General features: G+C 43.4%; 15 protein-coding genes, 1 long non-coding RNA gene, 2 other non-coding genes and 1 pseudogene across 31 annotated transcripts; 11 read left to right on the forward strand and 8 right to left on the reverse strand.

Annotated features, from left to right (window-relative positions):
- Window positions 1-13,049: 13,049 nt before the first annotated feature.
- Window positions 13,050-87,653, reverse strand: setd3 (SET domain containing 3, actin histidine methyltransferase). Of its 3 annotated transcripts, none has more exons than XM_024401004.2 (13): window positions 87,523-87,653; window positions 65,685-65,817; window positions 65,384-65,476; window positions 61,204-61,352; window positions 58,728-58,800; window positions 53,259-53,515; window positions 25,393-25,451; window positions 23,679-23,793; window positions 21,511-21,585; window positions 19,855-20,021; window positions 17,667-17,752; window positions 16,740-16,897; window positions 13,050-16,597 (listed from the first exon to the last, which is right to left on the reverse strand). In XM_024401004.2, exons 2-13 carry the CDS (start codon window positions 65,785-65,787, stop codon window positions 15,905-15,907), a joined length of 2,028 nt encoding a protein of 675 aa, XP_024256772.1. In that variant the 5' UTR covers window positions 65,788-65,817; window positions 87,523-87,653; the 3' UTR covers window positions 13,050-15,904. The 3 variants fall into 3 exon arrangements, with proteins under 3 accessions (XP_024256772.1, XP_024256769.1, XP_024256770.1); XM_024401001.2 differs by having other exon boundaries at window positions 16,740-16,900; window positions 87,523-87,652; XM_024401002.2 differs by having other exon boundaries at window positions 16,740-16,900; window positions 65,685-65,794; window positions 87,523-87,642.
- A 98-nt stretch (window positions 87,654-87,751) lies between these two features.
- LOC112233397 lies at window positions 87,752-94,729 on the forward strand (annotated as a pseudogene).
- Window positions 94,730-101,729: 7,000 nt separating this feature from the next.
- Window positions 101,730-159,730, reverse strand: ccdc85ca (coiled-coil domain containing 85C, a). 2 transcript variants are annotated; one of them, XM_042329903.1, is made up of 5 exons: window positions 158,212-159,730; window positions 121,742-121,821; window positions 119,625-119,729; window positions 106,022-106,213; window positions 101,730-104,540 (listed from the first exon to the last, which is right to left on the reverse strand). In XM_042329903.1, exons 1-5 carry the CDS (start codon window positions 158,921-158,923, stop codon window positions 104,451-104,453), a joined length of 1,179 nt encoding a protein of 392 aa, XP_042185837.1. In that variant the 5' UTR covers window positions 158,924-159,730; the 3' UTR covers window positions 101,730-104,450. The 2 variants fall into 2 exon arrangements, with proteins under 2 accessions (XP_042185837.1, XP_042185836.1); XM_042329902.1 differs by having other exon boundaries at window positions 119,625-119,732; window positions 158,212-159,728.
- Window positions 159,731-163,815: 4,085 nt separating this feature from the next.
- hhipl1 (HHIP-like 1) lies at window positions 163,816-172,507 on the forward strand. Its single transcript, XM_024401009.2, has 11 exons — window positions 163,816-164,450; window positions 164,868-165,254; window positions 165,504-165,763; window positions 166,249-166,392; window positions 166,589-166,735; window positions 166,947-167,128; window positions 167,539-167,665; window positions 169,437-169,582; window positions 169,807-169,888; window positions 171,101-171,183; window positions 171,529-172,507. Exons 1-11 carry the CDS (start codon window positions 164,160-164,162, stop codon window positions 172,146-172,148), a joined length of 2,469 nt encoding a protein of 822 aa, XP_024256777.2. The 5' UTR covers window positions 163,816-164,159; the 3' UTR covers window positions 172,149-172,507.
- A 4,245-nt stretch (window positions 172,508-176,752) lies between these two features.
- trnat-ugu lies at window positions 176,753-176,824 on the forward strand. The gene has a single exon. It is a non-coding gene; the product is annotated as a tRNA-Thr (tRNA).
- Window positions 176,825-179,777: 2,953 nt separating this feature from the next.
- Window positions 179,778-185,255, reverse strand: haus2 (HAUS augmin like complex subunit 2). 2 transcript variants are annotated; one of them, XM_024401011.2, is made up of 7 exons: window positions 185,013-185,255; window positions 184,598-184,722; window positions 181,461-181,556; window positions 181,170-181,239; window positions 180,872-181,004; window positions 180,594-180,702; window positions 179,778-180,281 (listed from the first exon to the last, which is right to left on the reverse strand). In XM_024401011.2, the coding sequence occupies exons 2-7, from the start codon at window positions 184,682-184,684 to the stop codon at window positions 180,165-180,167; spliced, it is 612 nt and encodes a 203-aa protein (XP_024256779.1). In that variant the 5' UTR covers window positions 184,685-184,722; window positions 185,013-185,255; the 3' UTR covers window positions 179,778-180,164. The 2 variants fall into 2 exon arrangements, with proteins under 2 accessions (XP_024256779.1, XP_024256780.1); XM_024401012.2 differs by having other exon boundaries at window positions 184,598-184,706; window positions 185,013-185,252.
- On the forward strand, window positions 184,117-197,488 carry LOC112233400 (leucine-rich repeat-containing protein 57-like). The gene is made up of 7 exons (XM_024437025.2): window positions 184,117-184,211; window positions 189,147-189,191; window positions 189,519-189,752; window positions 189,929-190,064; window positions 190,265-190,533; window positions 196,296-196,481; window positions 197,002-197,488. Exons 3-7 carry the CDS (start codon window positions 189,669-189,671, stop codon window positions 197,041-197,043), a joined length of 717 nt encoding a protein of 238 aa, XP_024292793.1. The 5' UTR covers window positions 184,117-184,211; window positions 189,147-189,191; window positions 189,519-189,668; the 3' UTR covers window positions 197,044-197,488.
- A 1,631-nt stretch (window positions 197,489-199,119) lies between these two features.
- Window positions 199,120-223,487, forward strand: LOC112261583 (tyrosine-protein kinase receptor TYRO3-like). Of its 2 annotated transcripts, none has more exons than XM_024437030.2 (19): window positions 199,120-200,829; window positions 205,436-205,619; window positions 208,334-208,434; window positions 209,552-209,722; window positions 212,456-212,542; window positions 212,751-212,866; window positions 213,407-213,587; window positions 217,099-217,241; window positions 217,976-218,114; window positions 218,271-218,397; window positions 218,918-219,012; window positions 219,136-219,231; window positions 219,509-219,589; window positions 220,472-220,564; window positions 220,789-220,910; window positions 221,728-221,837; window positions 222,075-222,234; window positions 222,610-222,746; window positions 223,006-223,487. In XM_024437030.2, the coding sequence occupies exons 1-19, from the start codon at window positions 200,775-200,777 to the stop codon at window positions 223,430-223,432; spliced, it is 2,625 nt and encodes an 874-aa protein (XP_024292798.1). In that variant the 5' UTR covers window positions 199,120-200,774; the 3' UTR covers window positions 223,433-223,487. The 2 variants fall into 2 exon arrangements, with proteins under 2 accessions (XP_024292798.1, XP_042185840.1); XM_042329906.1 differs by having other exon boundaries at window positions 218,280-218,397.
- Window positions 221,576-231,683, reverse strand: LOC112261584. Its single transcript, XR_002955182.2, has 3 exons — window positions 231,533-231,683; window positions 223,481-223,587; window positions 221,576-223,377 (listed from the first exon to the last, which is right to left on the reverse strand). It is a non-coding gene; the product is annotated as an uncharacterized LOC112261584 (long non-coding RNA).
- Window positions 231,684-231,703: 20 nt separating this feature from the next.
- Window positions 231,704-266,497, forward strand: mgaa (MAX dimerization protein MGA a). Of its 3 annotated transcripts, XM_024437028.2 has the most exons (26): window positions 231,704-231,818; window positions 237,326-239,463; window positions 239,548-241,438; window positions 242,460-242,547; window positions 242,626-242,736; window positions 242,948-243,073; window positions 243,222-243,335; window positions 244,985-245,733; window positions 245,942-246,218; window positions 246,445-246,596; window positions 246,705-246,819; window positions 246,986-247,548; window positions 250,018-250,321; window positions 251,089-251,250; window positions 251,621-251,920; window positions 256,244-257,214; window positions 257,394-257,522; window positions 262,144-262,255; window positions 262,449-262,828; window positions 262,935-263,042; window positions 263,143-263,268; window positions 264,280-264,391; window positions 264,472-264,840; window positions 264,986-265,153; window positions 265,245-265,328; window positions 265,441-266,497. In XM_024437028.2, the coding sequence occupies exons 2-26, from the start codon at window positions 237,398-237,400 to the stop codon at window positions 266,253-266,255; spliced, it is 10,392 nt and encodes a 3,463-aa protein (XP_024292796.1). In that variant the 5' UTR covers window positions 231,704-231,818; window positions 237,326-237,397; the 3' UTR covers window positions 266,256-266,497. The 3 variants fall into 3 exon arrangements, with proteins under 3 accessions (XP_024292796.1, XP_024292797.1, XP_042185839.1); XM_024437029.2 differs by lacking the exon at window positions 251,089-251,250; XM_042329905.1 differs by lacking the exon at window positions 251,089-251,250 and having other exon boundaries at window positions 251,780-251,920.
- A 3,740-nt stretch (window positions 266,498-270,237) lies between these two features.
- On the forward strand, window positions 270,238-271,406 carry LOC112262445 (type-1 angiotensin II receptor A). The gene is made up of 2 exons (XM_024438092.1): window positions 270,238-271,230; window positions 271,386-271,406. Exons 1-2 carry the CDS (start codon window positions 270,238-270,240, stop codon window positions 271,404-271,406), a joined length of 1,014 nt encoding a protein of 337 aa, XP_024293860.1.
- A 2,069-nt stretch (window positions 271,407-273,475) lies between these two features.
- On the forward strand, window positions 273,476-273,548 carry trnaf-gaa. The gene has a single exon. It is a non-coding gene; the product is annotated as a tRNA-Phe (tRNA).
- Window positions 273,549-274,373: 825 nt separating this feature from the next.
- Window positions 274,374-349,548, forward strand: mapkbp1 (mitogen-activated protein kinase binding protein 1). The gene is made up of 29 exons (XM_024438093.2): window positions 274,374-275,369; window positions 291,494-291,585; window positions 309,124-309,186; window positions 310,950-311,007; window positions 314,057-314,227; window positions 314,542-314,679; window positions 316,419-316,601; window positions 320,434-320,594; window positions 322,026-322,215; window positions 322,627-322,767; window positions 323,112-323,296; window positions 325,694-325,785; window positions 328,443-328,568; window positions 328,774-328,844; window positions 336,156-336,277; window positions 338,162-338,237; window positions 338,357-338,468; window positions 339,635-339,821; window positions 340,221-340,381; window positions 341,048-341,103; window positions 341,229-341,489; window positions 341,703-341,827; window positions 342,885-343,069; window positions 343,445-343,636; window positions 343,979-344,054; window positions 345,250-346,226; window positions 346,454-347,677; window positions 347,993-348,078; window positions 348,248-349,548. Exons 1-29 carry the CDS (start codon window positions 275,223-275,225, stop codon window positions 348,551-348,553), a joined length of 5,964 nt encoding a protein of 1,987 aa, XP_024293861.2. The 5' UTR covers window positions 274,374-275,222; the 3' UTR covers window positions 348,554-349,548.
- Window positions 349,549-353,363: 3,815 nt separating this feature from the next.
- On the reverse strand, window positions 353,364-360,383 carry jmjd7 (jumonji domain containing 7). The gene is made up of 8 exons (XM_024437035.2): window positions 359,930-360,383; window positions 359,675-359,828; window positions 359,342-359,595; window positions 358,670-358,726; window positions 357,954-358,049; window positions 355,604-355,680; window positions 355,300-355,459; window positions 353,364-353,645 (listed from the first exon to the last, which is right to left on the reverse strand). The coding sequence occupies exons 1-8, from the start codon at window positions 360,033-360,035 to the stop codon at window positions 353,557-353,559; spliced, it is 993 nt and encodes a 330-aa protein (XP_024292803.1). The 5' UTR covers window positions 360,036-360,383; the 3' UTR covers window positions 353,364-353,556.
- Window positions 359,767-366,007, forward strand: tbpl2 (TATA box binding protein like 2). 3 transcript variants are annotated; one of them, XM_042329908.1, is made up of 8 exons: window positions 359,772-359,865; window positions 360,723-360,757; window positions 361,021-361,286; window positions 363,562-363,649; window positions 363,799-363,890; window positions 364,158-364,325; window positions 364,704-364,798; window positions 365,794-366,007. In XM_042329908.1, exons 3-8 carry the CDS (start codon window positions 361,207-361,209, stop codon window positions 365,868-365,870), a joined length of 600 nt encoding a protein of 199 aa, XP_042185842.1. In that variant the 5' UTR covers window positions 359,772-359,865; window positions 360,723-360,757; window positions 361,021-361,206; the 3' UTR covers window positions 365,871-366,007. The 3 variants fall into 3 exon arrangements, with proteins under 3 accessions (XP_042185843.1, XP_042185842.1, XP_024292804.1); XM_042329909.1 differs by lacking the exon at window positions 360,723-360,757 and having other exon boundaries at window positions 359,767-359,865; XM_024437036.2 differs by lacking the exon at window positions 359,772-359,865 and having other exon boundaries at window positions 360,623-360,757.
- A 123-nt stretch (window positions 366,008-366,130) lies between these two features.
- On the forward strand, window positions 366,131-371,627 carry atg14 (autophagy related 14). 3 transcript variants are annotated; one of them, XM_024437032.2, is made up of 9 exons: window positions 366,131-366,648; window positions 367,487-367,549; window positions 367,678-367,720; window positions 367,880-367,961; window positions 368,456-368,693; window positions 369,145-369,374; window positions 369,671-369,879; window positions 370,038-370,123; window positions 370,190-371,627. In XM_024437032.2, exons 1-9 carry the CDS (start codon window positions 366,374-366,376, stop codon window positions 370,488-370,490), a joined length of 1,527 nt encoding a protein of 508 aa, XP_024292800.1. In that variant the 5' UTR covers window positions 366,131-366,373; the 3' UTR covers window positions 370,491-371,627. The 3 variants fall into 3 exon arrangements, with proteins under 3 accessions (XP_024292800.1, XP_024292801.1, XP_024292802.1); XM_024437033.2 differs by having other exon boundaries at window positions 366,133-366,267; XM_024437034.2 differs by lacking the exon at window positions 366,131-366,648 and adding an exon at window positions 366,691-366,971.
- Window positions 371,628-377,678: 6,051 nt separating this feature from the next.
- On the reverse strand, window positions 377,679-422,658 carry fbxo34 (F-box protein 34). 2 transcript variants are annotated; one of them, XM_024437037.2, is made up of 3 exons: window positions 422,369-422,658; window positions 389,382-389,568; window positions 377,679-382,189 (listed from the first exon to the last, which is right to left on the reverse strand). In XM_024437037.2, the coding sequence occupies exon 3, from the start codon at window positions 382,177-382,179 to the stop codon at window positions 379,777-379,779; it is 2,403 nt and encodes an 800-aa protein (XP_024292805.1). In that variant the 5' UTR covers window positions 382,180-382,189; window positions 389,382-389,568; window positions 422,369-422,658; the 3' UTR covers window positions 377,679-379,776. The 2 variants fall into 2 exon arrangements, with proteins under 2 accessions (XP_024292805.1, XP_042185844.1); XM_042329910.1 differs by lacking the exon at window positions 422,369-422,658 and adding an exon at window positions 421,278-421,302.
- A 3,615-nt stretch (window positions 422,659-426,273) lies between these two features.
- Window positions 426,274-430,561, reverse strand: lgals3b (lectin, galactoside binding soluble 3b). Of its 2 annotated transcripts, none has more exons than XM_024437038.2 (6): window positions 430,468-430,561; window positions 428,630-428,697; window positions 428,146-428,487; window positions 427,859-427,947; window positions 426,812-426,980; window positions 426,274-426,546 (listed from the first exon to the last, which is right to left on the reverse strand). In XM_024437038.2, the coding sequence occupies exons 2-6, from the start codon at window positions 428,633-428,635 to the stop codon at window positions 426,388-426,390; spliced, it is 765 nt and encodes a 254-aa protein (XP_024292806.1). In that variant the 5' UTR covers window positions 428,636-428,697; window positions 430,468-430,561; the 3' UTR covers window positions 426,274-426,387. The 2 variants fall into 2 exon arrangements, with proteins under 2 accessions (XP_024292806.1, XP_024292807.1); XM_024437039.2 differs by having other exon boundaries at window positions 428,630-428,640; window positions 430,468-430,532.
- Window positions 430,562-546,675: 116,114 nt separating this feature from the next.
- dact1 (dishevelled-binding antagonist of beta-catenin 1) lies at window positions 546,676-554,176 on the reverse strand. Its single transcript, XM_024437040.2, has 4 exons — window positions 553,396-554,176; window positions 551,190-551,319; window positions 550,025-550,180; window positions 546,676-549,087 (listed from the first exon to the last, which is right to left on the reverse strand). The coding sequence occupies exons 1-4, from the start codon at window positions 553,741-553,743 to the stop codon at window positions 547,064-547,066; spliced, it is 2,658 nt and encodes an 885-aa protein (XP_024292808.1). The 5' UTR covers window positions 553,744-554,176; the 3' UTR covers window positions 546,676-547,063.
- Between the last annotated feature and the right edge of the window lie 22,540 nt (window positions 554,177-576,716).

The raw sequence follows: 576,716 nt of genomic DNA on the forward strand, positions 1-576,716 counted from the left end.
CTCTGTGATGCTATATGAATACAGTGAAACTATACATCTCTCTCTCTCTCTCTACTTCTCCCTCTGTGATGCTATATGAATACAGTGAAACTATACATCTCTCTCTCTCTACTTCTCCCTCTGTGATGCTATATGAATACAGTGAAACTATACATCTCTCTCTCTCTCTACTTCTCCCTCTGTGATGCTATATGAATACAGTGAAACTATACATCTCTCTCTCTCTCTCTACTTCTCCCTCTGTGATGCTATATGAATACAGTGAAACTATACATCTCTCTCTCTCTCTCTACTTCTCCCTCTGTGATGCTATATGAATACAGTGAAACTATACATCTCTCTCTCTCTACTTCTCCCTCTGTGATGCTATATGAATACAGTGAAACTATACATCTCTCTCTCTCTACTTCTCCCTCTGTGATGCTATATGAATACAGTGAAACTATACATCTCTCTCTCTCTCTACTTCTCCCTCTGTGATGCTATATGATTACAGTGAAACTATACATCTCTCTCTCTCTACTTCTCCCTCTGTGAATACAGTGAAACTATAACTCTCTCCCTCCAAGCGCTGTGGTGGTCAAGACATTTTGTTAGCCAGTGATTGTCAAGCAAATAACCGCCGGTCTCATGGTAGTTGACCGTCAATGAACAAGAACACATTTAGCATCTCCTTCCATGCATTGCCTACGAGCCGCTGATCAATGTGAAAAAGTCTAATTGAATACACTGTCACAATAAAACCATTATTTTAGACGGGTCTAAAGAAACATGATATGAAGAAAATGTAGTGGATTTCAGGAGAACAGAATAGCATCCTCTGTATGTCCTTATGGAAGGCCCTGATCTGGCTATGTCATATGGCTGTAGGCTCCACTAGTGCATCTAGCAAACAAGATTTGTTTAGAATTCTGTGGAATTATTTTTTATTATTTGATAGTATGAAGAATATAATTGAACATAGCTGAATAAAATTAGAAAGGATATTTTCTCCTTTTAAAATGATAAACTTGGATTAGCTAACACAACCTGCCATTGGAACACAGGAGTGATTGGTTGCTGATAATGGGCTTCTGCACACCTATGCAGATATTCCATTAAAAATCAGCCGTTTCCAACTACAATAGTCATTTACAACATTAACAATGTCTACACTGTATTTCTGATCAATTTGATGTTATAATGGACAAAAAAAAAAAATGCTTTTCTTTCAAAAACGAGGACATTTCTAAGAGACCAAACTTTTGAACAGTAGTATACATCAATTCTTATTAGCCAATGCCCGTCAAGTGATCGGGTTCTTCTCACAGGCATTTCAGCTAAGTAGGCTACAAGTGAAGACAGACACATTGGGGGCGCAAAATTTGCCACTGATGGAATACCGAGGTGTATATTGTTAGAAGACATATCCATATTCAGCATACTTTGCGTCAGCTAACAAGATTTATTCAAATTATAAGAGCAGCAATGAGCACACAGCAGGAAGTGCCAATTTTCCAAAATGCAATCAATTAGCGGGAAAACACTGTTCTCAAAAGTGACCGCAAATAGAATTATGCATGTATGCTTTATTACATAGGTGCATTTTTATGGTGTAAATTATCTTCCCCAAACTTGAAACTCTGCGCCCTCTTTGTGTCCCAATTAGGCTCTACACCGGTTGTAAAGCGGATTAATATGCTTAATTTTAAGAAGTTATTTGGTCACTTTAGTTGTGATACAAAACTTATAAAAACATATAGGCCTATCTGCTAGGCTACAGGAGGTGTGCCCTGTTTCTTGTGTTACTGTACACACTGGGAATCATTCACAAGTGATAATACACCATTCACAAATGATAGGCTAATATTGTCACCCATCAGACTATTCTTAATTTAATGTCGTCTTTACATATGCTAAATAATATATGGTGTGTAATTCGTTTTGATTTAGAATAGACCGTTATCATGTGCCTGTCTCGTAACAGGTGCATGGGAAGAAAAAAAATACATGTCATCGATGCACTTAAATAGTGAATGAAGAACGCTTTTCCCATGGTTTATTTTCATGCCAGCCAGGTAGGCTATACTCCTGTTGTAAAGCGAAGCAATGTGCTTAATATTAGGAACGTTGAGAAATAAATATAGTAGGCTTAACCTATAGAAAGATGATGGGTATCCTCCTCTTTTTAGTAGAGGCCATCACTGTTTTCTCACGCAATTGCATAGCCTACAGAAATGTTGCACAACATTACCTCATGGGCTCTCATGAATTGCTTGATTTGATTTTCAAAAACATGTGTAGTCGGAGTGATTAGAGGGACAATAGAGTGCTGAGTACGAGTCAGATAGCAAGTTTGGTAGCCTACTAATGACCATCAGCAGCATCAGAGCTTGGAGAAGCCTAATTACTGTGAATAAACGGTCATGTGGAATTTGACTGCAATTATGACTCGTGACCGCCAGTATGGCGCTACTACGTTCACTGTAACAGCCACACTCTTTCCCTCCCTCTCCGGGAAACTTTATTGGCATGGGAAACATTGCCAAAGCAAATGAAAATCAACAAACACTCTTGCTGTCTCTGCTATGCCTCAGTGACTGTAACACCACTAATTAAAGCTCTTTGACTCCACCGCTGCCCTCTCCTGGTCAAATAAACCCTTCTGGTGAGTTCACAGTCCTCTCTCCTTCAAGAGAATAGAATAGGAACAAATATATAAACATAACAAATGTGTGAATATACCAAATGAATAGACACAGACATGGGCTCATAGGCATGCCCATGCCCACACACACACACACACACAGCAATTTTATTAGAGTCCTCCTCCAGCTCTGTTAGTTTACTGTTGGTCCCATGCCTCTCCTACTGAGCAGCAGAGGTAACACTGTACTGTATGTTCCCATAGAAAAGGTTATGATTCAGCCCATATGAAAGCACAGTTAAATATTAATGACATAGTGAATAATAGATGGGTTGTGTATGTGTGTGTGTGTGTGTGTGTACACAGTTCAGCAGCCTGCCTGGTAAAGTAGTCCTTAATCAAGAAATAATGAGTGCTAGGCTATATGTCAACAGGGCCTTGTAATGCTGCCATATCAGCAAGTAGATAATGGGAGAGAATTAGGAGCACTTAGATCCAATTCAAATATTCAATGAAGACACTGTAGCGAGAGTGGTTTGGCTTCGATTGTCATAACCTCAATCAGGGTGTGAACTTGCGGTTATCTCCAGTCCCTCCCTGGGTGATCACCTCTAGTCTGTCCGTCCAGCCGAGCGTACTCCTCTGGCTGCAGAGCGTCGGCCCTCTCCACTCCTTGTCCTCTCCCTGTCCCTGCTCGTCACTCTGCTAGAAGTAAAGAGATGACAAAATCACCTCATATCAGGTCTGATCCCCTCACATCTCCACTCCTCACTCCACACACACACTGCTGGGCCTGGACGGTGTGCTGGGACGTTACGGGGCCAGGCCCACGGTAAAAGGCCAGCGCTGTCCTGGTGTCCCTTCTCATCTCCATCAGTCCCCAACCCTGGTCCCTGACCTAGAAACCACAGACCTGGCTGCCACCACCATACAGCACTGTTTGTTTGTGTGTGTGTGTTCGTGCGCATGTGTGTTCGTGCTCTCCTCTCTTCCCTCCTGCCCAAACCCCCACCCCCCGACTTTCTGTCACCGCTGCCCCTCTGACCTGTTCGGGGGCGAATCGAAACGCTATACGAGTTACCGTGGTGACAGGCGATGGTCATGGCTGCTCAGGTGGACGGAGAGTAGCGGGGGGGAAGGGGATGTGTATGTGTGTTGGGGGCCGAGGAGGAGACGAGATGGCTTGTGGCACGGTGGCTCTCCTGCCTGCCCAGCAGCCTGACTGTCAGGCCCAATGTCTGCACCAGAGGAGAGGGATGGAGGGATGGAGGAAATGGAGAGAGAGGGAGAAGCAGTAGAGGATAGGTAACACGGGAGGGATGGAGGTCAAAGAAGGGATGAAGAGCGAAGGTGATGGAAGGTTGGGAAGATTGGAGGAAGGTGGAAAGGATAGAGCGATGGAGTGTGTGGGGGGGGGAGTAACAGAGGATTCCAGGTCTACCAACCTGACATCAACCCCTCTGGGCAAATTCCGACCACAAGCCTATGATCACTCCTCTGTCCCCTCTCTCTCGTTCTCTTTTAATACCTATCTCTCTATTTTACAGGGCATTAAGGCAGCATGGCCCCTGGAGAAGCCCTCTCAGGGGAAGGCTGTGGCCTTGTTAAGAGTGGACACTAAGACACTAAGCCTCCAGGAGCTCCATGTGGACCTGTCTGACACGCATCCTGAGAGAGAGAGGGGAAAGAGAGGCATGTAAAATACATACGCGTACACACACACACACACACACACACACACACACACACACACACACACACACACACGCGTAGATACACACACTCCCAGTCACACAAGCCCACGCACACACAAACAGAAACACACACATAGAAACAAAGAAATACACACAAACACACAGAGTAGAGAATAGGGAGCCCAAATAGTGTTTACATTTAGATACATGGTTTTCTTGGTCCAAACATCACTCTGCTCGACAGACCAAGACTAAATTCAGTTTTATTTACAAGAGGAGAGAGATTACACTTCTGTTATTGCAGAAACACAGAGGGGAAAAACCTCCACAGATGCACGGACACACACACACACACACACACAAATGATATTACAGCAAGCCTGCATCAGATACAATGAAGTATTTCCAGGGGATCTCAAAGCAACAAAGTCTATAAACTATATAATGCCATCAATAAAAAAATGGAGGAGCGTTTTAAGAGCATTAGAAAAGTTTGATCTGCTTCGGGCGAAGCCTCCAGGGACTTCAGGAGCTGGAATTATTTATCAAAATGAAACGTCATATTAGTTTGTCTCTTTCTAATTAGATTTGGGCTTTCATAGTGGGTTTGTTTTTCATCTTGGTGGCAGTTTCAGTTGGACGAGAGCAGGGGTATGTAGATTACACACTAATGTTATGTGGAAGATACACATTAAAACCATGTTTTTGCTTAAACCAGTAATGTACTCTGGGCAAAAACTGTTAGAATCAACGCTGTTTCCACTTCATTTCAAAAACAAAAAATGTGATATGATGACGTTGAATCAATGTTGACAACTGATTAGATTTGCAAAAAGTAAAGGGAACTTCCAACTTTTGACCTAAATCCAAATACATGGTGATTTTTTTTGTTGATTTCGCGCTGAATTTACGTTAGTTGACAACGGAACAAAATCAAAATTAGAACTGACGCCTGTACCCAGTTGGTATTATGCTATTGTGACAATCATAGAACCAGATACCCTCGTAGTAGGTCCATCTGACCACACACGCAACCCATATCTTACAGAGAGGACAGCTCCTCATGGCTATCCCTGTGTGTGGTACAGGAAGCACCATTACAAAACACCAGCTCACCAGATCCATCAAACACCGCAGTCACATGCAAAGAAATAATATATATATATATGTATGTGTGTGCACGTGGTTGCATGCCATACCACAGGATGTCGCTAGCAACTTAATTGGGGAGAACGGGCTCGCGGTAATGGCTGGAGCGGAGTACGTGGAATGGTATCAAACACATCAAACACATGGTCTTTGATGCCATCCCAGTGGCGCCATTCCGGCCATTGTTACGAGCCGTTCTCCCCTCAGCAGCCTCCTGGGATGCGTATATTATGTGCCTGCGCGCGCGCGACAGGGACGGTGGTGACGGTAAGGGCAGACACAGATGTCCTTTGAGTGCAGACACACCTTGTTAAGGGTATTAGGATCAACACAGTGATTGATCTACGTGTCAGGTGCCTAAGTGGAGCGCTGAAGCCGTCCCTACACAACCTCATTTTACTCTACAGGGTCAATTAAGACCCGGGAAGGGAGAGTTGGAGAGGGAGGGAGGGATAAGGGGAAAGAGGGGTCCAGAGAGGTGACACACTTGAAACACTGAGGAGTACTTTGTTGTTTGCCAGTAACCACACAAGGAGAGAAAAAGAGAGAGACAGAGAGAGACAGAGAGAGAGAGAGAGAGAGAGAGAGAGAGAGAGAGAGAGAGAAGGACAGCGCTCACTATGACAACACCAACGCAACTGGACTGACAAAGGTGGCTTTAGATGGGCTAATGAACTATCTTAACCATGACAGTCTCTCAGTGATAGCAGTTCCCACAGTCATTTCTCTCGGTGATTTCCTTCCGTGTTTCCTTTCCATGGCTGTGCAGCAGAGTCCGCCTCACAGACACACTTGTCACTCCCATACATCTCTATTCACACACCCACAGCGAGCCTGTGATGTATTGAGTAGTAGAGTGTGTCTGGTGGATGTTAAATATAGATGCTACTGGATGAGAGCGTAACGTAGCTGAGAAAGCCCGATGAATGTTAGATTGGACAGGATATTGGCCCCTACTTATTCCATCGCTATTAGACTAATAGACCTTCATTTGATACTGATCACCCCTTCTATTCCTTCACCAGCACTTCCACGCTACACACAATGGGGAAACAAGAGTTGAAATGGAATATATTGTCAAATAAACTGGAACAGAATAGAACAGAGAAATGCACCGTCAACCAACAGTGGACGGAATGGCCCCATTACAGAGGGAAACATTAAACAAGACTTTTCTTCTGGATCCTCTCTGAGGTTTATTCTACCGGCTACTAAACTAGAAACATCTGCAAAAGCCTGATCCAAAGAAAAGCCTGATCCAAAGAAAAGCCTGAAGACAGAAGTTAATCTACAGTAACGTTAGTCTACAGTTACGTTAGTCTACAGTTACGTTAGTCTACAGTTACGTTAGTCTACACTACCGTTAGTCTACCGTTAGTCTACCGGTACGTCAGTCTACTACCGGTACGTCAGTCTACTACCGGTACGTCAGTCTACTACCGGTACGTCAGTCTACTACCGGTACGTCAGTCTACTACCGGTACGTCAGTCTACTACCGGTACGTCAGTCTACTACCGGTACGTCAGTCTACTACCGGTACGTCAGTCTACTACCGGTACGTCAGTCTACTACCGGCGTCAGTCTACTACCGGTACGTCAGTCTACTACCGGTACGTCAGTCTACTACCGGTACGTCAGTCTACCGTTACGTCAGTCTACCGTTACGTCAGTCTACCGTTACGTCAGTCTACCGTTACGTCAGTCTACCGTTACGTCAGTCTACCGTTACGTCAGTCTACCGGTACGTCAGTCTACCGGTACGTCAGTCTACCGGTACGTCAGTCTACCGTTACGTTAGTCTACAGTTACGCTAGTCTACAGTTACGCTAGTCTACAGTTACGCTAGTCTACAGTTACGTTAGTCTACAGTAATGTTTGTTTACAGTAACGTTAGTCTACTGTTATGTTAGCCTATAGTTACGTTAGTCTCTCCTCTGCATGCATGCAGCCCAATGCAGAGAGAATTCTCCATCAACACAAACAAATGAGCCTTCTCTTCTGGGCAGGTGGGAGCTCTCCTCCTCTCCCCTTTCTCCTTGAAAGGAAGGATGGTAGGGCCTGGATAGGGTTAACCCATTCACCCCTCTTCTCCTCCTCCCCTGCCTTTCCCTCTCTCTCTCTCCAGCCCCCTCACTCCCTGCATCCATTTGCAAATGATCTCGCTTGTCTGCATATTGTCACTTACAGCCTGCCCGGCCATTCATCAGCTGTCGGCTTGCCGTGTGCTCTCCCCACCCGCTCCCCCTCTCCTCCCTTCCCCCCTCCTCTCCAGCCGCGCTCCTTGTGCCCAACACATTTATTTGTTCCTTCTCTGACCTGGAGAATAGGGGTCTCTCTCTCTCTCTCTCTCACAGTCACACTCTCCTTAGGTACTCCTCCCCTCTCCATCGTGTGTTTCTGGGGCACAGCTCAACCCGATAATGGAGAAGGAGCAATCTTGAAAAACAAAAACAAAAAAAGGAAAGGATGAGAGGACAACTGTGAGAGTCAGTCCACCTATCCTGGTTGAATGTTGAGATTATTTTGTTGGCCCCCCTCCATACCCTCTCCTACAGCCCGCTCGTTTTCCTGTGAGAGGGTGTCTCACTGTTGGGGGAGGGGGGTCTGTGGAGGGTGTACAGACAGATGACCTGAGTGTGTTTCTGTCGGGGCAGGTGGGGCGGGGGTGCGGGGAAGCACGGCAGAGGGAGAGACGTCACACACTCTGGATTTATGGGCCCTTATCAGCATGCCATTTGCATCTGCGTTCAGCTGAGTTGCACAGGCCCATTTTCTCTAGCCCTCCATCTCTTTTCATCTGCTCTCTCTCAGTATCCATCTCACTCTCTCTGTCTCCCTCTCTATCTCTCCCTGACTCCCTCTCTCTGCTCATTCAATTCAATTTCAATTTAAGGGCTTTATTGGCATAGGAAACATGTTTACATTGCCAAAGTAAGTGAAATATATATTTTTTAAAGAAGTGAAAAACTATTTACAGTAAACATTACACTATTACACTAATATTAGACAAATGTCATATGTCTATATACAGTGTTGTAATGATGTGCAAATAGTTCAAGTACAAAAGGTAAAATAAATCAACATAAATATAGGTTGTATTTACAATGATGGCAACCAGTGAGGAACAACCCTTTTCTTGTGGCAACAGGTCACAAATCTTGTTGCTTTTATGGCTCACTGTGGTTTTTCACCCAGTAGATATGGGAGTATAGCAAAATTGGATTTGTTTTCAAATTCTTGTGAGTCTCTGTAATCTGAGGGAAATATATGTGTCTCTAATATGGTCATACATTTGGCAGGAGTTTAGGAAGTGCAGCTTAGTTCCACCTCAATTTGTGGGCAGTGTGCACATCGCCTGTCTTCTGCTGAGAGCCAGGTCTGCCTTTCTCAATAGCAAGGCTATGCTCACTGAGTCTGTACATAGTCAAAGACGTCCTACATTTTGGGTCATTCACAGTGGTCAGGTATTCTGCCATTTGCATCTGCGTTCAGCTGATTCGCACAGGCCCATTTCCTCTAGCCCGCTATTTCTTTTCATCTGCTCTGTTTTTTTTGTAAATTCTTTCTAATGTTTTTAGTAAATTCTTTCCAATGTTTTTAGTAAATTCTTTCCAATGTGTCAAGTATTTATCTTTTTGTTTTCTCACGATTTGGTTGCGTCTAATTGGGTAGCTGTGCTGGGGCTCTGTGGGTTCTGTTTGTGTTTGTGAACAGAGCCCCAGGACCAGCGTGCTTTGGGGGGGGCTCTCATTCTCATCTGTCTTCCATCCACTCTTCCATCTCTCTACCTCTGTCCCCCGTGCCTATTTTGTCACCCTCTCTGTTCGTATCCTTGTTTCTTCTCCAATTCTCTTTCTCTATAGTCATAACACCACACTCACTCCCCCTTACTTCTGTGTGACTCCCCTCCCACTCTAAGCATTCCCACTGCATTAGCAAAAAGACAAGGCATCTATTATACATGCAGTGGTTTCACTGTTGTAAAATAACTAAGTCCAGTTGGGGGGTCATCCCATGGATCGTTAAGCTATTTGATTTGGAATTATAGGACCCCTGTATGTAAACAATTTTATTTTAACAAAATATTGAATTTGGTCTTTACTACTATAGCCCACAGAAACGCATAGAATAACACATTCATAAATGCCCCAAACATTTATTTTAAAAAAGTAAATAAATCATAAGGAATCAAGTTCAGACTTTTACTCAAGTATTATTTTACTGGGTGACTTTCACTTGAGTCATATTCTACTTAGGGATCTTTTCTTTTCCTCAACTATGACAACTGGGAACTTTTCCACCAATGCTGAACCCGAAAGATGTTTACGTTAATTAGGTTGATGCACGGGTGCGTCAGCAGACTCCAAAGGACTAAATGCAGCTTGCTGTGGAGGAATACCAAATCAGCTCCAACTCCTGCAACTTGGGAGGGTAGCCATTCATTCCACCAGAGAGGGAGCATAGGGTTGCTTGCGCGTGTGTGAGCTCTTCCGTGTCCATGTAACAGAAGGACACACAGTGCAATGCGAACCGATCAAAAGAGATACTTGGTTGACACTCGTGTACAGAAACCGAATCGTCACGCATCTCTATTTCAATTGACTAAATAAAATAAATCGGACCTAAAACTGGAATGCAGTGTATCTTGATATCACTTCCTCTCTTCCTCCACCTGGTTCAATTCATTCCTGGAATCCCCAAGTTGCCCCTTCTCTCCATCCCGATGTATCTGTGTTCATACAACGAACACCGCAGCGGTGAATCCTGCTACTGTAGTAGGTATCATCTCACCTGTTTAAATCTTAAAACAGGAAAAGGGGGGCGGGAAAACGTACCCACCCACTCTCTTGCATTTCAGGCACTCCGCTCCCTCTCTCCCACACATTATTCACACCCTTTTCACCTCACAATCCTCTGCTTGCCAATCACTTTCTCCACATGTCACTTCCATAAGGCAGGCAGATGGAGACCCAAACCGGGCCGGTCACGCTAGGCCAGAGTCCCTCCAACCCCCCCTCTTTAATAATAAATGGACACTTCCATTATGAGCTCTGGTGCTGCCTTCAGGCTCATTCATGCTACGGGATGGGGGGGGACAGGGGTTGGGATGCGTCGTTCCAGAGTTTGGGATGAGGTGAAGGAGGGATGAGTGGTAGGGGATAGCACCAAACTCTATCCCCCACCACATTTTATTTGACATGAAAATAGAGCTCTTTGGCCACACACACCAGTGGTGGTAAAAAAAACAAAACATAATTATATGCGGAAAAGTACCTCATACCTACTGCAAAACGTGGTGGTGGATGTTTGATGTTATGGCGCCATTTTGCTCCCACTGGTCCTGGGGCCCTTAAAGGTCAACAGCATCATGAATTTGACAGAGTACCAGGACATTTTAGACAAAAACCTAGTTGCCTCTGCCAGGCGGCTGAAACTTGGCTGAAAGTTGATCTTCCTGCAAAATAATAACCCCAAGCATACATAAAAATAAAAAAAAATGATTCAAAAGAAATGGTTAATTGACCACAAAAATCAACATGTTGTAATGGACATCTCAGTGTACGGACTTGAACCCCATTGAAAACCTGTGGATTGAATTGAAGGGGGCAGTCCAAGTGCAGACAAACGATATCAAGGATCTGGAAAGATTCTGTACGGAGGAATGGTCTAAGATCCCTCCCAAAGTGTCCAACTCATAAAACCTTTTAGAAAAGGCTCAGTGTCATTATCCTCGCAAGGGGAGAGGGTGATGCAGTACTGAAAACAGGAAAGCCAATCATCTTTAGCCCTATATTGGAGTTGTTTTTGTTTTTTTATCACTTAATACAATCTTTCTCTGAGCAATTGTATTAGTATAAAATACTATAATTTCTCCAGTTTTAGAGCATACAATACAGCTCAGTATTTGTATAATTTATTTTATATAGTCTTTTTTGCTCATCTTTATCAAGGGTGCCAATCATTTCGGACGAGGTTGGGGTGGGTTAAGGGAGTCTAAGCCACAAGACAATAACTTTATGCTGTTCTCTCTCAGAGCTCCATCGGTAACCCTTACATATAGCAGTTATTTTTTATTGTGTTACTATTTTTCCTTGAATTTATTTAGCAAAAATCTTCTTTTTTTTAAAAAAAACTCCGCATTGTTGGTTAAGGGCTCGTAAGTTAACATTTCACTTTTAGGTGTATTCGGCGCGTGATAAATACAATTTGAACATGTAGCTACTGTAAACCACTGTGTGTGTGTGAGACAATTACCTACAGGTTAACCTCTAGTCAAACTGTACCGGTAAGCGTGGACAGACAGCGGTTGATAAGCAGCAGAGGAACTGGTTACAGAAGCGCTGTGGGCTGAGCAGTCGCTTGTGCTTTTAGCACGGTACAATCCTATCATCTCTTACTCATGTGGTCACAATAGACTCACAACCCTGAGTGCAAACAGTAAACCGGTTTCAGCCGTGGAGTCAATTGTCTGTGTGCGCGTGATACTGTAACATACAAGCAATGTCTCAAGTGTGAATGTGCATGCCTGAGTGTTGAGTGTCTGTGTTCTTGTCTCTGTCTGTATGAATGCATGCATGCGTTTGTGTATGGGTGAGTGAGTGCGTTTGTCACACTGGGCTCTGAAAAAGTGATGAAATTAGGGCCCGCCACCTGCGACATTTGAACTATGACCTCTGCCCCGAGTCAGCTGATCAGGACCCTGGAAAAGAGGCTTTCCACTGGCCCTCTGATAACCCAGATACGTGAACACAGGCAGAACCCGTTACTGCAGCACACAGCCCTCTACTGTACACCAGCCATGTTACACTGTAGGACATTTAGCACGTTTCAACTCCGTGTTTCAGAAGTTCTCTTAAAATTGCACTGATGACATGCTCCCTACACATGACCCCATTATCCCCAACCACAGCAATCACCTGATCCCCCTCCTATCCTCCACCACCCATCCAAAACCTACATCTCTTCTTCTCCCACCCCCACCTCAGACCACAGGATGCTATTGGTAAATAAACTCTTGCATGACAATGGGCCCTAGCGTTGGGCTGGGCTGTGGTGGCTGCCATTGTATATTTATAGTGAGTTGAGTTCATAATTCATGGCGAAGGATTACTTTGGAGTCGATGGTCCCAGGCCTTCTATCCTCTCACGCTCTCCTCCTCATCCTTGCTTCCCCCTGCTCTCCCACTACAGTAAGCTACTGACACAGAGAGCACTAACAATACTGGACATGTGCAGGACTGCCGCTCTCTCCGCTGCCCACCCCCATTATAATAATATATTCAAGGATTAAAAGGGGGGTTTTATCTTTGAGCTCCCATGCATTATGAATGGGGAATTTCAAAATTTAATTGCCCCGAATTAAATGATTCAAGATAATGTTTCTTTTATAAATTCGTAATAGGTCCAGGGGGCAGAGGGGGGAAATACATTAAATAAAACTTCCCTCCCCAACAAAGGAAAAGAGAAAGAGTGGGGAAAAAAAGGGATACTGACCTTGTGCCCCTGGAGGAGTGTAAGGGCTGTTTGGAGAAGAGAGCAGGAGGAGGAGAGAAAGAAAGAACAAGGCTGTACACGAATAGGAGGTGAGAAATTAGAGTCACTTTAATCTGTGGTGTTTCCATGTGGACAGTTTGACTATTCTGTGTTGTCCAATACAACCTTCTGTCACCATCACACAGGACCAACCTCAAACTACTGCAATGTGGTGAGCTGGACTGATCCTAGATCTGTATGTTGTACAGTGTAAGAAGTATTGTGCCAACTTGTCACTGTACTTACACTGCGTTTAAGGTAAAGGTTAGGGTAGTCTCGTGGGGCCATCCTTTCAAACCTGGTCTTGTTGACAGAATGTGAGAAGCCTTGGTTCCCCGAGACTAGAGTTGCTGTCATGTACAGTAACAATGAATCATTTCAACAGTTACAATAATCATCATACGGTCACGAGAACCCTGCAAAAGTCTAAACCTTACCACCAACTATCATGGTCAGAGGAGTTAGCTAAAGCACAGAGCACAGATCTTGGACCAGGCTTGTAAAGGTAGCCCGAGTGCTCGTCTGTTTGTGCCATCATGCCAACTCCTTGTCACTCATTGGCTTGACAATGACAGCAATGGGGTTGGGCAAGAGCACAAACAGACCTGGGACCAGGCGAAGAGGCGAGCTGGTGAGGACTTTGTGGCTAGATAGAACAGGGTGCTGTGAATTGCTTGGAGAGTGTGATTGGTTAAAGCAGTAGGAAGAATTCTCAGTAACTGTACACTACACTAACTGGAAACAATCTTTAGAGAAGCAGCAGGTAAAGACTGGTAGAGAATCGTACAAAGTGGCAAGTAGCGGTAGTAGTCAATGAAGATACAGGAACAAACCAGTCCATGATGAGAGGTCGGAGTGCGACACAGCACAGTATGCAGCAGGAAACATTGTGATACCTCAACAAAGGTAGAAAATCAGCCCCTTTTATAGTTGCGCTATACAGCAGAATAGACTTCGGAGCAACTCTCATTTTGCGGTTGGTAACAGCATGAACAGATAGACGGATTAGAATTAAGCAGCGCGAGCTAACACTTTGGAGGAAGGCGAAAATAAACTGCTTGTGCCTGGCCTATTAAAAATGGCCGCTCAAGTCCGTCCGTCCGTCCGTCGCGCGGGGGAGACAAGTATGCAGCCGCCAATGAATTAGCTCCCCGTGCCGACATGAACCGCTGTCTGCTAACAGATGACGTGACAATAACAGCTACTGTACTGGAGTTACGGAGTTATTTAAGAGCTTAGGCATCTAACGGAGAGAGAGCTAAACGCCACATCATGTTTCGATAGCCATTTAATGGCTAACACAACAAACTAAACTAAGCTGAACATAGAGCAGATGTCAATACAGACAACAACAAAAAACATGCGTTGAAAACTAGCGATTGGATCAGAGACCTCTTTATTAACGGTTTGTTTGTCTCGTTTCTGGTGTGGAGGGAGGAGTAACAAAAATAGTTTGCACCGTTTCAGGATGTCGAACTACAAAACCAAGCATCTAAGTGAAATGAGCAGAAGTCCTTTGTGTGAGCCACGTCTTGTCGTGTCTTGCTGAAGGTTTGACTTCGTCACCATTCTGACTTATGGCTCTCATAATATGGACTAGCGTTAGTCATATTCTTCAACAGAAACTCATCCTTGGGTGATTCAATTTGCAACTTGAAGAGCTGAGGTACATTCATAAAGTTTTAAAATGAAAAAAAAAGACGACCCAAATCACCTGATTTTAGCCATCAAATTTCACTCAATCAACACACATATTATCCTTTCCATTACATTTCAAATGGTACTTCATACTCTTGAGTAAAGAAATAAAATACTGATTGTTCCCAGAAGAAGTGCACAGGACATTTTGTGCCAGCAGTTTCCTTCAGTTGTATTTAAAATGCTATTGAGTAAAACCAGGAAGTGCAGCACGAGAAGAGAGAGAGGGGAAGTGATGATCTCAAACAGACAACAAAGAGCCAGAGAAAAAGATTGTGAAATTATACTAGGTGTGTATTAAAAGGTGCAATATGCAGAAATCGCTCTGCCATTTCCTGGTTTCAAAAATTCTAACAGTTTGCCTAATTTCAGTTTGTGACAAAACAAACCGCTGTGAAATATCTCATCAATAACCCCAAAAATTGTATTTCAGTTGTTTGAAGCTGGTGTACTAAAGCAAAAGACTCAAAAACTAAACTTAAGAATAGGAAACATAGAAATAGCGTACATAGAACTGATCTAACACTTCTTAACCTTACTATCAATGAAAATGACAGATCTAAAAATCCCATTGCTATGTGAATTTGGTCAGGTTTCCCAAAAAGTAACACATATTGCAGCGTTAAGATAAACTACAGTAATAAACTGACAGAGGTAAAGGGTTAGGATGAGATTTTGGCTTGCTCGAGACTAAATTAAATACAATTCAAATCTAATTTCTTTCCTTCCGTCCCACCTACAGTAGTGGAACTGAAACCAGGGTCGTCCCCTGCCATTGTTAATCCCTACCGTTCTCTCACAGCTTGTATGTGAATAAACTCAATGTAAACCAGTAAAGCACTGTTCAAACCTCAACAACAACAAAAAAGCCAGTTTTTCATGTAAATGACAAACTTCTAATGCTCAGACAGAAGGCCGTTGGGGGAGACACTGACTGGCAGTGTGCAAGCAGTCGGCAGCGGTTGGTAGGTAGAAAGGCACCAATAACAAAGCCATGGAAGGAGGGACGAACCAACGAAATGGACAGATAGTGAAAAGTTCTACCATTTAAAAATTCAAATTCTGTTTTTTATTTCTTATTCTTAGCTCCTTTATTTCTGATTCACTTTAGAGAGACAAAAATAAAGAAATATAAAAGGGCTGACTGACTGGCTGACTGCTGCTCTTCTTCTGCAATAACGGTTAGCTAGATGATGATTCCATCTATTCACTGTTGACTTTGGGCTCGTCTCCAGTTCGTTCCGCACTCAGGTCCAAGTCCACTCCCACTCCGTTCTTGGTTTGGCCTTCCTGTTCCTGGGTGGTTGCAGGGACAGCAGTGTCAGGCCTGGTGGAGTTAGAATCCACATTATCCCCCTCCTGAGCAGGGCTAGTGTCCTGGGCTTGGCTAACACTTCGGCCTGCGTCTGAGGAGATTGAGCTAGCTTCTTTGCTAGCCTCCTGAATCGGGCTAGCGTCTCCAACCTCCAGGACTGGGCTAGCGTCCTCCGTCGGGCTAGCGTCCGTACCATTCCCGTTGACCACCACCTTCCCACCATCCCCGTTGACTATGAGGGGGGCTAGATCCCTGGCTGCGCCCCCGTGTCCCAGCTGCTGTACCTGAGCCAACACCTGCTCCACCGCTGCCTGGTCGTCTCCCTCCTCGTCCTCCTCCTCTAGTTTCCTCAGGATGATGGGCAGTTTGTCGTCGGCTTCGGCGTTCTCCAGCAGGGCGATGTCGCTCTCCTCATAGCGGGGCAGCGGAGCGCCCTCCTCCTGCTGCTGCTGGAAGTGCAGGCGCTTGGCCTTGCCGCTGGCCACCACCTTCTCCAGGATCTGCTTCTCAGCCAGGCGCAGCTGGATGGCCACGCGGGAGTGGAGAGAGAGGCCGGGCTTCTCCAACGCACACTGGTCATCCTGGAGGACAGGGAGGTGGGGCGACATTGGGCAGAGGGTAAGCAAGTGAGGTAGAGGGGAAGGGAGGGGGGAGACAGAAAGTGAGTCAGCAAAGAGAGAAAATAAAACAATATGTCGGGTGAGCCATGTTGTCCTTACTGACCTGGGAGTTGGTCTTGTAGGTCTGGAGCAGCAGGGCAGCCCTGGTCTCCAGGAAAGTCCACAGTTTGATCTCATTGTCCCAGCTCACAGGGAACTCTGTGTTTCCCAGGGTGAAGATCTTATTGATGGCATGTTCTCCTACCAGGTAGTCCTTCAGCTCTTCTGTGGCGAAGAGGGGTTAAAATGGCAGCGAACCAGAATGTCAGGACCAATACGATTACACAGAGGAAACAACATCCAGCTCAACTCATCTGGTCTTTAGAGCTAAACATGTAACAATGCTTTTTATTTTATTTTTAAAGACGTCAATTAAGCTTGGTGACATTAATTAAAACCTTGAACATTAGAGTTAAGATAAAGGGCTGTTATTCTACAGGTATTTAAACCGGTAGCCAACTGCTGTCTTCCCAATCTGCCTTTCGATTGGAGCAAATACATAAGGCTTGATTACCCCTGAGAGGGAGACATGAAAGGATCGGAGGTTGAGTGCCTAATGTGTTCACACGCCACACCTGAGACAATAGTGCATATATATGCATATATATATATATATATATATATCTGTGTGGCCTGAGGTAGAGGAGGCCTGTCTCCTACATATATATCTATCTGTGTGGCCTGAGGTAGAGGAGGCCTGTCTCCTACAGAAGCTGTAGTATGCTAGCCAGGCCTGGGTTCAAATACAACTTCAAATCGTTCAAATACTTTGAGCATCTGCTTTAGGCTGCCTGGAGAGCTACACGGGTAACCTGGATCAAGTCAAGTATTTTGTATTTTTCAGACTGGATTTCACGTCCAGGTATCACTCTTAACCTCTCCTCGGCCGTTGCTGGCATCGTGCCTTAGCGTGCGACAGGCCTCGTGACCGTGTGGGGATCCATAGGCAAGGTCCCGAATCGATGCTAGCATTTACGCTTGCGGATCTTACCCTCGGTCATACAGAAGACTCTGAGGAAGGCCAATAGCTGGGCAGAGATTGGAGGATCGCTGCAGTGCAGGGCAAAGATACTCGACCTGATGAGAGTGGAGAGAGGGAAGAGGGGAAAGAAAAAGTGAAAGACCGTACAGTCACAGCAACTTCTCCATTTCCCATTACACACACACACACACACCAGGCTCTGTCAGAGCTTCAATCTGCCTTTGTTGCCCAGCAGAAAGCCTTCGTTGAACTGAAATTGGTACTTAATGCAGGTAAAACCAAGTACATGTTATTTTCCAAATCACATAAAAAGCTATCTGATGATTTATGCATACGTCTTTTGAAAGGTTGAGGCTGTCCCCACTTAGAAATATCTGCGCGTCTGGATTGAGGAAAAGCTACGTTTCAAAAAAACATGCTGGCGAGTTAATAAAGAAAATGAATTCAAAATTGGCTTCTTCTATAGGAAGAGGTCCGACGCTTTCGTTAAACAGCAGAAAACTAATTATTCAGTTAACATTCATTCCGGTTATTGACTATAGCGATAATCTATATCAGTGGTCGACAACCGGTCGATCGCGATTGACTGGTCGATCTTCAAGACATTCCTAGTCGAAAACCAAATATTTCTGTAGAAAAGCCAACGAACGATAAAGGCTTGCGCTTCTTTAAAAAAAAATCATGTTGAGTTGTTGCCGGTAGGTGCACTTGATTCAAAAGTCCTGCGCATCGGGTAAGCAAAGTGTTCCCATGAGACAAACTCCGCCTACCAGCAAATCGGTGACTAAATCGAGTGCACCTAGTGCGCTGCCCAATCGATAAACATCCCCCAACCTTACCTCATTGTGAACCTATAGATGTACGGGCTACCGGACCGGTGCGCAAGGAGGGCCAACTCTGAACATCCATCTCCACTGGGTTGGGTAGATCTGCTTTTCGTTTTACGTGTGGAATGATAGACAATGTACTTCAAAATTGAAGGAGTTGGTGCCTCTAGGGCATTTCAGACGGTTATTAGGGTACATTTCACTGAATAATGTGTCTGTTTATTATTGGGTTTGGCTTTTTGTGTACATGTTGTTTATACTAGTGTGTTTTAAGGTGTACATAAATGTGTAGTTGAATGAGTTTATTGTATATTGCGGCGCTATACGGGGCTCATCTGGAAAAGAGACCTGGGTCTCAGCATCGACTCCCTGTCAAAATAAAGGTTCAAATAGAAAACTCACAAAGACAGAAACGTCCACAGTGATCCCTGTATGGCGTGACGCATAGAAAACCCTGACCCGTAGGTTCAACTCAGTGAAGGGGCTTGGCAGGTACAGTTTGTGTTAATGGGAGGTTAGTGGCCCATGGCGAACTCAGATGTTTAGTTTAGCCACCACTGGTCCATGGTTAACCAAGACCCACTCACATTTAGCATCAGCTGAGTGGAGGGCAAACCCTGATCCCCGAGGCATATTTAACATACACTTAATCAATTACAAGTAAATCTTTCATTACCACGGGATATTCCTGGTGTTTTAACCGTGCCGCTTGTAACGGAGAGAGAGGGGAGAGAGAGAATATAAGAGGCAGAAAAAGAGAGAAGGGAGGGAGGGAGATACCACTTGGGCAGGCTAGGCTGGCGGGTCGGTGTGGGCGCTGGTTTCTGTTCCGGCCCAGCAGAAAACGTTGCAGTGTTGTCTCAGAGTAGGCCTCTATACCATGTGGGGGGTGCGTTTTTCGACCCACAGCGGGCTCTGGTCAAGAGTAATGACCGCATTAAAGGAATGTTAAACCCCTTCCTGGATGGCCTAAAGACAGGAAGCACACCAGGAGCACGGTTGGCCAGCCCTGGAATAGTGCGCCATTTGTGATGCAGTCTTCATGTCACAGTGCAGCTGTTGTTTTCAGAGTAAATTCTCCTCTCCTGTATGTAGTGGTGTGATAGCGATGGGCAGAGAGAGAAGTAATGTAATAGTAATGCTGCGAGACTAGAGCCTCGGTAATGTGTTTGCAGTGTAATAATGGTCGGCCATGTCCTGCCAATTGTCACATTGATCAATTCACTGAAATTCTGGAAAATATTGCCCTCCTGAAATTACCCGTCTCTGACATAATGGAGAGAGATAATTTGTTTTCTCTCGCGCCACCCCCTCCTCCCTCCATCCCGCCGAGGGAATGCCTGTGTGCGTGCGCGAGCCTCTCTACTTACGAAGGGATGCCAGCGCGAGCCAGCACCTCCGCCTTCATGGCGTACAGCCGTTCACTCTTGGACACGCCCAGTTTGATCTTGACCCTGTCGTGGGCGTTCTCCTGGAAGAAGAAGCCGTTGTGGATCACAAACTCAGCGTTGGACCGCGTCCCATAGAATATGTAAATCTGAGGACAGACGAGAAAACAGTCACTCACCATTAAAAGGGGAAGTTCAGTATTTTAAAACTTAATGTTAGACGTTTTTTCTCCCTGAAAACAGGAAAAACTGTATATATAAAAAAAAAACTGCCACTACAAACGTTAGTATTTCATTGGCTGGCAGCTAAAGTCAGCTGAACTTCCCCTTTATCATCCGATTCGAACTCAACCTCTAGAAGGTTCCTGTAGATTGGATCATTTGGATATAAGCAATGTGGTGAACATTCCACCCACTATTCCTCTGTACCATTTTCCATCATAATCATGTTATCATTTCTGATCTAGTGGAAGCTACACACGGGCACAGAGAATCCCCACACCACTCCACTCGCGTACGGCTCCAACATATTACATCCACATTTACAGATAGCAGAAGGAGTGTGAGAGGTAAAGGAGAGCGAGAGACGGGGCAGGGGATAGAGAGGAGTGATAAAGCTTAGGAGGGAATGTAGCTTAGTGGTTTGTGTGTCTGTGAGCTCAGGCAGGTTCCACGTCCAAAAAAATGGCACCCTATTACCTATATAGTGCACAACTTTTTATTTTTTACCAGGAGCCATAGTGCTCTGGTCAAAAGTAGTACACTAGATAGGGAATAGGGTGCTATTTCAGACACATCCTCTGTGAGCTCTGGGCACTTCGGCCGGACGGTGACATCTGCCGGAGGAATCATAGGATCAAGAGGCTCGACTCCCCATCACCCCCCCCACACACACACACACACACACTTCACTGTCTCTAAATCTTATCAAATAATTCCCATTCTAAAAAGAGAGAGGTGGAGATGGGGAGGAGAGGGAGCTGTAGAAGTTGGTGGAGTCCCGATTCTCCACCCCTCTCCCAAAGCACGGATTTAACAACTGTGGAAACTCCCTCCAGCCAATAAGTCAGGCATGGCCAAGCTAACTCACACCCAGCCTGACCTTCTCCCACTACCTGACATACTTAAAACAATACCTTTATTTAAATTAGGCAAGTCAGTTAAGAACAAATTCTTATTTACAATGACAGCCTACCCCGGCCAAACCCTCCCCTCACCCGGACGACGCTGGGCCAATTGTGCGCCGCCCTATGAGACTCCCGACCACGGCCTGTTGCGATACAGCCCGGGATCGAACCAGGGCCTGTAGTGACGCCTCTAGTACTGAGATGCAGAGCCTTAAACCGCTGCGCCACTCGAGAGACATAACATCAACACACAGTCATCCAGTCAGGAACCAACCACCTTTAAATTGATATACACATCCATGATGCAATTGGATTGTACGCTTTGTACATAACCCATAATAACTCAACATTATGTACAGGACAAATATGTAAAGTAGGTAAGCCTTGTTCAAGGCAGTACGGCCCACAGGATCCTGTCCCATCTCCTGTTTCTTGTCGTGTGAGGTACATCCCCCAGGACAGGACGCTAGTTTTGTATCGTAGCTAAAGAGTAAACGGCGCCCAGACCCACCTGGTCGTTCTCTTTGTAGTCCTGCAGAGCCACACACTCACACCGGTCATCCTCCAGGTTGTAACCAGTGGTGATCTGAGAAACACACAACAGGCAAACTGCAGTTCACGGATTGATTAGTGACATTCGCATTTGAGTTCTTATCCAGAGCGACTTACAGGAGCAATTAGGGTGAAGTGCCTTGCTCAAGGGCACACAGACAGATGTGTGTTCACCTAGTCAGCTCAGGGATTCGAACCAGATACCTTTTTGGTTTCTGGCCCAACGCTCTTGGTTTTATATGGACTGGTTCAAATCAAAGTGTATTGAAAGTGCATTTCAAAATGTAGCACACTTTACAGTGAGACATTGAAAAAGGTGGTTAAAGTGCAGAGCTGCAAAGTGACGCTCCTTCACTGACTGGCGAAACAATTTACAGCATGTTTATTTCATATACTGTACGTGACCAGCTAATCTAACAAATGTTAAATATTTTCCCTCCTAGTAGGAGACGAGCTGCATATCAAATCCTCCATTCGTTCGGTAACAAACTCAAGGGAATAATGAACAAAACTCATCAAGTAAATTTATTTCAAAACATGAATGTGTTGGTTTAGCATATGTAAATCAATGAGTATATCAATACAAATAATTCCTTTATCCGGATTTAGTGAGAGTTCACAAATGGGCAGAAATGAAGGTAATTGAACGAGCCCACACCATTTCTCACCCGTGAGCAACACTGCAGGAAGTGGGGCTGAAGACGAGCAATAAAAATGTGGGAATGTGTCGGCGGAACTTGTAACCCCATTCTTATTAAACTAAAACCTAGGGAATACACAGGAAGACATTTTATTACATGTCTTTAAATGACTCGCTTTGTCTACATATCAGGCTTTCACAAATCAAATCTAAGGGGCGTAGATGCAGTTTACATGCACACGCGAAGGAGGAGATCTTACCACTCCTTTACAATCAGTCACTGAATACAATCAAAGCCAAATGATTGGGATAAATCTAAAAAAGTACCCATGAGATGAGCGTAACCATCTTAGGAAAACTTTACACTGGTGTGGTTTCTCTCAAATCTACACACTGGTGTGGTTTCTCTCAAATCTACAATTATCTACAGCAGCTTTTTAACAAAAAAAAGAGGATTTTAAAACTAATTTAATTAAAACCTTCCGCACAGTGGGTAGAGGATGTTCATGTGCAGTTGTGCAACAGGCCCCGTTTCAGGCCGCGCAACAGGCCCCGTTTCAGGCCGCGCAACAGGCACCGTTTCAGGCCGCGCAACAGGCCCCGTTTCAGGCCGCGCAACAGGCCCCGTTTCAGGCCGCGCAACAGGCCCCGTAACTTTTCAGCAGTGGTGGAAAAAGTACCCAAATTGTCAAAGACAACTTAATAGAAAATGACTCAAGTAAAAGTCACCCAGTAAAATACAACTTGAGTAAAAGTCTAAAAAGTATTTGGATTTAAATATACCTAAGTTTCAAAGGGAAAAGTAATTGCTAAAATATACTTAAGTATCAAAAGGAAAAGTATAAATAATTTTAAAAAAGCAGACAGCATCATTTTATTTATTTATGTTTTCTTTCATTTACAGATAGCCACGGGCACACTCCAACATCATTTACAGATCGCCAAGGGCACACTCCAACATCATTTACAGATAGCCACGGGCACACTCCAACATCATTTACAGATCGCCACGGGCACACTCCAACATCATTTACAGATCGCCACGGACACACTCCAACATCATTTACAGATCGCCACGGACACACTCCAACATCATTTACAGATCGCCACGGACACACTCCAACATCATTTACAGATCACCACGGACACACTCCAACATCATTTACAAACTAAACATTTGTGTTTAGTGAGTCCACCAGATCAGGTAGTAGGGATGGCCAGGGATGTGGGTGATTTTGACCATTTTCCTGTCCTACTAAGCATTCAAAGTGTAACGAGTACTTTTGGGTGTCAGGGAAAATGTACGAAGCAAGAAGTTCTCTTTAGAAATGTAGTGAAGTAAAAAATAAAAATTGTCAAAAAAAAAAAATAGTAAAGTACAGACACCCCCCAAAAAAATACTCAAGTAGTACTTGAAAGTATTTTTACTTTCCACCACTGCGTTTCAGCAGTGTTATAGTGTATAATAGCGTGTTTGTAGTACTCACCAGACCGTTGGTATGGTTACACATGTCCCAGAGGGGGATGAGGGCGAGGGTGACGCGGCTACCATCCTCTGTAGGAATCTGGTTCTGACGAGTCATCACCGAGGAAACCGCCCATCTATAGGGGTCAAAGGTCACGGTCAGCCAATTATCACATCAGCAACCAGACCCACTTTCCTGGACTAACCAATCACAACAAGGGCCCTGTGATTTCATGAATAGCTGGTAGTTGTAGCCTCAGGTGGTCGGGACATTAGTCCTAAAATCATAACCTTAACTTTAGTAACATTTAAAGTGCGCGAAACTAAGTGTTTTTCCTAGTGACCACGGTTGTGGATGGTACAGTAGGAGATTGACCTAGAAGAAAAAGAAACGCACACCTATTTAGACGAGGTGCTGGCTAGCGGAGTAGAAACTTGAAAATAAAAGAAAGCCGCACACTCTTGGAGCTCAGATGCAAAAATTTTATACCAACGTTTCGACAGCCAAGCTGTCTTCATCAGGGTATAATCACAAACACTGCGGGATGACTCGTTTATATAGTGTCAAAAGACACAGGTGTCTGTAATCATGGCCAGGGAGTGGCCTAATATCATTGGTTAATAATCAAATATTAAAATGTTATACAAAGAACAGCATACAAACAAATGGATAGCATACGATCATAGATTAATTTGACTATACAAGTTTACACACAATTACAATGGCAAAGTCACAATAATCACAAGAATGGCTTCAGATCAAAGTCTATATTGAGACCGAAGGGCGCAAGGGTCTTTAGATTAAAGATCCAGGCACCCTCTCGTTTTAACAATAAATTATCAAGGTCACCCCCTCTCCTAGGGAGGGTGACATGTTCGATGCCAATATAACGCAGAGACGAGATCGAGTGGCCTGCCTCCAAGAAGTGGGCCGCAACTGGATAAGTAAAGTTTTTACACCTAATGGTGCTACGATGCTCTGAGATACGTACTTTTAATTCGCGCTTTGTTTTACCTACATCATTTTTACCACAAGGACAAGTTATAAGATAAATAACTGCCTTGGTGGAGCACGTAATAACACCTTTTATTGGGATCGATTTCCCTGTTTGTGGGTGTTTGAAGGATCTACATTTATAAGTGCCATTGCATTGAGCACAGCCATTACACTTGTAATTTCCTTCCAGTAGGGGCGCAAATAGACGGTGTTCAGGAATATCTTGGGGTGGTAAATCAGAGTAGGCGATTGAACATCATCTTGATTATTAATTGAAGACCGGGGCATCCAATAGACTTCAATCTGTGATCTGGTTATAATGATGTCGAGGCATGTGGGGAGAACAGTCATTCTAAAAACGACATTCCAAACTGGGCTAACAGCGGTTCCTCCAAAAAGCCTTTGGCGCCACGGTGACAAGATAACACACGCCGTCCCAGTCATTCCCACAACACGTTGCCCGGCGGGAGCGGAGGTCTGCGTCACACTCAACACAAATGGGAAGATGAAAAGAGGCCGCCGATAAATTATTCCCTCAAAACGAAAGAGCGAGGAGAATAAACGCTCCGTTTAAAAATAATTTTAAAAAACGGGCCATCCTGGACGCCGGCAGTTGTTCTACATTCTCAGACTGTCTAACACGCACGGACGGACATGCGCCGCGAACACACAAAGTGGGGTGGCAAGCATTTCAAAAGCAGGCCGACGCGGGCACACACACACACACACACACACCAACCTGTAGTCGTCGTACGTAAAGGCGTCCTTCAAGGGCAGTTTACTGGTGGTCGGATGAGTCTGGAAATGAAAGGTTAGGAGGAGAGAAAAGAAGGACAGACAGAGGATGGGAGAAGAGAGAGAACAAAAAATTAAATAATAAATCAGTGTGGAATTTGGTTATGCAGCTGATACTAACGAGAGTGTGTTAGTGGTGTGTGTAAATGTGTGTGAGGGGTGTGTTATTGAGCGCCATGCGTGTGTCTGTTAGAGGTGTGCGCACGCGCGCATGTGTTAGCGTCCACGGTGCAAGCTAGGATCAGGATGGCGTTAGCCCCCCATACATCACTGTCAACTTAATTTGTTGTGCCCAGCAGCCGTCATAAATCTGCTTCATCAATTTGGGTGACAGAGAGCCACCAGTGACACAGGAATCTACATTTAAAGCCACACACTGGACGCCTCCAAGGGCTCATTTACAACCTAGCAGGAGCTAGAGGGAGGGGGACTAGCACACTTCACGCCTAGAAAGACAGCGCGCGCGAGCAGAGAGAGAGCGCGCGCGAGCAGAGAGAGCGCGAGCAGAGAGCGAGCGAGCAGAGAGCGAGCGAGCAGAGAGAGAGCGAGCAGAGAGAGAGCGCGCGAGCAGAGAGAGCGCGCGCGAGCGCGCGCGAGCAGAGAGAGAGAGAGGGCGCGCGCGAGCAGAGAGAGAGCGCGCGAGCAGAGAGAGAGGCGCGCGCGAGCAGAGAGCGCGCGAGCAGAGAGAGAGCGCGCGCGAGCAGAGAGAGCGCGCGCGAGCAGAGAGAGAGAGCGAGCAGAGAGAGCGCGCGCGAGCAGAGAGAGAGAGCGCGCGAGCAGAGCAGAGAGGCGCGCGAGCAGAGAGAGCGCGAGCAGAGAGAGCAGAGCAGAGGAGACGGACTGACGAGCAGAGAGAGCGAGCAGAGAGGCGCGCGCGAGCAGAGAGAGCGAGCAGAGAGAGCGCACGAGCAGAGAGAGAGCGCGCGAGCAGAGAGAGCGCGAGCAGAGAGAGAGCGCGCGAGCAGAGAGAGCAGCAGAGAGAGCGCGCGCGAGCAGAGAGCAGAGAGACGCGCGCGAGCAGAGAGAGAGCAGAAGCGCGAGCAGAGAGAGCGCGCGAGAGAGAGAGCGCGCGCGAGCAGAGAGAGCGCGCGCGAGCAGAGAGAGACGCGCGCGAGAGAAGCGAGCAGAGAGAGCGAGCAGAGAGAGCGAGCAGAGAGAGCAGAGAGAGCGAGCAGAGAGAGAGCAGAGAGAGCGAGCAGAGAGAGCGAGCAGAGAGAGCGAGCAGAGAGAGAGCGAGCAGAGAGAGAGCGAGCAGAGAGCGAGAGCGAGCGAGAGAGAGAGAGAGCGAGCAGAGAGAGAGAGAGAAGAGAGAGAGAGCGAGCAGAGAGAGAGAGAGAGCGAGCAGAGAGAGCGAGCAGAGAGAGAGAGAGCGAGGAGAGAGAGAGAGAGAGCAGAGAGCGAGAGCAGAGAGAGAGAGCAGAGAGAGAGAGAGCAGAGAGAGAGAGAGAGAGAGAGAGAGCAGAGAGAGAGAGCGAGCAGAGCGAGAGAGAGCAGAGAGAGCGAGAGCAGAGAGAGCGAGAGAGAGAGAGCAGAGAGAGAGAGCGAGCAGCGAGAGAGAGAGCGAGCAGAGAGCGAGCGAGCAGAGAGAGAGCGAGCAGAGAGAGAGCGAGCAGAGAGAGAGCAGAGAGAGAGCGAGCAGAGAGAGAGCAGAGAGAGAGCGAGCAGAGAGAGCGAGCGAGCAGAGAGAGCGAGCGAGCAGAGAGAGCGAGCAGAGAGAGAGAGAGAGAGCGAGCAGAGCGAGAGAGCGAGCAGAGCGAGAGAGAGAGAGCGAGCAGAGCGAGCGAGCAGAGAGAGAGCGAGCAGAGAGAGCGACCGAGCAGAGAGCGAGCGAGCAGAGAGAGCGACCGAGCAGAGAGAGCGAGCGAGCAGAGAGAGCGAGCAGAGAGAGAGAGAGCGAGCAGAGAGAGAGAGAGCGAGCAGAGAGAGAGAGAGCGAGCAGAGAGAGAGAGCGAGCAGAGAGAGAGAGCGAGCAGAGAGCGAGAGCGAGCAGAGAGAGAGAGAGCGAGAGAGAGAGCGCAGAGAGAGCGAGAGAGAGAGAGAGAGCAGAGAGAGAGCGAGCGAGAGCAGAGAGAGCGAGCGAGCAGAGAGAGCGAGCGAGCAGAGAGAGAGCGAGCAGAGAGAGCGAGCGAGCAGAGAGCGAGCGAGCAGAGAGAGCCAGAGAGAGCGAGCAGAGAGAGAGAGCGAGCAGAGAGAGAGAGCGAGCAGAGAGAGAGAGAGAGAGCGAGCAGAGCGAGCGAGCAGAGAGAGCGAGAGCAGAGAGAGCAGAGAGAGCAGAGAGCGAGCAGAGAGAGAGAGCAGAGAGCGCGAGAGAGAGAGCGAGCAGAGAGAGCAGAGAGAGCAGAGAGAGCGCGAGCAGAGAGCGCGAGCAGAGAGAGCGAGCAGAGAGAGAGCGAGCAGAGAGAGAGCGAGCAGAGAGAGCAGAGAGAGAGCGAGCAGAGAGAGAGCGAGCAGAGAGAGAGCGCGCGCGAGCAGAGAGAGCGCGAGCAGAGAGCGAGCGAGCAGAGAGCGAGCGAGCAGAGAGAGAGCGAGCAGAGAGAGAGCGAGCAGAGCGAGCAGAGAGAGAGAGAGAGAGAGCGAGCAGAGCGAGAGAGCGAGCAGAGCAGAGCGAGCAGAGAGAGAGCGAGCGAGCAGAGAGAGCGAGCGAGCAGAGAGAGCGAGCGAGCAGAGAGAGAGAGAGAGCGAGCAGAGAGAGAGAGAGAGAGCGAGCAGAGCGAGAGAGCGAGCAGAGAGAGAGAGCAGAGAGCGAGCAGAGAGAGCGAGCAGAGAGAGCGCGAGCAGAGAGAGCGCGAGCAGAGAGAGCGAGCAGAGAGAGAGAGCAGAGAGAGCGAGCAGAGAGAGCGAGCAGAGAGAGCGAGAGCAGAGAGAGCGCGAGAGAGAGCGAGCAGAGAGAGCGAGCAGAGAGAGCGCGAGCGAGCGAGAGAGCGCGAGAGAGAGAGAGCGAGCAGAGCAGAGAGAGAGCGAGCAGAGCAGAGAGAGAGCGCGAGCAGAGAGAGAGAGCAGAGAGAGAGCGAGCAGAGAGAGAGCGAGCAGAGAGAGAGCAGAGAGAGAGCGCGAGCAGAGAGAGAGCGCGAGCAGAGAGAGAGCGAGCAGAGAGAGAGAGCGAGCAGAGAGAGAGCGAGCGAGCAGAGAGAGAGCGAGCAGAGCAGAGAGCGAGCAGAGCAGAGAGAGAGCGAGCAGAGAGAGAGCGAGCAGAGAGAGAGCGCGAGCAGAGAGAGAGCAGAGAGAGAGCGAGAGAGAGAGAGCGAGCAGAGAGAGCGCGAGCAGAGAGAGAGAGCAGAGAGAGAGCGCGAGCAGAGAGAGAGAGCGAGCAGAGAGCGAGCGAGCAGAGAGAGAGCGCGAGCAGAGAGAGAGCGAGAGCAGAGAGAGAGCGAGCAGAGAGAGAGAGCGAGCAGAGAGAGCGCGAGCAGAGAGAGAGCGCGAGCAGAGAGAGAGCGAGCAGAGAGAGAGCGAGCGAGCAGAGAGAGCGAGCAGAGAGAGCGCGAGCAGAGAGAGCGAGCGAGCGCGAGAGAGAGCGAGCGAGAGCAGAGAGAGCGAGCGAGCGAGAGAGAGAGAGCGAGAGAGAGAGAGCGAGCAGAGAGAGAGAGAGAGCAGAGAGAGCGCGAGAGCAGAGAGAGAGAGAGCAGAGAGAGCGAGAGCAGAGAGAGCAGAGAGAGAGAGCGAGAGCAGAGAGAGCGAGAGCGAGCAGAGAGAGAGAGCGAGCAGAGAGAGCGAGAGCGAGCAGAGAGAGAGCGAGAGCAGAGAGAGAGAGAGAGCGAGCGAGAGAGAGAGAGCGAGCAGAGAGAGAGCGAGCGAGAGCAGAGAGAGAGAGAGAGAGAGAGAGAGCGAGCAGAGCAGAGAGCCAAGAGAGCAGAGAGAGCAGCAGAGAGAGCGAGAGAGCAGAGCGAGCGAGCGAGCCTCAGCTAGAGAGCGAGCGAGAGCGAGAGCAGAGAGAGCGAGCAGAGCAGAGAGAGAGCGAGCAGAGAGAGCGAGCGAGAGCAGAGAGAGCAGAGAGAGCGAGCGAGAGCAGAGAGAGAGAGCGAGAGCAGAGAGAGCAGAGAGAGAGCGAGAGAGAGCAGAGCAGAGAGCGAGAGAGAGAGAGAGAGCGAGCAGAGAGAGCGCGAGCAGAGAGAGCAGAGAGAGAGAGCAGAGAGAGCGAGCAGAGCAGAGAGAGCGAGCAGCAGAGAGAGAGAGAGAGCGAGCAGAGAGAGCGCGAGCAGAGAGAGAGCGAGCAGAGAGAGCGCGAGCAGAGAGAGAGAGCAGAGAGAGAGAGAGAGAGAGAGAGAGCGAGCGAGCAGAGAGAGAGAGCAGAGAGAGAGAGAGAGAGAGAGAGCGAGCAGAGCAGAGAGCAGAGAGAGAGCGCGAGCAGAGAGAGAGAGAGCGAGAGAGAGAGAGAGCGAGCAGAGAGAGAGAGAGAGAGAGAGCGAGCAGAGAGAGAGCGAGCGAGCAGAGAGAGAGAGCGAGCAGAGAGAGAGAGCGCGAGCAGAGAGAGAGAGAGCAGAGAGCGAGAGCAGAGAGAGAGAGCGAGCAGAGAGAGAGAGAGAGAGAGAGAGAGCGAGCAGAGAGAGAGAGCGAGCAGAGAGAGAGAGCAGAGAGAGCGAGCAGAGAGAGAGCGAGCAGAGAGAGAGCGAGCAGAGAGAGAGAGCAGAGAGAGAGAGCGAGCAGAGAGAGAGAGCGCAGAGCAGAGAGAGAGAGCGAGCAGCAGAGAGAGAGCGCGAGCAGAGAGAGAGAGCGAGAGAGAGAGAGAGCGCGAGCAGAGAGAGAGAGCGCGAGCAGAGAGAGAGAGCGAGCAGAGAGAGAGAGAGCGAGCAGAGAGAGAGCAGAGAGAGAGAGAGCGAGCAGAGAGAGAGAGAGAGCGAGCAGAGAGAGAGAGAGCAGAGAGAGAGAGAGAGCAGAGAGAGAGAGAGCGCGAGCAGAGAGAGAGAGAGCGCGAGCAGAGAGAGAGAGCGCGAGCAGAGAGAGAGCGAGCAGAGAGAGAGAGAGCGAGCAGAGAGAGCGAGAGCGAGCAGAGAGAGAGAGAGCGAGCAGAGAGAGAGAGCGAGCAGAGAGAGAGAGAGCGAGCAGAGAGAGCGAGAGCGAGCAGAGAGAGAGAGAGCGAGCAGAGAGAGAGAGCGAGCAGAGAGAGAGAGAGCGAGCAGAGAGAGAGAGAGCGAGCAGAGAGAGAGAGAGCGAGCAGAGAGAGAGAGAGCAGCAGAGAGAGAGAGAGCGCGAGCAGAGAGAGAGAGCGAGCGAGAGAGAGAGCGCGAGCAGAGAGAGAGAGCGAGAGAGAGAGAGAGAGCGAGCAAAGAGAGAGAGCGCGAGCAGAGAGAGAGAGCGCGAGCAGAGAGAGCGCGAGCAGAGAGAGAGCAGAGAGAGAGCGAGCAGAGAGAGCGCGAGCAGAGAGAGAGAGCAGAGAGAGCGAGCAGAGAGAGCAGAGAGCGAGCAGAGAGAGAGAGCAGAGAGAGAGCAGAGAGGGCAGAGAGCAGAGAGAGAGCAGAGAGGGCAGAGCGCGAGCAGAGAGCAGAGAGAGAGCGAGAGCAGAGAGAGCGCGAGAGAGAGCGCGAGCAGAGAGAGAGCGAGCGCGAGCAGAGAGAGAGAGCGCGAGCAGAGAGAGCGCGAGCAGAGAGAGCGCGAGCAGAGAGAGCGCGAGCAGAGAGAGCGCGAGCAGAGAGAGCGCGAGCAGAGAGAGAGCGCGAGCAGAGAGAGAGAGCAGAGAGCGCAGAGCAGAGAGCAGAGAGAGAGAGAGAGAGAGCAGAGAGAGAGAGAGAGCGAGCAGAGAGAGAGCGAGCAGAGAGAGAGGCAGAGCAGAGAGAGAGCAGAGAGAGAGAGCAGAGAGAGAGAGAGAGAGAGCGCGAGCAGAGAGAGAGAGCAGAGAGAGCAGAGAGAGCGAGCAGAGAGAGAGCAGAGAGAGAGCAGAGAGAGCGCGAGCAGAGAGCGCGAGCAGAGAGAGCAGAGAGAGCGCGAGCAGAGAGAGAGAGCGAGAGCAGAGAGAGAGCGAGCAGAGAGAGCGAGCAGAGAGAGCGCGAGCAGAGAGAGCGAGCAGAGCGAGAGAGCGCGAGCAGAGAGAGAGAGAGCGAGCGAGCAGAGAGAGCGAGCGAGCAGAGAGAGAGAGAGAGAGAGAAGAGAGAGAGAGCGAGCAGAGAGAGAGCGAGCAGAGAGAGAGAGCGAGCAGAGAGAGAGCGCGAGCAGAGAGAGAGCGCGAGCAGAGAGAGAGCGCGAGCAGAGAGAGAGCGCGAGCAGAGAGAGAGCGCGAGCAGAGAGAGAGCGCGAGCAGAGAGAGAGCGCGAGCAGAGAGAGAGCGCGAGCAGAGAGAGAGCGCGAGCAGAGAGAGAGCGCGAGCAGAGAGAGAGCAGAGAGAGAGCGCGAGCAGAGAGAGAGCGCGAGCAGAGAGAGCAGAGAGAGAGCGAGCAGAGAGAGAGCGCAGAGAGAGAGCGAGCAGAGAGAGAGCGCGAGCAGAGAGAGAGCGAGCGAGCAGAGAGAGAGCGCGAGCAGAGAGAGAGCGAGCAGAGAGAGAGAGCGAGCAGAGAGAGAGCGCGAGCAGAGAGAGAGCGCGAGCAGAGAGAGAGCGCGAGCAGAGAGAGAGCGCGAGCAGAGAGAGAGAGAGAGAGCGAGCAGCAGAGCGAGCGAGCAGCAGAGAGAGCGCGAGCAGAGAGAGAGCGAGCGAGCAGAGAGAGAGCGCGAGAGCAGAGAGAGAGCGAGCGAGAGGAGAGCAGAGAGCGAGAGCAGAGAGAGCGAGAGCAGAGAGAGCGAGCAGAGAGAGCGAGAGCAGAGAGAGCGAGAGCAGAGAGAGAGAGAGCAGAGAGCAGAGAGAGAGCAGAGAGAGCAGAGAGAGCGAGCGAGCGAGCGAGAGAGAGAGAGAGAGAGAGCGAGAGCAGAGAGAGCAGAGAGAGCGAGCGAGCGAGAGCAGAGAGAGAGCGAGCAGAGAGAGCAGAGAGCGAGCGAGAGAGAGCGAGAGAGAGAGAGAGCGAGAGCAGAGAGAGCGAGCGAGAGCGAGCGAGCGAGCGAGAGCAGAGAGAGCGAGCGAAGAGCGAGAGCAGAGAGAGCGAGCGAGCGAGCGAGAGCAGAGAGAGCGAGCAGAGAGCAGAGAGAGCGAGCAGAGCAGAGAGAGAGCGAGCGAGAGCAGAGAGAGCGAGCGAGAGCAGAGAGAGAGCGAGCGAGAGCAGAGAGAGCGAGCGAGAGCAGAGAGAGCAGAGAGAGCAGAGAGAGCAGAGCAGAGCAGCGAGCAGAGCGCAGAGAGCGAGAGCGAGCGAGAGCAGAGAGAGCGAGCGAGAGCAGAGAGAGCGAGCGAGAGCAGAGAGAGCGAGCGAGAGCAGAGAGAGCGAGCGAGAGCAGAGAGAGAGCGAGCGAGCGCAGAGCAGAGAGAGCGAGCGAGAGCAGAGAGAGAGCGAGAGCAGAGAGCGAGAGCGAGAGCAGAGAGCGCGAGCAGAGAGAGCGCGAGCAGAGAGCGCGAGCAGAGAGAGCGCGAGCAGAGAGAGCGAGAGCAGAGAGCGCGAGCAGAGAGAGCGCGAGCAGAGAGAGCGCGAGCAGAGAGAGAGCGAGCAGAGAGAGAGCAGAGAGAGCGAGCAGAGAGAGCGAGCAGAGAGAGCGAGCAGAGAGAGAGCGAGCAGAGAGAGCGAGCAGAGAGAGCGCGAGCAGAGAGAGCGAGCAGAGAGAGCGAGCAGAGAGAGCGCGAGCAGAGAGAGAGAGCGAGCAGAGAGAGAGAGAGCAGAGAGAGAGCGCGAGCAGAGAGAGAGCGCGAGCAGAGAGAGAGCGAGCAGAGAGAGAGAGCGCGAGCAGAGAGAGAGCGCGAGCAGAGAGAGAGCGCGAGCAGAGAGAGAGCGCGAGCAGAGAGAGCGAGCAGAGAGAGAGCGCGAGCAGAGAGAGCGAGCGAGAGCGAGCAGAGAGAGCGAGCGAGCGCGAGCAGAGAGAGAGCGAGCGAGCAGAGAGAGAGCGAGCGAGAGCAGAGAGAGAGCGAGCGAGAGCAGAGAGAGCGAGCGAGCGAGAGAGAGCGAGCGAGCGAGAGCGAGAGCAGAGAGAGCGAGAGAGCGAGAGAGAGCGAGAGCAGAGAGAGCAGAGAGCAGAGAGAGCGAGAGCAGAGAGAGCAGAGAGAGCGCAGAGCAGAGAGAGCAGAGAGAGCAGAGAGAGCAGAGAGAGCGAGAGCGAGCGAGAGCAGAGAGAGCGAGCGAGCAGAGAGAGCGAGCGAGAGCAGAGAGAGCGAGCGAGAGCAGAGAGCGAGCGAGAGCAGAGAGAGCGAGCGAGAGCAGAGAGAGCAGAGAGCGAGCGAGAGAGAGCAGAGAGAGCGAGAGCGAGAGCAGAGCGAGCGAGCGAGAGCAGAGAGAGCGAGCGAGAGCAGAGAGAGCAGAGAGAGCGAGAGCGAGAGAGAGAGCGAGCGAGCGAGAGAGAGAGCAGAGAGAGAGCGAGAGCAGAGAGAGAGCAGAGAGAGAGAGAGCAGAGAGAGCGAGAGAGCAGAGAGAGCGAGCGAGAGCAGAGAGAGCGAGCGAGAGCAGAGAGAGCGAGCGAGAGCAGAGAGAGCGAGCGAGAGCAGAGAGAGCGAGCGAGAGCAGAGAGAGCGAGCGAGAGCAGAGAGAGCGAGCGAGAGCAGAGAGAGCGAGCGAGAGCAGAGAGAGCGAGCGAGAGCAGAGAGAGAGCGAGCGAGAGCAGAGAGAGAGCGAGAGCGAGAGCGAGAGCGAGAGCGAGAGCAGAGAGAGAGCAGAGAGAGAGCGAGAGCAGAGAGAGCAGAGCGAGAGCAGAGAGAGAGCGAGAGCAGAGAGAGCGAGAGCGAGAGCGAGAGCGAGAGCAGAGAGAGAGCGAGAGCGGAGAGCAGAGAGCGAGAGCGAGAGCAGAGCAGAGAGAGAGCGAGAGCAGAGAGAGAGCGAGAGCAGAGAGAGAGCGAGAGCGCAGAGAGAGAGCAGAGAGAGAGAGCAGCATGTAACAGCATGTCAGAAATCAGCTCAATGCAATTGAAGAATCCATAGACTCTAACCACTTCTGGGAAAATTGGAAAATTATCAAATACAGATCTTAGAATCAACTATTAAAGACTACCAGAACCCACTGGATTCTCCAATTACATTGAATGAGTTACAGGACAAAATAAAAACCCTCCAACCCAAAAAGGCCTGCGGTGTTGATGGTATCCTCAATGAAATGATCAAATATACAGACAACAAATTCCAACTGGCTATACTAAAACTCTAACATCATACTTAGCTCTGGCATCTTCCCCAATATTTGGAACCAAGGACTGATCACCCCAATCCACAAAAGTGGAGACAAATTTGACCCCAATAACTACCGTGGAATATGTGTCAACAGTAACCTTGGGAAAATCCTCTGCATTATTATTAACAGCAGACTCGTACATTTCCTCAATGAAAACAATGTACTGAGCAAATGTCAAATTGGCTTTTTACCAAATTACCGTACAACAGACCATGTATTCACCCTGCACACCCTAATTGACAACCAAACAAACCAAAACAAAGGCAAAGTCTTCTCATGCTTTGTTGATTTCAAAAAAGCCTTCAACTCAATCTGGCATGAGGGTCTGCTATACAAACTGATGGAAAGTGGTGTTGGGGGTAAAACATACGACATTATAAAATCCATGTACACAAACAACAAGTGTGCGGTTAAAATTGGCAAAAAACACACACATTTCTTCACACAGGGTCGTGGGGTTAGACAGGGATGCAGCTTAAGCCCCACCCTCTTCAACATACATATCAACGAATTGGCGCGGGCACTAGAAAAGTCTGCAGCACCCGGCCTCCACCTGCTAGAATCCGAAGTCAAATGTCTGCTGATGATCTGGTGCTTCTGTCACCAACCAAGGAGGGCCTACAGCAGCACCTAGATCTTATGCACAGATTCTGTCAGACCTGGGCCCTGACAGTAAATCTCAGTAAGACCAAAATAATGGTGTTCCAAAAAAGGTCCAGTCACCAGGACCACAAATACAAATTCCATCTAGACACTTGCCCTAGAGCACACAAAAAACTATACATACCTTGGCCTAAACATCAGCGCCACAGGTAACTTCCACAAAGCTGTGAACGATCTAAGAGACAAGGCAAGAAGGGCATTCTATGCCATCAAAAGAAACATAAATTTCAATATACCAATTAGGATTTGGCTAAAAATACTTGAATCAGTCATAGAGCCCATTGCCCTTTATGGTTGTGAGGTCTGGGGTCCGCTCACCAACCAAGACTTCACAAAATGGGACAAACACCAAATTGAGACTCTGCACGCAGAATTCTGCAAAAATATCCTCCGTGTACAACGTAGAGCACCAAATAATGCATGCAGAGCAGAATTAGGCCGATACCCACTAATTATCTAAATCCAGAAAAGAGCTGTTAAATTCTATAACCACCTAAAAGGAAGCGATTCACAAACCTTCCATAACAAAGCCATCATCTACAGAGAGATCAACCTGGAGAAGAGTCCCCTAAGCAAGCTGGTCCTGGGGCTCTGTTCACAAACACAAACTAGAGAAAGGCCACCGTATGCAGACATGGCTCTCAAGAGAAGACAGGCTGTGCTCACTGCCCACAAAATGAGGTGGAAACTGAGCTGCACTTCCTAACCTCCTGCCCAATGTATGACCATATTAGAGAGACATATTTCCCTCAGATTACACAGATCCAAAGAATTCGAAAACAAATCCAATTTTGAAAAACTCCCATATCTATTGGGTGAAATTCCACAGTGTGCCATCACAGCAGCAAGATTTGTGACCTGTTGCCACGAGAAAAGGGCAACCAGTGAAGAACAAACACCATTGTAAATACAACCCATATTTATGCTTATTTATTTTATCTTGTGTCCTTTAACCATTTGTACATTGTTAAAACACTGTAAATATATATATATATATAATATGACATTTGTAATGTCTTTACTGTTTTGAAACTTCTGTATGTGTAATGTTTACTGTTAATTTGTTGTTTTTCACTTTATATGTTGTCTACCCTCACTTGCTTTGGCAATGTTAACACATGTTTCCCATGCCAATAAAGCCCTTGAATTGAATTGAATTGAGAGCAGAGAAAGAGAGCAGAGAGAGCAGAAAGAGAGCAGAAAGAGGGAGCGAGCAGAGGGAGCGAGCAGAGGGAGCGAGCAGAGGGAGCGAGCAGAGGGAGCGAGCAGAGGGAGCGAGCAGAGGGAGCGAGCAGAGGGAGCGAGCAGAGGGAGCGAGCAGAGGGAGCGAGCAGAGGGAGCGAGCAGAGGGAGCGAGCAGAGGGAGCGAGCAAGCTTCGACAATGTACAGACTCAGTGAGCATAGCCTTGCTATTGAGAAAGGCCGCCGTGGGCAGACCTGGCTCTCAAGAGAAGACAGGCTATGTGCTCACTGCCCACAAAATGAGGTGGAAACTGAGCTGCACTTCCTAACCTCCTGCCCAATGTATGACCATATTAGAGAGACATATTTCCCTCAGATTACACAGATCCAAAGAAGAAAACAAATCCAATTTTGAAAAACTCCCATATCTATTGGGTGAAATTCCACAGTGTGCCATCACAGCAGCAAGATTTGTGACCTGTTGCCACGAGAAAAGGGCAACCAGTGAAGAACAAACACCATTGTAAATACAACCCATATTTATGCTTATTTATTTTATCTTGTGTCCTTTAACCATTTGTACATTGTTAAAACACTGTAAATATATATATATATATATATATATATAATATGATATTTGTAATGTCTTTACTGTTTTGAAACTTCTGTATGTGTAATGTTTACTGTTAATTTGTTGTTTTTCACTTTATATGTTGTCTACCCTCACTTGCTTTGGCAATGTTAACACGTTTCCCATGCCAATAAAGCCCTTGAATTGAATTGAGAGCAGAGAAAGAGAGCAGAGAGAGAGCAGAAAGAGCAGAAAGAGGGAGCGAGCAGAGGGAGCGAGCAGAGGGAGCGAGCAGAGGGAGCGAGCAGAGGGAGCGAGCAGAGGGAGCGAGCAGAGGGAGCGAGCAGAGGGAGCGAGCAGAGGGAGCGAGCAGAGGGAGCGAGCAAGCTTCGACAATGTACAGACTCAGCGAGCATAGCCTTGCTATTGAGAAAGGCCGCCGTGGGCAGACCTGGCTCAACAGAAGACAGGCTATGTGCACACTGCCCACAAAATGAGGTGGAAACTGAGCTGCACTTCCAAACCTCCTGCCAAATGTATGACCATATTATTTCCCTCAGATTTCACAGATCCACAAAGAATTAGAAAACAAACCCAATTTTGATAAACTCCCATATCTACTGGGTGAAATACCACAGTGTGCCATCACAGCAGCAATATTTGTGACCTGTTGCCACAAGAAAAAGGGCAACCAGTGAAAAACAAACACCATTGTAATTCCAACCTATATTTATTTTCCCTTTTGTACTTTAACTATTTGCACATCGTTACAACACTATATAGACATGACATTTCAAAATGTCTATATTATTTTGGAACTTCTGTGAGTGTAATGTTAACTGTTAATTTTATTGTTTATTTCACTTCTGTTTATTATCTACTTCACTTGCTTTGGCAATGTAAACATATGTTTCCCATGCCAATAAAGCCCCTTGAATTGAATTGAGCGAGCGAGGGGGCAGAGAGAGCGAGCGAGGGGGCAGAGAGAGCGAGCGAGGGGGCAGAGAGAGCGAGCGAGGGGGCAGAGAGAGCGAGCGAGGGGGCAGAGAGAGCGAGCGAGCGGGCAGAGAGAGCGAGCGAGCGGGCAGAGAGAGCGAGCGAGCGGGCAGAGAGAGCGAGCGAGCGGGCAGAGAGAGCGAGCGAGGGGGCAGAGAGAACGAGCGAGGGGGCAGAGAGCGCGAGCGGGCAGAGAACGTAGCACCGGGGTCTATTAACGGTGCTTCCTGAAGCTCTTTCTCCTGTCCCCAACATGCAAAGGGAGCTGCAGTAAAAATAGACTCGAGTTCAGTAGGAAACCCAGAGTAAGACATTGTAGCGAAGGCTCTCGCTCGGTTACACACACAACCACCTCATGGTGTACGTGTGGTGGTAGGTCATTAACACAACGTGTCTGACTGATCGGCCTGTTTACCCATCGGTCTCTTCAAAGTAGTATTCCGTGGATTATAACACAGAGTGTTGAGGGAGTTGACATACACAGGCTAGGCTGGTTACGGTAAGAGCGGTCACATCATCTTTCTCCCACTGGGCGGATGGCTGGTGTGGCAGGGTGGGTGCGTGTAATAGAGACAGTCTGGCAGTGACACTGATTCATCCCTACAGTAAAGTGAGGAGATTCACGCTCACTGGGCCACATGACGCGCACTGTCCAACCCTAACCCCCCCCCCCTTACCTCAAATAAGCCTAAAGTTCAATAGAAGGTGCTACTTTAACTCTTAGACACTCAGACGATGGGTTGACAGGGTGTTCCCAAATATTGAGGCACGGTGATGGGATAACACCCCAGCAGCTCCCTCTTCCTCCCCCACCCTGATTGTGACTGAGAGGTAGGGGTGCGGAGGAGCAGTGTTGAGCCTCGTCCTGCTCCGACATCCATTAAAAGATAAGAGTCTCGGCTGGCGGATGGATCCTAGCGGAGAGGAGAGGCGTCGTCGAGCCCAGCAGCCATACCTGATCCCAGGCCGGGGCCTGTCTGCTGCCTGACTGTGGACGTGACATGGACGGGCAGGAGAGGAAGAGGAGAAGCACACATTGATCGGGCGCTGCGCCAACCGGTGTATTTACACGTATAGCCTTTCAAAGGGGTTGGGATCCAACCAGAAGTAAATGTAGCAGATATTTGCCTTGTAGATTTGCTTGCCTTCGTCCAAAACGAAAAAGTTACCAGAATGGTAAATCCTGACCGTTGTGAATGTAAATAAAGAACATTTTTTCCCGCCATGTTGCAGTGTATGACGGCAGGATGCGCCCCACACGGCGTGGGTGTCCATCGTTCTCATTTGACTCGTCAGAGAGGGAGAGAAGGTTAGACAGATGGATACCAGGAGCGCCTCAGAGAGGAAGGGAAACGACACCACCGGGACACTAAACCATTTCTCATCTCACACACACACACACGCTCCAAGGTTACTTTGCATTCGCTGCATACAGAGGTCACCTTATGAGATCCGCACACACAAAACTACAAACACACACACAGTCCCCACTGGAAGGGAGAGGCACTCTGCTCTGCTTCACTTAGAAAGACATGTAGAACTGACTGACTGTGTGTGTGGATCACAAGGCAGGGGGGGCTGGGATGGACTGGACAGGGAGGGAGAGAAGAGGGTCTCCAAGCCACTCAACATGTACGGAAGGTACAATCAGGTCAATTCAATTCAAAGCCAATGCGACAAGCTCATTTTCCAGCCCGGTCATCTGCGGCCGGCCCGCTTTAGAAAAACAGAGAGAGGCTGACGTTGACAGTAGTCATTACACTGACACCAGCCCCCAACCTGAGCAGAGGACAGGAGAGAGGAATGAGAGACGGGGGGAGGGGGCAGAAGAGGGATGAGTGAGGGAAGAAGGAGTAGAGGAGAGCAAAGGAGAGGGAAAGGATGAAGAGGTGCGGCAAAGATGACAAAATAATGAAAGAGGGAGCGTGGAGAGGGGGTGAAAGGAGACAGTGGAGAAGAGAGGAAATGTGGCCAGGACACACACACACACACACACACACACCCCGCTTAACAACACAGAGCTCAAGCCAACCGAGAAGGAGAGTTCACAAAGTTAGGAGGAGACATCTCTACACATCACCTTACTTTCACTGTTCAACACCACGGCCATGAGGTGTCTGGGCTGCCGGCACAACTCCATCACCCCACAAAAGGAATAACATATTAGAGATGCTGCTGTTCCCCCACATGTTCTTTTACCATAATTAGAGCAATTTACATTTCTTGTTTTTTTCACCCAGTTGTTCCATTTCCTGATGTTTGCTTATTACAGTCTTTGTGTTTCAGCAACAGTATAACACACCTATGTGCTATTATTAAAAAAAAAAAAAAAAACTATGCTCACGGCATCAGTATTACATTCTACTATTTTACCTTCATATCACCATATACAACCCACCACTACCACCTTGTGGTCATTGTTGGTACTGTCTTTATAGAGGCAACTAGGGGTGTAATTTTTTGTCCAAACTGTTGCTAACGTAAAACATTTCGCAATGAAAACTAGAGTTTCTATTGGTCTGATTCAGTTAAGACCCTCCCTGTTTTGTTCCGTTTACCTCTGTTTGGTTCCTAGTGACGACACTCCTGCTGTCAAGACCACAAAACAAAACATTTGTCAAATAGCAGCCACTTTATAATTCACTATTCTCCTTAATTGAGTCAAATGCATGAAAGCAAAGATTGAGAGGAAAATGTAACTAGGGATGAGGGTGAGTACTCAATTCAAAGTCAGCACCAGATTCTAAACGAGTAATTAACAAGTGAAATGTATAAGCCCCGACCAAGAAATGTTTACTTTCGTGGAGTATGTGAAGTACAATGAAAATATTTAAAGTGACATGAATGATATTAGGACTAGTAATAAACCAGAATCTAGCCCTCCATTTGGCAAATCTGACCATAATTCTATCCTCCAGATTCCTGCTTACAAGCAAAAACTAAAGCAGGAAGCACCAGTGACTCACTCAATATGGAAGTGGTCTGATGACGCAGTTGCTAAGCTACAGGACTGTCTTGCTAGCACAGACTGGAATATGTTCCGGAATTCATCCGATGGCATTGAGGAGTGTGTCGATGACGTCGTCCCCATAGTGACCGTACGTACATAAACCAGAAGCCATGGATTACAGGCAACATCCCCACTGAGCTAAAGAGTAGAGCTGCCTCTTTCAAGGACTGGGACACTAACCCACACACTTAAAATAAATCCCGCTATGCACGCCGATGAACCAATCAACAGGCAATGCGTCAATACAGAACTAAGATCGAATCCTACTACACTGGCTCTGATACTCGTCAGATGTGGCAGGGCTTGCAAACCATTACAGACTACAAAAGGAAACCATGCCACAAGCTGCCCAGTGACACGAGCCTACCAGGCAAGCAACACTGAAGCATGCATGAGTGCACCAGCTGTTCCGGACGACTGTGTGACCATGGTCTCAATAGCCGATGTGAGTAACACCTTTAAAAAGGTGAACATTCTAAAACTAAGACGTTTTCTCAGTGCATGCACTGACCAACTGGCAAGTGTCTTCACTGACATTTTCAACCTGTCCCTGACAGAGTCTGTAATACCAACATGTCTCAAGCAGACCACCATAGTCCCTGTGCCCAAGAAAGCCAACGTAACCTACCTAAATGACTACCGACACCTAATACTCACATCTCTAGCCATGAAGTGCTTTGAGAGGCCAGAAACCCTACACCCACTCCAATTTGAAGACCGCACCAACAGATCAAAAGATGGAATCTATTGCACTCCACACTGTCCTTTCCCTCCAGGACAAATGGAACACCTACATGAGAATGCTGTTCATTGACTACAGCTCAGCGTTCAACACCATAGTGCCCACGAAGCTCGTCACTAAGCTAAGGAACCTGGGACTAAACACCTCCCTCTGCAACTGGGATCCAGGACTTTGACGGGCCGCTCCCGGGGTGTAAGGGTAGGCAACACCACATATGCCACGCTGATCCACAACACGGGGGCCCCTCAAGGGTGTGTGCTTAGTCCCCTCCTGTACTCCCCGTTCACCCACGACTCCGTGGCCAAGTATGACTCGAAACTCATCATAAAGTTTTCCGTCAAAACAACAGTGGGTAGGCCTGATAACCGACAATAATGACACAGCCTATAGGGAGGAGGTCAGAGACCTGGCAGTGTGGTGCCAGGATAACAACCTCTCCCTCAGTGTATCAAGACAAAGGAGCTGATCATGGACTACAGGAAAAGGAGGACCGAGCACACCCCCATTCACATCGACGGGGCTGTCATGGAGCAGTTTGAGAGCTTCAAGTTCCTTGGTGTCCACATCACCAACAAACTAACATGGTCCAAACACACCAAGACAGTCGTGAAGAGGGCACGACAACGCCTATTCCCCCTCGGCAGACTGAAAAGATTAGGCATGGGTCGTCAGGTCCTCAAAAGGTTCTACAGCTGCTCCATCGAGAGCATCCTGACTGGTTGCATCACCGCCTGGTATGGCAACTACTCGGCATCCAACCGCAAGGTGCTACAGAGGGTAGTGCATATGGCCCTAGTCAGACCGTTCTCTCTGCTACCACATGGCAAGCGGTGCCGGAGAGCCATGTCTAGGTCCAAAAGGCTCCTTAACACCTTCTACCCCCAAACCATAAGACTGCTGAACAGTTAATCAAATGGCCACCCAGACTATTTGCATTGACCCCACCCCCCCCTTTGGCTTTATGCTGCTGCTACTCGCTGTTTATCATCTATGTATAGTGACTTTACACCTACCTACATGTACATATTACCTCAACATGTACCCCCGCACATTGACTTGCTACAGGTACCCTCTGTATATATAGCCTCGTCATTGTTATTTTATTGTGCGACATCTGTTTTTTTACTTTTAGTTTATTCAGTAAATATGATCTTAACTCTTCTTTTTCTTAAAGCTGCATTGTTGGTTAAGGGCTCGTAAAGTAAGCATTTCACAAAAAGGTCTCCACCTGCTGTATTCGGCGCATGTGACAAATACAATTCTACTTTTGATTTGAGCCACCCGCCTTCAACTGAGAACTAAGAAACATTTCATCAAAAACATGTCAACACACCAGTCCAGATGAGCCAAGAGACAATGACAAACGCGAACTATTGCCATGATGAATATTTCATATTGAGGTCTCATCTCAACAGTAATGTGAAATGCCAATGTTTTTTCCTCCTCTAATTGAGTTATTTAAATGACAGAAACAAAGCGCTCAAACTAAAGAAAGTGAAAATAATTTAGAGAAACCTTTTTTTTTTTTTACTGCTCCTCCAGTCCCTTCGCTAAGAAAGGGGACGACAGAACCTGAAGAGAGTCGTCTGGTCTACGAGCCCAATGTCACCCTACACAGTGCACTACTATTGACCAGCGCCCTATGGCTCTAATGCGTTTGAGACGCAGCCCTAGTCTTCATTGGTTTGATCAAAAGGGAGAGCTGGAATGAATACCTAATTTTAACATGTCAGTTAATAACTTTAAATTAGCATACGGGGAGAGAGATTTGCATCACAATATCTGCCTTGCGTTTCTTCGATTTCATAATAAAACTGTAATCACGTCGTCTCTCCGTCTTCCTCTCTGAAGCTACCTACAGCTGTCTACAGATAAACCTTTCAAACTTCACGGCTAGAGAGGAGCGGTACTGGTATTAACCCCTAGTCGACCATTCAACCATTATGATTTTTATATCGACAGTATAAACCTGTATTTTATCATGCCGCTCATGTGGAGATTTCAGTCATAGGTTGTTTGAGAACGTTGTGAATGACACTCTCCCCCCAAAATGTGAATAAAGATCATAAATGTGTTGTATATATTGTGGTAAATATCACATGTTACAGTACTCACCCACAAACACAGTGTTTCCCAAATGGCACCGTATTCTCTATAGTCACTACTTTCACCAAAAGATGTACACAATATAGTGAAGAGCAATAGTAGTGCATCCACCAATCACACAGGAGCTGTTTTCAGTTCAGACTAAGAGCTTTAGGAGAAGAAACAGCTCCTCCTGTTGGTAATGCCATGGTCATACAGGACAGGAACCGCCCATGCCTGCCCCTCTCTCTCTGTGTCATTAGCAGCTTATCAGGTCCTCTGAAATTGGGTGCAAGAGTCGATTCTGAAGCTGCTCTCCTCATTTCCCTACAGCTGGGAGCCTCTTCAAACCCAATCCCTCTCGCCGGGCACCCACTGACAGGCAGGTGGATGTGCAAAGACCGAGAGATGGAAGGACAGAGAGATGTAAGGACGGGAAAGGAGAGAGAGAGAGAGAGAGGGGCAGACAGAGAGAGACCTGACTGACTTTTAACAAGAGCCAAAACAAACCCAGCACAGAGATTTACTCTGTACCTGGCTTCAAGGTGAACGTTATACAGCTGTAGCGATAACTCTTTCTTTCGGAGATCAATCAAGGCTTTGGATCTCCGAGTTTGACGACACTAAGAACTGGGATCCGAATTGAAGGTTCCAAAGTTCACATGAACACCGTCTGGCACAAAAATATATCACAGAAAGAGTCAAATAATAAAAATAATTCTGTGGGAAAGTTAACCTGAGCATGCCCAAATAAAAGGTAGTCATCTGAAAATTAAACCATGTTCATAATTATCCTTAAGGTCTATATGAGTTAAGGCTTTACTTGAAAAGTTTAAGTAGGAAATTGGAAGAATTTCAGCTTCAAAACAGCTTCAGTCAATCACATTTCATGGCTTTTTGAAAAGAGTTCACAGAATTTGTTTCACCACTCACAGCTGTCCCCCAGTGTCCGTTATGAAGAAAAAAAGTGTCTTGAGTTGTATTTGCGTGTTCTACTTTCCTGTAGAAATAGGGGGTGACTGGGACAGGCAATTTTAACATCCATATTTCATTGTTTTTTTGGTTTGGCTCCCGAGTGGCGCAGCGGTCTAAGACACTGAATCTCAGTGGAAGAGGTGTTACTACAGTCAAATCCAGGCTGCTTCACATCCGGCCGTGATTGGGAGACCCATAGGGCGCCGTATAATTGGCCCAGCATTGTCAGGGTTTGGCCGTCACTTGTTCTCAACTGACTTTCCTAGTTAAATAAAAGGTTAAATACAAAATAGACTAGGCCTACTTTATTTATTAACTGTCCGAATACTAAACACATCGCTTATATTTACAACAGGAGTATAGCCGACCTGTCTGGCATGAAAATGAACCACGTGAAAAATTGCCCTCATTTACTATTTAAAGTGCAAAGATGACATGTATTTTCCCCCACTGCCCCTGTTTCGATACAGGTGCATGATAATGGTCCACATACAGTGGGGAGAACAAGTATTTGATAACCTGCAAAATCGGCAGTGTTTCCTACTTACAAAGCATGTAGAGGTCAGTAATTTGTATCATCATAGGTACACTTCAACTGTGAAAGGCGGAATCTAAAACAAAAATCCAGAAAATCACATTGTTTGATTTTTAAGTAATTAATTTTAAGTAATTAATTTGCATGACATAAGTGACAAAAGCAGAACTTAATATTTGGTACAGAAACCTTTGTTTGCAATTACAGAGATCATACATTTCCTGTAGTGCTTGACCAGATTTGCACACACTGCAGCAGGGATTTTGGCCCACTCCTCCATACAGACCTTCTCCAGATCCTTCAGGTTTCGGGCTGTCGTTGGGCAATACGGACTTTCAGCTCCCTCCAAAGATTTTCTATTGGGTTCAGGTCTGGAGACTGGCTAGGCCACTCCAGGACCTTGAGATGCTTCTTACGGAGCCACTCCTTAGTTGTCCTGGCTTTGTGTTTTAGGTTGTTGTCATGCTGGAAGACCCAGCCACGACCCATCGTCAATGCTCTTACTGAGGGAAGGAGGTTGTTGGCCAAGATCTCACGATACATGGCCCCATCCATCCTTCCCTCAATACGGTGCAGTCACCATGGCCCCTTTGCAGAAAAGCATCCCCAAAGAATGATGTTTCCACCTCCATGCTTCACAGTTGGGATGGTGTTCTTGGGGTTGTACTCATCCTTCTTCCTCCAAACACGGCGAGTGGAGTTTAGACCAAAAAGCTCTATTTTTGTCTCATCAGACCACATGACCTTCTCCCATTCCTCCTGTGGATCATCCAGATGGTCATTGGGCAAACTTCAGACGGGCCTGGACATGCGCTGGCTTGAGCAGGGGGACCTTGCGTGTGCTGCAGGATTTTAATCCATGACGGCATAGTGTGGTAATATTGGTTCTCTTTGAGACTGTGGTCCCAGTTCTCTTCAGGTCATTGACCAGGTCCTGCCGTGTAGTTCTGGGCTGATCCCTCACCTTCCTCATGATCATTGATGCCCCACGAGGTGAGATCTTGCATGGAGCCCCAGACCGAGGGTGATTGACCGTCATCTTGAACTTCTTCCATTTTCTAATAATTGCGCCAACAGTTGTTGCCTTCTCACCAAGCTGCTTGCCTATTGTCCTGTAGCCCATCCCAGCCTTGTGCAGGTCTACAATTTTATCCCTGATGTCCTTACACAGCTCTCTGGTCTTGGCCATTGTGGAGAGCTTGGAGTCCATTTGATGGAGTGTGTGGACAGGTGTCTTTTATACAGGTAACGAGTTCAAACAGGTGCAGTTAATACAGGTAATGAGTGGAGAACAGGCGGGATTATTAAAGAAAAACTAACAGGTCTGTGAGAGCTGGAATTCTTACTGGTTGGTAGGTGATCAAATACTTATGTCATGCAATAAAATGTTAATTAATTACTTAAAAATCATAATGTGATTTTCTGGATTTTTGTTTTAGATTCCGTCTCTCACAGTTGAAGTGTATGATATAAATTACAGACCTCTACATGCTTTGTAAGTAGGAAAACCTGCAAAATCGGCAGTGTATCAAATACTTTTCTCCCCACCGTATTATTTATACATAAACACAAGATTAAATCAAGAATAGTCTGATGGGTGACAATATTAACTAAAGTGGCCAAATAATTTTAAGCACATGAATCCACTTTACAAGGCGTATAGAGCTTAACTGGTATACATAAGCAGCGCGTGAGTTTGGGGAAGATCATTTTCACCATAGAAATGCACCCTTATCATAAAAGCAATACATGCATAATTGTATTTGCGGTCAATTTTGATAATGGTATTTTCTGCTAATGGAACATTTGAGCTTATAGCCTACTGCCATGTGTGAGCATTGCTGTGCTTATGTGAAGAAATAGCCTAATAGTTTATCAACATTTTAAGATAAAAATTCTGATCTGTTGCATTAGCCATATGGCGTAAAAAATATATTTTTGATGCTAGTGGTTGTATTAATTTGGGATCTATCGCATCCCACAACTGTTCCAGACTATGTTTGGAATATTTATTTCCTCGCACAGAATAGGGTGACTTTTATACTATGGGGAACAGTAGATTAACATTGGCTAGTGCTTTTGCTGTTTGTAAGGCCTACTCATCTCGTTGGCTGACGAAAACTAAAGGTGGACAGTTCTTCAAATATCGTCAATATGCACCTCCGAATTGGATAAGGACACGCACAGTTGTGCCCCCGATGTGTTGGTCTTCACTTGTAGCCTGTGAGAAAGACCCAATCACGTGATGGAGGGCCATGTGAGTGAGATATGATTCGGAGCGCTCAGCATTCAGGGAGAAGGGCACAACGACCACAAAAGGCATGGATTTTTTTTAGGGTGTATTACGGCTACATAAAATGATATAAAATTCTAGGCATTATCAAGTGCTTGTCAAATTGTGAATGAGAGACTGATGAAGTGTGTACAGCCTGCGCAAAAAAACAAAGCAGAGCTCATACCTTTCAAGCAACTTTTTTCAAATCATCATTAGTCTCATCATGCAGCCTTACAATGTATTAAACATCTAAACGTAAAGCTCAACGTTTGTAGAACACCTAAAGTTACATTAACTCTAAATTAAGCATATGGGAGTACCGATTTGTGTGTTAACCGCTCAACACAGAATAGCCGTAAGTGCGCATTCCCCCAAATCAATTGGAGAAAAAAATCCTTTCTATTTTATTCAGGCTGGTACAGGTACATTGATTTTTTGGGGGACTTTTTAAAATGTAGATGTTCCAAACTTCTGCATCAGTGGCTTGTAGGCTGTGTGGAAGCCAGGACATGCTAAATGTGTTTGTTAATTAACTGTCAATTACCGTGAGACAGTTATTTGCTTGACAATCACCAGCTGACAAAATTGTGACCGCCAGGGCCCTAACTGTTTCTTAGATAGAAAGACAAGAGTGTTTATAAACAATGTGAAAAGTCCAAGTGTCTTTTTCAAATTTACTCCTCAGTCTACCCATGGCAAACACACACACAGAGACTGTCTACACACAACATACGTTTCAAGATTTTTGCAAAGTCAGCAGCAGAAGTTGTGCAAAGCCCGTACAGGCAGGCAGTATCGCATCCTCCTTCCTGATCAACAGTTGTTGCAATCTCAGGGTCATGGAAGTGTTGCACAATGTTGCAATCATGAACAAAGCTTTGTTTTAGGTGCAATGAAACACAACTTTTACTAGAATATCCCAAATGACAACACATGGACAGAGCCCTCCCACTCACCTGGGATAACCTTGTAGGAGTCTATAGAAAAACTAGTTAGAATAGGAGCATTTTAAATTTAATGAGTTATGAGAAATGAAGCAGACCCATATGCATTGGGCGCATTACCTAATTAGGGGTGTCCACCCACAGTGCCTAGAATGACAAATCATTTTATTTCACTCATCTTAACAGAACATGTAACTCGAGGATGCAACGACGGGTGTCCTGACCAAATTCCGATTTGCACTTTGAAGATGCCACATTTACTTTTCCTCAGGCAACAAGACGAGTAATGAACATCGAAAATTCTCTAGCCTATGTCAATCTAATATACATAGTAGAAAAGTTTACCTATTCTAAATGGTCAGCTTTCATTCTGTGTGAGAAATAGCCAATTCCAATGGCACGATAGACCTCAAATTCATACAACCAGTAGGCTACAGTACATTAAAAAGCAATGAGGCGGATGCAACTGACCAGAACGATTAGCTAAACATTTATAAACTATTATTTCTTCACATCATAAGCACAGCAATGCGCACAAGGCAGTAGCCTACACTTGAATGTTCATTCCATAATGCAATTAGTGGGAAAATACCGTTGTCAAAAGCACACCGCACATGCCAGCGGTTTCACCTGACAGATTTTTTATTTTATTTTTTTAAAGGAGGGAGATCTAAAGATGCAACAAATTTCATGGGTTGATAATATGACTAAGATTGTGCCTTTTGGCTACTGGACAATGAAAGAAAGTTTAAGGAAAAAAATTATATTTATAAAAAATGTGCACGTGTCTCTACACTGAACAAAAAAATAAATGCAAAATGCAACAATTTCAAAGATTTTACAGAGTTACAGTTCATAAGAAAATCAGTCAATTGAAATGACTCAATTTGCCCCTAATCTATGGATTTCACATGACTAGGAATAAAGATATGCATCTGTTAAAAAAATAAAATAGGGGCGTTGGTCAGAAAACCAGTCAGTATCTGGTGTGACCACCATTTGCATCACAGAGTGCGATGCATCTCCTTTGCATAGAGTTGATCAGGCTGTTGATTGTGGAATACAATGGCTCTTCAATGGTTTTTGCGAAGTTGCTGGATATTGGCGGGAACTGGACCATGCTGTCATACCAGTCGATTTAGAGCATCCCAAACATGGGTGACATGTCTAGTGAGTATGTAGGCCGTGGAAGAAGTGGGACATTTTCAGCTTCCAGGAATTGTGTACATATCCTTGTGACATGGGGCCATGCATTATCATGCTGAAACTGCAGATTAATGGAATGACAATTGGCCTCACCAGGATTCATCTGTGAAGAGCACACTTCTCCAGCGTGCCAGTGGCCATAGAAGGTGAGCATTTGCCGGCAAAAGTCGGTTACCAGGCTGAACTGCAGTCAGGTCAAAAACCTGGTGAGATGGATAAGCACACAGATGAGCTTCCCCGAAGACTGTTTCTGGCAGTTTTTGCAGCCATTTTGTTGTTGTTGTTGTGCAAACCCAGTTTGGGTCATCAGCTGTCCGGGTGGCTGGTCTCGTACAATCCCGCAGGTAAAGAAGCTGGATGTGGAGGTCCTGGGCTGAGAAAGAAGCTTTTTGTACATATGGAACATTTCTGGGATCTTTTTTTTCAGCTCATGAAACATGGGACCAACACTTCACATGTTGCGTTTATATTTTTGTTCTGTATATACGGTATGCCAACAGTGTGCAACAATGCATCATTTATCATAACCATCCCAGTTAACCAATCCTAATGGCTTCATATACAGTGCCTTCAGAAAGTATTTAGACCCCATGACTTTGTAGCCTTATTATTCTAAGTAGTCCCCCCCCCCCTCAATCTACAAACAATACCCCATAATGACAAAACAAAAATAAGTTATCCTCTCAAGCTCTGTCAGGTTGGATGGGGAGCGTTGCTGCACAGCTATTTTCAGGTCTCTCGTTCGATCAGGTTCAAGTCCAGGCTCTGGCTGAGCCACTCAATGACATTCAGAGACTTGTCCAAAAGCCACTCCTGCGTTGTCTTGGCTGTGTGCTTAGGGTCGTTGACCTGTTGGAAGGTGAGCCTTCGCCCCAGTCTGAGGTCCTGAACTCTCTGGAGCAGATTTTCATCAAGGATCTCTTCATACTTTGCTCCAGTCCCTGCCGCTGAAATACATCCCCACAGCATGATGCTACCACCACGCTTCACCGTAGGGATGGTGCCAGGTTTCCTCCAGACGTGACGCTTGGTATTCAGGCCAAAGATTTCAAATCTTGGTTTCATCAGACCAGAGAATCTTGTTTCTCAAACTCCAAGCAGGCTATCATGTGTCTTTTATTGAGGAGTGCCTTCCGTCTGGCCACTACCATAAAGGCCTGATTGGTGGAGCTCTGCAGCGATGGTTGTCCTTCTGGAATATTCTCCCATCTCCACAGAAGAACCTCCCTGACCAAGGCCCTTCTCCCATGACTACACAGTTTGGCCGGGCGGCCAGCTCTCAGAAGAGTAATGGTGGTTCATAACTTATTCACTTTAAGAATGTGTTCTTGGGGACCTTCAAAGCTGCAGAAATGTTTTGGTACCCTTGTCCAGATCCGTGCCTGGACACAATCTTGACTCGTAGCTCTAAGGACAATTCCTTTGACCTCATGGCTTGGTTTTTCCTCTGACATGCACGGTCAACTGTGGGACCTTATATAGACAGGCGTGTACCTTTTGAAATAATGTCCAGTCCTTTGAATTTTACCACAAGTGGAATCCAATCAAGTTGTAGAAACAGCTCAATGATGATCAATGGAAACAGGATGCACATTTCGAGTCTCAGAGAAAAGGGTCTGAATACTTATGGAGTATTGTGAGTAGATTGATGAGGGAAAAAATGATTTATTCAATTTTAGAATAAAGGCTGTAACGTAACAAAATGTGGAAAAAGTGAAGGGGTCTATATACACCTTCTGAATGCACTGTATTTTAGAGTAAGAAACATGTAATATAACAATAAAATACAACACTGAAGTGATTCGCATCTCACGTCTGGAACAATTATTCTCAAAGAACAATCACTTGAAATGGGGCTCAATTCGGCAAGTTGAAAGACATTTTCAGGGTTACAACCAAACTCTGTCTTTTCAATAGACAGGTGTTCGATTTACTTTATCAGACCAGTTTCTTGGAATTTTCTAGACGGATTAACAATTCTACATTGAACACTGCATGGGGATGAATTATGGCCACAGCATCTGTTTGATCCAGAAGTCTATTGACACACCAAAATGTGTCGGATATCTCTAGCTTAAACTGTTTTCATGCATGGGCTGCGTCTCAATCCACCACATCCGCCTATGTCAGCCTTGCGCATCTGCAGTCGAAGGTGGCTGAGCTACAGTGGTGTTTGTCAGACCAGGAGACGGGTCTTAATGACCGACGAAAATACGCTCTGTCTTTATCAAACTAATATTTGTGCATATTTTCAGTGTGGTAATAGCCTAGGCTAACCAATTCTAAATGTCACTAGCAATTTAACAAAAGTAGGGTCGTCACTGAGGTAAGTTGCCACAGCCACAAAGTAATAAACCCTGCTTGTTTCTACAATTTTGCATCTAAAAATCTGATTTTAAACCTAACCCTTAACCACACTGTTAAACTTATGCCTAACCTTAAATTACAACCAAAAAGCACATTTGTTTATTAATTTTTAAAAGAGCCAATTTTGACTTTGTGGGTACCATAACTAGTGACAACCACAAAGTAGCCTAAACAGAAAATTAAGCAAATATTCCAAAACCGCAGCTCATTGTTGGACCACATATTCCCCTAGTCCATTTCGAATTTGTGATAAAACTATCATTTCACTTGCGTATCCCATCAGTTCAATAAGTTTATATCAACAATTATTTCTATAGGCACACACAGCACGCATGTGTAGAGCAAGCAGTCGGAAAGCAATTGAGTGAGTGAGGGATGAAGGGGAAAGGGATTTAGGAGGCAGAACTGTGTGATGCGTAAACTGTGTGATGCTTGGCTTATTTTTTGTTGTGTTCCGCAAATGCAAATGTACAAATGGAACACTAGAGCCAGAGCAAATTAACGTCGTCTTCAAGACAACATTTTGACCAAATCGTTTTTTTTTTCTCTTTCTTTTTAATGTAAAAAAACCTCTGGTTAAATCGAGTTCTAACAGTCCGAGTACTTGATTACTCATGCCCATCAATATGTGTAACGCGCTGAAGCCTGCCTTCCGTTGCCTAATGCATTTGAATGGTAAAAGGGAAGCACGCTTCAATTACCACCTGAGAAAGAAAAAATATTTTGCTCTTTTTAAAATCGTGGCCATCAAAACTGTTTTTAACACACAATTGCATTTACAACTGTTAAGCAATGGTTGAGCTTAGTAAAAGCACGTTTCACTCCAGCAGCAACAAATGAGCCGTTTGAAAAGTTGTAGCAGCAACTCTCACGCTGTCATATTTCCATCAATTGGTAGTTCAATCAAGGCTAAAAGCATTATTTTGCAATGGGATTTTCCTGCATCTCCCAGGCTAATTTTTTGGGATCGGACCAAAAGCTTACCGGCTAACGGAAGCCCTGGTGTGTGAAAAGCAAGCGACTGAGTATGAGAAGGAGCAAGTGAGTGAGTGTGAGAGAGAACAAGTGAGCAAGCGAGCGTGAATACCCATCTGTCATTCACCTGGATGACCTTGTAGAAGTATGCGTACTGCCGAGCGGTGTTCTTGTACTGGCTGAGGACGTCCTGGATGGCCTGAGTGGACAGCAGGTGGCGTACTTCCTCCTCCTCGTAGTAGAGAGGGGTGTCGTAGTCCCCGGGGAGGGTCTTGATGTAGGGCAGCCAGGGGGAGGAGGGGTCAGCCCGCTCACACAGCAGGTGGAGGGCCAGAGTCACATTACCCATGGCCTGGAGAATACGGTCCTGGCTGTACAGGGGACCTGGGAGGGAGAGAAGATAATTTACATACAGAACAGTGTGTGTATGTGTGGACCCTAGGGGAGGACAAAGCACAAGGGGTTTCAAATGTCAGAGCTCAAAGCCTTGTTGTCAAATTAAAACGTTATTTGTCACATGCGCCGAATACAAAAGGTGTAGTAGACCTTACAGTGAAATGCTTACTTACAAGCCCTTAACCAACAATGCAGTTAAGAAAAGTAAAAAAATAAATAATTGATGAGTAAAAAAATGTAAATAACAAATCATTAAAGGAGCGGCAGTAAAATAACAGTAGCAAGGCTATATACAGGGGGTACCGGTACAATGTGCTGGGGCACAGGTTATGCGAGGTAATATGTACATGTAGGTAGAGTTAAAGTGACCACGCATAGAAAATAAACAGAGTAGCAGCAGCTTAACAGAGGGGAGACAATGCAAATAGTAGCCATTTGATTAGCTGTTCAGGAGTCTTATGGCTTGGAAGGTATAAGCTGTTAAGAAGCATTTTGGACCTAGACTTGGCGCTCCGGCACCGCTTGAAGTGCGGTAGCAGAGAAAACAGTCTATGACTAGGGTGGCTGGAGTCTTAGACCATTTTTAGGGCCTTCCTCTGACACCACCTATAGAGGACATGGATGGCAGGAAGCTTGGCCCCAGTGAGGTACTGGGCAATACGCACCACCCTCTCTAGTGCCTTGCGGTCGGAGGCCGAGCAGTTGCCATACCAGGCAGTAATGCAACCGGTCAGGATGCTCCCGACGGTGCAGCTGTAGAACTTTGAGGATCTGAGGACCCATGCCAAATCTTTTCAGCCTTTGTCTTGATCACGTTGAGGGAAAGGTTGTTATCCTGGCACCACACGGGCCAGGTCCCTGACCTCCTCACTATAGGCTCTCATCGTTGTCGGTGATCAGGCCTACCACTGTTGTCGTCAGGCAAACTTAATGGTGTTTGGGAGTCGTGTCTGGCCATGCAGTCATGAGTGAACAGGGAGCACAGGAGGGGACTAAGCACGCACCCCTGAGGAGCCCCAGTGTTGAGGATCAGCATGGCAGATGTGTTATTAGCAACCCTTACCACCTGGGGGTGGCCTGTCAGGAAGTCCAGGATCCAGTTGCAGAGGGAGGCGTTTCCAAAACTGTAAAAAATATTGTCTGTGAGTATAACAGAACTGATGTTGCAGGCAAAAGCCTGAGAAAAATCCAATCCGGAAGTGCCTCATGTTTTGAAAGCGCTGCGTTCCAATGTGTCCCTATTGAGCAGTGAATGGGCTATCAACCAGATGATTCTTTCTCCGTATTCCCGAAGGTGTCTAAAGCATTGTGACGTAGTTTTACGCATTTATGTTGAAGAATACCCGTAGGCGGCTACATTGCGCAAGTGGTCACCTGATGCTCCCAGAGAGATTCTCGCGTAAAATACAGAGGTAGCCATTACTCCAATCGGTCCTACTGAAAAACTAATTGTCCCGGTGGATATATTATCGAATAGATATTTGAAAACACCTTGAGGATTGATTCTAAACAACGTTTGCCATGTTTCTGTCGATATTATGGAGCTAATTCGGAAAAAAGTTTGGCGTTGTAGTGACCGCATTTTCCGGTCGATTTCTCAGCCAAACGTGAAGAACAAACGGAGCTATTTCGCCTACAAAAATAATATTTTTGGAAAAAAGGAACATTTGCTATCTAACTGGGAGTCTCGTGAGTGAAAACATCCGAAGTTCTTCAAAAGGTAAATTATTTAATTTGATTGCTTTTCTTATTTTTTGTGAAAATGTTGCCTGCTGCTAGCAGGGCATAATGCTATGCTAGGCTATGATAAACTTACACAAATGCTTGTCTAGCGTTGGCTGTAAAGCATATTTTGAACATCTGAGATGACAGTGTGATTAACAAAAGGCTAAGCTGTGTCTCAATATATTTAATTTGTGATTTTCATGAATAGGAAAATTTTCTAGGGATATTTATGTCCGCTGCGTTATGCTAATTAGTTTCAGGCGATGATTACGCTCCCGGATCCGGGATGGGTAGTATCAAGACGTTAATAGAGCTGTTATCTTCCGAATAAACTCTTAAAGACCTAGTAATATTTTACATCAATAGCAGTCAATATTAATCGTCACCTTATTTCAGTCTCATCTGAAAGTTGTAAATTCTTGGTTATCTTCACGAACCCTGGCTAACAAGTTGAATCAGCAATACAAAATTGGGTTTAATTATTTATTTACTAAATACCTATCACACAGAATTACATATACACAGAACGCAAATTATGTCATACAGAAAACGTCCCTGGTGGACGGAGCCGACATGGCTGGTTACACAAAGGAAAGGGGGTTGGGTTTGAGTGAAAGAGCGGGAAGACTGAGGAACAAAGGGAGAAGCTGTGCTATCGTAAATACAGCATCTTATGCATTCTAAACTACCGCCCATTTGGAAAAGGAAAATGCAATAAATATTTACTCTGAGCTGCGCTTTGGTAGGTTGGTCGTAGATGCTGGCCGTGTTGGCCAACAGAGATCTTCCTGTCCTCGGAAGAATGTGACTGGTGGTAAATTTGATACGTTGTAGTATCGTCGTTGTATGGTAGACGGGTTAGGTCATCCGTCCTTTCCTAGCCCACGTTTACAGCTGCTGTTGCTAACTCAACGGCTAGGATGTCTCACTTCTTTAGTGAATAAGAGTTCAAAGTTTATACCATTCACAACCAAAGCTCACGCTGAGGTTTGCTTAGTTCTGTAGTTGATATATTAGTCCTTTTCAACGTATGGACTGTCGTCCTATCGTCCTCAGAACAGATAGTTACATTTTCGTCAAGGCTTTATATAGTGGAGGGAGAGAAGGGTGTGTTTCATAGTTTATAACCCATGTCTCTTCACAGGGGCGGGCCACTGACTGAGCAGAGCTCTAACTTCATGAAAATCCAAATCTCTCATTTGGAAGCTAAAATTACATTTAATCTTTTCACAAATAGTTTCATATTTACACATTTAAATTGCACAACAATTCCATGGGAATCTGAACTAGAATCTGTAGACTTTCCCAGATACAGTTTATGTCGCCCTGTCATCAGTCATAATATCTCAGATGACAACCGAACTGACATCATATTCATTAAGTACCAACGCATATTTTCAACTGGTTCTATTACCGAAATATGGTTCCTTTCCCCCACTTGTTTGATGTTCCCAGATTCTTCTCTATGTTCAACAAAGGCTATTCAAGAGTCCTTCAGTAGAGTCAGAGAGAGAGGGAAGGGAGAAAGGTATTTATAGGGGGGTCATAAACCTTACCCACAAGCGAACGTCATGACACAAAATAAAAATGCATTATTATTTCAATACCATTACTACAGAGAATCAGACAAATTATGTTACCCTCTGCCTATTGGCTACAAGCCGGTCTCAAAACACAACACTGCCCATTTATGACAAAAAAAGCTCTTTATCCGACTCGCTTTTCAAAGATGTCTAGAAATGTACAAGCTTTGCGCTCTTAAAGGAAGCAATCTCTCCCCTATTGCCGACTACAAATAATCTATAACTGGGATAACAACTCACTAACTAGCAAAGGATATGAACAAAATGTACACGTGGCTACATGCAGCTCTCTCTTAGATTCAAAACAAGCGTATCTACTCACAACCGCTCATGCTGTAAAGACAGTCCAGTTCAAAGTAAATGGCACAGGTCCATATATGGCAATAGTCCATTTGCATATTGGCCAACTGCAGCTCTGATTGGTTATGCCGCACTGGTCTGTGTAGAGTACAGGCTGAGTAGTACATGTCAATGCAATAGAATCCTACTCCGATCCGTTCTGCCTACAACAAAATCGCCTGCATAGTTTGATTTGTTTCGGTATGTTGTATTGAAAGTGGCTAATATTGTGTTGATTTTATCACAATTGCCACAGTAAAGGGAAACGTTGATAGTGCTAACAGGGAAAACTCTAGAACAGTGGTCACCAACCTTTTTTGATTCAAGATCACTTTGAGACAAAATGAGACAAGGGAGAGAGCAGCAGACTGAGCCTCTCAAATTCCCTCCGCTCTCCCTTTCCTCCACTGACACTCACCAAATAGGGACACAGTCTTCCAGCTGATGGCAAAACTCGAGTCACACCGCATTATTTCTGCCTCATGCACAAATTAATGTTGTTACTATGAACAGAGAAAGTGAAATATTCCTTGAATTGAATAAAAGTCCCAAGCCTAATAATAACAACGCAGGTCTATAGATAGACTTTCCTACTCATTCATTACGGCTGCACTGCTTGTAGTAGCACTGAGTGGAAATAGGAAGAACGCGCATTTTTTGGCTTATAAAAGTGTTGAATACGAGGTGTTGACAGTGATGAGTAAGAACATAAACATGAACTCAGTCATAAAAACAGCATCTCTTTGCTGTATTCATTGACAGTCTCTCTCTAGTCGTGGTGTTAAATGTTTTGAAATCTCACAGTATCAACTTGGCTGTAGCTTTCTTTTATGGTTGCTACGTTACTGCAGACATGGTCTACTGAGGCATCCGATTGGCCAACGGCAGGCCTATAGTGCACTTGATTTGCTCTCCGGGTCCACCGGGAAGGCATAGTTTGTAGACACATGAAATGGTTCAAAATGGCAACAGTCCGCCTACCCAGCGCAGCTGAATCGGGTGTGCCTACCGCCAACAGCCCAAGATGAATAAAAAAATTTAAAAAAATAGGAACAAGGCTTTTATCGTTGGGATTTTTCAGAAATGTTTGGCGATCGACTAGGAATGCCTTGGAGATCTTCCACTGCTCTAGAAAGTTGACTGAAGTTTAATCTCGTGCTTCTCTCTGTCAGCTGATATTTCTACTGTGCAGTCCTGGGGAAGCTGCACGGCAGTCTCGAAGGCTACTGCATGCCCGCGCGCAGCTTAGAGGGAACATTGCTTGTGACTCTGTGGTCGAGCACCAGCACCTGCTCCTTGAGTGACAGGGGGCATGGCTTGGTGTGGGAAACAGCATGTAGCAGGAGGAGAGGGAGAACGGCGACTCAAGTAGTAAACTAGAAAAAAATATATATATATAGCCTAAGTTGCGTATTACTTTAAACATACCAAACACTGAAATACTGTTATAGAAGTGAAAGTAAAAAAACAATACCGGTCTGTGTATCAATACCGCTATATAGTAATATCCGGTATACCACTCAGCCCTCTATGGGGCTTACGTTGTCACTCACCCAGGACAGAGTTCTTGGCCGATTCCACAGTCATCAGCATCTTCCTGGGGATCCACAGAAACAGCTCCTCTGCCTGAGGAAACAAATGCTATCAGAATGGACAGTGGATTTCCATGCTTGAATTACATGGCTGAATCTAAAGTTTGGCGTGATTTTTTTGGTACGTGATTTTAGTTCACCCCAGGCTTATTTGAATAAAATTATTCATTGTACACTTAGTGAAAAATCATTCAAGAGTGTTACATCATTGAATAAACTCCCACCAACTCACAGAGAGGAAAGGGCAGAGCTCTGTAGTGTTGCACGGCATGCTGAAACCTCAGTACTTTTTCGATATCCCCCAAAAAGAAAGTTAGGTGCTAGAATTTATGCTACGTTCAGCATTTCTTTCAAATGTATCTCACGTGATTGAGAGGATCAAGTCTGTCTATCAGCACAGCTGTTTCTATAGCACGAAGAGCAAAGTGCCTGCTCCACTCATTCCTTGCTAAAGCCGTCTGGGCCGTAACCTCCCCACTCACGCTGCACAGAAATTAACACTTAAATAATGCAACACGGCATATAGAACGTGGAAACTGTTCATTACTGTTCGCAAAACAATGTCGATACAAGCTAGAACACTTATACAATGCAACACGATACTGGTATCTTCCAGCTTTAACTTCCTTGCTAGCTTACAGCTGAAGCAATGTCAATTCACTCCCCTAGTACCATAACGCAAAATATGTGGATTTCGAAAGCTGATTGTCACCAAAAACATTATAAATTCACTTAGTCACCAAAAAGTCATTAACTTGCTTCATCTCCCTTGCCGCCTGTCTGGTTCCCACATTCTGCCTCATGAAGTCAATACTTCTTCTATGCAAATGTTGTGGATGAGAACAATAAAATAAATGGTTCTCCTAGCAGTTGCTAATAAAATAATAAAGTCCTCAAAATGGAAAGGATTGTCATCTGTAGCCCCGTGAAATTAGCATATTCTATATATTTTTTACCCTTATTTCACCAGGTACGTTGACTGAGAACACATTCAGCAACGACCTGGGGAATAGTTACAGGGGAGAGGACGGGGGAAATTAATGAGCCAATTGGAAGCTGGGGATGATTAGGTGGCCACAACAGTATGAAGGCCAAATTAGGAATTTAGCCAGGACACCGGGGTTAACATCCCGACTCTTACGATAAGTGCCATGGGATCTTGAGCACTGAGAGCCAGGCGTTTAACGTCCCATCCGAAAGACAGCATCTTACACAGGGCAGTGTCCCCAATCACTACCCTGAGGCATTGGGATATCATTTTTTGGGGACCAGAGGAAAGAGTGCCTCCTACTGGCGCTAAAACACCACTTCCAGCAGCATCTGTTCTCCCATCCAGGGACCAAACAGGACCAACCCTGCTTAGCTTCAGAGGAAAGACAGTAGTTGTATGCTGCTGGCCAATAACTCTAATGCATGCATTGCACATACTCCTATTGAATAATATGCATTTGCCTGTATTGTGATTTACCCAGTTAATCAATAGAGATATACAAATAAATGATAAACCTTTGTTGTTTTGTAGCTAGGTTGGTTAAGGGAAAGGGGGCTACCAAGTCAATTGTACAACTGAATGCATTCAACTGAAATGTGTCTTCCGCATTTAACCAAACCCCTCTGAATCAGAGAGGTGCGGAGAACTGCCTTCATCTACATCGTCGGCGAACAGTGGGTTAACTGCCTTGTTCAGGGGCAGAAAGACAGATTTTTACCTTATCAACTCTGGGATTAGATCTAGCCAGCTTTTGGTTACTGCAGCAACGCTCTAACCACTAGGTTACTGGTTAAAACAAAGTGATTGCATAATTGATTATTTAATGCATAAATGGCTGTCTCAAAAAAAAAAAATGGACATCAAAATGTTCAAATGTGATATGATATTGAACTCAAAAGATGTCCAAAGATTTAACAGATCAGTAGTTGAGTTTGTCTGGATCAAGAGCCTTTCTGTGACTTTGGCTAATAAGTCTTCCTTTGTTATGGTATCATTTTGGTATCGAGTAGCTTGATATTAAACCTGGTATCGGTATCAAAGTCATAATTCCGCTATCATGACAGGAACAGAGCCCTGGGAGTCGTACAAACAACTCGGCCTGTTTGATCGATCAGACCTAAACAGCAGCCATTTTAGAACATCGATAATGAGGGCTAATTGGTGGGTCATTATGAGAAGAACACCAATAAGAGAGAATTAAGCCTTGTTTCCTCTGTTGAAATATAATCAAGGAGCTGATCTATGGAGGAAGCCTCAGGTCAAGGCCTTTCTCATCCTTAAAAATACCTTGGAGTAATTTTGTTAATCAGTTCAACTTGTACAATAAGAAACTCTGGTTTCCATTGCAAAACGTTTTGCTACGATGTGCACTAATGATCACGACCCAAGTGATGTCACCCTGACAACTTGCCATGGACACCGGCCGATCCGGTTGTAGCAACCCACCTTGATGTCCTTGGTGGCCCTGAGGCCGAAGCCCTCGCCAGCAAAGTTGGCGATCTCAAAACCCTCGCAGGACGCTCCACTCTCCTGAGCCCACGCCATCAGTGTCGGGAAGAACTCCTCTCTGCTGCCCTCGAATATCACTGAGATACCTGGGAAAGAGACGGAGAAACACACGCACACACAGTTATGATCAAACTCAGAGTTCTTCCTATTTAATCTATATAGGCCATGGCCATGGCCAAATCCAGCTGTGTGTGTGTGAGTGTGTGTAGTAATCGTAGTTTTATTACCATTTTCCATTAGGAAAATGTGGCGCCGGACAACGTGAGGGGTAAGATTTTAATTTACCGGTCATTTGAGAAATTTACCAGACTCATGTGCATTTGGTGCATAACCCATTACGGCATCCACCCACAGAGCTTAGAATGACAGAAATCCAATTTACATTATGTTTATGCATCTTAACAGAACATTTACATTATGGTAATGCATCTTAACTTCTTTGGAAAAGGGGGCGGTATTTTGACGTCCGGATGAAAAGCATGCCCAAAGTAAACTGCCTGCTACTCAGACCCAGAAGGTAGGATATGCATATAATTGGTAGATTTGGATAGAAAACTCTAAAGTTTCTAAAACCGTTAAAAATAATGTCTGAGTATAACAGAACTGAAATGGCAGGCGAAACCCCGAGGACAAACCACCCCGCCCCCCAAAAAAAAAGATTTCAATGGCTGGCACATTTATAATAGGGCGAAATCGTGCCCGATTGCAGTTCCTATGGCTTCCACTAGATGTCAAGTCTTTAGAAAGAGTTTCAGGCTATGGGGTCATATTGCATTTCCTAAGGCTTCCACTAGATGTCAACAGTCTTTAGAAACTTGTTTGATGCTTCTACTGTGAAGTGGGGGTGAATGAGAGGGGAATGAGTCAGAGGTCTGCCAGAGAGCCACGAGCTCAGTCTCGCGCGTTCACGTGAGAGCTGTTCCATTGCATTTCTACAGACAAAGGAATTCTCCGGTTGGAACATTATTGAAGATTATTGTTAAAAACATCATAAAGATTGATTCTATACATCGTTTGACATGTTTCTAAGGACTGTAAAGGAACTTTTTGACTTATCGTCTGCTCCTAGTGATCGCACGTCGTGAGTTTGGATTGTGTACTGAACGCGAACAAAAATGAGGTATTTGGACATAACTGATGGACATTATCGAACAAAACAAACATTTATTGTGGAACTGGGATTCCTGGGAGTGCATTCTGATGAAGATCATCAAAGGTAAGTGAATATTTATAATGCCATTTCTGTCTTCTGTTGACTCCAACATGGCGGATATCTGTTTGGTTTGATTTGTCATCTGAGTGCCGTACTCAGATTATTGCATGGTTTGCTTTTTCCGTAAAGTTGGTTTGAAATCTGACACAGCTGTTGCATTAAGGAGAAGAGGATCTAAAATTCCATGCATAACAGTTGTATCTTTTAGCAATGTTAATTATGAGTATTTCTGTAAATTGATGTGGCTCTCTGCAAAAATCACTGGATGTTTTGGAACTACTGAACATAACGTGCCAATGTAAACTCATATTTTTGGATATAAATATGAGCTTTATTGAACAAAACACATGTATTGTGTAACATGAAGTCCTATGAGTGTCATCTGATAAAATTAATCACTAACCTTTGATGATCATCTATATTTCTGCTTTTTGTGACTCCTCTCTTTAGCTGGAAAATTGGCTGTGTTTTTCTGTGACTCGGCTCTGACCTAACATAATAGTTTGGTTTACTTTTGTCGTAAAGCCTTTTTGAAATCGGACACTGTGGTTGGATGTACAACAAGTGTAGCTTTAACATGGTGTAAAATGCATGTATGTTTGAGGAATTTTAACTATGGGATTTCTGTTTTTAATTTGGCACCCTGCAGTTTCACTGGCTGTTGACGAGGTGGGACGTTACCGTCCCACGTACCCTAGAGAGGTTAAGCTTTATTTTGATGAATTGCATTGTGATTTCATTAGAGTTTAATATTTATAGTAATTTAATTTAGGCGCTAGCGTCCCACTGATCCGTAAGAAGTTAACAGAACATGCAACTCTGATGAAAGCAGCCAATAAAACGTAATTTTCTAACATTTGTTAAAATGGAATTTGCAGGAAAACGCGCCATTCTAAACATCGCACCTGGGAAAGCGCGCCATTCTAAACAGCGCACCTGGGAAAGCGCGCCATTCTAAACAGCGCACCTGGGAAAGCGCGCCATTCTAAACAGCGCACCTGGGAAAGCGCGCCATTCTAAACAGCGCACCTGGGAAAGCGCCATTCTAAACAGCGCACCTGGGAAAGCGCCATTCTAAACAGCGCAAACAGCGCACCTGGGAAAGCGCCATTCTAAACAGCGCACCTGGGGGAAAGCGCCATTCTAAACAGCGCACCAGCGCCATTCTAAACAGCGCACCTGGGAAAGCGCCATTCTAAACAGCGCACCTGGGAAAGCGCCATTCTAAACAGCGCACCTGGGAAAGCGCCATTCTAAACAGCGCACCTGATAGCGGTTCCTTTTGTGAAAGCGATGAAAGAGGGGGAATCTAAAGACGTCAAAACTAGGATAGGTTGCTATTATGACTAGGATTCTGCCTTTGGCTTTTGGACAACTAAATAAAAGTTGATATGAATACCAATAGAACAGGAGAGAAAGGGCATAGCGGTGGGTCCAATAGGGAAAGAAATGGAAAGAAATGTAAAAATGGTATAATCACTCCTGTCTATAAAGAAATACACATCAAAAAATACTTCACCAGAAAGCATGACTTAGCAAAAGAGCCAAAGAGAAATCGAGGAAGTTGCTGCGGATTGTTTCAAATCACAAGTTTGTAGGCCCATGCCTATTTGGGAAGCCCGCAATTTGGGCAGCGCGTTGGTAATGGGGGCTGCACCATGGGCCTAGCTGACTATTGAATTACGGATGTCAGTGAAAAAGCATTTAACATGTGTGAAGATAATGTTTGAGTATAATTTAAAATGTTGAGACAAGAAGGGGGGGGGGGTGAAGATATAGGGGAGTCTCCCACAAATTCTTGAGCATCCATTGTTTCCTGTGAATTGTTTGCCCATTATTATTTCTTTATCATCAACTCTCCATCACGTGTCACCAGCAGTAAATGTACCATTAATCCCGGTCATTTGGTTATTTTAATATCTGTTAAATCATGCATTACAGTCATTTACCATTCTCATTCTCGGAGTGGAAACATTTGCAGAGTTTCACAGCCTGCTACACTTGTAAGAAACAAGCTTTTCAATTTTTTCCATTGTCTTTTGTTTGGAGTACTCCATGTGAGCAAAGAGCAAGTATCTTGTTTCTCTGTCCTGATAACGTTGAGGGATCGAGCGCTTCAGGATGTATAGAGGTACCTGGTCTGCTGTGCAGAAATCTAGGAAAGCCTTTGTTATCCATTGAGAATAATAATATATTCAAAAACTGCAGTACCTCGCAGCAAGCTATTTGAAAAATCTTTCCAACAATTCTGATAACCACCCATCCTCAGCGTATAAGAGCAATGGAAGTTATAGGCCTACTGCTGCATTGGCCTATAGGCTATGAGTTCCATGCGCTCATTTCTTTAGCCGCTAATGGATCCTGCTGTATCAAGGTGTCCATATGGCAGAGGCTGGTTAGTTGACTTAACATTTTATGTAGAATTTTTATTCAGATTTTTATGCTTAACCACATGACAATGATTTTCATAAACAAAAATGTTATTGAATTGAAACTATTCAACTAAAATGCACATAAGAAAATCATAACTGGCCCGCAGAACGGTGGAAATGAATCAATTGTAGAACTTTAAACCTATGAAGTCTTAAAATACTTGCCTCATAATGATTTTTTTTTTTTAAATCAAGTTTGAAACAATGAAGCGCTGACAGCCTGTTGCCTACACATGAATGGGAGGTGCACTTCAAATTACACGTTGAGAATTTTTTTTTGCTCTTTTTAAAAATCATACACCAAAACTGTTTTTAACACTCGATTGCGTTTGAAATTGTTGCGCAACGGATTGGGCTTCTAAAAGCCCATGTTTACCTCCAGCAGCAGCTGAGGAGCTTCAGGGGAAAATCACACTTTTCATTTATTTTGGGCCGATTGCCGGCTAAAGGAAACCGGTGTGTTCCAACATACCCTTCTGTTTCTTCCGGATCTTCTCCACCAAGCCTCGTATCTGGACGTACTCCTCCCACTCTTTCCCTGGAGAAGGGGCAGCACAGCTGCATTCTAACGGGACATACATGGGGGAAACCTCACATCATAAGTAACGTAAGGCAATCACATTGGGGAAACAGGCCCTGACACTGATCAAGCCTAAGAACATTCCATGGACACAGAATCTCCATTGAAAATGCTTCTTAGTCTTATGGGCCCCTTGTCAAAAGTAGTACACTATATATAGTATAGGTTGCAGGGTGCCATCCCGGCTACGTACTCTGTAAGAGCTCCGATATGAGGTTTATCATCTCTCTGGGGGAGACCACAGCCATGGCGCCTGTCCCCGACTTCTGAGTCTTCACTCGACTCTTCTTTCCCATGGTGCAGCTGGACAGAGAGCGGGATAGGGACTGGGTTAAGAGAGACAGACAGCACAAAGTCATTCACTCAACTAAAGCATATTCTTGGGAGAGAAGATACATTACAAAAATCACTCATCTCTGTTAACCCAGAGGTCAAATCTTGTGTAATTTGGTCAGCTGCGTGATTCACTTCGGTGTTCATACATGTTAGAAACTGAAAGTAGTCACCCTCACAAAAGGAAAAGCTTAGCCAGAGTCCCCCCTTCCCCACCTGCCACCCCTTCCGGACCGTGTGGGCGCACTACAGGCAAAGCAGTTTAGGCACCGCCTTCACCCAATCCTGACACGTCCAGATAACCAGTGACAAAAATCAAATGTAAAAAATAAACTGGATTTTCGGATCTCGCAAATCCCATCTCTCTCTCGGTCAACAAGCAGAGTCTACCCACGGGAGATTACGAAATCACATTCCTAAATCAAATACATTTCAGTCCATGGTCATACTCACTAGTCGCCACTAAACAGAAGGAAAAAAGAATTGAAACTAGGAGGGAAAGACTACCTAAACATGTCCAATATGAAATGTGCTTTCCCATAGGGCTGAAGTTATTTTAATGGCATTTAAAATATACCTACATTCATTTTTATTAACTTTACTGTCATGTAGATAAGCTTTACCTAATAGCAGGAGTGTTTACAAATGGTTATAAACTGTGGGGTTCCTGCCCTGAATGCTGACAGCCGTGCTAACGGATATGACAAAACATGTATTTTTATTGCTCTAATTACGTTGGTAACCAGTTTATAATAGCAATAAGGCCATGATAAAAGGCTGTGTCCAGGTAATCTGAGATACGTCATGCCTAAGAATCTGCCCTTAGCCGTGATATATTGGCCACATACCACACACCCTCGTGCCTTACTGCTTAATTATAAGCAATTGTTCTGCTAACTGGTTTGTCTATTAAAACGGTCTACATCTCCTAATCATCTTTTATTTTGTTTTATTGAATAACCGAAACATACAATATACTTGCAGTGAAGCCGCTCAACAACTACATCACACCAGTCATCCAACAGACACCCACTCAGAGCGACACACAGAAGCATCCAGGGTCAATGCCCTGCTCAATGGCATGTTGACAGATCTCGCACCTGGCCAGAAAGCATGAACCCGAACCCTCCAAGATACCCCCCACAGTTCCCCATTAGCTGTCCCTCAACCATTCGAGACCCATCCCAAAGTCTCCCCAAGAACAAAAAAAATACAATTAATTCCATTCCCCACCCCCAAGAACCCCCAATGCACCAACAAAATGAACTAAAGAGAAAAAAGAAAACAATGCAAAAAAAAAAAAACACAAAAAAAAAGGACATCAAGGACAACTAAAATCATAAACAGCAATGCCAACTGCATATGTTTGTGTGCATGTCTGGCACTATTACATGTATGTGTGTGTTCTTGTATGCGTTTATTTGAATGAGTGTGTGTATACTCATGTGTACGAACACCTGCACGGCATCAGCCTCAGGCAAACCGGCATTAAAAATAAAGTAAAAATACTGCCCCTTCTTGTCATTCAAACGTACTTTTTATTATGTTTAATTGTTTACTTTTATCTTTGACCATCATTCTTTCTCCCACACAGCAACTCCACATCCCAACCCTCAGCCTGTCCCACCTATCTCTGCTGGCCACCCTCTTCGGATTTCTACGTGTGTGTATATATATATTTCAACTATGCTGTCATGTGTAACGTACAATTTCAATCTACCTAATCGAATAGAATCCACAGTTTGCGAATTGAAGGTGAATCATTTTACTACGAGTATAAGTAATTGACGGACCCGGTCTTTAAAAAAAGAAAAATAACAATATTTAAATAGGCAATTCAGTTAAGAGGTTAAGGAGAGAGAGTCCAGACAGGCTACTTTAGGAAACTTTCTAAATGAACATATAGGCCTATAGAGCGAATCAGCAAACTCAAACTCCGGCAAAAGGACCCGTCAATGAAAGCCACCAGCGTGTGTCAGACACAAGCAAATATTTCTCCTTTCCTTAAAGTAAAAAAAATAAAAATAAAAAAAAATAAAAAAAAAACTTAGGCCTACCATAGGCTTTCCGACAGCAGGCTATAATATAATGAATGGACAGTGAAATAATGAAGGGGAGAGACTGCTATGCTATAGCATGAAAATGAAATGGACAATTATTAAAAATGGAAACATACACTCATGTCCATAGCCTATTTATCAGCGTTTGTCTATTTACATTTTAATAAAAGATTCCGTATCAAATTATGCCAGGCTGGATACAATTGGCGTAATATCCATTTGACACAACATTAGCATATTATGGGCCTCAGAGCCAGAACAACGTTGTCGAATGCTGTTGAAAAATGTATGAATAGTCAGACACATCCCACCTTTTAAAAGATCTATTTATTTACTAGCATGCAAAGAAAATGTGCATCTAGCGGATTAGCTGCTTGAGCATCAAACATTTGGAAAGATTAGGAGATTAAAACGAAACCGCTATTAATTAAATACGAATACCAAACATGTTTTTGCATGGATTCCGCAAGTGCTAGCTGGCTGTACTACAGACACCTGTTGTTGTCGTGGGAAAGACTCATTGTTATCTTTTCGTAAAACAACTGGTTGCAGTAAAGAGCCAACCTGGATACTAAGGAGATCCTGAGGGCAATCGATGAGTACCAACAGCTTTACACTATATTACACAGTTTCATCTGCAGACACAGATTATTTACTTATCGTTAAAGTAGAGTCTAGTGCTCTGGCTGGAATCCATGCTGCACTAGAAACGTTGTGTGAGGAGGTAGCAGGGCTGCGGGGGAGTTTGGAGTTTAGCCAGAGTGAAAGTCTTACGCTCCAAGGCGAGAACAAGGCATTCACAGCCATGGTTAAAATCCATGATTCCAACATGGATTGTCTACTCAGGGAAAACAGGATGATACTAGACATACAAAGTCGTAGCATGCGTGAAAATCTATTTTTTTCAGGGATTTCTGAGGACACATCCAGGGTGCGATCAGGGAATTCATACAATCCTCCTTGAAACTTCCTATCTGTGTACTCTGTGGCTTTCCACCGAGTACACAGACTTTGAGCTCGGAGCGACAAGACCAAGGGTCCCCAACCGATCATCGCAAAATTTGAACACTACCAACAAAAGAAGCTGATCAAAAGCAGGGGAAGGGAGCTTAAAGGGACCAAATTCGGTCTCCATGAACAATTTCCAAGAGAGATAAGCGAATGTCGTAAGAGACTGTATCCGGTACAGAGGCAACAGCGGGAGAAGGGTAAGCATGCCTTTATCATTGTGAACAACTCTTTATAGATGGACAGCTATTCCGAGACAGTTTCATAACACCATGGCTGTGCTAAATTCTACCTGGACTTCAGGTTATGAAAAAAATAAAGTATGGGAATTGTAAAAATATCTTAACACTATGAAGTGGATATGAACACACGTACTCAATTACATGCTCGTTTACACAGACTTATGCATACACACACACCTCCCTGATCTCGCTCTCTTCTCTCACTCTCTTTTCCTCTCTCACCTCTGTCGAACTGTTTTATAATTTCTTTATAATGTTTCTTGTTCGTCTATCTTTATATGTCTACAAGTTTGTTTACAAGCAAGGGAAAACAACCATTGTACGGAATACATTTGTACTATAGTGAAGCCATCTCTAGAGTAATGCAAGGTCTCTTTCATGATCATGTGAAACGTCAATTGCTATGGAAATTTTGGGATGTGTTTTTCAATTATGTTAAAGGTAATTATGATGCAACTATGACAGTGATACGATATGGATTACAATTATCATCATGAATATTAAGGCTATACGCACTACATGTTACACACAGACACTCAACCATGTAAATTGACTGAGTTTTTCATTTATTTATTTGGACAGCACATATTATAGTCTCACTCTTATACAGACATCGTACATACTCATTAAATCACTTCCAATATCATGCACATCAACCTACTCAGATTTACTACACACATAATATCTTGCCTCAATTTTCTAACATCTGTGGCATTGGCTCACAGGCAAACAGGCAAGGGAATAAAACAAATATTGCTAGAACCTCTTTCTTAAATTCTAAATATCAGACATTTGAAAGCTCTAATTTTGACTGTGACAATACCTGATGGCAGTAACTTTACAAGCAATAATTATGGTCAATTTAGACTGAGAATAGTATCTAGTTATGGTAAGCGGTGAAATAAGTATAGCCAGTTAGAATTGTAACAGTTTAGCAGATTATAAAAAAGGATCAGTCTTTACGTGGTTAATTAAAACCTCTTAGGGATAGGTGGGACGCAAATGTCTCAACTGGCCAATTACCAGGGAAAATGCAGAGCGCCAGATTCAAATAAAATTCAAACTTTCATTAAATCACACATGTAAGATACTCAATTAAAAGCTACACTCGTTGTGAATCCAGCCAACATGTGAGATTTTAAAAATGCTTTTCGGCGAAAGCATAAGAAGCTATTATCTGATAGCCTGCACCATCTGCACCAGCAGTGAACAAAGGAGCTAGCATATTTCAACCCTGCAGGCACTACACAAAACGCTGAAATAAAATATAAAATATGCATTACCTTTGACAAGCTTCTTTTGTTGGCACTCCAATATGTCCCATAAACATTTCAATTGGTCCTTTTGTTCGATTAATTCCGTCAATATATATCCAAAATGTCCATTTATAAAGCGAGTTTGATCCAGAAAAAAACAGCTTACAAAAAAACGCAACGTCACTACAAAATATTTCAAAAGTTGCCTATAAACTTTGCCAAAATATTTCAAACTACTTTTGTAATACAACTTTAGGTATTTTAAAACGTTAATCGATCAAATTGTAGACTGTGCAATCTATATTCAATACAGGAAAGAAAACAAACCAGCGCTGCTTTTCACATCTTGCGCAACTCACAAAAGTGTCCTCAGTTCCTAGTTGGCCTACTTCTTCATTGCACAAAGGAATAACCTCAACCAAAATCCAAAAGACTTGTGACATCCAGTGGAAGTGGTATGAACTGAAGACAATTTCCCATGAAATATCGCTTGGCAAAGACAATTCAGGGAACAGAGAGGGGGGAAATCAAATAAATTCTGAACAGTTAGTCCTCGGGGTTTTACCTGCTACATAAGTTCTGTTATACTCACAGACATGATTCAAACAGTTTTAGAAACTTCAGAGTGTTTTCTATCCAAAACTATGAATAATATGCATCTTGGCGTGAGTAGCAGGAAGTTGAAATTGGGCATGCTATTTATCCAGAAGTGAAAATTCTGCCCCCTAGCCACGAGGTTAAGTACCTCAATGGACTGTAAAGGTAATCCCGCTAGAAACTATAATCACCATGACCTTAAGGAAATCACAAATATTATGGACACATTAGAAATAGTGGATATTTGGAGAATTAAAAACCCAGACCTAGTGAGAAGTACATGGAGACTTAATCAAGTCAACTTTCTCTCTTGCATCAGGTTAAAACAGTTTTAATAGGGGACAGAATGCGATCGGATCATCTAATTGCCTTCACATTACTCTTATAGAATTTCCATGTGGACGGGGATATTGGAAATTTAATCCAAGTTTACTGGAGGACACCTTATTTTTAACTAAAAAAGAATAATTTATAACTGAATATTTCCAGTATAATATAGGTTCAGCAAATCCACTTATTGTTTGGGGTACGTTTAAATGTACCTTCATATGTCATTCAATATTCATCAATAATAAAAAGCAGTTTCTGGCGAAAGAGACGAGGCTAAGGGAATTACATGAACTAATAGTACAGGTAGTTGGCAATAAAAATTATACTACAGAGATACAAAATAAGTTAGAGGAAAAACAAAAAGATCTTGAACTTATTCAAGAACTATCTAATGTAATCGATTACAAAAAAATAAAGCAAAATGGAGAAAAATGCACATTCTTTAATCTCCATTACAGGAACGCTAAAAGGTTTTGTAGAAACTCGTTACTGAAGACGGAGTTATCTATGATTCTCTGAATGATATTTTTAAAATGGGAAGCTAAATGTTTTAGGCAGATGTTCTCTTTTCCGTCTCATCCTCTCCCACTGAATGACGATTACGTTAAGTACAGAAAGATCAGTGTGAATGCCAAATTACAGAGGAAGTACTTTGAGGCTATTAAATCCTTTCAGTCTGGAAAAATCACAGGGCTTGATGTCATAAGAGTAGAGGTATATCAAGCCTTTTTTGATATACTAAAAGCTGTAAAATAGTAAATAACGGCTACTTCTCAGAGTTTTGAATTGTCAAGATGAGTTTAACAAGGGTGTCCGCTGTCAACATATCTATTCGTTACGGTCATCGAAATGCTAGATATTAGAATCAGATCCAATAACAACATTAGAGGTTTAGAAATCCAAGGCTTAAAACCAAAGGTGTCCATGTATGCCGATGACTCCAGTTTTATATTAAATCCGCAAGCTAGATCCCTGCAATGTCTCATTGAAGATAACCTTTCTGTACTCTGGACGAAAACCTAATTATGATAAGTGTACAATATTACATATTGGATCTTTAAAAAGTACAACTTGTACATTACCCTGCAGTTTACCTATAAAATGGGCTGATGGTAAAGTAGACATACTTGGTATTCATGTCACAAAAGATATAAATAAGCTCTCCACAATGAATTTCAGTAGAGAACTTGTAAAAATAGACGAGAATTTGTAAAAATAGACAACATCCTGCAACCATGGAGGTAAATACCTGTCTATTTATGGAAAAATTGCCCTGATTTAACTCCTTAATCATATCTCAGTTTACTCACTTATGGCGCTGCCTACTCCTGATGATTTTGTTTTTCAAATCATATGAGCAAAAAATATTTAGCTTTATCTGGGACACTAAACCAGACAAAATAAAGCGTGCCTATCAATATAATGAAGATGAATTGGGTGGGTTGAGATTATTAAATATAAAATCACTAAACCTCTAAAGCTTCACTTATTCAAAAGTTTTGCTTTAACCCTAAATGGTTCTCAAGTAGACAACTAAGAAAAGCTCATCCATTGTTTAAAATTGGCCTTTTTGCCTTTGCAGATTGAGACATGGCAATTTCAATTAATTGAAAATTATCCTTTTTCAAACTAGCAATGCGGAGCTGGCTACAATTTCAATTTCATCCCCCTGATAAAATAGAACAAATATTATGGCTGAACTCAAATGTGCTGGTTGATAAAATACCTGTATTTATGGGAAAGATTTCTGAAAAGGGCTTTGTAAATTGGAATGGTAGAGTAGAGTTATGTCCTTCACAGAGTTATCAGAAATGTACAGAAAGGTCTGCTCAATCCAAGAGTACAACCAATTGATTACAGTGTTACCCCAAAAATGGAGGAGGCAGGTGGCAGCGGGAGGAGGTAGGGAACTGGTTTGTCTGCCCAATATAAAGGATCAAAACTGGTGCAGAAATAAAAATAGCATAAATAGGAAAGTATACCAGTTTCATTTGAGAACCAGGATGTTGACAACTGTGCCATACAGATTGCAAACTAGTTGAAGAGATTTTTGATGTACCGATTCCATTGCACAGGGTGTATGGGTTGATATATAAAACAACGCAAGATTCAAGACTTTGAAGACGTGCTTTTCAGCTAAAATTATATCGAATTCTTGCCACCAACAAAATGTTGATCATTTGGTTCATAAAATCATCAAAGCTCTGCAGATTTTGTTGTGAGGATACAGAATCAATAGACCATTTATTTTGGTATTGCTCTCAGGTATCCTGTTTCTGGTCTCAGGTTCAGGAATGGCTGAAAATGCATAGCATTGATCTAAAATTGACCCTAGAAATAGTACTGTTAGGAGATCTGGAGAGACCGGGGCGGCAGGTAGAGTAGTGGTTAGAGCATTGGACTAGTAACTGGAAGGTTGCTAGATCGAGCAGACAAGTTAAACATCTGTCGTTCTGCCTTTGTTCGAGGCAGTTAACCCACTGTTCCCCGGTAGGCTGTCATTGTAAATAAGAATTTGTTCTTAAAAGGATACCCCTATTTCCACTTTTGGATAAATAGCATGCACAATTTCAACTACCTGCTACTCATGCCAGGAATACATTATATCCATATGATTAGTAGGTGTGGATAGAAAACACTCTGAAGTTTCTAAAACTGGTTCAATCATGTCTGACTATAACAGAACTTATGTAGCAGGCAAAACCCCGAGGAAAAACTGTTATTATTTTTTATTTTTTCCTCTGACCGTTCCCCCAGTTGTCTTTGCCAATGGAAATTTGATAGCGACCATTTTACAGTTCCTACGACTTCCACAGGATGTCACCAGTCTTTGGAATTTGGGTTGAAGTTAATCATTGGTGAAACGAAGGCACATCCTGGAACAACGTTACACTGTTGATAGTTACGCAAGAGGGAAAATAGTGCATGTTTTGTTTACTTTCTCTATCGAATACAGATTGCCCCGTCTACAATTTGATCGATTATTAACGTTTAAAAATACCTAAAGTTGTATTGCAAAGTTTATAGGCAACTTTTGAAATGTTTTGTAGTGACGTTGTGTTTTGGAAAGCTGTTTTTTTCCGGATCAAACCTGCTTTATAAATGGACATTTTGGGTATACATGGACGGAATTAAAATCGGGAAAAAAGGACCAATTGTGATGTTTATGGGACATATTGGAGTGCCAACAAAGAAGCTCGTCAAAGGTAATGCATGTTTTATATTTTATTTCAGCGTTTTGTGTAGCGCCGGCAACGCTAATTATTTTGTTTACAACTCGTTCAGGTGGTTCAGGGGGGTGCATGCTATCAGATAATAGCTTCTCATGCTTTCGCCGAAAAGCATTTTTAAAATCTGACACGTTGGCTGGATTCACAACGAGTGTAGCTTTAATTGAGTACCCTTCATGTGTGATTTAATGAAAGTTTGAGTTTTATTGCGTTTTATTTGAATTTGGCGCTATGCATTTCCCGAGGCTATTGGCCACTTGAGACGCTAGCGTCTCCCCTATCCATAAGAGGTTTAATAAGGATCAACGGGTGACTTAATCTTGTAAAAGGTCTATTTTCAGTAAAGGCCCTTTCTCACCAAGTCCGTTATTTTAGTCTGAATAATTAAGAAGAAAATGTATACAAGTGTGTCTCGTTTATGACGCAGTTCACACCAATTACGAAATATCCGTCAATTATTTATTTCAGAACAGGTTCGATTTTGCATCTTTTCACATGCGAAAATAAGCTGTTTACCAATAGAAATTGTTTTCTGGCACACAGCCACTGACAGGACTGTGGGTTCGTTGTGCGAGTTAATTAACACATATCGCTCTGCCTGTTCTTTGCATTTGCAATGAATCAAAACAGCAATGTATCAATTTAGCCAAAGTGATCACACCAGAGCTAGGCTACACGTTGCTCTCGCCAATGTAGCTATTTAATAGCCATTCAGAAAGCCAGACGATCGTTCAATTATTCTCTCCTTGAATAGGCCGAGGTCTAATAGTTTTAAATAATTGCCCAAAATAAGTTTCAAACTATATTGCTGTTCATTGTCTATACACTGTGTGTACCAAACATTAACTTTCCAGTACAGACTGACCAGGGGAAAGCTATGATCCCTTATTGATGTCACCTGCTAAATCCACTTTTAAATCACTGTAGATGAAGGGAAGGAGACAGTTAAACTCTCTGGGATATGTGGGACGGTAGCGTCCCACCTGGCCAAAAGCAAGTGAAAATACAGAGCGCAAATTCAAATAAATTACTATAAAAATCAAACTTTCATGAAATCACATGTAAGATACCAAATTAAAGCTACACTTGTTGTGAATCCAGCCAACATGTCAGATTTCAAAAAGGCTTTTCGGGCGAAAGCAAACAATGCTATTATCCGAGGATAGCACCTCCGTAAACAAAGAGAAAAGCATATTTCAACCCTGCAGGCGCGACACAAAACGCAGAAATAAAAATATAATTCATGCCTTACTTTTGACGAGCTTCTTTTGTTGGCACTCCAATATGTCCCATAAACGTCACAAATGGTCCTTTTGTTCGATTAATTCAGTCAATATATATCCAAAATGTCCATTTATTTGGCGCGTTTGATCCAGAAAAACACAGGTACCAACTTGCGCAACGTGACTACAAAATATCTCAAAAGTTACCTGTAAACTTTGCCAAAGCATTTCAAACTCCATTTGTAATACAACTTTAGGTATTTTTCTACGTAAATAATCTATAAAATTGAAGACGGGATGATCTGTGTTCAATACAGGAGGAAAACAAACTGTAGCTAGCTTTCTGGTCACGCGCCTCTATCTAACAGTACACTACAAGTGACCCTCGTTCTGAACAGGGCTACTTCTTCATTACACAAAGGAAAAACCTCAACCAATTTCTAAAGACTGGTGACATCCAGTGGAAGCGGTAGGAACTGCGGTAGGTCCCTTAGACATTTGGATTCCCAATGAAAATCCATTGAAAAGAGAGTGACCTCAAAAAAAAATCTGAATGGTTGGTCCTCTGGGTTTCACCTGCTAAATAAGTTTTTATACTCACAGGCATGATTCAAACAGTTTTAGAAACTTGCGTGTGTTTTCTATCCAAATATACTAATAATATGCATATCTTATCTTCTGGGGATGAGTAGCAGGTAGTTGAATTTGGGCATGCATTTCATCCGGACGTGAAAATGCTGCCCCGTCACCAAGAAGTTAAAGAATAATTTTTAAGCCTTGAGACAATTGAGGCATGTATTGTGTGTGTGCCATTCAGATGGTGAATGGGCAAGACCAAATATTTAAGTGCCTTTGAACGGGTATGGTAAAAGGTGAAATGTTTGAGTGTCTGAAGACCTGCAAAGCTGCTGGGTTTGTCACGCTCAACATTTTTTTTTGTGTATCAAGAATGTTCCATCACCCAAAGGATATCCAGCAAACTTGACACAACTGTATGAAGCATTGGAGTCAACATGGACCAGTCAACATGGGGGGGGGCTTGTTCAAGAGCTAGAAAGAGGGGGAAGAGACAAGCTAGTGGAGATGCGTGATTTGTGCAAATGAACAGTGAAGAAGACAGAGAGATGTGTAAGTTGGAAATTAATATATTCATTAACGCATCATTCATATAACTTATATATTATAGGCCTGCTAATGTGAATCTGTGTGACCACATGTGCTATAGGGGGGAAAAAAAACACCAAAATTATCCACCAGATAAGGCTGCGTGCATGTGTTTCTACTGGTTGTCAAGTTCATCTTTCTGCCCATCACAGCAGTCTCTATACATCCCCTTAAAACTTTCCTTATCAATCTTTAGGACAGGCTACATTGATTTAGCATTATCCTATAATGTAGACTTTTTGATAGCCTTACCTTAAGTCCCTTCTGTAGGATAAGGCAAGGTTTTTCATATGTTTTGGGGGAAAAGACAAATGTGATTTGCTTATCTGTCTGAGTGAGATGTGCTGCAGGCGGCTTTGATCGATGGGTCCTTTTAGGTGGGTGTGTGAATGAGTTCACTAATTCTCTATGTCCATTCAGAAAGTTTCCTAAAATAAGCCTGTCTGGGCTGCATCTCTTTAGTCAGATAGAAATGAAACTAGCAGGGTCAGCATACAGTATGTGCGAGGAATGACGACAGGTGCCAGTTTCACATTTCCTCTCTTATTAAAACGGGGCACAACTGAATGAAACGTGGCCAAGCTCCTTTTATGAATGCAACTATAGGATGCTTATCCTAATATTTTCAGTAGCATTATATTTTCCCAGTAGTATAGGATTTCTCTCATTACTGCGTCTTCTCCAGCCACTTTGAACAACATATTGCCACAGAGAATGACTGCAGCAGTGTTGGTGACGTTATGCGAATTGTTTGGAAAGTGGAGGGAAAAGGCATCGTAATTGGTGTGAATGGTTAAGTGCGTCAAAATCTGTACTTTTTTCCGGAATTCCTCTCCAATCTGACATTACTTAATTTGTATACTACACTAATATTTGAGATAATAATAAAATGCTACCATGATAACAAAGTGTATTGGTAGTGAAGTTGCAGAGAAAAGCCACGTGTTTCTTTGGATTCTGGTATGTACCAATCCCCCAACCCAACGGTTATGTGGTTGACAAAGTACATTGGCCTGGCCAATTACCGTAACCTAAAATTCCAAGACCGTCACAGCCCTACTTTCCCATTGCAAAATGTTTTGCTACAGTGTACACTTATGAATAAAACTCAGGCAACAGTAAACATCCGAGCCTTAAATGTTTCACCTTTATTTAACCAGGTAGGCAAGTTGAGAACAAGTTCTCATTTACAATTGCGACCTGGCCAAGATGAAGCAAAGCAGTTCGACACATACAACAGAGTTACACATGGAGTAAAACAAGCATACAGTCATTAATACAGTAGAAGAATAAGTCTATATACAATGTGAGCAAATGAGGTGAGATAAGGAGGTAAAGGCAAAAAAAGCCATGGTGGCGAAGTAAATACAATATAGCAAGTAAAACACTGGAATGGTTGATTTGCAGTGGAAGAATGTGCAAAGTAGAAGGAGAAATAATGGGGTGCAAAGTTAAATAAATAAATACAGTAGGGGGAGAGGTAGTTGTTTGGGCTAAATTATAGATGGGCTATGTACAGGTGCAGTAATTTATGAGTTGCTCTGACAGCTGGTGCTTAAAGCTAGTGAGCGAGATAAGTGTTTCCAGTTTCAGAGATTTTTGTAGTTTGTTCCAGTCATTGGCAGCAGAGAACTGGAAGGAGAGGCGGCCAAAGAAAGAATTGGTTTTGGGGGTGACCAGAGAGATATACCCGTTGGAGCGCGTGCTACGGGTGGGTGCTGCTATGGCGACCAGCGAGCTGAGATAAGGGGGACTTTACCTAGCAGGGTCTTGTAGATTACCTGGAGCCAGTGGGTTTGGCGACGAGTATGAAGTGAGAGCCAGCCAACGAGAGCGTACTGGTCGCAGTGGTAGGTAGTATATGGGGCATTGGCGACAAAACGGATGGCACTGTGATAGACTGCTTCCAATTTATTAAGTAGGGTATTGGAGGCTATTTTGTAAATAACATCGCCAAAGTTGATGATCGGTTTTACGAGGGTATGTTTGGCAGCATGAGTGAAGGATGCTTTGTTGCGAAATAGGAAGCCAATTCTAGATTTAACTTTGGATTGGAGATGTTTGATGAGAGTCTGGAAGGAGAGTTTACAGTCTAACCGGACACCTAGAATATGTGGACAACTACAAAAATTCCTAAGTCAGAACCGTCCAGAGTAGTGATGCTGGACGTGCGGGCAGGTGCAGGCAGCGATCGGTTGAGGAGCATGCATTTGGTTTTAATTGTATTTAAGAGCAGTTGGAGGCCACGGAAGGAGAGTTGTATGGCATTGAAGCTCGTCTGGAGGGGTGTTAACACAGTGTCCAAAGACATGCCAGAAGTATACAGAATGGTGTCGTCAGCGTAGAGGTGGTTAAGAGACTCACCAGCAGCAAGAGCGACATCATTGATGTATACAGAGAAGAGTCAGCCCAAGAATTGAACCCTGTGGCACCCCTATAGAGACTGCCAGAGGCCCGGACAACAGGCCCTCTGATTTGACACACTGAACTCTGTCTGAGAAGTTGTTGGTGAACCAGGCGAGGCAATCAAATCAAATCAAATTTTATCAAATTTTATTTGTCACATACACATGGTTAGCAGATGTTAATGCGAGTGTAGCGAAATGCTTGTGCTTCTAGTTCCGACAATGCAGTAATAACGAGCAAGTAATCTAACTAACAATTCCAAAAAAAACTACTGTCATACACAGTGTAAGGGGATAAAGAATATGTACATAAGGATATATGAATGAGTGATGGTACAGAGCAGCATAGGCAAGATACAGTAGATGATATCGAGTACAGTGTATACATATGAGATAAGTATGTAAACCAAGTGGCATAGTTAAAGTGGCTAGTGATACATGTATTACATAAGGATGCAGTCGATGATATAGAGTACAGTATCAACGTATGCATATGAGATGAACAATGTAGGGTAAGTAACATTATATAAGGTAGCATTGTTTAAAGTGGCTAGTGATATATTTACATCATTTCCCATCGATTCCCATGATTAAAGTGGCTGGAGTAGAGTCAGTGTCATTGACAGTGTGTTGGCAGTAGCCACTCAATGTTAGTGGTGGCTGTTTAACAGTCTGATGGCCTTGAGATAGAAGCTGTTTTTCAGTCTCTCGGTCCCAGCTTTGATGCACCTGTACTGACCTCGCCTTCTGGATGGCAGCGGGGTGAACAGGCAGTGGCTCGGGTGGTTGATGTCCTTGATGATCTTTATGGCCTTCCTGTAGCATCGGGTGGTGTAGGTGTCCTGGAGGGCAGGTAGTTTGCCCCCGGTGATGCGTTGTGCAGACCTCACTACCCTCTGGAGAGCCTTACGGTTGAGGGCGGTGCAGTTGCCATACCAGGCGGTGATACAGCCCGCCAGGATGCTCTCGATTGTGCATCTGTAGAAGTTTGTGAGTGCTTTTGGTGACAAGCCGAATTTCTTCAGCCTCCTGAGGTTGAAGAGGCGCTGCTGCGCCTTCCTCACGATGCTGTCTGTGTGAGTGGACCAATTCAGTTTGTCTGTGATGTGTATGCCGAGGAACTTAAAACTTGCTACCCTCTCCACTACTGTTCCATCGATGTGGATGGGGGTGTTCCCTCTGCTGTTTCCTGAAGTCCACAATCATCTCCTTAGTTTTGTTGACGTTGAGTGTGAGGTTATTTTCCTGACACCACACTCCGAGGGCCCTCACCTCCTCCCTGTAGGCCGTCTCGTCGTTGTTGGTAATCAAGCCTACCACTGTTGTGTCGTCCGCAAACTTGATGATTGAGTTGGAGGCGTGCATGGCCACGCAGTCGTGGGTGAACAGGGAGTACAGGAGAGGGCTCAGAACGCACCCTTGTGGGGCCCCAGTGTTGAGGATCAGCGGGGAGGAGATGTTGTTGCCTACCCTCACCACCTGGGGGCGGCCCGTCAGGAAGTCCAGTACCCAGTTGCACAGGGCAATCATTTCAGAAACCAAGGCTATCGAGTCTGCCGATGAGGATGTGGTGATTGACAGAGTCGAAAGCCTTGGCCAGGTCAATGAATACAGCTGCACAGTATTGTTTCTTATCGATGGCGGTTAAGATATCATTTAGTAACTTGAGCGTGGCTGAGGTGCATCCATGACCAGCTCTGAAACCAGATTGCATAGCGGAGAAGGTGAGGTGGGATTCGAAATGGTTGGTAATCTGTGTGTTGACTTGGCTTTCGAAGACCTTAGAAAGGCAGGGTAGGATAGATATAGGTCTGTAGCAGTTTGGGTCAAGAGTGTCCCCCCCTTTGAAGAATCTCTTTGGGAATCCCAGACGACATGAAAGAGGTTGAACAGGCTAGCAATAGAGGTTTCAACAATTTCGGCAGATAATTTTAGAAAGAGAGGGTCCAGATTGTCTCGCCCGGCTGATTTGTACGGGTCCAGATTTTGCAGCTCTTTCAGAACATCAGCTGACTGGATTTGGGAGAAGGGGAAATGGAGAAGTCTTGGGCGAGTTGCTGTGGAGGGTGCAGTGCTATTGACCGGGGTAGGGGTAAGCCAGGTGGAAAGCATGGCCAGCCGTAGAAAAAAGCTTATTGAAATTCTCAATTTTAGTGGGTTTATTGGTGGTGACAGAGTTTCCTATCCTCAGTGCAATGGGCAGCTGAGAGGAGGTGTTCTTATTCTCCATGGACTTCAGTGTCCCAGAACTTTTTTGAGTTTGTGTTGCTGGAAGCAAATTTCTGCTTGAAAAGGCTAGCCTTGGCTTTTCTAACTGCCTGTGTATATTGGTTTCTAGCTTCCCTGAAAAGTTGCATATCTCGGGGGCTGTTCGATGCTAATGCAGAACGCCATAGGATGTTTTTGAGTTGGTTAAGGGCAGTCAGGCCTGGAGAGAACCAAGGGCTATGTCTGTTCTAAATTTCTTGAATGGGGCATCCTTATTTAAGATGGTGAGGAAGGCATTTTTTTAAATAACCAGGCATCCTCTAATGACGGGACGAGGTCAATATCCTTCCAGGATACCCGGGCCAGGTCGATTAGAAAGGCCTGCTCGCTGAAGTGTTTCAGGGAGCGCTTGACAGTGATGAGTGGAGGTCGTTTGACCGCTGACCCATTACGGATGCAGGCAATGAGGCAGTGATCGCTGAGATCTTGGTTGAAAACAGCAGAGGTGTATTTAGAGAGCAAGTTGGTTAGGATGATAGCTATGAGGGTGCCCGTGTTTACGGCTTTGGGGTGGTACCTGGTAGGTTCATTGATAATTTGTGTTAGATTGAGGGCATCAAGCTTAGATTGTAGGATGGCTGGGGTGTTAAGCATGTTCCAGTTTAGGTCACCTAGCAGCACAAGCTCTGAAGATAGATGGGGCAATCAGTTCACATATGGTGTCCAGAGCATAGCTGGGGGCAGAGGGTGGTCTATAGCAGGCGGCAACAGTGAGAGACTTGTTTTTAGAGAGGTGGATTTTTAAAAGGAGAAGTTCAAATTGTTTGGGTACAGACTGGATAGTAGGACAGAACTCTGCAGGCTACACAGCCCCCTTTGGCCATTCTATCTAGTCTGAAAATTTTGTAGTTAGGGATGGAGATTTCAGAGTTTTTGGTGGTCTTCCTAAGCCAGGATTCAGACACGGCTAGGACATCCGGGTTGACAGGGTGTGCTAAAGCAGTGAATAGAACAAACTTAGGGAGGAGGCTTCTAATGTTAACATGCATGAAACCAAGGCTATTACGGTTACAGAAGTCATCAAAAGAGAGCTCCTGGGGAATAGGAGTGGAGCTAGGCACTGCAGGGCCTGGATTCACCTCTACATCACCAGAGGAACAGAGGAGTAGGATAAGGGTACGGCTAAAAGCTATGAGAATTGGTCGTCTAGGATGTCCGGAACAGAGAGTAAAAGGAGGTTTCTGTGGGCAATAAAATAGCTTCAAGGTATAATGTACAGACAAAGGTATGGTAGGATGTGAATACAGTGGAGGTAAACCTAGGCATTGAGTGATGAGAGAGACATTGTCTCTAGAAACATAATTGAAACCAGGTGATGTCATCGCATGTGTGGGTGGTGGAACTGGAAGGTTGGATAAGGTATAATGAGCAGGGCTAGAGGCTCTACAGTGAAATAAGCCAATAAACACTAACCAGAACAGCAATGGACAAGGCATACTGACATTAAGGAGAGGCATGCTTAGCCGAGTGATCATAAAGGTGATTAGTGAGGTTGGTTGGGGTCACGGCGATTCATGAGCACAAACAAAAGTTAAGTTTACATGTAATGACCACTGAAGGCTGTGAGAGACTGCAGAATCTAAACTGGGCCAATCAATACATTTAACAGAGGGAGTTGATGTTTAAGCTCCAAGGCATAGTGGGCACATTTCACATGGAAATCAAATGCGTGTAAAAATCGATAGGATATTTGTGTTAATATTGCCTCAATATCAATCCCACATTTCCTCCCTCTACTCTTGGCAGTTCGGAGGTGCACCAGGTTGGCATATCATATACAGTAGCTTTCTCCAAGCAAAAAAGCTCAAATTTATACAAAGTTAGCTGAAGCCTAATTACACTACAAACCAATGTTTTTTCAACTGTGCTTTAACACCAACTGAGAGGACAGCGTTTCACCACAACAGACTATTACGATATTAGCCTAATATTCTGTAGGCCTACTGGTTGTCTTTCTGCAGGTCAACACAAGCCTTTCCTGAGAAAACGCTGAATAATCACACTAGTCTGTTGTGTCTTTCTGAGTATAGGTCTTCATATACTGATGAGGGCATTGTGCTAAAAATTGGGTACCGGTAGTTCTTGGCTGATAGCCTAGTCCACACTTCCATGAGGACAAGGTTATGCAATGCTTCCACCTGCCTGTTATAAGAATAATCTAGATTCTACAGGCCTAACCAATATCCGAGTGGGAGCATCCTAGAATGCTCTACTTACTTTTCAGTCTAGTAGTGAGAGAGACTGGTACAGTATCTTACGTAAAATAAAACAGGCAAAGGCATTGCCATGGTAACCTGTGGCTCTGCCAGATGAACACAACAACCTAAAGCAAGCAGTCGGCAGAAACAAACATGGCGTCATACAGGGAGAGGAACTACAGTACAATGCCTGAGGTTTAATGTGATGTCCTTCTCTACTGACAGCAGTAAAACTTTTCATTACATCAACAGTGCACTACTTTTGCCCAGAGCCCAGGGTTCTGGTCAAAAGTAGTGCACTAAAGGACAAAGGGTGGCATTTGGGATGCATATATTACCTCTCCAGCAAGAAACAACCAGGAGAATTAACCTTAATCTGCTGTCAAATTAAACATCACCAAGGTAGCTTTTTTTTCTGTAACAATACAGTGTTAGGCTGCTATGCGTTTCACACCGGCATAATGATGGCTTTAAACAGCTCGCCAGGGCGGTGTAGTGTCAACATGCAGTTAGTATTATATATCTGGACCTTAGACTATTTGCACCAGCCATTTTAGGAGTCATGTTTATCCACTCTGCAGCTGCCTCGCTCCCTCATGTCCAGCTTTTCTTTTCTTCTCTCGCCCCCTCACCTCTTTCTTTGTCACCTGCTATTCTTGCAGCTACTGGCAAAAGCCAAAGAAATCATTGACTCAACCACCGGTTCATGAGTCCAAAGCCATGTTTGGCAGTCAGGTCGAAACTCTGACCATTTTCCAACAACACATCCACTCTGAAGGGAAACAAGTGGGCACTGAGTGTGCCTGCCTTTCACAGACAGCAGCACCACTGTATAGCCTACATGTGCCAGTTGAAGTAGGGTTGATGCTGCCACACCCTTTAGGCTAATTCCAGCTAATACTGGGGAGGGAGGAAAAATAAGAGTGAGGGACGGCTACTTGATGAGGCCTTCAGCTACAGGAAGAGAGCAGTGCTGAGTGCTGCCTGTCACTTTATGGCTGCGTCCCTTCTGGCACCCTATAGTGGGCATGGTGCAATTCGAGACGGACACTATGGCCTAGCCAAGCAGCAGGGTGCAGGGCCAGCCATACAGGGAGGACAACTTCTCACATGGTGTGTGTGACCTCCAGCGGACCTGCCATCTTCCTGTTCCTAAAGCTAAGTTCACGCACACACCATGTGAGAAAACATAGACTCATCCTGAACCAGAATCTGTGCTTAAAAGGAGACGTTGAATATGAACGTTCTCCTTTAAAGCACAGGAAGCAGCCACTCAACATGCCATTTCTCAGCTTAATAATGTCAAAATACATTAGGCACTTACCAAAGAAAGGCGTTTCGCTGAGCAACTATGGTCATTAGGGCTGTTATGGCCGGTGTGTACTTCCAAGAAAGGTCTAAATAAAAAGTCACATGCAACTGAAAAAGAAAGCCTTGTCTGGAATGAATCTAAGTACTGTTTTTGACCAAGTGCGCATGTGTCAAATCCACTGATTCTGCACCTCCTGTAATATTAGTAATGGAATTAAAACACAGTAAATAAAGAAATACAGTCACTGTAAAAACATACCCTACATTGTCTACTTACATGAAATATTATTGCGTTCAATGTAGCGCCGGTGAAACAGATTGATATGACATCCATACACTGTTGTAGGTTATAAAATCAATGACATTTCCTGCTGCTGGATCAGCCAACCAGTAAATGGGTGATTTTATTGGAGGTGCAGAAGAGTTGTATTTGACACATGCATACTTGGTCAAAAACAATACTTAGATTCATTCCAGACAAGGCATTTTTACAGTTGCATGTCACTTTTTTGGAAGTACATACAGGCCATAACAGCACCAATGACGACAGTTGCTCAGCAAAACTCCATTCTTTGGTATGTAATGAACGTATTTTGACATAAAGCTTGAAAAGCTGGTCAATGGCAAGTTGAATGGCTGCTTCTTGGGTTTAAAGGAGAGTCGCCATATTCAATTATCCTGGAAACCCAGATTCTAGTTCAGACTCATCTCTACTAGACTGGTCCTGATTTTGTCAGTTGTGGTCAGATTTTAGAACACCGAAACATGTTCACACACATAATTTGACAGAATCTGAGACCTTGACCTAGATTTAACATGTTGAATCTTTCAAATCTGAGTTTAAGTCAAAGGGACAACAGGCTGGAAAAATAAAAACAGGGAATCCTTCCAAAAGCATTCAGGGGCTTATGAACTGAGAAACTGGGATTAGAAATAAATAAATATATGTGAACAATATGAAAATGGCTGAAGGAATCACTTCTGTGATACAGCTAAAACGTGACTGTTGCTGTCTGGGATTTCAGACAGCTCAGATCCCAGTCAAACAGTAATAGGCTAAACACCAACCCTCTTCTTCCACTCCGATGGATAAAGGCTTTGACCCCCTTTCAGTGGTTTTTGGCCACTAGCATGCCATTGGCATAGTTCACCTGCCCTGGCCCCTGACACTGTTTGAAAGGCTGCCAAGTATCCTCCACCAACACAATAGAGTATGCACCCATAGACGTATTCATTATGCAGATTCAGTTGCAAAACATTTCTTAAACGGAAGCAAACAGAACATACCTGACTTTGTCCAATCGAAACTCTCGTTTAGTTGCAAAACATTCCGTTTTGCATCTGTTTGGACAACTGATTACACCCCAGACCAAATGAAGCATCAAGGAGCCAAAGTTCCAAACCCTTACCCTACCACAGAAATGGAGGAGTCTTAAAGTGACAGTTCACTCCAAAATCAATGTTTATTGAATGTTTTCGGACCCTCCCCTACGAGATGAATGCAAAAGATAGGCACGGCTACCAAATAAGAACAAGAATGTAGTGAGTGAGTCTCCTATGCATTTTGAATTGAGGCGTGTAGCTGGATCTACAAAACCAATTGTGGGACCTGGACTGGCCTTCACAACAGACCACTTTTGAGGTTCCACAATTTGTTTCGTAGATCCAGCTACACGCCTCAATTTAAAATGCATAGAGGAGACACACACATGCGGGCATTCTTGAAGACAGCTAGTTACCTACATGTTTTAACTTAAATAACAAACAAAAAATACGACACATTAACGTTAACAGTCCAACTCAACTGGTTAGATTGTTCATCTTGTTAGAAGGACTGTGGAGAATATAAAATGGGGTTGGTTTCTTAAATTCTCCCAAGGAAGCGTGTTGCGATAACGTTGGCTCTAAAGTGGCTGACAGGCAACAGCTGACAGTGAAATAGATTATCACAGTCCCACTGAGCTAGCTAACTGACGTTAGCTTCCCTACTAGGTTCGTCCTGCTGAATCACGCCCATCCAACAAGCAATCTAATTGGACTAGCTATCTGGCTAGGTTAGCTCACAGTCGTGGTTGCAGCGTAGCGGACGAGTCCATTCATTTGCCTCGTCCAATAAACACATCGTGGAATGTGATTAGCAAACGAGTAGGCTCTCACGCTCGTTCACTGTGAACTTTGAAAAGGGAAGCCACCAGTAAAACGTAATCTGGTTGAAATGCTAAATTATAAAAAACACACATTTGAAACACGCTAGCTAGCTTGGCTCGCAATTTCGCAAGCGATGTTCGCACCGCAACGCAATAATGTCAGGTGAAAATGTCAATGGAAAGCAGAATTACTTGTAATATCAAGCAGTTAATTGCATGCAAATAATTGCTAATAATATGTTTGGCGAAACTAAGTTACCGTAAATGGAGTGCAGTAGTTCCTCTCCTGTCAAACTGCACAATCCTCTTCCACACGGTAAGGCGAGCGAAACCAAACCTGATGTTGATTTGGGCGAGCTATGCCTGGAACACCGTTTTCTAACTATGTGATTGGAGCGAAAACGTTCTATACCAACATCAACAAGTTCTATTTCTTGATTTGTATTGGCTGTTGATAGGTGTGCGCTGCTTCATTTGTCTGCCAATTGGTTAAAAATCCAACTGGCTTCGAAAATGCAACGTTTTTAACGGGTTCTTTATACGGATTGGTTGAAATGATCAGGTTTACCGCAATTCCATTGGTCATACGAACAGTCAGTTGGCCACTCGCGAATGGAACGTTTGGCTTCGCAACATAAACACAAAACACACCCCTTCGTGGTTTGTGATTGGAAGTTTACTTTAGGGACTGAAAATTTCCATAAATGGTTACGATTCAGGCGACATGATTTGTTGACAAAGATGGCAATCGACGATCTTGAAACGAACAACGTGTCCGCCCCATTTGATTGTTTCATATTTTGATGAATTAGATATGCCGCGGTACACGTCAATACGAGTGTAGCTATTTTAATTGAATGGGTGAAATAATTGTACGATTTCTGCAGCTAGCTGTTACTAGCGAGGTTATTCAAGTGAAAAAGAGATAGCATCGCTGTGCTACATCCTTTTCATCGCTAATTATTGTCTTAGGAAGCTGACAACAGGGTACAGTGTGCAGGGGCTAGTTAGCTAGCGAGGCTTCTACAATTTAGCTAGTATAGTTAATGAAAGAATACAGGGAGAATTCGATCCCTGGAAATCCAGCTGCAAGTCTGGATCACATCAAGCCATGTTGGTACTGGGACAAGAAGGACCTGGCTCACACACCCTCCCAGTCCGAGGGCCTGGACCCGGCCACCGAGGCCCGGTACCGAAGAGAGGGGGCTCGATTCATCTTCGACGTGGGCACGCGCCTGGGACTGTATCCTTCCTTCATTGATTAGCAACGAACACACACCGACTGTGTGCAAATATGCATGATCTGGTGTCTCTTTTGATGGGTTGGTTGTGTTGGCAGCCAGGAGAGTAAACTGGTGCAGCGTCATGGTTCTGTTAGAATAATGCATTGTTTGTTTGTTATTTCACAAGTGCCAGATTATATTCAGATTGATCAATGCAGCATTTTATTATCCACGTCAAGGTTACAGTAACTCTTCAGTTCCTTAACCCTGTGATCAGACACTATGACACGTTGGCTACAGGGATCATATACTTCCATCGCTTCTACATGTTTCATTCCTTCAAGCAGTTCCCCAGATATGTAAGTATTCACACTGTATCTACAACTCTTGCTTTTGACTAACTCAAGTTTAGATCCCTGTAATATGGATAAGTCGGGTTGATTTGACTGATTTAGCTTTTGACCAGACTTAGCTATGTTAAAGGTGGTTTAGATGAGCCTTTTCCAATGGAAGTCGTTGTCACCGGTTGAAAAGGGCTTCCCCTGTTCATCTGTGGCTGTGTTATATCTCCTTGCCTCGGCTGTATATACCCAGTTGACGAATGCTATGTCTCTACAGGTGACTGGGGGTTGCTGTCTATTCCTGGCCGGTAAAGTGGAAGAGACCCCAAAGAAATGTAAAGACATTATCAAGACGGCTCGTAGCCTGCTGAATGACATACAGTTCGCCCAGTTTGGAGATGACCCAAAGGTGAGTGCCTCACTAAAGTGTGTAAACTTTGACAATTGCCTGGATTACAAGACGGTAATACCTGCATCTATGTTGGTACTATAATATTGAGGGAACCCCGTACATTGCATTAAATCTATTAATTTTTAAGTTGCTAGTGTAAGGTTTTGTGACCCCTGACCAGGTAGTGAATTATATTTCCCTCCCTGGGAAGGACAGGGTCTGTATCCAAAACACTTCATGGTCACAATATTGTCCATGACTCTGTTCCTGTACAGGAGGAGGTGATGGTGCTGGAGAGGATCCTGCTGCAGACCATTAAATTCGACCTGCAGGTGGAGCACCCATACCAGTTCCTGCTCCGCTATGCCAAGCAGCTCAAAGGTACACGGATGCATATGCTTGATTAGTGTTGCAAAATTCCACTAGCTTTCCAAAGATTCTCATCTTTTCAAGAAATCCTGGTTGGAATATTCCAAGATGGGAATAAGGAGGAAATCCGGGAATCCTCCAACCGGGAATTCTGGGCGTTTTGGGAAAGTTTCCAACATTTGGCAACCCTGATTTATGCTATGATCTATGATGGGCTGGCCTGGTTACCTGTTCACTATGGTAGCTGGAAGTGTGCTGCAAAAGACAATGTGAAGGGGGTCGGCCCAATGGTGTGAATGAGGCACTACAATTAATCTACAATGATATAATCCTAATTTGATCTAGTCTATTATTACCCTGTCTGAATGAAAACGACCCCTAAACTCATCCACCTCTTTCTGTTCACAGATCTGAAGTATTTCCGATCTGTTTCAGGTGATAAGAACAAAGTCCAGAAGCTAGTTCAGATGGCCTGGACCTTTGTGAATGACAGGTGAGCAGTTACACAACCCGAACATGGAATGCTTAAATTGGCAGAACCATGGAAGAACAGCGATATCCATGTGTGTATTATAATGCAATCAGTGCTGATCTAGGATCAGGTCCCCCTTCTTATTGATTATGATTTAAAAGGCAAAACTGATCCTTAATCAGAACTCTTACTCTGAGAGGCTTTATTAATATGTGCCCTGTAATTGATGTACACATGCGTCTCTCCTCTCCTCCCCCCAGCTTGTGCACCATGCTGTCCCTACAGTGGGAACCAGAGATCATAGCTGTAGCAGTCATGTACCTGGCCGGCCGGCTGTGTAAGTTTGACATCCAGGAGTGGACGTCCAAGCAGTCTTCACGGCGATGGTGGGAACAGTTTGTCCAGGATGTCCCAGTGGAGTTGCTGGAAGGTGGTACTGGCTGTTCTCTCCTTCTCTCTCTCTCTCTCTCTCTCTCTCTCTCACTTCTCTGGTTTCGTCATTTGTGTAAGGCTGTTTTTAGACTTTTAAGACAAAAGTATGCCTCTTTCAAGGTTCTCTTTCACACCACTTTGATTAACACTTAATTTTGTGGGCTGTTTGCTTATTGCAGTGTTATAGAGCCCCACAGTGGAGGAGATATAATACCCATAACTTAGCGGTCAAACAGGGAAATTTTTCCAATAATTTTTCTAAATCAAATTGATTTATAAAGCTTTTCTTACATCAGCTGATATCTCAAAGTGCTGTACAGAAACCCAGCCTAAAACCCCAAACAGCAAGCAATGCAGGTGTAGAAACACGGTGGCTAGGAAAAACTCCCTAGAAAGGCCAAAACCTAGGAAGAAACCTAGAGAGGAACCAGGCTATGAGGGCTGGCCAGTCCTCTTCTGGCTGTGCCGGGTGGAGATTATAACAGAACATGGCCAAGATGTTCAAATGTTCATAGATGACCAGCAGGGTCAAATAATAATAATCACAGTGGTTGAAGAGGTGCAACCTCAGGAGTAAATGTCAGTTGGCTTTTCGTAGCCAATCACATTCCACCATACATTTTTCTCCATAGGGCATTTTAGAAACACTTCAAATAAGGGCTGTGTTTTGTGTTGGCTTACGCTGGTGTGATGTTTTGATAACCATACTGTGGTACATTTACATCCATACTTATGAAATGCACTTCCCATTAATGACTTCCTCCTCTGCTCCATAGACATCTGCCACCAGATCCTAGACCTGTACTCCCAGGGCAAGCAGCAGATGCCCCAGACCCCCAGCGATAAGACCCCGCCTATCCCCGTCCCCACCCCTACCCCTCAGCAGCTGCAGGCCCTCTCCCAGCCCCCGCTCCCCAGCCCCCCTGTCGCGCCACCACTCAGCAAGAAGGTCTCGCCCCAGACCAGCCCTCCTCGCCAGCTCAAACGAGCCCACGTGAGTCTGACACCCAGTTTAAAGGTTCTTGTGAGGGCAGGCACCATGTTATTTTCATGACCACAGGCACTAAATTGAGCTGTTTTCGTTTTTGACACCCATTTCCCTTGTTGATGTCGTTGTTTAGGTATCGTCTCCTAAAGAAGAAAGCCAGGCACCTGGTGAGCACAACTCTGGCTGAGACAGTAGATTAATCTATTGGAAGCGTATGGCTGCCAATATTCATTTTAAAAGGATTCATAACAGTAGGTATGTTAGAGTATGACTTATTGCAGTCTCTCCATCTCTCTCTTCTCCAGAGCCAGTGGGCTCTAAGATCCCCAGGCTGGAGCCTCCCATGCCCCCTCTACCCACATCACAACCCCCCTCAGGTGAGTCCCCTACCCTGGTCCGGTCACAAGGCGACCACGCTAGTAGCCAGATTCATTTAGCCTCTACACCAGTGCAACAACTTCCGCACCTGTTGGTTTCCAGAGGGAACCGTAGATCGAAATGTAAAAGAAAACTCAAGGAAATAAATCCTATCCTGAAGTTTTATGAAGACAGGCCCATGTCCATTAGCCTTATTGTTTTTCCTTCTGCTATTCTCGTATGGGTAATACTTATTGCACCGTGTAAGAATTGATTTGGTGTAAATGCTCCACAGATCTGTCCACTCCACTCCCTACTGTAACGTCTCATGTTGCTGAATAGATTATTGACACATGGCATTCCTGCTAAGTGGTTGAGAAGCCCTCTGGATACGTTCCAAATGGCACCCCATTTCTTACATAGTGCACTACAGTAGATAGGGAATAGGGCCAATAGGGACACACCCTCTGAGAAGCCCCTGGTCCCCTCCAGTCTGTCCCCTCAGCCCCCAAAGGAGCTAGCTGAGCTGGGGAGGAAGAAGTGGTTAGCTGCTGGTATGAACTGGTCTGCTCTGACTTCTCCTCTGATTGGCTGAGAGAACGAGAGGCGTCTAGGCCAGGTTTAGACCCTCGGCGCCAGGTTAGATAATGCAGAAGTACTGTATGATGGGCACTTATTAGATTCGATATCAGACTTGGTGTAGGGGATTCCCTGTAAGCCTGCAGGTTAAAATCACAAGCGTTTAGATAGTTAGGGGATACTTAAGCAATAAGGCTGTAGGGGGTGTGGTATATGGCCAATGGTGGTATATGGCCATGGTGGACAGGATATAACCCCATCCTTCTGCTACTCTACTGTATGCCTTGTCTGACCTCGCTACCTAATCTGATAATGACCTTATCAGCTGTTAAACTACTCTGCTTTCGAAACAGCACCGTTCGCTAGACAGCTTTGTTTACGTGACCCGTCTAGGAAGGGGGGTGTGTTTGTTAGCGGTTAAATGGCGCCTTTGTTAGCGGTTAAGTGGTTTGATTCAGTTGTTTCTCTAAGGGTTCTCTAATTCTCTTCTCCCTGTAGACCGCAAGCCTCCAGCCTCCCACCCCTCCGCCCCTCTCCCAGGAGAGACAGACCCAACTGGGGCAGGAGGCCCAGCGGAGCCCCCTAAAGGACCTCCACCCCCCCCCCACTCAGCCTCCCTCCACCAGCCTCCCCCGCTTCCCCACCGCCCCCTCCACCGCCCCCGTCCAGCTACATCATGGGCATCCCCACCTCCAGCTCCTACATGTCAGGAGAGGGTTTCCAGAGCCTCCAGTCGATGATGAAGACAGAGGGGCCGTCCTACAGCACCATCCCCCATCCTATGGCCCTCCCCTGGCCTACCACAGCCACGTCTACCCCCTAACGCCCCGCCGCCTGGTCCTCCACTTTCCGCCTCCTACCCTCCACCCAACCTCCCTCCACCTTCCCCTGCCTACCCCCCACCGGGGTACAACCACAGCTACCCTCCCCCGCCCCCTCATTGCATGCCCCCGGACACGGGGAATACCCGCCTGTGATGGGCATCCCTCCCAGCAACTATCCCCCACCCCCTGGAGGACAGGGCCAGGTACCCCCTCCGCTGCCCCCTGGCATGCCCCCCATCGGTGGCATGAGTCAGGGGGCGTGGATGAGGTGATGGGGGTGAGACTGGATGTGCCAAACCAACACTAGTCCTATTACAGCAGACAGGAGTCTCCAGTGTTACTGACAGACAGCTTTAGTGATGGGGAACACAGTTAACGCAAGGCCAGTTGGGGAGACCGGCCTCATGTACTCCCTGTAGTTTTCTGAAGCTGTCATCTTACGGTTGCAAAATTTAAGTACTGTTCTCAGGTCATCCAGAAATCCCAGTTGGAACATTCCTGGAATCGTAAGGAATAACCAGGAAATCTGGACTCCAACCTGGATTTCTGGAAACCCTGGGAATTTGGGGAACGTTACCAGAATTTTGCAACCCTACATCTCCAACAAGCCAAACAGCACAGCCACACCTCATCAAGAACCAACCATTAACTTCCATTGCACAAGTTAGTTAACGTGAAATACATAATGTGGTGTGTTTGTTGTACTATGGCTGTTTTTATATTAGCCTTTTTAGTAACATGTTTGTCCTTTTTTTTATATGAAAACTTTTAGGTTAGCTTGCTGTACAAATGTAGGAAAGAATGGTCGGACCAAAAAGGAAAATGGCAGCTCCACTCTAACCATTCCATGGCTTGGATGTACAGTATCTTCCACATGCATTCCTTTCTGTTTGAAACACACTACTAAACCAGTATTATATTCTAATGTCAATGAATAGTCTACCATTGTAGCATTGTGCATGGACTGGAACATAAAGACACACTTGCATGATGCACACACAGGACAAACACACACAGGACAAACACACACAAGAAACTCACACACTTTAAATAAACACACCTTTTTATGGGTGTTTGGACGTTTTATGTTTTGTTGTTGAAGAAAAGTATGTTTAATGCTTGCACATTCTTAAGAAAAAAAAGGATTCTAAAACCTAAAAGGATTATTTGGCTGTCACCATTGAAGAACCATTTTTGGCTCCAGGAACCAAAAGGTTTCTACCTGGAACCAAAAGGGTTCTGCAATGGGGACAGCCATGGAATCCTTTTGAAAACCTTTTTTCTAAGTTTGCAGCACTGCCATGAAATAATGGTTTAAAATTACTTTTTTAAATGTTGAAGTTGTCTTTTCATTATACCTTGTGAACTTCCATTGTTAGTTTGTTTGTAATATGTGAAACGTTACTCTAAGCAAAGTTACTTGGCATTAAACATTAGTTTTTTTCTAAAGTTGTTCATTTATTTTTTCAATGTGTGACAATAAAAATATACAAAAATAATCCTATTGTACCCTGTTGTGTACATGATTCCTATAGTCTTTCACCCATGCTTCTTGTTGTTAGATGGATTAGCCAGTTGGGGGCATCCTTGTCAAGCCACTTAAATTGAGGCCCAGAATGAACACTTTAGTAAAGGCATCCTTCCACCCTTAAATTTGATCAAGGTTGCTTGTTAGCCATCTCTTCTATTTATCAGTGTACTACTTAAGTTGTTGTGGGGGGTATCTGTACTTTACTCATTTTACTAAACTACATTCCTAAAGAAAGCAATGTACTTTTTACTCCATACATTTTCCCTGACACCCAAAAGTACTCATTACATTTTGAATGCTTAACAAACAAAAAATGGCCAATTCACACACAGTAGGTCATCCCTACTGCCTCTGATCCGGCGGACTCACTAAACACGTGCTTTGTTTGTAAATTATGAGTGTTGGAGAGTGCCCCTGGATATCTGTAAAAATAAAATAAAAAAACTAACCTCCTGATTTGCTTAATATAAGGAATTTGAAATGATCATTTTTTGATACTTAAGTATATTTTAGCAATTACATTTACTTTTGATACTTAAGTATATTTAAAACCAAATAATTGTAGACTTTTACTCAAGTTATACTTTACTGGGTGACTTGAGTCATTTTCTATTAAGGTATCTTTACGTTTACTCAAGTATGACAATTGGGTACTCACTGCTATTTATGTGTAAGTATGTGTATATACAATACCAGTCAAAAGTTTGGACACACCTACTCATTCAAGTGTTTTTCTTTATTTTAACTATATTATAAATTGTAGAATTTATAAGAGTTAAGACATCAACTCTATGAAATAACACATATGGAATCAGGTAGTAACCAAAAAAGTGTTAAACAAATCAAAATAAACTCAGCAAAAAAAGAAATGTCCCTTTTTCAGGACCCTGTCTTTCAAAGATAATTCGTAAAAATCCAAATAACTTCACAGATCTTCATTATAAAGGGTTTTAACACTGTTTCCCATGCTTGTTCAATGAAACATAAACAATTCAAATCAAATCAAATCAAATCAAATTTTATTTGTCACATACACATGGTTAGCAGATGTTAATGCGAGTGTAGCGAAATGCTTGTGACATAAACATAAACAATTAATGAACATGCACCTGTGGAACGGTCATTAAGACAGTAACAGCTGACAGACGGTAGGCAATTAAGGTCACAGTTATGAACATTTTGGACACTAAAGAGGCCTTTCCACTGACTCTGAAAAACACCAAAAGAAAGATGCCCAGGGTCCCTGCTCGTCTGCGTGAACATGCCTTAGGCATGCTGCAAGGAGGCATGAGGAGTGCCGATGTGGCCTGGGCAATAAATTGCACTGTCAGCACTGTGAGATGCCTAGGAGAGCGCTACAGGGAGACAGGCCGTCAGCTGATCGTCCTCGCAGTGGCAGACCACGTGTAACATCACACCTGCGGGACAAGTACAGGATGGCAACAACAACTGCCCGAGTTACACCAGGAACGCACAATCTCTCCATCAGTGCTCAGACTGTCCACAATATAGGCTGAGAGAGGCTGGACTGAGGGCTTGTAGGCCTGTTGTAAGGCAGGTCCTCAACAGACATCACCTGCAACAACGTTACCTATGGGAACAAACCCACTGTCGCTGGACCAGACAGGACTAGCAAAAGTGCTCTTCACTGACGAGTCGTGGTTTGGCCTGTACTCTGAAGCGGGATCGATTTGGAGATGGAGGGTCCGTCATGGTCTGGGGTGGTGTGTCAAGGCATCATCGGACTGAGCTTGTCGTCATAGCAGGCAATCACAACACTGTGCGTTACAGGGAAGACATCCTCCTCCTTCATGTAGTACCCTTCCTGCAGGCTCATCCTGACATGACCCTCCAGCATGACAATGACACCAGACATACTGATCGTTCTGTGCGTGATTTCCTGCAAGACAGGACTGTCATGTGTTCTGACAGTGTTCTGCCATGGCCAGTGAAGAGCTCGGATCTCAATCCCTGGGACCTGTTGGATCGGAGTGTGATGGCTAGGGCCATTCCCCACAGAAATGTCCGGGAACTTGCAGGTGCCTTGGTGGAAGAGTGGGGTAACATCTCACAGCAAGGTCTGGCAAATCTGTTGCAGTCCATGAGGAGGGGATGCACTGCGGTACTTAATGCAGCTGGTGGCCACACGAGATAGTGACTGATACTTTGATTTTGACCCCCCGTTTGTTCAGGGACACATTATTCCATTTCTGTTAGTCATATGTCTGTGGAACTTGTTCAGTTTATGTCTCAGTTGTTGAAACTTGTTATGTTCAAACAAATATTTACACATGTTAAGTTTGCTGAAAATAATCGCAGTTGACAGTGAGAGGACATTTCTTTTTTTTGCTGAGTTTATGTTGGGTAGGTTACTTTCTAAATGTAATCGGTTACTTACTAGTTACCTGTCCAAAATTGTAATCAGTAAAGTAACTTTTGGATTACCCAAAATCAGTAACGTTATCTGATTGCATTCAGTTACTTTTAGATTACTTTCCCCTTAAGATGAATTAGAAGAAGACAAAAATGTGTAATTGAGTGACATCTACTGCAGGATAAATCACTGTTAAAGTTGACATAATTGGCCATATATTGATGTAAAATTTTACTTTATGGGTTGGTTATGTAGCCTTCTTCTAACCCATCACATGCTACCACATATAATAATACGATTAAATTCTATCTTTACATTAAAAAACAAAGTCTAGCAGAATTCCAGTCATTCCAATAAATGTTATACCCCTTGATCTTCAAGAATAGGACTTAGAAATATGGTAGTATAGATTAGCCAAATTGTTGAGCACACTGAAAAGTGCTATTTACATGTGAAAATGACTGCCATATGCTGCATTTGCTATAGGCCTATTGTTTACCTTTTAGTTGGTGACACTTTGATATCTTGATAATATGCAGCTGTTTAAAGGGCAAATTCACAGATGAAACAATAACAAAACGATCGCCCTGCCTCTGTTTTGTGAACATATGTGTATGCATATATACATACAGTACCAGTACTAAATGAAGGTTGCTTGTTAGCCATCTGTGTGTGTGCGTGTGTGCGTGTGTGCGTGTGTGTGTGTGTGTGTACAGTTGAAGTCGGAAGTTTACATACACTTAGGTTGGAGTCATTAAAACTCGTTTTTCAACCACTCCACACATTTCTTGTTAACAAACTATAGTTTTGGCTAGTCGGTTAGGACATCCACTTTGTGTATGACAGAAATAATTTTTCCAACAATTGTTTACTGACAGATTATTTCACTTACAATTGACTGTATCACAATTCCAGTAGGTCAGAAGTTTACATACACTAAGTTGACTGTGCCTTTACACAGCTTGGAAAATTCCAGAAAATTATGTCATGGCTTTAGAAGCTTCTGATAGGCTAATTGACATCATTTGAGTTAATTGGAGGTTTACCTGCGGATGTATTTCAAGGCCTACTTTCAAACTCACTGCCTCTTTGCTTGACATCATGGGAAAATTTTTAAAAAATCAGCCAAGACCTCAGAAAAAAATTTGTAGACCTCCACAAGTCAGGTTCATCCTTGGGAGCAATTTCCAAATGCCTGAAGGTACCACGTTCATCTGTACAAACAATAGTACCCAAGTATAAACACCATGGAATCACACAGCCGTCATACCGCTCAGGAAGGAGACGCGTTCTGTCTCCTAGAGATGAACGTACTTTGGTGCGAAAAGTGCAAATCAATCCCAGAACAGCAAAGGACCTTGTGAAGATGTTGGAGGAAACGGGTACAAAAGTATTTATATCCACAGTAAAATTAATCCTGTATCAACATAACCTGAAAGACCGCTCAGCAAGGAAGACGCCACTGCTTCAAAACCGCCATAAAAAAGCCAGACTACGGCTTGCAAAGGATAGTCTTGGGGGCTTGCAAAGGATAGTCCCACTAAGCGCAAACCAGATGGGATGGCATTTTGCTGCAGAATGCTGTAGTAGCCATGCTGGTTAAGCGTGCCTTGAATTCTCATTAAATCAGCAACAATGTCACCAGCAAAGTACCCCCACACCATCACACCTCCTCCTCCATGCTTCACGGTGGGAACCACACATTCGGAGATCATCCGTTCAGCTACTCTGAGTCGCACAAAGACACGGCGGTTGGAAATCAGACCAAAGGACAGATTTCCACCAGTCTAATGTCCATTGCTCGTGTTTCTTGGCCCAAGCAAGTCTCTTATTTTTATTGGTGTCCTTTAGTAGTGGTTTCTTTACAGCAATTTGACCATGAAGGCCTGATTCACAGTCTCCTCTGAACAGTTGATGTTGAGATGTGTCTGTTACTTGAACTCTTTGAAGCATTTACTTGGGCTGCAATTTCTGAGGCTGGTAACTCTAAGGAACTTATCCTCTGCATCAGAGGTAACTCTGGGTCTTTCATTCCTGTGACGGTCCTTATGAGAGCCAGTTTCATCGTGGTGCTTGATAGTTGTTGCGACTACAAAGCCACAAAGTGTGGTTACTTTGAAGAATCTCAAATATAAAATATATTTTGATTTGTTTAACACTTGTTTGGTTACTACATGAATCCATGTGTGTTATTTCATAGCTTTGATTGAAGAAAAACCCTTGAATGAATAGGTGTCCAAACTTTTGACTCGGACTGTATATACAGGAATCACTAAGTTACACGTTCATCGACATTCACAACTGACAAACACACCAGGGGTTAAAAAGAAAGTATACTTCAATTTTATTTAAAAATTTGAAAGCGGCTTACCTCAGTTGTCACATTTTAAATTTGCTAAAATAACAGTCCAATTTCAGCTACATACAGCTTGTGAAAAACATATAAAGGCATGCTAGTTCATTGTATGCTACAGGAGTACTACGTATGTATGTACATAGCACTGTATATCCTAGGATACCTTAAACTATGTATCACAGAAAAAGAGGCTGAAAAAAAGGACATAGAATTATCACCGTTTCAACATAGAGAGAATAAAGAAGCAATGTGTTTGAATGTAACAATAGGAAAATAGTCAAACTTTTAATCATAACTTTGTGCTTTCAAATGAACAAATATAAAAGTCATTTGTTGCGTGTAGACTTATCTGTTTAAGAACAAGGTCACTTTTGCAAAAGTTTAATTTGTGAAGACTTTGAGTGTGTATGGACACTTATTCATACAATTTTCCGTCAGGAAACTCCTTAGTCATCAATGCCGGACGATTAAAGACAACACTGTACAGAACAGTGTATGCTTTTATCGAGATCCTCGATTCAAATAGAATTATCTTCATATATCAGGAATATACCTCATATATTATACATGAAGCTTTTCCTTGTTGATTCCTGCTCATTTTGTTCACACAGCACTTATACTGTACGTTACGAGACCGGTCAAACACACAGTCAGTCTGTCACTGTTCAAAGTCACCTGCTGCATCCAGACTCCTCAACAACACTGAAACACAGCGGATACATCCCAAATGGTAACCTATTCCCTATTAAGTGCACTACTTTTGACCAGGGTAAATAGGGCTCTGGTCAAATGTAGAGCACTAAATGGGGAATAAGGTGACAGGCTGGCTTTGCCCAAAATATCTTTTGCTATCAATACAGTATATTCTCTCCAATTAGAATGCTTTTTACCCAGAATTCATGGGGATGTGTAAATGTAAATTTATACACAGCCTTCTGTATAACACAAAAAAGGGTATACATTTATTATACCCCTATATAGATTGACAATGTGTCAAACTCAATTCAGATTCATTTACCAATCTGACAGCAAACCTTTAGTTCAGATTTTAGAACACATATCCGAGAGAATGCAGCAAGTGTCTTTTAACAGTTTATAACTGCCTATTCAGACCTCAGACTAGCCAAGAGAACTCATACAGTTTATAAGACTCTTATGAGTACTCATATACATTATTCACTGGCCTTACATATGCATACAACTCAGCTCAGCTATCAGACCTCATTCGTTTTACATACAACTCCTGAACCCCTATAGGTAAGATATCATATACATAGTCATACACTATATATACAAGAGTATGTGGACATCCCTTCAAATTAGTGGATTCGTCTATTTCAGCCACACACCAGTTGATGACAGGTGTATACAACTGCGCACAAAGCCATGTAATCTCCACAGACAAATATTAGCAGTAGAATGGCCTTACTGAAGAGCTCAGTGACTTGCAACATGGCACCATCATAGGATGCCAACTTTCCAACAAGTCAGTTCATCAAATTGCTAGAGCTGCTAAAGCTGCCCCGGTCAACTGTAAGTACTGTCATTGTGAAGTGGAAATGTCTAGGAGCAACAACGGCTCAGCCGCAAAGTGGTAGGCCACACACGCTCACAGAACGGGACCGCTGAGTGCTGAAGCGCATAGCGCTAAACAATTGTCTGTCCTCGGTTGCAACACTCCAAACTCCCTCTGGAAGCAACTTCAGCACAATAACTCGTTGGGAGCTTCATGAAATAGGTTTCCATGGCCGAGCAGCCGCACACAAGCCTAAGATCAGCATGTGCAATGCCAAGCATCAGCTGGAGTGGTTTAAAGCTCGCCGCCATTGGACTCTGGAGCAGTGGAAGCGCGTTCTCTGGAGTGATGAATCACACTTCACCATATGGCAGTCCGACAGACGAATCTGATTCTGTGCTTGCAACTTTGTGGCAACAGTTTGGGGAAGGCCCTTTCCTGTTACAGCAATGACAATGCCCCCATGCAAAAGCAAATTCCATACAGAAATGGTTTGTCGAGATTGGTGTGGAAGAACTTGACTGGTCTGCACAGAGCCCTGCCATCAACCCCATCGAACATCTTTGGGATGAATTGGAACGCCGACTACGAGCCAGGCTCAATCGCCCAACATCAGTGCCCAACCTCACTAGTGCTCTTGTGGTTGAATGGAAGCAAGTCCCCGCAGCAATGTTCCAACATCTAGTGGAAAGCCTTCCCAGAAGAGTGGAGGCTGTTATAGAAGCAAAGGGGAGACCAACTCCATATGAAAGACCATGATTGTGGAATGAGATGTTTGACGAGCAGGTGTCCACATACTTTTGCTCATGTAGTGTATGTTATTACTCCTAATGACATCTGTCTGTTATGTTGCTATAACTCTTCATGACATCTGTTATGTCAGTCTCATGGCAATGTTATGTAGCTTATCTATTAGCCCTCACCATACAATACTGAGAAGACTCAAATACACAGCAATCAGCTAGGAGGTGCCACAGAGTATAGAACCCAGCTATGAAGCTTCATTTAGCTATGCAGTGGGGGAAAGGGGAGGGAGAAAGGGAAAGGGGAGGGAGAAATGGAAAGGAAAGGGGATACCTTGTCAGTTGTGCAACTGAATGCATTCAACTGAAATGTGTCTTCCGCTTTTGACCCAACATCTCTCAATCAGAGAGGTGCGGGGGGCTGCCTTCATCGATGTCAACATAATCGGCACGTATCAGTGGATTGTACACTGAAGTCCTACTATAGAGATGACAGCTATGAGACTTTATAGAGCAGACATAGGGACTCTAGGAGACTTCATTGTGCACACATCGAGCCTAACACATCATAATGTACAGGAGCCAGCTAAGACACCTTATGAAGTATACATCGGACCCAGCTAAGAGACCTCATGTAGTATACATAGTCTCCAATGAGACTTCATAAGGTATGGTCCCTATAAGAGCTCATTGAGATAAAGTTAGGACTGGTCAAAATAACAGCTGTTTTCAAAACCGTTTCAACGATTGTCATACATTAGAAATTCAGATTGTGAATTCAAAGTCCACTTCCATCTAGCAAGATCCTGACGTTCTAATCCATGATTAATTATCAGAAGCGACCCTATATTATGCATGAACCAAAACCTCTTCCTCGACTTAAGGTTTCAGTTAATAGCCTGACAGGCTAAGCTTTCAAGCCTGGTCCCAGAGCTGTTTGTCCTTTTGCCAACTCCATTGCAGACATTGTCAAGTCCTGTATGGCTCAACTGGTGGAGCATGGTGCTTGCAACAACAGGGTTGTTAGTTTGATTCCCACAGGGGACTTTTATGAGAAAACGTATGAACTCACTCCTGTAAGTTGCTCTGGATAAGAGCGCCTGCTACATGACTAAAATGTAACATTTTTGGCTTGACAATTCTAGGAGTTGGCAGGAGAGCATAAACAGACCTTACCCAGGCTATAAGCTTTCTGCCTGGGAGGAAACATTTGAAACACAGGGTATGAAACTGAACTCAGTGTTCCACTTTCTGTACTTAGTTACAACGTGTGCATCCGAAATGGCACCCTAATGCCTATATAGTGTTGGTATAGGGAATAGGGTGCCATTTGAGGCGCAAACAAACACGGTCTTAAATGATAACTTTTTTTTAAACAGGGCTACGTTTTGTTACACATAACTGATTTGGTGCTAGAATTTAGTTGAACACTTTGAAATCAATTCTGTCTACACTTGAACACATAATTCCTGCTCAGGCAAAAGGGGACGACACTATCAAACAGTAGGCTGCAGCAGCTAGGTTTCAAGTCATGTAAACCTATGGCTTGTGACTATACACCGAAGGAAATGACATCAGAACATTTCCAGGATTTTTCCTCATATTAAAAGTAGGTTGTCAGTCAGTTGTCAGTCAGTCGCCTGTGGAGAAGTCATGGAAGCAAAGTCAAGAACAGAACAGGGCCTGCAGTAGAATAGTCCGTCCTAGAGTGGTTGTCAGTCCTGAACACTTGGTAGGTGAACATTTACACAAACACAAAAAGAGACGTTGGGTGGAGATGGTGTAGTGCTCTAGCTCAGTACTGTCGTGACTGGTTGGGACTGTCAGGTGTAGTACTGTAGAACAGGTCACAGGTATAGTAGCTCAGTACTGTCGTGACTGGTTGGGACTGTCAGGTGTAGTACTGTAGAACAGGTCACAGGTATAGTAGCTCTGTACTGTCGTGACTGGTTGGGACTGTCAGGTGTAGTACTGTAGAACAGGTCACAGGTATAGTAGCTCTGTACTGTCGTGACTGGTTGGGACTGTCAGGTGTAGTACTGTAGAACAGGTCACAGGTATAGTAGCTCTGTACTGTCGTGACTGGTTGGGACTGTCAGGTGTAGTACTGTAGAACAGGTCACAGGTATAGTAGCTCAGTACTGTAGTGAATGGTTGTGAGGTTGTAAGGGAGAGTTTAGTTTAGTTTAATGCATGCCTCGTGCCCCTATCCTCCCTTCATATTCCTCTTCTTCAAAAACACACCATAACTGTCAAGTGACGGTGGCGATTCAAAATGTAGAATAGTCAGGCATTGAACAGAAAATGAAGGCAGATGCTCTGTTGTGCTGTGGAGGCGATAGGACGGCCACCTGCTGTTTCGAACCATTCGTCGCCACGGTCTGTTTTGCCCTAATCTGAAATTGCCTGTAGCCACTACCCAGGTCAGGTCACCATTCCAATATCCACCAGGGCATGAGGTTAAGGGAGGCCAAAGATGGATATCACAGATGCAGAGGCAGTGGGCTGGGTTTAGGTTAGGGTTTGTCTGGATCATCTAGCCACGGTCACAGTGCTGAGAGAGTAGGAGAGGGTCAATTGAGATGTGTCCCTTTGTCCAGTCAGTGCTGAGGATCCATTGTTGTTGTTGTTGTTTATTTATTTGTCTGTCCGTTTGTCTCGTTTGAGTGCTGGTTAATGTCGTCCTAGGGACTACAAAGGCCCTTTGAACTGGTTCCCAGAGAGATGCTGGCGGATTGAAGGCTTGGAGCCCGCAGCGTCACCCAGTTTACGCCACACCACCTGAGAACACAACACAGGATAGGAAATGTGGGGGGGAGACACAAAACACTGTTACACAACACTGTCATACAATGGATATACTAGCTACAGTATATCCAGCCCTTTAAGATGAGTGAGGGTCTCTAGAAAACCAGGTGGAAGGGACATTTAGTACTAATTACACTAATAAGGTTTGAAAACACTGTTACACAAAGCTTTTTATTGTAGAACATTTTATTATGACCAGTGTGTTGTTGGGGTCTACAAAGGGAGGTCACAGAGACTGGAATCCATCAATCCAGCCATCCAATAACGGTCTACAAAAATGTATTTTCCACATAATCTGAGCACACAATGCAACCGTAGGGACAAGACAACAGTTGTAAAACACATGACTCCCAGCTCCGAGATGGACTATGTAACATAGACCTCACCCGGATGTTGGTGTATTTATCTCTTTATGCTTGATGGGATACTCCACTATAAATGGTTGCGTTGTGCCTCCATGTTCTCTGTGTCTCTTCCATGTACAGAGCTCTGTCCGGAGAAACCCACAGGCATCGCTTAGTGCTGAAAGACTAGAAGGGCCTGGGGTCGTCCCCTGCAAGAAAAGTGTCATCACACGAGTCCCAGATGACCCCACTCCACTGTCTCAGGCTGTATGGTTGTGGCCCACATTATACCCTATTCCTTTTATACTACAATAACCCTATCGGCTCTAGTCAAAAGTAGTGCCCTATAAAGGAAATAGGATGCCATTTTGAGCCTACACCTGTGGGGGTGGAAGGAGGATGTGATGTTGAGATGAGAGAATGGGGAGGGGCCTGTAGCTTCTATTCCATAGTCCAATCCTTCTAGCCTTCCGATCCTATCCTGCCCTGTCCTGCCCTGTCCTGTCCTATCCTAGGCCTGGAAGGTGTATATAGCACGGAGAATAGAGCTCGGAAGCTTAAAAGGCCTCAACAGGAGCTTCCATTGTTTCTCCCAGTGAAGTTATTTTAATGGTGCAGACAAGTGCGTCGTTAATACTACGGCTCCTTTATGGGAGCCTCCAATTAAAGCAGGGGGAAGCCAGGGGGTGAGAGGGGGAGGAGAGGTGAGAGGGAGGGCGGAGGGAGGGAGGGTAATTGTGTACACTGCCCTCCGCCAAAGCGATGGCATGCTTGTGATTCTGACAGGCAAACAAACAGAAATGGGGAGGAGAGAGAGAAAGACAGAGACAGACAGAGAGAGAGAGAGAGAGAGACAGACAGACAGAGAGAGAGAGAGAGAGAGAGAGACACAGAGAGAGAGAGACAGAGAGAGAGAGAGAGAAAGCTGCAACTCGAAAGGCCCCTCGTATCTTCATCTAGCTCTCATTATTAGCTTTTTGGGATAGGAGAGGGAGAGAGGAGGAGATAAAGTGAGAAGAAAGGAAACGAGTGAGGGAGAGAGAGAGAGAAAGAGTATAAGAGCGGGGGGAGTGAGAAAGGTCGTGTGGGAGGGAGGAGAGAGTTCCTTACGTTACACATCTCCCTGACGATGGCCTTCTCCTTCTCACTGAGGTCCTTGTCATAGTCTTCAGGGATTTTCTTCTCTAGATTCTCATGGACCTCGAGCACCTTCATGGCATGGACCACAGCCTCGGGCTTCTGGCCCACAGGGAGGTAGTCTGCTGGGGGGGATGGCTCACCACTAGGGGTCCTACCGGAGCCCTGGAGAGAGGAAGGGAGAGATGGTCAGAGTGGTCACACACATGTACTTTATTTTCAGAGATGTGAGCAATCTAAATTAATCCCCCCACCTCCCTTCTCTCTCTCTGGGGTACTATAGTTCAGTGACCCAGACCCCTAAAGGAGGGTAAATCCCTGGTTTAATCAGCTCATTACAACTCTCATCTCCCATGGTCTTCCCTGACCCTGGTCAAACTCTATACTCCCCTGTGCCTCTCCATCTCTGGGTCACAGCTAATGCAAAAAGAGGTCGTTGAGAGAGAGGAGCAGGGGCCCAATCTATCCCAGCTCTATCCTATTCATTCCCAGCTCTTACTGTCCAAGCACTTAGTTATCCCTATCTCTGGTTCTATCCCAGCTTTGCTCAGTCACAGCCTTCTGAGCACCACTCTAGCGTTAGATCCTCAACCATCCCAACCAGCATTCCAACACCGGTGCCCCTGAGCAGAGAGAGAGGGGGATAAAGGGATATATATATAGAGAGAGAGGGGGATAAAGGGATATAGGGGGAGAGAGAGAGAGAGGGGGGATAAAGGGATATAGGGGAGAGAGAGAGGGGGGAGATAAATGGATATAGGGAGAGAGAGAGAGAGAGAGAGGGGGGATAAAGGGATATAGGGAGAGAGAGAGAGAGAGAGAGAGAGGGATAAAGGGATATAGGGAGAGAGAGGGGGGATAAAGGGATATAGGAGAGAGAGAGAGAGAGAGAGAGAGAGAGGGGGATAAAGGGATATAGGGAGAGAGAGAGAGAGAGGGGGATAAAGGGATATAGGGAGAGAGAGAGAGAGAGGGGGGGATAAAGGGATATAGGGAGAGAGAGAGAGAGAGAGGGGGGGATAAAGGGATATAGGGGAGAGAGAGAGAGAGGGGGGATAAAGGGATATAGGGAGAGAGAGAGAGAGGGGGGATAAAGGGATATAGGGAGAGAGAGAGGGGGGGAGAGAGAGAGAGAGAGAGAGAGAGAGCATGAAGAGGAAGAGGAAGAAGAAGAGTGTGACCGGAGTGTGAGTGACACACACACATAAAGCTGAGGGTGCAATAACAACAGGCCCATAGTCAATGGTGTAGGCACCTGCTGTAGAGGCATTATGGAAGAGGAGGGGAGTGAACCTGATTGGGCTTCCAGTCTAACATTACAGAGTTGGTATCAATACCCTGTATCAATACTCAGAGAACACTGACACAGACACACCATACTTAGGTACGTCCCAAATGGCACCCTATTCCCTGTATAGTGCACTACTTTTGACCAGGGCCCATATGACTCTGGTAAAAAGTAGGGCACCATGTAGGGTAGTATTTCCCAACCCTGGTCCTCCAGTAACCCCAACAGAACACATTTTTGTTGTAGCCCTGAACAAACACGCCTCATTCAGCGCATTGAGAGCTTGATGATTAGTTGACAAGTTGATTCAGGTGTGCTTGTCCAAGGTTACAATACAAATGTTTACTGTTGGGGGTACTGGAGGCCCACCAGGGTTGGGAAACACTGATGAAGGGAATAGAGTGCCATTCAGGTCGTAGCCTGAGCAAAGATGATAAGAAAGTCTGAAAGAAAACATAAAGAGAGGCTCCAAAGGACACATATTTTCAACCAACAATTTTTACAAGATAGAGAATCACTGCTTCTGCGTCAGAAACAACTTTGATTGACTTTGACATTTGATTGATTGCTCTGTTGTTATGTGAGAAAGTCGGGACATTGCCTCAGTCAGTGCTACAGAGGTGGGATCACGATCGCTGGGCAAATTATTTCTTGTGACGGATGTAGGGGGATGTAGGGGGTGGGGGCGACCCCTCTACAATTTCAACGTCTGGTTTTGATTTACATTTGGTGAAATCAATTTAAAAATGTCACCATGTCATTGGATTTCGAGTTTTAAAGTTGGGTGAAAAAAAATGTTGATTACTTTTTTCAAATCCAAATACGTTTTTTTCACGATGACTCAACGTCATCTCATTGATCAATTAAAAAATGTTATGATGTGGGCTCTCTCTCTACCAATCATAGGTAGCCCCTGGCAACACGTATTGAAGTGACACACAAGTTATGTCAAACAATAAGCAAATATAAAAAATAATATAAAGAATAATAGTACAAATATTTCGAGCATCTTAAATGTAATGTTGGGCAAAAAGGTCAACTCAGCTCCATCCTTCATTGCATCAGATGGCTCATTCATCACAAACCCCACTTATATTGCCAACTACTTTAATGATTCTTTCATTGGCAAAATGTGCATGACATGCCAACAACAAACTGAACCTGCACGTCCATTCATAACTGACCAAATTATGAAAGATACGCATTGTAATTTGAATTTCGTAAAGGGAGTGTGGAAGAGGTGAAGAAATTACAATGACAAGGCACCTGGGTCTGACAACTTGGATGTAAAATGACTGAGGATGATAGCAGACTATATTGCCACTCCTATTAGCCATCTCTTCAATCTAAGCCTACAGGAAAGTGTGATCCCTCAGGCCTGGAGGGAAGCAAAAGTCATTCCACTACCCAAGAATAACAAAGAACCCTTTACTGGCTCAAACATGCCCACCAAACAGCCTGTTACCAACTCTTAGTAAACTTTAGAGTTTTTGGTGTTTTACAAGAATCAAAGATATTTTACAGTAAACAAATTAACAACTGACTTTTAGCATGCTTACAGTATAGGAAAGGGCACTCACCATGTATCACACTTACAGAAATGACTGATGATTGGCTGACAGAAATGTATAATAAGAAGATTACGGGAGCTGTTTTGTTAGACTTCAGTGCAGCTTTTGACATTATTGATCATAATCTGCTGCTGGAAAAATGTATGTGTTATGTCTTTACATCCCCTGCTATATTGTGGATTGAGAGTGACCTGTCTAACAGAACACAGAGAGTGTTCTTTAATGGAAGTCTCTCCAACATACTCCAAGTAGAGTCAGGCATTCCCCAGGATAGTTGTCTAGGCCCCTTACTTTTCAATTTTTTACTAATGACCTGCCATTGGCATTGAGTAAAGTCTGTTTGTCTATGTAAACTGATGACTCCACATTATACACGTCAGCTACCCACAGCAAGTGAAATCATTGCAACACTTACAGTTTTTTTGGATTGCTTACACACTAAAATTAAAAGTAGTACACTATTAGCAAAACCTTACACTCAAGAAGCAAAACATCAGCCCATATTTGCACAACTATAAGCACATTGTCAACCTCACACTTGTTGCAAAACTCTACACACAGTGATTTGCAAAACACTAAACACACTTAACATACATTACACACAAAAATCTATCATGAAGTCACGTCCTTGCAATACCAAAGCACTGACTGTCAGATTACCACACCCTCCAACCTATTGGTTCAACACAGTCATCAGGTGTGCAAACACTTGTTTGCTTAATTGTAGACACACCAATCAGGTGTATTAGCACTATAAAAAGCAGCAGGTGAGTTCATCGGCCTTCAAGCACAATGGAAAGAGTCAGAGAAAGAGGAGGAGGACGAGGAGAACGAGGAGGACGAGAAGGACGAGGAGAACGAGAAGGACGAGGAGGAGGAAGAGGAAGACAAGAAGGTGCTCAAAGAGGACCGAATCTGACAAATGAGATCCGCGCAACACTGGTTGACCATGTTGTCAACCACGGCCTGACGCTGAGGGAGGCTGGACTGCGAGTACAGCCAAATATAAGCCGATATACAGTGGCAAGTGTGATGAGAACATTTAGACTTGAAAATAGGTATTGTAAAAATATCATCATATCAAAAACATCTGCACAGTTTCAGTAACTGCTTACAGTACTGTATTCTATGCACTATCAGCACTTCTGTTACCTTTTCCTGTGAAATTACTGTACTATTGTATACAGTTTTTTTCTATATAGGATTGAGGGTCAGGGACGACAAGGGGGATGGCCTCCTATGTTCACAGAACAGCAAGAGAGGGAGATAGTAAACATGGTTTTGACCAACAATGCTATAACACTCAAGCAGCTCCAAGCTAACATTGTCAGTAACCACGCCCTTTTCAACGACATCCATCAGGTCTCAACATCAACACTGGCACGCATCCTAAAGAAAACATTCAAATGAAGCAAATTTATCGAGTGCCTTTCGAGCGCAATTCCGAAAGGGTGAAACGACTGCGGCATGATTATGCAGAGGTATGTATTCACTTTAGCAGTCTGATCTTGCATACTGTCTCATAATCTTTTACTGTACTGTAATATGTATACTAGATCTACACTGAACTACACAATTTTGCCTGACACTGTTTTTCAGAGTTTTACGAATGGATGGAGAGGAGATCCAGCATGAGTTCATTTACGTAGATGAGGCTGGGTTCAACCTGACGAGAACACGAAGGAGGGGAAGAAACATCATTGGCCACAGGGCTATAGTCAATGTCCCAGGGCAACGTGGGGGTAATATAACACTCTGTGCAGCCATTACACAGAATGGGGTCCTCCAATGCAATGCCCATATGGGCCCTTACAACACAGCACTCATACTTACATTCTTGGACCAATTGCACAACATAAGAGCAGCAAATCAAATCGATCATATGCAATACATTGTTGTCTGGGACAATGTGTCTTTCCACCGCTCTGCTCTGGTTCAGATCTGGTTTCAGCAACATCCACATTTCACCGTCCTATATCTTCCACCATACTCTCCATTCCTCAACCCTATAGAAGAGTTTTTCTCGGCATGGCGGTGGAAGGTATATGATCTCCGTCTCCAGGCTGAGGTACCCCTCATCCAAGCCATGGAGGAGGCCTGTGACCAGGTGGAGGTAGCAGCAATGCAAGGATGGATTCGTCATTCAAGACGTTTCTTTCCAAGGTGTCTTGCTAATGACAACATTACCTGTGATGTTGATGAAATTCTCTGGCCAGATCCAGCTAGGCGAAGAGACAATGTCTAGTTATTTTTTAATTTTTAATTTTGATCTTACAATACGTAAAGTGACGTTTGGTTACAGTATTATGAATCTCCATGCCAACATTTTGGGCGTGTTGAGAAATAAATTAGTTTCTTCAGTCTGCAACATTGGTCTTGTGTAGTGTTTGGTGAATGTACATTATATTTGTACTTTGTTGATAGTAGCCTACTCTAATCATAGGGAAGTAGAAGTGCTAAAAGTGTTTTAGGTTTATCACAGCAGAGTGTAACTCGTGCAAACAGAGCATAGTAATGTGAAACGTGTGTTTCATATGGTAACAAAGTGTGGTTTTTAAAAAGAAGTGTATAGTTTTTACAAGAGTGTTTAATTTTGCAAAGGATCTGTAGTGTTTTGCTAATTGGGTGTGTGGTTGTGCTAATTGTGTGGAGTGTTTTGAAAACACGGGCCCTGTTTTGAAAATCGTGCTTAAGCAATCAAAAAAAACTGTATTAACAGTACTGACTGCTCAATAGATTTTGACTGGTTGCAGGTTCATATCAACAAAGAAACAAGAATTACAGTATCACAGAGACAAAGGACAAGTTTGTGAGATGCAGGGTACAGTACTGTACAAATAGGGGTACAAAGAGGAGGAAGAACAAAAAACTAAATTGCAAAGAGCAAAGCAGAGTAGTAGTTTCTGATCAATTTTGAGCTACTATGATAGAACATGTTTTCGTTCATCAAAAGACAATGACGGAAAAATATGAATATTTCTTTAGATTAAAAATGTACTTCTCCCTGAGAATTGTATGTTTTGAACAATATGTTTTCTATTTTTCGGTGTATTGTTTACTGACTGCTTGAGAGTGTATATCATTTTGATCACTTTGTTTATGATTTGAGAGCAGTGTTTAATTTTGAACAAAAGTAAAACTGTTTTGAGGCGAATGTTTCATTTTGCAAGAGGAGTCAGAGGTTATGTAAATAGTGCTTGAAGATGAGGTTTTGTGTTTAATGTTTTCAGGAAATGGAGCAAGGTTTCAGAAATTGTGTTTTAGCAATTGAGAAAAACTGTAACACCAGTGTTCTGGCAACATTTCCAATCACGCCATCATTCCATCATGGCCACCTAATCATCCCCAGCTTCCAATTGGCTCAGTCATCCCCTCTCCTCCACCCTGTAACTATTTTCCAAGTCGTTGCTGTAAATTAAAATGTGTTTTCTGTCAACTTACCTGGTTAAATAAAGAGAGAGAGAGAGAGAGAGAGAGAGAGAGAGAGAGAGAGAGAGAGAGAGAGAGAGAGAGAGAGAGAGAGAGAGAGAGAGAGAGACAGAGAGAGACAGAGAGAGAGAGAGAGAGAGAGATGTTGCATTATTCAAGGCATCACCTGTGTGTTTGAAGTGAGAGTTCAAAGTCATGCTAATCAGGATAGGGGTCTAGAGTATGTATGTCTCTCACTCCAGAACACACACACACACACACACACACACACACACACACACACAGGCTGTAGCTCATGCCACACACTCTTAATTGTTTTCTCCTTCCTGTGGATGAAGAGTACCTGAGTGGTTAGTGGTTACCATGACGACTCTAGATGTCTTTTATCACGACCAATCAGAATACTGATTAGCTAAACAAGACTCTTCTTTTTCTTCTCATCTCTCTCCTTATTCTCTCTCTATAATCTCTCTCCCCACCTCTCTCCTTTAGTCTCTTTTCCATCCTTCCTCACATCTCTCCTCTCCTTCCCAATCTCATATGCACTCTCCCTACCCTCTTCTCCTCTCCCTCCCCCTGTTCTCCTCTCCATGCCAAGGTGAGAGCTGGAAAGGGGGATGAACATTTCAGGATAAAAGAGAGGGAAAAAACAGAGGGAGTCTTTGCCCTTCTGAAAGGAGTGATGCTAATTTAATTAGTGGTCTCAAAGGGATGTCCAGGGCTGGCTCAATGCATAAGAGATGTCCAGGGCTGGCTCAAGGCATAAGAGATGTCCAGGGCTGGCTCAAGGCATAAGAGGTGTCCAGGGCTGGCTCAAGGCATAAGAGATGTCCAGGGCTGGCTCAAGGCATAAGAGATGTCCAGGGCTGGCTCAAGGCATAAGAGGTGTCCAGGGCTGGCTCAAGGCATAAGAGATGTCCAGGGCTGGCTTCAGGCATAAGAGATGTCCAGGGCTGGCTCAAGGCATAAGAGATGTCCAGGGCTGGCTCAAGGCATAAGAGATGTCCAGGGCTGGCTCAAGGCATAAGAGGTGTCCAGGGCTGGCTCAAGGCATAAGAGATGTCCAGGGCTGGCTCAAGGCATAAGAGATGTCCAGGGCTGGCTCAAGGCATAAGAGGTGTCCAGGGCTGGCTCCAGGCATAAGAGATGTCCAGGGCTGGCTTCAGGCATAAGAGATGTCCAGGGCTGGCTCAAGGCATAAGAGATGTCCAGGGCTGGCTCAAGCCATAAGAGATGTCCAGGGCTGGCTCAAGGCATAAGAGATGTCCAGGGCTGACTCAAGGCATAAGAGATGTCCAGGGCTGTATCAAGGCATAAGAGATGTCCAGGGCTGGCTCAAGGCACAAGATATGTCCAGGGCTGGCTCAAGGCATAAGAGATGTCCAGGGCTGGCTCAAGGCATAAGGGATGTCCAGGGCTGGCTCAAGTCATAAGAGATGTCCAGGGCTGGCTCAAGGCATAAGAAATGTCCAGGGCTGGCTCAAGTCATAAGAGATGTCCAGGGCTGGCTCAAGGCATAAGAGATGTCCAGGGCTGGCTCCAGGCATAAGAGATGTCCAGGGCTGACTCAAGTCATAAGAGATGTCCAGGGCTGGCTTCAGGCATAAGAGATGTCCAGGGCTGGCTCAAGGCATAAGAGATGTCCAGGACTGGCTTCAGGCATAAGAGATGTCCAGGGCTGGCTTCAGGCATAAGAGATGTCCAGGGCTGGCTTCAGGCATAAGAGATGTCCAGGGCTGGCTCAAGTCATAAGAGATGTCCAGGGCTGGCTTCAGGCATAAGAGATGTCCAAGGGCTGGCTCAAGGCATAAGAGATGTCCAGGGCTGGCTCAAGTCATAAGAGATGTCCAGGGCTGGCTTCAGGCATAAGAGATGTCCAGGGCTGGCTTCAGGCATAAGAGATGTCCAGGGCTGGCTTCAGGCATAAGAGATGTCCAGGGCTGGCTTCAGGCATAAGGGATGTCCAGGGCTGGCTCAAGTCATAAGAGATGTCCAGGGCTGGCTCAAGGCATAAGAGATGTCCAGGGCTGGCTCAAGTCATAAGAGATGTCCAGGGCTGGCTTCAGGCATAAGGATGTCCAGGGCTGGCTCAAGTCATAAGAGATGTTCAGGGTTGGCTCAAGTCATAAGAGATGTCCAGGGCTGGCTCAAGTCATAAGGGATGTCCAGGGCTGGCTCAAGGCATAAGAGATGTCCAGGGCTGGCTCAAGGCATAAGAGATGTCCAGGGCTGGCTTCAGGCATAAGAGATGTCCAGGGCTGGCTCCAGGCATAAGAGATGTCCAGGGCTGACTCAAGTCATAAGAGATGTCCAGGGCTGGCTTCAGGCATAAGAGATGTCCAGGGCTGGCTCAAGGCATAAGAGATGTCCAGGGCTGGCTTCAGGCATAAGATATGTCCAGGGCTGGCTTCAGGCATAAGAGATGTCCAGGGCTAGCTTCAGGCATAAGAGATGTCCAGGGCTGGCTCCAGGCATAAGAGATGTCCAGGGCTGACTCAAGTCATAAGAGATGTCCAGGGCTGGCTTCAGGCATAAGAGATGTCCAGGGCACGCTCAAGGCATAAGAGATGTCCAGGGCTGGCTTCAGGCATAAGATATGTCCAGGGCTGGCTTCAGGCATAAGAGATGTCCAGGGCTGGCTTCAGGCATAAGATATGTCCAGGGCTGGCTTCAGGCATAAGAGATGTCCAGGGCTGGCTTCAGGCATAAGATATGTCCAGGGCTGGCTTCAGGCATAAGAGATGTACAGGGCTGGCTTCAGGCATAAGATATGTCCAGGGCTGGCTCAAGTCATAAGAGATGTCCAGGGCTGGCTTCAGGCATAAGAGATGTCCAGGGCTGGCTTCAGGCATAAGATATGTCCAGGGCTGGCTCAAGTCATAAGATATGTCCAGGGCTGGCTTCAGGCATAAGAGATGTCCAGGGTTGGCTTCAGGCATAAGATATGTCCAGGGCTGGCTTCAGGCATAAGAGATGTCCAGGGCTGGCATCAGGCATAAGAGATGTCCAGGGCTGGCTTCAGGCATAAGATATGTCCAGGGCTGGCTTCAGGTATAAGAGATGTCCAGGTCTGGCTTCAGGCATAAGATATGTCCAGGGCTGGCTTCAGGCATAAGAGATGTCCAGGGCTGGCTTCAGGCATAAGAGATGTCCAGGGCTGGCTCCAGGCATAAGAGATGTCCAGGGCTGACTCAAGTCATAAGAGATGTCCAGGGCTGGCTTCAGGCATAAGAGATGTCCAGGGCTGGCTCAAGGCATAAGAGATGTCCAGGGCTGGCTTCAGGCATAAGATATGTCCAGGGCTGGCTTCAGGCATAAGAGATGTGCAGGGCTGGCTTCAGGCATAAGATATGTCCAGGGCTGGCTTCAGGCATAAGAGATGTCCAGGGCTGGCTTCAGGCATAAGATATGTCCAGGGCTGGCTTCAGGCATAAGAGATGTCCAGGGCTGGCTTCAGGCATAAGATATGTCCAGGGCTGGCTTCAGGCATAAGAGATGTCCAGGGCTGGCTTCAGGCATAAGATATGTCCAGGGCTGGCTTCAGGCATAAGAGATGTACAGGGCTGGCTTCAGGCATAAGATATGTCCAGGGCTGGCTCAAGTCATAAGAGATGTCCAGGGCTGGCTTCAGGCATAAGAGATGTCCAGGGCTGGCTTCAGGCATAAGATATGTCCAGGGCTGGCTCAAGTCATAGGCAGATATGTCCAGGGCTGGCTTCAGGCATAAGAGATGTCCAGGGTTGGCTTCAGGCATAAGATATGTCCAGGGCTGGCTTCAGGCATAAGAGATGTCCAGGGCTGGCATCAGGCATAAGAGATGTCCAGGGCTGGCTTCAGGCATAAGATATGTCCAGGGCTGGCTTCAGGCATAAGAGATGTCCAGGGCTGGCAGGTATAAGAGATGTCCAGGCTGGCTTCAGGCATAAGAGATGTCCAGGGCTGGCTTCAGGCATAAGAGATGTCCAGGGCTGGCTTCAGGCATAAGAGATGTCCAGGGCTGGCTTCAGGTATAAGATATGTCCAGGGCTGGCTTCAGGTATAAAGCGACATAAGCAGTCGCTTAGATATCCAGGCTGCTAGGTTTTATTTAAAAAAAATGTGGGGTCCCAACTTCCTGTTGAGAGTTAGAATAATAGAATAGACAAGGTGCAAAGTTGAAATTTGGTTGTGCATCAGCAATTATCTTCACCCCATGGCAAAATGGGTAGAATTACAGTAAGTTAGCTTTAAAACTGCAAAACAATATACATATCTTCCCCATGGAAAAACGAGCAGAATTTCATGATTTTTTAAAATAACATTGAGACATTTTCCCTACGCCCTGTGGCAAAATTTCTACAACTGCATACCAATTGCTTTAAACCTGAAATGCTTCTCTCCACTGTCAAGAGCAGGGCCAGGTGGGGGAGGAGGGGGGGTGATGTCCTCTGGTTAAACACAGAACCAATAGAGAGACAGGTGAAGTCTCAGGGCTGTAGAAGAGAGAGAGATGGAGACAAGAGATATGTAGGTGGCAATAAGGAAAAAGAGAGAGCTTGAGTGGAATGGAAGAAAGACTGGATTTGAGACAGAGAGGGGTGGTGAAAACTAGGGGGTATAAAAGAGAGAGAGACAGAGAGAGAGAGAGAGAGAGAGAGAGAGAGAGAGAGAGAGAGAGAGAGAGAGAGAGAGAGAGAGAGAAGACTCCAGATTCAGTCTCCAGCTCAAGGCTGGGTTAGAGAATCAAAGCCAGGTAAACAGTGTGAGGGGGTTGGAAGGTAGGGTTAACATGAGGTATTGTTGTTGTAAGGTCTACTTTAGTACTTTAGTACTTCAGTACTAAAGTCTGAGTTTGTGTTTACATGATAGACCTGAGGTTATTGTCTCTTAACTCTTAGACTCAGGGTGGAATATGGAAGAGGCGGGGCTGGAGTGAAGGTGCATATTACTGGAGACTGACATTCGATACTGCAAAGTGTGATGATACACTTTTAAATGTGGAGGAGCTGGAGAGGGTTTGGAAGTGAAGTGTGTGAAAGCAGGTCTGTGAAGTGGTACTGAGGTCAGCCGCAGACCAGCTCATTTCTGCAGAGAATTGTTTTTCATTGGTAGCACTGGTGCTCCAAACTTACAAAAGTTAGGAGCGCCACATAAAATCTAAGAGCACCAGAAATATTTTGTCATTGATTCAGATAAAGCCTACAATGGGCCTATATGAATCCTAATGACTTTTGAAGCACATCTCGTGAAAAATAGATCACTTTTCATTTCCTTTGTGTGTTTTTTTAATTGTTATTTTTTATTTACCTGCAGTGAACCCACTCAACATTTACATTACATTCAGTCATCTAACAGACTCCCATCCAGAGCGACCCACAGGAGCAACCAGGGTCAAGCAATCCGCTCAAGTGCACGTCGACAGATCTCCCACCAAGTCAAAACGGGGACCCGAACCAGCGACTCATCAACCACCGGCCCAAGCTCCCAACCGCCAGGCTACCAACCATCCAAGATCCCCCCCCACAGCTCAGAGAGCTGCCCCTCAACCACCCAAGTGTTTGCATATAGATAAAGTTAGTAGGGCTGCACAGTATTGGCAAAAAATAGAATTCAGATTTTTCAACCAAATATTGCGATTTGTCTTGCAAAACAGATAAAAACACTTTGGTGAACTGTTGGATTGATTATTCTAATTCTATGGTTGGTGTTGTTTGTAGGTAGGAGTTATGACAGGGTAGGAACAAAAGTGTTGATGAGTATTTCCCAGGGGACCCTCGTGACGTTTGAACAGATGTTACATTTCGGCAAAAATTGTAGTAAGTTGCACAAACAACGTGCTGATCGACACCACCAGCATTTAGCTAGTTAGCAAATAGCATTAGCAAAATGTTTGAAACATGCCAGCTTCGTTAGACTAACTAACATTTTGCAGAGATCAAGATACACAAACGAATAGTATGATAAAGAAAAATAACTGGATTCATATTTAGAAGCAATGTGGAAAGCAGCGTCGTTCTTGTTTAGGAAGAAGATACACTATATAAACAAAAGTATGTGGACACCCCGTGAAATGAATGGATTCGGCTATTTCAGCCACACCCATTGCTGACAGGTGTATAAAATCGAGCACATCCCCAGGGCTGGCGCAGTGTTCTAAGGCACTGCATCACAGTGCTAGCTGTGAGATCCTGGTTCTTGTCCAGGCTCTGTCACAGCCGGCCGCGACCGGGAGACCCATGGTGCGGCCTAAGATTACCATGCGCCATGCCAAGCGTCGGCTGGAGTGATATAAAGCTCGCCGCCATTGGACTCTGGAACAGTGGAAACGTGTTCTCTGGAGTGATGAATCACGCTTCACCATCTGGCAGTCCGATGGACAAAACTGGGTTTGGCGGATGCCAGGAGAACGCTACCTGCCCGAATGCATAGTACCAACTGTAAAGTTTGGTGGAGGATGAATAATGGTCTGAGGCTGTTTTTCATGGTTCGGGCTAGGCCCCTTAGTTCCAGTGAAGGGAAATCTTAAAGCTACAGCATACAATGACATTCTAGACAATTCTGTGCTTACAACTTTGTGGCAACAGTTTGGGTAAGGCCCTTTCCTGTTTCAGCATGACAATGCCCCCATGCACAAAGCGAGGTCCATATAGAAATGGTTTGTTGAGATCGGTGTGGAAGAACTTGACTGGCCTGCACAGAGCCCTGACATCAACCCCATCGAACACCTTTGGGATGAATTGGAATGCTGACTGCGAACCAGTCCTAATCGCCCAACATCAGTACCCGACCTCACTAATGCTCTTGAGGCTGAATGGAAGCAAGTCCCTGCAGCAATGTTCCAACATCTAGCGGAAAGCCTTCCCAGAAGAGTGGAGGCTGTTGTGGCGGCAAAGGGGGGACCAATTCCATATGAATGCCCATGATTTTGGAATGGGAAGTTCGACAAGCAGGTGTCCTCATACTTTTGGCCATGTCGTGTATGTGTTGAGTGCATGCAAACAGCGTGGAGGAATTGTGTGCTGCCTGCTTGAGTGACAGCGGGCGGGACTTGGTGTGTGTGGCCCAGGAACTGGAAGCAAGCAGTCGTGGAGGGAGAGAGAGACACCGGGAGGCTGCGGTAAAGAAAACATTTTTCTATCTGTACAGGTGATCCCAAACTAAAACTGCAGGTCGCCAGCAGAATATTTTGTTGCATATGCAACCAAATTGGTCGCACTCTAGATCCCTACACATAGACACACACACACACACACACACACACACACACACACACACACACACCAGGAGTGGTTTAGCAAACTATACGTACATTCTGCACGGCGTCCTGCTGGTACTGTGTGAGAGAGGAGAGCTGAGACTCAGAGTGGTAGAGAGACAGACCCTTCCTCAGACTGTTCAGATCACCACTGTTAGCCTGCTGAGATACAGAGAGAGAGAGAGAGAGAGAGAGAGAGAGAGAGAGAGAACATTTAGAGCAAAAGTGCACACAGAAGGTAAAGAACAGAATATGTGCTGCCGATCTCCTCTGGCCGAGAGATAGAAGCACAACCTTGTAACAGCAGTTGTTCAGCCAGTTCAGTTCATTTATACCCTGTATATCAGTGAAAGTGGCCAGCATGTGTTTTGAATCCTCCTGTCTGGCATACAGTAAATGGCAATCCCTCCTTTTAGTGGATAAATAATATCAAATAAATTCCCTTGGAGATAAAACTGTATAGCAGGCTTTGGAGCGGTATGGCCTCTTTCTATGTATGTGTGTGAGGTCATTATGATGAGCTCACTCTAAACGGTGTGTCTTTTAACCAGTGATTTTACTCTTTGAAGACATCCTTTGCGTTTAGTTTTCCTTTCATTGCTTCTGGTTTGCGTTGACTTCTTTCATTGTATTGTTTTCATTTGAAATGTGTTGGGATTTTAGATGCACTTAAAATTAAGTTCAGTTGATCTAGATTCCACACGGTCTATTTTACCCTCTGGGCCACGTAAGGAAAGCAAACCAGGCATAGAATGTTTCATTTGATTCAGACATCGGTATCTGTTCAGTGTTATTTTGCATTTATCTGACGCTAACAGCAACCCTTCAGTACAGCTCAAAAAAAAAAACACACACACACACACACACACACACACACACACACACACACACACACACACACACACACACACACACACACACACACACACACACACACACACTCCTTATGGTTAGACTCCCTGACTGGTCTGTGCTACCTGCTACCCAGAGGGATGGATTTTGTGTTCTTTTTCAGTGTTCTATGTTCTCTTTGTGTGGAGTGCAGAATGAGAGATCAACATGGTGTCAGCCCCAACACACAGAGCGGTAAGCGCGTCGTCTTTGGGGCCGTTGAAGCAGCACAAATGCCCTGTGTAATCCCTTTTTCTGGAGTGTGTTTGTGTCACGACATAGACCTTCTCGCTCAGTCTCTCGCTCTCGCTCTGTTCTGATTGGTGTCGTGTGCTTACAGCTCATTTGGGATTGGCTCAGTGGGATTACAGTACCGTCCCCATAGTGAAGGCTGTTGTAATCACAGAGCTGTATATATGGGGATATGTCTACATCAACAGGACACTCATAACTGAATCCCAAATGACACCCCTATTCCCTATTACAGTAAGTGCACTATTGGCCAGGGCCAATTGGGTGGCATATTGGGACACAGCCTACACTTCTAGCTGATGCCATAATGATGCTCTCTCTGATTGTTACAATGTTAGTAAAACTCTGCACTAACTCTGAACTCCCTTCTACTCTAGTGTGTAGGTGTCCATTCATGTGTGTGTGTGTGTGTGTGTGTGTGTGTGTGTGTGTGTGTGTGTGTGTGTGTGTGTGTGTGTGTGTGTGTGTGTGTGTGTGTGTGTGTGTGTGTGTGTGTGTGTGTTCTAGGATCTCCCAGTAGAGGGTAGAGATACTGAGAATCGGTTTGTCTGTGTGTGTGTTGTTGCTCTTCACCGATTCATTTCGTGTGAAATCAGACGACAGACAGAATGACAATGAGAAGCCATGAAACATTCAGTCCATGTGTGATTTCTCCTGCCCTCCCATTGTTTTAACCCAATCCATTATTGAAGACCACTTTCCCTGTGATACTGAATTATTCAATTAACCCTATCATCCCAGCAGGTAGAAGCTCTCTCTCTCCTCCCCATCTCCCCTGTGTACTCGATTACTCTGCAATATTTAGCTTTCGCTATTCGCTCTCTTTCATCTCTCACGTTCTCTATTTATACGTTGAAAAATACACTCGTGTCTCTGCTGCTTCCTCTGTCTCTCCCACGAGAGAGCTTGGGTTTGAGAAAGTGAGAGGGGGAGAAAGTACGAGAGAGACAGAGGGCGAAGAGAGAGAAGGATATCAAGGGAGGGGTGATCGTTTTCCCCATGGCAATAAAACAGCAGCAGTGTTTCACCTGTGATAGCAGCTGCTTGTTGTCATCCTCTAGGATGCTGACCTTGGTCTCCAGTTGTCTCATGTAGTTTGAAGATGGATCTGGGAGAAAAAGAGGAAGAGCAAACATCATGTACAAGAATGTCAGTCAGTGTCCCAAATAGCACCCTCTTCCCAATATACTGTTAGTGCACTACTTTTGAACAGGCTCCATATACGGTGTATATATATATATATATATATATATATATATATATATATATATATATATATAGGGAATAGGGTGCCATTTGGCACATACCCAGTGTCAAATCTGAACCACATGTCTGAAACCTTGACACATTCCTACTTCTCTCACCAACCCATACATCGTTTATTAGACCAAAACACATGCGGGCCCACAGTTTCACTCCAGTGTCTTGTAAATATCCATTGGCCTGTGTTTAATGTGTCGTCTGGTGAGCTCTGGGTCACTCTGATTGGCATGTTTGTGTGATGCTCAGCAGTCCACTCAGCCTTAACCCTCCACTAGTCCAGTGCTCTATTGTTGACTCTTCCATGGGGATTATGTTGTGCCTAAAACTCCAGTAATCCTAAAATGGCTCTCTTTCATTTCCTGTAAACCGCCGATTCCCAACAATCAATACTGGACTGCACAGCTCCTTTATAGAGATTTCAATCCAATCCATCAACTAAAGCACTGGGATTATTTTGGTGGCACGAAAACCTCGTGGTTTTCATGATTTAAATGGAGACAATCTGCAATGGCAGCAGTTGTTAGGCCCCCTACATGTACGCTCACACCCACCCACACACACACACACACACACGCACACACACACACACACACACACACTGCTGCTCTGTCATCCATCTCAGTAGTTTCCCTAATAAGAGGGGGGCAGCATAGGGGAGTGTGGAGTGTGTGCGTGTGTGTGTGTGTGTGTGTGTGTGTGTGTGTGTGTGTGTGTGTGTGTGTGTGTGTGTGTGTGTGTGTGTGTGTGTGTGTGTGTGTGTGTGTGTGGGTGGGTGTTGACCATAGTGATGACTGATGACTGAAACTTAGCGAGAAGGGATCATTCTCTACTCTATCCTTCTCTTCTCTGTTCCTCCATAACTCCCTCTGTAGGAATGAGACAGGGGGAAAGAGGGGGGAAGAATGATGGATAACAGACAGAGAGAGAGAGAGAGAGAGAGAGAGAGAGAGAGAGACAGATATATGGAGGGTTAGACAGTGGAACCAATGCCAAGGTGTCTAATGGTGTAGCTGGTAGACGTACAGATGTGAGGGCTGTGACACGAGCTAGAGTTGATCTCCTCTACCCTCTAGCCACTGAGTTTATGACTAGTAAATCGCAACAACCCATTTTCAGCGGTTTGCTGGATAGGGATTGCGTCCATAAATGGCACCCCAGTGCCATCAGAAAGTATTTCCGAAATATCTCATTTACATAAGTATTCACACCCCTGAGTCAATCATTAGTAGAAGCACCATTAGTAGTGATTACAGCTGTGAGTCTTTCTGGGTACGTCTCTAAAAGTTTTCCACACCTGGATTGTGCAACATTTGTCCATTATTATTTTCAAAATTCTTCAAGCTCTGTCAAGTTTGTTGTTGATTATTGCAAGTCAAACATTTTCAGGTCTTGTCATAGCTTTTCAAGTAGATTTAAATCAAAACTGTAACCAGGCCAACATTAACCGTCTTCTTGGTAAGCAATTCCAGTGTAGATTTGACCTTGTGTTTTAGGTGATTGTCCTGCTGAAAGTTGAATTCATCTCCCAGTGTCTGGTGGAAAGCAGAGTGAACCAGGTTTTCCTGTAGGATTTTGCCTGTGCTTAGCTCCATTCCGTTTCTTTTTTATCCTGAAACTCCCCCGTCCTTAACGATTACAAGCATACCCACAACATGATGCAGCCATCAATATGCCTGAAAATATGAAGAGTGGTACCCAGTAATGTGTTGCTTTGGATTTGTCCAAAACACTATGTATTCAGGACAAAATGTTCATGCTTTGCCAAATTTTTTGCTGTATTACTTTAGTGCCTTGTTGCAAACAGGATGCATGTTTTGGAATATGTTTTATTCCGTACAGGCTTCCTTCTTTTCACTCAATTAGGTTAGTATTGTTGAGTAACAAAAACGTTGTTGATCCATCCTCAGTTTTGTTCTATTAGAGCCATTAAACCATTGATGTCATGGTGAAATCCCTGAGCGGTTTCTTTCCTCTCCAGCAACTGAGTTAAGAAGGACACCTGTATCTTTGTAGTGACTGGGCGTATTGGTACAGCATTCAGTGTAATTAATAACTTCACCATGCTCAAAGGGATATTCAATGTCTATTTTTACCCATCTGCCAATAGGTGCCCTTCTTTGTGAGGCATTGGAAAACCTCCCTGGTCTTTGTGGTTGAATCTGTGTTTAAAATTCACTGCTCGACTGAGGGACCTTACAGATAATTGTATGTGTGGGGTACAGAGAAGAGGTAGTCATTCAAAAATCATGTTAAACACTATTATTGCACACAGATTGAGTCCATGCAACTTATGTGACTTGTTAAGCACATTTTTAATTCTGAACTTATTTAGGCTTGCCATAACAAAGGGGTTGAATACTTATTGACTCAACGTAAATTGTTCATTATACTGAACAAAAATATAAATGCAACATGCAACAATTTCAATGAGTTTACTGAGTTACAGATCATATAAGAAAATCAGTCAATATAAATCAATGAATTAGGCCCTAATCTATGGATTTCACATGACTGGTCAGGGGTGCAGCCATGGATGGGCCTGGGAGGGAACAGGCCCACCCACTTGGGAGCCAGGCCCGCCCACTGGATTTCCCCACAAAAGGGCTTTTTACAGACAGAAATACTCCTCAGTTTCGTCAGCTATCCGGGTGTCTGGTCTCAGACCATCCTGCAGGTGAAGAAGCCAGGTGTGGAGGTCCTGGGCTGATGTGGTTATACGTGGTCTGCGTTTCTGAGGACGGTTGGACGTACTGCCAAATTCTCTAAAACGATGTTGGAGGCGGCTTATGGTAGAGAAATGAACATTACATTCTCTGCTGGACATTCCTGCAGTCAGCATGCCAATTGCACGCTGCACATTTTTTGTACTCAGCACAAGGTGCACCTGTGTAATGATCATGCTGTTTAATCAGTTTCTTAATATGCCACAGCTGTCAGGTGGATGGATTATCTTGGCAAAGGAGAAATGCTCACTAACAGGGATGTAAACAAATGCATGAACAAAATTGGAGGGAAATAAGCTTTTTGAGAGTATGGTAAATGTATGGGATCTTTTATTTCAGCTCATGAAACATGGGACCAGCACTTTACATGTTGCGTTTATATTTTTGTCCAGTTCATTTCTAAGAAGTTCCACTTTGACATTATATGGTATTGTGTGTAGGCAGTGAAAGAAAAAACACAGCGTCAGTTTGTGGCAACTTGTGTCTCCTCCACCACCAGGTGTCAGTATATGATACATAAAACCAATGACAGAGCTCAGTCATTACTGACCATGAGACTGGCTGTTTGTCTCTGTCTCAGCTGTAAGGACCAGAGGCACAGACAGACAGATACAGTAGTGATTAACTTGACTCATCCGCCAGTGAATGACGCAATGGTGTTTTCATAGTAAAAACCACAGGATGGAGAGAGCGCAAGGGAGAGAGGGGCAGGGAAGGAGGAAGAGCGAGGGAGAGAGAGGCCGAGAGGTAAGGGAGGTAGAGAGAGGCAGATAAATAGCTGAGAGACAGACAGTTAGATGAAAAGGCAGACAAGGAGAAACACAGAGAGTGAAAGGGGAAAACTGGGGAGACAGGCACAGGCAGTGAGAGAATGAGAGAGAAACACCGGGAAGGAAACAAAGAGAACGTGAGACAGAGGTTAGAGAGAGAGAGAGAGAAACAGAGAGAGAGAAAGAATCACAGAGAGAAACAGAGAGAGAGAGAAAGAGAGGGAGCGGCAGGCAAGGCTCCTGTGGCTACAGTAAGCCTCTTAGCCTTCCTTGTGACCACTCTAATCTACCCACAGTGGTCAGCTGACCTGTCCTGTCCTGTCCCCTGCAGCCGGCTCCCAAGCCGATTACTCCACCAGGCAGGCAGACAGGCTGTCCGGCAAAAGGGCCTAAGGCCTAGATGGTAGTCCCTAAATGTGCATCCCAAACGGCGCCCGTATTCCCTACGTAGTGCACTACTTTTGTCCAGAAGAATAGATTCCTGAGTTCCGTTCCAATCTAGAACCACGGACATTCGAATCGTTCTGGTTCTACTGTGATGGAAGCGCCAGGCGTCGATCACACGTCACAGTATTGCATAGACAATCAGCGAGACTCATACAATGTAGCCATGATGCATCCTCACAATGGACGGTCATATTCTCCCCGCTGGCATCTTTAATCCCATTACTCTTATTCTCCCACACGGTTGTATTGTATAACCTGTGACAGAGCTGTATCCTCTCAGCTATACATAAATACCTCAGCCATTACCAGACTAGGGATTACAGCAGGAGAGAAGGAGAGAATAGCAGAAATTCATTTTCATGGGAGAGATGGGACGTGAAGAGGATTACCCAGGGAATATCTTTACTGAGTGAGTATACCACACACCACACACACACACACACACACACACACACACACACACACACACACACACACACACACACACACACACACACTCATACAGAGGTTTAGAAGGAGCATGGACAGTGCAGACAAGAAGCATGAGGACGTTGACAGAAAAAACACACCGTTGCCAACTGACCCTGTTTTCAGTCACCAGGGATAAACCTACAATCTTACTATTCTCTTGATTTCACTATGGCACGTGCAGACACACAAGCCTGTAATGCTGTCTGTTCCCAGATCTATGCACACTGGTAATGTCCAGGCGTCTATGACCTGTAGAAAGTCAACTTTGTGAGGCGAAGTCTCCACAGACTAGTTGAGACGGAAGGAATGCTTCATGAGTGTATAGGGGGGTAACCAGTGACTAAACCCTACAGGCAGACCTCCAGTTATGGAATCAATTACAATCAAATTAGCTCGCCTCGCCTCCCCCACTACTCCTTCCATTATAAAAACACTAGTAAAAACACAGTCCTACTCTAGCTCTGGACACACACACACACAACCGCATGCACGCATACGCACATACACACACACAATTAATGAGACTATAACATAGGGTTACTGTACACCCTTACTCTATCTTCAGAGCGCTCCCCTTAGAGCAGCACAATAAAGAAGGCTTTGAGCTCCCTGATTGGGACTCACTAAGGAATGATTTCAATTACAGTGAGGGGGAGGGAGATCAGGGGCCTGACCCTGGAAACGCACTCTCTCTCTCTCTCTCTCTCTCTCTCTCTCTCTCTCTCTCACACACACACACACACACACACACACACACACACACAGCTGCAAGGTAGCTGCGAGGCAGACCAAGGAATGATTTCAATTACCTAGTAGGTGGGGTTAGAGAGGCTAGTGGGAGAAGGGAAAACACACACATGGACACACACACACGGACACACGGACACACACAGGGGCCAGTGGGGCAGGCAAACAGTGCAGTATTGTTCCGCACCCCTCTGCTCCACTCTCCGTCTGTTCACAGGGTCGCTATAGTAACATGACCTGGCCAGGGTCTCTATAGTAACCTGATCTGGTCTGACTCTAAGAGTGAACCCATACGGTTCTGATGACTGAGTTGCAGCCTCACACAAGCCATACACAGGAGAGATGAGTCTGAGAAGAACAGGAGAGATGAGTCTGAGAAGAACAGGAGAGATGAGTCTGAGAAGAACAGGAGAGATGAGTCTGAGAAGAACAGGAGAGATGAGTCTGAGAAGAACAGGAGAGATGAGTCTGAGAAGAACAGGAGAGATGAGTCTGAGAAGAACAGGAGAGATGAGTCTGAGAAGAACAGGAGAGATGAGTCTGAGAAGAACAGGAGAGATGAGTCTGAGAAGAACAGGAGAGATGAAGCAGAGTTGAAAAGAAGACACAACTGACGATGACATACAGGCAGATTCTGTATGCTTGGTAAATAGCTCTCTACGTTGGACAAATATGCTCAACGTAGATTGAAATAGTTAAACGCTACACCCACAAATACAACCAGGGCATAATGAAAAAGCCAGGAGTGTCAGCAGAAGCTCAGCAAACCAGGCTGGATAGCAGTGATACAGTAACAGAAAATCTTTGCTGACCAAAGCTGCAGACAAAGCCTACTGAATTACACCGAATTACGGAGTGTGAAATGGAACTGTAACAAACGACAATATATCAGTAGCATAGAGCTGTCTGCATCATGTAAATACATCTAGGTTTGAGAGGGGGACAGAGCGAGACAGACAGACAGACAGACAGACAGACAGACAGACAGACAGACAGACAGACAGACAGACAGACAGACAGACAGACAGACAGACAGACAGACAGACAGACAGACAGACAGACAGAGGCCTGCATTGCTTGCGAGGCTAAGCGAGCCGTTCCATTTCTGTAAGGATTTGAACGTTGAACCCTAAAGACCCTGATAGATAGATACAGTATATGTCCTGAGGATGTACCCTTCCACAGTTATATCACCATAGCTCATTTGGCCCTCACACCACACACACCTACACACACACACACACTCACACATTCACACATTCCCTGAGGGCTCATTACAGAGAGTGGTGGGACCTGACCTGGAATGACAGCCATAACAGAGAGACATAAAACTACATGTGAACCTTGCAGGGCTGATAAGGTCAAACACACAGCCACACCCAGTTACATAAGCAGCATTATAGAACAGCTTCTTAAACAGTAACTGTGTTCCGTACCAGGGCCTGTGAGTCAAATGAATGACTGAGCAGCTTCTACTCTGGAGGACACAGCCTGCCTCGGGATACAGTCACAGACAATTCTGATTATAGGATACACATACACAGACAGACACATACCGACTCTCTAACACACACACACAGACACACACCAACTCTCTAACACACACGCAGCCTACAGACGCAGACACAGACAGTGCTGACCGAAGGACAAAGGGGAGAAGAGAGGAGAGGAGAGGAGAAGAAATGAGAGGAGAGGGGAGAGAGGAGAGGAGAGGAGAGGAGAGGAGAGGAGAGGAGAGGAGAGGAGAGGAGAGGAGAGGAGAGGAGAGGAGAGGAGAGGAGAGGAGAGGAGAGCATCCTACAATTACAGTCCGTCAGCAGCTGTCCACTTCCTGCTAACTCTTATGGATGGGCCGTACCGTCTGCGCTGCCCCAGACCTAGACAAGGTAGAAGCTGGAGACAGAGGTGCAAAGGTGCAGTCTGAATACACTCAGGAGGGACATTTTATAGGAGAAGACAGTGTATACAGAATGCAAAGAGGAGAATAATGTATGTGTTGCCAATCACAAGCACAGAAAGAAAGAAAGAAAGAAAGAAAGAAAGAAAGAAAGAAAGAAAGAAAGAAAGAAAGAAAGAAAGAAAGAAAGAAAGAAAGAAAGAAAGAAAGAAAGAAAGAAAGAAAGAAAGAAAAAGAGGGAATCAGGGTTTTAGGGATGGATGGAGAAGAGTAGAGAGGAGAGAATGGAGAGAGGTAGAGAAAGGGGAAAAGGTTGGTAGATTGTGTGGGGTAGAATTCCCATGTTGTTTGGTTAGTCTATACAACGTTAGTCACACAAGCTGTGGATGGAGGTGGTTGAGGTGATGGAGAGTCTGCTTACATGACAGGCCCCTCGGGGACAGCAGTATCAACAAACACTTCCTCTCTACACTGCTCGACTGCACTGAGAACCACAGGGAAGGAGGAGGAGTGGTAAAGGAAAGAGGGAGCGAGGGATAGAAAGATGGAGAGAGTTAGAAGGAAGGAGATAGGGAGAGACGTGCCCTTGTGCATCTGTCCATTCACAGAGGCGCTACTGTCACTATCAATCTCTGTTTGAGCTGCAGAGAGCCAAGTAATGAGGCACAGTACGGAGTTAGAGCACGCACACACACGCACACACACACACACACACACACACACAGAGAGAGCTAGGACCTTTCTCTCCTTGTCTCTACTCTCATACCTTCTTCACTCAAAGACACACACAATTACACACCCACCAACACCACGTGGAAGGTGGAAGACATCCAACAACCTGACACCATAATCTATCACCCCTTCTCTCCCTGTTTTTCATAATGCACCACTAGACCCGGACAACAACTTCTAATCTGCTATTTGAATAGATTTCCATGAGAGACAAGTGCTCCTGTGTGTGTGTGTATGTGTGTGTGTGTGTGTGTGTGTGTGTGTGTGTGTGTGTGTGTACCTAGATGTAACCTAGATGTAACCTAGATGTTATCTGAAGATGCTGCTTCAGGGAACATGCAAATTCCAACCATACAACTCCAGCTACAGGATGTTTGCTTACCTACATCACAATTTAATGACATCACCGGATCGCTCAAGTCATAACGGTAACTGTTCAGTTCACTCGCTTCAGGAATAGAATCTTATTATCAGAGAGGTAGTAAGATCTTTTAGAACAGTGTTTGATCGGTGTTAAAATAATTTGAACGTGGGAGTACATTTAGCTAGTTCAAATCTAAAACTAACCTCCCTGGTCTGGTCAGGTCAGTGCCACTATCAACCATCTCTCTATTGTGTGTATATGTGTGTGTGTGTGTGTGTGTTATAAACCCACACACTGTGGAGAGGAGCAGAGCGTATTGTATAAACCAGGCCATGGCGCTGATGTGCTCCGATCAAGGGCATAGTTGGCATCACAGACATACAGTTAATACACACACTCACACACAACCACAATAGATTCAGGTCAAAAGTGTCAAAAGAATCAGGGAGATTCAGTAGGGTACAGTAGGGTACAGAAAGGTACAGTAGGGTACAGTAAGGGAAAATAAAACATTGAGCGATGCCCTGACAACCCACTTGGCTACAACATATTGTCTTTCTGCCTTGTCTGCGGTGTCTGGTCAAGCAAGCTGATTCCCAAGGTTCAGCAGCAGTGGCCCGCTTCACTCCTCTCTCCCCCTATATAACAATATAATAAAGAGATCAGTGCCTGGTTCATGTTACACACCTTTATGCTACCTAAGTCTTTCTCTTTCTCCCGTTCTCTTTCTCTCTGCGTTATTGTGTACATACCTGCCCATAACAGGTCAGGTGTAAATCCCCTGTGTTATTTAGCAGGCTTCAGTAACCCACTAATCCAACAATATCCGAATACATCACTACAAAATAGGCCTATCCCTGATTGGTATGTGTCTTTATTATAGCTCTTAAATGAGGGAGGACTCATCTAGCATTGAATAAGTTGTTTTCAAAAGCACACAATTCCATCCGTGTTTAGGCTACATGCACACTTTGTATGCAGTATTCAAACCAGTGGAGGCTGGTGGGAGGAGCTATAGGAGGACAGGCTCATTGTAATGGCTGGATTGGAATTAATGGAACGGAGTCAAACATGTGGTTTCCATATGTGTTAAAAGGATCAGCCATTACAATGAGCCTGTCCTCCTATAGCTCCTCCCACCAGCCTCTACTGATTCAAACATAGGCATACAGTACAGCAGGATGCCTGTGCGGATATTGTGCAATGTGCAAGAAACCACATCCCTTTAATCCGCACAGAGGCGTATGAATAAAACCTCTTCCTGGTTGTCCCCTGTGCACGTACAGTACATAGTACACGTTGGATACATGATGATTTGAATGTGATCCCATTCTGCGTTCCCCTCGGTGTGTACAGTGGTGTCGTGGTGCCTGGAGAAGTGGGTATAATCTAATTTTATCCTGTGTGAAGAATTCTATGTGACATGACCTCTGACTGACCTAAAAAATCCCATATTGGTTTTTCACAGTCAGGACAACCCAAGCTGTATTGTGCAAGTAGGCTAATAGTAGTTCTACTATAGAGTCCCACTGTGGAGTTGTCATAATACCCATAAAACCTAGCGGTCAAACGGGGAAATGGTTCCAATCATTTTTACACCATACATTTTTCCCATGGGGGATTGTAGAAACACTTAAAATAAGGACTGTGTTTCGTGTAGGCTTAGCCTGGTGTGATAACCATGTAAATTTACCTCGGACAAGATGACTTTAACAATATATTCGTCTCTATTTACCCTCAGATTAAAAAAATGCTAATCCCTGCAAGCACCAGCACGTCATCTCTAGCTGATACCTTTGCTAACAGGTGTGTCAATTTAAAACTTGCACAAGACAGTTCACATAATCGTCAATTTAAAGAAATGTAGAACTATTTATTCATTACTACATTTAGCTTACATTAGATAGTTGCTCCAGAGATTCTTACCTTTTCTTCGATGAGGCAGTCTCGTCCAGATCAACATGGCATTTGGTAGTTCTTTATGATAGCCACATTAGCAGCTAATTAGCATTTCAATTTTTGGGGGTAAATACAGGTGAATATATTGATCAAAGTTACCTTGTCCTGGAGAGATTTACATGGTTATCAAAATTCCACGCCAGGCTAAGCCTACACGAAACACAGCCCTTATTTGAAGTGTTTCTAAAATCCCCTATCAAAAGAATGAATGGTGGGAAAATGATTGGAACCATTTCCCTGTTTGACCTCTAGGTTTTATGGGTATTATGACTCATACCGTGGTACTCTATTGAAACAGATAAATGAGGCTGTCAACTGATTAAGAAATTCCCAGGTTTCAGATTTGTCCCAATTTTTCCAGGTTTTTGCTCTCAAAGTCACAGAAAAACAACACAATTGTATGTTCTAAGTCCATAACAATGCTTGAAATCAAGAGGCCACTTTCAAGGTCTGGGGAAAATCTAAGATTATTCCATTTTTGAGTGTAGTTACCCTTTAATTAAAGTGTGCAGGCACCTATCACTGTTTGGTCAGCAGTGTTTCTGTTGCACATGAGATGGAGTTTGCAAAAGAAACGGCCACTGAATTGACGCAAATACTCATGATGCCATTCTGATAGGTAGGCATAGGCTACTTTGTGGCTCGTTAACATTCATAGAGTAGGTTTTGGGAAAGCTTTATCAACTACCAAAAGCCCTATCATTAGCAGCATCACTGTACTTTCCCTGTTCCTTAATTGTTTGACACCTGGACGTTTTACTTCATATTATGAGGCATGGCTTACCTTGCTTCAAAGTAGTCTATAGCCAAAATCCCACCATAAAAACGTGGAGGCAATCATTCTTTATGAAGACTTCCTCATATGAGTTCTCGTTTTCTTTCAACTTTCTTTCATTGCCTAGCAACCAAAGGCATTATCCTAGTTATGTTAGCAACCATGATAGTTGTCGCATCTTTAAATCCCCCTCTTTGTACATTCCGAAGAGATATTTCCATCTTTGCCCATGAAACCACTCGCATGTGCTAATGTACATTTTAAAACAGTGTTTTGGAACGTTCAGGCGCAGGCCTACGGCCGTGTGTACATTGCTGTGCCTAATATGTGAAGAAATAATACGTTATCACCATTTTAAGCTGTTCCATCAGCCTTATTAGTTGATACGCATCAGTGGGGATTAAGAAGTGAATATATGCCATGCCCACTGAAAAACAAGTAGGTATACAGTCTATACCTGCGTAAAACCCCCACTACACCACTGGTAGCTAGCTATTAACCTGACCTCTCACAGTGAAGGTCCCTGTAGTGAAGCTCTACAGTGCTCTTCGCTAACTGCTAAGTGCCAAAGAGCCACATGAGATATCTAACGGCCGTGGCGCTAGGCTCATTAGCGTTATTGGCGTGAAGGTTACAGGGAGTCGATAGGCACACGCTAAGGTTAGGCCTCCCTATAGAGAGGGACCTTGGATAGCTAAACTACGGCTGTGCTTCATTCCGTCCTTTCTGCTAGGGTTCACTGCACATGGCAGATCTGATAGAACTATGGACTGGGTAGGTGAAAGCCAATGAATATGTCGGAATCAGAATCTAGGCCTGTTGCTTCAAAGTCCTGTATCCCCAGAAGAGGAACTAACTGGGGCCTCTGGTTGCTTTTAGGCTAAGGCACAGATCTAGGATCAGTTTAACCTCCCCAAATCCTGACTTGAGGTAATACTACACAAAACTGACCTTAGATCAGTGTCTAGGGATAATGTGAGTGTATGCGTCCCAAATGGCATCCTATTCCCTTATATAGGACCCATTCGGCTCTGGTAAAAAGTAGTGCACAGGGAATAGGGTCCCATTTGGGATCCACCCTATGAGTGTTAGCATGGCCTTGGTCCCGGTTCAAGCTTAAGGCTAACTGGCTTTAGATGGGAAACGGACATTTTATCCCACAGTTTTTTACACATACAGAATCTGACTGAAAGCTGTAAGGATCTTACAGAGCAAAGCATTGGATTCGCTGGTAGACAGCGGCATATGCTGTTTCACCACTATAAAACTGCATTTACAACTCTCTAATAGCCTGGTCCCTGATCCTCGTGTGCTGTTTTTCCCAACTCCTATGACAATGACCAGAGTTGACGAAACAGCACAAACAGATCTGGGACCAGGCTAGCTCTCTATTACTACAACAAGGCTGAAATGTAGCACAATGTTTCCCCATCTAAAGATGTTACTTTTTATTTATTTTACCAGGTCACTCATTGAGAATCAAAGCAGTCTTGAGTGTGTCAACTGTAGCACCCTGCAGGTACTTGTCCACACTGACACCATTTTTTTGTTATTTAACCTTGAATTGAACTAGGCAAGTCAGTTAAGAACAAATTCTTCTTTACAATGACGGCCTACCCCCGCCAAACCCTAACCTCGACGACACTGGGCCAATTGTGCGCCGCCCTATGGGACTCCCAATCATGGCCGGTTGTGATATGGCCTGGAATCGAACCAGGGTCTGTAGTGACGCCTCTAGCACTGAGATGCAGTGCCTCAGACCGCTGCACCACTCGGTAGCCCACAAAGACAACAACCGAGATGAATGCTGACCGGCACCAAACACGTTGTGTACTAACTCTGTCATAACAGCATCATAAACACACCTAGCTAAAGCAAACACTTAGATATGATGTACCTCTCACCCCATAGTAAGGAAAGCAGGAGATAAAGAGAGTTGATCAAATGAAAGGCTTTGAGATGGCTAGCCTTTCTGTATGTAATGAACAGACAGGGGAAATAGTGTTTCACTCCCTGGTTAGATTTCATTACATTCCTGGTGGCTTGTTTATAAGTTCACGTTTGGAGGTGTAATTAAATTAAAATGACTGAGTGCCAGGGTCTATAATCTAACTCTACTTTTCCAAATAGCTTGGTACATAAACACCCAGTGTGGAGTAAAGTATTGCCCCAAGGCCTTCTTCCTTCGTCTTCCTGTTGCTCCATTCAAACACAGGTAAACAAACAGGCCTCAGTCAGCCAGTCAGGACTTGACTTAAACGTGGAAAAATAAACAGTGGAATAAAAAGAAAGATCGTCGGAGAAACAACATGGAGAGGAGACGGAATATCAAGGCATTGACAAGAAGGTATCCAAGCAACAAACCTCACTGTTTGACTTCAGGGCCTGGGTGCTCTTTGGCTATATTGGCTCCTTCTGCTTCCTTCCATTGTGTGTGTGTGTGTGTGTGTGTGTGTGTGTGTGTGTGTGTGTGTGTGTGTGTGTGTGTGTGTGTGTGTGTGTGTGTGTGTGTGTGTGTGTGTGTGTGTGTGTGTGTGTGTGTGTGACCAGATCCCTACTGCCGAGAGCTAAAACTAAGCATCATTAACAACACGGACTCAATGATCTTCCACATGGAATATTGCATTGAAACCCCTCGAAATGTACCTCCCATTTTTGTGGCTAGTATGGTTTCAGTTGATATCTAAATAACAGTCAAAACTGTTCAGGATGAAAGTTGCTCTAAATCCTAAAATGAGTCTTTCGGAAATCAAGATGAAAGTGTATTTGGAAACAAGTTCACGTCCACTGGGATAAATGTCATTTTCAAACAAGGGTAATCATTAGACTAATAGCAGAATGGGTGACAGTAGACGTTGGTTTCACAACTGGGCAGAGACGGGGGAAGATACTACGGACATCCTCCGATGCAAATTAGACGAAGACGATAAAGAGAAAAGGAGAGGGGGATGAGAGGAAGACACAAAGAACAAGAGAGAAGGAGAATGACCCATTTCTATCAGAAAGGATATATATCGATGCTCATGAGCTCTTTTCCAAGTCACTGTATCCCTGTTACAGGAACATCTCTCCCTTTCAGCATATTTTCAATGAACAGTGCATATTCCACCTTTGGTAATTGTGGGGGGTTCTGAAATAATGGGTTAACATCAACATAAACATATTGCAAAGGCTTATGGGGGTTCCCTGACTATCTTTGTAATTCCAAGCCTGTTTTTACTGTCGTACTAGAATAAGTCTGTCCGCTTTCTCCAGGTATTGTTAATCACAGTATCCTGTACAAGTACCCAGACTCCCCCTCAAGGAGGGCTGTGTCCTCTCCGAAACAGAGAGAGTGTGTGCCTTGGGAACATGGGATAAAATAGCAGCATTGGTCCTAAGTTTAATGTGAAAGATGCTGACCCACACACACACCGTAGAAAGGGCGACGGGCAACCAGTGACACATGGCGTGTGTACATTGCGAGTGGTGTGGTAATTGCTCAAACTCCACATCTACCTCACATTCCAGAGATACTTTCCGAGTTGTTATCTGGAACAGTGCCAATCAAAAGCAAAACTGGGCTGCAGCTTCACAATAAACTCAGCCAAAAAAGAAACGCCCTCTCACTTTCAACTGCGTTTATTTTCAGCAAACTTAATTAACATGTATAAATATTTGTATGAACACAACAAAATTCAACAAACTGAGACATAAACTGAACAAGTTCCACAGACATGTGACTAACAGAAATTGAATAATGTGTCCCTGAACAAAGGGGGGGTCAAAATCAAAAGTAACAGTCAGTATCTGGAGTACTGCAGTGCATCTCCTCCTCATGGACTGCAACAGATTTGCCCGTTCTTGCTGTGAGATGTTACCCCACTCTTCCACCGAGGAACCTGCAAGTTCCCGGACATTTCTGTGGGGAATGGCCCTAGCCCTCACCCTCTGATCCAACAGGTCCCAGGGATTGAGATCCGGGCTCTTCACTGGCCATGGCAGAACACTGACAGTCCTGTCTTTCAGGAAATCACGCACAGAACGATCAGTATGGCTGGTGGCATTGTGATGCTGGAGGGTCATGTCAGGATGAGCCTGCAGGAAGGGTACCACATGAGGGAGGAGGATGTCTTCCCTGTAACACACAGCGTTGTGATTGCCTGCAATGACAACAAGCCCAGTCCGATGATGCTGTGACACACCGCCCCAGACCATGACAGACCCTCCACCTCCAAATCGATCCCGCTCCAGAGTACAGGCCTCGGTGTAACGCTCATTCCTTCGACAATAAACATGAATCCGACCATCACCCCTGGTGAGACCAAACCACGACTCGTCAGGGAAGAGCACTTTTTGCCAGTCCTGTCTGGTCCAGTGACGGTGGGTTTGTTCCCATAGGCGATGTTGTTGCAAGTGATGTCTGGTGAGGACCTGCCTTACAACAGGCCTACAAGCCCTCAGTCCAGCCTCTCTCAGCCTATTGCAGACAATCTGAGCACTGATGGCGGGATTGTGCGTTCCTGGTATAACTCGGGCAGTTGTTGTTGCCATCCTGTACCTGTCCCGCAGGTGTGATGTTCGGATGTACCAATCCTGTGCAGGTGTTGTTACACGTGGTCTGCCACTACAAGGACGATCAGCTGTCCGTCCTGTCTCCATGTAGCGCTGTCTTAGGTTTCTCACAGTACAGACATTGCAATTTAAAATCAAATCAAATGTATTTGTTACATACACATGGTTAGCAGATGTTAATGCGAGTGTAGCGAAATGCTTGTGCTTCTAGTTCCGACAATGCAGTAATAACCAACGAGTAATCTAACCTAACAATTCCAAAACTACTACCTTATACACAAGTGTAAAGGGATAAAGAATATGTACATAAAGATATGAATGAGTGATGGTACAGAACGGCATAGGCAAGATGCAGTAGATGGTATCGAGTACAGTATATACATATGAGATGAGTAATGTAGGGTATGTAAACAAAGTGGCATAGTTTAAAGTGGCTAGTGATACATGTATTACATAAAGATGCAGTAGATGATATAGAGTACAGTATATACAGTACATATACATATGAGATGAATAATGTAGGGTATGTAAACATTATATTAAGTAGCATTGTTTAAAGTGGCTAGTGATATATTTTACATCAATTTCCATCAATTCCCATTATTAAAGTGGCTGGAGTTGAGTCCGTGTGTTGGCAGCAGCCACTCAATGTTGGTGGTGGCTGTTTAACAGTCTGATGGCCTTGAGATAGAAGCTGTTTTTCAGTCTCTCGGTCCCAGCATTGATGCACCTGTACTGACCTCGCCTTCTGGATGATAGCGGGGTGAACAGGCAGTGGCTCGGGTGGTTGTTGTCCTTGATGATCTTTATTGCCCAGGCCACATCTGCAGTCCTCATGCCTCCTTGCAGCATGCCTAAGGCACGTTCATGCAGATGAGCAAGGACCCTGGGCAGCTTTCTTTTGGTGTTTTTTCTCAGAGTCAGTAGAAAGGCCTTTTTAGTGTCCAAAATGTTCATAACTGTGACCTTAATTGCCTACCGTCTGTAAGCTGTTACTGTCTTAATGACCGTTCCACAGGTGCATGTTCATTCATTGTTTATGGGTCATTGAACAAACATGGGAAACAATGTTTAAACCCTTTACAATGAAGATCTGTAAAGTTATTTGAATCTTTACAAATTATCTTTGAAAGACAGAGTATAACATATCACATTATAATCACTTACAGGGAAGGAAAAGTATTTCATACGGGCTGTGTGAATACAATGCACAAACAACAATATACTGAGTAAACTATGATGTTTTTTAATTGGATTGGATAGTTCAATCATTTTGAGACAGGTGAAGAGAGGTAAACTTATATTCAGATAGATACGCTGGTGTCATAATCCTGAAGCATTAGATGAGAGGCCTGGGCTAATCATTCAAAGAGAGACCTTTGTCCCCTGGCCCTGCCTAACCCTGCAGCCTAACCCTGTGTGTGTGTGTGTGTGTGTGTGTGTGTGTGTGTGTGTGTGTGTGTGTGTGTGTGTGTGTGTGTGTGTGTGTGTGTGTGTGTGTGTGTGTGTGTGTGTGTGTGTGTGTGTGTGTGTGTGTGTGTGTGTGTGTGTGTGGCCTAACCCTACCTAGTAACCCTGTCTTATCTAGGCGCCTCCAGGCAGGAGAGGATAGCCTGTGAGGTTAGCCTCTCACTCTGTACCTCCTGTGATAGTGGAGTTAAGAGGCAGGAGGGGAGGGAGAGGGAGAGGTGGGAAATAAAGACTGTGAGTGTGTCAGAGAGAAAGAAAGTTTGTGCTGGTTTCTCCACTCTGCGTGTGTCAGTCTCGGCGTTAGCCAGCCCATGCTCAGGGTCCTGTAGTGATATAGTGGGGTGACGTGATGCTTCATTCACCCATTCACCATGGTGGGGCTTTGAAGAGCCCCCAACCCCTTTGTCCGCAAAACAATAGTGTCGGACAGATGGCCCGGGCAGACCCAAGCAAGACTCACACACACACACACCCCTCTACCCCCTCCAACCCGGTTCAGACAGTGACCCCCCCCTCGCTCTGTCTGGAATGATCTAACAGGCTTCTCAATCACAGAAGCCAAACAATGATGATTATCTCTAGACCGAATACTAGCATTTCTACATTTCTATTCGGATACCACACACACCTTTTAGGGAGGGTGTGACCGCGGCAGGTAGCCTTGAAGTTAAGAGCGTTGGGCAAGTTACCGAAAAGTTGCTGGTTCGAATCCCCGAGCCGACTAGGTGAAAATTCTGTGAATGTGCCCTCGAGCAAGGCACTTAACCCTAAATGCTCCATTAAATCTCTCTGGATAAGAGTGTCTTCTGAATGACTCAAATGTAAAATAGCTGCTCTTCAGGTGAGACAGCGAGAAAAGGGGAGGGAGCGATAGAGAAAGAGAGGATGAGACAGATCCGGTGAGATTAAGAGATTGGTCAGATTAAACCAAGAGGCCAACTGCAGGCTCAGGAGAAGCCAATCTGTTTTTGATTGCTTTTGACTTCCTTCATATTTCGCACCAAACACATGGAATAATCCTAACAAAACTGGGGTTGACCCTAGCAAAACTGGGGTTGACCCTAACAAAACGTGGGTTGATGCAAGCAAAACTGGGATTGACCCTAGCAAAACGGGGATTGACCCTAGCAAAACTGGGGTTGACCCTAGCAAAACTGGGGTTGACCCTAGCAAAATTGGGATTGCCCCTCGCAAAACGTGAGTTGACTCTAGCAAAACGTGGGTTGATGCTAGCAAAACTGGGGTTGACTCTAGCAAAACTGGGGTTGACCCTAGCAAAACTGGGGTTGACTCTAGCAAAACTGGGGTTGACCCTAGCAAAACTGGGGTTGACTCTAGCAAAACTGGGGTTGACCCTAGCAAAACTGGGGTTGACCCTAGCAAAACTGGGGTTGACTCTAGCAAAACGTGGGTTGATGCTAGCAAATCTGGGGTTGACCCTAGCAAAACTGGGGTTGACCCTAGCAAAACTGGGGTTCACCCTAGCAAAACTGGGGTTGACCCTAGCAAATGGCCGCTTCTAGCCCCGTATTTCTTCCCCTGCTATACCTGATTCATGGATGAATTGGTTATCTCTCTTTCTCACTCTCTCAAAAACACATCACTGTCTTCCATTAGCCACTAGTGGAATGCTTGGCAACTGATGTGAATCAGAATGACCTAAAACAAATCTAAAAATAATCCCATAACAGACAGTCTGTCACATCTAAATGGAGGATTTGGCCCTGGTGACTGCATGGTGAGGTTATTCAACTCATTGACCCTGGTGAGGTTACTCATCCATCCACATGCTTACATAACAGGCCCTGCCATCCTGTCTGGCTGCAGTGTCTTGTGGAAAGGCCACTCTGAATCAGCCACACCCTCTTGGGGTTAAAAGCCAGCAACACCCTCTATAGTACGGTCTATACCATTCATACTTACAAACTCAAACATACACACATACCTCTCGTTCATTCACCCTAGCCCTTACTCTCACCTACTCTCTTACCTCCTCTCTCCCTCTTTTGTTCTACCGGTCCTCTGGGATCAATCAACCGGCAGATAATCGTTGGTTGCTATGGCGTTCCCACGACTACCACCTCCTGGACATGCGAGACCAGCCAATCCCAGCCTCCCGCTCCCCTTTGACCCCCTTTTCCCTCCAATGAGGTCACTTTCCCCATGAGAGAGAGACAGAGAGAGAGAGAGAGAGAGAGAGAGAGAGAGAGAGAGAATGAGAACGAGAGAGAGAGAGAGAGAGAGAGAGATTTTGAATGTGGAAAAGAGGTAGAGAAAGAGGGATAGGGAAAGATGACGAAAACAAAATGTCCCCTGTGAAATTCTATGCCTCCATATGACTAGCTAGCTAATTAATTCAATCTGAGCAGCCCACATTCTACTGCTAGAGAGTGGAAAGTTCCATAACATCCATATATTTCTTTACTTAACGCTGAGTTCATATTTCCTGTAGGCCCTCTACAGTGCTGTGGCTGCTCTAACAAAGTGAACTATTTCCTAGCTGCCTCAAACTCTACAGGTGTGTGCTCATGTAACGGAATGCTTGGGGATTTGAGAATACACACGGCTTCCTGTTGTAGTGTGACACTAATGAGCGCTGTTGAGAAGAGCCCATGTTGTCAATGTTTTTGTAGGGTTTCCTGGGTGTGTCCCTTTCACACGGTGAAACCCAGATGAGATCCGACTTCCTCTCTGGTCTGCGGAGGAATGTGGTGGATCCTGACACGGTAGCTTTTTTGAACACACACAGATCTAGGATCAGAATAGCACAAAGCCCATGTCTGTTTCACCAACTTTCTTGTGTTATTACTCTGCTAAGTATTCTTGTGGCTCCCACAATCAAGAAAGCAATGTTTCCTGCCATACACCAGAACGGTCTTCCGATAAAGTTGAAATTGTCCAGCCTACCATTAGGAAAACATTGCTATAAATGAGCCATCCTGAAAGTATAGAACGCTCCTGAGAATTGCGATATGAAAAGCAATTGTGATAGTCATATAGTTTCCATCTCAAGAGTCGTGTTTGGATTTAATGGGTTTCAAAATGATAAAAATACATTTCAATATATTTATATTGCCCCCCTCCACTTCCACTGTGAGACAGACGGAAATGAGAAGAGATTCAGTTTCCTGAGTTTGACAGCTCTGGGAAAATGCATGAAGCGATATTAAAACAATATTGAAGTCATAAAATAAATGATTGTGACTTCTGGCAAGGCTCTGATATGAATCTATTATAGAAGTCTTTCAAAACCAAATGTTGTTTAGCTCAGTAAAGGAAGAGTTCCTCTGGAATGGTCTCCGGCGATGCACACACACAAACGCACGCACACACATGCAGAGACACACACACACACACACACACACACACACACACACACACACACACACACACACACACACACACACATACATACAGCTAGGACCTTTCTCTCCTTGTCTCTAGATAGATAAGATAGAGAGGGAAGTGGTTCCGACCAACTAGCTACATTACAAGCTGATCAGGTCCTGTTCTGTCAATAAGACTGTGATGACCATAACCCTAACAAGCCCTTAGCGTTACTGCATCGAATCATGGATCGTGGAGAGAGAGAGACAGTAGGAGGAGTTTGAGGAAATAGAGATAGGGGGGTTCCTGATCCTTTCTGCCATTTGCATGTCTCGGTAAGTCACACATTGAAGGAAATTATCCCAGCCGAGTTGCTTTCCTCTGATCCTTGATCAACAATCCTATTCTGAGACACTTTATGAATCCAGATCCTGATGATCTATCACTGTCTCACCGAGCCTGCCCAAGTCTCAGTGTCTGGTCTGGGTCCACAAGACGCCAACTAAAGTCAAAAACACCCCAGTAATCTGCAACCCAAGCCTCCAGCCTCCCCGTTGGCTCTCACTCCATGTCCATCTGTCCAACCCAGACCTTCCACATGCAGACACTGTGGGCTGAGACCAGCGTTTGTGTGTGTGTGTGTGTGTGTGTGTGTGTGTCCAATTACTGACCAAGGGAAAACCATAGAGTGGCCCTCTACAATCAATCAGTCAATATACACCTTGTTTCCTCAATCTGCATGGTTTAAATCAAAGAGGTTACTCACCCTTCAGAGGGTAAACATTCTTAACCTGTCTTTCATTGGCTCATACATACCCACAAAGGTCTTCCTTATGCAGTGTCATTATCACAACAACAGAGACAAGCGCTTTCGCTTCTCTCCCTGGGCTATAAATCATTCGAAGCAGAGCGAGCACTAACCATGCTAGCAGTAACAATAACACATGCATACATGCACAGGGCCAAGAGGCAGTTCGTTCACATAAACAAGAAGTAGAATCTCAGGGGAGTTGAACTGAAACGGATCCATTCATCCATCCATTCACTGGGACAGGAAACCCAAGCTCCTCCGTCAACAAACACACAGCCGTCCTCAATGTAAACAAATTACCCCGCTTTGTCTGTGGGATAACAAACTGTATTTGGACCGGACAGCCAAATAACAGGCTTATCACACTTCAATTACCAAACTGAAAATAAACCAAATGCAACTTTTATTCAGATAGTCTTATATAGTAAATATATGTTGACAAATGGACATGTGGAGACAAACTCCCCATCTAGGTCCTCTGTCCCAGAAAATGTTCTGGATGTTCTTCAATTGTTTACAAAACTCTCCAAGAAAACTCTATAACTATCTGAGATGTGTATTTCTCCCTCTACAAGTGTTCACATGGTTGCAGTCTCCAGTCTATTGTTAGTGGCTGTCTGAGCTGGGAATGGACAGGTTTATTACAGACTGTTGTAGCAGTCAACACCAGACCAGCCATATGGCTCTGGTCAAAAGCAGTGCACTATATAGGGAAGAAAGTGACATTTGGGATGGCCCACTCTGTATGTGTGTGGAGGGAGTGAAAACAGACAGTGTAACAAGTGCGCTGAGAGTCGGGGAGCAAGTTCAGGGAGTGAGTGTTTTAATATATCAAATAAACAATAACCACGAAACAAAATGCACCGACGTGAAACAGAGTCAATAACACCTGAGGAAAGAACCAAGTGGAGTGACACATATTGGGAAGATAATCAAGGAGGTGATGGAGTCCAGGTGAGTGTCATGAGGTGCTGGTGTGCGAAAAGATGGTGACAGGTGTGCGGGATAATCAGCCGCCTGATGACCTAGAGGCCGGAGAGGGAGTAGACCTGACAGACAGATTATTGTGTTCTTTATACGGCGAGGTCTGAACAGCAGGGAGTCAGCTGGAACTCTGAGAACCTCGGACTCAGCGAAAAAAAAAAACACTGAGGCAAAGCATGCGCACAATAAAACAAGGTTGGTTGACTTCTGCTCTTCACTGTGTGTCTCTTCAACTAGAGCTTGTGAGGGTCTGCTGCTCTACGGTGTGTTACAATGAAAGAAAGATCATGTTTTTTAATGTTTCTTTCCATCATCTTCTTCGCGTGCACATAGCAGCAATTATGGACACCCAGGACACGCATACTGTACCTGTAGATATAGAACTGTGTACCCACATTGCTACATTCAGGGAAACCAGCTCACAACCTCAGCAGTTCTGATTAATTTATTCCGGAATCAGAATTCTGGGAAAACAACATCTGCTTTTGGTTTGTTCCGTTGGTTCCAGAACGTCCCATAGATGTTTGGCAGCCGGAATAGCTTTGATCTCCGTCGCAGTTTCATGTTACTGACCCAAAAACGCATGACTAAACAGGTAGTGACATGGTGTATTATACAACACAGACAGACATAGCTGTGACCTGGGTACGGATGACCTGGTGAGTATTGGGGCATAAATTATCCCAGTAGGCCATTCTTTCACTGAGGCGTGGGGATTACATGGTCACACGAGATATATGGCTTCCTGAAAGAGGGACAAGGGATTCAATGTGGGCATCCCAAATTACACCCTATTCCCTATATAGCGCACTACTTTTGACCAGAGCCGGAGCATTTTATAGGGAATAGGGTGCCGTTTGGGACGCAGACAATGACTCCTCTAGATCTCATGGGATCTTAAAGGATCCCAACAACCAGGAATGAGCAACATGACCAACAAACACTCTAAAGGCTTCATACTCATTTGAGATCTGTGCTCATACCTTTTGTGTGGAAATAATACATTGATGTCAACAGGAGATTTGAATGAAAATGTCAGTTATGTTCATGGTTCTTAAATAAAGATTCAGCCCGAAGACCCCAACTCCTGCACCAGTCAAAAGGCTGAGGAGCTAAGCCAAGCTAACAGTTACCAGATCCTCAGCCTCTATAATAGTCATCTGTTTTAATGGCATGTTAGAAAAGAGCTTGTCTGGAGATGCTCTTTCTAACCCCTCTAAGTGTGCCCTAACCCCTCGTAAACAGGGATGAAGTGGTCGGCGGGCTGGAGACCTGGACCTCTCTCTCTCTACCGCTGCTGGGGAATCCAGGAGATCCCATACACAGGGCTGACCGGGCGGGGCAACTCGGCACAAAGCAACTCGACTCTCTCCCTCTCCCTCTCTCTAGCCATGGGAAGTGGGGGCTGAAACATCATCTGAAAGTTGAAATAGGACCCAAACTCCAATACGACCCCAAATGGGATGGCAGATTGAGCACCATCCATCCCTAGGTTGGCTGGCTGGGAGGTCTGAATATTCTCATTCCTAGCCACCTTTTTTCTGGAATGTTCTCCTGTTTGAAATGTTCATGCCTCCGACGAGGAGGAGTAGTAAGGATCGGAGGAACAATGCGCAGCGTGGTACGTGTTCATGCTCTTTACTAAAACAATCGAACACTGAAACAAAACAATAAACGACACGTGAAATAACCAACCGAAACAGTTCTGTGTGGCACACAGACACAGAAAATAAACCCCCTCGAAACACAAGTGGGAAAAGCCTACCTAAGTATGATTCTCAATCAGAGACAACTAACGACACCTGCCTCTGACTGATTGAGAACCATACCAGGCCAAACGCAAAAACACAACATAGAAAACGGAACATAGACAACCCACCCAACTCACGCACTGACCATACTAAAACAAAGACATAACAAAGGAACTAAGGTCAGAACGTGACAATGCCTGTAACTGAGGATTCATTCCACAATGACTTACAAGAAATTGGATTGTCGTAAAACAATAACAGACACACCTTGGGCCTGCAGTGTGCACATAAACACAAACACACACACACACACACACACACACACATCAAAGAGGGCCGCTGCTGTTATAGCATTTTTTACACTAGGCTGGCTGGGTGGATAGTGTGACAGATTTGAAAAGCTTTTAATTTTATTGCTGGGTCTGGATGTGTATTGACTTTCCCACTAAGCCTAATCGCTGTGGGTTTTCGAGTTATTTACGGTGCTAAGTGCTAAGGTGGGCTAAGTGAGTCCTGAGAAAAACAACCTCAAATTCAAAAAATCTATAATTCTGTTCAAAACCAGTAATGACATGTACAGAAATAAATATGTGTTAGATCAATCCACACATACTGTATGTAAGTTCTGCGCACACGCACCCGCACACACACACACACACACACACTATTTTGAGTCTGCCATGTTAATCAGCGTGACCATGTTCACCATGTTCTTATAGAGGATCACAATTCAACATCATGATGATTATCATTTGGCTGGACAACAAAATCTGATTTAGGATAAATACTTCTACTGTAGATGAGGCCCATAAATAGACATCCATCCACATATGTTTCATAGAAATCCCAAAATGGTTTATTCTGAAGGATTGACAGGATTAACAGTCCCATGTTTCACAAGAAAACATACACTAGGACTACAGTATTTACTGTTGTTAGTTCAACCCAGTCAAACACATTATGTACGAGAAAGGATTTGAGGTGCCATGGATTAAACCCTCTCCTTCTCCATCCCAGCCAGCCAGAGAGAGACAGTCACCACTCAGGCCTGAGTTACATCCAAGCCCCTCTCAGTCAGGCCTTTTGTTCTCTCTCTCTCTCTGCCGCTCTCTCTCTCTCTCTCTCTCTACCTCTCTCTCTACCTCTCTCTCTGCCTCTCTCCCTCCCTCTCGATCTCTCTACAATTCAGCAGCGTCCAGGCTGTGGGAACCAAAGTAAGGGTGGGGGGAGAAGGGGAGGGGCACTGAGTGCAACAGGCAGAGAAAGGGGGTTCAGGGTTTGGACGGAGAGTGAGAACAAGTGCAACAGGAGGAGTGAGGAAAAGTAAAAGAGAAAGAGAGGGGGTGAGAGAGCGGGAGTGAGAGCCTGACAGGGAGTGAGAAGAAGCGCAACAGGGGAAGAGCAAGAGGAGAGAGAGAGAATAAATGACAGTAAATAAGTGAGTGAGCGAGTGAAAGAAAGACCCATTGATCAAAGTTTGGGGGTGGTGGTGTGGTGGTGGAGGAGGAGGAGGGCAGCTGGGAAGCAGGACACAGGAGCTGAACACAACAGAGACGACTGAACAAAGACCTCCACAGCCCCATCCACAGAACTACACACACAGCGCCACACACAGCCCCCGATCCCGGCTCTACACTACCTGATCAAACACTGTCATCATCCAGGGAGTGAGCCAAGGCCCGAGACAGGGTAAAACCAAACACACACAGAGCCGTACCACAGAGCGCACAGCTTTGCACCGCAAACTATTTAGACTGTCTAATCACCTCAAAGCAGTGTGAAGTACACAGTTATTCAGTTATCCATTAGTTGGACCGCACCCATTCCTGATGGGCATTCTTCTTAAGTTTATTATTCCTGATTATAATTATGAAATTATTAAAACAACTTGTAAAGAACCTAAAATAAGTGTGTATATACCGTATAGCATCAATAGAACAACAAAAAAGTGGATGAAGTGAAATTCCCACACTGTTGAGGCAACAAAAAAGAGCAAGATGGTGGGAGAAAGAACCCTTTTCAGAAAGAACCTTGTTCAGTCTCACATGAGAACTACAGTAAGCTTTTAGTCCAGTAATACACTTAAATAAACATAGAAACGGTGTCCTTGCTGATTGACTAGCACCTTGGGCGTTGTACAGTAGATTGTAAATAATAGGTGGTGGGCCGTAGCAAGCTATCTGCTTTAGTTCTCGAGATGATCGATCTCTGTCAAGGGAGGAGCTGGTTTTTAAATATTATGTATATTTATTCATTCTGAACAAATTTCTGTTTGTTGGAAATGTAAATTCTTGCAATTTATTTTGCAGAAAACATACTTTTATATCCGCTAGCTGGACAGGAAAACACAACTTGTGTACTATCTCTGCTGATCACGTCTGCCAATCACGTTATCCGTATCTAAGGTAGTAGATAGCTGGAGACAGCTCGAGAGAGAGAGATCTCTGTCTGCCAATCACGTTATCCGTATCTAAGGTAGTAGATAGCTGGAGACAGCTCAGAGAGAGAGAGAGAGAGAGATCTCCGTCTGCCAATCACGTTATCCGTATCTAAGGTAGTAGATAGCTGGAGACAGCTCGAGAGAGAGAGAGAGAGAGAGAGAGAGAGATCTCCGTCTGCCAATCACGTTATCCGTATCTAAGGTAGTAGATAGCTGGAGACAGCTCGAGAGAGAGAGAGATCTCCGTCTGACAATCTGCTATTAGGCCAAGTATTATTTATTTTTTTGTCATCTAACTATTTAGTTATATTAACGTGATACCAACAATGCAAGCTGTAAAACGACTCCCAACTTAGAACGCAGCAACCTTAGTAGTGTAGCTAGCTTCTAGTTAGCTAGCTAGTTACAACAAGTTGATGTGTTACTAGCTAGCAGGAGCAGATAGCTTTATCGTTAGCTAGCATGTCTTTCCAGGACAAGGAGCGTTTTTAGATAGCAGTTTATTCAAAGTCATAATTTAAAACTACAAAAATCTATAGGACAGGTAGTGTATAGCTAATATAGTCATCAAGGTAGGTGTCACGCCCTGACCTTAGAGAGCTTTTTATGTCTCTATTTTGGTTTGGTCAGGGAGTGATTTGGGTGGGCATTCTATGTTCCTTTTTCTATGTTTTGTATTTCTTTGTTTTGGCCGGGTATGGTTTTCAATCAGGGACGGCTGACTATCGTTGCCTCTGATTGGGAACCATACTTGGGTAGCGTTTTCCCTCCTATGTTTTGTGGGTAGTTATTTTCTGTGTAGTGTTTTCTGCACCTGACAGGACTGTTTAGGTTTCGTTTATTCTCTTTGTTATTTTGTTATAGTGTTCAGTTTAAATAAAAAGTCATGAACACTTACCCCGCCGCGCTTTGGTCCGATTCCTCCTCTTCAGAAGATGACACCCGTTACAGTAGGACCCACTAATTTCATTCATGCTGACGAAATGCCACATAATCCAGCTCACAAACTCCATTATTGTGCTTTCACTTTTGTCTCACATGATCTAGTCGGCTCTCCTGTGTCCTGCTCCCAGAGATCAACCAAGTGCTATTCACCAAGCATGGGCTGATTCATTCACCTGTGAGGAGAACCATCCTACTGCAGTTTGAACTAGCCCTGCCTTCACTATTCAGACATTAAGACCGCATTTTGTCTGTTTTCTTTGTGGGTTTTGTCTGACACAGTCACATGCATTTTAGAGTTGAAGAACTCCAACTATGTTGAAGACTAAATTCAATGTAGAATCAGTTTAACAGGTGGCAAACAGATGAATTGACTCTTGTAACATGCAGTGGTGATAATTACATTGTCCCCATCAGGAGCCCAGGCATTGGCCATACATGGTGGAGTTCTCATCTCTGGACCACACAAGCTTTAGATTGCATTCTGCTACGGCATTTGTTTTCTCTCTACATCGGTCAGCTACATTGGTGACCAGGGTGGGATCCTTTCGATACGACTACGGGGCCTGGGCACACAAATGCTCCTAGACAGAATACTGAAGCATTCGTTGATGATAGTTGTATCGTCTCCATCAGAGGCCCGGGCTTTTGGCATCGATGGTAAAGCTCTCATTTCTGGACTGTAACATTGTAAGCTTGTGCCGTCCACGGCACTTGAAATACATTGATTGGTAGGTTACACTAGATTTAGATACTTCAAATACTGCCTGAGACACCTTTGCTATCTGTTTCCATACACATTAAATGGTGAAACACTATTTGTGACGGTGTTCTTTGTTCGAATGTATTTGCATGAAACGTACATTTTGGAAAACATGCCAGTGTTAGCTAGTGTTGATTTTTCAGTGTGACATTTCTAGTGTTGATTTGGGAGTTAAATGAACTCTGTAAGTGTTAAATGAACATGGATTGGTGCAAAAGAACCCCTGTGTTGGTGTTAGTAACCAGTGTTAAACCTAAACCACGCCCATCACTATTTCCCTGTATACTCTATTTCAGGTTGATTTGTTTTTCTTGTTTGTTTAATATCTCTGTTTTTACATGTACATTGATTGATTAATTCATCTTATGCTACTCACATATAAAAACTGATTTTTCTAAACTAATTAAATTTGTTACTTGGACTTATTACCACTGAAATGGTTGCTCCAATTTAGATGGTTTTGGTAAACTCCTATTTTAAATCCCTGTCAGGCAGTCATTCTGAATACAAATTGTGAGTGAATAAACATTTTAAATGTTGGCCAACTCTGGCTCGATCCCAATACGAATTACACATCACTTTTTAAGACAGCATAATGTGACTTGCAGGTAAACCTAGGATCTCAAAATAAGGCCCTATTAAATAATTGTATTGTGTTGAATAATTACATTTGAATGAAAGCAATTTGTTTAGTATCTCACTTGGAGAAGGCCAAAGGACAAAAAAAAGACTGCAACCATATATCTGCCACTAACAACTACAGTCAAGGGTGGTACCTCTACAATTCACCAGAAAGGCAAAGCACTCTGGGAAACACAAAAATAAGGCTTTACACCAAGCGGTGTGTCCATTTAACACTGAGAAGTGTGGATCTGTATAGACACAGGACCATAGTTCAATTTTATGAAAATTAATCATTTAAACCATCTAAATATGCATACTCACACTCACTGAATATTTAGTATTTGAAACCCAAACATTCATTTACCAACTGCTTGTTCAATAACCGTACAGGCTCTTTATCATTCTCCATACCTTTATATTCCAATGCATCCAACATTATACATGCCCACCATGATATTGAGAAGCTGCTATTTGAGATCTCATCTGGTATTGGCTAATATGCATATGTCTCTTGTCGCTTTTATACCTCCGTTCTAGCATACATGACACACAGCTTTTTATCGACATACTTTTTTGGGGTGTTCTATGCAAATGATATGATCAAATGTTTCTTTAAGCCTGCAGCTAGCTACTTGTAATGAGACAATCATGCCAAAACATGATTCAAAATGTAATTCACTGACAGAGCGATGGCTCATGAAACACTAGCTTCATGAGCAGGCACAATGACGGCCTAAGACGGCCTACAGGGAGGAGGTGAGGGCCCTCGGAGTGTGGTGTCAGGAAAATAACCTCACACTCAACGTCAACAAAACTAAGGAGATGATTGTGGACTTCAGGAAACAGCAGAGGGAACACCCCCTATCCACATCGATGGAACAGTAGTGGAGAGGGTAGCAAGTTTTAAGTTCCTCGGCATACACATCACAGACAAACTGAATTGGTCCACTCACACAGACAGCATCGTGAGGAAGGCGCAGCAGCGCCTCTTCAACCTCAGGAGGCTGAAGAAATTCGGCTTGTCACCAAAGCACTCACAAACTTCTACAGATGCACAATCGAGAGCATCCTGGCGGGCTGTATCACCGCCTGGTATGGCAACTGCACCGCCCTCAACCGTAAGGCTCTCCAGAGGGTAGTGAGGTCTGCACAACGCATCACCGGGGGCAAACTACCTGCCCTCCAGGACACCTACACCACCCGATGCTACAGGAAGGCCATAAAGATCATCAAGGACATCAACCACCCGAGCCACTGCCTGTTCACCCCGCTGTCATCCAGAAGGCGAGGTCAGTACAGGTGCATCAAAGCTGGGACCGAGAGACTGAAAAACAGCTTCTATCTCAAGGCCATCAGACTGTTAAACAGCCACCACTAACATTGAGTGGCTACTGCCAACACACTGTCAATGACACTGACTCTACTCCAGCCACTTTAATCATGGGAATTGATGGGAAATTATGTAAATATATCACTAGCCACTTTAAACAATGCTACCTTATATAATGTTACTTACCCTACATTGTTCATCTCATATGCATACGTTGATACTGTACTCTATATCATCGACTGCATCCTTATGTAATACATGTATCACTAGCCACTTTAACTATGCCACTTGGTTTACATACTTATCTCATATGTATATACTGTACTCGATATCATCTACTGTATCTTGCCTATGCTGCTCTGTACCATCACTCATTCATATATCCTTATGTACATATTCTTTATCCCCTTACACTGTGTATAAGACAGTAGTTTTTTTGGAATTGTTAGTTAGATTACTTGCTTTTTATTACTGCATTGTCGGAACTAGAAGCACAAGCATTTCGCTACACTCGCATTAACATCTGCTAACCATGTGTATGTGACAAATAAAATTTGATTTGATTTGATTTGATTTGATTTGACATTTACAGTATTAGCTGGCTGGCTAGGCTAGTCAACTGTAAACAGCAAACTGTAACACATTAAAATGGAGTTGGACCCCCCTTTGCTGCTATAACAGCCTCCACTCTTCTGGGAAGGCTTTCCACTAGATGTTGGAACATTGCTGCGGGGACTTGCTTCCATTCACAAGAGCATTAGTGAGGTCTGGCACTGATGTTAGGCGATTAGGCCTGGCTTGCAGTCGGCGTTTCAATCATCCCAAAGGTGTTCGAAGGGGTTGTGGTCAGGGCTCTGTGTAGGCCAGTCTAGTTCTTCCACGCCGATCTCAACAAACAATTTCTGTAATGACCTCACTTTGTGCACGGGGGCATTGTCATGCTGAAACAGGAAAGGTCCTTGGAAGCACAGAATCGTCTAGAATGTCATTGTATGCTGTAGCGTTAATATTTCCCTTCACTGGAACAAAGGGGCCTAGCCCAAAACATGAAAAACAGCCCCAGACCATTATTCCTCCTCCACCAAACTTTACAGTTGGCACTATGCATTGGGGCAGATAGCGTTCTCCTGGCATCCGCCAAAACCAGATTTGTCCGTTGGACTGCCAGATTGTGAAGCGTGATTCATCACTCCAGAGAACGCATTTCCACTGCTCCAGAGTCCAATGGCGGTGAGCTTTACACCACTCCAGCCGACACTTGGCATTGCGCATGGTGTTCTTAGGATTGTGTGCGGCTGCTCGGCCATGGAAACCATTTCATGAAGCTCCCGACTAACAGTTATTGTGCTGACATTGTTTCCAGCGGACGTTTGGAACTTTGTTGGGAGTGTTGCAACCGAGGACAGCTCATTTTTATGCGGTACCCACTTTAGCACTCTGAGGTCCCGTTCTCTGAGCTTGTATGGCCTACCACTGCGCGGCTGAGCCGTTGTTGCTCCTAGACGTTTCCACTTCATAATAACAGTACTTACAGTTGACTGGGGCAGCTCTAGCAGTGTAGACATTTGACAAACTGACTTGTTGGAAAGGTGGCATCCTATTACGGTGCCACATTGAAATTCACTGAGCTCTTCAGTAAGGTCATTCTACTACCAAGTTTTGTCTTTGGAGATTGCATGGTTGTGTGCTCGATTTTATACACCTGTCAGCAATGGGTGTGGCTAAAATAGCCGAAGCCACTAATTTTAAGGGGTGTCCACATACTTTGTATATATAATCTTATTTCAGTCTTTGGGAGAAAGCATTATTTCATCTTAACACACTGACAGCAGATCAGAGGCTATTTTTACATCTTAGAAGCAGACCATTGGCTCACAAGGGGTATCTACAGGAGTTCTGATTGGTTCCAAGTTTATTCAGTTTGCAAATTTGCCTGAGCAGACAGTGTTGAAATATACTTTTTTTCTGAGAAAAGGTGCATGAATTAAAGGTGCAACAAATTTGACAATAAACATAAGAATATTTCCTTGTCATATACAAAAAGACGTACTCCTCCCTCGACCGATCAGCTTCACTGTTTTCGGCATCTGCCCAGAGACCTTTATTTAACTAGGCAAGTCAGTTAAGAACAAATTCTTATTTACAATGACAGCCTAGGAACAGTGGGTTAACTGCCTTTTTCAGCAGCAGAACAACAGACTTGTACCTTGCCAGCTCAGGGATTCAAACTAGCAACCTTTCGGTTACTGGCCCAAAGCTCTAACCACTAGGCTGCCTGCCACACCTATATGATGAACTCACACATAGGCACACACACAAACACAAACGGCGTGCCAGATAAATGGGATGTACAGTATATCACAGACACATACACAACTAGAAGAGGACCGGCTGCCACTTTAAGATGACACACACAGCTGTGAGAAAGCGTCCGTTGCCCGGGCCTTTTCCTCTGATGCAGCGGTGGAATTAATCTTGGGGATTTACAGTCAGTACTATTCTCAACAAGTGGGCTCTCTCATCTTACATATATATCCCCACGCGCACACACACACACACACACACACACACACACACACACAAGAGGCTAAAACTGCAACTGAAACAGCCCTCCCACATGGTCCGGCTAGTAAATAAAAGCAGCGGGTAAAACTGACAGCGACACAGTAGCACCTCCTTCCCCTCAGCCTCAGCGGCTGATTTAATAGGCCAAAGATCACAGGGAACCAATAAACAGGCTATAACTCTTTGATTGACAGCCACAGGCAATCCCACAAGGACCTCTGCTTCACAGAGAGAGAATGCTGGAGGTGAGGCATCAGCCTTGGTCGGGATAGAAGGTCAACAGCATATGAGTGAGAAGGACTGGCTGACTCTTGACCAGCAGAGAAAGAGAAAACAATTAGGTTATTACAAGTTATGACATGGTTCATTAACATCTAACCATGTAATAACGCAATAATAACTAGGTAAATAGCTTAGTTGAACATTAACTGTTAATTAATGTCGATACATGTTTGACAGGTAGGACAAGCCAGTGCTGAACCATACCAAATAGGTTTTGGCTCTGTGACACTGTGACAATGAACCAATCAGAATTCACCAGCCAGCCAGGAGCTTAGCAGCTTGTGCCAACACCAGGCCACATTATTATTCACGCAACAGTGGCACTATGATCAATACAGTTTGTCCATCAAAGTATTCAATAGCAAAGGCCCCATACAGGGCTGTATGCCCACACTAACAATTGCTTTGTCACGGCGACCACCAGCCATTTCACACATTGGATGCGTCCCAAATGGCACCCTATTCTCTATGGAAACAGGTTGCCGTTTTGGACACGTTGAGCTCTGGGCAAAAGTAGTGCACTGTGTAGGGAATAGGGTGCTATTTGGGACGCGACACATTGATTAGCCTTAACCGTATGGACAAAAGAGCCACACATAAGGGCACACTGCTTCAGTATCGTCTGTACTGTAGCTGTATTGATGTGATGCATTGTCCAGCCAACTGTCCTGACTGTAGCATATGAGTTTATCATCTGGTGAAAAGGGGGGTTTGAGGGACTCGGGAGTAGGACTATTGGACAGATAGGATAGAGGTAGTTTAGGACGAGGGAGTGGAAGGTGAGGGGATAGTGTTAAGTGCATATCTAAGATAAGATAAAGACTTTATCTGGTTGATAGGAAGGATCCATTAGTAGACTGGGTCATTTCAACTCTTCAACAAAGAGCTAGATGTCTATGAAGTTAAACAGGCCTTGTCTAAAAGTTAAACAGGCCTTGTCTAAAAGTTGAACACAGTTTGACTGCTATGAGGCCTGGCCTGGGTCATACTTAAAATGTCAGCAGATGGACAGTTTGCAGAGCTCAGTCAGTGGGTTCTGTATTGATTTGAACAAGGTGACTTACTGAGGCGACTTAGCACCATGTCGCCCTTGCCCTGCTGCTCGCTGTGAGGAGGGCGTTAGTTAGAGTGCGTCCCAAGTGGCACCTTATTCTCCATATAGTGCATTACATTTGATCAGAGCCTTATGGATCCTGGTCAAAAGTAGTGCACTATAAAGGGAATAGGGCGCCGTTTGGGACACACACTCAGTTAAATAATCCTCATTAGGTCTGCCATGCAGCACAGAGTTGAGGTAATTAGAGACGCCATCTGTCCAAGACAAGGACCGTTTACCGTCAACACTGTCACCATCAACACTGTCAACATGACGGTGGCCATCTTAGTCTCGAGGAACCAAACACCATGGCTGTGTCCCTGATGGATACGTTTGTGATACCATCTGTGAATCCTCTCAGTAACACCATCACGTGATCCCTTAACCACCAAAGTCAATTGACAAAAACAAGCAACAAAGTCCACATGGATACACTATGAAGTGTAGCTTCAGTGTAACTACCCATTTCATTATGAAACTACCTTCTTCAAATATGTATGATATATTGCAGGCATTAGTGTTTTATTGTATGTTTCCTGGTACCCACTCACTACTTAGCTAGCACGCGTGTTCAAAGTTTGTGTCTTCTGCTTATCGCCTCTCCAGTGTGTAGGGTCCTCCAGACTGAAAAAGAGAGACAGCAGTGTGTGTGTGTGTATCTGGTGACCCACAGTACAGGAGAACTGCTGTGCTGGCATTGCACACCGTGACCATGTGTTTAATGGTTTCCCTACAAACCGGAGAGCAAACATCCCCTCGAGCCGTGCAGCGAGGGGTGTGTGTGTGTGTGTGTGTGTGTGTGTGTGTGTGTGTGTGTGTGTGTGTGTGTGTGTGTGTGTGTGTGTGTGTGTGTGTGTGTGTGTGTGTGTGTTTCTTCGCTTCCTCAATGTAAACATGATGACTGAAGTATCCGTCTATTCTCAGTCTACTTTCAGTCTTGTCAGTCAATAATGTACTGACACCTCTAAACCAACTCTGCAGAGGTTCCTGAACCTGAACCACCATCACCAACATCCATCAACATCCATCACGTTCAACACACTCTCAAACACTCTTGTGAATACTAGCTGCAACTATTAAAGTCATGCTCCAGAGCTTTTATATCATTTCAGCCAGTAGTTTTGAAAGTAGTGCTTACAAGCCGAAACGGGTCCTCGAAAATTGTGTACTACGTGATTGTGATATGTTAAGTCCTGCAAAAAAAATTATAATATATATATATATATATATATATATATATATATATATATATATATATATATATTAGTGCAATTCGGATATGTTACGAATTCCAATGAATACAATATGTAACGAATTTGTAAGTGCTTAATATCCCGGAATTCATCTTTAACTAAAATGATATAGGAACCTCAATAACACCCATTTTATTTCCACTCTCTACTAATCATGACTGCCTTCCATCAAATCTTGTCAAGCATTTTCCTTGAAGTACCTTCGTGGACAGGATGTGTGGAAAGGTGTGAGGATGAGGAAATTCACCGGAATTACCCACATCCACATACTTTTACATCCCTTATCTACCACTCATCACTAACAGCGCTGTGAAATTCCTCTGGACCCGGTCAGACCAGTGTTATTACTATGTAACAGGGCATGACAGGCAGGCCTAGTTAACTTTTCAAGGAGATGTTTAAGTATAGTATACTAGCTGACAATGAACAGACAAATAAGCATCTTACACATTTTACATTAGGTTGTACTGCACATGAGTGTCTTGTGACAGAGGACACAGGGCAAAAACTTGGTTGTAGGTGCCTGACGAGATTAGATTGAAATGCTGAGCGCAATCAAAGGCGGGGAGGAACATTGTTTTAAAGACTTTTCAGGTTTTTGACTCACAGTCCAGAAGGTCATACATGGCCTGGGCGTGTCCCTGGCCTGACTCCTATCTGAAAGGACTGCTATTATCATGTCACTGGAACACTGATGTCAGACAGGTGTGAGGGAAGGGCATCAGTATGACAAGTGGGGTGGTAAAATTATATTCCCTAATCCCTATATAGTGCACTACAAGGCTCTGGTCAAAAGTAGCCCTAGTGTATCGTTTTTGGATAGGGCTTCAATTCACACCTCCAAGTAACTTGTGTTCTAGGCTATAGGCATATTAAACTCTCATTCACTTTCTCTACTGACACACCCAGCTAGGGTAGATTCCTAATGGCTCATGTTTCATATGCAGGCTATACATTCAACAAATATATCATCTCAACCATTTATGCATGTTAGGCCTATAACAAACTAAAGATGTAGCCTGTAAAATGAAGATCCTCATCATCATCAATATTAAGGGGAACATTGGGGATCTTGTGGCACTCTGTAGATAGAATCACCCACAGATATCCTAGAATTCATAGGATTCTATATGTACAGTCATTATTATATGGACTCACCATTCAGTCCATTAGGAATGCGCAGGTGGATGTGTGACGCCAGCGATAGGTCGTCCATAGACCTCCGCAAGGATGCTATTTTTCCCTCGTTTGGCTTGTGTATGTGGTTGTGGTGGTGGTCAGGACTACCGGCGCTGCCGGTGCTGGAGGTACTGCTCCCGTCCCCGACATCCCTAACGGTTCCCGTGCCCCCGTTCAGGTTGGTCAGGCTGGACTGGGAATCTATGGAGCTCCGTGACCCGGCTCCGTTCCTCTCCTCATCCAGCATCAGAATGATCTCTTTCAGTTCCAGGTTCTCCCGCATCACAGAGTCCTGGTTGGCTTCCAGATCCTTCAGCTTCTGATGGTACACCCCGACATCCTTCCACATCGATCCGGCGGTGTAGCGGCCGAAGCGTTGCCACTCCCGTGACAGCTTCTTGCCCTTCTGTCGGTCGTCGTCCAGGAAACAGCAGAGCTCCCGGAGTTCGTGGTTATCATCCTGAAGCTTCTGGTTGATCTCTTTGAGGCTGCGGATCTCGTGGAGATGGACCTGTAGTCTCCGGTTCACATCTTTCATCATGTTCCCGTGCTCCACCATTAAGTAAATTTTCTCGTTATCCGTTTTCCGTAGCCTCCTGATCAGCTCGTCTTTGCCGAGCCTGGAGAGCTCCTCTCCGGAGAGCTTGCTTAAGTCATCCCGCAACGGTCCGCCTGGGGCATTTTTGGCCATGTTCCCCTCCTGATGTTGCGCTATATTGGTGAGTTCGATGGTAGCTTACAGTGTCCGAATCTATAGGATGTCTAACCGAGCCTCAACGGTGACTTTGTAAAAGAAAATCAAATCCATGATAGATGAAATTATTCCAATGCGACATGAAGGGTAAAGATTAATTCAACACTGGGCAGGAATGTGGAGCCTAATAAAAGCGCCTTGGAGCTAAGCAGGTGACCCAAATTGGCAGGCAAGCAGACAGGCAACAGAACCGTAATCCCCTTGTAAAATTCAGCAAAATCGCAAAAAAGCAGTTTTTCGTTTTCATCCCGGTACCTCCTCTCTGAGACGCCTAACTCGCTTTAACGCACTGGACAGACGCGGAGAGAGGCGGTCTTCTTGGACACCGGATTCACCAACCACAGACTGGGAAGGATCTCCCACAGCCTCGCTGATCGTCAACAAGCGCTGCGTAAATCCGTGATGTCAGAGGTCGCGTGTGTCCACAGCCCTGGCTTGCTTTCAACCAGCCAATATTCAAAAGAAAGTTCCAGAAATGTTCCAATTAAGCAATCCCGCGGACGAGCTCGTATATAAATTCCTCATTTTCAAGTAAGCCGAAAGTGCACACTATGGATACATTATAGCATTCTCGTTAAATGTTGTCCTCCATCATGGCAGTTAGGTTGGAATCTGATGGATTAAACTCGCCCTCTCCTCATCCTGTGGCAGCTTCGAGCTGAACGCCTCGATCACACCGAGAGTGAGACATTTTGGTACACCAGAAGGACATTAATTTCCAATGGAACGCTGCGTTTTCCTTACAGCATTGCGTTGCAGAGGCAGATGCAGTGCGTTATGTGTGGTGAACACATTATGCTTACCAATCAAACACACCGACAGCGTCAATGCGCAAAATAGTACGCAGCACCATCTGGATATGTGTGCAACAAAAGTTCAACATTCACCTTCTGCTACCATTTCTGTCAAGCCATCTACTCATACATTTTGAAGCATATGTTTCGTTTTATTTACTTAAAATATATATATGTTTTGGCCTAAAGTGAATATTCTGGCTGCCTCTCTTTTTCAAATGATTGATCTGTGGAAATTCGCCATATATCTAATCACATATAATTTTATCAGTAAGGAGAAGTCTTTTGATTGGTACAGCTTATTTGATGACAATAATTATTGTTGTATTTTCTCACAAGACTCCAATTGCACTCAAATGAATGATATAATATAACATTTCACTTCTTTACATCAAGTTTCCCAGTACAATTTAAGATTATACTGTAGAAAAAGTCAAATTCATACCTTTGAATGCTAATGTAAAATATATATATTTTGTCAACTTTTTGTCCGTTTTGTTTATTTTCATCCAAATATCAGTTTCAAATCATAACATTTTTCAATTGCCCTTCATTTTTACCATTGATGACAATGTTACATTTAACCCTTCAGCCTGTTAGATTTAACCCTGCCTATGGGGTCAATTGTAACATTTCACTTCCAATACTCTCGGTTGAATTGTAAGCTACTGGTATGTCCAAACTAGTGACTTCTAGCTATTCGCTGGTGCAGGTGGGGACACTTCAGGCTGAGGAGTAAGCTTCACACATCCCAATGTGCTACACTTGTCCTGATTGTTATACAGTTGTCAGTGGGAGTTGGAATTCATCGGGTTTTTATATATAAAAAAAAAAAATTATATGCACCCCTAGCCAAAATGAAGAAATCTGCCATGCAATCTGCTCTTTATCCATGAACAAACAACTGCTCCCTTGGCGGAGATCACGTAAAAAGCACATTTTACAAAAAAACTGCGAATTGCGGCACCTAAAGAAAACAACACAGTTACAGAGGACAAACATATGTGCAAGGTACGCATTAAAGAATGGACATTTCTACAAGTAACAACTGATATCGACTCGATGTCGGAGGTACACGCCGCTAAAACTCATCGCAAATCAACTCCATTGAGATGTACTGTAAACGGAGTTGAGTTTACTCAGCAAGTAGAAACATAGCCTAGTTGGAGCAGGTAGATAAAAGTAGAGCCTTCCCACTGGGCACGCATTGGTTGAATGAACGTTGTTTCCATGTCATTTCAATTACTTTGAACCAACGTGAAATAGATGTTGAATTGGTGTCTGTGCCCAGTGTGTTGTGCTTTGGTCCCACTGTTGAGTCTTTTTAAAGGGTCAGCTGGCAGATGCAGAAAGTAAAGTGATTTGGTCGTAAACAATAAACCTATTTGGAATGCATTAACCAAATACCAGGCCACAATATGCCTATTGCCCATCATTTCCTGGATCTTACACCACTGCTACGCTCCGTTGTCATCTATGCATAGTCACTTTAATAACTCGATCTACATGTACATACTACCTGAACTAACCGGTGACCCCGCACATTGACTCTGTATCGGTACCCCCATGTTTATAGTCTCGCTATTGTTATTTCACTGCTGCTCTTGAATTACTTTTTACTCTTATTCTTATCCGTATTGTTTTTGAAACTGCGTTGTTGGTTAGGGGCTCGGAAGTAAGCATTTCACTGTAAGATTTTCACATGTGACTAATAAAATTTGATATATATATATATAATGGCAACTCTTTAGGCTACTGGCTAGTATGCCTAATTTTAGAGTTATAACAGTAGGCCTAACTTTGATGCTGTGTATGGGAGTATTTTGTGGAATGTGACAAATGGGTGTGTAATGAACAAATAAAACATATTCTAGTGTAGCATAATTCATTATTGGCTATGGCTGTAGATACAGATGTCGTGCTTGATGGAGTCCTCCCATTATTTGCCTGGGAGTTTGATGCATGGTTATTATGCCTATAGGCCTATGATCAATATATTCTTCCTCATTCACCCTGATCTAAATTAGCACAAGAGTTGACTGTCGGGCTTTGCAGGGGGGTGAGGCCACGGATTGATTCTAAAGCTTAAAATCTGATAATCAAGATTATGATCAATAATAATATTATGATAACATTACTTGAAAGTGGTTGATAGTTTACTAAAGTTCAATAAATTGTGGGGCCATGGGATTGGGACGTGATGGGACGTTATGCGACAAAACAATATTTCAATAATATTGTGTGAACAGGTTGCCATCTAGTGGCAAAGGCAACAATACACCAAAAACTGCAACACAGTAGCAACAAGGCAATTGTAGAAATGTTTCAATTCCATCATGCCACTATAGGATATATTGCTTCAAAACCCCCGTCATGCAATGCAGAAACAAAGACATTCCTAAGAATATCTAGACCAAAAACAAATTAAGTATAGAAAAATAATTGTTCGGTCAAAGAACGAAGACTTTTATTTTTCTTGTGTGGAATTAGACATATCTATTATTTCCGTTCATGTGGAACATAATAACACATTACCTAATTTATAATAAAAAAACAAATGAATAAGAGTGTATTTAATTGACTGACAGATAATAATAATAATAGCTAGGGGATATGACAACAGCCTTTATTAAGTCATATTTAGCTTCTCCTCGAGAGACAAGCAGACACCAATGGAAGTCCCTCACTAAAGTGTCAACTTCCCTTGTGTTTCTTTGCTTCTTATTGCATTAGGCCTCTTTCCAATGTCATGATGCTTGTCTGAAAACACTGAACTAATGTTTCCGACAGGACTGATACCATGACTTCCTCTCCTATTATTGTATGTTTTGTGCGGGTCTGAAGGCATATACAGTACCAGTCAAAAGTTTGGACACACCTACTCATTCCAGGGTTTTTCTTTATTTTTTACTATTTTCTATGTTGCCAAAAGTGTGCAAATCTGTCATCAATGTGAAGGGTGGCTACTTTGAAGAATCTCATCTTGCTTAACACTTTTTTGGTTGCTACATGATTCCATATGTGTTATTTCATCGTTTTGATGTCTTCACTAATATTCTACAATGTAGAAAATAGTACAAATAAAGAAAACCCCTTGAATGAGTAGGTGTGTCCAAACTTTTGACTGGTACTGTAGGGGATACGAATAGTGGTGCAAAAATGACTTAGTTACGTCTGTGGTCAAGCATAACTACAGAACAGATAACATAGCAAAAGAAGCCATGGCATTTCTCCAGACAGGGAGAAATGGGTAGATCAGCTTTAATACTGCTGATAGATTGTAGCTTCCATCAATGTAATTGTCTGCATAATTTCCAATCCCTCATATATTTTATTGTAAATATATACATACCTGTAACTTTAACTCATTTTATAAGAGATTCTCCAAAATTGAAATATAAAGTCAGCTATGAATACCAGAACTGGTTTCCCAAATGTTTCATAGTGTTCTATTGTTTCCAGTTTATATTATCTCCAATGTATTGTCCATGTAAAAAACCTGTCTGATTAGGATGAATAATATCCGACAATACCTTTTTAATTCTATGCGCTATGCATTTTTTTTGGTTTTGCATGGGCTGCTTCTCAATCCCCCGCATCCGCCGATATCACCTTCCCGCATCTGCGGTAAAAGGTGGCAAAGCTAGACTATCTGTTGTTCCATGTAGTGAATCTGTTATTCAAAGCATTTCTATTGTCTAATAGCAGTAAAAAAACACATCTCTGTTTAAACAGACGGATTTTGATGGGGATTTTTTAAATGATTTTAATTATTGTAGGCTAATTATTGTAGGCTATTGTAGGTTAACCAAGGACCTCAAAGTAATGCCTCACGAAATATTTAGTGGATGTGTTAAATAGTTTTATTTTAAGAATAACATAGTTGGTTAGGATCTCACTTGGTGAAGACCAAAATACTGAACTTTGATGAATGCAACAACAATGTCTCTGTCACTACAAATACAGTCATGGGTGGTAAAACTCTAAAACTTCACTCGAAATGCAAGACACTCTGGGAAATATGCAAATAAGGCTTTAAACTGAGCAGTGTGTCAATTTAACACTGAAATGTGTGGACCCATATAGATTCGGGACTAATTTTAAATGTAACTCTGTCAGTGTTGATTTAACTCTGGATCATTTGCGGTGTAGCATGAGGACAACAAAGTAGCCTTTAAGACAGATACTTTGCGTGGTGGAATAGCAAATAAAACGGACTGCAACCCTTCGAACGTTGATGATTAAAGCTTCAGAGCAAAGTTCAGTGAACCAACCACACACGAGACAACGCGTTCACAGGACAGTCGAACCGGAGGCAGTCTCGTTTTTCGCTGGTTTGCATAACTTTCTGATGGCACCGGGTGACCCGTAACGGCAGAATGTGGTATTTTTGTGATATCCTCGGTCGTGTCAGGCACTCGCCGTTCATTGGGTTATATTTGTTGGGATTTTGGATAGCACCTGTGTCCTTACACCCACAATGCTTGGATTTCAAGCCCCCGTTCAAGCCTCAAGAGGACCTCCAGTTCTGCGCAATGTACAGGAACTTCGGCTGCTGCGACTCAGCGAAGGACCAGGAATTGATGTCAAAATTCTATAAGATCATGGACAATTTCGACAATTATGGATATGCCAACTGTGCTGGGTACGTGCAGGACCTTCTCTGCCAGGTAAGCAAAGAACGGGTAAAGGTCGATACATGGTTTTGTTTTCAGAATTACATCATCCAGCTATTATTGGCTAGCACAGGCATGTTTGTAAAGGCATATACTTGTTATACACCCGCACATTCATCCAATGAGATAAAATAGTCCGATCTGACGTGCATTATTACAGTGCATAATTGCGTAATAGAATGCATAATAACAAATTAACAATGTATGTCCTGTAGCGCTGTTTGTCAATCACTGCATGATAAAATGCACGTTGTCATAACAAGCGTATCTCCTCAAATCGAATGTGTATGTTCTTCACAGAACAAGGCGATTGTCTAACAGGACATGGGGGCTGCACAAATGAAAGAGTTTGTTTGGTCCCTCACTCCTCACATTTCTCTCCTCCTTTTCCTTCTTTCTCCCCTCCTTCAGGAATGCTCTCCATATGCAGCTCACCTTTTTGATGCAGAGGACCCCAGTACCCCCATCAGAACCCTCCCTGGCCTGTGCCCTGACTACTGCTCTCAGTTCTGGCTCAAATGCCGTTCCACCATCACCTTGCTCTCTGACGACCTGCAGCTAGCCCAAGCCGAGCCGGACCAGGTCCATTTCTGCCAGCACCTGGAGCTGGAGGACCCAGACTACTGCTACCCACACCTCCTCAGCAACGAGCAGCTGACGCAGAATCTGGGCCACGTCCTGGCCGACCCCGAGGGCTGCCTGCAGCTCTGTCTGGAGGAAGTAGCCAACGGGCTGCGGAACCCCCTGGCCATGGTGCACGCCAACGATGGCACGCACCGCTTTTTTATAGCCGAACAGGTGTGTTTGTGCTCACTTTCCAGAGTTGTTGTATTGCATTGTGGTATTATAGTGCCGGTTTCCCAGACACAGATTAAGTCTTGTCGTGAACTAAAAAGTTATTTCAATAGAGAATAAAGACTAGTCGTAATCTATGTTTGGGAAACCGGCCAATAGTGTATAGATTTTGGGCATTTTTTAAATGTGCATGCTGACCTCGCAAAATGTATTTCCATGTAAATGGACAATAAAGTTATTATCATATCGTAGGTGGGCCTGGTGTGGACGTACCTGCCTGACCGCTCCAAGCTGGAGAAGCCCTTCCTGAACATCACTAAGGCTGTTCTGACGTCACCTTGGGAGGGGGACGAGAGGGGCTTCCTCGGCCTGACCTTTCACCCCAACTATAAGTACAATGGGAAGCTGTACGTGTACTACTCCGTGGAGATCGGCTTCGACGAGAGGATCAGGGTCAGCGAGTTCCGCGTCTCCCCCGGCGACATGAACGAGGTGGACCACGCATCTGAGAGGTACAGTTATCGATGACTCCCAAATGGCACCCTATTCCCTATATATAGAACACTACTTTCGACCAACAGGGCAGCTCTGGTCAAAAGTAGTACATTATATAGGGGAAAAGGTGCCATTTGGGGTTGAAACCTGTGTTGTGCGCTTGCCCCCAAATGGCTGCTGTGGTGTCCATCACCAAGGCAGTTGGGCTTTGCTGTTGTTATGAAGACTCAAAGGGTGCGGAATGGATTTACAGTACAATAGGTTTCGTATACAGCTGGACATATATCTACACCAATGTGTAGTAGTAGGCCTACAATTATTGCTGTTGTGCATAACACATGGTAGATATTACACATTAGAGGTGGATAAGATGAGTTCCTGCCACCAACAAAGTGCTTGGATAAGCAGTATATTTTCCATAATTATTGTACCTCTGAGAGATGGGCGCTGCCGCACTGAATTCTCTGTCTCGTATCTGTCTCTGTCTCAAACACCTTCTCAGGATCATTCTGGAGGTTGATGAGCCTGCTTCCAATCACAACGGAGGAATGGTGATGTTTGCTGATGATGGATACCTGTACATTTTCACTGGAGACGGGGGCATGGCCGGAGACCCCTTTGGGAAATATGGAAACGCTCAGAACAAGTGAGAGAAGAGGGAAAAATATGTTGACCTCTCATTCATGATGTCATCTTATGGCATCGACTCATATAACTTTTTAACAATTAGTTACAGCTGTACCATTAACACAGTTGCTAATAATAAGTTACTAGGTAAACCGCAAAGACAATAATCATACTCGCGGAAAGATGTTCCAAGTTTACACTCCTCTCTTCTGCAGGTCAGCCCTGTTAGGCAAAGTGCTCCGTATCAATGTTGATGACAATGATAGGGGTCCCCTGTACAGGATCCCTTCTGACAACCCGTTTGTGCATGAGCGCGGGGCGCGCCCTGAGGTTTACGCTTACGGGGTGCGGAACATGTGGAGGTGCCCCCTTTTTTTCAACACTTTCACGATATGCTTACTTCATGAAACATTACACTTCCTTACACTTTATATACCTTGACAAAAAAAAGTGTGGCGAGACGTTACATTACTGCACTGAATAAAGGAGTAATAACTTGGAAATGAAGTGTAATCTAGTTGTAGCTACTTAAGTAGTTGTGTTGGTCGACTTGTTCTTGTTTCTCCCATGGAGGTGTTCTGTGGACCGTGGGGACCCTCTGACGAAGGAGGGGAAGGGCCGTATCTTCTGCGGGGACGTGGGCCAGAATAAGTTTGAGGAGATCGACATCATAGAGAAGGGAAGGAACTACGGCTGGAGGGCCAAAGAAGGCTTCTCCTGTTATGACAAGAAGCTGTGCGCCAACAGCTCTCTAGGTGGGAATCCTGTAGCCTGATCCAAAATCAGTTTGTGCTGCATAACCAACTCCAATGCTCATTGTCATGCCGGCATCCTGTGGTTCACTGGGAGATGAAGGTCTCAGTGTGTTTTGTTCTGTGACTTCCTAAAAAAAAAAAAATCTTCCTGTTAAAAAAAAAAACTTGAATACTGTACTTTATTTATCCTTAGACAGTAATGGAACCAGAGTGGGAAGAGATTGGAAGGGTGGATGTAGGGATTGAACACCGTTCTCCAGGGTCATAATGTGCTTAGAAGGGGAGTGCTCAGGTGGGAATAAGCAGGGAATCCGTGAATTTAACCAGGCTTTCTGGAAAACCACAGGCTCTGCACAATTTCCTTCATTTAAAAAATACATCTTATATCTCTTCCTCCTGTTCTCTTCCAGATGATGTACTCCCCATTTATGCCTACCCTCACAAGATGGGCAAGTCTGTGACTGGCGGATATGTGTACAGAGGGTGTGAATACCCCAATCTGAACGGCATGTACATATTTGGAGACTTCATGAGCGGGTAAGGCTCCTTACTGTACGTGTTCACCGTTTTCAATCCAATCCTATAAGTGTTTAAAGATGTTTGAGTCCATATACATTTCCTTCGGAAAGTATTCAGACCCCTTGACTTTTTTCAATTGTTATTACCGTATAGCCTTATTCTAAAATAGATTAAATAAAAAAATCCTTAGCAATTTACACACAATTCCCCATAATGACAAAGCGAAAACTGGTTTTTAGAAAATGTGGCTAAGTTATTACATCTAAAACCCTGAAATGATTTACATAAGTATTCGGACCCTTTACTATGAGACTTAAAATTGAGCTCAGGTGCATCCTGTTTCCATTGATCATCCTTGAGCTGTTTCTACAACTTGATTGGAGTCCACCTGTAGTAAATTCAATTGATTGGACATGATTTGGAAAGGCACACACGTATATATAAGGTCCCACATTTGACAGTGCATGTCAGAGCAAAAACCAAGCCATGAGGTCGAAGGAATTGTCCGTAGAGCTCTGAGACAAGATTGTGTCGAGGCACAGATCTGGGGAAGGGTACCAAAAAATGTGCGTAGCATTGAAGGTCCCCAAGAACACAGTGGCCTCCATCATTCTTAAATGGAAGAAGTTTGGAACCACCAAGACTCTTCCTAGACTTCCTAAACTGAGCAAACGGGGGAGAAGTGCCTTGTTCAGGGAGGTGACCAAGAACCCAATGGTCACTCTGACAGAGCTCTAGAGTCCCTCTGTGGAGATGGGAGAACCTTCCGGAAGGACAACCATCTCTGCAGCACTCCACCAATTAGGCTTTTATGGTAGAGTGGCCAGACGGAAGCCACTCCTCAGTAAAAGGCATATGACAGCCCACTTGGAGTTTGCAAAAAGGCACCTAAAGGACTCTCAGATCATGAGAAAGAAGATTCTCTGGTCTGATGAAAACAAGATTGAAATCTTTGGCCTGAATGCTAAGCGTCACATCTGGAAGAAACCTGGCACCATCCCTACTGTGAAACATGGTGGTGGCAGCATCATGCTGTGGGGATGTTTTTCAGCTGCAGGGACTGTGAGACTAGTCAGGATTGAGGCAAAGATGAACGGAGCAAAGTACAGGGAGATCCATAATGAAAACCTGCTCCAGAGCGATTAGGACCTCAGACTGAGGGCGAAGATTCACCTTCCAACAGGACAACAACCCAAAGCACACAGCCAAGACAATGCAGGAGTGGCTTCAGGTCAAGTCTCTGAATGTCCTTGAGTAGCCCAGCCAGGACTTGAACCCGATCGAACATCTCTGGAGAGACCTGAAAATAGCTGTGCAGCGATGCTCCCCAAAGAACCTGACAGAGCTTGAGAGGATCTGCAGAGAAGAATGGGAGAAACTCCCCAAATACAGGTGTGCCAAGCTTTTAGCGTCATATCCAAGAAGACTCGAGGCTGTAATTGCTGCCAAAGGTGCTTCAACAAAGTACTGAGTTAAGAGTCTGAATATTTTTTTTTAATACATTTGCAAAAATGGCTAAAAATCTGTTTTTTGCTTTGTCATTATGGGGTATTGTGTGTAGATTGATGAAGGGGTAAAACTATTGAATCCATTTTAGAATAAGGCTGTAACGTAACAAAATGTGGGAAAAGTCAAGGGGTCTGAATTTTTTCCGGATGCACTGTAGCAGGTGTATTTTCTTATGTTTCGAAAGTTGTGTTTTATGTTTTTATATATGGTCTATAAGGAAAGCATACTGCAAATGAGAAAAATTCAAAATAACATTTAATGTAGTGTCTCCTCACTATAGGCGTATGATGAACCTCCAGGAGAATAAGAACACGGGTCAGTGGAACTACCATGAGATCTGTATGGGCATTGGTTTGACCTGTGCCTTTCCTGGCCTCATAAACAACTACTACCAGTACATTATCTCCTTCGCTGAGGACGAGGCAGGTAGGAGGAGTCACATTAAACCTCTTTTTGTTTGCCCATGGTCACACAGGCAATGGAAAAGGTTTTTTAAGCATCAGATCTCTAGGCTGCACACATTTAAGGCCAGTTTCCCAAACCAAGATTAAGTTTAGTCCTGGAATAAAAAGCATGCTCAATGGAGAATCGCCACTGAAACCAGCTAGATTGCCAAATTATGTGAAATGTTCATTTTTCTGTCTGAACAGGAGAACTGTACTTCATGTCGACTGGAGTGCCCAGTGCCACATCTCCCACCGGTGTTGTTTACAAACTGGTGGATCCCTCAAGGTAAGGATTTAAAGCCACTGTCACACCCTGACCATAGTTTGCTTTGTATGTTTCTATGTTTTGTTTGGTCAGGGTGTGATCTGAGTGGGCATTCTATGTTACATGTCTAGTTTGTCTATTTCTATGTTTGGCCTGATATGGTTCTCAGAGGCAGGTGTTAGTCATTGTCTCTGATTGGGAACCATATTTAGGTAGCCTGATTTGTGTTGGGTTTTGTGGGTGGTTGTCTCCTGTGTCAGTGTTTGTACCACACGGTTCTTGTTTTGGGTTTTCACGGTTCTAGTTTTGTAGTTTATTCATGTATGGTTTCATTATTAAAGAACCATGAATTATAACCACGCTGCATTTTGGTCTGCCTCTCCTTCACCAGAAGAAAACCGTTACAGCCACAATCTGTATTTTCAACAGCCTGACCCTGCCATAATGTTTGGTAAGGTGAGGGCTAAACAAAGTGTCGTGGCCTTCTGCTTTTCTCTTGAAGATGGCAGAAGCCTAGCATTACCGTCATAGACACACTTCTAAAAAGAGACAAAGACAAAATCAGTAAAACATGTTAAGCATCTGTTCCTGATTACTGATCTATTTTAAGTAAGAAGAATGTGCCGCATTATAATCTTTCTGTCTGTAGTTTTTAATCTGATTTCCATTGTACATTCTGTGTTCTTTGTTCTTATAGCATAACTGCTGATGAACTGCATTCTATTTCTGTTTTGGTGATCATTGAGATTTCCTTACCCTCTGTCGGGGTCGGCTCACTCTCCCTTTCTCCAGATTTCTAGGTGAAAGAGAGAACAAACATAAAATAAAATAAAGGGTGTTGGAGCAGTGTGAATGCTCTTTTATCTAAATCTCTCTCTCACTGACTTAGGTCTAAACAGTCTTGGCTGTAAGATCTCTCTCTTTCTTGCATACCCTCTATTTTGCTCTCTGTTGGCTGCAGCACTATACTGTTGTGTCAAGTTATTTGTTTCTCACTCGCTCATGAAGCTGATATGAATTACTCTCTACCACAGCAATGTTTGGAAAAGGGGAAGAGAAGAATAGGCCTTCAGCCTCATTCTGGGAGGGAGACCAGCTGAAAGCGAATCAAAAAAAGAGAGTTGAAGTCTCAACAGAGGCTGATGAAACTGGGGTGAAAATTTGACTTCTCACCCTCTGATTTAGTTTTCTTCCCTGCTGAGCTGAGAACTTTTGGTATTTTGTCTGTTTTAGACGGGCACCGCCAAGACAATGTCACTATGACCCACTGCCTGTCAGAGTGAAGAGCAAGCTCATCAAGTTCAGGCCAAAAGAAAGTGAGTATGCTGGCTTTCAACATATATCTCAGTCTGTCTGCTTTTATTTTGTTCATTATATTTAGCCCCCTTTGCTCAATCAAACACTTACACTATGTCAGATCTCGATCTAGATTGTCACTAGATCTCGCTGCTTCGATTAGATTATTCACTTCATCATTTCCCTGATTATTGTCATTTGAGAGATATTTTAGGCACAAGACCTCTGAGATTGCCAGATTCATATTACACTTTTATTATACTGTGGATAGGCGTACATGCTAATTATAACCTCATCTCACCGATCTATTCATTAGGACAGTCCATGTAGTTATCCGAAATCTGACCTGTTCTTCTATCCCACAGCATTAACAGGAGTTGAACTACCGACAAAGCATCAAAAGCTCTCCCCGCCAGAAGAGCCCGTCAGACCCCATCCCACTGAGTCCGCAGTAAGCGAGTCCGACAAGGACTGGCTTCAGGAGCTCATGGACATTCTAAAGGAGCAAGGGACTGCCGTCGTCACCACCACACTGCCTCAAACTACAACCAAACCACCCAGGCACACACGACGGAAAAACCGACGAAAGAAGGGCAAGCACCGGTCGGAGAGCGGGTTGGCGCCGGCAGCCGCGCCTCATAGCGGGGCGGTGAGACTGGCGGGGGATGAGCAGGGGCGGGACGACCGGGGGAGGGTGGAGATCTTCGTCAACGGTGAATGGGGTACGGTGTGCGACGACCTGTGGAATATGAAGAACGCGGCAGTGGTATGTCGGCAGCTGGGGTTCCGATTCGCCCTGAAGGCATCCAAGCACTCTGAGTTTGGAGAAGGGAAGAGTCTCCGGATTCTTCTGGACGATGTGCAGTGTGAGGGCACAGAGGAGAGCCTGCTGGACTGTCAACACACAGACATAGGAATACATAACTGTGCCCATTACGAGGACGCAGGGGTGATATGCGGGAACTCAGACTACGTTGATGCCTAGAAATGAGAGTCGATTGAGAGGTGATTGAATTTATTTGTGACTGTGGCCTAAGTGATTGTAACTAAAAACAAGGCATATTGCTGTCTAATTTATGTCTAATTGTTGTCGATGTTGGCACTTATAGGTCTACCTCTTTTCATTAAGGTAATGTAATGCTGATTTAATTGCTGTGTTAAAGTCTTAAAGGTTTTATAATTAAAATGTAAGACTTTGCTAATGTAAGACAATGCTTTCTCTAAAGGAAATGAATCTAAAACAGTAAATGAATGAATATACTGTAGGAGAATGGAGAATGAATGAATACCAGGTTATTTAATATTCTCTCATGATCACATACTGAAATAAATGCTCCATACAGACTCACAAGTTATGTGCTCATTTGACATGGAAAAAGCATAGTGAGAAAGAGAGAGAAAGGGGAAGAGGGAATAGGGTGGAATGACAGGAGAGGATTAACAGGGAAAGTCACAGTCAAAGGAAAAACTGCCAATTCGAAGCCTGGAATCCAAACGGAATATCACTCCATTTCTGTCTTCGGTGTGGACTGACTCCACACTTCAGGCTAGCCTATTTGTCCAAGTCACCCTGCTTGGTTCTGGTGTCTGAAACATTGAGGACTGATGTCATGACTAGGCAGGAAATATGTCTGAATTAGATGACTGGGGTAAAAATATGCTCCTAATGACATTCGTCCAACAACATCATCATAACCTATTGGCAGTGCTTGACTTGGACTGAAATAGGTGCCAGTACTCATTTTGGGTGCAGTAATCTTGGTTACCCAGAAGTAAGCATGAATCTGTCCACAAAAGATTATGGGTGCAGGGACTGTTTATATTTAGGTGCAGGAACTCCACAATACTCTTGAGATAATATTCTATAAGAGGTGCAGGAACTCAAGCAGTTGAAAATTCAAGGTGCTTGTACTCAGCTTTGGTGAACTCCTGCCAAAGTCAAGCACTGCCTCTTGGCAAAGCTAGGGCAAAATCACACTTCATCACACACTTTGCTTTGCAAACCATCAAACTAATTTCACTTTTTATTGTCTGGATATTTGGTTTGCCAACTACCATGAGCACATTCAATGATGGGACTCCCTAAAAACGCCACTTCGATGCAGGTTAGGTGAACATTTCCGCTAAGCCTAACACTCTACCTAACCTTAACCTAATTCTCCTAACCTACCACGTTAATTCTTCTAACCTGCTACGAAAAAGTCACAGCTGTATCGAAGTGGTGTGTTTTTAGGGAATCTCTTCAAGGAAAGTTTTATCCCCACTTTTGTCAAGTCGGTGACCATCATTGGTCACTGCCTTTCAAAGTGTGTTGCATTATGGGGATAAAGATTGTCAGACTTGCGCCGACCAGTAGACTGCATAAACGTTCATAAATCATGTGATCAAGTTTCTGCAGTTGCTCTTCACCAGCTTCAGCCTGCAGCCATCGTCTGCATTGTGGGAGGCTCTATAGTCAACCAATGATTAAGGTGTTTTTGTTTGACCCATGTGAACGTGGCCAAAGACATGACTGAAACAGGAACAAACTTTTCTGGGATTCATGTATACAGTGGATATATAGAATTGAATGTGATATGAGGCTCTCTCACTCTCTAAATTGATTGTACCAGTGGTGGTCGGTGCCGTTTAAGATGAAGGAGGATGATTATTGTTTTTATGAGCATGGCCTTATTTCTATTACAGCATATTGGATGACTGCCATTTATATTCCATTCACTCAGTTCAATGTAGGATCGATAGGTTTAGGCTACTACACGATACTCAAATGTTCCCTTACCCATGATAAGGTTGCTACAACCTAGCTTATGAATGAAAGTCTACATCGTAGGTGCCAAGTCGAGAGACATCTTAGTAATCAAGGTGACAGACATTGACACATTCAAGACCTTTAATTCGGTGGAAGAGCTCTGATAGGTTGGAGGATGTCCCTCAGAAGTTGTCATAATTACTGTGTAAGTCTATGGAAGAGGGTAAGAACCACGAGCCTCCTAGGTTTTGTATTGAAATCAATGTACCCAGAGGAGGACGTAAACTAGCTGTTCTCCGGCTACACCATGGTGCTACCATACAGAGTGCTGCGAAGCTACTGTAGACCTTCATTGCAAAACAGTATGTTTTAATAAATTATTTGGTGACGTGAATTTACACTGCTCAAAAAAATAAGGGGAACACACAAAATAACACATCCTAGATCTGAATGAATGAAATATTCTTATTAAATATTTTTTTCTTTTACATAGTTGAATGTGCTGACACCAAAATCACACAAAAATTATCAATGGAAATCAAATGTATCAACCCATGGAGGTCTGGATTTGGAGTCACACTCAAAATTAAAGTGGAAAACCACACTACAGGCTGATCCAACTTTGATGTAATGTCCTTAAAACAAGTCCAAATTAGGCTCAGTAGTGTGTGTGGCCTCCACGTGCCTGTATGACCTCCCTACAACGCCTGGGCATGCTCCTGATGAGGTGGGGGATGGTCTCCTGAGGGATCTCCTCCCAGACCTGAACTAAAGCATCCGCCAACTCCTGGGCAGTCTGTGGTGCAACGTGGCGTTGGTAGATGGAGCGAGACATGATGTCCCAGATGTGCTCAATTGGATTCAGGTCTGGGGAACGGGCGGGCCAGTCCATAGCATCAATGCCTTCCTCTTGCAGGAACTGCTGACACACTCCAGCCACATGAGGTCTAGCATTGTCTTGCATTAGGAGGAACCCAGGGCCAACGGCACCAGCATATGGTCTCACAAGGGGTCTGAGGATCTCATCTCGGTACCTAATGGCAGTCCGGCTACCTCTGGCGAGCACATGGAGGGCTGTGCGGCCCCTCAAAGAAATGCAACCCCATACCATGACTGACCCACCGCCAAACCGGTCATGCTGGAGGATGTTGCAGGCAGCAGAACGTTCTCCACGGCGTCTCCAGACTCTGTCAGTCTGTCACATGTGCTCAGTGTGAACCTGTTTTCATCTGTGAAGAGCACAGGGCGCCAGTGGCGAATTTGCCAATCTTGGTGTTCTCTGGCAAATGCCAAACGTCCTGCACGGTGTTGGGCTGTAAGCACAACCCCCACCTGTGGACGGCGGGCCCTCATACCACCCTCATGGAGTCTGTTTCTGACCGTTTGAGCAGACGCATGCACATTTTTGGCCTGCTGGAGGTTATTTTGCAGGGCTCTGGCAGTGCTCCTCCTGCTCCTCCTCGCACAAAGGCGGAGGTAGCGGTCCTGCTGCTGGGTTGTTGCCCTCCTACAGCCAACTCCACGTCTCCTGATGTACTGGCCTGTCTCCTGGTAGCGCCTCCATGCTCTGGACACTACGCTGACAGACACAGCAAACCTTCTTGCCACAGGTCGCATTGATGTGCCATCCTGGATGAGCTGCACTACCTGAGCCACTTGTGTGGGTTGTAGACTCCTTCCCATGCTACCACTAGAGTGAAAGCACCGCCAGCATGCAAAAGTGACCAGTGGTCTGTGGTCACCACCTGCAGAACCACTTCTTTATTGGGGGTGTCTTGCTAATTGCCTATAATTTCCACCTGTTGTCTATTCCATTTGCACAACAGCATGTGAAATTTATTGTCAATCAGTGTTGCTTCCTAAGTGGACAGTTTGATTTCACAGAAGTGTGATTGACTTACATTGTTACATTGTGTTGTTTAAGTGTTCCCTTTATTTTTTGAGCAGTGTATTTAGTATAGTTCTGTCTAAAAAGGATAACTTTAATGTTTCATTATTTGTAATTTTTATGAAATTCACTGAGGATGGTCCTCCCCTTCCTCCACTGATGTACACACAACTATGATTTAAGTACGTGAGTGTGTGATATGGGGGTTGAAGACATGTTTATTTCATAAACTTTCATAAACAATGGCATGTTACAGGGAAATACACTTTGGATGCAGCTCCTGAATGGCACAGCAGTCTAAGGCATCTCAGTGCTAGAGGAACCATTGCAGACCTTGGTTCAATTTCAGGCTGTATCACAAGCAGCCATGATCGGAAGTCCCATAGGGTAGTGCACAATTGGCCCAGTGTCATCTGGGTTTTATTTATTTCACTAGGCAAGTCAGTTAAGAACAAATTCTTATTTTCAATGACGGCGTACCCCAACCAAACCTGGAAAAAACAGGGGGGAAATGGTGCACCACCCTATGGGACTCACAATCACATCCAGGTGTGATACAGCCTGGATTTGAACCAGAGCCTCTTGTAACACCTCTTAGCATTGACATGCAGTGCCTTGGACCTCTGCATCACTCAAGTTAGAGCTCTGCCCGGCCATCATTGCAAATAAGAATTTGTTTTTATATATATTTCATTTATAGTTTTTTTTAATAAACTTTTGTAATTAGTTTGCTAGCCAATACACGACGGTGGTGGCAAAATCGGACTGAACAGCGAGAATGTCCGACATTGGCACGCAGCTTTCGTTTTCACAAGATAGCCTTGCTAGCTGAATATGTGCCGTGTAGTTAGACATATGAAGTGTTGGTTATTTCGAATTTGAAGTAAAATAGTTCGAAATGGCTCTATGACATCACGTGATCAAATGCCAATACATTCTTACCTCAACAACCGGCTCCATAGCTCAGTGGTAGAGCACTGGTCTTGTAAACCAGGGGTCGCGAGTTCGAACCTCGCTGGGGCCTAAAAGGAAATTATAGCTTTTAGGTAAGGGTCAAGAAAGGTTTTCTAGTCATCCACCCTTATCGCGAATTTGTTGTTCACTGCATGTTATGTTTCACAATTGCCACATTTTGCAAGTTTCCAAAATTGCAGTTTGGGGAACAGTCCCCCTACATAGCTCAAAGCTGACAACTTGTGGTATGCAGCAGAATAGCACATGCGTGGACGCCAACCTCCGTTTTTACCATAACAACCACACTTTATATAAGTTGTAGGTCTAAGTACTGTAAAATGCTAATAACACACAATGCCAATAAACACAGCTCAATCATAATTTCACCCTCCACAGTTTTTCTTAACCACCGTGCTTCTACATCTGCATTGCTTGCTGTTGGGGTTTTAGGCTGGGTTTCTGTACAGCACTTTGTGACAGCAGGTGATGTAAAAACGGCTTTAGAAATACATTTAATTGAATTGGATTGACTTACAATACTAACAATGCTATATTTTATTTAACTAGGCAAGTCTCTTACAAACAAATTCTTAGCAAAAGCTGTGGTTACTGTACAGAATTCAATTACGCTAAAGAAAAGTCTAAAATAGCCCAAGTGTCCCACTTTTCAAATTCTTCAGTCGATGACACCCTGCTCATATGAATCAGCCTGTCTTTATGAGAAGGAGCCCTCATCTGCTTTGACCAGGTTCATTGATATGCCAAGCATTAAATCACATATCTAGTGCCAGGCCAATGGTGTGTATGTACACATACAGTGCCTTCGGAAAGTCTTCAGAACCTTGACTTTTTCTACATTTTGTTACATTGTAACGTATTAAAACCTTTTCTACACACAATGCCAGATAATGACAAAGCAAAAACAGTTACATTTTTTGGCAAAAAAATAAATATCACATTCACAAAAATATTCAGACCCTTTTCTCAGTATTTTGGTGAAGCACCTTTGGCAGAAATTACCTCATTGAGTGTTCTTAAGTATGACGCTAACAGCTTGGCACACTTGTATTTGGGGAGTTTCTCCTATTCTTCTCTGCAGATCCTTTCACGCTCAGACAGGTTGGATTGGGAACATTGCTGCACAGCTATTTTCAGGTCTCTCCAGAGATGTTTAAACGGGTTCAAGTCTGGGCTCTGGCTGCACCACTCAAGGACATTCAGAGACTTGTCCCGAAGCCATTCCTGCATTGTCCTGTTGGGAGGGGGAAAACTTCACCTCAGTCTGAGGTTCTGAGCAGGATTTCATCAACGATCTAGCTGGACTTCGCTCCGTTCATCTTTGCCTCGATGCTGACTAGTCTCCCAGTCTTTGCCACTGAAAAACATCCCCACAGCATGATCCTGCCACCACCATGCTTCATTGTAGGGATGGTGCCAGGTTTCCTCCAGAAGTGATGCTTGGTATTCAAGCCAAAGAGTTCAATCTTGGTTTCATTAGACCAGAGAATGTTGTTTCTCATGGTCTGAGGGTCCTTTAGGTGCCTTTTGGCAAACTCCAAGCAGGCTGTCATATGCCTTTTACTGAGGAGTGGCTTCTGTCTGGCCACTCTACCATAGAGGCCTGATTTCTGGAGTGCTGCAGAGATGGTGGTCCATCTCCACAGAGAAACTGGAGCTCTGTCAGAGTGACCATCGGATTCTTGGTCTACCCGTTTGCTCGGATTGGCCGGGCGGCCAGCTCTAGGAAGAGTCTTGGTGGTTGCAAACTTCTTCCATTTAAGAATGATGGAGGCCACGGTGTTCTTGGGGGACCTTCAATGCTGCACCTCGACACAATCCTGTCTCGGAACTCTACCGACATCTCCATTGACTTCATGGCTTGGTTTTTGCTCTGACATGCACGGTCAACTGTGGGACCTTATATAGACAGGTGTGTGCCTTTACAAATCATGTCCAACCAATAAAATGTTTCACAGGTGGACTCCAATCAAATTGTTGAAACATCAAGGAGGATCAATGGAAACAGGATGCGCCTGAGCTCAATTGAGTCTCATAGCAAAAGGTTTTACTTATGTAAAGAAGGTATTTTTGTTTTTTATTTTGAATACATTTACAAAAATGTCTAACAACCTGTTTACACTTTGTCATTATGGGGTATTGTGTCTAGATTGCGGAGGATTTTTATATATTTAATCAATTTTAGAATAAGGCTGTAACGTAACAAAATTAGGAAAAACTCAAGGGGTCTGAGAACTTTCCAAAGGCACAGTACATAGTGAACAGCAAGGAAACAGATTGTTACATTCACTTTATTGCTTTTGGCTCTGACTCTATGGCTCTCACAGTCATAGACTGTAGTTATGATAGATGGGAAGTTTAAAAAATGTTTTCATGTGCACTGTACAAGTGTATCTGTCTGAATTTATGGATCTTTTCCAACTCTGCTTTGTGTATTTCAGTTGTGTCCACAAAGTCTTGGCAATAAAGTAGGCTCTTCACTAGTATTTTCCCTCTCTTGTCCTTATTCTCATCTCATAAACACCCATCAACAATGGAATTATGTGTGTGTTTGATAGTTAGAGAGAGTAAAGTGTAATTCAGAGTCCACAGTTGAGATAACAAAATCACAATGGGGCTGTTGTTGTACTTTTACCCCTCTTTCTCCCCAATTTCGTGATATACAATTGGTAGTTACAGTCTTGTCCAATCGCTGCAATTCCCCTAAGTTCCGACCTCAGCAAGCAGACGCCTGGCCCACAACAAGGAGTCGCTAGAGTGCGATGGGACAAGGAAATCCCTGCCAGCCAAACCCTCCCCTAACCCAGATGACGCTGGACCAATTGTGTGCCGCCTCATGGGTCTCCCAGTCACGGCCGGCTGTGACACAGCCTGGGATCAAACACAGGTCTGTAGTGACGCCTCAAGCAATGCGATGCAGTGCCTTAGACTGCTGCGCCAATCGGGAGGTCTCATTGTGACATAGCTACTCGGCTCCATCGTCCGCAGGGTACGCACAGTCCAAATATTAACAAGATAGATTTATTTACAAAGATACCGTTAGAATCAAAATTAACATAAAAAAAGCACATTAAGGGGAATGTTGTAAAGTAACACAACACCAATTCTCTCTGAATGAGACATTTGTCAAACATTTTCAGAACACATAATCCTAGTCATGTATAACTGACAAATGTCCATTGAAGCGTTCTGAAAGGTTTGACTTGGGTTGCGTCCCGATTCTCCACCCTTCTCCCAAAGTGTTTACTTGCACACTACAATTTAAAATAATGGATTTGAAAGCAGTGGATTCATGTAAACATTGGCTGTAGGGAGTTTCCACCCTTGTTGAATCCATGACAGGCAAGTGCACACTTCAGGAAAAAGGTGAAGAATTGGGACTCACCTTGCTCTCAGGTAGTGATGTCATTGATGGAAGTGCTGCTGTTTTGACTTCTCCACTGTAGAATCTGTTTAGAGAGTCTTTCCACCTCTGTCACCTGGGCTAGGAGCTGAGCTATGCCATTGTTCTGAGAAAGAGAGAGTACAATGTATAAAATTAAGATGACGAATCACAGTACAGTATTAACAATAACATGGGCCATTCTGGCTCAGACAATGCTTACTTACTACCATTAGCTAGTATAAATTCAACAACCTGAGAAGTGTGTTATTATTCTGGGGTAAGGGGTAGGCTTGTAAAATAGAGGATAAAAAGGGGTCAAGAGGAAGATACTGTACAAAACGTAGCTCCATGCATTCCACTGAACATAACCCATGGCAGAGTTTAGGACTTGCAATACATCTGGCCTGGGGATAGGGTTTTGACTGAAAGAACTCACCAGATTGCTCATAGAATCATCAATGGTGGGAATAGAACGAACAGTGCTTATCTTTGCCTCCAAGTTCTCAATGAATTCCACCACCATCCTCATGACCTCCACCACATATCTATAAAACAGGACCATCATTCCTCTGTTAACTGGGAGAATACAATTCAAAAAGGTACACTCAGCAATATAACATCACAAAACACATCAGGGCATGTTCCTGTGTACATAATTCAAGAATATTGTAAACACAGTGTTGTCAGTGCATGCAAAAATAAAAGGTAGCTCACCTGTGAAGATCTGCCTCTACGGGCAGGTTAGTCTGACACAGTGGTTTCATCAGTCTTCGGCGCAGGCTTGCCTGTTCTCTCAGCACATCTTGCAGATGGGAGGTGAATTGCTGCAATGATGTAAACCTTTGACCTATAAGAAACAAATTAAATTAGTAATTTATGACCAGACAATTACATCAAAGTCTGGCTGTCCCTCCAAACATTAAACATGTTTGTATCTGACAATGTTGCTACATACTACCTACCTTTTGAATCTGAAGACGCCACAAAGGAAAAGTACCACATCCCCACTTACTCAAATAAAATTTGTGAGTGACATCTGCGCTTTCTTTTTCCAACTTCAACAACTCCATTTCTAGATTGATCTAAAACAAATAGAACTAAGTTAGGTAAATGCATATCTCTGCATCAAACAGTACAGGTGTCTGGCACCAAACCAGGATTGTAGTCACTAGGCACCAAATGGAAGAAAACGGACTGGAACGGGGAGGGACTACCTGAACATGTCCAATAAACGTGTTTTCTTGCTAAATGTATTGCTATTATGTGCACTAATTAATACAAGAATACCTGTTTGTAACGTTACCTTGTCAAGCTCCCGTTCCATAGTGATGAGCTGTTCAGCTTCCAGGAGATGTGGGGAAAAGACGTGGGGTTCTCTAGGGACAGAATCAACATCCTCCTGTAAGGAAAGAGACTCTTAGTGTGATGGCCTAGGATATTGGTAGAAAAGCAACTACAGTGCATTCGGAAAGTATTCAGACCTTCATTTTTTCCTCATTTTGTTTTATTACAGCCTTATTCTATAACGACAAAGCATACCATTTTTTATTACTATTATTATTTTTTACAAATATCATATTTACATGCTTATTCAGACCCTTTACTCAGTACTTTGTTGAAGCACCTTTGGCAGCGATTACAGCCGCCTCGAGTTTTCTTGGGTATGACGCTACAAGCTTGGTGCACCTGTATTTGGGGAGTTTCTCCCATTCTTCTCTGCAGAGCCTCTCAAGCTCTGTCAGGTTGGATGGAGAGCGTTACTGCACAGCTATTTTCAGGTCTCTCCAGAGAGGTTTGATCGAGTTCAAGTCCGGCCTCTGGCTGGGCCACTCAAGGACATTCAAAGACTTGTCCCAATACCACTCCTGCATTGTCTTGGCTGTGTGCTTTGGGTCATTGTCCTGTTGGAAAGTGAAGTGAGCCCTCAGTCTGAGATCCTGAGCGCTCTGGAGCAGGTTTTCATTGAGGAGTGCTCTGTACTTTGCTTCGTTCATCTGGAGCCTGACTAGTCTCTCAGTCCCTGCTGCTGAAAGACATCCCCACAGCATGATGCTGCCACCACCATGCTTCACCTTAGGGATAGTATTGGCCAGGTGATGAGCGGTGCCTGGTTTCCTCCAGATGTGAGGCTTGGCATTCAGGCCAAAGAGTTCAATCTTGGTTTCATTAGACCAGAGAATCTTGTTCCTCAAATCAAACCTTATTTGTCACAAGCGTCAAATACAAAAAGTAGAGACTTTACTGTGAAAATGGTAGAGAGCCCTTTAGGTGCCTTGTGGCAAACTCCAAGTGGGCTGTCATGGGCCTTTTACTGGAGTGGCTTCCATCTGGCAATTATACCATAAAGGCTTGATTGGTGGAGTGCTGCAGAGATGGTTGTCTCCACAGAGGAACTCTGGAGCTCTGTCAGTCCTATCGAGTCTCATAGCAAAGGGTCTGAATACTTATGTAAATAAGGTAATAAAACGTGAAAAAAAATATCTAAAACCCGCTTTTGTCATTATGGCGTAGTGTGTGTGGATTGATGAGGAAAAATAAGGCTGTAACGTAACAAAATGTGGAAAAAGTGAAGAGGACTGAATACTTTCCAAATGCACTGCATACACTCTTCTTCAAGGGTACCCAAACAACCCTCCTAGAGATGGCAATATTCTCAAATAATTCTGCTCCAAAAATATGATCTAATTAAGCTATAAGGCCTAAGGAGGTTTTGGTATATGGCCAATACACCACAGCTAAGGGATGTTCTTATGTATGATGCAACACGGAGTGCATGGATACAGCCCTTAGCCATGGTATATTGGCCATATACCGCAAAACCCTGGCGGTGCCTTATCACCATTATAAACTGGTTACCAACACAATATGAATAGTAAACAAATAATTGTGTGTCATATCCATGGTATATTTAGGCATTAAGGCAAGAGGTGTGGATTATGACCAATATACCACGGCTAAGGGCTGATCTTATGTATGACAACACAGAATGCATGGATCCAGGCCCTCGGGGGTTTGTGGTATATGGCCAATATACCATGGCTGAGGTGCCTTATCACTATTATAAACTGGTTATGTAATTAGACCAGTAAATCTTATATTTTTTGTCATACCAATGGTATACGGTGTGATATACCACAGCTTTCAGCCAACCAACATTCAGGTCTCGAACTACCAGGTTGATAATTAAGCAATAAGGCACGGGTGTGGTATAAGGCCAATATACCACGGCTAAGGGCTGTTCTTAGGCAAGATGCATTGCAGAGTGCCTGGACACAACCCTTAACCGTGGTATATTGGCCATATACCACAACTCCCTGAGGTGCCTTATCACTATTATAAACTGGTTACCAATGTAATTAGAGCAGTAAAAATACATGTGTCATAAACATGGTATACGGTCTGATATACCACTGCTGTCAGCCAATCAGCATTCAGGGCTCAAACCACCCAGTTTATAATCTCTGTTATACCAAGGTGTAGGTGTGTTTTGCACCAGGTGAAAGTTGATTGCATTCATTTTGGGTCCTGGTAGTATATGATGGGAAGTTCAGATATTTTTACTGACTCTGATCTTTGACTCATTCAGTCAAAAGAACAAATCTTTCGACTAATTTTGTTCATTTGAGTCAGTTATGCCCAGAGCACGCATGACCCCCTGCCCATGAACATAAAACTTGAGAGGCATGATTCTACAAGCCTCTCGTTTATGTATTTTAACAAAGGTGGCTTATTGGAGCTGTCATTTGTGACTGAGACTCGTAAACGTGTTTAAACAATGCACATGTGTTGATTGCTAGGCATACCAATAAGATTGTCTTGATACTTTTTAAACGAGGTCTAGTTGGGGTGGGTATAATTTGTGGAACGTTCCAACAGGAATCTGTTCCAAAAACGTAAAGTACAAGGTTGCCAACAAACAACGCATACAAAGTAGCATGATCAATTCACCTAGCTAACTAGCTGCCGAATAGGCATAAAGTCGCCACGTAGTTTCTTCTTCATGTTTGCCCATTGGCTACCAGAGTGAGGACAGACATTTTTCGGAATAAACGTGGTGAGTGAAACACTTTGAAATAGCACACTCCGTACCCGGTATCTTATTCCGCCGCGATACAACTTTGTATGGGTTGTTTGTTGGCAACCTTGTTATTTACGAAGTTTTTGGAACAAATTCCTGTTGGAACGTTCCACAAATTATACCCACCTGTCTAGCTGTGGCCGCAACCAGACTAGATTGTGAACGACTCTTTGCGGAATGTATTTGTTGACTGCAGTGAGGGTGATAAGCAGCGCAAAGTATTTTGCGAACTGCAGGCCCCCAACGATTAGTTCTCGAGTTCGAGTCTGTGTCGATAACATTCCATAATAAATTAATTGCATTCACTCTTGCACCATGCCCGATGAATTAGTTAAAAACACTCCTGCTCGGCATGCACTCACCTGAGAAAGAACACCCGAGGCGACACATCTGGTCAAAAGACTTGCAACTGGTGTCACTGAATATGGAGCAATGTTCCACGGATTCATTCGTAAGAGCGGTGGGGTCAACCTTGGAAAATATGTAGCTGTAAAAAAGCAAAGATTCGTACTCAATATAACAAGCGAATCTTAGTTAGCTAGCTAACGTTATATAGTGCTGTACGTGGCTAGTTTAGTGTCCAGTAACGTTACACACTCGGATTCGCAGAGGCTAGCAATGTTGTGCTAGCTAACGTTACTGCTAGCTAACTGAGAAAGCAACGTTTGTCTACGTTAAGATAGAAAACCTAATTTTACCACATTCCCACAACTACTAGTTTAGTATATAGCTACCCATATACACCAACATTTTACAGTGTAAGTCCATTTGTCTTACCAATTTTCGACAAATATTCTTTTCAAATTTAGCCCGCGGATGTTGTTGTTCCTTTGGTGAAGAAATGACTTCCGGACTTCCTGCTCTAACGTTACTGTAGTGATGTGCAGTTCCTGAACGATTCGTTATTTTTGAACGACTCCTTTTACTGACTCAGGTCATGATTCGTTTTTCTCAGTGACTCGCTTATTTTAGTCGTTCGTTTGACCTGAGTTTGCTAGATGATACGCTCCTCCGGCAGTGGCTACAGAGATGGTCTCCCGACTATGGCATATGCGCGCAGGAAAATAGCTAATGAACATAGAAAAGAAAAATACATGTTTTTAACTAATTGATCGGGCATGGTGCAAGAGTGAATGTAATTAATGTATTGAATGTTATGGACACAGCCTCGAACTCGAACTAATCGTTGTGGGCCTGCAGTTCGAGAAAGCCATTGCGCTGCTTATCATCATCAAGCAATGCTTTCCGCCAAGAGTCGTTAACAATCTAGTCTGGTTGTGGCCTCAACTAGACTCGTTTCAAATGTATGATGACAATCGTATCTGTATGCCTAGCAATCAAAAATATGCATTATTTAAACACGTTTACAAGCCTGTCACAAATGACAGCTCCAATAAGCCACCTATGTTGAAAGACGTAAACGAGAGGCTTGTAGAATCATGCCTCCCGAGTTTTAAGTTCATCGTTCGCAGACAAGGGGTTATGCGTGCTTTGGGCATAACAGACTCAAATTAACAAAATTAGTCGAAAGATTAATTGTTTTGACTGAACGAGTCGAAAAGATCCGAACTTCCCATCACATTGCTGCCAATACACCGATGCCGGCAAATGTGGGTCAGTTCGTTTAAAAGAGACGGCTCATTTGGCTCCCAAAAGGCTCTTTGTTCAAAATGCTTAACAATTAGTGCTGAGCTATTAACCAATATTTCGCTTTTTTGGTTATTAAACAACTCATTTACCGACTTCTGTTCAATTACTTGAATTCCATTTATTTTTTTATATGTGATCCCGACGTGCCGTTTCTCTAAAGATAAATGGGACGCTGGGTTGAAGGGAATTCTAGTTTCCATTAAGCGAATATTCAACCTAGTTCAGCGCATAAATGTAGTAATTAAGCACTATGACCATAATCCATTGCGCCATTGTTTCCGGCTAAAGATATTTAGACAACGCGAAGCGAGAGGTTTCACTCGCCAAAATTAGTCCAAAATAAACCCAATGCGTTTCTATGGGTTTATTTTGGACCTGAGCTTGTCGCCTGCCTTCCGCTTTTGGGACACCGACTCCCATTAGACATGATCGTCTCGTCATTGTTCACAGATCTCTGGACTGATACACATTTAAGCCTGCTAAATTCTGTAAAATACACACGAGAGGTGAATTTAGCCTACACAACAGAACGACGAGAGGGACAGACAGTTCGTGAAAGTATACCTTATCTACTTTGAAGAACTAGTAAAAAAAATAATCGTCAGACACCTCTGCAGTACAATAGGCAGGCTAGCTAAATAGGATGACTAAAGACAGTATTTCCATGTTTTATTTAATAATTTAACCAGGCAATTCAATTAAGAACAATTTCTTATTTACAATGACGGCCTACCAAAAGGCCTCCTGCGGGGATGGGGTCTGGGATTAAAATATATATGACAAAACGCACATCAAGACAAAAGACAACACTACATAAAGAGAGAGCTAAGACAACAACATAGCAAGGCAGCAACACAACACAACATGGCAGCAGCACAACATGGTAGCAGCACAAAACATGGTACAAACATTATTGGGCACAGACAACCGCAAGAAGGTAGAGACAACAATACATCACCCAAAGCAGCCACAACTGTCAGTAAGAGTGTCCATGATTGAGTCTTTGAATGAAAAGACTGTCCAGTTTGAGTGTTTGTTGCAGCTCATTCCAGTCACTAGCTGCAGCGAACTGAAAAGACAAGCGACCCAGGGATGAATGTGTGCTTTGGGGACCTTTAACAGAATGTGACTGTCAGAACGGGTGGAGGATGAGGGCTGTGAGGCCATAAGAGGGTTTTTATAAATAAGCATCAACCAGTGGGTCTTGCAACGGGTATACAGAGATGACCAGTTTACAGAGGAGTATAGTGCAGTGATGTGTCCTATAAGGAGCATTGGTGGCAAATCTGATGGCCGAATGGTAAAGAACATCTAGCCGCTCGAGAGCACCCTTACCTGCCAATCTATTAATGACATCTACGTAATCTAGCATGGGTAGGATGGTCATCTGAATCAGGGTTAGTTTGGCAGCTGGGGTGAAAGAGTAGCGATTACGATAGAGGAAACCAAGTCTAGATTTAACTTTAGCCTGCGCTTTGATATGTGCTGAGAGAAGAACAGTGTACCGTCTAGCCATACTCCCAAGTACTTTTATGAAGTGACTACCTCAAGCTCTAAACCTTCAGAGGTAGTATTCACACCTGTAGGGAGAGGGGCATTCTTCTTATCAAACCACATGACCTGTTTCAATCTGTTTCTATTTTCAGATGTTATTTCCCCAAGTGCAATATTTAGATGTGTGTGGTCACAAGTGTTCTATTATATTTTCATTTAACTAAGTCAGTTAAGAACAAATTCTTATTTACAATGACAGCCTACCGGGGAACAGTGGGTTAACTGCCTTGTTCAGGGGAAGAACAACAGATTTTTACTTTGTCAGCTCTGGGATTTGATCCATGGCAGCTCAGGGATGCGATCCAGCAACCTTTCGGTTACTGGCCCAATGCTCTAACCACTAGGCTAGGCAACAAATAACATTGGATTGGTTTCGTTCAATCTTTTAGCTGCGAGTTAGGTTAACATTAACCACTTTTTATTTTGCACACAGAGACTGATCATGTAGATCATATCATTTGTTGTTTAATTAGTTAAAACCTGCATTTCAAGAAAGGATCCAGTCTAAGTCATAAGAAATTAGCATTCTAAAGCTGATATTTAAAAAAAAAAATGTTATCCTCCATAACAGGGATTTTTTTTTGCATGTTTCAGTGTAAAAAAAAAAAGTATCACCTTTTTGGGCCCTCACCAGTTTGCATCCCTGCTTTATACACTGCGCTCTTTGAGAGAGGTAGTTAGCAAACCAGGCCAAAGACCCCTTCAGAGACACCAATACTCCGCAGGCCCACAAGAATAGAATGGTTTACCGTATCAAAAGCTTTGGCCAAGTCAATAATAATAGCATCACAACATTGCTTAGAATCAAGGGCAATAGCGACATCATTGAGGACCTTTAAGGTTGCAGTGACACATCCATAACCTGAGTATTGGGTAGTACAGTATGGGGAGCACATGATGTTAGATTATCTGACAGCTACTGCCTGAGCAGAGATGATTACTTTAAGGAATTAAATATAATTCATCAAATATAAGTAATATACACAACTGATATTTTTATTATTTCATATTTTTCTATTGATGTCTACCTGCCAGAGACAATTGAATATGTTCAATGATTTGGCAATGAATGTTCACTATTTCTGGTTTAGGAATTCCTAAAATCATTGTAACGTCATTATTTCATAAAATAATCCAACTGAAATCTGATTAATTTTTTAATAGTCAAATACAAACCGACCTAAAAAAAAACAAGAAACCCTCTGCAATATTAAACATCGACCTAGAAGTTCTAGACCCACGAAGGAAATGAAAATATCCAATGTATGTCAGATCGTGAAATTCGCGTTCAAATACTTTTTTTACTGACCAAATTATTCGATTTTTTTACGCAATACAAAAAAAAAGAAAATTCAGCGTGGACCAGATTGACGCGCTCCCCATTATTTATTGTTCATGCAGTCAGGATTCACCCTCTATAGATAATTATTGTGTAATGTATCTGCAGCAAAAAAGAAATTGCTCAAAAAGCAGTAGTACCAGTATGCAAATCAAGGAGCCGAATGAACGGCTTTCTTACGGATGCATCCAAAAGATCCGTTCATGAACGACCCACCACTACAAACTGCTGGCTTCCCAGCGACATGTTTGTTGTTCGAGATGCAGGATTAGCTACAGTATGTCCTAGGCGACTAGCTAATTGTTTAGGTTTGACTAGTCCAACAATCCCCATAGCTATGTTCCTAATATGTTAGTTACCATTTGCAGATACGTAATTTACTGCACGAGAAGGACTTCAAATCAGCCCGCAAGGTAAGTAACGTTATCAGTTAGCTAACTACTGTAAACAAATCCCAGTTGGTCTTACTCGCTAGCTATGCTAACAGTATCCTCCAAATATGTACCATACTTTCGGAAAATTGTATTTTAAAGTACAGATAACGTTAGTACCCTTTGCTAATACACAGAGTACTTCTAAAGTCAATAATTTGCATGAACGTCTCAAAGTTTGCCTCGGACAGTAAGATAGCTAGCAGCAATGGCTAACCAACTTCTGACCTCATGGTCCTTTCCTTGCTTGTCAGCTAATGCCTAATGGCCTACAGCCGTGATGAATACAAAATCAATGATCTCTTTCAGGGGCCACACTGAAAACCAAGTAGCAGGCAGACCCACATTATCTGGCACCACCATCATAATAATAGGTTAGATAATTACAAGTGTGTGACTTACTGTCGAGTTGAAGACCATCACTTAGGAGGACCGCATCACCAGGTAACTACAACAAAGATGGGGAACAATGCAATCAAAGCCCATCTGGAGAACTCACAGAAGACTGGGATCTTTCAGCTGACAGGGAAAGGTCTTCCCGAGGTAACAGTCATATACCCACACACAGAGCACATCCTATAGTCTGACTGTTAAAATGTCCACACTCCACAACAGCCTTATAACTGGTGCTTTGTTTATTTAGCTGAATTCCATTCAGTTGTGGTTTTTGTCTTGGACGGTTTGAAAGTATGTATTTTTTTGCCACTACTGTATTTCAGTTCCCAGAGGAGCTCCAGAGGTTGACTGGAAACCTGCGGACTGTAGATCTGTCCTCCAACAAGATCGAAGTGCTACCTGCTGCCATAGGAAACTTCCTTCAGATGAAGAGTCTGACTTTAAACTGTAATAAACTCAGTAAGTGGTTGTTGCATCCTCAACGTTACCGTCTGTCACACGACAGCATCTGTTGACAAATTTTCAAAACTTTGCTTTCACTGAATAATGAATGACCATTACTCGCATTGATTATTGATGTGCGTTCATCTGCTTCAAGCAATCTCTTTAGCTAGGCTATGTATTAAGTGTGTGTTTGTGTGTGTTTTGTGTGTACACAGCAAGTCTCCCAGATGAAATTGGAAAGCTGAAGAAACTAGAGACTCTTTTGCTGAACGGGAACCACCTGACGCAGCTCCCTATCACTGTAGGACAGCTGAAAGCGTTGCGCACCCTCAGCCTGTCAGGGAACAAATTCCGGGAGTTTCCTGCTGGCCTTGGCTCCCTACGACACCTGGACGTTCTGGACCTGTCCAAGAACCACATCCAGGCGGTGCCTGCTGAGGTGGCGGCCCTGCAGGCCATTGAGATCAATCTCAACCAGAACCAGGTAATCAGGTGTTTATTGGTGCATCTCAAATGGCACCATATTTATTCAATCAGTCACATTTATTTATAAAGCCCTTTTTACATCAGCCAATGTCACAAATTTCTGTACAGAAACCCAGCCTAAAACCCCAAACAGCAAGCAATGCAGATGTAGAAGCACAGTGGCTAGGAAAAACTCCCTTAAGTCCAGAACCTAGAGAGGAACCAGGCTCTGAGGTGTAACCAGTCCTCTTTGGCTGTTTCCGGGTGGAGATTATAACAGAAAATGGCCAAGATGTTCAAATGTTCATAGATGACCAGCCGGGTCAGATAATAATAATCACAGTGGTTGAAGAGGGTGCAACTGGTCAGCACCTCAGGAGTAAATGTCAGTTGACTTTTCATAGCCGATCATTCAGAGTTAGAGACAGCAGGTGCAGTAGAGAGAGAGTCCAAAACAGCAGGTCTGGGACAAGGTAGCACGTCCAGTGAACAGGTCAGGGTTCCATAACCACAGGCACAACAGTTGAAACTGGAGCAGCAGCATGACCAGGTGATCTGGGGACAGCAAGGAGTCATCAGGCCAGGTTGTCCTGAGGCATGGTCCTAGGGTTTATCTCCTCTGAGTGAGTGAGTGATAAATAAATAAATATATACACTTAAATTCATAAATATTGGAGGCTGAGACAGGAGGGGTCGGGAGACACTGTGGCCCTGCCCGACGATACCACCGGACCGGGACAAACAGGCAGCATATAACCCCACCCACTTTGCCAAAGCACAGCCTCCACACCACTCGAGGGATATCTTCAACCACCAACCTTACTACCCTGAGACAAGGCAGAGTATAGCCCACGAAGATCTCCTCCACGGCATGAACCCGAGGGGGGCGCCAACCCGGACAGGAAGATCACCTCAGTGGCTCAACCCACTCAAGTGACGCACCCCTCCTAGGGACAGCATGGAAGAGCACCAGTAAGCCAGTGACTCAGCCCCCGTAATAGGGTTAGAGACAGAGAATCCCAGTGGAGAGAGGGGAACCGGCCAGATCCAGTGCCTTTCCCTTCACCTTCCCACTCCTGGGCCAGACTACACTCAATCATAGGACCTACTGAAGAGATGAGTCTTCAATAAAGACTTAAAGGTCAAGACTGGGTCTGCATCTCTCACATGGATTGGCAGACCATTCCATAAAAATTCATCTCTATAGGAGAAAGCCCTGCCTCCAGCTGTTTGCTTAAAAATTCTAGGGACAGTAAGGAGGCCTGCATCTTGTGACTGTAGCGTACGTGTAGGTATGGATCAAATCGGACAGATGGGTTGGAGCAAGCCCATGTAATGCTTTGTAGGTCAGCAGTAAAACCTTGAAATCAGCCCTAGCCTTAACAGGAAGCCAGTGTAGAGGCTAGCACTGGAGTAATATGATCACATTTTTTGGTTCTAGTCAAGATTCTAGCAGCCGTGTTTAGCACTAACGGAAGTTTATTCTGTGCTTTATCTGGGTAGCCCGGAAGGTAGAGCATTGCAGTAGTCTAATCTAGAAGTGACAAAAGCATGGATTAATTTTTCTGCATCATTTTTGGACAGAAAGTTTCAGATTTTTGCTATGTTACAAAGATGGAAAAAACCTGTCCTTGAAATATTCTTGATATGTTCGTCTAAATAGAGATCAGGGTCCAGAGTAACGCCGAGGTCTTTCATAGTTTAATTTGAGATGACTGTACAACCATCAAGATTAATTGTCAGATCAACAGAAGATCTTTGTTTCTTGGGACCTAGAACTAGCATCTCTGTTTTGTCCGAGTTTTTAAAAGTACAACATTTGCCGCCATCCACTTCCTTATGTCTGAAACACAGGCTTCCAAGGAATGCAATTTTGGGGCTTCACCATGTTTCATTGAAATGTACAGCTGTGTATTCCCTACATTTACATTTTAGTCATTTAGCAGACACTCTCATCCTGAGCGACTTACAGTTACTGTATTTATCTTAAGACAGCCAAATATCTCAGTCATAGTAGGTACATTTTTCCTCAATTAACTTGCTATCAGCAAAGTCAGTGCTAGTATGGGGGGGTGCGAAGTTCACAAAAGGAGATGAGGGGTGCTTTGAGATTATTTAAGACACTATTTGAAGAGGTAGGGTTTCACGTTTTCAGAAGAAGGGCAGTGAGTCTGCTGTCAGACCAAGGTATCGGAGGTGGCAGAATGGAGTACTCTGGGTTTGAGCATAGCCTGAAGGTAGGGAGGGGCTGTTCCTCTTGCTGCTCCGTAGGAAATTACCATGGTCTTGTAGTGGATGCGAGCTTCAACTGGAAGCCAGTGTAGTATGCGGAGAAGCGGGAGAACTTGGGAAGGTTGAACACCAGGTGGGTTGCGGCGTTCTTGGTAAGTTTCAGGGGTTAGATGGCACAAGCTGGGAGCCCAGCCAACAGCGAGTTGCCGTAGTCCAGACGGGAGATAACAAGTACCAGGATTAAGACCTGCGCCACTTCCTGTGTGAGGTAGGGTTATACTATACGGATGTTGTAGAGCATGAACCTGCAGGAGCGATATACTGCTTTGATGTTTGCAGAGAATGACAGGGTGTTGTCCAGGGTCTCGCCAAGGTTCTTTGCATTCTGGGAGGGGGACAGCGTGGAGTTGTCAACCGGGATGGAGAAGTCTTGGACCGGGCAGGCCTTCCACCGGGGGGGAAGAGCAGCAGCTCTGTCTTGTTGGGGTGGAAGGGATGACATCCAAGCTAAAATATCTGCCAGGCACGCAGAGATGCGTGTCACCACTTGTGTGTCAGAAGGGCGAAGGAGAAAAGTAGTTGAGTGTCATCTGCATAGCAATGATAAGAAGGACCATGTGAGGATTTGACGGAGCCGACTGACTTGGTGTATAGAGAGAAGAGGAGAGTGCCTAGAACCAAGACCTGGGAGACACCAGTAGTGAGAGTACGTTGTGCAGACACAGATCCTCTCCATGTCACCTGGTAGGCGCGGCCTGCCAGGTAGAATGCAATCCAAGCGTGTGCAGAGCCTGAGACGCCCAGCCCTGAGAGGGTGGAGATGAGGATCTGATGGTTCACAGTATTAAAGGCACTGTGAACCATCAAACGGAGAGAGTCCGCTTTGGCAGTGTGGAGAGCCTCCGTGACCTGGAGAAGAGCAGTCTTGGTTGATGTACCCGTCTTGAAGCCTGACTGGTTAAGGTTAAGAAGATCGTTCTGAGAGGGATACCGAGAGAGTTTATCAGAGGCGGCACTTTCAAGTTTTTTCGAAAAATAAGAAAGTGATTCCGGTCTGTAGTTTTTGATGTCAGAGGGGTTGAGTGTTAGTTTCTTGAGGAAGCGAGGAATTTTTTAAGTCAGAGGGGACGCATCCAGTAGTCAGGGATGAAGAATGGGAGACGGTCTCTAGAGATGGTCTGGAGGAGGGGATGGGGCCAGACTTCACAAGTTGCAGGATTTCATCTGGAGAGAGAGATCAAGGTATTAGGTTCTGTGTGAGTGGGACTGGTGGACTCAATAGGCTGAGTGAATGAGGAGCGGATGTCGTCTACCTACTTTTCAAAGTGGTTGACAAAGTTGTCTGCGTAGAGAGAGGGGGTGGATGATTAAGGAGTGGGGAGAAGGTGGAAAATAGTTTCCTAGGGTTAGAGGCAGAAGCTTGACATTTTGAGTGATATAAAGTGCCTTTAGCAGCTAATAGATATAGTGCACCAATTTTAACCAGGTACCTAATCTACAGTACCAGTCAAAAGTTTGGACATACCTACTCATTCTGGGGTTTTTCTTTATTTTTGACTATTTTCCACGTTGTGGAATTTGTCAGATGTGGCAGTGCCTGCAAACTATTACCGGCTGCAAAGGGAAGCACAGCCGCGAGCTGCCCAGTCACACGAGCCTACCAGACGAGCTAAATTGCTTCAAGGCAAGAAACACTGAGGCATGAGAGCATCAGCTGTTCCGGACGACTGTGTGATCAGCCGGCGTGAGTCAGACTTTTAAACAGGTAAACATTCACAAGGCCGCTGGGCCAGACTGATTACCAGGACGTGTTCTCCGGGAATGTGCTGACCAACTGGCATGTGTCTTTACTGACATTTTCAACATGTCCCCGATTGAGTCTGTAATACCAACGTGCTTCAAGCAGACCACCATATTCCCTGTGCCCAGAGCACTAAGGTAACCTGCCTAAATGACTACAGACCCGTAGCACTCTCGTCCGTAGCCATGAAGTGCTTTGAAAGGCTGGTAATGGCTCACATCAACACCATTATCCCAGAAACCCTGGACCCACTCCAATATGCATACTGCTCAAACAGATCCACAGATGATGCAAACTCTATTGCTCTCCATACTGCCCTTTCCCACCTGGACAAAGGGGACACTTTTATGTGAGAATGCTATTCATTGACTACAGCTCAGCGTTCAACACCATAGTGCCCTCAAAGCTCATCACTAAGCTAAGGATCCTGGGACTAAATACCTCCCTCTGCAACTGGATCCTGGACTTCCTGACGGGCCGCCCCCAGGTGGTAAGGGTAGGTAACAACACATCTGCCACTCTGATCCTCAACACGTGGGCACCTCAGGGGTGCGTGCTCAGTCCCCTCATGTACTGCCTGTTGCCCCACGACTGCATGGCCAGGCACGACTCCAACACCATCATTAAGTTTGCAGACGACACAACAGCAGTAGGCCTGATCACTGACAACGACGAGAAAGCCAATAGGGAGGAGGTCAGAGACCTGGCCGGGTGATGCCAGGACAACAACCCATCTCTCAACAAAATCAAGACAAAGGAGATGATTGTGGACTACAGGAAAAGGAGGACCGAGCACGCCCCCATTCTCATCGACAGGACTGTAGTGGAGGAGGTTGAGAGCTTCAAGTTCCTTGGTGTCCACATCGCCAACAAACTAGAATGGTCCAAACACACCAAGACAGTCGTGGAGAGGGCACGACAAAACCTTTTCTCCCTCGGGAGACTGAAAAGATTTGGCATGGGTCCTCAGATGCTCAAAATTTTCTACAGCTGCACCATCGAGAGCATCCTGACTGGTTGCATCACTGCCTGGTACGGTAACTGCTTGGCCTCTGACCGCAAGGCACGACAGGGGATAGTGCGTACGGCCCAGTACATTACAGGGCCTAAGCTGCCTGCCATCCAGGACCTCTACACCAGGTGATGTCAGAGGAAGGCCCTAAAAATGGTCAAAGACCCCAGTCATAGACTGTTCTCTCTGCTACCGCATGGCAAGCGGTACCGGAGCACCAAGTCTAGTACCAAAACGCTTCTCAACAGCTTTTACCCCCAAGCCATAAAACTCCTGAACAGATAATCAAATGGCTAACCGGACTATTTGCTTGTTGTCCAGCCCCCCTTGCCAACTCATCTTTTACGCTGCTGCTACTCTGTTTATCATCTATGCGTTGTCACTTTAAGTATACATTCACATATTACCTCAATTAGCCTGACTAACCGGAGCCCTCGCACATTGACTCTGTACCTGTACCACCTGAATATAGCCTCGCTACTGTTATTCTCACTGTCATTTTATTTTTATTTCTTTACTTAGGTATTAGGTAAACAATAGATATTTTTTAAACTTAAATTGCACTGTTGGGCTTGTAAGTAAACATTCCACTGTAAGGTCTAAACCTGTTGTATTCGGCGCACTTGACAAATAAACATTTGATTTGTAAACAAATTTGTAAACACAATTTGAGAGAAGTAAGCTTTTTGTGCATACCAACACGTTTTTGTGCTGTTTATATAAATGATGATCCCAGATTTCAGTGGTGTCTGCAGAGGTGTCCACCTGCCAGAGGCTGAAGGTGCTGAGACTGGAGGAGAACTGTCTGGAGCTCACCTCCATCCCTGTGTCCATCCTCACCACCTCCCAGGTGTCCCTGCTCTCCGTGGAGGGCAACCTGTTCGAGGTGAAGAATATGCGTGACCTGGAAGGGTATGAGAAGGTGAGTCGTGAAACAGATGCTTGTTTCTTTGACATTAAGCCCGCTGCTAAATGAATGATCAAGGTTAAAGCAAGGAACAGTCAAGCTACTGCTCTATGCTGTCTTTAATATCGATTGTAAACAAAACAGCTCATGCGTTTTCAAACTCAACTGTTTTAAATATCGTTCCTCCCCATGGTTGACGTAATTTTTGTGAGCAGCGTAGAGACAAATACTGTTTCTAAAGAGTGGTGTTCGAGCTAAACAATAATGGGATTTCCTGTTCAATGTTGAGAAGGATCAACTGAAGAAAATTGTGGTTCAGACTGCTATTCTTTTTTAGTCATAATCCCTGCACTTGACATAATCTGTGGTCAAATATAGCCCCAACCATTAAATAGGACCACCTGCCTATTATCATACTCAAATTAGACCATTCAGTTCTTACTCCAAGGGCGTATCTTATAGTTCTCATTTTGTCCGTGGTGTCGCAGCCTCAGATGTGCCTATTTGTCCATCTAATTTGTTGTTTACCCCACAGTACATGGAGCGCTTCACTGCAACCAAAAAGAAATTTGCCTGAACAATAGAAAGAGAGCATCCCCCTGAGTCCAGCTTGTGATCTACCCTCAAGCACCCTCTCTAAGTGGTTGTGGTGTACTACAGTAAATATGGCTTCTGCACTGCTGCGGCAACAGGTTACAACGGAGAAGGACCACTGTAGAGAAGAACTGATCGAGAGCATGCTACAGGACTGCGTATGAAAACAACAGGACACCATTGATGGTGACAGAGAAATATGTGAACGATGGACAGTGCACTCACTTTAATGATATTCATAAATTGCATATTGAATACTTAGCTATTAATTTCTGACCGAAATGTTGTCTTTAGTTATTTAACCGAAGCAGGTTATGCTTGTAGTACATTCGTGGCCAAAAGTTTTGAGAATGACACAAATATTTATTTTCACAAAGTCTGCTGCCTCAGTGTCTTAAGATATTTTTGTCAGATGTTACTATGGAATACTGAAGTATAATTACAAGCATTTCATAAGTGTTAAATGCTTTTATTGACAATTACATGAAGTTGATGCAAAGAGTCAATATTTGCGGTGTTGACCCTTCTTTTTCAAGACCTCTGCAATCCGCCCTGGCATGATGGCAATTAACTTCTGGGCCACATCCTGACTGCTGGCAGCCCATTCTTGCATAATCAATGCTTGGAGTTTGTCAGAAATGGTGGGTTTTTGTTTGTCCACCCGCCTCTTGAGGATTGACCACAAGTTCTCAATGGGATTATGGTCTGGGGAGTTTCCTGGCTGTGGACCCAAAATATTGATGTTTGGTTCCCTGAGCCACTTAGTTATCACTTTTGCCTTATGGCAAGGTGTTCCATCATGCTGGAAAATGCATTGTTCGTCACCAAACTGTTCCTGGATGGTTGGGAGAAGTTGCTCTCGGAGGATGTGTTGGTACCATTCTTTATTCATGGCTGTGTTCTTAGGCAAAATTGTGAGTGAGCCCACTCCCTTGGCAGAGATGCAACCCCACACATGAATGGTTTCAGGATGCTTTACTGTTGGCATGACACAGGACTGATGGTAGCGCTCACCTTGTCTTCTCAGGACAAGCTTTTTTCCGGATGCCCCAAACAATCGGAAAGGGGATTCAGAGAAAATGACTTTACCCCAGTCCTCAGCAGTCCAATCCCTGTACCTTTTATAGAATATCAGTATGTCCCTGATGCTTTTCCTGGAGAGAAGTGGCTTCTTTGCTGCCCTTCTTGACACCAGGCCATCCTCCAAAAGTCTTTGCCTCACTGTGTGTGCAGATACACTCACACCTGCCTGCTGCCATTCCTGAGCAAGCTCTATACTGGTGGTGCCCTGATCCCGCAGCTGAATCAACTTTAGGAGATGGTCCTGGCACTTGCTGGACTTTCTTGGCCGCCCTGAAGCCTTCACAACAATTGAACCATTCTCCTTGAAGTTCTTGATGATCCGATAAATTCTTGATTTAGGTGCCATCTTACTGGCAGCCACATCCTTGCCTGTGAAGCCCTTTTTGTGCAAAGCAATGAGGATGGCACGTGTTTCCTTGCAGGTAACCGTGGTTGACAGAGGAAGAACAATGATTCCAAGCACCACCCTCCTTTTGAAGCTTCCAGTCTGTTATTCGAACTCAATCAGCATGACAGAGTAATCTCCAGCCTTGTCCTCGTCAACACTCACACCTGTGTTAACGAGAGAATCACTGACATGATGTCAGCTGTTTTTTTTTGTGGCAGGGCTGAAATGCAGTAGAAATGTTTTTGGGGATTCTGTTTATTTGCATGGCAAAGAGGGACTTTTCAATTAATTGCAATTCATCTGATTTCTCTTCATAACATTCTGGAGTATATGCAAATTGCCATCATACAAACTGAGGCAGCAGACTTGGTGAAAATTAATATTTGTCATTCTCAAAACTTTTGGCCACGACTGTACATTGTGCTAAAATGGTCTCTACTGGTGCAGCGGTCTAAGGCACGGCATCTTGGTACTAGATGTGTCCCTACAGACCCTGGTTCGAACACGGGCTGTATCACAACTGGCCATGATCGGGAGTACAATAGGGCGGCGCGCAATTGGTGCAGCGTCGTCCGGGTTAGAGGGGGGTTTGGCTGGGGTAGATTGCCTAAGTGTTACTTTTTGCCTATAAGAGATGGTGCCGGTGGGCAGCAAGTGAATGAAAGCTGTAGTACAGAGTTACAGAATGTCAGAGCAGTGCACTACATAGACCCCGAATGAGAGAACTCCTTTATGCACAGAGGCTTGCTTATTCTGTGGATCTGGAATGGGCAGCCCAAGTTTCAGGTTCCTAGCACCAGAAATGTATTTTCAGTTGAGGAAGGTTCCGCATCAGCAAGCCGCACACATAACACGCGGGACCAGAGCTTTTTTTTTTAATGCTGGGAAAGAATGAAGAAAAGCACAGCGTTTAATGTAAACCAATCCATTCGACTCTTAGCAAGCATACTCTTTTATTTTATTATTCAATTATTGCTAGTCATATTATTTGGACTTGATTTGTATTATTTATTATCTTCAGTTTATCTGTTTAACACATCCTCACAATTTTTCTAATTTAACTCTAAATAATTTGTCATTGTTTTTTGAAAGTGTGATCATATCAGATAAACACAAAATATGACCACCTCCACTTTTCTCATTTTGACCCGCAAACACGTGTTAATGGAACCTCTTCACATTATTTTGTCTGACAAGGGCCTCTGCATCTCAACCTGTATTACTAGATTGACGACAACCTTACAGAGGTCCTTTCTATGAAGGAGGAGCTCCAGCAAGCTGTCATTAACAAGAAATATAACTTAACATCAGGTGTATGTATGGAAGTGAACTGTAACAGAATACTCTCCATGAGTTATGCCAATATACTGTACTAACAGATTTACCTAACTTTAATGTTTCATTTTACTGCATTTATTAATGTTTTTATTTAATATTTCAATTGAGTTTGTTTCCTTAAATCGGATTCGATTTTGTTGCCATCCTAGCTTTGTGCGAGTGTACAGTAAAAAGACCACTTCACATCAGATTGTCACAACTACTTTTTGTGTACTACTTGCAGTAACCTAATATACCCTGCAACTCATTACAAATTCTCCCATTAAGTAAAAGCAATTGTATTTATATAATTGCCTTTGTCTCTGTAGGTTCAATAGGTGTTACACGAACAGATTTCTCACTAGGCGGCGGTCATGCACATTGACATTCCTCAGGACACTGACCGTTTTGTCCAGAGGCTTATTCACTACGATAATTCTGTTGCAAAACGTTTTTCTAACGGAAGCAAACGGGGGACCTAACTCAATTTGTCCAATGGAAACTCATTTTCGTTATACATTTTCCGTTTGGAGTAAAGGATTTATGTTGCAATTCAAACGACGTAATGAATACACCCCTGATGTAGTAGGAGGCTAGAAAAACAACGTGTAAATCACCATAGACGGAGTCCACGTCAACTTATCTGAAGCAGTGTGGTCGGTTACTTAATGAGGGGAAAGAAAACAACATATACTTCGTTTATCATCCCGGACAGGAATTTACTGGTATTTCGGTCTTGGTGAATTGTATCAGCGCGCCTGGGTGAATTGTTCCCTATAAATCTCAAAGTAGTGACTTTCTAGTGCGGAAACCTACTTGAGTCACTCCCCGAAGGGACATGTAGCTCAGGGCTTCGACTGTTCAAAACTTCGGAATTCGTAGATTTGTGAATAAGAGGCTCAAACTGTGAACCAGATGTTGAAAAGATGACCATTTATCTTTGGATCATACTCTTGGCACAAAGTAGTAGAGCAATCCATGGTAAGTTTGAGTAATTATCCCTTGACTGCACGACAAGGGAAATTTCTAATTAGGTTATATTTTGATTAGTTTATTGAACTCCGTTTCGCGTATATGTTTGTCAACAACGATCGATGTTATTTCAGTGGTCGATAGTCCAAAACAAGGGACCAAGTCCACCGCTTAGGTTTTCTGCACGCAATTGAGTGCTAGTGTAGGGGTTTCTCTCTCCAAATGATACAGTATGACTTGTAACAACGTTTTGTAAATAGGGCACAATAACAAGGGAAGAGTCTGATCATAGCCAGGGATCGGCACATATTTCTAACTAAAATTAGGTAATTTGCTTATTCCCCATCCAGACCTGGGTCCAAAACATTCGGACAAATACTCAAGTATTTGAGATGTTTATTTTATTTTTCGGCTTTGCTATTTTGGGACATATATTGGCTCCAAATATTTAAAAGGGGACTATTTTTACATAGGCCTAGCAGGGATCATTAACTAGATTCAGTCGCGGTGTCGATTTGTTTTCTGGAGTGGGTGGTCGACATAATTACAAATATTTTGTAGACTGCAAAAAGACCAAACGGATATAATGTTTGAATAAAACATAATCATTTCAAACCTTGCTTACATTTGTATAAGATCACGTGTCTATCTATTATGAGTGGGAATACTTGGTAACAGATTACTTAAATTAAAATCACTTGGAGCTGATTTCCTGGTGTTTTTACAGTCTTATTGCCCCCCCCCACCCCAATTGTTTAAAAAAAATGTGTGTATATATATTTTTTTAACATGGGGGCAAATTAATCCACCTGGGGGCCAAATGCCGGCTGCCCGTTAGGGAGCCCTGGCCTACAGTATGCATTTGACCCAAGTATTTTCCATAGGCCTGTCTAGGCTATTTGACCCAAGTCTTTTCCATAGGCCTGTCTAGGCTATTTGACCCAAGTCTTTTCCATAGGCCTGTCTAGGCTATTTGACCCAAGTCTTTTCCATAGGCCTGTCTAGGCTATTTGACCCAAGTCTTTTCCATAGGCCTGTCTAGGCTATTTGACCCAAGTCTTTTCCATAGGCCTGTCTAGGCTATTTGACCCAAGTCTTTTCCATAGGCCTGTCTAGGCTATTTGACCCAAGTCTTTTCCATAGGCCTGTCTAGGCTATTTGACCCAAGTCTTTTCCATAGGCCTGTCTAGGCTATTTGGCCCAAGTCTTTTCCATAGGCCTGTCTAGGCTATTTGACCCAAGTATTTCCCCACCCCCACTCCACTTTTAAATGAATATGGTAGTGAAATCAGTGGTCTGGACATTCAATATAATGATAACGTTCACTCTGCTTGTAGAATTTAAGGTAGTGCTTCATTTACCTGCTTTTAGCAACACACATGTATTGCTCCAAATTGTATAGGGTTGCACAAAAACAGTCAGCGGGAAGCCAGAAATTAAATACAATTCCATTTCAACTCACTGTGCAGGTGGGCAGAACGCTTGGTCATTGATGGGGGGAATTTGAGACAAAATATCTAAAAGATCATATAATTCAACAGACTTTCCAAACATGGGTCTGATGTAGACCAACTTCCTCTCTGCTTACCTCTTGTCAAAATAAAAGTCCTGCACGTGTGCCATTTGTGGACACAAATTGAATAACTTGTGGGGACTTTTATTTTGTGGGGGACTTTTAAAGCAAAGGCTTATATTTTTTTTTTGTCAAGCAGATGGAAAAGGGGTTTAGTCTTAAAATGCATTAGAAATACATCAAAACACATTAATGTTGAGGTAAAAGACCGCTGCCAACTACTATCTACACTTGGGCCTGTATTTACTTTAGGATAACATATCTGGCTTCTGTACATTTAAGAAACATTGCGCTCTGTCTTGTAATTCCTTTACCAAAAACCCACATATCTGTAAGATATTTTATCATTTCTCTCACTGAGGAGGAGGGTGGATAATGAAAGTTCACAGAAGTAACAAGTAAAGTTAGATATACCAACTGTGAAGAGGTGATTGCGGGATACTGGCCTTCTAGGCAGAGTTGCATAGAAAAAGCCATATCTCAGACTGGCCAATAAAAAGAAAAGATTAAGATGGGCAAAATAACACAGAAGGCCAGCATCACGGAGTCGCCTCTTCACTGTTGACGTTGAGACTGGTGTTTTGCGGGTACTATTTAATGAAGCTGCCAGTTGAGGACTTGTGAGGCGTCGGTTTCTCAAACTAGACACTCTAATGTACTTGTCCTCTTGCTCAGTTGTGCACCGGGGCCCCCCACGCCTCTTTCTATTCTGGTTAGGGCCAGTTTGCACTGTTCTGTGAAGGGAGTAGTACACAACGTTGTACGAGATCTTCAGTTTCTTGGCAATTTCTCACATGGAATAGCCTTCATTCCTCAGAACAAGAAAGGCTGACGAGTTTCAGAAGCAAGGTATTTGTTTCTAGCCATTTTGAGCCTGTAATCAAACCCACAAATGCTGATGCTCCAGATACTCAACTAGCCCTATTGAAGGACAGTTTTATTGCTTCTTTAATTAGAACAACAGTTTTCAGCTGTACTAACATAAGTGAAAAAGCTTTTTCTAATGATCAATTAGCCTTTTAAAATGATACACTTGTGTTGTGCTCTCCTTTTTATTTATTTTTTAAGTGTTCCACTCCTCTAGCCAGCACCTTGCCTAAATAGGTGTGTGTTTCTTTCACCTCTTAACTTGGATAGCAAACACAACGTGCCATTGGAACACAGGAGTGATGGTTGCTGATAATGGGCCTCTGTAGACATTCCATACAAAATCAGCCGTTTCCAGCTGCAATAGTCATTAAAAACATTATCAATGTCTACACTGTATTTCTGATCAATTTGGTGTTATTTTAATGGACAAAATGTGATTTTCTTTCAAAAACCAGGACATTTATAAGTGACCCCAAACTCTTGACAAGTGTGTGTATTAGACAATCCCCAGTAGGCTGTCATTGTAAATAAGAATTTGTTCTTAACTGACTTGCCTAGTTAAATAAAGGTTACATTTTGAACTTTAAAAAATTCAAAATGTAACAAGTACTTTTGGGTGTCAGGGGAAAATGTATGGAGTAAAAAGTACATTATTTTCTTTCGGAATGTAGTGAAGTAAAAGTAGTCAAAATAATACAGATACCCCAAAATACGACTTAAGTAGTACTTTCAAGTATTTTTACTTAAATACTTTACACCACTGTTTTTTCTTAGTGTATTTCTTTATTGTTTTAGTGTTTCACCAAAGTGAAGGCGTAGGCGCAGGTTTTCTGTGTTTTTGGTTGGATCTGTTTCTCAATTTGTTTCTTAGGGTTTTTCATTCTTCATCAAACCATTTTGTCATTTTTAATTTTCTTAGGTTGTCTGCTTGACATTTTTAGATTTGATAGGGAAGCTGAAAGGTCAAATATATAGTTTAGACTTTCTACTAACAAGTTTACACGTTTACTATTGCAGTAAAACGTTTTGTTCAGGAAGTTGTCTAAAAGGGATTGGATTTGTTGTTGCCCAATAGTTTTTTTTGGTAGGTTTCTACACTACTTTCATTCTATCTATAGCGTTTCTTAATACGACGTCTATGTTTCACAAGTTTGGACAGCACAGTACAAAAAACTTTAGTATAGTTCAGTAGAGTAAATAAAGTAGATTATAGTCCTGTACAGTAGAGAAGAATGGTGTGAGTGGTGGTACAGTACACAGTAGAGCACACTACGGTATACTATAGTGTACTGTACTGAACTCTACTGTGCTGTACATGTGAAACATTAACATCCTATGATTGGTTCAGATTTGGTCTGGACCAACCAAATTTGGTCTTGTTTGATGGCGGAGCTCATTAAAATAATATCCAGTGTATAGAATAATTCCCAAATCTGCAAAAGAGGATATTGCATATTTCTACCTTTTTGTGTACGTATTTATGATACATCACCATGAAGAAAATGAGATTCATATCCATAATTATGCATCTCTGTGTAGTAAAGATCAGGGACCCATGATGAAATTCTATTACGGCAAATCTATTACCGGATGTAAATCCACGTCACTTACTGTAGTTCAATAACCAAAATATATTTTTATAACTCAAGCTTTCATGCCATACCTGACTCTCTCCATTATTTTTGCAGACGTCTTTGAGTTGTAAGTCAGAGCAGATATTTAAGAGTTTTTGGAAAATGTGGTTACATAAAGAAAATAGATTTGACAGGAATTCTGTGACCAAACTTTTACATCTGCACAGTTCTTCCAGTGAATGTGGTTTTGTGACATGTTCAGTTGTGTGCTTTCTTAAACTTTGAAATCAATGGTTTTTGTTTTGCATACATTTTAAGTGAAAAGTCAGCCGCGGCAATTGTTACCATGTAATTGCCCTTTACCATTTTGTCGGCTACCTTTTTCAGGGGAATCCAGTTAGCTTTCCTGTTACGCTCACTACTGCTTGTGTGTTGGAATCTGACGTAGCCTTAGATCCCATCCCATGATCTTTTCTTCCACACCACGCCATTTTAAAGTAGTGAAGGAACCCTAGTGAAGAAGAATCAACCACAATGAGCTTAGGCTAATAATCAGTGACTCATTGAACTCTGGTGTGTCCTGACCTTTGACTTCTAGGACTCCTGTTCACCAAGAACCCCACCAACCTCACAGTAACCCAGGGCAACACGGCTCGCCTGGGTTGTTGCGTCGAGGGCCTGAGTGAGCCGGAGATCGTGTGGATGAAGGATGGGGAGAAGCTGTACAGCACAGACCAGATGTACATCCCCATCGAGCAACACCACTGGGAGACCTTCCACAGGTCAGCGCTTTGGTTCAGTCTCCTACTTTATTGTGAGAACATAATGTTGAACTTTTATCTTGTTATCTGTCACTCTGGCTCTTGTGGGAAGAGCAAGGATTGGTGAGTGATGCTTCAGTTTAGATTTCTAATCATTGTTTAGGCAGATGGGTATCGATAGTTCTACCAGATGGAGTAGAGTACCTAAGCACAGAGAGAGATTGGATTTCACACTGCTGTAATCAGTGCATTTCACCAGAAATCATTTGGAGGCTGTTTTTGCGAAGCGTCATCATTATCGCAAGGAAACTAACCTTTCCTTGGAGTGTTGCAAAGCACTGAGCTCACCATCACCAGATCAGCTTCACAGGAGACTAGTAGATATCCAGTTAGTTGAAAAGTCAGAGAAAGTGCTTCTAAGTTTAATCATAAAGCTTGTCAAATAACATTAATTGTAGCTTAAAGCATTGTCTTTTTTTATCCTTCAAAAGTCTTTGCTCTTGTGTGAATTCAGTAACGTTGTCAGTCTGCCTTAAATCCAGTATTTAAGGCAGACTGACAACGTTACTGAATTTACACGAGCAGACTTTATCTGACTCAAATCAAATTGTATTAGTCACATGTGCCGAATACAACAGTGAAATGCTTACTTACAAGCCCCTAATCAACAATGCATTTAAAAAAAAATACGTATAAGGAAATAGAAGTAACAAAATATTAAAGGGCAGCAGTCCAATTAAAGATACTTTTGAAAAACTAGATGATTACTTTTAAATTTAGAAAGGATGTTTGTGGAAAAAAAATCTTTGACGCTTCTGTTTTCTCAATGACATTCAAATCAGCATTGAAAAAAAGGCGCAAATTTAAGTTTGTTCCACCTGAGCGAGTCTGACCACAAGTCAGAGACCACTATGATGACACACCAAATGTGTTCAATGGATCGTGAGAAAAGAACGGAATAGGCTTTTGTAGGCTACAGTCCAAGCTATGTCTTCCAATGGTGCGACTGCTGTCGGCATCCAAAGAGTATCCAACTTGAATAAACACTTCGGGGTAAGGATGACAGGAGTGGTGTAGTCTACGGCGATACGGATATGACTTATTATTGATATCTACATAGCGCATTGATGTGAATCACACTGCTGCTCTCTCATTTAGCTATGTGCGCCTTATGGATTGTGGTTGTTGTGGATGGCTGTTCACACATCTAAATGTGTATTTGAACCCAATAATGGTTGAATTCAAGAAGTTTAAACTGCCTACCAATCATTATTTTTTTAATCCAGTGGACAGCCAGTGACATGCGCTCATGCAACAGCTGCATAGTGCAGATCACAGCCTATGGAATAAAAAGGGGGCTTTTATTGCTCAACAAATTCACGCTGATTATTATTTTTTAAATGCATAGGCCTAATGGACACATACTCGCACACTTTTGATAGACTTAAATGGGCAATCTGTTGTTGCAACATTCATTTTTTGGATTTATAAATTATATATCCTTTTGATTCTTGAAGAATATAACTTAGAAATGCCTCATGTGCTTAGTTCAACTGTCACACTGCATGAGAACCCAAAATATAAGCTTGTTTTACTCCAACGTTTGTAAACATTGTAAATGTAAACAAACACTGTATAGCCTCATAACATGGTTAAAACAGTCCTTGCATCCATAGCGGTGTCTTAATCTGAGAGGGGTTACATTTCTCCAGGCCCAACCCTCATCTTTTTACCAAAACAGAGGCGGGGCGTCTGTTTTGTTATGGTTTCCTCTGTGGATTTGCCCTTTAAACATCTGCATATTATCAAGATATTATAGTGTCCCCAACAAAAAGGTAAACAATAGGCCTATAGCAAATGCAAATAGCACTTTTCAGTAGTGCTCAAAGCATGCCATTTCAGGTAGCATTTGTTTTTTTAAGCCCAATCAGTCCTCCATGACAACAAAATCATAAACAACAGAGTAGGGCTGGCTAATAAGTCCTTAGTTTTGGGGTTAAGCTCAGATAAAGCAATTTGGCTAATCTATACTTCCATATTTCCATGTCCTATTCTTGAAGATCAAGGGGTATAACATTTATTGGAATGACTGGAATTCTAATAGACCTTGGTTTTTAATGTAAAGATATAATTTAATTGTATTATATGTAGTAGAAAGCGATGAGTTAGAAGAAGCCTACATAACCAACCCATAAATAAAATAAATAAAGTAAAATTGAATATCCATATATGGCCAGCCATGTAAACTTTTTAACATTGAACGACATGTATTGCAGGATAAATCTGTAACATACGTTTTTGTCTTCTAATGCCTCTTAAGGGGAAAGTAATCGAAAAGTAACTGAATGTAATCAGATTACAATTGGACAGGTAACTGTACTGAATTACGTTTAGAAAGTAATGTACCAAACCTATGAGTGAATATAACCTGTCAATGCTCACAGTGATTTCCTGAGTGACTCCTAACACACATGCACAGTGTACTCCTGCCCCAAGCTAGTTCATTGATCCAATTAGTTAGGGTCCTACTCCATCTCTCAACATATCCTCAAGGGGTTATTTATCTTTGTTTTATTCTCCTTTTTCGTCTCCTACCCAATTTATGTGATGGGCTTTTACCTAAATGTGGCCTAATGGGTCTCGCCTCCTCTATCATTTTGAAATGTGCATTATTTAGCATCTCATGTAAAGTACTAGGGGGATCACTGAGTGTCTGTCTGTCCGGGTGGTTTCAGTGTGAAGTCTGTCCAGCAACAGGATGCAGGGAAGTACTGGTGTGAGGTAGAGTTCCATGGCTTGACCATCTCCTCTGAGCCCGCCTGGATAACAGTCGAGGGTAAATCGATCAATACATTTAGCCCTCTGTCTGTATACCTGTGTCTTGGTAAATCCATTTGAATTTGATACATTTTTGACAACATCCCTTTTGATTTAAACTAAACGTTCCATACATGTTTGCCTATGGAAGAAGTGGTCAGAAAGTAACTCTTGTTCGGCACCTGAACGTCGAACAATTTAGGAGATAAAGGTGGTCAAAGTTGAGCCGTTTTTCATACCATGAGACATCCAAGTCTTCATCACTGGAAAACATAAACGGTTGAATTTGATATTATGTAAAAGCTTCAAACAGGGATGTGAAACTATTTTATGACTCCTTTAAGTTTGTTTTACCTTTTAACGGTTATTAGTAAAAATTCTGATTTGAGTTATTTCTTTCTTCATATTTGCAGATGTTGTAGCTTACACCCTACTTTACATCTGAGGTGGTTGTTGTGCCCGCCATCGGTTGAGACACAACAAGCTCTTGAATACAGGGTGGGTGACCATTTTACACCTAGAAATAGAATTAATAGAATGGACCTATCCCTGCAATTTATCTGGTACACCATTGAATTTTTTACTACCTCAAAGATGGCCGCTGGTCCACCCACCGTCTGTCAACTTAAATGGTCATGTGTATTCGATCTATATTTCTATGATTTTTGCTGGGTTTCCTATGGAGGGTTGACATAATTTCATTCCCATTCAAGTCAACATTCTCTGATGTGCGGACCTCCAAACGTCTTTGTGGTACCATTTTGAAAGTTGACATTTAAATGTATTAAAATGGGAATAGAATTTATCAGCCAAAACATGACAACAACCCTGTATTGGACCAATGGCGGGCACAACCCAAACACCTCAGATTATGTCAATTAGGGTCAGCCTAATCTACAACATATGCAAATGCACTTTTTAATAATTTTGTTGTTGTTGATAATTGACCATTTTTAAGCACCTTCTATCTCTTGAATGTTTTGGCATTCCGGCCCAAAAAGTCACTTTCTGAGCACTTCCACAATGGGCAAATATGTATGGAAGGTTTCGCTCAAATCAAAAGGGGTGCTGTCAAAAAGTAATTGAATTCAAATGGATTTACCCCCCTCCCTCTCGCTCTCCCCATCAATCTCCAGGTGTCCCCAACTTTATACTTGAGCCCCAAGATGTAGCCACGTTCCCTGGGGTGCCCTTTAACCTGACGTGTGCTGCTGTGGGCCCCCCGGACCCTGTGGAGGTGCTCTGGTGGCTGGGGGGAGTACAGAAGGGTGATGCCACCTCCTCGCCATCTGTACTCCGTGTTAACGGTAAGTCTCTACCGGGCTGTTTCTCTTTAGTCTTTCCTCAAATCTGTGCATCCGTTCTCCTCGCCTTCTTCTCAAAACACATTGGAGGAGAAGATCTGAGATGCCTTCCCTCAGACGCTCAAATTTTATTGGTCACATACACATGAATCGCAGATGTTACTGCGAGTGCAGCGAAATGCTTATGCCTCTAGATCCGACAGTGCAGCAGTATCTAACAGGTAATATTTAACAATTCCACAACAAAACCTAATGCACACAATCTAGTAAAGGAATGGGATGAGAATATATAAAATACATGGATGAGCAGTGACAACGCAGCTTAGATACAATAGATGGTAAAGGGTAGATAGTGAAGGATACAGTGTATTTACATTTGAGATGAGTAATGCAAGATATGGGAACATTAAAGTGACTAGTGTTCCATTTATTAAAGTGGCCAATGATTTCAAGTCTGTATGTAGGCAGCAGCCTTTCTGTGCTAGTGATGGCTGTTTAACAGACTGGCCTTGAGATAGAAGCTGTATTTTTCAGTCTCACGGTCCCAGCTTTGCACCTGTACATGGAAGTGGGGTGAACAGGTAGTGGCTCGGCTGGTTATTGTCCTTGATTTTTTTGTTTGCCTTCCTGTGACATCGGGGTTTGTAGGTGTCCTGGAAGGCAGCTATTTTGCCCCCGGTGATGCATTGTGCAGACTGGAGAGACCTGTGGTTGTGAGCGGTGAAGTTGCCGTACCAGGCGGTGATACAGCCCGACAGGATGCTCTCAATTGTGCACCTGTAGAAGTTAGTGAGGGTTTTTGGTGACAAGCCACATTTCTTCAGCCTCCGGAGGTTCAAGAGGTGCTGTTGCGCCTTCTTCACAACACTGTCTGTGTGCGTGGACCATTTCAGTTTTGTCGGTGATGTGTACAACGAGGAACTTAAAACATTCCACCTTCTCCACTGCTGTTCCTGATTTCAGGAACTGATGAAAGACGATTGAGAAATATCCTCTATTGATTTAACAAGTCAGAAAATGACATATGAATCATATGTCTGATCAGACTGTTAGTGCTGTTAGTTCAATAAGGTGGACCGCCATCTGTCTGTTGTAAGAGCAACTCCGACATTAGTCATACTTTGCAAGGAAGGGATCATGGTTTTATGGCTTTCAAGCTGCTCTTAGAGATTTGTGCGTGAGTTGGAAATAGAACTGTTTTAATGGTAGAACGAAGCCAAAGGTTATTCTCAGTGGGTGGAACGCTAATGAAGGGCTTTCTTGCGCTTTCCTCTGAGGGTTTACACTCCGATGTTATGTCTATGCTATGCTGATGTCTACGAGTAAATACACAGTGCTTTTTTTTGTCTATGGGCACAGCACTGTATGACGTGTTTTCTTGTTGGCTATAGATAGGGAAACCTGTAATGATTCCCCTTATCAGAAAGAATAAATGTTATGACTTGAGAGTGGAAATGCGCTGTAATTGGTTGAGAACACGTACAAGTGTAAATGTTTGATACGTGTAGACACCAGCCAGTGGATTGTTCATTAGAAGTCTGATTCATTCCCTTCTCGTGATATGTAAGCCTTTCGCCTTAGTGGCTCTCCTCCTTCATTTCCTGCTTATGTTTAGCTGGTTTAGTTCCTCTGTCCTATTTAACTGGCCCCGGGGCTCTGGTCAAAAGTAGTGCACTAAATAGGGAAGAGGGTGCCATTTGGGATGGATACAAAGACTTTGCTGCTGAGTTCTAACTCTGAGTCAGGAATGAAGTAGCCAAATACTCCACTTAACAGGTGCTGATGTTTTCCTATCTGGCTACCAGAGACTGATGTTTCCTTGGAATGTGAGAGTAACCAGATATGTTTCAGTCCAGCTGATGGTTCCCTGTTATGACCCTGGCATGTTTTTCTGTCATTCAGTGGATGACTAACCATGTAGTGGCCCTTATTGCCTGATATTGTTCACTGTACTGTACAGTACACACACACACACACACTAACAATTGATTCTCATTCAAAATTCTATTTCCCTTACCCTTAGCCTCACCTTTACCCAACTTGTAAACCTAAGACTAAAATAACATTTTCCTTGTGGGGACCGGCGAAATGTCCCCACTTATCCAAATTGTCCTTGTTTTACTATCCTTGTGAGGACTTCTGGTCCCTGCAAGGATAGTAAAATGCGCGCGCGCACACACACACACACACACACACAACACAAGCCTTCCTGTAACTGTGTTTGTCATGAAGGATTAGCTCAAGGAAAGTGATACAAGGCTTAACAATGTCGGTCTAGGTTAGGAGTTATTCCTTGTGCACTCCTTGTGTTTCCGTGCTGTAGTTTCAGTAGCTGGTTTGTGCAAATTGGTGGTTTCGAAAACCCTTAGATCCTTATCCAAGTTAGGCGTGAATAAAATACAGGTTTTTCAGTGCACAAGATGTCTAGGAAGTCTGGAGATGTGGCAATTTCACCACCGGTTGCCGCTGAGGTTGTGGAAATCCAGATGATACATTCCTATATATATATATATATATATATATTTATTAGTAACCCATTGTGGTATGCATTTCATACTGTTCCCAGTGTGAAAATGACTCATTTACATGGGAGAAACAAACTGTTGGTCAGGCATAGTAGCAGGGGACTGGTTTAATTCACTCTTTTGGCATCGACTGAACCCTCCCCTTTTTAAAAGGCTCTGGTTTGCGTACCTCACTTAACATGTCTCCCACCTCTGTTCCCTTTCCCTGTAGGTGTGAATAACAGCATCAAGTTCTACTGCGAAGCCAAGAATGCCAGAGGTATCTCAGTATCGCGAACAGGCACTGTGCACATTAAAGGTGACTAATTCATGAATATTCAGTGCTGTCATGTGTGACCAAGGCATTTGCTTTTCAAATTGAATATGCTGCCTGATGAAGACCGGCTAGTCAATGCACATCGCAGTACGCTGCTGTTACTTAGCTCTTCTTGTCTGCTCATCGTCCAGCTCTTGTGCAGAGTTGGATGTTAGTAAATCTAAATCCCCGTCTTTTTCTTTGACTGCAGTCCTCCCAGCAGCCCCTAAAGGTGTGCAGGTGGTCCACATGGTGGAGAACAATGTCACGCTGGCCTGGAGCCCAGGCTTCACTGGACACTCTGACCTGTCGGCCTGCACCATCCAGGTAAAGAATTGTATTATATTCTAATACTCCAGTCCCACAGATAAAAAAGGAACTAAACCGGCACAACTGAGATGGCTGGCCAGTGCTGTGGATTTGGCTAAATTCCTTAATCAAATAACCCTGTGACTGAATTCTTATATGTGGATGTTCAATAAAGCAGTCATGGAATATGCCAGCAAACTGACACACTCAGTCAGCAGTTAAATATATTTACGCATTTTTAAGATATGTGGTTGTTGAAAGTCGTCTGTCAGTGCAATTTAGGATGGGTGTGACAACCATCAAAATTAAGATTCATGCCTTGGATCAATGCTTAGTCAAGATTGAGAAAATTAAAATAATTCTTTATTTTTTGGGGGGGCAGCGCCTTGAGTATTATTATTTTTCGTTCTTTGAATGAAAGAATTTGCTGACGAAAACATGAGAATTTCACCTCAAAAGATGGATGACATATCATGCATTTTTTTCCCACACGCTCTGACATTTGTCCTTGAACTTTCACACTTATGGAATGTTTTCCTTCCTTCCTTCCTCTTGCAGATGTCTAAGAACTCTGGGAGGAAGGTGGAACTTCTGGACCAGCGTGTAAAGGTTCCACCATTCCAACAGATCCTCAGTGGGCTGAGCTGCTACTCCAACTACAGTGTTAGAGTGTGCTGTGACAATGAGGTTGGGACCTCCCTATTCTCTGGCTGGCTGGACTTTCAGACACCAGAAGCAGGTGGGCATCCAGCCAATAGAATACATAATGACATATCAGCTCTTTTGTTCATCAACTGTTTTTTTGTCATTGTGTGTGCCCCAAATGTCACCCTATTCCCTATTCCCCATTGCACTATTTATGGGCCCCCGGTCAAAAGTAGTGCACTACTTAGGGAATAGGGTGCCATTTAGTATACACACATGGTCAACCAACCACTTCACCAGCTGGACATCAAAATGTAATGCTTCATGTTTGTTGGCCCTCTGTGCCTCACAGCCGACTTTTCAATAGGTTTTAAATAAGGTTTGTTGTTGAGATAAGGGTTACATACATGCAGCAAAGTTTAGGATGTGGTCATGGGAGGGAGTCTGATGAGGGGAGCAGTGCAGTTGGGGTTTCTGGGGGTGACCTTGATGGTAAACTGGCAGTGCTGGACACAGGCCAGTTGATTCCAGTACTGTTGGTACAATGGACCATTGTGCATGCCCTCAATCCAAATCAATGTGTTGCAGTGCTGAACTAAGGCCTGTTGCCTCAGTGTCCCCACACGCTGGTCAGGAATACCACTACAGGGAGACCATGGGCTCTCACTCTTAGAGATCAACCAATTTTTAGTGAGTGCTGTTAGGTCAAAGATACTGATCGATTAGTGATTTCCCTCTCCTTGCAAATCTCTCCCGAGTTTTAGAGCAGATGGTGTTTTAAATAATGAACTGCTTGATGGCAGTAGCACAAGTTTACAGTGACCGCATTGACATACAGTACCAGTCAAAAGTTTGGACACGCATACTCATTCAAGGGTTTTTCTTTATTTATACAATTTTCTACATTGTAGAATAATAGTGAAGAAATAAAAACTATGAAATAACATCTATGGAATCATCTATTAAGCAAAAAAGTGTTAAACAAATCAATATATTTTAGGTTCTTCAAAGTAGCCATACTTTGCCTTGATGACAGCTTTGCACAATCTTGGCATTCTCTCAACCAGCTTCACCTGGAATGCTTTTACAACAGTCTTGAAGGATTTCCCACATATGCAGAGCACTTGTTGGCTGTTTTTCCTTCACTCTGCGGTCCAACTCATCCCAAACCATTTCATTTGGGTTGAGGTCGGGTGATTGTGGAGGCCAGATCATCTGATGCAGCACTCCACTCTCCTTCTTGGTCAAATAGCCCTTACACAGCCTGGAGGTGTGTTGGGTCATTGTCCTGTTGAAAAACAAATGATAGTCCCACTAAGCGCAAATCAGGTAGGAGGGCGTATCACTGCAGAATGCTGTGGTAGACATGCTGGTTAAGTGTGCCTTAAATTCTAAATAAATCACAGACCATGTCACCAGCAAAGCACCATCACACCACCTCCTCCATGTTTCACGGCGGGAACCACACATGCGAGATAATCTGTTCACCAACTATGCGTCTCACAAAGACACGGCAGTTGGGACCAAAAATCTCACATTTGGACTCATCAGACCAAAGGACAGATTTCCACCAGTCTATTGTCCATTGCTCGTGTTTCTTGGCCCAAGTAAGTCTCTTCTTCATATTGGTGTCCTTGAGTAGTGGTTTCTTTGCAGCAATTAAACCATGAAGGCCGGATTCACGGTCTCCTCTGAACAGTTAATGTTGAGATGTGTCTGTTTCATGAACTGAAGCGTTTATTTGAGCTGCAATCTGAAGTAGTTAACTCGGGGTCTTCCTTTCCTGTGGCGGTCCTCATGAGAGCCAGTTTCATCATAGCGCTTGATGGTTTTTGCGATGCGCTTGAAGAAACTTAAAGTTCTTAATTTTACACATTGACTGACTTTCATGTTTTAAAGTAATGATGGACTGTTGTTTCTCTTTGCTTATTTGAACTGTTCTTGCCATAATATGGACTTGGTCTTTTACCAAATAGGGCTATTGTCTGTATACCAGCCCTACCTTTTCACAACACAACTGATTGGCTCAAATGCATTAAGAAGGAAAGATTTCACAGATGAACTTTTAGCAAGGCACACCTGTTAATTGAAATGCATTCCAGGTGACTTCCTCTTTTTTCACCTTTATTTAACCAGGTAGGCAAGTTGAGAACAAGTTCTCATTTACAACTGCGACCTGGCCAAGATAAAGCAAAGCAGTTCGACACATACAACAACACAGAGTTACACAACAACACAGAGTTACACATGGAGTAAAACAAACATACGGTCAATAATACAGTAGAAAAATAAGTCTATATACAATGTGAGCAAGTGAGGTGAGATAAGGGAGGTAAAGGCAAAAAAAAGCCATGGTGGCGAAGTAAATACAATATAGCAAGTAAAACACTGGAATGGTTGATTTGCAGTGGAAGAATGTGCAAAGTAGAGAGAAATAATGGGGTGCAAAGGAGCTAAATAAATAAAGTAGGGAAAGAGGTAGTCGTTTGGGCTAAATTATAGATGGGCTATGTACAGGTGTTTCCAGTTTCAGAGATTTTTGTAGTTCGTTCCAGTCATTGGCAGCAGAGAACTGGAAGGAGAGGCGGCCAAAGGAAGAATTGGTTTTGGGGGTGACCAGAGAGAGATACCTGCTGGAGCGCCTGCTACAGGTGGGTGCTGCTATGGTGATCAGCGAGCTGAGATAAGGGGGGACTTTACCTAGCAGGGTCTTGTAGATGACCTGGAGCCAGTGGGTTTGGTGATGAGTATGAAGCGAGGGCCAGCCAACGAGAGGTCGCTGTGGTGGGTAGTATATGAGGCTTTGGTGACAAAACGGACGGCACTGTGATAGACTGCATCCAATTTATTGATTAGGGTATTGGAGGCTATTTTGTAAATGACATCGCCGAAGTCAAGGATTGGTAGGATGGTCAGTTTTACAAGGGTATGTTTGGCAGCATGAGTGAAGGATGCTTTTTTTTGCGAAATAGGAAGCCAATTCTAGATTTAACTTTGGATTGGAGATGTTTGATGTGAGTCTGGAAGGAGAGTTTACAGTCTAACCGGACACCTAGGTATTTGTAGTTGTCGACATATTCTAAGTCAGAACCGTCCAGAGTAGTGATGTTGGACAGGCGGGCAGGTGCAGGCAGCGATCGGTTGAAGAGCATGCATTTAGTTTTACTTGTATTTAAGAGCAATTGGAGGCCACGGAAGGACAGTTGTATGGCATTGAAGCTCGCCTGGAGGGTTGTTAACACAGGGTTGTTAACACAACTCATGAAGCTGGTTGAGAGAATACCAAGAGTGTGCAAAGCTGTCATGAAGGCAAAGGGTGGCTACTTTGAAGAATCTCAAATCTAAAATAGATTTTGATTTGTTTAACACTTTTTTTGCTTACTACATGATTCCATATGTGTTATTTCACAGTTTTGATGTCGTCACTATTATTCTACAATGTAGAAGAAAAAAAACAAACTTGAATGAGTATGTGTGTCCAAACTTTTGACTGGTACTGTATACCAAATCTACCTTTTTTTATAATGTTCTTTATGATCAAATTGAAGGTGTTAAATGTAGAGGTTTTCATTGACACTGCGTCCCTGTGTGTTATTCCTCCCCAGTGCCCTCTGCTGCCCCCCGGAACCTGACATTTGACCTAACGGAGCAGCAGCTGTCCATGAACTGGGCGACCTTGGAGGACGATGAGCTGCAGGGGAAACTGATGGCCTACAAAGTCCAGTGGAACCTGGGAGGAGAAGGACAGGTAGGATACAGCCTCATACAAGTGTATGTACACACTGGAGAGACAGTCTCATACACCTGTACACGCTGGAGAAATCTACCACACACCAGACAAGCCAAATGTCTTCAGCCTCCTGAGGTTGAAGAGGCGCTGTTGTCTTCTTCACCACACTGTCTGTGTGGGTGGACCGTTTCTGTTTGTCAGTGACATGTACGCAGAGGAACTTAAAAATGTCCACTTTCTCCAGTACTGTCCCATCGATGTAGATAGTCCACGATCATCTCCTTTGTTTTGTTGTTGAGTGAGAGGTTATTTTCTTGGCACCACTTTCCCAGGGCCCTCACCTCCTACCTGTAGGCTGTCTCGTCGTTGTTGGTAATCAAGCCTACTACTACTTGTGTCGTCTGCTAACTTGATGATCGAGTTGGAGGCGTGCGTGGCCACGCAGTTATGGGTGAACAGGGAGTACAGGAGGGGGCTGAGCACACACCCTTGTGGGGCCACCGTGTTAAGGATCAGCATATAGATTTTGTTTCTTACCTTCACCACTTGGGGGCGGCCTGTCAGGTGGTCCGAGACCCAATTGCAGGGCCTTCTCAGTATTCAGCAGTTCTAAAGCATAATGTGTGTTGTGTAAAAAATGTAAAAAGCCTAGCACTCCCTTGCGGTGGAAGCTTTTTAAAAAAGTTTCTTCAACTCAAAGCATGTCTTATGTAGACCATACACACTGACATACTTTGGTTGTTGTGTTCCAGGAGGCTCTGTTCTTTAAAGAGAATGTGGCCCACCTGTCCGGTGGAGGTCGTTTCTTCAACGCCACCTTCCACGTGTCGGCGTGTACAGTGGCTGGTTGTGGGCCCTGGAGCCAGCCTGTACTGGTCATGCCCGCCTCAGGTCAGTGAGCCCCTCTCACTCTCCATTATAAGCCCTGTCACTAGTTGTTTTAAAACCTATGTTCCAAATTTGAAGGTGACAGGGTGTTGTGCTGTATGTAAAGCCAGTTTGTAATGTGTGTGTGTGTGTGTGTGTGTGTGTGTATATTCCACACAGCATTGGCAGCCCAGATGCAGAGAGGCCATATGTGGGTGGGTCTTCTGTTGGGCCTGCTGGTGGCCACCATGGTGGGGCTTCTCTTGACAGTCCTAGTGCACCGCAGAGGGAAGGAGACACAGTTTGGGTATACTACCATTGCTCTCTTACTAGACCAGGCCAAAGCCTTTCAAATAAACATTATTTTCTGTTTAAATTCATTTGCATGGGCTGAAAGCAGTATTTTAATTAATTGACTGACCTACTGTAAACAGCTGCCAGGTCCCCCCCCCCAAGTACACTGTCTTTACATATAGGCCTACGGTCTGCAGTATTTACCAGAATCAGAGGCATTGTTTGAATACTTTATGACTGCAACCTACCTTCCTTAAATTTATCACTGAGCTGACATGATTGGATGAGGGAAAGCAAGGTTTCCACTACATTCCTTTCACCAATTACCCCAAGGAAGGAAGGAAGGATGCATTTTTAGAAGTGTTCGAACAGGAGCAACTTTACTGCAAGGTTACTAAACCAAGGCAAAGCAGGAATAACAGTGCAGTCATAAAGTATTCAAACCAGGCCTCTGATTCTGGTAGATACTGCAGACAGTCGGCCTGCCGGTGCCCATACAGTATGTGAATGCAGGACTCTGCTTGTCATTGCAGGTCTGTCTTCAATCCCCCAGGGAATGAGCGCTTGGTGTCCTTCACTGCAGCCAGGTCATTCAACAGGACCTGCCCCGAGCTCCCAGAATCCAGCTGTAAGTAAAGTCAGTCGTGTTTGGCTTGCGGCCTCCAAATAAAGGTGCCGCCCTCTGACACTCACGCTTGTAGTCAGTGGACCTTGGTGGTGAGTAATGAATTAAATCGGTGTCTCCCACCAGTGGACAGTTTGGGTATCAATAACGATCTAAAGGCCAAACTGCAAGACGTCCTGATCCCAGAAAGACTACTGACCCTCGGACACATGTTGGGAAAAGGTTGGTGAGGGCTTCCTTGTGTACCGTTTCTATACAAACTAGCTCACACCCTTAAAAGTGTTGACTGAAAGAAAAAATGTGGTAGATGCTGGCGACTGCAAAGGAAAACATTTACTAATGTCTGGCTTGGCCTATAATCATGACCGTGTATGGCTAAATAACAAGGCAGACCTCATGTCTGTGTTGTGATGTTTTGGAATATGTTGAATTGTAACCAAAGTGTTTATTGTCCCAGGATGAATGTGCCAGTGATTTTAAATTTTCTGTGTTTGAGTAGGTGAGTTTGGCTCAGTGCGTGAGGCCTTCCTAAAGATGGAGGACAGTACTGTACAGAAAGTTGCAGTGAAGGTGCTCAAAAGTGAGTGAGCGACTACAGACTACATTTTCACTGCCTTTTTATATGAATGTGTACAGTCGGTGGATATTACATTGAAACAGTTGAAAGTAGGCGTGAAAGTAGATTTCTTCCCATTCTGGAACTTCCTGTGTGCGCACACGCTTGGGCCTAATCATATAATTACAGAATCCCTATTCATTTCAGAGGTACGCTGTAGGTATAATAGTAAAAATGTGTTGTTTCTCTTTTAAAATGTATTATCTTTAAAAAAAAAAGTTTTAATGTGGCATAAACACAACCAGTCATGATGTTTTCATCTGATTGTCAAACAATCACGTCAAACGGCTCCTATAATAAGCCTGGCTACCTGCGCACGTTTGTCCACTCTAAAAATATATATATTCCAGCATCATTACAGTGCACTGTGCACCCGCCATTTGATGAATGGATAGAGACAGCTGTTACAAAACACCAGAAAGTGGAATGAATGATGATTTCGATTTGGAGATTTGTCAAAAATACTTGTGTAACCTGAATTGATGCATCCACTGCTGTTTGCGTGCGTCTCGGTCTCGGCCACTCATCTCTGCCGTGGCAAAATGTCACTATATTGTCCAACCATCCCGTATTTTGGAGCATACTTCCACACGTCCAGTCTCACATTTGTCATGACACTGACATGTGGTCGGTTAATGATACATAATGGTGTAATAACCTACAGTTCTTCTTGGCATCTTTTTAATTATTGTGATAAGGCTCATGTTTTACCGGTAGGCCTATGGCGTGCCCCCACTATTTATTTTGCCAGAACTCCATACCGGCTTACTTTCACCTCTGATGTGAACTAATACGTCCTTGCAAGTCGTGATAACTTTTTGTTTGTCTTTTTTTTTTTTTCATCAGCGGATATCAACTCATCATGTGATATTGAACAGTGCCTGAAGGAGGCTTCTCATATGAAGGACTTCGATCATCCTAATGTCATCCAGCTCATTGGTTAGTAGTGAAGAAAGAAACCCATGACTTAGGCCAACTTTTATTTCAATTAAATTCATGACAACTTTATTTACGAAAGGCATTGCCAGATTACAAATAATAATTTATTCTACAAACTGGTACAAGTAGGCTACTTAGGATCAGAGAAAGAGTTGTAACTGTGTCATTACAGCAACTCAATGCAGTGAGTTGTTGATTATATTGAATATGTTTTGGTCCTCCAGGAGTGAGTTTGCACAGTCGGCCTCAGCAACGGTTGCCCATCCCCATGGTTATCCTGCCATTCATGAAGCACGGGGACCTTCACACATTTCTGCTCTTGTCCCGCCTTGGAGACGAGCCCTTTGTGAGTGCCCCCTAAACATTTTACACACACTGGTATGCATACTAAAATAGATACATTGAGTGTACAAAACATTAGCAACACATTCCTTAATATTGAGTTGCACCCCCTTTTGCCTTCAGAACAGCCTCAATTTGTCGGGGCATGGACTCCACAAGGTGTTGAAAGCATCCCTCAGGGATGCTGGCCCATGTTGACTCCAATGCGTCCCACAGTTGTGTCCAGTTGGTGGGATGTCCTTTGCGTGGTGGACCATTCTTGATACACACGGTAAACCGTTGAGCGTGCAGCGTTCCAGTTCTTGTCACACACTCAAACCGGTGGGCCTGACACCTACCATACCCCGTTCAAAGGCTCTTAACTTTTGTCTTGCCCATTCACCCTCTGAGTGGCACACATAAACAATACATGTCTTAATTGTCTCAAGGCTTAAAAATCCTTCTTTAACCGGTCTCCTCCCCTTCATCTACACTGATTGAAGTGGATTTAACAGGTAACATCAATAAGGGATCATAGCTTTCAGCTGGACAGTCTGTCATGGAAAGAGCCGGTGTTACTAATGTTTTGTACACTCACCCTATAACACCATCTATAATACATTTCCGCCCAATGTGTGTCCAGAGGACTCAAGGTCTTCTACTGTTACATTTGACAGTTTACATACAGAATGTTTTAAATAATTTCTTTATTTCATGTTATGGAACTAGAGGAAAGACAAGGTTGACCTGTGGGCCCAAATTATTATTTATTTTCATAGTAGACTTTTTGTATAGGTTCAAATCATGTTTTAGCAAAATGTTGCTGTCTCTCCCTTACACAGACCGTGTCACTGCAGATGCTCATACAGTTCATGTTGGACATCGCTCGTGGAATGGCGTACCTGAGCAACAAAAGCATCATACACAGAGATCTGGCTGCGCGCAACTGCATGTGAGAATCTACGAGCACAGCAGACTGTGGCTTTGTCCCAAATGGCACCCTATTCTCTGTAGGGCCCTGGTCAAAACTAGTGTACTAAATGGGGAATATGGCAACATTTGAGACAGCAACCCGTCACTTTACTCTTTCCTAACTGGGACTCCCTCTGATATAGTTTACACTGAATTTACTAGAGCGTTATCTTGCCTGTGGGTTAGATTGTGACCATCTCCTCTCCTTTGTTCATAGGCTTAGTGAAAACCTGACAGTCTGCGTGGCAGACTTTGGGCTGTCAAAGAAAATCTACAGTGGCGACTACTACAGACAAGGATCTGTCTCAAAGCTGCCTGTCAAGTGGATAGCACTGGAGAGCCTTGCTGACAATGTCTACACTACTCAGAGTGATGTGGTATATACAAAGATGGAAGCACCCTCATAGTGGTCACAGTACACACAAACTCGTATCTTCACTTTCTAAATGATGGTGACACTGTAGGGCGGGAATATTTCAGTTCGGGATCCCCATCTTGAAATCCTCTTTGTGAAAAGGATTACATTTGTGTTTTGTAATGCAATTCAATGCATCGTGGATAAGATGTTGATTTTGTTTCCAGACCAATCAATTTAATTTTCGAATTTTTAAACGATGTAGTGGCCACAGAAGTTCACTGACTGAGTCCCTGTTTAATAGATATGTTGATTATGTTTTTGGAACTGTCAATTCCTTATTTTTGCCTTTTTAGTGGCCCCGGAAGTTAATTGACTGACTCTGTTTTCCCCACAGTGGGCGTTTGGAGTCACCATGTGGGAGATCATGGCACGGGGACAGACCCCTTATCCCGGGGTGGAGAACTCCGAAATCTACGAGTACCTCATCAAGGGAGAGAGGCTCAAACAGCCACCTGACTGCCGAGACGACATGTGAGTCGTCCACTGGGTCTGATAGAAAATTCTCTGGCGTTGAAAATCAGCCTGCAAGGCCTTCATCAGAACTGATGGGATCAGTGCTATACTTTTAAAATGACTAAAACAATCTATCATCATTGGGGCCAGATTAATGAAAATGATTTAATCATGAGTTTGTATATTTTACTGCCTATTTAACCAGGTAACACATTGAGAACACATTACTTTACAAGAACGACCTGACAGTTCAAGTCCTCTCCCTCTCTTTTCCCAGTTATGAGATCATGCATAGCTGCTGGAGCCCTGTTCCCAAGTGCCGCCCCAGTTTCCTGCACCTGATTGACCAGCTGGAGGGGCTGTGGGCCAGCCTATCCCCAGTGCCTAGCTGCATTAAGGAGGCCCTTCTCTACGTTAACCTGGAGAATGACAAGGGGGAGCAGGGGGCAGGGGCACTGGGCCCAAGGAAGGACCCCTTCTGGTCAGGAATGCCCTGGCAGTGTGTGGGGATGGAGGAGGATGAGAAAGACTGGCTCATGGTGTCTTCTGGGGCAGCTCTGGCTGTCGGTGGAGACTACCGCTACATCATCGGTCCTACCTGTCATGGCACTGAAGAGGACGGTGGGAGGCAGGGGGACTCGATGGATACCTTGCAGCCAGACGTTAGGGATGAGGAATATGAAGATGCGTTCATTAATGTGTGATTTTATATTTCGACCATCATGCTGCCTCCCCTGCCCTCCTTAACTGACCTTGTGTACAGATCTCACAGACTGGCAAGTTGGTTGTGGAGGGTTGGTCACTCACTACTGTCCTCCAGTGAAGTTTCTGAAAACGAATGGATGCTCACCAGCATGACCTAACGGAGCAGAATTGGATTGAAGTTCATATCTCAATGTACTTTTCTACCCATTTTATTTCCAGTTATTCTGTCCTTTGTGTACATTATACTATGACTTCACACCAATACATACACAATCAGCCTTACTATTACATTGACAAAAAGCGCAGTATATTTTAGATCTTGACTGATACACAGTTAACTTTTCAATGGAAAACTGACTGACCGAGGCATTATTTAGTCTGTAGATATGTTCCTTTTGATGTTTTAGGGAATGAATTTATTAACAAATGCTGCCTACTATAGGTATTGAACATTGGCATTTGCTGCTTTGCGAACTTACTCCCTTTCATACCCTAAACTCAATATAATAAGCAGCTCCAGTCCAAAAGCCTCTATTACACTTAACATTTTAATGGACCACAACTGAAATAATCCTTTAAAGCAGTGGTCACCAATCTTGAGTTGAGATCACTGAGTCCAAAAGCAAGACAAGCTCTACCGCTCAGATTTATTGTTTTACGTAACCTTACATAACATTAACCAGTTTAAAAACAGTAGTATAGCAATGAGGTCTGTGCAGTAGGCTATAGGCATATTGTATTTGCTTCAATTGCCCTGACAATGTTCACCATTTTTTTCTGAATTACAGTTCATGTAAGGAAATCAGTCAATGGGAAAAATTAATTATGCCCTAATCTCTGATTTCACATGACTGGGCAGGCTCGCAGCCATGGATGGGCCTGGGAGGGCATAGGCCTACCCATTGGGGAGCCAGGCCCAGTCGATCAGAATTAGTTTTTCCCCACAAAAGGGTTTTATTAGACAGAAATATCCTCAGTTTCATCTGCTGTCCAGGTAGCTGGTCTCAGATGAAGAAGCTGGAAGTGGAGGTCCTGGGCTGGTGTGGTTACATGTGATCTGCGGTTGTGAGGCCTGGCAACATTCCTGCAATCAGAATGCCACTTTCACACTCCCTCAAAACTGGCATTGTGTGACAACTGCAGCACAAGGTGCACTTGTGTAATGATCATGCTGTTTAATCAGTTTCTTGATATGCCACACCTGTCAGTTGGATGGATTATCTTGGCTTAAAGAGAAATGCTCAATAACCAGGATGTAAACAAATGTGTGCACAAAATTTGAGAGAAGCTTTGTGCATATGGGACATTTCTGGGATCTTTTTTTCAGCTCATGAAACATGGGACAAACAATTTACATGTAGAGTTTCATTTTTGTTCAGTTTATATTTCAAAATGTGAGGTAGGCTATATGATCACACCAGCAATTGATCAGTTGTATTACTTGTAAGGCACAGCTGAGTGAGCATATATTTGAAATAATAAAAAATACATCTGGGCTGATGGTACCTGCATCTGATGGTCAGGCCCAGCGGAGGGAGAGCAGCAGACTGAGGGTCTGCCTCTCAACATCTCCCTTCTCTCCCTTTCCTCCACTGACACTGACCAAATAGGGACAGTCTGCCAGCTGATGGCAAAACTCGAGTCGCACCGCATAATTTCTGCCTCATGCACAAATTCATGTTACTCCTATGAACTATTTTAATAGCATATAAGTGTTGAATAAAAAGGTGTTGAGTAAGAACTTAAACTCACTCAAAAACAGCAGCTCTTAGTAGTAGCTGTAGTTGTTGACAGTCTCTCTAGTCATGGTTTGAAATCTCACAGTATCAACATTGCTGTAGGTTTGTTTTTATACAGTGGGGAGAACAAGTATTTGATACACTGCCAATTTTCCTACTTACAAAGCATGTAGAGGTCTAATTTTTATCATAGGTACACTTCAACTGTGAGAGACGGAATCTAAAACAAGAATCCAGAAAATCACATTGTATGATTTAAGTAATTTGCATTTTATTGCATGAAATAAGTATTTGATACATCAGAAAAGCAGAACTTAATATTTGGTACAGAAACCTTTTGTTTGCAATTACAGAGATCATACGTTTCCTGTAGTTCTTGACCAGGTTTGCACACACTGCATTTTGGCCCACTCCTCCATACAGACCTTCTCCAGATCCTTCAGGTTTTGGGGCTGTCGCTGGGCAATACGGACTTTCAGCTCCCTCCAAAGATTTTCTATTGGGTTCAGGTCTGGAGACTGGCTAGGCCACTCCAGGATCTTGAGATGCTTCTTGCCACTCCTTAGTTGCCCTGGCTGTGTGGTTCAGGTCGTTGTCATGCTGGAAGACCCAGCCATGACCCATCTTCAATGCTCTTACTGAGGGAAGGAGGTTGTTGGCCAAGATCTCGCGACACATGGCCCCATCCATCCTCCCATCAATACGGTGCAGTCGTCCTGTCCCCTTTGCAGAAAAGCATCCCCAAAGAATGATGTTTCCACCTCCTTGCTTCACAGTTGGGATGGTGTTCTTGGGGTTGTACTCATCCTTCTATTCCTCCAAACACGGCAAGTGGCGTTTAGACCAAAAAGCTATATTTTTGTCTCGTCAGACCACATAACCTTCTCCCATTTTCCTCCTGTGGATCATCCAGATGGTCATTGGCAAACTTCAGACGGGCCTGGACATGTGCTGGCTTGAGCAGGGGGACTTTGCATGCGCTGCAGGATTTTAATCCATGACGGTGTAGTGTTAACCATTAGTGTTTCTTTGAGACTGTGGTCCCAGCTCTCTTCAGATCATTGACCAGGTCCTGCTGTGTAGTTCTGGGCTGATTCCTCACCTTCCTCATGATCATTGATGCCCCACGAAGTGAGATCTTGCATGGAGACCCAGACCGAGGGTGATTGACCGTCATCTTGAACTTCTTCCATTTTCTAATAATTGCACCAACAGTTGTTACCTTCGCACCAAGCTGCTTGCCTATTGTCCATTTTATCCCTGATGTCGTTACACCCTCTCTGGTCTTGGCCATTGTGGAGAGGTTGGAGTCTGTTTGATTGAGTTTGTGGATAGGTGCAGTTAACAGGTAATGAGTGGAGAACAGACAGTTTTAATTTAAGAAGCCCAACAGGTCTGTGAGAGCTGGAATTCTTACTGGTTGGTAGGTGATCAAATACTTATGTCATGCAATAAAATGTAAATGAATTACTTAAAAATCATACAATGTGATTTGCTGGATGTTTGTTTTAGATTCCGTCTCTCAAAGTTGAAGTGTACCTGTGATACAAATTACAGACATCTACATGCTTTGTAAGTAGAAAAACCTGCAAAATCGGCATTGTATCAAATACTTGTTCTCTCCACTGTATATATCTATTTTTTACACTCACTACTTTACTGCAGACACTTATCTGAGCCATCCGATTGGCCAGCGGTAGGCCTATATAGCACTTGATTTGCTCTCCGGGCCCGCTGGGAAAGCAGTTAGTACCTTCAGACACATGAAATGATTCAAAATGGGAACACTTCACCTTCCCAGCACGCAGGGCAGCTGAATGGGGTGCACCTACCGTCTCACTACTAAAATATTGAATAGGAACGCAAGGCTTTATCGCTGGGTTTTTTACAGAAATGTTTGGCGATCGACGAGGAATGCCTTGGAGATCGGACAGTCCATGACGATGACCGGTTGGTGACCACTGCCTTAAAGAGATACTCAGAGATTTTTGCAATGGCCTTTTTATCTAAACTCAGCAAAAAAATAAAGTTCCTTTTTCAGGAACCTGTCTTTCAAAGATAATTTGAAAAAATCCAAATAACTTCACAGATCTTCATTGTAAAGGGTTTAAACACTGTTTTCCATGCGTGTTCAATGAACCATAAACAATTAATGAACATGCACCTGTGGAAGGGTCGTTACGACACTTAACAGCTTACAGACGGTAGACAATTAAGGTCACAGTAATGAAAACTTTATTAAGGACACTAAAGAGGCCTTTCTATTGACTCTGAAAAACACCAAAAGAAAGCTGCCCAGGGTCCCTGCTCATTTGCGTGAACGTGTCTTAGGCATGCTGCAAGGAGGCATGAGGACTGCAGATGTGGCCAGGGCAATAAATTGCAATGTCTGTACTGTGAGACGCCTAAGACGGCAGTACAAGGAGACAGGACGGACAGCTGATCGTCCTCGCAGTGGCAGACCACGTGTAACAACACCTGCACAGGAACGGTACATCCGAACATCACATCTGCGGGACAGGTACAGAATGGCAACAACTGCCCGAGTTACACCAGGAACGCACAATCCCTCCATCAGTGCTCAGACTGTCCACAATAGGCTGAGCGAGGCTGGACTGAGGTCTTATAGGCCTGTTGTAAGGCAGGTCCTCACCAGACATCAATGTCGCCTATGGGAACAAACCCACCGTTGCTGGACCAGACAGGACTGGCAAAAAGTGCTCTTCACTGACGAGTCGTGGTTTGGTCTCACCAGGGGTGATGGTCGGATTCGTGTTTATTGTCGAAGGAATGAGTGTTACACAGTGGCCTGTACTTTGGAGCGGGAACGATTTGTAGGTGGAGGGTCCATCATGGTCTGGGGCGGTCTGGCAAATCTGGTACAGTCCACGAGGAGGAGATGCACTGCAGTACTTAATGCAGCTGGTGGCCACACCAGATACTGACTGTTACTTTTGATATTGACACCCCTTTTGTTCAGGGACACATTATTCAATTTCTGTTAGTCACATGTCTGTGGAACTTGTTCAGTTTATGTCTGTTGTTGAATATTATGTTCATACAAATATTTACACATGTTAAGTTTTCTGAAAATAAACGCAGTTGACAGTGAGAGGACGTTTACTTTTTTTGCTGAGTTTACTTCCCCAGAGTCCGATGAAATTATGGATACCATTTTTATGTCGGTGCATGCTGTTTGAAGGAAGTTTCTAACTAGTGTTAGCGCAATGACTTGAAGTCATAGGAGATACCCATAGACTTCCAGCCATTGCGCTAATGCTAGTTAGCATTGGCTCACAAAACTGCCTCCAACTTCCTTCATACTGGACACAGACATAAAAATTGTATCAACAACCTTCCTCTGACTCTGGAAAGTAGATAAAGACCTCATTGCCAAAATTCCAAAGTATCCCTTTACAATTTTTGTGAATTAGTTATTTTGAAGAGTACCATTGAGTATTTATGAAACAGGATAATATGCAGAACGTTGTGTATGTATTCAAGAACTAATTTTACCAGTGTGAATATGGATATTATGATCTGTTAAGACATTAGCCGTCGTTCACTGATGCTCAAAATGCTTACAGAGACACCTTTTGATTTTGCTTATAGGCTATGGGATATCAAGGGACATGTTTTAATATGTATATTTTCCATGTAGTTTTTGTATATTGTTATAAAATAATTTCCATAGATACAACCCAAATCATTAAAAACAGAGACTTATGAAGCTGATGCTTTGTGATACTCTGACCAGTCCATCCTTACCAGCCTGTGCCTAGTTGTTTTTAGATTTGTACATAAAGCTACAATGTAATTCTCACCTCAAGTGTAAGTAAATAAAAAGTGTTGGTTGTTTCATCATCGTATGGTATATTTAAGCAATAAGGCTGAGGGAGTTGTGGTATATGGCCACAATACCATGGCTAAGGGCTGTTTTTACGCACAAGGCAAGTGCTAGGACACATCCCTTAGCCGTGGTATATTGGCCATATATCACAAACCCCCGAGGTGCCTTATTACTATTATAAACTGATTACCAACATAATTAGAGAAGTAAAAATAAATGTTTTGTCATACCCATCGTATAAGGTCTGATATACCACGTCCTTCAGCCAATCAGCATTCAGGGCTGGAACCACCCGGATTAAAATTGTCTTTATACCTTCCGGGAAAGCTTGGAACTCCAACACTCACCCTCAGCCTAACTTCTATGTGCCCCAGCTGATCTGGATAAATGTAGTTAGTTAGTTTATTGTAAATTCTCAGATACAGTTTTCATGCAGTAAAGTAATTGTATTTAAAAAAAAACATGACTGCTGTGATGGAAACAGGAAGTTTCGGTACAATTTCATAAATTCAGACAGAATTTGTTTGTTCGTTCGACATGGTGGGATCTTTTTGTGTCGGTAAAATTAATTATGCGAGAAATAGCAGTAAAAACAACTAAGCGCAAATATTGATATGATAACCATCATATTGAAGTAAACTTGGGAGTCACGCGATGATATGGTGTGTGTGTGATCCTCCCACTATGACTCGGGAAACCATGTAGTGTATTAGACTACAGATTATTATTAATTTCACAGGGTAGTGAAAGTCCATGGTGATCTTGATCCTCCTTTTCCAACAAATATTGAGGGTCTTACTCTGATTGATACTTGACTGCCAGTTGACAAAAAAATATTCAGGATTTTATCCATTATAATCTCATGCTGTTGGCTAGAGCACACGTACCAAGACCAGAGTAGGCACATTTGCTATTTAACACAAAATAATCCGTAGAGTTAAATGTGATGGAATCACAGATTTTTATTGGGTACATGAAAACGTAAGCGAAAAAGTAAAACAATGTGTGCATTATGTAATACGCACAGCACACATTTTTCAAGTCGGTGGCGGAAGCACACCAATGGTTGGACAATGCACTTATTTTTTTGTGTGGATTATTTTACATTTTCGCATGAAAATCTGTCTCCAATTGGATGGAAACCTAGCTACTGAGATTTGTATTTTATCCCAATCCCTCCAGACACACAGACACAGAGAGAGTGGACAGGACATGGTCAGCCTGGATCAGTTTAGGGATAAAACGCCTTGCTCAAAGATACAACTGCCAGGAGATGGCATCAAGGATTTGATACCTGGCACCCCCCAATTGCTGGCTCATATCCTGACAGATTTCCCTGACAGACCCAGGATTCGATCCTGCCTCTAACTGCTATCCCATATAAATCCTTAATAAATTCAGAATATATTTGCAAATGACTGAAATCTGCTGATGTGCCCTTGAGCAAGGCCTGTAACCCTAATTGCTCCAGTAAATCGCTCTAGAGGGTCTGCTAAATGTCATGGGGGCCCCCATTGATTGTGTTATGTTTGAATCACTCAGATAGCTTATGCCTTGTTCTTATATAATGGCAAAATTTGTAGAAACTGTTAAATTTTCTCTCAACCCCATGACAAAACATGTAGAATTGTAGCTTGCTTACTTAGGCTGCATTCCAAACACTTAAAAGACACACCAGTTTAATGCAAACTGTAGTCGTATCAAACTCCGGTGGCAGCGAATATATATATATATATATATATATATATATAGATGACACTGACTTTAGCGTTGGCAAATTGGAATGACGCTCAAATGGTCTTAGTCAGGAGCCTATACAACACACACAGCTAGCTTCATAAACATGTATTGGAATTCTGAAATTTATTGGAATAATTGACAAACTATACATCTAGCTTGCTAGCTATATGGGTAACTGTAGCTAGCTACATTAGCTTGCTAGGTACATTAATAGCTTGAGGTTGGTTGCTTTTAAGCCGAACTTCAAGATTTCTGCCAAGGACGTTGCCTCTTCGACCATCACTCTCCCCCGCTTGGGCAAGGTACATTTGAGGTAGCTACACTCGTATGTGATGATGTAAAACGTCATTCAAGGGCTAAAGTTTTTGGACCGAGGGCTGTCTAATTTGCGTTTGGACTGCAGCCAAGTCTTCTTACATCGTCTGACTAGTTATGGCTGACTAGCTACGGATTATTCCCCTAACTATCGTTACTGCACTGTTGGAGCCAGGAACACAAGCATTTCGCTACACCCGCAAAACATCTGCTAAATATGTGTATGTGACCAATGAATTTTGATTTGAAAACACCGAGTCGAAATGCAATTACAGCCAAGTCGCAGGTAAATTCTTGCATTGACAGTTTCAATCTAGTTAGAGCTGGTTGGCAAGCACATGTCCCCCGAATAAGCATGCCCACAAGCTTTGTCTGTCGTTACGTGTACAGTCGACATGTTCAACTTTGATTATATTTATACCCCAACCTTCTGTCTTCGTTGGAAGGCCACCTACCAAAAAGCGGGGAGTTTCAAATCTCCACATGGCGGCGTTCCGTACCACCTCAGCAGGCATGTTCTCCCTTCGTTTTGAATCATGTGACACGAAGGCGCAGAGTCTGCGCAGAATGACCTGAACGTGCATCCGCGGAGCTGTGACGTCTTTTTACAGCACGCATGATTCTTCCAGATGGGAGATGCGAGGTACTGTATATTATGCTTTCAATTGAGGAAAAGGAAGGGATTACACAAGGAATCGACGACCACCATCGCATATTTTGATCCATTGAAATGTGCAAAAGGTAATCCATGTGCTTAGTGAGGCACATGATCCCGTCGAGAAAGACTATGTTGATATTGCAACTCCAAGTCTTCTCTTTCTAGTCTGAGGATGTGGCCACCATGTTGACTTGGGAATCAGGCGCCATTGAATTCGATCGTTTTGTTGGCAAGGCTTAAGTGCTTAGGCCTTGCAGGCCCAAGCCACGTTTTTAGTCGCCGCAGTGCATGGCATCGAGGCCATTTTCAAAGAAGGATTTCTACTTATAAGTAAAGGATAGAGGACATACTATTCGTTCCACAACTTGGTGTTGTCAACAAACACCACAATGTATGCGATTACGGTGCGCCGGCAATACAGTAGGTCCGCCAGGATCATGTTTGTTTACCAGGGTTGTCTCGTATGGTAATGAAAAATGGCCGCCGTGAGTTCTTTGATTTCACGATGTTAACGCTGTCTTTTAGAAATGGACACGCTTTGTGTCAGTAGCATACGTACACGGTAGTTATTCGAGATGTCCTATCAAACGTTTTCTCTATAACATTAGAAGGTTCAAGTACCCTACAGTAGGCTGTTATTTCATAACTTGACCCTGAAACGAATTATTCTAGTAAGTCGACGACATGTTTGTTAGTGTGTCCATTTTCGATCAAAACATCACATTTCCTGTGAACAATATGATTTTGTCTTATTTTTCAGGCCACGTGAGGGAGGCTAAATTATATTCAATAATAGCCTAGGCAGCCATGCTGGGCGCTGGACCTGCACTATGGTCTAGGATTCCTCGTACATAAAGCATCCTCCATTCATATGTGCACTGTCTTAATAAAACACTATTTTCCAACACCATTTTAGGATTTTCGGACGTTCAGCTAAGGTTGTGCAACATAAGATGTCTGAAAATGGTGATGCAAAATTGTGTTTTATTAAAGATGTACTTTGCCAACTAAACCTCTGGCTTTGGGTTGGATGTGTCAGTGTAGGTCATACATTCATAATCTATTAACCAAATAACTGTTTTACCTCAATAAGCAATGAAATCCCTAGTTTGAAAGCAACTGTTTTCTTGAAGCTGTACCATGCCATTTTCCCTACATTTCCCGCATTTGAGTGACTGCTAGTAAGTGGCCTACCCAGTGTTATCCAGTGAGGTACACAGCAGAGAGAGAGAGGTAGCCCTCAATGACATGGTGCACATATCTGCATATGTGATGTAGTATGCAATTTTTGGCGACCACTTTTGTCTCGTGAGTGCTACGTCCAGAACTACTAACTACTAGAGTATTTATGAAACAGAGATGGATAGCGGGGTACTTCTAGTGGCCAGAAGGCTGTTTTAGCATGGGCAGCACCATTGATGGCTTCCACCATTTGAATGTATTTAACTGCTAGTGATTGGCTGCCTAGGCTACTTCAATAAGGCCTACATATTTTTATTTTACCAGGCATGTCAGTTAATAAGAACAAATTCGTATTTTCAATGACTGCCTAGGAACAGTGGGTTAACTGTTCAGGGGCAGAACAACAGATTTGTACCTTGTCAGCCCAGGGGTTTGAACTTCCAACCTTCTGGTTACTAGTCCAACGCTCTAACCACTAGGCCACCCTATAGCCAATCAATTTCCTTAGCTATCAGTAGTAAACTGGGAGTTTAATTAAATACATGTTCATGTGTTATTGTTTTGATGATTAAATTACAAGACTGATCTCCAGTTCTTTGATGTGCTTCTTTTTTTGTGTTTAACTTTATTGTTCATTATCTATTGATACATTTTGGTATGTATTTATTCATAGTTGCATAATGTCCAAATATCTATGACTCATGCATTTTTATACTATGCTGTAATTTAGCTTAGTGGTCATTTGTAATTAATTTGTCGTATTTCCAAAGTAAGCAAATGTTTTGAGAAATGCGGGTAAAACTGTGATTTCTCAACGGTTAGAATTTTTTATTTTTTTGCCATTCTAATATTTTACCTAAATAGCCTCCACGCCGTTAAAGACCGATAGGGCTGGGCGATATCGCAAATGAATGTTTTTGCATGAGAATAAAGGTTTTTGTTATTTTTTGTTTTTATGGGCGTTCATGTCCACTTGTTCTCTTGTATTTTGGGTCTCGTCTCCCTCCTAACAATGGGGGTCATTGTGCACAAGACGGGAAGGCAGGCTCATAGAAATGCATTGGCCTTCTTTTGGACAGATTTTTTTAGCGAGCGTGAATCCTCTCATGTTGTTTCTATCTCTCTGGTTTACAAACACACCAAGCCCCTCCCCCTGCCTCTCACGCCAACAAAGTTGAAAGATCACATCTTCCTCTCTGGCAAGCGGTTTCACCTCGCTATTTGAGTTTTGGCATGCTGAGGTTCTGTATTGTAGTCTGTCAGCCATGTTAAGGGAACAACTCGGGACAGTGACAGGAGATGTTATGCATAACAAATGTGAAACTAGGTAATGTGTATTGTGTACACATTTGTTATGCATAACATCCCCTTTCATGGTCCCTCTAACTGTCCTGAGTTGTTCCCTTAACATGGCTGACAGATTACTATACAGAACCTCAGCATGCCTCAACTACCCAAATTGTGTGCAGATCATACACTACTAAAACGAGAGTATCAACGAACATTGGTTCTGGAAAATGAATGTTCAGTTTGTCGCGCACAGCATTGGTACCACGTACCGTTATCTGTATTTTAGTCAGTCTTATACTAGCTGTCTAGTCTGTGTTTTTATAAATGTGCAATAAGCATAAAACACACTTCTATAAGGAATTGGAAACTCTTCATTCTGAGAAATAAGGTAGGCCACTTGATTTCAGCACCTGAAAATAGTGGACAGTCTAACATGCTTTTCAAATAGTTGGAGACAGACAGAACGGCGTGTTCATAACAATTAAACGGTTCAACCTTGTTAGCTAGCAAATAGATCCTATTTGGCTAAATTTGAAATGTAAAGATTAGCTGGCTAATCGCTAGCACGTGGGCTTGAGGTTGTTGAGACCTGTGTTAATTTTCTAAAGCCTTAATGCCTGCTACAATAAGTTAGTCATTATTAGTGAATGTGTATTATGCATGGTTCTAGTTAAATTTGTAACAAAAAAGGTCTTTTTCATAGACTTGAAAGCCAGATCAGTTATTGCAAAAAAGGAAGTTAAACAATTTTGATGAAATAATTATATTATTAGGTGGTTTTATGGTCGTGGGAGGCTCATATTTATCCTAGGTATAACAATCCCTGGATTAATTGATGTGCACATATCTGTATATATGCGATGTAGTACACAATTTTTGGGGGATCACTTTTGGCTCGTGAGTGCTACGTTCAGACCTGCTGGCTAAAAAGTATAAAAAAGTACCGGAGACTCTTTTTAGACGGTACCACAGAGACGGACAGAGTGGGACTTCTAGTGGCCAAAAGGCTGTTTTAGCATGGGCTGAGCCATTGAAGGCTTCCACCATTTTAATGTAGTCAACTGGGTGGGACTTCCAACTTCATTGGCTGATCCCTCGGTGATGTCGAACCGGGTCCAAGGCTTATATTTATCCTAGGTATAACTTCACAAACCCTGGATTCATTAGATTATTGCTGTCTGTTTGTACTGCAGTGTATTTTATCTTTAATTGTACAACAACGCTTATTATTTAGAGAGAACATTTAAAAAATCTAGATATACAGTGCCTTCTGAAAGTATTCAGATCCCCTGACTTATTCCTTTATTTTGTTTGTTTACAGGCTTATTCTAAAATGTATTAAAACATTTTCCCCTCATTAATCTACACACAATAACCCATAATGACAAAGCAAAAACAGGTTTATATACATTTTTTGCTCATGGGGGAAATAAAATTGAAATGTGACATTTTCATAATTTTTCAGACCCTTTACTCAGTACTTTGTTGAAGTACCTCTTTGGCAGCGATTATAGCCTCAAATCTTCTTGGGTAGAGATCCTCTCAAGCTCTGTCAGGTTGGATGGGGAGCATTGCTGCACAGTTATTTTAAGGTCTCTTCAGAAATGTTCAATCAGGTTCAAGTCAAGGCTCTGGCTGGGCCACTCAAGGTCATTGAGACTTGTCCCGAAGCAACTCCTGCATTGTCTTGGTTGTGTGCTTATGGTCATGTCCTTTTGGAAGGTGAGCCTTCGCCCCAGTCTGAGGTCCTGAACTCTCTGGAGCAGGTTTTCATCAAGGATCTCTCTGTACTTTGCTCCGTTCATCTTTGCCCGCGATCCTGACTAGTCTCCCAGTCCCTGCCACTGAAAAATATCCCCACAGCATGATGCTGCTACCACCATGTTTCATGGTGCCAGGTTTCCTCCAGACGTGACTCTTGGCATTCAGACCAAAGAGTTCAATCTTGGTTTCATCAGACCAGAGAATCTTGTTTTAGATGCCATTTGGCAAACTCCAAGTGGGCTGTGCCTTTTTACTGAGGACTGGCTTCCGTCTGGCCACCCTACCATGAATACCTGATTGGTGGTGCAGAGATGCACCACCAATCAGTCCTTCTGGAAGGTTCTCCCATCTCCATAGAGGAACTCTAGAGCTCTGTCAGAGTGACCATCGGGTTCTTGGTCATCTCCCTGACCAAGGCCCTTCTCCCATGACTACTCAGTTTGGCCATGCGGTCAGCTTTAGAAAGAGTCTTGGTGGTTCAAAACTTCTTCCATTTAAGAATGATAGAGGCCACTGTGTTCTTGCGGACCTTCAATGCTGTAGACATTTTTTTGGTACCCTTCCCCAGATCTGTGCTTTGACACAGTCCTGTCGCGGAGCTCTACGGACAGTTCCTTTAACCTCATGGCTTTGTTTTTGCTCTGACATGCACTGTCAACTGTGGAACCTTATATAGACAGATGTGCGTGCCTTTCCGAATTATGTCCAATAATTTAATTTACCAAAGATGGACTCCAATCAAGTTGTAGAAACATGTCAAGGATGATCAATGGAAACAGGATGCGCCTGAGCTCAATTTCGAGGCTCATTGCAAAGGGTTAGAATACTTATGTAAAAAAATATGTTTTTTATTTTTATTTGCAAACATTTCTAAACCTGTTTTTGCTTTGTCATTATGGGGTATTGTTTGTAGAATCCATTGTAGAATAAGGTTGTAACGTAACATAAGGTACTGTACATCTTCCTTTCTGCCCTGGGGAATGTTATAGTTCCTCTCAAAGCTTAAAGGGATACTTTGTGATTTTGACAATGAACCTGTTTATCAGGTGGACTCATAGATACCATTTGTATGTCTCTTCCTCCATTATGAAGGATGTTTGAGGTAGTTTTGCCAGCCAGCTCTAACTAGCATTACTGTAAGGGCTGGACGTCTATGATAACAGCTAGCATGCCAGAGATCTGTCAATGTAAGGTAGCAGTATGAGGTGATTTGGCTAGCAAGATAATTGGTAATAGCCTGGTAACTCATTTGCTAATTGTTTTCCTCTTTTATTTTTAATGTGGATTGGCCTTTTGATGTCAGATATTCATGATTATATCTTTATCATGCTAAATTGCTTTATTTTTGTTTTAGGATGCAGAATGAAGAAATGGACAGACAGATGTAAGAGGGCGTCCTGCCCTCGAAAAAGACCGTGACAAGTTCATGGCCGCCAACAAGAAGAAGAAAATAATGGTTCTTAATGAGGAGGGGGCAGCTGTGCCCATGGCACTGCACTCGACTGCCTCTCCCCCTGACCTAGTTGGTGCCCTAAAAACAGGGCAGGCAAGTGGAGTTGTAGCCAATGAGGAAGCAAATATTGCAGCAACATCCACTCCAGGCTCTGCAATGGGTGTTGCTCTTACAATGAACTCCACTGTCATTTCTAATAACCAACCAGAGAATTTACCACCAGAGAGCACCCGCAGAGGTATCAAGGTGATGTTGGACAGCAACAACATGTGGAATGAGTTCTTCAGATGCAAAACCGAGATGATAGTAACCAAACAAGGCCGGAGAATGTTCCCTTATTGCCGCTTTCGCATCTCTGGTTTGGATCCCTTCCAGAAGTACAATCTGCTCATGGATATCAACCCAGCGGACAACAAACGTTACAAGTGGACTGGGCAAAATTGGAAAATGAGTGGAAAGGCAGAAGCCCATATGCTGAGACGGATCTTCATCCACCCAGACTCTCCATCTTCTGGTCACCAATGGATGCAGAACCCAGTTTCATTCTACAAGCTTAAGCTCACTGACAACACCATGGACCAGGAGGGTAATGTCATTTTGCACCCAATGCACCGGTACTTACCGCACCTCCATGTGGTCTCAGCTGAAATGCCTACGGAGGATATTCAGCTCAATGGGCATGACGTAATAACCTTCACCTTTCCTCAGACTGAGTTCTTTGCTGTAACAGCCTACCAGAACATACGCATGTCTCAGTTTAAAGCCGACTTCAACCCTTTTGCAAGTGGACCCTCTTGGGCTCTAAAGCTGAAAACGAGTCCCTCCAATGATTCAAAGAAGAATGAAACCAGCTCTCCCAGTGAACTCAAGCCTTTGAAAGGCTTGAATGGCCTGAAATCTTTAATGGCTGCAAAACACAGCTCTAAAGACACTTCAGCAGTAGATAAAGGACTCCCCAGCGCGGATGCTCAAAATGTTACACCTGCAGGCAGTGAAACCAGATCTCCCAGTGAGCTCAAGCCTGTGAAAGGCCTCAGTGGCCTGAAGGCTTTGATGGCAAAACGCAACTCTAAAGACACTTCAGCAGTAGATCAAGGACTCCTCATTCCAAATGCTCAAAATGTCACCCTTACATTTGGTGACAAATCTGAGGTCAACAGCCATCGACCCAGCTCCATGCTGAAGTCAAGTCCCTCCAATGAGATGAAGAAAGACCCCAGCAAATCTCCCAATGAGCTCAAGTCTGTGAAAAGCCTGAATAATCTTAAGTATTTGATGGAGAAACGCACTTCTAAAGATACTTTTGCAGCAGCTCAAGGACTTTTCTCTTCCGATACTCAAAATGTCATGCTTGCAGAAAGTGACAAGTCCAGCGTCAAAATAAGTCACTCAAATGAGTCGAAAAAAGACCACACCAGATCTAACAATGAACTCAAGCCTGTGAAAAGCCTGAATAACCTGAAGTCTTTGATGGCAAAACACAACTCTAAAGACACTTCCCCGCTAGATCAAAGAGTCCTCAGCGCAGATACTCAAAATGTTTCACTTGCTGACAATGACAAGTCCTGTGTCAACTCTATTGGGCCCAGCTACTGCACTCCAAAGTTGATATCAAGTCCCTCCAATGAGTTGAAAAAAGTAGAAACCACATCTCAGAAGGAATTCAACCCTCTTAGAAGTAATCTGAGGTCTTTGATGGCAAAGCGCAACTTTAAAGACACTTCAGCGGTAGATCAAGGACTCCTCAGCTCTCATGCTCAAAATGTTACACTTGGAGAATCTGAGAAGTCAAGTGTTAATGATCATGCACCCAGCTCTTGCAAGAAATCAAGTCCCTCCAAGATGAAGAAAGATGAAACCATATCTCCCAAGTTGCGCAAGCCTGTGAAAAATACCCGAAAGTCTTTGCGCGGAAAACGCAATTTCCTGAAGACTTCAGTAGCAGATCAAGGACTCACTACCTCCGATGCTCAAACTGCTACAGTTGCAGACAGTGAAAAGTCAGTCTGTAAGAAAGAGTCCACTGATCAAAGTTCCTGGTAAGTTCTCAAGTTCAGTAAGCTGCATGTTAGCTCTTTACTTTGAAATGCACTTCTAATCTTTTGCATTTATCTTTTGAACAGTACAATAGGTCCTCCCCAAAGTAACTTCACTGAGCTGATTCGGGAGTGTCATCTGAAAATAAGAAGGTGCAATGTGGAGATAACCAATACAGCTTGCAATGTTGAGCAAACAGACACTAAGGGCATGGTTGCCAAAGGCAAAGTTGTGGAAGTAGCTGTGAATTACAATTTTTCCCAGATTCCTGACGTGTTGTCGAAAACTATTACAAAGGTGGGACCCCAGGATGATGGGAATACGATTGACAGTGAAAAGGACCACCTCTGTTCATCTCAGTCCCAGGAACCTGTGAAGACCCCTGTGTCTATCAATGACCATTCAGCAGATGAAGTTGAAAGCAGTCAAAAGGCTTCCCAAAGCTCCTCAGTGAGCTCTGAAGCAAAAAGGACAGGTTCTGATGAACAGCAGCAGGGGAAGGCTAAACCACACAAACGACCTGAACCTGTGCCTTTGCCCCTGCTTGCACTCTACCTTCAACAGTTGAAGTCGAAATCCAGACCTTTTAGGACCAAACCAAAATCTCCTTTGCCTTCTACTTCATCCCCATCTTCTACTGTTCTAACTACTGACCCTACTGGCCCAGCCACTGACCCTACTGGTCCAGCAATGGTCCCCACTGGATATGCTGTTCTTCCAGCCAGTGATTCTGTAGTTCGAGCCACTGACCCCACTGGGCAAACCACAGACTATGCTGGTGTACCCACCGATATGTCAGTCCCAAACACAGATTTTTTGGTTCCTGCCACAGACTCATTGTTACCAGAAGCTGACCCAGTTTCACTTACTGCTGATCAGTCGTTACTTGTCGCTGAACCTACCTTATCCATTACACTATTATCCCCCACTCCACCCCTCATGTCGCCATTCCCTGACCCATTGTTACCAGCCCCCGACTCATTAATACCAGCCCCTGCCTTGTCATCCCATGCCCAAGAACTGCCATCCCCTGTACCTGTCACATTGAACCTACCGGCTGACCTATCATTACTTACCTCTGACCATCCCTCAAATGCCCCTGCGCTGTCATCAACGGCTAGTGTTGCCACTTTGAAACCTGAGTGTACCCCATCGTTATTATCCCCTGGCCCTTCACTAGGAGGCTTTGAGCCATCATCACCTGCATCATTACCAGATCTTGAGCCCCCTTTACCTTCCCCTGTTCAATTGAAACTGGTCCCAGCCCCATCCGTACCTGTACCTACCTCGTCATTCCCAGCCCTTGAACAATTACCGTCCCCGAACCTTTTTGTACTCTCCTCTGAACTTTCATCACATGCATCACTGTTAGCACTACCTGCCCCTGATCCTTTTTTAACAACACCCTTTATCCCATTGTTGCCTTCCGCTCACCTTAACCCATTACCCTTTGAGGCAGTCTCATTTTCATCTAACTCTCACCCTGGCTCACTTGCTCTGGACCCTGGCTTATCCTCACCTCCCCTGGACCCCGCCTCATCATTTCAAGTCAATTATGAACCATTAACACGCCCTTCTACACCGTCTCCACTCCCATTCCAGTTATCTCCTTTTTCATCGTTAGGTCCCGACCCATTGTCACCAACCCCTTCACTTGCCGACCTCACTCACTTTTTCTCAATCTCTGATGAACTTGAGATGACGGAAGACTTTCCAAGCAGTGAGGCGGCTCCTGTCCTATGTCCTCATGTCCCAATTTTAATTACCCCTAGTGTACCAGTTGGTTCTACTCTACCAGTTGGTTCTAGTCAGCCAACCCAGAGCATTAAACCCCAGAGATCTAAGAAGAGATCTAGGACAGGAGTGAAATCTGCCAAGAGTGATCCACTCCCAGTGATTGGGGGACCCACAGATGTCACCATGCAGCCCAACCTGGAGGAAGTTGAGGAGCAGCTGTTCGTCTCTTTCACCTCCAAGGTAACACATAGATTGTTAAATGTATTTCCATCTGTCAGCATTTTTGGTAACACTTTACTTGCATTCACAACACATTTATGAAACTGTTTACAACCCCGTTGAGTGTTACAGGTCATTCATAACAACCTTCGTACCACAATTATACACAAGTGTTGTCCTAAGAACACATGTTTTTGGTTTATCTTGGCAGAGAACAATATGTAAGTCTTAACATGACAATTACAATTGGTGCTTTGGCCAGAACTTGATCCAGGCCAGGTACACTCTTTACACCAGATCCACCTTCTCCCGGATATTGTCAAAGAAAAGTTCGTCATTAAATTGGATAATTCCAAGGGCTGTTTACTCAGTGGCATCCTGCCAAATTGAGAGATCACAAGAGAAGATGCACAACGCTCACTGTCACTAACTGTTGACCCTTTGTTACTCCAAACCTGCTATGTGAAAGGGGTTATAAATTCCTTATGTATACCCCCTTCAAGTAAAGTGTTACTGTTATTTCATGTTGTGCCACCTGTGTTTCCTCGGTTCTTGTTTAAGAGGCAAGTAGATCATTAACAAGGAAATCCTTGCTTTGGTTATATTTGTTATAAAGTGAATAAAGGAACGTTTTTAAAATGTGTTTTCAACAGTCCACACTTTATTTAAAAAGAAAATGCAATACAGTACAATATAATACAGCATACAATTTAATACAGCATATTTAATACAGCATATTATAAGCTGTACAATAAGGCATAAGGGCTTATACGTGCTCATAACAAGTAACAAAGCATTCACTATATCTATTGGTTTCAAGTAAAGTGTCACATGTTTAATTATTTGCACACTGTATATAGATGTTTCTATTGTGTTATTGACGACTTTTGTCTATCCCATGTCTAACTGTGTTGTTTTTGTCACACTGCTTGGCTTTATCTTGTCCAGGTCGCAGTTGTAAATGATAACTTGATCTCAACTGGCCTACCTGGTTAAATAAAGGTGAAATAAAATGTAAAAAGTAAAGTGTTATATATTACAGGAAGCACTTGAAGTCCACCTAGGAGAGCCTGCATTTCGTGAGACGACAACCGCACAACCTGAGAAAACCCCTGAGGCGAAAGAGAATGGTACAGAAAACAACAATTTGATCCATCATGTTCCCAAGCTGCTGTTATGTGACATCTATTAAACTATGTATCTTTCAGTGGGAGGATCTGAAACCACAGAGGAAAGAATAGCTGCTTTCGAGAAGGTTCTTTTGGACGATCTGAAGGTTATGAAGCATCGGCAGGTCATTCATCCTGTGCTGCAAGAAGGTAACACCAAAATAAATGGCAGTGAATGACAAGGGTATTTACTATTTATTTTTCGACAACTTACTTGCACACTAGCATGGGTAATGTCCCACTTTGCTTTTCATGACAGTGTTCCTGTCATCTTTAATGCTACTCATGATGGTAGAATGCTTTTTCATGATGCATAGTCTACGCTTGAAGATCGCTTACCTGTCATCTGTCTTCCTTGAAGTTGGACTGAAGATGAGCTTACTGGATCCCACTCTGGTCATCGACCTGCAATACTTAGGCGTCCGTCTACCTCTACCGCCACCCATGCTATGTTTAGGACCAAGCACTGCAGGATTGGCATCTCCAAGTTAGTAGTCGTTTGTTATTAGAGTTTCTGTTTTGGCCAAATGGTTGAGAGTATTTGTTCAGTAACCCGTTTAGGGTTTTATGAGGAGAAGTTAATACATATTGAAAGGAGACATTGTTAATTGTTATACCCTTCCCCCCCCCCCCAGGTGGTTCAGTTCCCTTTGTTTCCAGGACGGGCAAGACAACAGACTTCACCCAAATCAAAGGCTGGAGAGATAAGATTGTCCCTTCAGACTCCTCAGCATCCGCCAAGCCTGACGGTATAATATTTACATAAGAATCCTTATTTTCTGATTCGATTAGCTACTCCTTTGTCGGAAATATTGAATGATGCTTTAATGGTGACAAAACAAGAAGAGGGGATACAGTTGAGACTGTTTATTCTTGACATTTTAGCTCTGACTGGAGAATGTGAGTGGAGTTAAGCGGCTCCATGTCCTTTCCACACTCGCAGGAAAAAAACCTCCCACTCCAAATTTGCTCCCATTCATTAAAAATCACAATTGAACCAACACCCATTTTTGTGACTACGTGGAACTACCAATTGGTTTTTAACTATTGAAACCAAACCATATGGATTTGAATCAAAAGTATTTGAATAAACATGAAAAGGTGAATGTAAGAAGCGAACATTATTTTTTAAATAGGCTACATGTCATATTAAACAGCATGTAAACACTCTAAATCAGTCAGGAGCCAGACAGGGACCCTAAGAAGGAATGTAAATTCATTATTAAGGCTATGTTATTACAATTATTTCAAGACTATAACCAACAAAGAAATACATTGTGAAGCATTTGCGAGTTTGACACAATAGGCCGCTATGGACATAAAGTGCTCAGTATTTAAACAACATTTCGTTGTATTAAATCATTATAGTCTATAAATTGCGCATATAGACTGTGACTTACTTAGAATTAAATACAAATTAAATGAAAAATGACTTATTAGTGCCTTTTGAATTCATTTTTAGAAACAAGTTTGACCAGTCTGTGGATTCAGGCTCATGTAATGGTGCCTGGACAGCCGGCTAGCAGCGGAGAATACCCTCTCCACACTTGCAGAGCCACTGGGGATGCTAAACACCCTTTTGGCCAGGCTGGGCAGAGATGCAGAGTTTTATTTTATTTTTTCTATAGGTATGCCTAAAGGTTTTTTAGGCAAAATAACCCAATCAAAACGGAAAGCTCATTGAACGTGTGAATATGCCAGGTCTAAGGGTCCAAAATCAATTATGGCCTATTGTATAGATAACAAAATGAACCAAACGTTTAAGAGATCTGAATTTAGTTGATCATGACTTTGCTACAATGACACACTTAGTTATCTACCCACCTCGTTCCTTTCTTTTAGCATGTGCACGTAGTAAGTACACCATCATACTTTTGGGATAAGTGTCTTTACAGATTCCACAATGATTATTTTTATGTGGATGTTTGATGTAGCCAGCGTGTAACAACTTCCATATTCTGTGCGTAGAACAATGGCATCCGGTCTGTAACCTAACAGTTTAGCAGGTGACATCCAATCCCTACAATTAAGTAGATAATCCCTCTCTCTTTGTAAGTTTCCTTGTTTTAGAACCTGTGTATTTTATCAGATTCTTTATGAAAATATTTAGAGAACTCCATGACGGTAGCTAAAGCAAGGGGCTTTGTAGGCACACAAGTAGCCTACAAATGCATGCTGGGGCGGACATGCTCGAGCTTATGACGGGAGCGCCACTGGAGTGAAATTGGAGTGGGCGAGAAGGCCGACTCTCCAGCCTTTGGGAATCTCGCTCCACGCTCCAGTCAAATTGGACACTCTCCTTTTCTCGCTCTGTTCACATACTCTGGCTATGATGTCTTGAGAAAGGCCTTACATTAACCAGTGTCTGCAATATCCCATCTTCTTGTTTTTACTCTAGTATGTAGCCCAATAGGCTTTAAAGATGGCCCGAGTTCAGATGTGGTCCCGAAGAACCTGTCGGCCTTCTGCAGTGACATGTTGGATGAGTATCTGGCTAACGAAGGCAAACTCATCGACGAGCGAGCTGCCAGTTTCACCCAGACCACTGTCGTCACCCCTGTGACCTACCAGCTGCCCACCAAGAGCACCAGCTACGTCCGAACCCTGGACAGTGTGCTGAAGAAACAGGCACCGGCACCTTCTACCACCTTTGTCCCCCCATCCAAAAAAAACAGACTGCCCCTCGCATCCAAAGGACCTAAAAAATCAGAGAAATCTGAAAAAAGGCAACAGAAACAACGCTCAAAGCAGAGCAGAACTAAACCAACTTCTGCGCCAACACCATTACAAATTGCGCCACCGCCATTGATGGATCACGCAGCCCCGGCCATCGCCCACGACGACACAATTAAAACTGTGAAAAGGACTAAGAGGAAGCCGAGGGTCAAGACTCCTCCACCAGCGCAAAACTCTGTTGTGTCGAGGCCAGAGGTAGAAGAGCCACCCCCCCCTGACCTGGCTCCTGTGGAGGGCGACTCAGAGCCAGAGTCTGCCGCTGCTGAGACCAGGGTTGTTGTTCCTGGGTTGACCAAGGCCTTTCTCAGACAGAGGGAGCTGGAGGACGGGGTTGTCTGGGAGGGCAAGCATCAGACCTGTATCACAGAGGACAGGGCAACAGTCGCCCTCACCTCGCTCTTCACTTCAACGGTATGATCAGTTGCACCCATACACCATTACATCTGCTATTTGACTCATTTGTTGGGGTCTGACATGATGGAGCATAGACATTTTGGAGCACATTAATAGCTTCGATCTTATTTTGTGAGTGTTTAAACCAGCTCTACAATGGTATCCCTGAGAAATGAGCCATACTAGCACTTAATTGTCTGCATTTACTTTCCTCTTTTCTCTTCAGGGCTTTGTTTGTGAGAATCCTGCAGCTCCCATTAAGATTGTAAAGCGCAGTGCTCCTCCCTGCCTCAATGCGTTCTGCCGGCTGGGCTGTGTGTGTGCCAGCCTGGCACAGGACCGTCGTATTACCCACTGTGGAAAGATTGAGTGTATATTTGGCTGCAGCTGCCTCAGGCAGAAAGTGGTTGTGCTCAAAAACTTAAAAGGACCAGATTCCAGTGCGTCTGAAGAGGGCCCGTCCAAGAAGAGCAAGAAGAGAAAGCGGATGAGGATGGCATATAGTGAGTGTCCCCTAGTTTAAAAAACGACCGAGTTATGAAGCTCTATGACTGGTTCAAATAAATAAAGTTGAAAAAATAGTTTCCATACAGAAACAACTTTTCTATACTACATTAGATGAAATACGTTGATGCACTAGTCGTAAAATGTGTCCATCCTAATGTTGCAGTTAAATGACATATTTTGTATTGATTTCTGCTCATTTACCGGATTATTTTCTAACTTCAGCTCTGAGAGAGGCGGAGACCGTATCAGAACCAGCTCGGCGTGTGAGAACTTTGTGGAAGCACAACGATGGAGAGATGGACCCGGAGCCCCTCTTCGCCCCAACACCAGTCTGTCTTCCATGGCTTCCATTACAGGAAGAGTCTCCAGTAGTGGTGCGTCGTAGAAGGGTGTCTATCTATCCATAAGTGTTAGATACACCACTGTAAAGTGGTATGTATATTCTTACCCCCCTGCCTTTTCTAAAGGTGTATTTTTTGCAGGTGCGAGCGGAGGAAGGGACCATGACATGTGCCAGAGTGCGTGTGTTTCAAAGCAAGAGCACAAACCGACCTGAGGACATTGACAACCACTGCAAACCAATAGACTCCTCACCAGGTAAGTTCACTTAATCAAATTTGTCATAATTTTCTTAATTCCAAACATCTGTCTGCGATTTATATCTATCAGTCCATAAACCACGTCAATAATTAGTTGCATCCAACAATCATAGCCTGCCCTGAAATGTATTTCTAATGGCTGTTGACTTTGTCTCTTGATGTAGTGAGCCCTTCCAGGAAGTCAGAGAAGTCGCCCTCCCACAGTTCCCAGTACACGGAGCCCTGCAAGCGTCTGGAGATCGTGTCTGAGTGTAAGTGGAGGAGCCTGGCGGACAGGAACTTGGTGCTGAGGATTGTTTGTGAGCACATGGCCCAGGACCACCTCACCAACCCCTTCTGGGTCAAAGGCTACCTCATCAAACCCGTGTCTCAGAACCTGAGGAACGACGGCGAGAGCTGCTCTGTCCACTACAAGGTACATATCTCTCAGGTCTCGCGACCGGACGGAGTGGAGGAGGCAAACAGTGAGGAGGAATGGATGAGAGAGGAAGAAAAAGAAATGATGGAGGAAGAGGAGGGGGAGATGGAGGAGCTGAGAGGGGAAGATAAGGAGGTGGAGGAAGGACAATGCACAGAGGAGAAGCAAAGAGAGCAGGAGAACAAGGCTGTGGGGAAGAAAAAGGGTCTGAAATGGAAGGGCCTGCCTTTCTTAATAGGAATTTCTCCTGCTGGCCTCCTTACTGCCAATCTAAAGCAGATAGAAATCTCAGACAAGGAACTTGTCACGGTAAGCATTTTAAATACCTAGAGTTCCCCCCAAAACACATCTGATGATCAGTTCATTTTCCTACTTTATTGATGTGGAACGACACCCTATTCCCTATGTAATGCATAGGGTGCTGGTCAGAATTAGTGCGCTACAGTGCCTTCAGAAAGCATTCCTATCTTTTGACTTATTCCACATTTTGTTGTGTTATACCCTGAATTCAAAATGGATTAAATATATTTATTTTCCCTCCCATCTACACACAATCCCCCATAACGAAAAAGTGAAAACATGTTTTTAGAAATTGTAGCAAATGTATTTTTAAATGTAAGTATTCACACCCCTGAGTCAATTTGTAGAAGCACCTTTGTCAGTGATTACATCTGTTAGTCTTTCTGGATATGTCTCTAATAGCTTTCCACACCTGGATTGTACAATATTTGCCCATTTATTATTTTCAAATTTCTTAAAGCTCTGTCAAATGGGTTGTTGATGATTGCTATACAACCATTTCCAGGTCTTTCGATAGATTTTCAATTAGATTTAAGGCAAAACTGTAAGTTGGCCACTCAGGAACATTCACTGTCTTCTTGGTAAGCAACTGGCCATCTGTTTTAGGTTATTGTCTTGCTGAGAGGGGAATTCATCTTTGGAAAGCAGACAGAACCAGGTTTTCCTCCTGGATTTTGCCTGGGCTTAGCTCCATTTTGTTTATTTCTTTATCCTGAAAAACTCACCAACTCCTTAGCGATTACAAGCATACCCATAACATGATGCAGACACCACTTGTAACGGTTTTCCTTAGGTGAAGGAGAGGCGGACCAAAACGCAGCGTGGTGGTTATTCATGTTTTTTAATAAAGACACTAGACATGAATAAACTAACAAAAAACATAAACGTGGAAAACCAAAAACAGCCCTATCTGGTGCAAAACACAGAGACAGGAACAATCACCCACAAACACACAGTGAAACCCAGGCTACCTAAATATGGTTCCCAATCAGAGACAATGACTAACACCTGCCTCTGATTGAGAACCATATCAGGCCAGACATAGAAATAGACAAACAAGACATCTAACATAGAATGCCCACTCAGATCACACCCTGACCAACCAAAACATAGAAACATACAAAGCAAACTATGGTCAGGGTGTGACACCACTATGCTTGAAAATATGGAAAGTGGCACTCAGTAACGTGTTGTGTGTTTGGTGGCAAATCCTGCAACACTTTGCATTCAGGACAGAAAGTTAATTGTTCAGCCACATTTTTTGCAGTATTACTTTAGTGCCTTGTTGCTAACAGGATGCATGTTTTGGATTTAAAAAAAAATCTGTATAGGCTCAACTCTAACTGTTTTAAAGTCACTATTGGCCCCCATCTACCAATAGGTTCCCTTCTTCAGGAAAGCATTGGAAAACCTTTCTGGTCTTTGTGGTTGAATCTGTGTTTAAAAATCCACTGCTTGACTGAGGGACCTTACAGATCATTTTATTTCAGATGTAAATGATTTATTATACTGAACAAAAATATAAACGCAACATACAACAATTTCAATGAAATAAATTCATTAGGACCTAATCTATGGATTCCACATGACTGGGGAAATGGGTTGGCCTGGGAGGGCATAGGCTACCCACTTGGGAGCCAGGTTCACCCACTTGGAGGCCAGGCCCAGCCAATCAGAGTGAGTTTTTCCCCACAAAAGGGTTTTATTACAGACAGAAATACTCCTCCGCATCCCCCTCAGACGATCCCGCAGGTGAAGAAGCCGTATGTGGAGGTCCTGGGCTGATGTCGTTACACGTGGTCTGCAGTTGTGAGTTCCGGTTGGATGTATTGCCAAATTCTCTAAAGTGATGGAGGCTACTTATGGTAGAGAAATGAACATTCAACTCTCTGGCACCAGCTCTGTTGCACATTCATGCAGTCAGCATACCAATTGCACGCTCCCATCAAAACTTGAGACATCTTTGGCGTTGTGTGCACATTTTAGAGTGGTCTTTTATTGTCCCCAGCACAAGGTGCACCTCTGTAATGATCATGCTTTTTAAGCAGCTTCTTGATATGCCACACCTGTCAGGTGGATGGATTATTTTGGCAAAGTAGAAATGCTCACTAACAGGGATGTAAAACAAATTTGTGCACAAAATCTGAGCAGATCTTTATTGCGTGTGGAACATTTCTGGGATCTTTTATTTCAGCTCATGGAACATGGGACCAACACTTTACATGTTGCATTTTATATTTCTTCCACACTTTGACATAATGGGTTATTGTGTGTAGGCCAGTGGGGGAAATAATCTACATTTAATCCATTTTAAGTTCAGGCTTTAACACAACAAAATGTGTAAAAAGTCAAAGGGTGTGAATACTTTCTGAAGGCACTGTAGAGAATAGGCTGCCATTTGGGACTCACACTATATCTAGTTCTGAGGAGAATACACATGGTCCATTGCTACTCACACTTTCCCCTGTGTATCTGTAGGTGAATGGCAGGTCCTACCCCAATGCCAAGCTACAACTGGGCATGATGGGAGCCATGCACCCAGCCAACCGACTTGCTGCTTACCTCATGGGCAAGTTACGGAGGCCTACCGGTCCAGAGCCTTCTATGGCATCCTCCGTCTCATCACAACTCATCACACCCCCCTCAGAAACCCCTGAAGATGCAAGGTCCTCCACGGGACAACCGGCCCAGTTGACAGCCACTCCTACCACCAGTCTTACCATGGTTACCACCACCAGTGTTCCCTCTGTCGTTTCAGTTGCTGCAGGCCCCAAGTCCATTGGTGAGAACTACTTTTTGTTGTTAATCGTACCTGGAATAATAGTACTATTTAAGCATTAAGGTCCGAAGAGGTGTGATATAATTAAGCAATAAGGCCGGAGGGGGTGTGGTATATGGCCAATATACCACTGCTAAGGGTTGTTCTTACGCATGACGCAACACAGAGTGCCTGGAAACATCCCTTGGCCGTGGTATATTGGCATTATACCACTTACCCCCGAGGTGCCGTATTGCAATTATAGACAGGTTACCAATCTAATTAGGGCAGTAAAAATAAATATTTTGTCATACCCGTGGTATATCAGACTCTATACCACGGGTATGACGGCACATGTATTTTTACTGCTCTAATTAGCAGCAGGTGTCCACATACTTTTGTAGTGTATATTGGCCATATACCTGACCTCCTCAGGCCTTATTGCTTAGATATACCACGGCTAAGGGCTGTTCTTGGGCACGACACAAAGCAGTGGAATACTGGAATATTTTTCCTTTTATAAACCAGTTACCTACAGAGAACAGTAAACAAGTATTTTTTTGCATGATATATTGTCTGATAAACACGTCTGGAATGTTGTTTCAGCCAATCGGCATCCATCCTGTATAGAACATTTTAATAGTTCAATTACAATTAGTTTTTTAGTCTGATGCAGAAAGCTGTTTTCCCTCAGCAATTTAATTTTGTTAGCAGTATCAAATTCATGACAGATTCACACATGTACACAAGTCGCGGGACACTGAACCTCTACCGCCATCTCTGCTCCACAGTGACTAACCTGCCCCCAGCGGGAAAGGTCTTCACACGGTTTGTGGTCAACCAAATCAGCTCCTCACGGCAGAGGCTGCTCCTCACTAGTGATCCTCCACAGTCGTTGAGTAGTATTCAGCAGCTTGCCGTGCCCTCTACCTCTCTGGTAGAGGTAGCCTCAGGTAGCTCTTATGCCGGTTCCTCCACTGGTACACCCAGTCCTGCCACCATCATTAGAAAGCCCCTCTAATCTATTTGTGCTGCTGTCTTTAGTCCCCAGCCTTCCACAGGCTAACCGTTGGTCCCGTGGCCTGCCACTTTCATATTGTCTGTTTGTGGTCGTGACTCGTGACACATACGCATAGTGCTAGCATAGCTCTGTTTAAAATCTTCACCTTCTTGCCCATATCCCAAATCTGTGCTCTTCCCATCTCATCCTGGGTTGCTCTGATGTGGTGATTGTTCTGTGCGGTGTGTGGTTGTTTGTGGTGCGTCTTCTTATCCATGCTGTTTTCCATCGTTGTTGAGAAACAGAAAGCTTTGTTTTTTTAGGTGATGTGTCTCTTCCAAAGACCTCCCCAAGCAGCGGAGTGGTTACTAGTCCCCCCATGCTGGTGCTCCCTGACCCAGGGACCAGTAACGCTGTCAGAATGGCGTGTCCTCCTACGTCCCAGACCCCGACCCCTCTCATCCCCCTGACCCCTCTCGCAGCAGGGCGGAGGATGGTTCTGCAGCCGGTGCGGAGTGCCTCAGGGACTACCCTATACCGGAACCCTAACGGACAGCTAATCCAGCTGGTTCCCCTCAGCCAGCTGCAGGCCCTCAACCCCAACCTCGTCATGCGCAACAAGGGTGAGTGTCTGACAGTTGACGATATTAATGCCAAGGCACTGCTGCTCTGTCACATGCAAGACTGAGTATGTTAACACCTTAGTCTCGTGGGGATTGGCTTATATGGATAGGGCTAAATAATGTTTTTTGCAGAAGAAATATGGAAAGCATATGCATAACCATGTTAGCAGCCCTGTCTTTACAGAATTACTGTTTACTTTATGCAATCCTAAAAACGGTCCATTTATTAATTGCTATCTGTGTCAGGTGGGTATAATTTGAAAGCGTGTTTTATTGCCAACATGACTGACAAAATCATACAATATGATCTTGCTGTGTTAAGCTGTCACAGGGAAATTCAGAGAAGCGTATCCTAATTTTGGTGCGCATTGAATGGAGTCGAGTGCATTCCGATGTGTGGTGCACGACAAATTTTCTTCAAAATATAACAGACATCGGCACATTCTGTTCAGGACAACCCAGGGTATAACGTCATTTTGTTACTGTACATCAAACATAGTGATCATAAACCAGGGTTCATCAACTAGGTTTGGCCTCGGGCCCAATTTTTTACGAGCTAATAAATCAGCGGTCCATAACATTTGGTTGAAGTTGGAAGTTTTACATACACCTTAGCCAAATACATTTAAACTCAGTTTTTCACAATTCCTGACATTTATTCTTAGAAACAATTCCCTGCCTTAGGTCAGTTAGAATCACTTTATTTTAAGAATGTGAAATGTCAGAATAATAGTACAGAGAATGATTTATTTAAGCTTTTATTTCTTTCATCACATTCCCAGTGGGTCAGAAGTTTACATACACTCAATTAGTATTTGGTAGCATTGCCTTTTAAATGGTTTAACTTGGGTCAAACGTTTCGGGCAGTAATTTTGCCCATTCCTCCTGACATAGCTGATGTAACTGAGTCAAGTTTGTAGGCCTCCTTGCTCGCACTCGCTTTTTCAGTTCTGCCAACACATTTTCTATAGGATTGAGATCAGGGCTTTGTGATGGCCATTCCAATACCTTGACTTACTTGTTGTCCTTAAAGCCATTTTGCCACAAATTTGGAAGTATGCTTGGGGTCATTGTCCATTTGGAAGACCCATTTGCGACCAAGCTTTAACTTCCTGAGGTCTTGAGATGTTGCTTCAATATATCCACAATTTTCCTTCCTTGTGATGCCATCTGATGCTGCCATCCCCGTGCTTCACGGTTGGGATGGTGTTCTTCGACTTGCAAGAGTCCCCGTTTTTCCTCTAAACACAACGATGGTCATTATGGCCAAACAGTTATATTTTTGTTTCATCAGACCAGAGGACATTTCTCCAAAAAGTACAATATTTGTCCCCATGTGCAGTTGCAAACCGTAGTCTGGCCTTTTTTTATGGCGGTTTTTGAGCAGTGGCTTCTTCCTTGCTGAGCGGCCTTTCAGGTTATGCTGATATAGGACTTGTTTCACTGTGGATATAGATACTTTTGTACCTGTTTCCTCCAGCATCTTCATAAGGTCCTTTGCTGTTCTGGGATTGATTTGCACATTTCGCACCAAAGTACGTTCATCACTAGGAGACAGAATGCGTCTCCTTCCTGAGCGGTATGACGGCTGTGTGGTCCCATGGTGTTTATACTTGCGTACTATTGTTTGTACAGATGAACATGGTACCTTCAGGCGTTTGGAAATTGCTCCCAAGGATGAACCAGACTTGTGGAGGTCTACAATTTGTTTTCTGAGGTCTTGGCTGATTGCTTTTGATTTTCCCATGATGTCAAGCAAAGAGGCACTGAGTTTGAAGGTAGGCCTTGAAATGCATCCACAGGTACACCTTCCAATTGACTCAAATTATGTCAATTAGCCTATCAGAAGCTTCTAAAGCCATGACATCATTTTCTGGAATTTTCCAAGCTGTTTAAAGTAGAGGTCAACCTATTATGATTTTTCAATACCGATACCGATTTATTGGAGGACCAAAAAAGCTGATACCGTAAAATTATTTTTTTTAAACATGTTTTTATTTGTAATAATGACAATTACAACATGTTCAATTTGGTTTAAATAATGCAAAAACAAAGTGTTGGAGAAGAACGTAAAAGTGCAATATGGGCTATGTAAGAAAGCTAACGTTTCAGTACCTTGCTCAGAACATGAGAACATATGAAAGCTGGTGGTTCCTTTTAACATGAGTGTTCAATATTCCCAGGTAAGAAGTTTTAGGTTGTAGTTATTATAGGACTATTTTCCTCTATACCATTTGTATTTCATTAACCTTTGACTATTGGATGTTCTTATAGGCACTTTAGTAGTGCCAGTGTAACAGTATAGCTTCTGTCCCTCTCCTCGCTCCTCCCTGGGCTCGAACCAGCAACACAACGACAACAGCCACCACATCGAAGCAGCGTTACCCATGCAGAGCAAGGGAAACAACCACCCCAAGGCTCAGAGCGAGTGAAGTTTGAAACGCTATTAGCGCGCGCTAACTAGCCAGCCATTTCACTTCGGTCACACCAGCCTCATCTCGGGAGTTGATAGGTTTGAAGTCATAAACAGCGCAATGCTTGACGCACAACGAAGAGCTGCTGGCAAAACGCACGAAAGTGCTGTTTGAATGAATATTTACGCGCCTGCTTCTGCCTACCACCGCTCAGTCAGATACTTAGATACTTGTATGCTTGTATGCTCAGTCAGATTATATGCAACACAGGACACGCTAGATAATATCTAGTAATATCATCAACCATGTGTAGTTAACTAGTGATTATGATTGATTGTTTTTGTAAGGTTGCAAGATTGGATCCCCCCAACTGACAAGGTGAAAATCTGTCTTTCTGCCCCTGAACGAGGCAGTTAACCCACCGTTCCTAGGCCGTCATTGAAAATAAGAATGTGTTCTTAACTGACTTGCCTAGTTAAATAAAGATTAAATAAATAAAAGGGGAAAAAATCGGCAAATCGGCGCCCAAAAATACCGATTTACGATTGTTATGAAAACTTGAAATCGGCCCTAACTAATTGGCCATTCCGATTAATCGTTCGACCTCTAGTTTAAAGGCACAGTCAACTTAGTGTATGTAAACTTCTGGGCCACTGGAATTGTGATACAGTGAAATAATCTGTCTGTAAACAATTGTTGGAAAAATGACTTGTGTCTTACACAAAGTAGATGTCCTAATCGACCTTCCAAAACTATAGTTTGTTAACAAGAAATTTGTGAAGTGGTTGAAAAACTAGTTTTAATGACTCCAACCTAAACCTAAGTGTATGTAAACTTCTGACTAACTGTAGTTATTATATAATAATAGCACAATTAATTGGCCTACACTACAAATTCAACAACATTTTTAACACATCTGATTAGTACATAATAAATTAATTGACAATAACATAATCATTTTGATCTGATCACGCTCATAAAATCACCTTGTCTCTATTCAAGTTAGCATAACAAGTTAGCTATATTCTCAGCACCAGGCGCTGTTCACCTATTGTTTGCGCTGCAGTTGCAGCTTTACGTTTCAGCACCACAAAATGGTCCGCTGTCTGCTTTATTAGTTGACTGTCTCCTGCATTCTCTCTCTTCATGAATGAAGTTAAAATGTAACTTTTGCATTATTTAGGTAGGGTAACTTCCTTCTTGGGACATCGCATTTGGGAGTTTTTGCATCTCGGATCTGAGATTAGTTTTATTCGTTTTTTTTAATGAAATGTTGGGGCAGTGGGGGGCCAAATACTATTGCTCATAGGCCAGATTTGGCCGCAGGCTGCCAGTTGGGGTACCCTGTCATAAACGATGACACTGTAGAGTACATTCGTTTAATGGATGGGAATGTGAAGTGCACATTTAGACTGTTTGGCTTGATTGTATAACATCAAAGCGGTATTTATTATAATCCTCAATGTCTCATCTTTCAAAAATTTAGTCCTCTTAATTTACAGTATTTCCCACACTCAGACAATTTTATTTTTTAAGTTGCCCAATTAGCGGGAGGCATGGGGCATCTTCTTGACGCTCGCGGTGCTAAAGTTCAGAATGGCTGTCAGTCAGAACCCACACAGAGCTGTGAAGAGGAGACCCTGAGCTCTGACGTCATGTATAGAATGTTAATGTACAGCCACTGCGTTCCAATTTGGGCGCTGATCAATGTAAATGGTTAATTAATAACCATTTTATGGAAAAATATGATTTGAACATTTTAGACGGATCAGGGAGTTCTATAGTAGTCTATGTATAATGTGAGGTTATAATCTCCACTGAATGAGGGCTGTGTGAATACATAACATTTTTTTGTTGTGTATTATAATAATTGGAAAGTTGCAGAACTTTTTCTCCTTTTTCTTTTCAGGGGGTTTGATCAGCTTAACCACACCTGCGTGCTTGGCCTCGGGATCCACAGCCACCCTTAACAGCTCCCCCTCCACCACCTCTCTCACCACATGGCAGAACACCATCACCACTGTCCCCCTGGTCCCTTTCACTGTCCCAAAGACTCCAGGCAGCACCACCACCCCTAAAACCACGCCTCCCGAAGTCACTTCCTCCATACCAGGCTCCAAGTCTTTCAACACCAGTAAAGTTAATCTCTCACCCGCTGAGACAACTAGCGGGACGTACACTTTGAAGATTGTTCCTCAGACGGGTAACAAGGAGCCCATCATCATCAAGTGTCCCAAGGTGCCAGCCCAGCCAGCCCAGGGCTCCTCCAAGGTCATGCCTATAGTAGGGGGCTTTACTGTGCTGCAGCCTTCCCCGAAAACCACAGTAATTACTGTCAAATTCCCCACGAAGACTGTTATGGAAACAGGTGTCCAAGCTGCCACCACCACCACAGTGGACTCCAATGTAGACTGTAAGGTCACATCTGAGCTGTATAATTGGATGCTGCCTTGCCAGAAAAGCACAAAACCCCCTGTAAGCCACAAGTTTAAATGTATTAAAGCTGACACTATCTCCACAACAGACTCCAGTACAGATCCTAAGATCCAGCCTGAGGTGGGACGAGTGCCCCCCAAAATCCTCAGACCCCCTATAACCCTGGTTCCAAAGACAGATGCAACTTCGACACCTATCTCGTCAGCGGACTCCAATGTAGACCCCAAGCTCTTTCCTAGGATGGCTTGTGTCAATCAACCCTACCAGACCTGGACAGGACGACCGAAGAAGAGGAGGAAGGAGGTTGAGTTTGTGGATCCGGTGGAGGATGAGGACGACTCTGACGACATGGACGAGGGGACGGATGAGGAGACGGACAACTCATCTGACGAGACGGATTGTGTTAATTCCTGTGTTAATGAAGAGGATCTCATCGTCATCAGTGTAAGAACTCTTTAAGCTTTATCCAAGACACGTCTGTTTTCATATTCCGTCACCTAAACAGTAGAGTAGTCTGTCCCTTTCTTGGTTTGTCTTATTTGTGTGGGTAGGCCCGGGCTAATTTAGATGTTAGTTTGCAGTTTGCACCCCATGATAGCGCTCCTTTCTGTCGTGTCCTGTAGAAGCAGCTGAAGCACAAACACAACGTGCTGGAGAGGCATCGGCGCTCCGAGCTCCAGGGACGCTTCCAGCAGCTGAGGGAAACACTGGAACTTGACGAGAAAGCTGCTAAAATTAAAATCCTCAACGACGTAAGCACCAATAAGTCAATAAAATCCCTTGAATTAAAGGGTGCTTCCCAAATGGCACCATATTCCCTATATATAGTGCACTACTTTTGACTAGTGATGGGGGGCGGGGGGTTGATACAGTTGCATATCGCAATGTTATTTTGGACGATATTATACTGAACAAAACTATAAATAAAACAATTTTAACCATTTTACTGAGTTAGCGTTCATATAAGAACATTAGTCAGTTGAAATAAATTCATTAGGTCCTATGGATTTCACATGACTGGGCAGGGGAGCAGCCATTGGTGGGCCTCGGAGAGCATAGCTCCACCAATTTGGGATCCAGGTCTACCTACTGGGAAGCTAGGCCCAGGCCATTCAGAACAAGTTTTTCCTGTCAAAATGACTTTATTGCAGACAAAAATACTCCTCCGTTTCATCAGCTGTTCGGGTGGCTGGTCTCAGACAATCCCGCAGGTGAAGAAGCCGGATGTGGAGGTCCTGGGCTGACATGGTTACATGTGGTTTGCGGTTTTGAGGCCGGTTTGACATACTGACAAATTCTCTAAAATGACGACGGAGGTGGCTTATGGTAGAGAAATTAACATTTCATTATCCGGTAACAGTTCTGGTGGATATTCCTGCAGTCAGCATGTCAACTGCACGCTCCCTCCACTTGAGACATCAGTGGCATTGTATTGTGTGACAAAACTGCACATTTTAGTGGCCTTTTATTGTCCCCAGCACAAAGTGCACCTGTGTAATGATAATGCTGTTTTAATCAGCTTCTTGATATGCCACACCTGTCAGGTGGAGGAATTATCTTGGGGAAGGAGAAATGCTCACTAACAGGGATGTGAACAGATTAGTGCACAACATTTGAGAGAAATAAGCTTTTTGTGCATATGGAACATTTCTGGGATCTTTTTTTCAGCTCATGAAACATGGGACCAGTATATATCGATACTTTGACCCCAAGTATCGACTTGTAGCGTTACCTGGCGATAGTCGGCTGTACCGTTATTTTTAATCCCATAGCTTGTTCTCCATCTTATTTTTAAAAAGTGAGCCAACCTGTTTTCAGCACTTTTATTTCCATGACCGATGGCTCTCTCTTGTCTCTCTGCAGCAGACATATAGTGAGCAATATGTTTGGAACATCAAATCATAATAAAATCCAAGTATCAAATCGCAATACATATAGAATAGTTAGAATCACAATACATATAGAATAGTTAGAATCGCAATACATAAAGAATAGTTAGAATCACAATACATATAGTATCAGCACCTAAGTACTGTGATAATATCATATTGTGAGGTCCCTAGCAAGTACCAGCTTTACTTTTGACCAGAGCCCTATGGCACTAAAGTATTTAGTCAGCCACCAATTGTGCAAGTTCTCCCACTTAAAAAGATGAGAGAGGCCTGTAATTTTCATCATAGGTACACTTCAACTATGACAGACAAAATTAGTTTTTTTCTCTCCAGAAAATCACATTGTAGGATTTTTAATTTATTTATTTGCAAATTATGGTGGAAAATAAGTATTTGGTCACCTACAAACAAGCAAGATTTCTGGCTCTCACAGACCTGTAACTTCTTCTTTAAGAGGCTCCTCTGTCCTCCACTCGTTACCTGTATTAATGGCACCTGTTTGAACTTGTTATCCGTATAAAAGACACCTGTCCACAACCTCAAACAGTCACACTCCAAACTCCACTATGGCCAAGACCAAAGAGCTGTCAAAGGACACCAGAAACAAAATTGTAGACCTGCACCAGGCTGGGAAGACTGAATCTGCAATAGGTAAGCAGCTTGGTTTGAAGAAATCAACTGTGGGAGCAATTATTAGGAAATGGGGAAGACATACAAGACCACTGATAATCTCCCTCGATCTGGGGCTCCACGCAAGATCTCACCCCGTGGGGTCAAAATGATCACAAGAACGGTGAGCAAAAATCCCAGAACCACACAGGGGGACCTAGTGAATGACCTGCAGAGAGCTGGGACCAAAGTAACAAAGCCTACCATCAGTAACACACTACTCTGCCAGGGACTCAAATCCTGCAGTGCCAGACGTGTCCCCCTGCTTAAGCCAGTACATGTCCAGGCCCGTCTGAAGTTTGCTAGAGAGCATTTGGATGATCCAGAAGAAGATTGGGAGAATGTCATATGGTCAGACGAAACCAAAATATAACTTTTTGGTAAAAACTCAACTCGTCGTGTTTGGAGGACAAAGAATACTGAGTTGCATCCAAAGAACACCATACCTACTGTGAAGCATGGGGGTGGAAACATCATGCTTTGGGGCTGTTTTTCTGCAAAGGGACCAGGACAACTGATCCGTGTAAAGGAAAGAATGAATGGGGCCATGTATCGTGAGATTTTGAGTGAAAACCTCCTTCCATCAGCAAGGGCATTTAAGATGAAACGTGGCTGGGTCTTTCAGCATGACGATCCCAAACACACCGCCCGGGCAACGAAGGAGTGGCTTCGTTTTTATTTATTTTATTTTTATTTTACCTTTATTTAACCAGGTAGGCAAGTTGAGAACAAGTTCTCATTTACAATTGCGACCTGGCCAAGATAAAGCAAAGCAGTTCGACAGATACAACGACACAGAATTACACATGGAGTAAAACAAACATACAGTCAATAATACAGTATAAACAAGTCTATATACAATGTGAGCAAATGAGGTGAGAAGGGAGGTAAAGGCAAAAAAGGCCATGGTGGCAAAGTAAATACAATATAGCAAGTAAAACACTGGAATGGTAGTTTTGCAATGGAAGAATGTGCAAAGTAGAAATAAAAATAATGGGGTGCAAAGGAGCTAAATAAATTAAATACAGTTGGGAAAGAGGTAGTTGTTTGGGCTAAATTATAGGTGGGCTATGTACAGGTGCAGTAATCTGTGAGCTGCTCTGACAGTTGGTGCTTAAAGCTAGTGAGGGAGATAAGTGTTTCCAGTTTCAGAGATTTTTGTAGTTCGTTCCAGTCATTGGCAGCAGAGAACTGGAAGGAGAGGCGGCCAAAGAAAGAATTGGTTTTGGGGGTGACTAGAGCGATATACCTGCTGGAGCGTGTGCTACAGGTGGGAGATGCTATGGTGACCAGCGAGCTGAGATAAGGGGGGACTTTACCTAGCAGGGTCTTGTAGATGACATGGAGCCAGTGGGTTTGGCGACGAGTATGAAGCGAGGGTCAGCCAACGAGAGCGTACAGGTCGCAATGGGGGGTAGTATATGGGGCTTTGGTGACAAAACGGATTGCACTGTGATAGACTGCATCCAATTTGTTGAGTAGGGTATTGGAGGCTATTTTGTAAATGACATCGCCAAAGTCGAGGATTGGTAGGATGGTCAGTTTTACAAGGGTATGTTTGGCAGCATGAGTGAAGGATGCTTTGTTGCGAAATAGGAAGCCAATTCTAGATTTAACTTTGGATTGGAGATGTTTGATATGGGTCTGGAAGGAGAGTTTACAGTCTAACCAGACACCTAAGTATTTGTAGTTGTCCACGTATTCTAAGTCAGAGCCGTCCAGAGTAGTGATGTTGGACAGGCGGGTAGGTGCAGGTAGCGATCGGTTGAAGAGCATGCATTTAGTTTTACTTGTATTTAAGAGCAATTGGAGGCCACGGAAGGAGAGTTATATGGCATTGAAGCTTGCCTGGAGGGTTGTTAACACAGTGTCCAAAGAAGGGCCGGAAGTATACAGAATGGTGTCGTCTGTGTAGAGGTGGATCAGAGACTCACCAGCAGCAAGAGCGACCTCATTGATGTATACAGAGAAGAGAGTCGGTCCAAGAATTGAACCCTGTGGCACCCCCATAGAGACTGCCAGAGGTCCGGACAGCAGACCCTCCGATTTGACACACTGAACTCTATCAGAGAAGTAGTTGGTGAACCAGGCGAGGCAATCATTTGAGAAACCAAGGCTGTCGAGTCTGCCGATGAGGATGTGGTGATTGACAGAGTCGAAAGCCTTGGCCAGATCAATGAATACGGCTGCACAGTAATGTTTCTTATCGATGGCGGTTAAGATATCGTTTAGGACCTTGAGCGTGGCTGAGGTGCACCCATGACCAGCTCTGAATCGTAAGAAGCATTTCAAGGTCCTGGAGTGGCCTAGCCAGTCTCCAGATCTCAACCCCATAGAAAATCTTTGGAGGGAGTTGAAAGTCTGTGTTGCCCAGCAACAGCCCCAAAACATCACTGCTCTATAGGAGATCTGCATGGAGGAATGGGCCAACAAACGGTATATAACAAAGTATTGAGATAAACTTTTGTTATTGACCAAATACTTATTTTCCACCATAATTTGCAAATAAATTCATAAAAAATCCTACCATGTCCTACAAAATCCTACAATCTCATTTTGTCTGTCATAGTTGAAGTGTACCTATGATGAAAATTACAGGCCTCATCCTTTTAAGTGGGAGAACTTGCACAATTGGTGGCTGACTAAATACTTTTTTGCCCCACTGTATATGGAATAGGTTGCGATTTGGGACTCATAAAAGGTATTATTTGTGTATTTTGTTATTGTGGCCTATCAGAGCGGCGCTCTAGTTTTGTTTTCGTTGAAGCAACCATCCTCAATAGATAACAAGTCAACTCTGTTATTTAACCAGGCCAAGGAGGAGATCCAGGTATTGACAAAGAAAAGCACCAATGTGGAGAAGCTGAGGAGTTCGCTGACCATGGAGAGAGCAGTTCACGTCAAGAAGATGTCCCAGTTAACTGGTAATAATGGACATTACATTTGACCCCACCTCTCCATTTCCTCTTATGTACTTCCTCTCTCCTCATGTAACATGTCAACATTCTGTATTCTGTGGGTTTGCGACAACTAATGTAAAAAAAAAAAAGAAGGTCTTTGTGGATGAATGCATTTGACTGATTGATTGTACATTCAACCAACGTGTTTCCTCCACAGGAGAGTCTGAGGAACAGATACTGACGAACATCAAGTACATCGGTTCCCAGCAGAAGATCGAGAAGCTGCACATCAACTGGAAGAAAGAAGGGAAAGTCTCCTCTGCTGTCTCGTCTTCCTCAGTTGTCTCCACCTGCGGTGAGTCTGAGCAGAGGCCAAGGCCTGGTCCCCTGTCAAAGAGGACCACAGAAGAGGCTCAGGGAGGTAAGAGCATGGGAGGAGTGACAGCAGAAACGGAGGAGGACAGGGATGAGGTGGTGGACCTTCTGGAGGACACGGAGGACGAGAAAACCGACAACTCCTCAGATGAGACCGAGGATTCTGACGTTGACGACGACAAAAACTACAGCGCTAAAGGGCACGTCATCAATACCATCAGTGTAAGAAATAATTGATTATTCGGTTTCTGTTGATTAGATCTCTTCCCTTGAGAATTGTCTTTTTTTACCGTTTTCTTTATCTCGTTACGACTCCTCTGTCTTTCAGGATGTGGAGGAAAGCTTGCTAGAGGATGAGCCTGTGGACATTGAGAGTGTGGAGGACAATGCAAAGAAGAACACCACTCCACAATTGAAGGAAAAACGCACTAAAGAGGTGGAACGACCTTTTATTCCTTCCTTCAAATATGGTTATGCTGTGATTTCAGTGTCCATGGTTGTAATTTGCGGTGTTTTTGGTTCAATGTTGCCATTAGCACTGGGACTTGCACAACAAATATGAGAGACAACGCTGTGCTGAGTTTCGGAAGAGCTTTAAAGCCCTGATAGAGACTTTGGACCTTGGCAACCCGACACCTACTAATGTTTTCATCCTAGGGCAGGTAAGACTACCGATGCATCCCAAATGGCACCCTGTTCCCTATATAGTGCACTACTTTTGACCAGTGCCCATAGGACCCATAACACCTCAGAGCTTGCCTACGCTCTCCAGAGAACTCTTGTATCACATGATTTACCATGCCATACGGTACATTTCAATCGGTGGTGTAGGCATCCACATTACATGGATGCCATTACATTACTCCCAAGTGGCACTGCGGTCTTAAGGCACTACATCTCAGTGCTAGAGGTGTCACTCCAGACTGGTGATACGGCCCAGGATCGAACAACTGGCCGTGATTTGGAGTCCGGGTTAAGGGAGGGTTTAGCCGGTGTAGGGCGTCATTGTAAATAAGAATTTGTTCTCAACTGACTTGCCTTGTTAAATAAAGGTTCAATAAAACATAATAAACATGATACAACTTTAATCAAACTTATACGTCCTCCAGCGATTTTATTTTTAATTTTTTTTTAAATAAATGTTTTACTTTTAAAAACTTTTACTGTTGAAAAAACATTTCCAGTAAAGAAAAAAAAAAAGTTTTACGCCAAATTATATATATTTTTGGGACACAACTGCAAACTTCAAGGAGTTGGTCTGATGGGGATTCGTGATGTCATCGGCCTCCCTCCTTGCTTGAGGAACAACAGAGGAGCAGTAGAGAACAAACGAGGAAAAGCTCACCCCTCTTCTGCCATGTCATGATGAAACTTGGACCACTTATTAAGATGTGCATTTTGTTAAGTAAATTAGGTGATCAATGAGCTGAAAAGGAGACTGGAGTGAGACTTTCAATATTGATTGTTGTGAGTGTTAAGTAAAATAAGCTATGGCCATTTCAATTTTTCTTGATGCTTTTGTTTAGGAAATGATTGTCATATTCAGGGAAGTTAGCAGACTAATTCATTGACGCTGCCTTGTGACATACAGTACCTCCCAGAACTGCATCAAGTTTTATTTAGTCAGTAACCTCTTCACTAAATGATACCAAGTATTGTCTGTTATTTAACAGGCCCGAAAACAAGTCATTGACCTGAGAGACAAATGCGAACGCCTGGAAAAACTGAAGAGTGCGCTGACCGAAGAACGAGCTGCTTATATCAAGAAAATCTCCCAGAAATCTGGTAATGGGCCTTACATTTGACTATCCTCTCCTCTCCAGTCTCTTCCTCCGGTAACACTGGCCTGCTGTCTCTCTCTACAGGAAAGACAGAGGAGCTCATCCTCAGGAAACTTCAGGACATCTCTACCAAACAGAAGAACATGGACGTGATGTTCAAAGGGAAGCTGAGAGCGGCGTCCTCAGCCCCCTCGTCATCATTCTTACCCAATAAAGCCATCTCACCCAGCAGCACTCAACAGCCTAAGCCAAAATCCCTGGCTCCCGGTCTGAAGTTAAAGGTGGTACCCACCCCTGTCCCACACTCTATCCCCCCACAGCCTGCACCCAAACAACCCAAGACAAGTCCCATCATCTCCCCACCCTCCAGGAAACCCCTCTCAACGTGTCGTTCTCCAGGTGAAAGGACAAGACCTAACATCCTGTCTCGCAGGAAACCACAACCTCCCCTAGGTAAGTCACCCCTCCCTCTGACCGTGTGGCTGTCCTAGCTGCACCAAATGGGTCAGGCTGACTGCAGATCTAGAGACTGAACTTCCATGGGAAGAAATAAAGCACTGTCAATAATTTGCATTTTGTTTTTCTGCCTCCCCAACAGATTCCCCACCTGTTCATGCTCGGTTTCTCCCTCCTCAAATGCTGTCTATAGTGGGGGGAGTGATACCATCTCAGCAGGGGATCACTAAGAGCCCAATGCAGCCTGCCAGTTCTCTGCTGCCGGTAGGACGCGTCACTGGAATCGAAATGCAACAGTCTCTAATACCAGGTAGGCTTTCAGTGACTCAATGTACTCAAAGTTGCATACCACTTTTTTTGTTGATTTCTGATTCTGATTCTTCTTAAATTTCTTTTTTTAGGTGTCGCTTCAGTTACCATCTGTATCCCCTCAATGTCACAACCCATTTCTCTCACTCCACCTCGTAATATCCTCAACAGGGGAGGTAACTTCCGACACGTTTTTACCGCTTGGATGTAGATATCTATGAATCTGATTAGGTTAGCTGAATGTTATGCCATTGAGACAAAACCTTTATTTTGTTTCCTATTTTTCAGGTCCTCATATCGCCAATGTGATTTCATTGGTCAAAGCCCCTCCATGTGTGGCAGGGGGGGCTCCGAGGAGGCCATCTCCAGTGAAGGGAAGTGGACTGGAGGACGGGGAGGTGCTGGGGAAGCAGCTGGACCACTCTGGAGACGGTGTAAAGATCAACGACGCAGACAGGAACTCGGATGAGGAGGACGAAGACAACGAAGAAGGTGACGTTGAAGACGAGAGTCTGACGTCTCTCCTCAACGAGATCGTCTTCCTCAACCAGCAGATGACCACAGACAACATCAGCCCCAGTGGTCTTCCAGTGGTCACCCACAAACCAGCCACTGAGCCTGGGGAGGTTGGTACGGACCGGTCCTCACCACCACCACCGCAGGCAGAGAAGGAAATCATCAGAGATGGAGATGACGAGCGCTCCCTCAGCCCCTTGTTTCTGAGACTTGACGAGGACCTTCTGGGGCTGAAAGAGAGACAAGGCCAGGATGAGGCTTCCAAAGGCCCAGGCCTGCCAGTGCCACAGGCAGAGGACCTTAAAGTGGGTTCTGGATCCAACGAGAAACCATCAGACACAGGTTCTGCTCCTGCTCCGATTGTCAATGGGCACAGCCCACAAGGACCAACATGCACTGCAAAAGGTCACGGTGTACTTCAAAAGGCATTGACCCCGCCTCCACTGCTGCAGATGAAAGTTGGCGTGGCCAAGGTGCTGGAGACCAATGATATGCCGGGGGATGCCCTAGCCCCGCCCCCGCTACTGCAGATGAGGCCAATGCCGAGGCTAGCCCCACTAGGACTAAAGAGCAACCCTCAGACGTAGAACTAAGCACTAACTAACTCGGGGTCAATGTTGTAGCCATCTCTCCTCAAGACCCTTACTCACATGGGTCGTAATCATTTGTCACCAAACTGACTGAAACAGGGTTGTACTTCTACCTGAACTTGTCCAATAAGAAATGTTCATTTTTGTTTTTCTGTTGCAAAAAGTTTCACCACGATGTGCTGTAATAAATATGACCCTTATGTGGCTCAACCAATCAGGGATAACTACATTTAAAGGTACAATGTAGCCGTTTTTATCTCTGTCAAATAATTTCTTGGTAACATTTAAGTAGCTTACAATGATTGTTTTCAGTTAACAGGGTCAAAAATAGTTTCTTAGCAAAGAGCAATTTCTTATGCAAATTTGCTAGGGGAAAACGAGCGGTTATTGGTATATTAACTTATTTATTTCCTGGTGACGTCAACAGGCAGGCCAAAACACCATCCTACCAAAATGGGTAGAAATGTATATTCAAACCACTCTTACACTAAAAGCGCATGATCAGAATTTTCACAATTTCACAGTATTAATCCAACCTCAGTGTGTAAATATATCTAAAACACAGGGCCTTTGAGATCCTTGTAAAAAACTGTTTTTATTTATGTCTTCTGCACATTTGTTTTGTTTTATAAGCGGCACTACCTAACGTGCCTATTGGATATCCAAAGATGTTTGTTTGTATCAATATATACATTATATTGACTTGAAATGCAGACTGACATGACACTGTTCTGACAGTCAGGAGTCATGTTTTTCTCTTCAAATTAGTCGATTTGGCTATTTCAGCCACACCAGTTGGTGCAAATGTATAAAATCGAGCACACAACCATGCAATCTCCATTGACAAACATTGGCAGTAGAATGGCCTTAAGAGCTCAGTGACTTTCAACGTGGCACCGTCACAGGATGCCACCTTTCCAACAAGTCAGTTTGTCAAATTTCTGCCCTGCTAGAGCTGCCCCAGTCAACTAAGTGCTGTTATTGTGAAGTGGTAACGTCTAGGAGCAACAACGGCTCAGCTATGAAGTGTTAGGCCACACAAGCTCAAACAGGACCGCTGTAGCGCGTTGCGTGTAAATATAATCAGTCCTCGGCTGCAACACTCACTACTGAGTTCCAAACGGCCTCTGAAAGCAATGTCAGCACAATAACTGTTCGTTAGGAGCTTCATAAAATTAGTTTTCATGGCCGAGCAGCTGCACCCCAACCAAAGATCACCATGCGCAATGCCAAGTGTCCGCTGGAGTGGTGTAAAACTTGCCGCTTTGGACTCTGCAGCAGTGGAAACACGTTCTCTGTAGCGATGAATCACGCTTCACTATCTGGCAGTCCGACGGACTAATCTGGTTTGGCGGATGCCAGGAGAACGCTACCTACCCCATTGCATAGTTTGGTGGAGGAGGAATAGTAGTCTGGGGCTGTTTTTCATGATTCGGGCTAGGCTTCTTAGTTCCAGTGAAGGGAAATCTTATCGCTACAGCATACAATGACATTCTTCTGTGCTTCCAACTTTGTGGCAACAGTTTGGGGAAGGCCCTTTCCTGTCCCTGCAGCAATGTTCCAACATCTAGTTGGGCTCCTGAGTGGTGCAGCGGGCGAAGGCACTGCATCTCTGTGCAAGAGGTCGTCACTACAGACCCTGGTTCGAATCCAGGCTGTATCACATCCGGCCATGGTTGGAAGTCCCATAGGGCGGCACACATTTGGCCCAGCGTTGGCCGGGGTAGGCCGTCATTGTAAATTAAGAATTTGTTCTTAACTGACTTGCCTAAATAAAGGTTACATTAAAATATATATATATATAAAATAAAGCTTTCTCAGAAGAGTGGAGGCTGTTATTGCAGCAAAGGGGGGACCAACTCCATATTAATGCCCATGATTTTGGAATGAGATGTTCGACGAGCAGATGTCCACATACCTTTGGTCATGTAGTGTATGAGGGTATGTTTGTATGTAGGAGAGCATGTATATGCATACTTATAAGGGTTAAGGTTTGTCATTTTGGTCACGTAGTGTATCTAGAATCAGTTTAGCCTTTTAGATCATAAGGAATAAGCTTAAAAACGGACCCCGATCTGTTGCTTTTCTTCCCCTTATTTTAAAGAGGAGATGCAGTGAATTTCGCATAATATTAAGCTACCAGGAACTCAACATTTTAAGGGTGTCCAGTATGTTCTGGCTTTAGAGTATATATCTACCATCAGAGAAAGATGATCTGTAGACAGATAGCCGATAGTGCTGATGCTGTTTGTGTTCATAGTACTATACTGTACTGTTGAGTGTATATGACTGTTTCAGAGGCCCTGTCTCCATATTGGAGTAGAGTAGGCCCTGTCTGCCATATCTTTGTGTTTGTTGCAAGGAAGGTTCTCGGTCGTAGTGAATTAAGCCTTAAAGGTTAAGGGACATTTCATCTGTTTTTGTCTGGCACGCTGTTTGCTACACTAACCACTGTGTGCACTGCAGACAAATCTCAACCTAAACTTAATAAGCAATATCCTAATAGGTCTCTGTAGGATGAATAGGTCATTGAATCTGCAGTCCTTGTGACCTTTTTAAGAGCAGCTTTACTTGTTTAGTGATGTATGTAATAATCGGACCCTGACATTCACTATATAATAGGAGTAGAGAAGGCTGTCCCAAATGGAACACTGTTCCCTATATAGTGCACTACTTTTGGTCAAAAATAGTGCACTTTATTAGGGAATAGGGTGCCAATTGGGAATAGCGTGCCATTTGCCATTTGTTAAATTGGGGGAAATACATTTGCTGTAATTATTTTTATGCTGCTAAGAGGTAAGCTTGCAGAATTAAAAGCCAACCCTCTTGTTAAACAGCATCAATACTTTTCTTTGCTAGAAGCATGAAGTGTAGATTTAATTTCTGTATAAAGTATAAAATACATGTTTTTATAATAATAGGCCATGTAAATAATTCGGTTTTTTTTCCCACTTTTAAGACTGTTTTTCTTCTTCTGATAATGGAGTTGTTTTTGTAAAGGTATTTCTGATATTTTTATATGGTGTCAATAACCGTTATGTTTAGGATGTTGGCATAAGAGAAATGAAGACTCCTTGAAATAAAATCTAACAATGAACGTGGGCTGCCTAGATATACATTTCTGACGCAGTTACATTGTGTTATATGATTTGAACAGTAATATTACTCTAAAGATTGAGTGACTTACTGTAACTGTACATATTACTTTGAACATATATGAAAAGGTATTACAGGAATATTGTGAAAGAACATGCATGGGTAGCTGATCGTTAAAACGCTAAGTAATCTTCTCATGTTGGTTTCATTTGCCCTTTTTAAATATGTGGGAAGAGAGAGCTCTGACATTTTCCCAATTGACCCATGGGATCTAATTGCAAACTAATGACCTTATTCATTACCGGGCAATATCTTTAATTTCCCATGCGAAATTGAATTCGTAGCAAAAGCATATCCCAAATGGCACCCCATTTCCTATATAGTGCACTATTTCTGACCAAAGCCCTATGGGCCCCGGCCAAAAGTAGTGCGCTGTAAAGGGAATGGGGTGCGATTTGGGACGTAGCCATGATCTTGTGAAGTAATGATGCCATGGTGTGATAAAAAGCTGGGAACAAAGTTGCAGAACACTTAAAAGGTTCTCTCAAGTACAGCTGCGTTCTTCAAGGGTAAGTTTTGATCAGAACTATCTCCATGTGACTTCAGTTTTATTATACATGTTTCAGTTATTTCTTCTACGTTGTCTGAAAGTTTGCTCAAAGTTGTTTATGAATGTTAGAATGAAGACATTTATTATCCTTGTTATTGTTACAAAAGTGTGATTTCATATCAGAAATGAGAATATTACTCTAGAGTATGTCTTCCCCAGTGTATTGCTATTTTATTATAAATTGTGATTTGACTGATGATTTGAATTTGTAATTGTTTGATCTGACACATTTGTTCAATTATCAGTTGATACAGGAACTCTGTTGAAAAGAACATGTCTGAAAAGGACTCCGTCCCCAGCTGGTTATTGCGAAAAAACAGCACATGGTCAATTATTGAAGACCTTTCCCTGCCCTTAGTCCCCTTCGAGGACTGCAGCTCAACCCGCAACTACGCTGCAACCATCATTCCTCCATTCTACCATACCCTCTCACTGCTCGGTATCTTTGGAAACGTCTGTAGCCTGGTGATCTGCCTCAAACCGTCTCGACCTTGGAGTATCGGCTCCATCGGAGTACTGAACCTAGCTCTGTGTGACCTAGCGTACCTGGCCTCCATACCGCCCAGGGCTATCTATGTAAGTGAGAACTATGACTGGAGCATGGGCAGTTCACTGTGCATCCTGAGTAACATACTCCACTTTGTAGGTCTGACCTCCAGCACCATGTTTATCTGTGTTGTCAGCACCGACCGCTTCCTGGCTATTGTCTTCCCACTCGAGTCACGGATGGTCCGCACCCCCCGCAACGCTGCCCTGGTCTCACTGCTCCTATGGGCCATTACCATCCTGCTCATTTACCTAAGCTATCCTAACATCAACTACAGGGAGCGGAAGAGCGGCATCCGCTACTGTGGAACTGTGGTGACCTCAAGGTTCAGGTACAGCACAGCCACCTACAATCTGTTATCCTACTACTCTGTGCAGGTGTCTGTTCCCTTGTTCCTCATCATCCCTTCCTATGTGAAGATTATAGCCCGGATGAGGCATTCGCGGCAGCAGTGGGCTGCAGGCAACATGCAAGGCCGGGGGGACAAGACCATCTGGCTGATTGCAGTTTTCATAGCCAATTTCTTTGTGTGCTGGGTACCAGGGCAGTTGCTCCATATTATAGCATGCATCATCTTCTTCACGTTGTATGACCACACTAATACGTGTAGGGTGGCCAATGTTGTGAACCTCCTAGTGGAGTCATCCCAGTTACTCTACTGCCTCAATGCTATTCTGGATCCCTTTATTTTCCACATCCAAGAGGGGCTTTGGGAGCTGGTCAGTAAAGCATTAGAGTCTGTTGGTTGTAGAGTCTGTTGGGGTAATTATGCATGGAGTGGAAAGAAACATTTTGGAGGACCTCCTTCAGTCAGTGTAGTCCAACTGAGCTGAGATGTGCTTTTAGATGCATTTTGTCTGCGGTCTGCTGCTAGAGTGATGCAGAGAAAATGTAGGCAAATGATGCATGCATTTAGCCTGGTTACCAGTCTGTTCAGATATTACATTCCACTCCAGAGACTGGGCTTTCTTAGAATATTCATATTACATCTGTTTTTTCTTCTTCAATCATTTATTTGTTTTGGTGACATTTTTACAAGTATATGGTACATTTTCACAACTCATAATACAAGACTCAAAACAGATCATCAAAAAGGCAGTTTTTTAAAAACATCATCAATTGACTAACTATTTTGGTTTGTCTACTATATACAGATTTTGAAGTCTATAGAATGGAATTGTATGTTTGTAAAGTATACAAATATATACCAGACTTATATACAGTACCAGTCAAAAGTTTGCACACACCCTACTCAGTTTTCTTTATTTTTAATATTTTCTACATTGTAGAATAATAGTCATGAAATAACACATTTTATTTGATTTATTTCACCTTTATTTAACCAGGTAGGCAAGTTGAGAACAAGTTCTCATTTACAATTGCGACCTGGCCAAGATAAAGCAAAGCAGTTCGACATATACAACGACAGAGTTACACATGGAGAAAAAACAAACATACAGTCAATAATACAGTATAAACAAGTCTTTGTACGATGTGAGCAAATGTGAGATAAGGGAGGTAAAGGCAACAAAAAAAAAGGTCATGGTGACGAAGTAAATACAATATAGCAAGTAAATGGAATGGAAGCATGTAGTAACCAAAAATGTTTTTAAACATATCAAAATATATTTTAGGTTCTTCAAAGTAGCCACCCTTTGCCTTGATGACCGCTTTGCACACTCTTGGCATTCTCTCAACCAGCTTTACCTGCAATGCTTTTCCAACAGTCTTGAAGGAGTTCCAACATATGCTGAGTACTTGAAGGCTGCTTTTCCTTGGCCAAATAGTCCTTACACAGTCTGGAGGTGAAAAACAAATGATAACCAGCATGGCTAAGTGTGCCTTGAATTCAAAATAAATCACAGACCATGTCACCAGCAAAGCACCATCACACCACCACCTCCATGCTTCACGGTGCTTCTCATGTTTCTTGGCCTAAGCAAGTCTCTTCTTATTGGCGTTGGGGGTTTTTCACACTGCTTTACTACAGTAAAATTGCATTGGCCAGGAGTATACTATGTTCCCTGCCATTTATGTAGCAGATTCTTTCATCCAAAGTGACTACAGTAAATGCTTAAAATCAAACCCTGTTGTTACTAGTGTCATTCACAGCTGAGCCACACAAGAACATTACGATACTTTAAAATGCAATACATGGTTACCATATGATTGTGGAAGATGTCTGCACACCTTGTTTGCCCACACATGGGATAGAAAAAAATGCACATTTGATTTTCAGTCAATTTTGATGGGTAGTGCAAGTGAAAAGCCGGTGAAAACTGCAATGTACTGGAGCATATTACTGTCAGCCCTTCAAGGGGCAATTTTGAAACATGTGTCTTGCATTTTTTTTTGCCATTGGATTAATGGGTTGTTAAAACCAACTACATTGAGAAGAAATCATAATGTTGTGTTTTGGTGATTTAAACCAATGTTTGTTATATTTCAAAAGTGAACTTATATTTTGTATCAATGGTTACTGTATGTGGTGAAAGATGTCTCCAAGCAAAATGAATGCACAATGAAAGGTTTTGAATGCAAGACCGAATGTGTTACAAGCAGTTTTGTACAAAAAGTTTTTAAAATTCACCGAATACTTGTGAAAATGGCACCAAAGGGATTGAAAAAGAGCTCAAGGAGATCTGATTTGATTAACCTCGCAGCTGTCCTTCATTCCAAAGGTTACGCAACTATTGGAACTCGTCAGTTATTTTCTCCAGCAACCGTTTTATTTTTGTCAAGACGAAACCGTTTCCACTAGTTACCACAGTCAACGTGTGCTATCTGTCAAAAATGGCTAGCTCGCGTCTAGGGTCTAAATTCTGAAACGAAATATACCAACTACAAAACGTATTAACGTTCCTAGCTAACAGCAACATTTTTGTTTTTGACTGTTATAATTCAAATGATATTGTCGTGTCTCTACGTGTTATGGATACAATGTAATGAGAGTTTTGATAACCAGCCGAAATAGCTCAGTTGGGAGAGCGTTAGACTGAAGATCTAAAGGTCCCTGGTTCGATCCCGGGTTTCGGCAGGCAATATTTTTGGGCTCCCGAGTGGCGCAGTGGTTTAAGGCATGCATCTCAAGTGGTGTCACTAGAGTCCCTGGTTCGAATCCAGGCTGTGTCACATCCAGCCGTGATTGGGAGTCTCATAGGGCAGCGCACAATTGGCCCAGCGTCGTCCGGGTTTGGCCTGGGTAGGCCATCATTGTAAATAATAATTTATTCTTAAAGGATTTGCCTAGTTAAATAAAGGGTAAATAAATCAAATGTAAAAGACAATGAGCAACTCAACGTCCCTACCCCCCATCGAAGTTGAACGGTAAAATGCGGTTGAGGTTTCGCGTAGGAAGTCCCAAGGATCCCGGATAGCACTAGCCCCTTGGCACATGAGTACAATGAGTGGAATGTTTGTCAAGACTGGTACGAAGACTAGCAATCATTGGTGTCTGGGAAAGATGTAATATATTGTCAATGTCATTTCAAAGCCATGTTTGTTAAATTGAGGTCTAAGTAATGTATTAAAAAAAAGTAAACTAAAACTCTTAAGTTATGTGTTTGTCAGTGATGAAAAGGTAAATAAAAGGTTAAAGTCTTAAAGAAAATATTCGAAAAAGTTTTACAATGCGACTAGAATTCTCTGTTTACATATAAATTAATAAAAAGCGGCTTTCAACAACTGTTTTCTTTCAAATTGTGCATTCGAGTGTAGAGTACTAAAACCAATTTACTGTTAAAGGGACGAGCTGCACATGAAATGGAGTGGGACAATTTCAACCACTAGATGGCGACATTGACTTGGTGAGCTGCTGCTGGTGAGATCTGGGTCAGAATGCTTTTCCAAAGTAATCAACAGATGACTGTCAAATGTTGACGCTTGCTACGAGGCGAGACTGAGGTCTGCCCTGACAGTCCTGCCCAAAACTTCTTCATCAACGGGAAAGTAAAATACAGATATAAGTGTCGCAAGCGGTTGTCATTCAACCCTGCATGGAATAAACAGAAAAAGATTGATAGAAGCGGCAAGGTAGCTAGCTAGCTGGCATGTCACTGACCGTGCTTGGGGGCTATGCACAACGTTAGCTTACAGTACCTAGCTAGCTTGCTAACGTTGTTGAATGGCATGCTAGTAGGCAATAGCACTGGGCATATTCTTCTTTAGCATGTGGTTTAGCTAACGGCAGTATCTTTCTTGCCCAATGTGGGGACGAAAGAGACAGCTGGGACATTGGCAGAAAGCTTGGCTAGCTGCAGTAGCTAACCAAGAACTGGTATTGTGCCGCAGATCCAGTTTCACCAATGGCAGTTCTCATCGCGGAGGACGCAATGACACCAGACGAGGAGCCGCGGGGTGACTGACAGTCTTCAGGAACCCGACCATCGAAGTAGCTAGCTACTACTGCTGACAATCTGGGAACATGGACAATTTTTCCAAATGCATCCAGAGAAATATCTCTCCCAGTGGATCAGAATGTAATGCAAGAAGGACGGATCATGTAGAAAAGCTTTCCAGGCAGACCAGGGCATGTAATGAACGGGAACCGCACACATCATGCCAACATAACACGCAACGCATTGAACCAGAAGGAAGCATGACAGCAAATTAACGTTTATTTTATCTTTGTATTTATTTTGCTGAACAACATTTGGTTTAGTCTGGCTATCACCACTGGTTCCCAGATTTCATGTAGTAGTTCTATCAACCGATGTCTGAGATCAGTCAGAATTTAGATTTCATGATGACGGTGGAGGGTTCCACAATAAAGAGTCGGATCAAAAATCTTCTCCGCTCGCCATCTATCAAATTGAGAAGGAATAAAGATCGGAACCATAAAGAGAATCTCAGTAACAAGGTATGTATCCGGCGTGGATAGGATCAGTAGTAGACCATTATAACCAGCTTGTAGGTTTGCTATCAAACACAACGAGCGACCTTCCAGGCAATATCACGATAATGTTTATATAGGCCTAATTGAAATAGCGTTAATCTACAGGTAAAATTACATGATCAGCAGATTGCTTTCCAGTGGAAATAATTGTCTGGCTCCTCATAGAGTCCAGAAACATGACATATTTAGGGAAGTGTGTCACTGATCATAAACCAAAAACATGAACATTGCATGCAGGCTTATTCCCCTTGCAGAACAACCCCATGGCGGTTGTTCGTAGCATTAATCCTCATCCCTCATAGTAGCCTAGTCCTGCAGTTAACTCCACATATCTTCATCTTGAAGTAATTGGTTACAACTAGTATATTACTGTCCCAATTGCAGTTACAGTGATTCCTATGGACAAAGGCTAGGATATTTGCAACTGTAAGTTGATTATATAGGAGAACTGTTCCCTAGTGTTGTTCCCTTAGTGTTGACGTGAGAAAATGGCATGTGACACACATGGCATGTGACACCTACCTCTCACAGACAGCTGTGATCCTTCCATTCACATGTAGGCTACAAGCTGCCTGTGTTTTCTCTCTCACAAAGGCACACACATGACGTGTGCCTGACTGAACCCCCTACAAAGCAATAAAGAAAAAAAACATTAGCCAAGTTAAGTTGATAACATTTTTTATGTATTTTATTGAACCTTTATTTAACTCGGCAAGTCAGTTAAGAACAAATTCTTATTTACAATGACGGCCTACAAAAAGGCAAAAGGCCTCCTGCGGGGACGGGGGCTGGGATTAAAATATATATATTTTAAATAAAAATATGGACTACATAAACAACACTTTATAAAGAGAGACCTAGGACAACATAGCATGGTAGCAACACAACATGACAACAATATGGTAGCAACACAACATGGCAGCAGCACAAAACATGGCACAAACATTATTGGGCACAGGCAACAGCAAGAAGGTAGAAACAACAATACATCATGCAAAGCAGCCACAACTGTCAGTAAGTCTCCATGATTTAGTCTTTAAATGAAGAGATTGAGATAGAACTGTCCAGTTTGATTGTTTGTTGGCTAAATCTCCATCTGTGACAATAACACTGTACATTTGAAGTTTAAGTCCAAGAATGTAATCAATATGACAAGGTTTCATGTATAGTAAAGACCATTTTATTTGTAGGTGTAGACTAACAGTGAAATGCTTACCCACTGGTCCTTTTCAAATAAAATGTAATTTGAAACATGCACCGTATACAGCAGGTGTAGACCACCGGGTAGCCAATAAATACTGACATGAGGACTAAATAAACAGTGAATAACAATGAAAAGTCAAAATAACATGACTATGTAGAGAGTAACACTGTTGAATCGATGTGCAAGGGTACAAGGTAATTGATGTAGCTACACTATATATACAAAAATGTGTGGACAGCCTTTCAAATGAGTGGATTTGGCTATTTAAGCCACACCTGTTGCCGACAGGTGTATAAAATCGAGCAATTTCCATAAACAAACATTGGCAGTAGAATGACCTTACTGAAGAGCTCAGTGACATTCAACGTGGCACTGTCATAGGATGCCACCTTTCCAACAAGTCAGTGTGTAACATTTCAAAGCTGCACCGGTCAACTGTAAGTGCAGTTATTGGGAAGTGGAAACGTCTAAATAAATACAAATCCTCAGCAATCTACACAAAATACCCCATAATGACAAAGGAAGGTTTTCAGAAATGTTTGAAAATGTATAGTAATAATAATAATGAAATACCTTATTTTCATAAGTATTGAGACCCTGTGCTATGACAATCGAAATTGAGCTCAGGTGCATCCTGTTTCCATTGATCATCCTTGAGATGTTTCCACAACTTGATTGGAGTCCACCTGTGGTAAATTCAATTGATTGGACATGATTTGGAAAGGCACACACCTGTCTATATAAGGTCCCATAGTTGACTGTGCATGTCAGAACAAAACCAAGGTAAGAGGTCGAAGGAATTGTCAGTAGAGCACCGAGACAGGATTGTGTCGAGGCACAGATCTGGGGAAGGGTACCAAACAATTTCTGCAGCATTGAAGGTTCCCAAGAACACAGTGGCTTCCATCATTCTTAAATGGATTAAGTTTTGAACCACCAAGACTCTTCTTAGAGATGGCCTTCTGGCCAAACGGAGCAATCGGGGGAGAAGGGCCTTGGTCAGGTGGGTGACCAAGAACCCGATGGTCACTCTGACAGAGCTCTAGAGTTCCTCTGTGGAGATGGGAGAGAACCTTCCAGAAGGACAACCATCTCTGCAGCACTCCACCAATCATGCTTTTATGGTAGAGTGGCCAGACGGAAGCCACTCCTCAGTAAAAGGCATATGACAGCCCACTTGGAGTTTCCCAAAAGGCACCTAAAGACTCGCAGATCATGAGAAACAAGATTCTCTGGTCTGATGAAACCAAGATTGAACTCTTTGGCCTGAATGACAAGTGTCACTTCTGGAGGAAACCTGACACCATCCCTACGGTGAAGCATGGTGGTGGCAGTATTATGCTGTGGGGATGTTTTTCAGCGGCAGGGCCTGGGAGACTAGTCAGGATCGAGGCAAAGATGAACGGAGCAAAGTACAGAGAGATCCTTGATGAAAACCATCTCCAGAGCACCTCAGACTGAGAGGGAAGGTTCACCTTCCAACAGGACAACAACCCAAAGCACACAGCCAAGACAATGCAGGAGTGGCATCGGGACAAGTCTCTGAATGTCCTTGAGTGGCCCAGCCAGAGCCTGGACTTGAACCCGATCAAACATCTCTGGAGAGACCTGAAAATAGCTGTGCAGCAACGCTCCCCATCCAACCTGATAGAGCTTGAGAGAATCTGCAGAGAAGAATGAGAGAAACTCCCCAAATACAGTTGTGCCAAGCTTTTGGCATCATACCCCAGAAGACTCGAGGCTGTAATCGCTGCCAAAGGTGCTTCAACAATGTACTGAGTAAAGGGTCTGAATACTTATTTAAATATGATATTAACGTTTTTTTATTTGTAATAAATTAGCAAACATTTCTAAAAAAAACTGTTTTTGCTTTGTCATTATGGGGTATTGTGTGTACAGATTGCTGAGAAAAAAAACTATTTATTCCATTTTAGAATAAGGCTGTAACCTAACAAAATGTGGAAAAAGTCAAGGGGTCTGAATTCTTTCCGAAGGCACAGTATGTAGGGGTAAAGTGACTAGGCAACAGAATAGATAAGAGACTGAGCTGTAGCAGTAGCATATGTGGAGCAGTAACAACAGTGTGTGTGTGTGTGTGTTGGGGTGTAAGTGTGTGTGGGTAGAGACCAGTGTGTTTGCATAGTCAGTGCAATGAAGTTAGTTAAAAAAAGATTATAGAGGTCGACCGATGTATGATTTTTCAACACCATACTGATTATTGGAGGACCAAAAAAAGCCGATAGCGATTAATCGACCGATATTTTTATATATACAGTATATCACAAAAGTGAGTACACCCCTCACATTTTTGTAAATATTTGAGTATATCTTTTCATGTGACAACACTGAAGAAAGGACACTTTGCTACAATGTAAAGTAGTGAATGTACAGCTTGTACGGTATAATAGTGTAAATTTGCTGTCCCCTCAAAATAACTCGACACACAGCCATTAATGTCTAAACCGCTGGCAACAAAAGTGAGTACACCCCTAAGTGAAAATGTCCAAATTGGGCCCAATTAGCCATTTTCCCTCCGAGGTGTTATGTGACTCGTTAGTGTTACAAGGTCTCAGGTGTGAATGGGGAGCAGGTGTGTTAAATTTGGTGTCATCGCTCTCACACTCCCTCATACTGACTGGTCACTGGAAGTTCAACATGGCACCTCATGGCAAAGAACTCTCTGAGGATCTGAAAAAAATAATTGTTGCTCTACATAAAGATGGCCTGGGCTATAAGAAGATTGCCAAGACCCTGAAACTGAGCTGCAGCACAGTGGCCAAGACCATACAGCGGTTTAACTGGACAGGTTCCACTCAGAACAGGCCTCGCCATGGTCGACCAAAGAAGTTGAGTGCACGTGCTCAGCGTCATATCCAGAGGTTGTCTTTGGGAAATAGACTAATGAGTGCTGCCAGCATTGCTGCAGAGGTTGAAGGGGTGGGGGGTCAGCCTGTCAGTGCTCAGACCATACGCCGTACACTGCATCAAATTGGTCTGCATGGCTGTCGTTCCAGAAGGAAGCCTCTTCTAAAGATGATGCACAAGAAAGCCCGGAAACAGTTTGCTGAAGACAAGCAGACTAAGGACATGGATTATTGGAACCATGTCCTGTGGTCTGATGAGACCAAGATAAACTTACTTGGTTCAGATGGTGTCAAGCGTGTGTGGCGGCAACCAGGTGAGGAGTACAAAGACAAGTGTGTCTTGCCTACAGTCAAGCATGGTGGTGGGAGTGTCATGGTCTGGGGCTGCATGAGTGCTGCCGGCACTGGGGAGCTACAGTTAATTGAGGGAACCATGAATGCCAACATGTACTGTGACATACTGAAGCAGAGCATGATCCCCTCCCTTTGGAGACTGGGCCGCAGGGCAGTATTCCAATATGATAATGACCCCAAAAACACCTCCAAGATGACCACTACCTTGCTAAAGAAGCTGAGGGTAAAGGTGATGGACTGGCCAAGCATGTCTCCAGACCTAAACCCTATTGAGCATCTGTGGGGCATCCTCAAACGGAAGGTGGAGGAGTGCAAGGTCTCTAACATCCACCAGCTCCGTGATGTCGTCATGGAGGAGTGGAAGAGGACTCCAGTGGCAACCTGTGAAGCTCTAGTGAACTCCATGCCCAAGAGGGTTAAGGCAGTGCTGGAGAATGATGGTGGCCACACAAAATATTGACACTTTGGGCCCAATTTGGACATTTTCACTGAGGGGTGTACTCACTTTTGTTGCCAGCGGTTTAGACATTAATGGCTGTGTGTCGAGTTATTTTTGAGGGGACAGCAAATTTACACTGTTATACAAGCCGTACACTTACATTGTCAGTGTTGTCACATGAAAAGATATACTCAAATATTTACAAAAATGTGAGGGGTTTACTCACTTTTGTGATATACTGTACATATGTAAGTAATTATGACAATTACAACAATACTGAATGAACAATGAAAATGTTTATTTTAACTTAATATAATACATAAAATCAATTTAGTCTCAAATAAATAATGAAACATGTTCAATTTGGTTTAAATAATGCAAAAACACAGTGTTGGAGAAGAAAGTAAAAGTGCAAAATGTTCCATGTAAAAAAGCTAACGTTTAAGTTACTTGCTCAGAACATGAGAACATATGAAAGCTGGTGGTTCCTTTTTAACATGAGTCTTCAATATTCCCAGTTAAGAAGTTTTAGGTTGTCATTATTATAGGAATTATGACGCGTTGACTATTTCTCTCTATACCATTTGTATTTCATATAACTTTGACTATTGGATGTTCTTATATGCACATTAGTATTGCCAGCCTAATCATGGGAGTTGATAGGCTTGAAGTCATAAACAGCGCTATGGTTCAAGCATTGCTAAGAGCTGATGGCAAACGCGGTAAAGTGCTGTTTGAATGAATGTTTACGAGCCTGCTGCTGCCTACCACCGCTCAGTCAGACTGCTATATCAAATATCAAATCATAGACTTAATTATAATATAATAAACACACAAATGCGAGCCTTTGGTCATTAATATGGTAAAATCCATGAAACTATCATTTCGAAAACCAAACGTTTATTCTTTCAGTGAAATACGGAACCGTTACATATTTTATCGAATGGGTGGCAACCCTAAGTGTAAATATTGCTGTTACATTGCACAACCTTCAGTGTTATGTAATAATTATGTAAAATTCTGGCAAATTAATTACGGTCTTTGTTAGGAAAAAATGGTCTTCACACAGTTTGCAACGAGCCAGGCGGCCCAAACTGCTGCATATACCCTGACTCTGCTTGCACTGTGAACGCAAGAGAAGTGACAATTTCTCTAGTTAATATTGCCTGCTAACATGCATTTCATTTAACTAAATATGCAGGTTTTAAAAATGTATACTTCTGTGTATTGATTTTAAGAAAGGCATTGATGTTTATGGTGAGGTACATTTGTGCAACGATTGTGCTTTTTTCACGAATGCACTTTTGTTAAATCGTCCCCCGTTTGGCAAAGTTGAAGTAGGCTGTGATTTGATGACAAATTAACAGGCACCGCATTGATTATATGTAACGCAGGACAAGCTAGTTATCCTAGTGATATCATCAACCATGTTTAGTTAACTCGTGATTATGTTAAGATTTGTTGTTTTTTACAAGTTAAGTTTAATGCTAGCTTGCAACTTACTCACAGGTCCTTTGTGTAACAGGTGGTCAGCCTACCAAACAGTCTCCTCGTGGATTGCAATGTAATCGGCCCTCATCGGCATCCAAAAAGGCTGATTACCGATTTGTTATGAAAACTTGAAATCGGACCTAATTAATCGGCCATGCCAATTAATTGGTCAACCTCTAAAAAGGATCAATGCAGGTAATCCGGATAGTCATTTAATTAGCTTAGGGCTGTTTCCAACTAAAATAAATCTTGGTCGACCAAGAGTCGCCTGTTCTTTCAACCAATCGATTGGTAGAAATGTCAAAACGTGTATCGTTCCATATATAGACAAATCAACTACATACACTGAGCTTGTCTGATGCTTTAAGCACACTGTTGGATTACATAATTAAGACACACAAATGACGGGAGTGTCCGACCAGTAATTGATTTGATTGGGCCGGGCCTGGCCTGGCTCAGACTTATTAAGTGTTACAAAAAAAAGACATTGAGTGACTGTGTGACTAGCACCTGTTGTCTCTCTCTCCTCTCTGCTACAGCGACCACCACAGAACATCAAAGTGTTTATCACTCTGTCTGTGTTGCTTAAGCTGCAGTATAATTACAGCCATTTCTGACTGAAAAGTTTTGTTACCGTAATCCCTCATTTGTATAGGAAAAACATTCCTTATTCCCTCAACCATTGCTCTCTTTACGTGACACATTAATGCATCACATGTACGTGACCAATAAGGCCTGACCTATAGCATATCGTAATCACATCAATAAATTGGTTATAACAAACTCCGAACACCATAAAATAGAGGCAGAGGACGTGACAAATAAATCCGAAACGAGGGAATGTTTACTGGTTTCTCATGAGGTAAAGGGGAAGTCGGATGTGTGGAATGAATTTGACTAGTTGTAGAAAATACTGGAGATCAACAAAAATATGGTAAGGAGCCAACACTGCGTGCATATTATGTGTTCCAAACTGGTGCTGTTAGATTACAATATAATTTTCTAACCATTTGGAAAAATGTAAATGACACTAAATACATTATAAGCGTACCAGACAGTGGAGGCTCCTCAGAGGAGGAAAAATAGGACCAAATATAAAAATAGTGATCGATTTTTAGATAAAACTATATTAAATATATTCACATCACCAAATAATTGATTAAAACACACTGTTTTGCAATGAGGGTAGCACCATAGTGTAGCTGGAGGACAGCTAGCTTCTGTTCTCCAACATTGACTTCAATACAAACCTAGGAGGCTCACGGTTCTCACCCCTTCCATAGACTTACACAGAAATTATGACAACTTCGGGAGGACGTCCTCCAACCTATCAAAGCTCCTGCAGCACGAACTGACATGTTGTCCACTCAATAAAAGGATCAGAGAATTAATCTAATACTGAAAGCATAAGCTACAGCTAGATAGCACTGAAGTACATAACGTGTTGAGTAGTTGACTTAAAGAGAGAGAAAGACAATAGTAAAACTTTTTTTTGATAAATTAATTTCTTCAAAAATGAAGGAGAAGCAAGAGAGCTTTGTTATGTAGTATTTTCTTTTCACTTACTTAGCTAGCATTCGAATGCAGCTAATTAATTTAGCCTACTCAAACATCCGGCTCAAAAAGAGAGGGATGCTATGTTAGCTAGCTGGCTATGGCTATCCAACACCGTAACTGTACACACTGTACTGCGTGATTGTAGCTGGTTTACTAATGCGTTAGTTGAAGTAGTAATGTTGACTCTGACATTAGATAAGATGGTGACAACAATGTAGGCTGTGTGTAGTGGTTAGCGACCATCATATGAAGGTTTGGCTTGGAAAGGTTTTTTTCTCCTGGTCACAGACAGCTGGTGAGTTGTGCACTGAAGTCCACAAGCGAAGGGAAAAGCTGAAACGAGAAGGTGTTTGTATGTGGCTGCTATGAAAGTTAGCTGTGTTTGTGTGTAACCAGGGTTGTATTCATTGCGCCAATTCTGTTGAAAAACGTAATTAAACGGAAGCAAACAGAACGAGACAGGGATAAACATACCTGAATTTGTCCAATAGACACTCTTGTTTGCAACTGTTGGACTAATGATTACACCCTAGATCAGGTAGATGCAGGCAAGAGTGCCCACGGCGGTCTTGAATGTGTCGCTGTCTGTCACCTTGATTACTCAAAATTATCTCGACCTGTGCACCTACAATGTAAACTTTAATTCATAGGCTAGGTTGTAGCAACCTCATGATGGGTATAGGGAAAATTGTAGTATCATGTAGTTGCCTAAACCTATCAATGTTACATTGAACTGGTTGAATGGAATATGATTTACTGTCATCCAATATGGTGTAATAGAAATAAGGCCATGCTCATTAAAAAAAAGTTATCCTCCCCCATCTTAAATGGCACCGACCACCACTGGTACCAGAGAGTTTGTTGTAACGTTTTTTTGCTAATCCTTTATTACAGCAAAGACTAAAACCAGTCACGTTCATTCGTGAATGCAATTTCCGAAATGGAACGATTTATTTAATGTTTAAGCTAATTATTCAAGGCTCGCTTTATTTTAATTTGAAAACAAATGCTTGATTTGCATTTCAAATCAAAAATACTGTGTGATTCTGTGTGATGATATGAACGAATGTTTGATCCAGTATCCTATATACTGTAAGTATTAAAATATAGGCCTAAGTAAGTTACGGTATTAAGACTTAACAGGATGTGATCTTAGGCCTATAGCTCTATTGTGGATATACAAGGCTGCTTTACTAAGGCTACTAATGAGAATGACATTACTTATTATTATAATGCTGATCCTAATAGTAATAATAACAATAAGAAGGATATCAAGAAAAAGGAGCGTTGTTTTTTTTCTGACAATTTGGAACAGTGTAAATAACACTAAAGAAATTATAAATAATATCAGAGGCTATTCTAACTCGTTAAAAACGTTTTTAAAGCCTTTATTACAGCAAAGCAAAGATTAAAAACAGCCAAATCTGTGAAATTGTTTACTTGACAATGGAATTGGTGCTCATGGAATCAGTAGGCTATTAAACTAACACTCAAACAGGCAACAGAAGCAGGATCTGTCTTATTTCTGTAGATATACACTACCGTTCAAATGTTTGGGATCACTTAGAGATGTCATGGTTTTCCATGAAAACATACATGAAATTAGTTGCAAAATGAATAGGAAACATAGTCAAGATGTTGACAAGGTTATAAATAATGTTTTTTTTATTTAAATAATAGTGTCCTTCAAACTTTGCTTTCATCAAAGAATCCTCCATTTGCAGCAATTACAGCCTTGCAGACCTTTGGCATTCTAGTTGTCAATTTGTTGAAGTAATCTGAAGAGATTTCACCCCACGCTTCCTGAAGCACCTCCCACAAGTTGTATTGGCTTGATGGGCACTTCTTACGTACCATATGGTCAAGCTGCTCCAACAACAGCTCAATAGGGTTGAGATCTGGTGACTGTGCTGGCCACTCCATTATAGACAGAATACCAGCTGACTGCTTCTTCCCTAAATAGTTCTTGCATAGTTTGGAGCTGTGCTTTGGGTCATTGTCCTGTTTTAGGTACCACATTTAAGGTAAGACCCAGGTGCAGACCGTGTCGAAATAACAAAAGTTTATTATACGAACAGGGACAGGCAAAAGGACAGGTCAAGGGCAGGCAGAGGTCAGCAATCCAGATAGGTGGGGTGAAGGTACAGGACGGCAAGCAGGCTCAGGGTCAGGTCAGGCAGAGGTCGGCAATCCAGATAGGTGGGGCAAAGGTACAGGACGGCAGACAGGCTCAGGGTCAGGTCAGGCAGAGGTCAGTAATCCAGATAGGTGGGGTGAAGGTACAGGACGGCAGGCTCAGGGTCAGGTCAGGCAAAGGTCAGCAATCCAGATAGGTGGGGCAAAGGTACAGGATGGCAGGCAGGCTCAGGGTCAGGTCAGGCAGAGGTCAGTAATCCAGATAGGTGGGGCGAAGGTACAGGACGGCAGTCAGGGTCAGGTCAGGCAGAGGTCAGTAATCCAGATAGGTGGGGCAAAGGTACAGGACGGCAGGCAGGCTCAGGGTCAGGTCAGGCAGAGGTCAGTAATCCAGATAGGTGGGGTGAAGGTACAGGACGGCAGGCAGGCTCAGGGTCAGGTCAGGCAGAGGTCAGTAATCCAGATAGATGGGGTGAAGGTACAGGACGGCAGGCAGGGTCAGGGCAGGCAGGAATGGTCAAAACCGGGAAACAAGAAAACACCAACTATAGCAAGGACAGGAGCAAGTGAGAAAACGCTGGTAGGCTTGACGAACAAAACCAACTGGCAACAGACAAACAGAGAACATAGGAATAAATACACAGGGGATAATGGGGAAGATGGGCAACACCTGGAGGGGGATGGAGACAATCACAACGACAGGTGAAACAGATCAAGAGGAAATTGGCTCCAATTAAGTGCCGTCCATAGGGTATGGCATGGCATTGCAAAATGGAGTGATTGCCTTCCTTCTTCAAGATCCCTTTTACCCTGTACAAATCTCCCACTTTACCACCACCAAAGCACCCCCAGACCATCACATTGCCTCCACCATGCTTGACAGATGGTGTCAAGCACTCCTCCAGCATCTTTTCATTTTTTCTGCGTCTCACAAATGTTCTTCTTTGTGATCCGAACACCTCAAACTTAGATTTGTCTGTCCATAACACTTTTTCCAATCTTCCTCTGTCCAGTGTCTGTGTTCTATTGCCCATCTTAATCTTTTCTTTTCATTTGCCAGTCTGAGATATGTCTTTTTCTTTGCAACTCAAACTCACTTTGCAAGCATTCCAGAGTCGCTTATTCACTGTTGACATTTAGACTGGTGTTGAGGACTTGTGAGGCGTCTGTTTCTCAAACTAGACACTCTAATGTACTTGTCCTCTTGCTCAGTTGTGCACCGGGGCCTCCCACTCCTCTTTCTATTCTGGTTAGGGCCAGTTTGTGCTGTTCTGTGAAGGGAGTAGTGCACTGCATTGTACAGGATCTTCAGTTTCTTGGCAATTTCTCGATTGGAATAGCCTTCATTTCTCAGAACAAGAATAGACTGACGAGTTCCAGAAGAAAGTACTTTGTTTCTGGCCATTTTGAGCCTCTAATCGAACCCACAAATGCTGATGCTCCAGATACTCAACTACCGTAATTGCTGGACTATTAAGCGCACCTGAATATAAACCGCACCCACTGAATTATTAAAAAATATGTATTTTGTACATAAATACGCCGCACATGTCTATAAGCCGCAGGTGCCTACCGGTACATTGAAACAAATTAACTTTACACAGCCTTTAAACGAAACACGGCTTGTAACAAAAATTAAAACAGTAGCCTACCAAGCCTCCTCCTGTGCACTGAAACCACTGAAGTCATCTCCTTCGGTGTCGGAGTTGAATAGCCTCAGAATTGCTTCATCCGATGTTGGATCGTTTTCATTGTCGCTCTCGTCACTTTCATCCGGAGGCAAATACCCCGCTGAGCTCATGCTGCCCCTTCAACACGCAGCAGTCCAGCCTTTCGAAACCCGTTGATGATAGTGGATTTTTTGACAATGCTCCACGCTGTCAGGACCCACTGGCAGACTTGACCATAAGTTGCTCTTCGCATGCGGCCCGTTTTAGTGAAGGATTTCTCCCCACTTGTCATCCAAGCCTCCCACTGAACATGGAGCGTCACCTTAAATGCACGGTTTACACTGATGTCGAGTGGCTGCAAATACTTTGGGCCATCTACTTTTCTTCCCTCTGAAAGGTTTGTTGTCTTTTTGCACAGTTCCTCACGCTGCTGTTTACAAAGTCTTATAATCGACTCATTAAGGCCAAGCTCCCATGCAGCAGCTCTATTTCTTTTTCCAACAGCCAGATCGATCGCCTTCAACTTGAAAGCTGCATCATATGCATTTCTCTGTGTCTTTGCCATGATGAGGGTGACAAAATTACTACCGTAATCAGAATGATGGGAAGTTTGAGCGCGCTCGATTGTGACGGTGCTCAGTTTTTTGGCGGTGGCATGAATCTTGCGAAAGCGGGAAAAATCCATAAATTAGCCGCGTCATTGTATAAACCGCGAGGTTCAAAGTGTGGGAATAAAGTAGCAGCTTATAGTCCAGCAATTACGGTAGTCTAAAGAAGGACAGTTTTACTGCTTCTTTAATCAGAACAACAGTTTTCAGCTGTGCTAACATAATTGCAAAAAGGTTGTCTAATGATCAATTAGCCTTTTAAAATGATAAACTTGGATTAGCTAACACAACGTGCCATTGGAACATAGGGGTGATGGTTGCTGATAATGGGCCTCTGTACGGCTATGTAGATATTCCATGAAAAATCAGCCGTTTCCAGCTGCAATTGTCATTTACAACATTAACAATGTCTACGCTGTATTTCTGATCAATTTGATGTTCTTTTAATGGACAAAAAATGTGCTTTTCTTTCAAAAACAAAGACATTTCTAAGTGACCCCAAACTTTTGAACGGTAGTGTATATGGATGATTTATAAAGCCAGTCACATTTATCAGTTAGGCTGTTGATTATTAACTAAGTTTTGGTTTCCTCTCTACTCACTTTTCTTAGACAATAAGGCACGGGTTGTTTTCTAGTCTCCTCATTCTGCTGCTGCCTCCGCCACATTGTTCTCAACACCAATATGCTGGTTAACTTTGCTATTATGCACATAGCAACATGGTCTAGGAAACGGCGCCAATTCAAAAGCACACTGATGTGTTTCAGAACCGCGGACAGCGACCACTATCCAACACGGGAGAAAGCGCATTTGTTATAAAATAATATTCTTTTTTAAAATCAAAATATATTTTACATTTGAGATTATTTAAAGTTGCCACCCTTTGACTTGATGGCAACTTTGCACACTCTTGGCATTCTCTCAACTAGCTTCATGAGGAATCCTTTTCCGACAGTGTTGAAGGAGTTCCCACATATGCTGAGCACTTGCTGCTTTTCCTTCACTCTGCGGTCCAACTCATCCCAAACCATCTCAATTGGGTTGAAGTCGGGTGATTGTGGAGGCCAGATCATCTGCTTTATAGCACTCCATCACTCTCCTTGGTCAAATTGTCCTTCCACAGCCTGGATGTATTGAAGTTATGCTACTTCTTCCTATTGTCTCTATTTAGTTTTGCTTAATGATATATACATAATGTGAGTCATCATCAGCCTTGCTGTGGTTGTTTTATTATTGAAGTGAGCTTCCTTCATTCATTTGTTTTCTTAGGGTGTAGGCTAATAAGAGGTGATGGAAATATTTTGCAGACAGCCTACTGGCTTAGTGTGAAGCACTCTGGAGTAGGGAGTCAGACAAAGGAATATGCCGCTTTTGTTTGAATACGAGGGAAGTAAGGAGTGGATTTTCTTGTTATCCTGGGGCTGATTTATTTCTAAGGCAGTGAGTGGAGCTCTAGAAGATTACTCACTGTATGTAGCCTTGAACCTATTGTAGCATTAGTGGATGGATCCCAAATGACACCCGTTTCCATCACATAGTACACTTATTTTGACCATTCCATAGATCTTTGGTCCATAGACCCCCAGTCCTTAACGATTGCAAGCCTACCCATAACATGATGCAGCCACTCTGTGCTTGAAAATATGGAGAGCGGTACTCAATAATGTGTTGTATTGGATTTGTATTGGACCAAAAATGTATTGCTTTGGGGTTAGGGTTAGAATACTATAGTACAGTTTCAGAGGATACTACTAAATGTTTCGGCCCTACCGATCTACCCTCTGGCGCTTGCTCCCCTATTCCTTCATCAGTTTTTAAAATAGAATTTAGCCGTGATAGCGAGCGGGGATGCAGACCCAGATCAGTCTTCTGTTATTACATTTGTACATTGGAGCAGCACACAGAGCGAGCAAAGTTGGTACATTGGCCTGATATAACCAAGAGCACAGGCCAATCTAAGTTCACTGTCACGCTGCAGTGGCAGGGAGGAAAACCAGTTTGGCGACAGGCATGCGTGCTTTACAGTCTCGTCTCAAATGGTTAAGACAATATGACTGTCAATGGGATTTATCTGTTCATTGAATTATTAGAATATTCCACCCTGAAACCATATAATTGTAAGGAATTGATTAGAATGTATAAAATTATAATCAATAAATGTGTAGTTCTAGTCAGAATTAGGGTCAAACAATATAGCTAATGTTTGTCTTTATGGTATTTTAAAGACAGACTGTCTGAGCAAACTTCGGCGCCGACCTGACTAGAGATTTGGGAGAGAACGGGGAGTACGTCTCAAGGTCTCCCTAATCTCTGTCGGCTGGGCAGTGAGACAGTATGTGCGTAGGATACCTTCTGTTAGTGTGAATGTGTGTGCGTAGCAGGGCATTGTGTGCTAATGTTAGCGTGAATGTGTGTGCGTAGCAGGACATTGTGTGCTAATGTTTGTGTGAATGTGTGTGCGTATGGATGTGTGTGCATGAGAAGCCAGTATAAAATGAATTGTTTTGTATTCTTGACTTTAGAACGTTCCCGTGAATGACTATTGTAGACTGGGCCTCTGGCTGTTTTCATTTCAATCAGTATCTTACAAATCCTGATTTAGCAGACTGAGTAGTTTAATTGAATTGGTTTATGAACATTGAGAACATAATTCTCGTGACAATGACCCATACAACCGGAGCTACCTTATTAATACCTGGACGCTAATTATTGGTTTGATAACAAACAACGCCGTTCAGTCATGTTATCTAGCTAGCTAGCAGCCTGGTAACTTGACATTAGATCGAGGCAAATTTGATTGGCACTGGAAGAAAGAATAAGGTCTGCTACCACGCACATGTTGATTCAGGCTTCTTCTTCTTTGGACTTTATATGGTGGTTGGCAACCAACTTTAAGGTACATTACCACTACCGACTTGACTGCAGTGTGGGCCTCAGTTAATCTTTCAATCACCTACGTTGGTATATGCCTCTAAAAACCAATGAGGAGATGGCACGTGGGTATATGCTCCTAAAAACCAATGAGGAGATGGCACGTGGGTATATGCTCCTAAAAACCAATGAGGAGATGGCACGTGGGTACATGCTCCTAAAAACCAATGAGGAGATGGCACGTGTGTATATGCTCCTAAAAACCAATGAGGAGATGGCACGTGGGTATATGCTCCTAAAAACCAATGAGGAGATGGGAGATGCAGGACTTGCAGCGTGTTAAGCGTCACAAGTAGAACCAAGTTCTGTTTTAGCACCTCGTTGACGCGTGCGATCAGTGTGGGTACAATGATTGAAATGCATGTATTTGTAAATTTATTTTGCTACACATGCGACGCGAGTGGTGTGGTCAGCATGTAATGTAAGCCTAAACTATATAAAACAATCTATCTCTTTCTGGTGCTCCTTACATTCTGTTTGGTGCCCAACGTTTTTAAAGTTGGGAACAGTGTGTGTATGTGCTTGTGGGAGAGAAAATGGTATGTGTGTTTATGTGAGAGGAGGAGACAGAGAGAGTGTGTGAGGGAGGATGTGTGTTTTACAGCTGAAGAGTAAAGATGGTTTCATGCAGTGTTTTCCCCATACTGCCACAATGACACGCAAATCATTATGCGTGTACAAAACATTAGGATCATCTGCTTTCATTTAGCAAAATACCACACATTTGGTCTGTAGTTTGTGTATGAATTATTTAACAACATGGTGTAATGTAATGTGTGTTTCCATTCATTTTATTGTGGAGATGTAATAAGCTTTGTGTTATTTATTTCTCAGGTCACATTAGAGAAGGTACTGGGGATCACAGCATTTGGGAACCGTGCTTTGGCCTGCGACCCTCGCTCCGGACTAGTGGCCTACCCAGCTGGGTGAGTGAACGTGGTGAACACCCGTTACACACCAAAACCACACCCAACAACTGCACCTAATTTGTGGAGAAATCCACAGAAATACGTGACAATGAATGTGTAGTAGTACTGGGAATACGTTGACTGTGTATGCCTAGTCCTGCACCTTGTTTAAATTCCCACATCTTGTCCTTCTGCTACTTGTTTAGTCAACTTCAATGCAATGTTTGTTGTTCTTTTTTCTGTTGTCTTTCCATGTCATTTCAGCAAGCCATGACACCCACCATATCAGATTATTTAAAAATTGTTTCTGTTAGCATTCCTAAACATTATTTTATTAAAATAACATTTTGTCTCTGAGAAATTAAGCTAATATTAATTACATTTATTGCATTTTAATTTATAGGATTCAGATAATATTCAGTAAATACAGTACCCAACATCTGATTTGGACCAAACTTCTTCCTACCAATGGGTAAGAAATTATGAATACCCAAATAAATTCTGAAGCCACCCCATGCAAATCCCACCCCAACAATCAGTATAAGGTATCAGTTGTCTATGTATGACAATTAGTAGCAAGCTGCGGCTTGGAGAATTGCTTCTCCAACTATGTAATGTATTCCCAGTGAATCTGCTGGTGTTTTCTTTTCCTGTTAAGAGAAATAAAACCTTCACAGAGAACAGACACATCTCAACATCAACTGTCCGGAGGAGACTGTGAGAATCAGGCCTTCATGGTTGAATTGCTGCAAAGAAACCACTACTAAAGGACACAGATAAGAAGAAGAGACTTGCTTGGGCCAAAAAACATGAGCAATGGACATTAGACCGGTGGAAATCTGTCCTTTGGTCTGATGTGTCCAAGTTTGAGATTTTTGGTTCTAACAGCTGTGTCTTTGTGAGATACAGAGTAGGTGAATGGATGATCTCTGCATGTGTGGTTCCCACCGGGAAGCATGGAGGAGGAGGTGTGATGGTGTGGGGGAACTTGGTGACACTGTCAGAATTTATTTAGAATTCAAGGCACACTTAACCAGCATGGCTACCACAGAATTCTGCAGCGATTCGACATCCCATCTGATTTGCGCTTAGTGGGACTATAATTTGTTTTTCAACAGGACAATGACCCACCACACCTCCAGGCTATGTAAGAGCTATTTGACCAAGAAGGAGCATGATGGAGTGCTGCATCAGATGACCTGGCCTCCACAATCACCCGACCTCAACTAAATTGAGATGGTTTGGGATGAGGTAGACTGCAGAGTGAAGGAAAAGCAGCCAACAAGTGCTCAGCATATGTTGGGACTCCTTCAAGACACTTGGAAAAGCATTCCAGGTGAAGCTGGTTGAGAGAATGCCAATAATGTGCAAAGCTGTCATCAAGGCAAATGGTGGCTACTTTGAAGAATCTAAAATCTTAAATATATTTGATTTGTTTAACACTTTTTGTTTTCTACATATGTGTTATTCCATAGTTTTGATGTCTTCACTATTATTCTACACTGTAGAAAACAGTCAAAATAAAGAAAAACCCTTGAATGAGTAGGTGTGTCCAAACTTTTGACTGGTACTGGATGTGCCTGTGCACAGCTACACAAATTACATCTTGGCAAAAAGCTATAAATTAATTAAAGATGAACTGGTCTGGTCCCCATAGATGTATCCCTTTTTATGAGTAAAACATTAGGCTATATAGTAATGGTTTACTAGCTCTACCTGCTCATATTCTTCAGTACACCCCCCTGTCCAAGGGTGTGTACTTGTAGTCTACATCAAGCTGCTTTAGGCTGCAGAAACAGGAGATTGTCTATGCCAAGCCTTACTCTAGTCTGTCTGTAGTGTTGTTGTAGTAGTAAGTAGCCTTATATCATTGTGGGACTGTTCCATTCTACTGGCACATGATGTTATGAATCCTACGTGGTTTCCGTACATGAATCCTATGTGGTTTCATAACTGATAGGCCCCCAGGGCCGGCTGGTTTTATCATCAAGACGCGCATCCGTACAGCACAGTCATCTATGTGGGTTTGGGGAAACTGGAATATCAGGATCCCAATTTGTTGAATGCTGAGTGTGTGGCAAGGGAGGATATTTGTTTGATTTACAATGGCCTTGTTGTACAACTAGTTTTGTCTATGATGACTGAAGGATATGAGCATTTGCTGCAAATGTCTTAAATGACACCTTTACATACCCCTCTCTATTGTAAGAACATTTATGGCAGAACCTGAATGCAGCACACTTTAGGTCAATTTCCATTGTGCTATATATACAGTGCAACCTAGAATGATGGGTGCATCCGTAAATTTACTCTGGCTATCTACTCCGATTTCAGAGCTCTCTCGTCTTGAGTGTGTCAGAGCGCAGAATAACTGATGAATTTATGAACGCTCAACACCCGTTGAATATGGCCGCTGTCAGTAAACGTTGGCAAAAAAAGCGTGATTAAATTGTTGCCAGCGGTAGTACAGTTACAGTCACCAACGCTCTGGACAACATGAAAACAGCCTAACCAGCTCGCCCTAGCAGAGATGGAGCAAATGGCACTCCAGTGTGAATTTACGAACACACCCGATCCGATATGTGCGATTATTGAACAGGATAGTACTGTATGGGATTTGAATGAATGTATGGCTGGGTCCTCTGAAGCAGCATCTGTCGTGTATTGGTTAATTTGAATCCTTTTGCCGAAGCAGCAGCTATTCTTCCTGGAATCCACACAAAAACATAAAACGCGACGAGCAACAAAACACTGATGGAGAACAACTGTCTCACGTTTAAATACAATGATTTACAAACAATACAACTAAAGATTGTGTGTGTTAGATTGTGTGTGTGCTTGTGTTTGTGTGTCATTTCACAGTCCCTAATGTGCCATGAGATGTTTTAAATTTTTTTACATCAAATTTAGCTTTTTGCTTGAGTAATGGGAGATTGGAGTTCCATGCGATCATCGCTCCTTATAATACTGTGCATTGCCTTGCCCGAAAATATGTGTTGGACTTGGGGACTGTGAAGAGACCTCTGATGGCATGTCTAGTGATGTGGAATAAATGTCCTCAGTGAGAATTAAATGTCCTACTGCTGGATAAATCTAACATGCATGAATAGATGTGTGCCACAGACCCTCGTCCTGACCGCACCGCACTGCAGCAAACTGGGTCAGTAGTAGCACTGTGTGTGTGTGTGGCGGGGGGGGTTGCATGTGCGTATGTGTGAGGGGAATACTCCTTAGACCACTCTGCTCCGGAGAAGAGGAGTGGGCTCTGCTCTGCCTCTGTGCTGCATTGCAGCTCTCTGCTGGAGGGTCTTACTACAGCCTGAGCCTTTGTAACTGTAAGCTTGCAAATGAGCCTGCTGTATTCTCAGAAGGATGCCGTAAAGACTTAAGGCAATGGATGGACAAAATAAGAAATGCAGAGGATGATACAAAAATACAGCTCAAATGAGCTTCGACTACTAAGAATAGCCTGAATCCTGAGGCAGTAAATATTTGGCTCCCATGAGCTCTACCTTCCTCTTTATGAAGGCTACTGTATGCCGGTCTCTTCTGTAGTCTCTCTTATTGGTTCACTTAGAAAAGAAAAGATGCACACTCTCATGGCTCCGATGCAATACATTTAATACATGCCAACATTTGGACAGCTACAGTGTGCTGCCTTCAGGGTTTCAGCAGATTTAAGCAGCATAGCTGGCACAGAGCTCAGGGAAACACTAGATATCACCATCATTGTTAGCCACTTACTCTGGCCGTACTGGGCAGACAGATCAGGAAACTTGCAGTACGGGCAGATTAACAACAAGGTCGTCCAGTCTGTCTCAGCATGAACAGAGGATGAGAAATAAGACAGTATCAGCTTGGGGGGGAGGGGTAGGGTCTGGAGTGGACTGGCAGATTGGAGGGTGGTCTCTGTCTCTCCTCTCTTGGGTTGGAAGGAAACTGATATCCCCTCCTTGTTGACGCCACAGACCCTGCGGGGCTTTCTCATCTCAGAGGCTTGACCACCTGTCAGTCTGCTAAACCAACCCACCAGATGGCTGATAGGTGACTGATGATGATGGTTGTAACCGTGTGGCAATACTTTTACTCAGCCTACCCTGAATTAGCCATAGGTATAGGCTCTTCTTTTAACTTGTTTTTCAAATTATTTTTGAACGATGGCCTCTCAAATATACCAGTAGACCCAATGTAGACCGCACATTCTGAAGGCGCCTATGACTTAACCTGTCGGATAAGTAAATATTTGATTTATATTGCTGTGAAGTCAGAATACTTTCATAAGATGATGTGCTTGCTACCATGTTGGACAGCAATAGTTTTATTGCTGTGAAAGTACAGAAGCAGTCCAACGTTTGGACACACCTACTCATTCCAGGGTTTTTCTTTATTTTTGCTGTTTTCTACAGTGTAGAATAATAGTGAAGACATCAAAACTGTGAAATAACTCATATGGAATCATGTAGTAACCAAAAAAGTGTTAAACAAATCTAAATATATTTTAGATTCTTCAAAGTAGCCACCCTTTGCCTTGATGACAGCTTTGCACACTCTTGGCATTCTCTCAACCAGCTTTACCTGGAATGCTTTTCCAACAGTCTTGAAGGAGTTCCAACATATGCTGAGCACTTGTTGGCTGCTTATCCTTCACTCTGCCGTCCAACTCAATCCAAACCATCTCAATTTCGTTGAGGTTGGGTGATTGTGGAGGCCAGGTCATCTGATGCAGCACTCCATCATTCTCCTTCTTGGCCATTGTCCATTTGAAAAACAAATGATAGCCCCACTAAGGGCAAACCAGGTGGGATGGCGTATCACTGCAGAATGCTGTGGTAGCCATGCTGGTTAAGTGTGCCTTGAATTCTAAATACATCCTGACAGTGTCACCAGCAAAGTACCATCACACCTTCTCCTCCATGCTTCACGGTGGGAACCACACATGCAGAGATCATCCATTCACCTACTCTGTATCTCACAAAGACACGGCTGTTGGAACCAAAAATCTCAAATTTGGACTCATCAAACCAAAGGACAGAGTTCCACCGGGCTACTGTCCATTGCTCATGTTTTTTGGCCAAAGCAAGTCTCTTCTTCTTATTGATGTCCTTTTAGTAGTGGTTTCTTTGCAGCAATTCGACCATGAAGGCCTTATTCATGCAGTCTCCTCTGGACAGTTGATGTTGAGATGTGTCTGTTACTTGAACTCTGAGAAGCATTTATTTGGGCTGCAATTTCTGAGTCTGGTACCTCTAATGAATTTATCCTCTGCAGCAGAGGTAGCTCTGCGTCTTCTTTTCCTGTGGCGGTCCTCATGAGAGCTAGTTTCATCATAGCGCTTGATGGTTTTTGTAACTGCACTTGAAGAGACTTTCTAAGTTCTTGAAATGTACCATGTTGACTGACCTTCATGTCTGTAATGATGGACTGTCGTTTCTCTTTGCTTATTTGAGCTGTTCTTGCCAAAATATGGACATGGTCTTTTACCAAATAGGCCTATCTTCTGTATACCACCCCTACCTTGTCACAACATAACTCATTGGCTCAAATGCATTAAGAAATTCCACTTTTAACAAGGCACACCTGTTAATTGAAATGCATTCCAGGTGACTACCTCATAAAGCTGGTTGAGAGAATGCCAAGAGTGTGCAAAGCTGTCATGGAGGCAAAGGGGGGCTACTTCGAAGAATCACAAATATTAGATATATTTTGATTTGTTAAATCATTTTTTGTTACTGCATGATTCCATATGTGTTATTTCATAGTTTTGATGTCTTCACTATTATGCTACAATGTAAAAATACAGAAAAACCCTTGAATGAGTAGGTGTGTCCAAACTTTTGACTGGTACTGTATTGTGTCCCAAGTGGCACCCTATATGCTGTTTAGCTATTGATTAGGACACATAGTGCACTCCTTTTGACCAGAGATCTATATAGGCAATAGGGTGCCATTTGGGATACATTCAATGTCTGCAAAGTAGTGTTCTTTTCTAGTTGGGGAAAACATGCTTAGTCTGACGAAAGCATAAGACCTTTCGTAATGCTTAGCTTAATTGTAGTCATGTTACTGTAGTCATGCAATTTTGTCTACCAAGCACTCCAGCTTGCAAGGGAGGGAGTGCAGCACATATTCTTCAAGAGATACTGTGAATTTCTGATTCATAGCTTTGCTAATAAATAGCCAACTGTGTTTATTTGACTGTGCTTGCAGACACAGGATGAACAGCAGTGTCTGGGATAGACAAAACAGGATAGCAGTCGACAGTTTGTGCTGGCCTAGTACTGCAGTCTGCCCTGTGTGAAAGAGAACGTGTAGGATTATTTTGCCTGAGAGAGGACGCTCACCTTGATTACTCAGCCGTCCTCCTAAGGTCATTGATCTGAACCCTGTTTGTCAATCCCATCACATTCTCTATATAAATACATACTCCAATCCAATAATGATGTTATAGATAGATGGATAGATATGCTAGATACTAACGACTCAATAACTTTCTCGCTTCCCCTGTGAACCCCAGTGGATCTTTGGAAGGCAGAAGTATATGGAGTGCTTGTGGTGAGATGAGTAATGGGATATTGAAACATGAGATCATTCCCCTCCCACCCCCGTGGCTCTGGCTGAAGTAATGCCACAGAGTAGACAGCCATGAGGCATTCCTTTACCGCTGACGAAGGCTTTTAAAGCACAAACCAGATGACCACCAAGGCATTGAAGGAATTGACGTCGTAGTGCACTCACTCAGCAACGTGCAGCTTCTTTTCTACCTATTGAATGAGATGACAGCACAGCGGACAGGGACAGGAGTTGTTCTGTGGTGGGTTCTCCCTCCCTCCGGCCCAGCTGGCCTGCATGTCCTGTCTTCCCACAAGTCCTCTGGCTGCTCTCTGAATGTGACACCAGCAAGTAGGCAGCCTAAAACACGCTCCGGGGCCTAGGTAATCAATCATTGACTGAGCTTGTGTCCCAAATAGCACCCGAATCTCTACATTATAGTGCACTACGTTAAAGGGCTCTGGTCAAAAGTAGTGTCCTACAAAGGGAATAGGGTGCTATTTGGGGTGCATCCTGATTCTCTTTCTCTCTCTCGTTCTCTCTCACTGTTGTTTTATTTTTACACCGTGCCAGGCAGGAGAGCTGGCTGGCTGGCTGCTGGCCAGTTACTGTAATGTTCCCATTATTTATATACAACCTATCCCCTCCTGCTCCACACACAGCCTTGGACCAGGGGAGGGAAAGCCTCAAATCAAATTTTATTGGTCACATTCACATGGTTAGCAGATGTTAATGCGAGTGTAGCGAAATGCTTGTGCTTCTAGTTCCGACAGTGCAGTAATATCTAACAAGTAGTGTCACAATTCCACAATAACTACCTTGTACACACAAATGTAAAGAGATGGAATAAGAATATGTACCTATAAATATATGGATGAGCGATGGCTGAGCTGCAAAGGCAAGATGGAATAGATGGTTTAAAATACATTACAGTTGAAGTCGGAAGTTTACATACACTTAGGTTGGAGTCATTAAATCCCGTTTTTCCACCACTCCACACATTTCTTGTTAACAAACTATGGTTTTGGCAAGTCAGTTAGGACATCTACTTTGTGCATGACACAAGTAATTTTTCCAATAATTGTTTAGACAGATTATTTCACTTATAATTCACTGTGTCACAATTCCAGTGGGCCAGAAGATTACATACACTAAGTTGACTGTGCCTTTGACGGTGCCTTTAAACAGCTTGGAAAATTACAGAAAATTATATCATGGCTTTAGAAGCTTCTGATAGGCTAATTTACATAATTTGAGTCAATTAGAGGTACCTGTGGATGTATTTCAAGGCCTACCTTCAAACTCAGTGCTTCTTTGCTTGACATCATGGGAAAATCAAAAGAAACCAGAAAAGACCTCAGAAACAAATTGTAGACCTCCACAAGTCTGGTTCATCCTTGGGAACAATTTCCAAACGCCTGAAGGTACCACGTTCATCTGTACAAACAATAGTACGCAAGTATAAACACCATGGGACCACGCAGCTGTCATAACTGCTCAAGAAGCAGACGTGTTCTGTCTCTTAAAGATGAACGTACTTTGATGCGAAAAGTGCAAATCAATTCCAGAACAACAGCAAAGGACCTTGTGAAGATGCTGGAGGAAACAGGTACAAAAGTATCTATTTCCACAGTAAAACAAGTCCTATATCGACATAACCCGAAAGGCTGCTCAGCAAGGAAGAAGCCACTGCTCCAAAACCGCCATAAAAAAAGCCAGACTACGGTTTGCGACTGCACATGGGGACAAAGATCGTACTTTTTGGAGAAATATCCTCTGGTCTGATGAAACAAAAATAGAACTGTTTGGCCATATTGACCATCGTTATGTTTGGAGGAAAAGGGGGAGGCTTGCAAGCCGAAGAACACTATCCCAATCGTGAAGCACGAGGGTGGCAGCATCATGTTGTGGTGATGCTTTGCTGCAGGAGGGACTGGTGCACTTCACAAAATAGATGGCATTATGAGGAGGGAAATTATGTGGATATATTGAAGCAACATTTCAAGACATCAAGTCAGGAAGTTAAAGCTTGGTCGCAAATAGGTCTTCCAAATGGCAAAATGGCTTAAGGACAATGAAGTCAATGTATTAGAGTAGCCATCACAAAGCCCTGACCTCAATCCCATAGAACATTTGTGGGCATACTGAAAAAGTGTGTGCGAGAAAGGAGGCCTACAAACCTGACTCAGTTACACCAGCTTTGTCAGGAGGAATGGGCCAAAATTCACCCAATTTATTGGGGGAAGAATGGAAGGCTACCCGAAACGTTTGACCCAAGTTAAACAATTTAAAGGCAATGCTACCAAATACTAATTGAGTGTATGTAAACTTCTGACCCACTGGGAATGTAATGAAAGAAATAAAAGCTGAAATGAATCATTCTCTCTACTATTATTCAGAAGTTTCACATTCTTAAAATAAAGTGGTGATCCTATCTGACCTAAGAAAGGGAATTTTTACTCAGATTTAATGTCAGGAATTGTGAAAAACGGAGTTTAAATGTTTTTGGCTACGGTGTATGTAAACTTCCGACTTCAACTGTATATACATATGAGATGAGTAATGTAAGCTATGTAAACACGATTTAAATGGACTAGTGATCCATTTATTAAAGTGGCCAATGATTTGAGTCTATATGTAGGCAGCAGCCTCTCTTAGTCAGTGATGGCTGTTTAACAGTCTGATGACCTGGAGATAGAAGCTGTTTTTCAGTCTCTCGGTCACAGCTTTGATGTTTTTTTGGCCTTCCTGTGACATCGGGTGCTGTTGGTGTCCTGGAGGGCAGGTAGTTTGCTCTCAGTGATGTGTTGTGCAGACCGCACCACACTCTGGAGAGCTTTGCGGTTGAGGGCGGTGCAGTTGCCGTACCAGGCGGTGATACAGCCCGATAGGGTGCTCTCAATTGTGCATCTGTAAAAGCTTGAGGGTTTTAGGTGACAAGCCAAATTTGTTCAGCCTCCTGAGGTTGAAGAGGCACTGTTGCGCCTTCTTCACTGCATTGTCTGTGTGGGTGGACCATTTCAGTTTGTCCGTGATGTTTCCACCTTCTCCACTACTGTCCCATCGATGTGGATAGGGGGGTGCTCTCTCTGCTGTTTCCAGAAGTCCACGATCATCTCCTTTGTTTTGTTGACGTTGAGTGAAAAGTTGTTTTCCTGACACCACATTCCAAGTGCCCTCACCTCCTCCCTGTAGGCTTGTCTCATCATTGTTGGTAATCAAGCCTACTATTGTTGTGTCATCTGCAAACTTTATGATTGAGTTGGAGGCGTGCATGGCCACAGAGTCGTGGTTGAACAGGGAGTACAGGAGGGGGCTGAGCACGCACCCTTGTGGGGCCCCGGTGTTGAGGATCAGCGAAGTGGAGGTGTTGTTTCCTACCTTCACCACCTGGGGGTGGCCCGTCAAAGTCCGAGACACAATTGCACAGGGATGATTGCACAGGGCCTCAAGCTTAATGATGAGCTTGAAGGGTACTATGGTGTTGAATGCAGTAGTCAATGAACAGCATTCTTACATAGCTATTCCTCTTGTCCAGATTGGATATGGCAGTGTGATGGCGATTGCATTGTCTGTGGACCTGTTTTGGGGCTGTATGCAAACTGAAGTGGGTCTAGGTTAGCAGGTAAGGGGGAGGTGATATGATCCTTGATTAGTCTCTCAAAGCACCATGATGACAGAAGTGAGTGCTATGTGGTGATAGTCATTTAGTTCAGTTATCTTTGCCTTCTTGGGTACAGGAACAATGGTGGCCATCTTGGAGCATGTGGGGACAGCAGACTGGGATAAGGAGCGATTGAATTTTTCCGTAAACACACCAGCCAGCTGGTCTGCGGGTGCTCTGAGGACGTGGCTAGGGCTGCCGTCTGGGCCAGCAGCCCTGTGAGGGTTAACACATTTAAATGTCTTACTCACGTCGGCCACAGACAATGAGAGAGGGGGCCCGTAGTCCTTGGTAGCGGGCCGTGTTGGTGGCACTGTATTATCCTCAAAGCGCGCAAAGAAGGTGTTTAGTTTGTCTGGAAGCAAGACGTTGGTGTCCGTGACATGGCTGGTTTTCTTTTTGTAATCCCTAATTGCCTGTAGACCCCGCCACATACGTCTTGTGTCTGAGCCGTTGAATTGCAACTCCACTTTGTCCCTATACCGACATTTCGCTTGTTTGATTGCCTTGCGGAGGGAATAACTACACTGTTTATATTCGGCCATATTCACAGACATCTTTCCATGGTTGAATGCGGTGGTTTGTGCTTTCAGTTTTGCGCAATTGTTGCCATCTATCCACTGTTTCTGGTTAGGGTACAGTGCCTTGCGAAAGTATTCGGCCCCCTTGAACTTTGCGACCTTTTGCCACATTTCAGGCTTCAAACATAAAGATATAAAACTGTATTTTTTTGTGAAGAATCAACAACAAGTGGGACACAATCATGGAGTGGAACGACATTTATTGGATATGTCAAACTTTTTTAACAATTCAAAAACTGAAAAATTGGGCGTGCAAAATTATTCAGCCCCCTTAAGTTAATACTTTGTAGCGCCACCTTTTGCTGCGATTACAGCTGTAAGTCGCTTGGGGTATGTCTCTATCAGTTTTGCACATCGAGAGACTGAAATGTTTTCCTATTCCTCCTTGCAAAACAGCTCGAGCTCAGTGAGGTTGGATGGAGAGCATTTGTGAACAGCAGTTTTCAGTTCTTTCCACAGATTCTCGATTGGATTCAGGTCTGGACTTTGACTTGGCCATTCTAACACCTGGATATGTTTATTTTTGAACCATTCCATTGTAGATTTTGCTTTATGTTTTGGATCATTGTCTTGTTGGAAGACAAATCTCCGTCCCAGTCTCAGGTCTTTTGCAGACTCCATCAGGTTTTCTTCCAGAATGGTCCTGTATTTGGCTCCATCCATTTTCCCATCAATTTTAACCATCTTCCCTGTCCCTGCTGAAGAAAAGCAGGCCCAAACCATGATGCTGCCACCACCATGTTTGACAGTGGGGATGGTGTGTTCAGGGTGATGTGCTGTGTTGCTTTTACGCCAAACATAACGTTTTGCATTGTTGCCAAAAAGTTCAATTTTGGTTTCATCTGACCAGAGCACCTTCTTCCACATGTTTGGTGTGTCTCCCAGGTGGCTTGTGACAAACTTTAAACGACACTTTTTATGGATATCTTTAAGAAATGGCTTTCTTCTTGCCACTCTTCCATAAAGGCCAGATTTGTGCAATATACGACTGATTGTTGTCCTATGGACAGAGTCTCCCACCTCAGCTGTAGATCTCTGCAGTTCATCCAGAGTGATCATGGGCCTCTTGGCTGCATCTCTGATCAGTCTTCTCCTTGTATGAGCTGAAAGTTTAGAGGGACGGCCAGGTCTTGGTAGATTTGCAGTGGTCTGATACTCCTTCCATTTCAATATTATCGCTTGCACAGTGCTCCTTGGGATGTTTAAAGCTTGGGAAATCTTTTTGTATCCAAATCCGGCTTTAAACTTCTTCACAACAGTATCTCGGACCTGCCTGGTGTGTTCCTTGTTCTTCATGATGCTCTCTGCACTTTTAACGGACCTCTGAGACTATCACAGTGCAGGTGCATTCATACGGAGACTTGATTACACACAGGTGGATTGTATTTATCATCATTAGTCATTTAGGTCAACATTGGATCATTCAGAGATCCTCACTGAACTTCTGGAGAGAGTTTGCTGCACTGAAAGTAAAGGGGCTGAATAATTTTGCACGCCCAATTTTTCAGTTTTTGATTTGTTAAAAAAGTTTGAAATATCCAATAAATGTCATGATTGTGTCCCACTTGTTGTTGATTCTTCACAAAAAAATACAGTTTTATATCCTTATGTTTGAAGCCTGAAATGTGGCAAAAGGTCGCAATGTTCAAGGGGGCCGAATACTTTCGCAAGGTACTGTACGTTCTAACAGTCACAGTAGGTACAACATCTCCAATTCACTTCCTTATAAACTTACTCACCGAGTCAGCGTATAAATCGATGTTATTCTCTGAGGCTTCTCGAATATTTACAAGTCCGCATGATCAAAACAATCTTGAAGCGTGGATTCCTATTGGTCAGACCAGCGTTGAATGGTTCTAGTCACGGGTACGTCCTGTTTGAGTTTCTGCCTATAGGACGGTAGGAGCAAAATGGAGTCGTGGTCAGATTTGCCGAAGCGAGGTCAGGGGAGGGCATTGTATGCTTCGCGGAAGTTAGAGTAGCAGTGGTCCAGTGTATTGCCCGCGTGAGTGCTACAGTCAATGTGCTGATAGAATTTATGTAGCCTTGTTCTCAAATTAGCTTTGTTAAAATCCCCAGCTACAATAAATGCAGCCTCAATATGGTTTCCAGTTTACATAGAGTCCAGTGAAGTTTCCTTGAGGGCCGTAGAGGTATCTGCTTGGGGGAATATACATGGCTGTGACTATAATCGAAGAGAATTCTCTTGGGAGATAATGTGGTCTGCATTTGATTGTAAGGAATTCTAGGTCAGGTGAACAGAACGACTTGAGTTCCTATATGTTGTTATGATTACACTATGAGTCGTTAATCATGAAGCATACACCACAGCCCTTCTTCTTACCAGAGAGATGTTTGTTTCTGTCGGCGCGACGCATGAAGAAATCCGGTGGCTGTACCGACTCCGACCACATATCCCAAGAGAGCCATGTTTCCGTGAAACAGAGAATGTTACAATCTCTGATGTCTCACTGGAAGGCAACCCTTGTCCTAATTTCGTCCACCTTGTTGTCTAGAGACTGGACATTGGCAGGTAATGTACTCGGAAGTGGTGTGTGGTGTGCATGCCTTTGAAGTCTGACCAGGAGGCCGCTCCGCCTAACTCTCCTACGGCGACGTTGTTTTGGGTCGGCCTCTGGGATTAGATCCAATTTCCTGGGTGGTACGAACAAAGGATCCGCTTCGGGAAAGTCGTATTCCTGGTCGTAGTGTTGGTAAGTTGACGTCGCTCTTATATCCAATAGTTCTTCCCGGCCCTATGTAATAACACAATAATTTTCTGGGCTAACAATGTAAGAAATAATACATCAAAAAAACTAAATACTGCATAGTTTCCTAAGGACTCGGAAGTGAGGCAACAATCTCTGTGTATGCTCTGTATGTATCTGAGGGAATGTGAGTTGCCCGGGGTTGAGCTGTGCCAGGGTAGACCAAGTCTGCCACGATTGTTGTCGGCCATGAGCTGTCCCCTCCCACCCTCCCTGGCTCCCTCCCTCTCTCTGGCCCACTCTCTCAGTAGGAGACAGTTCACTGAGGGGCAAAGGACTGAGGAGCATTACTCTATTAAGCATCACACATGCTGTGTATCGGGTTTCAGTCACAGTGCCCAGTTTGATTCTTTGGAGACTCTTTAGGAGTGGACTGAGGTGAGGTAACTTTTGGCATGTCTGTAGGACCATGCCTCAGCACAGTACAGCACATTTGGAGACTCCTATTAAAGGGAAAATCCACTCAAAACTATATTTTGGTATTATTTTCATTAGTCCACTGTTGATACAGTCCAGAAATGTTTTGCATGTCAGCAGTCAAGTTTTCAAGATATTGTACTTTCAAATAAGTGTCACCGGTCACATCATCATGATGATGCAAAATGCATCGTGAGTGATGAGTTTTAGCAAGTGGAAAATATTCCCAATCCGTTGCTGAATGATAATCGCTACACAATTCCCATTTCATTCAGAAACTTTAGAATGACAAAAGATAAGTCTATCAAATAAATCTATGTATTTATAAAGCCCTTCTGCACAGCCCCCAGACCACTAGAGGGATATCTTCAACCACCAACTTACTATCCTGAGACAAGGCCGAGTATAGCCCACAAAGGGAACCGGCCAGGCAGAGACAGCAAGAGTGGTTCGTTGCTCCAGTGCATTTCCGTTCACCTTCACACTCCTGTGCCAGACTACACTCAATCATAGGACCTACTGAAGAGATGAGTCTTCAATAAAGACTTAAAGGTTGAGACTGAGTATACGTCTCTCACATGGATAGGCAGACCATTCCATAAAAATTGAGCTCTATAGGAGAAAGCCCTGCTTCCAGCTGTTTACTTAGAAATTCTAGGGACAATTAGGAGGCCTGTGTCTTGCGACCGTAGCGTACGTGTAGGTATGTACGACAGGACCAAATCGGAAAGATAGGTAGGAGTAAGCCCATGTAATGCTTTGTAGGTTAGCAGTAAAATTTTGAAATCAGCCCTTGCCTTAAGTAATTCCACAACTAACCCTGATTCAGATCTGGCTAGTGTGCAGTGAGAGGAATGTTGTAGGAATAGCTGCTTGACTTGCACAGACCCGTTGTTTTTTTCAAAGCTGCGCTTGATGCGTTTTGCATCATGATGATGTGGCCATCATGATGATGTGCTTCTTGAAAGTCTAATATCTTGAAAACTTGACTGCTGACATCCAAAACATTTTGGGACTATGTCAACATTGGACTAACATTTTTGATTGGATTTTCCCTTGAACTCTGCAGTATGACAACAGCTTTCCCTCTCTCCTTTTATGGCATTTTCTTTTTTACCTTACAGTTCCAGTGAAAGTACTCTGGAAGAAAAACATTTTGTGTTTACAATTGTCTTACTTAGGCCTACTTGCAGACCCCCTGAGATGATCTTTGTCAGCTGCTCTGTGGTAGTTAGGCTACTAGTAGCTTAGCAAACAGTAATATTGTGTGGCTACTGTAGAGTTTCCCATGGTGCACCAGCTTCTTTTGTATTCCTTTCTGTCTGCACAATCTCAATGACGTCGTAGTGCCTTTGATTGTATCCCTTGTACACCTGGAGCACTTAAATTCAAAGGCTTTCTCAGCAGCTCTGATGATCACCCCAGTGCTTCGCCCTGACAAGTTGTAAGTGACTGAATATACAAGTCCTCTAAGTATCCTCTCATCTTCCCTGTTGCTATGTAATAGGATAAAAGGCCATCGTTCTCTTTTAGTCTCTTTTTAGGAGGGTTACCCCACTGGGGGATGAAACAACAAATGGAAGTACCTTAAAAAGGCAACTCGGTTTTTGCTTGGCCAGGCTGCTCAGTGCTCACGCATTTACTTACTCCCACACATAGTGACTTTGTAACCGTGCTGTACGCTACTCTGATATTTAACCGAAAAAAGTACAAAAGAGGGGTATTAAGTATTTATGTAACTTTATTTTAGTGCGGCTCATGGGTCATTCTTGGCTAGATGCTTGGTAAATGGGAATATCATGTTGTTGTTGTCGTGACTCATTCCACACTTTCCACTGTAGCTTTATTGATGTTCACTGCTTACCTAATTTTTCTCTTTAGCTAGAACTTTGCGGTATGAATTAGGAGTACACTGCTGAGCCTTGATTGTTGTAGTCATTCCCCTGAGTAGGCCTATGACTTCCGTAAGGCGATCAAAGAGGTGAAACAACCGTACAGAGACGGACTACGAAGTGTAGTCTCAAATCATCGGCGTGGACACGAGAGGCATGTGGCAGGGACTTCAGATAAAGGGAAAACCAGCCATGTCGTTGAAACTGACGCCTCACTCACAGATAAATTGAACACCACCTTCGCATCGCTTGGAGGAGAATAATACAGAGCCGCCAACAGAGGCCCCCGCTGCTTACGAGGACAATTGGCTCTCAATCTCCATGGCCAACGTGATTAAGACTCAGGGCTCTGGGACTGAATCGCTCAATTTGCAACTGGGTCCAAGTGGTGAGGGTAGGCAACAACACCTCAGCCATGCTTATCCTCAACATGGGCGCCCCCCAGGGGTGTGTGCTCAGCCCCATCCTGTACTCCCTGTTCACCCATGACTGCGTGGCTACGCACAACTCCAACAGTGGTAGGCCTGATCAACAATGACGATACAGCCTACAGGGAGGAGGTTAACTCTAGCGTCCCACCTGGCCAAAAGCCAGGGAAAATCCAGAGTGCCAAATTCAAATATATTACTATAAAAATCAAACTTTCATTAAATCACACATGCAATGTAGCAAATAAAGCTACATTAAAGCTACACTTGTTGTGAATCCAGCCAACATGTCAGATTTCAAAAAGGCTTTTCGGCAAAAGCAAACAATGCTATTATCTGAGGATAGCACCTCCGTAAACAAAGAGAGAAAAGCATATTTCACAACCCTGCAGGGGCGACACAAAACGCAGAAATAAAAATACAATACATGCCTTACCTTTGACAAGCTTCTTTTGTTGGCACTCCAATAAGTCACATAAACATCACAAATGGTCCTTTTGTTCGATTAATTCCGTCAATATATATCCAAAATGTCCATTTATTTAGCGCGTTTGATCCAGAAAAACACCGGTTCCAACTTGCGCAACGTGACTACAAAATATCTCAAAAGTTATCTGTAAACTTTGACAAAACTTTTCAAACTCCATTTGTAATACAACTTTAGGTATTTTTTTACGTAAATAATCTATAAAATTGAAGACGGGATGATCTGTGTTCAATACAGGAGGAAAACAAACTGTAGCTAGCTTTCTGGTGGACTACAGGAGACAGCAGAGGGAGTAAGTCCCATCCACATCGAAGGGGTCGCAGTGGAGAGGGTTAAAAGCTTCAAGTTCCTTGCCAAGTTCCTCACCAAGGACCTGAAATGGTCCCACCACACTGACACCGTGGTGAAGAAGGCGCAACAGCACCTTAAACCTCAGGAGGCTGAAGAAATTTGGCATGGCACTCACACTGTTGAACAGCCATCACTAGCCGGCCACTGCCCAGTACTCTGCCTGGCACCTTAGACACTGTCTCTAGCCAGCTACCGCCCGGTACTCTGCCCTTCATTCCAGACTCTGACATTGCTGATTCTGATTTATTTTTTATATTTTGACTTTTTGAATTGTGTGTATATTGTTATTGTGTTGCTATATATCACTGCACCTGCGATAACATCTCGAAATGTGAGTACACCAATAAACCAATCGACTTTGATTGGATTGATTTGTTAGTCTAACCTCTCTTCTCCTCTCCCCTGCGTCTTCCCTACAGATGTGTGGTGGTGCTGCTGAACCCCAAGAAGAACAAACAGCATCACATCCTCAACAGCTCCAGGTGAGGGTCCGTCGTCATACTGTATGGCTGCTGCCTTCTGTTCGGTCAGTCACCCCCAGGCAGGCAAGGCACACCAGGGGAATGTATGGATCCAAACAGCTAGTCACTGTCACTTAGGCTTAAGGGTTTGTCCTCATACATAGCATACATACAAAAACAAAACTGCACTGAGGATTGTAACAGCCCTGCCATGACACTCGTGTCTCTTGATTTGGTGCATATATGTGGCTTAGAGTCATCATGTAGATGCCCTGTTATTAGGCCCTGTAAATACAGCCCATCTGGAGTCAATGCGAGGCAGGGAACTAACCTGGAGTGGCTTGTCAAACACAACATGGCTTATGTAAAGACTGAAGACTGAGAGCACTGGACAGAGAATCAGCAAACGACCAAAGGAGCACCACGGCTTCAAAGCCTCTGCCAACCCCTTTCATGTGTGGGGAAAAGCCAAAGTAGATGTGGTCACGTCAGTGTGACTGAGTGGCTGGCTCCATCCATTCTAACCGTAATATACCCAGAACGTTTTGTTTCATTATGCTCTCCTGGCTGGAGGCTAATATTTTTACTTTATACCCTCGTCTCCCTACTTTTACAGCTCATCACTCTACAAACAAATTATTACTGCGCCATGATTAGATTACAGTATAGTAATAATGCCATGTGTGCATTTGCTTAGTACAGCATTTGATAAGATAAAAACTGCTTGGCTAGGCCTCAAACGTTTTTAGGACAGTTTAGCTAAGGAACAAATTGAGCGTCACAAATTGCACCCTATTCCCCAGTGGTGGAAAAAGTACCCAATTGTCATACTTTAGTAAAAGTAAAGATACCTTAATATAAAATGGCTCAAGTAAAAGTGAAATTCACGCAGTAAAATACTACTTGAGTAAAAGTCTAAAAGTATTTGATTTTAAATGTACTTAAGTATCAAAAGTAAATGTAATTTCTAAAATATACATAAGTATCAAAAGTATAAATAATTTCAAATTCCTTATATTAAGCAAACAATTTGCAGATAGCCAGGGGGACACTCCAACACTCAGACATCATTTACAAACAAAGCAAGTGTGTTTAGTGAGTCCGCCAGATCAGAGGCAGTAGGGGTGACCAGGGATGTTCTCTTGATAAGTGTGTGAATGGACCATTTTCTAGTCCTGCTAAGCATTAAATATGTAACGAGTACTTTCGGGTGTAGTAAAAAAGTACATTATTTTCTTTAGGAATGTAGTGAATTAAAAGTAAAAGTTGTCCGAAATATTAATAGTAAAGTACAGATACCACCAAAAAATGACTTAAGTAGTACTTTAAAGTATGTTTTACTTAAGTACTTTACACCACTGCTAATCCCTATATAGTGCACTATTTCTTTTTTTAAAAGTACTGCACTACATAGGGAATAGGGTGCCATTTGAGATGCAGACAATATCTCTGTGTACGAGTACTGGACTGGATAACTGCTTCAACAGTTAAAGAAACACCCTGAAATCGAACCTTTTTAACCAGCGAATCGACTCCCAGTCACAGGCCATTGAGCCAACCACTACAGAACGTTAGAAGTGAAGGAGCCTGGCTCTAAGCTCTACTCCAGTGTATGATAATAATAATCATCAGATTGATGTATTGATTGTGGTGAGTATAAGTATGCCATTGTCATAGAGTACATCCCAAGCGGAAAACCCTCTTTGAGACCCGGATGCGTTCATACTTCTCTTCAACAGTAATAAAATGTTTCCTCTCCTCCCTCCTGTCTCTCTTCTTCACAGGAAAACCATCACCACTCTGTCATTTTCCCCTGATGGCAAATATGTGGTCACAGGAGAGGTGAGTGTCTTCTCATTGTGTTTTTGCATGCTGTGATGATGTGATAAAAATGGACTGCAACCTTCTCGAAAAGATCTGACTGTTTCCCACTCCACTGCCACTGCTTGGCAAAGCTTTCATACCAGTGTACAACCCCAGAGTTCATAAATTGAACTCTGTCTGTGCCACATCATCAACAAAGGAGTGCTTCTATAACTGTGAATGCTACAAAACATACCCACAGATTGTTGTCTACTGCATCTGTGTGTGCCTGTGTGTGCCTGTGTGTGTGTGTGTGTGTGTGTGGGCTCGCGTTGGTGCGTGCTAGTCTAATCCTCTCTCATCTACTAAGAGCTTATTAGCCAGACAAGTGTGTGTGAAAGTGAATGTGTGTGTGCTGCTGCAGGGTTGCCATGGCAGCATGAGGGGGCAGGGTGGCAGACTGACTCTGTTGGCTGTCTGAAGGAGAGAGAGAGGGAGGGAGGAGAGAAGGGAGGGGAAGAGACAGACAGCGAGAGGGAGACTTCCAGGGATGTAGCAGAAGGCATAGAGTGTGTGCTGGTGCTCACCCTGCCTGTCTGTGCTCTGTGGTGTAGCTAGCTGACCGTGCTGCAAGCTGCTGCTGCCCTATGTATGTACTCAAAGGGAGGTCCACACAGTCTGCTTCTGTTCTGTCTTTAAAAGAGCTAGACGTCATCAGCTGTCCTGATTGTGTTATTTTCTAAAGAAGTGCACCAAAAGCAAATTCCTTTTGTCCAACATCCCTAACCATGGGTTTACTCTACCTAGCTGCTACTGTAGTCTATGATATTTATTTAAAATGAAAAATAAAAAAGAAGAATATTTGTCACATGCGCCAAATACAACAGTGAAATGCTTACTTACAAGCCCTTAACCAACAATGCAGTTAAAAAAAAAAAAGTGTTAAAGTATTTACAAAAATAAACGGAAGTAAAAACTATCTAAATAAAAAATTATTAAAGAGCAACAGTAAAATAACAGTTGCGAGGCTATATGCAGGGTGCACCGGTACACAGAGTCCATGTGTTAGTCAAGGTAATTGAGGTAATAAACTCAGCCAAAAAAGAAACGCCCTCTCACTGTCAACTGCGTTTATTTTCAGCAAACTTAATTAACATGTATAAATATTTGTATGAACACAACAAGATTCAACAACTGAGACATAAACTGAACAAGTTCCACAGACATGTGACTAACAGAAGTTGAATAATGTGTCCCTGAACAAAGGGGGGTCAAAATCAAAAGTAACAGTCAGTATCTGGAGTACTGCAGTGCATCTCCTCCTCATGGACTGCACCAGATTTGCCCGTTCTTGCTGTGAGATGTTACCCCACTCTTCAACCAAGGCACCTGCAAGTTCCTGGACATTTCAGATTGCCTGCAATGACAACAAGCTCAGTCCGATGCTGTGACACACCGCCCCAGACCATGACGGACCCTCCACCTCCAAATCGATCCCGCTCCAGAGTACAGGCCTCGGTGTAACGCTCATTCCTTCGACGGTAAACGTGAATCCGACCATCACCCCTGGTGAGACAAAACCGCGACTCGTCAGTGAAGAGCACTTTTTGCCAGTCCTGTCTGGTCCAGCAACGGTGGGTTTGTGCCCATAGGAGATGTTGTTGCCAGTGACGTCTGATGAGGACCTGCCTTACAACAGGCCTACAAGCTCTCAGTCCAGCCTCTCTCAGCCTATTGTGGACAGTCTGAGCACTGATCGAGGAATTGTGCATTCCTGGTGTAACTCGGGCAGCTGTTGTTGCCATCCTGTACCTGTCCCGCAGGTGTGATGTTCGGAAGTACCGATCTTATGCAGGTGTTGTTACACGTGGTCTGCCACTGCGAGGACGATCAGCTGTTCATCCTATCACCCTGTAGCACTGTCTTAGGCATCTCACAGTACGAACATTGCAATTTATTGCCCTTGCCACATCTGTAGTCCTCATGCCTCCTTGCAGCATGCCTAAGGCACGTTCACGCAGATGAGCAGGGACCCTGGCCATCTTTCCCTTTGTGTTTTTCAGAGTCAGTAGAAAGGCCTCTTTAGTGTCCTAAGTTTTCATAACTGTTACCTGAGTTGCCTACTGTCTGTAAGCTGTTAGTGTCTTAACGACCGCTCCACAGGTGCATGTTCATTAATTGATGATGATAGTTAATTGGTAATGTGGACACCAAGGAACTTGAAGCTCTCAAACTGCTCCACTACAGCCCCGTCGATGAGAATGGGGGTGTGCTCGGTCCCCCTTTTCCTGTAGTCCACAATCAGCTCCTTTGTCTTGCTCACATTGAGGGACAGGTTGGTATCCTGCCACCACACTGCCTCCTCCCTATAGGCTGTCTCGTCGTTGTCTGTGATCAGGCCTACCACTGTTGTGTCGTCGGCAAACTTAATGATGGTGTTGGAGTTGTGCTTGGCCATGCAGTCATGGGTGAACAGGGAGTACAGGAGGGGACTGAGCACGCACCCCTGTGGGGCCCCCGTGTTGAGGATCAGCGTGATAGATGTGTTGTTACCTACCTTTATCACCTGGGGGCGGCCTGTCAGGAAGTCCATAATCCTCTGCCTGCCTCTGAGCCTCTGCCTGCAGAGGGGAAGACAGTACTAGAGATGCTTTAGAAATAATTTCCTGGCTTATGTCTCCCTCGCCTTTCCTCTTTAAATTCCCTCCACTCGATCTTCTGTTCTATCCTTGAGTTGCATAAGACAAATCATTACCAGATGGGGACGCAGTTACAGGGTACATTGAAAAGCTTAGTGGAGACTAGAGACTTCTATCCTTCGACAACATCTGCATGATCCAGGGAATCGGACTGAGGCTACATCACCTTCTGGATACAAACCTGTCAGGTCGTCATTATAAGTTAGTTCTTAATCCATTTGCCTGGATAAATTAACAGGAAATAAATGAAGATAAGATAAACATGTGTGGGTGTGATACATGGAGTAGGCTAGAGTGAAAAGAAGTAGAATATTTTTGTGCATGATTTATCATTCTGTCTTTCATTCATCCCTATTTCTTCCTTTCCTCCTCCCTCTCTCCCCTTCCAGAGTGGGCACATGCCTGCTGTGCGGGTGTGGGACGTTGCAGAGCGGACTCAGGTGGCCGAGCTACAGGAGCATAAGTACGGCATCTCCTGCGTGGCCTTCAGCCCTAACAGCAAGTACATCGTCAGCGTGGGATACCAGCATGACATGATCGTCAATGTCTGGGCCTGGAAGGTAGCGAGCTACTCCCTTATTAGGTCTTCATTGGGTCTTATTAGGTCTTCAAATGTCTCCATTTTCCAATACATTTTGGATGAGTAAAAAAATACTTTAGCTACTTAGGCCCATTGCTCCTTTGGAAGAAGAGGCAATCGACGACAACTCTCCAAATACATTAATATACATATAGCCAGATGGTGCGGTTTTTAAACTGCTGTTCAATGTTTTATACTGAACACCTTTCCTCTCTTCTTCTCTGAGGAAAATAAAGTATATATCTAATGTCGATCTACAGTACTTGTTCTGTGCTATTTTTTTCTCCGTCTCAGAAAAACATTGTGGTGGCAGCCAACAAAGTCTCCAGTAAAGTGACGGCCGTGTCCTTCTCAGACGACAGCTCCTACTTTGTCACGGCAGGGAACAGGCACGTCAAGTTCTGGTACCTGGATCACACCAAATCCTCCAAGGTATTTACAGTCAGTCACACCAACAACAGCATGACTTAATCCATAACTGATCAATAATAACTGTTGAGTTAATTAACAAATTAGATAACTAACGGACTTAAGAAGAAATTCGGATCTACCTGCCACTCTAATTAGGTGTGATTTTGTTGGAATTTAAGAAATACTTTATGTGGAATTGTTGGAGGTCACAAGGACCAGTTTTGGAAACTCTTCTCTTCAGTAAGCTATTAGGATGATAACAGACGTCAGATCTTAAGTTCAATAGCCATGTTGATGCCCAATCTAAATGTCCTACCATTCAAAACTCAGCAGCATACCACCCTGCATCCCACTGCTGGCTTGCTTCTGAAGCTAAAGCAGGGTTGGTCCTGGTCAGTCCCTGGATGGGAGACCACATGCTGCTGGAAGTGGTGTTGGAGGGCCAGCAGGAGGCACTCTTTCCTCTGGTCTAAAAAATATCCCAATGCCCCAGGGCAGTGATTGGGGACATTGCCCTGTGTAGGGTTCTGTCTTTCGGATGGGACGTTAAACGGGTGTCCTGACTCACTGAGGTCATTAAAGATCCCATGGCACTTATCGTAAGAGTAGGGGTGTTAACCCTGGTGTCCTGGCTAAATTCCCAAGCTGTCCCTCATACCATCATGGTCACCTAATCATCCCCAGCTTACAATTGGCTCATTCATCCCCCTCCTCTCCCCTTTAACTATTTCCCAGGTCGTTGCTGTAAATGAGAATGTGTTCTCAGTCAACTTACCTGGTAAAAAAAATCTAATAAAGTTTGGGGTCACTTAGAAATATCCTTGTTTTCCATAAAAACATACATGAATTGAGTTGCAAAATTAATAGGAAATATAGTCAAGATGTTGACATGGTTGTAAATAATTATTTTTGCTTGAAATAATAATTGTGTCCTTCAAACTTTGCTTTCGTCAAAGAATCCTCCATTTTCTGCAATTACAGCCTTGCAGACCTTTGCATTCTAGTTGTCAATTTGTTGAGGTAATCTGAAGAGATTTCACCCCACGCTTCCTGAAGCACCTCCCACAAGTTGGATTGGCTTGATGGGCACTTCTTACATACCATATGGTCAAGCTGCTCCAACAACAGCTCAATAGGGTTGAGATCCTGTGACTGTGCTGGCCACCATTATAGACAGAATACCAGCTGACTGCTTCATCCCTAAATAGTTCTTGCATAGTTTGGAGCTGTGCTTTGGGTCATTGTCCTGTTGTAGGAGGAAATTGGCTCCAATTAAGTGCCGTCCACAGGGTATGGCATGACGTTGCAAAATGGAGTGATAGCCTTCCTTCTTCAAGATCCCTTTTACCCTGTACAAATCTCCCACTTTACCACCACCAAAGCACCCCCTGACCATCACATTGCCTCCTCCAGCATCTTTTCATTTTTTCTGCGTCTCACAAATATTCTTCTTTGTGATCCGAAATGTTCTTCTTTGTGACCTCAAACTTAGATTTGTCTCTCCATAACACTTTTTAAGAGTCTTCCTCTGTTGAGTGTCTGTTTTTTTTGCCCATCTTAATCTTTTCTTTTTATTGGCCAGTCTGAGATATGGCTTTTCCTTTGCAACTCTGCCTAGAAGGCCAGTATCCCGGAGTCGCCTCTTCATTGTTGACGGGTTTAGGTTAACATACCAAACTGATGGACTAGGTCTTTTAGACCCCATAGCAATGGCTCTCAAATAATTCCTCCCTCCCTCTCTCCCTTCCTGTGTCTGCTAGGTGAACGCCACAGTTCCTCTGCTGGGTCGCTCAGGGCTCCTGGGAGAGTTGAGGAACAACTTCTTCTCTGACGTGGCATGTGGGAAGGGTCGTAAAGCTGGCAGCACCTTCTGCATCACTTCCTCAGGCCTGCTCTGCGAGTTCAATGAGAAACGCCTGCTGGACAAATGGGTGGAGCTAAGGGTGAGTTACTTTAAACTCTAGGTCACGTTCAGTAAAGGCACAACGTAACAAGACATTTTGCAACCGAAAACGGAAATGAGCCTTGTTAAAGGAGTCATTCATAGAATTAAGAATTGATCTCCTTGACTCAAAAGTATTTGGCTGCCAGGTTAAAAAGGCAATAAAATAAAATGGAAAGGAAACCCTGAATTCAATGACATTTTAGAGTTCCCTACAGTTCCTTTCCAGTTTATTGGACACATTTAGGCAATAGGCTACTTTCCGGTTCTACTTGAACTGTAGCTTCCTGGCTGTGTCCACAAGCGGAGAGTAACACTATGAATCGCTTTAGTCTAAAACCGTGTGAATGAATGGAGTATCGCTACAGAACCGATGGTGTGTAAACGTTGGCAGAGAAAGAGCTGGTGACTTATCACAGCTTCTGCTGCATAACCAGCTTAGAACATAACCCTTTTTCAATCTACTTGTGGCACAGGTTCAAACTTTCAAGCCACTTGACTGGCTACTAGATCCTAATTCTAGATGTCATATGTAGCCACCGACTGTCATACAATACACTGCTTTCAGCCCCTTCTTAAAAATCAATTATAGACAGACAACTCGTGTGTAGGGGTTGTGGTCCTGTAGGAGTGTTCATTTGCCCCTCCGTGCTGCTGTCTAATATTAGTCTTCTTCTGCTTCTTCTCTTACACTGTCCAGAAAAACGTCGTCATCACAGTAAGTCTGTCCCTTATCTGTGCTGCGGCAGTTGTCACTTCCATGCACATCAGCTGAAAGTTGTGCCCCGCCCACCTCCGATACCTCCGAGCATCCCATTGGAGTCTTTCTCAGAACACTGCGTTCTATCATGCCCACCTGTCCGCCCTATTGGCTGTGTGTGTGTTTGACTTGACCCTAGTCGTCGTCGTCATTCTCAACGTCCCCTCTGCTCACACACCAGATGTTGGCCGTCCATTGTCCTCACTCAAACCTTCCATCACCTTGTGTCCACATGATTACACATACACTCCAGAACAAAGTATAGAGGGTTTATAATGGCGTTGGTGTGAAAACAATATGACATATGAACTTGTCCACAGAATTCAATAGGACACACGTCGTATCTCTATAAACTCATTGATCCCCCCCCCCAGGCCTTAGATAAGTATACCTTGTTTACTCACATTTAAAATCTGGGGTAAAGTTGACTTCAGCATTCACATACATTTTCCCCCAGGTTTTCATGTGAGAAAAAGTATGTCATCGTTAGCATCACTCTTCGATATAGGCTAGCCTTTATTCACATTAAAAACCTGAGGTAGAGTTGATTTCAGCATCACCTGTCACCTCATTTTGGTGTTGGTGTGAGAACAAAACAATGTTTTCACCCCAGGCCTTCGATAGATACTTCTCACATCATTGCTAGTGCTAACCTCATGGTTTCCTGGTTTCATATCCCGAGGGCCTGAGAAGGTCATGTTGACTTGTGGGATTATACTCTGTTTCGGTTTTTATGTACTGTACATTGAAAAATGCATGTGAATTATCAGGTCAAAGGGTCAGCTTGTACAGTATTTTCATCTGGTCATCAGAATTCATGCAGGACTTTGATGGAGGGGCCTTAGTATGCGTCCCCAAATGGCACCCTATTCTTTACAGTGGGAAGAAAATGTATATGAACCCTTTAGAATGACCTGGATTTCTGCATAAATTGGTCATAAACAATTTGTCTTGCGGACTGACTTTTAGAGATACTTTTGTAACCCTTTCCAGCTTTATACAAGGCACCAATTCTAAATCTTAGGTCTTCTGAGATGTCTTTTGTTCCAGGCATGGTTCACATCAGGCAATGCTTCTTGTGAATAGCAAAGTCAAATTTTGTGAGTGTTTTTTTTTATTGGGCAGGGCAGCTCTAACCAAAATCTCCAATCTCGTCTCATTGATTCGACTCCAGGTTAGTTGACTCCTGTCTTCAATTCGCTTTTGGAGAAGTCATTAGCCTAGGGTTTCACATACTGTTTCCAACCTACACTGTGAATGTTTAAATTATGTATTCAATATAGGCAAGAAAAGTACAATCATTTGTGTGTTAATAGCTTAAGCGCACTGTGTTTGTCTATTGTTGTGACTTAGATGAAGATCAGATCAAATTGTATGTCAAATCTATGCAGATATCCAGGTAATTCCAAAGGGTTCACATACTTTTTCTTGCCACTGTATATAGTGCACTACTTTTGACCAGAGATTAAAGGGACCTGGTCAAACATAGAAGACTATAAAGGGAATAGGGTGCCATTTCAGATGCAGACTTTGAGGTCTCAACAACCTTTGCCTGAACTTGTACCACATTATTGGAACCCACTCTACCAGAGCGTGATCCCTGCCTGCTTGGCCTGGCACCTTCGTGCTGACAGGGCTGAAGTGGGTCGGGGCTACGGTGGGCGGGTGGGTGGCAAGGGAGAGAAGAATGGAAATGAAAGCGGGGGAGAGAAAAGAGAATGAGAGAAAAGAGAGAGAGCGAGGGAGAAGAGGATTGGACAATGCTTGCTCTGTCTGATTCAGAGCTCATCAACCTCTGCGACACCATCACATTCCATCCTGGCACCTCCACTCGCGCTGCTCGTCAAGAAAACGCCTATTGTTTCTCTCAACGCAATTGATTAGTTGGCGCTCTTAACATTCTCACTGTGAAGCTACTGGTGCGGATTTTTAAAGACTTCCAAACATGAGGTGCTTTAGCCTGTAACAATTGACCACAACCACTACATCAAACTGGGACATTTATCTTTCATCCCCTCCCATGAACTGCATATCTGACATGCTGTAGAAGGCAGGAGAGAAAGTATCCTCTGTCATAAGTGGACTGTCACCATACACTCCTCTTCCCCAGAGGCCACTTGATGCTGTCACTTTCATATATTTTGGTTTCTCCCCTGCTAAGATGGTTGCGTCACTGGCATGCTTTGATTGTAGGGAAAGCACAGCATGCTTTGGCAACCCAAGCCCAATGGGGGAATGTGTAAACGATTGAGTAAATTACTGTTGTTGGACTTGGAGCTAAATATGTGTCCAGGCTGGGCACCATGGCTGGCTGAATCGCTCTTTTACGTTATTCTAAGCATCATACTGGTAAATTGGAAAATGATATTGCATATTGGTGTTTACACGCTGTAGGCCTAGATCTCATTATGCTGCATGCGAGCATTTGTGGTTTCTGGATGCCTTGCATCTTTCAGCTTTACCACAGGGAAATATATTGCATATCATTCTGTTTCTGGCATCCTGTTTCTGCGGTTAACTTTGGACAATATTGCTTTTCTAGTGAAGCCACTTCTTCTGCCTAAATTAAATTACTTGAGAGATGTTTTCATATTGTTTGCCCAGGGGCCTAGTGACAGTAAAGCTGGTAATATTGGCAAGTGAAATGATATCAGTATTTTCACAGAATAACAAGTCTGTGGTGCTGACTGCTAGACCCTAGAAGTGGGTTCTCTGATGCTTCACTGACAATGGGCTTCAATAGGTTCAATATTATTGACAGACAGCACTCTAGTTCTTTCTGCTGTCTGTGCAAGTTTAGTTCCCTGAAGACCTATAAGCCTATGTTGTGCAGCAGATCGTCAGTGTTTCCCCTAGAGTATTTTCAAGGTGGTTCTTGAAAGGCCCTTAAATCAACATCCCAAAGCCTCTTTAAAATCCCACTCCGTAATTCAACACAACAAATGTTTTTACAATTGAAACTCTTTTATGCAGAGGGGAAAAGAGCCAGACGTGGTGGCCAGTACCGTATACTCTACAATAGTAGGGGAAGCAATGTTGTGTATAACCCCCCTTCCTCTCCTCTGCTCCCCAGACATCTCAGGCCACGTCTCTGTCTGTGACAGAGGAGCTGATCTTCTGTGGCTGTGCAGACGGCACTGTGAGGGTCTTCAGCCCTGTCAACCTGCACTTCATCTGTACCCTGCCACGCCCACACTGCCTGGGAACAGACATCGCCACCGTGGTGGAGGCTAGGTGAGTGTCAGTCAGAGCCAGAGAGGTAAAGGTGAGTGTCTAGGAAAAAGGTCTCAGACCGAAACGTTGATATTATAAACAACAACGTAAAGAGGTTTTCGTGTCTGCAAGGGTATATTTTAAGAAAAAGGAACACTATAAAAAATATAAAAAATCATGCAATTTAAATGTCAATATAATGACGTTTACATGCTGCCCTGATCGTGAGTAAAGTGTCCAGTGGCTGAATAGTTTGTTTGTGACTGTGGGAAGTGGGAGCAGTCCAGTTGATTAGCCAGAGCAGTGTGGGTTGTGTGGTATCTGCTTCTCATACAGCATCATACTCTACATACCAATGCAAATACCAAACAAACCAACCACACAACATACCCTTGAATGATTTCCTTTTTGTTATTACTCACGGGGGCCCAGCTGGAGTTATATCAGATTGTGTTCCTATCATGTGTGTTCCCCTCAAGTTCTTTTTAAATATATATTTTGTCATTGATGCCTTCAGAAAGACAAAACAGAGATTCCTCTGCGAGTTAGTTCTCTTCTCCTCATAAACATGGACTGAGTGCTGAGATGCTGACGCTGTAATTCTGCTGGTTCATTTCCCTGTTCGACTGACTCACTGACAATAGGCCCCAGATGTTCCAACAGGTTAGCTGACTAATCATGTCTGTACAGTAGCATGTTTGTGTGGGACGTGAAAAAGCCCACCAGTGAAAGGAAGGGAAAGGGGGATACCTAGTCAGTTGTCCAACTGAATGTATTCAACTGAAAATGTGTCTTCCGCCTTTTAACCCAACCCCTCTGAATCAGAGAAGTGCGGGGTGCTGCCTTAATCGACATCCACGTCTTCGGCGCCCGGGGAACAGTGGGTTAACTGCCTTGCTCAGGGGCTTAATGACAGATTTTTACCTTGTCAGCTCGGAGATTTGATCCAGCAACCTTCTGGCCCAACGCTCTAACCACTAGGCTACCTGCCGACCCTGACTAACTGCATGGGTGTGTCCCAAATGACACCTTATTCCCTATTTAGTGCACTAATTTTGAACAGGGCCCAGAGATGGCATTGTAGTTATGCTCATGACGAAGCTACTATTAAGTGAAGCCTGCCATCAAGGCCAGCTCGCTACTGTTTATAGAAGTTTCAGTGGGACACACCGTAAAGTGGCCAGACCTCTCCCAGTATGCACATCATGTTCTGGTCAAAAGCACAGCTGGGGGAAAAAATCTGCCTAAAACAATCTGCCTAAAAACACAACCATTAAATGACCATTAAAGTTGGGCTTTTCCATAACCCTTGTATTGAGTAACATTTTGACTATCTTGTAAATGATCTCTGGGTTCTGGAAAAGTCCTTTCTAAATTCAATGTCTACTTTTTATTACAGTGTAACAGTGCTATTACATATCAACTCTCCCCTCCCTCCCTCTCTCCCTCTAGCCACCTCTTCAGCCACAAGATGGACGCCCGGTACCCTGACACAGTGGCTGTATCATATGACCCTGCGAGCCGCTGGCTGTCCTGTGTCTACAATGACCACAGCCTGTACGTGTGGGACGTACGGGACCTCAGGAAAGTGGGCAAGGTCTACTCCGCCCTCTACCACTCGGCTTGCGTGTGGAGCGTCGAGGTAAGGCCAGGGAGGGGAGGCTTGGAGGAATATGTTGCGTTACAAAGCCTTCGTCAGGACATTCTGAAACCTGGTTGAGTGTATGTGTATCGTATCACTCCTTACTCCTTGTATACAGAGGCTTATTTTACGTGTAGAAAAGAAACAAGATACCCGTTGCACACTGTTGAATGATGCTCTCGTTTATGTTGTTGGGTGCAGCACAGCATTCAACGGTGTGCGGGTATCTTATTCTGTAGTGCCATTTTTCAACCCCGCAGCTGGAATGTACGTATACTAGTTTAGAACTGTTTCCGTGTCCTATGTACCTTCTTTTTTTAGGTGTATCCTAAATGTATCTGTATGAATGTTTACATCATCTCTTCCAGATGCCAGGTCTACTAATGTTCCATGTTCTGTGTACCTGGACAGGTGTACCCGGACAGGGTAAGTGATGGTGAGCAGCCCTGTCTGCCTCCAGGCTCCTTCCTCAGCTGCTCCTCAGACAACACCATCCGTCTCTGGAACACTGACGGTCACAGCACCACCCTCAGCCGCAACGTCATCAGCAACGTACGTCTGTCTTTCAACACACCCTGTAACTCCTGCTAGCTCACCAGCTCCCCCTCCTCTAACCGTATCCCCCGCCCTCCTCAGCTGCCTGCAACGTATGTCTCACACACTCCCGTCGAGCTAAATAACTCCTGATCTCAACACGAATGGGTGCTGATTTGAGATTTGTTAGATAGTTGTTCTACTCAAGGAGGAGAGGAACCTATGAATCCAGAGTTATGCCGTGAGAGGGGGACACTGACTCTGCAGCACACACAACCACCTGACAGAGATCGATTGATGGTGAATCTACAGTGTATGGTTTTCTCAGCTAATAACCCGTCCCTCCACTTCTCTCTCTCCAGGACCTCCAGAAGATCATCTACATGGACAACAACACGGCCGGCCTGCTGGACACAGAGTGCCTCAACTCGGGGAACGGAGAGAAGGCCGACCCCCAGACCTCAGAGACTAGGACGGGCATCAGGACCATGTGTGTGAGCCCCGACGGGCAGCACCTGGCGTCGGGCGACCGCACCGGCACCTTGAGGTACTGTTGGAGAAAAATAGTGTTTGTTCGCACACCTGCAGTTCCAAGTTTATGGAAGAAACGATAGTAGAACGAGAAACTCTGGTACATTGGTAGTCTTGATTACTCTACAAACAATTCAATGGATCTTGTTTAAGCAATCAATGTTTGGGTTAGTAGACCTTCATCCGGGGAAAACACTGAGGTACAGTACCTCTCCCATGCCTTCCTAGAGGGAGCCTTGTTTTGAATCTCCACCCTTCAGGCATCAGCACCCCTGTCCTAATTCAATTCACTTAATTAGACTCCTGGGAGGGTGTGTGTTCTCAGAGCTGTGTTTTTAAAATTAGTTTATTTAACCTTTATTTAACTTGGCAAGTCAGTTACGAACAAATTCTTATTTACAATGACGGCCTACCCCAGCCAAACCCTAACCCGGTTGATGCTGGGTAAATTGTGCACTGCCCTGTCTGACTCCCAATCACCGTGTTTGTTAAATTGGGGTTAGAGGAGGTTAGAGTCCTTTCAGCAGCAGCAGTCCTGCCCCTGACTGCATCTTTCCACATACAGTTGAAGTCGGAGGTTTCCATACACCTTAGCCAAATACATTTAAACTCAGTTTTACACAATTCCGGACATTTAATCCTTGTAAAAATTCCCTGTCTTAGGTCAGTTAGGATCACCACTTTATTTTAAGAATGTGAAATGTCAGAATAATAGTAGAGAGAATGATTATTTCAGCTTTTATTTATTTCATCAAATTCCCAGTGGGTCAGAAGTTTCCATACACTCAATTAGTATTTGGTAGCATTGCCTTTAAATTGTTTAACTTGGGTCAAATGTTTCGGGTAGCGCTCCACAAGCTTCCCACAATAAGTTGGGTGAATTTTGGCCCATTCCTCCTGACAGAGCTGGTGTAACCGTGTCAGGTTTGTAGGCCTACTTGCTCACACACGCTTTTTCAGTTCTGCCTACACATTTTCTATAGGATTGAGGTCAGGGCTTTGTGATGGCCACTCTAATACCTTGTCTTTGTTGTCTTTAAGTCATTTTGCCACAACTTTGGAAGTATGCTTGGTGTCATTGTCCATTTGGAAGACCCATTTGTGACCAAGCTTTAACTTCCTGACTGATGTCTTGACATGTTGCTTCAATATATCCACATAATTTTCCTGCCTCATGATGTCATCTATTTTGTGAAGTGCACCAGACCCTCCTGCAGCAAGCACCCCCACAACATGATGCTGCCACCCCCTTGCTTTAAGGTTGGGATGGTGTTCTTCGGCTTGTAAGCCTCCCCCTTTTACCTCCACACATAACGAGGGTCATTTTGGCCGAACAGTTCTATTTTTGTTTCATCAGACCAGAGGACATTTCTCCAAAAAGTATGATTAATTGTCCCCATGTGCAGTTGAAAACCGTAGTCTGGCTTTTTTATGGTGGTTTTGCAGCAGTGGCTTCTTCCTTGCTGAGCAGCCTTTCAGATTATGTCGATAAAGGACTCGTTTTACTGTGGAAATAGATACTTTTGTACCTGTTTCCTCCAGTATCTTCACAAGCTCCTTGACTGTTGTTCTGGGATTGATTTGCACTTTTCTCACCAAAGTACGTTCATCTGTAGGAGACAGAATGCGTTTCCTTCCTGAGCAGTTATGACGGCTGTGTGGTCCCATGGTGTTTATACTTGCGTACTATTGTTTGTACAGATGAACGTGGCTACTTCAGGCGTTTGGAAATTGCTCCCAAGGATGAACCAGACGTGTGGAGGTTTCTTTCTGAGATCTTGACTGATTTCTTTTGATTTTCCCATGATGTCAAGCAAAGAGGCACTGAGTTTGAAGGTAGTTCTTGAAATACATCCACAGGTAAACCTCCAATTGACTCAAATGATGTCAATTAGCCTATCAGAAGCTTCTAAAGCCATGACATCATTTTTTTTTATTTTCCAAGCTGTTTAAATGCACAGTAAACTTCTGACCCACTGGAATTGTGATACAGTGAATTATAAGTGAAATAATCTGTCTGAACAATTGTTGGAAAAATTACTTGTCATGCACAAAGTCGATGTCCTAACCAACTTGCCAAAACTATAGTTTGTTAACAAGAAATGTGTGGAGTGGTTGAAAAACAAGTTTTAATGACTCCAACCTAAGTGTATGTAAACTTCCGACTTCAACTGTAACTGGATGGATGGATGCACCATGGCTAGATCACTAATGACCCAGTGAACACCAAGGCTACTTAGAATGTCACACAAAATGTAATGATGGCGGTCTACTCTGCATTCTACTGCGGCCCTGTGGTGTCTGTGTAGAGAGACTCAGCTGTGCTGTAAACCATATGCGGTCCTCCCAAAAAAGTAGTGTTTGTTGTGTTAAGGACTAATAAAGTACTATTCTATTCTAATTGCTGTTGCAGAATCCATGAGCTGGTGAGCATGGAGGAGATTCTGAACGTTCAGGCCCACGACTCTGAGATCCTTTGTCTGGAATACTCCAAGCCTGAGACGGGTAAGTCAGACAGTGGCTTCCCCTCTCCTGGGAGGAAATTAAAGAGACACCATGGTTAATGATACTACTGGAGTTTTAAACCACCGTAAGCTGCTTGCCAGATGCTTCACCAACCTCCCATTGACTTGTGAAACAAACCACTTCAGAGCTCCGGCAAGTTATAAGAAGGCTGGGTTGTGAATTGACGTTCCCAATGAACACAGTAAAATCAAAGCTCTAAATAGGCATTTGTGCAATAGAATGGAACTCTCAAAGCACTCTAGAAGTTAGTTATTTTAGTCATTTTCAATGTAAAAAATGTTTAGGGTGTGGATCAGCTTTAATATTGCAGATAGTTTGTGGCTTCTATCAATGTAATTGTCTGCATCATTTCCAATCCCCCATTCTTTGTTATTTTCTCCTAACCCTATCACCCCTCCCCTATTTGGAGTTAACTAATGGACAACAACAATTAGGCTTCTACTTCCAGCTTATACATACTATATACATTTTACAGACAAAGTATAGTTTTACATCTTCTTTTTTTGTCCCACCCTTCAGTTTTGATCTAGTTCTAGTTTTGATTTACAAAAAATTTGAATAACCTGTTTTCGCTTTGTCATTATTGGGTATTGTGTGTAGGTTTATGAGGACATTTTTGTATTTAATCCATTTTAGAATAAGGCTGTCACGTAACAAAATGTGGAAAAGGGAAGGGGTCTGAATACTTTCTGAATGCACTGTAGTGCACTACTTTTGACGAGGGCCCATAAGGTTGTCGTAGTGCACTATATAGGAAATATGGTGCCATATATCACTAGCCACTTTAAACAATGCTACCTAATATAATGTTTACATACCCTACATTATTCATCTCATATGTATACGTATATACTGTACTCTATATCATCTACTGCATCATTATATAATACATGTATCACTAGCCACTTTAACTATGCCACTTTGTTTACATACTCATCTCATATGTATATACTGTACTCGATACCATCTACTGTATCTTGCCTATGTTGCTCTGTACCATCACTCATTCATATATCTTTATGTACATATTCTTTATCCCCTTACACTGTGTATAAGACAGTGGTTTTGGAATTGTTAGTTAGATTACTTGTTGGTTATTACTGCATTGTCGGAACTAGAAGCACAAGCATTTCGCTACACTCGCATTAACATCTGCTAACCATGTGTATGTGACAAATAAAATTTGATTTGATTTGGGACGCATCTAGGGGATCACCTGTTAATAGGAGTATTAATGACATTAAGATTCTCTCAGTGGATCATTCCTCTCTAGGCCATTCGTTGGTGGTTGCCACCACATACACAGAGGGGAAGATAGAAGGGCTAAGAATAAACCCAATACACTGATACGCCCTCTGGCCGCTGCACTGCACTGTACATTAACACCTCCAGGGTGCTAATATTCAGAGCTGTTATTTACCATTGTCCTGCAGAACTGCTGTGTTCAGGTAGCCTGCCTGCCTACTGTCATAGAAATATAATTAAGGGACAAAGCCTCCCGCAGACCACGGCAATATGACTGGACCACCCATGGGTGCACTCGATATGCTCAATACGTTTTAAGTCTAGCGCTTGCCCTTGCTATTGTATCTGGCTGGGAACAAGGTTAGCACAGTCACAATGCTGCCAGATCCAGGATTGATGTGCAATCTCAGCAAGGAGAGGATAAGCAGATAAATAGATAGTGCTTTTCATTTACTCAGTTGAATCAGGTTGGAAATTCAATCAAGTCCCTCGGTAGAGTGCTTTAAATTCATTTTTGATTAACAATTCACATGGATATTGAGTTCAGTCAGCTCATTGGTATTAGGCTAATATAATCACGTTTGTTGACCATGTGGAGTGCAGTCACTCCACATAAGCACTGCATGTTGCACATGCAAATAGCTGTAGAGTCGTCTATAAATAAATGAATAAAATATTTAGAAAGCCGTTTAATCTAGTTTTCCAGTATGATTTTGGTGAGAAATATTGGACTCGACCTAGCTGAGGATATTTCATATCCCTCTATGCAGGCGATCCCTACATGGCTCATGCTTGGCATACCGTAGTACTGCTCTCATTTCTCAGTGAGCCTCTAAGGAAAAAGAGAGTTTGCACTGCTGTGTCCTCTCATTAATAGATTACCGGTCACAGGGATAAAGGTAATACAGATGTAGGATCTTCATTCGATCACCCTGTTGCAGGAGAACTTTCCTGCATTGCAGAAAATGTCAAACTTGTAATGTATTTGAAGTTTAAAAAGGCTTCTGATGTTTTAAATTTCCACTTTGAAATTTCAGGCTTGATTTTCCCTTACAAAAAATGTCAATGAATTATAATCCACTTAATTGAAATGTCCTGTTGCTACAGGATTATTTTCCTGCTGTAGCAAACTAGCTCAAATTAAGATCCTACGTCTGTAGCAACTTGCACGCTTTAAGAGGTTACAGTGAGTCCACACGTGGCATTGCTATGTCAGGGAGCAGTCTGCGGAGCACATGTTCACCACTGTACTCAACAGGATGCATTATGGCTGTTAAAAACATGAAAGACCACTCGCTGTAATGAAACAGGTTTACCACCACTAAGATGGAGAACAGGTGTTGGTTGTTGGAAAGTTGCTGATGTCCTGTTGTTTATGTTATATCTGGCAGGTCTGAAGCTACTAGCCACAGCTAGTCGAGACCGTCTGATCCATGTGCTGGATGCAGAGCAGGAGTACAGCCTGCTGCAGACGCTGGACGAACACTCCTCATCCATCACCGCCGTCCGATTCGCTGGTGAGACGCGCAGACGACCTTTGACCCTTTACAACATCCCGCCAACCGTCCCCCTTTACCTCAAACTCTCAAGTCTCCCTCCCTTAATGTAACTTAGACTTTTGGCATCCAAAGGTGTCATGGAAGTGTCAAGTGTGGCGCTAGCTCGCTGTTTGAAGTTAACATGGTTGCTATTGTCATAACAACAGTGCTTCTTCTCTTTCAGCCAATGACGGCAAGGTGAGGATGATCAGCTGTGGCGCTGACAAGAGCATCTACTTCCGCACAGCGCAGAAGGTAAAGGCCGCTATACACACACACACACGCGCTGCTCCAGAACAGCTGTTGCAGCGGCTAAACTAAGTTTGGAGGACTGATGCTTTTGTAGCACGTCTTGGCAATATTTCATGATCTTCTTCTCTCAGCATATTTCGGCAATGGACCACATTTTTAATCTTGGCTCAGCCAACCCCTACTGTATATTGAGATATTTCATTTGAAAATCCTTGTTGCTTACAGCTAATTAATTACACTCTAAGTGGCCTATTTAATAACACTTTTTTCTCAAAGGCTTTCTGTGTCATCCTATCTGTTATATACCCAAAGTCCCCTGCAAACTTGCTGCAAATAAATGCTCTCCCCCTCCCGTGTTCCTCGCCCATTGCTTATGAGGGTCACAGTGACATTTTCACAAGGCTGCTCTACAAAAATAGTCAAATTCCTGACCCAGGGCCCTCAAGACTAGGCTACTTTAAAGGCATCAGCATGCTTCAGTTGAAAAATGAGAAAACAGCGGCAATAGTACTGTTTGTCCATTTTGAGACGCTGTAGCCAGTATACACATCCTCAAAATAGTCCGAATTAAGATAACTCAAGAAATATGTCATTCATTATGACATTTTTGCCGAATAGATATTTGTCGCACAATTTTAAATTTAACTTTAACTAAGATGTTTGGTGCAGTATTTTTCTATGAAAAAGTGGTCTCTCGTTGAATGACAACAAAGACTATTGAGGAATACCCACTGTTGACCAATCACTGACGAAGGGGCGTAGACTTCGGCTCGGAACTTCGGCTTGCCTTCAGAAAATGTTTTGTGTGCCTGAACAGCTGATAAAAACCCTCACTGAAGTCCAAAACGAACAAAAACATCACAAAATGTTGTCATAATATACAGAGTTTGCACTGGGATGCATACAGTGGTTGCTCCACTAAAAGTTTTGCGATTATGCTGCGGGACTTAGAGGTAATTTGTGGTTTAGTACGGTACCCTGCGTGACCACTTCATTGCTTCAGACCAGCGCAAGGGCGAGTTAGAACACTGATTATGCTTTTGTGTCCTACTGTGTCTTTAACTGACAGTGAATGGGCGACTTAACCTAAATAGAAACTGATAATTGTGCACGACTTCACTATTACTTACTAAAACTGTTGTTACACTAAGGTTTTTATTATTTTATTTTGTAGGATTATTTTGACCTTTCTGGTCACGTTGTACAGCGCCTGAGTGGTGCAATGGAATAAGACACTGCATAGCAGGGCAAGCTGTGTTGCTCCAGATGCTGGTTCAATACCCATGCTGGCCTCGACTGGGAGACCCATGAGATGACTGTAGGTTTTTGGTTTCTCTTCCTCTAAAACCAGAAAAAAATAATTCTAAATAACAAACTAGCTTTATTTACAAATTACTAACAATGTCTCACCCCATGTTCAAGAATGGCCTTTTTCTTTCTCATTTTACATGAAAACTAAACCATCTCCAAAATATTGTTATTTCTTAAACAAAGCGATTATTATGATTATTATTATTAATTTAGAATTATATAAAAGCCCTTTGGATATTCTCACATATATGTTATTAACCCTGTTATTAGCAGGACAATATAAACTCAGCAAAAAAAGAAACGTCCTCACTGGCAACTGTGTTTATTTTCAGCAAACTTAACATCTGTAAATATTTGTTTGAACATAATAAGATTCAACAACTGAGACATAAACTGAACAAGTTCCACAGACATGTGACTAACAGAAATGGAGTAATGTGTCCCTGAACAAACAAGGGGGGTCAAAATCAAAAGGTACAGTTAGTATCTGGTGTGGCCACCAGCTGCTTTAAGTACTGCAGTGCATCTCCTCATGAACTGCACCAGATTTGCTAGTTCTTGTTGTGAGATGTCAGCCCACTCTTCCACCAAGGCACCTGCAAGTTTCCGGACATTTTTGGGGAGAATGGCCCTAGCCCTCACCCTCCGATCCAACAGGTCCCAGACGTGCTCAATGGGATTGAGATCCGGGCTCTTCGCTGGCCATGGCAGAACACTGAAATTTCTGTCTTGCAGGGAATCACGCACAGAACAAGTAGTATGGCTGGTGGCATTGTCATGCTGAAGGGTCATATCAGGATGAGCCTGCAGGAAGGGTACCACATGAGGGAGGAGGATGTCTTCCCTGTAACACACAGTGTTGAGATTGCCTGCAATGACAACAAGCTCAGTCCGATGATGCCTTGATACACCGCCCCAGACCATGACGGACCCTCCACCTCCAAATCGATCCCGCTCCAGAGTACAGGCCTCGGTGTAACGCTCATTCCTTTGACGATAAACGCAAATCCGACCATCACCGCCGGTGAGACAAAACCATGACTCGTCAGGGAAGAGTACTTTTTGCCAGTTTTTCAGCCCTGGCCACATCTGCAGTCCTTGTGCCTCCTTGCAGCATGCCTAAGGCACATTCACGCAGATGAGAAGGGACCCTGGGCATCTTTCTTTTGGTGATTTTCAGAGTCAATAGAAAGGCCTCTTTAGTGTCCTAACTGTGACCTTAATTGCCTACCGTCTGTAAGCTGTTAGTGTCTTAACGACCATTCCACAGGTACATGTTCATTAATTGTTTATGGTTCATTGAACAAGCATGGGAAACAGTGTTTAAACCCTTTACAATGAAGATCTGTGGAGTTATTTGGATTTTTACGAATTATCTTTGAAAGACAGGGTCCTGAAAAAGTTATATTTATTTTTTTGCTGAGTTTATATTGGTCATATTGGTCATGGCTCCCGAGTGGTGCACAATAGGATTGCCTTGCAGCTCTCCAGCTGTATCCACTGAAAGCACGCAATGTTCAAGGGCCGAGGGCACAGGATGGGCCGCGCACAGAAGATGGACCTAGGCCATTGGGGAGGGTGGCTGGACCACCACCCCGTCACAGTGCCAGTCTGCACGTTCAAACTAAAGCAATGTAACTAATAATGGCATCTTAATGCTTTCGTTAATAAAATAATGATAAAAATACTCTATCAAAATGCCAATGTTTATTTAGTAATGGATCCATAACGAATTACTATGGGAATAAATATAACTGAATTACAGAAATGTTGGAACAAAGTTGTCTAATGAAGGTAAACAAATTGTTTCTTACTGGAAAATACTCTTTCAAACACACATGGTCATGTTGTACATCGCCATTATGGCTATTAGCAGATAGCTGGACAATAAACTTGCCTAGAAGGAGGGTAGGGGGAGAATTATATCCTCAAATGTATTTCTAAGTTAGGTTGGCTGTATCACAACCGGCCGTGATTTGTTGAAATTTCAGTTTAATCCACCAGAAAAGACAAAACAAATAATACCACAAAAAAGTATTATCATGTATGACATCCGACTGTGATTGGGATTCCCATAGAGCGGCGCACAATTGGCCCAGCGTTTCTCTCCCTCTAAAAACAGAAATAAATACTTTGGCCTTTACAAATATTATTTTGGCCTTCATTTAGATTACAATTGCTCTTTCTTTTTTTTGAAAACAAAATCACCTCCGAAATATTGTTATATATTATCAAGTTGATGACACAGTCATATAGCCGGCACCTACATAAGCCTGAGTGACTCACTCATTCATGGTTTTGGATCAAAATAAATAAGTACCAACATTCTTTCTGATAGTCTTTAATAAAGAAATGTTTTGGTTATCCAGACCTGGACACCATGTACAGTATTATAATAGCCCATTATGGGCTATTAGCAGGACAATATACCTTTACCAACACCTCTCTGTATTTTGATACACTGGCCTCCCCAGTGGCCCCATCCACAAGTCACCACATCGCAATGCAAAATGCCTTGCTGCAGATTCCCGTGGCGGGCCACCACCCGGAGACCCATGAGGCGGCTTTTGGTTTCAATTTAGAATCCTCAAATCCTCTATATGTAATTATTGGCGGGGAGTCACGTCATATTTTTTTATATACTGTAGGCCTACCGTAGGCGACATGAGTCTCACTAGAGTTGAGTAATGTGCTGTTAAAAGTGGTGTAGGTCTTATTTATTTAAAGAGCATATTGAAGTTAGAAGCAATAGGATTTAAAGCAATAGCCTACAACTATTTTAGCACCATTTCGCGTTGCTCTGAGACAAGATTGGGGAATGGTCTAGATAAATCAATGAGATTTTTATTTTCACTGAATCTCCGTTTGGGTATTGGTTAGACTACAATTATACAATTAGGGTGTATAAATGTTATGCTCTTAGTGTAACCTTTATTTAACAAGGCAAGTCATTTAACCTCTCTGGACGCTAGCTTCCCACCTGGCCAAAAGCCAGGGAAAATGCAGAGAGCCATATTCAAATAAATTACTATAAAAATCTAACTTTCATTAAATCACACATGCAGGATAGCAAATTAAAGCTACACTTGTTGTGAATCCAGCCAACATGTCAGATTTCAAAAAGGCTTTTCGGCGAAAGCAAACAATGCTATTATCTGAGGATAGCACCTCCGTAAATAAAGAGAGAAAGGCATATTTCAACCCTGAAGACGTGACACAAAACGCAGAAATACAAATATAATTCATGCCTTACCTTTGACGAGCTTCTATTGTTGGCACTCCAATATGTCCCATAAACATCACAAATGGTCCTTTTGTTCATTTAATTCCTTTCGATATATATCCAAAATGTCCATTTATTTGGCGCGTTTGATCCAGAAAAACACCGGTTCCAACTTGCGCAACGTGACTACAAAATATCTCAAAAGTTACCTGTAAACTTTGCCAAAACATTTCAAACTACTTTTGTGATACAACTTTAGGTATTTTTTAACGTAAATATTCTATAAAATTGAAGACGGGATGATCTGTGTTCAATACAGGAGGAAAACAAACTGTAGCTAGCTTTCTGGTCACGCGCCTCTATCTAACAGTACACTACAAGTGACCCTCGTTCTGAACAGGGCTACTTCTTCATTACACAAAGGAAAAACCTCAACCAATTTCTAAAGACTGGTGACATCCAATGGAAGCAGTAGGAACTGCAAGAAGGTCCCTTAGAAATTTGGATTCCCATTGAAAAGAGAGTGACCTCAACAAACAAACAAATCTGAATGATTTGTCCTCGGGGTTTCGCCTGCTAAATAAGTTATGTTATACTCACAGACATGATTCAAACAGTTTTAGAACACTTCAGAGTGTTTTCTGTCCAAATCTACTAATAATATGCATATCTTATCCTCTGGGGATGAGTAGCAGGCAGTTGAATTTGGGCATGCATTTCATCCGGACGTGAAAATACTGCCCCCTGTCACCAGAAAATAAGAACATATTCTTATTTACAAGGACAGCCTACTCCTTCCTCCCCGGCGTGCCCACACGACACAGCGATTCTTTAGCCAAATAGCCAAGTACTGTAGCCTATTCCCGACCGTCACGTTGTACAGCTCCATATTTTCCGTTCTATCTTAATGGAAACCCAGAGGGTTTTCATTTTTCTTGGAATAGAAACACCATAATGTTAATCAAATTAATTAAGCTAAATTTCTTAAAATCAGTCCCATGTACTATGTTCTTACGGAAAAAGGTTTTACATTCTCTAGTACTACCTCTATTGAAGGCTTTCAAATGCATTTCAAAGATGGTAGTCCTCTAGTAGTCAAACTTGCACTAACTAGCATTAATGGTGCCAGTGGTTCACATTTAAATAACGTGCCACAGTACGCTGCAACTTTTAAAGGACGAACCACTGTACTATGACCCATTCTAACTACAGACAGATTATTTCACTTATAATTCACTGTATCATAATTCCAATGGGTCAGAAGTTTACATGCACTAAGTTGACTGTGCCTTTAAACAGCTTGGAAAATTCCAGAAAATGTCATGGCTTTAGAAACTTCTGATAGGCTAATTGACATAATTTGAGTCAATTGGAGGTGTACCTGTGGATGTATTTCAAGGCCTACCTTCAAACTCAGTGCCTCTTTGCTTGACATCATGGGAAAATCAAAAGAAATCAGCCAAGACCTCGTAAAAAAAATTGTAGACCTCCACAAGTCTGGTTCATCCTTGGGAGCAATTTCCAAATGCCTGAAGGTACCCCATTCATCTGTACAAACAATAGTTTGCAAGTATAAACACCATGGGACTGTCATACAGCTCAGGAAGGAGATGCGTTCTGTCTCCTAAAGATTAACGTACTTTGGTGCAAATAGTCCCTATCGGTCCCTAACAGCCAAGGACCTTGTGAAGATGCTGGAGGAAACCGGTACAAATGTATCTATATCCACAGTAAAACAAGTCCTATATCGACATAACCTGAAAGGCCGCTCAGCTAGGAAGAAGCCACTGCTCCAAAACCGCCACAAAAAGGCCAGACTACGGTTTGCAACTGCACATGGGGACAAAGATCGTACTTTTTAGAGAAATGTCCATTGGTCTGATGAAACAAAAATAGAACTGTTTGGCCATAATGACCATCGTTATGTTTGGAGGAAAAGGGGGAGGCTTGCAAGTCGAAGAACACCTTCCCATCCGTGAAGCAAGAGGGTGGCAGCATCATGTTGTGGGGTTGCTTTGCTGCAGGAGGGATTGGTGCACTTCACAAAATAAATGACATCATGAGGCAGGAAAAATATGTGGATATATTGAAGCAACATGTCAAGACAGCTTGGTCACAAATGGGTCTTCCAAATGGACAATGACCCCAAACATACTTCCAAAGTTTTGGCAAAATGGCTTAAGGACAACAAAGTCAAGGTATTGGAGTGGCCATCACAAAGCCCTGACTTCAAGCCTATAGAAAATTTGTGGACAGAACTGAAAAAGCATGTGCGAGCAAGGAGGCCTACAAACCTGACTCAGTTACACCAGCTCTCTCAGGAGGAATGGGCCAAAATTCACCCAACTTATTGTGGGAAGCTTGTGTAAGGCTACCTGAAACGTTTGACCCAAGTTAAACAATTTAAAGGCAATGCTACCAAATACTAATTGAGTGTATGTAAACTTCTGACCCACTGGGAATGTGATGAAATAAATAAAGGCTGAAATAAATAATTCTCCTTACTATTATTCTGACATTTCACATTCTTAAAATAAAGTGGTGATCCTAACTGACCTAAGACAGGGAATTGTTACTGGGATTAAATCTCAGGAATTGTGAACAACTGAGTTTAAATGTATTTGGCTAAGGTGTATGGAAACCTCTGACTTCAACTGTATGTCTGCCAAAACTCTCATTACTCACTGGAGCATTTACAGTAATGTTAATGGTCTAGCATGGCAGTGAGTGACTGACCTGTTTTAACCTCTGGTTATGTTAACATCTTGTTTTGTTCACAGTCAGATGAAGGAACAGTGTTTACCCGCACCCACCACATCGTACGCAAGACGACGCTGTATGACATGGATATCGACCCCACCAGGAAGTACGCCGCTATTGGTTGTCAAGACCGCAGCGTTAGGTGGGGGCCTAGTCTACCTGTCCTTGCTTGTCTATCTCTGTTTCTCTCGATGACTTTATATTGTTAGGTTCTAATTCTCCGAGCAAAACACTCAACGGACATTATGAAAGCTTAACCAAGTGTATTTCTTCCCTGAGGGTCGATTCAGCATTCAGAAAAAGCATGTTTACCCCACAAGTATATATATACTCCAATTTAGGCACTCCTTCTCTCTGATCCTTACATCTTTTATGGTTTGACAGGAAGACAAAGTAATAGGGTAATAAACCGTCATTTCTCCCTTAAGGGGATCTGACCTGACCTCAACCTCTCATTTGCCTAATCCACAGACGTCTATCCGTATCCCCTATAGCAATCCTGTGACTTCCTCCTGTCCACCCAACATCCACCCATCTGGATCCTACAGATAACCATTCACTTCTGATGTAAAAACCAGTCTCTTTCACCCCTCAGATACTATACTGCTCAGTATAACAATGTTCCAAGTTTAACCCAGAATCTAACCGTATGGATTTGTGTTTCTGTGTACGTGTGTTTGTATGTCAGTGTTGGTGTGTGTGTGTGCGTGCGTCCGTGCATCCATGTGTATGCATGTGTGTGTGTATATATTAGTGTCTGTGCACGTGTGTGTCTTCGTGAGTACGTGTGACCTCTCTCCCTCAGTAATCTGCCAGACTGTGCAGTCATCCCTCCCTAGCAGGTGGATTATCCCTTAACTCAGGTGTTGTCGACACAGGACGGATGAGATTGAGGGCCTTGCCCCCTGGCTCGTTCTGTCTTTAGCTATCTGCAGCTACAGACATGCTGCTGTCCATGTGCCTGACCTGAGTTTATCCTATTCGTGCCTCGGTCTGCCTGCCTACACAAGTGTTTCCATCTTTCACTCACATACTCCACCTTGTGTCAACAACAGTAACAACATGCAATGAAAGTCAACCATAAAATCAACCATAATGGAGAAAATTCAAACAATCATTTTCAAATAATTTTAACAACCACCCTCGGGTTATAGTGTACAGCTTTATTTATCAGTTGGTGTAAATTGGAGGAATGTGGGAGAGTAGTACAACAGTCCAAAAAGGGCTTTCCCTCAGCTGCAGATACTTTAAGTCAACTGTAAACACACCTCATGCTGTTATGAAAACTAGGACATCTCACTGCACTTTAATGATAAATGTAGGTTGTAGAGTTAAAGGGCTTTTGTTTAACAGGCTCTGGTTTGTTCCTTATGTAACTAAGCAGCGGTGCTTAAAAGTGAGAACCAATGGTTGACTGGCTGCCCTCAGCCCACACTCTGCCAACTCCTCCCAAGGTTGGCTGGGCCCTGGCTGGGCCTTGTGGGTGGTTGTCTGCCAGCTGGTGGCTGCTGGTCTTTCCTTCCTGCACTTCGTGGAAATACACCAGTTAGGCTGTTAGTGACCCCATGTGGTCAGCTGGGGAGAGACATGCTTACCAGCTGAGCTGCTGTGCTGTTTGCACACTATGTGGCACAGAGTTCACTGACTCATGAACAGAACACAGTCACGTGTTTCCTTGAACTCCCTGGGTCAGATGACTCAGTCCCTTGATCTGAAAGTCGTGGGGTCATAACCTTAACTGCTGAGGCAGGATGTAATGGGTAGAAGTGTCTGACTTTTGGGCTATCGACTTATCGTCCTCCGTTGTCCTTGTGTGGAGACGCGCTGACAGTGGATAAAACGGAGGATTGATTAACCCACTGGTGCTTCAACAGCAGAAACTGTCTTTGTGATTTACTCCTGGAGTACTGAGCTGCTGGTGTGTTTTCACGTTGAGATCGAAACAGACACACCTGCATTTCTGTGTGTGGAGGCGTAAAGCCTCTAGACCTGTCCTTTTGTCTAACTCTTAGTTCCCTGCCCACAGAATCTTCAACATCAGTAACGGCAAACAGAAGAAACTGTACAAGGGCTCCCAAGGAGAGGATGGCACTGTTATCAAGGTTTGCATGTTTTCATGTAATGTGGTGTCACTGTGAAGACTCATTTGACAACACAGATTGCTGGGTTATAATAATGTGCGCTACAAGTGGTGTTTAAATCCTTCTTCTCCTCTCCCAAGGTTCAGACCGACCCCTCAGGACTGTATGTGGCCACCAGCTGCTCAGACAAGAACATCAGCATCTTTGACTTCTACTCTGGAGAGTGTGTGGCCACCATGTTCGGACACTCTGGTAAAAATAGCCCATTTAGTTAGAAAAAAAGACAGCAAAATGGCTGAATGACAACCTGTAGTGTGTTCAGAAGGAGAAACCAGCTGGAACTCCTCTTCTCTCCCTCGCAAATTTGTTTACATCCCTGTTAGTGAGCATTTCTCCTTTACCAAGATAATCCATCCACCTGACAGGTGTGGCATATCAAGAAGCTGATTAAACAACATGATCATTACACAGCTGCACTTTGTGCTGGGGACAATAAAAGACCACTCTAAAATGTGCAGTTTTGTCACACAACCCAATGCCACAGATGTCTCAAGTTTTGAGGGAGTGTGCAATTGGCATGCTGACTACAGGAATGTTCACCAGAGCTGTTGCCAGAGGATTGAATGTTAATTTCTCTACTATATGCCACCTCCAAAGTTATTTTGGAGAATTTGGCAGTACGTCCAAACATCTTCACAACCATAACCATGCCAGCTCAGGATCTCCACATCTGGCTTTTTCACCTGCGGGATCATCTGAGACCAGCTACCTGGACAGCAGATGAAACTGTGGAGTATTTATGTCTGTAATAAAACCCTTTTGTGGGGGGAAACGTATTAGGATTGGCTGGACCTGGCTCCCCAGTGTGTGGGCCTGGCTCCCAGTCATGTGAAATCCATAGATTAGGGCCTAATTCATTTATTTCAAATGACTGATTTCCTTATATCAGTAAAATCGTTGAAATTCTTGAATGTTGCGTTTATATTTTTATTCAGTATAGTTCTGATCTAGGATCAGTTTAGCCTTTTAGATTATAAAAGACCAGGGAGACTTTATCCTAGATTAGCAAACCTAATCTGAGACACTTGTTTCATACTGTGAATTCCACAGATCATTTATCTGTCAAAATGTCCTAATTGTCTTCCCCATGCCTTATATAAACTTGTCCATTCCCTTTGTGATTATTCTGAAGAAGGCCTTTGAAGGCCGATAAAGTCGGTCTTTTAAACTTGTCTAATAAAACGACACATTTTTAACGGTGAGCGAGCGCTGCGGCTTTTCCTGTCAACGATGTCTACACATTTTTAGGTTGCACCTCTACTGACGTTGGTTGGACACCTTCTACTTCTTTCCATAACTGAAAGTGTCCAGATGATTTAATCCTTGTCATTTGTTTTGTCCTTTTCTCTTTTTCACAGAGGTTGTGACTGGAATGAAGTTCACCAATGACTGCAAGCACATGATAACTGTGTCTGGTGACAGCTGCATCTTTGTGTGGCGTCTGGCCCCGGAGCTCACCATCGGTATGAGACAGCGTCTGTCAGACCTCAAACAGAGTGGCAAGCCAGTTCAGAAGACACCACCTCACAAACCTTGCAATCTCAGGTAGCTACCCTGTTGGAACACATCATTGTAGAAAAAGTACCTTGATTTACATTTCTTATTCCTGTTTTGTTATTCTTGTTAGCTCCAAAGGGAAGCAAAGGGCCTCCTTGGAGTACCTAGTTAATTGGATAACATGTTTTGTGCTAGCTAATACCCTTAGAAAGCAAACATGGTGTTTACATAACGTGAACACTGGATGAGAGACGCATTCTGAAGACAATTGGAGTGAAAAGCAACTGTTAATCCTGTGTTCTGTATTATTTGTAAGACAGGCTTGTCGCTATGAACGTTGCCAGTGAATGACCGGTGTTCCTTTCGTAGCATGTTGCATTATCAGAGACATTTGACTATTGTCTCCTAGTAGTATGATTTGCTCTGTTCCCTGTCTGTTCTGTGCAGCACCAGGAGAGAGGTGCACAGAACCCCTCCCATAGTCACCATGTCCTCTGACAGCGACAAAGAGGTGGAGGAGGAGGAGGGGATAGAGGAGGAGGAGGAGGATGAGGAAGAGATGATCTCTCCTTACATGGTGTCAGGCTGCAGTGCAGAGGAAGAGACAGGTTGGTATCTCAGAAATACATTTGTACACAAACAATACACTGAGTATACAAAACATTATTGAATTTGTTTTAATTTAACCTTTATTTAACTTGACAAGTCAATTAAGAACAAAGTTCTGACAAACTGACCAGGTGAATCCAGTTGAAAACTATGATCCATTATTGATGTCACTTGTTAAATCCACTTCAATCAATGTAGATGGAGGGGAGGAGACAGGTTAAAGGAGGATTTTTAAGCCTTGACACAATTGAGACATGGATTGTGCATGTGTGCCATTCAGAGGGTGAATGGGACAAAATGTTTAAGTGCCTTTGAACAGGGCATGGTAGTAGGTGCCAGGCGCACGGGTTTGTGTCAAGATCTGCAACGCTGCTGGGTTTTTCACGCTCAACAGTTGCCCGTGTGTATCAAGAATGGTCCACCACCCAAAGGGCATCCAGCCAACTTGACACAACTGTGGGAAGCATTGGAGTCAACATGAGCCAGCGTCTATGCCCCAACGAATTGAGGCTGTTTTGAGAGCAAAAGGCGGTGTGGTGCAACTCAATATATACTGAGTGGTATACAGAGTGTATATCTACAGTATAAGAATGTGTTTTTTCGTGGCAATGTTGATGGCAGTGCACATCCTGAAATATCGGTTGGTTTTTGTGTTTGCTTTCCAGACACCTCAGACGAAAAGCACAACTCTCTTAACTCTCACGGCAGAGAACTGAAAAGGGTTAGTATTTCTTGTAACTGTCAGTGAATATTTTTCCACTAACACAGTCAGTGAATATTCCCCTTATAAACTGTTAACTGAACCCTTGTCCGTCCCTCCCTCCCTCCCTCCCTCCCTCCCTATAGGAGAGCTCTTTTGGCAGGCGTTCCTCCCAGGGCAATCATCACTGTGAGGAAAGGGGTCCCCGTCCGCGGCGCCGCTGGTCCAGAGGCATGGTCAGCATGGAGCTGATGGTCAAGTCCATGTTGGACCTCAGACAGCTGGATTCCTTCGCCATGCCCCCCTCCTCCCCCAACAAGACCAAGACCCAGCCTGATGCTTTCAGAGACCCATTCAGGGAGGACGAACTGGGCAGCACCATCAGCCTGCAACCCCTTACTGCATGGGTGAGTGGATCACAGAGAGAGGGAAATATCCAACCACTCGTGGAAGTGTAGTGGACTTCAAAAAGGCTTCTTTGTCTTTGTCCCAAATAGTACCCTAATCCCTGCACTACTTTTGACCAGGGCCCATAGGAACACTTATAGGTAGAATAAAGTATAGTTTATTGTTAAAACCATCAGAACTCATACTAATATGTCTCTGTTTGCTACTTGCAGGGGGATGAGTCTGAGCAGAGGTCCCAGCAGCGACCCCACTACATCATGTTCTCTCCACAGACCCCAGAGACAGGCTCAGTGCTCTACCCCGAGGGCTGTGAGGACAGGGTCAGCTTAGCTGGCAGGTAAACTCTCGCCATTAGTGTATCTCATTTTCTCCTCACTGTATATGGCCAAGAAATGACTGCATAGTTTGGGCCTTTAGTTTTCACTGACCAAGTGCCTCTGACCTTAAAAAACTCCTGGGGTTGTATTCATAAAGCATTCCAAATTACACTGAACAAAAATATGAACGCAATATGTAAAGAGTTGGTCCCATGTTTCATGAGCTGAAATAAAAGATCACAGAAATGTTTAATATGCACAAAATGTGTTTTACATCCCTGTTAGCGAGCATTTCTCCTTTGCCAAGATATTCCAACCATCTGACAGGTGTGGCATATCAAGAAGCTGATTAAACAGCATGATCGTTACACAGGTGCACCTTGTGCTGGGGACAATTAAAGACCACACTAAAATGTGCAGTTTTGTCACACAACCCAATGCCACAGATGTCTCAAGTTTTGAGGGAGTGTGCAATTGACATGCTGACTGCAGGAATGTCCACCAGAGCTGTTGCCAGAGAATTGAATGTTAATTTCTCTACAATAAGCCGCCTCCAACGTCATTTTAGAGAATTTGGCAGTACGTCAACCGGCCTCATAAATGCAGACCACGTGTAACCACGCCAGCCCAGGACCTCCACTTCTGTCTTCTTCACCTGCAGGATCAGCTACCTGGATAGCAGATGAAACTGAGGAGTACTTCTGTCTGTATTAAAGCCCTTTTGTGGGGGGAAACGTTTTAGGATTGGCTGAGCCTGGCTCCCGGTCATGTGAAATCCATAGATTAGGGCCTAATTCATTTATTTCAAATGACTGATTTCCTTACTGTAACTCAGTAAAATCGTTGAAATTGTTGAATGTTGTGTTTATATTTTTGCACAGTATAGTTCTAATCTAGGGTCAGTTTTGCCTTTTAGATGATAAAAGACCATGGAGACTTTATCCTAGATTAGCAAACCTAATCTGAGATACTTTATGAATACCAGCTCTCTACATATCAGATACCGTAGTCTATGTATACAGTATACATACCACCTAGTCCCAACCCATATATCCACTATCTGTGTTTCCTCTATAGTGAGTACCTAGTGAAAGAGCTACTGCCCGGGCCTGAGACCAGCAGGAGTGTGAAGGGGTGCCAGAACCACAGCCAGTGGAGCCAGGGCCACCATGACAAACACAGCCCAGACAGCGCCTGCTCTGTGGACTACTCCAGCAGCAGACGGTCCAGCCCAGACAGCCAGCAGCAGCCTCCTGGAGAGAGTGAGACACACGCACACAGAGGCATAGGATCTTAATGTGACCTAAAATATTCCCGAAGCAAACGTTTTTGATGTTTAGTCCGTAATGTTGCTTGATCGGTTTGTTAGGCTATTAGCTGGCCGAAAGTAGACTTTGTGAAAAGTGCAATACTGTAATATAACCGTGTTAGTGTGGGCTTTCAGTGAATTCATGTAAATCACAAAGCTTTATCTGCATTTCCTGGATAAGTATAGCAAACAATTCTTTTTCACCAATCACAATTCAAATTTTTTTTATTTTTTTAACAACTCTGGATATCTGTGTGTTTTCTGTGTCGTATGACTACAGTTCTAACAGGAAAAATAAAGGTCTTCAAATCTATTTTCTCTGTGTCAGACTCTGAGCCCACAGAGCCTCTCAGTGTGGATGGGAACTCCTCTGAATTGGACATGGAGGAACTGGAGGAGGAAGAGGAGAGGGGCGTAGGGAGGGGAGAGGCCAAGGGGACAATAGTAGTACCTAAGACCCCTGACCAGGAGGCCTTCCTCAAACAGCACTTTGGCAACCTGGCTGAGCTTAAAAACCCAGGTAAAGAACAGCATCTATGTCTCTCCTTGACTGGTATAAGACATTTAGTGGAAACTCCCACTGCCTCCACCGATTCAGTGCTTTTAGATTTGTGGGAGGTAGTGAACGAGTGCACACTTCAGGAGAAAATAGATATTTTTGGGATGTACCCAGAGAGATTCAAGAAAGCTTCCCTTTCAACTGGCACATGGAATATTCAATTCAAACTTTATTGTCCACACAAATTAATTGTGCAGCCAGGAGTACATTAGACAGAATAGTATACACATATAGAGACACACACAAGTTAATAGTAAAAATATTTCAGATGTATTCATTGTATTTCTCCTCTTTGATTGTCAGTGAGCCCGACCAGAGTTGTCACCCCGGACAGTGTCAGCATCTCCTCCAAGTTCCTGTCCCAATGCTCTCCTGGAAGGTATGCCATACTTACACTACATGGCCAAAGGTATGTGGACATCTGCTCATCGAACTTCTCATTCCAAAATCATCGGCATTAATATGGAGTTGGTCCCCCCTTTCCTGATATAACAGCCTCCATGATTCTGGGAAGGCTTTCCACTAGATGTTGGAACGTTGCTGTGGGGACTTGCTTCCATTCAGCCACGAGCATTAGTGAGGTCGGGCACTGATGTTGGGTGATTAAGCCTGGCTCGCAGTCAGCGTTGGAATTCATCCCAAAGGTGTTCGATGGGGTTGAGGTCTGGGCTCTGTGCAGGCCAGTCAAGTTATTCCACACTGATCTCAACAAACCATTTCTGTATAGACCTCGCTTTGTGCACAGAATCATCTAGAATGTCATTGTATGCTGTAGCTGGAACTAAGGGGCCTAGCCCAAACCATGAAAAACAACCTCAGACCATTATACCTCCTCCACCAAACTTTACAGTTGGCGGTAGGTAGTGTTCTCCTGGCATCCTCCAAAACCCAGATTAGTCCGTCGGACTGCCAGATAGTGAAGCGTGATTCATCACTCCACAGAACGCGTTTCCACTGCTGCAGAGTCCAATGGCGGCAAGCTTTACACCACTCCAGCCGGCACTTGGCATTGCACATGGTGATCTTAGGCTTGATGCGGCTGCTCGGCCTTGGAAACTCATTTCACGAACCTCCCGACAAACAGTTCTTGTGCTTCCAGAGGCAGTTTGGAACTCTGTAGTGAGTGTTGCAACTGAGGACAGACGATTTGTACGCGCTTCAGCACTCGGCGGTCCTGTTCTTGAGCGTGTATGGCCTACCACTTCGCGGCTGAGCTGTTGTTGCTCCTAGACGTTTCCACTTCACAATAACAGCACTTACAGTTGACTGGGGCAGCTCTAGCAGGGCAGAAATTTGACGAACTGACTTGTTGGGAAGGTGGCATCCTACGACGGTGTCACGTTGAAAGTCACTGAGCTCTTCAGTACGGGCCATTCTACTGCCAATGTTTGTAAATAAAGATTGCATGGCTGTGTGCTCTATTTTAATTTTGGCCATTTAGTGTATCAGTTAGTTAACCAAAGAACATTCTGTTAACCCACACTCATCTATCACAAAAGTTAGCTATCCTTTTAGATGACTGAGTATGTTGACAAACAGTCCTATCTGAACGGATCACTGTTTTTCCTTTCTAGCAGGACGGCCTTTCCATTCCCCTCGAAGAGCGGTGTTGAGGGGAAGGTAGCCAGTGGTGTGGTGAGGCCCCTGGTCTCTGAGGTGAGGCCCCTCATGGAGCACAACCAGGGCCAGAGCCACAACCAGGGTCAGAGCCAAGGCCACAACCAAGGCCACAACCAGGGCCAGGACCAGAGCCAAGACCACAGCCAGGACCAGAGCCACAGCCACGACCAGAGCCACAGCCAGGGCCAGAGCCACAACCAGGACCAGAGCCACAACCAGGACCAGAGCCAAGGCCACAACCAGGACCAGAGCCACGACCACAGCCAGGGCCAGAGCCACAGCCAGGGCCAGAGCCACAGCCAGGACCAGAGCCACAGCCAGGACCAGAGCCAAGGCCACAGCCAGAGCCACAGCCAGGACCAGAGCCAAGAACACAGCCAGGACCAGAGCCACAGCCAGGGCCAGAGCCACAGCCAGGACCAGAGCCACAGCCAGAACCAGAGCCACAGCCAGGACCAGAGCCAAGGCCACAGCCAGGGCCAGAGCCACAGCCAGGGCCAGGGCCAGATCCACAGCCAGGGCCAGAGCCACAACCAGGACCAGAGCCACAGCCAGAGCCACAGCCAGGGCCAGAGCCAACTCCACAGCCAAGGCCACAGCCAGAGCCACGACCAGGGCCAGAGCCACAGCCAGGGCCAGAGCCACAGCCAGGGCCAGAGCCACAACCAGGGCCAGAGCCACAACCAGGGCCAGAGCCACAGCCGGAGGAAGGGCTCAGAAGAATCTCAGAAGGGCACTACCGCGAGACTAGAAGTAGTGGACACTATGGAGAAGGGTCTGAATCTCCGGGCCTCTCCTCTGAGGAAGAAGCTTTTTAACCCTGCAGTGGACTCCCGTAGGATAGTCAGCCCTGTGGCCAAGGCTGCAGCATCACACCTCACCTCTACAGGCATGAGGAAGTCCCAGTCAGTCCAGAACCTGCACACTGAGGGTGAGACACTACGCATGTGATTGTGATCATGTCCAGCTAGTGTATTGATGTTATGATCATGTATGATGTTTTGCAGGAAAATGTTATGATTTAAAAAGGTCCTCATTTTATATTCTACACATGGTGTAAAAGGTCAAGCTCTTCCTTGAATGTTTAATAAGAGACAGAAATGTTGTTAACACTGCCCTGGCCTGCATAGGCTAATCATTTATCTTCTCTGTCTGTAGAAATGCCTCTGAGCCTGTCTCGGCCCTCCAAGGAGGTAGCCCCTCAGCCCCATCACTCCCAGTCTCATCAATCCCAGGCCAACGAGCGTCCAGTGACCCTCCCCACAACCCCCCGCCGCACCCTGCCCAGCGTGCCCCCCCTCTGCAGCCCCACCTCCCCACAACCCCGGGACATCACCAGTAGCAGTCACGGCACTGCCCCCACGCCCAGGAGCATCAAATCCCGCTGCTCCTACATGAGCCCCACCACCAGCTCCATGGCCAAGATGTCCCGCTCCATGTCCATGGGAGACAGCCTAAACGTGGCCGAGGAAGAGTCTGAGTCTACAGAGTCACGCAGGGGGTCCAGCTCTGACACGTCAAACGCTCCCACCAAGAGCCGGAGCTGCTCCTCCCAGAGCTCCCAGAGTCTTAGTACTAAACCGTCTACCCCCGTGGCCGTTGTCTCTTCCACCTTATCCTCCTCCTCCCCTTTGGCGTTGGGTTTAGCCATGCCCCAGGCTGCAGTTATCCCCACCCTCATCACTAGCTCTCCAAGCAACTCCAACCCCAGCCCAACCACCAAGAGTCTGCAGGCTAAGCTGATGTGCAGCACCCGGCCCCAGCTCAACCTGGACATCTCCAAGCCCCTCCCAGACAAGCCCTCCCTGGCGGCCTTCACTCCGAACAGTACCTCCAAGACCGCCGCCTCCTCCAAAACTGTCAAAGAGGACACCAACCTCTCTTCCAGATCTCCAGTCAGCTTGTTACCTCACCAGGGCCAGACTCATCCAGTGCTCACCAACAAAGTCCAGCTAGTCACTGCACTGTCCCTCTCCCCAGCCGCTCCTGTGGAGACTAGCCCAGCTCGGAGTCCTGAGGCAGAGCAGCGGTTTCTCACCACGGAGCTGCGTCCTGAGGCCCCCGTGTTAGACAACAGGCTAGAACAGCCAAAGATGGAGGAGAGCCAGGGCCTGACTCAGGAGAAGAGTCCCGCGATGGAGGTGTCTCTACAGGGCAGTCCCGTATACCTGCTGTCATCTGGAGGTCCCGGCCAGGACCGTGCAGGTTTGCTCCAGCGATCTCCCTCCTTCATCCTGTCATCTCTGCGTCTGGGCATGCCCCTGGCCAACACCAAGCACTTTTTTACTACTGGTGCCGTGTGGCCTACCGTCTCAGTCTCCACCCCCATATACTCTGCACCTTCACCCTGTCCTCCGTCACTTAATCATTTCCTCCTGACGGGTGAGGCATGGCTCTCTTTCTCATGTCCCTCTTTCTTTTTCTCTCCATCTCTCTCACTTCCCCATTTCCATGAAGAGCGTTCCCTCTGTGGTCCTCCTGTCTGTCCTTTCCTTCCTTGTGTAGTAGCTAGAACATAGCCTTGTATTGACATACTAGCTATGGGTTGGTCAATGAAATAACCCTGCTATTGTCCGTCTTGCTGTTCTGTTTTTGACTTGACTAGTTTCTTGTGGTCTAGCCTGACACGTGATGAGACTTGCAGTAGGATAGTTTAAGCGGCGTCAGCCTGACCATGTATAACTCGCTTTTTATTAGACGGTTCTCTCAGTATGGAGTCGTGCAGGGTGGTGGCCAGCGATCTACAGAACACCTTTAGGAAGGCCTCCCAGCTCTACAGAATGGTGAGTCACTCACTCCCCCAATAAGTATCCTGTTCACTAAAAATATTTGTTTACATTGGCTACTATTTTATTGGCCACTATCTGTCTGTTTTATGTTAAGTTTACATTAATTTTTAAAAACCATACACTTCTTTTTTGTGGTAATGTTGGTCATGTCTGTGTTTTGCAGGTGAACAGTGTGCCTGTAGACTCCAGGCAGGAGCACCATGAGATGGCCCAGGTCCTGTCTGAGGCCTTTGAGGTGGTGAGGGCCGAGCTGAGCTCCCTGCCCCAGAGCTCACCCCCATCCCCCTCTGGAGGACCTGCAGCAGGAGGCTCCCTGTGTACAGTGGGCTGCCGGCCCGTAGGACCAGTAGAACCAGGGACGGGGAGATTAGCCTCAGGGGAGGAGAGGACTCTGGCTCTGCTGGAGCAGTACTCTGAGCTCCTCCTTCAAGCCGTGGAGAAGAGGCTGGACAACAAGCAGCTCTCCTAAATACTCCTCTTCTTTCACACCCTTCCTTGAAGACTGAACCAACCAACCCTCTTGCAAATGTAGGATCGTAAGCCATTGTGCAAGGATATCTGCAGACTACAGTACTTCTTTTTATTTCATTTCTTTCTCGACACGTTTTTAAAATGAACAGATTAAAATATTCCTGAAGGATGCCTGTACATATTTTTTAGAAGTTCTTTTTTCTTTTTAAGCACTACTCTCTCTTTCTCTCTGCTGCACCCTCTGGGTGGTCCCCTCTATCCCTGTCAGATCTCTGTAGGCCTAGGAGGGTTTGGGAGGGTTGTACTCAGCACAATGGCCCACAGATACTGATACTGTAGGGAGACTCCTCAGGATGATCAATGCCTCAGCATTCATTCCCAGTGTGGCTGACCTGCACTACAGACCGTCATTCATCACCCTTCCTCCCTCTAATATATTGTGTGCTACCTACAGTACCTACCAGACACCTGCACTCTCACGACCACTGGTTTTGTTTACCCCTGTTGCCAAATATTGTGCCCTGCTACTTTGTTTTAATGAAGTTGTTGTTATGGAAATGCCGGATGCCCTAGAGTTGCTGCGTTGGCGTAGCGTAGTTTTGCGGGCCCCTCTTGCAAGGTGTCCCCACAGAAAGAAAAATGTGCAGTTTTGTAGCTTATCTCATGCTCTTTGACACATATTGCCATGAGGCTGAGAGAAAATGTTGATGTTTTAGAGCTCAGGCATTCTTGAAAGATGGGACAATGGGACAATCTCAACTTTTTTCCCACAAATATTTGTCTTAATATTAACAAAAGTTGAAATCTATATTTTGATAGACCAAAGTACCAGCTATCACACCATGTAAAGGAAGAAGCAACTTCCAAACTTATTTTTGTTTTGTTTTATATTACTCCCGAGTGGTGCAGCGGTCTAAGGCACTGCATCTCAGTGCTAGAGGCGTCACTACAGACCCTGGTTCGATTCCAGGCTGTATCACAACTGGCCGTGATTGGGAGTCCCATAGGGCGGCGCACAATTGGCCCAGCGTCGTCCGGGTTAGGGTTTGGCCCGGGGTAGGCCGTCATTGTAAATAAGAATTTGTTCTCAACTGACTTGCCTAGTTAAATAAAGGTTAAATAAATCAATTAAATACAAATATTTAGCACTACTAAATGCTCCAGGACAAATTTCTTTAGCGTTGTGACATGTTTTTCTAGATTTAAAACATTTAGAAAGCAATTATCTTTTAGGTCTAGCAAATCAAATGCTTCAAATGTTTAAGCAAATGTTACAGAGCAGTGATGACAATATTTGTTCTGAATATTTACACAAAAAAAACGATGTTAAGGGGGTGGACCATCGGTGACGTAATTGACAAACCAGTGACGGAGTTGTGACAACCGATGCTCAAAACAACAAAAGTTCAACACAAACATTCAATACAAAATATGGGAAAGGATTCATTTGAAAATCTCCAATAAAAACGCAGCTTTACAGACTATGAGGGGGCTTGTTGCAATACATGTATTGAGGACATGAATAGGGGGTCCATGTGATATCGATGACCCTGCTCATTCCTGATTCATTTAGGATTTTAGACAAATCTGAAGGAGTTGACAATCTCCGGACATATCTTTAAGGAATCCGTTTTGAGATAAACAGGCTTTAAAGTCACAGAGGGCTTTTGCAAGAAACTACATAAGATCATTTTTCAATTAATATCCATAATTGCCTATTTTTTGAATTTTAAATTGGGTTCCTTTGCTCCAGACAAGGGCATTTCCGGGCATACAGCCGACATGGAAATTAATAATATATTCCCAAAACAAGTCCATTTTAAGGTCAAATAACAAAATATTATTTTTTTTTAACTATGAAATTAAAGTTTCCCTGCCGGACAAGGATTGTCCCAACTTTCAAGAATCCCTGAGCAAATGTCCTGTTATTCGACACATTTTGTCATGAGGCTGAGAAAAAATGTTTCAGTTTTAAAGCTAATTTCCTGTCATTCAAATAAAATAATTCATGGTTTATGACGTGTTCATATGCTATATGGGGGGCTGGCGGGCCACCTGCCTTGCAGGGGTGTGTGCTATACCAGCGGTTGGAGCGTGATGCTGGCTGTTGTTTTGGGTAGCAGAAACGGCACTTTTTTGGACAATCGGAGGGCGTTGCTGTTCAATGCCATTCCTGACCCCAGTGCTCTAAAACAATACTAACAACTGTTGTCACTACAATGTGAAATGTCTGTGTTGGTGTACCTGTCCCTACCAGGGCTTTTGCCCACCGACACCAGGCCATAGCAGCCTCCACACTACTAGAGGAACACAGGACCCTTCCAAGTCATAAAAGCCAGATTAATCAGACATAATCATGTTTTCGTGGGTGATTTGATTTGATACATTGTGTTTTGAGAGGCCCTGTCTGTGTGTGATGTGTGGTTGTATTTATTATGTTGTAAAAGGTCCAAGTTACAAATGGAGTTGTCAGCCCCTTGTGAGTTGTAGTTTGTTTTGTACCAGAGCTAGGTCACCAGTGGGGGAACAACATTGCAAAAACAGAAGACTTGAAAATATACAGCATCAACTGAGAGTCTCCTCGTTCATTAACTATGCTGGTTGGTTTTATAAAACATGTGAATTGTATTCCCAGTAAATCTTTTGTATTCCTATTCCAAATTGATGTTCAAGGTGTGCAAATAATAATACAAAATGTCTCAAGGAAATGGGTGCCTTAATTCAAAACCAGCGTTTTTCATAGTTTAAAATGTGTTGGGTATACCAAAATAATATTGAATTGTAATGAAAAGGCGACAACTGAAATTGAGCTACTGCTGTGGGAAACCAATGACACTGAGGAGAAGCATTTTCTGATGACTGAATACAGACATCGCATCTCGGAACCCAAACCGGCTGCACACGTGTACCATCGTGCAAACATTTATTTTGTCCCCCAACACCAAACGCGATCGCTAAACGCAGGTTAAAATATCAAAACAAACTGAACCAATTACATTAATTTGGGGACAGGTCAAAAAGCATTAAACATGTATGGTAATTTAGCTAGTTAGCTTGCACATGCTAGCTAATTTGTCCTAATTTAGCTAGCTTGCTGTTGCTAGCTAATTTGTCCTGGGATATAAACATTGAGTTGTTATTTTACCTGAAATGCACAAGGTCCTCTACTCCGACAGTTAATCCACACATAAAGCAGTCAACCGAATCGTTTCTAGTCATCTCTCCTCCTTCCAGGCTTTTTCATCTTTGAATTTCTATGGTGATTGGCATCTAAACTTTCCTAGTATTACCATGACAAACAGCAAAACAGTTTGTCTTTCAATCGCCCATGTGGGTATAACCAATGAGGAGATGGCACGTGGGTACCTGCTTCTATAAACCAATGAGATGAGAGAGGCGGGAATTGCAGTGCGATCTGCGTCAGAAATAGGAATAACTTCTATTTTATCCCTTGGCAAAGTAGATGCTCGTTGGCGCATGGGAGCAGTGTGGGTGCAGTTATTGAATAACATGGATTTCTACATTTATTTTGCAACGCTCGCGCATGCGACGTGTCTGGTCTGGTCAGCATGTTAGGGTTGGGTTACCAGAGGTAAAGAACCCAGAACAAACCAGATCAAATCAGATCATAACAGATCTTGCATCAGATACAAACCGTGCAGAAAACGTTTTTTTCCCCATACCTCGTCAACATTTATTGGCTCTTGTCTGGCTGTGGTGTTTTCATCCTGGTCCCTGGCACTTTTCCACCCCAATAACAATGCGCTTTCATTCCTATCAAAATGTTCATAGGTCACATTAATGTATTTGTAATAGCTTAGACTACTAAACTAAACCTGGGTCTCTGTGAAATGGTGTAACTGTTGTGTCAAAGGCTCACAGAATAATAATTGTGTTCTGATGCTGCTATGATTGTGGCTGCAGACCAGCACAACACTGCCCTCTACTGTTGAAACTCCATCACTGCCCAGTTGCTACTAAAACAGAAAGCCCTAACACTTCCTTCCTACAATTTCTCTGGTCAGGATTATTCTGTGCTGTGTTTTACATACTTTTCAATACACTAGTGCCCTCAAACAATATTTTAATCACCTGTGCATACAATAGTGTTTAATTTCCTGAGTTATTGATAGACTTGTTATAAACTTACACTTATTGGTAGAAAGTCTTATCAGGTACCCAAAGGGTCTTACAGCCTCTTAAAATGCCATGCCTACAACTCTGTTCTCTCTAGTTTTGATTAAAGCATTGTATGTATATGACTAGAAATGGCATAGAATAAGAATGAAGTATATTCTGCTGTTTATTAGTTATTCAGTATTTCCCCATCTGACTGACAATATTCAGAACTGTGACCTTAACTAGACTGGAGGTTTCATTAATATGTAGGATTGTGTTTGATGGGACAGTAGTACAGGTGCACCTATCTGCTGCCAGGATGCATCAGTATTTATGCATGAAGTGAGGTGTGGAGGTTGACCGACTGGCTCGTTCCTAAGTAGGATTGCATGGTTCAACGTACCCTAGGCTTGTTTCACTGTATGAGTCGATCCCACTCTTTTTCACTGGCTGGTATAACCTGTAGCTGACCCTCGTTCTTAATAACCCCACCTTTTCTATGATGATTACTTGTCTTAAACTACAGATTATGGACCAGAATGTTCCTCTTTTAGGAATGATCACTTCTCAGACATTTTATGAGCTTTTGTTTTCTGTTTTGTACCAACCACAGTTTAGTGTTTTTACTATATTCACTCCCTGTACTTCTCTTTCTGCTGGAGAATAAAAACATATTTATTACACTCAACTAGTTTTTTCAGACTAAAAGCTTTATTTACATAGAATACATCCCTAAAGTCACACTATTCCCTATATACGGAACTACTTTTAACTAGAGCCCTATGGGCCCTGGTCAAAAGTAGTGCGCTATAAAAGGGAATAGGTTGCCATTTGAGGCAGAACCATGAAGACATTTGCTGGTATATCAGATGAATTTAAATGTCAAAGCGGCCCCACAGCTCCAGCCAGCGACTCCACCAGCTGGAAGTAGTTGTATTTGATGTCATACTCCATATCATACCAGAAATTCACTGAGGAAGAAAACAAAAATATGTTTAAAGATATACATGATCCTTGTAAACAGAACCTCAGTAGCAAGGCCGGGAATTGTCAGGAGCCTTACTGTACGATATCACGATACTTCGGTGCCGATACGATGTGTATTGCGATTATATATACAGTGCATTTGGAAAGCATTCACACCCCCTTGACTTTCCATATTTTATTATGTTACAGCCTTATTCTAAAATCAATTAAATTGTTTGTTTTTTCTCATCTACATACAATACCCCAGAATTCTTTGCCAATGTATAAAAAATAAATAAAACTGAAATAACACATTTACATAAGTATTCAGACCCTTTACTCAGTACTTTGTTGAAGCCCCATTGGCAGTGATTACAGCCTCATGTGATTACAAGCTTGGCACACCTGTATTTGGGGAGTTTCTCCAATTCTTCTCTGCTGATCATCTCAAGCTCTGTCAGGTTGGATGGGGAACGTTGCTGCACATCTATTTTCAAGTCTCTCCAGAGATTGGGTTCAAGTCCGGGCCACTCAAGAGACTTGTCCCGAAGCCACCCCTGCATTGTCTTGGCTCTTGGCTGTGTGCTTAGGGTCGTTGTCCTGTCGGAAGGAGAACCTTCGCCCCAGTCTGAGGTCCTGAGCGCTCTGGAGCATGTGCCTTTTACTGAGGATCGTTTTCTGTCTGGCCACTCTACCATAAAAGCCTGATTGGTGGAGTGCTGTAGAGATGGTTGTCCTTCTGGAAGGTTCTCCAAACTCCACAGAAGAACTCTGGAGCTCTGTCAGTGACCATCGGGTTCTTGGTCACCTCCCTGACCAAGGCCCTTCTCCCCCGATTGCTCAGTTTGGCCGGGCGGCCAGCTCTAGGAAGAGTCTTGGTGGTTCCAAACTTCTTCCATTTAAGAATGATGGAAGCCACTGTGTTCTTGGGGACATTTAATGCTGCAGAATTGTTTTGGTAACCTTCCCCAGATCTGTGCATCGACACAATCCTGTCTCAGCGCTCTACGGACAATTCCTTCGACCTCATGGCTTGGTTTTTGCTCTGACATGCACTGTCAACAGTGGGACCTAATATAGACAGGTTTGTGCCTTTCCAAATAATGTCCAATCAATTGAATTTACCAAAGTTGGACTCCAATCAAGTTGTAGAAAACATCAAGGATTATCAGTGGAAACAGGATGCACCTTAATTTCGAGTCTCACAGCAAAGGGTCTGAATACTTAAGTAAATAATGTATTATTATTTTTTTTTTATAAATGTGCAACATTTTCTGTTTTCGCTTTGTCATTATGGGGTATTGTGTGTAGATTGATGAGAAACAAAAAGGTGTAATACATTGTATAATAAGGCTGTAACGTAACAAAATGTGGAAAAAGGGAAGGGGTCTGAATACTTTCCGAACGAAGTATAAATATATATATATATTTTTTTACAAATGATACTTGGGAGTCACAGTATCGATATATAAAATCGGCAAGGACTAATTGTAGTACTAACAGTTCAGTCCTAGTTGAAGTAACCGTACAGTACTAGTTGTAGTACCAATTGTACTACTAATTGTAGTACTACCAGTCAGTTCAGAACTAGTTGAAGTAACAGTACTAATTCAAGTTACAATACTCGTTAAAGTAATAGTATAATACGAGTTGTAGTACCTGCAATGCAACCGTGAGACTGGCGAACATGGTGGAACCAGAGAGAGGGCAGGTAGAGCATCTCTCCGGCCTTGACAGTAACATGGAGTGGGCGTGCCAGACTGTAGTCAGGGTAAAGCTCCAGGTCTGGCTTTAACGGGTCCAATGGTATCCAAGGAACCTGGGAAGAGAAAGGGAATTGCTCTTTCACTGCGCAGATCATCAGATCTCACAACGCCTGGAAAAGTGTTTGACATCATGATTGTCGAATGCCAGTGGATTACTATCCAAAATAATCTAATAGGCTCACTTCACTCAAACCCACCTTGCCTGAATCTGCCACATCAACCACGTCGAAGTCCCCATCCTCTCTCTGTCTGTACACTGCAGGCTGGTAGTGCTCTGAGGAACAAATACATACACGGCCACAAAGTTTTCATACAAATAACAGGATGCACAACATGACATGGACACAATTTAGTGTCTAATATTGTACAATGAGATATATACAGTTGAAGTAGGAAGTTTACATACACCGTAGCCAAATACATTTAAACTCTGTTTTACACCATTCCTGACATTTAATCCTAGTAAAAATTCCCTGTTTTAGGTGAGTTAGGATCACCACTTTATTTTAAGAATGTGAAATGTCTGAATAATAGTGGAGAGAATAATTTATTTCAGCTTTTATTTCTTTCATCACATTCCCAGTGGGTCAGAAGTTTACATACACTCAATTAGTATTTGGTAGCATTGCCTTTAAATTGTTTAACTTGGGTCAAAGTTTCAGGTAGCCTTCCACAAGCTTCCCACAATAAGTTGGGTGAATTTTGGCCCATTCCTCCTGACAGAGCTAGTGTAACTGAGTCAGGTTTGTAGGCCACCTTGCTCGCACCCGCTTTTTCAGTTATGCCCACACATGTTCTATGGGATTGAGGTCAGGGCTTTGTGATGGCCACTAATACCTTGACTTTATTGTCCTTAAGTCATTTTGCCACAACTTGGGTAGTATGCTTGGGGTCATTGTCCATTTAGAAGACCCATTTGTGACCAAGCTTTAACTTCCTGACTGATGTCTTGAGATGTTGCTTTAATATATCCACATAATTTTCCTCCCTCATGATGCCATCTATATTGTGAAGTGCACCAGTCCCTCCTGCAGCAAAGCACCACCACAACATGATGCTGCCTCCCCTGTGCTTCACGGTTGGGATGGTGTTCTTCGGCTTGCAAGCTTCCCCCTTTTTCCTCCAAACATAACGATGGTCATTATGGCCAAACAGTTCTATTTTTGTTTCATCAGACCAGAGGACATTTCTCCAAAAAGTATGATCTTTGTCCCCATGTGCAGTTACAAACCCTAATCTGGCTTTATTTATGGTAGTTTTGGAGCAGTGGCTTCGAGGGGGAGGCTCGTCGAGGCGATGGCTCCATCTGCTGTACGTGCCAGGTCTCAACGGGCTCTCTGGCCACTGTGGATATAGATAGATACTTTTGTACCTGTTTCCTCCAGTATCTTCACAGGGTCCTTTGCTGTTGTTCTGGGATTGATTTGCACTTTTCGCACCAAAGTACGTTCATGTCTAGGAGACGGAACGCGTCTCCTTTCCTGAGCGGTATGAAGACTGCGTCGTCCCATGGTGTTTATACTTGGGTACTATTGTTTGTACAGATGAACATGGTACCTTCAGGCGTTTGGAAATTGCTCCCAAGGATGAACCAGACTTGTGGAGGTCTACAATTTGTTTTCTGAGGTCTTGGCTGATTTCCTTTGATTTTCCCATGATGTCAAGCAAAGAGGCTCTGAGTTTGAAGGTAGTTCTTGAAATACAGCCCCTGATACACCTCCAATTGACTTAAATGATGTCAATTAGCCTATCAGAAGCTTCTAAAGCCATGACATCATTTTCTGGAATTTTCCAAGCTGTTTAAATGCACAGTCAACTTAGTGTATGTAAACTTCTGACCCACTGGAATTGTGATACAGGAATTATAAGTGACAATCTGTCTGTAAACAATTGTTGGAAAAATTACTTGTCATGCGCTAAGTAGATGTCCTAACCGACTTGCCAAAACTATAGTTTGTTAACAAGAAATTTGGGGAGTAGTTGAAAAACAAGTTTTAATGACTCCAACCGAATTGTATGTAAACTTCTGACTTCAACTGTACATATATTGTGGCGTACAGCAGGTCAGCCACCAGGGGGAGACTCGTCAAGGCCTGGTGACAGACAGAGTATACATCACGAGGCGATGGCTCCATCTGCTGGACATGCCAGGTCTCAACGGGCTCTCCGCCAGGACTAACTGGGGCTGATTGGGGATTGGTGAGTAATCGAGGGCTGTTTGCTCACCAGCTGTACAAGTCCCATAAAGCTGCCAGAAGGGCAGCACACACAGGGAAGAGACTGGGGGAGGAAAGGACTCCCATATAGTTGGGGATGGTAACAGGAGGGAGTTCAGTTTTGATCCCAACAGGATACAGCAAGACCCGGAGCCCAGAAGACGGTATCCCAGAGGGTCTCTCTGGGGAGTCCTGTTCTTTTCTTTGGGACTATTATTTTTTAAAACACCTTTGAAACTAATCTTACTCTGTCCGTGTCTGATCTGTGTAAAGGTTTTGACCCAAACCCCTGGTCTGCCACAATATATATATAGTTGAGACAATGTCTTACCATAAGGTATAAAAGGCCTGTCAGACGGCGGGAGAAGGATGAAGTGTTTCTCTCCAGTGATGACACAGTACAGGTTCTCATAGTGGTCCTTGTGCACTGCGAAACAAATACACTGATTTCAAGTTCTGAAAATCCTGAAAGTAGTTGGGCCGAGATTCAATCAGATCACGCTTTGACCGGCAATAGCAGACACCCCCATAGCGGATGTTTTGGTGGTGTCGGAGGTGGAACTGCGTTGGAGCCGTCAAATTGGTGAGCCGCTGCTCTTGCATCACTGTCACAAAGCCACACCGCCCCACTCACTTTAGAAGTTCAGCACAAGAAAGTGTAGGCTGTGTAGACATAATTATTCTCAAATAGAAAAACCACTAAACTAAATAATGAGGGTTTCTATCATCATAATGGAGGTGTAGATCACATCTCACATTCCAGTGTTTCAACTTAAAAACGAGGCTACATGGGATTTCTGTTAATGTGACTCCGTGCAGCCAATGGCAATGTTCGCTTTTGGTATAATGCCTCGAGGCACTTGTGGATTACGCAGTTCCTCCTCCTACACTGCCAAAACAACCGCTATGCAGATGTTGGTTAAAGCGGATCTGATTGAATCGAGCCCTTCGTTCTGTAACTTTACATACATTCTATGCATCAAAGACATGCAAATGACAATCAACGTGTTGCTATCTCAATGTAGGTGTCACTAGAACACTACTTACTCGACGTGACTGCACCTGCTTCTCCTAACCAGAAATTCACTGCATCTGGTAACTTCCCTAGGGAAAAGAAAACAGCAAGCACTGAAGCCTGGAATTACAATGAATGTCGGAGATGGCAAGGAGACCTGAAGAAGAGCTCTTGCCTGTCTGTCAGACTGATTGTTAGTCAATTCCCCCTTCTCCACTCAAGCCATACCAGAGACTGTCTTTCCAAACCGCCTCTACTTCTATCTGATGCTGATTAGACACCATGCACTTCCTATGTTTGATCATCTTTTGTGTTTGTTTCTTTTTTGTAAGTTATATAGGGACCACAATGGAAATAAGTCTCTGACTTTGTGATATCCCCGTCACGTTCTTACAAATGTATGCACTGTAAGTTTTATTAACTGGCTAATCAAATCTCATTTCTAGGCATCTATTCTATAGTTCTACAGTTGTTTTTGTTACTATTCCTCTCAAAATGACACCCTATTCATTTTAGGCTTTTAGTGCACTACCTATGATCAGAGCCTTATTTCAGACACAGACAGAGGCTGCATCCAAAACGGCAGGTCATTTCCTATGTAGAGCAAACCTTTTTTTTTAAGTGATTAACTATATAGGGAATAGGGTGCCATGTGAGACAAAACCATATTCTAGATGATGTACAATGCCTGGTATGGAACTCACCGAGGGCTTCACTCATCCAGGGTATGTGAGCCTCCACATCCCCAGTCAGCTCTGGCAGCTCCTCGGTCAGGTTAGAACACTGTTTCTGGACGTAGAACACTCCCCTGCTCTCCACCTTCCCCTCCACAACATCCAGCAGAGAGGAGAAGGTCATCAGCCGCTCCTCAGGCATGACAAAGCGGTCCCGGTTAACTGCGTCTGCATAGCCATTTGGGGTCACGGCCACACTGATGACCTTTGAACCCACCACTTCCCTGAAGTAAAAAGAAGATGATAGTACTTGAGTGCAAACTCCAGTACATTCAGTGCGCGCGCACACACACACACACGTACCGGAGATGGGAGGGATTCCATTTGGACAAGGCTGGCCAATGACCGAAAGCATTCCGGATGACGCAGGGTTTATTTGGACCAATCCATTCCCGGTAGAACTCAAGTGGGGAAAGGGGCTGCTCTAGACACGGCACTGTTTTATTGAGATATAGCTCTGAAAAGAATAAAGATCATCACCAAGCATGGAATAGGTGGGTTACAAACTTACAGTATTTCAAACGGAACCTTTTTTAGAGAATAACGCTGTTAACTTACCACGTGCCTCCAGAGGGAAGTCTCTCAAACACTTTTTCACTGCATCCAACGTTTTATTTTCTGCCATTACATTGCCATTAAACGATTTTAGTTTTAAAATTGACATATTTTGGGGCTCCTTCTATACATCCCGATTAAGATTATTCATAGAAAAACATGTAATATCAATATTTGTCCCCCAAAAAATGGACAGTAAAAACGTGCACATGCGTCTCCATATTTGTTTACCTTCTGTGCGCGCATGCGTCGTCTACTTCTTCTACAAGACGATTGCATCAATTCGACTCAAATTGTCTCCCTCTTCTGGTGGAAGACTTTAGAATAGTTTGTTAATATCGGCGTTTCCTGATCTCATGCTCGCCATTGGTCCCTGGCAGTTTCTTTCGTGTTTTGGAAAACAGTTGTTGACAACTGTAGTATTTTAGCTAAGCCTAACCCTTTTCCTAACCTTAACCTCATTCTCCTAACCTGCTATGTTAACAAATCATCTGTGTCAAGAAACCAGCAGTCTCATAACACAAAAACAGACCAATGGCAGGTATCAATGGACTAACCAATGGCAGACAACAAATTGGCATTTCCTGATAACAAGGAATGCCCACATCAAGAAACGCCCCAAATTGCAGTCTGCAATTACACCATATTGTACTCCTGCAGGGCATAGGCGTTTGCTACAAAGTATTCACACCTGTAATTAATTTAGCTGTCTGTCAATCAATGAACACCACCAAGGCTCTCAGTGGTGTTTAAAAGTGAATCCTGTTTGTTTCTAAATGATCAATCATGGATGAAGATTCAGCATTGGATGACCCAATTGCAAATGTACCAGTAAGTACCCTACATGTACAGTATTTTGATGACCCAATTGCAAATGTATCAGTAAGTATCAGTGGGACTGATTGTCAGTGTCAAGGGGATTATGAAAGCAGTCAATGTAGTGTTTTGGAGGTGGGTGAAACAGTTTATTACTTAGCAAAATTAACCTCAACATTTGAAATTACTTCAACCAGCAGGTGTTCAATCTTCAATAAGCCTATAGTAAAAAAAATCCATGTAATTCCATTGTCTTTTTCTTGTGTCTGGAAATGAAGGGCCCATCCTACCTCTCCTCCTTGAGCCAACCGGAGAAGGACGTCGGGAAAGATCTGGATCTCAGCTTCCTGCCGGAAGAGACCAGTGGAAATGATGCTTCTAATGCTAATGTGACACAAGACAGTGGCGTCTTCGATGCCTGTAGGCAAGAGGAGTCTGCTGAGACTGACCCTAAAAAGGTGGCCATGCCGGGAGCCTCTACCTTCTGTCCCATGACACCTGTGATCCCAGTGGCTGAGAGTTCTGGAATCATCCCCATGTTACAGTGCGTAATGTTACAATAACCTGGGTTGTATTCATTATTTTTTTATTTCACCTTTATTTAACCAGGTAGGCAAGTTGAGAACAAGTTCTCATTTACAATTGCGACCTGGCCAAGATAAAGCAAAGCAGTTTGACACATAACAGTTACACATGGAGTAAAACAAACATACAGTAGAAAAATAAGTCTATATACAATTTGAGCAAATGAGGTGAAGGCAAAAAAAGGCCATGGTGGCGACGTAAATACAATATAGCAAGTAAAACACTGGAATGGTAGATTTGCAGTGGAAGAATGTGCAAGGTAGAGAGAAATCATGGTGTGCAAAGGAGCTAAATAAATACAGTAGGGGGAGAGGTAGTTGTTTGGGTGTAATTTATAGATGGGCTATGTACAGGTGCAGTAATCTGTTGAGCTGCTCTGACAGCTGGTGCTTAAAGCTAGTGAGGGAGATAAGTGTTTCCTGTTTCAGACATTTTTGTAGTTCGTTCCAGTCATTGGCAGCAGAATACCGGAAGGAGAGGCGGCCAGAGGAAGAATTTGTTTTGGGGGTGACCAGAGAGAGAGACCTGCTGGAGCGCGTGCTGCTATGGTGACCAGCGAGCTGAGATAAGGGGGGACTTTACCTTGTAGGGTCTTGTAGATGACCTGGAGCCAGTGGGTTTGGTGACGAGTATGACGCGAGGGCCAGCCAACGAGAGCATACAGGTCGCAGTGGTGGGTAGCATATGGGGCTTAGGTGACAAAACGGATGGCACTGTGATAGACTGCATCCAATTTATTGAGTAGGGTATTGGAGGCTATTTTGTAAATGACATCGCCGAAGTCAAGGATTGGTAGGATGGTCAGGTTTACAAGGGTATGTTTGGCAGCATGAGTGAAGGATGCTTTGTTGTGAAATAGGAATCCAAATCTAGATTTAACTTTGGATTGGAGATGTTTGGAAGGAGAGTTTTAGTCTAACCAGACACCTAGATATTTGTAGTTGTCCACATATTCTAAGTCAGAACCGTCCAGAGTAGTGATGTTGGACGGGCGGGCAGGTGCAGGCAGCGATCGGTTGAAGAGCATGCATTTAGTTTTACTTGTATTTAAGAGCAATTGGAGGCCACGGAAGGAGAGTTGTCTGGCATTTAAGCTTGTCTGGAGGGTTGTTACCAGTGTCCAAAGAAGGGCCAGAAGTATACAGAATGGTGTCGTCTGCGTAGAGGTGGATCAGAGACTCACCAGCAGCAAGAGCGACATCATTGATTGTATACAGAGAAGAGTCGGTCCAAGAATGGAACCCTGAGGCACCCACATAGAAACTGCCAGAGGCCTGGACGACAGGCCCTCCGATTTGACACACTGAACTCTATTAGAGAAGTAGTTGGTGAACCAGGAGAGGCAGTCATTTGAGAAACCAAGGCACATCTTAGCAAAACGTTTTGCAACATTTTACTCCAAACTTAGCCCAATATTGTAATAAAGGAGCATAACGTTACTTCTTAGCCCAGTGACCTTACATGTTTTTTTTAAAGGGTGAATTGGCTATGGAAGCAAAAACAGCCATGCTCAATCCTGAAGGTGAATCGATTCTCAATTGCGGTACCATTCTTGAAACATAAATCCCTCTACTTTCATATCACATGAGAAAATAATTTCCCAAATGCAAAATATACACTGTTAACAGTTGCAGCTGACAGTTTTTCCAGTGACAACACATTTGTGGCATCTGTCTTCCTTTTACACGCAGATGTTTGGAGATACAGATAGATAATTAGCACAGGTAGTCCACTCTGTCTTCAGTATGTTTTCTGTAAACAAGTGCTGTAACATGTAAATATGGCTGTGTGGGATCCCTAACCTTATAAAGGTGTCTCAATTTAGCCTTTATTATTTCTCGGTGACATGAAAGACAAGGTCCTTCTGCTTCCAAAACTGTACCTGCAAGAGGTGTGTTTTTAATGTTCAAACCGAATGTCGCAGCTCTTAACAGAACTCCTACATAAGACGCTTTGTCCAATGACTCTTGTGTGTAATGGAAATGAGTCAAGGGCTACTCCAAACAATCTAAATGGTTTCTGTTGTGACTTGTTTGGCTAATACTAGGGTTTTCACTAATTAAGACGATCCTGGGAAATGAAGTAGTGTTCTATACAGAGAGGGGAATTTTGTTGGCTCTGGCCAAAAGTGGTGCACTAAATAGGGAATAGTGTACAATGTCAGATTGGCCCCTACATGTCTTGCTTGTATTAATCAGTGCTTGCATGTGAGCCCTTTTATTGTTTATACCCAGGAATATTGTATCCACAGTGAATCTGGCCTGCCCACTGGACCTGAAGTCCATTGCTCTACAAGCCAGAAATGCGGAGTACAACCCCAAGGTATTCAAGTATATCCAGTTTACGCTTAGTTTTATATATAGTATTGTGTAGCTTGTTCCAAAGGATGTTTTCCTGAATGATTTTAATTGGTCATGATCAGATCTTTAGTTTTCCATTATCATGATGTGGGCATTGTACTCATGTTTCAGCGTTTTGATGCTGTCATTATGAGAATACTGGAGCCTAGGACCACAGCGCTCATCTTCAGCTCTGGAAAGATGGTCTGCACAGGAGCCAAGAGGTGAGACGTAAGGACAGTATGAACCATGGTTGTGTTCAGTAGAAAGAAACTGTTTAGAAACTGAGTTAAATTGAGATATTACCTGAACTTTCCAATAAAATCACACTTTGTTTATGTAGCTAGATGTTTTGTTAGTGTGCCCTACTGAATACCAGTATCACACTTATTTCCAGGGCCCCGTCCTTTTTTAAATTTTACTACATTTAAACATTCGGTATGTACCTCTCATTGCTTGAGCAATGCCGTTTTTGCTTTCTATTCTGACAGTGAGGAGCTGTGTCACTTAGCTACCCGCAAGTTTGCTCGAGTGGTGCAGAAGCTGGGCTTTCCTGCCAAATTCCTAGACTTCAAGATTCATAACATGGTGGCGAGCTGTGATGTCTGCTTCCCCATCCGACTGGAGGGTCTGTTGCTGGATCATCAGCAGTTCAGCAGGTACATTTACTGGCTGTGTTAGGACTTTCTAACCTTCTCCATAAGTGTACACTTGTTCACGCCCTCTTGTGCATTTAAAAGCAATGTATTGGTGCAAGCATGGCAGGAAAGTTTCCACCATCATATTCCACACACCAGTAGTCCATTTATTTAAATCTATGTGGGGGAGTTTTTTAAATATATTTTTTTAAAGGAATATAGACCATTGTGTTCTATAGACAACAATTGGCAGACATTCTTTAGTAAGTGACTCTTCCATTTTGTTGCTTGAATAATATAGGGTATTTTATAATCTGTTTTCACAGAATATTCAAATATACCCCAGACCTGAGCAACCTTTTCACCTGTAACTAACTGTGATGCCTTTTGGCCCTCTAGTTATGTGCCAGAACTGTTTCCTGGTTTGATCTATCGCATGGTGAAACCACGTATTGTGTTAATGATCTTTGTGTCTGGAAAAGTGGTCCTGACAGGTACGTATGTTGACAACTGGGGCGGGTTTAGCAGGACATTGTTGTAGAACATTCCGATAGGCATTTGTTTTACGTAGCATATTTCTTTCTGGCATATGAAATCATGTCGGCTCTATTCATGGCTCTTCAATGTTTGGCTACTAAATGTGACCCAGGGCGTATTCAATACGCCTATTCTTGTACGGTTTTATGGCATACTACACCTATTGGTGTCTTGCCGCCACCTACTGTACGGGGTATTTATTCATTTGACTGGGGTCCCGACATATAAATAACACTGCATGGGTTTTGGCACCAAGGTTCTCATACAACAGACATATACGTGAGAAGGGAGACTCTTCATAAAACAGAATGGATGGAGTGGGCTTCCTCACTCCATCCACCATCAGTCTGTGTGCACCAACCACTTGATCCAATTCTTCACGTACTGTATATCCTTTGCTTTTACTTCTAGTGCCACCCCAGCGATAACAGCTTTGCTAGGCTCCCTGCTTCGACGATCCACAGTCGACACATTCCAATCCGATATCTTTAATGAGGCACAGAGCACACGCCTTCTCTTCCATATATACACAAAAATAAACCCGCTTCATTACTCTAATCAATGCCACCTCATTCACAATTTGTAGAGACTTCAATCGGATCTCCTAGGTAACATCGATGCAAAACCCTTACTGACCAAAAACTAACTAGGCTTGGATTTACTAGATTCCACTTTACGTCTCGTTTCCTTTTGCATTCGCCACTGTAATCCAATCCTTCTCATCTCCACTCCACACATCTAATTCAAACGTAACATCCGCTTCTGCCACTTTCTCACCGGGTTGCTCTTCTACATTGCCCGCCACCTACTGTACTGGGTATTGATTGTTACCCCTAACAAGGAGGGACCTACCTGAATGTGTCTAATACAATAACGGTACTATGATGACCATGCTTGCTTTTCACATTTGAAAATTAAATGTTCACGTAACGTACTCTCCATTTTCTTTCAGGAGCTAAAGAACGTAGAGAAATCTATGACGCCTTTGAGAACATATACCCCATTCTGAAGGGATTCAGAAAGCAATGAAGTGCCTTCGCTGATTTTTGTGAAGACTATGAAAGCATTTGATGCACTTAATCTTCATGTGTGTAAAATACATGCGTCCTAAAATTGTTTAATTTTGTGTTGCACTTCTGGAGTGTTAAATAAAAGTGTGTAGATGAGCAACTTGTAACGTAGTTTTATAATTGTGAAATGGAGTACAGGACCTTCTAATAAAAACGAGGTTTGCATGTTATACGTCATGCAGTAGATGTTCTGTTGTAAATCTATAGCCATGTGCCCACGTGACCATACGTACGTAAACAAACCATCTCATGCAAAATAGTCAGCACAGTTTGCTGCGGGCTATAGCTAACAGCAGCAATATAGTCCATGACTGAACATAGCTACATTTCCCGAAAATGAAGACGGCATTGCGGTGGTAAATATATCCGTAACATTTACAATAAGTAGTGAAACCTCAGACTCGATGCCAGTAGCCAGAAGAGCTATAATTTAGCTAGCGCTTGAACCGCAGTGCCATCATCATGGCATCCTCACTGCGAAGCGAAGTCCGCTCTGGCGAAGGGACTTTGGGAGCGCTGCCCGGGGCTCGGCCACAGCTTCGCTCGCACCTCCTACACGCCACAAACACCACAGGTTCCCCTGGGTCTCAAATGGTGGAGTCTGTGGACGATGCGGAGGGTTTGTATGTCGCCGTGGAGCGATGTCCTCTTTGCAACACCGCCAGGCGCAGGCTGACGTGCGCCCGATGCATCCATGCAGGCGATTTTATATACTTCGACGGTAGAAACCCTGAACGGTGCGTGTTTACATTCAGCTAACTTCATAACACAGCTCTAAATAAAGGCTTTATGAAATGTTGGCTATGCATTACCAGCTAACATTACATTTAATAGCTACCAACAATCAAACAAACTGGCTGGCTAGCTAGCTATATTGTTTAGCTACAACCAACACCTTTAGCAAAACGTTAGCTAGCTAGCTAGCTTGTTTACACGTGTAACCTAAGTTATAGCCAGTAAGGCTGTTTGCTGAACAGTATTGGCCTAGATTGCACAACACTGTTATTTTGAATCATGTCATTTGAGCACCAACTTTCTCGTACTCAACACAGTACATACAGTAAGTAACTTTCTAGTGTCTTAATACTTTACTTTCACAGTGACTGACATACTTTTTGTATTTTTCTTAATCAAATGGCTACATTTGTAAAAAAATACAATTTAAGTACAATACATCTCAACTTGTTTGTGTGAAGTTGGGAGGGAGCATTGTAAATAAGAATTTGTTCTTTAACTTACTTGCCTAGTTAAATAAAAAGCTAGGCCACACTCTTGCCAACACCTGCCTGGAGTGGGCAATGGGCACTTTTGCCGCATTCAAAACAACTGGGAAGTCGGAGAAATACGAGGTCAAATCATGACGTCAGTGATCGGAAATTCGGAGCTCTAGAATGAGGCCCGAATTCTGGAGTTGGAATTCCGAGTTGGATGACCGTTCAAATCGATTTCTTAGTCCGAGCTAATTTCCCCCCGAGTTATCAGTTGTTTTGAATGGGCATTGAATCATTCTGCTATGATGTCAGAAAAAGTAACACTTTTAATGTAGGTTTTCTAATGGTAACATTTTTTTCCCAGATACACGGACAAATTGGAAAGACTTAAAATGCTGAAGGTGGAGAAAGAACGTTTCCAACACATGTACAGTATAATATTTGCAGTTATCATGAATATGCTAAATAATACTTTGCAGTTTTCAAGCATTTGTATTCCTACCTTCCATTGTTTATATTAACCATATTGATATTACACTATACTCTTTCTTCCAGGGTCATTACAGCCATGGACAAGAAAGTCCAGGCAGATCAGCTGGTAAGTTGAATTATGAGTAGAGGACCTCCCATATTTATATAAATTCTCGTAAATTTACGCTGCCCTACGTGAGGTATGTTTTTCAAATGCGGCAATAGCCTGCCTGTTCTCTTCAACTCCCATCTACCCTTAGCATTTTGTATTGTTTCATTCATTCAGAAATGGAAGATCATGTCATGCAAGATGAAAATAGAGCAGCTGAAGGAGGCTATTGGTTGTGGGAATGAAGAGGTGAAAAGTGGTGAGTTACATGGTCTTGACAGCCATTCAAATCAGTGATACTCACCTCCACGTGAATGTATACACTCACTCCCATTTCTAAACCATAAAACAGATATGCATGAAAATACCCTCCAATAAAAGGTGACATTCTGTACTGTCACCTCATATGAAACATTTGATCTCAAATTTAAAATGGTAGCTTCTGTCAAAATACATATGGAGGTGAGTGTAAATGACAATGCACTATTTGACTGTTGTATTATATTGTACATTATTAAAATAATAATCTTGATTTATTCTCTTCCTCATACCCATGTCTTTATGTAGCCTGTCTAAGACAACAGTCAAACCTGAAATGGTGCAAGACATTGGCTTGCATCCCAAATAGCACCCTATTCCCTATTTAGTGCAGGCCCTGTGGGCCCTGGTCAAAAGTAGTGCACTTTATAAGGAATAGGCTGCCACTTGACCCATATTAGTCAATCAACTTATTACCTCTCCCTCTTCTCCCAGGTAAGGACCTGCTGCTTCGCTCCCAAGAGGAGAGCCAGAGGCTGCAGCGGCGGGCCAGCCGCCATCAGGAGAAGAGGGACAAGATAGAGAGACACAACCTGCGGCTGGGAGAGCTGCTGGAGAAGAGGGGCAAGGAGCTGCAGGGTCGTCTGGAGCACCTGGCTGAGGTCCGCAGAGGACACATCCTGGAGCTCACCGCTCACATCTTCCCCACACAGGAGGAGAAACAGGGTAGCAGGTAAGCATGGCCATGGTTTCAAGTTTATTTGAAGTGTATTTTACACTAACTCACCCGATTCACCTAAACAAGGGCTTGATGATACGTTAACAAGTTGAATCACGTGTGCTGGCTCTCAACTAGATCAAATATATGGAACAGCCGGGGTTCCTTGAGGAGAGCTTTGAGAACCACTGTCATACAGCATTGGCCAGAGCCAAGTATTAAGTATTACTCCATCGATGACTGGCCACCATTATGAAGCTGGGTTTTAGTTTTCACGGACAGCACCGATACCAAGGCTCTCTGTCCATTTGAGACATTGGTTGTTGTTTTAGGATGTGGGTCAGTTGATTCTTGATTCAAATCTGAAAGTGCATGCTGAGGGACCTCTCATCTGCTGTTTGACTTAGTTATAGAGACACACTTCCTGTAATGACAGTCTCTCCCTCTCTTTGCTCCTTTCCCACAGGGACCCAGCAGACGTATTGTCGGAGTGTGACTTGGCCCTGACCTCCAGCACAGTGAGTGAGTTGGCTGAGGCCCGCCGTACTACCTACCTGTCAGGGCGCTGGATCTGGGATGACCAGAATGGAGAGACCTCCATTAGCATCACTGGACCCAGGGTCACGCTGCCCAGCAACGGGGACTGCTCCCCCTATTACAGCTGGGTGGAGGAGAAGAGCACCAACGAGGGGCCTGGTAGGACATTATAGCAAAATATGTTGTATGTAATAATTATATATGCCATTTAGTAGATGCTTTTATCCAAAGTGACTGACAGAACAGTGTGCATACATTTTACTATCTGTTTTAGTATACTTTTCTAGCTCCACACTCTTACCAAAATAAGACATCATAATCAAATGATCTGTCTTTTGAGATGTGACAAGGACAAACGACTAGCCGGTTGAGAGGAACAAGGAGGTTACCAATCTGCAATATTGACTTGTACTGTGCCAAGGCTACTTGTTCTCATGAAGAGCTTCCATTTCCAGAGCTGGACCACATCAACCCAGCCCACACCATCAGTGCAGCCCTCTGTTTTGCTACCCAGCTCATCAACATCCTCTCTCACATCCTGGATGTCAATCTGCCCAAGAAGTTGTGTAACAGTGAGTTCTGTGGTGACAGTCTGAGCAGGTACAGGTTCACCCGGGCTGTCACTAAGCTCAACACCAACATCCTTCACCTCTGCTTCTCACAGGTACTACAGAGCATGGTTCGTCTAGAAGTTTCTTCCTTCTGGGAGTATATTTTCCTTGCCACTGTGCTGCTGCTTTCTCTTCTGGGTTCTAGGCCGTGTTACTGTTAATCACTTTGTTAACTGTTAGCCACTAACCAGTTGCGTGTATTCCTGTGCAGCATGTTGAGAGTGAGCTGCTGCACCCTCACCACACCCTGAGGAACATCATGTTCCTTGTCTCTCCTGACAACAAAAACCTGGGCAGGTAAGAAGATCCCTTGTCAAAAATGGAATCCTATTTGGGACACCGCCTGACTATCTCTCTGTGCAGGACGGGTCCGTACGAGGTGACTGCTGACCTGGAGGACTCCATGGAGTTTGTTGAGCCGGAGGCGGCCGGCCCGGCAGAGGAAAGCGGGGATGAGATGGTGACGGATGAGGAGACAGACCTGGGGACAGACTGGGAAACGGTCCCCAGCCCACGCTTCTGTGACATCCCCTCCCAACCCATGGACCTGTCCCAGAGCACGGCCATGCAGGTGTCCCAGCCCGTGGGCCAGGCCGGGGGCATGATCTCCTCAGCAGCAGCATCCGTCACCTCCTGGTTTCGGGCCTACACCGGCCAGCGCTGAGGGAGCCTGGGGACTCACTGGCCAGGGTCGTATATATTAGAGCACACTAGAAAAACGTTTTGCAACGTAGAATAAAAACAAGTGTTTTTTTTTTATTGAACAAGTTCAGGTAGTGTTTCAGTCTGTTTGGTGTCTAATGAATGCACCCCAGGACTGGCTGGAGCTATGCAGCACTGCCACCGACCACCACACAGAGACTGTTCTGTTCTGGCCTATGCCTGTAGTCAGCCTGCAGTCCTGGTCCACTACCACCAAGAAGGGATATTTGTTTTTACTAAATTGCATGACTGAATCCCTGTCATTGACAGCAGTGATTTTTCTGGTAAAAAATGGTTATAGTGTGAAAGACTGTCGCTTGGGGAGGGTGTTATTCAAAGAGTAGTCTCACAACTCTCGGCCATCTGCACGCTCCATCCCAGTGGTTGTGAGAAGACAATTCAAAGAGAGACTGGAGCTTCTGTTGCTTTCCCGTGTACCCATCCATATTGTCGGTTCTTAATGTTTCTTTACTACATCCCAAATGATACCCTATGCCTTATATAGTGCACAACGTTTGACCAGAGCCCTACGGGCCTTGGTCAAAAGTAGTGTACTACATAAGGAATACATAGGGACTTCCTTCCTGCTGCATTACAACAAAATGGTTTGTGTAAGGATTGTGTTTTGAAGACTGACGAATGCCAAACAAGGGGCATGACCTTAGTTATTCTCACTAAATGATGGCATGGCACTTTGTTTTACTTCAAATGCTGTTTACTTACCAGGTGTGTGTGGTGGTGGTGGTGGTGGTGGTGGTGGGGGGGGGCGCACAAACTTGACTGCAGCAGTTCAATGTTGGGGAGAGAGATGAACTAGTGGCATTTGTTTTCCTCAGAAGGGTAGATTTATACTATTTATAGTAACGTGGGTGCCTAAAACCTCATTGGTGTGTTTTGTGGGTCTTTATACAGGTGATTCGAACAGTGACATAGGTGGCTTAAATGATAGGATAGGACACAATACAGTTGTGGTCTGAAGTTCACATACACCTTAGCCAAATACATTTAAACTCAGTTTTTCACAATTCCTGACACTTTGGAAGTATGCTTGGGGTCATTGTCCATTTGGAAGACCCATTTGCGACCAAGCTTTAACTTCCTGACTGATGTCTTGAAATGTTGCTTCAATATATCCACATAATTTTCCTGCCTCATGATGCCATCTATTTTGTGATGTGGACCAGTCTCTCCTGCAGCAAAGCACCCCCACAACATGATGCTGCCACCCCCGTGCTTCACGGTTGGGATGGTGTTCTTCGGCTTGCAAGCCTCCCCCTTTTTCCTCCAAACATAATAATGGTCATTATGGCCAAACAGTTCTGTTTTTGTTTCATCAGACCAGAGGACATTTCTCCAAAAAGTATGATCTTTGTCCCCATGTGCTGTTACAAACCGTAGTCAGGCTTTTTTATGGCGGTTTTGGAGCAGTGACTTTCTGAGCGGCCTTTCAGGTTATGTTGATACAGGATTCATTTTACTGTGAATATAGATACCTTTATACCTGTTTCCTCCAGCATCTTCACAAGGTCCTTTGCTGTTGTTCTGGGATTGATTTGCACTTTTCGCACCAAAGTACGTTCATCTCTAGGAGACAGAACGCATCTCCTTCGTGAGCGGTATGACGGCTGTGTGGTCCCATGGTGTATATACTTGCGTACTTTTGTTTGTACAGATGAACGTGGTACCTTCAGGCATTTGGAAATTGCTCCCAAGGATGAACCAGACTTGTGGAGGTCTACATTTCTTTTTCTGAGGTCTTGGCTGATTTCTTTTAGATTTTTCCCATGATGTCATGCCTTGAAATACATCCACATATACACCTCCAATTGACTCAGGCTAATTGACATAATTTATCAGAAGCTTCTAAAGCCATGACAGAATTTTCCAAGCTGTTTAAAGGCACAGTCAACTGAGTGTATGTAAACTTCTGACCCACTGGAATTGTGATACAGTGAATTATAAGTGAAAAAATCTGTCTGTGAACAAAAAATGTGTTGGAAAAATGACTTGTGTCATGCACAAAGGAGATGTCCTAACCGACTTGCCAAAACTATAGTTTGTTCACAAGAAATTTGTGGATTGGTTGAAAAACAAGTTTTATTGACTCCAACCTAAGTGTATGTAAACTTCCGACTTCAATTGTACATCTTTGGCTTACTTCATAAGATGTTTAGTTTATTTTTCTTATTCAGGGCTTGTAGAACTTAATTTTGAAATGACTGTTAATGCAGATTAAGCATTTACCACTGTCACAATAAGCAATATTTCACATGACAAAAATGAAGACCCCTGTAATGACCTTTTATAGTGACAAAATAGGTTGTGTTTAAAAAATAAAATGTTAAAAAAGGATGAATGATTTGTTGGCATAAAAGTCTTATTTGAACCATTTAAGAAAGAAGTGTCACTGTCAAGTGTATTATACAACCATGTTCAGATGGAATCTAATGGGTGTGTGTTGGCTGCACTGAAAACCCTAAACTATTTACTGGTATATTCTAACTAACTGCTTCACAGAAAAACAGGTTCCACAGTTGACTCAAAGGCTGCTTTTACACAGGCAGCCCAATTTTGATCTGTTTTTTTTTTCTCTTCATTTTCACACAATCAGTGTAGCTCTGAAAAAGATTTTCATTGGTCAAAATCCCAATTAGTAGAAAAAATATCACAATTGGGCATCCTGTGTAAACGCAGCCAAAATAACCTTAGCTTTCTGGTAAATAACACTAGCTCTGTTGACTTCTAACCTCTTTGAAACAGTGTTTGTGCTACGGATTTCTGTGCTGTACCATTAGATTAGTCTATTTCTTTTGCATCCGTAGATACCAACAATTAGTCTGTGATTAACGGGGGCTGAGCAAGAGCAGTGTTTGTGAGACAAGGGCGAGTCCCGAAGGGGTCCGGGTCTTTTATATAAAAACGTCTGTAGCAGTGGTTACCAACGTTTATCACCAAACTTAAAAATAACGATAAAGCCCGACGTTCCTATTTTGTATATGTTTCGCGCTGTTGGCATAGGTGCACTTGATTCAGCAGCCCTAGTGCCGGGAAGGCAATGTTCCCATTTTGAACCATTTCATGTGTCTGAAGGTAGAACTCCGCCTACACCCCCAGAGAGGTAAATCAAGTGCACCTATTATTTATTTACTTAGGGGATAATGCACATTATTCAACATCAATAATGCAACAGCCATGTAAATGTGCCGGGGTTAGCCAAAAGCTCATTTGCATCCGTAGTCCCCGGGCAGGTAAGGGACTTTACACAGCCACTACACAAATACTCACACAAACAATACAAAATACAAATACATTACATCCAATAATAATTTATTCTAACAACAACAACACTGTCATCAACTGTCGTCTTACATATGAGAAACCACAGATAACTCATGTGTACAGGTTTGGATAGATTTGAGCCATGTTTTCAATTTGAATTTAAAAAATATAATCAGTGCAGCTTCTCAAGTCCATGGGCATTGCATTCCAGTATATTGTAGCTCTAACAGAGAAGGCAGATTGACGGATTTTACAGTGTGGAAAAGGGACAACAACCCCCTCTAGTTACTGCCCTTGTTATCCTGGAGGTGCTTTCCTTGAGCATGATATTCCGGTATAGGGGTGGAGGGGCAAGACCATGCAGGATCTTAAAGACAAGGCTTGCATCTACATACTGCTTAAAGCTATCCAGACTAAATAAATGATGTTTGTAAAGGATATGACAATGGTGGTAACTGTTTGGTTTGTTATCAAACATCTTAAGTGTTTGTAGAGTGATTCAATTGGTTTCAGAATAGTAGCTCCTGCTTGTGACCAGCATGTGAGGCAATATCTCAGATGTCAGAAGATTTTAGCATGCCTATATAGTTTGGCGGCCTCCAGAGGAAGGTCTTATAAACCTAAAGTTGGATAATCCAAACTTAACAGTCTTAACCACCTTCACATGTTTCTTAAAATGTCAAGTTGGAGTCCAAAATGACATCAAGATACCTGAAGTTAGACACAACTTTCAGATTCTCCCCATTAACAAGAGCAGCTCGTTGGGAAGAATCATTGGATTTCTTAGAGAAGTACATAGTCATATTTAAATGCAGGCTATAATTAGTCATCCATTTAGAAACATGTACCATAGCTTCAGTTAACTTGTTAACAACTAGTTGTCTATTTTCTGAGTGTATATACAGAACTGTATCGTCTGCATACATCTGCATGTTAACTTGTGGGCAAGCAAGTGGGAGATAATTTATATAGATGGTAAACATTAGGGGCCCTAATATTGACCCTTGTGGGACCCCAATGTTATAGTAAAGAGTCCGGCTGAGTGTTCCCCAGACAAACCCTTTTGACTTCTGTTTGTTAGATATACATCCAACTAATAACTTCAGTGGACACATTAAGGGAGGATAGTTTGGATAGGAGGACCTCATGATTCACAGTATCAAAGGCCTTTTTAAGATCCAAAAAGACAGACTTCACCACCTATGTCCAGTTTAGATTGAATTGGTTAGTTCTGAATCCAAATTGCATTTGATGTATGGAGTTACCCCGAATGAGGTGATCAGTCAGATGATCAGCCACCCAACTTTCAGCTACTTTTGATGGCACTGGAAGAATGCTTATAGGTTGGACATTTTCCACCAGAGTTGGGTCACCAGATTTTAAAACAGGTATCGCTGCAGCAAACTTTCAAGCATTGGGGAAGAGCCCATATTTGATGGACAGACTAGATGTACAATAGGGGCAATCAGAGAATATTTGTGTCTCTTCAGGAATACAGTGTCCAGACCAAATATTTAGTTCTAGAGCTCTTGAAGAAGCTAGTAATACTCAGCTGACGCTGAGATTTCAGGAATTCTGAATATTGGTTTATTATTATCTATGGGAGTGAGAACTGTGGACTTGGTTGAAAATATCTGAGCCAGTTCTTCGACAATCAGCAAAAAAATTGTTTAAGGTGGTGGATATGAAATCGGAGTCTTGAATTAGTATCCCATTAACCTTTAATTCCGGATGTTTTTTTCTCTCCCTGTTGGTTTGTTGAGATTTTCCCAAACCCCTTTGCCATTTCGTTTTGCTTCATTGATCACACTAAGAAAGAATTATGAATATTGAAAATATTCCTTACCACCTGATCTCTCTTCAGTGCTTTTTTTCAAGGTAGAATCCGTTCTCTCATCTGCCTCCAGAGGTCCTCGTTGAGTCATGGTAGAGAGGTTTTCCATCTTGGCTAAACGTTTACATTTCCAAGTAAAAGAGGTATCCACTTTGTCAATAGCTTACAGAAATGTTCTGTATCCAGACTCTGGGTCGTTATTGCTTAACAGATCAGAACAGTCCATTTGACTCATCTTAGTTGCTCTGCTCATTTTTCAGGATTTTTTTTATCGTACTTTTGCACATGAATATGTTTCCTAAATCTCTTTTTAGTGAGCTTTCTAACCACCAATGTAACATTGTGGTCAGATATACCAACCAGTTAGTCAGTTAGTGGACTTAATTATTTGATCAGGTCTGTTAGTAAACGCCAGATCAATTTGAGTCTGGGATGACTGTGTTACTCTGGTTTGACCTTGTTTTGTTAGAGTCCGGTTGAAATAGTCTGTGATCTCTTGAGTTTTTTTCCTGCAAGTTTTGTTTCCCCAGTTTATATTGAAATCGCCTTATGATCACATTCTTTAAGCATGGAATTTAAAATGATCATAAAACAAGATATCAGATGTCGGTGGTCGATATAATCCAATTAGTGAGATACATGAGGGGAGAGGAATATATTCAGCTCCATATATTCAAGGTCATTGGCATGTTTGCATATGATAACTTTAAATGCAATTGTCTTTCATGTACATAAGCAATCCACCCCCTCTGCCCTGTCCCTCCTGAATATATAATATCCAGGGAGGGACATTAAAGGCAGAGATTTTTTTTCAGCCAATCTCAGAGAAACAGAAAAAAAAATAGATTTGAGTCATTCGATAAATGTTCTACCTGTTCACGTTATGAAATAATGCTATGAATATTCAGATGACCTCCCAATATTCCTCTAGGCTTGGAACGAGTGTCCCAGAGCGTTTTAGCCCGATTAACAGTTTGAAAAAGTTTAATGGTTTCTACTAACTGCGCTAAGGGAACTGAGTTTCCATCTCGAAGGGGGGTTTTGTTTGGGACGTGTATCAAGAGTTGGCATTACATTTTCTGCAGATTGCTCATTCTCTTGAAAAGCCATGTTAGTGTAAGTAATACAACAAATTCTCTCTTACCAGTGTGATCATATACCTACATATTGTCAAATAAAATTGGCAGGGAAATTCAAGCCTAGCCAATAGAGTACCACAGAATGAGTCATAACTATAAGTCAAGGGGTCTGAATACTTTCCGAATGCACTGTAGGATTTCCTTTACTTAGTACTTTGTTGATGCACCTTTGGCAGCGATTACAGCCTTGAGTCTTGTTGGGTATGACGCTACAAGCTTGGCACATCTGTATTTGGGGAGTTTCTCCCATTCTTCTCCGCAGATCCTCTTAAGCTCTGTCAGGTTGGATGGGGAGTGTCTCTCCAGAGATGTTTGATCGGGTTCAAGTCTGGGCTCTGGCTGGACATTGAGACTTGTCCCCGAAGCCTCTCCTGCGTTGTCCTGTTGGAAGGTGAACATTCGCCCCAATCTGAGGTCCTGAGCTCTCTGGAGCAGGTTTTAATCAAGAATGTGCCTTTTCTCTCTGTACTTTGTGCCATTCATCTTTTCTGGAAGGTTCTCTCATCTGCACGATCCTTACTAGTCTCCAAACATGTCCAATCCTTCCGCAGGTGAAAAAACATGGAGCCCCACAGCATGCTGCTAATTATTTTTTTTCCCTGAGAACAACTTCAAAATGAATGTCTACTTAAAGCATTCATATTAAACTCATGAATGTAACTTTGTCAAATTGTTTTGTGGTCTCCTTGTAGCCGCCCTGGTTGTGCTGAAATAAAAAATTGTATAACACTTAATTGTGAGGCTAAATACAAGGGCTTGACATGCAGACAAATGAAAAGCAGATTTTTGCTGGGGTCATGGGACTGAGGGTTAATATAGAGACAGTAGCATATGTATCAAGTTGAGATTTAGAAGATACTCCTCAATGCTCAAATCAAAACCACTGGCAACCCACAGGATCTTTTCATGCATTTTATTGCCAAGTCTTATTCATCCCCTACTGTCTGTTGTGAATTCAAAAGGTCACCGAATGAAGAAAGAAACGAAAGAGCATGTAAACACACCATTTCAGGAGGCACTGACATGAGACAATTCCATGCCAATGTTCATATTAGCACCCATTGATACATTGCCTACTCATCGCAATTTGCCTTTTCAAGTGGACAATCCAGACCCTTTGTCGGAGGACTGCCATTTTGGTATTAAATTATAAAGTTGACAAAAGGGGGAAATTTCCCTCAAATGTTTGAGATGATTAATATCAACTTCTAGGAAGTAATTTCTCACACAGCAAGGAATACATTTATTTTGCTTTTATAAATCTGTTGTGCGTGTCTGTGCTCTTTCCCCAACACACCTGGACCCAAACAATACCCCTCGCCCCAATGAAAGGCAAGCCTACTAGCTCTACAGTATAGACCTTAAGTTGTGAACAACATTGACGTATGTCAATGACAACAAGATGTGATAAATAATAGAAATGGGTGACATTTAAGGCTGGAGACCCTTAGTATACATTTAGTCTATATCCCTGAATATTCAGTAAAGATCAATACATTCCATTTTTATGTTGTAACCTTTACACTTCCTTTCAGTTTAAAGACACCACGAGAAGGAAAGGTGGGTTATGACAGTTAACCTCAGAATGAATGCACTTTATTGTAGTAAAATGCCTTTGCAGGCAGAGTACAGCTGGAATATTATACAACAAACTGTTTTAAAAAATATCTGGAGGCAAACTACTTTTAGAGCCCATTTTCTCCCCCTTTGTAATCAACCCTGACTGTTTTCCTTCTGTTTTGTTGTTTAGATCATGTCCAGTTAATCATCATAAAGAACAGACAGGTGAACTTCTCCAGACATGTTTCCCTTCAAGAAATATCAGCATCATAAAAAGGAGGGATGAGCACTTGTCCAAAATGGCACCCTATTCCATTTATAGTGCACTGCTTTTGACCAGCCCTATTGCTCTGGTCAAAAGTAGTGCACTATATAGGGAATACTGTGCCATTTCAGACGCACATTAAAAATGGTGGAGAATAATGCAATGAGAGCGGCCAAATAAGCATATGGGTTATACATCTGGGACCCATTGTAAAACACCCAATAATAATAATTATTCATGAATATATACATGACGGGGTCAAAATAAACTTTTCTTTTTATCAAACTGAAGATAAATGCATTCAAGTCATAGATACTCGTGCTGCTTGTCAATCTTCCTCACTTTGTTTTTGATATAGGACTCTGTAGCACTACGTACAATGTAAACACAACAGGGCTCAGAACAAACTTTTTCAATCAAACCAGATACAGGACAGACAAAACCCTTTCCCTCTCTGACCCGGAGACTGATACAGTTGAGTTGAGATATAGACTCCAACATCCCAAACGGCACCCTATGGGCCCTGGTCAAAAGTAGTGCACTACATAGGGACTAGGGTGCCATTTGGGATAGGATATGGATGGGGTTGATTCACATTTTGCATAAACCGGTGACCTGCTGCAATGTATGTATCCACTTAGACAACAACACATTAACACTGAGTAAATCACACTTGTGGGTGGGGTATACTGCATAACGTTGATGGGCTTACCTTAACTAAAATAGCTATCCCAACGTATTGGTTAATGCATAAGCAAGGAAACATTATGGCTGTGGGCAAGGAGAGACACATTAAGCATCAACACTGAAGAGAAATCTGAAACAAAGCTTCTCTTCAACACACTCTGGTCAGAATCAGATGTCTTAACCCAACACATTGAAGCAAGTAAAAAGAATACCCTGTCAGAATCCTTTGAAGATTGAGAACTATGACCAGGGTTAAAGTGCTGACCATCTCAGAGGACCTGAGGAGGGGTTAGAGGTCAGTGGTTAGGGGTCAAGGAAGAGCTCCAGTGATTCCTCATCAGTACCAGCAACCTGGTTGCGGTCAGACACTCCCCACAAATAACTGCACATGCTCATATGGCAACACACACACACACACACACACACACAAAGCCCTCATTGGCAAAATAAAGCACACAGAAGTCAAGTCACTTTCTCCCATTGTCTACTCCTCAGTGACCGCCCTGGGTTTCTTATAGATTGGCATGTTGATACTATGGAAGGCGGGCACCCAGCGGTTGTCATGGAGACCGACGTTGCAGCCGGGCGTGTCTTTGTGGGAACCATGGCAACACATCCAGTACCCGGGGCCGTATGGCAGCGCCTGGCAGTAGGGCTTGTGGTGCCAGCGGCAGAGGGACACGTCCCCGCGCCCATACCGTTTTTTACACTGCTTGCAGGGATCGTCTTTGTAGCGGGGGTCGCACACCCAGCGGCAGTCTGCGGGTCGAACTCCGTAGCTCTCGATGAGGAACTTGAAGTAGTGGCAGGTGCACTTAAGCGCTGCCAGGTTCTCTGTGGGCAGCAGGCAGAAGATCTTAACGATAATGTGGTGAGGCAGGAAGGCCATGTACTGCTGGGGTTCCAGGAGCAGCTGGATCTTAAAGCGCATCTCCAGGAACTCGTGAGACACCAGGCGGCGCAGGGGGAAAGGCACGGTCTCACACTGGCTAAAAGCACTCCCCTCTCCCTCACTCACCGCCTTCTTCTCCTCCATCTCATCCTCCTCTTTGGCCCAGTTCTCACTGTGCGATATGGTTTCAGGGAGGAGGGAGGTGATAGCAGGGTCGCAGGGCTGAGGCTTGGAGGGTTCCGCTAAGTCTCTGGTGAGTTGAGGGCTGGACCCAATGTCCTGGGTGCGAGTACTGTCTGGGTGTGGGAGTTTGTGTTGTTCTAGCACCGGCTGTGAGGGCAGAGGGTGTGAGAAGAACAGCATGCCTGGGAGGGGCTCCTCACTCTGTAGACTGCTGCTGGCCCGCTCTGACTGGAGCTGGAGGTACAGATCCTGCCCAGCCTCAATGACCCTGCTCCCCACCTGCTGTCCCTGGGCCTCACACATCTCCTCTGGCTCTCTGACAACGTGGATGGAGGCTCCACACCCAGAGTCCACACTGTGAGATGGAGAAGCTGGGTCAGAGGAACGGGAAGCCCAGTGGGAAGCTTCATGGCAGCTGCTGGGAACTAGTTTGTCCGTGTGGATGGTGCTAACAGAGGGACGGCCCTCAGATGGACTAGCGTGGAGGTGCTGCACCCCCGTGGTCTCCTCTAGTCCGTGCTGGGGCCCAGTGGGAGACGGAGGTGGCTGGGCTGAGATGGAGCAGGCGTCTGCTCCTGCCAGTAACACCCGGCCCACCCTCCTCCGCAGGCTGTTGTTGCGCGACAGCTCTCCCCCAGATCCGGACCCTTCCCTTGGAACACTCCGGCGCTTCAGGCACTCTGACTCCAGCTTGGCCACCATGTCTGACACCTTTACACACTCTGCCTCATCTGTCCCCTGGGGGCTCTGGTCTGGGGCTTTGGGCTGCTGGGGCTCTTGGGTCAGTGACAGCCCCCTGGATAAGGTAATGCTTGTGGAGCTCCGCAGAGAGACAGGCTTAGAGTCCCCTTGCTTGTCGCTGGCTCTCTGCTCCAAGGCGGCCACCAACTCCACCACAGAGAGAGCCTTGCCCGTCCCAGTCTCACTCCCCTCCTCGCCCTCTACCCTACATACCTGCTCCCCACCCACCTCTACAACCCCACACTCAGGCACTCTAGGGCTCTCCTCTTCTGAGCTGTTCTTTGTGGGACTCAGTGGGCTCTGTCTCTCTAGAGCTCTGGGTGACTGTCGGTCTCTGTCCTGGTGGTGGCCCCGATGCCCTGACCTCCTCCTGCGCTTGGCCACAGAGCCACCCTCGTCCTCCCAACAGCTTTTCATCTTCACAGACACTGTCCTCACCGAGATGCTGCTCACCAAGTCTCCCTCACGCGCCTCCCTGACCGGCTCTCCTCCACCTCCACCATTCACCAGGCTGCCGCGGCACTGGGACGAGGCGAAGATGGCGATTTTCTCCTTGGTGTTGCCGGGCTTTATGACAGCCCAGATGTCCAGCGGTCCCTCTCCGTCCTCCCCCTGGTAGGAGACGCTGAGGGAGGCCTCCTGGTTCTCAGATCCCCCCAAGCCTGTAGAGGAGGTGCAGGAGGAGGTGGGGAGGAGCAGCAGGGACGAGGTGGTGGTGTAGGAGGTTTCGGAGGTTTTCCTCCGGGCCCAGGTTGTACTACTGTGGAATACATTTCCCCCAGACCCACTCAGCCTTGAGGTTTGCAGCCCACTACCACTGTTGCCGTGGGTACTATTACTGCCGTCACTGCAGCACCGGGTGTTGGTGGATATGACACTAAGAGGGGACCGGGCCGTGCCCGGGCCGAGCCCGCTGCTAGACGAGCCCACCAGGGCTGGACGGACCCCCCACTCTGTCCTCAGAGACAGGGCCCCCTGCTGGCTCATATGGTGAAGGCCTCTCTGGCTGTCCTGACTGGACTCCAGGTAGAACTCTTTCTTCTGCAGTTTGGGGTATGGCTTGAGGTGCATGGCTGCAGCCCTGGAACAGAAGAATGGAGTTCATGCGTTATTGTGGTACATGTGATATGACAGCCTAAACAGGGGCCTGTTCAGGAGGCTGCAAGAGAACATTCATAGAAGGCAGAATAGCAAATGAAGTCAGCTCTAGTTATTCTATTTCTATCTGACACGTCCTGAATATTTTGCCAACGCAGCAAATATATTATCAATAAACGCAGTTGGGAGTGGGACAGCCAGAACTATAACCCTCTATCTATGCTTGGACTACTGGGCCTCAGGTCAGCTACAGAAGAAAACAAGAGGTGCATTCCAAATGGCACAATATGTAGGGTATAGGGTACTTATTGCAAGATGGAGCAGGGGTTCCCAAACTTTTTGGACCCGGGAGGGGACTAATGATGCGCTGGTCAGCTGTTAGTTCACCCACACCCAATTGCTAGAAACCCATCCGCAACCACCCTTTTTTCTCCTCTTGAACATTTATTGAACAATGACGTTTTTCTTAAACATTTTTTTAGGCCTATTGAACAGTATGTGATGGGGTGAGCTCTCTAGTCACGTTGTATCACTGTTCTCCATTCCCCATGCACCCTACAAACATTTCCACTTCATTAAACTGCATTAGGCCTACTGCCATTGCATTAAACTTATGAGACCACCATTTGTTTGTGCTAATAGTGGTAACACATTTGGTATCGGAGAAAACATTTCGTAGTTTAAGCTAATTCCCACTAAAACGATTGTAATACAAGAGGTATTGTGTTGAAAATGTGTTAATTGGTAGAGAACTGTGGATACCAATATCCCTGTGAGCCTCCCAGGCCCATGTTACAAATGGTTAAGAACATACATTGTAGATTAATAATATTACATGGTATTGTATTATCCCACAACTTATTCTAGAAATTCATATGCCAAAATTTAAGTAATCTGTTCACAATATTCATAAACTCAAATGTCTCAGGGAACCCCTGAAATAGAAACTGAAGAACAGGTTTCTGCACTTGGCATGGAGAGGCAGACGGCCAAAAGGGGACGATTTGCCCTGCCCGCACCGGCCAACATACACCAAGTGTACAAAACATTAGAAACACCTTCCTAATATTGAGTTGCACCCCTTTTTGCCCTCAGAACAGCCTCAATTCGTCGGGGCATGGACTACAAGGTGTTGAAAGCGTTCCACAGGGATACTGGCCCACGTTGACTCCAATGCTTCCCACAGATGTGTCAAGTTGACTGGATGTCCTTTGGGTGGTGGATCATTCATGATACGCATGGGAAACTGTTGAGCGCGAAAAACCCAGCTGCGTTGCAGTTCTTGCCACTCAAACCGGTGCATTTGGAACCTACTACCATACCCTGTTCAAAAGGCACTGAAATATTTTATCTTGCCCATTCACCCTCTGAATGGCACACAATGTTTTGTACACGCAGTGTATATTCCTCTGGCAAAACTTTCCTTGTGAAAACACTAACAGTGGAAAAGTGCTGAGCTTGCATAAACTACATAGCTTACTTTACACTGGAGTTGGGTTGTGTCGATTTTGCACTGGGTACTTTTGCTGCTTATCTATGAAATCGCTTTCATCCTATTGATCAGGCCAGCAGGGAGAGGCAGCAGTCGATCCTTGCCTTGGATCGAGTGGCTCTAACCTAGGTTCTCTCATTTGTTCACACTGCATAAACAGTCTGCTTCCCAAAAGGCACCATATTCCCTACATCAAATCTTTTTATATATATATATAATTTATATTTATATATAATTTATATTTATAATTTATATTTATAATTTATATTTATATATAATATATATTAATATATATATATTAATATATTATAAATTATAAATATAAATTATATATAATTTATATTTATATATATAAATAGAAATAATATAAATATAAATATAAATTATATATAAATTATATATATATAAATATATAAATATATATCATGTACCGAATACAACAGGTGTAGTAGACCTCAGTGAAATGCTTAACCAACAGTGCAGCTAAGAAAAATACCTTAAGGTAAGAAATAAAACAAATAATTAAAGAACAGCAGTAAAATAACAGCAAGGCTATATACAGGTGGTACCAGTACAGAGTCAATATGTGGGGGCACCGGTTAGTTAAGGTAATATGTACATTTAAGTAGAGTTAAAGTTACTAGGCATAGATAATAACAGAGTAGCAGCTGCGTAAAAGAGGGGGAAGGGGGGGGGGGCAATGCAAATAGTCTGAGGTAGCCCTTTGATTAGATCTTCAGGAGTCTTATGACTTGAGGGTAGAAGATGTTTAGAAGCCACATGAACCTAGACATGGTGCTCCGGTACAGCTTGCCGTGCGTTAGCAGAGAGAACAGTCGATGACTAGGTTGGCTGGAGTCAATTATTGACAATTATTTGGGCCTTCCTGACACTGCCTGGTATAGACGTCCTGAATGGCAGGAAGCTTGGCTCCAGTGATGTACTGGGCCGTACGCACCACCCTCTGTGTCTTGCGGTCGGAGGCCGAGCAGTTGCCAGACCAGGCAGTGATGCAACTCGTCAGGATGCTCTCGATGGTGCAGCTGTAGATCTTTGAGGATCTGATGACCCATGCCAAATCTCCTGAGGGGGAATGGGTTTTGTCGTGCCCTCTTCACAACTGTCTTGGGGTGCTTAGACCATGTTAGTTTGTTGGTGATGTGGATGCCAAGGAACTTGAAGCTCTCAACCTCCTCCACTACAGCCCTGTCGATGAGAATTAGTCCTGTACTGACGCTTTGCCTATTTGTTGGTTCGTCAGCAGGGCATAGCGGGATTTCTTAGCTCTACCCTTTAGCTCAGTGCGGATGTTGCCTGTAATCCATGGCTTCTGGTTGGGGTATGTACATACAGTCACTGACGTCGTCCCCACATCGATGCACTTACTGATGAAGCCAGCGACCGATGTGGTGTACTCCTCAATGCCATCGGAAGAATCCCGGAACATATTCCAGTCTGTGCTAGCAAAAAAAACTTCCTGTAGATTTGCATCTGCTTCATCTGACCACTTTTTTTATTGACAGTCACTGGTGCTTCCTGCTTTCATTTTGGCATGTAAGCAGGAATCAGGAGGATAGAATTATGGTCAGATTTGCCAAATGGAGGATGAGGGAGAGCTTTGTACGCATCTGTGTGTGTGGAGTAAAGGTGGTCTAGAGTTTTTTTCCCCTCTGGTTGCACATTTAACATGTTGATAGAAATTAGGTCAAACTGATTTAAGTTTCCCTGCATTAAAGTCCATGGCAACTAGGAGCGCCGCCACTGGATGAGCATTATCCTGTTTGCTTATGGCGGAATACACCTCATTGAGTGCGGGCTTAGTGCCAGCATCGGTCTCTGGTGGTATGTAGACAGCTACAAAAAATACAGATGAACTCCCTAGGTAGTGTGGTTTACAGCTTATCATGAAATACTCTACCTCAGGCGAGCAAAACCTCACAACTTCCTTAGACATTGTGCACTACCAGATCCCTAGACATTGGTCAAAAGTACTGCATTAAATAGGGAATAGGGTGCAATTTGGGACACGTGGTGTCTTGTGGATGGAAAGCTGCGTCACACAATCTGATTATGGCAAAAACAAGGGTTGCTGTTCCCCCAGCCCAGCTACCCTCCCTCCATTGTTCCCCCAGCACAGCCTCTCTCCCGCTGCTATTCCCCCAGTCTCCCTCCCACTGCTCGGACAAAATGGGTACAGAGCCTAAGTTCAGACACAGCTGGGCCCTTACACAAGTCCTGTCAGCTGATCCAGCCCCTGACACACACAGGACTTCCAGTAGCCGCAGTGGGACAGGACAGACGGCAGTACATATAAGGCATTCTTCAATGCAGGGCAAATAAGGCATTCTTCACTGCAGCCCTGGAACTCTGATAAATGTGGGACAGTAGGGTGGAGGCGGGGGGAGCACCTGAGGTAACCAAATCAGGGATGGCATGCAGGGGAGGGGGTGGGTTTGAGGGTGACATGGGCACCGCAAAGGCACTGGCTGCATCTCAAATAGATTTTCTATATAAATACACACAACCAGTTTGGACACACCTACTTATTCAAGGGTTTTTCTTTATTTTTACTATTTTCTACATTGTAGAATAATAGTGAAGACATAACTATGAAATAACACATGGAACCATGTAGTAACCAAAAGTGTTAAAAATAGAACCTAAATATACTTTATATTTGAGATTCTTCAAAGTAGCCACCCTTTGCCTTGACAGCTTGGCATTCTCTCAACCAGTTTCACCTGGAATGCTTTTTCAACAGTCTTGAAGGAGTCCCCACACATGCTGAGCACTTGTTGGCTGCTTTTCCTTCACTCTGCGGGTACCACTCATCCCAAACCATCTCCATTGGGTCGGGTGGAAAAACAAATGATAGTGGGACTAAGTGCAAACCAGGTGGGATGGCGTATCGCTGCAGAATGCTGTGGTAGCCATGCTAGTTAAGTGTGCCTTGAATTCTAAATAAATCAGACAGTGTCACCAGCAAAGCACCACCACACCTCCATGCTTCACAATGGGAACCACACATGCGAAGATCATCAATTCACCTACTCTGCGTCTTACAAAGACACGGTGGTTGGAACCAAAAATCTCAAAAAAGGACAGATTTCCACCGGTCTAATGTCCATTGCTTGTGTTTCTTAGCCCAAGAAAGTCTCTTCTTATTGGTATTCTTTAGTTGTGGTTTCTTTGCAGCAATTTGATCATGAAGGCCTGATTCACAGTCTCCTCTGAACAGTTGATGTTGAGATGTGTCTTCTGAGGGTTGTAACTAATGAACTCTGCAGCAGAGGAAACTGAATCAGGCGTTCATGGTCAAAATGCTGCAAAGAAACCACTACTAAAAAAAAAAATCGACACACAAGGGTATATAATAGGGTGCCATTTGGGACACACACGCTGCTCTCTTGGGGTGGGGTGGCTTCATCTAGTAATTGGCTAGCTGGAGAGCATGTAAAGCGGTGTGCCAAGGGAGGGAGAATTACAGCGCGCTGTGTGTCCTTGAAAGGCCTGCAGTAGCCCCAGTCACTCTCCTCTCCCCCACCAGTCCAAGTGTTTTCACTGCTCTAGTGTGTGTGTGCACGTGTTGACTGAAGAGGGGAAAAAGTGGCACCAACATCAACTGAGTGGGATCACATTATATAGCCGTGGCAACAACTACACCTGTAATAACAATTATAATTCATTACAATTTTATACCACTTTTTTTTTTACAATCTCAAAGCACTTTAAGCAACAAAGAAAAACAAGAGAAAAACAAATAATTAATGGACAATCATGGCAGGCATGGTTCTTGCACTCTAAGTGATTCATGTCAGTTAGCCATTAGCTGACTTTATCAAAAGGTCATTGAAGCTCAGACAGCGACTTGCTACACTAATGTCACTAGCATCAGCCATTTTGTTCAGAGATCCACACTCCAGAGTACCACACAATGTGGTTGTAGTAGAATCAGTGAGGTGAAACTTAAATGTTGCAGAAAGAAAAGTAAATGAATAATCGATGCTGCAACTACTCTATTGCACATTTTTGTTCTATAAAATACATTTATATGTGAATGTTCTGCAATATTGTGGTTGCACCCTCCTAAACAGCCCCTTGGTCTGGCTTGCCAAGTTTGACTGTTACTCATTATTACACAACCTGGCCAGACTATTTCCCCTTCCCAGCAGTGCTCAGACCCCACACCGAGACTGCGTCTCAAATGCCACCCTATAGCCTATATAGGGCTCTGGTCAAAAGAAGTGCACTATATAGGGAAGAGTATGACATTTGGGATAAGCCCATTACACAAACTCTACCCTCCTGCAAGTCATACTTTCCTCAATGCCTGGTGCCAGTGCCAAAACACATCAGTGCTAATGGCAATTTCAGGGAAAAGTACAATTTAGCGTTATGTAAAAATAAAATAAAAACTGGAAAAACTGTCTGAAGTGAAAGGCACAACAGAGCTGGCCCTAGTTGGACTGGAGGGGCAGTCATGGGCTCTGATGAGGTGAGCTCACTCCTGAACTCCGCTAGAGAAAGCAGCTTCAACGCAACAACCTCATTCTTATCTCCTCTATTCCCCTCCCCCCTTCAAGAGTCCATGACTTCTTCTCCATAGGAGGTTGCCAGGGAACTGATCCAACTTCAAAAGTCAAGGAATGAAGTCACACGAGGGCCGTGTTCTAAATGGAACCCTATTCCTTATGTAGTGCCAAAGCACTCTATAGGGAATAGGGTGTCATTTGGGAAACACACGAGCAATCAGTCTGAGGCTGCGCCTGCATGTTGCAATTATGTGCAACATCACATGTTCTTCCTGAGGCGAGGCAGGGGGCTACTGGAGCGCACACCTGGGTTCAAATGCTATTTGAAATCGATGAAATACTTGTTTGCTCTAGCGGGCTTGCCGTTTTGGGACTATTCTATTTGTCCACTAAGCCAGGCAAACGCGATCAAGCACAGATTATGAATTTATTTGAAAAAAGTATTTAAAACGCAGGTCTGGTTGGTGGGGCTACACAGCATCTGGGGCTGACGCAGCCTGAAGCACGGCACGGGCCTCCACACGTGTCTGTAGTTTGGCATAAACAAATGGGCCTTCATTTACAGACACGAGGTAAGCAGGGGGGATAATATACTCATGTGTTTTGCGACATCGTTATGGGAAAGTCATACTAAATAATCCCACTACTTAAACCATCATTCACCTGGCTGGCAGGCACTGTCCCACAGAGCAGTACAACAGGTGTTATTCAGTCAAGTAAAACATTCACAACTTTGGTTGCAAATAGAAACGTTATGAGTAGAGCTGACAATCCCATATTCTACATAGAAATACATAATGTAGAATCAATAGGCCTATCTGAAACAATAACCTCGCACCCTCCTGAACAGGAATTCTAGCTCAATATGGGTGGCTCTAATAATAATTCCATGCTGAAGAGGTAAGCCTAGTTCAATGCTAATGTTAGCAGTAGTGACTAGGTAAACCAACCCAAACGAAGCATGGATTTTAGTCTTGTCCATTAGCTGCTTTTAACATAGGAACCAAGTCATTTTATAATTTGAGTGCGCTGTCCCTTTAACTCACCTCTGAGGAATGCAAGTAGGTAGGTAGAGTGGTGATTTGTGAGTGAGGGGGGACTCGGCGAGATAGAAGCTTACTTCCAGTGTGTGTTTGTATCTTGTCTCTTACCTCCAGGCTGACAGCAGCAGGTTGGATGGTGGTTTCCTATGTTCGCTGTGAGAGGAGGCGGTAGATTCACATCTCTCAGGAATTCAGCTCCTCCCTCCAGTCCAGTGTGGTGACAGACGTGTCTCTCCCACAACCCCCTGCAGGCCACGATCTGATGACCTCACAACTCAGGGTCCCATCCACCGCACTGCAGGGAAACAGACACATGATGTACAGTTAATTACAGCTCAGTTCCAGACAGACAATCTCACACATAGAAGAAAGCACTTAAATGGAACATGGCTGTGTGTGGTGCAGGGTTCTCCCCAGGACTTGCAGAACACTTCCAACTGCCATTTCCTTGTATGATAACAAATAGAGTAAAACATTTGAATGAAAAAACAATTTAGAGCGGCGCAGCCAGGCCATAAGGTGGTTCAGCACCCCTCTTACATTCTTTGAGGAGAACCCTGTTGTGTGTGTGTGTGTGTGTGTGTGTGTGTGTGGGGGGGGGGTCAATGATCAATGATCTGCAGAACTGCATAAGTAAACAAGCCCAGGGCCGAATCAAAATCCAACACTTCTTGAAATGCTGCCTGGCTGAGATTGACAGATGGCAACGAGTTAATATACAAGAAACATATGGGCAAATATTCACAAAAACATTTTTCCACAAAGCTGTTCCTCTGAATGTGAATGAATGGCTTATGTAAAGCCAGCCAAACCTGGCACAGTCTAACAAAAACAGAAAAGGCCAAACAACAAAAGGCCTTTACAATGTTGTGTTTGTGGTTTAACCACCAGAGTTTCCATTATCTTATGCCTCATTTCCAACACTATCCAATAAATCTAAAAATACATCACTGAACTGCAACAAGTCAACCACAGATAGCCTAAACAAACATGTGCCATTACATCAAATAATTTTCCACCTTCAACTTCCAAGTCAGATATGAAACCAAAATTTGTTTGCAACTATTCAGACTGATAAACTGTACATTCAGTTCAAACTGAGCCAACACTGAAGTGGAAACACACTCCCTTCAAGGTAGCATCCCAAATGGCACCCCATCTACTCCCCATTAGTGCACTACTTTTGACCAGGGTCCATATGGCACTGCTCTAAAAGTAGTGCACTATATAGGGAACAGCGTACTATTTGGGACAGAGCCTTGAATCCTTCCCCCATTCTCATTCGCTGGCTGGGGAAAAACAAGCGCCCAGTTTGTTTTCAAAGAGATATGTCAGCCATGAAGACCAGATAAGCCTGAACAAAAGCTGATTTGAGAACAGTGGAACAGTGGCCAGCCAGGGGACTGGGGGGGCAGAGGGGAAGGGAAGCCTGCTCTGCTTATCAAACACTTGGCTAGCTAAAACACAAGTCAGTCAATCGCAGAGGGACAGGCTAGCACCTCATGGTACACAATGATGATTAGACTGCCCGACTCATTCCATTATATCAGCATTCTTTATTAGCCTAGCACCAGAATTCTCAAGTTGAGGATGTGCACAATCATATGAACCTCCTTTACTTCATAGACTGTCCCTGCCAGGGTGGCTGGACATGGGTGGACAAGGCGGTTCAAATCCTAAATGTTTGGTTACACTCGATTCGGGTCATTCCTGGACATTGATAAATACACAGCGCGATCTAAAAAATATCTACTTTATCACATTAGAGTCCAAATCTAAACTGGATTATGTTTTCACCCTTCAATCTATACACAATACCCCATAATGACGAAGCAAAAACAGGTTTCAATTTGAAAATGAATAAAAATGTGAAAACAGAAATACCTTTTTTACATAACTACAGACCCTTTGCTATGAGACTTGAAAATGAGCTCAGGTGCATCCTGTTCCCATTGATCATCCTTGAGATGTTTCTACAACTTGGGAGTCCACCTGCGGTAAATTCAATTGGATTTGGAAAGGCACACCTGTAGAAATCAGGTCCCACAGTTGACAGCGCATGTCAGATCAAAAACCAAGCCATGAGGTCGAAGGAATCGCCTGTTGAGCTCAGAGACAGGATGGTTAAGGCACAGATCTGGGGAAGGATACCAAAACATTTCTGCAGCATTGAAGATACCCAAGAACACAGTGGCCTCCATTCTTAAAGGAAAAGTTAGGGACCACCAAGACTCTTCCTAGAGCTGGCCGCCCGGCCAAACTGAGCTATCGGGGGAGAAGGGCCTTGGTCAGGGAGGTGACCAAGAACCCGATGGTCATTCTGATAGCGCTCCAGAGTTCCTCTGTGGAGATGGGAGAACCTTCCAGAATGACAACCACCACAGAAGGACAACTCCACCGATCAGGCCTTTATGGTATAGTGGCTAGACGGAAGCCACTCTTCAGTAAAAGGCACATGACAGCTCGCTTGGAGTTTGCCAAAAGGCACCTAAAGTACTCTGACTATGAGAAACAATATTCTCTGGTCTGATAAAACCAAATATTGAACTCTTTGGTCTGAATGTCAAGCATCACGTATGGAGGAAACATGTCACCATTACTAAGATGAATCATGATGTGGCAGCATCATGCTGTGGGGACGTTGTTCAGTGGCAGGGACTGGGAGACTAATCAGGATCGACGGAAAGACAAATGGAGCAAAGTACAGAGATCCTTGATGAAAGCCAGGACCTCAGACTGTGACGAAGGTTCACCTTCCAACAGGACAACCAATAACCCGAAGCACACAGCCAAGACAACACGGGAGTGGCTTCGGGACAAGCCTCAATGTCCTTGAGCGGCCCAGACAGAGCCCGGTCTTGAACCCAATCGAACATCTCTGGAAAGACCTGAAAATAGCTATGCAGCCACACTCGCCATCCAACCTGACAGAGCTTGAGAGAGGACCTGCGGAGAAGAATGTGAGAAACTCCAAATACAGATGTGCCAAGCTTGTAGCGTCATACCCAAGAAGACTTGAGGCAGTAAAACCTGCCAAAAGGTGCTTCAACAAAGAATTGAGGAAAGGGTGTGAAAACTTAGGTAATTTTTTTTAGAACATTAGTAAAACATGTTTCTGCTTTGTCATTATGGGGGAGTGAGTGTAGATTTATGAGGGGGGGGGCTATTTCATCCATTTTAGAATAAGGCTGTAACAACGTGGGAAAAGTCGAGGGGTCTGAATAATTATAAATGCACTGTGTGTGTGTGTGTGTGTGTGTATATATATATATATCTCAAAAAAAAAATTAAGGGAACACTAAAAGGGAACACACCAACTGTGATGTAATGTCCTTAAAACAAGTCAAAATTAGGCTCAGTAGTGCGTGTGGCCTCCACGTGCCTGTATGGCCTCCCTACAACGCCTGGGCATGCTCCTGGTGAGGTGGCGGATGGTCTCCTGAGGGATCTCCTCCCAGACCTGGACTAAAGCATCTGCCAACTCCTGGACAGTCTGTGGTGCAACGTGGAGTTGGTGGATGGAGCGAGACATTATGTCCCAGATGTGCTCAATTGGATTCAGGTCTGTGGAATGGGCGGGCCAGTCCATAGCGTCAATGCCTTCCTCTTGCAGGAACTGCTGACACACTCCAGCCACATGAGGTCTAGCATTGTCTTGCATTAGGAGGAAGCCAGGGCCAACCGCACCAGCATATGGTGTCACAAGGGGTCTGAGGATCTCATCTCGGTACCTAATGGCAGTCAGGCTACCTCTGGCGAGCACATGGAGGGCTGTGCGCCCCCCCAAAGAAATGCCACCCCACACCATCACTGACCCACCGCCAAACCGGTCATGCTGGAGGATGTTGCAGGCAGCAGAACGTTCTCCACGGTGTCTCCAGACTCAGTCACGTCTGTCACATGTGCTCAGTGTGAGCCTGCTTTCATCTGTGAAGAGCACAGCGCGGCAGTGGTCGAATTTGCCAATCTTGGTGTTCTCTGGCAAATGCCAAAAGCACGGTGTTGGGCTGTAAGCACAACCCCCACCTGTGGATGTCGGGCCCTCATACAACCCTCATGGAGTCTGTTTCTGACCGTTTGAGCAGACACATGCACATTTGTGGCCTGCTGGAGGTCATTTTGCAGGGCACTGGCAGTGCTCTCCTTGCACAAAGGCGGAGGTAGCGGTCCTACTGCTGGGTTGTTGCCCTCCTACAGCCTCCTCCACTTCTCCTGATGTACTGGCCTGTCTCCTGGTAGCGCCTCCATGCTCTGGACACTACGCTGACAGACACAGCAAACCTTCTTGCCACAGCTCGCATTGATGTTCCATCCTGGGATGAGCTGCACTACCTCATGCTACCACTAGAGCGAAAGCACCGCCAGCATTCAAAAGTGACCAAAACATCAGCCAGGAAGCATAGGAACTGGGAAGTGGTCTGTGGTTATCACCTGCAGAACCACTCCTTTATTGGGGGTGTCTTGCTAATTGCCTATAATTTCCACCGGTAGTCTATTCCATTTGCACAGCAGCATGTGAAATTTATTGTCAATCACTGTTGCTTCCTAAGTGGACAGTTTGATTTCACAGAGGTGTGATTGACTTGGAGTTACATTGTGTTGTTTAAGTGTTCCCTTTTACTTTTTTGATCAGTGTACACACACACACACACAAACGATTTCAGCATTTATTTATTTCATCATCATCATCATCATCATCATTTCCAGTGGGTCAGAAGTTTACATACACAATTAGTATTTGGTAGCATTGCCTTCACATCGTTTAACTTGGGTCAAACGTTTCAGGTAGCCTTCCACAAGCTTCCCACAATAAGTTGGGTGAATTTTGGCCCATTCCTCCTGACAGAGCTGGTGTAACTGAGTAAGGTTTGTAGGCCTCCCATGCTCACACACGCTTTTTCAGTTCTGCCCACACATTTTCTATAGGATTGAAGTCAGAGCTTTGTGATGGCCACTCCAATACCTTGACTTTGTTGTCCTTAAGCCATTTTGTCACAACTTTGGAAGTATGCTTGGGGTCATTGTCCATTTGGAAGACCCATTTGCGACCAAGCTTTAACTGATGTCTTGAGATGTTGCTTCAATATAGCCACATAATGTTCATGCCTCATGATGCCATCTATTTTGTGAAGTGCACCAGTCCCTCCTGCAGCAAAGCACACCCACAACATGATGCTGCCACCCCCGTGCTTCACGGTTGGGATGGTGTTCTTTGGCTTGCAAGCCTCCCTTTTTCCTACAAACATAACAATGGTCATTATGGCCAAACAGTTCTATTTTTGTTTCATCAGACCAGAAGACATTACTCCAAAAAGTACGATCTTTGTCCCCATGTGCAGTTGCAAACCGTAGTCTGGCATTTTTATGGCGGTTTTGGAGCAGTGGCTTCTTCCTTGCCGAGCAGCCTATCAGGTTGTCGATATAGGACTCGTTTCACTGTGGATATAGATACTTTTGTACCCGTTTCCTCCAATATCTTCACGAAGTCCTTTGCTGTTGTTCTGGGATTGATTTGCACTTTTGGCACCAAAGTACGTTCATCTCTAAGAGACAGAACGTGTCTTCTTCCTGAGCGGTATGACGGCTGCGTGGTCCCATGGTGATTATACTGACCGTGGTACCTTCAGGTGTTTGGAACTTGCTCGCAAGAATGAAGACTTGGGAGTACAATTTATTTATTTTTGATCTTGGCTGATTTCTTTTGATTTTCCCACGATGTCAAGCAAAGAGGCACTGAGTTTGAAGGTAGGCCTTGAAATACATCCACAGGTACACCTCCAATTGATTCAAATGATGTCAATTAGCCTATCAGAAGCTTGTGATAGATTATTTCAATTATAATTCACTGTCTGTAAATAATTGTTGGAATAATTACTTGCATCATGCACAAAGTAGATGCCCTAACCGACTTGCCAAAACTATAGTTTGTTGAACAAGAAATTTGTTGAGTGGTTAATAAGCAAGTTAATGACTAATCTAAGTGTATGTAAACTTAAAACTTAAACTGTATGCATGCATGTATGTATGCATGTACACACACAGTCAAAAGTTTTATAACACTTACTCATTCATGGGTTTAACTTTTTTCTACATTGTAGAATTAATGAAGACATCAAAACAATGAAATAACATATGGAATCACGTAACCCAAAAGTATAACAAATCTAAATACATTTTAGATTCTTCCAAGTAGCCACCCTTTGCTTTGATGACAGCTTTGCACTCATTCTCTCAACCAGCTTCACCTGGAATGCTTTTCCAACAGTCTTGAAGGAGTTCCCACATACGCTGAGCACTTGTTGACTACTTTTCCCTCACTCTGCGGTCCAACTCATCCCAATTGGGTTGAGGTCGGGTTGATTGTGGAGGCCAGGTCATCTGATGCAGCTCTCCATCACTCTCCTTCTTGGTGGAATAGCCCTTACACACCCTAGAGGTGTGTTGGGTGACTGTCACTGGTTCAGTATGCCTTGAATTCTAAATAAATCACTGACATTGTCACCAGAAAAGAACCCCCAGACAATCACACCTCTTCCATGCTTCACGGTGGGAACCACATGTGGAGAGAATCCGTTCAACTACTCTGCGTCTCACAAAGACACGGCGGTTGGAACCAGAAATCTCACATTTGAGCTCAGACCAAAGGACAGATGTCCACCAATCTAATGTCCATTGCTCATGTTTCTTGGCCCAAGCAAGTCTCTTCTTCTTATTATTGGTGTCCTTCAGTAATGGTTTCATTGCAGCAAATCGACCATGAAGAACTGATTCACGCAGTCTCCTCTGAACAGTTGATGTTGAGATGTGTCTGTTACTTGAACTCTGAAGCATTTATTTGGGCTGAAATGTCTGAGGCTGGTAACTCTAATTGAACTCATCCAGTGCAGTAGAGGTAACTCTGGGTCTTCCATTCCTGTGGCAGTGCTCATAAGAGCTAGTTTCATCATTGCGCTTGACGGCTTACTGCCCCAATAGGTCCACAGACGACACAATCACCATCACACTGCCATAACCCATCTGGACAAGAGGAATACCTATGTAAGAATGCTGTTCATTGACTACAGCTCAGCATTTAACACCATAGCACCCTCCAAACTTGTCATGAAGCCCGAGACCCTTAGTCTCGACCCCACGCTGTACAACTGGGACCTGGACTTTTGACGGTCCACCCCCAGGTGATGAGAGTAGGAAACAACATCTCCACTCCGCTGATCCTCAACACTTGGGCCCCACAAGGGTGCGTTCTAGCCCCCTCCTGTACTCCCTGTTCACCCATGACTGCGTGGCCATGCACGCCTCCAACTCAATCATCAAGTTTGCAGACAACACTACAGTGGTAGGCTTGATTACCAACAACGTCGAGACTGCCTACAGGGAGGTGGTGAGGGCCCTTTGGAATGTGGTGCCAACCTCACACCCAACATCAACAAAACAAAGGAGATGATTGTGGACTTCAGGAAACAGCAGAGGGAGCATACCCCCATGCACAGTACAGTAGTGGAGAAGGTGGAAAGTTTTAAGTTCCTCGGTGTACACAGCACAGAAACTGAAATGGTCTACCCACACAGACAGCGTGGTGAAGGCGCAACAAAAATTTGGCTTGTCACCGAAAAACAAACTTTTACAGATGCACAATCAAGGAGCATCCTGTCAGGCTGTATCACCTCCTGGTACAGCAACTGCTCCGCCCAACGCATCACCGGGGGAAAACTACCTGCCCTCTAGGACACCTAGAGCACCCGATGTCACAGGAAGGTCACTGCCTGTTCACCCCTCTGTGATCCAGAAGGCGAGGTCAGTACAGGTGCATCAAAGCTGGGACTGAGAGACTGAAAAACAGCTTCCATCTCAAGGCCATCAGATTGCTCAACAGCCATTACAAACAGTGGCTGCTGCCAACAGACTCAAATCTCTAGCCATTAATACTTTTAATTAAATTACATTTTACAAATTATCACTAGTCACTTTAAATAACACCACTTTAATAATGTCTACATATCCTACATTACTCAACTCATATGTTATTACTGTATTCTATACAATCTACTGAATCTTGCCTATCGCGCATCCATATATTTATATGTACATATTCATCCCTTTACATGTGTGTGTATATTAAGGTAGTCGTTGTGAATTTGTTAGATATTACTGCACTGTCAGAACTAGAAGCACAAGCATTTCGCTACTCTCGCATTAACATCTGATAACCAACCATGTGTATGTGACCAATAAAATGATTTTTGTTTTTTTGTGACTGCACTTTGAAATGTTCCGGATTGACTGACCTTCATGTCTTAAAGTAATGGACTGTCATTTCTCTTTGATTATTTGAGCTATTCTTGCCATAATATGGATTTGGCCTTTTCCCAAATAGGGCTATCTTCTGTATACCACCCCTACCTTGTCTCAACAGAACTGATTGGATCGAACGCATTAAGGAAAGAAATTCCACAATTTCACTTTTAACAAGGCACACCTGTTAACTGAAATGCATTCCAGGTGACTACCTCATGAAGCTGGTTGAGAGAATGCTAAGAGTGTGCAAAGCTATCAAGGCAAAATGTGGCTTTTTTGAAGGATCTCAAATATATTTTGATTTGTTTAAGCATTTTTTGGTTACTACATGCATTTCATAGTGTTGATGCCTTCACTATTAATCTACAATGTAGAAAATAGTAAAAAGAAAAGAAAACCCTTTGAATGAGTAGGTGTGGGGTCCGACCCTATACTAGGTGTACTTAAACTAGACCTTGTGTATATTTGTAGCAAACACAGCAAGCAGTGGCGCGAATGAGAGCCACGAGGGCACAGCCACCACTTGCTCCTCATCCCCTTGCAGTGGTGCGCATCAGTTTCACATTAATATGACCTCATTTTCAGTGAGACACAGAATTCTTCGCCGTGCACAGACGAACAATTGAGGACAAAAAGGGTGAGAACACACTAGGCCTACATTTTGCCATGCTTATGTAAAGTGTCCCCATTTCACAAGCTAAAGATACATTTTTCCAGCGGCTACTGAACATAAATTAAAAGGCCTATTTAGCCGCTTCTCAGATTAAGAGTGCTGAGCTAAGATCGGTTTTGCCTTTTAAATCATAATGGATAAGATAATGAAATCAAAATGATTAAGACGTGGGCCTGTATGAACAAAGAAAATCTGAGTAGAAGTGCTGATAAAGGATCTGTCCATATGATCTTATTCAGCATGATCTAAAAGGCTAATAAACTGATCCTGGAACAGCACTCTCACTCCGAGAAGCTATGTGGATATAGGCACTCATTTTGATAACAAAACCACACTATGCTGAAAATGCGCAATCAAAATATCATTGCATTAATATAGAATTACCAACCTAGAATAAATAAAAACGAACTAGACCTTTGGCCATTTCACAGCGCATTTTTTAAAATTTTATTTTAGAGAGGGACTGATTTATTTGGTTCCTCAACATTCTCCAGAGGCGTTTTCTCTTTAGCGAGTTCTCACAACCCAGCGCTTCTCTGCTGCCCATTGTGGCCTGCGGCACAGCACCAGTGTATGAGTGTGGGTGTATGCATGCAGGGGAGTAAAACTAAAGCAAGTAATATGCACACAAATTCTGCCAAGCCTTCCGTGTACAGCACAGCACATCAGTACGATTAAACTGGTCGAACACACACGAGAGACAGAGAGAGAGACAGAGACAGAGACAGAGAGAGAGACAGAGAGAGAGACAGAGAGAGAGACAGAGAGAGAGACAGAGAGAGAGACAGACACACAGGCTCTTTTCACATAGATTGTGAGGTTAACTATAATCAAAGCCGGGGGGGAATTCTACTAAGCCAAGATATAGAATTGTTTTAAGATGGTCATACCATGGATCAATTAGCCACTAGATTTTTTTTACTTGCTTAATTATTGAATTTATATTATTGAATACCTCCATACTTCCATTCAATTGTATGGGTTACCTTAAGACGAGTCCCGTGACACTTCTGGGGGTCGTAGAGCATGTACACAAGTGGGCGTCAAAAAACACAAAAAAGCCCAGAATGCTAACAAAATTTGCACAAGTAATAGTGAAATGAAAATAAACAAATTGCAGCGACAGGCAATCCAGCTCATAAAGTTACACATATACAGCTACCGAATGTCATTTTTGGTGAGTTTGGACATTTACAAGCGAACGTGAACAAGAGATTGTGCAAATTAACAAATGTTTACACATGCAGTACTGGCTCTCCTGCAGCAGTACACGCTGTGTCTGTGTGGAATCTGGAGTCGCTAGGGCAATGGGCCTGCCTGTTCTGCTTGGAGAAGAGGGGGGAGGAGCAGACAGGGCTGAGATGGAGGAGAAAAAAAACAAGGAAATCAGGATAGCAGTGGCAGCTGTACAAATAACTAATCCAAAGGGCGTTGACTTCTCAAACCAGACAGGGGCCTCCCGAGTGGTGCAGCAGTCTAAGGCACTGCATCTCAGTGCTAGAGGTTTCACTACAGACAATGGTTCAATCCCGGGCTGTATCACAACTGGCCACGACACAATTGGCCCAGCGTCGTCCAGGTTAGGGGAGGGTTTGGCCGTCATTGTAAAATAAGAATTTGCTCTTAACTGACTTGCCTAGTTAAATAAAAAGGTAACAAAAAAAATATGAGCCACTTCGATAGCAAGTTAAACTTGGGGTGGTGTTAACAGAGTCTAGATCCCACAAAACACCAGTCTCAACATCAACAGTGAAGAGGCGACTCCGGGATGCTGGCCTTCTAGGCAGAGTTCCTCTGTCCAGTGTCTGTTCTTTTGCCCATATTAATCTTTACTTTTTATTGGCCAGTCTGAGATACGGCTTTTTCTTTGCAACTCTGCCTAGAAGGCCAGCAACCCGGAGGCGCCTTTTCTCTGTTAATGTTGAGACTGGTGTTTTGCGGGTACTATTTAACGAAGCTGCCAGTTGAGGACTTGTGAGGTGTCCGTTTCTCAAACTAGACACTCATGTACTCGTCCTCTTGCTCAGTTGTGCGCCGGGGCCTCCCACTCCTATTCTGGTTAGAGCCTGTTTGCGCTGTTCTGCGAAGGGAGTAGTACACCGCGTTGAAGGAGATCTTCAGTTTCTTGGCAATTTCTCACATGGAATAGCCTTCATTTCTCAGAACAAGAATAGACTGACGAGTTTCAGAAGAAAGTCCTTTGTTTCTGGCCATTTTGAGCCTGTAATCAAACCCACAAATTCTGATGCTCCAGATACTCAACTAGTCTAAAGACGGACAGTTTTATTACTTCTTTAAATCAGCACAACAGTTTTCAGCTGTGCTAACATAATTGCAAAAGCGTTTTCTAATGATCAAATAGCCTTTTAAAATGATAAACTTGGATTAGTTAACACAACGTGCCATTGGAACACAGGAGTGATGGTTGCTGATAATTGGCCTCTACATAGGCATACATATTCCATAAAAAATCTGCCGTTTCCAGCTACAAATAGTCAATTACAACATTAACAATGTCTACACTGTATTTCTGATCAATTTGATGCTATTTTAAAAATGAAAAAAAAGTGCTTTTCTTTCAAAAACAAGGACATTTATAAGTGACCCCAAACTTTTGAACGGTAGTGTAGCTGTCTATTCTTTCTATGATAGGCCTAAACATTAGAAATATGATGGCTATGCATAATTTTTTGCAAAAAACCCTACCTTTTCATTCTAAGCTCATTTACTTGTGTGGCTGCAAGCCAAATTGTGTTACACTTCAGTTGTCACCCCAAAAAAGTTTGGGACGCTACAAACAAAAGCTGGCACATTAACTATAGCGACTTCCGTGGAGGAAAATGGAGGACACCATCGTGTTCGTGAGGGTCTCATCTTTCCATAGAGCGGTTATATTAGTTTGTAGGCAAAAACTATTTTTCGGGATGTCTAATTGTCTGACAAACACCACTGTAGCTCGGCCACCTTCCACCGCAAATGAGGAAGGCCGACATAGCCGGATGTGGTAGATTGAGATGCAGCCAACGCAACAAAGATCTTTTTTATGTTAGATTGATGCACAGGTCAATCTAAGTATTAAGGATGTTCGAGGGGTATCGAATCATTCGAGAGACATTACTGTAATGTAAACTCATCTCAAAAGCTACCTCCAGAGGCCATGAATGACATTCGCCCGATAGATGCCCATCTCCAAGCAGGGCAGTGTAAACAGAATTGCCTTGCTGAGCCCAACATTCCTACAGTAAAAAAAATTAATAGCAGAGCAATGTTTTTGAAATGGCAAAAAATGTGGAGACATTTTCATTATATTTGAGACTTGTTTTATTGAGTTATCTGAAATTGCAGTAATAGCCTGTTACATTATGAAATTGTCATCGTAGAGACAGGGATAGTTCACCCAAATGACAAATTGTAAGCAGTCTTGACAAGGTATGACATAAATCCATGCTTTGGTTAAGTTTCTCTGGCACCATTTCAAAACGCATGAAGCACAAATCCCATTCAAGTCATGGGACCGATACTAGCATTTTTTGCACATCATGTTCAAATCTGTAAATTACTTTAATGAGTTTCACAATCAATTTGAGATCCTTTTGGATTACTTGGACATGATGCATGAAAAAGTCAAATAAATCAGTACCAAGACTTGAATGGGATCTCTGTCCAAAAATGCTAAAACGTTAGCATTTGGAAACAGTGTTGGGGAAATAAAGCAAAGCATGGATTTCCTCAAACCCTTTAAGCAGTCCATAGACAAGGAAACCAATGTGTCATTTTGTAATTTGGGTGAACTTTCCCTGTGGAATCTCAACTGTGGTTCTGTTCAGAATGAAACGATTGTAAAATAAACTTCCGTATAACCCCTGATAACATTCATGTTTGATATGCTAACGCACTAGCTGTATCTAGATAGCTGTGCTATTGTCTTGCAAGTTAGATTTAACGTGTGTACGAACAAAATAAACCCTGTAGTTGTCTGCACATGCTTGTGAATTGTTGCAATATTCAAGAGTATAGTAAGCTACCTCATGATTATGTCTGTAGGTTTTAGATTCCCTCCTGCTACTCCAATCAACTACAATTGCCCGTCATACACAGACCTGTGCCAAGCCAATGCTCCAGTCCCATGACTAGGTCGAGAAGAGATGCAACGAGGACACCCTGAATGACAAAGAAGCCCACAGAGCACAGCTGTACAGGATCTCCAATTTCATCAGTAGCAGCTTCTAGACCAGACCAAATTCTGATGCTGCTGCACCATGTCCCTATCCATGATTGCCTAGCTGCACCATAGAAATATAATCAATATTACAGTCACTTTTAAAAAGCTCTGGCTCCATCCATTAGAGACCCATTGACTTGAATCGGGACGCACATTCTAGAGATGGTAGCCCATGGGAAAACACTCTCCTTTCATAAGGCGCTTCCTTTACCTGAACTTACTGAGGAGTTTCCATCCTAATACAATAGCACTTTAAACAGTCAGGAAAAGGAGGGGTGGGGCTGTCTGCTGCAATTCTTATACAAAGCCATTTCCATTCCCAAGCACTTGGTTGAGAAGCGCTAAAAGTGCTATGGAGTCCAGCTGCTGAAATTGAGGGGATTTTCTAATATAGGCTGGTACAGTAAAGTATATCAAACAATAAATCAGGAAAGCAACTAATCCAGAGAGAGAAAGAAGCTTAGTTTAATAGATTTTGGACCACGCTAACAAAACGTGCTTTTCTGTCCCTTTGGTATAAATCCATCATTACCAAAAAAAAAAAAAAAAAAGTCTTAAGAGTTCAAACACTTTATGCACTTCACAGCTCATGACTCCAGTCAATAACAGAGCTGGGAATTGCCAGGGACCTCACGATACGATATTGTCCCAATACGTATCGTATTGGCACCTAAGTATCGCAATTCTACACTGAACAAAAATGCCACAGATGTTCCTCTACCATAAGCCACCTCCAACATAATTTTAGAGAATTTGGCAGTACATCCAACCGGCCTCACAAACGCAGACCATGTGTAACCACGCCAGGCCAGGACCTCCACACCCGGCTTCTTCACCTGTGGGATCGTCTGAGACCAGCCACCCAGACAGCTGGGGCGGCAGTGTAGCCTAGTGGTTAGAGCGTTGGGCTAGTAACCGGAAGGGTGCAGGTTCAAATCCCCGAGCTGACAAGGTACAAATCGGTCGTTCTGCCCCTGAACGGGCAGTTATCCCACTGTTCCTAGGCCGTCATTGAAAATAAGAATTTATTCTTAACTGACTTGCCTGGTTAAATAAAAGGTCAAATAAAAAAATAAAAACAGCTGATGAGACAGAGTTTGTGCAGAAATTCTTTGGTTGTGCAAACTGTCGGAAACCGTCTCAGGGAAGCGCATCTGGGTGCTCGACATCCTCACTATGGTCTTGACCAGACTGCAGTTTGGCGCCGTTACCGACATCAGTGGGCAAATGCTCACCTTCGATGGCCACTGTCATGCTGGAGAAGTGTGCTCATCATGGATGAATCCCAGTTTCAACTGTACCGGGCAGATGGCAGAGAGCGTGTAGCGGTTTGAGGTAAACGGTGTGAACAGAGTGCCCTATAGTGGCGGTGAAGTTATGTTATGGGCAGACATATGCTACAGCAAGACGAACACAGTGGTAGGCCACACAAGCTCACAGTGCATAGTGGAAATTCTGAATTTTCACCGCCGATACCGATTACTGGAGGACCAAAAAAAGCCCATACCGATTAAATCGGACAATTCTTTAGTTTTTTTTGTAATAATGACAATTACAACAATACTGAACACTTATTTTAACTTAATATAATACCAATAAAAATCAATTTAGCCTCAAATAAATAATGAAACATGTTCAATTTGGTTTAAATAATGCAAAAACAAAAGTGTTAGAGAAGTAAAAGTGCAATATGTGCCATGTAAAAAAAAAGCTACCTTTTGAGTTCCTTGCTCAGAACATGAGAACATATGAAAGTTGGTGGTTCCTTTTAACATGAGACTTCAATATTCCAAGGTAAGAGGTTTTAGGTTGTAGTTAATATAGCATTTATAGGACTATTTCTCTATACCATTTGTATTTCATGTACCTTTGACTATTGGATGTATAGGCACTATAGTATTGCCAGTGTAACAGTATAGCTTCCGTCCCTCTCCTCGCCCCTACCTGGGCTCGAACCACGAACACATCGACAACAGCCACACTCGAGGCAGCGTTACACATCGCTCCACAAAAGCCGCGGCCCTTGCAGAGCAAGGGGAATATCTACTCCAAGTCTCAGAGCGAGTGACGTTTGAAACGATATTAGCGCACACCCCGCTAACTAGCTAGCCATTTCACATCGGTTACACCAGCCATTCGGCTTGAAGTCATAAACAGCGCTGTGCTTGCGAAGAGCTGCTGGCAAAACACACGAAAGTGCTGTTTGAATGAATGCTTATGAGCCTGCTGCTGTCTACCACCGCTTAGTCAGACTTCCCTATCAAATCATAGACTTAATTATAACATAACACACAGAAATACGAGCCTTAGGTCATTAATATGGTCAAATCCGGAAACTACCATTTCGAAAACAAAACGTTTATTATTTCAGTGAAATACGGAACCGTTCGGTATTTTATCTAACGGGTGGCATCCCTAAGTCTAAATATTCTTGTTACATTGCACAACCTTCAATGTTATGTCATAATACGTAAAATTCTGGCAAATTAGTTCACAATGAGCCAGGCTGCCCAAACTGTTGCATATACCGACTATGCGTGCAATGAACGCAAGAGAAGTGACAATTTTACCTGGTTAATATTGCCTGCTAACCTGGATTTCCTTTAGCTAAATATGCAGGTTTAAAAACATATACTTCTGTGTATTGATTTTAAGAAAGGCATTGGTGTTTATGGTTAGGTACAGTCGTCCAACGATTGTGCTTTTTTCGCAAATGTGCTTTTGTTAAATCATCCCCCAGCGTTGCATCGATTATATGCAAAGCAGGACACGCTAGATAAACTAGTAATATCAACCATGTGTAGTTATAACTAGTGATTATGATTGATTGTTTTTATAAGACAAGTTTAATGCTAGCTAGCAACTTGGCTTCTACGGCATTCGAGTAACAGGCAGGCTCCTCGTGGAGTGCAATGAGAGGCAGGTGGTTAGAGCGTTGGACAAGTTAACTGTAAGGTTGCAAGATTGGATCCCCTGAGCTGACAAGGTGAAAATCTGTCCTTCTGCCCCTGAACAAGGGCAGTTAATCCACCGTTCCTAGGCAGTCATTGAAAATAAGAATGTGTTAACTGACTTTCCTAGTTAAATAAAAGGTATTTTAAAAAATAAAAATGTAAAAATTTTTTAAAAATCAGCGCCCAAAAATACAGATTTTTGATTGTTATCAAAACTTGAAATCGGCCCTAATTAATCGGCCATTCCGATTAATCGATAGACCTCTAGTGCATAGAGCGTAATAATCATCTGTCCTAGGTTGCAACACTCACTACCAAGTTCCAAACTGCTTCTCGAAGCAACGTCAGCACAACTGTTTGTCGGGAACTTCATAAAATGGGTTTCCATGGCCGAGCAGCCGCACACAAACTTAAGATCACCATACGCAATGCCAAGCGTCGGCTGGTGTGGTGTAAAGCCCGCTACCATTGGTGTCAGGAGCAGTAGAAACGGACAAATCTGGGTTTGGTGGATGCCAAAAAAACACTAGCTGCCAAAATGCATAGTGCCAACTGTAAAGTTTGGTGGAGGGGGAATAATGGTCTGGGGCTGTTTATGCTTCGGGCTAGGCCCCTTAGTTTGTCTAGTTAAATAAAAATAAACAATTCCAGTGTATGGAAATCTTAAAGCTACACCATACAATAACATTTTCCATACAGAAATGTTTTGTCAAGATTGGTGTGGAAGAACTTGACTGGCCTGCACAGAGCCCTGACCTCAACCCATATCGAACACCTTTGGGATGAATTGGAACGGCGACTGCATGCCAGGCCTAGTCGCCCAACATCAGTGCCCGACCTCACTAATGCGCTTGTGGCTGAATGGAAGTCCCCGCAGTAATCTAGTGGAAATCCTTCCCAGAAGATTGGAGGAAGATTCGATGTTCCAAACATATTGCTCACCATATGTCTGCTGCAGAGGGACAAGAGAGCCATGAGAAAATGAGCCAACTAGCACAAAAATATTATAGCGATAGTTATAAAACAATACGATATATATCGTCAAAAGTAATATATCAATTATGCATTCTGACCAGTGACCAGTAAAAGTTGTGCAAGTAGCCTGGGTAGAACACAAAACTCATAACAAATCAAGTAAAGAGACATCCATGATACCCTCAACAGTCCACACCAATGCTGTGCAGCACTGACGAACTGTAACAAGTGCTGTCTTGTCTGAACAGTGACATAGCACACAAGACCATTGATTTGGGGGTGATCTCTCATAGCAACATGATTCTGTCATGGCCACTGAGACTCAGAGCCACAGTCTCAACAGCACTTTAGTTGGCAACATTTCAGTTATCTGATCAGTAGCTATCAGCTAGCTGGGGCCTGGGCCGATAAAGCCATTAGCGCAGAAAGGTCAATCTAAAATAGTGAAATATTAGGCAAGCCAACAATTTGACTATTGAAATCAGATCCTTCAAAAGTTCAAACCAAAAATTAAAATGTCCATATTTCTGAAGATTAGAAATATATGTCAATGCTCCAGTTACACGTGTAGTCCATCAACAACAGACCATCACAGGCATACACAAACAGAGGACCTCTTACCTAACAGGGCTGGTCTTAAATTCCACACCTCTACTCAGAAGTTCACACCTATTCAGTAATTAGTCTACTTTTGGGGGGGGGGTGAAGAGCTATGATGAGCACAGCCAGAAGTTTGTCTCAACCTCCTTTGCCAAGCAAATAGCTTCAGCTCTGACACCACAACAGGTATAGCAATAGCAACAACATACAGCACACCTGGCAGGGTGGGGCGGCAGGGTAGCCTAGTGGTTAGAGCATTGGATTAGCAACCGAAAGGTTGCAAGTTCGAATCCCCGAGCTGACAAGGTACCGGCAGTCATTGAAAATTTGTTCTTTCATTGAACTTGTTCTTAACTGACTTGCCTAGTTAAAAGGTAAAATTAAAATAAAATATCACCCTGCCTATTGGATAGACTCATAAAGGGGAACAGAAACAACCACAACATGTTGCTGGAGTGCAGACAAGACAGAACTTCATTTTTTCTCACTCAAGTGAGAAAATGGATATAGGCTTTCAACAAACCTTGTACAAAACACCCCAGTTATTTTTGGCTTAGCGAATTCCTTCCTATCTAGCCCTTTCATACAGTCGCACACCATTCAGTCACAGTTCTCCTATGCTACGGCATTTCATGTATTACAGTAATCTAAACGTCCATACAGTTGGTCTGTCTGCAATGTCGCAAAACAAACTCTATGCCATTGCTTTGTTGCAATTGTATGGAGCCTAACGTCAAAGCATGCTTCCAACTTCAGCACTGCCCAAATGACTCAGTATGAGAAGACCAATAATGGAATGCACTGAGGGACAAAGAGCATGTAGGAGCATGCATTCACAGCATAATATAAAACACTTGCTGTATGGGTATTAAACAGCCACATTGTCCTTTACATTTCAATCAGCAGGCAAGGCCACAACTCATACAGCACGAACACTAATTATTCAAACAATCATTTGTATTACAAAAAGTACATTTCCTTTGGTGTCGACTTAGTAATAGGTCAACCAAATGTTTCTTTGCTTTAAAAAAAACCTATAAAAAACGCAGCTTTTCGCAAGTTGTCAAGAGTGAATTATTGGGGCTCAGGTGGAAAGCTGCCTGGGAGTAAAGACAACGACAGAGCAGCGAGAGAACAGTGAGAACAGAACAGGATTAAAAGCCACTTATCTAAAAGACAAAAAGCTTGTCATAACCTGTTGCACTCGCAGGCCTGGCCCGCCTCACCCACTCCAAATAAATTCAAAGGCAATCAACAGCTTGTTTCTGCCACGTAGGAAACACCAGTGTTGAACACATCTTTCTCTCTGGTAGTGCTATGTGAGTCCTAACAGAGTGGACAAACATGTTTGACACTGTGGGCTGTCCAGTTGTCAGGATGCATTGGTGGGAGGAATAGGCCAAATCACCAACAGGTGGAACTTTCAGACAGCCGCACTTGACTACACACTAAAGAGGTTCTCATTAATTGTTCATAGAAAGGTTGCAATGCATGGGCTACATCTACTCCAGATGATTTGCACACTAAACCTAAAAGCATGTAGGATATATCTAGCCTAACCTATACCTGCGCAATGCCAATATTGGGTGATTCCATACCAGGAAGGCCCAAAATATTTTTGGCATCTCCAATTGTTCTGGCAATTCTCACATAGAAAAGTAATTAGGAGAAAGGATGTTGGATATGATTTTTACTAAGGATGTAACAATTCGTCGATATGCATCGGCCCCCAATTCAAATGTTTAAGATGCATCGGTCCGTGGACCCCAAACCGATCCAAATATAGCATGCATTGGTCAGAAAATGTATTCAAACACTAGGAATCACTAGTTTTTTTTCTCATAATAGATTCCTTCCAAACATACTGCACCAGTCGTGGCCTAAAGTTTTGAGAATGACGAATACTAATTTTCACAATCTGCTGCATCAGTTTGTAAGATGGCAATTTGCATAACCTCAAGAATGTTATGAAGAGTGATCAGATGAATTGCAATTAATTGCAAAGTCACTCTTCGCCATGCAAACAAACTAAATCCCCCAAAAACATTTCCACTGCATTTCAGCCCTGCCACAAAAGGACCAGCTGACATCATGTCAGTAATTCTCTCGTTAACACGGGTGTGAGTGTTGACAGGGACAAGGCTGAAGATCACGCTGTCATGCTGATTAAGTTCAAATAACAGACTGGAAGCTTCAAAAGGAGTGTGGTGCTTGGAATCATTGTTCTTCCTCTGTCAACCACGGTTACCTGCAATCGAACACATGCCGTCATCGTTGCTTTGCACAAAAAGGGCTTCACAGGCAAGGATATTTTTGCCAGTAAGATGGCACCTAAATCAACCATTTATCGGATCAGCAAGAACTTTAAGGAGAGCGGTTCAATTGTTGTGAAGAAGGCTTCAGAGCGCCCAAGAAAGTCCAGCATGCGCCAGGACCGTCTCCTAAAGTTGATTCGGCTGCGGCATCGGGGCACCACCAGTACAGAGCTTGCTCAGGAATGGCAGCAAGCAGGTGAGAGTGCATCTGCACACAGTGAGGCGAAGACTTTTGGAGGATGGCCTGGTATCAAGAAGGGCAGCAAAGAAGCCACTTCTCTCCAGGAAAAACATCAGGGACAGACTGATATTCTGCAAAAGGTACAGGGATTGGACTGCTGAGGACTGGGGTAAAGTCATTTTCTCTGATGAATCCCCTTTCCGATTGTTTGGGGCATCCGGAAAAAAGCTTGTCAGGAGAAGACAAGGTGAGCACTACCATCAGTCCTGTGTCATGCCAACAGTAAAGCATCCTGAGACCATTCATTTGTTGGGTTGCTCTCAGCCAAGGGAGTGGGCTCACTCACAATTTTGCCTAAGAACACAACCATTAATAAAGAATGGTACCTACACATCAGAGCAACTTCTCCTAACCATCCAGGAACAGTTTGGTGACGAACAATGCCTTTTCCAGCATGATGGAGCACGTTGCCATAAGGCAAAGGTGATAAGTGGCATGGTGAACAAAACATTGATATTTTGGGTTCATGGCCAGGAAACTCCCCAGACCTTAATCCCATTGAGAACTTGTAGTCAATCCTCAAGAGGCAGGTGAACAAACAAAACCCCACAAATTCTGACAAACTCCAAGCAGTGATTATGCAAGAATGGGCTCCCATCAGTCAAGATGTGGCCCAGAAGTTAATTGACAGCATGACAGGGCGGATTGCAGAGGTCTTGAAAAAGAAGGGTCAACACCGCAAATATTGACTCTTTGCATCAACTTCATGTAATTGTCAATAAAAGCCTTTGAGAATTATGAAATGCTTGTAATTATATTTCAGTATTCCATAGTAACATCTGACAAAAATATCTAAAGAAACTGAAGCAGCAAACTTTGTGGAAATGAATGTGTCATTCTCAACTTTTGGCCACGACTGTATATAAACAAAGTTAACCCAATGCCCCTGTGTGAAAAAGTAATTGCCCCATTACAGTTCAGGATATCATCAGGTTGCTTCCCAAGGCACCGGGGGCTGAAACTGTCATGGTTTATGTGGGGTTGAATGACATTATGAAGGGCAGCTCAGAACAGCTGAAGATGGATTTTAAAGATCTGAATGGGTCACTACTTGACACCAAACTCCCCATAATATCTGGCCCAAATAACTTGGGTTCCTGGATCCTTTCACAGCATTGCAAGGCTGCATTAAGACAATGACTTATCAATGACCCAAGCCCAGCTCATTTATTCCTTACCATTGTGTCACTTGTCATAATGCTTCAGCAAAATGTACATTATCCCAGGTGCATTGGAATACAACGTAAGTAACCTAATGTATGTCCCTCTTACTGCCCTGAATCCCTCTGCTGATCCTACAGTTATTGTATGCAGTAATCACATGCCTATGAACCAGAGTAAAACTGTTAGCACTGAGGTGATGTGCCCAAGCAGGATGTCCACTGTGTGCAGGACACCCTGCACTAACATAAATAACCTGAGCATGTCTACCTCTACTAAGCAATAAAAACAATCAAGCATCCCAGAAAAGTACTAAAAATAGCCCACGTTAATAACGCAGCTTAAGAAACAAGGTCCATGAAATCAATTTGCTAGTAACAGATGACATTCATATTCTGACAATCTCTGAAACTCACTTAGATAATACAGTGGTAGCAATACATGGTTATAAGATCTACATAAAAGACAAATGCCAAAAGGTGGAGTTGTGGCTGTTCTATTCAGAACCACATTCCTGTAAAGCTTGGAGAGGATCTCATGTTAAATACTGCTGAAGTAGTATGGCTACAGGTTCATCTGCTTCACCTGAAACCCATTCTGGTGGGAAGCTGTCACAGATCACCAAGTGCTAACAGTCAGTATCTGGATAACGTGTGAAATGCTTGATCATGTAAATGATATCAATAGAGAGGTACCATTTTCTGGGTGATGTAAAGAGACAGGCTTTCATCAGGCTGCCCACTCAAGAGAAAGCGTCTAACTGTAACTGGTGCATGCAACCTGGTTCAGGTTATCAAATCAACCTACCAGGATAGTTACAAACAGCACAGGAATGAAATCATCCACATGTATTGATCACATCTACACTAATGCCGCAGAAATCTTGTCTAAAGCAGTAACCAAAGCCATTGGATGTTGTGATCACAATGTAGTAGCTAGATCTAGAAAAACCAAAGTTCCAAAGGCCGGGCCTAATAGTGTATAAGAGGTTATACAATACGTTTTGTAGCGATTCCTAGGTTGTTGATGTAAAGAATATTTGTTGGTCCGTAGTGTGTCATGAGGAGCAACCAGACCCTGCACTTGACACATGAAATTGCTTATCCCAGTTACTAATAAGCAAGCACCCATTAAGAAAATAACTGTGAAAACTTAAATCCCTGTGGATTGATGAGGAATTTAAATATGGTATGGTTGAGTGGGATGAGTGGGAAAATCGGTCTGGCTGTACAACTGATAAGCAAACGTACTGCAAATTGAGAAATCATGTGACTAAACTGTATAAAAAGAACTACACTATGAAACAAAGATAAATGACAAAGAATGATAGTAAAAAGCTTTGGATCACCTTATGAAATTTTGGGCAAAAAGGCAAACTTAGCCATGACATGCCAGCAATAAATGCTGACACTACACATCCAAGTATATCTGACCAAATTATGAAAAGAAAAGAATTGTCATTTTGAATTCTGTGAAGTGAATGTATTGTTTTCTATCACCAATGACAAGCCACCGGGATCTGACAACTTGGATGGACAATTACTGAGGATAATAGCAGATGATATTGCCACTCCTATTTGCCATATCTTAAATCTAAGCCTACTAGAAAGTGTGCGCCCTCAGGCCTGGAGGGAAACAAAAGTTATTCCCCTACCTATGGACAGTAAAAGCCCCGTTCACTGGCTCAAATAACCGACCAATTAGCCTGTTACCAACGCTTTGTAAAATTTTAGAAGAAAGTGTTTGACCAGATACAATGCTATTTTACAATAAACAAATTGACCGACATTCAGCACGCTTATAGGGAAGGTCATTCAACAAGCACAGCATTTACACAAATGACTGATTGGCTGAGAGAAATTGATAAGATTGTGGAGGCGTTTTTAGACTTCAGCGTGGCTTTTGACATTATTGATCATAGTCTGTTGCTGCAAAAACGTGTGTCATGGCTTTACACCCTCTGCTATATTGTGGATAAAGAGTTACCGGTCTAATGGAACAGATGGTGTTCTTTAATGGAAGCCTCTCCAACAAAATCCAGGTAGAATAAGGAATTCCCCAGGGCAGCTGTCTAGGCCCCGTTTCAATATTTACTAACGACATTGGCTTTACTCAATGTGTCTATGTATGCGGATGACGCAACACTATACATGACAACCACCCCAGCAACTGAAATGACAACACTTAAAACCTCTACAGACTCCCCATCCCGCATGCGGGAGCGTAATCATCGCCTGACACTAATTAGCATAACACAACAGACATAAATATCCCTAGAAAATATTCCTATTCATGAAAATCACAAATGAAATATATTGAGACACAGCTTAGCCTTTTGTTAATCACCCGGTCATCTCAGATTTTCAAAATAAGCTTTACAGCCAAAGCTAGACAAGCATTTGTGTACGTTTATCGATAGCCTAGCATAGCATTTTATCCAGCTAGCAGCAGGTAACTTGGTCCCGGAAATCAGAAAAGCAATCAAATTAAATTGTTTACCTTTGATGAGCTTCAGATGTTTTCACTCACGAGACTCCCAGTTAGATAGCAAATGTTCCTTTTTTCCAAAAATATTATTTTTGTAGGCGAAATAGCTCCGTTTGTTCTTCACGTTTGGCTGAGAAATCGCCCGGAAATTGCAGTCACGAAAAATATTCCAAATTAGCTCCATAATATCGACAGAAACCTGGCAAACGTTGTTTATAATCAATCCTCAAGGTGTTTTCAAATATCTATTCGATAATATATCCATTGGGACAATTTGTTTTTCAGTAGGACCGATTGGAGTAATGGCTACCTCTGTATTTTACGCAAGAATCTCTCTGAGGGCATCAGGTGACCACTTGCGTAATGTAGCCGCTTACGGCTATTCTTCAACATAAATGTGTAAAACTACGTCACAATGCTGTAGACACCTTGGGGAATACGTAGAAAGCGTAATCTGGTTGATAGCCCATTTACAGCTCAATAGGGACTCATTGGAACACAAGCGCTTTCAAAATATGGGGCACTTCCGGATTGGATTTCTCTCAGGCTTTCGCCTGCAACATCAGTTCTGTTATACTCACAGACAATATCTTTATTTTTGGAAACGTTAGAGTGTTTTCTAGCATTTTGTCCTGACAAAATATCCCGTTTACTACGGGAACAGGATTTTTCAAAAATGAAAATACTGCCCCCGAGTCACAACAGGTTTTAAAGAGCTGCAGTTTGTTTCAGAATGGGAGGCAAGGCATAAGTCAGTCCTAAGTATTTCCAAAACTAAAGGCATTATATTTGTGACAAATCATTCACTAAACATTGTAATGAGTCATGTGTTAATTGAGACTAAACTGCTTGGAGTAACACTGGATTGTAAACAGTCATGGTCAAAAGCATATTGATACAACAGTAGCTAGGATGAGGAGAAGTCTGTCCATAATAAAGCGCTGCTCTGCATTCTTAACAGCACAATCAAAAAAGGCAGGTCCTATAGGCCCTAGTTTTGTAGCACCTGGACTACTGTTCAGTTGTGTGGTCAAATGCTACAAAGAGGGATAGGAAATTTGCAATTGGCTCAGAACAGGGAAGCACTGCTGGCCCTTGGATGTACACAGAGCTAACAATAATATGTATATCAATCTCTCCTGGCTCAAAGTGGAGGAGAAATTGACTTCATCACTACTTGTATTTGTGAGAAGTATTGACATGTTGAACGCACCGAACTGTCTGTTTGAACTACTGGCACTCATGCATACACCACACGACATCTCTTCACAGTCCCAAAGTCCAGAACAGACTATGGGAGGTGTACAGTACTACATAAAGTCATGACTACATCAAGTAACTGATGCAAGCAGTAAAATTGTATTTTTAAAAAACAAAAGTACACCTTATGAAAGTGGGACTGTGAAGCAACACAAACATGAATACACGAAACACACGATAACATACACACAGGTCAAATCTTCTGTAATGTTTTTAAAAATGTATAACTGCTTTAATTTTGCTGGACCCCAGGAAGATTAGATGCTTACTTGGCAGCAGTTAACGGGGATCCATAATAAATACAAATAACTGGTTGGGCCACCTATAGCTGCAATTTCTGCAACCAAAACGCTTCCTGTAGTTGTCGATCAGGTTACAGTTTGGAGACTGGACAATTATAAGACTAAAGGTGAGGACAAAACCGTTAACCTGACAAGACTGAATGCAAACATTACACTGTTGATTTTATGTGCATTTTACATTTACGCCACATTTGATGAAGAAATCTTAAAATACTCCGGATACGTTCAGCAACATATGAATATTCATGGTTATTTGGGGTAAGTGCAGCATAAGACAAGGGTTTGAGTGAGAGGTCTAACTGGTGTCTCTAAGTGGCCCCACACCTCTCCAAAGTGTGCACAGATCCTATGTAATTTCAATGCACTTTTAAGTCTCAAAGAGCCTTCAATTATAAGGTGCTATTTTGAGCTCTCCTAGCTGTGCTGTTGAAGAACTAGAGCAAGCAGACTTATGTTTTTTTGGTGGGGCACAGCCCTGCATCCCTGCCTTTGTGATTTATAATAGACCATTTTTGGAATGCATAATCTGGTCAGGTGGGTATCATTTCAAAGCGTATTCTATTGCCAACATGGCTAGCTAAGTTACAAAAAAACTATCTTACAGTGTTTAGGCTTTCACAAGGCAATTCAGAGAAGCAGATGGTAATTTTGGTGCGCATAGAATTGAGTCGCGAGGGCACACAGGCGTGTTTCCCGCCAAATTTCTTCCAAATACGACAAGCATAGGCTCATTCTGCTCAGAACAACCCAGGATATGACAACACAGTGATCATAAAAGGGCTGACCCCATTTAGTCGACTGCTTGATTGTTTGGTCGATATGCTGTTGGTTTCTTTAGCCAGTCGCATATTAGAATTTTTATTTTCATGGTACACAAAACAGTCTGATTCGTACTTGTCCGAGCGGACTAATCCATTGGGGAGGCCGTGTAGATGGCACAGTCCATCACTCCAGAACATACTACTGAAATTGTATATGGTTATATTATCTAAGAACAATGGTGCAACACAAATACCAATATTATTTTATAACAAATTCGCTTCATTCCGCGTTGGATAGCGGTCGCTGTCCGCGGTTCTGAAACCGTGCACTGTTGAATTGCAGCCTTTTCCTAGTCCATGTTGCTAGTGTTTGTGCACAATAGCAAAGTTAGCTAGCACATTGGTGTTGAGGACAATGCGGTGGAGGCAGGAGCGGTGTGAGGAGACAAGAAAACAGCCCTGGCCTTAACTGTTTAAGAAAAGTGGAGAGGAAAACAACTTAATTAGGTCTATAATCAATAGCCTAAGTGTTAAACGTACCTGACTTTATAAATCATCCACATACAGAGTATACAAAACATTAAGAACACCTGCTCTTTCCATGTTAAACAGTCAACCATAACATGTTGGATAAAAAAAAATCACAATTTCGGCTGTTTTGTCATTCTGCCCCTGAGCAAGGCAGTTAACCCACTGTTCCACGGGCGCCGAAGATGTGGATGTCGATTAAGGCAACCCCCCCAGCACCTCTCTGATTCAGAGGGCTTGGGTTAAATGCAGAAGACACATTTCAGTTGGACAACTGACCGATCCCTTTTAATCTTTGTCATGCTGTTATAAAGGCTTTACACTTGTTTTCCGTTAGAACAGCCTCCCTGGTATTACATAACACTAAATAAATTGTGTTTACACTGTTCCAAATGGAGAGAAAAATATTGTACTCTAGCAGCACCCGTTTGTCACAATACGAACATAGCTCTTACTCCTACCCTCCTTGATATTACAATTATGATCATAATAATACATATAATCCGTAAGCTTAGTATAGCAGCCTTGTATAACCATAATCGAACTGTATGCCTAAAAGTGCATCCTGTTAAGCGGTCTTAATACGCAACTTACTTAAGCCTATATGTACCAATCGATCATTCATTTGTTCATGTCAGACAGTTTATGAGTCATTCATGATTTGAAATGCAATCAAGCATTTTAGTTCTAAAATAAAACAAAAGGAGCCTCTTGAATAATTCGCCTAAACAAAAAATAAACGTTCCATGTCAGCAACTGCATGCGACTGTTTTTAGTCTTTGCTGTAATAAAGGCTTCACAAAAAAAGGTGCGCTTAGAATTGTGTTGTTTACACTGTTCCAAAATAATATTGTAATCTAACAGCACCTATTTGGCACAATTATGTACGCAGCACCTGCTCCTTACCTGCCTTATTTTTCTAGATCTCCAGTAGTTTTCCCAACTAAGTCAAATTTCTTCCAGACATCTGACTTCCCCTTTCCCTCCTGAGCAACTAGTAAACATTCCCCCGTTATGCTGTCACGTGTTACGGTGTTGGAGTTTGTTATAACTAATTTACTGATGTCATTATCATAGGCTATATGTCAGGTGAGAGAATAGGGCATGTTTTTCTTAAACAAATAAAGGATTTGAGTAACAGAACTTAAGCCAGAAATGGCTGTAATTATTCTGCAGTTTCAGCAACATGGATTGCACAAAACAAAAACACTTGATGTTCTGTGGTGGTCGCTGCAGCAGAGAGGAGAGAGAGACAACAGGTGCTAGTCACACAGTCACTCGCTGTCTTTTCTCTCCATTTTTTTTAACAGCGCAGCAAGTCTGAGCCCGATCAAATACACTTTGGTCGGACTCCCTCTAGTCATTTTGTCTTAATTATTTCATAATACGGTGCACTTAAAGCGGCAGACAAGCTCAGTGCATATAGGTGATTTTATTAAAACAGTGTATATGGCAAATAAATATTTGGGCGAAAGAACAGATTACTCTCGGTTGACTCAGATTTTTTTTGTTGTTGTCAGGGACAGACCTAATAAACGTTCACACTGTATATTACAGGAGTTTTATGATATTGAAATGTGAAGTGCACATTTGGACTCACGGGTGTTTGGCTTGCTTGTATGACAAAGCGGTATTTAATATAATTCTCAATGTCTCCATCTTTCAAAATACATTGAGTCATCTTTATTTACAGCCTTTCCGTCACTCAGACTAAACATTTGCAAAGTTGCCCAATTAGCGGGAAGGATGGGGGCAACTTCTTGTCGCTTGCGGTGCTCAAGTTCAGAAGTCAGTCAGTCAAAACCAATACTGCGCTGTGAACCAGAGAATTTGAGCTCTGACATCATGTACAGCATGTTACTGTAGAGCCACTGCATTTCAATTTAGGCACTTGTTAGTGTCCAACTCTGCCATTTTCAGCCCGTATAAATAAGGGTATGAGTGTAAAGAGTTAAATTAAAGTATCCAAATGTGTTATTTGTTCACTCAAGTGCCCTTTATCTAATATCCGTTTTAGGCTGGAGATCTGATAGCATTCAGTGTCAAAAATAAATAAATGCAAAAAGAAAATCTGAAAGGGAGCAATTACTTTTTCACAGCACTGCAAGTTCAGCAATTGGACTCTTCTCTCCTGGAGGAAGCTTTGAATTGGTCAGTATAGCCTACAGTATGAAAAGAGTGCAATATTCTTGCATCTCATATCTGCCTGTAGTTATTGGACTGCCTGCTGGACTCATGAGTTGAAGCAAAATGCTGTCATATCCAGGAGTGTCGTGCACTCCACCCCTCCTGACAACTGACTGCACCGGTCCATAACCTATAATAGATGGAAGGGACTTCATGCACACCCACTGGAGAATTGAAGACAACTTTACCCAGAGAGCTACAAGTGTCATTGTGTGGTTACTGGTTTGACAGCCAAATCCTTAGACCGACCATAGATGTATAATGCCATAATAGTTCTGGTTAGACAGCTGAAGTTGTACTCTACACAACTTATTTTGATTTGCTAGGTAAAGTCGTAGGCGTTTATAAGCACATCAATGTGATAATTACAGCAGAAAATGCTTTGTATGTAACAAACACACCCATTGATTGTTTGACAATAAGCACATTGACACTCAAACTGGGCGATGTTTGTGCAATGTCCACATGTAGCCTACACCTGTAGGGAGATTAGTAGTTCTGGGATTTATCACGTGGAAAATATCTAATAGGAGACATAACCTAGCCAGTTAGCTGTAGAATATTGCTTTGTAGGACAGCTGACTGAAGACAGGGCATTAAACTTGAAGTTACTGTTTCGACGGTAAAATGTTAACATTTCAGACACTGGTTCTTGCAATTTTGGCATAACTGGGATTTCAAAGAAATCCTCTAGTTAGGCTAGCCGGCTGCAGCTATGCACAAGCTATACTAGTTGGCTAAAGCCTGCGCTGACAGCAGCTAACACATTGAACTGAATTAAATTTACCATCTTGATATGGTGAGTCATGACAGAAGAAGTCCTAAACATCTCTACAAAAGGCTAGGCTAGCTTTGCTTACCTCACTGTTACTACTCATAACTGTACTACCCTTGGTTTGTTGTGATTGAATGGCAAAGACACACTCACATCAAACCACACCCCCAAGACAACTCACGTTTGGCTTCAGTCATGGCCGCAAGCACTTAATGAGCAAGAAGAAAAACAAGGCCAAACCATTAAGGTCAGCGTTCCTTTAAAGCATAAATCATTGTGCATTTGCACACATTTGGGCCTAACATGTGAGATGATTGATGTTGGACAGTTAGGCTAATGGGTTCTTCTGATGGGTTGACTGACTAAAAGGCCAAACAGACTGCCGATGAACGGTTAAAAACAGTGGGTGGCTGTCCTATCACCTCTGACCACAGAACAGCTGCCCTCATTTTCTGTTAATTTCCCAACTATTCTACATGTTGAATTGCCACCGTTGGTCGACACCCAGCAGGTGATCTACTGCGCAAAGCTGAAGATTGTTATTGTGTCTTTTTCCGAATGTTTTACAGTAGTTGAGGTTATGGAGTTGCTGTACAATATTGAAATCGATGGAGACAACATCCACCCTGAAACATCTGCTTCAACTCCCTGGAAGTGCCAAAGCCTTCTCTGGCTGTACAATTAACCACTAAACAACTCGCTCAATAATCAGGCACTAAGCCTACATCCTCATCCCAAACCACAACCGACAGAATGAAGAATTAAATCATAAACAGTTACAAGTCACAGACAGTAGCATGAGAATAGGTAGAAATAGGAAGATTTCAGCATCATTGTACAACAACAATCTGTCACAAGAACTCACGGTGACTTTGTTCAAGAAAATGCTTTTTGCCAATTGGCTTATTGGACTTTATTATCCAACCCATTTTGAGTACTGCACTGTAGGAAAATCTTGTAACTACACTCTGTACAAATTAGCAAAACACTGCTGTGACACTGAACATCCCACATGGCAAAAACATACCCTTTAAAACCTCTGACAATTGACTTGTTAAATCACAGTCCAGGCCTAAGTACAAAGTTTGTGCTAAAAGTGTATTTGCAGGACAAACAAGTGTATAGGACTAATCATGTGTAACATAACCTTTAGCACTTCACAACAAGCAGCTGTTTACTTCTTCAAAAGATTGTCATTTTAAGACTCACAGTTTAAATGGGAAGTGATGCACTTTAAAGCACAACCGTTATCGAAAGTTCTTCACTCCTATTAAAGATGGACATTTCCAAGTAAAAGGACCCATATGAGCACCAACATGTGAAGTTCATAAGAACATGTCAAATTGGGTGTCAAATGAAAGCTAAAAGTATATTTGAGAAATGAAGGCATACATTTTTCTACCATTTCCCATCCTAAAAATGTGAAATAAGCAAAGGCTTTGATTTCTGGTCAAACACATAGAAAGGGGGTCTTAGACAGCTACCAGAAAAAGTGTTAAATGTATTAGAAATTGATCAAACACACGAATGTTGAAGTAATAACTAATATCAACACTTATATTTGGTTTGGGATAAATGATTTACCTTCTATGTTTAAGGGGGGGAAAAGAAACACTGCCTTACATAAATTGCATGGACTGTGTGCAATAGTGTTTATGATGTTTTATGACTACCTCATCTCTGCACCCCACACAAACAAGTATCTGTAAGGTCCCTCAGTGAATTTCAAACTACAAAAAAAAATTGTTAGACCTCTCATTCGTGTCAAAACTCTGAGCAAGCATATACGACATGGGCAACATGTATTATTTAGAAGATTCACAAGTTTAGTTATTAATGAGTTGCATAGACCTCTTTCTGTGTTTTTACAAACATTGCGCAGGGCTGCGATGCGCGGAAGTTGGTGGCAGAACAAGGGGAGTTATAGAACGCTAAAATGGTTTTGAGTGCATTTCACACTACTTTTGGATTATAATTGGATTTCAAGGCTTGTATGAATGTCATGCTTAATATGTTTGTTTCATCATCGCAAATCAACTGCATTATACTTTTTTTAAACTACCAGTAAAATGGCTCTTTGGCTAGCGTTTGCTACAGCCTATATCAATGCGCGTTAGCATTCTAGCTAACAATTGCTGCATCCAAAAGTTATTTTGCAAAGATCACAACCAACTATAATCTTAGCGACTGCTAAAAGCAAGAATCAAAACATAATTGTAAGCGTATGAGAACCCCAAAAAGTGATTTTGTTTAATAGTAATAACGTACATCTAGGCTGTGTTGAATGGGCGCAGATGGCGATCTTACTGCAGCCAAGCGTCGTCCGCATCTGTGCGTGACGTTAGTACTGGAAAAGGGTATACTCATCCTCAAATCGAGTTGCATGTTTGCAAATCGCATTGAATGTCTTCAAATGTCAAGTTACAACTTTGCTACCGTTCAATTTTTCCACACATGATACAAGTTTGCGAAATGACACACTTGCAAATAATGATACAATACAAGCGTGGTTATCGACATACCATTCTAAAGTAGGCAAATTTGTATGTTATCCCATTCATTAGTATTACCCATGTCAATACATTAATAACTTAGGAAATGAGCTGTTTGGCTATTTAGCAACACCGCGACACAACAGCAAATTAAGATATTTTCACACATTGCCACATTCATGTTTACAAAACGACGTGTTACCATCGTTCGAATTGGCTAATACATGTTTGAGCTTGTTGTGCTGCCTGTGCCGAAACTTACTAACGTTAGCTAGCTAGCTGTTAGCTTGCTAACGCATTGCCAAAACAAGGTGGATGTTACCAAGGTGATTGATATAGCTAACTAGTTAATGATAGCTATAAATTAGTTCGTTAAATTTAAGCAAAACGAGATGTCAACGTTTATAACGGTTGCTCCGATTGAAAAAGGCCTTTTGCACCAATGTACAGAAACACAACATCACAGCCAAGCCTTGAATCAAGGGTGTAGCAGTTAACTACCTATGCCATGGTGAGAAACTAATGGTAATGCCTATTCCGTAAAAAACAAGTCCATAACGTTAGCTAGTTAACGTTGTGTGGACAAATATTTAGCTAACCAATTACCTAAAGTGAAATGCAAAGCAGTCTTCCACGCCACCAACCTTGACTAGTAAGTAACGAACGTGAGCATTGTTAATAGCTAGCTAACGTTAGCTACACAAATTCTAATTTAGCGAGGCAACTTGACGAGATATCTTAGCTAGTGACGCGCACAGCAATGTGTCAACTCAGTTGAACAATATTAGCTAGAATTTTTATTAATCCATGTAGTTAGCTACCTATTCTAGCCATAGTTAGAGTACCAAAGCAAAGGTTCAAGCTGACCTGCTGCTGCGAAAACTCGGAAATGAAAGGTCTCCAATCCCCTTGCTAGGAGCACTTGGGGGGCAAAGCAGCGCCGTCTTCACGGTTCAGCAGAATCCTTACAAGAAATTATAACCGTATCCATACGGTCTTAATAACTATGAAATAAATTAGTCAAATCGTTCTCCTTTCGGCCGTATTGGTGCGAACGTCGTTAATCACAGTTACTGGATAGCTAGCCAGTCACTACTACAAAACTACTGGTGGAGGACGTCCACGCAGCGTTCTGACGTGCTTGGCTTGCTTATTCAACGCGTCCGCAAAACCATCATGCGCGCGCAAAAAGATCAGAGGACATACGGAACTTCATGCATAAGCAAATTACAGACACAATTATACTTATCCATTGAAAACACATGGTGAGCCAGCACTTTTTGGTTGCACCTCGAACTCACGTTGGTTGATCGTCCTACTACACTTCTTTCCATTGAACATGCAGTAATCTTTCTTGAAAAGTTGAACAAATATTGATCACTTTTATAGGTCATTTACATTTTGGGAATAGGCCTAGGCCCACTTGAGGAAACAAATTCGACAATTAGACTTTTAAAATAGATTAGTTGAGCCAAAATTATAGGTTCTGAAATCCATATCAAGCCATTCCATAAAGCAGGTGCAAAAACGATAAGAGCCATTTAAAGTTCCAACCTTTATGAAGTTCACAGCAGTTTACACATGGGCATAAGAGTAATTTAATAAATCATCTGTTTTCAGTTTCCATCGAGACTGTCCATAGTTTCCATCATGAAAAATGTATCAGTGACCTGGCTTCAGGATACTAAGGTGTCTTTGTGTCCCTTAATGGCACCCTAGTCTCTTTATAGTGCACTACTTTTGACAAGGGCCAATAGGACTCTGAAGTCCAAAAGTAGTGCACTAATATAGGGAACTGGGTTCCATTTGGGATGTATTACTTGTGCCAGCTTCATCTGGTAGCCTACTGTAGAGAGGAATGTCATCAGTCAATGTTTTGTTTCCCCTCCAGTAGCTTTGATCAATCTTTATACTCATTATAGAATCATATACCGGAGGCAAGGTGCCATCTTATCTTAAAAGACATACAAGCTTTGAACTCGAGACTAGCTTCCTGTGAGGGTAACCCATTTTCATTGTGTGTAGCCTAGCCATACAGATCAGTGTGCCTGCGAGTACCTTTGTCAATTAAGCATTTTTAAAATGTGTGTGTGTATCTCAAGTGTACATCAACTTAAGGTACCATGGAGCTGTGTATTATTGTACACGTCATACTGTAAACATTTGCTCCACATCAGCCTGGCCACACCCTCTCCTTGAGATATGAGCCACTCAGTTGCAGTTAGTGCTGCTATGACTGCCTTCACAGTCAATGCACCTATTTGCCCCTGTCTACTTGACACTGTCAGTTATGGGTAGTAGTTAGATGTGGTCTGGCTGGTAGATTATGGACAAGAGCCAGAGGCATGCCGGAAACAGTGGCAGGGCAAAGTCCCTATGATGTGTCATGTATAAATGCATCTTGCCAGTCTCGTCTTAAGAGATCTTAACAGCACAAGGGGTGGAGGGCAGCAAGGGCTGTAATGTTTGAACACAAATTAAAAGCCATTGTGAGAGTTTCAGGAGTGTTTTACAAGTTATGCCACATTGTGACAACACATCACTAAACATGAGAAACACTAGTGATAGACACCAGCAGAAGCACTCCGTAGTCTGTAAATAGAGAACTGAAATAAATTCATCAAAGCCGAAATGTCAGTGGTGTAAATAGCATATTTTGTTTAGTGGCTAGTGAAAAGATGCAGTGTTGATTTAGTCAACATGCTCCTTCTGTAAACTCAGTGCTTCACTTGAGATGATCATCAACAATATTGCTCAAAGACCCTTTTTTCCAAGTAAACATTAAGTGCTGAAGATAAATCACCACTCTGTGAGAAACTATAGAAATCCTACATGACCAACAAGCAAAGTCTAGAAACTTGCTCATGTTTGCAGGGTTAAGGATTTGACTGACAGTGCGTCATTGACTAATGTAAAGTAATAGCCTAGGTGTTTAAGTTCCACTGTGTACAGGTAGGCTACAATTAGTTTTTACCCAGCCTATCCAAATACTAGACTTCTTGTGGTTCTCAAACATTTTACATATCAACTCTGCCACCTAGTGGGATGCATTATACAATCACTCAAGACAACTCATGTATTGTCTTTACATGGAAAAAAAATCTGCCAACACCACATTTATTGCATACAGTCTATACATTACCAGCTTACACAAATTACTTGAAGACAAACGTATGAATTGGCCATGTACGAATTTCACTTATCAAAGTATATTTTAACAGAACAGACCGGCCTAGTACAGAATGTGACAGTCCTAGTGGCTTAATTAAAGCTGGAGTCAAGCTACTGTACTTTTCTGTTTATAGACAATTAAGGGAAGTCTTTGGAATCATAAATAACTTGAGGCTAGGCCATGCTAGTCATTCTACAGTGACTTGCGAAAGTATTCGGCCCCCTTGAACTTTGCGACCTTTTGCCACATTTCAGGCTTCAAACATAAAGATATAAAACTGTATTTTTTTGTGAAGAATCAACAACAAGTGGGACACAATCATGAAGTGGAACGACATTTATTGGATATTTCAAACTTTTTTAACAAATCAAAAACTGAATTATTGGGCGTGCAAAATTATTCAGCCCCTTTACTTTCAGTGCAGCAAACTCTCTCCAGAAGTTCAGTGAGGATCTCTGAATGATCCAATGTTGACCTAAATGACTAATGATGATAAATACAATCCACCTGTGTGTAATCAAGTCTCCGTATAAATGCACCTGCACTGTGATAGTCTCAGAGGTCCGTTAAAAGCGCAGAGAGCATCATGAAGAACAAGGAACACACCAGGCAGGTCCGAGATACTGTTGTGAAGAAGTTTAAAGCCGGATTTGGATACAAAAAGATTTCCCAAGCTTTAAACATCCCAAGGAGCACTGTGCAAGCGATAATATTGAAATGGAAGGAGTATCAGACCACTGCAAATCTACCAAGACCTGGCCGTCCCTCTAAACTTTCAGCTCATACAAGGAGAAGACTGATCAGAGATGCAGCCAAGAGGCCCATGATCACTCTGGATGAACTGCAGAGATCTACAGCTGAGGTGGGAGACTCTGTCCATAGGACAACAATCAGTCGTATATTGCACAAATCTGGCCTTTATGGAAGAGTGGCAAGAAGAAAGCCATTTCTTAAAGATATCCATAAAAAGTGTTGTTTAAAGTTTGCCACAAGCTACCTGGGAGACACACCAAACATGTGGAAGAAGGTGCTCTGGTCAGATGAAACCAAAATTGAACTTTTTGGCAACAATGCAAAACGTTATGTTTGGCGTAAAAGCAACACAGCTCATCACCCTGAACACAACATCCCCACTGTCAAACATGGTGGTGGCAGCATCATGGTTTGGGCCTGCTTTTCTTCAGCAGGGACAGGGAAGATGGTTAAAATTGATGGGAAGATGGATGGAGCCAAATACAGGACCATTCTGGAAGAAAACCTGATGGAGTCTGCAAAAGACCTGAGACTGGGATGGAGATTTGAAAACTGCTGTTCACAAATGCTCTCCATCCAACCTCACTGAGCTCGAGCTGTTTTGCAAGGAGGAATGGGAAAAAATGTCAGTCTCTCGATGTGCAAAACTGATAGAGACATACCCCAAGCGACTTACAGCTGTAATCGCAGCAAAAGGTGGCGCTACAAAGTAATAACTTAAGGGGGCTGAATAATTTTGCACGCCCAATTTTTCAGTTTTTGATTTGTTAAAAAAGTTTGAAATATCCAATAAATGTCGTTCCACTTCATGATTGTGTCCCACTTGTTGTTGATTCTTCACAAAAAAATACAGTTTTATATCTTTATGTTTGAAGCCTGAAATGTGGCAAAAGGTCGCAAAGTTCAAGGGGGCCGAATACTTTCGCAAGGCACTGTATTTCTATGGCTGGAACCAAACCTGCTAGATAAAGTCATTGATCTCCACAGACGTGAGGGTGACGTCATTGTAGATACCCAGGTGTTTGATTGAGTCGAGGTCACGGATGCGGTGTTTGAACTCCAGGAGGTGCGAGCTATTCACTGCCACCCTGAACTCATTGATAGTGCACATGATTTTCATCTGGAAAAACACAGGACCACAAACTCATTATGCAAAATCAAAGACTGTGGAAATTAAATTAATGTCACTATACTGATCATACAACATTCATAAATAAACCTAAAATGACAACTGAAAAAAAAAAAATTTAATATAGGGGTGTCCAAGTCTGTCCAAAATGGCACCCTATTCCCTATATAGTGCACAACTAATTTTCAATGACCCTGACCATCAGTTTCAGAACTGATTGGTTGACATGAAGTGAACAGGAATGTAGATCCCTCACCTCAAAGGGCTGGCCCTGAGTGAAGGGGAAGTGGGTGTGTCCTCTCTCCTCTTTGCCCCATTTATTGCCAATCAGACTGTTCCTCACAATAATTTTCTTGCCATGGTCATCAAAGCGAGGGTTAATGTGCATGGCAATGTCATTCCCTTTGGTCAGGTTCAATGTGAACCTAAAAGGAGATAGTAACATTACATTAGTCAAGATTATCCTGACATTTACATTAAAATAAGAGCATGGTCGCTTATGTGCCAGTCTGTGCTATAATGTCAAACAATTTAGTTTAGCTTGACAATGACCAACGGAGTTTAGCGCTCAATCAGATCTGTGACCAGGCAAATAACATGAAGCGAGGATTTTGTGATAGACACTAGTTAAATGCATTTGTCTAAGTCAGACAACAGCATTATGTTTTATGAGGAATGCATGTTGTGCAAACCATCTCATCAGCACTCAGATGTTTCCATGGTGATGTATGGGCTCCGAGACTGTGGCCATAGTTAGTGCTCTTGACTTCAGTGATTTGTGGTAGGTATTATCTGGCATTGAATTCATATTATTTGTTCATACCTCACCCACTGTCATTACATGACTGAAAATGCAATCAGTTGAGAACTATAAATAATTGTCAAGATGCTCTGTTGGGATTAGGCTACTGTCTGCCAACCTTGATTATCTATGCAAATCCTCCCATTAGTCTCTTTTTACATCACGATACTTATGAGTCACATTCTGACAAAAAAAAAAGATCAACCGTATTTGATCCTTAGCTTGAGCGTAGCCTGGTTCCAAATTGGTTTGTGCCATCATTTTAACCCCTTGTCATGCCAGACATGTTTGATATGACAAGATTACACCGACAGACTGATACCCAGGCTACAGTAGAAGAGGTTTGCAGGCAACATGTCAAGGTGATATGCCAATCAATACCTATAATTGGCTATATGACTGAGATAGTAGTAACATTCAGAATCATAATGTGGAAACGACTGCAATGGAGATGTTCACAAGTCACCTAAATTATAACTATATTTTGATGTGAAAACTGACATTTTGGCATTGTGGTTAATTGTCCCGATAATGGTGATGACCATCTCGTCATAGCATCCGTTTGGCAGGTTCTGAACATATGGCACTTTCTGTTGGGGAAATAAAATGGGTCCGTTAAGAAAAATAAACAATAAAATCTGCCGTTTCATTCAGACAGGCTTACACAAATATCAGAGTAGAGGTCTTGATCGCTGTCTGCCATAACAATAATGAACCATAAGAACCTTGTTCTTTGTTTTTCAAAATCATCATAACCAATATCTTCAGGATGAAACATCTTCCTTTACCAGTGAATGATGTTGAGGAGCAGTAGGTTGGCTAGGCTGCCCTGGCCATGTTGGCTGGCTGGGCGGTCCTCCCCCTGGTTGTCCGGGACAGGTTGGCTGGCTGGGCTGTACTCCACCTCCATATTGTTGCCCCGGCCATGAGGGTTGGGAAGGGTTTGGTTGTTGTCCAGGCCACATGGGGGTGGGCTGGCCTGGTTGCTGCTGACCAGGCCAAGCCGGTTGAACACCAGGCTGTCCTGGCCATGTTGGTTGGTTGGGTTGTCCACCAGGCCACACGCCCTCACCACCCTGCTGGTTGTTCTGGCCTGGACAGCCCGGTCCACCACCCAGAGCATCTGACAGCTACAGGGGAGCAAGGGGAAGAAGGGGGATGAGAGGATTGTGATGTGCACACATTTAATGTTTCAAGATGCCTCCCTGATTTATTTAAGATTCATGGATATTCCTGCACTAAACAAATGACAGAATTAAGAAAACTACTTACATTCATTTTAACTGAAAAAGAGGGTGAGAATTGTGAATTGTATGTTTCAAATACTGCAACCGCAGGTCCTGAGAGAAAGTACACTTAAATGTTAGTTTACATTAAACTTTAGCCTTAAACGGTGTCCACCACCCAACTTAATCTTTGGAACCATACCAGTCTTCTCATATAGCTATGACAGATACACTGTGTACAAAAGATTTGCATGATAAACTGACTAGGTGAAAGCTATGATCCTTATTGATGTCACCTGTTATAGTCACTTCCGTGTAAATGAAGGGGAGGAGACAGGCTAAATGAGGATTTAAGTAATGAGACAAGGATTATACATCTATAAAAAAAATAATATGGGGGTTTGGAAATGCAGACAATTACATTGATAGATGCCACAATCTGCTATATTAAAGCTGCTTCACTCTAAAAAAAAAAGATTGCCCTCTAAATGGCACACAAACAAATGGGCAAGAAAATATTTGTGCTTTTGAATGGGGTACAGTAGCTGCCAGGCACACCAGTTTGAGTGTCAAGCACTACAACGCTGCTGGGTTTTTCCACACTCAGTTTCCCATGTATCAATGTTCCACCACCCAAAGGACACCCAGCCAACTTGACAACTGTGGGAAGCATCCCTGTGGAACACTTGCAACTCCTTGTAGAGTCCACACCCCCAACAAATTGAGGCTGTTCTAAGGGCAAAAGCTGTGCAACTATTAGGAAGGCATTCATAATGTTTTGTGCACTGTGTATACATTACTGATAAGAGTACCGCTTTCTGTACAGCATTGTAAGAATGCGGTCATGTCAGACCATATCAAACGGGGACAACCTAGGGTTGCTAAATTCCAGTAACTTCCCCCAATTTCGCTTTTTTTCCCACCACTTCAGAAATCCTGGAATTATATCAATAAGCATGACATCTGGGAAGTCACCAACCAAGACTTCTCAAACCATGGATTTTTAGGAAGGTTACCAGCATTTTGCAACCCAAGACCCATCCTATCCTCGCCCCACACATGTCAGACCAGACCTACTTTGAGTCTGGAAATCTGGTTACCCAGACTATTCGCATTACAGTGAGGCTTGTAAGTAAGCCTCACTGTAAGGTCTACACCAGTAGTATTCAGCACATGTGACAAATACAATTTTATTTGAAATGAGGTGCCATGTTTATTTCAGCAGACAAAGCCATAACATTAAAGCCAACACACATTAAATTAATTTCAAAAGTAAACCAGCCAAGGTATTCATGTCAATATACATTTCAAGATTAGCCTACTTTCTGGATTCTGCGTGTACAGCGTAGCCTAACAAGTACGATGAGGATGAGAGAAGGGAAGTCTCAACTCTACTTAGAGTCCTAACAGGCTGTCACCATTACATAATCAGACTGAAAACAGTGTGAAGACAAGAACTGCAATAGAAAAACATGCACATGAAACAGAGCAACAGGATGTTGACAGATTAACAATCATTCAGTCAGAACTGCTAAGAGTTTAGTGGAATGTTCAGTGCCTCATGGAAAGTTAGGGATCACAACACATGAACGGCAAGTGTCTCTCTAACCACCATTTGTTATACCATTTCGCATTGCCACTGATTAAAAAAGGTAGACTCAGCATTATGACATATGTGCAAAGAAAATAGCATAGTGGGTCAAGTGCCACATCAACATTGAACCATGAGGCTAAATTTCTCAGCCATTTTGGTCCCGTACCTACCACTCTAAACAGTGTTTTCCAAACTCAGTCCTCAGGAGAAATCAGTATATCAATGCTGATGAATATCTCCATGCTAGAGTACAAGGAACTGACATATGAACACTGAATTCCTAGACCTACCTGTTGTGCTTCGATGTCACTGCGCTGCTCCCTTCATATGGCAGACATATACTAGAATTGGAGAGGCTGCGTGTCAGGGCGTATTTATACAGGTTTTTCCCCAAGGCCATGCCTTTATTTCCCTAATCCCTATATGGGAGATCACACCCTAATGCAGGGTTCCCCAAATGGCGGCCCGCGCGCCGTATTTGGACCGTGGGTGATTTTATGAGGCCCCAGAAGTTCTGTGCAAAAAATTGTAATGTTTTATTTCTTTATTTTTATTGCTGTATATAAAAGACTGTAAAAACACCAGCAAATCAGCTCCAAGTGATTTTAATTTTCGAAATCTGTTCCAAAGTATTCCCACGCATAATATAGAGATATATCTGAATGTATACAAATATAAGCAAGGTTTGAAATTGTTATGTTTTAGTCAAATATTATATCTGTTTGGGCTTCTTGTGGCCAATTTGCAGTCTACAAATAATTTGTAGTTAAGTTCTGACCCCGACCATCCTCTCAAGAAAAAAATAGTCCCGAGGCTGAAACTAGTTGATGATCCCTGCCCTACGAAGCAACTTTCCCACCTGCATGAAAAGTATGTACAACATGACACAGGTTTGCATGTGTTGATTTGAGAATTATGTTTTTATAGTACAAGTTGTACTGTACAACTATCAAATAATGGTAATGTGAGATTCTTACAGTTATCTGTTCACTTTTTAGTTATGAGGGAAACGTTTCCATGGAAAGTTTCTGTGTGTACACATGTTTTACACCTCTGGGAGGGTCTGTTTGCAGACAGCCCCAACCACAAAAGTCTAATGCATACAGTAGGCATACAGTAGGTGGGGGAAAATACGGTCAGTTTCTATGGATTGTGGGTGTGGGTGCAGGAATGTTGTCAAACAGACTTTTCTAATGTCTCCCTTGTTTGTAGAAGTCAAACAACAACCCACTCCGAGTGACAGATCTGTTCTGTGTTTACCATGGATACAGGGTGAGGTTTGTTAGCATTGTGATATATAGAATATTTATGTTTGTTACTAGGTGTGACGTTTATACCCATCTACAGCTAATCCCTTACCATTATCAAGGCATCACCAACGAACAACAGCAGGCCTGTGAGAATGGGCAGGTTTAATTCAAACCAATCCTCAACATCATAAACCAAATTAATAGAACACAAGGGAACAAAGATGGAACAAGAACCAGGATTTGTCTGACATTCTGTTCCCCCTTCACATATTACTTTTAAGAATGAGCCCGGTGATGAATTAAACGCTGTATGATGCAGGACCCCAACCCTGCAGCATCCATGCTATTCTTCTCAGTGTAGGAGTGGCAGGCAAAACTAACACCTACTGTACCCACACATAAGCATATTCTTTGAAGCTTTAAATGAATACCCACTGATCTGATAGGAGTTTCAAAAAACCCTTTCATACACAGACCAAAATCCCACTAATTTAACATGCCTGCATTTTGATACCAGCTTTTTCGTATATCTAAAAGTCATGATTGCAGCATTTTCAGACCCTGTAACCGAAACAGGTTTCAGGTCTGTGGGAATAGTTCTCAGCTTTTTTGCAGGTAAATTCATTAACACTTCCATTGTTTAACACCTCACTAATTTGAACTGCACACAGCCCCCATGGTTTAACACCACCACCCACCTCTCTCAATTTGCCAGTCAACCACTGATATTTATAAAAGGGGTCTACTTGCAATAAGTGGTAAATAAGAGGCTGTTTGAAAGGGGGTCATATAAACATATATATTTTTCTGCAGGTAACATACTTCTGTCTGAAATGGGTAAAATAATCTCACTGTCCCTACACTGGCTTCCTGTCAAGGCAAGGGCTGATTTCAAGGTTTTACTGCTAACCTACAAAGCATTACATGGGCTTGCTCCTACCCATCTCTCTGATTTGGTCCTGCCGTACATACCTACACGTACGCTACGGTCACAAGACGCAGGCCTCCTAATTGTCCCTAGAATTTCTAAGCAAACAGCTGGAGGCAGGGCTTTCTCCTATAGAGCTCCATTTTTATGGAACGGTCTGCCTACCCATGTCAGAGACGCAAACTCGGTCTCAACCTTTAAGTCTTTACTGAAGACCCAGCTCTTCAGTGGGTCATATGATTGAGTGTAGTCTGGCCCAGGAGTGTGAAGGTGAACGGAAAGGCTCTGGAGCAACGAACCGCCCTTGCTGTCTCTGCCTGGCCGGTTCCCCTCTTTCCACTGGGATTCTCTGCCTCTAACCCTATTACAGGGGCTGAGTCACTGGCTTACTAGGGCTCTTTCATACCGTCCCTAGGAGGGGTGCGTCACTTGAGTGGGTTGAGTCACTGATGTGATCTTCCTGTCTGGGTTGGCGCCCGCCCTTTGGGTTGTGCCGTGGCGGAGATCTTTGTGGGCTATACTCGGCCTTGTCTCAGGACGGTAAGTTGGTGGTTGAAGATATCCCTTTAGTGGTGTGGGGGCTGTGCTTTGGCAAAGTGGGTGGGGTTATATCCTTCCTGTTTGCCCCTGTCCGGGGGTGTCATCGGTTGGGGCTACAGTGTCCCCTGACCCCTCCTGTCTCAGCCTCCAGTATTTATGCTGCAGTAGTTTGTGTGTCGGGGGGCTAGGGTCAGTTTGTTATATCTGGAGTACTTCTCCTGTCCTATCCGGTGTCATGTGTGAATTTAAGTATGCTCTCTCTAATTCTCTCTTTCTTTCTCTCTCTCTCGGAGGACCTGAGCCCTAGGACCATCTGACATGATGACTCCTTGCTGTCCCCAGTCCACCTGGCCGTGCTGCTGCTCCAGTTTCAACTGTTCTGCCTGTGATTATTATTATTTGACCATGCTGGTCATTTATGAACATTTGAACATCTTGGCCATGTTATGTTATAATCTCCACCCGGCACAGCCAGAAGAGGACTGGCCACCCCACATAGGCTGGTTCCTCTCTAGGTTTCTTCCTAGGTTTTGGCCTTTCTAGGGAGTTTTGCCTAGCCACCATGCTTCTACACCTGCATTGCTTGCGGTTTGGAGTTTTAGGCTGGGTTTCTGTACAGCACTTTGAGATATCAGCTGATGTACAAAGGGCTATATAAATACATTTGATTTGATTTAATTCATTCATACAGTTGTTTGCTATTTCGCATCCTCTCCAGCACATAGAGTTCAAGTTAAGTCTAAGTTCAGTCTAAAGTCCATTTTGGCAAGGGCTTTCTGCCTGCTGTGGGTTAGGTCTATAAACCTTGTCAATTATTTGAAGAGACACCCTTGTTCATTAGTCCATACTTGTATGAAAGAACATCAGGCACTATTTAAATAAAAATATATTTCCTTTAAAAAAAGGTACAGTTTACATTAATAAAACACATTGTACCAGACATTAATTTTTTTGCAAACATTGTCTATATTTCACTTCATTCTGTCACACAAACAGAAAATCTGTAGGTGATGGAAGATAAATGACAAGTATGAACATTACAAGGGCACAAGGCAAGACCCAGGTGCAGACACAGGAGGCAGATGGTTGGAGTCTTAAATGTTTATTAATCCAAAAAGTGGTAAGCAAGAGAATGGTTGTGTACAGGCAAAAGGTCAAACCAGTTCAGAGTCCAGTAGGTACCGAAGGGTAGGCAGGCTCGAGGTCAGTGCAAGCAGAATGGTCAGACAGGCGAGAATGGAGTCCAGAACACAGGCAACGGTCAAAACCGGGAGGACTAGTGAAGAGAAAAAGGAGTACAAGGGGAAAACCACACTGGTTGACTTGACAAACATACAAGACAAACTGGCACAGAGAGACAGGAAACACAGGGATAAATACACTGGGGAAAATAAGCGACACCTGGAGGGGGTGGAGACAATCACAAGGACAGGTGAAACAGATCAGGGTGTGACAGACCGTCAACCATAATGACTGACAACTGCTGTGCAATAACTGCACTAATAAAGTGTCCAAAATATCAAACGTAATGACCTTTATCCCTAAAATATACTTACTGACCTGGACACTTAACAGAAATACAATTTCCTGTCACAAGTAGCAAATTACATCCGTGCCCTAAGACAGAGAACATTTCTGTTGCAGACAGGTTACATTTCAGAAAGATCAAGTTTGTCAGTGTTCTTGCACTGAGCCAGGCATTATGAGGGTGCATGAGGAGGCCTCCATGACTAAACTCTCTCTCCACTGGGGCACTGGTGGCAGGCACAGCCAACACTGTCATTGCTACCTGCTTGAGCCTTGGAAAGTCTTTTGCATGGATTCTCCAAAAATCCAAGCTACCAAATTCATTTTCATCAGAAGATACTTGAATGTAGCGAATAATCTCTGCTCTGACATTACTTTGTCTCCTTTCTTCTTGCGGATCTTGTTGCGGTAGCCAGAGAACATTCTGGAGGGTTTGGCAGGTGGTCGTTCTTCTTCTTCACCACTACTGTTCTCCTTAACGGTGACTTTCCGTGCCTCAGCCAAACAAGGTCTGAATTTTTTAATTTTTTAATTGATGTATATGATCAAGAATATAACAGTATACATTCTACATTTAAAAAAAAGTGACATACAAAATGTTGCATGTTGCAATGCATTGTACCTACCAATCAGACTCTCCTTGAATTCAGCTTTATCTTCATGTGGTATGAGGACATAATGATCAAGCCAGAACAGGCAGAAAGACGAGTCCAGCAGCACAGCCATTATGTATTACATTGTCACCAAATGGAGGTTTTGTTGCCTGTCATCCGAGTGCTCAGTTCTGACATTCACAAACAGCCCCTGGAATCGGTGTTTGAGTGACCTCTGCAGTGCTTTTACTAGACTGACTAGGTGACGACTTGTGCTCAGTATACTTTGCAGATGATAGTTGAGTGTCAGTACACAAGGAAGTGTCACCACTTTCTCCCCCTGAGTAAGGTTGGAGGCCTGGTCAAAAGGGTCCAAAATGTCCACTAGCTCCAATAGCAGGCTCCATTCCCTTGGTGATAAGCAGAGCTCCTTGTGTCCTTGGGCCTCAAGTAGAGTATTGAAAACTTTGTTGATTCAGATTGGTGACTGCTTTAACAAGCCGGAGGATGGAATTCCAGCTGGTCGACACAGCAGCAGGGATACTACGATTGGCTCCGAACTCAGCTTCAAATGCTTCTTTCAGACCACAGGTAGTATGTAGTAAGCTGCAAAGTTTAGTTACCTTAGCCATCACACTGTTTGTGATTTTTGTTTCCTTTAGTCCATCTCTAATCACCAGTTGTAATGAACGGAGCAAAGCACTGCTGCCTGCAGTTAGTTTGGATAGCTTCAGCATCAGCAATGTACTCTTCACCAAATTCTTCCCATAGGCTGGGGTTATCCACATCATAATTCATTGCTTGCTTTGGGGAAACAAACTGTGAAGGCCTTTTTCATATTTACAGCATTATCACATATGATATAATCTAATTGATGTTTTATGCCAAAATTATCACATATTACTTCAAATGTATCACTGATCCTTTCCCCAGTGTGTGACCCTGTGAATCTATCACAGCTCAACAGAACTGACTCCCGTCTGAGTTTCTCTCTCTTCCATGGCCATTACTCCCATGAAGCCCCTCATGGTGCTGTCAGTCCATATATCTAGTGACAGACACTGATTCTGTCTTCTCTAGGGCACTTTTGATTGTAGCCTCTTTGTTCAGTCTTAAGTCATGCAGGCGCCACTGCCATGAAATTCCTAAAGTGAGGGTTGTCCACGAAGGACATAGGCAGGTTGCAGGAAATGATCAGGTCTTGGAGTATAGCCTCTTATGGTCTTCTGCATGGGGTGGCCCTGGCTGTAAACATGGACACCTGTGGTGGTCAAGAATGAGTTAATGCTGCTCTGTCCTTCTGTCCCTGCACTGGCCACCTTTGCTTAGCAGAATTCAGTGAACCTGCAGATGAACAACATGACGGATAGTTGTTGCTGACTTGAGTTGGAAGTACAAGGACACAAATTGAGGTCAGGGCTTTGTGATGGCCACTCCAATACCTTGACCTTGTTGTCCTTAAGCCATTTTGCCACAACTTTAGAAGTATGCTTGGGGTCATTGTCCATTTGGAAGACCCATTTGCGACCAAGCTTTAACTTCCTGACTGATCTCTTGAGATGTTGCTTCCATATATCCACATCCTTTTCCCCACCTTATGATGCCATCTATTTTGTGAAGTGCACCAGTCCCTCCTGCAGCAAAGCACCCCCACAACATGATGGTGCCACCCTGGTGCTTCACAGTTGGGATGGTGTTCTTCGGCTTGCAAGCATCCCCCTTTTTCCTCCAAACATAACAATGGTCATTATGGCCAAACAGTTCAATTTTTGTTTCATCAGACCAGAGGACATTTATCCAAAAAGTATGATCTTTGTCCCCATGCGCAGTTGAAAACTGTAGTCTGGCTTTTTTATAGCGGTTTTGGAGCAGTGGCTTCTTCCTTGCTGAGCGGCCTTTCAGGTTATGTCGATATGGGACTCGTTTGACTGTGGATATAGATACTTTTGTACCTGTTTCCTCCAGCATCTTCACAAGGTCCTTTGCTACTGTACTGGGATTGATTTGCACTTTTCGCACCAAAGTACGTTAATCTCTAGGAGACAGAACGCATCTCCTTCCTAAACTGTATGACGGCTGCGTGATCCCATGGTGTTTATGCTTGCGTACTATTGTTTGTACAGATGAACGTGGTACCTTCAGGCGTTTGAAAATTGCTCCCAAGGATGAACCAGACTTGTGGAGGTCTACAATTTGTTTTCTGAGGTCTCGGCTGATTTCTTTTGATTTTCCCATGATGTCAAGCAAAGAGGCACTGAGTTTGAAGGTAGGCCTTGAAATACATCCACAGGTACACCTCCAATTGACTCAAATAATGTAAATTAGCCTTTCAGAAGCTTCTAAAGCCATGACATAATTTTCTGGAATTGTCCAAGCTGTTTAAAGGCACAGTCAACTTAGTGCATGTAAACTTCTGACCCACTGGAATTGTGATACAGTGAACTATAAGTTAAATAATCTGTCTGTAAACAAATTGTTGGAAATATGTGTCATGCACAAAGTAAATGTCTTAACCGACTTGCCAAAACTATAGTTTGTTAACAAGAAATTTGTGGAATGGTTGAAAAACGAGTTTTAATGACTCCAACCTAAGTGTATGTAAACTTCCGACTTCAACTGTACATGCCTCATCTCATAACGTTAGTTTTCGCAACACTGGTCAAAGCGTCCTTTCATACGATGGACAAGAGTGCAGACACGGCACCCCTATCATGAGGTAGCACCAATCCTTTGTCCTGAATGCTATGTTGTACTCAATCATGTCACTAGCCACATAGTCTTCATTCGTGAAATGTGCGGGCTGCACAGAGGCAGCAGTGAAGTCAAGCCTCTTCACCTGCACCAATCTCACCCAAGCCTGAAAAGTTGCGCTCTGGAAATCGAAACACTGTGTCCATACGATTTGGAGCAACCACCACACACAAATTTTAGCTTGTTAATAACTGAAAGCTAAAGTTAACTGCTCTCTGACATAAGATTTCCGTAGATTCCCCACAGGGCACTAGTCAGATGTCTACCTTCTCGTACATCATAGGCACAATTATTTTTTACTGCATTTCGGAGGGCGCAAACCTCTTCAGAAACAACTTATTTTTTCAACATAGTGGGCAGAAAAATGTAATAAGTATTTTGCCTTTTTAATAATTCCACCTAGACTAGTCCAATAACCTATTGTAATGAAACAGCAGGGAGCAGGTCTCGGTCTTTACACTACTTGCTCCTTTCAAAGAGCGAGTCTTTGCGCTAGCTTGCGTCTCTACGTCTTACAAGTTGGACAGTCACTGGGTGGGACCCTGCAGCATTCTGGAGAGGGTAGGGGAGGTTGTTTCCTGGGTGCAGCGTCCTCCCAGGGGGAGAAAGGTGGCACTGCACCGGGACAGTTTAGCCCCATACAGAGGGGCCTCTTCTCCCCAAACCCCAGGGACCCCCATAATTCCCCTCTCTGGCAATGACATTCTCCAGGCACCCACCCCCAGGTGCCGCAGACAAGGCTCCAGACAGCCCACTCCCCCTGTCTCCCTCCCTGTGTCACCGCGTGGTCCCCCGGAGCCACGGACTGTATTCCCCATTCCCGCTTCCTTGTCCCCCCATATCCCTTCCTTCATCCCCTGGGTCCCATAGGGGCAGCCCCCTTCCACAGATGGAGCCCCCTGTTTCACATCTGGACACTCTGCAACCATCACAGCCGCGCAGGCAAAGGAGACCTCCGGGTCGCATCAGAGACTTTGTTTGTTCCCTCGGGGACGAGGGACTTTGTGGTGGGGGGGCTGTGTAGCGACCCGCACAGACAGCTGTGTGTTATGTGTTAGGCTATTAGTGGGTTGTGTTGTACTTACCAGTGTTCGCGGTGTCCGACATGCCAATCAACCTGCTATCTGCCAATCATGGGAATGCCTGGAATGTTCTGATGCCGGGCATCCTGGCGGTTGGCAGAGTGGCGTGGAGGGGGGTTGGGCAGGGGGATGGAGCATTGGAAGTTATGACCAGATTTAGCCATTGTTCTCTCTCTATTTCCTACATTCTTTTTTTGGACAAGTTAGTTGCCAGACACTGTCATAATTATATAATTTAAGGAATATTATTTAAATATGACATGATTTCACATACTATGATAAACAATAGCTAACCTTTTCTTGTCTTAACAAAGTTAACTTAAGATAAACGATAGCTTAACTTTTGCTTGCGTTGTAATGTTCCGATCTATATAGCAATAGCATACACAATGTCCGCTCAATCAAATAAGGACAAAGTGCAAATATGAGTAAGCACTATTCTCCCATTGAAATAGATACGTACTTGTCTGCATACTTTTTGCGGAACGCAGTCGTTCTAGAACGCTTTTCAGCCCTCTGTACTAAGCTACTTTCTATGTGTTACAACGCCGCCTGTTACATGTTATCTGACAGAATGCACAACAAAAACTTATCCCACTACTGACTTGCACTGTTCACGAGTCTCAAGTCAATTGATCACGAGTCTAAGTCAAGTCGCAAGTCATTATCTTTGCGACTTAAGTGCGAGTTTCCATCTCTGGCGTTGTGCTCCTACTTTAGCAGCAATTTCCACAAGGTAGGCTACTCATACTGTAGCTAGCTGCACAGACACACGCATACGTGCAGGAACACACATGCACGTATCTCACTCACTCTCTCACACACACACAATCATAACAGTGTTATGCTTTGATGGCTGATATGATTGTAAGGATACTCACACACCGACTATCCAACGACCTGTCTGGGACTTATTTCTTCCTTACCCCAGTCACATTTTCTCTGGCAAACTCTTCAATTACACACCCTAGAAATAACTGTCATATGATTCAGATATAACCAAATTCAATAAAAGGTTGATTTACCCAGAATGGTTTAAGAACCCACAACATTTCTGGGAATGTAACCAGTGTTGAGCCAGGGCTACCAATAGCCTAGCTCCTGCACCTTTTTTTACTTACCCCATTTTGCAGGTTTTACAATAATGTCCTCATCTGCTTGCATGCGCGTTCCCTATCAAGGTGTTTTGGTTCTTCCCTTGTGCACTACGCTTTTCAGCGCGCTTACTATACCACAGGTCAATATAGTCTACCAGTCAACTGTCTACACACAGTGACAATAGTGCAGGGTTTCCAATAGCCGGTAATAGCTGGCTTCTGGACAATATTTTTTTTTTAAAGAAAAACAATTGCCACGGCCAATTGTCCATGAGAAGAAACAAATTCCACTGTAAAATAATGCTTTTAGCTTATTCATTGATGGAAATACCAGTAGATGTAAAGGCATTTGACCGGTCATGCTTATCGGTCTACGGGTTAATTTGCATAATTTAGTAGAATTAAATTTGCCCATATGTATTTTCGTTAGTCGTTATGATTCTTATTTATCACACACGCACAACATACAGATACAAAGCCTGGTTTAAGCGGGAAAATCTGTCAGACAGCAAGAGAGCTGCTGTTAGTTTGCTGCTGGAGTGAAACGTGCTTTAATAAACCCAATCATTGCGCAACAACTCTAAATGAAATCACATGTTAAAAACAGTTTGAATAGCCACGATTAAAAAGAGCTTCTATTTATATTTCTCAACTGGTAATTGAAGCGCAGTTCCCATTGGCCATTCAAGTGCATACAGTGCATTCGGAAGGTATTCATGCATGTAATGGGTGCGTGTTGGTGGCAGTGAAGTCGGGCGCAGGAGAACGAACTTGGTATAAACGGAGTCGTTTAATAAATGCTCACAAAACTCCGAAAACCAAAATAATAAAAGTGGGTCCAAAACCCGTCGCAACCTAGGACATAACTTGCACATAACACTCAATCACCGACAAAGACATGAGGGGAAACAGAAAGTTAAATACACAACATGTAATTGATGGGATTGGAACCAGGTGTGAAGAAAGACAAGACAAAACCAATGGAAAATGAGAGGGACCGACCGACTTCGGCGAAGTCGTGACAAGGCCCCTTGACGTTTTCCACATTTTGTTACATTACAGCCTTATTCTAAAATTGATTAAATCGTTTTTTACCCTGATCAATCTACCCACATTACCCCATAACAACAAAGCAAAAACAGTTTTAAAAAATAAAAATTTAAATTTAAAAAACGGAAATATAACATTTACATACAGTAAGTATTCAGACCCTTTACTCAGTACTTTGTTAAAGCACCGTTGGCAGCGATTACAGCCTCAATACTTATTGGGTATGATGCTACAAGCTTGGCACATCTATATTTGGGGAGTTTCTCCCATTCTTCTATAAAGATCCTCTCAAGCTCTGTCGGGTAGGATGGAGAGTGTCGCTGCAAAGCTATTTTCAGGTCTCTCCAGAGATGTTCGATCGGGTTCAAGTCTGGGCTCTGGCTGGGCCCCTCAAGGACATTCAGAGACTTCTCCCGAAGCCACTACTTTGTTGTCTTGGCTGTGTACTTAGGGTCATTGTCCAGTTGGAAGGTGAACATTTGCCCAGTCTGAGGTCCTGAGCGCTCTGGAGCAGGTTTGCTCCGTTCATCTTTCCCTTGATCATAACTAGTCTCACAGTCCCTGCCGCTGAAAAACATCCCCACCGCATGATTCTGCCACCACCATCCTTCACCGTAGGGATGGTGCCAGGTTTCCTCCAGATGTGATGCTTGGCATTCAGGCCCAATAGTTCAATCTTGGTTTCATGGTCTGCGTCCTTTAGGTGCATTTTGGAAAACTACAAGTGGGCTGTGCCTTTAACTGAGTGGCTTCCGTCTGGCCACTCTACCATGAAGGCCTGATTGGTGGAGTGCTGCAGAGATGGTTGTCATTCTAGAAGGTTCTCCCACCTCCACAGAGGAATTCTGGAGCTCTGTTAGATTGACCATCAGGTCGCCTCCTTGACCAAGGTCCTTCTCCCCCGAATGTTCAGTTTGGCCGGCCAGCCAGCACTTGGAAGAGTCTTGGTGGTTCCAAACTTCTTCCATTTAAGAATGATGGAGGCCACTGTGTTCTTGGGGACCTTCAATGCTGCAGAATTGTTTTGGTATCCTTCCCAGATCTGTGCCTCGACACAATCCTGTCTTGGAGCTCTGCGGACAATTTCTTCGACCCCATGGCTTGGTTTTTGCTTTGACATGTACTGTCAACTGTGGGACCTTATATAGACAGGCGTCTGCTTTTCCAAATCATGTCCAATCAATTGAATTTACCACAGATGGACTCCAAGTTGTAGAAACATCTCAAGGATGATCAATGGAAACACGGTGCACCTGAGCTCAATTTCGAGTCTCATAGCAAAGGGTCTGAATTCTTATGTAAATAAGGTATTTCTGTTTTTTTTTTTTTTTTATAAATTAGCAAAAATTCATAACCTGTTTTACGATTTGTCATTATGGCGTTTTGTGTGTATATTGATGAGGATATATTTTTTTTTTATCTAATCCATTTTAGAATAAGGCTATACAGTAATAAAATGTGGAAAAAGTCAAGGGGTCTGAATACTTTCCGAATGTACTGTATTATGGTAGGCAGGCTTCAGCATGTCACACACCACTTTACAATGAGCTAGAGGCAGTATGCATTTTGAAAACATACTTAAATTGTTTGAACCCTGAATGTTTTACTAAATATTATGATCAGGGATGGGCATAATTGTCAATATACAATTACAAAATACCATTAATGTCAATCTATCAAAATAAACTACAAAATGGTATTTCGTATTTTAAAATACAGGAATACATTTGCAAGTAGCCAGCTCTGAATATCAACAACCTTCTCAGTAACGGTTACAGAAATGTTTAACTTACTATGACTGTGACATGTTGGTGTTTATCTACCTTAGTTGAATGCACTCTGGATGATCCAGGCGGCATCACATCACATCCGGCCAGGATTGGGAGTCCCATAGGGCGGCACACAATTGGCCCAACGTCGTCCGGGTTTGGCCGGGGTAGGTCATCATTGTAAATAAGAATTTGTTCTTAACTGACTTGCCTAGTTAAATAAAGGTTCAAATTAAAAATTAAAAAATTGTCTGCTACATGACCAAAATGAAAATGTATATGTGAAAATGCAAAGCACACTGGGTATTATTATTGGCATTGTTTCTTGGTCATGTTTAGATGGGATCCAGTTTAACCTAATTCTCCTAACCATCACATTCATTCTCCTAATCTGCTGCATAAATTCTCCTAAACCCACCACGAAAAGTCCATTTTGACAAAAGCTGTATCCCTTCTAGACAAAACCTTGTTTCGGGGCGGAGCTCATTGGAATAATACTCAACATGTTTTGCAATTGTCAATGCAGGGTGAAAGGGGGAAACAAAATGGTTAACCGCTTTTTAAAAAAATGGTATTGAAAAGTATATTGTATTTTGAAAATACATATTACATCTCTCGAAACTATATTGTTACAAAATACATTGGAGTTTAGTTCAGCCCCGTTTAATAAAAATGTCAAAATATTCAGAGGTAATTACAAGACATATTTCAAATACGTGTAATAGAAATATGGCCCATCTCTGATTATGATACATATTTACCTTTCTTCAAAGTAGCCTAAACAAAATAAGATCAAACATGGAGGCAATTATTTTATAAAGACTTCCCTATGCCATTGAAACCAGTAGTCTATTTATCTAAATATTCTATTGGTTTTCAAATTAACTTTCTTTCTTTGTCCATTATCCAAAAGGCACAATGCTAGTAGTTGCATCTTTATATCTCCACTCTTTCTACATTTCTAAGGAATATTTTCATCTGTCTCATGAAACTGCTTGCATGTGCAGTGCACTTTTGACAAAGTCCTTTCCATAATTGCATTATGGAACTAACATTCGTGCGTAGCTTACTGCATTGTGCACATTGCTGCGCTTATAACTTGAATAAATAGTTTATAAAAATGTCAAGGTAAATGTTCTAATCTGTTGCATCAGCCTCATTGCTTTATTTAATGTAGTCTAGGCCTACTGGTTGTGTGAATTTGGGATCTATAGTCCCACAACTGTCTGAGAGTTTGTTTGGACTAGGGTATTTCTTTTTTGCACAGAACGACAAGCTGCACTGTTAGCTGTTTTTGTAATTGTATCAGCAACTTACAGTATTGATCAACAGCATGATAGTGTATAAACTGAATACGGTAGATTACTGTAGAATGCACAGCAAAATACCGTAATTGTGCTTTAAATCAAATCAAATGTATTTATATAGCCCTTCTTACATCAGCTGATATCTCAAAGTACTGTACAGAAACCCGGCCTAAAACCCCAAACAGCAAGCAATGCAGGGTGTAGAAGCACGGTGGCTAGGAAAAACTCCCTAGAAAGGCCAAAACCTAGGAAGAAACCTAGAGAGGAACCAGGCTATGAGGGGTGGCCAGTCCTCTTCTGGCTGTGCCGGGTGGAGATTATAACAGAACATGGCCAAGATGTTCAAATGTTCATAAATGACCAGCATGGTCAAATAATAATAATCACAGTAGTTGTCGAGGGTGCAGCAAGTCAGCACCTCAGGAGTGAATGTCAGGTGGCTTTTCATAGTCGATCATTAGGAGTATCTCTACCGCTCCTGTTGTCTCTAGTGAGTTGAAAACAGCAGGTCCGGGACAAGGTAGCACGTCCGGTGAACAGGTCAGGGTTCCATATCCGCAGGCAGAACAGTTGAACCTGCAGCAGCAGCACAGCCAGGTGGTACAGTATTAATTAATACATTTTCAGTATTAATTATGCTGCATTGTAGGAAAATGTTGTGGGCGCAGAAAGAGTCTCTGACTCATTAACATATTTTAAGAGGCTGTATTTGTTGCACCCATGAGTTAGAATGCTGTACCCACAGAATACGGTAATATACTGTAGTTTAGGAATTATACGAAGATGACGTTAGAACTAGAAAGAGTTCAGAAGCAGAGGGACTTACCATGTCTCCCAAGGGCTTCGCATGTCTCTCAAGGGGACTAAAAAGATTTTGACTTGAAAAAGTAATATTTTCAAAAGGAGTAAGGTAATTGGTTAAAGGAGGAGGATCGGAGGGAAAGAGGAAGGAGGTTGAAAATACTGAGGAAGGCAGAGGATAGGTTTGAATCTGTTGAAGCTAGGGAGAAGGTATGTCGAGTAAGATTGGTGTCAAGTTCAAACAGTGTAACCCTGACGCCAGTTTGAGTTCTGGAGGTGAAATGGAAGGGGGAGAAAGTGTTGTGAGGAGCTCAGAGCCCGAGCCTTGCATTGATGGACATGGTTGTGATAAAGATACGTTTGGTCCAGTGGGAGTGTGATCTTGGCTGATCCATGGGTGGTTTCAGGTTGGGTGGAAAAGATGGTAGGTGCTGTTGAGTCGGTGAAGGTAGCCTGAAGTTGAAATTGAAAGGGGGGATTTCTGGGGTAGAGTTAAGTGTGGAGGTGGAGGGGGAGCAATTGAAGTTGAAGATTCCTGTTGTTTGTGACGCCCGCTGCTTGGTGCGACCAAACTCAGTGGTGAGCGTGGTGAAACAGAGGAGTCACTATCAGTCCTTTTGAGTTTTAAGTCAGAGTCTTTAGTCTTTACCCGACAAGGTCATGTTAGGATATATCAGTTATCCTGTTTGTGGCGAATCCACTGCGCTGTTTCAGATGCAACGTTTATGGGTATGGGACATGGGACAGAGAAATGTGTCGTTTCGGTGGAAAAATGACTATGTCAACTGTAGGGGTGTCCATGTTGTTGGGAATCGGAGGTGTCCGTTGTGAGAGAGGCAGGTTGAGGTGGCCCGGGTCAGAGTAGTGCAGAAGATGTCTTATGCTGAGGCAGTGAAGAAAGTAGAGGAGGGTACATAAAGGGTGAGGGATTCTTAGATGATCCCTGTGAATACTAGATCAGTGCCAGGACAGCGGGAGAGAGGGATACCTGTTTCAGTAGGTTGGCTTCTTCGCTAAAAACGCTATGGTTATCAACTGTACCGCAAAGTTGGAATGTAAGTCCAGTGGGACTTTTCGGTTACTGGCCCAACACTCTAAAAACTAGGTTACCTCCTGTCCCACTGTATTGTAGTTTGTTTCATTGCTCTGGCATCAAGATACCGTGAAAATATCTTAGTATTGTATTGGCACTATCCAGAGATAGTCAGAGACATATCATAAGATATCTTGTTGTAATTACAATTATTTTAAAGGCCAATATATCTTTAACTTCAACAAACCTTTTCAGTAAAGGTTTTACTTGCTATGACTGTGAAACGTTTTTTTAATCAACCTTGGTTAAATGCACTGATTGTAAGTTGCTAAGGACCAGAGTGCCGCTAAATGACCTAAAATTCAAACTTACAATGAACACTGGGTAATATGACGCTTCCAGTAATATACTGTAAATTAGATTACAGTAAAAATGTTGGTACCGTAAAATGGATTACCATAAAATGGATTACAGTAAATGTACCGGAAAAATAAAGAACAGTAACTTATTGGCCAACTTCTGCCAGTTAGTTACTGTAAATTTTACAGGAAATGTTTTACAGTGTGACCAATAGAATAGTTAAACATTTCTACTATGAGGGATAGTAGATTGACATGGACTAGTGATTTTGCTGTTCTAACATCTTCAAATGCACATTGGAATTCATTATTATTAAAAATATATATATAAATTCACAAGATAGAGGAATAGCTGATAGGCAGCTAAGAGGCCAGGTGCGTCTTTATGCATGAAAGAACAGTGAAGACACACAGCTCAAAAAGGTCCCCTATTGATCTTGTTTAGGGACAATCAAATTATCCCACAACATCACAATCCAATGAATAATTGCGTTCGTGTTTTCAAGTGAGTACAAAGGACTGTAAACCGCAGTGAAAATGTCATTTGAATAATGGCGCAAAATCCCTGTTATTGCATCCATTCCATTTGGATCAGTTGTGGGTCTACTCTCGACAGATTACAGAAAGGCACAGTACCAGACCAGACTGTGTTTTTACTTCTGATACTGATGTGCTGTCTGTTGTCGATCATCATTCTCCCACATCGTTCACATAGGCCTATGTTCCCAGCAGGCCCAGTTATTCAGAAAATCTTAACGCGTTTTGTCTCCTTTCTAATGCAAACAGCTATTTCTCGAACCTAGAACCTAATGCTTCAATATAGCCTAAATATTTGTCATTTTACTTTTTTAAATGTATTACCTTTCGTGTGTGGCATAAACACAACTAATCACAATGTTTTAATTTGATTAGGCTACTTCAAAAGTCTCCTGTTGGTTACCTCCGCATGTTCATCCATGCCACTCTAAAATAATTCCAGCATCCAAACTGCGCAACAGCCATTCGATTGATGCCAGTCTCAGACTTCAAGCTCTTCGCCACACCTTTCACCTCACTTAACTCGCAATCATTCACTTCCATTTCACTTCCAGAACTCGGTCTGGTGCACGGCGTGCTCTGTTTGCTCTTGCCACCAGTCTTCTTTCGACACCCCCTCTCAATTTTTATCTGCATCGTACTCAAATTCAAATCTACCCCCTGCTTTCCTCATTCCAGCTATTTATTAGAATCAAGTGCGCTAGATTAGGGTTGGAGTGAAAACCTACAGGACAGTAGCTCTCCGACCTGGCTCAACCCTCAAACCTCTTCAAATAGGGCTCCCACAACTCCAGATTCCCAATTTAACCAATGAATGGCACTGTAGTTGGCAATACAGTGAATTATTATCGTGTACTTCTCTGTTTACAAATAGAGTATTCTATCTAAATTTCCGATATTGATCTCGAGGAGGACAATCATTCGAGAGCTTCATTATGAAGATATTCCCTTCTGTGACAACAAAATCTGCCCTGTAATAAATTACAAGATAAGAGTGATAATTAGGCGATTAGTATAATCCCTTTAATATAATATAATGTAATTCTTACTCGTGAAGCACAGTGTGTAAATCAAACGATAGCGTAAGAAAGGGTAATGTGACGGTACATAGCCTACTTTGAACACTAGATGGCACTCTAATCCTTCCAAATGACTATAACAGATTGAGTACGTTAGGTATTGGTTAAGAATACTTTTGTTCCTCAACATTTCTTCGCAATCCAGTTTGGATCCATTTCATTTCACAGTGACTCAATGAGGCTTAACTTTTGGAAAAACCTTTGCAGTAATAATATACTGTACATCATGCCAGTGTGGCTATTATCATCGCCATCTCTACCATGCTCTTCAATTCATACTTATACAAATGACAGTATCTTGTGTTATAACTCCCAAATAATTAGTTTTAAACCCAGTGGTAATTAAGTGGTAATGAGTTTAAACCCATTTTGATGAAATTTGGTTATACCTTAGTTAGGTCTGAAGAGTCTGCTCTTCAACCAATGTGTACTTCAATACATGGTATTGTTGCCATTTCAGACACAGACATATCCAAGAACTAACTCACCAAGAAAAGCAGCACAATGGCCCTTAAATATGGATTGTCTTGTCGGTACCATACTTGGAACATTGTTATTTCTGTGGGATGGCATGCCTCCTCTGAAAGAGCCCGTGTCTGCTTAGTGCTTAACCCCAGCACTAGAACAAAACACACTGCATTCCAAGATATAGATCTCATCTAAACACAAATCGTTTACACATTATTGAAATTTCCTGCTCTGTCTTGAAGAGTTATGGTGAAAACAACATGTTTGTTTAGCGCTGCTTTATTTACCCTTTAGCCACGGGCTGCACAAATTTTGACCAGGGCCCCTCTATAGAGAATAGCGTGCCATTTGGAACGCAGGCCATGTCTGAACAGGAAAGGCCCCTAACAAGCCCTGTCTAATTGTTTGGTTTAGATCTTTCTCTTCCATCTACCGAAGAAGACTCTAAACAAAAACAATCTCTTAATTTCCATTCTCCTGCCCACAGCTGTCCCATGATAAGCATCAGGTCTATGAGAGGTAGAACAAGAGAGAGAGAGAGAGAGAGAGAGAGAGAGAGAGAGAGAGTGTGTGTGTGTGTGTGTGTGCGTGCATGCTTCATTTCATGTGTGCATGTGTGTATGTGTCCAGGCAGGGTCTGCAGCACACCACACAGGCTGAGGAGCTTGGCCGGCCATTTTGACAGCACAAAAAGCTCCTTGTATACATATAGCCCCGACTCCTGTAAATACAGCTAACGTTCTTTCTCTCTCTGCTGGCTGCAGGCCGCGCCCTGGAATTCCACTTTGTTTTACTTGGAGGTTATTCAAGGGAGTCATGTATCCCTGCAGTCTGAGTCCCACTGCAGTCTCAGTCTATCCAGCAAGGCAGCAGGAAGAGCATCCTGACCCCTCAGCGTGGCTCAAGCCAGAACATTTCACATGGTTTGGGGAATTTAACTCTTAGCAATGCTACACTGCTGCACTCCAAATCAATAAGCTGATGCAGACTTTTTTTGCTTTCTCTCCCAATTTATGCTGTGACATTGTAGTAGGATAGATCTTTACAAAAATGATTGAGATTGGGGAAAGGGTAGCAGCAATGCAGTACCTAAACCAGAATTGCCTGCTACTGAAGATTCTTCTGCTGGACATTACATGTTGCATCAGGATTAGGGCTGAGGGGTTAAACTAACTGCAAGTTGAATGTAATACTTGGCTACTCTGCTTCCCTGTCAGTAGAACTATGACTAATGACAAAAGCAGAGCTTTGGTTCTTCCATCGAGGAGGCGAAGGGGGAACCCACAAGATAAAGTGAACGAGCATTGTAGCTGCAGACCCAAGATGAACAAATACCAAGGTCGAATGGTACATTCATCAAATACATTAATTTAGCCTTTCGTGGGCCAGAACTCACAGTGCATTATTCATTTGCTTAGCATCTAACCTAAAACCAGAAGGACTCTCCATTGCTTACAGTAGCTATAATTTTGCCCAGTCTGCAAGTTACTTAATCATATAAGCAGCTGTAGTAGGCCAGAACAGTCAAAGTAGCCTGCTCATTCTGGACCTAGCGTTGCAATACAGCAAGCCTCATCAGAATACAGGCAGATGTCATGAAACTTATTGCCATTGTGTTCAATGTTTCTCCACTTAGCCCCAGAGTTAATGAGTGTCACGTCAAGTGCATTTAGTGCCGCAGTAGACTCAATTATACACATTTTGCCCTCTATACTAATGTAAAAGCCTGGCTTGCTACTTGGACTTGGGGGCGTACAGAATTGCTGCAGACTGTAGAAACAGGGAGTAATCTCTTTGGCAAGATAGAGTAGAGTACAATGTGAATGGGCAGTGAAGATCCCCTCTGTTTCCACGACAACTGTAGAGACATAGTGACAAACTACTCAGGCCTCTATAGAGCCATAGTGAACCGTAAAGTGGAATGTCAGCACAATCATGTGCTAGCTAACATATCCTGAGTTTACCCCTTTGGAGACTGAATTATTTAGTCGTTCATAATGAGTGTGTTTCCCCAAGGAGTCTTGCCATGGATCTTTGAGACATATGGCAGAACCATCCAAGGTCAGGTATGTGGCTGTGTATCACTACTCAATGTTATGTTTAGCGTTTTATGCTGCATTGCACCTGACAACTGTAAATTACATTTGTATGGACTGGAGATATTAGCATTTGAATGAAAATATAACTATTCTCAATTTTCTTGTTCTTGTTCTGAATGAGTGAATGAATGAAAATACAATTATTGCATTGTTTACAAAGGGGACTCATTTGAAAGGCATTAGTATGTTCAGAGGGTCTCAAACTGAAAGACTTGGTAAGAATAGATCTGCCACGAGATGAGTCGAGTGGAACAACGTTGTAGTTGGTTGGTTTCCATGAGACAGGACATTCATTTAACAGATGTGATCTATTGCACATTAATACAGCCAACTGCTGACATCAAAGGAAATCTAATGTTCCCACATTTTCACCACTTGTGTGCTGCTTTTAACTCAACCCTTTTGAGGCAGATCTATTCTCAAAAAGTCTTGGTTACGTGGAAATAAAACCGGTCTTTCCCTTCTGAAAAATATTCAAGTTGGAAACCTTAATTGAAACAATAACAAAAGGGCCAGCCCGCCTGTGTTTTGGTAAAAAGCTGAAGGATGGGCCTGGAAAAATTTGACTACTCTAAAATTAAAAGCGAGACCTACAGTACCAGTCAAAAGTTTGGACACACCTACTCATTCAAGGATTTCTCTTTATTTATTTTTTTACTGTTTTCTACATTGTAGAATAATAGTGAAGACATCACAATTATGAAATAACACATATGGAATCATGTAGTAACCAAAAAAGTGTTCAAATCAAAATATATTTGATATTTTTCAAAGTAGCCACACTTTGCACACTCTTGGCATTCTCTCAACCAGCTTCACGAGGTAGTCACCTGGAATGCATTTCAATGAACATGTGTGCCTTGTTAAAAGTTAATTTGTGGAATTACTTTCCTTATTATTGCATTTGAGCCAATCAGTTGTGTTGTGAGGGGTGGTAAACAGAAGATAGCCCTATTTGGTAAAAGACCAAGTCCATATTAAAAAAAACATCAAGCGTTATGATGAAACTGGCTCTCATGAGGACCGCCAGTGGAAAGGAAGACCCAGAGTTACCTCTGCTGCAGAGGATACGTTCATTAGCGTTAACTACACCTCAGAAATTACAGCCCAAATAAATGCTTCACAGAGTTCAAGAAACAGACACAGCTGGCCGCTGTTGCTGCTGCTGTCGTCGCTGTCTTTTACCACACCGCTTGGTCCTTGGTTGGTGGGTGATTCTGTCAGGGATTTCCACCTCTTCTTCCGAAGAGGAGAGGCGAAAAGGATCAGAGGACCAATATGCGGCGTGGTAAGTGTCCATGGTTCTTTTAATACGTAAACGTACACATGAACAACTGATTACAAAAACAAGAACCGTGTGGAAACCTAAACAGTCCTCTCTGGTGCAAAACACAGAGACAGGAACAATCACCCACAAACACACAGTGAAACCCAGGCTACCTAAGTATGATTCTCAATCAGAGACAACTAATGACACCTGCCTCTGATTGAGAACCATACTAGGCCGAAACATAGAAATACCCAAATCATAGAAAAACAAACATAGACTGCCCACCCCAACTCACGCCCTGACCATACTAAATAATGACAAAACAAAGGAAATAAAGGTCAGAACGTGACAACTAGGGGTCTGAGTCAAGGGATCTTAGTACTTTCCGAATGCATTGGATATCATTCATTTATAAGTTGAAAAATGGATGTAGCAACTAAGGATTCTAGCTTTACTATAAAGGGAAAATAATAGTTCGAGTCGATGGGCTTTTTGGAGGTGCACATGTTAGTATCTGTGTATTCCAGTCAGCATATCATGACATCCGTTATATATACTACAAAACAGTCATGGGTTTACTGTGTTTAAAACCTATAACAAACAGCTCCGTTTGCGCAAGAATTGAATGGCAAAACTACCACGCAATCACTTGGTGATGAGCTTTGCTACTCTCCATATGAAAGGACCATATTAACGCATTGCCTCACAAGCACACAGAAAACAAGCTGTCGGGCTAAAACAATGGGGACAATAATTAAAAAGGGCCGGGATTAAGCCTATCTGGACCCAGCTCAAACATTCATTTAATAGTAAAAGCCCAGAACCTTACTAACAACAACAACTGAGCACTTACGATTTAATTACAACCATCTTAACCTTATATAGCGGGGACGGGAGGCTGGGGTGTATCAACGCTATGCTAGAATCTAGATGGGGGGGTCGCCGCAAATATGATGTTGTCATATTTTTGGTTTCACTCCTGCTGGAGCTTTCACATCAGTGCTCACCAGTGCAAGACGTTAGCTGACGGAGGCACATTAAAACCAATTTACGGCTGAGAAAGAAACTCATTGAGGAAGTGTGTGTGTGTGCATGCGTGCGTGCGTGCGAGTGAGAAAGAGAGTCTGCGAAAGACAAAGAGAGAGAGAGAGAGAGGCCCAGAAAGAGACGGGGGGGGGGAGCGAGAGAGAGATAGAGAGAGGCCCAGGCAGCAGCAGCAGATCCCTTGGCAGATAACCGGACAGGCTGACTCACGTCAGGGCGTCTGATTGGAGTGTCACTCAGGAGGGCAGGCAGCTCTGAGATTGGCCCATTGTGTGCCTTTCACATGGAAAACACTGAGTGAGTGGAGCTACCACTGAATCATAGACATATCAGTGGGAATGTGACTTTGGGAGGTCATCTGTTCGACAGAAGAATTACGTATTTGATATATTAGAATAAGGCATTTGTGGTTGCACTGGTTATTATATTTTCCTAATCATAATGGTTTTGTATTCATTATCATGATTTTCTGTGTATTTTGTTTGATTATCTAAGCAGATACATCTCTCATCTAACAGGATATGTTTTTATTATGTAATGTTGCTCCTGCTTGATGAATCCTATCACAACAGTCCTCACACTCTGTGCACTGAGGTAGACTATTGTTTCACAAAAGGAGCCAACAACAGTATTCTATGGCAGAGAGTTTCACTTTTTCTCAACCTTCAGTTACCATATCCACTTCACGATGTGGCCTTTGGAGTGTCTCAGTTCCTGTCTATCATTGTATTTGAGCTCTGAGCATCAGCACAAATGATTGAGTAAAAAAATACGTGTCACGTCAACCAGGATTCCCGGCCGTAAAAAAACAAAAAACTATTGTCTTTGGAAATCACGTTTCGATTGAATGAGGCCTGTCCTAGAAATTAACCCTAATCCCCAAACTGAAAATTCACCCAAATGTTCACCCAATTCGCTCCGCTTCACTGCTCTGATCTGAGAGATTAAGCCCCGATGCGGGGGCCTTGTGAGCCGAGAGACCGCATGGTGACACAGACATGGTGTCCCTCCACGTCTCCCTGTGGTGCTGCAGTGACAGGTCCCTTATTCCTGCTCTCGCTCTCTGTCTCTGTGTGTGTGTGTGTGTGTGTGTGTGTGTGTGTTGTCTCACCACACGGGAATCAGATCTAGCCCAGAATTAACGTGCGAATCAGTTGTCAATATTGAAATGATCCCTCGCCTGCAGAAAGTAGACAGAGGGGTTTTGTTTGTGTGCGTGCGTGTGTGTGTCAGCGTTTGTGTCTATATGTATATTGTGTGTATTTAGTTGGGGAGTGGGCTTGGTCCCTGGATTTGCATTGGAGCACTGTGTGCATGTTTCTTTAAGCTGTGGACCTGAGCAAGGTCATTGTTCCTTTAAGCTGAGGATGCATGACTGCACTGTAGACTCAGTTTATCCAGCCTCACATAGATATGCAGAGCAGAATATGCCTCCCCCACAATCCATTCATTCTGATTGCTCTGCATTCATTTATTGGAGAAAACACAGAACATAACATCACTGTTTTTACTACCCTTACTACCCTACTGCCATAGCATTGCTGCCGAATTACAGGTCAACATACAGAAATTGATTATGGGCCTTGTTATCGCAATATGTATGTGGGTGTGGGTGTGTGTGCCGCATGCGCGCGCGCGTGTGTGTGTGTGTGTGTGTGTGTGTGTGTGTGTGTGTTTATAGCAGAGCGTCAGTCAGCACGTTCCTTTCCTGGGCGAGTCACCAGTGGCTACTGTCTATCCTTGGAGGATGGAGGCTCCATTTAACTACACACAGAGGACTCACTGCTCTGCTCCACTCTGCTCTCCACCATGGAAAGATATTACACATAATCGACTTGTAGCCACTAAACTCAAAGACACTTTTAACTGTAACAGACACTAATAAATAAAACTGTGACATGGTATAATGCATTCATTGCATAATTGAACATGAGAGGTGGGCTGTAGTGCATTGGTTAGTATGGCTCCCCAGCCTCTATTAAGCCAGCAATGATGTGGAAGGAAGCTGCACTTTTAATACTTCATGTAATTAAAAATGATCCATTCCCTTGTTATTGATTCTTATGACACCTAGCTATCAGCCTTGAGCTCTCATGGGTATTAAAGGTATTAGTAGTGATCATTGGTATCAATAGCTCCAGTATGGTAGCTCGTGATTGGCTGACACATTTATTAGGAGACATTGTGAAGCCATTGGACCAAATAATCAGCTTGCAGCAGAGAATCATTTAATTGGTTAGTCTATACCCATTTACAATGCTCTGGGTGATTTACGCTTCTATAAGGCATCCCATGCAAATTTGAATCTAGGTTGGATTCTAGATTAACATGGGGGAGCGGTGATTATGTAAAGGGTTTAGACTAGACTACTTGTGATTCTAACCCTATAGCCTGTGATCATCCAAGGTGATCTTTGCATTATTCACGAGTATCCACATTAATAAACATTACAGAGAGAATGGGAAGGTTTCTATTCTATGTTCAAACTGTTCTCACAGACCCCCATTCACATTGACGGGGCTGTAATGGAGCAGGTCGAGAGCTTCAAGTAACTCACGGTCCACATCACTAAGGATCTATCATGGTCCAATCACATCAGCACAGTCATGAAGAGGGCACAACACTGCCTCTTCCCCCTCAGGAGGTTAAACAGATTTGGCATGGGCCCTCAGATCCTCAATTTTTTTTACAGCTGCACCATTGAGAGCATCTTGACTGCCTGCATCACTGCTTGGTATGGCAACTGCTTGGCATCCGACCACAAGGCGCTACAGAGGGTGGTGCGTACGGCCCAGCACATTACTGGGGCTGAGCTCCCTGCCATCCAGGACCTCTATACCAGGCGGTGTCAGAGGAAGCCCCTAAAAAATGTCAAAGACCCCTGCCACCCTAGTCATACAGTATACTGTTTTCTCTGCTACCGCATGGCAAGCGGTACCGGAGCGCCAAGTCTGGAACCAACCCTGAACAACTTTTACCCCCAATCCATAAGACTGCTAAATAGTTAGTTGAATAGTTAAGCTAAAAGATACCCGGACTATCTGCATTGACCTTTTTTGCACTTTTTTGACTCATCACATATGCTGCTGCTCCTGTTCACTATCTTTCACTTCATTCCTAGTTATATGTAAATACAGTACATTTGGAAAGTATTTAGACCTCTTGATTTTTCACAAATGTTGTTAAGATTACAGCCTTACTCTAAAATGGATTAAATCGTTTTTCCCCCTCATCAATCTACACACCATACCCCATAATGACAAAGCAAAAACTGGGTTTAAAAAAGACTGAAATATCACATTTACTTAAGTATTCAGACCCATTACTCAGTACTTTGTTGAAGCACCTTTTGGCAGTGATTACAGCATCAAGTCTTCTTGGGTATGAAGCTACAAGCTTGGCACACCTGTATTGGGGGGTTTCTCCCATTCTTCTCTGCAGAGGATCAAGCTCTGGCAGGTTGGATGGGGAGCGTCGCTGCACAGCTATTTTCATGTCTCTCCAGAAATGTTCAATCGGGTTCAAGTCCGGGCTCTGGCTGGGCCACTCAAGGACATTCAGAGACTTGTCTCGAAGCCTGCATTATCTTGGCTATGTGCTTAGGGTCATTGTCCTGTTGGAAGGTGAACCTTTGCCCCAATCTGAGGTCCTGAGCGCTCTGGAACAGGTTTTCAACAATGATCAATCTGTATTTTCCTCCGTTAATCTTACCCTTGATCATGACTAGTCTCCAAGTCCCTGCCACTGAAAAACATCCCCACAGCATGATGCTGCCACCACCATGCTTCATCGTAGGGATAGTGCCAGGTTTCCTCCAGATGTGATGCTGGATACATTTTTTGGTAACCTTCCCCAGATCTGTGCCTTGACACAATCCTGTCTCGGAGCTCTACGGACAATTCCTTGGATTTTGCTCTGTGGGACCTTAACTGTGGGACCTTAAATAGACAGGTGTCTGTCTTTCCAAATCATGTCCAATCAATTAAATTTACCACAGGTGGACTCCAAGTTGTAGAAACATCTCAAGTATGATCAATGGAAACAGGATGCACCTGAGCTCAATTTCGAGTCTCATAGCAAAGGGTCTGAATACTTATGTAAATAAGATATTTCTGTTTTTTTTATTTCATCCATTTTAGAATAAGGCTGTAACGTAACAAAATGTGGAAAAAGTCAAGGAGTCCGAATACTTTCCGAAGGAACTGTATCTACCTCAATTACCTCATACCCCTGAACATCGACTCGTTACTGGTGTCCCTTTTATATAGCCATCATTACTCATTATGTGTCGCTTATTACTTTTGTTATTACATGTGTTACTTTCCTATTATTTCTCTATGGTCTTTCTCTCTCCATTGTTGGGAAGGGCCTGTAAGTAAGCATTTCACTGTTAGTCCACTCCTGTTGTTTATGAAGCATGTGACAAATGCAATTTTCTTTGATATTTATTTTGCTCTGATTACGTTAGCTTTAAATTGCAACCATGATTGAAGATGTGGTTTGCCTGGTCGTACAGTATGCTTAGTATGGAGACCTGCCCCCACTGCAACCAGTACTCCATTCATTAGCTCAAACAACATATGGATTTTATGTTTTCAAGTACCGCTAAAACACTAAAGAGAAGCTCCTTTTAAACCCTTTCTCCTCATCCCCACGTGTCTTTGAACTCTAACCTCTGACAGGACTTTGGGCTCCCAATTGGTGAATTTATCTTCAAGAGATCCTCTGTTTCATCTGGACCCCCCCACTCTCTCTGTTGTTTTAGACCTGGTGCTAGCACTTTGTTGGTGCTCTCAGACAGACAGGCCATATGATAACAGTTGCGAGACTCACCCTGATCTGGTCTGCTGATTGTGTCTTGATGCCAGGTCAAGAAATCAAACAAAAACAGGCTGAGTTATCTCAGGCAACTTGACCCCGTCTGTCTGCTGCTGTTTTAAAGGGTTTATCTTTTAGACTGAAGACAGGGCGGGGTTGACGTTTGGAATTTCTAGGGAGCTTGATTTGTACGGCTACAGAGACATATGCTGTAATATAAAGGTGTTTGTTTTTTTTGGTTCTCAAGCATTTTCATGATCATGATCCTGTAATTTGTTTGAAAAATATTCTTCCCACTCACATTCCTAACCTTTCCTTCTGCATTCAGCATACCTTGCATGGGAGTATATCTCTACATGAAAGTCAGATCATTATCGTAAGGTGGAGACGTGAGGTGCAGTCACCATCCCCTCTCCTATGCCATGTTTTATGTGTTGGTGGTTAAATGATGATCTCTCTGACCAAAAAAGGCCTCCTCCGCAAGTATAGTAGTTCAGCAGCTTCTCATCATAATATAATTGTGAATTAAATAAACCTGATTGAATGTGTTTCACTAATAGAAACCATGTCCTAAAACAGAAAAAGCTGTTGCACTATCCCCGCGCCTAACACTTTCCGAAGCGTTGTTTTTCAAGACATAACATACAGTTGAAGTCAGAAGTTTACATACACTTAGGTTGGAGTCATTAAAACTCATTTTGCAACCACTTCACAAATTTCTTGTTAACAAACTATAGTTTTGGCAAGTCGATTAGGACATCTACTTTGTGCATGACACAAGTCATTTTTACAACAATTGTTTACAGACAGATTATTTCACTTATAATTCACTGTATCACAATTCCAGCGGGTCAGAAGTTTACATACACTAAGTTGACTGTGCCTTTAAACAGCTTGGAAAATTCCAGAAAATTATGTCATGGCTTTAGAAGCTTCTGATAGACTAATTTACATCATTTGAGTCAATTGGAGGTGTACCTGTGGATGTATTTCAAGGCCTACCTTCAAACTCAGTGCCTCTTTGCTTGACATCATGTGAAAATAAAAAGAAATCAGCCAAGAGCTCAAAGAAAATAAATGTAGACCTCCACAAGTCTGGTTCATCCTTTGGAGCAATATCCACATGCCTGAAGGTACCATGTTCATCTGTACAAACAATAGTTTGCAAGCATAAACACCATGGGACCACGCAGCCGTCATACCGCTCAGGAAGGAGATGCGTTCTGTCTCCTAGAGATGAATGTACTTTGGTGCAAAAAGTGCAAATCAATCCCAGAACAACAGCAAAGGAGCTTGTGAAGATGCTGGAGGAAACAGATACAAAAGTATCTATATCCTTAGTAAAACTAGTCATATATTGACATAACCTGAAAGGCCTCTCAGCAAGGAAGAAGCCACTGCTCCAAAACCGCCATAAAAAGCCAGACTACGGTTTGCAACAGCACGTGGGGACAAAGATCGCACTTTTTGGAGAAATGTCCTCTGGTCTGATGAAACAAAAATAGAACTGTTTGGCCATAATGACCATCGTTATGTTTGGAGGAAAAAGGGGGATGCGTGCAAGCCGAAGAACACCATCCCAACCGTGAAGCACAGGGGTGGCAGCATCGTGTTGTGGGGGTGCTTTTCTGCAGGAGGGACTGGTCCACATCACAAAATAGATGGCATCATGAGGAGGGGGAAATGATGTGGATATATTGAAGCAACATTTCAAGACATCAGTCAGGCAGTTAAAGCTTGGTCGCAAATGGGCCTTCCAAATGGACAATGACCCCAAGCATACTTCCAAAGTTATGGCGAAATGGCTTAAGGACAACAAAGTCAAGGTATTGGAGTGGCCATCACAAATCCCTGACCTCAATCCCATAGAAATGTGTGGTCAGAACTGAAAAAACGTGTGCGAGCAAGGAGGTCTACAAACCTGACTCAGTTACACCAGCTCTGTCATGAGGAATGGGCCAAAATTCACCCAACTTATTGTGAGTTGCTTGTGGAACGCTACCTGAAACGTTTGACCCAAGTTAAACAATTTAAAGGCAATGCTACCAAATACTAATTGAGTGTATGTAAACTTCTGACCCACTGGGAATGTATTGAAAGAAATCAATGCTGAAATAAATCATTCTCTCTACAATTATTCAGAAATGTCACATTCTTAAAATAAAGTGGTGATCCGAATTTTTACTAGGATTAAATGTCAGCAATTGTGAAACACTGAGTTTAAATGTATTTGGCTAAGGTGTATGTAAACTTCTGACTTCAACTATATTTTTTCTCTGTTCTTAAATGTGTTCAGGGGATACCTCTAGGTAGAGATCATATTCTTGAACTATGTATGTTATGACGTTGATACCAAATCATGTGGAATGTATTGAAGTTTCTTTCTGTCTCTTCTTATCAACCATTTCCAAATGCCCTTATGGGTGAGTATGGGTGACACCTCTGCTTCACGCTTTATCTCGCATCCTGCAGGACTTTCTCTTCACCAGATAGATATAGTTTTATGTCATTTTAGTTTATTTTTCCCCTTGGTTTGCTGACATCCACTTGAGTGTGCAAATTTAATTCTTTGTTCTGACGTTGATGCTTTCCCAAATAAGTTTGTTATTTCCAGGCCTCCCGAGTGGCACAGTGGTCTAAGGCACTGCATCGCAGTGCTAGAGGCGTCACTACAGACCCGGGTTTTATCCTGGGCTGCATCGTCTGGGTTAGGGGAGGGTTTGTCTGAGGGGGCTTCATTTGGCTCATCGCGCTCTAGCGACTCCTTGTGGCGGGCCGGGTACCTGCAGGCTGACCTCGGTCGCCAGTTGAACATTGTTTCCTCTGACACATTTGTGCGGCTGGCATCCGGGTTAAGCGGGCAGGCGTTAAGAAGCTCGGTTTGGCCATGTTCATGTTGGGTCATGTTTCAGAGGACGCATGACTCGACCTTCGCCTCCCGAGCCCGTTGGGGAGTTGCAGCGATGAGACAAGATTGAAATTGGGGAGAAAAAGGGGGTAAAAAAAATGGTTGTTTCCCCCAATAGATATATAATTGTTATAGTTATTAGGAAGTTAGTATTATCCTTTACATCAGGAGATTTTTCAAATCACGGAATTAAGTTCAGTATTACACATCTTTGTAATTTCCTCTTATGATATACAGTCGATCTCTCTTGTAAACACTGATGCCTATGTTGCCTTGAGTTATTCACGCTATTAAGAAAGCCACAGTCTAGTGTCCAGTGTCCATTGTTCAGATTTGACCTTTAGGCCTACTCCTGCATTCTTGTCCAGCAGCCGGCCGTCGGAGTATCCTTTCCAGCATAGACCAGGGCACTGTTTGTTTGGTCCACGTGACAGACTCAACACCTTATCTGCACCCAGATCTGTTCAGCCAGGTTATTCCCTCCCGTGAACACTCAGGTAATGGTGAACTCAGCAGACTACATGGCACCAGCAGACCTTGTTAACCTTGCGGTCTCATAAAACCGCTCTGATGGCGTTGCCGTGCAGGGGCAGGGGGAGAGCAGCAGGGCAATATGGAACCAAATGATCTGGAACCACCAGCACTCCCCCAGACTCCAAACCACCTATACCTTCCGCTCTCACTTTCCCACAGCCTGCTCCTGGCTATCCACCATTAGAGCATGAGTGAAGTGAAAACAGCACTTTGTATCTATCTCAGCTCAACTTCCCAAATCATCCTTATTTGTCTTACTAAACTAGTGGATTGTCAGCAAAAAAAGGACTCAAATCAAATCAAATTGTATTGGTCACATACACGGGATTAGCAGATGCTATTGGTGGTGTAGCGAAATGCTTGTGCATCTAGCTCCAACAGTGCAGTAATATCTAACAAGTATTATCTATCAAATTACACAACATATACCCAATACAGACAGATCTAAGCAGGATTTAATTAAGACTATATACAGTTCCTTGCGAAAGTATTCGGCCCCCTTGAACTTTGCGACCTTTTGCCACATTTCAGGCTTCAAACATAAAGATATAAAACTGTATTTTTTTGTGAAGAATCAATAACAAGTGGGACACAATCATGAAGTGGAACGACATTTATTGGATATTTCAAACTTTTTTAACAAATCAAAAACTGAAAAATTGGGCGTGCAAAATTATTCAGCCCCCTTAAGTTAATACTTTGTAGCGCCACCTTTTGCTGCGATTAAAGCTGTAAGTCGCTTGGGGTATGTCTCTATCAGTTTTGCACATCGAGAGACTGACATTTTTTCCCATTCCTCCTTGCAAAACAGCTCAAGCTCAGTGAGGTTGGATGGAGAGCATTTGTGAACAGCAGTTTTCTGTTCTTTCCACAGATTCTCGATTGGATTCAGGTCTGGACTTTGACTTGGCCATTCTAACACCTGGATATGTTTATTTTTGAACCATTCCATTGTAGATTTTGCTTTATGTTTTGGATCATTGTCTTGTTGGAAGACAAATCTCCGTCCCAGTCTCAGGTCTTTTGCAGACTCCATCAGGTTTTCTTCCAGAATGGTCCTGTATTTGGCTCCATCCATCTTCCCATCAATTTGAACCATCTTCCCTGTCCCTGCTGAAGAAAAGCAGGCCCAAACCATGATGCTGCCACCACCATGTTTGACAGTGGGGATGGTGTGTTCAGGGTGATGAGCTGTGTTGCTTTTACACCAAACATAACGTTTTGCATTGTTGCCAAAAAGTTCAATTTTGGTTTCATCTGACCAGAGCACCTTCTTCCACATGTTTGGTGTGTCTCCCAGGTGGCTTGTGGCAAACTTTAAACAACACTTTTTATGGATATCTTTAAGAAATGGCTTTCTTCTTGCCACTCTTCCATAAAGGCCAGATTTGTGCAATATACGACTGATTGTTGTCCTATGGACAGAGTCTCCCACCTCAGCTGTAGATCTCTGCAGTTCATCCAGAGTGATCATGGGCCTCTTGGCTGCATCTCTGATCAGTCTTCTCCTTGTATGAGCTGAAAGTTTAGAGGGACGGCCAGGTCTTGGTAGATTTGCAGTGGTCTGATACTCCTTCCATTTCAATATTGTCGCTTGCACAGTGCTCCTTGGGATGTTTAAAGCTTGGGAAATATTTTTGTATCCAAATCCAGCTTTAAACTTCTTCACAACAGTATCTCGGACCTGCCTGGTGTGTTCCTTGTTCTTCATGATGCTCTGTGCGCTTTTAACGGAACTCTGAGACTATCACAGTGCAGGTGCATTTATACGGAGACTTGATTACACACAGGTGGATTGTATTTATCATCATTAGTCATTTAGGTCAACATTGGATCATTCAGAGATCCTCACTGAACTTCTGGAGAGAGTTTGCTGCACTGAAAGTAAAGGGGCTGAAAAATTTTGCACGCCCAATTTTTCAGTTTTTGATTTGTTAAAAAAGTTTGAAATATCCAATAAATGTTGTTCCACTTCATGATTGTGTCCCACTTGTTGTTGATTCTTCACAAAAAAATACAGTTTTATATCTTTATGTTTGAAGCCTGAAATGTGGCAAAAGGTCGCAAAGTTCAAGGGGGCCGAATACATTCGCAAGGCACTGTACATATATGGATGAGTGATGTCAGAGCGGACTCACTACGCACGAGATGAGCTTTTCCGGAAATCACACTATCAACACTATCCATACCTATAGTAGTTGAGCTTGAGATGAGCTTTTCCGGAAATCACACTATCAACACTATCCATACCTATAGTGGATGAGCTTGAGATGAGCTTGTCCGGGAAAACACACTACCCTATACCTATAGTGGATACGTTTTTTTTTTTTAATTAATATTTATTTAGTGCTTAGACCTTTATGTAAATTACATGAGATATTTATAGAAAGTGTCATACTGTATGTGCTTAAGGGAACACAAATGAAGTGTAACAAAGATACTCTCTCTAAGCGCAACAACATTAGTTAATTCCACTGAATGACTCAACTGTATAAATAGCAGACTTTGTATTCAGAGCAGGAAACCATTGATAATGAGTCCCATTAATCTTTATTTCAAGTCCTACAGCTCCAGATTGATGTCTGCCGATGTTTACATTCACTCTGGATATTCCACTGACATCATCATAGTCTATGTTCTCCTATTACATCTTTGCATGCATCCCAAATGGCTTTATAGTGCACTACTTTTGACCAGGGCCCATAGGAGTCTGGTCAAAAGTAGTGCACGATGAAGGAAATAAGGTGGCATTTGGGACGAAGCCTCTGTGTGCTATCGTAATTTTGTGTTCTGCATTCTCTGACGTTCTGCGGCTGAAAATATTTTTGCAAGGATTTCATTGCTCTTATTTTTTACAGCTGGACCAAGCCAAGGAGGTCTGCATAGAATTAATCTGTGAAGATCTCATCAACTGCAATGTTTGTTTTAGTGTCCGTGGCAGCTGCAAGAATTTACCCCTACCAGAGTATACGTCAAAGAACTGTTCTCACTGTCAAAACATCTTCACTTTCAGTGATGTTTGTTGGGGTGGGGGTGGAACATGTTCATCATAAGTGGTTTACATTTTTTTTAATATATATTGTGATCCTACAATAATGGATTCACAAATCAAAATCAAATCAAATCAAATCAAATTTTATTTGTCACATACACATGGTTAGCAGATGTTAATGCGAGTGTAGCGAAATGCTTGTGCTTCTAGTTCCGACAATGCAGTAATAACGAACGAGTAATCTAACTAACAATTCCAAAAAACTACTGTCTTATACACAGTGTAAGGGGATAAAGAATATGTACATAAGGATATATGAATGAGTGATGGTACAGAGCAGCATAGGCAAGATACAGTAGATGATATCGAGTACAGTATATACATATGAGATGAGTATGTAAACCAAGTGGCATAGTTAAAGTGGCTAGTGATACATGTATTACATAAGGATGCAGTCGATGATATAGAGTACAGTATCTACGTATGCATATGAGATGAATAATGTAGGGTAAGTAACATTATATAAGGTAGCATTGTTTAAAGTGGCTAGTGATATATTTACATCATTTCCCATCAATTCCCATGATTAAAGTGGCTGGAGTAGAGTCAGTGTCATTGACAGTGTGTTGGCAGTAGCCACTCAATGTTAGTGGTGGCTGTTTAACAGTCTGATGGCCTTGAGATAGAAGCTGTTTTTCAGTCTCTCGGTCCCAGCTTTGATGCACCTGTACTGACATCGCCTTCTGGATGACAGTGGGGTGAACAGGCAGTGGCTCGGGTGGTTGATGTCCTTGATGATCTTTATGGCCTTCCTGTAGCATCGGGTGGTGTAGGTGTCCTGGAGGGCAGGTAGTTTGCCCCCGGTGATGCGTTGTGCAGACCTCACTACCCTCTGGAGAGCCTTACGGTTGAGGGCGGTGCAGTTGCCATACCAGGCGGTGATACAGCCCGCCAGGATGCTCTCGATTGTGCATCTGTAGAAGTTTGTGAGTGCTTTTGGTGACAAGCCGAATTTCTTCAGCCTCCTGAGGTTGAAGAGGCACTGCTGCGCCTTCCTCACGATGCTGTCTGTGTGAGTGGACCAATTCAGTTTGTCTGTGACGTGTATGCCGAGGAACTTAAAACTTGCTACCCTCTCCACTACTGTTCCATCGATGTGGATGGGGGGGTGTTCCCTCTGCTGTTTCCTGAAGTCCACAATCATCTCCTTAGTTTTGTTGACGTTGAGTGTGAGGTTATTTTCCTGACACCACACTCCGAGGGCCCTCACCTCCTCCCTGTAGGCCATCTCGTCGTTGTTGGTAATCAAGCCTATCACTGTTGTGTCGTCCGCAAACTTGATGATTGAGTTGGAGGCGTGCGTGGCCACGCAGTCGTGGGTGAACAGGGAGTACAGGAGAGGGCTCAGAACGCACCCTTGTGGGGCCCCAGTGTTGAGGATCAGCGGGGAGGAGATGTTGTTGCCTACCCTCACCACCTGGGGGCGGCCCGTCAGGAAGTCCAGTACCCAGTTGCACAGGGCGGGGTCGAGACCCAGGGTCTCGAGCTTGATGACGAGCTTGGAGGGTACTATGGTGTTGAATGCCGAGCTGTAGTCGATGAACAGCATTCTCACATAGGTATTCCTCTTGTCCAGATGGGTTAGGGCAGTGTGCAGTGTGGTTGAGATTGCATCGTCTGTGGACCTATTTGGGCGGTAAGCAAATTGGAGTGGGTCTAGGGTGTCAGGTAGGGTGGAGGTGATATGGTCCTTGACTAGTCTCTCAAAGCACTTCATGATGACGGATGTGAGTGCTACGGGACGGTAGTCGTTTAGCTCAGTTACCTTAGCTTTCTTGGGAACAGGAACAATGGTGGCCCTCTTGAAGCATGTGGGAACAGCAGACTGGTATAGGGATTGATTGAATATGTCCGTAAACACACCGGCCAGCTGGTCTGCGCATGCTCTGAGGGCGCGGCTGGGGATGCCGTCTGGGCCTGCAGCCTTGCGAGGGTTAACACGTTTAAATGTCTTACTCACTTCGGCTGCAGTGAAGGAGAGACCGCATGTTTTCGTTGCAGGCCGTGTCAGTGGCACTGTATTGTCCTCAAAGCGGGCAAAAAAGTTATTTAGTCTGCCTGGGAGCAAGACATCCTGGTCCGTGACTGGGCTGGGTTTCTTCCTGTAGTCCGTGATTGACTGTAGACCCTGCCACATGCCTCTTGTGTCTGAGCCGTTGAATTGAGATTCTACTTTGTCTCTGTACTGGCGCTTAGCTTGTTTGATAGCCTTGCGGAGGGAATAGCTGCACTGTTTGTATTCAGTCATGTTACCAGACACCTTGCCCTGATTAAAAGCAGTGGTTCGCGCCTTCAGTTTCACACGAATGCTGCCATCAATCCACGGTTTCTGGTTAGGGAATGTTTTAATCGTTGCTATGGGAACGACATCTTCAACGCACGTTCTAATGAACTCGCACACCGAATCAGCGTATTCGTCAATGTTGTTGTCTGACGCAATACGAAACATCTCCCAGTCCACGTGATGGAAGCAGTCTTGGAGTGTGGAGTCAGCTTGGTCGGACCAGCGTTGGACAGACCTCAGCGTGGGAGCCTCTTGTTTTAGTTTCTGTCTGTAGGCAGGGATCAACAAAATGGAGTCGTGGTCAGCTTTTCCGAAAGGGGGGCGGGGCAGGGCCTTATATGCGTCGCGGAAGTTAGAGTAACAATGATCCAGGGTCATAAGGACTGTTGTATGTAAAAATTATAGTTTTCTCTTCTTGCGGAAATGTGTCACAATCAAATCTTTCATCTTTCCCTTGGTCTGGCATCCCCTGCACGCCAAGGCACCCACAGTGACATCTGTGTGAAAATGCAGTCCAAACTCCACACGTCTGAAATAAGTGACATCCACTTTGTCATCTCAGACCCCTCTGATTCTAGCAGAGAAAAGAAGACAGTGAGAGACAGCTCTCCCTTTCATTCATCGATAACAAGACTGCTGGAGATCTGGTGCTGGTGGGGAACTTCAGACAAATAGCACATTGTGCCGGGCAGAAAGCCATTGTCTTTGTAAAAGGGGAGTAGATTCTATGTGCTTGTCAATCACTTGACTTTTAACCATTGGCTCAGTTTGTTGGCCCCATGAGAATATGTGAGAACAATGTCCAGATGGTTCATGTGCAGGGAAAAGGAAGTTCCCATATCACTCAACTCAATTCTGTCAGTATGTCAAGAATCTCAAGTCGAAAGAAAGTTATAGTCTTTTTATTTATTCAATTATTATCGTATACATGTATACAACAGACACACATCAACAACTTAAATGCAATTATTCTGTCAACATGTTAATTCGAGCTTGTGCACAACTGAGTGGATGTGAATTAGCAGTAGAGTAGGAGACTGCATTGTGGATCACACACTGACAAGCAGTTTAATGGACTGTTCCCATTGACTGCACGTGTTGACGCTCAGCTTAAATGGGTCTTGAAGTGAGACCAAGTGGTGCTCTTTCCTTCCTTGTCTTTAAGTCAACAAGAACAGAATACCCCATCTTTCAGCACATCCCTTGAACGTTTGACAGAGTAGGCTGTGTTCGACCGCGTGGTTGATTTGAAGAAATTCCACGGGCATAGGCCTATATCGACAAAAGTAGAGTATATTCAGACCTTCACTTTTTCTACTGTACCAACAGAAAAACGACCAAAACATGAACACGTTGGTGATGTAGCTGTAAATGAATTAGTGGCAGGTCCAGTTGTGCCGATGTTGAACCAGTTAGTGCTGATTGGAGGTTATTCTCACATCCATGCCAATAGCAGCGGCTGAATGACTCAGTCTGAGTCTGGGCCTCCATTGCAGTTTGAAAGTTTGAATGCGTCATTGTCAGGCAGGCCAATATAACTTGGCTCCTGGGCTTGAGTTGTGTAATTACGTAACTATGTCAGCATTTGTCTTCCAGGGAAACGTGTGATTGTTCCAATGGAAATTCAGGGAGAAATTCAACATAAGAACCACAGTTTAGCATGTATCATAGGCAGCTGGTCTTAAGCCCTTTTAATATTGACAAGAGTTGAAGGAGATTCTCGAGAGGTATCAACAAAAAAAAAACTTTTACTGTAATGTAAACTTGTCATGTCTTGATCGCTATCTCCGGAGGTCACCCAACAGTTGCCACCCTCTGAGTAGGACAGTGTAAACAGAATTGTCTGATTGAGCCCAACACTTCTACAGTATAAATCATAATAGCAGAGCAATGTTTTTAAAACAGCTCAAACGTGTTGGCGTTTTTCTTATATTAATCTGAAATTGCAGCAAAAGACTGTTACTCTGAAAGTGACCCCGTAGCTTTAAGGGAATCTCAGACCACTGAGAGCATTAACTGCCCAGTGAATTAACAACTTTTTCAGTCACAATTTAGCTAGCTAGTTAGTTAGTATGTCAGGAGGATGCAGACATTTTGTTTAGTTACTGTACTTTTATATTCATATGAGAGGGGCAAACATCAGTTTTTGCTTTGCTGAAGTTATTTGATGAATCAAATGTTGTTAGCTAACGTTAGCTAGCAGCTGTGCCATTTTGGCTGTGTTATTGTAATGAACACAATGGGAGAGAGAGAACTGGTTTCAAGCGCAGGACGCAGCAGGTGTTTATTGTAGAGGACCACAGGAGGAGGCAGGTAGCTGGGTCCAGGGGCAGGCAGAAGGTCATACACAGTTGGGTCCAAAAAGGCAACAGTACAGGCAGGGAAAAGGCTAGTAATGTCATTCGGGATATCAGGCAATAGGTTGATATAAGGAAATCCAATAGGCTAAAGTACTGGCAGGGAATAGGCAAAAGGCTTCGTTAGTAAGGCAGGCAAAAACGATCATACACTGAGGATTAAATTACAGCAAAACCATCGTTCCAACTAGAAGCGTGTCACAAACCAAACAATACCTCACAATGATGGGGTGCGAAGAACTGAACTAAATAGTGTGTGATAATGGCATACAGGTGTGTGAACAGGTGATCAGAATTCCGGTTATTGGAATCTGGAAAGTGAGCTGCGTTCAGGGGATCTATGTGTTTGAGAGTGTGAGCTGGAAAGTGAGCTGCGTTCAGGGGATCTACGTGTTTGAGAGTGTGAGTTGGAAGCAGACGTCACAGTTATTGTCTTGCAGCTAAATGAATGAGTGTATGGATGAGAAAATTAACCATTTAATGTCTGCACATGCTTGTGAATTGTGTTATTCAAGAGTGCAATATTGTTTTGTTGCATTAATCAAGAGGTGCATGAAAAGTTGATGCATGAAAACTTGCTTGCATAGCTAGTTGAATAGTTTGCATGCTTAGCCTACTGGCTAGTGGCTACTACTGTGACATTTACTGTACATTTGAGCTGTGAAGCAAGAACGAGACATGAACCCTCAGCTCATGACATACCCGTTGCTTCTTCTTCTTCGATGGAGTTTAACGGCAGTTGGCATCCAATATTTTTTGGGGGGTAACTTCTTCCCTGAGAAATCTTTTAGTCCCAGGAGGCACTCTGCCGCATCCACAATAATGTCAATTTTTCTGGACTTTCCCCTCCACTTTAGCCGTGCCATTGATTGCCATTAAAATCACAAAGTCCACCTTCTTTACACAAAACATCTCTGAATCCTGCTGGAGGGAAGCCAACTCTGCAGCCTGCATTGAAGGTCTTCCTCAAGAGTACCTTTCACTCCATCCACCCTTTTGACAGCCTCTGCATATGAAATGCTCTGGATAGCCCTGACCTTGGCAACCTCATTTTATTTCGCCCTTGTCGGGCATATCCAAAGATGCAACTACATGCTTTCCATCACAGTTGCAACACTTTGCAGCTTCTTCATTATATTCGCCATGACCGTCTTTTCCACAACTTCTCCATGTCTGATTCCAGACACTGTCTACATGTTCAAAATTACACTGTAATGGACGGAAATAAAAGCTTTTACAGAAAAGTACAGATACCCCAACTTCACTCGGGTCGGGAGGGACTCCACATGATTAAAAAAACACAAGAATAGAGAAGCTCTTCTCTTTCTTGACATTTACCCAACAATTAATCTGTGCATCCGTGCATCAACCACTCCAGGAATACACCTTAACTCCTCGATGCCCACTTCCTCTGAGACTCCAGCAAGTACTCTCTTTGACAGGTGCTCTAATCCTTAGCTCAAAGGACAATACAGCATGGTCATCAATTCGCCTGATACCCAACACGCGCTTTCTTTGTTCAGCAGAAACACAAAAAAAATCAAGATCAGCCTACTTCACTTTACCCACACCTTTCTCCACCAATTCCCATTGCTAACCCGAATTGAAAAGTTTATGTACATGTTATGTCCACTTAAATTTTGTCCCGATACCTCTACTTCAACTCTCTTCAATGACAATAAGCTCTTAGCTATCTAGCAGCATGTCAACAACATGACTAAAGATCAGAGAGCTATCCTACAAAGAAAGCTACTCAAGATTTACTCGAACTAACCAGGCAGTCAAGCAATGCATTCCCCCAAGAGGCGTTCACAATCTAGTTCGGTTGAGGCCACAACTAGTCTAGACCTCGTTTCAAATGTATCAAGAAATAATCGTATTTGTTTCTATGCGTAAAGGACACGTTTACAAGTGTCAGTCACAAATGACAGCTCCAATAAACCCCCTATGGTGAACGACATGTGAATGAGAGGCTTGTAGAATCAGTTCATCGTTCGCCGGTAGGGGGTCCTGCGTTCTCTGGGCATGACTGACTCAAATTAACAGAATGAGTCGAATAGATCAGTCAGTAAAAAGAGCAGAACTTCTCATCACTAGATAATGCTCTTATGTCGCACATGGCTAGTCGCACCTCTCTGATTCAGAGGGGCTGGGTTAAATGCAGAAAACACAGTTGAATGCATTCAGTTGTGCAACTGACTAGATATCCCCTTTCCCTGTCCCTAATTTGAATGCCAAACTCTTCATTGAGACAATGCTGAAACATCAATCCATAGGCCGGTGCCACATTTTCATCTGTGCCGAAATCAAAATTAAATACATTTTATCTTTCAAATTAAGCAGGCTATGGTGTGAAATAGGCTTTTAGAAGTGTGTCTTTATTTCATTACTTATAGCGTTATTGCCGACTTTGGTGTGCTTATCAGTGCACAATCACAAGCACCTTTTTCCCCACTCCTATCAATAAAATGACTGTGTGAAGTTCAACATGCATTCTGTCATTAAGAAATGTGTAATGTGATTTTAACATTACACTTTTTTTTAAACACAAAACATTTGATTAAAAAAAATATTCAATCAGTCGTCTTCTCCAAATGAAGGGGATGATGACGCAAATCTTTGCAAGAGGGAGGGAATCTGATTTCATTGGCCCTCAACTTGTGGCTCAGTCATTTCACTCCGGGTAAGTTGAGTTAGCCGTGAGTTAGCCTGTCCCAGAGCAGGTTAGTTCTGAAGAATTCGTTTCCATACAAAGTTACCTGGTCTAAAAGGTGAGCCACTTTTATTTCACCGGTTATCCCGCGTTGAACTCAGAGTTAACTTTGGTCAACTCGCTTCCTCCTCAAACTTGTTTGCTAGGATACCCCTCTGGAAAGGACCTGTTGGTTGGCCCAGGGGGAGGGAGGTAACTTTGGGTCATGCATCTGTATCCTAGGATATCTCATCCAATGGAGACTGAGTGTGGCTGGGTGTGTTCTGGAACCTTCCACTGGTCTACTGAAGAAGATTCTCCTGAATTACGTGACTACATTTAGACCTCATCTTATTAGAGGCACATGCTTTCTCACATGAATAGCTCTCGCTCTCTGAGTCACCTCACAGTGACACAAAACAACAAGCGTTGTCTTCACTGAAAATCCTTACTTCATGTCGGAGTTAATTCCGTGAAACTTCCCTGCAAACGCTCCCTATCACCTGCAGTGCAGACATTGAACAGCCATTCCTTTATTCCACATGACTTTATTCCCCCTTGGAAACATTTAGAATTGACCAACACGGTGTGATGTGGGGTCTTCTTCAGCAGTGGTTACTCAGCCAGAGTTTCCCTTGCCAGAGTACCCCTGAAGTATACCCTCATGTGCATATTACCAGTAGGCCTATGGTCTCATGAGTCTTCTCAAGTGCCCAATGTAGATTGGCCAAGTACCACCAAGGGTTGGGAACTACTGTTCTATGGTAATCAGGGCAGATTGATAAAACCTAGTCAGTTGTGTTATAGGCTTAGATCTTAGCTGACCATGTTCAATTACATTTGCTGCAGCGTTTTGCAGCCAGGAAACCAAAATAGTACAGTGTCCTTTTGACAATGGCCCATAGTGCATTATATAGGGAATAGATGAGTTGAAACTTGAAGTCCCTCTGTATTCCTGATTGCCCAGATAGCACATAACATTCTGAGAACCATATGTTTCTTAGTGCTTGGTGAGAGCGTGGTTGTCCTATGGTTATTTTGCATACAACCTTCCCACAACTTTCTGGGAATGGTGCAAGATAGTTGCTTGGCTTTGAAACATTCTCGGCACATTTAAGCAACCTGACAAAAAAACATGATTTTCTCAGTATTTCAATACTTTGACATAATGTTTTCTAAAAGTTCAAACATGGTTACATTTAATACCATTTTTGGTAATGTCCTAGGAACGTTCTCCCAATCATTTGACTTTGGGAATGTTCTCCAATAGTTTAGAGAATATTAAGAAACAACGTTCTTCTCTGGGAATTTCAGTACTTCAGGATAACGTTTCCTCACTGTTCTATTTCAAATAATGTTCTCAAATTGTATCTTAAAGCTCTCTGAACAACTATGGCATTTTCAATACTTCCACCGAACATTCCACACAAGTTCCCATGTGGTTCTATTCAATGTCATATATTTACTACATTCTGGGAACGTTCTCAAAAATGGTGTGACTTAAAAACATGCCATGCTAGCTCCATCCTGGGGGTGCTGTCAAATCAAATCGTATTGGTCACATATGTATATACTGTATTCTATACCATCTATTGCATCTTGCCTATGCCACTCGGTCATCCATATATTCATATGTACATGTTCTTATTTCATCCCTTTACTTAATTGTGTGTATTAGGTAGTTATTGTGGAATTGTTAGATTACTTATTAGATATTACTGCACTGTTGGAACTAGAAGCACAAGCATTTTGCTACACTCACATTAACATCTGCTAACCATGTGTATGTGACCAATACAATTTGATTTGATTTGACTGTACCCCCAGGATGAAGGGATGAAATAAGAATATGTACATATAAATATATGGATGACAGAGTGGCATAGGCAAGATGCAATAGATGGTATAAAATACAGTATATACATATGAGATGAGTAATGCAAGATATGTAAACATTATTAAAGTGAATAGTGATCCATTTATTAAAGTGGCCAATGATTGTGAGTCTGTACGTAGGCAGCAGCCCCTCAATGTTAGTAATGGCTGTTTAACAGTCTGATGGCCTTGAGATAGAAGCTGTTTTTCAGTCTCTCTGTCCCAGCTTTGATGCACCTGTACTGACCTCGCCTTCTGGATGATAGCGGGGTGAACAGGCAGTGGCTCGGGTGGTTGTTGTCCTTGATGATCTTTTTGACCTTCCTGTGACATCGGATGCTATAGGAGTCCTGGAGGGCAGGTAGTTTGCCCTCTGTGATGCGTTGTGCAATGTGGAGTAATTCCACTGGCTGAAGAACACTGATGCCGTGTCACAATATAATAAAAAACTGTTTGATGATTAATGCCTAAGCAAATCTATGTCAAAAAGTTTACGCAACATAAGCTAGCAGTGTTGTTAGTCTTATTGAAACATTCAGTGAAAGTTTTAAGGAAGTTGATCAAAAACCTCCAAACAACCTTTACATTTCATTTGAGTCATTTAGAAATTACAGGAGCAAATTACAGGAGCAATTAGGGTTAAGTGCCTTGCTCAAGAGTACATTGGCAGATTTTTCACCTAGTCAGCTCAGGGATTCGAACCAGCGCCCCTTCAGCTACTGGTCCATTCCCAGAACAGACTAAATATTCACTTCTGTTCTCAGAATGTTTAAAAAACATTCAGTTTTACTGATCAGGAAACTTCGTTCCCACAGACAATGTGAAACCAAAAACATACGTTCCCACAACTTCCAAGCAGCCAAATGTGCTAGCGGGGTGGTCTTTTGCCATGGTAAGTGTTCTCTCATGATCAATTACTAGGCTATCTATAGGATAGCATCCCAGTATGTCATTTAGTTGCTGCAGCTTGGGCCATGATGCTACTGCCTGACTGACTACAGACCTGAGTTGCTTGAAGGAGTCTGGCTGAATTATTTAGAAGTACTGATTTAATCAACTCACAATAGCAGCATTTTTATTTATGTAACTAACTCAGTGGGGACCCATCAACCAGGGCACCTGTTTTTGAGCCCCACACTTTTATTTAAAAATAAAATAAAAAATGTCATTGAGTTAATAAAGCCGCATACAAAACGGTCTCTTTTTTGCTTTCTTGAGTAAGTTTCAGCTTAGCTCAGTGCTTTCTGTAGTGGTGGGTCTGGCCAGTTGGTACCGTTTGTCACCGTTATACTGCAATTGAATGTATTGTTTAGTGTGTAGTGGCTTTGCTGGCATGCATCCCCCATTTATTTTTTTTGCCCCACCAAGATTTACATGCTTAAAATCGTCACTGAACTAACTACATGTAAACAACAAAATTGTTCAACCATTTTCATAACATTTTTCAAATGTTTGTATTGTAACCTTACATTCTAACCTTGCATGTCAACAGCTGTTCTTGGTGCCACCTAGCTACAGTCTTCAGCCACCCGGTGTTGATGCTAATGACAGTAGGACTATGCAAAGCCATGGGGGAATTTTTATTTAGTTAATGGCTCTCAAATCCAACAGAAGAAAGGGCTCACTGATAAGGTAAGTGTTTAATCCCATGATCCAACTCCCAAGATCCCTTTGTCCTCCCAACAGAAATGTTGGTTGTTTCAAATTTGACTGGATTAGAGGAATGCTGGGGAGAGGAGGGAGATGTGGGTCAGTCATCCATCCTGGCACAGCAGAATCTCTGTCTGGACTCTGGAAGTCTGACTGACTGAGAGCTGTCACCTCAAATGGGAAAACAACAAACCTCCCTAAGTCCAGTGTAAGCAGACAGACAGACAAGGTTGATTTGTGTGACAGTAATTCTTAGCCAGGCCGAATGGCTCCCTGCCTTTGGTTAACTGCCTATTGTCATAAAAGATAAAAATGCTCGAAATGAAATGTTCCAAAAGAGAAAAATAACACGAATGACCCTTTCCCCCCATTAAACGGAGAGAAAACTGTAACAATATAGGGAACCGTTGCATTTTAAAATGTAGGCCTAGAAATTACATGAGAGTTGTTGAAATCAGCTCAATCTCATCACAGGATGGCAATATACTGACAGAGACATAAAAAAATATTCTGTGACCCTTGACCTTATTCTCTACACTGAGAAAACCACCACTGCTTTAGTCCAAATTGTATTGAATTTAGATCAATCATTGACACTGTGGTTTTAGACGGGGTCAAGAATGGATGTTTTGATCCATGTAGATAGCACTCAGGGCAAATTAATTATAGTTGATATGTGTCCCCAAATTGGCAGTTGGGTCTCCTATGCATTACCACTTAATGTGTTCACACTGTTAAACGTGTGTACTCATGCAAGCGTACCACCTCTATTCTAACCCATCCCCTGACAAACACACACTTACTGTAACACACATTCAGAACTATTATATCAGTGACCTTTCCCAGAGCTCTGTGTGTGTGTGTGTGTGTGTGTGTGTGTGTGTGTGTGTGTGTGTGTGTGTTGTCAAGGTGCTGATGAGCAGGCTGTATCAGAGTGCTGCAGCAAGGTGATCTGCCTGGGAGACAAATGACTGCAGCAGAGAGACTGAGATAATATCTCAGTGCTTGGAACAGCAGAGACACTCACCACCTGCCAGCCCACCCTTCACAAATCACACACACAAACCACAGCAAGGTCATCGACAGAATATCCCAAAGGTCTAATCATGTAAAAGCCCTTGATACAGTCCCTGACTGTTAGTCGCACTGAATAAGAGCATCTGTAAAGGACCAAAGTGTAACAGAAAATACAGGCTTTGAATATCAAATCAAAATGTGTTTGTCACATGCGCCGAATACAACCTTACAGTGAAATGCTTACTTACAAGCCGTTAACCAACAATGCAGTTTTAAGAAAAATAAGTGCTAAGTAAAAAATAGATAAGTAAAAATAACAAATAATTAAAGAGCAGCAGTAAAATAACAGTATATACAGGGGGTACTAGTACAGAGTCAGTGTGTGGGGGCACAGGTTAGTCGAGGTAATTGAGATAATTTGTACATGTAGGTAGAGTTACAGAGTAGCAGCAGGGTAACGGGGGGGGACGACGACGACGACAATACAAATAGTCTGGGTAGCCATTTTATTAGCTGTTCAGGAGTCTTATGGCTTGCGGGTTGACTCTGTTAAGAAGCCCTATGGACCTAGACTTGTCTAGCATATTGCAATCATGTACTACCGCTTCCACTGACCACAAACACTATAGGGTATCATTTATTTACTTTGGCTACATCTAGTTTAATAATCCGCTATACCTAGTATTCATGCAGAAATTACATGAACTGTAGTTACATAATTATTACATGGGCCTATTAAATGATTACTTTCTGGTAAAATGGGATTTGTTTAAATTAGAAGCATTTTGTACCAGGCATTGTCCTGAATTGCTGGTATTTCAAAGGAGTTATTTTGAAGTACACTAAGTAAGACCCTAACCATTTGAAGTTATGTCATTCCCAGTAAATACCAGGTCAATGACAGCACAAATAGTACTGTAGAATAAGGCATAAGGATTTTTCATTTACAACTTTTTTTGGGGTAGGGGTTGCATAGCCAATATGAAAATGTTGCTGTATAATACACTACAACTGTCACGCCCTGACCTTAGTTATCTTTGTTTTCCTTATTATTTTGGTCAGGTCAGGGTGTGACTAGTGTGGGTATGTTAGTTTTTGTATATCTAGGGGTTTTTGTAAGTCTAGGTATATGTAGGTCTATGGTGGCCTGAATTGGTTCCCAATCAGAGGCAGCTGTCTCTGATTGGGGACCATATTTAGGTAGCCATTTTCCATAGGGAATTTGTGGGTTCTTATTCTATGTTTAGTTGCCTGTCTGCACTAGCCATATTAGCTTCACGGTTCGTTTTGTTATTTTGTTTGTTTTGTTCAGTGTTCATTCTTTAAATAAAGAAGAATGTACGCTTATCACGCTGTGCCTTGTTCTCCTCACTATGACAACCGTAACAACAACCACATGAAAAAAATACTAGGGTATAAATACCGTAGTATTACTATATTTATATATTCTAGTATTCACTGAAGTGTTTTTGAGGACTTTGCTGTAGTATTCACTGTAGTGTTTTTGTGGACATGACTTTCGTGTCCCGTGTAGCTCAGTTGGTAGAGCATGGTGCTCGATTTTCGTCGTCGGATGAGGAAGAGTAATCGCACCAAAGCGCAGCGTGGTAAGTGTTCATGTTTTTTTATTGAACTGAACACTAATACAAAATAACGAGAATAAATGAAACCGAAACAGTCCTGTAAGGTGCAAACACTAAACAGAAAATAACTACCCACAAAACCCATTGGGAACCATACTTAGGTAGCTTTTTCCCACATCAGAGACAACGATAGACAGCTGTCCCTGATTGAGAACCATACCCGGCCAAAACAAAGAAATACAAAACATAGAAAAAGGACATAGAATGCCAACCCAAATCACACCCTGACCAAACCAAAATAGAGACATAAAAAGCTCTCTACGGTCAGGGCGTGACAGGGGGACCAGTATGAAAACAGTATGCAGTCACTACTGTAAGTTGCTCTGGATAAGAGTGTCTGCTAAATGGCTAAAGTGTAGCATAATATTCACTATAGTGTTTTTGTAGACTTTACCGTAGTATTCACTATAGTATTTTGCTGACATTACTAGCATACTGCACATTTTACCATAGGGTATTTGTGGACTTTACTGTAATGTTTTTGCAGACTATTATACTATTCACATTTGTGTTTTTGCAGGCATAATAGTATACTATAGTATTCATTGTAGTGTTTTTGCTTACTTGACTAGTATACTGCAGTATTTACTGTAGTGTTTCTGTAGACATGATGGTTGTACATTGTAGTAACACCTGCCAACTAGGGTTAGCTAAAACGGCGCTGCCAGACCATGCCAATTACTGTTTAATGAGGGGAACACCTCAACCAGAACATAACACAGGTTTGTGACAGGCCACCTATTGAGTTGGGTCAGCATTTCTGAGCAATGCAACGGACCAGACAACACCTTAGCAAAATCAAACATGTTTAATTGCAATTGTAACATCTTAAAATGAAAGAAACAGTACAGACAGAGGCAGATAAAGAACGAGCAAAGTTAAGCTTAGAGGATTAGGTTTGATTGTTTCACAGATACACATTAACAAGAGTAGGCTTAGATCTGTTACTTCCACTAGATAGCTTTCTGAACCACAGTGATTTCAAAGAGTGAGCTGACCAAGTTCAAGATGATCAAAAACAGTGACAAACAATACTGTGCTTTTGATTGTAGGAAAGAACAGTTAACCACTGCATTTACATAAGCAGATATTTTAGAAATACAAATACGCTGCCAATAAACTGCCTGGACCTCAAACCAGCAAAGCCTCTCCAAACAAGCCAACTGAAAACAAAAGGACATTTCAGTGGCTTTGCATAATGAACATCTTGAATATTGTTACATGAATAAACTCACTGATGGTCAAAATCAACACATACCATTCAGAACAATCAACCACACCCCAAACATTTTTTCACAATAGCATGGTCACAAAATGGTTGCCCACAGAAATAAACCAACATCAACGATGTTGTACCGCCTATGCACACAATGGACCGTCCAGGTACAACTCTCTCACCTGAACATGACCAAGTGGTGCTTTTATACATTTCCTGCATCTCCTCCCCTAATAATAAGGGTTTCCAGGGAAACACTGACCAAAACTTTGGTTCCTAGCCCATCCCACCAGGTGTCGCAGAACGGAGTGCCAGGGTTGGGGTGTAGGATTTGAGGATAGCCTGAAGATAGGAAGGGGCAGTTCCTCTGGCTTCTCCGTAGACAAATACCATGGTCTTTGAGTGGCTGCAAGCTTCTACTGGGAGCATGTGGAGTGTGCTGCGGAGTTGGGTAACATGGGATAATTATGACATATTATGGCAAGAACAGCTCAAATAAGCAAAAAGAAACTAAAGTCCATCAATACTTTAAGATATGAAGTTCAGTCAATCAGGAAGGTCAGTCAAGCAAGTGCAGTCACAAAAACCAAGCGCTATGATGAAACTGGCTCTCATGAGGACTGCCACAGGAAAGGAAGACCCAGAGTTACCTCTGATGTAGAGGATAAGTTCATTAGAGTTACCAGCCTCAGAAATTGCAGCCCAAATAAATGCTTCACAGAGTTCAAGTAACAGAAATCTCAACATCAACAGTTCAGAAGAGACTTCGTGAATAAGGCCTTCATGGTCGAATTGATGCAAAGAAACCACTACTAAGATGGCGCCGAAGAAGATGGCAGACGTTTTACCAGACGATTGTGTTTTTTTGTTTGCAACTTTTTATTTATTTTTTTAAAACGTATTTTGTACATAATGTTGCCGCTACCGTCTCATGTCCGAAAATAACTTCTAGAAATCAGGACTGCAATTAGCAGAATCCTCTTTATCCTTTCACGACTCTGACGAGTCCAACGCAAAGGATACGCTGCTTCCTCGGGAACAGGCCCCGATCCCTGTGATCTGCATGAAGAGGAGACGGAGAAAGAGGAGCCGAAGGTCCGGAAGCCTTCTGAGAATTCGCAGGCGATCAAATAAACCCCTACTTCCCTCCATTCTGCTAGCAAACGTACCATCTTTGGACAATAAAATCAGCAAGTTACGCAGAAGATTAATAACTACCAACGGGACATTAAAAACTGTAGCATCTTATGCTTCACGGAGTCATGGTTGAACAACGACAACATCAACATACAGCTGGCTGGTTATACGATGTACCGGCAGGATAGAAAAGCGGTGTCTGGTAAGACAAGGGGCGGTGGTCTATATATTTTTGTAAACAACAGCTGGTGCATGCTGTTCTATGCATGATATCTAAGGAAGTCTTGAGCTATTGCTCACCTGAGGTAGTTTTTCTCATGATATGCTGTAGACCACATAACCTGCCAAGAGAGTTTTCATCTGTATTCTTTGTAGCTGAGCTCCCCTCGTGATGGCACGAGGGGAGCCCAGCCAATAGTGAATTGCAGTAGTCCAGATAGGAGATGACAAGTGCCTGGGTTCGGACCTGCGCCGCTTCCTGTGTGAGGTAGGATTGTACTCTACAGATGCTGTAGAGCTTAAACCTGCAGGAGCGAGTCACTGCTTTGATGTTTGAATAGAACGAAAGGGTATAATTAATAATAATTGTCCAGGGTCACGCCAAGGTTCTTTGCACTATGATCGGAGTTGTCAACAGTCTTGTCGAGGTTGAACTTGAGGTGGTGAGCCGACATCCAAGCTGAGATCTGCCAGGCATGCAGGATGTGTCGCCACCTGGGTGTCAGAAGGTGGGAAAGGAGTAAAGTAGTTGAGTGTCATCCACATATAATGTGAGGATATGACGGAGCCGAGTGACTTGGTGTATAAAGAGAAAAGGACCTAGAACCGAGCCCTGGGGGATACCAGTAGTGAGAGAACGCAGTGCAGATAGATCTCTCCACGTCATCCGGTAGAAGTGGCCTGACAGGTTGGATGTACTCCAAGAGTGTGCAGAGCCTGAGACACCCAGCTCTGAGAGGGTGGAGGATCTGATGGTTCACGGTGTCTAATGCAGCGCATAGATCTAGGAGGATGAGAACAGAGGCAATACGCTTTGGCAGTGTGGGGAGCCTCCTTGACAGAGCAGTCTCGGTTGAGTGACCTGTCTTGAAGCCTGAATGGTCAGTGTTTCCCAAACTCGGTCCTGGGAACCCCAAGGGGTGCACGTTTTGGTTTTTACCCTCGCAGTACTCAGCTGATTCAAATAATTAATTCATCATCAAGCTTTGATTATTTGAATTAGCTGTGAGGTGCTAGAGCAAAAAAACTAAACGTGCACCCCTTATGGTCCCCAGGACTGAGTTTAGGAAACACTTGGTTAGGGTCAAGATAGTTCTGATAGTGAGAGAGTTGGTCAGAGACAGCAATGAACTAACACAATTAAATCAGCTGTTAATGGCAATAATCAATGACAATATGCAAATGCTATAAGGATATCAATGGGTAAAGCTATGCATAAATATAGCAGCAGTTAAAATGAAGGGCCAGAAAGGGGTACAATAGCATGCGGCATGGTAGGCCGAAGCTATAGCAGGCTAATTTATCAATGGCTTCCCTAGCTTTATAATGTTTATTTGCTTGCCATGCTAACAGAAGTAGCAAGCATAGCCAAAAATCAGGCCTAGTTAGCATAACAAAGGCAATGCACAAAAAGTACAACAGTTATTAAAATGTCCATTAACACTACAAGTACCAAAGAGAACAGATCAATACAATCAAAATGGCTGTTTGACTGATCCGTTAGCATTTCGCAGCCAGTAGCAGCCGATATCAACTATAGAAAACAAAAAATGGCTTGGGCGTCCTCTTCTTATCCTCTTCCATCAGATAAAAGGCTCGTACTCACATTTCAATGACACAGACTGTGGTTGTTGTTTGTGAAAGTTGTTTGTCATGCTCAACTACTCAGCTGTATGGGTGAAAGACCCAGATTAAAAGGAAGCGCCCTCAAATCTTCCCGTATAAATACCTTGTCATAGAGGTCAAACCTGCCACAAGTGCCCTTCATCCTCATGTGACCACTCCATACAAAGCCAACCAAGTCTCAATTCAAGATTAATCTCCTGTGAACAACTGTCCGGAAAAAGGAAACCACGTAAATCCACACACCATGAACAGAAAAACAAGCCCGCACAAAAGCAGGTAGGCCTACCGGGTTTATATAGCCCAAAACAAAACCCAAACAAAAAACAGGTGAAACTAATCAGACAAAACAAACTGAAACAGAAAAGGGGATCGGTGGCCGCTAGTAGGCTGGCGACGACGACCGCCGAGCGCCACCCGAACAGGAACCATCTTCGGCGGGATTCGTGACAGTACCCCACCCCCTGACACGCGGCTCCCGCAGCGCGCCGACCCCGGCCTTGAGGGCGACCCGGAGGGCGAGGCGCAGGGCGATCCGGATGGAGGCGATGGAACTCCCTTAGCAGCGAAGGATCCAAAATGTCCCCCACCGGTACCCAGTACCTCTCCTCTGGACCGTACCCCTCCCAGTCCACGAGGTACTGCAGGCCCCTCACCCGGCGTCTCAAGTCCAGAATAGCTCGTACCGTGTACGCCGGGGACCCCTCGATGTCCAGAGGGGGCGGAGGGACCTCCGGCACCTCACCTTCTTGTAGGGGACCAGCTACCACCGGCCTGAGGTGAGACACATGAAACGAGGGGTTAATACGATAGTAAGAGGGGAGTTGTAATCTATAACACACCTCGTTTATCCTCCTCAGGACTTTAAATGGCCCCACACACTGCGGCCCCAGCTTCCGGCAGGGCAGGCGGAGGGGCAGGTTTCGGGTTGAGAGCCAGACCCTGTCCCCTGGTGCGAACATAGGGGCCTCACTGCGGTGGCGATCAGCACTCTTCTTCTGTCGTCCACCAGCCTGCTTGAGAGCGTCCTGGACTGCCCTCGAGGTCTCCTTAGATCGCTGCACCCACTCCTCCACCGCAGGAGCTTCGGTCTGACTCTGATGCCACAGAGCCAGGACCGGCTGGTAGCCCAGCACGCATTGGCATGGCGACATGTTTGTGAAGGAGTGACGGAGTGAGTTCTGGGCCAACTCCGCCCATGAGACGTACCTCGCCCATTCTCCTGGCCGGTGCTGGCAATACAACCGCAGAAACCTACCAACTTCCTGGTTCACTCTCTCCACCTGCCCATTACTCTCGGGGTGATAAACCAGAGGTCAGGCTGACCGAGACCCCCAGACGTTCCATAAACGCCCTCCAAACTCGGGACATGAACTGGGGACCTCCGCAGTCTGTAGGGCCGTAGGGAGACCAGGCAATTGGAGGAGACGGCAGGACTTAGAGAACCGATCCACAATGACCAGAATGGTAGTGTTCCCCTGAGACGGGGGAAGATCGGTAAGGAAGTCCACCGACTGATGAGACCAGGGCCGTTGTGGAACAGGGAGGGGCTGTAGCTTCCCTCTAGGCAGGTGCCTAGGAGCCTTGAGGTGGTCAGTCCAGATGAGGAAAGGGTGCTTAGCCCTCTCAAGCCAGTGTCTCCACACCTTCAGGGCTTTCACCACAGCTAACAACTCCCGGTCCCCCACATCATAGTATTGCTCCGCCAGACCCAGCTTCTTCGAAAAGAAAGCGCAGGGGCAGAGCTTCTGTGGCGTGCCAGAGCGCTGTGATAGCACGGCTCCAACCCCAGCCTCGGACGCATCCACCTCCACTATGAACGCTAAAGAGGGGTCCGGATGCGCCAACAACGCGTTAATAAACAGCGCCTTCAACCAGTTGAAAGCTCCGTCCGCCTCGGCCTATCACCATAAACGCACCAGCCCCACCTTCAGCAGTGAGGTAATGGGAGCTGCTACCTGGCCAAACCCCTGGATAAACCTCCGGTAGTAATTGGCAAACCCTAAAAACCGCTGCACCTCTTTTACCGTGGTCGGAGTCGGCCAATTACGCATGGCGTTAACGCGGTCACACTCCATCACCACCCCCGAGGTGGAAATGCGATAACCCAGGAAGGAAACAGCTCGTTTGGAGAACACACATTTCTCAGCCTTGACGTATAGGTCATGCTCCAGCCATCGTCCAAGTATCTTGCGCACCAGGGAGACATGCGCGGCGCGTGTGGCGGAATAGATCAGGATGTCATCAATCTACACCACCACACCCTGTCCGTGCAGGTCCCTGAGAATCTCAAGGTAGCGATGAGAGGTAGCGGATAACTAAACCCCACTGTGATCGAATTGAGACCTCGATAATCAATGCACGGACGCAGACCTCCCTCCTTTTTTTCATAAAAAAGAAACTCGAGGAGACTGGTGACATGGAGGGCCGAATGTACCCCTGTCTCAGAGATTCCGTGACATATGTCTCCATAGGAGACTCCAAAGTCTCCTCCTGTGACAATGGGTACACGTGACTCCTGGGAAGTGCAGCGTTCTCCTGGAGGTTTATCACACAATCCCCCCCGTCGATGGGGTGGTAATTTTGTTGCCCTTTTTTTTACAAAAAGCGATAGCCAAATCGGCATATTCTGAGGGAATGCGCACAGTGGAAACCTGGTCTGGACTCTCCACCGACATGGCACCGATGGAAACTCCTATACACCTACCTGAACACCACCCCTGAAGAGTCCCCTGTCTCCAGGAAATGAGGGGATTGTGACTGGCCAGCCAGGGAATCCCCAGCACCACTGGAAACGCAGGTGAATCGATAAGGAAGAAACTGATCCGCTCCCTATGATCCCCCTGCGTTACCATGTCCAGCGGAATCGTGGCCTCCCTGACCAGCCCTGACCCTAACGGTCGGCTATCTGAGTGCACGGTCGGCTATCTGAGTGCACGGGGAAGGGTGGGTCTATCGGCACCAACGGAATCCCCAACCTACGGGTGAGTCCGCGATCCATAAAACTCCCAGCTGCGCCTGAATTGACTAGCGCCTTATGCTGGAGAGAGGGAAAAAACATAGGGAAAGAAAGAAATAAAAACATGTGACCAACAGGGAGCTCTGGGTGAGTTTGGTGTTTACTCAACTGTGTTCCACCTGCCATCTCGACTCCCAGACGGGCTCCTCCAGCACCGGTCTGAAGTGTGTCCTCTCAGACCGCAGTAGGTGCAGGAGGAGCCTCTGCCCCCGGTCCCCCTCGATGCAGCCCCTCCCAACTCCATCGGAGTTGGAGCAGGAGGGCTGGGAGGTGGAACTGACGGGAAGCGGGAAGCTAGCAGGTTGTCCAGCCGGATCAACAAGTCTATGAGCTCGTCGAGGGAGAGTGTGGTGTCCCGACAAACTAGCTCCCTGCGGACGTCCTCCCGGAGGCTGTCATTCCACCCCGCACCAGCGGCCAAGGTCCGGAACTCCAAGGTGAAGTCTTGCGCGCTCCTCGTCTCCTGTCTGAGGTGAAACGGTCGCTCACCCGCCGCTCGGCCCTCAGGAGGTCAAACACGGCCTGAAAACGGTGAACTCCGGGTAGTGGTCCCGAGCAGAGTCTGGGCCGTTCCAGACTGCGTTGGCCCATTCCAGGGCTCTACCCATCAAGCAGGAGACGAGGAGGCTCACACTCTCTTCACCCGAGGGAGTCGGACGAACGGTAGCCAGGTAGAGCTCGAGCTGGAGCAAAAATCCCTGGTACCCAGCCGCCGCTCCATCGTACTCCCTCGGGGGCGCGAGACGCAATGCGCCGGGAACGGATGCCGCCGGAGGAGGAGTGGGTTGCGTCGTCTGTGGGGGAGCTGGGGTTGATGACGGGAGACCACTCCTCTCCCATCACTCCATCCTCTCCCTCATTTGGTCCATCGCCGAACCTATCCGATGGAGGATGGCCGTGTGATGGAGGACGCATTCCTCCATCGATGGAAGAGGGGTGGTCACTGCTCCTGCTGACTCCATGTGCTGGTACAGGCTTCTGTCACGGCTTCTAGGAGGAGTCCGGCGCAGAGAGCAGGGTTAGTTCAAACGTGGGTCTTTATTCCAGGAACAGAGTAACGGTCACGTCAAACACAAGGGCGCATAAAATGCCAAGTCCAACAAACAGGACGAAACTGTCCGGAAAAAGGAAACCACGTAAATCCATACACCATGAACAGAAAAACAAGCCCGCACAAAAGTAGGCGGGCCTACCGGGTTTAAATAGCCCAAAACAAAACCCAAACAAGAAACAGGTTAAACTAATCAGACAAAACAAACTGATACCGAAAAGGGGTTCGGTGGCAGCTAGTAGGCTGGCGATGATGACCGCCGAGCACCACCGAACAGGAAGAGGAACCATCTTCGGCGGGATTCGTGACAGACTGGTTAATTAAAGGTTAAATAAGAACCCCCTGGAGTGACCCGGTGCCCCTCCTCCACCCCTACATCACTGGTTAGATGTCAATTTCATCACTAAGCAAAATGCCTGACACTCAGTCTGCAGCATAGCACAATGCAAATATGGATATTCTGAACTTCTTCTGAAAGAGTGGCAAAAAAAGCAAGCAGGTTGAGGCAGCAGTGATTGAGTTGGAGAGGGCAGACTAGCCAGAAAGCCAAAGTGCAGCAGCAGAGTTAGCCACAGGTCTGTGCAGGGCTGGTGGTAACTAACTAGCTAGTCTCCCTCAGCATAAGGGTTGGCTAATGCTAATAAGCTAGCGTTAGCACTCAACATCCTTAAGCTTCCGGGGCTGTCAGAGTTATTTAACAGTATATTTAATGAATGGGCAAGCTAAGGGTGTTGATATAAGTTATGATATTGGGAAAAGTTGTATTTCCAGCGAGTGTATTTGATAGGTTTTGTTTCTATATCTAGCTTGGCTGCCTAGCCACTTCTGTAGCTACTGGCTGAGACCGAAGATATGCACAAATCTTCTTTAAGTGACAGTGGACTGAAGCTGAACTTTTACTACAACATATTTAACCCGGTTTAAAATTCGCAATGTCTACAACTGACAAAATGAAATGAATCATATATGCTTATAACCTATTCCATTCTACAGGTAAACATGCTTGGCCCATGTCTGTTATTTCCATATAGGCTATGTAACTATATGTAAACTGCCCATTATTAAATTGGTGAAATTATTTAATTGACCTTTTACTCTTATTATTCACTTAGCCACATACTCTTTCTATTGTTGTTGCATTTCTAGAGGTTCATTTCCTTGCCCGGTGTACTCTATTTACCTGTATATCATGTTTATATGACAAATACATCAAATGTACAGTAACTTTAAAGAGCAACTGCCCCTAAAAACAACTTCCCATTTAGAAAACAGCATATGTGGTATGAGTCAGAAACATGTATTATACTGTCACAATTGACTACAAAGTGTAAATAGGTCATAAAGTTAGTCTGGTCCAAAACTGAGTTTCATGAGACTCGTGGTTGTGACAGCATCAGAATGTAAACTCAGCAAAAAAAGAAGTGTCCTCTCACTGTCAACGGCATTGATTTTCAGCAAACTTAACATGTGTAAATATTTGTATGAACATAACAAGATTCAACAACTGAGACATAAGCTGAACAAGTTCCGCAGACATGTGGAACAGAAATGGAATAATGTGTCCCTGAACAAAGGAGGGAGAGGGGGGTCAATCAGAATTAACAGCCAATATCTGGTGTGGCCACCAGCTGCATTAAGTACTGCATCTCCTCCACAAGGACTGCACCAGATTTGCCAGGTCTTGCTGTGAGATGTTACCTCACTCTTCCACCAAGGCACCTGCAAGTTCCTGGACATTTCTGGGGGGAATGGCCCTAGCCCTCACCCTCCGATCCAACAGGTCCCAGACATACTCAATGGGATTGAGATCCAGGCTCTACGCTGGCCATGGCAGAACACTGACATTCCTGTCTTGCAGGAAATTATGCACAGAACGAGCAGTATGGCTGGTGGCATTGTCATAAAGGAGGGTCATGTAAGTATGAGCCTGCAGGAAGGGTACCACATGAGGGAGGAGGATGTCTTCCCTGTTACGCACAGCGTTGAGATTGCCTGCAATGACAACAAGTTCAGTCCGATGATGCTGTAACACACCGCCCCAGACCATTACGAACCGTCCACCTACAAATTGATCCCGCTCCAGAGTACAGGCTCATTGTAAGCCTCACTCAGTGTAACGCTCATGCCTTTGGCGATAAACGCAAATCCGACCATCACCCCTGGTGAGACAAAACCTTGACTCGTCAGTGAAGAGCACTTTTTGCCAGTCCTGTCTGGTCCAGCGATGGGGGGTTTGTGCCCATAGGTGACGTTGTTGCCGGTGACTACAAGGTAGATGAAATCATAGCAAGGGTTGCCTTCCAGAGAGACATCAGAGATTGTAACATTCTCTGTTTCACAGAAACATGGCTTACTCGGGATACGTTATCAGAGTTGGCACAGCCACCTGGTTTCTTCATGCATCGCACCGGCAGAAACAAACATCTCTCTGGTAAGAAGGGCGGGGGTGTATGCCTTATGATTAACGAGTCATGGTGTGATCATAACAACATACAGGAACTCAAGTCCTTTTGTTCACCTGACTTAGAATTCCTTACAATCAAATGCCGACCGCATTATCTACCAAGAGAATTCTCTTCAATTATATTCAGAGTCGTGTATATCCCCCCCCCCAAGCAGACACCTTGACGGCCTTGAAATAACTTAACTGGACTCTATGTAAACTGGAAACCACATATCCTGAGGCTGCATTTATTGTAGCTGGGGATTTTAACAAGGCTAATCTGAAAACAAGGCTCCCTAAAATGTATTAGTATATTGAATGTGCGACCCGGGCTGGCAAAATTCTGGATCATTGTTACTCTAACTTCCACGACGCATACAAAGCCCTCCCTCGCCCTCCTTTCTGCAAATCTTACCACGACTCCATTTTGTTGCTCCCAGCCTACAGACAGAAACTAAAACAGGAAATGCCCATGCTCAGGTCTGGTCAACGCTGGTCTGACCAATCTGATTCCACGCTTCAAGATTGCTTCGATCACGTGGACTCTGATATGTTCCGGATAGCATCACAACAACATAGATGTATACACTGATTTGGTGAGCGAGTTTATTAGCAAGTGCATCGGTGATGTTGTACCCACGGTGACTATTAAAATCTTCCCCAACCAGAAACTGTGGATTGATGGCAGCATTCGTGCAAAACTGAAAGCACAAATCACTGCTTCTAATCAGGGCAAGGCAACCGGAAACATGACCGAATACAAACAGTGTAGCTATTCCCTCCGCAAGGCAGTCAAGCAAGCTAAGCGTCAGTATAGAGACAAAGTAGAGTCGCAATTCAATGGCTCAGACACAAGAGATATGTGGCAGGGTCAACAGTCAATCACGGACTACAAAAATAAACCAGCCCCGTCGCAGACCCCAATGTCTTGCTCCCAGACAAACTAAACAATTTCTTTGCTCGCTTTGAGGACAATACAGTGCTACCCGCTACCAAAACCTGAGGGACCAGCTGGCTGGTGTGTTTACGGACATATTCAATCAATCCCTATCCCAGTCTGCTGTTCCCACATGCTTCAAAAGGGCCACTATTGTTCCTGTTCCCAAGAAAGCCCAGGTAACTGAGCTAAACGACTATCACCCCGTGGCACTCACGTCCGTCATCATGAAGTGCTTTGAGAGACTAGTCAAGGATCATATCACCTCCAACCTACCTGACACCTTAGACCCAATCCAATTTCCTTACTGCCCTAATAGGTCCACAGACAACGCAATCACACTGCACACTGCCCTAACCCATCTGGACAAGAGGAATACCTATGTAAGAATGCTGTTCATCGACTACAGCTCAGCATTTAACACCATAGTATCCTCCAAACTTGTCATTAAGCTCAAGACCCTGGGTCTCGACCCCGCCCTTTGCAACTGGGTCCTGGACATTCTGACGGACGCCCCTAGTTGGTGAGGCTAGGGAACAACATCTCCACCCCGCTGATCCCCACAAGGGTGCGTTCTCAGCCCTCTCCTGTACTCCCTGTTCACCCACGACTGCGTGGCCATGCGCACCTCAAACTCAATCATCAAGTTTGCAGACGACACAACAGTGGTAGGCTTGATTAACAACAACGACGAGACGGCCTACAGGGAGGAGCTGAGGGCCCTCGGAGTGTGGTGTCAGTAAAATAACCTCACACTCAATGTCAACAAACAAAGGAGATGATCGTGGACTTCAGGAAACAGCAGAGGGAGCACCCCCCTATCCCCTTCGATGGGACAGTAGTGGAGAAGGTGGAAAGTTTTTAAGTTCCTATGTGTAAACATCACGGACAAACTGAAATGGTCCACCCACACAGACAGCGTGGTGAAGGCGCCTCTTCAACCTCAGGAGGCTGAAGAAATTGGGCTTGTCTCCAAAAACACTCACAAACTTTTACAGGTGCACAATCGAGAGTGTCCTGTCAGGCTGTATCACCGCATGGTACGGCAACTGCTCCGCCCACAACCGTAAGGCTCTCCAGAGCGTGGTAAGGTCTGCACAACGCATCACTGGGGGAAAACTACCTGCCCTCCAGGACACCTACAGCACCCGATGTCACAGGAAGACCAAAAAGATCATCAAGGACAAAAACCACCTGAGCCACTGCATGTTCACCCCGCTATCATCCAGAAGGCGAGGTCAGTACAGGTGCATCAAAGCTGGGACCGAGAGTCTGAACAACAGCTTCTATTTCAAGGCCATCAGACTGTTAAACAGCCATCACTAACATTGAGTGGCTGCTGCCAACATACTGACTCAACTCTCTAGCCACTTTAATAATTAAAAATTGGATGTAGTAAATGTATCACTAGTCACTTTAAACAATGCCACTTTATATAATGTTTACATGCCCTACATTACTAATCTCATATGTATATACTGTACTCTATACCATCTACTGCATCTTGCAGTAGTTGTTGAGAAATTGTTAGAGTACTTAGATATTAGATATTATGTTAGATATTACTGCATGGTCGGAACTAAAAGCACAAGCATTACGCTACACTAGCATTAACATCTGCTAACCATGTGTATGTGACCAATAAAATTTATTTGATGCCTCAGTCCAGCCTTTCTCAGCCCATTGCGGACAGTCTGAGCACTGATGGAGGGATTGCGCGTTTCTGCTGTGTCTTGGGCAGTTGTTGTTGCCATCCTGTACCTGTCCCGCAGGTGTGATGTTCGGATGTACCGATCCTGTGCACATGGTCTGCCACTGCGAGGACGATCAGCTGTCTGTTCTGTCTCCCTGTTGTGCTGTCTTAGGCGAATCACAGTACGGACATAGCAATTTATTGCCCTGGCCACATCTGCAGTCCTCATGCCTCCTTGCAGCATGCCTAAGGCACGTTCAGACAGATGAGCAGGGACCCTGGGCATCTTTCTCTTGGTGTTTTTCAGAGTCAGTAGAAAGGAATCTTTAGTGCCCTAAGTTTTCATAACTGTGACCTTAATTGCCTACTGTCTGTAAGCTGTTAGTGTCTTAACGACCGTTCCACAGGTGCATGTTCATTAATTGTTTATGGTTCATTGAACAAGAATGGGAAACAGTGTTTAAAGCCTTTACAATGAATATCTGTGAAGTTATTTGGGTTTTTACGAATTATTTTTGAAAAACAGGGTCCTGAAAAAGGGATGTTTCTTTTTTTGCTGAGTTTAAATGAAGGTTGGCTTTGTTTCAATCCTGCCCACATTCCCACAGCTGGCTGCACACATAATCATCAATTTGGAGTGCAGCTGCACGCAACCCGACCATTGTGTACATGGGACAATATGTTAAAATTCCAATAGCTCCACATTTCAATGAATTAAAAACCTCAAACATACTATTCATTTTTAAAATTCATATACAATTATTGAAAGCATTTAATAAGAAAACTAAAATGTGTGCAACATGATAATATTGTCTCATTTACACTGTGTATTGTATTGACCGTCCCTAACTAGCCATGGAAATAGGCTATCCAAAGTCAGGTCTCACACCTGCCGGCTGAAGATAATTGGCAAAATATTTTGGCTAACTTTTCCCACCTGCGAACACACACGAGACACCCACATCAATCTGAAACCAACTTACATTTGAATTCAGTCATGGCCATTATTATTTCTCAATGAACCAAATCGAAAACAAGGCCAAATCAGGTACAGTCACCCTTTAAAACGAATGAATGACACGTTGCAGCTTTTTACCGTTCAGATGAGCCAAGGAGGAGGACCGATGAGAACAGCAGGCCAGTGGAGCACTTAGAACAGCAGCAGCCAGGGGCAACTGGTAGGGAAGAGGATGATTTAGGTGACCCAGACACAGGCCCCAAACAAGTGAAGCTACCCCAGTATCTCCTTGACTGTTTGTTTTGGATTGCAAAACTAAAGAGACACACCAGACAAGACACAGACACAGCAACAGAAGAGTAGATGGTGGAGAGAGACACCAGACAATACACAGAAACAGCAACAGAAGAGTAAATGGTGGAGAGAGACACCAGACAATACATAGAGACAGCAACAGAAGAGTAAATGGTGGAGAGAGACACCAGACAATACACAGAGACAGCAACAGAAGAGTAGATGGTGGAGAGAGACACCAGACAATACACAGAAACAGCAACAGAAGAGTAAATGGTGGAGAGAGACACCAGACAATACATAGAGACAGCAAAAGAAGAGTAAATGGTGGAGAGAGACACCAGACAATACATAGAGACAGCAACAGAAGAGTAGATGGTGGAGAGAGACACCAGACAATACATAGAGACAGCAAAAGAAGAGTAGATGGTGGAGAGAGACACCAGACAATACACAGAGACAGCAACAGAAGAGTAAATGGTGGAGAGAGACACCAGACAATACATAGAGACAGCAACAAGAATCTGATATGATGGAAGAAGAACAGATCAGGCCATAACAGAAGAGGATAGAGAAAGGAGAAAGTAACAAACAAGAACCCGAGACAGCAACGGACAAGAGAACAGGGGGGTTGAGCACACAGTAGACAATCACTTCAAGCTGCTCTATAGATTCTAATTTGTTTTATTTATTTATTAGAAGTGAAATACAGACAGTGAGAATGTAAACATGATTTACAAAGAATTTGCTGGTGAGGTGAAAAAGCCTGTGAAATTACTATTAAAACAGTTGTTAACTTTTACACTTTTTACAACCAGGACAGGACGAGAGAGGAGGGTAGACAAGAGACAGCAACATAGAAGACTAAGAGAATAAATTCACCACACATTTGTTTCACTACAAAACCGGTCAGGTCCACAAAACATATTGCATATTGGCTGTCCATGTTACTGATTTGTGTGTGTGAGTGTGTGTGTGTGTGTGTGTGTGTGTGTGTGTGTGTGTGTGTGTGTGTGTGTGTGTGTGTGTGTGTGTGTGTGTGTGTGTGTGTGTGTGTGTGTGTGTGTGTGTGTGTGTGCGCATGCAAGTAGAAAAACAGGTTGACTCACCCTACTTGTAGTTAAACGCCAATACCATCTTCCTCTTTCATTTTGCCTAAACGGTGTATGACTGTCATACAGTACACCCTTTTAGTTTTTATTGTCCTAGGCTACCTGGCTAAAATACTTGCTCGCTAGTCCAACTTCCTTTCATGGGCAATGATACGCCAGGCCAGCTTGCTAATATTACCATACTACATCTAGCTACATGTTAAACTTCCATCCTCTCAGGCCAGGGACACAATGTATGAATTTATGGATCAGAATCACTATTATAATCATTGGCCAGTACGGAGAATTAAGTAAAACCACATGTCCAAATCCCTATCTCCATTCATGGTTCATTTAGGAAAGGGACAATTTTAGCTAGCTAGCTAGCCACCAGAGGACAACAAAACAATGAGATGCAACAATGAAACTTTTTTTCTGTCAATAATGATATTTGGCTTGGGGTGTGATTGGTCTAAAGCCAAATCCAAGCTGGTTGCCCTTGATACTTTTTTAGGTGCACCAGGACCATTCACAGCTGAGCTCAGTCAGTTTAGCTCAATGGTAATTGGCTATTATTATTATTATATTTTTTTCAAGGTTGGCTTAATGGTCGCTGGATTCCCTTGCAATCAATGCTATGGGCGCCACCAATGTCATATTCTTTCTGACCAGACAGTATCAGATACATACGCTACACATACTGAGACAGAGGGGCGCTGTTTTGTTTGCTCAGATGCGTTCTCCGGTGAGATACATTCAACCTCTTACGAATTGAAGGACATTTATGAAACACAGAGAGATGAAAGATACAAAATAATGTATGTTTTACTATTTTTTTCATGGTCAATTTAATCCATTAATACCTGCCACTGTAAGCTTTTAAAATGGTCATTGATTGTGTTGTTGTTTCTAATTATCGCAGTTGTGGTTTGGCGTGTGTTAGTTTTGTGAGAGCTTTGAGATGTTTACCATGTTAATTTGCAATTAAGTAGTATGCTTTATTTTAGTTTAACCTGTATTTGTTGACCCTAAAATACCCTAAAATATCATATTCCTCCTTAAGTTCAGATATTGTATTTTCTTTACCTTGTAAATATTTTTCATGGGCTTTTTCCAAGATAGACATTTTTATGAAAAATAAAAATCACGAACTCAGATGTAACTTTTGCAGAGTATGAAATGATGATTCCCCTAACGTACGCCTTAAAAGCATCCCAAATTATATCAGGCTTCGCTTTTCTCTGTCCTCAATGTCTACATTTGTAATGGTAAAGATTTTTATTTCTCATTTACGTATTTAAAACCTTTAACTGCAGTGGGCTAAATCAAGGTCACACAGAGTGTTTCTTGGTAGTCTTAAGTCTTAAACAAATCTACTTTGAAACAAAAGTATACACCTCACACACATGGTTATGGGCTTATTAAGAAGAAGACTGTACCATGTCAGATAAAGAGTTGAAATGTATTACATTTTGAGTTTGCATCCCAATATTACACTTTATATATATCACAGAAGACTGAAATAGAACAAACCTTTTGACATAGAAACACCACGAAAGGGTTTAGATAAATTTCGTATCTTGAAGATGTGCTCTGTTCATTCTCTATATTCTGTCACAAAGTTTATTTTCTGTTGGGGTAATTAAGCATGATAAAGGAGAATGATCCGATATCACTATGTCATGGATTTGTTTAACCCAGTAAATTGTTGAGTGCATTTTTCAAAATAAAATGTAGTCAATTCTTGAATATTTTATTACTTTGACAAATAAAAGAGTAATCATTTGTAGTTGGGAATAGTAATCTTCTACATTATTTGTAGAGATGACATTTGTCAGCCACTTTGGAGGCTCCTTGAATTCCCTTTTGTATTGCCATGTTTGTCAATCTTATCGAATTAAGGATTTAGGTCGCATGTTAAAATAATAGTTTCTGTCTGGTTTTCATCTAATATAGCTTGAATACTATCTAAAAACACCAGATTTGCCCCTGGTGGGATATGCAATGAAATACATTTGTATTTTTTACCATATAAGGTACAATTCAACATTAGAAAACAACCTTCTTGGTCCGTGTGTTGGCATATAAGGGGAAATGGTTTATTCTCATCTATCAGGATGCCTCCACCTCTGCTGTTACTACAGTAGGTGGCAACATATGCCTCTCCTACCCAGCTCCTTGCTAAATATTTAATTTTAAAAATTGGGAACAGTAACTCTTGCAGAAAAAAAAACATCTGCTGACAATCCCTTTAAACGTTCAAGAACCATATTATTTTTTTCCCTATCATGAGCCCATGCACATAACATGTAATACGTTGGATTTTGTTGGTCTTCTATAAAATCCAAGTCAACCTTATCTAGTCAGTATATCATTGAAGACCCAGATAAAACATTTTAGCAGACATGTCAAATAAGGGCGGTGGGCATTCCATGGAATGGAGTCATAGTATGAATACATAGTTATTGTATACACATTACATATAGAGCATGTGAGCATGTGGGCTCATCAGACATTTAACAGAGTACACACAAAAACATAAAGTACTTCTTTGTACTTTGAGGTGCTATGCCTTTTTAGGGCTTTTAAGCTCTAGCCGCTCTCCTACTGTACCAAAAGTCTGTGTATAATGTCATTGTACATACATTGGAGAAAGACTGCAGCTTAAGTGCTGTGGTCAGTTTGTATTAAATTGTAAATTCAATTAAAGTGTAGTGGCTGGTGGGGGTCTACTTGGGGAGAGTGTGTAGATTGAAGTGAGATGTCACACCCTGACCATAGAGAGCCCTCGGGGTTCTCTATGGTGTTGTAGGTCAGGGTGTGACTAGGGAGGTGTTCTAGTTTTCCTATATCTATGTTTGTTTTTGTTGTATGGTTCCCAATTAGAGGCAGCTGATTGTCGTTGTCTCTAATTGGGGATCATACTTAAGTTCTCCATTGTTCCCACCTGGGTTGTGGGATATTGTTGTGGGATATTGTTTGGTGTAGGTGCATGTAGCACCACTACTCATGTTTCGTTGTTGGTTTATTGTTTTGGAGAAGATTCACTGGTAATAAAAGATGTGGAACTCTAATCACGCTGCGCCTTGGTCCATCCATCTTAACAACCATGAGATGAGTGGAGGCCTCACAAATACTTCAAATCAAATCAAATCAAATCAAATCAAATTTTATTTGTCACATACACATGGTTAGCAGATGTTAATGCGAGTGTAGCGAAATGCTTGTGCTTCTAGTTCCGACAATGCAGTAATAACGAACAAGTAATCTAACTAACAATTCCAAAAAAACTACTGTCTTATACACAGTGTAAGGGGATAAAGAATATGTACATAAGGATATATGAATGAGTGATGGTACAGAGCAGCATAGGCAAGATACAGTAGATGATATCGAGTACAGTATATACATATGAGATAAGTATGTAAACCAAGTGGCATAGTTAAAGTTAACTTCAGAGAATATTACCCGTCCCAATCCCTTGGATAGAGCCCCTCTCCACTCTCACCAATAACCACCATTGAATGTTAGCTATAATGACAAACAAGGAATAATAATGACTCGACATCCTCTCCTAATCTGTCCAGAACTCTTATTCATGTTACAGCAGGTTTGCAAGTCACAAAAATACATAACATTGCATTGTAGTATAGATAAATCCTTCCTTCTCTCTCTTCCAAGCCAAACCCACCCTTCTCCACCTCCCCCTTCCAATTATCTCCCACCTTTACCCCACCCAAGCCAAGCTTGTCAAAACCTCCCATCCTTGCCCACCCTTTGCCCACCCAAACTAATCTTGTCCCAACCTCCCATCTTTCCCCTCCCTCCCTACCTCTCAGACACACTTACAGTACACCAATCCATCCATCGACTTACTCATCCATTCTCATTCATTCCCGTCCAACATATACCTTATGCATCCACACACCCATTCTCTCCCACCCTCCTACACATATTCATATTCACCATTCCTCACTCTTCCCACACAGTCTCATTCATATACACAAATACACACACACACACACACACACACACACACACACACACACACACACACACACACACACACACACACACACACACACACACACACACACACACACACACACACACACACACACACACGCATACCATAGAAGAGTTATTGACATACATGCTAAATATCCCCCTTTGAATTGTCTTGTAAGTGTCCATGTAGCCCATTGGCATCAGCTACTTCTATCATTATTTAATAGAGAAGAACAGTTACTTGGGGAAAGTATAGATTGTTTTGGGGGGAGGTTATCCACGATATTGTCTTAATTTACGATAAGCTGGTTTTAGGCATCACTGTATGTAGCCTAGTGCACTCATCGTTTTTTCCTACTTCAATTGAAAAAAATGCAGAAGTGTGCACTACGTGCTTGAGGGATACTACAGTGTGTAGTATAGTATTCTACACAGTATACTACAACATTCTAAAGTAAGCACTACATGATCAAGGGATACTATAGTGTGTAGTATAGTACTCTCCAGTATACTACACAATTCTAAAGTAAGTACTACACATGATCAAGGGACAATACAGTGTGTAATATAGTACTCTCCAGTATACTACAAAATTCTAAAGTAAGTACTACACATGATCAAGGGATAATACAGTGTGTTGCATAGTATTGTACAGTATACTACAAAAGTCTATAGCAAGCACTTCACGATCGAGGGATACTACAGTGTGTAGTATAGGATTGTACAGTATACTACAACATTCTATAGAATTCTATAGTAAGTACTAAGTATAAGGCCCGAGGAGGTGTGGTATATGGCCGATATACCACGGCTAAGGGTTGTTCTTTTGCACGACGCAACGCAGAGTGCCTGGATACAGCCCTTAGCCGGGGTATATTGGCCATATATCACAAACCCCCGAGGTGCCTTATTGCTATTATAAACTGGTTACCAACGTAATTAGAGCAGTAAAAACTAATGTTTTGCATAGGTATACATCTGATATACCACAGCTGTCAGCCAATCAGCACTGAGGGCTCAAACCACCCAGTTTATAGTATTCTATAGCAAACTGTAATAGTTTTCATGTGGGCAGTGATGATATTGTCTCTTTTGCTTCATCCAGGAGATATAGGAAATACTCGATTAAAGATGCAATCAATAAATGACTCTTGTATTTAATTGGCCTGGAATATACAATACAAGGCCTATAAGGCCCAGGGCAGACCCATTCAGTATAACAGGCTGGAGAAACAGTAAAACAGCTATTGATTGAGAAAGGCTTTCCTTTGATAGAGACATAAATCTCACTGGTCTTTTCCAGGGGAAGTAAGGTTGGGGATATGATCATCCAGAAGGAAAGAAAATTCCACAAATGAACTTTTAACAAGGCACACCTGTTAATTGAAATGCATTCCAGCTGACTACCTCATGAAGCTGGTTGAGAAAATGCCAAGAGTGTGCAAAGCTGTCATCAAGGCAAAGGGTGGCTATTTGAATAATCTTACTACATTATTCCATATGTGTTATTTCATAGTTTTGATTTCTTCACTATTATTCTACAGTGTAGAAAATAGTAGAAATAAAGAAAACCCCTTGAATGAGTAGGTGTCCATCCACCCTAGTCATAGACTGTTCTCTCTGCTACCGCACGGCAACCGGTACCGGGACATCAAGTCTAGGTCCAAGAGGCTTCTAAACAGCTTCTACCCCCAAGCCATAAGCCTCTTGAAAACCTAATCAAATGGTTACCCAGACTATTTGCATTGCCCCCCCCACCCACTTTTACAGTGCTGCTACTCTCTGTGGTTATCATCTATGCATAGTCACTTTAATAACTCTACCCACATATACATATTACCTCAACTAACCGCTGCCCTCGCAAATTGACTCGATTCCCACCTGTTTTTAGTCTCGCTATTGTTATTTTACTGCTGCTCTTTAATTACTTGTTACTTTTATTTCTTATCCATATTTGTATTTTTTTAACTGCATTGTTGCTTAGGGGCTCGTAAGTAAGCATTTCACTGTAAGGTCTACATCTGTTGTATTCGGCGCAATAAAATGTGATTTGATTTGTTTTGACCAGTAGTGTACATAGACTTGAAATCACTGGCCACTTTACTAAAAGGAACACTAGTCACTTTAATAATGTTTACATATTTAGCATTACTCATCTCATATGTATATACTGTATTCTATTCTATAAATGACAGGCAATCATATCTGTTCTACATGATCTGTTTCTACCTGAACTTTGTGTAATAACGTAATAGAAATGCTATGTCAGTGCATGACGGGTCAGGCCGGGTAGAGAGGGGGGTGGGTAGCTAAGACAGCAGTCTTCATCAGATATAGCATAAGTCTCTGGGGGAATTTAGGGCTCTGAGCTGAGAGAGAGACCAGCCAACCAAAGATAAGTAGTCCAATCTGGAGCCGGAGCCAAGCAGATCCAGACTGCATCCCGAATGGCACCATATTCCCTAAGTAGTGCACTACTTTTGACCATGGCTCATAGGGTTCTAGCTAAAAGTAGTGCACTATGTATAGAATAGGGTGTCATTTGGGACACAGCCCCAGACTCCTTAATATATAGCATTAACATAAGCCCACCAATCACACTTGCATAATATATGATGTCAGTAGGATTATATATAATGGCCTCATAAAGTATAAACTCCACCTCACCAACTAACAGCTGTTTGGTTTAAACACTGTCTTCAGAAGCAGGTCAGTCATAGTTGCTATCTAACTGGGTTATTTGACAAACAGAATGCACATGCTCTGTTATGTCTTCTTTCAAGCCCTTCTACCCTGATAATCTTATCTTAAGTTTTGGGCCTTTTTTGCACTTGTGGCAGGCTGGAAAAGTACAATTTATACTGATGAGTACAGTTTAGAAACTGATAGCTGGATTCCATATCTAATTTGCTGTTCTTTTGTCACAAAATGGTCAAATCCATCAATTATTTTGCTGTTAAATCAATGTTAAATGCAGTTTAAAAAAACAGGCCTACTACTGATGAGATACTAGAATGCAGAATTCTATGTACATGGGTGACCCAGTAACCTGTAGAAGCCAAAGGAAGTGAATAAGTAACCTGTCAGTGTCACTGTGTCACTCTTCACTGACAGACCTGCTTGTGCAGCAGCACACCCATAGCGTGTGTGTGTGTGTGTTTTGATGTGCCTGAGTGTGCACGTGCGTGTGTGTTTACGGGCTGTTTCAGGTGGTACAGCCAGGAGGGAGGCCTCAGCAAGGTTTACGGGCTGTGGAAAGAGAGAGATAGAGGGCCCACCCACCCTGGATAGCGTAAACAAACAGGCTCTAGAGACTGGGGCTGTTTTGATTATCTTCATGAGTAGCTCAGGTGCTGCCTGGGCTCTAACTCTGCCTGTCTGTCAAGCCTCCCTCACCGGGGGCTGGGTTTTCCTTTCAGGGACTCATGATGCAGCTGCTTTTAGTATCCCAGCTCCCCCAGCGAGACACTAGCATTGTTTAGAGGGGAAACTATCCAACGAGAACCCAGTGAGTTTACTGTCTGTCTATGAGAGGGACACTGGCTGTTTCCCCGTCTGTTTCCCACAGTATTTTATGACCTGTTTGGCCAGTGTTATAATATAAACAAAACTGGGTTAATTCAAAAAATTGACTTGACATTTTTTGTTTTACTCTGCCAGCTGCAAGCACATTAAAAACAATACTTCCACTGCATACCCCCTACGTTTTTACACCCTAAACCAATATATTATATTGATTTGAGCAATCCCACCAGAGAGAAAACCCAACCCAACCCCCCCACTTAACACCAACAGACAATTTAAAAAAAATAAACATACAAGACCCAAGCTTGGACAGTCTACACAGAATTTGCCAAAACAAATCCAGATAATTATTAAGTGATGTAGGTATGTCCTTGAGCTGTTCTTGTCTTAACGTTCTGTATTATGTAATGTTTCATGTTTTGTGTGGACCCCAGGAAGAGTACCTGCTGCTTTTGCAACAGCTAATGGGGATCCTAATAAAATACAAAAAAGCTGAAATTCACAAGTAAACTCACATTTGAGTTGGAATCTTCAAAAGAAAATACCCTGTCATTATCTGCATTGTGATCAATCAGAGCAGCAATGCAGGGGACAGTGAGAGAAGAGAAAGGAAAGGACACTAGTGATCTCCTGCCTACAGCCCACCACCGTGGATACCTCCCAAATTGCACCCTATCCCTTTTATAGTGCACTACTTTTGACCAGGGCTCTGGTAAAAAAATAGTGCAATAATCGGAAATAGGGTGCCATTTGGGAATCAAGCCACTACTGCCCCTGCTGATGTAAAAGCAATGTGAGACTGATGGTCAGGGGACAATTGAAAGCTCATTACCATGGCAAAGGTCCCCTCATTAAAGGGGATCATTAGAGGTGGTGGGAGATGAAAGGGCTGACAGATTGCTTGGATTCCGCATTAGGAGGTGTCCATCTTTAAAGGCAGGGTGCTGATACGAAAGAGGGTGGGAGGGAGGAAGGAAGAGAAAGAGGTAACGGAGAGCGGAAAGCCCCCTTCTCTTCTACCCTGTCCACCCTACCTTCTATTCTTCTCAGTGGCCTAGCCGCCATGCCTGCCACGTTCTGTTCTGTCCCACACTGTCCTTTCCACCCTCTTTCTCCTCTGTCTCTCCCTGTCAAGTCAATTCAATGTAAGGGTTTTATTGCCGTGGGAAACGTATGTTTACATTGCCAAAGCAAGCGAAATAGATAATAAACAAAGAGGTGTTACAGTAAACATTAGTTCCAAACGAAGAAAGACATTTCAAATGTCATATTATGTCTATATACAGTGTTGTAAATGATGTGCAAATAGTTCAAGTACAAAGGGAAAATAAATAAACATACATGTAGGTTGTATTTTAACTGGTGTTTGTTGCTCACTGGTTGCCCTTTTCTTGTGGCAACAGGTCACAAGTCTTTGCTGCTTTGATGGCACACTGTGGTATTTTACCCAGTAGATATGGGAGTTTATCAAAATTGAGTTTGTTTTCAAATTCTTTGTGGGTCTATGTAATCTGAGGGAAATATGTGTCTCTAATATGGTCATACATTTGGCAGGAGGTTAGGAAGTGCAGCTTAGTTTCCAACTCATTTTGTGGGCAGTGTGCACATAGCCTGTCTTCTCTTGAGAGCCAGGTCTGCCTTCAGCGGCCTTTCTGTCCTCTCCCTCCCTCCCTGTCTCTCCATCCCCCCTCCTCCCTTCCAAAGCTGCAAAGTCATTATCAGTCTCCAGAGGCTGGTTGAAGAGTTTGAGGAGCTCCCTCCCTTTTCTGTCCCATGTGGCCAAGGGGGATGAGAAGGCGGGTCACAGGGAGCAGGAGAGGGGTTGCTGGGGTGCTGCTCTGAAATTAGGGGGTTGGAGGGCGGTTGGGAGAGGGGGGGGTGATGTTGAATGATGAAGAGGCCTTTGAAGACCTGGTGGAGATGAAGGTCTCCCTTTGAGGTTGCTCCGGCATCTGTAGGCAAGTGCACTGAGGGGGCTTCGTCACGGGGGGCCTTTGCTCTTCACAAGAATTGTTCCCATTACCCAAGGACAATGGCGATTTAAACTGCACAAAACAGGGTTAATCCACAAAGAACGGGGCCGGTGGCCGCCATAGTAAGTGAAACAAGGCCTGAGAGAAAAGCCATAGTCAATAAAGGACTAATTAAACCATTTGCTTGTCAGGCGGTGCAGTGGACGATCAAAGGAGAACCGTGCCGTGAGGTAAGATTTCTACTTCATCTGTCACAAAGCATACTTAGGGGATCCTGGAGAGAAGCAACACATGATATTAGGAACAGACAGGGAATAAGAGAATGCCCTCAACAGATGACAAACTCAGATGGAGGAAAGTGTGTGTGTGTGTGTGTGTGTGTGTGTGTGTGTGTGTGTGTGTGTGTGTGTGTGTGTGTGTGTGTGTGTGTGTGTGTGTGTGTGTGTGTGTGTGTGTAAAATATAAATCTCAGAATGACCTACTCTTTCATGATTTGATTGATGCTGAATAGAAAAACATTGTCATTTACACAGGTACAAGCGCACAACATGGTACATGCACAAACGCACCTGCTTTTAGAATGACAGCCGTACACACAGAAACAGGCACACACCCACACATTCAGTCATTTTGATTATCTCCCCCATGCTAGGGAACTGGTCTCTGTGCAGTTTGCCAATTACGTCTTTCTTTGTGAGGTGGTTTTTTAGATCCCACACAACAGTCACAAATATATCCTTCTTTGTCATACATATGCTATTTTGACCGGGCCCCTGGTCAAAAGAAGTGTACTGCATAGGGAGCAATTTGGGACACAGTCCTGCTGTTTCTAGAGCAGCATCGTGTCTCTGGCCTTTCTCCAGGCTTGTCACCTTCACCTAGCTGAGCTGCTGCTGGGGGCAGAGAGCAAGAGAGAAAGAGAGCAAGAGTGCGAGCGGGAAAGGGAGAGAGAGGAAGGAATGTTGTCTATTCCGGGGATGTTTGTGATGAAAGCTTCGGCAGCATGCAGGTCCTGGCTCATGTCAGCACTTCTCTGAGTGATAATAAGAAACATGCCAGGTGTGAAGCCTAAAGCCTGCACGACCCAGTCCAGTCCTGCCCTGCCAAGTCTCTCTCTCTTTGCCCCATGTGTGGTGAGTCAAGGTCTGTGTGTGTGACGGAGGTGTGTGTGTGTGTGTGTGTGTGTGTGAGTGCGTGCCTGTGACGGAGGTGTGTGTGTGACAGAGGTGTTGAATACTGCATCGATGGTAGGCTACACACACCTTTCACCATCCAAGGTCTCTCTCTCTCCAGACTGCCAATCCATGGGCCTGCCATTGCTATGGCGTCGGTAGATAAAACAAGTCCACAGTGTGTGAGAAACCGTGGTTACACTTTAATGTTGAAAGACATGGATAGAGGACAAATGCAAAACTGTCTGTTTGAATAAGCTCATTCCACTGAATAAATGAAAAATGGACTTTCTTGATTTTCAATTATTGAATTAAAAGCGAGGTTGATTTATTCATGAAACAACTGGTAATTGCTTCTGTGTTAATTCTCCCAGTGAATGGAAAAGTGAGCCCATAAATGAGCATGAATTAATCTTCTTCACCAACCTTGATTCAATTCTGCTACTTTGCTTTGACCAATTACACATATTAAACATGATTTTATTTTTTTCTAATGTTTGGTGCACTGTACTGAATTCAAATAGCATCATGATATGGCTGATACGTAACTATGCCCTCATGATCCACCATGCTTCATTGATTCCCCTGACATGACCGTTCCAGAGGATGAGGACTATAATCAAATGGCACTCTATTCCTTTCATAGTGAATGAACAAAACACTCAGAACATTTCTCAGAACAAGAATGGACTGACGAGTTTCAGAAGAAAGGTCTTTGTCTCTAGCCATTTTGAGACTGTAATCACAAGTTCTGATGCTCCAGATACTCATCTAGTCTAAAGAAGGACAGTTTTATTGCTTCTTTAATCAGCACAACAGTTTTCAGCTTTGCTAACATAATTGCAAAAGGGTTTTCTAATTATCAATTAGCGTTTTAAAATTATAAACTTGGATTAGCTAACACAACGTGCCATTGGAACACAGGAGTGATGGTTGCTGATAATGGGCCTCTGCACGCCTATGTAGATGTTCCATAAAAAATCTGCCGTTTCCAGCTACAATAGTAATTTACAACATGAACAATATCTACACTGTATTTCTGATCAATTTGATGTTATTTTAATGGACAATTGTTTTTGCTTTTCTTTCAAAAACAAGGACATTTCTAAGTGACCCCAAACTTTTGAACGGTAGTGTACATAATACCTAATTTACCTCAACTACTTTGTACCTTGCACATTGACTTGGTACCGGTACACCTTTAATATAGCCTCGTTATTGTTATTTTATTAGTATTTCCTTTTTCTTTACTCTGCGTTGTTGGGAAAGGGCTCATAAGTAAGCATTTCACAGTGAAGTCTACACCTGTAATGGCGCCGGAGGGGATGGCTGCCGTTTTACGGCCTCCTAACCAACTGTGCTATTTTGTTAGTTTTTTCACATGGTTTGTAACTCATATTGTATATGATGTTGCTACTACCGTCTCTTATGACTGAAAAGAGCTTCTGGACATCAGAACAGCATTTACTCACCTCAAACTGGACAAAAATAAAAATATTTAATGAGTCCGACGCGAAGGATATACTGCTTTGTCATGACAAGGCCCAACTCCTCATAATTATAACTCCTTTATAATCAGTGGGGTGCCTTGTAAGAACTTGACGACGAGTAGGTAAACCACCACTTCTCTCCATATTATTGGCCAACATGCAATCATTGGGAAACAAACTGGACGATCTACGATTAGACTATCCTACCAATGGGACACAAAAAACTGTAATATCTTATGTTTCACTGAGACGTGGCTGAACGATGACATGGATAACATACACCGGGCTGGCTTCTCCGTGCATCAGCAGGACAGAGCAGCTACGTCTGGTAAGATGAGGGGCGGGGGTGTGTGTCTATTTGTCAATAACTGCTGGTGCGCGATGTCTAATATTAAAGAAGTCTCAAGGTATTGCTCGCCTGAGGCAGAATACCTAATGATAAGCTGTAGATCACACTATCTACCAAGAGAGATCTCATCTATATTATTCGTAGCCGTCTATTTACCACCACAAACCGATCCTGGCACCAGAAAATGCTCATCCAGAGGCAGCGCTCCTAGTGGCCGGGGACTTTAATGCATGTCATGTCATGTGTCCAACCAGAGGGAAAAAAACTCTAGACCACCTTTACTCCACACACAGAGATGCATAAAAAGCTCTCCCTGGCCCTCCATTTGGAAAATCGGACCAGATTTCTATCCTCCTGATTCCTGCTTACAAGCAAAAATGTTTGTAAGAAATCCTTCTATGCCCTCAGACAAACCATCAAACAGGCAAGTGTCAAAACAGGACTAAGATTGAATCCTACTATACCGGCTCTGATGCTCGTTGGATGCGGCAGGGCTTGAAAAATATTACAGACTACAAAGGGAATCCCAGCCTCGAGCTGCCCAGTGACGTGAGCCTACCAGACGAGCGAAATGCCTTTTATGCTCACTTTGAGGCAAGCAACACTGAAGCATGCATGAGAGAACCAGCCATTCCGGACGACTGTGTGATCACGCTCTCCGTAGACGATGTGAGCAAGACCTTGAAACAGGTCAACATTCACAAAGCCTAAGAGCCAGACGGATTACGAGGATGTGTACTCAAAGCAAGCACGGACCAACTGGCAATTTTATTGCCAGACATTTTAAACCTCTCCCTGTCGGAGTCTGTAAAACCTACATGTTTCAAACAGACCACCATAGTCCCTGTGCCCAAGAAAGCGAAGGTAACCTGCCAAAATGATTACCACCCCATAGGACTCACATCCGTAGCCATGAGGTGCTTTGAAAGGCTGGTCATGGCTCACATCAACACCATCATGCAGGAAACCCTAGACCTACTCCAATTCACATACCACCCCAACAGATTCACAAATGACGCAATCTCAATCGCACTCCACACTGCCCTTTTCCACCTGGACAAAAGGAACACCTATGTGAGAATTCTGTTCATTGACTACAGCTCAGCGTTCAACACCATAATGCCCACAAAGCTCATCACTTGTCACACCCTGATCTGTTTCACCTGTCTTGTGCTTGTGTCTACCCCTTCCAGGTGTTGCTCATTTTCCCCATTATCCCCTGTGCATTTATACCTGTTTTCTATTTGTCTGTTGCCAGTTCGTCTTGTCTCGTCAAGCCTACCAGCGTGGTTTTCCCTACTCCTGTTCTCTATAGACCCTGTTTTCTAGTTCTTCCAGTTTTGACTATTCTTCCTGCCCTGACCCTGAGCCTGCCTGCCTTTCTGTACCTTTCTGACACTAACCTGGATTACTGACTGCCTGCCCTGACTCTGAGCCTGCCTGCCTTTCTGTACCTTACTGACTCTGCCCTGGATTACCAACCTCTGCCCTGGATTACCAACCTCTGCCCTGGATTACCAACCTCTGCCCTGGATTACCAACCTCTGCCTGCCCTTGACCTGTTGCTTGCCTGCCCCCTGTTTTGTAAATAAACATATGTGATTCGAACTGTCTGCATCTGGGTCTTATCCTGAGTCCTAATCTCACTAAACTAAAGACCCTGGGACTAAACACCTCCCTCTTCAACTGGATCCTGGACTTCCTGACGGGCCGCCCCCAGGTGGTAAGGGTAGGCAACAACACATCAGCCACTCTGATCCTCAACACTCGGGCCCCTCAGGGGTGCATGCTCAGTCACCTCCTGTACTCTCTGTTCACCCATGACTGCGTGGCCAAACACAACTCCAACCACATCATTACATTTCCTGACGACACAACAGTGGTAGGCCTGTTCACCTACAATGATGAGACAGCCTATAGGGAGAAGGTCAGAGACCTGGCAATGTGGTGCCAGGATAACAACCTCCCTCAATGTGAGCAAGACAAAGGAGCTGATTGTGGACTATGGGTAAAGGAGGGCTGAACAGGCCCCCATTAACATTGACAGGGCTGAAGTGGCGTGAGTCGAGAGGTTCAAGTTCCTTGGTGTCCACATTACCAACAAACTGTCATGGTTCAAACACACCAAGACAGTTGTAAAGAGGGCATGACAACACATTTTCCCCCCCAGGAGACTGAAAATATTTGTCATGGGTCCCCAGGTCCTAAAAAGGTTCTACAGCTGCACCATGGTATGGCAACTGCTCGACATCTGACCGTAAAGCACTACAGAGGGTAGTGCGTACGGCCCAGTACATCACTGACATCCTGACATCCAGGACCTATATACCAGGTGGTGTCAGAGGAAGGGCCAAACAATTGTCAAAGACTCCATTCACCCAAGTCATAGACTGTTCTCTCTGCTACCACACGGCAAGTAGTACCGGAGCGCCAAGTCTAGGACCAAAAGGCTCCTTAACAGCTTCTACCCCCAAGCCAAAAGACTGCTGAACAATTAATCAAATGGCCACCCGGACTATTTACATTGACCCCCTGCCCCTTTGTTTCTACACTGCTCCTACTTGCTGTTTATTACCTATGCATAGTCACTTTACAAATGACCTCTGCTAACCTGTACACCCGCACATTGACTCAGTACCAGTACTCCCTATACAGTGTATATAGTCTCGTTATTTGAATGTAATTTTCTTGTGTTCCTTTTTTTTTTTTATAACATTTTTAAAAACTTTATTTAATAAATATTTTCTTAACTCTATTTCTTGAACTGCATTGTTGGTTAAGAGCTTGTAATTAAGCATTTCACGGTAAGGTGTACTACACCTGTTGTATTCGGCGCATGTGACAAGTACAATTTGATTTGATTTGTTGTATTCGGCGCATGTGACAAATAACATCTGATTTGATTTAAATTTGTCCTATCAGGAGGAAACTTGCAACTACAATCAGAAACTAGACTTCACAAGAAGCACAAATGCTTGAACAGTGTTGTTGTTTCCCATGTCTTGGTTTTCAAGATTCAGTTCCAGAGAAATAGAAATAGAAAAGGTAGCTGCACTCTATACATGTTTAAGCAACCCCGAAGATCCAGTGAGTGTTGTAGTTCACCAACCTGGAACATTGTAAGTCAATTGCAGTCACCACCACCACACACCTCTCTGGCACATGTCAACCTTTTAATCTAACCAGAGCTCTTTAGTCACACTAATCAAAGCCTGCCCTGTGACATACATTTAAAGTCTGCTAACATTCTCCTTTAAGGTGTAATGCCCTCCACTCAACACAACCATAAACAGTATTAATTAATGCCAGCCCACCATCAACCTACTTCTGGTTGGCCTACTCCCCCACTTTCTCTCTCTGCCCCTCGCAACATCTGTCCCTAGGCCCGGGCCTGTCCATTTGTCATCTCTGTCCGACTCCCCCACTTCTCCTCTGCCCTAGCCCAAAACCAACTCAAGGACCCCACCCCACCCTCAACCTAACAAGCAGAGGGATTCCTGGGGGGGGCGAGGAGGGTAACTAACTACCATCGCCCTTGAAAGAGTCCATCTAATCCCTCCCTTCTCCTCCTGAACAGGCTCTAAATAGCAGGCCAGGCATTGCTTATTGTCACCTTGCATCAGACAACATATGAAACGGCCAGTGGTCTTCAATGTCCCAGCCCCTGCTCTCCCTTGCTCTCCAGGATCGACACCTCAAACTCCAATCTCCACGTTACACAATGAGTTCAGGAAGCACCGAGTGTTAAAGACAAATATTATTGCAGGCAGGGGCCACTCATTTGCTCCTGTCCTGCAGGGCTGTGTCCCAAATGGCACCCTATTCCCCTATAAAGGGTCCAGGTCAAAAGTAGTGTACTACAGTATTTAGGGAATGGAGTGTCATTTGGGACAGGGGAGGAGAGGAGCAGGGGAGGAGAGGATGTCTCCCTGCAAGCTGAGAGACATCACTTAGAGGTGGCGAGAAGAACGAGGCACCATCTGTCCAACAGTGGACGAGCAACACTTCATTTGGTCAAGCAGTCCCCTCCTCTCAGATATTGATGAAGTATTATGGCTCTGCCAAACACCATGAATAATACATTAGAGGAGGAGGATGCTCAAGGGGGGTTGTCATGGTTTATGATGGTTTATATGCATCATACAGCTCTGTTTCCCCCCCTAAACAACACTTGGGGGCCTCTGAGAGAAGAGTCTCTCCATTACAGACAGAGAATAGGTCTTCCTTAAACAGCTAGATGATCAATTACTCTGGTGTTAATGTGTCAGTGTAAAACATAAATGGGAGTTGTTGTAGTTGATGACGTTTTGTGGGCATCATTCTACTCTACTGTCCCCCTTAGACAGTGCTTATTCATATTTTAGGGGGTTGAGGTTGTCTCATAGGTCCTTTAAGCAGCTAGAATAGATTATCAATTGCACTGGTATGAATGTGTCAGTTCTCTTTCCAAGTGATATGAGTGGATGTTGAACTCCAGGGCTCAGAGGATGGCTGGAATATGTGGCTGTGTCTGAAATCACACCCTATTCCCTGTTTTAGCTACCTACTTTTGACAAGGGCCCATAGGGCTCTGGGTAATAGTAGTGCACTATATAGGGAACAGGGTGCCATTGTGGACGCAGCCTAGGTCTCTATTACGGATGGCTGGAATTATACTAGCTCTAATTAGAGTCAGGGCCCCATGCAAGTTAATCAGCCATCAGCTCCACGTTGGTGCACTTAATCTTCATATGAAACTGAATTCATCAGGAACTATCCTCATTTCCTAATACCTCTAGTCCTGTCTGGCTGTCTGTTCACTTCCATTCACTCATATTACATTCACACCCCTAAAGGGCCTTGGGATTAGCAGCCAACGATTGAAATACTACTTGAAATCTTTCATACTATGAGCGTTTGCTCTAACCTGCGTGGAGTGCCAGAGAGACAGGTTTTACCGTTTTGTAACTATTCATTTGGTCCATTGAGCAAAGCAAGCTCAATCAAGCACATGTAATGTAAATATTAGTTGAATCCAGGTCCCCACAGGAGTACGTTCCCTGGGAGACAGAAAGACTGATTTACAGAGTGGAACATTTATTAAGCATTGTATTGTCCTATTTAATCATACCAAATTAAAAGAAAGCTCAGCGGGCAGATGATTCTACAGAAAGAATGCCCCTCGATTGGAGAGGAGAGGAGAGGAGAGGAGAGGAGAGGAGGAGAGGAGAGGAGAGGGAGGAGAGGAGAGGAGAGGAGAGGAGAGGAGAGGAGAGGAGAGGAGAGGAGAGGAGAGGAGAGGAGAGGAGAGGGAGCAGGGGAGGAGAGGAGAGGAGCAGGGGAGGAGAGGAGCAGGAGAGGAGCAGGGGAGGAGAAGAGCAGGGGAGGAGGGAGCAGGGGGGAGGAGCAGAGAGGAGCAGGGGGGAGGAGAAGAGAGGAGCAGGAGTGGAGAGGAGAGGAGCAGGAGTGGAGAGGAGAGGAGCAGGGGAGGAAGAGAGGAAGGAAAAGATTATCATACACACATGGTTCTATGTCTGTCTTCTTGACTTTCTCTCCTGCAGGCAGCAATCCCTGTCTCCATCTTTCCCTAAAGCTCACTGTGTGCTTCTGTAACAGTCTTGATCTGTCCCTCTCCCCGCCCAAACATGGGTTGACCGAGGGACCCTTAGAACACATCGACAACAGTCACCCTCGAAGCATTGTTACCTATTGCTCCACAAAAGCAGTGGTCATTACAGAGCAAGGGAAACAACTACTTCAAGGTCTCAGAGCGAGTGATGTCACCGATTGAAATGACACTAGCGCGCACCGCTAACTTGCAAGCCATTTCACACATTTACACTTCCCAGTCAAAACAGTTTTGTGATGTTTTTGTTAGTTTTGGTGTTTGGCAGAATTTTTTCTACATGTTCGTGCACACACAAAAAGAATCTGGAAGCAAGTCGATGTTCGGCAGCTGAAGTCTACGCCCCCTACTGTTGGTCAACGGTACTAATCCTAGTAGAAATTGAAACGTGAAGTGTTTGTTGTCATTCAAAGAGAGACGACAAGTTTTCATATACATTTTTTCACTTGAGAAATACTGGACCAAATATCTTAGCTGGTTGTAAAATTGTGCGTCTAAGACTGGCAAAAAACGTACAAAATGTATGACAGAATCCTTGACTTATCTTAGATAAATTCAGACTATTTCCTGGCTATGTTGTTGCTACAGTGGCTCACGAGGGTCAAACAACAGTAATGTTGCTGCTTTTTTCCCCTCATTTTTCAAACAAAGGTCTTTAGGGAGTATGAGAGCACAGAGGGTTGCATAGCCTCGTCAAGTTCTGTTGGGAGCAAATGTATGCATGCGGACGCCTTTAAGGCTGTGTATGTGTTTCTGCATGCGTGTGTGTGTGTGCGTGCATGTGCGTGTGCTATCGCTCCACATCTTTATGTGTTTTTGAGCCGAGTTCAATTATCCCCGCCTGTCTGAAGACCCAGCCAGTCAGTCACTTTCAAACAAAGTCAATACAGCAGTCGAGTCTGCCTCTCAGGCTAATTCCTGGGCGTTGTTAATATAGAGTGATTTAAAATCCTGTACTGCTCCAGGACTAAGAGTATTTAAGGCTACTGAGCAGCGCACCACATTTGATATATCCATTAATCTGGCTCAGTATTAGTGCTGTTGTGTAAGTCTGTCTGTAAGGTTGGGTTTGGGTTTGAACTTGCCTTACACATGAGTGTGTGTGCGTGCATGTGCGCGTGCATCCCTCCCCAGACCCGAGACTAGGACTGCCTCCCAAATGGCAACCTATTCCCTTTATAGTACACCACTTTTATCCAGAGCCCTATGGGTCAATAGGGTGCCATTTGGAACGCAGTGTAGGAGGAGTATGAAGTCAGTGAGGACTTGAAGAAATGCTGACTGACTCTTTAGAGGTTGGGAAGTTGGAAGCCACCAGGTCTGGGATTCATTTTCCAGGTCCTGGAAGGAAATCTGGATGCATCCACTGACTGGGTCATATTCATCCGCACCAAATGGAAGAAAACAAACTGAAACAGGGAGAGACTCTTGTCCAGCAAGAAACTCTTGTTTTCGTTTTCCATTGCAAAGCATTTTGCTATGTTTTGCGCTAATGAATTTGACCCTGGCCTAGTCTGCCTGCTTTTTCTGTCTGTCTGTCTGTGTCTGTCTTCCAGCCAGGTCTGCCTGTGCAATCTCTCCCATGCAATCTGTGGGTATTGAAGTGAGCTCGTGAAACTAGATTCGGATAGAGAGGTTGGGAGATTAGATGGATTAGCTGCTAATAACCCCGTGCTGAACCGTTCCCAAATCCCAGATGGTGGACTGGAGCTAGCATGTTAAATCACTTGAATTAGGCTAATGGCCTCTATCTTCCATCCGAGACTGTTTAGTCTGTGACGGCTGACTGTGGAAAAGAAGAGAAGGAAAAGGCAGTGGCCTGCCTGGTTGACTCAGAAACTGGTGCCAAAATGGAAGTAAGTAAGTTGTTCTTTGGGACAACTGTGTTTCTGTCTGGTTGCTGTCCGCTGGGTATTGAGTGGAGGTTCTCTTCCCTCAACCTCCCTCTCTCCAACCCACCACCCCCACCAGTCTCCCCACTGTTTCACCAAACAGAACCCCCACCCCGCCTCCCTTTCACCACCACCACCACCCCCTCAATGAAAACAGCAGTGTCAGCTCCAACAGTAAAGACACTAAACCAACAGCTCATTTCATGTTGACCGGTGCACTGAACAGTTTTCTGAACCGTTAAATTCTGAATAGAGCTTAAGCTCCATTTATGGATAGGATAGGAGGTGACAGGACCCCCCCCACCCCTGTGTGTGTGTGTGTGTGTGTGTGTGTGTGTGTGTGTGTGTGTGTGTGTGTGTGTGTGTGTGTGTGTGTGTGTGTGTGTGTGTGTGTGTGTGTGTGTGTGTGTGTGTCACTGGTCCAATGGTCGCTTTCAGCATTCCTGCCTAGCTAGCTCGAGAACAGACGGGGATGCTAGGCATTGTGTAGTGTGGGTTGTCTTTTTGCCTGATGAAATAATTACATACAGAGTGGGTCACCTTGTGTCTGCTGATTGGCTATAGCCCATGCACGGCTAAGTACTGGCAGGCAAGAGGAATCAGTCTCTGTCTTTTACTTAGATTGTTGACAACATGTAAACTATATTTAATCTACAATGTTTATTAAAAACATAAATATATTTGCACAATGAGCACTTGTTGTCTCTCAAATACATTGTTACAGTTGTAGGGCAGCTGAACTTTCTAGACAGTCAGAGCATGTGTATGCTCTGTGCCCCCCTCTGTCATCTACCGCTTTAGACTACCTACTATTTGTGATGATAATCTTCATAGTTATGGTGGCATATAGCAAGGGTTGCTGAAAAAAGAACTTGCCAATGTTTGCAATGATAATGAGAAAATATCACTATTTTGTATCTGATATGCTTGCCTAAATACACTGTGACAACAAGAAAAAGTTTGTATGAACATGTTTTGTGTAGGCCACAACATGGAAAATGAACATGAAATCACGCTTGAGGCATGGAATGTCGACCTAATCTTTAGTGTACAACATGAAGTTTCCCCCTCCATGTCAATGAAGGGGAAGTGGCAGCGGATCACTGGGAGCACTGAGCAGAAGCTTCGTAGGCAGCAGTGGGCAGCAGGTACGGAAAAGAATATCCTGCACATGCACAGAAATCACTGTATCAATAGCCATCGCAAGTGGTGTTCCAGAAAATCCGGAACCTTAGCCACTCCATACAAGGCCACACATTAGCAATAGCGGAGATAAAAATGCCTACTTTATGGACTGATTTCTGATAACAGTCCTTCCTAATTTTGGAGCTGCATGTCTACAACTTCAGCGTAATTCAAAGCTTAGCAAGCTTTTTATATAAGTAACTGCTAAAAGTGGAGCTATAGCTAGCTGGCGAACTATTGATGGGTTAGCTGACAACGCTTTAATGGGGCAGATGTTTGTGTGTTGTTGTGATTCTGGATGGCCAGATAGCTAGCAACAGCGACGAGCAACTGTCATGAGGGGGAATTAGTAAGTGACTCGTTTCATCTAATTTCATCTTGCGCTTGATACCATGTCTTGTTTTGAGGTGTTTTGACTGATTTTATGTCAATGCTAATATGGCTAAAAGTCACCTACTCATGCAGTCCTTGCATGATCATTGAGTGGTTAATACAAAGATAGTTTTTTTGCCCCAATGCACAACTCAAGGTGGGAGTTACATTATTTTTTTCCAGGAACTCTGGCTAGTGGCTACGAAATGGCAGCAACTAGAAAGATTAGCCTATTACATCATCACACAAAATGCTGACAGTTTTTGTGGCAACGGAATGTGTAGAGACCCACATCCTTCTTGTGCAAGTGCAATATCCGTTACAACAGACAGAAGGTTGTAGCCTTCAATAAATATTTTTGGGAATGTTCTTTTTTTAAATTTGCTGTTCAGGACTGTAAAGGAGAAACATAAAGGGAGGTGGAGTGTAAGCAGTAGCTACGTAGTGTGCATAAATAACATATTCGTAGAACGCAATCCAGGTCCTTAGCTTTGGAGAAAGAGGTTTCTGTAAGGGCGAAAACTCCGTATTCACAGCCACGGCCAACTTTGTATCGTTGGGTCAGCTGAGTACAGTAGCTGACTCGGGAGGCTACTGCAATGGCTCACATCAGAACAGCTGCTTCATGAAAACTCATAATGTTAGCATTAGTGCTACTACAGTAGCTTACTAGCTAGCTTTTGTGGAAACATTCAACATTGTGTGGCCAACATTAGCTAAGTAGGTAGGTAGTTGGTTGGCTAGTGATTGGCATCGTTTCAGTGACTGGCTCAGCTAGCTAGCAAGCTAATGTTGGACACATTATGCTAGCTTTCGTGCCCGTTGTCAAGCTTCAGAAATACTGCTCAAAGAAACACACAAATCCTTAGCTCGATGTAAAATGGTGGTACTAAGACTTCCTCAACAGAAAAATGGCAACGTTATTGACCAATTTATTGTTCTAACAGGCTGTTTTGAGGCAGACATGGAGTTCAGCAGACAATGTCAAATAGGACATAGGTCATGTTTTCTAATGTTAGACAGCACATTGTAGCCAAACAACTTTTGATCCATCCCATACACTTTGCGAGATACGAGAAGTATCCGTGCAGGTGGAATCGACGCGCTATCTTAAGTAAGACAATGCCAAAGCAGCAGATCTGCCCATCACACCCTGCTGTGTTGACTGGGAGGCCTGTCAGAGCTTGCCCAGGAACCAAAAACAGATCTCCTTAATTAACTCCCAGGCAAGAGGAACATCAAATATGCATGGAGGCATTTTCCCCTTACGGCAGCACAGACATGCAGGCAAATAAATGAGATGAAAATAAATTGGCCTGGGCCCGGAAACATCTCTCCCTGTCCTTGTCACTGTTTTGCTTGTGGAGACAGGTACTGTAGGCCCGCCTCGCCATCTGGACTGGCTGGCTTGCTGATGCACATGCACTCACACGCAGCAGGCACACAAATCCTGTGGGGACTTTATGTTTCCCATTCACACCTGATACTGTAGGGTGAGCAGAAAAAACGGCATATTTTTTTAAAATAATGCATGCATATCTTAGGACGAACCTGGACTATTACTGTAAATATAGTGTCACTCATAAAGAATAGGAAAGAAGGAGCGTTACTAGAGAGGGAATATTCTTGGTTGATGGCTGCGTTGGTTAGAGCGTTGGGCCAGTAACCGAAAGGTTGCTAGATTTAATCCCTGAGCTGACAAGGTAAAAATCTGTAATTCTGCCCCTGAACAAGGCAGTTAACCCACTGTTCCTAGGCTGTCATTGTAAATAAGAATTTGTTCTTAACTGATGTGCCTAGTTAAATAAAGGTCAAATAAAAAAATATATATAAGGTCATTGTGAACAGGGCAGGTAGATAGGTAACTTGATTACAGAGGAACTCGCCCCTGTCCTCTGACTGACCCCAACTCTGCCCCTGGGAAAGAAATCCCTCAAAGGAGAAGACCCAACCCCCTTCTCCTATCTGTTCTTCTGCCTCTCTCCCCTCTCCGCCTTTCCCATCCTAGCAGAGATAGAGACATTGCCAAAGTCATACATACACATTGGCTGTTAAACAGAGTTGGGGCATTGGTGTGTAGTGGTTAGATATGCTGAGAGAGAGCATGTTGGATTCTTATTTAGCTGAACTACAGACAGACAGAGCACAGCTGTGACACAGCCAGCCAACTAGCCTGTCATGAGAATGAAAGGGGAAGATCAGAGATGCGTGGCTGAGACAAGTCAGATGGTTTTAATAAAGAAGCCCTTGAACTGATAACCTCTTGGATTATTACCATAGATGGACTGAGGGCTGCTCAGATTGAGCAGGATAACCAGCAGACAGAGGTTAGGTTACTGACCCTGCTAATAATGAACCCAAGTCTTATCTCCCTCTCTGCCCCCAAAACCAAAAAAAAGCAAAGTCTCAAAGGAAGTCAATGTGAACTCCAGACCCCAGGCCAACCCTCACATACTTAGGGGTTTGTCCCTCGCAGTCAAAATACCTGGGGTGTATTCATTAGGCACCAAATGGAAGAAAATTGCCCAAAACAAAAAGGGACTACTTTTTTTATTTTTTCCATTACAAAACACTTTAAAAATGACCGGACCTAGGCTGTGGAAATTAAGAAGAAACAAAACACTGTGACCATGTGAAAAACCACTCTCATATTAAACACATGTAATCAGTCAATGGGGGAAATGACAAAACAAAGGTATGTTTTAAATGTAAGAAACGTTAGGAAACACTAAGAAATATTATGTATGGACCCATTTCAATATCAGTAATACATTTCTTCACCTCTTTACTGCATGATCCTCTTGTGTAAAGGGATTTTCCACTCAGTGTCACAGCATCAAAAGTTGGATGCAGGTTTAAGGGAATACTGTAGGGTCCCTCCATCTGAACTTCTTCTCCAGACCTCTTGAAGGTTTCCAAGAGTTGTAAAAACTGTTTAAGTGTGGGCGCCGAAGAAATGCAACATTGTCTCTCTCATGAGTAGCCAAATCTTTACTGGCCACTTCAAAGCTGCCCAGTATCTGATCTCTGCTTCTTCACTCATACTCACTGTTTTCTCTCGACAAAGCAACCTTTTCATCACAGCCCAACCCCAAACCTCTGTAAATCCCACCAATAAAGAATTAACTACATTCAGACATGGACTAGGCAGGCTAGGCTAGTTGCATGTGTTTTTGATTGATCCCCTAGAAGGGAAAAAATCTTTGATATTCTTAAGTCAGCTAAATCAAAAAAAAAATAGTGTGTCAGGCAGCTGTAGAGCACTTCTCGAGGGTCCCACAACAGCATCAGGATGCGTCCCAAGTGGCACCCTATTCCCTTTATAGTGCACTACTTTTGACCAGAGCCCCATGGGACCTGGTCAAAAATAGTGCATTATATACAGTACAAGTCAAAAGTTTGGACACACCTACTCATTCAAAGGTTTTTCTTTATTTTTACTATTTTCTACATTGTAGAATAAAAGTGAAGACATCAACACTATGAAATTACACGTATGGAATCATGCAGTAACCAGAAAAGTGTTTTAGAAATCAAAATATATTTAAGTTTTTAGATTCTTCAAAGTAGCCACACTTTTCCTTGATGACAACTTTGTACACTCTTGGCATTCTCTCAACCAGCTTCACATGGAATGCTTTACCAGCTGTCTTGAAGGAGTTGCCACATATGCTGAGCACTTGTTGGCTGCTTTTCCTTCACCCTGCAGTCCAAATCATCCCAAACCATCTCAATTGGGTTGAAGTCGGGGTGATTGTGGAGGCCAGGTCTTCTGATGCAGCACTCCATCACTCTCCTTCTTGGTCAAATAGCCCTTAAACATCCTGGAGGTGTGTTGGGTCATTGTCCTATTAAAAAACAAATAATAGTCCCAGATGTGATGCCGTGTCACTGCAAAATGCTGTGGTAGCCATGCTGGTTAAATTCTAAATAAAACACAGACAGTGTCACCAGCAAAGCACCCCCACACCATCACACCTCCTTCTCCATGCTTCACGGTGGGAACTACACATGAGGAGATCATCTGTTCACCTACACTGCGTCTGACAAAGACACAGAGGTTGGACCCAAAAATCTCAAATTTGGACTCATCAGACCAAAGGACAGATTTCCAAAGGTCTAATGTCCATTGCTCGTGTTTCTTGGCCCAAGTAAGTCTCTTATTATTATCTGTGTCCTTTAGTAGTGGTTTCTTTACAGCAATTCGACCATGGAGGCCTGATTCATGCAGTCTCCTCTGAACAGTTGATGTTGAAATGTGTCTATTACTCGAACTCTGTGAAGCATCTATTTGGGCAGCAATTTCTGAGGATGGTAACTCTAATGAACTTATCCTCTGCAGAAAAGGTAACTCTGGGTCTTCCTTTCCTGTGGCATTTCTCATGAGAGACAGTTTCATCATAACGCTTGATGGTTTTTGCAACTGCACTTGAAAAAACTTTCAAGTTCTTGAAATGTTCCCTATTGACTGACCATCATGTCTTAAAGTAATGATGGACTGTCGTTTCTCTTTGCTTATTTGAGCTGTTCTTGCCATAATATGGACTCTGTCTTTTACCAAATAGGGCTATCTTCTGTATACCACCCCTACTTTGTCACAACACAACTGATTGGCTCAAACGCATTAAGAAGGAAAGAAAGGCACAGAAGGGAATAGGGTGCCATTTGGGATTAAATCTTAGCATGGCTGGTTTTTGTTACTGTCAGGCCATTTTCCCAGAGTCCAGGGACATTTCCCTTCCTTCCTTCCATCCATCCTTCCTTCCTTCCTCTGTCCTTCCCTCTTTCCCAGCAGTCTCTTCCTGGCCATCACAGTTCTCACTCCTCCCCTCTTCCTCTCATCCTCCCAGTTAAACAATACCCTTCCCCTCACACACCGCCCCCTGCTAAGTCCTCACAGTAGGCAACCCAGCACGGCTCCATGTGTTACCTACAGGACACACTGGCTTTTAGAAGACTTCATAATAAACACCAACTGAGTTCCAGAAGACTTCAGAATAGTCACCAACTGAGTTGAGACTTGGATAATCTATCATTTTAAAAGGCAGTAATCCGAAGTGAAGAGCATATTGTTAGAATAGTAAAATTCAAATGGCTGGCAATCCTTTTGGAAAGGGTTGTATTGAGAGTGGTGTTCACTTACATTGATCTGATCTAGTTCTTACATTGATCTGATCTAGTTTTTTACATTGATCTGGTCTAGTTTTTACATTGATCTGGTCTAGTTTTTACATTGCTCTGATCTAGTTTTTATATTGATCTGGTCTAGTTTTTACATTGATCTGATCTAGTTCTTACATTGATCTGGTCTAGTTCTTACATTGATCTGGTCTAGTTTTTACATTGATCTGATCTAGTTTTTACATTGATCTGATCTAGTTTTTATATTGATCTGGTCTAGTTTTTACATTGATCTGGTCTAGTTCTTACATTGATCTGGTCTAGTTCTTACATTGATCTGGTCTAGTTCTTACATTGATCTGGTCTAGTTCTTACATTGATCTGGTCTAGTTCTTACATTGATCTGGTCTAGTTCTTACATTGATCTGGTCTAGTTTTTACATTGTTCTGGTCTAGTTCTTACATTGATCTGGTCTAGTTTTTACATTGATCTGATCTAGTTTTTACATTGTTCTGGTCTAGTTCTTACATTGATCTGGTCTAGTTCTTACATTAATCTGGTCTAGTTTTTACATTGCTCTGGTCTAGTTCTTACATTGTTCTGGTCTAGTTCTTACATTGATCTGGTCTAGTTTTTACATTGATCTGATCTAGTTTTTACATTGTTCTGGTCTAGTTCTTACATTGATCTGGTCTAGTTCTTACATTAATCTGGTCTAGTTTTTACATTGCTCTGGTCTAGTTCTTACATTGATCTGGTCTAGTTTTTAACTTATGGTACCTCTGGTAGATCTCAATAAACCAGCAGGAGCAGATAGAAGAGTAGGCTGCAAGACCGGTCAATTCCCTTTTATTTGTGTTAAGAAGCCTCTAAAATTAACAGCTACATTACACTTTTCTATTTTGGTCATTTGGCAGACGCTCTTACCCAGAGCGACTTACCGTCATTGACAGCAAAACCTAAAAATAACATATTTTCTGTGGCTTAATGGTGTTTTCCTTTTCCTTCATTTCATTTCATTGGATCTATTTATTTTGCCAACATGTTGAATGAGTCCCTACAGCAAGGCCCCAGTCAGTGTTAATGGTACTCCCCTTCAGCCCACTGAGAGGTTCTACACATCAAAATATTTCCTTCTTATTCACAGGGAACTGAGAAAACCTGGAGCGTGTGCCCTTTCTGACACAGCTTAATCATCTCTCCCCCTCCACCTCCTCGTCTACCTCCTCTTCCACCTCCTCCCTTGCTTCATCTGCAGTCATCCATTTGTTGGTTCTTTTCAGCTCCTTTTGGAATGACGTGGAGAGGACATGCAATCACTGTCGCTGTTCAACTGAGACATTCATAAATGTGATTATCAAGCACAGGAGGTTGGTGGCACCTTAATTGGGGAGAATGGGCTCGTGTTAATGACTGGAGCGGAATTAGTGGAATGGTATCAAATACATCAAACACATGGTTGCCAGGTCTTTGCCATTCCATTTGCTCTGTTCAGCAGCCTCCCTGTGCTATCCAGTAATGAAAGAATCCCCTCTGTGAAGAAGTGAAGCATTGGCCAGGGCATCATAATGGCTCTGTGTTATAGCATTGACACTGCTGTGCAATCACATTATATTTGTCACATGCTTCGCAAACAACAGGTACAGTATAGACTAACAATGAAATGCTTACTTACAGGTCATTTTCCGACAATGCAGATAAAGATAAACAATCAAATATGAAATGAGGAATATACTGTATATGCAGTGAATAACCAACAACAATAATGAGTAAAAATAACATGGCTTTATACAGGGAGTACCAGTACTTCATTTTCTTTAGGTAATTGAAGTAGCTATATACATACAGTTGAGGTAAAGGGACTAGGCAACAGGATAGACAATAGACAGCAGCAGCAGTGTATGTGGTGTGTGTGTGTGTGTGTTTTGTGTGTGTGTGTGCTATTTAGAAGTCTTGTTTAGAAGTCTCATGGCTTTGGGGTAGAAGCTGTTCAGGGTCCTGTTGGTTCCAGACTTGGTGCGCTGGTACTGTTTGCTGTGCGGTAGCAGAGAGAACAGTCTATGCCTTGGGTGGCTGGCATTTTTGGGCTCTCCTCTGACACGTCTGGTATAGAAGTCCTGGATGGCAAGGCGCTTGTCCCCAGTGATGTACTGGGCTGCACCCTCTGTAACGCCTTGTGGTTGGGTGCCTTGCAGTTGCCGTACCAAGCGGTGATGCAGCCAGTCAAGTTGTTCTCAATGGTGCAGCTGTAGAACTTTTTGAGGATCTTAGGGCCCATGCCAAATCTTTCCAGCCTCATGAGGGGCAAGAGGCACTATCGTGCCCTCTTCGCAACTGTGTGGGTGTGTGTGGACTATGTTAATTCCTTCGTGATGTGGATACCTAAGAAATGTAATCTCTCGACCCGCTCGACTATAGCCCCATCAATGTGGATGGGGGCATGCTCACCCCTCCATTTCCTGTAGTCCACGATCAGCTCCTTTGTCTTGCTGACTTTGAGGGAGAGGTTGTTGCCCTGGCACCACACTGCCAGGTCTCTGACTTCCTCCCTATAGACTGCCTCATCGTTGTCAGTGATCAGTCCTACTACCGTTGTGTCGTCAGCAAACTTAATGATGTGGTTGGAGTCGTGTGGGTGAACAGGGAGTACAGGAAGGGACTAAGCACACATCTCTGAGGGGCCTCTGTGTTGATGGTAAGCGTGGTGGATATGTGGTGTGTGTGTGTGTGTTGTGTTTGTGTTTGCCTACCCTCACCGCCGGGGGCAGCCCATCTTGAACTCCAAGATCCAGTTGCAGAGGGAGGTGTTCAGTCCCAGGGTCCTGAGCTTGGTGATGAGCTTTGAGGGGACTATCATGTTGAATACTGAGCTGTAGTCAATGAACAGCATTCTTACATAGGTATTCATTTTGTCCAGGTGGGTGAGGGCAGTGTGGATTGCAATAGAGATTGTGTCATCTGTGGATCTGTTGGGGCGGTATGAGAATTGGAGTGGCGCCTGCTTGACTCCTGACAATTTGGTAAAAAATACATTCTGATGAAACTAGCCCATTTTCAGCATAGAAATCCCCAATCATCTTGTTATTTGAATCTAACGATAACAGAACAATATATAAAATGTCTTTATTTACAAAATCAATAGCAATGACTGAAACACTTCTGAAAGGACAACAAAAAATATCCACAGTACGTGCAAACAAACAAGGGCGGAATATGGACAATATAGTCCAGGGCATGACTTTAAATAAGTTCCTAACCCAGCCAGCCCATGTTCTGACAACTCTAACAAAAGCCCAAAAGCTAAACATTGCGCCTGAGAGAATGACCTGCTAAGAGCAGAGAGGTGAGAGCAGAGCGGCTTTAAGTCCCCCACAGCTGCAAAGGCCTAAATGGAGCAGTGCCTTTATAAAAACGTACCCCCCAGTCAGGCTAAAGCCAACGTTAAAACAGTATTTGAACAATTTCAAATAGTAGATGAACCCAGCTCTGCTATTTTCAGCTGGTCTAGACTACTAGGGGAACTTCCATCCTGACTGAAAAACATAACAGACCAGCTTTGTTTCCTCATTAGGGAAAGATTAGCCTCCAGGTACAGTAGAGTACATCTAAACATGGTAGGAGGACAAATTAATGTTATAAATAATTCCAACTAAATCACAATTTTTCTCCCTAGTAAAATCTGTCATAATAATGTCTGTGCTGATGAATGGAAGGGCTACCTTCTGCAGAATTATAACTAAAGTAATTGTTAGTGGCCCATTGAGGAAATGCCATATTCTCTCTGGTAGGCTTCACTAGGAGGGAGCACATCCAGGCAGAAGTCAAACTTAAAAACACAGAAAACCAAAATCCCTGGGAGCTCATCAAAGAGCATATTCACGAAGCAGAAGGGAACACTAAAACCTAACACTGAGCTAAACGGAGCCATTGAAATATGTACATGTACATATTAACTTCCACCTTATCCCTGCACATTTTGATGTGGTATTGGTACTGGCCGTGTATATAGAGTAGCTTACATTTTGGTGGGTTTATTTCTTGCGTGCTTATTTTTATATGACCTAGTGTTGTTTCTGTGCTTTTTTAAGACCATATTCTGGATATTCTATTTTGTGCCTCTGATTGTTGAGGAAGATCTTGCAAGTAAGTAAGTATTCCACTGTATGGTTTACAACTGTTGTATTCTGTCATGTGACAAATACATTTTTATTTGATTCGATTTTTTCCTCAGTGGAATTGTGCAGGGGTTGCCATGATGTCGTCGACCCCCTAAAACATAGGAAATATACCAAGCATACTCCTTTCACCTCTGTGAGTACACTCAATATGGCCACCAGTCCACCTACCATGGAACGTTGACTAGAATGGGAATGTTCATTCTAGTTATTATCATGTTTTGCTGCCAGGACACCTCTGCTGCTCATCATTAAAAAACCTGACACCAGGATGAAACCTGAGACCAAAGTGTCCACTTGTGGTGAACTAACCAGTTCAATAGGAAAGCAACACTGTTTGTACCATGGTATGTGCTGCTACCATGTTGCTGCCTTGCTGTGTTGTTGTCTTAGGTCTCTTTATGTAGTGTTGTGCTGTCTCTCTTGTCGTGATGTGTGTTTTGTCCTATTTTTTTAATTTTTTTATAATATTTGTTTAAAAGAATCCCAGCCCCTGTCCCCCACAGGAGGCCTTTTGACTTATGGTAGGCCGTCATTGTAAATAAGAATTTGTTCTTAACTGACTTGCCGAGTTAAATAAAGGTTAAATAAATAAATACAAAGAAAAACAAGACTGGTGTGTTTCAAGTAACGCCTCAATAATTAGCCCAGCATTCCACTCACATTTGAAGTTGTTTTTCAATTTCAGATTCAAATATAATCCGCTTTACAAATTCACACACAATACCGCTTCCATGAAATACAGAAATCAAACCTTAATTAAGTTCCAAGAAAAATCGAATAAAATCAAGTACAATTTTACCTTACAGTGAAATGCTTACTTACAAGCCCCTAACCAACAATGCAGTTTTTTTTTTAAAACAATAAAAATGAGAAATAAAAGAAACAAGTAATTAAAGAGCAGCAGTAAAATAACAATAGCGAGACTATGTACAGGGGATACTGGTAATGTGTCAATGTGCGGGGGCAGCGGTTAGTCAAAGTAATTGAGGTCAAATGTACATGTAGGTAGAGTTATTAAAGTGACTAGATAAGATAATAATAGATAATAACAAAGAATAGCAGCGGCGTAAATGAGGGGGGCAATGCGAATAGTCTGGGTAGCAATTTGATTAGATGTTCAGGAGTCTTATGGCTTGGGGGTAAAATCTGTTTAGAAGCCTCTTGGACCTAGACTTTGCGCTCCGGTACCGCTTGCTGTGTGGTAGCAGAGAGAACAGGGTGGCTGGAAACATTGACAATTTTTAGGGGCTTCCTCTGACACCCCCTGGTATAAAGGACCTGGATGGCAGGAAGTTTGGCCCCAGTACTGGGTCGTACGCACTATCCTTTGTAGTGGAATGGGGTCGGAGGCCGAGCAGTTGCCATACCAGGCAGCGATGCCTGGTATGGCAGGATGCTCTCGATTGTGGAGCTAAAGAACGTTTTGAGGATCTGAGGACCCATGGGTTGTGCTTGGGGGGGAAGACATGCTCGGTCCTCCTTTTCCTGTAGTCCACAATCATCTCCTTTGTCTTGATCACGTTGAGGGAGAGGTTGTTGTCAGGCCTACCACTGTTGTGTCATAGGCCACCTTAATGATGGTGTTGGAGTTGTGCCTGGCCATGCAGTCATTAGTGAACAGCCAGTACAGGAGGGGACTGAGCAAGCACCCCTGAGGGGCCCCCGTGTTGAGGATCAGCGTGGCGGATGTGTTGTTACCTACCCTTAACCTTGGGGTTGGCCCGTCAAGAAGTCCAGGATCCAGTTGCGGAGGGAGGTGTTTAGTCCCAGTGTCCTTTATTTTTAAAAATTTCATTTAACCTTTATTTAACTAGGCAAGTCAGTTAAGAACAAATTCTTATTTACAATGACGGCCTTCCAGGGAACAGTGGGTTAACTTCCTTGTTCAGGGGCAGAACAACATATTTGTACCTTGTCAGCTCATAGATTCGATCCAGCAATCTTTCGGTTACTGGCCCAACGCTCTAACCACTAGCCTATCTGCCGCCCCAACAAGAGCAGCAGTAATGAGCTTTAAGGGCACTATGGTGTTGAACGCTGAGCTGTAGTCAATTAATAGCATTCTCACATAGGTGTTCCTTTTGTCCAGGTGGGAAAGGTCAGTGTGGAGTGCAATAAAGATTGGATCTGTTAGGAAGGTGTGCAAATTGGAGTGGATCTAGGGTTTCTGGGATAATGGTGTTGATGTGAGCCATGACCAGCCTTTCAAAGCACTTCATGGCTATAGATGTGAGTGCTACGGGTCGGTAGTCATTTAGGCAGGTTACCTTAGTGTTCTTGGGCACAGGGACTATGGCGGTCTGCTTGAAACATATTGATATTACAGACTCGGACAGCGAGAGGTTGAAAATGTCAGTGAAAACACTTGCCAGTTGGTCAGCACATGCTCGGAGTACACATCCTGGTAATCCATCTGGCGCTGCGGCCTTGTGAATGTTGCCCTGTTTAAAGGTCTTACTCACATCGGCTGCGGAGAGCATGATCACACAGTCGTCCGGAACAGCTGGTGCTCTGATGCATGTTTCAGTGTTATTTGGCTCGAAGCGAGCATAGAAGTAGTTTAGCTCGATTGGTAGGCATGTGACACTGGGCAGCTCTCAGCTGTGCTTCCCTTTGTAGTCTGTAATGGTTTGCGAGCCCTGCCACATCCGAAGAGCGTCGGAGCCGGTGTAGTACGATTCGATCTTAGTCCTGTATTGACGCTTTGCCTGTTTGATGGTTCATCGGAGGGCATAGCGGGATTTCTTATAAGCTTCCGGGTTAGAGTCCTTGAAAGCGGCAGCTCTAGCCTTTAGCTCAGTGCGGATGTTGCCTGTAATCCATGGTTTCTGATTGGTGTATGTGCGGTCACTGTGGGGACGACGTCATCAATGCACTTATTGATGAAGTGGTGTACTCCTCAATGCCATCGGTCTGTGGTAGTATGTAGACAGCTACAAAAAATACAAATGAAAACTCTCTAGGTAGATAGTGTGGTCTATAGCTTATCAAGAAACCTCAGGCGAGCAAAACCTGGAGACTTCCTTAGATATCGTGCACCAGCTGTTGTTTACAAATTCATAGTCCGCTGCCCCTTGTCTTACCAGACGCCGCTGTTCCATCCTGCCGATACAGCGTATAACCAGCAGCGTTCAGCCACGACTCCATGAAGCATAAGATATTACAGTTTTTAATGTCCCGTTGGTAGTTTAATCTTCCTCGCAGGTCGTCGATTTTATTTTCCAATGATTTCAGGTTAGCTAGTAGAACGGAAGGCAGTGGAGGTTTATTTTATCGCCTACAAATTCTCAGAAGGCAGTCCAACCTCTGTCCACTTTTTCTCCATCTTCTCTTCACGCCACTGACTTTGATTTGGACCTGTTCCAGGGAAAGCAGTATGTCCTTCACTTCGGGCTCGTCGGACTCGTTAAAGGAAAAAAAGTTTGTGGTGCTGCCAGTTCGTGGTGAGTAACCGCTGTTCTGATGTCCAGAAGTTATTTTCGGTCATAAGAGACGGTAGCAGCAACATTATGTACAGAATAAGTAAAAAAAGAAGTTACAAACAACGCGAAAAAATGAACAAAAAAACACAGTTGGTTAGGAGTACGTAAACAGCCATCTTCTCCGGCGCCATGAACCAAAGAAAAGAGATATAAAAAAAGAGAGATGGATGTTATGACAGAAATCTACGTAACCCAACATAAGTGATACAAATAGTTTATTCAGAGCATTATTGTTTCAGAGCGTTAATGAATAGAAAGCAGCCCAGCCATATTGAGGAGGTGAATACCAGTCATTAATTCCCATTAGGGCCGGATGGGTCAACTCCCATTGAATTGCCAATAGCCCAGCAGAAGGGAAGGGAAGGAAAGGGCACTCCAGCTCCTGGGTTGGGGAGCAATGGTTGTGTCCCAAATGGCACCCTATTCCCTATATAGTGCCTTACTTTTGATCAGACCCATTATTTTGAAAGTAGTGCCCTACATAGGGAATAGGGTGCCATTTGAAACAGAGCCCATCCATGTTAGAGGGTTGGTCCTGAGAGCACCGCCATCATTAGTCATCATCTGCAACTGTCTGATTATCATAATGAGGGGGTCCCTGTTGACAGCCAGAGTGAGTGCACAAGAGATAATGCCCAAATTGACCTGCAAAGTAAGACCCTCCAACCACCCTTTACAGGAGGTGTAGTACGCCCCACCACCTCTCCAACCTCTCCCCTCCGCTCTTCACCTCTCCCCTCCTCTTCAACCTCCACTCCAGCATCAATCAGGTCCGTTTATGGAGGTGAGTGCAGCTCTGTTCGCCCACCACTGCTGCTGTGTTCGTTTGAGCTATTTTACAACAGTGACATTACCAAGCTGAAATATGTCATTATAGCTATTGCGTACGCCCCGGGACTAACAACTGACCAAAGTTCCCGTGTCGAGATTTTATAAGTCCAGTTCTCAGGAAATTACATTGGCCACATTTGTTTTACTCCAATAACCATCAAATGCACTTAAAGGGTATAATATCAAACTTCCCCCTAGTAACTGTACATTTATTTGACAAACACTATGTAACTTTCTTTTTCCTTACTGAGCTCACCTTGAAGGAGATTGTGTTTGTTCTGCAATGGAGGACAGGCAACTCTGGAGGAACCACGTTTCATCCTGTCGATCCTAGACAACCAGATGATGATGTAACTTTACAGTCTTCTACTTTCATCAGTATTTCATTTGATTTAAACTTTATTTAACTAGGTAAGTCAATTAAGAACAAATTCTTATTTACAGTAACGGCACACCCTGGCCAAAACCCTAACCCGGACGACGCTGGGCCAATTGTGCACCAACCTATAGGACTCCCATCCTGTTGTGATACAGCCTGGAATCAAACCAGGGTATGTAGTGATGCCTATAGCACTGAGATGCGGTGTCTTAGACCACTGCGCCACTTGGGATCCCCTACCATCAGTTAACTACCATCAGTAAACTACCATCAGCTGTCAGAAAGAGCTAACAGTAGCCTAAAGGCACCCACATACTAGTTTTGGTTTGCTCCTAGCAGAACTCAGCTAGGCGAAGCTGTTTGTCCCTCTTGAGACTATAATTCAAAATAGTCTGAATTAATCTAAGATAATAGATTTGGTGCAGTATTTCCCGAGTGAAAACATTTGCATGAAAACTAGTCGTCTCTTGTTGAATGACAACAAACACTTGATTGAAGAATCCCATCCATATTTCCCACTCCTACTAAGAGTAGTACTGTTGACCAATCATCGGCGAAGGGGGGGTAGACTTCAGCTGCCGAACTTCGACATGCCTCAAGAAATTGTGAAAAAAAAAAAGAAGCTGTTTAAACTGGGAAGCTTGCAACAGGCTTTAAGGGGAAGTCAGAGGGAAGCTATGCTAGAGAAACAATTTTTTTGGTCTTTGCTGACTGACTTTTGAGGTTGACTGGCTGTCACTCCCAACTGACCTATGGTCAGCTGAGCTCTCCACACACCAGACTTGGGTTCAATTACTATTTCAAATCATTCAAATACTTTGAGTGTTTGCTTTAGCCTGTCTGGAGTAAGGTTTACACTTTCGGTACCCATTCTGGGTTCTTTGGAACAGACAAACTCAATGAAGAGTATTTGAAAGTAAGCAGTAGGCCTTTCTACAGTGTATTCCAGGTGTATAATATACCTATCACTAATAATGTGTGAAATTTGAAATTGCTATGAATAGTGTTTGAACCCAGGACTGACACACACACACACACACACACACACACACACACACACACAGCCAGTCAACACATACAGCCAGTCAATACGCACAGGTGATGTTGCCACTCCATCAGACAGATCAAACACTACAGCTACAGCTGCATTCCTCCTCTCAAACTAACAGGATTAGTGTATTTATTCAACACTGTTGGCTGGGCCAGCCAAACTTAACACCCTTGATCATTAATGCCATGCCGGCCACATGAGAAAATGAACAACATTGACTGGGCTATGAGACGTTAAAGGAAAAATACACTCAAAAACGATATCACTGTTTCTTTTTTCATTAGTCCACTGTTGATACAGTCCCAAACTGTTTTGCATGTCAGAAGTCAAGTTTTCAAGATATTGGACTTTCAAGATGGAAAGTTAATCTTACAGTTAGTGGATTGTTTTCCACGCAAAGGGAAAGTCACATCAGGGCTCATTACATTACATCAGACCAGGGAGTGAGAGATAGAGACAGAGAGACAGAGAGAGAGATTGAAAGCCAGCGAGCGAGACAGAGACCTCTATGATATAAACGTTAGCTTAATTACAATAACCTTTTTAGTCTCGTCTGGCTGGAACGAGAAGAGCTTTTAACGAGACACACGGAGGCTCCATCCCAAATGGCACCCTATTCCCTAAGTAGTGAACTACTTTAGGGCCTTGGTCAAGCGTAGTGCACGGTGTAGGGAATTGGGTGCCATTTGGGATGCAGGGAGAGTGACAAAAGTCTACAGATCAGCCTGAGAACATTAATGGCTCCCTGTGGTCTTCTTATCTGAGAAGACATCAGTAGTTTAGAGTTGTGCTGTTCGCAGTGCACTTAGTTCCCATAAATGGCATTCTTTAGACAACTTAAACCAGGTAAAAGCATGTCAGTAGACTGTTACGTAAGCCACAGGCGGCAGTAGACCTTTACGTAAGCCACGTGCGGTTTATACAATTATTCTGTAAATCACCACGATTATGCAATTCGGGTCAAAGCCCTTTGTGTGGAACAAATCAATTTTCTAGCAGCATTTCTGCTGTGTTCCTACACAGGCCATATCTATATCTCACAGCAGTAGATACAATAATGTGGCTGGCGGTTGTCTTTTTACAGAAGCGTTCTTCTCATCAGCAATACCTGTACTAGACTTCCTACCTATGGCTCAGCCCAGTCAGCTTCACAATCGCACTAAAACATTAGGCATGCCATGTTTTAATAAACCTTTTTTTAACTGGGCAAGTCAGTTAAGAACAAATTCTTATTTACAATGACGGCCTAGCCCTAACCCGGACGATGCTGGGCCAATTGTGCACCGCCCTATGGAACTCCCAATCACAGCTGGTTGTGATACAGCCTGGAATTGAACCAGGTCTGTAGTGACGCCTCTAGCACTGAGATGCAGTGCCTTAGACTGCTGCGCCACTCGGGAACTGGTTGAAAACTGACTGCAGAACAGAACAGCGAAGAGCAACGTCCCCCTAAACCACCAGCCAACATCAAATGGAGCCGTGGTTAACAGCATCCTCAGATCCCCCTGAAACCAACTGGCTTTACCATTCTGTTCTCCATGGAGGCTTTGATTGCATGTAAATGAGGAGAGGAGTCCTGTTGAGACCAACCTCCCCCAACTCCCCCTCACCCCTCCCTCCCTCCACCACCTCACCCCCAGAGGCCTATCTGACCTCTCTGAGGCCCCCTCTCTCCCTCCAGGGTGCAGACAACAACCCCCCACCACCCCCACCACCACCACCACCCCGAGCCGACCACAGCACAACCCTCAGTCTCCTGGTGACGCACCAGGGAGAGGCCGGAGAAAAGTCTATAAAAAAAGACAATGTACTTCACCATAATCACCTATAACCCCTCCCCTTCCTCCATCTCTCCTCTCAGACAACAGGCCTGCAGCAGCATTCTAGCCAGAGGTCAACCAGGGTGCTCCTTTAAATAGAAATGCATTAATCCATTTTCTAGAGTTATGACCTGTCGGAGGAGCCTTCACTTCCTAGTGCCAATTCCACCTAAATAACCGCCTCCCTGGACTCAGATAACAGGAGGAATATTAGCCCCCCCGCAGCCACCCCAGAAGCTACTGAAAAACCACCGATGAGCGAGGAAACAGTAACAAGTAGCAAGAACAACCAGGTAGGAGAAAGCTTACAGAGAAAGCTACTGTGGCTGGTTAACCAGACGGTATATTGTGTTCCACATTGGTTTATGTTTCACCATTGTTTTGAAAAACCATTGAACTACTATTAATTCATAGGATATGACAAATGTGTTATAATAGGCAGGAATATACGACTTGAATTATCCCTGTGTCCTTTTGATATCTTCATCTGATAACTCAACTGGCGGGTAGATAAAGATGTGTCAATGGATGTTGCGGTTTTGGGGGAAGAGACGCTGCTCGTCTGGGGTTTTAAGTTTGTGATCCATCCCCTCCTGTGATTTACAGACTCAATCTCTCCATCATATCTTCCCTCCATTTCCTCCCATTAAGTTTATGGCTTCTGAGACTGTTTGAAGATCAATGGGAGAAACGCTGCTCTAGGCCCAGGGAGAGAGGAGCAGACCGGCGGGGCCAGAGCTGCCTCAGTAAAAAACTTTCTCAGGCCTTTTGCTCTCTCTCTTTCTCTCTCTCTCGCTGTGTGAGCAGGGTCCATTACTATTAAAAATCAATTCAATTTAATTAAAAGGGCTTTATTGGCATGGGAAACATATGTTAACATTGCCAAAGCAAGTGAAATAGATAATAAACAAAAGTGAAACAAACAGAAATGTCAGAAATGAACACTCACAAAAGTTTCAAAGGAATAGAGACATTTCAAATGTCATATTATGGCCATGTACAGCGTTATAGCAATGTGTTGAAGTTCAAAAGTGAAAATAAAGTAACATAAATATAGGTTGCATTTACAATGGTGTTTGTTATTCACTGGTTGCCCTTTTCTTGTGACAACAGGTCACAAATCTTGCTGCTGTGATGGCACACTGTGGCATTTCACTTAATAGATATTGGAGTTTTCTAATTCTTTGGGGTTGTAATCTGAGGGAAATATGTGTCTCTAACATGGTCATACATTTGGCAGAAGGTTAGGAAGTGCCACCTCATTTTGTGGGCAGTGTGCACATAGCCTGTCTTCTCTTGAGAGCCAGGTCTGCCTACCGTGGCCTCTCTCAATAGCAAGGCTATGCTCACTGAGTCTGTACATAGTCAAAGCTTTCCTTAATTATGAGTCAGTCACACTGGTCAGGTATTCTGCCACTGTGTACTCTCTGTTAAAGGCAAAATAACATTCTAGTTTGCTCTGTTTTTTATTAATTCTTTCCAATGTGTCAAGTAATTATCTTTTTTTTCTCATGATTTGGTTGGGTCTATTTTTGTTGCTGTCCTAGGGCTCTGTGGGGTCTGTTTGTGTTTGGACCAGCTTGCTTAGGGGGATCTTTTGGGGATTTTGATAATAAGTGGGAATCGTCCTAATTCTGCTCTGCGTGCATTTTTTGATGTCTTACGTTGTACAGGGAGGATGTTTTTGCAGAATCCTATTCCTCTGAGGCAAACCCATTGAAGGCACAGTGTAAACCATCCACTAAGCCTGTGTTGAACAAGCTGACAGAAGGTCCGGGCAGCTCAGCAGGGAAGAGGTGAGAGGCCAGGGAGAAAGGCCAGGGAAACGAAGGAGACATGAGCTTCTTGATGAGCAGCGCAATCGAGAGGGCATGTTAAAGTGGCACAGCCGCCGCATGAAGACAGTGAAAGAGTGAGTAAGAGACAGAGACAGAGACAGACAAAGAGAGAGAAAGGGAGAAAAAGGGAGACACCGGCTGGACCCTTCTGTCTGTAATTACAGCCCTGTGTTTGCTCAACATGGGCTTAGCGGACGGTTTAAACTATCTGTCTGCCTTCAATGGGTTTGGAATGGACCCAGCTCTGCTCACAGAGAGAGACAGAGACAGAGATAGAAACTGAGACAGACAGAGAGAGAGACAGACACACAGAGAGAGAGAGAGAGCGAAAGAGAGAGAGAGACAGAGAGAAAGAGAGAGAGAGAGAGAGAGAAAGAGAGAGAGAGAGAGAGAGAGAAAGAGAGAGAGAGTACACAGTGGCCCTAAACAGAGAGTACACAGTGGCAGAAAACCTGACCACTGTGCCTGACCCAAACCTAAGGAAAGCTTTGACTATGTACAGACTCAGTGAGCATAGCCTTGCTGTTGAGAGAGGCCACCGTAGGCAGACCTGGCTCTCAAGAGAAGGCAGGCTATGTGCACACTGCCCACAAAATGAGGTGGGAACTGAGCTGCACTTCCTAACCTCCTGTCCAATGTATGAACATATTAGAGATATTTGCTGTGCATTTTTATTGTTTTTTTCACTTTTGTTTATTATCTACTTCACTTACTTTGGCAATGTTAACATATGTTTCCCATGCCAATAAAGCCCTTTAATTAAAGAGAACGAGAGAGACAGAGAAAGAGAGAGTAAGAGAGACAGACACCGGCTGGACCCTTCCGTCAGTAATTACAGCCCTGTGTTTGCTCAACATGGGCTTAGCGGACGGTTTAAACTATCTGTCTGCCTTCAATGGGTTTGGAATGGACCCAGCTCTGCTCAGAGAGAGAGAGAAAGAGAGAGAGCGAGACAGAGACAGAGAGAGAGAGACCGACACACAGAGAGAGAGAGAGAGAGAGAGAGCGAGACAGACAGAGAGAGAGAGACAGACACACACAGAGAGAGAGAGAGAGAGAGAGAGAGAAATTCAAATCAAATTCAAATCAAATCCAATTTTATTTGTCACATACACATGGTTAGCAGATGTTAATGCGAGTGTAGCGAAATGCTTGTGCTTCTAGTTCCGACAATGCAGTAATAACCAACAAGTAATCTAACTAACAATTCCAAAACTACTGTCTTATACACAGTGTAAGGGGATAAAGAATATGTACATAAGGATATATGAATGAGTGATGGTACAGAGCAGCATAGGCAAGATACAGTAGATGGTATCGAGTACAGTATATACATATGAGATGAGTATGTAAACAAAGTGGCATAGTTAAAGTGGCTAGTGATACATGTATTACATAAGGATGCAGTCGATGATATAGAGTACAGTATATATGTATGCATATGAGATGAATAATGTAGGGTAAGTAACATTATATAAGGTAGCATTGTTTAAAGTGGCTAGTGATATATTTACATCATTTCCCATCAATTCCCATTATTAAAGTGGCTGGAGTTGAGTCAGTGTCAGTGTCAGTGTGTTGGCAGCAGCCACTCAATGTTAGTGGTGGCTGTTTAACAGTCTGATGGCCTTGAGATAGAAGCTGTTTTTCAGTCTCTCGGTCCCAGCTTTGATGCACCTGTACTGACATTTCGCTACAAGCATTTCGCTAGACTCGCATTAACATCTGCTAACCATGTGTATGTGACAAATAAAATTTGATTTTGATTTGATTTGACCTCGCCTTCTGGATGATAGCGGGGTGAACAGGCAGTGGCTCGGGTGGTTGATGTCCTTGATGATCTTTATGGCCTTCCTGTAACATCGGGTGGTGTAGGTGTCCTGGAGGGCAGGTAGTTTGCCCCCGGTGATGCGTTGTGCAGACGTCACTAGAGAGCGAGAGAGACAGACACACACAGAGAGAGAGAGAGAGCGAGAGAGAGAGAGAGAGAGACCTCTGCTCTGGGCTCTGACTGACTGTCAGATGGTTCATTCCACCAAAACTAATAGCCACCAGGGACTTTTCTTTAACACGCAAGATTTACCGTCTGGGTCCGTCTTACAGCTCAAACATCATACACACACAAACACACACACCATCATACACACATTATTGCACTCACAAACACACCACCAACAACCCAGGCCACTGGCTTGTCAACATCAACACTGTCAAAGATGCTTCAATTTCTATTCAGTTTCTCTAGGTTTCTATACCACAGTTGTGTGAACTGTACTTGACTGGGAGGTTATCCAGGGTTATCACTATTATTCCCAACAACAGTATTGTACTATCTAGGGAACAGGGTGCTATGTCAGACACACCCATGACTAAAGGAGTAGAAGTAATCCTTTCCCTCAGCTGCCAGTTCAACTTCCAGGCAAACTGTGCTTCTTCGTGTGAACTGCTGACTGGAAGGTGATGATGGCTGAACAAATCACCTGCTGCAGGCTGAGGTTCACGTAGCACGGTAGCTCCTCCAACGTTACTGATACCCCGCAGTGTGGCTGGGTGTGGATCTGGATTAATAGTAAATGGCACTTGTCAGCCGTATTTATAGGGTGAGATGATGGTCACCTGATAACTCACCTGACTAGTAGGCCATCTTGGATCAGAGAATTGATATTTTCTTTGTATGCTCACATTGAAGAATTGGTCATGGTATTCCAGAAAAGGAATTGGTAAAGGACCACAAAAACACAGTTTTGATCATCTGATAATGAAATAAAATACAACAAACATCTAGCTGTGTCTCACAGTGCTCAAAAAGAAGTAGAAGTTTACCATTAACAATAATAATAATAATACATTCGTAAAATGATTTATTATACGAGAATAATCTCAAAATGCATTTTTTAAATAAATAAACTAGAGAAAATATATAATAATCAGAAAGTATTCATACCCCTTGACTTATTCCTCATTTTGTTGTGTTACAGCCTGAATTCAAAATTGATTAAACCTACACACAATACCCCATAACAACAAAGTGAAAACATGTTTTTAGAAATGTTTGATAATTTATTGACCATGAAATACAGAAAAATCTGATTTACATAAGTAGAGTATTCAGACCCCTGAGTCAATACATGCTAGAATCACCTTTCACAGCTATTCCAGCTGTGACCATTTTTTGGTAAGTCTCTAAGAACTTTGCATACCTGGATTGTACAATATTTGTCCATTATTCTTTTCAAAATTCTTCAAGCTCTATCAAATTGGTTGTTGATTATTGCTAGACAACCATTATCAGGTCTGCCATAGATTTTCAAGTCGATCATTCACTGTCTCCTTGGTAAGCAACTTCAGTGTAGATTTGGCTTTGTGTTTTAGGTTATTGTCCTGCTGAATGGTGAATGAATCTCCCAGTGTCTGGTCTAAAGCAGAACTCTAGGATTTTCCTCTAGGATTTTGCCTGTGCTTAGCTCCGTCTTTAATGATTACAAGCATTCTCATAACATGATGCAGCCACCACTATGCTTGAAAATATGGAAATTGGTACTCAGTAATGTGTTGTATTGGATATGCCCCAAACATAACACTTTGAGAACAAAAAGTAAATTGCTTTGCACAATTTTTGCAGTATTACTTTAGTGCCTGTTGCAAACAAGATGCATGTTTTGGAATACTTATATTTTTTACATTTGTTTTTACTTTGTCAATTAGGTTAGTATTGTTTATTGTGGAGTAACTACAATGCTGTTACTCAGTTTCTTTCTATTAGAGTCACTAAACTCAACTTTTTTAAAGTCACCATTGGCCTCAAGGTGAAATTCCTGACTGGTTTCCTTCCTCCCTGGCAACTGAGTTAGGAAGGACGCTGTATCTTTGTAGTGACAGTGTGTATTGATACCCCATCCAAATTGTAATTAATAACTTCACCATGCTCAAAGGGACATTCAATGTCTGCTTTTTTACATTTTTACACATCTACCAGTAGGTGCCCTTCTTTGCAAACCATTGGTTAAACTTCTCTGGTCTTTGTGGTTGAATCTGTGTTTGAAATTCACTGATCGACTGAGGGAGCTTACAGATCATTGTGTTTTTATTTTAAATTTTTTAAATTAACCTTATTTAACTAGGCAAATTCATATTTACAACGACGGCCTGCGGGGACGGGGGCTGGGATTAAAAAGAACAAACATAAGACAAAACACACATCACAACAAGAGAGACATAAAGAGAGACCTAAGACAACAGCATAGCGTGGTAGCAACACAACATGACAACAGCATGGTAGCATCACAACATGGTAACAGCACAAATGGTAGTAACACAACATGACAGCAACATGGTAGCATCACAACATGGTTACAGCACAACATGGTAGCATTACAAAACATGGTACAAACATTATTGGGCACAGACAACATCAAACTGCAAGAAGGTAGAGAGGAAGAGAGGAAGGAAACCGCTCAGGAATTTCACTATGAGGCCAATAACTTCAGACGCCGACAGAGCTGGTCACCTCGCTTCGCGTTCCTAGGAAACTATGCAGTATTTTGTTTTTTATGTTATGTCTTACATTGTTACCCCAGGAAATATGAAGTTTTATTACATACAGTTGGGAGGAACTATTGGATATAAGAGCAAAGTCAACTCACCAACATTACGACCAGGAATACGACTTTCCCGAAGCGGATCCTCTGTTCGGTCCACCACCCAGGACAATGGATCGGATCCCAGCCGGCAAACCCAAAACAACAGCGCCACAGAAGGGGCAGACAGAGCAGTCTTCTGGTCAGACTCCGTAGATGGGCACATCGCACACCGCTGCCGAGTATACTACTCACCAATGTCCAGTCTCTTGACAACAAGGTAGACAAAATCCGAGCAATGGTTACCTTCCAGAGAAACATCACGAGACGTGGTGTGATCATAACAACATACAGGAACTCAAGTCCTTTTGTTCACTACAATTTTGCACGCCCAATTTTTCAGTTTTTGATTTGTTAAAAAAGTTTGAAATATCCAATAAATGTCGTTCCACTTCATGATTGTGTCCCACTTGTTGTTGATTCTTCACAAAAAAATACAGTTTTATATCTTTATGTTTGAAGCCTGAAATGTGGCAAAAGGTCGCAAAGTTCAAGGGGGCCAAATACTTTCGCAAGGCACTGTAGTCTTCTTCTGAAATGGATTAAATAAATAAAAATCCTCAGCAATCTACACACAATAACCCATAATGACAAAAAGAAAAACAAGTTTGAGGAAATTTTTGCAAATCTTTTATTAAAGATAAAAATCCAAATAAATAAAAAACAGATACCTTATTTACATAAATATTCAGACCCTTTGTTATGAGACTCGAAATTGAGCTCAGGTGCATCCGGTTTCCATTGATCATCCTGAGATGTTGATTGGAGTCCACCTGTGGTAAATTCAATTGATTGGACATGATTTGAAAGGCACACACCTCTCTAAATAAAGGTCCCACACTTGACAGTACATGTCAGAGCAAAAACCAAGCCATGAGGTCGAAGGAATTGTCTGTAGAGCCGAGACAGGATTGTGTCGAGGCACAGGTCTGGGGAAGGGTACCAAAACAATTCTGCAGTATTGAAGGTCCCCAAGAACAGTGGCCTCCATCATTATTAAATGGAAGAAGTTTGGAACCACCAAGGCTCTTCCTAGAGCTGGCCGCACGGCCAAACTGAGTAATCTGGGGGAATGGTGTTGGTTAGGGAGGTGACGAAGAACCTGATGGTCACTCTGACAGAGCTCCAGAGTTCCTCTGTGGAGATGGGAGAACCTTCCAGAAGGATAACCATCTCTACAGCACTCCACCAATAAGGCCTTTATGGCAGTGGCCAGACAGAGGCCACTCTTCAGTAAAAGGCACATGACAGCCTGCTTGGAGATTGCTAAAAGGCACCTAAAGACTCTCAGACCATGAGAAACAAGGACAATGACCCTAAGCACACAGCCAAGACAGCGCAGGATTGGCTTCGGGACAAGTCTCTGAATGTCCTTGAGTGGCCCAGCCAGAGCCCGGACTTGAACCCGATCAAACTTCTCTGGAGAGACCTGAAAATAGCTGTGCAGCAACGCTCCCCATCCAACCTGACAGAGCTTGAGAAGTTCTGCAGAGAAGAATGGGAGAAACTCCCCAAATACTGGTGTGCCAAGCTTGTAGCATCATACCCCAGAAGACTCGAGGCTGTAATTGCTGCCAAAGGTGCTTCAACAAAATACTGAGAAAAGGGTCTGAATACTTATGAAAATGTGATATTTCTACAAAACAGTTTTTGTTTTGTCATTATGGGGTATTGTGTGTAGATTGATGAGGGGAAAAAACAATTTAATCAATTTTAGAATAAGGTTATAATGTAACAAAATGTGTCAAGGGGTCTGAATACTTTCCAAATGCATTGTCTATACACTACCGTTCAAAAGTTTGGGGTCACTGAGAAATATCCTTGCTTTTGAAAATAAAACAAAAGCATTTTTTTTTGTCTATTTAAAATAACATCAAATTGATCAGAAATACAGTGTAGACATTGTTAATGTTGTAAATGACTGTTGTAGCTGGAATCGGCTGATTTTTCATGGAATATCTACATAGGCATACAGAGACCCATTATCAGCAACCATCACTCCTGTGTTCCAATGGCATGTTGTGTTAACTAATCCAAGTTTATCATTTTAAAAGGCTAATTAATCATTAGAAAACCCTGTTGCGATTATGTTAGCAGAGCTGAAAACTGTTGTTCTAATTAAATAAGCAATAAAACTGGCTTTCTTTAGACTAGTTGAGTATCTGGAGCATCAGCATTTGTGGGTTCGATTACAGGCTCAAAATGGCCAGAAACAAAGACCTTTCTTCTGAAACTCGGCAGTCCATTCTTGTTCTGTAAAAGGAAGTCTATTCCATGCGAGAAATTGCCAAGAAACTGAAGATATCGTACAACGCTGTATACTACTCCCTTCGCAAACTGGCTCTAACCAGAATAGAAAGAGGAGTGGGAGGCCCCGGTGCACAACTGAGCAAGAGGACAAGTACATTAGAGTGTCTAGTTTGAGAAACAGATGCCTTACAAGTCTTCAACTGGCAGCTTCATTAAATAGTACCCGCAAAACACCAGTCTCAATGTCAACAGTGAAGAGGCGACTCCAGAATGTTGGTCTTCTAGGCAAAGTTGCAAAGAAAAAGTCATATTTCAGACTGGCCAATAAAAAGAAAAGATTAAGATGGGCAAAACAACACAGACACTGCACAGAGATATGTCTTTTTCTTTGCAACTCTTATGCATGTTGAGTCATAACCAGCCATAAAATAACTCAATATATGGGTCATGACAGTGTTATGACCATATTATGACACGTTTTGTCAGCTGTTATGACATATTATGACATGGTTATGACCATGTCTTAATGTGTTATGACACTCATTTCCTTTGGGTTAACATTTTTGTGGCTGGAATTGAACTCTTTGTGAACCGGCTACAGGGAATGTAATGTGGTTGATACTAATTGCACAACTGTATACTCACTCACTCACTCACTCACTCACAAAGAATAAATAAACTCCCATGAATGCTCGTAAATGACTTCTTGTACAGCCTGGTCATACTGCGAAGACGTGACGTGACAAATATTTGTAGGAAACCATACTTGAGATTAGTACAAGATGTTAGTTTTGGCCACTAGTTGGGACATACATTGTTGTGCAAAAGAAACCATGACTAAAGAAAGATCAAATGAATTATTATACACATGCAGTCTATAACATAAAGAAATTAGTACACACTTCAACACATATTTCACTGTTTAGGACTTACGCAACCTTTCAGAAACCTCTCATGACTGGGGAGAAAAAGGGGGTAAAATACAAAGGATTATATACAAACATAATAATAAAAAATAAAGAAACCTCATATGACACGTGATGCATAATGCATAAGTGCACTACATAGGGAATAGAGTGCCATTAGGGACAGAGACCCTCTTAGTTTGAGCTGCCCTTCATTTTACATTATAAACAAGGGTCAACTTAGATCTCTCGTTCAAATGAATGGCGCACACACGGAGGCTTTGTCCCAAATGGCACCCTATTCCCTATATAGTGTCCTACTTTTGACTATAGGGCTCTGGTCCAATGTAGTACACTGACTTGGGAATAGGGTGCCATTTGGGGTTCATACAAGGATTGAGCTACAATGATTATGCATCACGTGTCATATGAGGTTTCTTTATTTTTTATTATTATGTTTGTATATAATCCTTTGTATTTTACCCCCTTTTTCTCCCCAGTCATGAGAGGTTTCTGAAAGGTTGCGTAAGTCCTAAACAGTGAAATATGTGTTGAAGTGTGTACTAATTTCTTTATGTTATAGACTGCATGTGTATAATAAATCATTTAATCTTTCTTTTGGGCTCTGGTCAAAAGTAGTGCCATTTTGGGAATGCAAAAATAGTTTCATAACAGGCCTAGATGAATTTCCCTCCATCAAGAATGACCTTTGAAAACATTTGCAGCTAGAAACAAAACAATTATTACCCATGAAAGAGTCATGTGTTGTTGGCTGGGCCGGGATCTCATAAGAGATTTGGAAGTCTAAACAAAGCATATGAACATGTGACTGGGATGAAAGCTAACCCAAAACAGTGAGGGGAGTTGCCAAATAGGAGAGAAACTGGGTCAAATATTCAAATCATGTTACATGTTCTTACACACGCATGCACGTATATACACTACCTTGACTATCATTTCTGCAGGGTAGAAAAAGGCTGAGGGTCACTGGAAAACTACACATTGGCAGGGTTCAATTCCTTGAACTGTCTCTATGATGACTCCTATTCCCTATGTATCCGTACCTGACTCCATACATATTGTTGTGAAAAATTCAACATGTAAACTGGATGATATTTGCCCGGAGGACATGATGCCAATGTTTATCTGAAGGTCACACATCAGTACAGTCATTTCTACCTACTCCCATTTCCTATAAATACCCTATACAATTTTCTAGCTAATTAATTCACAGACAGTGGCTGAAAATGTTCTTATTTTGTCTCTCTCTTTCCTCCCACGTGTAGCCAGGTGAGGTTGTGGATTGGAATATTGAACATATTGAGTATGAGAGGGTTGCCTACTGAAGTGTCACAGACACAGACAGGGTGTCATGTTAACACTATGGTTAACACTGTGGCGTGATCACTAAGTTTAGCGTTTGAGCAAGATACTGACACACCAAAGACAAAGAGGCATCTGGGCACAAACACAGACAGGAGAGTGATATGGACCCATATGTGGAGCGAAAACACTATTTGTTTAGTTGTCTAGGAGGCATTTATGACATTGAAGCAATGCTTCATTACTGGAGATTCTAGAGTGATCCATGAAGGTGGATAAGGTTCTGGAACATGCTTTAGCACTGTAGAACATATAATATACTTTTATTTCTACACTGTAGATTGACCTATAAATAAGGTTCTAGAATATCCAAGTTACATTTTTTGAGACAAAATAGACTGAAAGGTCACATTGCATATCATAATGTCACGGTGATGAGGTTGAGTTGGAGAAAATACATTAACATTTGTCAACAACACAACTACGCTACCTCAGTGCACAAGCTGGAGCACCCGACAGCCCCTCAGCTCCCGCAAGGTGGGTGGGGCCCACGTGCCTCTCATCCGTAATTTTTTAAAAATTGAATAAATCATTTTCACAGTAACCCTCCAAAAGTAATTCATATACCGTTTTAATTTCCATGTGTACTAGGAAGCTAAATGTTTGTTTCTTGGGCTTCAGGAATGGGACTGAAAAAGTGCCTCAGGCCTTGAAAAATAAAAAAAATTAGAGTGAAAGTATAAGGAACGAGGCACAAAATATTAGTGAACAAATGCTGTGTTCAAGGTTACGACGGCGCCAGCGCAATGAGCGGAGCTTACTCAGATGTTCAACAGCGCATATCAGACCGAGAGCCTAACGCTTCTTAGGTAGGCCTAGTTCTTTCTGAGTTTCAGTTTAGAAAACGATCTCTCCACAGAAGCGTCAGTTGCAGGGATGGTAAAAACAGCTTGCTTGCCGTAGCAGCATCAGGGAAACTGGGCAGAAGGGATTGGTGCTTCGAACACAGCAGTTCTGCCGCATCTTTAATTGAGCCTCTCATTGTCCTTAATTTCCGGCCTCAACACGTTACGGAAAGAGATTAACTGTATAGGAACCTCTGGGGACAGGTCGTGTGGATACTGGAGAGCCAATAAAATGACAGATGCAAACAAATTATCATCTTTAGTGGACAACAGTTCTTGAGGGATTGAACAACAAAAAAAGTGGTTTGCGATTTCGTTCATACTGGTGAACCTGAGTAGTGACAGTTGCAATATCAACAGTCCATTATATTTGGTATTTCTTGGCATGCATTAAAATGTGAGCAGCACAATGGACATATGGTCTAATGCACAATGTCTCAGGTTGGCAATACTGAGTATAGAAAAGTCTGTCCGGCAACCTGGACCTACTGTCTGTAGTGAAAACGTTTGCACACAAAAAAGGAGGACTTCAGGACACCAGGGGAGTCTCTCAAGTTGGATTTAATTTGATTTACCTTGAATATTTCTGTAGGCTACTAGCCAGAGAAACCCCGCTCAACATTAAAAAGTGGCTGAATTTTTCCTCATTAGGCTATTTGATGTCATTTTTATAACAAGTTTATAAATAGCAGCTGAATACGTTATATAGCTGTAGATAGTACGATGCAAAATGAAACAATCCCTAGTAAGCTAGTGTTTTCATGGTGGACTGACTAGTATTTGGCATTAATATATTGATTTTATGCACAACTTCCTATCCAAGATGGGAGAGAGCATGAGGATGTCTCAGGTCATACAGATAGTCTAAACAGGACAGTTGTATATTCAAAAATATATATTGGTAGCTGATAGTATGCTGTTGCAACAAAAATGTATGTTACAAACTGCAATGTTTGAATTACATTGCCACCTGCCAGCAGTCTACAAATGGCAGCATTGCGACAGTGTATAGCTTCCTGAAATGTTAAGCTAAACATGAGAAAATGACCAAATAGGCCTACCAATAAACATTTATCCATTACCTAAACAAAGCTATACATGTCCAGGCACCAAAGAAAGCCCATCATCGATTTGACAGGCAAGCAACAGCATAGACATGTCGCAATTTCAGCACCATGGACAGCGATTGGTAGTGTATACTTTGAGTGGCTGTCTGGTTGATACATTCCATTTAATTTTAGGGAGGCGGGGGACGACGCCGACCTTGCGGGGCTCTAGAGAAACTGAGTTATGCCAGTGAGTGCACAATTTAGAAGGGAAGGTGATGACCAAATATTGATTTTAAAGCAGACATTTAATAAAGCATAAAACGGTTAAACACCAGTATTAACATACATAGACATTATATACAAGAATTGGCAATGTACTTGCTATCAACAACAAATTAAGGTAAAACAGTTCCTCATGCATATCTTGCATATATATATATATATATGTATGTGTGTGTGTGTATATAGTATACATTACCAGTCAAAGCGTTGGACACACCTACTCATTCAAGGGTTTTTCTTTATTTTGACTGTTTTCTACATTGTAGAATACTAGTGAAGATATCAAAACTATGAAATAACACATATGGAATCATGCAAACAAAAAAGTGTGAAACAAATCAAAATATATTTTAGATTCTTCAAAGTAGCCACCCTTTGCCTTGACATCTTTGCACACTCTTGGCATTCTCTCAACCAACTTCACCTGGAATGCTTTTCCAACAGTCTTGAAGGAGTTCCCACATATGCTGAGCACTTGTTGGCTGCTTTTCCTTCACTCTGCGGTCCAACTCAACCCAAACCATCTCAATTGGGTTGAAGTCGGGTGATTGTGGAGGCCAGATCTGATGCAGCACTCCATCACTCTCCATGTTCAAATAGCCCTTACACAGCATGGTGTGTTGGGTCATTGTCCTGTTGAAAAACAAATTCTAGTCCCACTAAGCACAAACCTTGATGGGATGGTGTATCGCTGTAGAATGCTGTGGTAGCCACGTTGGTTAAGTGTGCCTTGAATTCTCAATAAATCACAGACAGAGTCACCAGCAAAGCACCCTCACACCTCCTCCATGCTTCACGGAGGGAACCACACATGCAGAGATCATTCATTCACCTACTCTGCGTCTCAAAGACACAGTGGTTGGAAGCAAAAATCTCAAATTGGGAGTCAGACCAAAGGACAACAAGTCTCATCTAATTATTGGTGTCCTGTAGTAATGGTTTCTTTGCAGCAATATTGAGCATGAAGGCCTGATTCACACAGTTTCTTCTGAAAAAATTGAGGTTGAGATGTGTCTGTTACTTGAACTCTGAAGTATTTATTTTGGCTGCAATTTCTGAGGAACTTATCCTTTGCAGCAGTGTTAACTCTGGGTCTTCCTTTCCTGTGGCGGTCCACATTAGAGCCAGTTTCATCATAGCAATTGATGGTTTTCGCAACAGCACTTGAAGGTTATTGAAATGTTCTGGATTGACTGACCTTCATGTCTTAAAGTAATGATGGACGGTTGTATCTCTTTGCTTATTCAAGCTGTTCTTGCCATAAGGACTTGGTCTTTTACCAAAAATGGCTATCTTCTGTATACAACCCCTACCTTGTCACAACACATCTGATTGGCTCAAATGCATCAAGAAGGAAAGAAATTCCACAAATTTACAAGGCACACCTGTTAATTTAAATGTTTTCCAGGTGCCCACCTCGTGAAGCTGGTTGAGAGAATGCCAAGGCAAAGGGTGGCTTCTTTACTTTGAAGAATGTAAAATAACATTTTAATTTGTTTAACACTTCTTTGGCTACTACATGATTCCATATGTGTTATTCCATAGTTGATGTCTTCACTATTATTCTACAATGTAGAAAATAGTCAAAATATAAAAACCCTTGAATGAGTAGGTGTCTAAACTTCAAAATGATGCCATATATCAAAATGTTATCAGCAGTTGTCAGTGATCAGAATATAATGTCTATCTAGCCATTAATGTTCCTTACAGACACTTAATACTCTGCTTTAAATAATCAGTCAAATAAAGTATCGTGTGTCCAAGAAGTAGCAACCAAATATATTATGTTAGAAATGTCTTTAATCCAAAAAGTAAACCAAGAACATTAAAAGCATGTACAGATTTTTGCCATGTACCACAGCAAGGGTAATGTCCATAATAAATACAAAAACCGCTACATACAACAAAATAAAAATGGGGGCTCCTTAGATGCTTTTCACCTTGTCCATCGTTTGTCAGAAAGTGCAGGGAGAGGGAGTCTGCTGGAAATTTTGTACAAATCCTTGCATCCCAATTAAATGTTTCCTTAAACATCTGAGATTGATTTCAGTAAAGACTTTCTGTAAATAAAACAAATCTGCCTAGGCACTTGATCTTGAGCAGAGAGAGAGTGGCCAATTTGATTGGCTGAGTCACTGCTTCCTGCCTGATACCCTGAAGTCCCTTCCTCATACAGTCGTCATCAGTTTTAGTGAGCCCGCCGATCGGAAGCGGAGGATCTTCTTCTTCAGGTTGTGAGAGGCCTTGATCTTGATGAAGGCTTTAGCCTGGGCAGCTGTTAACTCATGATGCCCAGCGCCCTGCCCTGAAAACTGGGGCCAGTTCATCCCTCCGCTTTCCTCAGAGTCACTGCTGGTGGTGCTCTCCCCCACAAAGTCCACCTCGCTCAGGCTGGACTCGCTGTCCCCGAAGCAGTTGGTGGTGTAGTTGCTCCGCTCATCCTCACTGGTGTCTACGATGGTGGAATGGAAAAGCGAAGCGCACTCTGCGGAGTACTCAGAGTCGCTGCCAGCCACATAGGCATAAGGGCTGGCAAATTTCACGTTGGAGGGTAGGTACGTGGTGGTGGAGACCTGGCCGAGGACCTCCCTCTTCTGTCTGCGGTGGGCTCTCCTAAAGGCCTCATCGTAAGGCACCTCAGTGATGGCTTTCAGCCTTCCTCGGTTGTAGTCATGTCCGCTTGTTCTCTTGTACTTTGGCTTGGCCACCACCACTTCTCTGCCATGGTGACCATGATGCCTGGACACAGTGGACCTGGTTGTGGACACTGTGGCCGTGTGTTTCTCAAGGACCCGGCCCTCAGGGATGGAGGCAGGGATGGTGCGTTTGGCCCTGGTGGACGCCCCCCTCTTGGAGGAGACTTTGTGCACGTGTTGTACCTCCTCAGGCTGACGAGACTTCCTCATCCCTCCAGATCGGTGACCCCTCTCCCTTCCCCCTGTCGCCTCGGATAACACAGGCTCAGCGTGTGCGTGAACCCCTCGGTGTTGTTTCAGAGAAGCATTCTTCACCTTGACGATCTTGATGTTCTTGCCCGCTTTGCGGAGCTTGACAGTCTGCCTCTGGGCAGGGATGTACTGGGCACTGACCATGTGACCCTGACCTTCATCCTGGCTCTGGGAGGAAGACCCTAGACTCACCAGCTCCAGCATGGGCCTCTCTTCCTTAGTGGTCTGGGCTGTCTGGACAGAGACCAGGATGCTCTTAGGGCTTTTCTTGGGAGTGCCTGTTTTGGTGCGGTCTCTAGGGAGTGTCTGGGGGGGTTTAGTACTGATGTCCACTGGAGCAGCAGGGAAATAAGGATGCTTGCTCTCTTTGGGGGAGGAGTTGGCATTTGGGGTACCCAAGTCTTGATAATCTTTAGACAGAGGACCGGTTGCCGATGGAAGTCCTTTATAGGCTGATGACACAGACCCCTTCTTTTTTACCAGGCTGTTGGTGTGAATGTCACTGCCGTCGATTGTGGCACAGCCGTTCTGAGGTTGGCCCAGAGACTGGGACACCATCCCATTTTCTAAGAGGAGTTCCCCTTTGCTCTCCACTGACCACTGTCTCTGTGAGGTGCCTGTTCCTGGATCAGCGTTACTGGCACCACCTGCATGTAAACACATCTGCCAGGCTGGTTTGAGATCAGGAAGAGGAGCAGCAGTCCTTCCTTGCTGCTGCGGGGCAACAGTAGCCTGTCTCACACACAAGCTGCCCTGCCTCAGGATGCTCTTAGAGGGGTCTGTGCTGATGCTCGTCCGCGGCTTATTGGTCCTAATGGGCTGAGCCCTCCTCTGAAGCAGGCCGAATATATAATTGTCCAGTCGTTTGCTGGTAGGCGCATGGGAAGCAGGCCAAGAAATGTTCTGGGGCACCAGATTCGGCGGCTGCTTTAGTTTCTGACAGTCACCGAAGCCCTCGCCTCCGCTGCTCTTTGATAGCCCCCCGTCCTCTTTGAGATGGCCGGCAAGAGACTGGAAGACGATGGGGCTCTGTACAGCCACGGCATGGAGGGGGCTGGGGTAGCGGTACACGTCGCTGCCGTTCTTGGCGATCAGGTCACAGTGGTACTTAGACTGGATGTCTTGAGTGGTGGAAGAGGCGTCCGTAGAGAGGGAGTAGGGAGTGGGGAGCGACTTTCTAACAGTCCCCATGGTCTGCTGCTCCGCACACTGATTCTCACAGTCAGCACAGCTGCCCAGCTCATCTGAAAACCACACAGAAGGCAAAGACTAAGAACTACAGTACAACAAAAGACTACAGAACAGATGCGCCACTAGTATCTCATATGGAAACTAGACCGGAAAGAAAGAGTACGGACTACAGACACCACTAGTAATTCAAACAACGGAAACCACCAGTTTCCATACTATTTCCTAATTTCAACAGTAACGCCACACAGAAGCCTACAGTAGTGTTGAAAGGGTAAGCAAAGCAAAGCATGCAACCTCTCAATATGCTAATGAAGGGGGCAGTTGGTTTAGATGTGTTAATGGCCCTTTTGTTTGAGTCTTATCATAGGCGTGGCTGTTAGTTAGAGCCAAGCCATCTGCCTTGCCTGGCCTGGAATCTAGCGCAACGGACAGTGTTCTGTATCCCAAATGACACCCTATTTCCTACATAGTGCCCATAGGGCTCTGGTCAAAAGTAGCGCACTATGTAGGGGAAAGGGTGCCATTTGGTGTTTCCTTCCAGTCTTCATCATTCGTTTGAAACTGAATCAAAGTATTTTCACAACAAACGCCACTATTGGTAACAACACAAAGGAAACTATTAGTTGAACTGGGGCCAGCTGGAATGAAGCACTGTAATAAAAGATGACACTTATGTGGATGGTGGGTGTGATGGGGGTCTTTCGGGAAAGAAGGAAAGTGTTGTATATACAGCAAAGGACAACAAAATTATTCAGCCCAGCTTGTTGCGCCCAAGATAGTCCACGTGACATCAAACATCAGGATTCTGTCCTGCCAAAGGCGTAGCGCTGGGCTGTGCTGCAGGGTTGGAGTCAACCCCTTTTTAATTCAGGAACTGAAATTCCTCAATGCTTCTCTATGAGGAAAAACTTGTTTTTTTAAATTTTATTGACTGAATTAAAATGAAATTCACCACAACCCTTATGGGACTGTGCTGAGGGCCTCTCTCACCTGCAGATTTGAGCCTTCCCTCGGAGGCACACAGTGATGTGTCAAGAGGACTGCAGAAACAGGTGCTGGAGCGACAGCTGGACAAACACTCACTGAACACCGAGTTGGAGGAGTTGGAGAGGGACCCCGAAGCTCCGTCGCTCAGCTCGTAAAAACCTAGAGGGCAGAGAGAAAGAGAGAGCAGAGAGAAAGAGAGAGCAGAGAGAAACAGAAGGGACATTTTTTAACACGTTAATTTTACACCCCGCAGGGAGGGAGCTGTCATCCAACAATTTATTACATGTCAGGCTGTGGCTATTAAAAGAATTAATGCGGAAAATCTCAAGCACTTAAAACAAGGCTGGTGTAAATAGGGTTGACTAGATTCAAGTAACGTTTCTTCTATTTGCAGCGTAGCCAAGCCTACATCCATTCTAAATTCTCTGGCATCTATGAAATGAGCTTGAGCTTTGGAGTAGAATGGTTAAATGCAGACAGATCTATCTGAAGTTAGTTGTGAACAGTTTGCGGAACAAAATACATTAAAATCCACAATCGCCAATAATATATGGCACATGGACGGTACAGAATGTTCTGTAGTAAGATTCACTATGTCACACTATCCAAAGTGACCTCCTACATGAGGAATGTGGAATGTATACAACTAATAACGGGATACAGTACCAGCCACAGCTCACGGACTGAGTGTTACCATTATTAGTAGTCTAAACAATGGGTTAGATAAACACTTCTCTATGTGACATGGTAGCCCATTTATTAAAAATACACAAAAAAAAATTGGTTAACACTTTATTTGGATAGTGTGTAGAGCATCTACAGATGGACGATCAGTAACATTTCAACTAACTATCTACTAACCTTAACCCTAGCTCTAAACCTAACCTTAACAAGCAGTTGCTGATCAACAGAGATGTTCTACAGTAAATACTATTGAACTATTCAAATAAAGTGTGACCAAAAATGTAGCATTGCCAGTCACTTCTATGTCATGTTTGTGTTTGCTAAGAACCCTGCCTTTGGGGGACTACACATTCTGCAGTATCCTCAATTGCTTAAGTGGAACTGACTCGCACTTGACAGATCCTACTGATAATGTCTAGTTTTCACAGGGTAACATTCTGAGGTCAAATCCTTAGAATCCATTCTATTGTAGAACTAGACTAACCCGAGCTTGGGCGGCTGTCTGTCTCCACTTGCTCATGTGATGCCTCCGTGTCCAATCGGAGGTCACTGATCTGCCTGTCCAGCTCCTGCAGCTGATTGATCAAACCAGCATCTCTCTTTCTCAGACAGTTCTGGAGGGAAACACACAGACAAGAGAGTTAGTTACAGTTGTACAGTGACATTTGGTTCCTATGTAGCTATATCTATTAGCCTGAGTGCCCGTCTATTTGTGACATATTACCAACTCCTTGTCATTTCAAACCAAACCTGCCAGGCTACCTGCCGATCCATGACCGAGTTGGCAAGAGCACAGACTGATCTGGGACAAGGGTCTACAGCTCAATCCAATTCAGAGTTGTTCTGTATTGCTATTGACAAGAAACAGCATGTTTAGCCACCTATTTTTGGTTCCATTTCTGATTAAATCCATAGCCTTGCATGTTGGTTACTTAAAGTGGGGCTATAGTGACTGTGCTGCAAGTGTTCCGCGTCTTAGCGAGACTGTTGCCCTATCAGAACCCATTAATATCCCAAACTAAATTAGAATCACATCATGGGAGATAAACAACTCCTCCCTCAAACATGTGGGTTATGTGGAACAGCCCGGGTCACATATGACAACAACCAGATCGTGTGGTGGTTACATTCCACCATTCTGCTCTCGAGTGTGGTTTGAATTCAAAGACCAACTGCAAATGTCAAACCTGAAGGCTTAGTGACAAGTCAGACCCGATTTAAATGCACTACATTAAGTGGCTTGCAGACCACAGACATAGGCTACATTACTCCCAAGTACCTGCTAGCCATCTAGGTAGGTCTAGCTATCCCTGTGCATTATACATATACAGTTATACAATTTGAGCCATGACTGAGGCCAGTAATGCAACACACACAGATTCCAGGCTATATCAAGCTGCAGCACTTCCTACAGAGCAGGGCTGTAGCAGACTAGCGGGACATAAAACCAGGCCTGGTGACAAGAGGCAGAGGGTGATTACTGTGATTAATGTGCTCCAAACATGCTATGGCTTCAGAGACCATTTCCACACAATGTACCATTTTCAAAAAGCAGAGGCAGGCACAATGGTTGTTTTACTGAATAACACTATATGCATACTGGGTTGACAGGCTGAGTGTGAAATGGTCTGAAATGATAGAATGAGGTTGAAAACAAGTATGATTTAGTGTAGGCCTACATTAAATCAAAAGGGGTAAGGAGATGTTGTGTATATATATATATATATATATATATATATATATATATATATATATATATATATATATATATATATATATATATATATATATATATATATATATATATATATATACACAACATTCACGACTTTCCCTTACTGCCTAACTGAACCCAGGTGTGTTTGTCTGTTTAAATGGCCTAATCTCAAACGACCAGCACATAATTACCCGGCATCCTTTAACAGCAACGGGGTGTGGTAAATCTGCTTGTAAAAGTTAATTTCAGTCGCAAAATCCATTGTAACTCATCAGTAAATCTCATTCAAGAGGCTGGACCCCCTCACAGTTAGATTTAAATAACACTCATTATTTTCTAATAGCCATCCTGCCATTTCCTCCATTTAATTCTCTGGGAACCAACATATTTTCCTTTAGACGAACAACTAGTGAATCTGCTTGCATTGGGATACGATGACATATCTAATACCGTAATCGTTCATTTATTGTAAATGGTAAATAATGTTCCATTGAACTTTTACAACATTAGTCTACAATATGAAACATACTTCTCTTGATTTGATCTGTGAGTGAAATAAGGATAGAGGTGGTAATGCTATTAAAAGGCCCAAAATGAACTAATAAAACTGCCCGGAAAGTAATCTGGGAATCAAATTTACAGGCCTGTTTTTATTTTAATCTTGAATCATACTAGACATCTACCTCATCCTTCGACAGATTTGCGCCTGCCCTGAGGAAGCACAAACTCAACGTGTCCAACGGTTATTATCAGTTGGCTGGGCGTGCGTCCATGGAGCTGCGACAGGGTCAGAAAATAGACCGCTGCGTGAACAATTTGGATCGACTCAAACCAACATTAGAGTGACTGTTTTTGGTATTTCATTAAATCGTTGGAAATGTAAACCAAAATAGCGGACCCAAATTAATCAAAGATTAATGTTATACAAAACACAGCGGGAGTAAAGAAATGACATTTTATTAAGTCTACATACCAGTTGTTTTCTTAGCAATAAAATGTTTTCTTCTAAAAGTTTTTCCTCCGAGTTCAAGTAATTCTCCTCATGCGTAACGCACATTGGATCTTCTCCTGGTGATATAGAGTCCTCTTGGCGATTCAACACATTTCTGACCAGTAAATCCTGCCGCTGTCGCAAATATTCCAGCTCTCCAAGACCCGCTAGAGTGGCTTCCAATCTCTCCCGAGTTCGCACACGACCCATCTCTTCCTCTATTATTTCCCTGGAGCGCGTATCGCATTCTCTCCTATCCCGCATCTGTAATGTGTAATCCTTGGAGACCAGCATTTCTGCACCAGCAGCTGTTTGTTTCATTGTATCCATCCAACAAGCGACAATGATTTACAACATATAACTGGCAACAGCGGGCCACATAAATTCACTGTGAAGAGTTTAGAAAATCATGATGTGCATCAAAAACGTTGACCGGTGGACGCACATACCACGGTCTAACCTAACCGACCACTAAATTACTTGTCCATAAATTCTGTCTTTTGAAGCAGTTATCCCGATACAAACTGCGTGCGTAAAATCGGTCCTTTTTGTTGTCCAAACAGTATCCGGGCCTCCAAAATAAAACAACAAATCTCAGTGCTTTTCAGTTTGAACAAATCGAAAAAAGTTGCATGGTGAAAACGACAAAGTTTAAGTGTAATGTTAAATAGCTATTTCTCTGTCAAGCAGGTCGCAGCGTTCTGAGGATAGTGGTGAGCAGCGTTGGACCACCTCTCTCTTTAGAGACCCATCTACTTTCTCCGTGGTAGCAACATGTCTTAGTGCCTGCCGATTCTACGTTTCGCCCCTTCTCCCTAATTCGATTCTTCTCTCTTTCTGTGATATATAATAAAACCAAAAATAATAATACCTTGGAGTTTCACACTTGTGATTGTTTTCATATTTTACAGATAACATGTGCTGATTAAATATAATTCACGTAACAATTGCAAGTAATAACTCCCGCGAGCTGTGATTCTGCTTTGGGCCTTGTAGGCTATTGAATCTAGATTAGGCTACATATGAATTAGTTTTGATGCGTTTTATTAACAATTCATTAGGCAATTACGTTATGTTCATTATGACATAAATGGTATGCAAAGGATGTGCCTTTTTTTCAATGAGAATGACGTTGTACTAAAGATGAGGGCGCCCTCCTCCGTTAAGAAACCACAGGGAAGAACAGCTTCTAGGCTATGTCATATGGAGCGCATTTAACCCTATCTGTTATTAATATTAATATTACATTTTCTATACATAGATCTATGAATACATACTATTTTCATGAAATGTAAAGGAGAGGGTTTATCAATATGTAACTAGTTTAAAAACACATTTTACTTCACAAGAATGACAGGTGAGTCATGTTTCAGTAATGGTCGTTGTAGGCCTAATCAGTCCAGCATTAAAGTTGACGGTGTATGCAAATAACAATTGACCAGAGAAGCTATAACAACCAGTCAATATAGCCTGTCAGAATATATGATCCCTTTATAAACAACCAACCTTCTTTTATTCCCTTCTTTATCTGAGTGGTGTGCATGAAATGAAAACATATAGGATTTCAATGCTAGCCCCTATCACTCTTAGGTGACTATTCATCATCTTTACTAATAATGTGTGTTTACCCAGGGAAGGTTTCAATACCATCCTATCACAAAGGTAAGGGCATCATGTCTGAAGATCTTTTGTTAGCAAATTTGAAACATACAGTCAAGCCCAGAATATCAATTTAAACAGCACTGTAAGCAGCTGCTATCCCCACAAACACTTATTTTTCTTTCATTTTCTACATTTGTACATTGCTCATTAGGGTTCCCGGTGCAGGTTGGTCCAAATATAAATCAAACTGTCCAACAAAACATGAAATCACAGAATCCGTTTTCTCTATTTGAAAAGAATGATAATGAAGAAGAAGAAAAGCCCCGATAGAAAGCCCCGATAGAAAGCCCCTCTAGCGGATGCAGTCTCTCTAAATTGGAATCATGATTTGCATAGTTGATGGATTAGCTCAGATGTTTAGGAGCCAGCAGTTCCCATGCAGGCTAATTAAAAACACAGAAACACATCTCTAACCTGTCCCAGTCAGAAGAGCACACACAGTTTACCTCATAGACAGTTGTGTTTGATATTAGCTGAACTGATTTTCTGCTTGTGGAGTCAAGACAAACACACACACCCGTGTGCACACACTGTAAAAACACCTTTACAGTAATGTACTGTTAAACCAACGTTTATTTGGAATTTACGGTAATATACTGTACTTTACCGTAACTTACAGGTAACTGACATGAAGTTACCAAAAAAACAACAATTTTTTAAAATTAAAATTGTATTTTTACATTGCACACATGCACAAGCTTATATCAAAGACAACTGTGGGGGGAGATTTCAGGGAAACACAAATTTAATTCTTCTCTCTAAACATGACAAGGGATTTAGGAAATTGGATTCATGGATAGCTCTATGAAAAACAGATGTTTGACATAGAAACTTGTGTCCTAAACAAACATCCTCTGGACGACATGTCATCATCCAGCTAGCATTCCAACATGGGACTCAAACAAACACACCAAGCAGCCTGAAGGAGAACGAGAGAGGGAGAGAGAGACAAGAAGAAGGGAGAATCAATTCTGAATTGGCAACAATGAACCATAAATTCAGTGTGTGTCTCTAGAGGGGCGGGGTAATACCATTTAAGGAACAGGGGGAAAGACAGCCTGGGGATAAATACAAACACCTTAATGAGATCAGTCAGTGGAGTGGGGCCCTTTGTGGTGCGCTCTCTAATCAAATCTCATTGGCAAACTATAAGAACACTAGAACACACCAGCAGCATGTCAGACTATGTCACTGTCAGCCATATTCACATTTCTTTATTTAACCAGGCAAGTCCGTTAAGAACAAATTCTTATTTACAATGACGGCCTACCGGAGAACAGTGGGTTAACTGCCTTGTTCAGGGGCAGAACGACAGATTTTTACCTTGTCAGCTCGGGGATTCAATCCAGCAACCTTTCGGTTACTGGCCCAACGCTCTAACCACTAGGCAACCTGCCGGGAGTGGTTGGTTTTCCATGCAAATATGTTTTAGTATAGCTCTACTTTAATTAGTACAGTAGCTCCACTTATTATGCAAAACATAGTTCCATTTCCTTAAAGGCCCAGTGCAGTCAAAGTTAAGTTTTTCCTGTGTTTTGTATCATATTGTACAACAGTTGATGAAACTAACACTGTAAAAGTGTGAACATTTTAGATCAGTGTTAATTCCTGATCGTTTCCGGTTGAAAATACAACCACACAGTCAGCCTGTTTGCATGGGTGGGAATTTTGGCTTGCCTGATTGGTTAATAGACCAATAACAAAAGAGTTCCAAACCTCTCTGCCAATTACAGCTAGTTTTAAGTTTTCCCTCCCCACTCAGACCCCTCCCAGACAATTCTAGCAAAATGCTTGCTTGACTAATAGTTATTTTTTTGCAAAAAAATCTATTTTTGACCATTTAAATGGAAAACAATTACAGTAAGGTACCTAATTGTTACACATAAATGATTTGATATTGATATAAAAACGGCTGCATTTGGTCTTTAAGGATTTTGATGATTTGCAGTGCCAGAAGGAATTGGTCTGGGATGTCTGTGCTCCCAGTGCTGTGAAATAAAGCCCGACAGGACCAGAGTTTTAATCCAGCTACTGGTTCTTGCATATATTAATGCCAGGCAAGCAGAACTCTGATGATGATGGGACTGTGGCCCCTCGATGAGAGCATCATTATTATGACTCTGTCAAAATGGCCCCGTCATACTGGCTCTTTTCAGAAGATGGGCTGTCTGACACAAATGACCCGCTTTCTAAACACGCAGGCATGCATGTACACTCGCACACAGGTACACACACACACACACACACACACACAGGTAGACACGCACACAGGTAGACACGCGCACACACACACACACACACACACACACACACACACAGGTAGACACGCACACACACAGGTAGACACGCACACACACACACACACAGGTACACACACACACAGGTAGACACGCACACACACACACACAGGTACACACACACACACACACACACAGGTACATACACACACACACACACACACAGGTACACACACACACACACACACAGGTACACACACACACACACACACACAGGTACACACACACACACACACACACACACACACAGGTACACACACACACACACAGGTACACACACACACACAGGTACACACACACACACACACAGGTACACACACACGCACACACACACACATATTCTTGTACAGCTAACTTTGCGGGGACACACAATTCAGTCCCATTCAATATCCTAATTTCCCTAACCCTAACCCTCACTCTTACCATAACCATAACCCTAACCTTAACCCAAAGACCTAACCTTAACCCTAGCTCCTAACACTAACCCTAGCGCCTAACCCTAATTCTAACCCTAACATTAATTCTAACCCTAACTCTAATCTAACCTTAACCCTAAACCTCCTAGAAATAGCATTTGACCTTGTGGGGACCAACACAATATCCTCAGTTGGTCAAATGTTTATTTGTTTCCTATTCTTGTGGGGGCTTCTGGTCCCCACAAGAATAGTTAAACACGTTCACACAAAGAGAGAGTGGAGTTTGTGTGTGTGAGTTTCTCCTCCTATAATGCCAGTGATGAATTACCTCATGTATTTTGTAAAGCCCATTTAACAACAAAAGGAAGCTATTATGTAGACCTGGCGAGAAAACACAGAATAAATGAATACATCTAAATGCATCAAAGGCTGGCGCTTGAAATTCAGATAGAGTGGTACAAACTGAGCAAAGCACACCACAGTATACAGTGAAGGTTTATTCACAAGAGGATTACTATTACTGTAGCCCAGCGGTGACGGCTCTCTTAGAAAGAACGATGTCTGCTTACACGCTCTTACAAAAGGGAAATTCTCAAGTCATTTTATTTTCATTTGAATGTTGTGTCCTTTCAGTCAATACGAGATCCTCTCTCCGAATGCTGGTTGGACAAATACTTAGGGTGAGTCAAGGTCATGGAGGCTTTGCCGTGCCTTCTATCCCATACAGTGAGGCACAGAGGGCTCTAAACACACCACCGTTGACTAGAGCGACTGAATAGAGAGCCTTTCTTTGTACAGTAGGCCTATTATTGATTGAGAAATCACACACATACAGTATGACGTACTGTCAAATGTTGATAAGCCAACAAAAAGCATGACCATTTGATAAACAGGACTGATTTAAAATTTAAAAAAGTTGTGTGTGTGTGAGAGAGAGAGAGAGAGAGAGAGAGTAAGAGGGAGGGAGAGAGAGAGAGCAAGAGGGAGAGGGAGAGAGAGGGCTACAAAAAACCCAATAGAACACTTATCAAGTTAAAGTCCTGATGAATATTTAAAATTCAAGTCTCTGTATAAAGCAATTATAAATGGCATTATCTCAGCACAGAAAATTATTTCCTGAGCTTGCGGTCTCCTCATTCATTCATTGTGAATGTTATCATAATTGAACACAGTGTCTAGTTTTCAGTGTGAGGCGTGTGTGTGTGTGTTTTAGATTGGAAGAAGACTCATTTCCCATTCAGGAGCGAGGAGGCACAAGCTTCCGCGTTAATTAATGATACTTTCACAGGACTACAGCCTGTTTTCAGACCTACAGGCCCTCGGGCTATGATTAAGTTCAGTTCACCTTGCTTGGCGGTCGCAGGCAGGCAGTGTTTGGTGTGTGTTTTCCTGCTTGAAATGTCACTCATGCTACAGCTGTTTAACACGGGGGCAGTAAGATGTCAGAAAACATTCATAGTGATCAAATCTGACCTGATGTCTGTCAACTAATGTTTATACAACTGAAATATTACAGTGTTAAAATAGCTAAAGTGTTGAAGGTGCTAGGAGAGAAAAGAGCGAAAAGAGAGAGAAATAGTTCAATCATCAATTTAACATGACCCCGATCAGATCATCAATTTAACATGACCCCGATCAGATCATCAATTTAACATGACCCCGATCAGATCATCAATTTAACATGACCCCGATCAGATCATCAATTTTTCAGATCATCAATTTAACATGACCCCGATCAGATCATCAATTTAACATGACCCCGATCAGATCATCATTTAACATGACCCCGATCAGATCATCAATTTAACATGACCCCGATCAGATCATGCATTTAACATGACCCCGATCAGATCATCAATTTAACATGACCCCGATCAGATCATCAATTTAACATGACCCCGATCAGATCATCAATTTAACATGACCCCGATCAGATCATCATTTAACATGACCCCGATCAGATCATCATTTAACATGACCCCGATCAGATCATGCATTTAACATGACCCCGATCAGATCATGCATTTAACATGACCCCGATCAGATCATGCATTTAACATGACCCCGATCAGATCATGCATTTAACATGACCCCGATCAGATCATGCATTTAACATGACCCCGATCAGATCATGCATTTAACATGACCCGATCAGATCATGATTTCAGATCAGATCATGCATTTAACATGACCCCGATCAGATCATCAATTTAACATGACCCCGATCAGATCATCAATTTAACATGACCCCGATCAGATCATCAATTTAACATGACCCCGATCAGATCATGCATTTAACATGACCCCGATCAGATCATCAATTTAACATGACCCCGATCAGATCATCAATTTAACATGATTTAACATTTGACCCCGATCAGATCATGCATTTAACATGACCCCGATCAGATCATGCATTTAACATGACCCCGATCAGATCATGCATTTAACATGACCCCGATCAGATCATACATTTAATTTAACATGACCCCGATCAGATCATACATTTAACATGACCCCGATCAGATCATACATTTAACATGACCCCGATCAGATCATACATTTAACATGACCCCGATCAGATCATACATTAAACATGACCCCGATCAGATCATACATTTAACATGACCCCGATCAGATCATAAACTCCAAATCCTCAGTTGAACACAATGTCCTAGTTAAAACAGCACTGTGGAAGTAGATTTGTGAGTGAGCTAAGCTGCTTGTTGCCAACTGTAGTGAGTTACTATGATTATAAAAATGTGTCCACTCCTACTTCCTCTTACCACACAAACGCTTACTTTTCACAATGGTTCCACTGACTGTATGAATTAACTCTTGTGCCGACAAGCCTTGGATCAAACAAAATTAAACAAAAAGACAGAAAGGTAAACATGCCCATCATAAAGTGTTCCTTTCAGAAAGCATCGCAATGGCAGCAGGCAGATGGCTCAAGATTGACTGTTGCCACTAGGGGCAACAGTGAGCACTAATCACCATCAAGTAGTCTTTGGGTTTTGCGAGGGCATTGTGGATGGATTTAATCCCATGACTCCGGAATCCAAATGTTATGCGTTCAAATGTTATGCATTCAATGACTCCGGATCTGAAGGTTGCGTGTTCAATTCCAGTGGTAGACAATTGTTTTTTAAGCTTTTTGTGTTGAACCCTATCCTATACCTTAACCCTTACCTTAACCGTGTGGAATAAATGGCTAAACGTCATGTTTTAACCCTATCAAAAACTTAAACTGTTAACAAAAAAAGTTACAACTTTCGAAATTTGACGTTTGAAGAAACAGAATGATGCTGAGCAGGAGTCAACCCAGGGTGTTAAAGACACTTAGATATTTGACGTTTGGAGCAACTTCAAAATTTGACGTTTGGTGAAGCGTGGAAAAACAGAATCTGAAGTCATATTGGTCAAATCGGAAGAGATCATGTTGATGGCAGACCGCTTATTGTCCTAGAGAGAAAATACTTTCACACACACGTATGCACTGTGGTCAGCCAGGCAAGCAGTTCTCCAGCACCTTTTACTCTCCGCCTACAAGACTATTCATGGTTAAGTAATGTGTGGTGTGTGTGTGTGTGTGTGTTTGCGTGCTTGTGTGCTTGTGATGGTGCGTGCTGGAGTGTGTGGGGCCAGGGGGAATTACTCCAGGCCTCTGTCATATCATATGGCTCCTCTCAGGCTGAATGCCTTTTAAAGGTTCCTCTGAGTATTTACCATGAGGCTGAGGTAATTGGCATTGTACACAGCACACACGTGTGTTTTACAATCCTTGTGGGGATCAAACAATTGATTCTGATTCAAAATCCTATTTTACCTAACCCTTAACCTAACCTCAAAACCGTAACTCTAAAACTAAACTCAAAATCAAATCAAATGTATTTATATAGCCCTTCGTACATCAGCTGATATCTCAAAGTGCTGTACAGAAACCCAGCCTAAAACCCCAAACAGCAAGCAATGCAGGTGTAGAAGCACGGTGGCTAGGAAAAACTCCCTAGAAAGGCCAAAACCTAGGAAGAAACCTAGAGAGGAACCAGGCTATGTGGGGTGGCCAGTCCTCTTCTGGCTGTGCCGGGTGGAGATTATAACAGAACATGGCCAAGATGTTCAAATGTTCATAAATGACCAGCATGGTCCAATAATAATAAGGCAGAACAGTTGAAACTGGAGCAGCAGCACAGCCAGGTGGACTGGGGACAGCAAGGAGTCATCATGTCAGGTAGTCCTGAGGCATAGTCCTAGGGCTCAGGTCCTCCGAGAGAGAGAAAGAGAGAAAGAGAGAAATAGAGAGAGCACACTTAAATTCACACAGGACACCGAATAGGACAGGAGAAGTACTCCAGATATAACAAACGGACCCTAGCCCCCCGACACATAAACTACTGCAGCATAAATACTGGAGGCTGGGTCAGGAGACACTGTGGCCCCATCCGAGGACACCCCCAGACAGGGCCAAACAGGAAGGATAGAACCCCACCCCACCCACTAAACAAATCCATCATTTTAACCCTAACTATAATTGTAACCCTAACCTTAAAAGGCAGATAGCCTAGTGGTTAGAGTGTCGGGCCAGTAACCGAAAGGTTGCTCGATCGAATCCCAGAGCTGACAAGTTAAACATCTGTTGTTCTGCCCCTGAACAAGGCAGTTAACCCACTGTTCCCCGGTAGGCTGACATTGTAAATATGAACTTGTTCTTAACTGACTTGCCTGGATAAATAAAAAGCCTTTATGCGGACTGGTGAAATATCCTCACTTGTCTGAGTTTTCTGTTTTACTATCCTTGTGAGCACTTCTGGTCCCCACAAGGAAAGTAAAACCAAACCAAACACACACAACCAGTCCTGAAGCGTATGTCTATATAGTGTAATTAAGCAAGGCAGCAGTTTGAGCTGAGCAGAGGCAAGTGATGAGGGTTTTACAAGCTGCTAACCACAAAACGATGGTGGAGTTTCGCTAAGCATTAAAAAGCACTTTAGGCTTCCCGCTATACATACAGAAAGCAGTAAATAGCTGCCAGAGTATATAAGGCTGCTCTGACTGCTGTCACTTTTCTACTGGTGAGGCCAGTTTTTATTTTATTTCACCTTTATTTAACCAGGTAGGCTAGTTGAGAACAAGTTCTCATTTACAACTGTGACCTGGCCAAGATAAAGCAAAGCAGTTTGACACATACAACAAATGAGGTAAGATAAGAGAGGTAAGGCAATAAATAGGCCATGGTGGCAAAGTAATTACAATATAGCAATTAAACACTGGAATGGTAGGATGTGCAGAAGATGAATGTGCAAGTTGAGATACTGGGGTGCAAAGGAGCAAGATAAATAAATAACAAGATAAATAAATAACAGTATGGGGATGAGGTAGATTGGATGGGCTATTTACAGATTATTTTTTTTAACCTTTATTTAACTAGGCAAGTCAGTTAAGAACAAATTCTTATTTTCAATGACGGCCTAGGAACAGTGGGTTAACTGCCTGTTCAGGGGCAGAACGACAGATTTGTACCTTGTCAGCTCGGGGGTTTGAACTTGCAACCTTACAGTTACTAGTCCACCGCTCTAACCACTAGGCTACCCTGCCGCCAGGTGCAGTGATCTGTGAGTACAGCTGGCGAGGGAATTACACAGTAAGGCTCCATCCAAAATGGTACCCGATTCCCTACATTGGGAATAGGGTACCATTTTGGATTAAATCGAAGTGAGATATGAGAGAAGGGTATAGTTTGGGGACGATGTGCTTAGAGATAGCTTGTCCTTCACAGTCTCATCTAAAAACGGCGCTAAACCTGTGGCGATTTTAGCATGTAAATCTTGGTGGGACAACAACAAAAAATGTGGGATGCCTGCCAGCAAACAAGCACACACCGGCCACGAACGATGTATTTACAATACCGCGTTGGTGAAAATAGACCAAATTATTAGGGTGAGGCTCATGGGCTTCTAACATCTTACTACACAACATACACCTCGTATTACTTTCTTAGCTAGAGTACACATATCTCCCTGGTATATTACATCATTTAATGCAGCAGCATACAAGACATTTTTGGACTCACCTTGTGAAGGGGGCGCGGCGGTCCATTGTGGGCAAATTTTGTCATCAAACTTTGTCATCAAAGTCCGGCATTCTCTGGATTTATGGTAGGAACTCTGGAAAAAAACACCGCCACTCCATTGAATAGCAGGCTAATGTTAGTAGTTGCTTTGCAATGCTTAGAGGATTCTTTCCAAACGACTCATTGTTGAATTTGCGATTTCCAACTTGACAAGGATTAAAAGGGATTTGCCAGTAGATTGTTGACTTGATTCATGATGATGACTGCTAGCTAAGACTTTGAAAGTAAGATGTTGACATGATCAGTCCAGTCAAAGCTACTATACATATAATGTGATTTGACGTCATTTTATCTGTGGCCAATGACCTTGAGCCTTCTTGGAAGGACACTTGTAATATAACTCTATGGCAGGACCCAAAGGGCAGACATTTTGCATGTCTACCCTTACTAAGGACTAAGGCGATGACGTACTGTTCCCATGAGTGACAGAGCACTGAGCCAATCACGGCGCAATGTTCCTATTTTCTGCTGACTCGCCCCACCACCACAGAAAGCACTGAGCTAGGCTGAAATACCTGCATATTGGAGCTGCCTTACTCAAGTAAACAAAAAATAGACCATGTGTGTATGCAGCTTTATTAACTGAATGATACACATATTTATATGTTTGCAAAGAATGTGAGCTCAAAGCAGGTGAATGACAGGCCCCGGGCCCTTAAACAGGCCCTGAAAGACGGGTCACCACTGAGCTAAACACAGCTAATTAGCTACATTTGAAGTCAGAAGTTTACATACACTTTAGCCAAATACATTTAAACTCAGTTTTTCACAATTCCTGACATTTAATCCTAGTAAAAATTCCCTGTTTTAGGTCAGTTAGGATCAGCACTTTATTTTAAGAATGTGAAATGTCAGAATAATAGTAGAGAGAATGATTTATTTCAGCTTTTATTTCTTTCATCACATTCCCAGTGGGTCAGAAGTTTACATACACTCAATTAGTATTTGGTAGCATTGTCTTTAAATTGTTTAACTTGGGCCAAACGTTTTGGGTAGCCTTCCACAAGCTTCCCACAATAAGTTGGGTGAATTTTGGCCCATTCCTCCTGACAGAGCTGGTGTAACTGAGTCAGGTTTGTAGGCCTCCTTGCTCGCACATGCTTTTTCAGTTCTGCCCACAAAACATTCTATGGGATTGAGGGCCACATAATTTTCCTTCCTCATGATGCCATCTATTTTGTGAAGTGCACCAGTCCCTCCTGCAGCAAAGCACCCCCACAACATGATGCTGCCACCCCTGTGCTTCACGATTGGGATGGTGTTCTTTAGCTTGCAAGCCTCCCCCTTTTCCCTCCAAACATAACAATAGTCCTTATGGCCAAACAGTTCTATTTTTGTTTCATCAGACCAGAGGACATTTCACCAAAAAGTACGATCTTTGTCCCCATGTTTTATGGTGGTTTTGGAGTAGTGGCTTCTTCCTTGCTGAGCAGCCTTTCAGGTTATGTCGATTAAGGACTTGTTTTACTGTGGAAATAGAAACTTTTTTACCCGTTTCTTCCAGGATCTTCACAAGGTCCTTTGCTGTTGTTCTGGGATTGATTTGCACTTTTCGTACATTCATCTCTAGGAGACAGAATGCGTCTCCTTCCTGAGTGGTATGACGGCTGCATGGTCCCATGGTGTTTATACTTGCAAACGATTGTTTGTACAGATGAACGTGGTACCTTCAGGCGTTTGGAAATTGCTCCCAAAGATGAACCAGACTTGTGGAGGTCTACAATTGTTTTTCTGAGGTCATGGCTGAGGTCTTGGCTGATTTCTTTTGATTTTCCCATGATGTCAAGCAAAGAGGCACTGAGTTTGAAGGTAGGCCTTGAAATACATCCACAGATAGAGCTCCAATTGACTCAAATGATGTCAATTAGCCTATCAGAAGCTTCTAAAGCCATGACATCATTTTCTGGAATTTTCCAAGCTGTTTAAAGGCACAGTCAACTTATTGTATGTAAACTTCTGACCCACTGGAATTATGATACAGTAAATTGTAAGTCAAATAATCTGTCTGTAAACAATTGTTGGAAAAATTACTTGTGTCATGCACAAAGTACATGTCCTAACCAATTTGCCAAAACTATAGTTTGTTAATTAACAAGAAATTTGTGGAGTGGTTGAAAAACAAGTTTTAATGACTCCAACCTAAGTGTATGTAAACTTCCGACTTCAACTGTACATATCCATCTGCTGCCGTTCACTAATCTCAAATTGACCATGGCGGTGTCCCAAAAGGCCCCCTATTCCCTATGAATTGCAATACTTTTGATCAGAAAGCATATGCCAATGTCAATGAGGAAGTGTCACTTGAAAGTCCACATAACAGTGGTGACTTTGCAGGTTTGGTCTTGTAAGGCACATCTGGGCTGGATCAAACTGGCTTTTGGTGTGCTCCCTCTTCTTAAAGGGATGTTTCCTTGTTTTTACACTTACTTTGGCTTTAGTATATTACTCCTGTCCCAGAATGGAACATCCCTTTAAAAGCATGACCAGTACAAAAACAAACAAGAGGTGAAAAACAGGCTTGCTTCACAGAGCCAGAATTTTAGCGTAAAGCCAGTAACTGTCACTGATATCATCTAAACAAAAGACTCAGATAAGCCTACTGGTAGTGAGTCAGTCTTGTGCTGCTAGCAGGGGATGAGAATCTCTGTTGGGGAGATGACTTTGGCAACTCTTTCTGTGACAGTTACAGGATGCATTTGAGTCCTTGTTTATTTAATCAGCAGAAACTGAATTATACGGATCATGTCCACCTGAGGCTCCGGATGCCTATTTACCCCAACAGAACAGGACGCAATGCTCTCTATAGTCACAGCCTCAGTAGTAAAATTGAATAGGTTTTACATTTTCAATAGTCTAACACACTGACGAATCATGAATTCAATTAATTATTTTGCCATTGAAGATCAAGGTGAATGTTTGTATGTGCAGGATCTGAATATGTTGGTAATTTTTGGTCAGTTCCTCAGAGGCAAAAAATGCAAAAGAGGTCACAGAATTCTGGGCATTGATGCTACTTTAAAATTGCACATAAAACCAGTATTTTACCTTAAGATTGTCTGGGCTTTCAACATTTAATTTTATATCTTTAAGGCAAAACAAAATAAAACATCTCCAAGGAAATGCAGTCTTGGTTCTTCGCCAAGGTGTCTGTGTCTGAGCAGAGAGAGATAACAATAGCCAACATCATCGTTCTCATCCAGCCAGCTGAGCTTTTTGTGTTTCTGTTCTCTTAATCTTTCCAGCGTTGCCACGGCAAAGTTCCACCGCCACCGATGCTGTCGTCATGGCAATGCCTCATCATCATCAGCCTCCTCTCCTCCCACACCCCCTATGTCCGAGTTATCCGTCCGGGTCATTTGTTTGCAATTAAAACGCATTGCTCAGAGTGGCATACAGTATATAGATGAACAAGAGGCTGTGCCCTCATTTGACCGCGGTGCACAGTTCCTCCGAGGCATTTGGCTGCTCATTACCTACTATTGCACCACTGCCTGTATCAGACTATATCATGCGTCATCAGGCCAGACTTGGCATTCAAGTGCTAAAATGGAGGTGGGAGGTGAAGAAGCTTGCCAGGAAATAAAATAGAGGTTCAGTGATGAGTCGTAGTCTCCAATGGCGGCTGGTTTGGTGTCTGGTCTGGCTCCTATAAACAGTTGGTTTCATCTATTGAAAGCAGAGACTCCATGCAGGGGGTAATGGACTGGCCACTGCGCTACAGAATGGACATTGCTAGTGAGGTTATAGGAGATGCAAAAGGACCGTTGCCCACAAATGACCCACAGCACATCAACAGTATAAAGTCATGTGTGTCATACATGTACAGGTTATAACCCTCTTCACATGACATAGTTCAAAGCGTTTGAATATCTGCTGTGTCGTACCATGGTAGTAAAAGCATCATAGTGAACAGGGTCTATGTGATGGGCTTCCATCACATAGATCTAGAGAGTATACTGGATAGGGAATGTGTAACGCTATACACAGTAGCTCCAGATATTATGTGTAACATTTAACATATCAATCACCGTCATGCACACAAGGGCGCATTCACTACGATCCCAAAGACAGCCATAGGAAAATCAGTTTCTTGTAGTGGAAAACATCAGAAAGATTCCTTAGAATGAAGCATAAAGGGCATACTTCCCGGATGTGCATAAGATGACATTCATGACGTGAATTTGACCATTTCCATAGAGGGGGTTATAACAGCTAAGAAACCCAAAATTCAACCAATCGTGATATTTTAAAACTAGTAAAATATTAACACTAAGTGTCCTCAAAAGAAACTAAACAATCTCACTTATCGTTCTAGTAAATATGATACACAGACTTTCTATTGTCTCCTGTGGCCTTAAAGGGATATTTCAACTTCATATTCATCATCTCCAAACTCAACATACACTATATATACAAAACTATGTGGACACTCCTATTTCAGCCACACCCGTTGCTGACAGGTGTATAAAATCGAGCACACACCCATGCAATCTCCACAGACAAACATTGGCAGTAGAATGGCCTTACTGAAGAACTCAATGACTTTTAACGTGGCACCGTCATAGGATGCCACATTTCCAACAAGTCAGGTCGTAAAATGTCTGCCCTGCTAGGGCTGCCCCGGTCAACTGTAAGTGCTGTTATTGTGAAGTGGAAATGTTTAGGAGCAGGCCAGCCACGAAGTTCACAGAATGGGAGCCAAGTGCTGAAGCGTTTACCGCGTAAAAATCATCTGTCTTCGGTTGCAACAAACTGCCTCTGGAAGCAACATCAGCGCAAGAACTGTTAGTCGGCAGCTTCATGAAATAGGTTTCCATGGCTGAGCAGCCGCACACAAGCTTAAGATCACCATGCAGAATGGCAAGCGTCGGCTGGAGTGGTGTAAAGCGTGCCACCTTTGTACTCTGGAGCAGTGGAAATGCGTTCTCTGGAATGATGGATCACGTTTCACCATGTGGCAGTCCAACGGACAAATCGGGATTTGGCTGATGCCAGGAGAAAGCTACCTGCCCGAATGCATAGTGCCAACTGTAAAGTTTAATGGAGGAGGAATCTTTTCTACTATAAAACATAGAAATGCACCATTTCCACATACACAGCTTGTCAAACATTTCATTCCAAAAACAAAAGCATTTATATGGAGTTGGTCTCCCCTTTGCTGCTATAACAGCCTTCACTCTTCTGGGTGTTAGATGTTGGAACATTGCTGTGGGTTCTTCCATGTCTTCCATTCAGCATCAAGAACATTAGTGAGGTCGGGCACTGATGTTGAGCGATTAGGCCTGGCTCACAGTCAGCGTTCTAATTCATCCCAAAGGTGGGGTTGGTGTCAGGGCTATGTGCAGGCCAGTCAAATTCTTCCACATTGATCTCAACAAACCATTTCTGTATGGATTTCGCTTTGTGCATGGCGGCATTGTCATTCTGAAACAGGAATGGGCCTTCCCCAAACTGTTGCTACAAAGTTGGAAGCACAGAATCGTCTAGAATGTCATTGTATGCTGTAACGCTAACAGCATATTGTACGTGCTTCAGCACTCGGCGGTCTCGTTCTGTGAACTTGTGTGGCCTACTACTTAACGGCTGAGCCATTGTTGCTCTTAGACATTTCCACTTCACAATAACAGCACTTACAGTTGACCGGGGCATCTCTAGCAGGGCAGAAATTTGACAAACTGACTTGTTGGAAAGGTGGCATCTTATGATGGGGCCACATTGAAAGTCACTGAGCTCTTCAGAAAGGCCATTCTACTGCCAGTGTTTGTCTATGGAGATTGCATGGCGTTGTATTCGATTTTATACACCTGTCAGCAACGAGTGTGGCTGAAATAGCCGAATCCACTAATTTGAAGGGGTGTCCACATACTTGTGTATATAGTGTATCTTGATGTTGAGGTGATGCTGGAGATTATGAATATGAAGCTGATTTTTTTTTACATTTCCCTTTAACGCAAATCCTTTTTAAAGTCATGAAAGTTTCAAGGTGGAACTTTTAGATATGTTTTAAAGTATTGATAACTTCTCCTAAAATAGCAAAGAGAACGCAGCATTGTTCTTCTCAGAGTAAAACACTTTGTCTACCGAGAGAGTAGAGAGAACATGGACATAAATTCTATTTCAGACATGATGTCCAGAAAGTGGTAAATAGAGGTCACTCACTCTTAAAGGGGCAATTCAAACAACAAAGCGACTCCCTACCACTTTTTGTCGAGGTTCTGATAGGGTAAGACAGTTGAACTAAGCTCATGAGGCATTTATAAGTTATATTTTCAAGATTCAATGCCTGTATATCATTAATATAAAAGTGCATTAATTTGATGTAAAAATGGATGTACCAATCCCTGATTGCCCCTTTAAAGATTCAGTTTGAGCTTTTCAAGCCAGGCAGCATTTTCTCCTCAACACCCAGATCCACTGTTGGATTGCTTTGATAATATGATACGAGCCAGCTAATAATCACACGGTTTCTCTCGTTAAGACATGTTGGCAAACAGTGATGTAGGCTACTCTGTCCTAGTGCCAGGATTTCTGTGGTTTTGGTTGGAGGCCCAAACTTCCACAAAATATATTTTTTTCCTTTTAAATCTCAAAACTGTACTCTCAAATTTGTCAATACTATCTCAGATAATGTCTAAATTGTGTTTGTAGAGAACTACATTTGTTAGCTGAAACTACATGAGGCATTTCCATGAGAAATAACATGCTTATAATGACAGACACATCTGGAGTGTGTAGAGTCAGACACGCCTGTGACAGCCTGGTCCCCAAGGGGTAGAAGTGTGAAAACCAGAAATGTCAGACAGTTCTACCCAACCTCCCTCTTCCTTCCTACTCTCTGACAGTAACACATAGAGCCATGTAGAACTGCTGATATGAATCGTCAAAAACAAGCGAAGGCTAATTTTGAGAAATGTTTCAATTGATTTCTATGGTAATACAGTGCAACAATGACTTACATAAACAGCACACAGCATGTTTCACATGACTAAGCTATCTTCTCACGAGGACAACAAAGGAATCAAGTTAATTGATCTTTGTTCATTCCACCAGAAAAAAATAAAATAAATGTGTGCTGAAAATATAAGAGACACAAAAGTCTTCAGAGTCTAATTTAGTATCTGTAGCCTACAGGGAGTAGCCTAGCACTTCAAGCTGCACAGACAGGCAGACGTGTTCGGTGCTTGGAGCCTACGGCACTGCCCGAGGGCGCTGATTCTCCAGTTGGGAGCAACTAGTAGGCAAATTTGTATCATTTTCTATATTTACTTGATGAAGCTCATTCCAGTGCCTCTGTACTGAGTTTCAGCTTTATGTTCTCTTCTACATCCTTGCATTATTCACTGTCTCAGCCTCTGCCCCCTTTTGATTTCCTGTGCTCCATCTGACGCAGCAACCTCTGTCGGCTAAATCAGTAATCAGGACTGCATGCAGCCATGCTCAAATCACGGCCCTTCACTCAGATATATAGTGCTCAAATCACGGCCCTTCACTCAGATATATAGTGCTCAAATCACGGCCCTTCACTCAGATATATATAGTGCTCAAATCACGGCCCTTCACTCAGATATATAGTGCTCAAATCACGGCCCTTCACTCAGATATATATAGTGCTCAAATCACGGCCCTTCACTCAGATATATAGTGCTCAAATCACGGCCCTTCACTCAGATATACACAGTATATAGGCATATAAGGTCTATCACTCTATATACTGTAATAACTATTGTCTAGGGCTTTAATTAATGTATTTATTGTCTTCACGTTTTGACTTCTGAAATTATAATGACAATGGGATTTGAGAAATTACTCCAATAAATTGTAAATATCCCAAAAGTTCAGTTCTGTGGTTGTCATAGCGCCGCCTAGGCAAAGAGCTCTGTAAAAACTCTGTGAATTCTTTTGAATTTTTATTTTTTTGACTGCTCTGGGGCTTGATCACTTGATCACCCAGGTGGGTGCTACATGTTCGAGAATAGAGGACCAGTACCTACTGGAGCTGGTTGTACGGAGGAACTGATCGTCGGAGAAGCAGATGTAGTGAACTGATGAAGCGCTCCATGGCCTGTTTGTCAGACTGTCTTTGTTTCTCTTTGGCTGTACCATCTAGGCTTCCTCCACTGAAGCTACAAGGTCTTTCCAATCCAAGCTGCCTCTGCTCCCAGCCTTTCATCCAAAGCCAAATAGAGACATTCAATCTCCGTTTCTACCATGTCAATTAAAATGTGTTTGTTTGATTTCCTTTTTATTCACTTTGCAATAATGAAAAGCGCTGTACAAGTTAAATGAATTATTATTAATGATTAAAAAACAAACTACTGTACTTCACTTGTAAATGTACCTTTTTGTTCAAAGACACTTACAGCCCACGTGTTGCTACACAACATGGGGCCCCTGGCTGTACAAATAGGAGGCTCTGTATGTGTAGTGTGGAGAGCCAATGTCCAGGAGTCTCTACAGCTGCAGAAAACAGCTGCCTGGAGCAGGGTTGGACTGAACATAGGCAAAGGGCATGGGGGTGGTGGGAGAGGACATGAGGGGCTTGATTGTTGTCTTGCTTCCTCTCTCCTCAGCGTGTCTTCCGTTTTCTCTCTCTCTCTTCCCTGACAAAGAGAATCCTGTCTTCTTGAGAAAAGGGTCAGCGATTGAGCACTTACTTCCACGGCATGTGGACGCAACTGCTCCCTCTGTGGCAGTGTGAAGTCACCAGAAAGGTCAGCACCACTAAACCAGAACATCCACAGACACTGGTGTTGTCTTACAGCTAGAAACACCACGGACAAATGTAGATAATCTTCATTGACAGACATGTGTTTCTCTCACCAGGATCCAGGAACTGTGAACCTTTTCATTACAATAACAACATTGACACATTGAATACACAACAGTCGGATGCATTGCACCATCACACTTTTAACATACACTCATTGTCCCGTTCTTGTTGTTCTGTATATAAAATGTAACATAATATAGTTCTACCAATGTACTGTACTGTAGATTTCATTGAATCCAAAAAGAGAGGTGAACTGAATGTGAGAAATCTCCTGTAGGCTGGCTTGTTAAAATTAATGCTTGCATGGTTGAGTCAGATGTCTGTTGTTCCCCATTTCATTTTGGCTTGCAGAATCTCCTGTTGAGATTGATTTGAATAAAATGATGCCTTTTACACATCAATGAGCTGTATTGTTGACAACATATCAGGCAGCCAGGACTACGTGATTCAGACCAAAAGATTAGGAGGTAGATCAGCTTTAATATTGCAGATAGATTGTAGCGTCCATCAATGTGATTGTCTGCATAATTTCCAATCCCCCATATATATATATTTTTTTGTAAATATACACTACCGTTCAAAAGTTTGGGGTCACTTAGAAATGTCCTTGTTTTGGAAAGAAAAGCACATTTTTTGTCCATTAAATTAGCATCAAATTGATCAGAAATACAGTGTAGACATTGTTAATGTTGTAAATGACTACTGTAGCTAGAAACGGCAGATTTGTAATGGAACATCTACATAGGCGTACAGAGGCCCATTATCAGCAACCATCACTCCTGTGTTCCAATGACACATTGTATTAGCAAATCCAAGTTTATCATTTTAAAAGGCTAATTGATCATTAGAAAACCCTTTTGCAATGATGTTAGCACAGCTGAAAACTGTTGTTCTGATTAAAGAAGCAATAAAACTGGCCTTCTTTAGACTAGTTGAGTATCTGGAGCGTCAGCATTTGTGGGTTCGAATACAGGCTCAAAATGGCCAGAAACAAAGACCTTTCTTCTGAAACTCATCGGTCTATTCTTGTTCTGAGAAATGAAGGCTATTCCATGTGAGAAATTGCCAAGAAACTGAAGATCTTGTACAACGTTCCCTTCACAGAACAGCGCAAACTGGCTCTAACCAGAATAGAAATAGGAGTGGGAGGCCCCGATGCACAACTGAGCAAGAGGACAAGTACATTAGATTGTCTAGTTTGAGAAACAGATGCCTCACAAGTCCTCAATTGGCAGCTTCATTAAATAGTACCCACAAAACACCAGTCTCAACGTCAAGAGTGAAGAGGCGACTCCGGGATGCTGGCCTTCTAGGCAGAGTTCCTCTGTCCAGTGTCTGTGCTATTTTGCCCATCTTAATCTTTTCTTTTCATTGGCCAGTCTGAGATACGGCTTTTTCTTTGCAACTCTGCCTAGAAGGCCAGCATCCCAGAGTCACCTCTTCACTGTTGATACAGCGATACGCCATCTGCAGCGATATACCATCCCATCTAATTTGTTTTTCAACAGGACAATGACCCAAAACACACCTCCAGACTGTGTCAGGTTTATTTGATCAAGAAGGAGTGATGAGTGCTGCATCAGATGACCTGGCCTCCACAATCACCTAACCTCAACCCATTGAGATGGTTTGGGATGAGTTGGACCGCAGTGTGAAAGAAAAGCAGCCAACAAGTGCTCAGCATATGTGGGAACTCCTTCAAGACTGTTGGAAAAACATTCCTCATTAAGCTGGTTGAGGGAATGCAAAGTGTGCAAAGCACTCATGGAGGCAAAGTGTGGCTACTTTGAAGAATATCAAATATATATATATATATTTTTTTGTTTAACACTTTTCTGGTTACTACATGATTCCATGTGTTCTTTCATAGTTTTGATGTCTTCACTATTATTCTACAATGTAGAAAATATAAAAAATACAGAAAACCCTTGAATGAGTAGGTGTGTCCCAAATGTTGACTGATATATATTTTGTAAATATATTTTCCTTTAAACTGTCCCCTAATATGGAGTAAACTAATGGATAACAAAACTTAGTATGTATAAGCAGGAAGTAGAAGCCTATATCATATTCACGGACACAGAATATTTTACATTAGTTATCTTTTGTTAGTCTTAAGTCCCGTCCTTTAGCTCCACTCAACCCTCCCATCTATCTCTTAACATAATTTTTTTTTATTTCTATTTGCCATATATTTTTCAACTGTACTGTGATGTTTCACAAAAGTTCAGAAGCTTTCTATTCTCATCGTTTCTACAGATTGTAAATTAAAGATAAACATTTTTGCAAAAAGTATTTTCATATTATTGCTCGATTGACTGTGATATTTCAAATCACCCAGCAGTGCTATCTGCAGAGTTAGCTGCAGGTAAATGTTGCAATTCTTCAACCATTCCTGGACCTGTGACCAAAAACAAGCTACATATGGACAGTACCCAAACACATTATCTAATGATTCTGTCACTTCGTAGCAAAACCTGCAGAGCTGCTATGGTTGTATCCCTCACACATATAACATTCTATTGGTTGAAATAATTTTGTATAATAATTGAAATTAAAAAATGATATGTTTTGAATCCGGTGTTGTTTTGCGTATCAGGTCATAAACCATGTGCCAGGACTATGTTTGTACTCAACTCTGCCTAACAATCTGACATATATACATATCTCCATAATTCAGGCCAGTTATCAAGGCTAAGCTCTGAGGGCTATAGCACAGATAGGACAAGGAGCCAGATGTTTCAACGGATGTATAAATCTGAAACATCTGCTTGGCATTTCCACTCACCACCAAATATGGTAAGACTGCTAAACAAGGCTGCTAAATAGCTAATCAAATGGCTACCCGGACTGCCTGCATTGACTCTTTTTTACACTGACTCTCTTGCACACATACACACTCACAGTATGTGGTGAGGTAGTCTAGCTGCTGCTAGTCACTTTACCCTTAACTATATGTAGTGTACAACTACCTCAATTACCTTGTAGCCCTGCACATCAACTCGATACTGGTACTCCCGGTATATAATAATGTTATTTTCTACTCCTTATATCTAGCCATGTTATTTTTTTATTCGTTATTCTCTGTGTCATTATTTATATATTTGTTATCTTATCTCTAACTCTGCATTGTTAGAAAAGGACCCATAAGAAAGCATTTCACTTTTAGTCTACACCTGTTGTCTATGCATGTGACAAATTAAATTGGATTTGATTGAAAAGGAAGGCCAGTGGCTGGCAGTAGGAGAAGATGGAGAGTTATGGATTTTGGCCGACATACTACACATTTTCTCATCGGCGAAACATTTGCTCTCAATATAGTTTGGTTTCCAAAACTATAATCTGTTACGAACGGAGTAGGCTTAAGTTTTGTAGACTTTACCCTTTGTCAAAGTTTTCAAAACATTGTTTTGTTTAGGAGTTCAAAGGCGAATGAACTTATTGCACACGCGCACTTCACAGAATAGGAGTTCCCTTACCTTTTTACCCCTTTTTGCCCAATTTTCATGATATCCAATTGGTAGTTACAGTCTTGTCCCATCGCTGCAACTCCCGTATGGATGTGGGAGAGGCGAAGATAGAGATCCATGCGTCCTCCGAAACACGACCCCGCCAAGCCACACTGCTTCTTGACACACTGCTCGCTTAACCCAGAAACCATCCATGTGCCACCTGGCGACCAGCTGGCGACCAAAGTCAGCGTGCATGCGCCCGGCCTGCCACAATGGGACAACGACATCCCAACCGGGATGTCTTTGTCCCATCGGGCCAATTGTGCGCCGCCTCATGGGTCTACCGGTCGCGGCCGGCTGCGACACAGCCCGGGATCGAACCTGGATCTGTAGTGACGCCTTCGACCGCTGCGCCACTCGGGAGGCCCTGCCCACCTCCTTGCTTGTTCTGCCCACTATGATTAATCTGCTCGCGTTGGAAATGACAGGCCGGGGTCTATCTTCGGTTATCAATAAAAAATATTTACCTACAGTATCGATAGGTGTGCTCAGGATTCTTAAACCTATCCATCC

The sequence above is a fragment of the Oncorhynchus tshawytscha genome, linkage group LG11, assembly GCF_018296145.1.
Source record: "Oncorhynchus tshawytscha isolate Ot180627B linkage group LG11, Otsh_v2.0, whole genome shotgun sequence".
Classification (NCBI taxonomy): domain Eukaryota; kingdom Metazoa; phylum Chordata; class Actinopteri; order Salmoniformes; family Salmonidae; genus Oncorhynchus; species Oncorhynchus tshawytscha.

Excerpts from the sequence above, each read along its gene's own strand:
- fbxo34 (XM_024437037.2), bottom strand. The coding sequence starts at position 382,179 with ATGCACCTCAAGCCATACCCCAAACTGCAGAAGAAAGAGTTCTACCTG.
- hhipl1 (XM_024401009.2), top strand. The coding sequence starts at position 164,160 with ATGTGGTATTTTTGTGATATCCTCGGTCGTGTCAGGCACTCGCCGTTC. Across the intron at positions 165,764-166,248 it reads GTGGACCACGCATCTGAGAG|GATCATTCTGGAGGTTGATG; the intron begins GTACAGTTATCG and ends ACACCTTCTCAG. Across the intron at positions 166,736-166,946 it reads GGGGTGCGGAACATGTGGAG|GTGTTCTGTGGACCGTGGGG; the intron begins GTGCCCCCTTTT and ends TCTCCCATGGAG.
- ccdc85ca (XM_042329902.1), bottom strand. The coding sequence starts at position 158,923 with ATGGCCAAAAATGCCCCAGGCGGACCGTTGCGGGATGACTTAAGCAAG. Across the intron at positions 119,733-121,741 it reads ACAAGCAGCTGCTATCACAG|CAGGCTAACAGTGGTGATCT; the intron begins GTGAAACACTGC and ends TCTGTATCTCAG. Across the intron at positions 104,541-106,021 it reads TCGTCAGGGAGATGTGTAAC|GTGGTGTGGCGTAAACTGGG; the intron begins GTAAGGAACTCT and ends TTGTGTTCTCAG.
- dact1 (XM_024437040.2), bottom strand. The coding sequence starts at position 553,743 with ATGGATACAATGAAACAAACAGCTGCTGGTGCAGAAATGCTGGTCTCC. Across the intron at positions 551,320-553,395 it reads TATTGCTAAGAAAACAACTG|AACTGTCTGAGAAAGAGAGA; the intron begins GTATGTAGACTT and ends GTTTCCCTCCAG. Across the intron at positions 549,088-550,024 it reads GGGAAGGCTCAAATCTGCAG|ATGAGCTGGGCAGCTGTGCT; the intron begins GTGAGAGAGGCC and ends TGTGGTTTTCAG.
- mgaa (XM_024437028.2), top strand. The coding sequence starts at position 237,398 with ATGGCCGCCAACAAGAAGAAGAAAATAATGGTTCTTAATGAGGAGGGG. Across the intron at positions 242,737-242,947 it reads TCATCCTGTGCTGCAAGAAG|TTGGACTGAAGATGAGCTTA; the intron begins GTAACACCAAAA and ends TCTTCCTTGAAG. Across the intron at positions 243,074-243,221 it reads TGCAGGATTGGCATCTCCAA|GTGGTTCAGTTCCCTTTGTT; the intron begins GTTAGTAGTCGT and ends CCCCCCCCCCAG.
- jmjd7 (XM_024437035.2), bottom strand. The coding sequence starts at position 360,035 with ATGTCAATTTTAAAACTAAAATCGTTTAATGGCAATGTAATGGCAGAA. Across the intron at positions 359,829-359,929 it reads CTTCCCTCTGGAGGCACGTG|AGCTATATCTCAATAAAACA; the intron begins GTAAGTTAACAG and ends TATTCTTTTCAG. Across the intron at positions 355,681-357,953 it reads CAGGCCTTTTATACCTTATG|AGCACTACCAGCCTGCAGTG; the intron begins GTAAGACATTGT and ends TTTGTTCCTCAG.
- atg14 (XM_024437032.2), top strand. The coding sequence starts at position 366,374 with ATGGCATCCTCACTGCGAAGCGAAGTCCGCTCTGGCGAAGGGACTTTG. Across the intron at positions 366,649-367,486 it reads GACGGTAGAAACCCTGAACG|ATACACGGACAAATTGGAAA; the intron begins GTGCGTGTTTAC and ends TTTTTTTCCCAG. Across the intron at positions 369,880-370,037 it reads TTCACCTCTGCTTCTCACAG|CATGTTGAGAGTGAGCTGCT; the intron begins GTACTACAGAGC and ends ATTCCTGTGCAG.
- tbpl2 (XM_024437036.2), top strand. The coding sequence starts at position 360,713 with ATGGATGAAGATTCAGCATTGGATGACCCAATTGCAAATGTACCA. Across the intron at positions 364,326-364,703 it reads GATCATCAGCAGTTCAGCAG|TTATGTGCCAGAACTGTTTC; the intron begins GTACATTTACTG and ends TTGGCCCTCTAG. Across the intron at positions 364,799-365,793 it reads TGGAAAAGTGGTCCTGACAG|GAGCTAAAGAACGTAGAGAA; the intron begins GTACGTATGTTG and ends ATTTTCTTTCAG.
- setd3 (XM_024401001.2), bottom strand. The coding sequence starts at position 65,787 with ATGGGAAAGAAGAGTCGAGTGAAGACTCAGAAGTCGGGGACAGGCGCC. Across the intron at positions 53,516-58,727 it reads GGCCAAGAACTCTGTCCTGG|GTCCCCTGTACAGCCAGGAC; the intron begins GTGAGTGACAAC and ends TCTCCCTCCCAG. Across the intron at positions 16,598-16,739 it reads CCTACAAGACCAACTCCCAG|GATGACCAGTGTGCGTTGGA; the intron begins GTCAGTAAGGAC and ends CCTGTCCTCCAG.
- LOC112261583 (XM_024437030.2), top strand. The coding sequence starts at position 200,775 with ATGACCATTTATCTTTGGATCATACTCTTGGCACAAAGTAGTAGAGCA. Across the intron at positions 209,723-212,455 it reads ATCTGTACTCCGTGTTAACG|GTGTGAATAACAGCATCAAG; the intron begins GTAAGTCTCTAC and ends CTTTCCCTGTAG. Across the intron at positions 212,543-212,750 it reads AGGCACTGTGCACATTAAAG|TCCTCCCAGCAGCCCCTAAA; the intron begins GTGACTAATTCA and ends CTTTGACTGCAG.
- mapkbp1 (XM_024438093.2), top strand. The coding sequence starts at position 275,223 with ATGTCTGAGATCAGTCAGAATTTAGATTTCATGATGACGGTGGAGGGT. Across the intron at positions 309,187-310,949 it reads CACATCCTCAACAGCTCCAG|GAAAACCATCACCACTCTGT; the intron begins GTGAGGGTCCGT and ends TCTTCTTCACAG. Across the intron at positions 338,469-339,634 it reads CACCATGTTCGGACACTCTG|AGGTTGTGACTGGAATGAAG; the intron begins GTAAAAATAGCC and ends TCTTTTTCACAG.
- haus2 (XM_024401011.2), bottom strand. The coding sequence starts at position 184,684 with ATGAATCCGTGGAACATTGCTCCATATTCAGTGACACCAGTTGCAAGT. Across the intron at positions 181,557-184,597 it reads CCTCGGGTGTTCTTTCTCAG|GAGGATGTTGATTCTGTCCC; the intron begins GTGAGTGCATGC and ends CTTTCCTTACAG. Across the intron at positions 181,240-181,460 it reads TGGAACGGGAGCTTGACAAG|ATCAATCTAGAAATGGAGTT; the intron begins GTAACGTTACAA and ends TATTTGTTTTAG.
- lgals3b (XM_024437038.2), bottom strand. Across the intron at positions 426,981-427,858 it reads ATTAACCACAATGCCAAAAT|GTTCACATTGAACCTGACCA; the intron begins GTCAGTTTTCAC and ends ATCTCCTTTTAG. Across the intron at positions 426,547-426,811 it reads CTCAGGGCCAGCCCTTTGAG|ATGAAAATCATGTGCACTAT; the intron begins GTGAGGGATCTA and ends GTGTTTTTCCAG.
- LOC112262445 (XM_024438092.1), top strand. The coding sequence starts at position 270,238 with ATGTCTGAAAAGGACTCCGTCCCCAGCTGGTTATTGCGAAAAAACAGC. Across the intron at positions 271,231-271,385 it reads AAGAGGGGCTTTGGGAGCTG|AGTGATGCAGAGAAAATGTA; the intron begins GTCAGTAAAGCA and ends GTCTGCTGCTAG.
- LOC112233400 (XM_024437025.2), top strand. The coding sequence starts at position 189,669 with ATGGGGAACAATGCAATCAAAGCCCATCTGGAGAACTCACAGAAGACT. Across the intron at positions 189,753-189,928 it reads CAGGGAAAGGTCTTCCCGAG|TTCCCAGAGGAGCTCCAGAG; the intron begins GTAACAGTCATA and ends ACTGTATTTCAG. Across the intron at positions 190,534-196,295 it reads TCAATCTCAACCAGAACCAG|ATTTCAGTGGTGTCTGCAGA; the intron begins GTAATCAGGTGT and ends TGATGATCCCAG.